The sequence below is a fragment of the Crocodylus siamensis genome, chromosome 1 (assembly GCF_052110815.1).
Source record: "Crocodylus siamensis isolate JL-2025a chromosome 1, ASM5211081v1, whole genome shotgun sequence".
Classification (NCBI taxonomy): Eukaryota; Metazoa; Chordata; order Crocodylia; family Crocodylidae; genus Crocodylus; species Crocodylus siamensis.
Genome location: NC_143395.1, coordinates 46,781,498 through 47,358,213, shown reverse-complemented (window position 1 = coordinate 47,358,213; position 576,716 = coordinate 46,781,498). Strand labels below are relative to the sequence as shown.

Here is a 576,716-nt window from a genome sequence, read left to right as displayed (position 1 = left end):
TTATAGTGGCAACCTGTACTCACCATGTCACAGCACCATCAAACAATATACATGGCTTTTCAGGAGGGAAAATACTGTCATATGCTGTCCCCACCCCATCTGGTGGTGAGGTGCCCCTGCGTGGTCCGCAACCATTTATTCAACAGAGTTACCCATGTATATCTTACAACTAACCTTCCCTGAAGGCCATTCCTCTATCTGCCACCTGTGGATGCACTTAGTAGCAGTGCAGCTCTGCCACCAGACTTGAAACTAACAACCTAAAAGGAGTTACACAAGATGACCCTTGAGCTTTTCTTTATCCCTATGATTCCATGAAACAAAGGGAGCTAGAAGGACATGAACAGTATATTTAAGTAGCCATTTTAGTGATATGAGAGGTGCTATCTCAAACTTACAAATGACATTCTTCCAGGTTATATTCAAGATACCAAGATTGTCAGGTTCTGGGGAGAGGAACAGCTTTTCCCCCCCCCCATATGTTTGTACCATGTTGCTCATACTGAGGCTATGATCCCCAAGACCACAACATACAAATAATAAAAGAATGAGTTTAGAAACTGGTAGATAGAAGCTGTGTTCAAAGTGAATCCTGCAGGTCTTATTTAGGGAAATGCCTACAATTATCATGTTGCAGAAGAACTATCTATTTTTTTAACAGCCTAAAGGTACTGACAAAATCTACTTTTTAAGGGTTTGTAAATAGACTCAGCAATCATTTTCTTTGACCAAATGTAATTGATCTAAGGTATTAATAATTGCATAATAAAAAGTGTATTTCTTCTTTGACTATGCTGCTCTCTGCATGTTGATTTAAAAAAAGAAAGAGAAAGTCTATATTGTATACGATTCCTAAACCACTAATTGAAAATGTGCTATGAAAGGGAATGCATGGCTGAGATGCTTTATTCAGTTCCAGTAACAAATTCAATGACATTTTCAGCAATAGCTCTCCATTATCCACATTGTATTACTTGGTAAATTTAGCAGAAAGAAGGGGATGGGAAAATACGAAAACAAGAAATATGAAAATAATGAAACTTTAATGTAGCACAAAAAGTGTGACAGATGTAATACCACAAAGAGTCATTAAATACTTCCTAGTCCATCTCTTTTTATCTCTCTCATCCCCTCACTATCAGTTATTCCTAATGTTTCCCCCTCTTCCTGCTAGACCTAAGGAAGCAAAATTAATTTGTGTTGTTTGCTTGTTATCTCACCATCTAAACTGGCTACTGGCATTTCAAGACTCTGAACCATGTGGTATAAAATCTCCTTTAGTGCAGAAAATGATAGTAATTCTATCATAAATTCCATTAGTCATTTTAGTGTTTGTTTGTTTGTTTCCTGCCTTATCCTTACAAAAATTGTTTGAACAATAACAATAGCTATAGTTCCAAGCTAACCTACTTATCTTGAATTTGCTTATTGTTTCTAGATCCACAACATATTCCAACAGAAGCTATATTAGTCTTCTTAGCATGGATCAATGCAGATGAAAGAGTGCCCTGAGCAAAGCTCATTTGTCCTTGTCAACTGGGGCTAACCACCTAAACACATAAAATAAAAGTACAATGGAAGAGCCAGATCCTATCAGTTTTATTAAAAGTAAAAGTAATAAGCACTATTAGGTCTTTAAGGCCTAATTTTAACTTGTGATATCTTACAAAGATATAGTGAATTCACCTACAGCAATATTTAAAATGGTATGCTCATACATTGTAGTATATATATATAAAATGAAGTAGGGACACTTTCACACACAATATTCTAAGAATAGGTTTATCCCTTCATAGATATTTAAATGTCTGCACTAAGGTTAACTTTTTCTCAATTCTGGTTAACAGTTCCTAGTTCAAAGATATTTCCAGGTTAATACAATTCATTAAAAGAATGCACTAATCAGTAAAAAGTTTCTAACCTAATCATCTTCATTAGAAAAACATGGTCTATTCCAGACCAAACCATTTGAATGTTTAGAAAGGTATGTTTAGGTACCCAAGCATCACAGGTGAAGGTTTAGAATTGTCTGTCAAGTCTGCGGTGGTTAATGGAGGAGGCATTTTTCCCATCTTTGTAGGTACAACTATAGGAATTGAGCCTTACTTATATTTCAGAAGTAAGATATTCTGATTTTCCAGGGCATCAGCCAGTGTAAGAACAAAACTAAGAGGTTTTTTGAACCTCTCAAATCTGCTTTCTAATTGCTTCAAGTTTGGATGAAGATTTTGCCTGCTCCTTTTTTTAAACTCTTATATTTAATAATAAAAATGACTGAGTAGTTCTGTGTAAAGTAGATATTAAACAGATGCCTCTCCATACACATGAAATATCATTTTTACCAAGTAAAATCTTCCCAAATCTTCAAAGACATGTCAGCATATGAATAATTGTGATGTTAAAAGAACTAGTGCTACAGTTAACCTTACACAGAAGTGGTATGTAGTAAAATGAATAACAAGGTAGAAATTATACTTCTATGAGATCTAGCGTATCTGTTGACAATTGGCAGACAAACAGGAAATAATAACAGCTTCATATCTATGTAGTTGTGTTCATTAAGAAGAATATTAGTAGCCACTTCAATTTGTACATGGAGAAACCATCATTTAAATCCATCTCTTGGCTGCAGTTGAAGTTAGAAAGGAATTATTAAGTAGGATCCATGAAATTATCAAAAATGAAAATCTATAGAGGCCAGAAGCACTATTCTTGAAAATATATTTCCTGGAAACCTTAATGATCACAAATAAACCTAGCCTGTACTTTGTATATCATCCAAATAATAAGATATGCTAGGATGTTAGAGTCTGTTGGGAACTTGTAAGATGGGTTTCAAGAATCTGGGAACTATACTGAAAAATACCAAACCAATGTGCTTTCCAAAGTCAAGGAGTGTAAAGTTCTTAAGTTCAAGAGAAAATGTGCAAACAGAACTAAAAATGAAAAGATATTTGATTCTCTCCAAATGAAACTGCTTTACATAGCTCCAACATAACCTTTGCCTAGTAACAGGAATAATGCTTAAGAAAGGAATGCTTAGCTTAGTAGCTGGTTTATATGAAAATATGATTAAGTTCATTTTTTTCTTGATCCCCCTGTTTTCTAGTATGTTCCCTTTTTAACCTTGGCCTTGTAGGGTAAGAAAACAGGCAAACTAGGGGATTCTGAGTACAACAGAGAATTTGTAGCACTAAATAAACCATGATACTTCATCTTACAGCTTTGTTACATATTGCACTTTGAGCTATTCACATGTTGATTAGGGTTAATACTAGCTTGAGTTTTAAGGCTAAAAACCTTCTCCAACTGTCCCCCACCTGCACACCAGTTAGGTAATGACATGGGAGGTAGAAAGGAAATGCAGATTGGAGAAGAGTGATGAAATGAAGGAAGTCAGCCACTGAAGAACAAAATAAAAGAAGTGGGGGGAAAAAGAATTTTAAAAGAAATAAAGAGTAAGTAAATTAAAGAAAGTCATGTGCTTTAACATATTGGATATGGTATTGGGGTGTGGAACTTGTGGGTGGGGCTTCCCAGGGTGGCTAGGAGATGGGGAGATACAATCCCCCACCCCGCCAATCCCACCTAGACCCCAGTCCTCGAACCATCCATGCCCAGCAACCTGACTTGCTAGTATGTACTCTGCAGGCTGTTGGGTCAGGGTTGCACTTCTGCAGGTGGGAAGATCACACCCCCGGGGCAGGAGGGGGAGTTGGATTGGTGCCAAAGCAGTAGAGTTCAGGGGGTGGAAAGTTTATCCACACAGAACAGGAGGGTGGGAAAGGGGGCCACTACATCCCAGAATGCTGGAAGACTGCAACTTGAGTGACTCATCTGTGGAGGGTGACCATAAATTAATGGAACACGAGCTGTATAACACAAATCAAAGATAAACCTGGCCTGGAGTTATGTAATATTAAGCCTCCTAAGGGTGCTTAAAACTAGTTTAAGGTTTTAATGTGTGGACAACCCAAGAGTTAAGAGCTCCAAGGGCCACCTAAAGTAATGTGTAACAAGGCTTTTCGAGAAAAGATGATTGAGTGGTGGAGGGTCTGTAAAATTACAAATGGCCTGGCGAAAGTCCATAGGTATTTACTATTTACCTTCTCTCACAATATCAAAGCTAGGGGATGCATGAGAAATTTAATAAGAAGAAGGTTTAAAATTAAGAAAAATAAGTTCATTTTCACTCAGTGTGTAATTTTTTAGGTAACACTTGTTGACAACAGCTGCTGTAAACCTGCTCATCACCCAAAAAATGAGTTTCATCCAAGACACAACTGACTTCCTGCAAAAACCCATAAACATAGACCACCTTCCCAGCAATATCCTCCTAGTCACGATAGATGTCACTAGCTTATACACCAACATCCCATACCAGGATGGCATCCAAGCCTGCCTTAAATATCAACAAGAATGAGATCACAACTCAGAATAAAGACCTCAGGATATCACTGCACTCATATACTTCATCCTCACACGCAACAACTTCAGTTGCAACAACCAGCACTTCCTCTAGACCATGGACTTCCACCAAAAATTCAATAATCACTAGACTATTGCTTGAATACTTGAACACCAGCATTTCCTTTTTGGACACCATGATTAATATCCAGGATGGTAAAATTCAAGCCACCATATGCAAGAAACCCAGGGACCAACATACATATCTACACAGTACCAGCAATCACCCTAAATACACCAAGAAAGATGTAATTTACAGCCAAGCTTTCCAATACCACCAAATTTGCAGCCTCGAGAATACCCATGATTACTACCTCACAAATCTCAAAATGGCCTTCAGCCAACAACGACACTCCTCCAGAGAGACAGATCACACTTTTGAAAGAGCCACATGGACACCACATGAAAATTTGCTGCAGTACAAAAAAGAAAACCCCCACAAATTGTATGCCTTTAGTGATGACATATCACCCTCCCCTGGAACCAACATGGAAATTCCTCAATTGCAAACCATACTAAAAGAAGACCCCATTCTTAAAGAAATCATTCCAGAACCACCCATCCTAGCCTTTGAAAAAGCACTGAACCTTGCTAACCTCATCACCAGAAGCAAACTCCCTATGACCCAAACCACAGCCAATGGATCCAAACCATCCCAGGACAAGAAATGCAAAATCTGCCAACATCTCCACCACCCCCACAATAACTACACCCCACAACAGAACCATGGATCCTACACCTACACCTCCAGAAATGTAATACACCTCATCCAATGCACCAAATTCCCTGATGGAAAATATGCCAGAGAAACCAAACAACAACTGCACACCAAAATGAACACACACTGAAAATCTATTAAAGACAAGAATACCCAACTAACTGTGGGGGCACACTTCTAACAGGACAGTCATTCCCTATCCAATCACTCAGTTCTAATCCTCAAAGGGAATGTACAAAACACCTTTCACAGAATCACAGAATGATAGAAGTAGGGTCGGAAGGGACCTTGTAGATCTTCAAGTCTGACCCCCTGCCTGGGCAAGAGAAAAAACTGGGCTCAAATGATCCCAGCTAGGTAGGCATCAAGCCTCCTCTTAAAGGCCCCCAAGGTAGGAGCCAGCACCACTTCCCTTGGAAGTTGGTTCCAGATCCTAGCCGCCCTAACAGTGAAGTAGTTCTCGTGGATGTCTAATAAAATCTATGGATTTTATTACAATTATTTGTTGTAAGCACCTTTTACCTACTAATTCTGAAAATTAAAGTTTCACTGAATGCTTCTGCAATACCTATAAAGTGGAAACTGGAAGGTGGAGCAGGAAGCTGAAGTCCCCCTCTTCAGCCCCCTTTCATAGATGAGCCTACGGATTTCACTTCATAACACTGAAAAATAGGTGGGGGCCTAAGCCTGGAATCCACAAAAGCCAGTGCGTTGATCAGGGAAGCATCTAATCTAGATAACAGGAACTGCAAAGAAGAGGGGCACAGCCTAAGCCCTACCACTAGCCTTGAATTAGCTTGCAACCATGAACCAGCTCCTGGAGTTTGATATCTAAACCTGTTCAGTTCTTTCTTGTACAAAGCCAGGAGAAGGTTGGGGATGTAAAGGAACATTTACAAAATACTACAACCTGAACAAGGGAAATTAAGAGATCTGCCCCACAAAACACATAGTATGTAACCAAATGGTTTAGCCACTCTGTTCAAAGGTGGGAGATCTGGGTTCAACTGGGTTCAAACAGAGGTAGAATTTAAACTTTTGTCACACATATTCCAGGTGTATGCTCTAAAAATTAGACTATTGAGTAAAGAGGCAAGGGGAAGCAGTACCCCTTCACTGTTTTCTGCGAGGCTTGATTCAGTAGGAGTATTCTAATAGTCTCCTTTGGAATGGGCCCCCAGAAAAATAAGGAGAGGAATACTTAGTTTGTGAATCCTTTTGGGAGTTAGGTACTGAGGTGCTCAGCTGCAAGAGACTGTTCACATATGTCCAGGGGTGGGTGTGGAGTGGCAGCATGGTTGACAGCTGAACACAGATTTTGAGAATCTATATCTTGTATTGTGGGTTTAGGGACCATTTTAGTGCATCGAGTCATAAATTTATTATGTCCTTATCCGGGTGATTTTCATGTATCTCATTTTTATTTTAAACTATGTGACTCTCCAATAATGTCATTTAAGAAAATTAGAATTCATCTGGATGAGTTTCTCACCACGTAGCTTGGGCAGTCAAACAATACAAGAAATAGATCTATCCCACCCAGGCACTAAATTCAGTACAGTTAATATTTTGACAAGGATTACATGTTCTTGAACCATATAAAAGGATTTTATTACCATTATTTGTTGTGAGCACCTTTTACCTACTAATTCTGAAAATTAAAGTTTCACTGAATGCTTCTGCAATACCTATAAAGTGGAAACTGGAAGGGGGAGCAGGAAGCTGAAGACCCCCACTGCAGCAGCAGCAGGAGGTGGAGCAGTAGCAAAATAGCAGCCAGGCAGAAGCTGACAGACCAGCTCACTGCTCCCACCAGTGGTGGTGCTGGGGGCAGGGGATAAGCTTCAGAGAAAAAAAAAGGGTTGGGCCCCTCGGACCTCAGGCAGCACTCAGCTCACCAACCCACCTATGCCACTGCTAGTTGAGCTACCAGCTGGCCAAGTGCTGCCTGAGCTCCAAGGGGCCTCAGTCTTTTCAGAGCTCCAGTATTGCCCAGGCAGCCAACAGCCGGGGTGGGATGTACACAGTGGGCAAGCTGCCAGGCAGCCAGGTACTACCTGAGCGGGCCAGCTAGGCAGTGCATGAGCTCCAAGGGGCCCAGTCCTTTTTAGAGCTCATACAGAGCCCAGCCAGATGACAGCCCAGGCAGGGGTGGCACAAGGGGGAAGGCTCCAGAGAAAAAATGTTCAGGACGCTCGGAGCTCAAGCAGCAAGCTAGTTCAGGTGACAACAGAAGGCGCCATGGCTGCCGGGGATTCTGGGGCTGCAGCAGTTACTCTGCCCAGTGGAAGTGGTGAACAAGTCCTGCCCCTGGCTCTTAGTCCTGCCCCTGCTGACCAAGCCTCTAGTGGCAAGTCACAGCTGTGCAAGTGAAAGACTGCCAGAGAGATGATTTATTGCCAGAAGGTGCAACTGGTCCACTAAGCCAAATAACATTAAGCCAATTAACATTTGTTCTGCTTACAGGTCCAGAAACAGTGTGTTAGAAAGAAGAGTATTAGAGAGCCTGTGAGGAAAGGAAACACTTTGTAGCTCAACTACCTATAGATTTTATTTACTGTGTGTTTAAGGAAGTTCTAAATGCTGTTATAAATTGTGTTTTCTTATGTGTTTACTAATATGCCAAGTAGAACGTGTACCATTTATTTTTCTCTTTAAAAATGATTGGGAACTAGTGGTTAAATTTAAAAGTTCAGCATTTAAATACTATAGCCCTTTTCTAAGGCCCTGAAATTATATTAAAAGTCTGGCTACTGCCTCAGTGAAACAAGAAGTTTCCCTGATCAAGGACAACAAGAAGTCCTTTTTAAAATACATAGGGACAAAAAGAAGCTTCCGGGTAACATGGGGCCCCTGCAGAACAAGCTAGGCAATTTCGTCGTCACACCAGATGACAAAGCTAACATACTTAACAATTTCTTTGCCTCCATTTTCCTGATCAGGGACCGGAACAGCCACCCCCCCCCTGGGCCCCCCTTAAACCCCAGGGGAGGTGCACCTAGGTCAAGGGTTAGTAAGGAACTAGTTAGGGAACTTCTGGAGGGACTGGATGTATTCAAATCATCTGGTCCAGACAATCTCCACCCCCAAGTACTGAGGGAATTGGCTGAGGTCATTGCGGAACCCCTGGCATGGCTTTACAAGCACTTGTGGTGCTCTGGTGTGGTGCCAGAGAACTGGAAAAGGGCCAATGTGGTTCCCATCTTCAAAAAGGGAAGGAAGGAGGACCCAGGAAACTATAAGCCAGTTAGTCTTACCTCAATCCTGGGCAAGCTTTTTGAGAAAATTATTCTGGCACATGTCCACGAGGGGCTGCAGGGGAGATTATGCTTAGGGGCAACCAACACGGGTTTCATTAGGGGCAGGTCCTGTCAGACCACCCTGGTGGTCTTCTACGACCAGGTCACCAAATCCTTAGCTGCAGGGGTAGCAGTGAACATAGTCTTCCTGGACTTTTGGAAGGCCTTCAACACTGTTTCTCACCCTGTTCTCATCAAGAAACTGGGGGACTGTGGTGTCAACACCCACACAGTCAATTGGGTCGCCAACTGGCTGGAGGGCCACACCCAGAGGGTGGTAGTGGATAGGTCATTTTTGACCTGGAAGGATGTGGGCAGTGGGGTTCTGCAGGGCTCAGTCCTCGGGCCCATGCTGTTCAATTTCTTCATCAGTGACTTGGACAAGGGGATAAATAGCACCCTGTTCAAATTTGCTGATGACACTAAGATGTGGGGGGATGTGGGCATGCTAGAAGGGAGGAATAAGCTGCAATCAGACCTAGACAGGTTACAGGGGTGGGTGGATGAGAATAGGATGGGATTCAACACTGACAAGTGCAAGGTGATGCACCTGGGGAGGAACAATCAGCAGCATACCTACAGGCTGGAGAACTCCCTTCTCGTCAGTACAGAGGCAGAAAAGGATGTTGGAGTCATCATTGATGCCAAGATGAACATGGGCAGGCAGTGTGGGGATGCAGTCAGGAAGGCCAGCCGCACCTTGTCATGCATCCACAGATGCATCTCAAGCAGGTCCAAGGAGGTGATCCTCCCCCTCTATGAGGTACTGGTCAGGCCGCAGCTGGAGTACTGCGTCCAGTTCTGGGCGCCGCACTTCAAGAGGGATATGGACAACATGGAGAGGGCCCAGAGGAGGGCCACTCACATGATCAGGGGGCAGCAGGGCAGGCCCTATGAGGAGAGGCTACGGGACCTGAACCTATTCAGCCTCCTCAAGAGAAGGCTGAGGGGGGATCTACTGACCTGTTACAAACTAGTCAGAGGGGACCAGCAGGCACTGGGGGAGTCCCTGTTCCCCCGAGCACTGCCAGGAGTGACCAGGAATAACGGTCACAAGCTGGCAGAGGGTAGATTCAGGCTAGATATCAGGAGGCACTACTTCACAGTCAGGGCGGGTAGGATCTGGAACCTACTTCCAAGAGAAGTGGTGCTGGCTTCTACCCTGGGGGTCTTTAAGAGGAGGCTAGATGTACACCTTGCTGGGGTCATTTGACCCCAGTACTCTTTCCTGCCATGGCAAGGGGTTGGACTCAATGATCTGCTCGGGTCCCTTCCAACCCTAGAAACTATGAAACTAGGTTGATCTGCAAGCAGTAGAATGTAATAGTAGTATGCATACATCATTTCCCCTAACTATTCCACCTGCATCAGCAAACCTGATTCGAGAAAATAAAGCAGAGTGTTAGCATTTAGAACTTAAGGTGAGCCAAATTAAAACAAGAAACTCTACAAGGCACAGAAGAAGCTGAATAAAAAGGCTGAAATTATTTTATTGGGAACTGGCTGGCTAATGCTTTTTATGCTAGCTGTGGAAAAGTAATCTGACATAAATGGAATAACAGATCTGAATTCATTAAAACAAAAGCCTGGATGAAACTGACAAATTACGTAGGGAAGCAATTTATGTCACATTTAAAATCTGTATTCACTCACATATCAGTAATTAGATGTTAAAATGATATGGATGGCACCGGCCCATAAAAGGCTAAGAATGAAGAGTGTACCTGACTCCCAGACCAGAGAGAGAATGTTCTGAGGTCCAAACAAAAGCATGTTTTTGTGAAGACAACAGAGTCCCTCATTCTTCCCCAATTTCAGTGAACCATGTGTAAAAAAACAAATATTTCTCACACAACACAGGGAGTTTACTGCAAAAGTTTCCCATGGCAGACAACCTTAACAGCAAAGCTTCTCTTCTGAAAACTAGCAGGCACAAGAAACAACACTACCATTCCAATTGTACATCAAGTCCAGAACAGTTAAATGATCAAGAGGAAGATATTAATTCTTAAAGGACTTGGGACCTAGTTCAAGAAAGCAGTTAAGCACTTACTTACATCCCTCCCTATTCAGAACACCCCTGAAATGTGCTTAATGTTAAATTAAAAATATAGAGCAAAATATTTCAGAGTTCTGCACATACTGGTGTGTACTCCAGGCTGCTAACCAGTGGTTATGGCCATTGAATAAATCCCACTGAGGTCAACAGAAGGCTCTAAACAAAATGCATTAAAGCAACTAGAGTCATTATACGGTTTGTATGAATACCAAGTATAGTTACAGAAGCTCAGTGAAAAATGAACTTTTCTAGTCCTGTTCTCCTTTGATCAATTTTTCACAGCAAGTATTTAATCTAAAAAAGTTCATTCAGATGAGTAATACCACAGTATAGCAGAGTGAGCAATACATAATGCAATTTTTCTATCAATATTCATATTTTCCCCATGGCAACTGCTGTATGGATACAGTGCTCTGCTACATAACTATATTTCAAATAGTTTAATTTCTTAGGTTTTTTAATTTCTAACTCAAGGCCTATTTGTGTCTTCTTAGATATGTGACATATTAGTGAATAAAATTCTTCTAATAAAAAATATGTACAGTATATCTGAGTTTAAATGTTTTCACAGATATGATGATCCAAAGGGGATATGATGAGCCAAACAAATACCTTTTGAAAAATGACCATTCTTCTTTTCCTAAAATCCTCATTGACTTTAATGGAGGCAATAATTCAACCTCTTTCTTAATTCATAATTCTACTTCAGTTACTGAAAGAATGTAGATGTGTGTCTTTTCAGCCAATCTAGTTAGGAATACCTTAGTAAAATAGACCTGTGTTAATACGCAAGGGATATACCTTCTACCTTCAGTTGCAGTATCCACTGAAACAAGTGGAAATTTCCACACTTGTGAATTAAAGCAGAATTTTGCTCTGTGTGTGTAGATATCTACATATAGATATATAGATATCTACACACACACACACACACACACACACTGCAGTTATGTCAGGAGCCAGGGCAGCAGACTAGCTAAATTGCCACAAGACAACTCTAATTATCTGAGTCAGCCTGGCCACCTGTGGCCTAAGTACCCCCAGAGCTGGCCCCTCCACTTTGGCAGCTGCCTGCTAAACAGCAGGCTTTTCAATGCCCACCGGGCTACTCAAGAAAGATACACACTTCCCTGTCTAGACTTAGGCTTTTAACTCCCTGTTTCTGGGTTCTTTGGATGTGTTTTGGTACTGGTTTCCTTTGTCCTGAGTCCTGCTTCCTGATTTCATTCTATTTCTTCCATTCCGTTCCTAGTCAGCTATTCCAGACTGCCTGGCTCAGTCCTTGAGCCTCCTGTACTCCTCTGACAGCCGGTTCCTGGTTTGTGGCAACTGCCCACTTCCCTGGCAAGTAATGCCAGTCTGGATCCCTTGCCCTGTTGCTGACCCCTGTCCTCCTCTCACCTCACCACTTTGGCCTGTTGTTCTACCCAAGGGTGACCACCCATGCCCTGGTCCCTTAAAGACCGCATCCTCTTGACCTACTTCCTTCTGATTCCCTGACTGATGTCTCTAATCTGGCCCCTTGCTTTTTCGTTATCCCCCATGTTGTGATCCCTTAAGGCAGCTGTTTTCAACCTTTTTAGACTCAATGCATCCCTTGGAAAATTCTAGCTCTTAGTTTTCATCCATTTTTTGACTATGGAAAAATAATAGAGCAATTCTTGTGTTGCAAGAAAGACACAGCAGGTCAGAATATTTTGACACTATAGATTCCTATAAGAAATCTCTAGATTTATCTTGTGAATCATGTCTAGGTATTTGTACACCTAACAGCACTAATATTGCTGAGCACCCTAGCTGAGAATCAAGGGTCAAGTTCTGATTGCCTACATCCCAGTCATGCCCCTGACAACTTTTTCACTGCTGCGATTTAAAACAAGAAAAAGCTCCACAACTATTCCTTAAATTTGTAGGTCTGTACAAGTAGCTATTTACATAACAAGGAAATCAAACTTTAGCATAAGTGTTAAAATAAGATAAACATTTTTAAAAGAGCTGCATCTATGTAGTATCTAGTAAACAAGATATGCAATGGTGACAAATGCTTCAAATGTTCCGAGGTATCCTAGTGCAACTTTCACCATGAGTTCCAATTGAAAATTTCTTAGGATGGTGCTACTTCTTACCAATATTTGGTACTTTCTCCCCATATCCTTTACAAATCAGGTCATGAAAAATTGCTCAAAGATGTGAAGTGATTTACCCCAGGTTATTCAATAGGTCAGTGACTGAACAAGGAACAGAACCCAGGATCTGGGAACAGAACAAATATCAATATCCCAGGCCAATGGTCTACCCCGTGGCCCCACTGGCTTTTGGTGCTTACCCAAAGAGTACATTTAAATTTAAGTCTTGATTTTTACTACTAGGAATAACAAAATATACAATGTCCAGGATTTGCTAATAAAACAAGATTAGCAAGTTATATTTGCTCTCATTAGTTTGGGCATGTGTGCAAAGGAATTTTTAGCATGTGGAGGCAATTAACTGACAAGCATGAAAATAAGAAAAGAAGCCAGAAAACCCTCTGTTAAATACAAACTGACAGCAACTCTGATAATAGGTTTGAATTAACCTTTGGAGTCTTATAAAAATACATTCATGGCTTTTGTATGCTGTTCTAAAACAGATGCTCACAGTTGTTTTAGTTCACTGAATGATCAGCCATAATCACTATAATAGGGTAGAAAATAACCTGGGTTTTAATGATTCCAGACTAGAGACCAGAACCCTTAAATGGGTTTGTTTATTGTCACATGGATTTTCATTTTTTTATAGGAAACTAACAGTTAATCAGCTGTCAGGTATATTTGCAAATGATACAGGACTGAGCTGGAGAGACTACTGTGCAGAAAGCTAAGCTATACACCTTTAGAATGAAACCATACAAATTATTCCAATGCTAACAATCTGTTTGCTTCTGTGTCCTCATTACTGTCAATAATTTCTGTTACATTCAGAGGCCATGAAATACCACAGACTTTTAAGTGATATATTCTGCTAAAAAGTAGGAGAGTTTTTTGACAAATGTTAGTTAGTATTGTAGCAAAAACGCCAGGTTTTTTTTATTTATTTTAAAATCTATTCCCTCTCCTCCCCTAACCATTTCTGACTTTTTCTCTCCCTCTCTGTTCCCTATAGATAAGTATAAGTAAGCTATGATGTAGGATAAGCTATAACATTTTATTTTAGGTAGTAAGTTTTATTTTTCTCTCCCCTCTTTCCAAATAAATGCCCTGCTATTTTGATATAGATATCCACTGTTTTACAAATGATAATTATTATGTTTGTATTGATTTTTTTTACTGCTTATATAGCGTGTGATTACTGTTTTAGGCCTATATATGTAAGTTAGCATAAGTCATGTCAAGTTTCTATCTTGTAATGTCAAGCCTCCATCTTATCCCCATGCCCAGTTGTGTAACCTATGACTCATACTATGCCTCCTATGTAACTTGGTTCCTGAATGAATGGGGATGAATGAGGGTGCTTGAGAGACAATGGCAGTAGGTCTAAAAATAGCTTCCTCTGAATGACCAAACCATCAATACCAATACCAGGACCAATGACCCAGCCTTTGGAACCATCAAGAAACAAGCATTCAAGAAACAAAAGATGAGGCAACCCACCATTGTGCCAAGACTGCACATGCTCAGTAAGAACACCTGGAGCCCTCTGGAACAGGACTGGCATTGCCTGGACAAGCCCTCCCCATAAGAGATCAAAGGTAGTCTGGCCCATAAAAGGGGTAGTGAAGATTGACTCCTTGGGACACCCTCTCCATCTGGACCAGTACCATGCCACACCACCTATCCACCCAGAAGCCCTGCCAAAGACTGCGCCCGCGCCCCCCCCCCCCCGCCCCCGCCGGACAATAGCTGCTGGACAAGGAACCCTTTCCAGCCTGGATAGGTAGCTATCACCCCCACCCCCTCTTCAGCCAAGGACTTGGACTCTATTTCTCTTCCCTACCTAGACTCCAGCCCTTTTACTGAGTCTCTTTCTCCTGCATTCATTGTTCCTGCTTGAGTGTGTGTGAGAACCAATAACTTCATGCAGCTGTGTAGTGTGTTGTCTGTTTAATAAACAATATACTTTAGGTTCATTACATTTTTGTGGAAACTGTGGCTAATAGAGTTTTTGTCATGACATGGGTTAATGGTAGGAATTCTTAAACAATTAGAAATATATACTTGGAGAGGATCATCCCTGAAAGGAATATTTCCCAACCCCTCCCCCTCCTGGTTTTCCAACAGCTCCACCTCCCTCCTTGCCTCCCAATTTTGCCAAATTAATTTCATCAAAAAAACACTTCTCCTGATCACACACCAGCAAAAAGGGCAATATTCTGACAAAAAACAAAAGCCAAACCTATTAATACTTCTCCACCATCACCAGGATGAACACAGACCATGATAAAACCAGCAAAATCCAGATATCCTACACAGACCTATCACAACATGTGATACACCCCATCCAATACAGCATATGCCCTCAGGGAAGCTATATAAGTGAAACTCCAATGCAGTATTAACACTCCCAGAAAAAATATAAAGGACAGAAACATCCTGTCATCAGTGGAGGAAGACTTTTCACAGAAAAATCACTCCATCTCTGACCTCACACTACTTGTTCTCAAAAGATAACTATACCACATCTTCAGAAAATGGGCCTGGGAACAAAAATGCTTAGGTTTACAGGACAGCAAAAATCATAGTCTTGATACAGACAATCGTTTTATGACTCATTTTAACTTCCTGACTCTGTCTTCCAACCTTTCTGTGTTACCCAGGTGATAAAAGCCCTCTGCCCTTTTGAATGGTCTGATTCTTTTATATAATTTGGTTTGCCTGTAACAACTGTTCTTACCTGCTCTGTGGATAACTCCTCATAACTTTTCTTTGATCCAGAAATTTACTATCTACTTCTCTTTTTGTTATCAATGTATTAACATAATGGGGCTAAACAAAAAAATAGTTTTAACTTGTGTTTAGTTTAAGTTGTACCCACTTCATTCCCAGACCTAAAGAAAGACATTTTGTGCCCAGAATCTAATCTAACACCTCTTCTAATTATAAAGTTTTTCCAATATTAGATACCATGAAACATACTCCATACTATACACATTTGTAATTAATCCTGTTTTTCCCACTGTAACCCTCCTCATCTATTTTTAGGGTTTTTTAAAAAAGCAGTTTCTCACATTTCTTCAAGTTTTTGAAATTTCATCTTTCAGTGATACTGCTACCAGAGTGCCTCAATTGCCATATAATGTGGTCCCTTCTTTTTCCTAGGAATTAGAGGTGGGCATAGACATAAACTTTATTTTGGCATTCCATCTTCAAAGACCAAAGTAACCTTTCACTCTATTTTTGGTATGGAGTTTAATAACATAATGTTATTAAAAATAAATGGAAAAGCATGGTAAATAAAACATACATGCTTTCCCCCTTCCCCTCTCCTGGCCCCCAAAGAACCTAGAACTGAGCCTTGTCAAATTCAACTCTTCAAGTTACAGACAAGATAAATCAGGAAATAAATCACCTCATGTGAGGGATTCTTGTACACCTTTCTACTTCCTTTGTAGGAAGGCCTCTCTTGGTCTGCTATTTGGTACTATGTAAACCCGTTCCATGGTTGGCTTGCCGGTGACTAAACTAGCGCCTCCACCTGGGCTAGTCTGGGTGGGGAGGGTATGTGGACACCCAGCAGGACTACAAACAAGACTTGTCAAAGATGAGCTCCCTGTGAACCAGTGGCCATTCATACCTGGAGAAGAGATGGGCACCAGCAGGTCACTTTGCCCAGAGAATCACAAGTGATGCAAAGTAAGTCAGCTGACCTCATGTGGAGTGGAGGAAGGTTGTTGCAGCATCTAATGTGCCCCAACAGTCACAGCAACCTTGTGACTGACTTGACTTCTTTTGTGACTGGTAGAAGGGCACTTTGTGCCTGAAAGCTTGCCTAGTATCTCTTCCAATTATACAGTTCGTTCAGTAAAAGATACCTTGCTTTTTACATATTTCTTGGCTCACCCCAGTTACAATACTACAACATACCAACCATACCTACTACTTCCTCTGCACCAGTCCCCATTTAGATCAGTCCAAATATTTTTGGCCTGATGTAAACCCCCTGAACATATGTACAGTTTGGCACTTCAATCAACCTATGCCTAGTTAGTCCAATCTAAGTTTAATGCCTGCTCATGCCTCTAGATTAAGGTCTCACACTAGATACTGAAATTCAGTTACTAGGGGAGTGAAAACAGTGAATGGGTTTGATCATTTTTCACACACTGCAACTCTGGTCCATCCTGTCTGGTACAAACATTAATGCAAGACATTCTCAGAAGTTGCATAAATAATTACTTCCCTTTTCAGACAAGGAAAGAGAAGGAAGAAAGAGTTTTTCTCTCTTCCTGATGTTATTGCACTCACATATAGTTCATTCTATGGTAGCTTATACTACCAGAATTCCTTCTTCTTTCAGAAGAGTTACACAGTTAGACAATTTCACCCTGTCCTACTCTTAAGGAGCATAAATTTTCCCATACTTCTTTTCTTATGGCTATAATTTTTCAATGGATGTTATCCAACTGTCATCCTAGGAGAGAATTTCAGTTGCTAAATTGCCTAGCTAAAAAGCTTTGCAAATTCTCATTGTTCACCTACATATATGGATAAATTACTTGAATAAACTGTTCAAATATTTATCAAGTTGCAATAGCAGGGTATTACTTACTAATATAGAAAAGAAACCCCTGACTTTAGGACAGGGGTTCATAGGGTGGGCAATTATTTCAGGTGGAGGGCCAGTTTTGGCAAGCTGTCAAGGGCCACATGGGTAGCACTGCCCATTGACAGGTGGCCCACCTTCTGGTCACTGTCTTGGGCCAGTGCCAGGGCCAGTGCCAGTGGGGCTCAGAACAGGGCACAGGCTGGCAGGAGTCTGTGGAGCTGGGCTGGACTGCAATAGCAGGGAGAGGAGGAAGCAGGCCTGGCTTCATAGAGCCCCTGATGGCTGGGACCCTGCACTCCTGCTGCCCTGCTCTGGACCCCACTGGTGCTGGTCCTGGAACACTGGTGTGGGCGCCATGCTCCCGCTGGCTCCTGCACCTGCTCACTCCCAGTGCCCCCCCCAGCCCTGTGGTACAGGCAGGGGGCAGCCCCGACCCCCCCCCCCCCCGCTCACCAGCAGAGAATGAGTTGGTGCTGAGAGTGGGGGAAAAAACAGACCCTCCCCTGCCCCATGTCTAGCACTCCCTGCTGTAGCCACTTGCAGCCCGTGTGGGGCTGTCCTGAGCAGGGATAGGCAGCTGCATGCAAGTGGCTGCAGTGCAGGGTGCTGGTGGGAACCCTTTCTCTGCACCAGCTTGTAACCCTATGCCATTGGGAGTCTGGGCCCCACACCAGTTCTGGGCTCACCCGTTGGAGCTGTACCACAGTGGCAGCAGCTGCTCAGTGTGGAGGAAAGCAGCTTCTCCACTTACCACGCTGGGCAGTGTTTGCTGCTGCTGCTCACCTGGAACTTGCATGGTTAGCAGCACAGGGGTGGTGATGGCAGCCGCACCACTGCCTACCATGGCATGAGCTCCAGGCAGACAGCAGCAGCAAACACTGCCCAGCATGGCAAGTGGCGGTGAGGCACTTTCCTCTGTGCCAAGCAGATGCTGCCACTGTGAACAGCCCCAGCAAGTGAGCCTGGAGCCCAGGCTGGCAGCAGCAGTGGGTTACAAGGTGGCACTGAGAATGGGGAAAAGCGTCCCCTCCCCACCCTGTGGCCAGCACCCTGTTCTGCAGCCACTTGCAGCCCACATGGGGCTCAGGACAGCCCCACATGGGCTGTGAGTGACTGCAGCATGGGGCACTGGCCACAGGGCAGAAGAGGGGCTGTTTTTCCCCCATGCTCAGCATCAGCTTGTTCCCTGCTGGCATGCAGCCCCCGCCCCCCACTGTACCGTGGGGCTGGAGGGGCACTGGGAATGAGCAGGCATGGGAGCCAGTGGAAGCATGGGACCCACACCAGTGTCCAAGGGCCAGTGCCAGCAAGGCCCAGAACAGGGCAACAGGAGCATAGATTTCATAGACATTAGGGCTGGAAGGGACCTCGGGAGATCATCGAGTCCAGCCCCCTGCCCAAAGGGCAGGAGGTCAGCTCGGGTCATAGGATCCCAGCAAGATAAGCATCCAATTTACTCTTGAAGGTGTTCAATGTAGGTGCTTGAACCACCTCCGCTGGCAGACTGTTCCAGACCTTGGGGGCTTGGACAGTAAAGAAATTCTTCCTTATGTCCAGCCTGAAACGGTCTTGCAGGAGTTTGTGACCATTTGACCTCGTCATCCCTTGGGGCGCTCTGGTGAACAAACGTTCCCCCAGATCCTGTTGGTCACCCCTGATAAATTTATAGGTGGCCATCAGATCACCCCTGAGCCTGCGCTTTTCCAGGCTAAAGAGTCCCATGGCTCTCAGCCTGTCATCATAAGATCTGTTTCCCTGACCTCTGATCATGCATGTGGCTCTCCTCTGCACTCTCTCAAGCTTCTCCACATCCTTTTTGAATTGTGGAGCCCAAAACCGGATGCAGTACTGCAGCTGCAGCCTCACCAAGGTCTAGTACAAGGGAATGACGTCCTGGGATTTGCTCGAGAAGCATCTATGGATGCAAGCCAGCGTTTTGGTCGCTTTACTAGCCGCAGCATCGCATTGCAGGCTCATATTCATCTTGTGGTCAATGATGACCCCCAAGTCTCTTTCTTCTGTAGTGCTATCCAACGTAGCACTGCCGAGCCTAAAGCGAAGCTGCAGGTTTTTCCTCCCAAGGTGGAGAACCTTGCATTTTTCGGTGTTAAACACCATCAGGTTCTCATCTACCCATTTGCTGAGCTTGTCCAGGTCAGCCTGGATCACCCGCCTGTCTTCTGGCATGGATGCTTTGCCCCAAAGTTTGGTGTCATTGGCGAACTTGGCCAGTCCACTCCTGACTCCAATGTCCACATCATTAATGAAGATGTTGAACAGGATGGGTCCAAGGACAGAGCCTTGAGGGACCCCACTGGTCACAGGGCACCACGATGAGTGACTGCCATCAATTACAACCCTCTGGGTCTGACCACGGAGCCAGTTTCCCAGCCAGCGGATCGTGGTGGAGCCAAGGCCACAACTGGCCAGTTTGGCCAAGAGGCTATCATGGGATACCAGATCAAAAGCTTTTTTGAAGTCAAGATATATGACATCAATCTCTTGTCCCTTGTCCAGGTGATAGGTCACCTGGTCATAAATGGAAATGAGATTGGTCAAACAAGACCTACCTGCAACAAACCCGTGCTGGCTATCCCTTAGGATGTTAGCCTGGGCCAGTCCCTCAAGGATGGCCTCCTTAATAAACTTTTCTAAGATCTTCCCCAGGATAGAAGTCAGGCTAATGGGCCTGTAGTTAGCCAGATCCACTCTCCTCCCTTTCTTGAAGATCGGCACCACATTGGCCTTCTTCCAGTCTTCGGGCACTACACCAGAGTGCCAGGAGTTTTCAAAGATCCATGCCAGGGGCTGGGCTATGACGCTCGCCAGCTCCTTGAGTACCCTGGGGTGCAGATTGTCAGGGCCGGCTGACTTCAAGGTATCCAGCTTCTCAACGTGTTTCTTCACGAGGTCAGCATTTATGAAGGGTAGGGGATCCCCATCACCCAGATCTCCCTGTCCCATAGCAGGCATGGGCGTCCCATGGGACTGATGAAAGACTGATGCAAAGTACCTATTTAATAGGTTGGCTTTTTCCTGGGCGTCAGTTGTCAGTTGCCCCATCTGGTTTAGCAGGGATCCAACGTTGCCCTTGCTTTTCCTCTGGCTCCCCACATATCTGAAAAAGGACTTTTTGTTGTCCTTGATGCTTGAAGCTAGTTGAAGTTCAGTTGCAGCCTTGGCTTTCCTGGTTTGCTCCCTGCAGGACCAGACCAGCACAGAATAATCCTTCTTGGAGGTGAATCCCATCCTCCATCCTTTGTAGGCTTTCCTTTTTAGCCGCAGGAGGTCTGCTAGGTCCCTGGAGAGCCAGGAGGGCTGCTGTGCCTTCTTGCTGCCTTTCCTCCATGTTGGAATAGATTTAGCTTGTGCATTGAGGATCGGTTCCTTGAGAAGCAACCACTCTTCTTGAACTCCCATCTCCCTGGGGTCATGGTCCCTGAGGGCCTGACCGACAAGCCTCTTGAGCTTGTCAAAGTCGGCTTTTCTGAAGTCAAGGACTTCTGTGTTGCTGACTGACTTGCCAACTTTACGGCGGATGGTGAAGGTGATCAGCTCGTGGTCGCTGTCACCCAGCTTCCCATCGATCACTAGGTCGCCGATTAGGTCGTCCCCCATAGCCAGTACCAGGTCGAGCAGCGCTTTGCCTCTCATTGGCCCATAGACTTCTTGAGTCAGGTAGAGGTCATCCACACATGAGAGAAAGCTTTGCGACTGCTTGGATTTTGCTGAGTGATCTTCCCATGAGATGTCCGGGTAATTGAAGTCACCCATGACAACCAAGGTCCTGGAGCAAGTGGCCTCAGTCAGTTCCCAGGCGAACTCCTGGTCAACTCAGGACTTTGAGTGGGAGGTCTGTAGTAGACTCCCACCGCTGTGTCCCCTGTGCCGTATTCCCCACAAATTTTTACCCAAAGGGTCTCTAGCTGTCCATGCCGGTCGCCAACATCAGCTTGCAGAGACATGTAGCTTTCCTTCACATAGAGCGCTACACCCCCGCCCCTTTTGTCAACACGAACCCTCCTGCACAGGGTATAGCCCTGTATACCCGTGGTCCAGTCATGGATGGAGTCCCACCAGGTCTCTGTTATCCCAATGACGTCATAATTCTTTGCACTGAGCAGGAGGACGAGCTCCTGCTGCTTGTTACCCTGGCTCCTGGCATTAGTGTACAGGCAGGCAAGTGTCCCCTTGGTGGCTCTTGCCTTGCCCACAGATTGTGCCAGGGCTGGGGCAGGGGTGGGCTCCCTTAAGTGCCTTGGTCTGCTGGCTTTGCAAGGGTCGCTCAGTGGGCCAGCAGTGGCAGTAGTCCCCCCATCCCCCAGCGGGCTTAGTTTAAAGCCCGGTGGAGCAGGTCAGCCAGCCTGGCTGAGAAGAGCCTCCTCCCCAGGGGGGAGAGGTGGAGGCCATCTCTTCCCAGCAGCTCGCTGCCTCTCTTGCCAAAGAGCGGGCTGTGGTTGTGGAAGCCAAAGCCTTCCCGATGACACCAGTTCCGCAGTCTTTGGTTCACTGTGTGGATCCTCCTCTCCCTCCTCAGCCCATAGCCCGAGACTGGGAGGATCAAGGAAAACACCACCTGAGCTCACAGACCCCTAAGCCCCACTCCCAACTCCCTGTAGCACCTCATGACCTGGCTGGGGGTGCTCCGAGCCATGTCATTGGTGCCCACGTGAATAAGGATCATGGGGTAGTGGTCTATGGGCCAGAGGAGCTGTGGGATCCTCTCCTCAACGTCTCGGATGTGGGCCCCCGGGAAGCAGCAGACTTCCTGGACTAAGGGGTCAGGGCAGCAGATTGCCCCCTCAGTGCCCCGCAGGATGGAGTCTCCCACAACAAACACCTTTCGCTTTGTCTTGGGGAGAGTGGGGGCAGTAGCTGCGGTTGAGCCTGGGTTGCCTGTGGGAGCTGGCAACTGAGCAGGCTCTGCTGGGGCTGCAAGAGGTGTGAACCTGTTGCTAAGCTCCGGCGAGGGAGGGGCCTTGGTGCGGCGGGCCTTAGGGCCCTTGACCACCTTGGTCCATGCCGCTGACTGGGCAGAGCGGGAGGTCCCAGAGTCCTCCTTAGTCCTGGAGGGAGACGGTGCTCTACCCTGCGGCTCCCGGGGGAGAAGGGCCTGGCAGTAGGAGTCTATCTCCTGCTCGCAGTCCCTGATGGCACGCAGTCTCTGGACTGTGGCCTGGAGCTCCTCCAGCTGGGTCCTGGCTGGAGGGGTTCTATGGAGCCGGGCCAGTTCCCCTCTTCTCCCTGCTGGTGAAGCCCTGAGGGAGAGAAGCTGAGTTGGCCTGGCCCCTGTGGTCCTCCCCCACTTCTTACCTGAGCTTCCTGTGCCAATGCATCCACAAGGAGTCACATGGTCCCAGGCCAGAAGCCGCTGCTCGGCAAGGGCTTCCACCTGGGAGGGGCAGGGCCCAGTGGGCCATGCTGTTGCAGAAGCCTGCAGGGAAGTCCCCTAGGTCCTACTGCCCCTGGCTCCTGTCATCTTTGACAAAAACCAGGGACAGATAAATATTAATTTTCTAAATTTTTTTAGAAAATTTTTCTAATTTTCTATATTTTTCTCACCCCTGCACTAGGACCAGTTCACTTGACATGGACACCTGTGTCCTGCAAAATCCAATTGATCTCAGCAGGACAGTACTGTATTAAAAATGTAACCCAGGTGTACTTTGTAGTGTACCTCCTTCTCCAGTTGAACGGAGATGTTGGCAGGGCAGGTGCACTCTGGCGGGAAAACTGCTGGCTGCATGCAGCTTCCCTCCGTCCTCTATAGGGAGCCAAACCAGGACACTATATAACTTAACTAAATACAAGCTTATTAACATTTACAAAACATTAAGAAATAAATATGCATATAGACACTAACAGTGTTTGTACAGGGCAGCACTGAATAAAATATAGAGAAGTTTGAATCAGAAAGTGACAAATGAATGGCCAGCATGGTAGCTGCTGCAAGACAAGGAAGTTTGGATGCAAGAGAATGGGTCAAGAAAAACAAAATTTTCTACAAATCAGAAAAAAAAAAGAAAAAAAAAATCATTGTTTCTTTGTCCAGTGTCACTCAAAGTCATATTTACAAGAGACAAATTAGCTTACGAAAGTAGTAATATTTGTTCAAGGAGAAAGCCAAATTCCATAATCTCTCATATTATATAAGGCATCTCAGTTGGCTTTATAATTTATGTGATTTTCCCTTTACACAGGAAGACGTCCTGCTGTAGACTACTATCTATTCACATACAGGACTTCTGACTTCTGACATTTAACACCCACTGTTACAATTACCATCCCTCACCATAGGTATGGCTAATATTTTTTTTCTTCTGAGTATCCTAAATCTGGACACCAAAAATTAAATGATCCCTTCAATGGATAGATTTTCTTCAGGATAAAATGGTGTTTATCCAATGCTCATCTTCATTTTATCTAGATGTGTACAGAACACTTCCTTCTATTGATAAAAATTATTTAAACTTCCTGTATTTCTGTTACCGTATGTATTTAGCAGGTAAATTAGGCTTCCTTGTAAAACATTTAGTGCAACAAGCAATAAACAATATTAAAATATTTTCTTTCCTTTGACTATTTTGTCTGTTTTTTATAACTGCAGCAGCATTTTTTTCACTGGAAAGTCTCATGGGTATCTTCCTTTTAAGATTTCTTTCAATCACCAGTTCATAGAATTTGAATGTGGCAAACTTCACAGTATTTCTGTCACGTATTAAGATATTCTAAATACATTTGAGGTTGTCATGACCTCTTTTGTAAGGCACTTTGAGATCTACCAATGAAAAGTGCTACCTGAGTACCAGGAATTATCTATCTTTTTATATAATAAAGGAAAACTGCAGTTTATTTTTACCATTTTATCACTTCAAACAAAGTATGAATTACAAATGTGTTAGTAAGCAGTTTCTATTTTCCCCATTTATCTTTTGGAAGCATTTTTTTCTTCTTTTTACATCTTTTTACTGCCATGGGGTTTCTTGAGCTAACTTGAACAGTGCAAACATGTGGTTATTTTTTACCCCATCCAAAAATATGTTTTTTTAATTTGACACACTGTTTCATGATTCTTCTATAGCTCTTGTTAAGTGTTTTAAAGGATCTAATATGCTTGAAATTCACAAACATAAAGCTTTTATTAACTGTGTTGCCTGTCAGATATGAATGTGAAATTCTCTCTATCTACGGGATAGAGGTAAAGAGAGGCAATGAAAATTCAAATTTCCCCGCACTGCATCTATCCTCCTCTGGAAAGCCATCTTGAAAGTTACTCCCTTTTCATGACAAGTTACTGGTCATGGTCCAAAAATTACAAGCACTTGTGCCAAACAGGAGCTAATACACTTCTCCACTGAGGTCTCATTGATTTGCAATGGCATGCTTACTGCCATTGCCTTCCTCGGTCAAATCTTAATTATGACTTTTAAAGTCAGAGCTCAGTCATTTGATATAGAACAGCCAAATGGCTTATGCACTGGCATAATATACAGATATAAAATTGTTTGCTCTTGGAGTAGCATACTGCAAATGGGAAACATTTTCCACTGCCAACTTCTTGCACATGGGACATTGTATTTCTAAAAGGAAGAGGGTGAATTCCATTTTTCATTTTCTTATGAAAAAAATGAATGGGCTCTCTGATGCACCCTAAATGTTAAATGAGCTATTTTTTCCTTGAGAAAAGTTCAGATCATTTAGCATTACATTCAAAAGTTAGTTCACCCAACACTTTGATTGTATTGCATAAGTCCTTTGCATGAGCAGTTACACACTGCATTATAGAGTAAGAAAACACCAATTTGTTTCTGGGAAATTCAACTTCCATTTTAAAGTGAAAGGCCTAACTGACCTTTGAATGAGGTAGTTCAATTGCCAAAAAAAGGGAAACAATATAGAGCTTAGTTTAGCTTAGTGAAGTGAGGCCCTACATCCAACTCAATGTTATTTTTGCCTATCTGCCAATAAGTAACATGGTAACATTGGAAAAGTACCACTAGTCACTTCCAACATTTCAGGAAATATTTTAGGCACCGATACCCAAAACCTCCTTGTTTATTCATGAGCTGTCAAAGAGAGGATCCTCTTGCTAATGGTGGGTTCCAATACCTGCTCCTTGTCTTTGACCCCCACATCTACCCTGCACTGCTCCACTCAGTCCTTCACTCATAAATCAGGAGCATCTCTTCGAAGATGTGGCCAATTCCCATATACAGTATAACACAGGGACTACTCTTACCTGGGCAATAGTGGGAGCTAAGGATATAGCTGCCTCAGCCGCAAAACCTACAGCAACAAAGTAGATACTTTGAATACAACGTCTGAAAGTTTAAGACGTGGGCACCAGAGATCTTACTCTGCCATTATACAGGCTCCCTCTACACATTACTGTATAGGTGTTGCACAATTGACTGCTTAATTGTGCAATTAACTGAGACCAGCTACACATGCAAAGTGCTTAACATACCATAAAAGGTCCAGCAAGCAATTAAATTAGACCTTGAAAATGCATACTAACTCTGTAGCTGGTTGCTATCCAGCTTTAATTTGCATGTGGAGTAGTGTCTGCCTCTGTGGCTGAGGGCATGCTATACCCCATCAGCTGGGGGACATCTCAGCTACCATTATCTCCCAAACTTGGGAATGTGTGGGGTGCTCCATCAGCTGGAAACCCCATCAGCTGAGGGGCTCCCAGCCATGGGAACTTGCTTCTTGACAGTATTGGGAAATCCCAGGACCGGACACCCCCGGCACCACCAAAGATACTTCCTACCATGTACATTTAGTGTGGCAGGAGTCACAATTATGTAGATCTTGTGTTAGATCATATCGGCCTTTTACCTGCATGGGAACTTGCTTCTTGACAGTATTGGGAAATCCCAGGACCGGACACCCCCGGCACCACCAAAGATACTTCCTACCATGTACATTTAGTGTGGCAGGAGTCACAATTATGTAGATCTTGTGTTAGATCATATCGGCCTTTTACCTGCATGCGTAGAGGAGAAAATTACACAGTATACCTACATAGTACAAGGAAGCATCATTCAGAGACACTTGTGCTCATTCTCCAAGTACTCTAGAGTAACATCTATGTCAGGGCAGCACTGCATATGGGTTAATTAGCTCTCTTGAGAAGCAGGGCATCATAGCCTGGGCATTGCTCTGCACTAATGCAACAACACTGTTTCTGGTTCCAGAGTAAGAGTATGCTAGGGTATGCAGAGCTAGCTCAGGTATTTTCACAGTGTTGTCTTGTGCCACAAAGACATACACTGTAACATATAGAATTCATCTAGTCCAACCCCCTGCTCAAAGGACCACCCCTAACTAGATCATTCCAGCCAGGGCTTTGTCAAGCCTGGCCTTAAAAACGTCCAAGAATGGAGATTCCACAACCTAGTGAGAAACTTTTTCCTAATATCCAAACTAATCCTCTCTTGCTGCAACTTCAGACTACTGCTCCTTGTTCTGTCTTCTGTCACTACTGGGAACAGTCTAGCTTCATCCTGTTTGTAACCACCCTTCAGGTAGTTAAAGGCTGCTATCAAATCCCTTCTAGGTTTCCTCTTCTGCAGACTAAATAAACCCAGTTCCCTCAGCCTCTCTTCGTAAGTAATGTGCCCCAGCATCCTAACCATTTTCAGTGCTCTCCCCTGCATTCTCTCCAACTTGTCCACATCCTTTCTATAGTGAGGGGCCCAAAACTGTTCACAATACTCCAGATGTAACCTCACTAGTGTAGAATAGAGTGGAATAATTATTTTCCTGGATCTGCTGGCAACACTCCTACTAATGCAGCCCAGTATGCTGTTAGCCTTCTTGGCAACAAGAGCACACTGCTGACTCATATCCATCTTACTGTCCACTCTAACTCCCAGGTCCTTTTCTCCAGACCTGCTGCCCTGCCAGTCACCATCCAGCCAGTACTGGTGCATGGGATTTTTTCAACCTAAGTGCAGTACTTTACACTTGTCCTTGTTGAACCTCATGAGATTTCTTTTGGCCCAATTCTCCAATTTGTCTAGGTCAATCTGAACCCCTGCCCTATCCTCCAATACATCTACTACATCCTCCAGCTTGGTATCATCCATGAACTTGCCAAGGGCACTTTCCATCCCATCTTCCAGATTGTTAATGAGGATATTGAATAAAACTGGCCCCAGGACCAACCTCTGGGGCACTTCATTTCATACTAGTTGTCAGCTAGACATTGAGCCATTGATGAATACCTACTGAGCCCAACAATCCAGCCAGCTTTCAGTCCACCTTACAGTCCACTCATCCAAGCCATACTTCCTCAGCTTGCTTGCAAGAATGCTGTAGGAGATGGTATCAAAAATCTTGCTAAAGTCAAGGTATATCACATCCACTGCTTGCCCTACATCCACAGAGCCAGTTATCTCATCATAGAAGGCAATCAGGTTGGTCAGGCATACTTGTACTTGGTGAATTCATGTTGATTGTTCTTAATCACCTTATTCTTTTCCAAGTGCATAGAAATAAATTCCTTGAAGACCTGTTCCATGATTCCTCCAGGGACTGAGGTAAGGCTGACTGGTCTGTAGTTCCCTAGATCCTCCTTCTTCTCTTTCTTAAACATGGACACTATATTTGCCCTTTTCCAATCACCTGGTACCTCCCCCAGTCATCATGAGTTTTCAAAGATAATGGCCAGTGGCTCCACAATCACATAAGCCAACTCCCTCAGTTCCCTTGGATGAATTCCATCCTGACCTATGGACTTGTAGACCTCCAGCTTTTCTAAATAGTCCCTAACTTTTTTTTTCACCACTGTGGGCTACTCACCTCCTCTACAAACTGTGCTGCCAGGTGCAGTAGTCATAGAATCATAGAAGTAGGGTCGGAAGGGACCTTGTAGATCTTCAAGTCCGACCCCCTGCCTGGGCAGGAGAAAAGACTGGACTCAAATGAGTCCAGCCAGGTAGGTGTCAAGCCCTTCTTAAAGATCCCCAGGGTAGAAGCCAGCACCATTTCCCTAGGAAGTTGGTTCCAGCTTCTAGCCACCCTAACTGTGAAGTAGTTCTTGCAGACGTCTAATCTAAATCTACTCTCTAATAATTTGTGTCCATTGTTCCTTGTCGTGCCAGGGGGTGCTGGGGGAAACAGTGTCTCCCCTAAACCCTTCTGGTCCCCACTAGTGAGTTTATAGACAGTCACCAGGTCCCCCCTCAGCCTTCTCTTGTGAAGGCTGAACAGGTTCAGGTCCCGCAGTCTCTCATTGTAGGGTCTGCCCTGTAGTCCCCGGATCATGTGGGTGGCCCTCCGCTGGACCCTTTCAGTGTTGTCCACATCCCTCCTGAAATGGGGCGCACAGAACTGGACGCAGTACTCCAGCTGTGGCCTGACCAGTGTTGCAGAGGGGGAGGATCACCTCCCTGGCTCTACTTGAGATGCACCTGTGGATGCACGAGAAGGTCCGGTTAGCCCTGCCAACCGTGACCTTGCATTGTCGGCCCATGTTCAGCTTGGAGTCAATGACTCCAAGATCCCTTTCTGCCTCCGTGCTCTCAAGAAGGGAGTTTCCCATTCTATAAGTGTGCTGCTGGTTTCTACTGCCTAAGTGCAGCACCGTGCACTTGTCAGTATTGAAACGCATCCTGTTTATGTCAGCCCACTCCTGTAACCTATCCAGGTCTTGTTGCAGTCTGACATGACCTGCCTCTAATGAAACCGTGCTGGCTGCCCTTAAGCATCATCCCTGAAGCCGGCCCATCACAGATGTGCTCCTTGAGGATCTTCTCAAAGAGTTTCCCAAAGATAGAGGTAAGACTGACGGACCTATAGTTGCCCGGGTCCTCTCTCTACCCTTTTTTGAAGATGTTAGCTATCTTCCAGTCATCCGGCACCTGGCCCGAGCACCATGAGCGTTCATAAAGCCATGCCAAGGGCCCTGCAATAACCCCAGCTAGCTCCCTCAACACCCTGGTGTGGACAGCATCTGGACCCACTGGCTTGAACACGTCCAGCCCCTCCAGAAACTCTCTAACCCAGTCCTCCCCAACCTGAGGTCTGGAGGTATTCCCCTCGAGTCTATCTGGCATCACAGTGGGGAAGTCCCGGCCCCTGCACAAGAAAACAGACATGAAGAATTGGTTAAAGAGTTCCGCTTTCTCCTCTGGCGGAACCACCAGATTGCCTAGCATACTTTGCAGGGGCCCCACATTACCCGGTGCCTTCTTCATCCTCCCTATGTATTTGAAAAAGGACTTTTTATTATCCTTGATCTTGGACGCTAGTCCTAGTTCTATGTCTACCTTAGCTTTCCTGACAGCCCCCCTACAGGCCCGAGCAGAGGAGGTATACTCCTCTTTGGAGATAGCACCCCCCTTCCACCAGGTGTACGCCGCCTTTTTGGCAAGCAGCCATTCCCAGATGCCCTTGGTGAGCCAGGGGGGCTTTCGGGCACTCTTGCCCCCCTTGCATCTTGTTGGGAAGGACTCCCCTTGGGCCCTGAGTATCACTTCCTTAAGGAATGACCACTCGTCCTGGACACTGAGTTCCCCTGCCCTCAAGGACCCCAGCGCCTCACCCACTAGTCTCCTCAACTTGTTGAAGTTGGCCCTCCTAAAGTCTAGGGCTACCATCTTGCTGCAGACCTTTGACACCCTGCGCTGGATGGTGAATTTCAACAAGCGATGATCACTATCACCCAGGTGGTCAAGAACCTGGAGGCTCCTTACCAGGTCATCGCCTGTGGCCAGGACCAGGTCCAACAGGGTGTTTCCTCTGGTGGGACTGTGCACCTCCTGGATTAAGTGGAGGTCCTGTATCTCAGCTAAGAACCTCCTGGAACAGTCTGTCCTGGCTGACTTTTTCTCCCAGCAGATGTCCGGTAATTAAAATCACCCATGACAACTACATCCCTTGCCTTAAGTGCCTCTGCAAGTTGGCCCGAAAATTCCCGGTCCAGCTCCTCCCCTTGTTTGGGAGGTCTGTAGTAGACCCCTACCATCAAATCACTCTCCCCACGGTCCCCTTGAATCTCAACCCAGAGCACTTCAGCCTACCCTTCCTCTGACCCCATTCTGCTGGCAGAGGATGTGTAGTGCTCTTTGACATAGAGCACCACACCCACACCTTTCCTTCCTTCTCTATCCCGCCTGTAAAGCCTATAGCTCCTAATGCTAACTGCCCAGTTGAGGGATGAATCCCACCATGTTTCTGTTAGCCCTATGACATATGGGTTTGAACTAGCTATTCTGAGGGTGAGTTCCTCCTGTTTATTCCCCATACTATGAGCACTGGTATATAGGCATTTAAGGCCTTGCAAGACTGTGTGCCACCCCCCGTTTAGGGAGACTGTCTGGACCCCCCTTTCTTACCTTAGCACTCCTTGCCTTTGTCACCTGTCCTGCTCGGATGGCGTCTCTTCACCTTCTTGCGGCCCCCAGCAAGGCTAGTTTAAAGCTCGCCGTATGAGATCAACCAACCTGGAAGAGATGACACGCTTGCCTTTAGGAGAGAGATGAAGCCCATCCCACCCTAGCAAGTCCCCCGCCCGAAAGCATGGGTCTTTATCAAGGAACCCAAAGCCTGCCTGGCAGCACCAGCTGCATAAGCACCAGTTGACCAATGCAGGCCTCGTGTCGCCGTTCCCGCCTACTCACCGGAAGAAGAGAGGAAAATACCACCTGCGCCCCCGTCTCCTTCAGCTCGTCTCCCAGAGCCTTGAGATCCTTCATAATGCAGTCAGGGTTGCCCCGGCCACGTCATTTGTACCCACATGGACGATAACCATGGGGTACTGGTCTGCAGGTCGGATGTAGGCCAGGATCCTTTCCATGACCCAAGCCTTAGGCATGAAGCAGACCTGTCGTGTCCAGGGGTCGGGCCAGCAGATGGGACCTTCCAGTCCTCGTAGGATGAGGTCTCCGATGACCAGGACCTGGTGTTTCTTCCTCCTGGTGTTTGCTCTCTGCCCATTCCCTGTTGTGTAGGGAATGGCATCGTCCCTGCCAGGGGCCATTCCACCGTCCTTCTCTGTCACAGCTGCCAGGGCATCAAACCTATTCCCCAGCTGAACCTGGGGAGCTTCCACCGCTCTAGGCCTAGCAGCTCTGGATTTGGGCACCTTTTTCCACTCCTGCATTAGATGCGTCTCCTGTGGGGGCTGTACAGTGGGTAACCGGGCCTGCAGAGAATAAAAATAGGCATCAATTTCATCCTCTGCATCCCTGATCCCCCTCAGCCTGCTCACTGCAGCCTGGAGCTCACTTACCTGCTCCTCCAGAGCCCTAAGTCGTGCCCAGGAGGGACAGGCAAGGAGACCTCCAGGCCCCACCCCCCCCCAGGACTCCACCAAGCCCCCTCCACAGACAGGGGGGCAAGGGCCACCAACTCCACCATGAGCTCTGTCTGGGTGGAGGCCTCAGAAGAGCCCAAGGTAGGCGGCAGCACCAGGGTGGGGCCCCTGGCAGCTGCACTCTGTGTCTGCATCACCATGTCTGCAGAGGTGTGCCTGCTGCTTTGCTCCCTGGGGGTGTTGCTCTGTGCAGCTACCTCGCGTCCGCCTTACACAAACGCCGGCACAAACACCGGCACACCCTTACAGAGTACACCTGTTTGCGTGCACTGCCCGCACGCAGCTCGGGAGCGCAGCTCCCTGTCGGGCAAGCTAAGGCAGCATCGAAGGACTTCCCCTCCAGATTCACCTCAGTTGTGCCACACCCTCTGCCCCACTTACCTTAGGGAGAATCAGCTGTTGCTACCCCCGCCGCTGTCTCCTCTGCTGCTGCTGTTACCTCCACTGCCGAGGTAAGGGGGTGCTCGTGTGAGTGGCACACATGCACCCTGCCCCCTCTGCTCCTGCTCCCCAACTGCCGTTGGAATTTCAAACTGCGGCTTTTAAAGTCCATGGTTTGAAATTCCCGTGATTTTCTCTCAGCCAATCATGCCTTCCAGTTAACCCAGAAGCACGTGCAGGTGGCTCCGCCCCCTACCAACCCTCCCGCTAGACTCCCAGGATCGAGGCAAAGGGACTATCCAGGATTGCCCCCCCGCTTTGGGGAAAGGCCCCCGCTAGTTCCTTCTGGCTAAATCCCCCCTGGTCACTTGTCTGCCTGCCCGTGTGCGGCCCCCTGTCAGGTGAGCTAAGGTAGCACCGAAGGGCTTCCCCTCCGGATCCTCCTCAGCTGTGCCACGCCCTCTGCCCCACTTACCTTAGGGGGAATCAGCTGTTGCTGCCCCTGCCGCTGTCTCCTCTGCTGCTGCTGCTACCTCTGCCACCAAGGTAAGGGGGTGCTTGTGTGAGTGGCACCCATGCACCCTCCTCCCTCCGCTCCTGCTCCCCATAGTCTGGGAGCTGACCTGGCCTGTGAAGACCAAGGTGAAAAAGAGCACTGAGTACTTCAACCTTTTCCTCATCAGCTGTCACTAGGGTTGCCTCCCCCATTCAGTAAAGGACCCACACTTTCCCTGTCTTTCCTCTTGCTGCTAACGTACTTCTAGAAACCCTTCTTGTTATCCTTCACATCTCTTGCTAGCTGCAACTCCAGTTGCACTTTGGCCTTCCTGACTTCATCCTTGCATGCCCAAGCAATGCTCTTATACTCCTTCCAAGTTGTTTGTCCAAGCTTCCACTTCTTGTAAGCTTTCTTTTTGTGTTTAAGCTCACCAAAGAGTTCTCTGCTAAGCCAACCTGGTTGCTTGCCACATTAGCTACTCTTCCTGCACATCAGGATGGTTTGAACCTGCATCCTCAATAACATTTCTTTCAAATACAACCAGCTCTGCTGGACTTCTTTCCCCCTCAGTCTGGCTTCCCAGGGGAACCTGCCTATCAGTTCCCTGAGGGAATCAAAGTCTGCATTTCTGAAGACTAGGTTCCATACTCTGCTACTCTCCTTTCTTCCTTTTGTCAGGATGGACAAACATCCTGAACTCAGTCATCTCATGGTCACTGCTACCCAACTTTCCATCCACTTCTACATCCTCCATCAGTTCTTCCCTATTTGTGACCAATAGGTCAAGAAGAGCACAGCCCCTAGTTGGCCTCTCCAACACCTGCACCAGGATGTTGTCTCCAACACTCTCCAAAAGCTTCCTGTACACTGCTGTATTGCCCTCCCCGCAGAGGAAAGTCTTCCATGAGAACTAGGGCCTGAGATCTGAAAACTTCTACCAATTGTCTGAAGAAAGCCTCATCTCCCTCATCCTCCTGTTCTGGTGGTCTATGGCACACATCCACCACAACATCACTCTTGTTTCTATCCACTCTAACCTAAACCCAGAGACTTTCAACAGACCTATCTCCAATTTCATACTGGAACCCTGAGCAATCATTCAGCTTTTTTACATTCAGTGCAAATCCTCCTCCTCTTTATGCCATGATTAGGGTGACCGTATGTCCTGGATTAGCCAGGACAGGTTTTATATTTCCTAGGTTGTCTCAGAGTCCCAGCCGCTGGATAAAATTTAAGCAAAATCACAGATTGGTGGGATTGGCAAAGATCCCATAGGTCAGAACTCTGTGTTCTGTACTCTCCTGCCCAGCCCCACTTCTGGGAGCCATGAGGTGGAAAGAGAGAGAGAGAGAGAGGGAGACTCTGTGTGTGTGTGTGTGTGTGTGTGTGTGTGTGTGTGCACGCATGCATGCACATGCACACACACCCCTAAAATAATTATGGATTTCCCTAAAATAATTATGGTCACCCTAGCCATGATGGCACTTAATCGTTTTGTGGATTCAGCCTGAAATAACTTAATCAAGGCAGCCTCTAATAAGGAGTCCTAGATCAGTGCTTTAATCACTGGTATAAATCTCTGCTAACCCCACCAAGAGTAAGGATGCCAAGATATGCGTGTGTGTTTGTTTTTACAATTGATTTACAACTTTTTTTTTTTCCAAGAAGTTGTCTTTTCAAAATGAAAAGCATAATTATTACTGGTGATTTTGCTGTTTAACCAAAGTAAACAAAATAGGAAAACATGTCCAACCTTACCTGAAATGTTCCTTTCTTCAAATAATAAGGTCTATAGATCTGTTACAATAATTATTTCAGCTTGCATGCTTGGGAGCAGCATCAGGATCACCAGTCACTGGCAGGAGGGAAATATACCATGTCCTCAAATTCCATTATAATTCAGTCTACTTTTCCCACTGCACATATTGTATTTATTAAAGACATTGAAAAAATATAACTGTCTCTGCTGCTGCAAGCCAGGGAGATAATTTTCCTTAATGATCCAAAAACTTTCAATATCCACTTTCCTCTCTACTTTGGTCTGGTCAAACTTCCAATTTGTAGAATGGAGCAGAGCTGCAGACCTTATCACTTGAAGAAAATAGATATTCAGGTAAGTCCAGACAAATGTTCTTAGAGTTTACTGTGGCCAGATCCATAGATTTGTTACAATCTGTTTATCAGCAGTGACACCTCCAGGTACAGTTTTACCAAGTGGTCTCCAAAAATAAAATTAACCATATAAATATCCATTTAATCTGCTCTTTGCTGGGGTACTGCAGCACTGAAAGACCTATGCCAAAATTGCTATTGAATGGCTAATTTGTATAGCTGGGTGAATTTATGTGTGGGTGGCCACGTCATCTACCTGAAAATAGTTTACAGAAAACATATGCTTTGCCCACAAAACTGACAATATTCTTACTGACATTTGATATAGTAGTTAGGTCTCAAGAATTTCCATATGAACTATATTAAAATACATGTGAATACCTTTTTCCCTTTGAAGCTGAATTACAGACACAAATAAGTCCTTAGAGCTAAGGAGTTTTTTAAATTAATTAATTTATTTATTTGCTTAATTAATACCTCAAGGGATTCCTCAAAGGATTGTCATTTAGCCTGCCTACAGAAATCAAAGATTTTTACACATTAATTTTAGAAGCTTCTGAAGCTCTTAACCCCTGGATTGTCCTGACATTAACACCTAAAACTAGGTTTAAGCACACTGTCCGCAGCTTAAAGTTATTCCAGGACAGGTTAATCTCTGATCCCTGTTACCCAGCTCATGTTCTATTAATGTGTTGCCACTTTGCACAGATAATCTGCCCAAGTTGCAATCCTCCACCCTCCTGTTTTGTGTGGACAAACTTTTCACCCTCTGAACTCTGTTGCCCAAGAGGCAGCTCTGGCACCAAGCCAACTCCTCCTCCTACCCCTGTTAGGATAGTTTATCACAGTTATCTTTAGTTCCACCTGCTTGAGTGGTAAGTATTATTGGAACTTCCTTGTTTTTTCTGTTTCTGCTTTTTGGTATTTGCATTATCAGCTAGCCTTGAGCTCGCTTTTACAGGCAGCTTATATTCCAGTGTTATCAACATATGCATGTAAAATGTAGGCCTAGTTACCAGCTCAAATTAACTGAACTTGGCACTAACCAATTGAATCTGAGGGATGAAAGGATTGGATATGTTAATGAAAGGTGATAAGAGAGAACCAGTAGGCAATGCCCAAAGTGAGACACCAGTAAAAGATCAAATGAAGATGTGTGCATGCGAAGGGTCTGTTGAAACAAAGGAATATGCTGACAGATTAAAATATGAACAGTATACTGACTGCAAGGAAACCAATCAATGGTACCTGGAAACAGAGTCATCAGAGGAGTGCAGTTGAAGAAAAGTATAAAAGGGGGCAACAAGAAAATTAAGTATGTGTCATCCTCTATCCAGCAAACAACATCTGTCTGGATTGTACCAGCCAAAGGATGAACCACCAATGACCACCCTCTATTTTCAGGATTACTGACTGGCCATCAAACCCTGTGGTGAGTAACATCTGGGATTGGGTGAGACCACTGGACTTAGTGTTTTTCTTTATATATAGAGAGAAGATATTAAAATAACATTTGATGTATTAATAAAGTCAGATTTCAGTTAAGTGAACTGTGTAACATATTCAGTGTTCACCCTGGATTGGTTATGCTGAAGGGATCCCTCAGCACCACCTGCTGGACAGTTGGTTTGGTAACACCCCCAGGGGTGTGGCCTTCCACCCCCAGGGTTGTATCCCAATGGAAACAGCTTGCAGAACACATGCCAGTTAACCAGGTTGTAGGCCAAGGATGGGTCCAGAAGTGAGGTGTAGGTGGAGTAGGGAAGGAACTAGGTAGGGGTTGGATCAGGTCCCCATTAGTTTGAACTTGCTTCCCAGAGTAGGGGATGTAGCTCCCCACAAAACACCTTCCCTTACTTCCCAAGTCTCAGCCACCCCAGGGAAGCACGACCATGAACCCCACACATCCCAAGCCCAAATCCAAATTGACTAAAACGTGAGACCATCCTTAAATTTACTTCCTCTTTGTTCCTTTTCAAAATCTTTTTTTCCCCGACTTCTCTTTATTGTATCCTTCAGTGGCTGACTTCCTTCATTTCACCACCCTTCCCCCACCCCATTTCCTTTCTACCTCACATTTCATTAACCTCATCCCATTAACACTATGTCTCTCAGCTACTCACCCCCACAATCCATCTCTCACACACCCCCACCTATGGCCTGTCCTGGCTCACCAGCCCTGTACTGTCAACTCACAGCTGTAGCTCCTAGTCAGGCACCTGCTCACCAGCCCTCTAGTGGCAAGTCACAGGTCTGCAGGTGGGTGACAGAAGGTTTTTAGGCTTAAGCTGCAAACTCAAGCTAGTACTAACAAAGATCAACATTTGCAGATCCCACCAGTCCCCAATCCTGTTCCCTCCCATCCCCCGCAACTTAGATCAGGCTCCCTGATCTTTCAAAGGTTTGTAAAACCAGCATTCAATCTACAGTCACATGACTTAAAGTAAACCATGTGATTGTAGGTCAGATCTCAAGAACATCTGTGCTGTTCTGCAAAGAGGACAATTCAAAGGAGGAATCACTGACTCAGATCAGGCAATCATTTTTGACCTAATCTTCTAAGTATAATTCTTGCGTGCAGCCTTAGAGTAAAATGCATGTATAAATTCTGCATGTACCAGAGGTTTGGGCTGCCATTGATAAACAAGTGGCTGAAATCCCAATGTAGACAAGGCCTGGAAAATAGCAAAGTTCTAACCATTTGCTTTGTTTACACATTAGTGATATTATCAAGAGTTCTAAAAATGTGAGTTTATAGCATCGCTTCCTTAACGAGACCATTATGTTTTCTGTTTGACAGCAAGAGGCATAAAATATTGGTTGTCTATTGCAAGCTACTTATATTATCTAGGGTGAGATTGACACTTGCTTATGAATCAGATGTACTGAATATTCTCTATTAACTGAGGCTCCACAGATCTGCTACAATGGATACTTCACCCTGCTTTCAATTGTACAACGGGTACAGGAGAATATGCTCCCTCTGACCATCTCATCAGCCACTGTGGCAGTCAGGTTTAACCACCATTAAGGTTTTGGTCTTATAAACTTGAGGTACATTATAATTTAGTCTTGCTTTGGAGAAACAGAAGCACAATACAACGGTTCTGACAGTTCTACAAAATGCCATTTAAGGAAGCACATCCACCTGTCTAATTTAGGGCTTTGTTTGGTGACCATCACTGTGTTGTCTGAGCACCAGCAAAGTATTTTTCACTCCCATGCCATAAGATTTAGAGTCATAATATATTTGCATTTGAAGGTTAATGAATGTGGCTAATTTTGACTGACAATGCAAATTAGGAGGCAGTTACTCTGTGAATAACTTTTAGTTTATTGTTTTCATTAAGTTGTTCTTATCTTTAACTTTCATAATAATTATTTGACAAATATAGCTGCTAAATTATTGATATTTTATCTCTCCCTACAGTATTTATTACATCTTATTACAGTACCTTATCAAAGTATTTTATTTTGTCTCTACTGATTAATATATGTGCTATATGCATACAAAGATATATATTCTTTTGACACTTATTGACTAGGGCCAATTTTGACTGACAAAGCAGATTTTAAAAGCGTTACCTTGTGCATAACCTTCAATTTATTGTTTTCATAAAATTGTGCTTATCTGTAAATTTCTGTTTTAGGAAGAGGGCTGTTAAATTATTGATATTTTATCTCTTCTTACTTATTATAGAAGTTCTTTACCTCTACTGATAAAGAAGAATAAGAATTTTTCTCTCTCTGCACAGTGCAAAAGCACCAGGAAAATGTTCAGTAGTGAGTTATGATGACATGCATTTTCCTCTGAGTTATTATATGGTATATTATAAGATGTCATACAGTAATTCCATTCTGCTTTGGGGGACCATTGCTCACACTTATAACAGGACTTGGTAAAGCTAATGTTACTATGATTGCAACAGGGAAAGTTAAACTTATTCATAATGGATTGTTTTAGTCAAAGTCAATCATCTTTACAAACAAGTGGCCTATAGATCAGTTGCTAAAAAAATACAAAAATATTGCTTTAGTATTGAAATATATTTATATTTTGTACGGAGCAGGGAGGACAGCTTGAGACTTGCTCATGATTAACACCTGTTTTTGGATATTCTGCATCAACCTAAGCTCCACAGATCTGTCACAATGGGGACTTAACCCTTCTTTCAGCTAGATTTTAGGAGAATTTGCTACCCCTAAAGTTTTCATCATCTTGCTGTGCAGGCAGGTTTAATCAAGTTTCCCTGATATACACACAGCTACTGTAACAACTGGATGTTATCAGGCCTATCATGATGGTGAGTTTAATTGTTAGAAAGTATATGAAAATTCATAATGTGCTAACCTGGAATTAGTTATAGTAATATTAATAAGTCAGAAAAACTAGACTTTTACAAAGAGAAAAGAGTTATGGCTATGACTCGAGGACTATTTTGAGGTTATGATCTGTAGGCAGAAGGATTTTTCCATCAGAAAAGAATGAACCAAAATTGAAACGGGTTAAAATGGTGGTTGTGTCTTTCTAAAGTGAAAATGAGAGGCTTTCTGTCACATTTTTGGGAGACCTTAAGAAAAAGAAATTAGGGAATAAAATTATGAACTTTTGGGGGGATTCCCTCAGGAAAATCTAACCTCTCTCTGCTTTGCTCCAGAGGCAGCCCTTTATTTGTAAACCCTGAAGCTCATCAGCAGCTATCAGATCCCAAGACAACAGTCAACAGTGGCCATTCCCACTGAACTAGTGAGCACCAAAACAATAAATGAAACCATCTGCCCAGCTCTGCCTCACCTAAAAATGACTGGTGAAAGAGATGGTTCTACCAAGACTATCCTGGTGACACCCTCGGCCAGTAAAATGAATCAAAGTCTAGACCAGCAACTGACCAGCTAAGCCAGAGTTTGTCTGTCACTTATCAGACATCTCAAGTTTTGAGAACTTTAGCAAAAAGCCATATATTCTTCATCGTTTACCTTTATATCTCACCCCCATTGTGCTGGTCTGTTATGTTAAATCAGGACTAACTACAGAACTCAAGAGATGAGACAAAAATGTCCAAAGGCATCTTCCTTCACCTGACAAAGAAGCTTTGATAAGTTTTGATGAAGTTGTTTTGCCCAATCAGTTTCAGTCTCAAAATGGTTTATGATTATATTTGGATTCTTCTTCTACATTTGATCCTAATCAACACATTTCCCAATTTAGGTCTGAATTTTCTAGCCTGTTTGTCACAGAGCTACATAATCCAAGGCCTCTGTACTCAAAACCCAGATCCTTCTTTAACTGTTTCATGTCATGTAATGACAAAGTTTTTTAACATTAATCTCTGAGCCCTGCTAACTCTATCAAGATTTGCAAGATGGTGGTTTCCTGAGACAAGAGACACTAGGAAGTAATAAAAATTTTAATCCAAATTTATGCATTGGTTCTCAGATTTGACCATAGAAGAATCGGCTCTGTCCAATTGTTGCAGGTGCCTTGAAGAGTTGTTTTTCCTCTCTTCTGCTGCTTTATTTCTCCCTGCAAGTCTCTCAGATGAGTGGTGCTCATACAGCCACTTGAGGAGAAAGCTAAGAGTCAATAGCAAACAGAAAAACCTGTGTCCTAATTCCACTCCCCCATTCAAGTATTTCATTAATTAGGTCAGCTTATTCTGTGCATAGATAGAACAATGACCCATGCCCAAAAGCTCATCTCATATCTCTCCCAGTATTCAGTTGGCTCTATAAACAATATTACCAAAACAAAAAACCTTGCTTCTCACACACTTCTTGGGCCATCATAGCTACAAGAACATTCTAAGTCTCTGTGAATGGAGGTAGTTTTCTTTGAATTGCTCTTCTCTTGACCAACATTGGAATTAGAGAGGTCAGTTGATGAGCAAGACAGAGCTGGCAAATTTGGCCCCCTCACCCTATGCAAAAATAGAGGCTGGAAAGACTGGAAAAAATGGGGCGGTTCGTCATAGTCCCTATGACAGAATGAATACCAAAGAAGTAGCATTAGTAAAAGATTTTTTACCTCAGACTTCAATATTCACCTCAGACTACTTCCCCTGTTCTTGCTTTTGGGATAGTTGTGGTATTTGGACACAGCATGGACCACCTCTTTAGCAAATGACTTGCCGTCCTTCAGTGTTGGGACTTCAACAATACCCTCATCTCCCTCCTCATTTACTTCTGGCAAGTTAGGACATTTTTAATGTTTTCAGGCACTGTACATGGTAGGTGCACAAGTGGGTTGTTCATGAAGTTTTCTTTAGATTAGGCTAGATGGACTCTTGCATATGATGGTTTAGGTAGGGATGATCCTGCCTTGAGTAGGGGCTGGACTAGATGACCTCCTGAGGTCCATTCCAGCCCTACTTATCCATGAGTATATGAATGTCAGAGTACAGATAAGGGACTTCAAGTACTGCCTTTCCCTCACTTTCCTCCTTCTCTAGCTGATACTTCTAGAATAGAGTTCCTGGGATTTCCTACTATCTGGGTATATGGACTGCATACAGTAAAGAAGAGTATAGCTGTGACATGATATTCTAGGTAAGCCAGTCCCAAGAAATCAGACTTAAAGGGAGTTTCAAACTTTAGGCCGCTTCTTGAAAGATCCCCAGATGGATATTAACTCAGGGGACAGGGAGGATCCTAGTAAGGTGAAAAACATTTTTAATGAGCCTTCCTCCCAATATTTTTTTCTATACTTCTGCCAACATTCAAGTATAGAGTCATGGGAAACAGAAAGGAGATATAGAGAACTGTATATTTTGAGGCTCTGGCCAAATACAGTAGGACTCAGCTGTGTTGTACAGAGGCTTATATAACACAATGGTGATCAGTCAGAACTCAGACACTGAAGCTCTCTGTCAGATTACTTGACTAGGAGTGAATACTGAACAACACAAAAAGGAATTCTTCTTCCTTCATAGAGAAGGGCCAGCTCTCTCAACCAGTTAGAGGATCAAAAACAGTTTTTAAAAAGTATAAATCAAGTCCACATTCCAAGCAGACATTTTGTGCTGATGAAGCTACACCAGTGGCTGAAATCCCAGTGTGAAAGCTGTAGTTTTCAGGCAAAGAAAGTTTAAAACAGGTGGGAGGATGATGTACATAACCAGCTAGAGCTATTGGATCAGACTTGATCTGTCTCCATTGCTCTAATACTGTATATCCACATTATTCTTCACCTGGGGGAAGAGTTTAAGAAAACCTTTTTTTATTATAATAATAATACGATCACATACATTTTCACATACCTATATATTACACTATATGAAATCACTATTTGACCCATGTATTACACTATTTGAAAAATTGCACTATTTTGGGAAGCAAAACTAAGAAAATTATTCATACACTATGAAAATACATTCGTTATTCAGATGTTATTTGAAAACTATTCTCTATTGACAACTAAATATCGTTGTTTTGTTCCTCCTTATAAGAAGTCATGTATCTGAAAGTATCATGTTGGCTTTCTAATTTGTTTTGAAGTTCCAACTGTGGGACTATATTATATCAGTCTTATGGATTTTGTATGAAAGTGCACAGTTGGAACCATCTCTGCAATGAAGACACATACTGCTTTCCCTTAATTATTTTCAAACAAATTTGTGTATGGCCTTTCCTTTTTTTTCCCCCAATCAGGTAGTCTTAATCTAATACTGATTGTCTCAGTACTACAGATAACAGATAAGGCCAAAGACTTTCCACTAAACTAGAGTTAGCAATGGAGAAATCACTCAAGCTGGCAGGTTGAACCAACTTAAACATGAAAGGAAAGGAACATACTCTATTTCATCTTGGCTAATATAAATCTGTCAGAATCAAAGTCAACACCAGGAGAAAACTGTTGTTAGGAAGGGCAACAGATCTACTCTTTTCTTAACAACAGATGTCACTATAGCTTGACAGGGAAGAGAAAATAAATATGGGTTGTGTAGAATATTGTAAGTAGTGTCATGCATGAATTCAGCACAAATAATGTAATCATGGACCATGCAGTGACATAATTCAATTACAAGCATACATCTTTCACAAGTTTCTGGAAACAGTACAGCCATTTTCACACCTCTTAGCTGATCAGTTCAATCTGTACAAGTGAGATCCCTAATGGACTCAAATTCTTTGAGGGCATAAAATCTTTCCAGAAGAATAAAAACAGAAATATACCAGGATAGTACAGGTGTCTAATTATTTTTGTCTTTAAATTATTTCCAGAAAAGTAAATAAGGAATTCTAGGTAACAAGCCCTAAATCAGTGTCTCAATCCTCCATTTCTAAGTGCCTAAGTTGTAGCAATTAAAAATCAAAGTTTAATAAATTCTATAAATTAAAAATAATGGAAAATAAATCAAATCCACCTTTCCAGCCTACTGAGAGGTTGCTGAAATGAAGACCAATCATACCTTCCAGCAGATCATTTTTCCCCAAGATTCCAAATTTATAATAGCCTCATGGACCACTAAAAGACCTGTGGTCCGTTAAAAAATTAGTGTTATTTGCTAACAGAATGTTACTAAAGGCTTGGTATGTTTTATGTTAGCTATCCAACCTTAAGTGCTTGTCCAGAGCATCCAAAACTCTGGAAATTAAAGCTCTAAGTGATACTACCGAGACTTTCCGTGTAATTTTCAGAGACCTACATTTTAGATTAGGCCACAAAAAACAAAAGAATTGGTGATGTTGGACACAGAGGTCAATAGTGGAAATAATAGATGAGATAAAAAATAACAGATGCATTTCAGCTCTAATTCAGTCCTGTAAAAGCTCTGGGTAGAGTGGAAGTTTTTTTATCTGAACCATCCCTATTTTTAGATTTTAAATTCATGCATTCCCTATTTTAAGTTCTTATTTTGAACATCATTACAACCACTAAAGATAATCACCCAAAAAATGGAGTTCCTGATGTTTAATAGCTTCTTTAGATAAACATCCCTGAGAAGCATGGATGCCTACAAGTAGTCTAATAAAAGTGTATATGTAAAAGCAGAACAGCATCTGAAAGAATGAACAATAGGGATGTATAGAATCATATTTGCAATTAGGTATCCACACACTTCCTGCACAGACTTCACAGGCATGTGCCCTAGAAGCTCAGCCACCACTCACATTAATGAACATATATCCATCAACTTAATAAGGGCAAAGACAGTTCCATCCTGAGGTGGCCCACGGGCCCATCCTAGTGTTGCTTACCCACTGAAGCCAGTAAAGGCAACAATCAGACCCTGCAAGAAATTTGCCTGAAACAAGCTATAGTCAGATGCTTCTATCACATACGTGGCTGTTCACATAATCAGTAAGTGAAAGAACATCAGAAATTAACACAAGAGACAAAGTGGCAGATACAGAAGGTTTCCCTTGCAATAAGGAGCAATCTATATGAATGTAGTAACATAACTAAGGGTAGGTCAAAGGGGCATTGGCCCCAGGAACACAGCTTAGGAGAGGTGTCAAAATTGTCCCCCACTTCCTTGGAGTCTGCACCCTGGCAGAAAGAGCAGCCCCACAGCAGTGGTCTTGCAGCAGCACCAACACACAGACATTGCTTTCAGAACTGCGCAACCTCCCTGCTCTTGGAACTGGACTCCCCCTCCTCCTCTCCATTCTCCTGCAGGTGCAAATCCTGCTTATTACACCGCTGCTCCAATGTAAGGGAGAAACTATGGAATGAGGATTGTGCACGCCAGAAGCACCATAAAACTGAACAGAGAACCAAAGCCCTGAATGCAAGAGCTAAGGAGCACCCACAGAAAGTGACAGAGGACAGGTTTAAAACAAACAAGAGGAAGTACTTTTTTTACCCAAAGGAAGATCAGTTGTGGAGCTCATTGCCACAGAAATTGTAGAGGGAGGTTAAAAAAAGGATTAGACAAATTAATGGAAAGGAGCTCTATTAAGAACTAAACAGAACAGAATAGTTAGGGAAGTATCCTTTGACATCCCAAAACCAAACTCCTGTCAGGATTATATTAGGTATGACATGTACACATACTCTCCCTCTAAAGCTTATGATATTTGCCACTATCAGAGACAAGATACTGGCCTAGGTGAACCGTCGATGTGAGCAAGTATAGCACATCTTATATTTTAGAATTAACCCTAGGTTACATTCTAGGTTTAGGCATAGACGTATTGACTCACCAACCATCTCTTTGTGATGGGAATAACTATAAGTCCCTGTAAGACACAGCTGTATCTTGATTAAGGGGCAAGCATTTCAAAATGGTATCTACCCTTCTGTCCAAAAAGCAGAGATCAGCAAGGAGGGGATTAGTCAACAATACCCTGATATTAGCCATTAACTGTTTTCAAATTTCCAGCAGTTTTCATGTAAATGCAATAAAATAGTGAATGTCCTAACACTTTTTTAATCTGTAATTTGTGTCATTGATAAATTGAAATGAAATAAAATTGCTGGTGTTAAGAACAGCTTTCCTAAACAAGCCGCAAGCATGGACCACATGTGTACAAACAAAGGGATTTTGGCAGTTCAATCATATTTCTAAGCATCGTGTTATCAAAAAATATTATTGCTAGGCCTATGCGAATAGGGAAGCATTTGATTTGGATTCAGATTCAGCTGATTCAGAGGACAGTGATTCAACTCAGAGATTCAGATCACTGCCCCAAATCGATTCAGCCGAATCGGCTTCAGAAGATTCAGCACTGATATGGAAAGATGTGGTGAATCAGCCATAGACTATAATGGGGAATCACTGAAATACCTATAACTTTGTGATTTGGATGAAAGCAGCAGGGTTTATAGCCCCTTCTGAGGGCATGAAGCCTGACAAGTTTCAAAGAGATAGGTCCAGGGGTTTCTGGGAAACTGCACCTCAAACTGTTGAAAGCAAAACTTGTGACACGTATGACTGTGTGGTGTGTGTGTTAAGGCGCAGCAGGATGAAAACTGCAGAGGTGGTAGCGCCTGTTCCCACCCTCACAGCTCCACTGCAACCAGGAAGCCTCAGGCCTATCAAAGATCTTATACAGGTCTGGGCTTTCCCCAGCCAGGACTGCGCAGTGGCTGGAGGTTATGGTGCCTTCTGCTCCTACCCATCTTTTACCCTGAGAGGTTCATGGATGGTCCTGGCATTTCCTGGGGCTGCTGCACCACCAGCAGTCCCGCCCAGGACTCCCTACCCTGGTGAGGTGAAGTTTTAGGTCATGCTCGGGATGATGTGGGGCCTTCACCCAATATAGCCCCAGCCCTTATACCTCCAAGTTTTTTCTGGCTCAGGAGCTCAGCAGGGAGATGTTCTCCCCCTGCTGACTGGTGAGAAACTAAACTACTGCCTCCAGCTCTGAGATCAGGGTATCAAATGGTCACCCTGTCCTGCCACATACATTGTCTCTCATGGGGGCATGAGAGAGGCCTGCCAGGTTTCAGGAAGAGTGCTGCATGGGTTTCTGTGAAACTGTAACTCAAACTGCTGAAAGCAAAACTTGTGTCACTTATGTGTGTTAAGGGGTGTAGGTTGTAGCCATGTTGCTCTGAGAACAGAGCCCAGATAAGGTTCTTAGGGTCAATCTTCTATCTTTTACTAAACCAATGGAATAACTGGAGAAAATCTTCTTTACAAGCTTTCAGGTTTAAAAACCCTTTGTCAGGCTGAGGAAGCATCTAGTTGATATGTGTGTGCTGTTCCTGGATGGAAGGAATAGTAAAGAAGTCAGAGGCTGGCATGCAATGCAGGCAAGAAAGCCAGTCAGTGAAAATGTAAACTGGGGCATCAGAGTGTGAGAGACAGGCTGGGAGGGATGGGGTGAGTGTGGAAAGGGGATGTAGCAGGTAAAAATGGAGCAGTATCTGCTACCTGGGGAGTCAGATATCAGGCAGGTTGTAGTGTGTCATAAATCCAATGTCTATATTGAGCCCATGAATTTCTGTATCTAGGAGGTTGATATAGTGATGGGTTCATAGGCCCATCTATGAAAAGTGGTTTGTAAATTCAAACAAGCACTGAACCTTGCTAACCTCATCACCAGAAGCCAACTTCCTACAGCCCAAAACACACTGAATGGATCCAGACCATGGCATGACAAGACATGTAAAACCTGCCAACATAGCTCCAGTACCCACACAAACTGAGCACCAGGATCTATCAAAAACAAGAATACCCAACTATCTGTGGGGGCACATTTCTTACAAGAAAACTACTCTGTCTCCAATCTCTCAGTCGTGATCTTCAAAGGGAATTTACAAAGGCATACTCTCTGCATGCTTCATACAGTGAGGGCACCACTCTCCTGCTAAAGATGGTGCATGTGGGCACTTGGTAGGATGGGGCCATGAGCTGCCTGAACCCTGGCCACTCAACTAAGAAGAAGGGCTGGCCATCCAGAGCAAGCATCTCCCCAGTGCTCTGGGTGACCTCGCTCACCTTCAGAACCTGCCCCGCTTTGTCTGCGGCCTTCCCCCGCTGGTCCAGGGTGGCCTTCCTCTGCTTCATGGGGATGGGGATATGGAATGAGAGTGGGACTTCCCTTTGGGCATGCTCCCACTGGTGCCAGGTTGAGGAGAAGCAAGGGAAAGGGGGTGCTGTCTCCAGAGATGTGGCAGCATTGCTATGGTAGTGAAGTGTTTCACCTCCTTGTCCCAGCTGATCTGCCTTCAGCAATGCTAGCAGATAGCATACTTGGAATTATCTGCTACCTCAAAATGGTCTCACACTATACTACCCACCTGCTTTGGGGTTGAGAATGTGGATCCTGCCTTATCCCCCTCCTCAGCAGACAGAGACACAATAACAGAGGCCTCAGCTGAGCCACTTGCCTCCACAATCTCAACCTCAACCTCCTCTGAGGTGCTTTCTGGAGAAGGAGAAAGCACCTAGGGCTCTAGGGGAACTTTGAGAGGTGTGGAGCACAAACTCAGATTCCCCCTCCTTCCCCAAAATTTCTTTTGTTAGGGCACTCAGGTCCCACGCTTCCAGATCCAGCTCCTCCTCTGGCACTGGGAGGCTTTTGCTGGGATATAAAATTGAAGCAGAGGAGACTGTCATGCTGGTGCTGGTGGCTATTTCTGGTGATAAGGGAGCTGGTGCACGTGCAGGAAAAGGTACTGGTCCCACTTCCTGCTCCCAACTGGCAGCAGAAGACTCATCATTGCCAGGAAAGAGGGTGTGTCTATGTTGGGGGTGGGTAGAGAACTTGCAGCTCTCCCTTTACCCCATCTAGCCCCTCTTCTTCCCCTGCCAGAAGACTTGGCACCTGCCTTTCCAGCACACTTCATATTAATGTTTACTGTGCTGTAAAGTGTGTGTGTGTGTGTGTGTGTGTGTTCATGCACGTGCATGCACAACTGTAATATCTCTTCTTCTCGGTGTGTGTAACTAACTAATATCTCTTCTTCTTCTCTGTTTACTGTATGTGTTTGAGTGTACATAATGTATGTGTTTTCCTGCACAGTGATGGATCACACTGCCAGGGAAAACACAGATTTCTTTTTAAAAAGTGTGGGGGAAAAAATAACAGGAACAAATAAGAGGTTTTTGGGGGAAGAATAATGTTGAAAGAAATGAATTGAACAGGGATAAGTAGAGGGATTCTAGGCAGGGGTAATTAGTAAGCTGTATCCAAACCTTTCCCAGAAGACAGACTAGCAGGAGACTGAATAGGATGCCAAGCCAGTCTAGTAGTACCTTTCAGAAGCTGCTGCTCAGGCAGCAACAGTTCACAAAAGGGAAAGAAAGACTGCAGACAAAGGCTTTTGCTGGTTCTACATCCCTCCCCCAGAGCACTGTGATTGGAAGGGGACTCAGGGAAAGATCACAGTCACTGGCCATCCACAGATGTCAGTCTTCCCCCCCCCCCGCTCCCTCTCCCTTTTCTCAGTTTCTGTTCCCCTGAAAGGCTGCCTTCCAAATCTCTGAATCTCCAAATCTTTTTTTGAATCTTTTCTGAATCGATTCAGAGGCTCTGAATCAATTCAGAAGGTTTTTTTACTCCCTTGATTAGATTCACATTCAGCGAGTCGGCCTCGAAATGGAGCAAAATCTTCTCTGAATAGAACTGGCAACAGAAGCTTCACACACTCCTAATTATTGTATGCTTCCTTATCAACACTTTATGTTTCCAGGGGCTGTTCCAAACTTACATTGTCAATGCCAAAGTGAAATTATGTCACACTTGTATTGCTTTTCAAATTACATTTTGCAATGCTAATAAAATGTTATGAAAAAATAACCTCTTTCAGTTAAACAGATTGAATGAAATTATATCTCCTTAATGTACAGATTTATATATTCCTAATGAACAGAACAGCTATTTCCCCAAAGCAAGCAACATTTAATTTTTTATCCTCCTCAGTGAGAGGAAAATAGTCCTATTATGCTAGAGAAAAACATGGCTGAATCCACACAGGTATAAAGAAAGGAACTGATTTTAGCTATTGTGAAAAAAGGATTTAGTTTGTGAAAGTAAAAGGGTGAAGGTGACAGAGAAAATGAAAATAAAAATGTTACAAAAAGGAAAAAAATAAAGCAAGTGAGAACATGAGGAGTAGATGACAGAGAGCCAGACCTGTCATGCTGGGAGGGACAGAATTAACAGCTGCAAACTCAACTGAATGTCTGAGTGCACAAAATAAGGCACAGCACCTGAGAGCTGAAAATATGCCATGCATACCTGGCCCTATTTTCTATGGGAAAATACTCCAAGGAAGTCTTTAGAAAAACAAGCCAAGAGCAGCATGGTTCTGTTGTTTCCTTCAGCCCAGTGGCACTAAAAGTGACTAAAAAGGAAGGGGGAAAAATGAAGGGTTTCCAGATTTTTAGAAATGCACATCAGAGTAAAAATACATCTTCCTTGCAGAGGTATTAAACAGCAAGGCAGCAGAAATCCTACAGAGTCAGATTCTTCTCTCTTCTGTGCTGTTCTTAACAAAATTCAAGCATGCATTTTCCTCCCTTTTTTTTTTTGCTGCAGTGGTTTAATTTTTCAATTTGAAGAGCTATTGGTATAAAGCATGCCTCATTAGCTTGTGGGAGGTAGCTGGTCTTCATTAATTCAGTTCTCACTTCATTTGCTTTGCACACAGTCATAATTAGCTTCAAAATAACTTAGGTAACTTCGATAGATTTATTGCTACAATTTTATTCTGCAGACGGGTTTTTCCTCCTGTTGTTCCAATGTTTTTCGGAAGCTAAAAAAAAATTTAAAAAAACCCAGAGATTGCTTTAGGGAGCAATTTCATATTGCTATTTTTTAGGGTGACAGTGTACCTATATCCTTGTAGTGCTTGGCTCTATGAACAAACTGAGCCTTAAGCTATCTCAGTGGTATAGTGAAGTGTTCCTCATTTTCCTTATAGATATGCATCGCATCCTGTTCTAAATTGCATGGGTGCTATGATGGGAATGAAGATTTACCTCCAGGCACCTACATAACAACAGGGGAACAGACCTTCCTTCAAACTTGAGAGCTGGGGAAAAGGGCTGATAATCAAACTACCTAGTGCTCCAAGCCTAAAAAAGATGTAATTTGATCCTTTAATGATGTGAGGGTATAGTGACATTTTCAGCCACCCCCATTCCTATCTATTAAATGTGCAGACCTTTGGTTCCAAATGCATTTATTGGGGATGGTTTCCATTGAAAATCACTGGATATTATATTTAGCTATTAGCTATGTCCCAGATGCTCAAAGTTATTTAGGGTGTACACCTTGCCTTAAGCTGCATGATCATAGACTGGGGGCATTGTGTCCATGTCTGCTGATGCCAGGAACCACACAGGGAAGCTGATGCAAGCAACTCAGGGTGGGGGCCCCCTGGGTGGGGTGGGGAGGTTGACAGGTCAAGGGTGGTTGGCAGGATTGGGGAGGGGGGTTGTCCACCTGGGGTGGAGGTATCAGGTATCAAAAATTAGGTCAATCAAGGTAGAGGTGATAGGAAGTGTGCAGTCCCAGAACTGATAAGTATGGCTGGGCTTGCCCTGCCCTGGGACTGCACTCCAAACATGTGCAGGTGTTTGCTGGATCAAGTTAACTCATTCCCGAACTGAGTTAGTGTACCTACTCAGGTGAACTTAGATTGAACATGCCACTTTTGGCCTGAATGTCTGCACATGTAGCATCAACTGAACTAATGTAGCTGATGTTAACATAGAGTGTAATAATAGTGAAATATAACTATGTTAGTCTTGTCCTGGAAACAACCTGAAACTGCATTTTGTATCCTTCTACTTGACATAAGTCAATGAACTCTGCATAGCCTTTATGTATAAGTGTGTGTAAAAGGGTGAATGGTGAGAGAATGGCATAGAGATGGGAGAAGAAGATTTAACTGTCTATGTAAGCAACAAGGTGCCAAATGCAAGTTACCAGTCAGTAAACTAATTAACAGATGGCTGAAGAATTCCTTTAAGGCCTAGGGCACAAAGAAGATAACAAGGAGAAAGAATGCACCCATCCTGCCAGACGGGCAGCAAGAACACACCAAAGCTAAGATAAGCTGAAGACAAAAGAAAAACAACCGCAAAAACAGAAGCTGGGTATGGAAAAACACCAAAGCTCTGAAACAAAGGATGCCAATCCCCATAAAAAAAACACTTTGAAAATGCCAGCTTGGGTGAGTCTCTTTCTCTACTGCTGTTTCATCAGAGCACAGATGCATCTGTTCACCCCACTCCAGCTGTTATTTTCAAATCTGCTATCTTCAAATCATCATCTATTCAATAAGCTCGGGTTGGCCACCCTGGGCTGATATTGAGCAACTATAGCTGGTAAATATATCTGGTGTATGTGTGGATGGAATGGTTGTTTTGTGTATGTGTATGCCTGTGTGTAATAATGTTTATGATGATTTGTGTGTGTATGAATCATGTGTCCAAACCTCTATGTCTAACTAATGTAATCAATAAACACAGCACCTTGCCTTATGCCCCTTGTCTCACTCGTGATTTGAGCAACACACAGATGGGCACACATGTATCGTGATGTTAGTGGGTACACTAATAAGTGTCAGAACACTAAATAATCTGCAGGACCTGGATCTAAGTTTTTTAAATTGGGCTTCTGTCTCAGTTAGAAAATAGAGGGAGTGCTCATTGAGCTGAGGTTTCATAAATCTTACCTGATTTAACTAGACATAGATGAAAAAGGAAGTACTTTATAGCAAAATAAGTCTCGAGAAATCCAGGAATGGGCGAGATCCCAAGGCCTGTAACACTTCGTATTTTTTTTCACAAGAAGCCCAGGAACTGACACATTTCTGCCTATGAGTGTCCTCCAACTTTTGTCAGTAGACAATTTAGAAAGGAAAGAGAATGCTGACATTCTTAAATGCTGAAAAATTCACACACATTACATATCTATTGTTTGTTTCTTTGGAAAGCTGAGATTCCCTCTTATTGAAGTTCACTGGAAACTGTCAGTAATAGCCATTGACGGAAAAGAATAGTTATCACAGAATAAGCTTTTGCATTATGTAATAAATATTCCAGAATAGCTCTCAAAATTAAGACTTCTTTTGGTCTATAATAAGGAGCTACTGAAGAATAGCTATGGTGCTACCCTACCTTATTCCATCACATCTTCCTGGTGTAGCCCTGGATGCTTTAGGCCTGAGGTTTAACCCTATGTAATGCTTTCCATGAAGTCCTGAAATGTGCTTCTGCAAAAAGTTCAGCTGAAGTGCAAAGAAGGAGAAAGTTATAGACATTTATATCATTTACTCTGGTTCCTACCAGACAAAAAAATGGCACCCATGCAAGGATGGCCACTTGCCACAGAGATACAATGCCTGAAGTAAATATGGGAAACCTAAACTCCTACCTTTATAGACAGCAGGGTAGAATGGAGACAATTAGGATTGCTTTCCAAATTTAAGAGAATGTTTGGTGACCTTTCCCTTAATCATAGAATCAGGATCTGAAGGGACCTTGTAGATCTTCATGTCTGACCCTCTGCCTGGGCAGGAGAAAAACTGGGCTCAAATGACTCCAGCCAGGTAGGCATCAAGCCTCTTAAAGACCCCCAGGATAGGAGTCAGCACCACTTCCCTTGAAAGTTGGTTCCAGAACCTAGCTGCCCTAACTGTGAAGTGGTTCTTACGGATGTCTAATCTAAACCTACTCTCCAACTACTTGTAGCCGTTATTCCTTGTTATGCCAGGGGGCGCTAGGGGAAACAAGGGCTCTCCCAAACCCTTCTGGTCCCCTCCTAGTGAGTTTATAGACAGTCACCAGGTCCCCCCTCAGCCTTCTCATGTGAAGGCTGAACAGGTTCAGGTCCCACAGTCTCTCATTGTAGGGTCTGCCCTGTTGTCCCCAGATCACGAGGGTGGCCCTCCGCTGGACCCTCTCAATGTTGTCCACATCCCTCCTGAAGTGGGGTGCACAGAACTGGACACATTACTCCAGCTGTAGCCTGACCAGTGTCGCGTAGAGGCGGAGGATCACCTCCTCGTCCCTGCTTGAAATGCATCTGTGGATGCATGACAAGGTCTGGTTAGCCCTGCCAACTGTGACCTCGCATTGTTGGCCCATGTTCATCTTGAAGTCAATAATGACTCCAAGATCCCTTTCTGCCTCCCTGCTCTCAAGAAGGGAGTTTCCCATCTTATAAGTGTGCTGCTGGTTACTACTGCCCACGTGCAGCACCCTGCACTTGTCAGTATTGAAACGCATCCTGTTTTTGCTAGTCCATCTCTGTAACCTATCCAGGTCTTGCTGCATTCTTTCCCTCCCTACTAGCATGCTCACCTCACCCCAAATTTTGGTATCATCAGCAAATTTAAACAGGTTGCATTTCACCCCATCGTCCAAATCACTGATGAAGAAATTGAATAGCACAGGCCCCAGGACCGAGCCCTGGGGGACTCCACTGCCCACTTCCCCCCAGGTTGAATATGACCCATCCACCACCACCCTCTGAGTACGACCCTTGAGCCAATCTGAAATCCATCTGACTGCGTAGGCATCAATGCCACAGTCACCTAGTTTTTTAATGAGGATGGGGTAGGAGACGGTGTCAAAGGCCTTGCTGAAGTCTAGATGCAACACCTGCATCCATTGCCTTTGTGACCTGATCATAAAAGGCAATCAGGTTGGTCTGACATGACCTGCCCCTAATGAAACCATGCTGGCTGCCCTTGAGTTTCAACCCTGAAGCCAGCCCATCACAGATGTGCTCCTTGAGGATCTTCTCAAAGAGTTTCCCAAGGATAGAGGTAAGACTGACGGACCTATAGTTGCCCGAGTCCTCTTTCTTCCCTTTTTTGAAGATGGGGACCACGTTAGCTATCTTCCAGTCCTCCGGCACCTGGTCTGAGCACCACGAGTGCTTGTAAAGCCATGCCAAGGGCCCTGCAATAACCCTATCTAGCTCCCTCAACCACCTGGGGTGGAGAGCATCTGGACCCGCTGACTTGAACACGTCCAGCCCCTCCAGAAGCTCTCTAACCCAGTCCTCCCCAACCTGAGGTCTGGGGGCATTCCCCTAGAGTCTGTCTTGCATCACAGTGGGGAAGTCCCAGTCCCTGCCCAAGAAAATGGAGGTGAAGAATTGGTTAAAGAGGCCTGCTTTCTCCTCTGGCGCAGCCACCAGATTGCCCAGAGGATCTTGCAGTGGCCCCACATTTCCCGGTGCTTTCTTCATCCTACCTATATATTTGAAAAAGGGATTTTTATTATCTTTGATCTTGGACACTAGTCCTAGCTCTATGTCCGCCTTAGCTTTCCTGACAGCCCTCCTACAGGCCCGAGCAGAGGAGGTATACTCCTCTTTGGAGATAGCACCCCCCTTCCACCGGGTGTACGCCGCCTTTTTGGCAAGCAGCCATTCCCAGATGCCCTTGGTGAGCCAGAGGGGCTTTCGGGCACTCTTGCCCCCCTTGCATCTTGTTGGGAAGGACTCCCCTTGGGCCCTGAGTATCATCTCCTTAAGGAATGACCACTCATCTTGGGCACTGAGTTCCTCTGCTCTTGAGAATCCCAGCACCTCTCCCACTAATCTCAACTCATTGAAGTTGGCCCTCTTGAAGTCTAGGGCTACCTCCTTGCTGCAGGCCCTTGACACCCTGTGCTGGATGGTGAATTCCAGCAAGCGATGATCACTGTCGCCCAGGTGGTCAAAAACCTGGAGGCCCCTTACCAGGTCGTCACCTGTGGCTAGGACCAGATCCAACAAAGCGTTTCCTCTGGTGGGACTGTGCACCTCCTGAATTAAGTGGAGGTCCTGTATCTCAGCCAGGAACCTCCTGGAACAGTCTGACCTGGCTGACTGTTCCTCCCAACAGATGTCCGGGTAATTTAAATCACCCATGACAACTACATCCCTTGCCTTAAGTGCCTCTGCAAGCTGGCCCAAAAATTCCTGGTCCAGCTCCTCCCCTCGGTTGGGAGTTCTGTAGTAGATCCCCACTGTTAGATCCCTCTCCCCATGGACCCCTTGTATCTTGACCCAGAGCACTTCAGCTTGCCCCTCCTCTGACCCCATTCTGCCCCATTGCTCCTTGACATAGAGCACCACACACCCACATTTCCTTCCTTCTCTAGCCCGCCTTTAAATCCTATGGCCCCTAATGCTAACTGCCCAGTTGCAGGATGAATCCCACCACATTTCTGTAAGCCCTATTATGTCTGGATCTGAACTATTCTGAGGGCAAGTTCCTCCTGTTTATTCCCCAAACTATGAGCATTGGTATATAGGCATTTAAGGCCTTGCCTAGCTACATGTGTCACCCTCTGATTTGGGAGACTGTCTGGACCCCTGTTTCTTACCTGGGCACTCCTTGCATTTGTCACCTGTCTTGCTCAGGTGGTGTCTCCTCATCTTCCTGTGGCCCCCTCCACTCCACTGGTGAGGCTAGTTTAAAGCTCACCATACAAGATCAGTCAAGCTGGAAGAGAAGACACGCTTGCCTTTAGGAGAGAGGTGAAGCCCATCCCACCCCAGCAAGTTCCCCGCCTGAAAGCATGGGTCATTATCTAGGAACCCAAGGCCTGCCTGGTGGCACCAACTGTGTAAGCGCCAGTTGACCTCGCCTATGCGGGCCTCGTGTCGCCATCCCCGCCTACTCAGCAGAAGAGAGGAGACTACCACCTGCGCCCCCATCTCCTTAAGCTTGTCCCCCCTTATTATTCAAGTCATCCACCATACAGAAGGAGAACTCTAAGGCAATGTACCTAACAGTGCTCATACTCATGCAAATTCATATACCTAAAATTTAAAATAGACATTACACCAGATCTGTCATTATATAGGGATTGACAGCTTATACAACTACATTTTAAAATAAGTTTTCAGACCTTCATTAATATTTTTTTTAAATCCTGTTTCCATTTTTAATGCCACAATATTTCTCTAGCTCATGTGTTTTATAATTAGAACACAGGGTTGAGGGGTACAGAACTATCATCAAATGTTCTAAACTCATTTTTTTCCATTTCTCCTTGCCTAATTGCTCATCGTTTTGGAATTCAGGAGGGAGCCATAAAAGTTAGATATGATTAAGCAAAGATTACTCAGACAGAACTGAGGTTTAGTAGTCAAAGGCTGATAAAAAGCTACTTTGAAAGATGTAAGAAATTCTTCAGCCTTTTTTTTAAAAGTTTGCCAGCAATGATGTGAAAGTTCCAACATCTGGAAACATTTGTTTTGTTGGCTCCCATGAATAGGTTCTAATTATATTTAACATCTTTACACCAGGAAACAGGATTTATCAGCACATGGCTCCTTCCTGCAATCAAATGCGCATAGTGAATGCTAGCACCAAGAAGTTAAAAATGCATTGAAAAGTTATAATGAAGTGTACAATTGGAAACATTTATCTATGATTCTTCCCCAGTATGAGCCACGCAATTGCGTAAAATCATTGGGAACCGGTCTGCTGGCTATTCAAAGCTTAGACTGAGGAGTTGATTGAGCTGGCCCTTTTTTTTTTTTTTTTTACTTACACTTTCTGGCTTAGAACTGACAGGGATGCATGCCTCATGATTGAAAGCTATGTTGATGGAGTGGATTTAAATCCTGCTGATATACTCTGACATACTCTTAGCTTTTGCACATCTTAGGCTTCATTTTCCGTTCCTGTCAAATTGTGGGTAAAATGGATAAAAGAGGATTATAGGGATGGATGGCATTTCCCTTGTTCTCATGTCATTGTCCAACAGAAATTAGTACAACTTAATCCAGCCAGTTGCACCCAGACACCTATGGTCTCAAGGCCATTGGTTGCCACAAAGAGAATGCAAATAAACTCGGGCCATGATTTCTTAAGATAAAGTAGTTATTTATATTTCCATGTCATTCACAGAAAGGAATTTCATGTAGAAGAAAAGAAGTGAAACATTTCACTTTCATACTATATGCAAGTACAAATTGCATATGTAAATGTGTCTTTACTGGGAAAACTCCAATAATTTTGTTGGGTATCAGAATTAACTGAATCCATGGGCATGAAGAATGCTCTGTGCCATTCCTCACCATCTCGCCAAAGGGGACACAGAAACAGATTATCAAGGATACCCTGAGTATTTTCCAAAACATGTTCTGTTTCTGGGTCATTTTAAAAAGCCAAGTGCTACCTTGTAATGGATTGGGAAGTTGAATGATTGTCAAGAGAATGTGATTCCACACCAGCTTGTTTTCATATTAAGATTCTGTTCATGAATTTCCACCCTACCCCTCTACCTACACAGTGAAGAGAATTTCAAGTGTGTTATGTCCTTCCAATGCTAAAAGCAGATATGGATATAGAAACTTAAATCTTGATATTATTGGTTTTTTACATGTCATTGGCTACCCCCTCAAAAGCTTTGCACTCTAGTCTCCTCTATTTCTCTTTGAAAATGAATACATAATTAGATTAATTTATGCACAGCCTTTGGTGTTTAAACTAGAATTTAAGCAGAATTTTTGTATCCCAATTCAACATTTAAATCTTCAAAATTGTAGTTCAGTTACCACTAAACTCCAGAGGCTTCCAAAGTCCTTAAAATGCCTCACTTTTTATATGACAGTTCCCAAGTCACTGCAAGTCACTCCAAGTCACTTCTGTTTATAGACATGCACAGAAGCACCTCCATCTTGACACAGATGAAAAGATTGGTGTCTTTCTCATGCCTAAGTACCATTGAGATTGACATTCCTTCACCTGAAGGGGATTGATCTGCCAAGGTTTCTCAAAACAGTGCAGCTGTGGCTTTCCTTCAAAACATTGACAGAGGGGGAAAAGTGGTTGCTCTCTTCATGTATCTACTAATTCAGTGGTTAGAATAGTCACCCAGGATATAGGCTCAATTTCCTCCTGGCTTTGAGTGTGTTTACAACCAAATCTCCCATCTGCCCAAAAAGTGCTCTAAGCAGCATAAGGGACTCTCTAACTCCTGTTGAAGTGGCACCATTTTGCATGGGGACAGAGAGTACAATAAGAAGTATGACTGTATAGTTTAGTTATTAGGACCCTTACCTTAGACATGAAGAAAGGCATGATCCCAGATGGCTTTTTGAAAGTACAGTTTCAGCATCAACTGTAAAGAGAAGGTTCAGTGTGTTACCAGATTTGCCCACTACTTTGGGGTGTGCTCATTTATTAGGGCTAGGGTCTTGGTAATTCTATCAATGTGCTGCTTGTGTTACTTGTGTTTCTATATGGAGCTGTATCTCTCCCTTCTGCAAGCCCTCACCCCCAATGGAGCTATTTTGCAGGACTCTGTTCAGTGGGGCTAGGTTCCTCCAGTTCCCAAAGCAGTCATACACACAGACACACACAGATTAACATGACATGCCTGACCTGGCTGGGTTGATCAGCATGGACAGGCTGACACCCTCATATCCCAAGAATCAGTTCATCAGACCAACAATAAACTACAGTCAGACAGAAGCACACAGTTAAACAGAATACCTCTGAATCTGGCTGGGTGTCCAGCTGACACCCTCATGGGCCAGCATTCAGTTCATTAGGGAAAGTCTGAGCCAAACTGGGTCAATCAGCATGTACAAGCTGATCCCCTTATGTGTTTCAAATCAGCACGTCCCAATCTTTTAGCCTCTTGATGAGCAGACCCCACAGTATTTCTGGGCTTCACAGGGATCTTTAGCTTAGGTAAAAGGGGCATTGCTGCTGAGCAAGTGGGGAAAGAGAAGTAAAGAAGGCAAAATATACCAAATTACCACCAGTTTGACCATAAAAGTTATTTATTGCTAAGTAGATGAAATATATACTGACACTAGTAGTAATAGACATGCAAAGGAAAAACAAACACAAAGTCACAGTATACCCTGGTTTCACTAAGTATTTGTGGAAAACTCAGCTTAAGCTTAACTAATACAGTTCAAGTTCAGAAATCTATGCTTAGACAGAGAGAAGAGAAAAGAGAGAGAGAGAAAGCTGGGGTCTCACCAGTCCAAGGCACTCAGTTTGCAAAGCTGACAGGTCAAAGTTCTCAGCACGATCCTTGAAGGGAGATGATCTGCCTCCTTCAGCCTCTCCAGAAGAAAGAGGGTGGTATCAGCACACACACTGCTGCTTCTTTTACAGATTTTTATACCCCCAGTTCAGCTTCTTTCAAGCATTCTCAATAGTGTAAATCAAATTGTCTTTTCTATTGACAAGGAGTTATCTGATTGGAACATCTCAGGAACTTGATTGATACTCAGGAAACACCTACTTAGGAGCCAGCTTGGCATTCCTAGGGATAGCAGATATACTTCATGGGATATCTCCTAGTGTCTTCAGAAACAATAGATTGCATATTCAGGGTTTTGGATTTTTACTTCCTGTGAACAAGCCTCAGCTTAGCATGACTTTTCCAGATCTTACTGTAGTCTTTTAACCGACTTAAGGCACTTATTGGAGTGTTCATAACCTGTTGTGGAGAGGACTTCCACCAGTTGTCTCGGGGTGTATGACAACACTTGTGGACAGGGCTCCAATGGGCTGGACGCTGTGATGAACCCTGTACCATCGTTCAAATGTTGCTCATACTCCCTCTGACTCGGTCTATTGCCTCAGCATTCCCTAACCCAGCAACCGAGTTTTAGCCAATTAAGTTTACTTAGGCCTACCATAGTGGGACCAGGGAATGTACAGCCCGAGATGCCTAATAAACTTACTTTTGCTTAGAGGTGTGTGTGTGGGGGGGGGAGGAAAAGCCATAGTTTCATAGTTTCTAGGGTCGGAAGGAACCTGAGCAGATCATCTAGTCCGACCCCCTGCCATGGCAGGAAACAATACTGGGGTCAAATGACCCCAGCAAGATGTGCATCTAACCTCCTCTTAAACACCCCCAGGGTAGAAGCCTGCACCACTTCTCTTGGAAGTTGGTTCCAGACCCTAGCCGCCCTGACTGTGAAGTAGCGCCTCCTAATATTTAGCCTAAACCTACCCTCTGCCAGCTTGTGACCGTTATTCCTGGTCACTCCTGGCAGTGCTCAGGGGAACAGGGACTCCCCCAATGCCTGCTGATCCCCCCTAACTAGTTTATAACAGGCCACAAGATCCCCCCTCAGCCTTCTCTTTTGGAAGCTGAACAGGTTCAGGTCCCGTAGCCTCTCCTCATAGGGCCTGCCCTGCTGTCCCCTGATCATGCGAGTGGCCTCCTCTGGACCCTCTCCATGCTGTCGACATCCCTCTTGAAGTGTGGCACCTAGAACTGGACGCAATACTCCAGCTGTGGCCTGACCAATGCTGCATAGAGGGGCAGGAACACCTCTTTGGACCTGCTCGAGATGCATCTGTGGATGCATGACAAGGTACGGTTGGCCTTCCTAACTGCCTCTCCACACTGCCGGCCCACGTTCATCTTGGAGTCAATGATGACCCCCAGATCCTTTTCCGCCTCCGTGCTGACAAGAGGGGAGTTCCCTAACCTGTAGGTATGGTGCCGGTTGTTCCTCCCAAGGTGCATCACCTTGCACTTGTCTGTGTTGAAACCCATCCTCTTCTCATCCACCCACCCTTGTAACCTGTATAGGTCTGATTGTAGCCTGTTGCATCCTTCCAGTGTGCCCACGTCCCCCCACATCTTAGTGTCATCAGCAAATTTGAACAGGGTGCTTTTTACCCCCTCGTCCAAATCACTGATAAAGATGTTGAACAGTGTGGGCCCGAGGACCGAGCCCTGCGGAACCCCACTGCCCACGTCCTTCCAGGTTGAGAAGGACCCATCCACTACCACCCTCTGGGTGTGGCCCTCCAGCCAGTTGGTGACCCATTTGACTGTGTGGGTGTCTACACCACAGCCCCCCAGTTTCTTAATGAGAACGGGGTAAGAAACAGTGTCGAAAGCCTTCTGGAAGTCCAGGAAGACTATATCCACTGCTACCCCCGCATCTAATGATCTGGTGATCTGATCGTAAAAGGCCACCAGGTTGGTCTGACAGGACCTGCCACTGATGAACCCATGTTGGTTGCCCCTAAGCATGCAGTCCCCTGCTGGCCCCTCCTGGATGTGTGCCAGCATAATTTTCTCGAACAGCTTGCCTAGGATCGAGGTAAGCATAACCGGCCTATAGTTTCCCAGGTCCTCCTTCCTGCCTTTTTTGAAGATGGGGACCACGCTGGCCCTCTTCCAGTCCTCTGGCACCACACCAGAGCACCACGAGTGCTCATAAAGTTGTGCCAGAGGACTTGCAATGACCTCGGCCAGAACTCTAGGGTGGAGATCATCCGGACCGGCTGACTTGAATATGTCCAACCCCTCCAGAAGCTCCCTAACTAAATCCTCACTAACCCGTGGTCCAGGTGTGCCTCCCCCGGGGCCCGAGGGGGACCCAGCAGGGAGGTGGCTGTTCTGGTCCCTACTTAGGAAGATGGAGGCAAAGAAATTGTTAAACATGTTAGCTTTGCCATCTGGTGTGACGACCAAGTTTCCCATCACGTCCTGCAAGGGCCCCACATTACCCGGGACCTTCTTTTTACCCCCTACGTATTTAAAAAAGGACTTCTTATTGTCCTTAATCTGGGAAGCTAGTCCCAGTTCCATCTCTGCCTTGGTCTTCCTAACTGCCCCCCTACATCCCCGAGCAACTACAGAATAGCCCTCCCTGGTGATGACCCCTTCTTTCCACTGGGTATGAGCCTCCTTTTTAGCAAGGAGACCTTCCCGGATGCTTTTGGTGAGCCACAGAGGCTTGTGTGCTCTCCTGCTCCCTTTGATCCTCGTTGGGATTACCTTCCTTTGGGCTTGGAGGATCGTCTCCTTAAGGAGCGACCACTCTCCTTGGACACCTGGCTCCCCTCCCCCCCGGGACCTCAGCGCTTCTCCAACTATCCTCCTTAGCTCGTTGAAGTCTGCCCTCCTAAAATCTAGGGCCGCTGCCTTACTGCATGCCTTTGCCACCTTGTGCTGGATGGTGAATTCCAGCAGGCGATGATCGCTGTCGCCCAGGTGGTCGAGCACCCGCAGCCTCCTCACCAGGTCATCACCTGTGGCCAGCACCAGGTCCAACAAGGTGTCTCCCCTGGTGGGGCTGTGCACCTCCTGGGTTAGATTGAGGTCCTGCACTCTGGCCAAGAACCTACGTGAGCGTTCAGACCTGGCTGACTGTTCTTCCCAGCAGATGTCCGGGAAATTCAGGTCCCCCATCCTTAGCCTTCACTACCTCTGTGAGCTAACCCAAGAATTCCTGGTCAAGCTCTTCCCTCTGGCTGGGAGGTCTGTAGTAGACTCCCACCGTTAAGTCCCTTTCCCCTCAACTGCCTTGTACTCTAACCCAAAGCATTTCAGAGTGCCCTCCCCTGACTCCTTGCTAATTAACGAGGATGTGTATTCCTCCTTAATATAGAGTGCCACGCCCCCACCTCTCTTCCCTATCCTGTCCCTCCTCTACAGCCTATAGCCCTTGACGTTTACCGCCCAATCATGCGTTGCGTCCCACCATGTTTCTGTAATCCCCACTATGTCCGGGCTGGTGTCAGCCAGCAGGAGGGTGAGTTCCTCCTGCTTGTTGCCCATACTACGAGCATTTGTGTAGAGGCATTTGAGGCCTCCTGTGGGTGTGTGTACTGACCCCCTAGTCCCAGCGTTACCCTGGCCCCTATCTCTTACCTGTTTATTCACTTCGCTCGTCGGTCTGGGCTGGGCTGGGCTGTAGTTGTGGGTGCTGTTTGGTCTGGCAGTCTGATGTTTCCTCCACCCTCATCTTCCCCTTCCCCTGACAAGCCTAGCTTAAAGCCCACCAGAGGAGGTCCGCCAACCTAGAAGAGAACACACTTTAGGGGAAAGGTGGAGCCCATCCCATCCCAGCATGTCTCTCGTTGTGATGTGCTGGTCGTGGCTGAGGAAGCCAAAGCCCTCCTCAAAGCACCATTCCTGTAGCCGCCAGTTGGTCTCCACGATGCAGGAATGGTGCTTTGAGGAGGCCTTTGTAAATCCAGATTAGAACTTTTCTGATAAATGCTGAGCTGGGTGTGAGGGTTGATTAGCATTTGGAACACAGATTCCCAATCATGCAGTGCTCCCCTGCTTCACCAATCCCAGAATTCACTGCAGTCTCTGCTTCAGGCTTTCTGTTCTCCATCTCTCATGTAAATGAACAGTCATCTGTCCCATCTCAGATGCAAATGAGACCTAGGGCAGTTGTTTCACTTTTGTCACCCTTATCTGGAGGGTTTTAGGTGCGTCTCTCACTGCATTTTAATCAGTTTCTGTTTAGGTGGGGTGAGATTATTTGTGAGTCAGACAGTCTGCATCCTGTGTCAGGGTTCCCCAAGAACATGGAGCTGACAGGTAACAAGTGGAAGGAAGTGCATGCCAGTGTTGCCAAATAAGTCATCTAAATCCAACACTGTCCCCATTCTCCTACTGCAAAGCACCTTCCAAGAAGGCTGGCCCACCTCACAGCACCTTGCCATTGCACTTCATCATGCACCCCTGGATGATGACTTCCTAATGCATCCTCACCTGAGTCATTTAACAACTTCTTTGCCTCCATTTTTCTGAGCAGCGACCAAGTCCTCCCCCCATCATGATCCCTGATGGTCCCAGGGGAGGCACAGCCAGGCCCAGGGTTGGAGTGGATCTAGTCAGGGACCTTTTGATGGGACTAGACATGTCCGAATCAGCAGGTCCTGACGACCTCCACCCCAGAGTGCTGAGAGAATTAGAAGAGGTCATTGCTGGTCCCCTGGCACAGCTTTACGAGCACTTATGGTACTCTGGCAAGATGCTAGAGGACTGGAAGAGGGCCAATGTGGTCCCCATTTTCAAAAAAGGAAGGAGTGAGGACCCAGGAAATTATAGGCCTGTTAGCCTTACCTCAGTCCTGGGGAAGCTCTTCAAGAAAATTATCCAGGAGCACATCTGTGAGGGACCAGCAGGGAAGTGTATGCTTAGGGGCAACCAACATGGATTCATGAGAGGCAGGTCCTGTCAGACCAACCTGGTGGCCTTCTATGATAAGGTCACTAAATCCCTGGATGCAGGTATCATGGTGGATGTAGTCTTACTGGACTTTAGAAAAGCCTTCAACACTGTCTCTCACCCCATTCTCATTAAAAAATTAGGTGACTGTGGTGTCAATCCCTACACAGTCAAATGGGTCACCAATTGGCTGGAGGGCTGCACCCAGAAAGTGGTGGTGAATGGGTCTTTAGAGGGGAGGGACAAGCTGCAATCAGATCTGGACAGGTTACAGAGGTGGGCAGATGAGAACAGGATAGGTTTCAACACTGACACATGCAAGGTACTGCACCTAGGGAGGAAGAACCAGCAGCATACCTACAGGCTGGGGAACTCCCCTGTCACCAGCACAGAGGCAGAAAAAGATCTTGGAGTCATTATTGATTCAAAGATGAACATGGGCCACCTATGTGGGGATGCAGTTAAGAAGTCTAACTGCACCTTGTCATGTATCCACAGGTGCATCACAAGCAGGTCCAAGGAGGCGATCCTCCCCCTCTATGCAGCACTGGTCAGGCCACAGATGGAGTACTGCATCCAGGAGGGATGTGGACAACATCGAGAGGGTCCAGAGGAGGGCCACTCACATGATCAGGGGGCAGCAGGGCAGGTCCTATGAGGATAGGCTACGGGATCTGAACCTGTTCTGCCTCCACAAGAGGAAGCTGAGAAGGGAGCTGGTGGCCATCTATAAACTGGCCAAGGGAGATCAGCAGACAATGGGAGAATCCCTGTTCCCCTGAACACTACCCAGAGTAACAGGGAACAACAGCCATAAGCTGACAGAGCAGATTCAGGCTGGATATCAGGAGGCACTACTTCAGTCAGGGCGGCTAGGATCTGGAACCAACTTCCAAGGGAAGTGGTCCTCGCTTCTACCTTGGGGGTCTTCAAAAGAAGGCTAGATAGACACCTTGCCAGGATCTTCTGAGCCCAGCATTCTTTCCTACCTGTGGCAAGGGGTCAGACTTGATGATCTGCTCAGGTCTCTTCCACTACTAACCATGAAACTAAAGCAATTATTTCTTGCCCTGAATGGGGTGTCAAATGTGTACTGGGATGGACCAGGAGGTGGGAAATGGGATGGCTATGCTGCAGTTGCTTAGAAGTGGCTTCTCGTCACTCTAGCCATTGCTGCTGCTGCTGTTCACAGCAGCACTTGTGCGATGGCAAAGGGTACAAGCTATTTCAGATGAGGAGGATGCATGCCAGATAGACAGTAACCATCATAAAACAGGAGGTATCCCTGTGTCCCTGGCATCCACCTAAGTAGCTCAACCCAATACCAGCTTTGTAACTGGCTTGACATACATTATTGCTGAGGGCATTCTTTCTCTCTACCACTAAGACAAGCCTACAGTAAGCTCCAAACACATGTAGCAGGGGACCACTGCCTTTCCATAAAAGCTTAAACAAATAACATTACAACAAAGAAAACCAGGCCCACAAATCCAAAAGGGCAGAGACAGAATTGAAGAAAGAATTCCATTTGCACTCACAGGGTCAAGAAGTGGAAGGGTAGGTAGTGCTCTCTGAATTCAGTGTGAAGAGCACAGCAGAAAAGCAGCAAGACTCTTAAGGGTAGATTCTATTCATCTTCTTGGGCATCTAAGTGCACTTAGATGCCCAAATATAATTCTATGCCACTCTGAAAATCAATATTGCAGCTATTACCCTTAAGACTGAGTCACCAAAACAGCATTGAGGAAGAGGACCCACCTGTTAGGGTAACGATATGGATTTTGGATGTTGGGGTAACTATATGGAATTTGGGGCATACTGAGTGTGCAGCTGAATGAAGGATATTTCCTGGGTCTCAGCAAAAAGCTACTGGTCACAAGGCTGGATGATGTATTAAAAGGTAACCACAGCAAAAGCTGTTAGTCACAAGGCTGGGTATATATTAAAAGCAACTAACTTAGCTAATGCTTAAGTAAGCAGATTTTTAACAAAAGGATAGGGTGCAAAGTGCATGATGTGTTAAGCGACTAGTGTCAGAAGACAAAAGCAGAGATACAGCCTTGGAGATGCGGAAGTCAGCAAGAAAACAAGCAAGAACCAGCGAGAAACTGCAAAATGACCAAAATAAGATAGGAGTCAAAGTCTTACGCATGCCCTCTTAGCAAAGAGGCATGTAAATATATGAAATGCATAGGCAATATCATGCCAAGGAAGCAAACAGTAAACAGAGTTGGAGCTTGAGATAGGAGGAGAAATGGGTGGAACCAAAGGTGGGACAAAGGCAGAGTAAATGTTAATATGTATGAACCTAGGTGAATAAATATTGGAAAGAACTGTTGTTCAGGGCTGCTTCTCATGTTCATGGGCTGTGTGTCTGTGAGGGAGCTTGCCTGAAGCTGTCTCCATTCTGAATAAAGCTGTTGCGAGCAATGTGTGCTGGTGTTTGCTTCCTGCTCTGCTCTGGCTAATGAGTACCAGGAGCAATTGGACCGTCGTCTCCCTACTTGTTGGACACTGCATGGAGTCAGGGTTTAACACTACCCACCTTTTGTATTAACTCTCACAGGGATTTGAACTGGGTGGAATGGCACATAAACATATAAGTCCACTGTAGTACCTAATAGGTGGAACAGAATGTGGCCCTCAGATTACTGACAGAAGTAATGGAAGAGCAAAGAGGAGCAGTAAGTGGGAAAGTTGAAAAGAAAAAAGTCCCCTCCATTTTTCTAAATAAGGAGGGCAGTGGTGAAACATCTCGTGGGAGGATCACTCAGCAAAATCCAAGCAGTCGCAAAGCTTTCTCTCGTGCGTGGATGACCTCTACCTGACTCAAGAAGTCTATGGGCCAATGAGAGGCAAAGCGCTGCTCGACCTGGTACTGCCTATGGGGGATGACCTAATTGGCGACCTAGTGATTGATGGGAAGCTGGGTGACAGCAACCACGAGCTGATCACCTTCACCATCCGCCGTAAAGCTGGCAAGTCAGTCAACAACACAGAAGTCCTTGACTTCAGAAAAGCCGACTTTGACAAGCTCAAGAGGCTTGTCGGTCAGGACCTTAGAGATCATGACCCCAGGGAGATGGGAGTTCTAAAAGAGTGGTTGCTTCTCAAGGAAGCGATCCTCAATGCACAAGCTAAATCTATTCCAACATGGAGGAAAGGCAGCAAGAAGGCACAGCAGCCCTCCTGGCTCTCCAGGGACCTAGGGGACCTCCTACGGCTAAAAAGGAAAGCCTACAAATGATGGAGGACGGGATTCACCTCCAAGGAGGATTATTCTGTGCTGGTCCAGTCCTGCAGGGAGCAAACCAGGAAAGCCAAGGCTGCAACTGAACTCCAACTAGCTTCAAGCATCAAGGACAACAAAAAGTCCTTTTTCAGATATGTGGGGAGCCGGAGGAAAAGCAAGGGCAATGTTGGACCCCTGCTAAACCAGATGGGGCAACTGACAACTGACGCCCAGGAAAAAGCCAACCTATTAAATAGGTACTTTGCATCAGTCTTTCTTCAGTCCCATGGGACGGCCATGCCTGCTGTGGGACAGGGAGATCCGGGTGATGGGAATCCCCTACCCTCCATAAGTGCTGACCTCGTGAAGGAACATCTTGAGAAGCTGGATACCTTCAAGTCAGCTGGCCCTGACAATCTGCACCCCAGGGTACTCAAGGAGCTGGTGAGCATCATAGCCCAGCCCCTGGCACGGATCTTTGAAAACTCCTGGCGCTCTGGTGTAGTGCCTGAAGACTGGAAGAAGGCCAATGTGGTGCCGATCTTCAAGAAAGGGAGAAGAGTGGATCCGGCTAACTACAGGCCCATTAGCCTGACTTCTATCCTGGAGAAGATCTTAGAAAAGTTTATTAAGGAGGCCATCCTTGAGGGACTGGCCCAGGCTAACATTCTAAGGGACAGCCAGCACGGGTTTGTTGCGGGTAGGTCTTGTTTGACCAATCTCATTTCCTTCTATGACCAGGTGACCTATCACCTGGACAAGGGAGAAGAGATTGATGTCATATATCTTGACTTCAAAAAAGCTTTTGATCTGGTATCCCACAATCACCTCTTGGCCAAACTGGCCAGTTGTGGCCTTGGCTCCACCACGATCCGCTGGCTGGGAAATTGGCTCCGTGGTCAGACCCAGAGGGTTGTAACTGATGGCAGTCACTCATCGTGGTGCCCTGTGACCAGTGGGGTCCCTCAAGGCTCTGTCCTGGGACCCATACCATTTAACATCTTCATTAATGATGTGGACATTGGAGTCAGGAGTGGACTGGCCAAGTTCGCTGATGACACGAAACTTTGGGGCAAAGCATCCACGCCAGAAGATAGGCGGGTGATCCAGGCTGACCTGGACATGCTCAGCAAATGGGCGGATGAGAACCTGATGGTGTTTAACACCGAAAAATGCCAGGTTCTTACCGATCTTACGATGATAGGCTGAGAGACATGGGACTCTTTAGCCTGGAAAAGCATAGGCTCAGGGGTGATCTGATGGCCACCTATAAGTTTATCAGGGGTGACCACCAGGATCTGGGGGAATGTTTGTTCACCAGAGCACGCAAAGGGATGACAAAGTCAAATGGTCACAAACTCCTGCAAGACCGTTTCAGGCTGGACATAAGGAAGAATTTCTTTACTGTCCGAGCCCCCAAGGTCTGGAACAGCCTGCCACCGGAGGTGGTTCAAGCACCTACATTGAACACCTTCAAGAGTAAATTGGATGTTTATCTTGCTGGGATCCTATGACCCCAGCTGACTTCCTGCCCTTTGGGCAGGGGGCTGGACTCGATGATCTCCCAAGGTCCCTTCCAGCCCTGATGTCTATGAAATCTATGAAAGGTCTATGAACGTCATTGATGGAAGGGAAATATGCTTCTAGCTCACAGATAAAATGAAGGCGCAGTTCTGGTGTGGAGACAAAGAACAAAAGCCACTTCTGATTCAACTCATGGTTTTCTACGTCAGTAGAGAGAGCAAGAGTTCAGTGACAGATGGTTTTTCTGCAACAATTGATAGAGAAAAAACATTTGAACAGATTTTACCTAACTAATAAATTATATGTTTATTCACTATGTGCACATTCAGTAACAACTTACAAACATTTTAACTCCTTTTCCAATAGTTAACCAAAGATTCATAAGCTATGCCCAGTTAAGAGGGCTTTCCCAGTAGATCTACAGCAGTATATTAAAAAAGGCAAAGTATTCCTAGTGTGGATGCTAAATGTACTAACAAAATTGAGCATTTGCTGATATAGTTTATCCTAGTTGCCCCCAAAAGAATAAGACATACCAGCAAAAGTGCAATCTTGCCCTTATAACTACATCTAAGGCCTGCTGCCTGGGTAGCTGTATTCATCAGGGACTGTACCACTTCACACCCCAAAGTGAAAGAAGTACACTAGCAGAAGTTTGAGATGAATATATGGCCAGAAACAAATTTATAGCAAACATCATTTTTCTTTTCATTTTCCCTAGGGGGAAAAAAAAACACTTGCATAGATCTGGGGGAAAAACAGACTTCTCACACAACAACAAATGGGCTTGAACAAATAATTCACAATGACCTGTTTATTTCACAAATATATATATTCTAGTTACCATTTTTAGTCATGAATAGCTCTCATCATTCATTGTGTGTGTGTAAGTCATTATAGGGTGAATATGCTAGAACTGGACAGTAAGGTTCAAGGAAGTGCTGCCCCTTTTTGCCACCCTGACAATACTGGGGGTGACCATGGCAGAGAAAAAACAAAAATCTGACTACTGAAAAATTCCAGCAGTTTAAGTCAAGCAAGTATTTAAGATTTAAGACAACCCAACCCCATAGCAACACCTCGGAAGCTACAGTCTTGTCCCACAAAATCTTAGGGTTTTTTGCTAAAAACAAGTCTAGCTGGTATGAAAACCTCTACAACTGGAATCTGACTACAACTAAAGTAGAGATGAAACTGCAGAGGGCCTGAAAAAATAGCTCTGAGAGTCATGTACCATCCACTGATTGGTTAAACTCAATCATAATTTAAATGTCTAGCATATTAACTATTTCATCCCTTGTATAAGAGAGGAGAGGCAATATCACAGATCTGGACAACTTAATCCAAGCAACATTTCCTTCTAATGAAACATATGGCATTTGAACAATGCTAAAGAAGCTGAGTCCAAGAAATCTACCACAGCCCCCAGCCATACTGGGTATGCGTACAACTGCCACAGTGTTTATACAAACCAAAATCCCAGAAATGATACACACTGTGCCTGCCTTAACTTAGAACATGGACCTTTGAGCACTGAAGGCACACACAGAGCCTCACTGTGGTTACTGTGTGAGTACAGTTTTGCAAGAATACTGCCACTCCCCTTGCTCCCCCACAAAAAATATGACCCCCTCTGTATGAGTCTGTTCTATAACTGATGTTACCCCTTAGTCAAGCCCCTGGCCTAACCAAGAATGACACAAGTACAAATATGGCACTGCCATTCCTTCTCTTCTTGCACCAACAGCTTGGTTTACTTATTTCAAGTGACCACAGTCTTCTGGTTATTAGGGGTGTGTGAAGCAGGCTGTATTCAATTTGGATTTGGCCTGATTCAGGAGACAGTGATTCGATTTGCTGATTTGGGTCACTGTCCCAATTCAATTCGGCTAAATCCGAATCTGAAGATTCAATTCTGATTGGGACAATCAGCAATTCGGCCATAGACACAGGTTTATATGTTTTTTCTACATACCTCAAGGCACCAGGTATGGCTCATGAATGCTGAAATGGTGGGGCAGATGCAGTGTCCCACAGGAATGAGGGGGGACCCCCTGCATGCTCAGCAGCAGACCCAAAAGTGGACCAAAAGTACTTGCAGCCCACTTCCGGGTCCACCACTGAGTGCACAGGGGACCCAGTGCCCCCATAGCTCAGCAATTAGCCATGGGGCAGCAATTAGCCATGGGGGGACCCCAGGTGCCACCCCAGTTGCTGAGCCAGGGGGTAGAGGGGGTTCCTTGCGTGCTCTGCAGTGGACCCAGAAGTGCTTCTGCTCCACTTCCAGGTCCACTGCTGAGCACACTGGGGACCCCCTTCACTCCTGTGGGATGCTCCATCTACCCCACCATCTCAGTGTTCACGAGCCATCTGGTACCTTGAGATACGTAGAAAAAACATATAAAGCTGTGTTTAAGTCCAAATTGTCAACTCTCTCTGAATCTCTGCTAATTGAACTGGAGGCTTCCGATTCGATTTGGGGAGCTTAATGGGTTTCCTGATTCAGTTAAGATTCAGAGATTCAGCTGCCAAATCGAGCCAAATCTCCTTCAAATTGAATCAGCACCCAAAGCTCTGCACAGCCCTACTGGTTATGGAGCTAAGCAGTCATAGTGCTTAGTCACCAATATGCCTTTGGCATCAGGGTTCAGTAACAAAGGATGTGCCTATGTAGACTACATGTCACCCTACAGCAACATAGAGACATGCTACGGTGACATACAGTGTGCTACAGTGATGTAGTGATCATGTGCGTCTACCAGCTACATCACCATATTGGTGCACTCCCCGGGTATAGCACACTGCTACACCGATGTAGCTGGAAAGTTTAACCATGTACTGTGCACATGGTACAGTAACCATACTGTACCATGCTTTATTACTTCCAAAAGGAAGCATGGCACCATAGCAACGTTGCCATACAGCAATTTGTAGACACACCCAAAGTCCCCTATTGCTCTGCCCTAATCTCTTTCCACTCTTCATGCAGAGAAAGGGAGGCCATGGTCCTGTAATACCATTATAAAGGCAAGTGGCAAGTTCATTATCTTCCAATTTAAAACAAAACCTTTGTCATGTCAGGAATTGTTGTCATGTAATGGCAACAAAAATGGTTTACTGTTAAGTAGAATTAGACCCAGCTCTAATCTCACAATGAGATAGCTAAAATAATACCATGTACTGACAAATATTTCATAATAAGCAGCTGACCACATACTGTGTAGTCTCTGATGTGCTACAGAGAACAGAAAAGCCTGTCCCATTTTTAGCTGAATGGTTGAATCGCAGAGTCAAAATACAAATATGAAAAAATACCCAGCACTTCAAAGAATATGAAAGTCTACCAAGAACGTAATTAAATGCAGCCTGAATTACAAAGCTGTGGGTTTCCACCCCATCAGAAGTCAGCTTTGTGAATGTTTTATCAATCATCCAAACAATAAGAAAAGACTCTGACCTGCTTTGCTTGCTCACCAAAGTATGCTGTTGGTATTATCCTGTAATGACACAACAGATCCTGCAGGCGAATTTTGCTGCAAAAGCAATCTCTTTCATTTTCACCTTAAAAAACTGCAGAGTAATTAACTTCACAGCAGTTCCGTTTGGCAAAGTAATACAGTAGAAAGAATGAAATATTCATTAATAATTGACTCTGAAAACTGTAGTTAAACTATGTTCAGCTAATTTAATAGCTAACAGCTATAGGAATGCAAAGGGTATGGCTCTTTGTGTGAACAAAAATAATTCAAGCTGCTAGTGTTTGAGAGTGATTTTATTAAGAATAACTACTGTAACAATGTTACAATACAAGTGATCCACTACAAAATAAAAGAATTGGGGGGGAAAGATTGAAAGAAAATGTTATGGGCTGATTATTGGTCTAAGTTATTCAGTACTCTGAGAATAATTGATAATATTTTCCAAATCTAAGTAACGTATCTTCACTGATGTTGTATGTGGCATAGTTAATGGTTATAATGCAAGGAGAAACAAATAATTCTAAGTAACAAAAATGATAACAGAAAATAAAATATCCAAATAAGTCACTTATAACAGTGTATTGAATCAAGCACTTCATTTCCATCTTAAAATTCCAGACTCACCCCTTTGCAGTGTCTTTCCACCATACTGTTTAATTGAATTGGCTCTTCTTTAATGTGAAACAAAATTTAATGCTATTTACTGTGGATGTGATGTGGATACCTTGTTTCTTTGCATGTATCAAAACCAGCTAAGTAATACTGGCCGAGAGAGAGATTGAAGCTCAAGGTGGTTCCTGTGTAACATTTTGGCTTTCATCTCCTAAATGTCTGCAAAAGCTTTTATGAAGAAAAGAAAACAAAAGGAGAAGAGAAAGTTTCCTTCCAAGCTAGATGTTTGGGATTTTTTCTGTATATGCAAATATAAATAAAACAAGAACAAGAAAAGATGTAGGCCAGTTTTTCAGTGAGAAGAGGGTAGAAGTTACAGGTAATCTAGATATATCCAGAACCAAAATGAATACTTTGCCCCAATTTCCACCAAGAAAAAAGAGGTTGGCTTAGGGGAGGGGGGAACAGGAACAAGGGGAGTATGTGGAGATTGCTGAGGTAGCCAGAAACCTCAAGTACCCCAATGCATTCATGCTGGCAAAACCAAATTATCTCTTGTTGGACTTCATCAGATATGGTCAGAGATGAAGTAGTACTGGTCATATCAGGATCCCTCAGCTTGGATGGCCAGTGACCACTCTGCCAGGATACCATACAACTCCCCTTATGACCTCGTTAGTTATAATAAAGTGACCACAGGCTTTTGTTCTTAGCAACAAAAACACTTCCAGGTTTATTGCTCATAAGCAAGCTTAAACATTGACGTCTATACCCCATTTGGGCAGGTGCTAGCCAGGTTATTTGCATAAATGGTAAGCATCTGTCTGTCTCACAAGACAACAGAATTGCATTGAGTGAGGCTTGATGAACATCTGTGAGTGTGGCTATAAAGCCCAGTTCTTGAGTGACAGTCCCTTCTGCATGAGTCACATTTGACGTTTGTATCAAACAATCCTGAAGATAGTGTGGGTTTCTTCTTTCCTCTGCAGTTTGGGCTCTTCGTTCCTCAAAAGCCTCCATTCCATGCTTAATACACTATTTCCAAGTGCTTTGATCATCAGCAGTCTTCTCCAAGTCATTTGGCTCAATGTTCATTGCCTTCATATCTCTCTTGCAAGCATCGTTGAGCCAGAGAAAAGCAAGCCCACATGGTCTTTTTCCTGTAAAGAATTCTCCAACCAAGAGATCCTTAGGCATGCAGCCATCATCTATTCTCCACATACAACCAAGTCATGAAAGTTGACTCTGACGACAAAGAGAATGGATGCTTGGAATGTCGGTACATTCCAAGATCTCAGCATAGGCCACTTTGTTCTGTGAGAAAATTCCTTGAATACAATGAAGGCAAGACAAGTGGAAGCTCTTGAAACACTTTCCTTGAGTAGAGTTTGTGGGTCAAGGATTCACTGCCATACAAAAGAGCTGATTATGCAAGCATGATATACTTCGACCTTAATCCTAACAGTTAATTTATTGCTGTTCAACAATTGTTTGCTCAACATATTCATGATAGCTGATGCTTTGCCAATCCAGGTATTCAGTTCAGCCTCAACTGACAGGTTGTTAGTAACAATGGAGCCAATGTATGTAAATTTACTTACAACATCCAAAGTATTTTCACCTATTGTGATCACTGGTGGTGAATTAATGTTCTGGCCCATAACATTGGTCTTCTTGATGCTGACTGTAAGACCAAACATGAACAAAGTGATTGATGAGGCTTTGAGAGTTGCTTTAACAGGGAGGCTCCTGTTACTTTAAGGGACAAACAGCACCAGGGAAATCCTCAAGTGAAGAAGGCTACCTATTATGGGCCTCAGAAGTATCATAGTACTTAAGGTTGGAAGGGACCTAAAGAGATCATCAGGTCTGACCCCTGCACTGGACAAGAATGGGTGCCGGGATCATATAATTGTGCAGCCTCCTCTTGAAGACCCCCAAGGTAGGAGAGAGTACCACCTCACTTGGGAGCCCATTCCAGAGCCTGGCAGCCCTAACTGTAAAGTAATGTCTCCTGATGTCCAGCTTGAACTGTCTCACTAACAATTTGTGGTCGTTATTCCTAGTAACCCCGGGTGGTTCCCAGGAGAACAGAGCCCCCCCAGTTCCCACTGATCCTCCCGGTGAGTTTGTAAATGGACACCAGATCCCCTCTCAGCCTTCTCTTGTGGAGGCTGAAAAGGTTCAGGCCCTTTAGCCTCTCTTCAGGCCTTTTAGCCTCTGCAGTACACAAAACCCAAGCCTGCATGGGCAGCAGAGTGCTTATTATGGCGCTAGCTGCTCAATAATAGTACTGCAAGGTAGAACCCAGCTTAGGAGACAAGGCACTGCTACAGCAGCTAGGCCTGCAGCAGCAGGCTACCCTTGAGATCAGGAAGCAAGCCTAATCAGGGAACATCTGCAGCCTGCCTAGGGGACTCACCTGACTGGAAGGGGCAGGGCCTGGGAGATGCATAAACCCAGGTCAGGAGCTGGGTCAAGTAGTCTAGCCATAGGCCAAAGGAGAAGGAGATCTGCTGTGAAATGGCTAGTTGGCTGATTGGATGACTGACCGAGACACCACTAAGCTTGAGAACAGCACGTAAGAAACTAACAGCTGGTAAGAGGCTGAGACACAGAAGGAAGAGAGAATTTAGGAGACAGCCAACAAGCTAAGAGTTTGTGTTACATCCAGAGTACCTAGGTTTTTCTGTTTGAGTTTTAACTGGTGGTTTGGGTTTGGGACTACTGGGGAGGAGGAGGTGCCAGCCATGCCCAAGGGACATGCAACTGTTTTGAGCCCGGCTAGATGTGGGACTCAAATTTCAAGAATAGGAGAGACAGGGCCAGGGGCCAGTGCCCAAGAAGAGTGCTAACCAGGGTCTGGGACCTGCAGCCCAAGAAGGGCAAAAAGCAGGGACATGGACACAGAGTGCAAAATAAAGGACTGGGGGGCCCAGAATAAGAACCAGAGCCAAGGGCCCAAAGAATGAGAGAGAGGGACCAGGGGCTCAGAATGAGAGACTCAAGGGCCAGGGGCCAGAGTCATCATTGACTGACAGGGCTGAAGCCAAGAAAGCTGGACCTGAAACCATGGGCCAGGGCCAGAGGCTTCTAGCAAAAGGAAATGTCTGAAGCCATGAGGGGTCAAACCCCTACAGGGGATGAAATGGTAAGGTAACACCATAAGGCAACAGGTGTTCTGGGGACACATATGGGCCAAGGTAGTAGGAACTGAACTAATGTAGCTGATGTTAACATAAAGTGTAATAATAGTGGAATGTAACCATTTAATCTTGTTCTGTAAGCAACTTGAAAACTCCATTTTGTTCACATAAGTGAAGGAATTCTGCATAGCATTTATGTATGAGTGTGTATAAAACAGTGAATGGTGAAAGAATGGCATAGAGACAGAAGAAGATTTAACTGTTTATGCAAACAACAAGGTGCCAAATGTAAGTTACCAGTCAGTAAACTAATTAATGGATGGCTGAAAAATCCCTTTAAGGCCTAGGGCACAAAGGGATAACAAGGAGGAGGGAGGCACACATCCTGCCAGATGAGCAGCAAGGACACTCCAAGGCTGAGATACCAACTTTTACGACCAAACTGACCTCAGGCTGAGATAAGCTTAAGTTGAAGAAAAACAGCCGTAAAAACAGAAGCTAGGTATGGAAAAACCTGAAAGCACTGAAACAAAGGATGCCAACTCCTATAAAAGAAGACTTTGAAAATGCTAAGTTGGATGAGTCTCTATCAACTGCTAGTCCCTAAAAATAAAAATAGCACCAGCATAAAACATAGCCAGCTCAATGCAAAGAATTCAGGGTTTCCACATCCCTTTTTATACACCAGTCAAAACATAGGTGACTGCTGCCACCTTAATCAGGGCAGGAACGGGCCCCCCCCCCCCCCCAGTGACCAGTCAGCAACCAGGAGGGTGACTCCCCCATGGCGAATCTCACCAACCTGGGGGGAGAGCCTCCTGCAGCAAGACTCACCAACCAGGAAGGGGCCACAGTGCTCCTGGAAGTGCTACATCCAGTGCTCCCACCCCCCAGCCAGCGCTTGCAGGGGGTGGACACTGGTGCTCCCACCTGCCCCCATTGCCTAAGGAGGGAATACGACCGGTCAGGGGGTGCACTAGCACTCTCAGGTGGTGCATGTGCACCCCTTTGCACCCCCTACATGTCACCACTGGACCTAAATAACTTCACGTTATAGCCTCATAGTTCTCACCAATCACTAAACATTTTTATGTGATATTCTTCACATTCAGCTTTCACCAGATCATGTGTTTTTCTCATACCAGATAGGGGATCCATTTGCCTTCAGAGCTGTCCACAACTAATACTTCTAACTTTCCAAGCCAAAAAGTAACTTAGGCAATGACAGGCCTGACCTCCATAGCATGCAAGGCTTTAGAACTAATTTTGAAGAAAAAGATCATTAAAGACTTGGAAGTAAAGGGTAAAATGGAATAGAATGTAAATGGTTTTACCAGACACTGGTTGAATTTCTAGACAAAGAAAATGTCATATATTTAATCTATCCAGATTTCAGTAACGCTCCTGAAAACAATACATGAAAAACTATTAGTTAAGGTGGAGAAGGGGGTTACTAGAGGAACTATAAGGTGGGTAAAGAGCTGGCTAAAGAGAAAATGGCAACAAACAGTGCTTAAAAGGGAAGCATCAGGCTTGAGAGAATTTACAAGGGAACTGACTCAAGGATTTACCTTCAGAACAATCCTAGTTAATTATTGTCATTAATAAGTTTGGTGCAAGAGGAGGAAAATGGTGATGGCATTTTTTGATGAGAAAGTTGGGACGCATCAACACATGTTCCAATTACCATGGGGAGGGGTTGCAGAGTGTATTTTTCTGTTTAATTTTAGTTTAGCACTCACACTTAACTTCATAGATTTCATAGACTTTCATAGACATTAGGGTTGGAAGGGACCTCGGGAGATCATCGAGTCCAGCCCCCTGCCCAAAGGGGATAAGCATCCAATTTACTCTTGAAGGTGTTCAATGTAGGTGCTTGAACCACCTCGCTGGCAGACTGTTCCAGACCTTGGGGGCTCGGACAGTAAAGAAATTCTTCCTTATGTCCAGCCTGAAACGGTCTTGCAGGAGTTTGTGACCGTTCGACCTCATCATCCCTTGGGGCGCTCTGGTGAACAAACGTTCCCCCAGATCCTGGTGGTCACCCCTGATAAACTTATAGGTGGCCATCAGATCACCCCTGAGCCTGCGCTTTTCCAGGCTAAAGAGTCCCATGGCTCTCAGCCTGTCATCATAAGATCTGTTTCCCTGACCTCTGATCATGCGTGTGGCTCTCCTCTGGACTCTCTCAAGCTTCTCCACATCCTTTTTGAATTGTGGAGCCCAAAACCGGATGCAGTACTGCAGCTGCAGCCTCACCAAGCCCGAGTACAAGGGGAGAATGACGTCCCGGGATTTGCTCGAGAAGCATCTATGGATGCAAGCCAGCGTTTTTGGTCGCTTTACTAGCCACAGCATCGCATTGCAGGCTAATGCTCATCTTGTGGTCAATGACGACCCCCAAGTCTCTTTCTTCTGTAGTGCTAGCCAACGTAGCACTGCCAAACCTGTAAGGAAGCCGCAGGTTTTTCCTCCCAAGGTGGAGAACCTTGCATTTTTCAGTGTTAAACACCATGAGGTTCTCATCTGCCCATTTGCTGAGCTTGTCCAGGTCAGCCTGGATCACCCGCCTGTCTTCTGGCGTGGATGCTTTGCCCCAAAGTTTGGTGTCATCAGCGAACATGGCCAGTCCACTCCTGACTCCAATGTCCACATCATTAATGAAGATGTTGAACAGTTTCTATAAAGTTATATTATGTTATTCCTCTGATTTATCTAAACCATTGGCCAGATCTGGTTTTTGAAGTGTTCCCTCTGGCCCACAAGGCTACTGCCAGGCTACTGGGACTAGGGGTGGGGTCTGATACAGAATTCAGGGCCCTCAGGCCCTAATGAACTTGGCCACCCTTGGCAAACAAGGATTGTCACCACTCATTTGTCCTGTGGCTTCCTCCCGCTGCTACCACCAAACCCCTTCTGCCATCACCACACCCCCCACACCTGCCACTAACACCACAGATCTGGTTCAAGAGGAACCCCGTGATCTAGATCCATCCCAAGGCCCTGAGTAAGTTTGACACTCTCTACTCTATTCAGAATTTCCATCATTTTCTATCGGAAGACCTCTAGTGTACTTGCTGAATGGGAGGTAACGAATCAATACATTAACACAGCCACTTCTTCTGATTAAGACCATGTGATAGTTTCAGATTATGATTGTGTTCCTTTGAACACAGTCAGAGAGATGGGACATGACAAACCTCCTTTAACAATACATACACAATAGAGAGAGAGGTAAAATGTCCACTATGTTGGATATAGCTATCACTGTATATTTAATAACATTGTTTGATTCATTTCTCTGGCTGTTAATGGCACTTACTACTTCCCTATCGTGCACAAATGTTATAATTTGGAAGATAACATCTTGCAAACCTCAGTATCTCTATGTAACCTTTGAGATATCCCAGGCAAACTAATGATCTTCATTTCAGATTTTCATTTCACTCTGCACTTTTTATTGCTATGAGGATTTTGTGGTAATCATAAAATGCTAACCAAAGCAAAAAGCAATTAAAAAAATCCTCTAATGTATCCAGAACACTACATTAAACTTTGAAAACTGATGTTATTCTGTCTAGTACTGTTGGTTTAATGAAATGCAAATATATAATCTATTCTCTGTTCCGTGTCCTTTCATGCAAGTCCAAACTACCAGTAATAAGACAGAAATGACATGTCTTCAAACCCAGAAATAAAAGTATTTTGATTTCCCTAATCAATCCACATCATAGAAATGCCCATTTTTAAGGCAAGGCCTGTAGCAAGATATCGCTCCTGTACAGCAAAGTATATCTTACATTATTATCCTGTAGAGAGGTAGATAACCATGTGTTACACATATAACCTGCCAGTGTCTCATAATCAAAAGAGGAAAAGCACCATGCAATTTATGATTTTGACTGCTCTTGTTTGATAGTCTTTGATGCTTGAAAAATATAATATCTCTTAAAATTTAACGTTAACCCCTTGTCTCAGTTTTAAAAGACATTTTTTAAATTTATGCTTTCTATGTAGGTCATAGTTGCTTCAGTAAAAATGCTGGCTTGGATCTATCAGATTCACCACACACAAACACACACACGTATTCACACATGCAGGCATGCATGCACAGATGTAAATTACTCCATTTTGGGATATGGAGGACAATCATTTGGATCGTACAGTGTGTTTTATTTCTATTTTATGTATAGTTTCTGTGGATTGTAATTTCTTCTGGGCAGAGACCTCCTTTGCATTCTACACATTAATGAGTACACCTTTGATGCAAACACAGATAATAAAAAATGATAAATATAAAATTATATTTCTTATAAAATTAAGAAATACTTACTTGAAAGAATAAAATCTATCTTACACTCAATGATCGTTAACCTATATCTATACCCTTAAATATTGCTCCAACCACCATGCTGGCTAATAATGCATTAATCCTCTCCTGTTCCAGAAGGAACTAAAAAACTGTAAAAAAAAAGCTACATCTAGGAACATGGGATTAATGTAATAATACTTTCACCTCCTGTAAGCCTAGGCCAGGCAACTTGTACTGACTGCCCACGATCCTAGCAACCCAGGATGTTCCATTGTCTCTTATACTAGCATCATCATGGAGGGATTTTCAGGCTATGTTGACTCAGTCCTATTCCTATATGCCATAGGAGCTCCCATCTATTTGAAATACAGCACAGCTTTCCTAAAGAAAATGACAAACTTCCAAATAACTCTGTATTAGCTACTATGGATACCATAGCTCTGTACACCAACATCCCCCATGAGGATGGATTCCAAGGTATAAAAAATATTATGCCCAACAAGGACACTGCCTCTGTTTCCATCACACATTCCTGCTTTGTTCTTACACACAACTGTTTCAGATTTGGGGACTCCCTATCCCTTCAAAAGAACAGACATGCTACAGGGACACATATGGCCCACCAATATGCAAATATATTAATGACAGACCTTGAAATCCAGTTCCTCCACAGCTGGTCTCTCACCCCCTGGTAACTTACGGTTCACTGATGACATCATCATATTAGGCATTGGGTGCTGGTTGCAAAGCTGGGGATTTTGATGAGGATTGGACAATACTCCTAATTAGGCTTGAACCCTGAGGTTCTTGGCTAGAGGGTCTTGCCCTTCAGGTCAGGGTCAAACCAATTATGGGTTTTGCCATATCTGCTGTCAGGAAGGAATTTTAATGTATGGTCAAATAAGTATGGACTGTGGGGGGGTTTGCCTTCCTCTGTAGCAGGAGGCATGGCCCTCTTCCTTGGATCTCTTAAGTATTTTAACAACCCTCACAGCAGCAGGACTTTGGCCACCATTGTCTCACTGTAGGTTATGATATGCTTTGTGGTTGTACCAGACTGAACTGTATACAAGAGCAGGTCAGCATTACTAATAGACTAGACAATGGATTTGTATAGGATGGTTTGTATAGGGATGATCCTACTTTTGGCTGGGCGTTGGACTAAATGACTCCAGCCCTACTGCTCTATTACTCTTGTGATTCTATATGGACACAGAGGAAGGAATATCTAGAGAAATTCCACCAGGATTTAAACAATGTCCATACCTCAATCGAGCTGACTCTAGAATACTCCTCCAAGATAATTCATTTCTTGGACACACTGTAAAAATTTTCAGTGGTCATATCACTACCACATTGTATCAGAAACCAACCAACCACCACAGCTACCTCCACACCAGTAGCTCTCACTTTAAGCATACCACTAGATCCATCATCTACAGCCAATCTCTACATTACAACCATTTTTTAGCTGATACTGCTAACCAGGGTGCACACTTTCAAGATCTGGAGTAGGGTTTTCTATGCTTACAATCCAACCTTAAAACCATAGCTACTCAAATCAATGCAGCCAGATTCAGCCCCTGCTTCAATCTGCCAGAATACCAACCCAAGACAAGAATAACAGAATCCCCTTGATTTTCACCTACAGTCTCCAACTTGAACATCTTGGAAACATCATTAATGGCCTCCATCCCCTCCTAAAGAATAATGACCATCTCAAGGTAGCCATGGGGTACCCCAACCTGAAAATATCTCTCTCTAGCAACAGGCTACCTAACTCCAATTCTCACCAAGGCATTAGACCTTACTCTGGATCCAGATGCAAGCTCTGCTCCCTCATCAAACCAAAATTACAAGGATTGTAACATCTGAGGTTCATTCACCTGTTCATCTACCAACATCATCTATGCCACCACATACTACTTACAGGGCCACTCTGCCTTTATATTGGACAGGTGGGGCAATCTGTACATGAAAAAGGAATGAGCACTGTTCTGACAAATTCTGGAAAGGCAGACTAGCCTGTGGCAGAATATTTTAACCTCCCTGAATTGCTGACCTCTGGGTAGCTGTTCTTAGACAACAAGAAAAACTAACATCAATGGGAAATTGTGGAACAAGAAATCATCCACAGACTGGATTGTATTAAGTATGGTCTAATCCTCCAAGATTGTGGATTTTTATCCCATTACCTGAAATATCCTTTTTTCCCTCTATGTCCCACGGTAGGTTAACTTCTTTGCTCTTCTCTCTCTTATCCACCTTGTCTTCCAACAATGCTGCCTCCTTTTTCCTGTTCCCTTACCTACCATTTGTTTTGTAATCATGGCTTTCTACTTAGAAGCTCTGTTTCCTGTAGTCCCTTCATAGCATCTGATCAAATAACCCACTGCTTATCAAAGTTTATGCATCTCTGATATAGTCTATAGGGTGCAGATGTACCTGCCTGACTTCAGACTAATAGAGCTAACTACCTCTTTCTATCAATTCAAAGGCAATTTCAGAAGAGACATTATGGTGCAACAAATATTGATCAACCTGATCTGTGGCATGGAAATAGGAAAGAATTTAACAATTCAGTCTTTTCCTAGAACCTGTCCTAATATAAATAAGGAGAAAAATACTCAAGAATGCTCAAGCATATTCAGAGGAATACTGACATGTGAAAACATAGGTCCTTACTATATCAGTAAATATATGTATTAGGGTCAATTTTGATAGCTCTAGAAACAAAGTACAAACATTTTTAAATAATGCACTTGATTTCATATTAGGAAAGAAAAATTGTCATGTCATTAGCTTTTGTGTGACTCTTAAGCAAATGCTAACTAAAGAGAAGAGACAGAAGACAGTGCTTTAAGTCAGAATTATGACCAGAATCACCTTTAAAGAAACCCCTGTTAAAATATTTCTGTTTTGTTTTTCTCCAACATAAAATGTTGATAGCCTTAAGATGTACTAATGTCTAGGTAGCTAAGCTCATAAAGCTCACAAGCTATAATTTGTTTGGCAGTCACAATTTAGCGAACCATTAAAGTGAACTGGTTCACTGAACTCAAAAACAAAAGCTAAAATAGTAAAAGCCCACCTCAGGCAAAAGCCTTTCAGAAGAGCTGACCACCCCGATATGGAGCTCAAGCCAATGAAAGCTACAGATACTGATCACCTCTAAAAGTTCAAACCTGCATTCTGTCCTTAAATTTGTTTCTCATATATTGTGTTTGAGAAAGGACAAAAGAGTTCTTCCATGTTCATGAGATTCCCCTACTCTTGGATGTTCACTGAGAAGCAATCTATGTTTGTTCATAATGATCAGTGTCACTCATTTGACATTAGTAATAAATCTTCTCTGGTCACAGAAAAAAGTTTCAAATGACTAACATACTCAGGGGAAATAATTGGAAATAGGCAACACAGTTATGTTATCTTGAGAAAGCGGGTGTACTCTGTACTGTACACAAGGCTTTATTGTCCTGTTACTGAAGAAATGTACAATTGGGTTAAAATTTTAGGGAGAAAACCCATCAGTGTTTTATGAAAAATCCTTCTCTGCCCAGAAGTGGGTTAGACACAAAGCTTGGAACTAAATGTCATCTCTCTCCCTTCCAAGGATTCAAGACTGTTAAGGTTATGGTTTAGCCCAATGGAGGTAAGGGGATCAATCATTAAATTCAGTTACAAAAGTATTGTATTTGGGGAACACATACACACACCTGGAGGTTGATTGTGTTGGATTATGTTGTGTAACATAACTGGGGGTGGAGAGGGGCACAACTCTAGGTGCCTATTGAGAGTGGGTACCAAGGGGATGCCCTTTTCTCAGATTTTTTGCTGCATCAGGAGCAGCCCCAACCACAAAACCCTATGAGCTGAAGTGGAGAAATACCTCACCACCTAGCTATAGGACTCAGGTTCTGGGACAGAACAGGAGAAGATATGCACCACCTGGCCATAGAAACTGAGCAAAAGGGGCTCCTCACCATGTGGCTGTAGGAGCCAGGTGCCAAGACAAAGTAGGAGCAGTCCTGTACCACCAGCCCTAGGAGTCACATGGAGGGGCACAGCAGAAGCAGAGGCAGAGGAGGTCTCTGAGTCCCTAGAGCAGGTAAGGCCCTCCCTTCCCCATCCCTGGCCCCTGGCTCTCCATGCTCTGCATCACCCCCTCATCAGAGAAGTTTTCCTCAGCGCACTAAACCTGGCATTTACACCTTTGAGGTTTGGGGTTTCATTTCAAAGCAATCTCTAAACTGTATATAGCAACATATCATCCTAGTTTGCAATCTTAACAATTGATTGTTTTTTCTGATGCCCCCGTTTCTTGAGTTGCACACAACATAAGATTATTCTGTGTACCAGCTGGATGGCAAATAACAAATTTCAAATTTATTATTTTTTAAACTAAATGGGATGTCATACTTGCTTCCCAGACTGAAAATTCAAGATTGTAACAGGAAGACACCATAGATTTGCTAAGTTGTCTAGTCTCTAGAAAGGCCCCAAAGGCAATTTGGAGGCAATAGACATTGCAACCAATAGCACAGCATTAAATGAAAGTATAGAGCTTATAGGGCAGTTCATGGACTTCATAAGGAAGCTGAAGTCCACATGCTTTTCACAGAGACCCTTTCAGTCTCACAGGTAAGAAAAGGAAGATGACAAAAAATACTACAGGTGAACCACTAGCTGTGTGACTAAAGTCTGAAGAGTTTGGATTTATGGAGCATAAAGCCACATTACTGTTAAAGAAAGGACTGTAGGCAGGTAAGCAGGTAAGCTCAGGGTGTGTGAATGAGAATTCATTTCTAGCACTGCAGATTTCTGGGAAACTGCTTGGGCTAGAAATCTTTTCAAGAGGAAGCATACAGACATCCATCCTGTAGCCATCGCCTTTGCCCTCACGTAACCCCAGTCTGGGGAATGCATAGGAAGTATTTCCCACCACCTAACTCCTCCCAGTCAGAAGGAATTGAGGCTCTGCTGCTCCCTGTGTGTCTCCCAGACTGGGGTGACCCTGGTCAGAGGAAGGTGTGGGGAGTACTTCCCCACCACATGACTCCTCCCAATCCCCAAGGAGGGGTCAAGTAGCAACGAAGTGGACAGGCATCCATTCCTTTGAAGGAAGGCCTCGTACAGAAGAGATCTACCTCAATGAAAGCGGAAGATCTTCTGAACCTGGCTTATTTCCTACAGGAGCACCTGTATACTCCCAGTTTCTACCAAGAGAGCGGTATTTCTCCTGCTAAAAACATTAGAAACTAACTGAAGTGGTCAAAGGGCGTTGAAGACAAAGGGAGGAGCCAAGATGGAAATGCACTACAAAGGTAAATTCAGCATGCCATGAACAAACTGATCCAACGTAAGAAAAAAATGTAGAGAAGAATTTTTTTCAGTTGCTGACAAACCCATGCCAGGAGCCTGGATACAAGCAAGAGATACTGGAAATTCTCAGTGCTGAAAAGCTATTACCATCATTAAAACTGAGAAGGACAATATACGTGATCAGAACATTAAAATCACTAATTACAATCAAAGATTAAAAATAGGTGTGCTAAGGGAGGTGGTATTCCACACTAAAGATTGTTTTCAGGTTTTTCACTTATTAAAAACCAAGAATAGCAAGAGACTTAATGCATGTGTATCAATGCAATAATAAAGGCCAGGAGGGGCTACGTCTTGTTCTTTAACAGGATTCAGTAGTCTGTAATAGACCACCATCCTGTTTTTTTCAGAGATCTGGCAATTCCCATGCAACCTAGCAAATGCTATGTAAAATGGGAAATTTATTTTTTTGATTTTTATCCAATATCTAAAAGAGGAGCTGGTACATAGCTTTACCTCAAGTAAATCTTCCTCTATTATGTCAGGAATATGGAAAAAAAACTTAAGTGATTCAGAAACAGGTTTTCAGTTCTTTTAAGACACACTCGCTGGAACATCTTCAGAAAACCAGTCTTTATCCCTAAACAGCACCGTCTCATAATTGTCTCTATTGTATGCCCCAATAATTCATTAAGGATGAGCTATCTACTTATTAAATATTCTCAATCACCTGTTCACCATTCAAGCAGTATGCGCTCACACGCAAAAGACATCTGGAAATTCTGTATCATTCTGTTTCATATTAAGAACCTCTTTAACAAAAATCATCCTTTTGCTTAATAAAAGAGGAAAAAAGAAATTTTTAAATAGGACTCTGCGTGCAAAATTACTATAACAACACTTGATATCAAATGACTGCCATAATCTATGTTGCAGTGATTATGCCTTTTTATTTATAAAGTATACAACGTACATGGTCGTATAGCTTTTGCTATGGTAGCAGTTGCAGTGATGATCTCGTTGACCTCATTGACTTTAGTATGCTCCTCTTAGTCTCAGAGGTGCTCTGAGTTATTAGCTCTGAGTAAACCAAAGCTAAATAACATTTTAAAATGCATAATTGCATACACTGGATTCTTTCAGGTACATAAACTCTTCTTGTAGATGGGAAAGATACTCTTTTTTCCTTCTGTCATTTATATTACAAAGACAGGCTTGAGATATAGTGATAGTTATAAGCCAAACAATCCAGATTGGGAGATTTATTTTGCCAGATTGTACAAAACAGGACAATAATCATGTGGGAATTTGTAAGGAATATGCTGTATTTGTTTTGGTCTTTAGCAAGAGAAATGAGATTTGAGTCTTTGCAGTGAACTTGACTCATTGTCTTACCATCTTTTCCAGTAATGTTCATAAGCTGAAATTGTCACTTAAGAAATAAAAGCAGAGGGCAGGGTAGAGATATACCTTACTGAATCAAAGATGCATAAAAAATAAAGGTTTGAAAGTAATATATATATATTAGAACATCTATGAAGTGAAGAATACTCAATTTCCCCTTAAGGAGTTTCCTGAAGACTTTGAAGAATTTACAGGGCAATTCACAGCTGTTTAACTCCTACTGCCCTACTGTCACAAGTGCATTTGAGAAACTATAATAAAGTATGTCAAAGTCATGTTTACCTAATTCTAGCAAAGCAAAGCAAAGCATAAATCATAAATTGTTAACCATCCACAGGGACTAAAAGTGTAATTTTTTAAACAGCCAAGTAATTAAAAAGGTAAATGTGTTCTGTATTAAAAGGATATTACTATATTAGATAAGGGAACAGTCTGTAACCATGTGACACTATTAATGTGACCAGAAATGATCTGGTCTCTTAAATTACTTTCCCTTAGCAGAATATTAATTTCAGGTGAGCAATTTAAATTGTATTAGCAACTGAGTGCTTCACGTTGCATTTAATTTTGTTTCAATAGCTAATTCTGTTTTAATTTCAGTGCCTCTTTACCACTGTATTTTGGTTATTTTAAATTGGGCCCGATAGGGCCTTGCCACCCCCCTGGTATTTTTAAAAATGAACAGTTCGTTGCAAACCTGCTGCTTTATATGAAGACTCAATGTAAATAAATCACAAGGGTAATTTGGAAATCACCCTCTTATGAATGGAAAGTACTCTCCTGAAGATGAAAAAGTAACTAATAGCTTCATATTAGTAATAGCTTCAAAATCATATAAAATGATGGTGTACTAGATTCTGCCATTCTTACTCATATTGAGTAATACCTTACACATGAGCCATGTCATGGAATCAACATAAAGGCCACATAACATGTCTCATTGAAGTCATCCATTGCACCCAGAGGAGTGGATTCATGATATCTACTTTCTCGCCATCACTTTGGAAATATATTATGATGCAATAATAATGTAACTGGTCCTATTAGCTTGGCCAGTTTTAATACAAAAATAAGTACATTCTTGTTAAAGTTTCATTTATATTGTAATTTAATTTAGTCATAATATCATGTAATGTTTTCTATTGGGAATTGAAGAAAATACCACAGACTCTGGTAAGCAGACAGAGCATACACACCAATTACTCTATAGAGAGCAACAATGAAAAGTTAAGGTTTACCTTCAGTTATCACACCATGGTAGCAGAGATATCTCAACATTTCCTAAGCAACAGATAGATGTGTTGTATAAAGCAGTTGTCACGTGGCAAACGTTACTTAATGAAAAATGTTGCTGCAATGAGATGAAGACAGCAAAGAATCCCCTAACCAAGCTGAGCCAATAGGAGAAAAATGCACATAGCCCATACCACAGAAATCACTTGATTCATTATCTACCAATATAATAAGGTATTTACAGGGCAACCAGCACATTGAACTTGTATATAGGAAGTGTCAAATGTTACTGTCATTTATCTTCCCAGATGATGAAATGTGACATCAAATTTAACATCGATAGCTCAGTTAACTGGGTGCATTTGGCATGCAAAAAAAAAAAAAATGAAAACCAGAAGAGTTAGCACCCACAATAGCCATCCCTTCCTTTTCAGCAGGGCCCCCTCATTTACATATCTCAAATCACTTTATGGATCAGAACATGTCAAAGAAGGACTGGCATAAAAAAGTCAAAGAAGAGCCAGCTGGTCCGTGGGATTGTGGGGTGGGGTGTTGTCCGTCTGGGAGTGGGATGAGAGGCCAGGTGGCTAAAAATAATCCAGTGCCAGGGGAGCAGATGGGGAAACCACAGCCCCGGAAAAGCACTGGGAATTGTACAGAAGTTCAGGACAGTTAAATCGATCTGAAGATGGACAACCTTATCTAAATTAGACTACCTTAGAGGTAGGGTTAACTTAGATTGGGTCAACCGTTTTAGACCAATCTAACCTGCCTGGAACCTGTATACAGTTCTCACTTAGACTGACCTAACTAGAGATCTAAGTATAAGGTCCACACCTGGGCAAAATAAGTTAGATCAGGTGGCCTTTTATAACATGATTTAACCTCCCTCTAACCTCCCCAGGTATCTGTATGTACCCCAGGTATTTACCTGTGTAAAGATAGAGTGAAAAATATACTTGGCACAACAGGATTTGGAACATATCACAATGGAAAAGATAAATTTATCTTTTATTATTTAGTGGGAGCAGAAAGATCAAAATGATACACCTGCTCTCTTTCATACTCAGGACTTGGTTTTATCTGGCATGAAAAGCCAAAGTATCATGAAAATGCAGGGAGTATATCAACTCAAGGATACAGAAAATTCATTTTCTCATCCACAAATAGTAAGAGTCACATTGTGATTATATACTCATATTGCACCCATGAGGGTATCCAGGCCAGGAGCTATACAAAGGGTTTCTTTAATCTAAAATCAAAAGCTGTGTTCATTTTTTAAGAATAAAATCTTAGAGCTGTGAAAATGTAATAACACTGGAACCTAGAAATCTTGCAAGATAATACTCTGGGAAGAACCATTCTTTAATACTTGATTCTAGTGTATGAAGTATGCTCCTATATTCAAAAGCTTTTCTGCAATTTCTTATCTTATAACCCAAGTACTCTGCATGCAGTTTAGTACATGAATTTAAAATCTATGCATTTCCAAAGAATTAAATAGGTCCTTCTATTGCACCATTAGTTAAAACAGCCAGTGACTATTACAACACATCAATTGCAAGATTTCGCTGTAGGGGACTCATAGATATAGGCCACCTTTTCCATAGGTGCCAAGATATTCTATAAAAGAGATTTGTGCTGTTTTTCCATCCATATACCAGACATGTATACAACTTTCCCAGACAGTGTTAAAACTGAGAATGTGATTCTATCACATTTCCTGACAAACTTATTAATGTACACTGCCATGGAACATAACATCACATTTATAGAGAATATCAGCACAAATAATAAAATACCCAGTTAGTCTTCAGATTCCTCACACGTCTTCAGCAAAGAATCTGATTCTTCTTACAGACAGCCCAGCAGTATGTATACCAGAGAAGAGAGGAACTCCACTTCTGAGAGATATTCTTTCTGATAATATAATGGCAACAGTAAAAATTATCTGACTAGAAATGACAGAAGAATGTCTCCACTGAATTTATCCCAATTAAAAATGGCATCAGAAGTAAACAAAGCTTCCCTTTCTTATAAATACTATAATTTGACAACAGATCTTAAGCTGCTTCCCTGGTGAATGAAATACTAAGCCTGTCCATAAAACATATGCCTGTGGTAAATGCCAGATGTACCCAATACATCTTAAAGCTTCATTCATTTGAGAGAACACATCAACTGCAACTTGCAAGTGGAACTAGTACTCATTCCAGCTCTAGTCAAGGGATAGAAATAATAGTATGCACCATTACAGAACAAATTTCCAGAACTTTCCATTTTTGATAATTTTTAAAAATAGAAAATAAGAAGGAATTAATTCATCTCACAACCATGTGTAGAAAGAAGATAAAGTAATTTAAGTATTAGCCTCGTGGGTATTTCCTATACTGTTACATAATCCAGAATAAACGGTTTTAATATCAAAGTCATGATTTGGGGACTATTTTTTAAAATTTCCCATCATTATTAAAAACGCCAATCAGTCAATATACAAAGCAAAACAGTGTAAAAGGGAAATACTGTTAACGGTAAAATCATAGGCTAGGGACAGAAATTACACATAAATTGATGTAAGTGATCAGAAACCTGTATAAACCTGTAGCAAAATAAATGTTTAGTGCACAAAGAATGATTTCAAAATGGTTGAACCTGGTTTAAGATAGGCCTGGATGGATATTGTATCATAGTTTCATAGATGCTAAGGTCAGAAGGGACCTATTAGGTTATCAAGTCCAATAGGAAAAAGTGCTGGGGTCCGATGACCCCAGCCAGGTGCCTGTCCAATCTCCTCTTAGATACCTCCAAGGACCACCTCCCTTGGAAGCATATTCCATATTTTGGCAACCCTCACTGTAAAGAATATTTTCCTGATGTCCAATCTAAATTTGCTGTCTTTCAGTTGCTGGTTATTATTTCTAGTTACCCCGACAGGTGCCCTGTTAAACATTGTATCCCCTATTTCTTCTGACCCCTCCCCACCCCCGATGAGTTTGTAGACAGCCACTAGATCACCTCTCAGCCTCCTCTTGTGGAGGCTGAAGAGGTTCAGTTTTCCCAATTGGTCCACATACGTTTTTTTCCATAGGCCTTTAACCAGACAAGTGGCCCTCCTCTGAACCCTCTCTAGGCCATCCACATCCCATCCACAAGTGGCCCAACACTGGACACAGTACCCCAGCTGCAGCCTGACCAGTGCCACATACAAGGGAAGTATGACCTCCCTAGACCTGTTTGTGATGCACCTACTTCTGCAAGAAAGGGTGCAGTTAGCTTTGCTTATTACTTCATAACATTGTTGACTCATGTTCATTTTGGAGTCAACTACAGTTCCGAGATCCCTTTCTGCGGCTGTGCTACTTAGAATGGTACCTCTCAGGCTATAGGTGTGTTGATAATTCTTCCTCCCTAGGTGCAACACATGGCACTTATCTTTGCTAAACTGCATCCTATTCTGTTCCACCCACTTCCCCAGCCTGTCCAAATCAGCCTGGATTCACTCCCTGCCCTCTAGATTGTTTACCTCTCCCCATAGTTTGGTGTTATCTGCAAACTTGGACAGGGTGCTTTCTACTCCCTTGTCCAGATCACTAATGAAAATATTGAACAGTATCGATCCCAGGACAGGGCCTTGGGGGACTCTGCTGTCTACATTTCTCCAGGTAGAGACCAAACCATCCACCACCACTCTATGGGTGCGTCCCATCAGCCAATTTTTTACCCACCGGACTGTGTAATAATCAACATTGCAACTGTTTAGTTTACTTATAAGAACTGGGTGTGACACTTGTATCAAAGGCCTTTTTAAAATCTAAGTAAATAACATCTACCTCTATTTCTTCATCCAAGCATTTTGTGACCCAGTCATAAAATGAAACCAGGAAAGTCAGGCAGGATCTGCCTACCATAAACCCATGCTGATTGCCCCTTAGCATAATGTGGTCCTTAATAATTTTCTCAAAGGCCTTGCCAAGGATAAAGGTGAGGCTAACTGGCCTACAGTTACCCAGTTCCTCCTTCCTCCCCTTCTTGAAAATAGGGACCACATCGGCCCTTTTCCAATCCTCCAGGACCTGTCCTGAGTGCCATGGTCTGCCAGCTGCTCCACTATGACTCCAGCTAATTCCCTAAGTACCCTAGGACGAAGATCATCAGGGCCTGTTGACTTAAATACATTCAACCCCTCCAGGTGCCCCTTTACTAGGTCAGCACGAACAGTTGCTGGGTTGATATCTATCCTGGGCTTACCTAAAATCCCAATAGGATGCGTGTTTGTATTCATGTCCAGGAACATGGATGCAAGGAAATCATTTAGAAGCTCCACTTTGGTCTTCCTATCTGTTACCAGTTGCCCTAGTTCATCCTGAAGGGGCCCTAAGTTACTCTGCACATTCCTTTTGCTTCCTATGTACTTAAAGAATGACTTTTTGTTATCCTTAATTTTGCTGCCAGCCTAAGCTCCATTTCCACTTTGGCTCTTCTCACCGTTTCCCTGCAAACTTGAGCCAAGCAGGTATACTCCTCCTTGGTGGCTACCCCCTGCTTCCACAGCCTGTAGGCCTCTTTTTTCCCCTCCAGGCTCTCCTGGATTTCCCTGATCAACCAAGAGGGTGTCTTTGCTTTTTTGTCCCCCTTTATATGTACTAGGATGGTCCTTTTCTGTGCCTTCAGGATTAGTCCCTTGAGAAATGCTCACCGTTCCTGGACTCCCATTTCTCCAAAGCTTTTACCAGTCAGTCCCTCCCTAACCAAGCTCCTGAGCTTGTCAAAGTTGACCTTTCTGAAGTCTGGTACTTCTGCCCTACTAGTTGTTTTCCCCACCTTTCCCCAGATAGTGAACCCTATCAATAGGTGGTCACTATCCCCTAGGTTACCTGTACTTGCAGATCCCCCACCAAGTCATCCCCTGTGGCCAGTACCAAGTCTAGTATGGCATTTCCCCTAGTGGGAACGCATACCTCCTGTGATAGGTGAAGGTCCTGTAAGGAGGTTAGAAACTTTCATGAATGGGCAGACCTGGCTGCCTGTTTCTCCCAGCAGATGTCTGGGAAGTTTAAGTCACCTGTGAAACCAGGTCCTTTGAGCACACTGCCTCTGAGAGCTGCTTCAAGAATTCTAGGTCTAACTCATCCCCCTGGTGTGAGGGTCTGTAATAGACCCCCACTACCCAGTCTCTTTCACCTCAACCCGCCTATAATCTGACCCATAGCACCTCGATTTGCCCTTCATCTTGGCCAAATTTAACTATGGAAGATGTATATTGCTCCTTAACATAGAGAGCAATGCTGCCCCTTTTTTCCCCACTCTGTCCTGTCTGTACAGCCTGTAGCCCTTGATGCCCACTGCCCAGTTGTGAGTAGGATCCCACAAGGTTTCTGTTAGCCCAACCAGGTTAAATTCTTTATTTTCAAGCAGGAGCGCAAGTTCTGCAAGTCCAAACTTAACAGATTTAGGTTAAATCAGTATATCAAACTTCTGCCCCAGACCCCTTCCAACTCAAGTTATGTTGCAGTTTCCCAGCATCCCAGGATGCCTTGTGCCACTGCGAACCTCCCCCACCCCATGCAGGGCAGGTGGGCTAGCCTTAGCTATGCTGTCTTCTCCAGCTGAGCTGGGCTGGGTCAGCCCCACCACTGGACTGTGATGGAGCTGAGGCAGCAAAGCCTCTGCTCCCTAGCCTGCATCCTGCCTGTGCCTGTCAACCCAGTGGGGCAGCACTGGGGGAGGAGGGGAAACCAGAGACCCCAACTCCAGCCCCACCCTCAAGACCCAGTCTGCTCAGCTGCCCACCCCCACCCCCACACTTGGACTGCCACCACAGGTGGGAGGTGGAAAGTAGTCCATCATCCTGGTTCTGGGGGAATGCTCACATGGGGGAAGCTGCCTCAGGGTGACTCTCCCAGCCCCCTGGGGGAGCCCAAGCCCTGGCCTCCCTTGCCATGGGAACCTTGGAGATTCTGCCCACCTCCTCCCCCCTGCAGTCTTGGCCAGGTGGGAGTGGAGAAGCAGTCCCCCATCCCAGTGCCACGAGGCTACCTACATGCAGGAGCCATCTCAGGGGGTTTCCCCTGCCTGGATTACCCAATTGACTGCCAGTGTGGGCAGGCATGCTCCCAACCCTTGACCCTTCACCTGGTATCCTCCCCACCATAGGCCCCAAGACTTACAGGAGAGACCCAGAGTGAATGCTGTTGTTGTGAGCTGCACTGGCTTCCATGTCTGGGACTGCTTGCATCCTGCCATGGCATCCTGTGCCCACACCCAAGAACAGAGACCCAGGAGTTGCAGCGTGGCCTGCTTGGCACCCTGATTGACTGTCACCAAAGCCTGCAAGATATTGTGCACATCCACCTGGACATGTACCTTCTCACCCACAACCCAGCGACTGGCTCCCACAGCTGCAGATACACATCTGTTCCCACATCCCATGATGATTCAGGGACCAGAAACAGAGGGACAGACTCTTTGTAGGTCAGCTCTATCAGCTGTGCTCTTTCCCAGTGGCCCCTCAGGACCAGCTCTTTGGCACCTGGTTGTCCCACCATCTTAGGATCTCTCTCTTCCTCCTCCTGCAGCAGGGTCCTTGCCAACAACTCCATCTGCCCCCCAGTGGTGCCATAGGTGTTCAGGATCTTGAAAGCCCTGCAGGGAGTCCCCCAGTGGCCAGTCAATAAGCAGGGGAGAGGGTCACCATTGGCCATTTGACTACTGGGGGGGTCCCGCAATCAGTGAAACCAGAAGTGCCATCAGCACGTGGCAGTGAAACCAGAAAACAAAAGCACCAGTGGAAGCACTGTCCCCTGTTTTTCCTGCTTCTCCAAGCCACTGCTGCATACCCCCTGGGGCCTTCCCAAGAACCCTCATGGGAATGCATACCCCTAGTTGACAACCTCTTGGCTAGACCACACAGGGGATGCAGTGGGGGGGAATCTCCAAGGTTCCCATGGCAGGAGAGGCCAACCCCAAGTGGGCTAGAAGAAACCCCCTGAGGTGACTCCCCCCACCTGGCATTGAACAAGGGGCTGCTTCCCCTCACCCACCTGCGGAGACAGGCAAGCTGAGCACCAGCTGAAATGCATGGGGAGGAGGTGGGGAGGGTCTAGCCCATCCACCAGGTTTCATAGCAGGAGAGGCCAATCCCAAGCAGGCTGTGGGAAACCCTCTGAGGTGGCTCCCCCTGCATGGGCAACACCCAGCATGAGGATGGGGCCTCCTTCCCCCCATGTGAGGGTTGGAGGTGTGTGTTGGGCAGCCAATCAGGGATGGCCCCAGCTTGGCTGGGCTCAGCAATGGCTGGCAGACTGGGAGTACTCTAGCACTCCCCACCTTCTTGTCTAGGCCACTGCCTTTCCCAACTGAAGACTAACATGAATTCAGTTCATTATCAATTCAATCTACACAGTTTAGAGAAGCCTGCAAAGACTGAATCAATTCCCCCTTGGGCTTTTTGACTGTCTTGTACTTAGCCATAGAGCTATACAAAAATCTAATTTGTCCCCATTCATACTGTCATAGGCGCTGACTTCTATTTTTGTCCTGGAGACCCTCTACAATGATGGACATGTGTAAAGTTTTACACATTTCAGTAACAGCCCTCTTCCCGAGGAGGGCCAGGACCCTCAGGCCCCCCATGTACTTGGCCCCTCTGCATACTGTAATTTTTAACAATGTGCTGATATGTGATATGTGGGTCTTTTTCACTGCTTGCCAATTGCTTTCAATAGCCCCTATGAAGTCCAAGCAAATCAACCTGCTTGTGGCTTGTGACAAATCTGTCCCTGTAGCCTTAAATTTCAGGAGTTTGCTCTTTGTTTTATTTTATATATGTATATAGGCACTATGAAATGTCTTTGAAAGTCATTAATTTGTTAAAACTATGAAGAAAGAGCTGAGATGAGGGGCAGACTAGTATTAAACATTTCTCACAGTTTGGATGATGACCCAATGCTAACTTGTTCACCCTTCTTGACTTTTTGTACTGTCAGAAACATAATTCATAGATCAGCACCTTGTCCCTGAAATATTCTTCTGCAAATAACCATGTTATTTGCATACAAAAAATCCACAGAGTATGCCATTTGGATATAAAGGCCAAAAAGGCATAGGTCATCTATTCCCTACAGCAGACAAAGAGAAAGAGTCCTGATAACAATATACACAGGGTTTTTCAGTTTTATAGCACATGTTTTGAATTTCAAGTGTCACACAGAATTAAAATTAACAATATCTTCATGCCAAACTCAAAAATACTTAGAAATCCTTCTCTGCAGTACTGCTAAACAAGCTTACCAAATAAAAATAACTCACCATGACTCTGTACTACCACATGCTAACAGCCTGAAGGACATTTGTTTGATCTGTCTGTTCACCTCTCTTGCAGTAAAACCAGACCCTCACTTTGCTAAGCAATGCAGTTAGAACGATAATTCTTTCTGTTAATTCTTTTTGTGAAATCTGAAACCTATCAATAAGAATAAAAAGAAAAAAAACTAATACGATCTGAAAAATACCAAATGTGATTTGATTCTTTTTCTGGGTGGTAAACTATTTTCTCTTGTAATTTAAATTGAAGATGTAAGTACATTGTAGCATATGCCCAGGTACCTGGGAAAGCTGATGGTTTGATGTCATATCACTAGGTTTTATTATTAGCTTTACTTTATTATTAGCATTACTCTTGTCCTAATTACCAGATGTACAAACATGGCATACTGCAGGCCTGCTGAGGCATTTTGCAGTGCCTGAAGGCTGTACTATAGGAGTAGCACAATAGATTTGTAGAGTGCATACGAGTAATCTTTTATCACTCCTCTGGTAATGAAAAATCAGTAGTAAATCAATTAAAAGTGTTAAAGCTATTGGCAGGCTAACAAGTAAATACTGGCAGCATGGGAAATTGAAAGCCTCATTCTGGTATCAAAGAGAGAGGGATAGTATAATGTAGGTGTAGCAGGAGGTTGAAAGCTACAGTGAAAGTAGCCAAGGATAAAGCCACGGCATGTGTGCAGCTTAACAGGATGTTAATTAAGTATTGTGGGAACATTAATAAGGAAGCACACAGAGCATGTGATAGGAGGCTTATTTTATTTTTTTGTTTGAGGAAGGAGCACCGCAAATACTGAGTTCTTGACTATGAAAAGAAAAACAAGGTAATTGTGTCTGCACTACATATTTTTTTTACAAGCAGGGGAGGCTGTCTATATAAGAGCTGCTCTTTTCTTGATTATTTTTAAAGGCTTATAATTTCTGAAAGTACCAGGAAATCCTTTCCATTACTGGACTATATTCTTTTCCACCCCGTTTTCTAGCTCTCTAAAATAGTGAAAGTAGGACAATATAAACCTGTGGATGGATTGTTATTCGTTTCCTCTGGCTAACACAAAGCATTTCCAGCAGAAAGTAAATTGTTCTGTGACTCACACAACATCAAATGACTGTTTGTGAAATACACTGGGTGCCAAATATCTCTGGAAAGAGACAAAATTTAAAACATACATTTCATGGCATTATCAGCTTATCATAAAATGATGTCATTTAATGTCAATATAAAATGAAAATAGGTTTCATTTTTAGTTCCTAATCATAATCCCCTCAGAAATATGTTACATTTAACTTCTCTACCCACAGCAGACTCAAGTAATTCCTAGCTATTCCCATAATTATTTCCTTTAAAGAAAACAAACAAACATTGTTCCTGGTTCTAGATTCAGGACCATTATTTTAATTTAAAATATAATGACAATATACTTTTTCTGTTTTATATTGTATTCCTGTTTTATATTGTATTCATCTAGCCTCCTCTTGAAGACCCCCAGGGTAGGAGCCAGCACCACTACTCTTGGAAGTTGATTCCAGATCCTAGCCACCCTGACAGTGAAATAGCGCCTCCTGATACATAGCCTGAACCTATCCTCTGCCAGCTTGTGACCATTATTTCTTGTCACTCATGGTAGTGCTCAGGGAAACAGGGACTCTCCCAATGACTGCTGATCCCCTCTGACTAGTTTGTAAATGGCCACTAGATCCCACCTCAGCCTTCTCTTGTGGTGGCTGAACAGTTCAGGTCCCTTAGCTTCTCCTTGTAGGGCCTGCCCTGCTGACTCCTGATCATGCAAGTGGCCCTCCCCTGAACCCTCTCCATGTTGTCCACATCGCTTCTGAAGTGCGGTGCCCAGAACTGGATGCAGTACTCCAACTGCGGCCTGACCAGTGTTGCATAGAGGGGGAGGATCACCTCCTTGGACCTGCTTGAGATGTATCTGTGCATGCATGACAAGGTACAGTTGGCCTTCCTGACTGCCTCCCCACAGTCAGCCCATGTTCATTTTGGCATCAATAAAGACTCCAAGATCATTTTCTGCCTCTGCACTCACAAGAAGGAAGTTCCCCAGCCCGTAGGTATTCTGCTGGTTCTTCCTCCCCAGCTGCAGTACCTTGCACTTGTCAGTGTTGAAACTCATCCTGTTCTCATCCGCCCACCCCTGTAACCTGTCTAGGACCAATTGCAGCCTATTCCTCCCTTCTAGCGTGCCCACTTCTCCTCACCTCTTAGTGTCATCTGCAAATTTGAACAGGGTGCTCTTTACACCCCTGTCCAAGTCGCTGATGAAGATGTTGAACAATGCAGGCCCAAGGACCGAGCCCTGAGGAACCCCACTGCCCACATCCCTCCAGGTCGAATAGGACCCGTCCACCACCGCTCTCTGGGTGTGGCCCTCCAGCCAGCTAGTGACCCATTTGACTGTGTAAGTGTCGATGCCACAGTCTCCTAGTTTTTTAATGAGAATGGAGTGAGAGACAGCATCGAAAGCCTTCCTAAAGTCCCAAAAAACTATGTCCACTGCTATACCTGCATCTAAGGATTTTGTGACCTGGTCATAGAAGGCCACCAGGTTGGTCTGACAGGACCTGCCTCTAATGAACCCATGTTTGTTGCCCCTAAGTGTAATCTCCCCTGCTGGCCCCTTGCGAAAATGTGCCAGAATAATTGTCTCAAAAAGCTTGCCCAGGATTCAGGTACGATTAACTGGCCTATAGTTTCCTGGGTCCTCCTTCCTCCCTTTTTTGAAAATGGGAACCACACTGGCCCTTTTCCAGTCCTCTGGCACCATGCCAGAGCAACATGAGTGCTCATAAAGCCATGCCAGGGGTCCCACAATGACCTCTGCTAATTTCCTCAGCACTCTGGGGTGGAAATTGTCAGGACCTGCTGATTTGAATACATCCATGGGATGAAGTGAAGTCCACCACCATAAATAGTGCTTAGAAGCCTCTCTGGAAGGAATGTGTTATGGCCTCCAAGGGCTCCCCCAAACTGTGCACAACTGTTCAAGAGGTTATTGATCTTGGACAGAAGGTGGGAGGAGATGGCTTTTCAGACCTTGAGGAGGCAGACATCATGGAGCTCACTGATTCCCACACTGAGGAATTAAGTGTTGATGAACTGATAGAGACTGCAGCTTCTGATGAGGAACAGGAGAAACAGGAGCAAGAGGTGGTCCTCAAGGTCAAGGACATGATTATGAAGAAGCTAGGAGAGTTTTTTGAACAGGTTGAGAGACTTGCTCAGTTTGTCCTGGATATGGATCCTAGCCTGGACAGGAGTCTGCAATTCAAGCATAGTTTGAATTCTCTCCTTGTTCCCTACATTTTTTACTTGTAAAAGTGATAGAAATGGGTCTGGGGGTTAGTCAAGGTCTTGGAATGTATCTATTGCAGAGCCCTGCAACTGAGAGCAGAAATGGCTCGGGAGAGACCCTTAGTGGGGGAAGAGCAGCTGCCAGTCACCAGGACTGCGCAGGTGCTGGTTGCCCTAGCAACCAGGGAAACCTAGAGCCAGGAAGAGGTGGAGCTTAGCCCTTCTTAAGCCCAGGCAGAAGGCCAGGAGGGCAGGTCCCCTCCGGCAGCCGAGGGAGGAGGAACTCAGAACAAAGGGGAGAACTCTGACGGTCGGAACATCCCCTGGTTCCTGCTGGGCGTTGATGCGCTCGCTCTCTCTCTCTCTCTCTCTCTGGTAGGGAGAGATTTGCATCTTGACCAGAATGCTCTAGCTTTTATGTTGTAGCCCGGGGGCTTTGCGTTTTGTGTTTTCTGTTTTACTGGGGGGCCAGGCGAGGCTATTAGGGGTGGAGGAGGCCTCATAGGAGCTTCACAGCAGTGTGGAGTCTCCTGGTGCCGGAGAGGACGCAGCAGTGTTAGGGGGCACATTGGCCCCAGCCCAGAAGCCCCGGAGCAAGAGGGGGCAGCAGGGAGAAGCCCCGGAGTGAGAGGGGGCAGCAGGGAGCCCCAGAGTGAGAGGGGGCAGTGAGGAGCCCCAGAGCTAAAGGGGGCAGTGAGGAGCCCCGGAGAAAAAAGGGGGCAGCGAGGAGCCCCAGAGTTAGGGGACAGTGAGGAGGCCTGAGAGTGAGGAGGGGTGATGAGGAGCCCCGAGAGCAAACAAGGGCCGAGACATAATAACACGGCCCAAGTTAGATCATACCAGCACCATCTGCGAGGCTTAGGCTGCAGTGTAGGAGAGGAAAAGGAGCCACAGACAGTGCCCACCGTCATCGGGGCACATAAAAATGGGCAGCCTCCTGCTGATTCCAATCATCTATTAATCACAAGTAAGATCAAGGCGTGGCAGGAGAGTAAGCAGGCAGTTGGCCCATTGCAGGAGGGCGGAGCCACACGTCCAGAGGGGCTCCGAAGGTAGGACTCCTGTCACAGTATCCCTATTTGTTACATTGTAAAATGGGTTCCCTTTATGTGAATTTGAGTTATGCACCATTTTCTAGGAATGCGTGTATAGCATAAAGAGAGGGAAACCTGTACCCAGAGCACAGGAACAAATTCAGCTTGTCTACATCTAGCCTGAAACAGGATGTGCATGGCCAGTAAAAAAATTAAGAAAATCAATATGGGTGAAATATATATATATATCATTCATTTTATAATTTATAAATATATGTACAATTTCACCCATATTGGTTTTCTTCATTTAAATGAAACATACACACACAATCACAAATGTAGCATAACTATCCATGCATTCATCTGGGTTCTTATTCTTTCTCCTCACTGTGAATGCATTTATTAAATTGTATGTCCCACTCAGTACCACATGTCTAGAGCACCATCCAGGTACTCATCTAGAACATACACAAGATCCTATGCTGATTCAGATATATATTAATAGAATAACAGACATTTAATTTATCTATTATGTGCATAAAAACAAAATACATGGTATTTCACTATTGTCCAAGTTCTGAAATACTTATTCAGCACAAAATATTATTCCCCCCCACAACCCCACCCTATCTTAACAAATTATCAACTCCTCAGGTGTCACAGTTATGAACAGGATGTATACAGGTAAAAGGTAGAAAATAAAATGTGTAGAAGATGAATAAAATATCTTTCTAGAGCAGAGGAATGGAAACTGCAAGTCTTTCATTGTAGAAATCCCTACTAATGATTCTACTGGGATTTGTAATTTAACAAAACTGTGCATGAGCAACAGAGGAATCTGCCAGAATCCATAAATACATCAATAAGTTCCTGTGGCTCCACACTGCCTTTCCATGCTCACAATGGCTTTCACTGACACATTTTTCCCAATCAACCCAGCTTATGCATTATTGTATTACAACCCCTTGTCCTGTGTTAACTTCATTCTTGATAAAATTCCCTGAAAGTCAACCTGTGAGAAAAAAAAATGAACAGCACACATTCTCTCTGGCTTCTAACAACTTCCTTCTTTCTATTGGAAAGCCCATAGAAAGTCTTGAAGAAGGTAAAACAATGTAGGCAGAAAAATGTTCCTCCCTTCTTGCCTGGGCAGAAACAAATCACCATGAGGGAATCCCTGTGATGCACAGCTCCGAAGGAGTGACTGGTCCTTCAGCCCATACTCAGGTCACTTCCATTGAGCACAGAGGAAGTCTGAGTGAGAATGGAGCAAAAATGGGACTACAGGGTTAGGTCCCATATGTATAAAACACACAAGATATGTATGCTTTTTCAGCGGGGGATCTTAACCAAACTACTTTTTTGAATTGGCTCAGGTTTTGGATGGCACTCTAAGCAAAGAAATTAGTAAAGCTCTGATTTACCCTCACAAGTTTGCCTCTGGCTAGTTCATGACTGGAGAGAAAATATAATTCTTTCTAGTTCCCTTGACTTCAGTCCAAAGTCTTGGAATATGAAATATGTTAAACATATTCATTTAAAACAATCAAACCCTAAACAAAAGCATGTTGTGAAATGGCAGGACTCACTTATCCATACCATGGCTTTACTCTTTCCTTTGGAAGGCAATCACTTAATGACCAGATGGCAAGATAGGGAAGAAACATTTATTGGCACGCACATTTTAATGAGCTCTGCAGTCACTCATACAAGGGGACACTTCCATATTTTGAGGCTGCTGTTATAATCTGTCAGGGCTGCTTTATCCTCCTGAAAAGTAATTCATATTATTTTGATCCATCCTTGATTTGTAGGGAGATGTGAATTTCTGCCATTTGTCAATAAAGTTGTGTTCCAGGTTCACTCATCTCTCATTACATCTCTACTAAGATCATTTGCCATTTACTATAGATTAGAGGTGGGGATTTTGTTCCTTTCCCTTGCTGCTCATACCAGTAAATTTACCTAAATAAATCTGTCTGCTGTATTTATACAGCCACTATTTTTTCCTCTGGAATTCAAAGTAAACTCCAGCATTTATTTCTGTTTCAAGCCTAGAGGATTTGATCCCCAAAGAACTGAGCAACTCGAGACATGCTTAGCACTAGGGCTGTGCGAAACAGCAGCATTCTGCTTCGACTTCCATTTCCACATTTTGACAGAACAGAGTTTCATTTCGAGTTCCCTTTCACTTTGAAAGCACTGTTCTGTTCTGTTTTGTCAAAACTGTTTCACTGTTTTGACGCTCTTTTGACATTTCACCCATAGACTATAATGGGGAAGCATGAAACAGCCTATAACTTTGTCATTTCTTGCCTGATTCCAGAGAACCTTGCAGGGATGGTAGCCCCTTCTGAGGGCATGAAGCCTGCCAAGTTTCAAGGAGATGGGTACAGGGGTTTCTAGGAAACTGCAACTCAAGTTGCTGACAAGAGGGAGTCAGGGAGCAGGAGCAGCACCCTGTGATCCAGCAGACAGATCAGGGGCCTACACCCCTGGGAGGAGACTGGCAGGGCCTCCACAGCCCTCCCAGGGGTGTGGGTGGGCTCCCAATTTGCCTGCCGGATGACAAGAGGCTGCCCCTGCTGCCTGGGACCCAGCACTGAGGAACTGAGTCTACCTGAGGGAAGTGCCTCTCCCTGCCAGGCTCATGTCCCAGTGGTTTGCAGCGCTGGGAAACTCAGCCCAGCTGGGAGACATGCCTCCCCCAGCCAGGCTCCATCCCCAGCACAGGGAAACAGCCCGGCCGGAGGATGCAACTCCCCCCAGTTGGGCTCCGTCCCTAGCGTGGGGAAACTCAGCCTGGCTGGGGGAGGTGCATCCCCCCACCAGGCTGAGTTTCCCCGCAGTAAGGAAAGAGCCCGGCTACGGGAGGCACTTCCCCCACCCGGCTGAGTTCCCCAGCACTGGGAACTGGGCCTGGCGGTGGGATGTGGTTCTCCTCACCAGGCTCAGCTTCCCTGGGGAACTCAGCCCAGTGGGGGAAAGCACCTCCTGCCTCTGGGCTCAGCACCCACCAGTTCACAGCCCCATGAAACTCAGCCTGGCTCTGCCCACCTTCCACCAGGCTCAGCTCCATGGGGCTGGCAGAGCTGATCGGAGCACAGCCTGGCGTCGGTAGGTGGGCAGAGCTAGCTGCATTCGTTGGCTCCACCAGCCCCATGGAGCACAGCCCAGCAGTGGGAGGTTGGGGACAGCCAGGGCTGCACTCCTCAGCAGGCCGAGCCATGTGAGGCTGCAGAGCCTCTCAGAGCACATCCCTGGTTCTCCCCTGACTCTCATCACCTGGCTCAAAATGAGTCAAAACAGCATTGAAATGAAACAGCCAGTGAAGCTTTGCACAGCCCTATTTAACACCCTCAGCTGGCTAAAGATAAATTAGAAACTCTGAAGCACCATAAGGTCATATGACTTGGATCTGTGGTAGTGTATGCTGTGATTTTTAGGAAGGCAATGAATCAAGATTATATACAGCATAGGAAAAAACATTCATATTCAATAAGAAGAGGCGGGGGGGTTTCTAGGGTTTTCTTGTTTGGGAACTTTAAGACCTTTGAAAAGTTTTGGCTTTAACTTAGCTTTGCACAGTGCTCAAGTGCCTCAAAGTCAAATCATTTTCAAAACAAAAAATAAACTATTTGCTGTGATTTTATAGATCACTATATGAAAAATGGACCTCATCTAATCCAGTGGTGTCCAAGCTTTTTTGATCGCGCACCCCTATCAGTAAAAAAATTTTGAGCACGCACCCCCAATATATGTATATTTATAGAAATAGAAATAGAAATTCTAATATTTTCTTCCCGCACCCCAATGGATCGGCTTGCACACCCCACATTGGAGACCACTGCTCTAATCTACAGGATGAAAGCATTCTTATTACAGCATCCTTTGCTTTGCACACAGTTTGTGCATCACTTTTTCCAAACTTTAGTTTCATGATTGATTTACACACCAATGCAAATCACTGCTTTCTTAGTAACAACCTTTCTGTAAACTGGTGTTAATGTCAAGCTTATATTGGTATTAGCAAGTAAACTGAAAGATTAAATGGTTTACATTGATTAAATTTCTCACAGTACACGTATTTGCATAGTGTTTACAGATTAATAAATGAGACATAAATCATGCTTAAATCAATAACTTCCATATATAGTGTAAACGTCATTATTTATGTTCTTACAAAAGGCTGAGTGAAATATTAAGGATACAGAAAAAATTGGTCTTTTCCACAGGAAAGCTCTACTAGAATGCTAGAGCAGTCCAGTGGATTGTGCATATACATAGGTTGGTGGAGTTGGGGAACTGACCAAACACAACCTCTAAAGAGAAGCATGCCATCATATTGCATGTAGGACATTGATTTGCTCAGCCAATAACTAGAATAAACTTAGGTGACAAGCCATAGGGTTGACAGTGAACACTGTTAAATAAGGGCTCATCCAGAGACAGACCAGCCATCCTGAATTTCCACAAAGATTAATAGAAGTTAAAGGCACTTAGCAAGTTTCTTGAGTCAACCATCATCCTTCAGAATCAAGTTTAGGCTGATTTCATGGGACGTAACCTGATGTTGCATATTGTGACAGATTATTTCTTTCAGAGTGCATAATACAAGCAGCAGTTCTGCCTATGTTATTTTTACAGGAAGATACATCACATACAACTGACCACCAGGGAACAAGAATGGGCTATCAGAAGGATAGGATACTCTCGGAGTAAAGTAGAGGCCCTGACTCTTCATTACCAAGAACAAACAAAGAAAATGAGCACTAAAATTTACAGAGCTAAACTTTGTAAAATCCCATTGTGGTCCACCCAGTCCCTTAAGCTTTGGCCTACCATACCACAGGGATCCAAATCTCTTACAGCTGCCAACACCCTTGCTGCTTTTAAATATGAAAGAAAATAAATCCTCAAGGAATAAAACTGCAACTTAACTTTTGTTTTAATTCTCAAAAGCCTTTTGCTCACCCAGATTGATCTTATCAAGTAGAAAACAACTCTCCACAGACATAGTGCAACTGTCTTGCCAGGCCCTCAGATCTTTTTGAGGGACAAGAGTGTACTCAGATTTAAAAGGGATGTCTTATTGCTCTCCCTTTTCTCCCTCTCAGGACCCTGAAACCTGGCAGGAAAGAAGGGGCTGGGGGAGAGGCATTTAAAAGTAGAGAGGGAAAAACCTTCAAGTTTGACAGCAAAACTGAAAAGTTCAAAAAAAGTTAAAGAATTATAGAGAAAATGTTAGCAGCAAGGTTGATATATGAACTTATATAAAATTGTTTGAAAATCAACATACAGGGTACATCTACATGAGTCACTTTACTGTGCATTAGGTTATTCTAACGCACAGTAAAGCATCACCGTCTATATATGTGCAGTGATTACTGTGCATTAGATGAGTCTAATGCACCAGTCGCTAGTACCGATTGATACAGATACTAGAAAATGGCACATTAAACTAATGTGCTGTACCACACATATAGATGCTGACCAAAAGCAAAATGCTCCCGGTCAGCCCAGGCAGCAGGGGGTCACTGCTTCCTGGAAAAGCCCCGAGCTCTAGGCGGTGGGAGGAGCTGTCTCTGCTTCTGGGGTTAGCTTAAAGCCCCACAGAGCTCAGGGTCAGCTGCAGCCAGTACTCCTGGGAAGAGGGCATGCAAGCCCTAGCCACCAGCCAGGGAAGCAGGGTCCATGGCACCGATACTGTACCTATCCTTCCTTCTCCTGGGAGCTGTGATTTCCCCTAGGAACTGTGATCTCAGTGGCAGTGGGACCCAGAGCTTCCCCTATGGTGCATGTCCTGCAGCCAAGGGAGAGGCGCTGAGATGCAGGGCACCAGGGACCATACAGAAGCCCCAGGACTGGAAACTGCTGTTGTGCTGCTGAGCAGCTGATCCCATCCCTGACTGGACTATCTGGGCCCCTGCTCCCCTGCAATATCTGGTATAACAGCAGAGCCTAGCATGGACTGTCACCAGCCATACCTGGCTGTAGTATGAGGGCAGTTCCCAGATCTGGGGCTGCTCCATGGCCCCTGCTGCCCTGCACCTCAGTGCCACCCCCTCAGCTGCAGAGCACACACTGTGAAGTCTGGGCCCTACTGCCACTGTAGTCACAGCTCCCAGGGGAAAATTGCAGCTCCTGAGGGAAGGAAAAATGGGTACAGTACAGGTGCCATGAGCTCCACCTCCCAGGCTGGTGTCTCATCTCAGGAGGAGTGTGTGCAAGTCTCACCAGCAACAGCCAACCCCAAGCTCTGCATAACTGGGAGCTGCCCCTGAAGCCAGGGACAGCTGCTACCCCCCCCCCCCGAGCCCAGGCCTGACCCCAAAGCCCCTTGCCAGCCCAGAGCTGCCCCCGGTGCCACCTGCCAGCCCAGGGGCAGGAGCTGCATAGCTAAGGCACAGTATAGGACAGAGGTGCAAGCAGCACATCTGGGGAGGGTGGGAAGGAGGTGGCAGCTCCTGCTGCTGCATACACCCCAGGAGGCATGAGGGGCATGTGCCCCCAGATCTGCACGTGGGATGGGGTAGGCTTCCTCTGTGGGCTGGGGCCAGGGCAATGCTAGGATCTTCCAGGCAGGGGCTGGGCCAGGCTGCACTTGGGAGGGGCAGTGGCAGCACTGGGAAGGAGGATATGGAAGGGGCTGCAGACACTCTAGAATTTGCCATAGTCCTGCCAAACCCCCTCTCCCAGCACCACCGCCACCTGCTCTGAGAGCAGCCTGGCTCAGCTCCCTGGTGGGAACAGCATGGCGCTGGCTCGTGCCCACAGTGGCAGCCTGCCCTTACCCCAGCACAGATCTGGGAGCACATGCACCCATATCCTACCAGAGGTGCACATAGTGAGAAGCTGCCCTACACAGCTCAGTCCTGTGCCCCACCCTGGCTGAGCAGCCCCTGCCCCAGCCCAGCTCCCCCATGACTGAGCCAGCCCACCCACCTCACATGCAGATCCGGGGGCACATGCCCTCCATGTCCTCCTGGGGTGCTTGCAGTGGCAGGAGCCACACCCCCACACACCGTCCAGACAATCAGTCCCAGCCTCACTCCCCCACCCCGCTTAAAAATATACATGAGCTGAAACTTTGAGAGAAGGGGCACACTTGTTTAAAAAGGTTGAAATAGCCTGCAATAGAGCAATAGGGATGAAAAATTAATGGTGTTGGGGAAAGGCAGGCTAGCAGCCATAAGCTACTACAACTACATTAACAAACAAGGTTGAGCCCAGGATGGGAAAACAGGACTACAAGGATTGGCCTGTCTGATCTTATCACATTTGACACACAGCATGAATGAAAACTACAGAAGAAAATGGAAAATCTACCCTCTGGGGAAAATAGTAGAGTGAGCATTGATAGAAACCTGGCTATCAGAGAGGACAGAGGAGCTAGAAAATATGTCACTCCTGTTGGATGTAAGGAAGACAACTGAGCTGCTCTACTTTGCCTAAGCCAGAACAAAGTTATAATTTAGGGAACTAAATAAAATGTTAACTTTCTGTAGACCTACACACACCCACACACACACACAGAGTGCATCTATACATGCATATTTATAAGCTTAAATAAACTCCAGTGTTTATTGCACCAGAGTTTATTGCTCCCAGGCATTGGTTTACACGTGCATCCAATAGTGCAGCACATTGAGCTGGGGTGGAGCAACCCCAGCTGGCAAAGGAGCCAGGAGGCCAGGCTGGCACTGCTTCCTCTTGGCTCAGTGTTCTGCAGAGGGGCTAGCTAGGTCACAAGAGCACTTCAGCATTAGCCTAGCCAGCATGATAAAGTGGGCACAAAGGGTGGCAAAAATGGCAGTAGCTGTGATAGTTGAAGAAGGTATAGAGAAGCACCTCCTTCACTAGGTAGACAGACAGACAGGCAAATAGACAGCTTCCATGAAAAAATAATTTTCTTGTGTTTTATCAGGAGTTTTTGGAAGGTTGAGGTTTTTTTCACAACAACACCAAAAACTCCAGAATAACTATGTTGAACAGCACACTAAAACATGCCTAAGGCAAAGGACAGTTTTTAAAACTTCCTTCTCACTAGTGTCTGTCTATATGAATAATGTTACTGTGTCACTGTATTTCCTAAATTCTACTATAGTATATTCCCCCCACTTCTGTACTGCTATTTTATTTCTGTTTGATGAATTATCTATATTAAGTTTTGAGAAACACTTCATCTGAGGATGAACAAACTTAGTTTAGAAAGTTTTCACAAAGGAGGGAGAGAGCACTTTTTCAAATCTCCTGCTCTGTTTGAGCTAGCATTACAATAAAAAAGCAATTAGCCATTTGCTGCCATTGTCAGGCAATCATAATGCATTGCAATATATAAGTTATCACAGCATCAGAAGGAAACAACATGGGCTCATCACAGCAATGGGTGCATGCAAGCACAGCCAAAAGGCAGTGGTACAAGGAAGCATGTTTAAGGTATGTGAACCAAGCAGACAGTAGAAAGAAAGTATCTTATAACAGGGAGCAAGAAAAGAGGACAAAATGAAGCCAGCCAACTAAAAGGAAAAGAAATTCATTTAATGAAAGTTGGTGTTTACAGTTCAAATCTTGACCTTTTTCTTCTCCTTATAACTCCCTAAATGATAATATAATAACCCAATGAAAAGTGTTTGGGCTCAGTAATGAAGGACAAAATAATTCCTAGGTATATATCTGTGCCCTGTGCCCAAAAGGAGATCAGATCCAAAAGCAGATCAGACATAATGATATAAAGGTACCTACTGGCCTTAACATCTGTAAATCTTTTTTTTTTTTTTTTTGCTTTGTCTCTCCAGCAAGGGAAGAAATCCACTGAGAGTCATTTTCTGTTTGTAGATATAATAAGTAATAATGAGTCCACCTTTGGGCCACATCTACCTAATCAGGGTTGGGGATCTTTTTATTTATTAAATGCCTGTATAGTTTTAAGATTTTATTCAAGCAGAGCTCACCAGGCAGCTGCTCCTAGTCAGTCTGAGAAAGCCCTCTTCTCTTCTCTCTCACCCATCATGATTAGGGATTTGTTCTGCACATACTATTTGGCACAGTCTTTACAACAGCCTGTGCTCATACATGGATGTGGGAAGGATAACTTGTTGAACACCTAAAAATGTTTATTCCATAGGGTCAATGAATGATACTTTCATGCTCAGAATCTTTAGTTGCTGTTACAGCTTCAGGCAGGCACCCTGAAGAATTTCTGCCAGACAAAAAAGTAATTTTAGCAAAATATTTTTCATGGGATGAGTTAAGCCAAGTCTCAAATAAATCTGAGACTCATAATACGTGTGTTCTGCTCCTGTGGAAACCTTTATATGACTAATCAGTCCTTGAGGAGCCATAAACCAACTTTGCTACATTGGCTGATCACAACCTCCTCTTTTTCCTTTCTTTACATTTGTTTACTTTAGTTCAATTTATGGTTAATTGGTTTTTTACTATGTGTTAATACTTAATTTTCTAAAATGAATAATGAATTAAAATAAGATAGTCTTCATGCCTATATCCGTAAAACATTTTGCAAGCGAAATCTATAATTCAGCATAAATCACACAAGCATTATTTTTTTGAATGCCAGCTTTTCTTCCTGAACCATACTGTTTTCATAGAGACCCCTCAGCAAGGACCTCAATATCCTTAACTGCAAGAAGCAACCCACATAGAGCTCACACTCCCAGAATTCTGGGAACCTAAACTTGCAGCTGAAAATCATGAATGGTTAATATACTGGAATATGCATTTATACTGCATTAGAAATATGATAGGAACAAGCTTTGATATCCAGCTGTGGTTTAGCTTCCTACTATGCCATGACAAAGATGCTTGGCCTCCCCTTTCCCTGCTCTTTTCATTCCCCATAAACTTATTGAACCAAGAGGGAACACCTCCTCCCCAGGTACAAAAGGTAAAATGAGTCCGGCGTGAATTTGAGGAACTCCACAGAGGTACTGTGCCTCTGCAGTGGCCAGAAAGTCTTTGCTGCTCTCTCCAGGCTCTTAATAAATATGCTCGCAGTATGACCAAGTTTCAAATAATTCCCCTTCTTCAGTCATGCCCTGTAGAAAACAGAATTCACTAGGAAGGGTTTTCAACAGTTTGGTGGATAGCTATCTACTTCTATCCCACCCACTCTTGCAAAGCTTTCATTCACTTGTACATCTAGATCATTGCACAGTCACTGTGGGGAACGAGGCTGGAGGGAGAAATGATGCTATAGAAGCATCCTCCTGTTACATTCTCTCTCACCTGAGAAAATCCATTGCATTTTCATCCTGTATGTCTACAGCAGAATAGGCGGATAGTCTGTCCCTCCATGCTAGAGCAATTTGCATTAAAGGAAATGCTTTTCAGAGAGACAGAGAGAAAGAGAAAGAAAAAGAGATTTATAATTCCATACAGTGAAATATATTTTGGTTTGAGGAGTTAATCAATATTCATTGTCTTGAACAGCTTTGTCAATTAAGAGGATAAATTGATATAACACAGCTATTTCTTTATTTACAAAAAGACGACCACACAAAAAGTCCTGCTTCCCTGATCACAGTAGAAACAACTAACGACAGGAAGTATTTTTTCACAGAAATCCCCAAGTCTGCCTTTTCAGGGAGTTCACTGTTGCTCTGCTTCTTCTCAGTACCACATTCCCTACTCCCAATCATTGAACCCCTCAGACAGCGCAATTAATCTCTCCCTATGTGGTTCATGAGTTGGGCAGTAGCCTTCCTTATTTCCAGCTGTCTCAATGCATAAAGAGATTTCACTGTTTCCTCCACTAAATAAGGGTAATTAGGCTGTCATTAAGTTTTAACAAATAGATCAAAAATCTCTTAGATGGTAATCATCACCTTTTAGCATTACGTTATACAAAATTCTGTCCCTGTTATACACCCCACTTCGGAAAAATTAACCATCACAATTTAGAAACTTATTTTTCCTATTTTTCTACAGAAAATCCTTTAGCATAACAAGATAATATACTATTTAAGGTAAACTATCTTTATAAGCCCAAAGCCACTTAGGATCTATTTGGTATGAGGGTACATATACCCAGCAAAGTTAACCTGGGCTTTTCCTTAAATATTAACTATAACTTTCTCATGGCCCATATAAGACAAACCCTGCCCCAGGTCTGGAAGCTGTATGGCTGCCTATACACCTGCTTGGGGGTGTGGCATTTTAATTAGAGTGGTTCCTAGACAGCCACTCTAATTAAAATAGCTCACCATCATATGTGTGAATCCCCTGCACATTTTTAAGTGGCCATGGGACCTTTTATCTAAAGCTGATTTGACGAGGTTTAGATAAAGCTCTCCCATGGCCATTTTAAAACACCTGGGGGCTTAATACTCGTGATGGTGAGGCAACGCAGGAGCATTTTAATTCGGATGTGGAGCAGACTCGATTAATCAAACCTACGCAACGCATTCTAATTACAATGCGAAGGTAGCCTATGAGCACACGTATAGGCAGCCTATGAGCCCAGGTTTTCTTTTCTGGCAGGAGGAATGGGTTACTACGTAGTTCTACTTTAACTTGAGCTAGAACCTGCCTCCCTTGTAGGAAGGATGAAGGCTCACATACTTAGGTGCTGACAGTTCTCCAACAGCTTCTCGCTGTTCCCCCTAAAAAACAAGTTCTCCTGTAATTGGTACAACCAGGTCAAGGTTCTCCAAAACCTAGCAGCCCATCAGGCTAGTGTGCGGCATGCCACTTTCTTCTTGTTGCTTCTCTTATCCCATTTCCAATCCATGACAGAACCTTAGCTCTGACACATTTGTTACTGTGACAATTTAGTCCCATGAGGGAGTTTATAAAAAAAACTTCTAGTTCTGTTAATTGCTGAAGTGACTACTCAATGCAGAGGGCTGACACCCCAGTTTCTATGGCGAATAGTATACCAGGGAGAAATATGGCTCGGCCAGTGTGGCCTAACCCAGCCCAAACGACCTATTTACAGTTGGGTCAATCAGAGGCAGCCTTCCGCACAAGTCCGGAACAGGACTTCAACTCACGCCTCTGGAGCCATAGTGAGCTGCTTTAACTTCTGCCAATATTCTACATATTCTACAGCAAAGGATATAACTGATTGGGAAAAAATCTGAGAGCATCCCAGCCCAAATAACTACAGTGTACTCCCCTAATACAAAGAGGTGAGAACAAATACCCACATGTAAAGACTTAGTAACACAGATAGGACTTTGCAGGGGATATACTCACTCATGAAAGTGCTGGGGGTATCACCACAATCTAAAAGACCACCTCTCCTCTGACATATTTGCTCAGTTGAAATTTACAGAGGAGATGAAGAAGGAACACTGCTGTGATAAACACAAAGGGGGTGGCTAGGAAGAAATGCTCAGTGTAAGACCTATGGCTTTGAAGTTCAGACCTTCCCTTTGGTCTGAAATAGTTCAAAACTGATGACCAAGGATCCTGGTTTTCCGTGATAAAAAAGATCACAAATTCTCTAATAAAAATTGTAAATTCTCTGATAAAAATCCCCAAATCCATGATTAAAATGAAAGGCTCCTCACTCCCACTCCACAGCCTCCCCACCAGCCCTGCAATACCCCTAAGTCCCCACCCCAGAGCCCCCTATAGCCCACCCAGCCCTGCTGGCACCCCTCACCCTCACCCACAGCCCCCTTCCCCCCAGCTGCCAGGACTATGGGGCCAAGGACCTGGGTCCACAGCCCCCTGCCCCCAGTAGGAGGCGGTGGCTGCTGGAGCAGAGCAGAGCCTGGCTCCCACCTGCCTTGCTGCCGGCTCACTACGGGCTCAGGTGGGGTGGGGCTGGCTCCCTGCCATTGCACATACTCCCAAGGCCCGGCAGAGGACAGGGGACGCATTGGCAGGGCAGCACAGAGCTTGCAGTGGCAAGCAGCATTCCTGCACAGCCCCACTCTGCCCTGGAGGACTGGGTCGCACCCACTGGGCTGCGGAGGCCCTGGGGGAAGTCTGCCAGCCTGCAGAGAGCTTGCTGCAAAACTGCAAAATCCGTGGGTTTCTCAGGTAAAATGAGAAATCTGCATTTTCCTCTGGTAAAGGGGAAAACCACATTTTGCTCTATTTTTCCATGGATCCCTGCTGATGACTTCCAAAGGTTATAGGGGATAGGAAATTTAGGAGAAAGGAATTGTGAACATTATGACTGCTAAGCTTTAATTGATGCATTTAGGATGTATGCTTATATTATGTTCAAGGCATTATATATAGAGAAGGGAACCCTTTTAGCATTTCCATAAATCAAAATAAATAAATTCAGCAGTTTGGCCAACTGTAACCTTCAAAAATACAAGTGTTGACTGCTGGACTGAAAGCATAATCCTCAATTGATATTGCTTTCATGTACAAGACCTGGAAAGAAACAAAAAAATGTGTTTATTCTTTCACAAAGGAATTGTTTTAAAAAGCCACATCAAGTAAATAAAAAAGGCCATCCACAATTTAAAAAGTGGCAAGAATACGTTGGTTTATGTGCTATCTACCTTGCTGTAGTCTGATTTCTGAACAGTTCCTTGGCCAAAAAAATTAGTGGCATTAAATTTTATGAATTTCTTGAGAGCCTTTAACATATAGTTTCAATTATTATAGGTTGTTAGGCCAAAATAATATAGATTATCTCCACCTTTTAAAGGTCCCAATACAGCAGTCAAGTACATGGAGCAGTCCTACAGGAGACTAAGGTATGACTACCTTCAGTAATGACATCTGTCCCCTTTCAACCTTCTATTCAGCAGCTACATCTGTTCTCTTTTGACCCATGATAATGTAATAAACCACCAGGCTTCAGTCTGGTCTGTGCTGGCTGAAATGATCATAGTTTTGTATGAAAGTAATTTTTCTAGTGAAATAGCACTACAGATTTAAAACACAGAGAGCATATAAACCAAAGTTAATTAGGCAGATAATGGTTCTTGAACCATAAGGTTAAGTATCAAAACCCACAAAGATAAACAAATCCCATACACCAGGCTACAGTACATGCCATATTGTAATTGATGTAATACACTGTTCAACATTGCTTGAGAATGAAAGAAGTGCTAGGAAGTGAAGTGGAGCAAATAATGCAATATGCTAACTAAAATAATAATGAGTGGATTAATTTGATAAAGTATCCTATCACAGCAGCCTTTCTATTTCTGTAAGAAGCTATCAGAGGCCTATTTCAGAGTTAGCAATCACTGGATTTAGCATTTAATGAAAAGGCAGCACAAACCATATTGAAAATTTGATCACAAGCGACCTGTATACAGAGACCTAACTTCACTATTGTTATACATTTTAAAGTAGCACTTCCTGTGCTGCCAGTTTCAGATACAGTGTTTAAGTAAAAATTAATTCTACAGAGAACCTTCCTGCACTGGTAGTCCAGTGATACAGTTTCTATTTCTCATTGCCAACATCTGTCTCTGCCATATGTCCCTTAGACAATGAAACTAGTCTTGTCTGTTCAGTCAGTTTTTATTTCTTGTTTTGAGTCAATTTCATTTTCTACTTCTCCTGCAGTGACCATCATATGTGGGCTTCCAAAATTGTTAGAAAGTCTTTAAAAAAAGAAAACTAATTTTACTTCCTATTAGTAAAATATATTAAAACATTCATATTCATGGCATTTGTACACATTAATATAGTTCTGATTTATATGCATTAAGAAGGGCATAGATCTGGAAACAGAGCCAACTGGTTAGATTTGACTTTCTAGGGCTAATTATCATTGTTGCAATTTTGACAAAAAGTTCTGTATGCTTTTTGTGGCTTTTCTTGGAAGTCACTGAACAAATGCATTTAAAATCACTTACAGTCTGAACTAAAAGCTTTAACTAAACTAGCTAAAATAGGAGTACATAACAGCAGGAGTAGGAGTACCTAACAACAGGAGTACATCTGAAATCATAAAGAACAAATTAATGAACTTACAAGGATATAGAATATAGTCAACAACCAATCTTCTTTTTCATATGGCTGATGTAGATACAGAACAGCAACTATAGTTTTATATTTAGGTGCTTGAGTCAGACAATTGCATCAGAGCAGCAGTGTATATCTCTGTCATACCTCCTTCATATTTGTGGAGTGGGCATTGTGTCATTATATGTTCCATGGTCTGTTCTGCATGACCACAGTTGCACAGTTGCTGGAGAGTTTTTAATTTTCCATTTGTGCATCAAGTATCTGCATTCCCCTTGGTTTGTGCAGATATGGTTAAGAGTTGCCCATGAGCATTACAGGAGATCAAAGCCAGAGACTTTCTACGTTGGCTCTATCACAATATGTTTATTTGGGACTTCCTGTGAACTCCAGCTGATCAAATCATCCTATACACACAAGTAAGGTTCAATTAATCTTAAACACAAAATAAGACTGATTCTTACACAGCATTAATTCTGGAAACCTAAGGAATGTAGCTTGATTGCCAAGCCAGTAAGACAGCAGCTGGGTCTGTTAAATTTGTCATTTAGTGTGTAACTCATACAGTTAAATTCTTCCCCTTGAAGGCTCTGTTTTGATACAGAAAGGTATACAGTTCTCAAAGTCCCTTTTCAAATAGATTAGGTTATTTTTTGAACCCCCCACCCCCCCCCCAAAAAAAAAAACCCAAAAAACCAAAAACAAATAAAACCTTTCCTCAATCCAAGGTACAGTAGGTTAAAATAGTATGCTCTACAAGCTTGCATATGTATAAAATCAGCAAATCTGTCTTATGTGTTCTAGGTTGGGAACATACCAATAGTAAAAACTATGAGCAATTCTGTTCATGTGACTTTCTCAGATTCATATAAGGATGCTATAGCAGGAGCAGAGATAAAATCAAATTCTTTAGAGTGTGGGGGGACAACTAGAAGCTCTCGGGCTGCATGCAGCCCATAAGGGTTTAAGTTTCAGGCCCTGGGCTCCAGCCTGGCTATCACTTCCCCACTGCTCCAGCTGCAATGGCAGCTAGAATCTCCAGGTTCCCCCTCCATCCTCTGGCTTATATTTCCTGGATGCTCCACCCCAAAGGGCAGGGCAGCACAATGTGCTGCATGCTTCATGGGGAGCTGAGGGTGAGTCCAGGGCCATGTGCAGGGTGCTGGAGGGCCAGATTGGAGCCATGCACTGCAGAGTGGGAGGGTGCCTGCCAGGGTGCACAGTACAGCAGAGGAGCAACAGACAACATCCATGCAAAGATAGCAAAAAGCATGGTTGCCAATTCTGACTGAAACTATTCTGAGAGATTTTTTTCCAACATAATGTAATGTCATTAATAAGGTAACACCGATACAGATTTTTTGAGCCAATATTAATGGCCAATTTTTAATGAGCCATATCTGCTGATACTATTCCAATTGCTGATAAGCAGCCAGGCAGCTTGGAGAGCAGAACCTGGGTGGTAAATCTGTTGTGGGAGAGGTGGGCAGGGGGGATCTCGGCCTCTGCAGTGAAGGAGGGAGTGAGGTTGGGGCAGGGGCAGGGCCAGGGGCAGGTGCTGCACAGCTAGGGCAAGGCACGGGGTGGAGCCATGAGCGGCTTGTCTGGGGGGCATATAGGGGTGGCTCCCACCTCTATGCACACCCTGGGAGTGTATGGGGGGCACGTGCCTCCAGATCTGCATGTGGGGCAAGGGCAGGCTGCCACTGCAGGATGGGGCCAGGGGTGGCACTGAACTCTTCCCAGTGGGAGGCTAGGCCAGGCTGCACTCAGGTAGTGGCAGTGGTGGGGCTGGGGGAGGGGGGCTTCAGCCACCCCAAAATTTAGTGTAGCCCCCTTCCCAGCACTGCTGTCACCTATGCCCAGCGCAGCCCCAGCCCAATCCCCCACACCGGGAAGAACCCAGCCCACAGCAGCAGCCTGCCCTCTTCCTGCATGCAGATCCAGGGCCACACCCCCCATGCCCTCCCAGGGTGCATGCAGCAGAAGCCACACCCTGCAGTTCCATCCCACACCCTGCCCCAGTTGTGCAGCACCCGCCCTTGCCCCAGCCCCACTCCCTCCCTCACAGTTGGGGCCTCGAACTGCCCGCACTCCACAACAGACTTACCAACCGGACCTGGCTGCTCTCCACACTGCCAGGCAATGCTCATGGCTACCTGTGTGCTGTGCTACAGCTATGCACATGCATGGGGCATTTATTGGCGACATTATCAGCCACATCAGCCCAAAAAAAGCCTATTCTCAATACTTTCAATTTTCCTTATATCGGTGCCGATCTGATATAGGACCAAAGTAGTCATTAATTGTATTGTTCAACCTGTTCACAATATCAATCTCCCGGATTGCTTTCAGTAGTCACCAAGAGATCAGTGCCGATTCTGGTAGACTCCCAGCCAATCAAGGAGGGATGGCAACCCTAAGTGTGCAGCCTGGTGGCCCATGCCTTGCCTGGTGTGGAATGGGGCATGTGGCCCCTGGGGAGTTAGGAGTTGGACAGTCATGCTCCAGAATATCAATCATTTACCTTAACTATGACCACACACCTTCTCTTCCTGCAGTCACCTGATTCATTCGCTAAAGCCCTTCCCAATAGTATGTGCAACTAATTCTTTTCCAGAGTACCATCCTGTATATTGAATAAGAGGGAGGACCAATGTAAACAATAGCATGTGGTCATACATTAAAGACTGTCATTAAGTTTACACACAAGAAAGCTGCACTTACTATAAGCTTAGTGTTCTCTCTGTTTTGAGTGCTTGGTTTTGAAGTCTTAAATTATGCCCTTAAAGTCCGTCTTCCTTCATGCTATCTAGGTGCCATCAGGGGAGTACTGACAACCACAGAAAGACAATTTCTATGCTCTCTGTTCTACCATTTGGCACCACAGGCAATCCTAGCAGCCAGGAGGAGCAACTGCAGCAAAATCCTTCTCTGCCTCTACCTCGTGTTACAGCATGATTAATGGAGAGAATTTGACTGCTAAATACAAACAATCTTTAGAGTGAGTATGTGTGAACTTGGATAAATATGGGCAAACTTTGACAAAGATAGCAAAAAGCATGATCTTCACACTATTGTGACCCCCTCTGCAGTCCCCCTCCAGCCATATTCCAAAGCATGGCAGAAAAGCTTGGAGGCACTTATTTCTCAGTAAAACAGATGGAAGATTTTTTTTAAACAATGATTTTTTTCCCTAATAATTTTCTCAGAAATAGCTAAGCCACTTCACTGGCACTGTCAAAAAAAAAAGAAGAAAAAGAGAAGTCAGCCTAAGGCAGACATCCTGCATAGATATTTTCAGTGCAAATCTTTAAAGTCTGGCAACATTGTAAACAACTGAAAAAAGGATTTCAGTTGTAGTAATAGTGTATTTGCAGCTTTTCCTAAAACAATACAATAAAATGGACAAAAAAGTATATAATAAAATTATATAATATGCAGTTTTTGCTTAAAAGCATACGATAAAATCACACATTTTATCAGTTTAAACATAATTAAAACAGAACCCCCTGAGAAAAGGGGGTATAATGAAGGGCAGCAAACTATTGGTGGCACTACCAGTTTTGATCATAAAATACCTGAGAAATCTTTTCTTCTCTGCATCAGAATGTGGAATTTAGCCTTCCCTTCCTCTTGAAACGATTTTTTGCCTGATGTCTGAGTCATGTAAGACAGTCTTAGGCTAATGATATACTTCTAATATGTATAGTACCCATAACTTTAATAATTTAAAGAACTGCAGGGATAGAAACAGGAGCAGTACAACATTAAGAAGTACATGTAGCCCCAGTTTTCCAGCAAAACAAGAATTAACTTACGGCTCTAGAAGGGAACGAGATATTACATGGTAGATTCCTGATAAGGTCACTCCCATTCATAAAAATCATGGCACCAATTTTTAACTCATCTACTCCTTGATTTTATATTATGACCCATTCGGTTGCCACCTTGTCCTTTCTGCAAAATATCTTGAATCGAGTAAGCACAATCTGACAATTTCTCAAATTGCAGGTATCCATAGAATCACAGAAGTAGGGTCGGAAGGGACCTTGTAGATCTTCAAGTCCGACCCCCCGCCTGGGCAGGAGAAAACCTGGGCTCAGATGACTCCAGCCAGGTAGGCATCAAGCCTCTTCTTAAAGACCCCCAGGGTAGGAGCCAGCACCACTTCCCTTGGAAGTTGGTTTCAGATCCTAGCTGCCCTAACTGTGAAGTTGTTCTTACAGATGTCTAATCTAAACCTACTCTCCAACAACTTGTGGCCGTTATTCCTTGTTATGCCAGGGGGCGCTAGGGGAAACAAGGTCTCTCCCAAACCCTTCCGGTCCCCCTAGTGGGTTTATAGATGGTCACCAGGTCTCCCCTCAGCCTTCTCTTGTGAAGGCTGAACAGGTTCAGGTCCCGCAGTCTCTCATTGTAGGGTCTGCCCTGTTGTCCCCAGATCATGTGGGTGGCCCTCCTCTGGACCCTCTCCATGTTGTCCACATCCCTCCTGAAGTGGGGTGTACAGAACTGGATGCCATACTGCAGCTGTGGCCTGACCAGTGTCGTGTAAAGAGGGAGGATCACCTCCTTGGACCTGCCTGAGATGTACCTGTGGATGCACAACAAGGTGCGGTTAGCCCTGCCAACCGTGACCTCGCATTGTCAGCCTATGTTCATCTTGAGGTCAATAATGACTCCAAGATCCCTTTCTGCCTCCCTGCTCTCGAGAAGGGAGTTTCCCATTCTGTAAGTGTGCTGCTGGTTACTACTGCCCAAATGCAGCACCCTGCACTTGTCAGTATTGAAGCGCATCCTGTTTTTGTTAGCCCACCCCTGTAACCTATCCAAGTCTTGCTGCAGTCTTTCCCTCCCTACTAGCATGCTCACCTCACCCCAAATTTTGGTATCATCAGCAAATTTTAACAGGTTGCTTTTCACCTCGTCGTCCAAATCGCTGATAAAGAAATTGAACAGCACAGGCCCCAGGACCGAGCCCTTGGGGACTCTGCTGCCCACTTCCCCCCAGGTCGAATATGACTCGTCCACCACCACCCTCTGAGTATGACCCTTTAGCCAATCTGCAATCCAGTTGACTGTGTAGGCATCAATGCCACAGTTGCCTAGTTTTTTAATGAGGATGGGGTGGGAGATGGTGTCAGAGGCCTTGCTGAAGTCCAGAAAGAGGGGGTCTTTTGTTTAGAAAATGAAAAATTATGGGATCACAGGGCTGGAAGATAGCCTCATGAGGTCATCTAGTCCAGCCTCAGACCTCCAGCCTCTTTATAATCACCCTTCAAGTATTTGAAAACTGTTATCAAAATGCATAGTTGCAGCTGGACAATCTAGCTGGACACTCAATAATTGCCTAGGATCCTTTTGAAAAGAGTTGAGACACCAACATACAGTATCTTATGCTTGGTATCTGAATACAAATTTGATAAAATGCAGCATTTCAAGTAACAGAAGTCTTAAACATTTTACAAATCAAAAGTCAGCTATGAAAACTAGAAATCTCAACGTTCCATTAACTAAGAGGACTGCAGTTCTCTTTGGCTTTAAAAAAACATGAATTCCCTCATTCCTTTAGATACCTTAATAATGTCAAGACTGACACAATAAAAATTGTTATTGAATCCTGACAAAAATACCAGAGAAAGAATGAAAATGAGTGGAACTTTGATAACAACAGTATCTGATCCTCGGTATCACAGGAGACTCAAAAAGTGACTAAGAAACTAGAAAGATATTTTATGTAAAAAGAATACAGTTATATTTTTCAGATTGAAAAACTGCAGTATAAATTGAAAGGGAGGAATTCACATGTCAATAAGCCTTTATATATATATATATATATATATTCCAAGAAAAATTCTACCTTGAACACAAATCCTTTGTGCTAATGTCCTGTATTATTTTGCAGATATTTTGACAAAGCAGTAATAGGGCATTAGCAAGTAATTTAGCTTTTCCAGAGGGGAAAGTCTTATAGCTTAAATCCAGGGTCAGTGTTAACTCATCTCCTCCACTATTCTCAGGTATGGCACAGATTATTTGGAGTAATTTAATTATTCTGTGCCTCTGTTTTCCCCTCTGTATAATGGGGATAGCACCACTGTCACCAGAGCTGCAGGGCTTAATTCTTTAATGTCTATAAAGTGTTTTGACACCCTGGGGGATGAGCTACTATGAGTGTGTGAAACAATATTAATAAAGGTGGGTGGAGCTGATACAGTATGATGGAGGCTATACACCTCATTTTATTAAAAATTGAAAATCACCTTTCCAACCTCAAAAATTAAACCAAAATAAAAAAGGCTAATTCATGATCCTGTTGCATTTTGTTCTGTCAATAAACAAATTATTTTAAAAGCCTATTAACACCAGGAACTGGCTAGTTGGTTTGAGCAAGTAAATGACCTTAAAGTCCTTGGCAAAACTCAACCAACCCTTCAGTGAGATTTGAAAAAAAAAGTCATTTAACTCTTTTTTTTTTAATTATTTTTCAGGTCTGAGACAGAAGCAACAAAAAATAATGAAACTGCAAGAATAGCATTATTTTTAATATACTAGTTCTAGTAATATTTCCAGAACAATGAAAACAGGAAGTCTCACATGTTCTTTCTTTGGTAATATTTGCTACTTAGATTTGCAGATGACTAAAAAATAAATCCTTTATAGCAAAATTCAGGCTCAGATTTTGGTACATAGGCTCTCTATATGATCAGGGTAGAATCTGTAGCATGAGAACAGGGTCTAGAGGGCTGCTCTGGAAGAAAGACATTTTACCTTTACATAAAACACAGCGAGTGGAGCAAGATTACATCAGTCAAAGATGAAATATTTTTGCCTCCATGCAATCTATTCACAGCACAACAAAGCCAAGGCTTTCCAGATAGTGTCACAAAGCCACACAGATGTGACTATGCACTATTTTTCACACTGAACTCTCAGTTAGCTGACAGATATGAGGAAAGCCACATGTAGCATGACAACTTCACAGTGACCACATGTTGGCAGCTGCAGAGGAACATATTTCAGCCAAGGCAGGATGCATTAAATCTGAAAGTGTTTCCTCTAGCTGTGCCAATGTGGGTGGATATACTAAGCTAGCCAAAAGGAAACTATCAAAGCAGCACTATGTGTTAAATCCTGCCTCTCTTCAGGGCTTAGGCACTTTATTCAGTGCCACCCAAGAGAGGTCTAGTCTCTCTCCTGCTAGTAGATGATTAAGCTCTTTGTTTCAAAAAACAAGCAAGGTTCATTCCTTTCAAAACACATCACGGATGAGAGGTAATAGTGGTTCTGTGCCCTTACCCATTTCATACAACAGCCTGATTAGAAGCACTTAAGTTGTTGGCAAGTTGGGCTGAATTCTTTCATATTCCCAAGAGGATTTGAACATATATGTCTTACCTCCCAAAGTGATTGCTTTTTGGGCTATTCAGGATGGGGATATTCTCATTCCCCTTCATTTGAATATTTAAGAGCCTTGTTACATGTTGCACTTTGACTTGCTCAGATGTTGATCAGTATTAGTGCTAGCTCGAGTTTGGAGTAGTCAAACCTTAAGGCTAAAAACCTCTGACTGTTCCCCACCTGCACACTACTGACTTGCTATTTGAGGGCTGGTGAGTAGGTGGTGGACTAGGAACTACAGCTGAGTTGCCACTACAGGGCTGATGAGCCAGGACAGGCTTCTATCCCTGCTCTAGAAGGGAGTGTGTGAAAAATGGGGTGGAAGCATGGCAGGAACATGAAGCCTGGAAGCAGAGAGTTAATGGGCTGGGGTAGGTAATGACGGGAAGGAAATGGGGGTGGGAGGCGGAAAGGAAATGGGGGTGGGAGAAGGGTAGTGAAAATAATGAAGTCAGACACTGAAAGAGAAAATACAAAGTAGCAAAAAAAAAAGAATTTAAAAAGAAATAAAGAGAAAGCAAATTAAAGGTTTCATATTTTAATAAATTGGGATATGGGGTTGGGATGTGGGGGTGCTGGTCATGCTTCCTGGGGTGGCTGGGATGTGGGAGCAGTGAGGGAAGGCACTTTTGGGGGAACTATTGTCCCTGCTCCAGGAAGGAAGCCCCAGCTCCTGAGGACCCAATCAAGAACCCTGCCTCTTTCCCTCCCTCTATCCTGCCTAGACCCCACTCATAGACCCGTCCGTGCCCTGTGACCTGGCTAGCTGGTATGGGCTCTGCAGGTTGTTTGCATGGAGTTGCACCCCTGAGAGTGAGAAGGTCACACCCCAGGAGTGGGACGAGAAGCTGGCTTGGTGCCAGTACTGCCCCATGAGCAATAGAGCTCAGGGGATGGAAAGTCTGTCCACACATAACAGGAGGGTCAGGAAGCAGGTATTGGGATGTTGGAGTACTACAACTTGTAGGAAGTGGCCACACATTAATGGAACATGGACTGCATAACACAGAACAGAGAGAAACGCCACTTAGAGGGGTGTAACTTTAAAACGTGCTTAAAACTAGTTTCAGGTGTTAATGTACGGACAATCCAGAGCTCCAGGACCCATGTAAAATTAATATGTAAAGAGGCCTGAAGAGTGAGAGAGGGAGAAAATACACATCTCTCCAGCCAAGTGGTTAGGACATTCACCTGTGAAGGCGGAGTCCTGGGATCCTGTCCCTGCTCCAAAGGTTGGATATATTTTATCTTAAATAGTTCTTAGATAAAATACAAGAACTGCCCTTAGATTAAAGCTGGTATTTTTTCTATTCATCCCAGTGCAATGGTCACCAGACTTTGGACTGTTTTGATGCTTTTGAATCACCAAGTATGTAAGATACTCAAATACAAGGATACAAACGTATGTCAATGAGAAGCCCTCCTGTGGAAGGCAGCATATGGCCCCTTTCTATTCAGATCCTAATAAAATCATAGAGAGCTTATTCAGCACAGCTGGAATGCCCTTAAACCTTGCACTGTTTCAGGTTTATCAACAAGAACGCAGATGATATTTCTATAAGAACCCACTTGTAGTACTTGTTAGCTTTATCTTGCATTTGATCTGATAAACAGTTTATACATAGCAGCTGAGCTTTCCCTTCCACCCATGCCCCCTTTGTTTATCTGCCTTCCAAAGTGAATCATCTTTCTTTTTTCCCCATAATCTTTAGCTTTTACCAGTGCACAATGAGAGTTGCTATACTGTACCCTCATCCAAAACCAAATGGAGATAAAGTTTCAGTTATCCTGCAGTTACCCTCCATCACACTCTGTCAGTTCTTGCTCCTTACATGTGCTGTTTCTCCTCCCAGTAGGCAACATACCTGCCATGGTTTCTTCACCTCCCCGACTTCTACCCAGCCTGCCAACCCCAGTCCTCATCCCTCCTCCTCCAGTCGCAGCCAGCTACATACACTAGTTCCAACTTGCCAATTGATCCTTACCTCCTAGCACCTCTTTCCATGCCCCCCAGCTAACCTAACTGGCATACTATATTGCCATCCTACCCTATGCCTTCCTCCCATGCTGTTTGTAGATACAATAAAAATACAAGATCCACGCTGCAAATCTGTGTCAGGATGCCACTTAAGAGAAGAGACATGCTAAGCAAAATTATTTTCCATAACAGCATCAATTCACTACATGGTCTGGTTTTCTTCATGCAATACACAAACCCTTTTAGGAAAACAGAAAGCATGACTACCAAAAAGATCATTTCAAGACTTTTCTGCTAGCTCTGAGCTACATAACACATTTGTAAATTATATTAGGAGTTCAGGAATGACTATCACTTCACAATGGTGAGGCCTTAAATAGCTTTCAAGCAACGGAGGTCAAATGAATATCCATTGAAATCATGCAGCACTTAGGGGCTAGTGCCCCTTCAAAAAACTATCTGTAACAAACATTAAGAACAGCTGTTAACCAACAGCTCCACCATGAGTAGCTAAAAACTACAAAAATTCAAATTGAGCTGGTCACTCAGATTCATTTAATTCTTGTTCATGTTTTGCAACTTCTCACCAGTAACAATTTACTATTTTAAAATAAATAGAGAGTTAATCCATAATTATTTTTGCACTGCATATGAGTAAGATTAAAATATTCCTACAATACTGTTTTCAGGCAATCATTTGTACAAAACATCACTTGAAAGTAAACAAAAAAATATCTTTAGAAACTTGTTAAGATTAAAAGCATATATCAATGGATTGGACCTACTAATCGGAAAGTGCGAACACTAATAGGAAAAAATAATAATTTTATGGTGGCAATTTCATAAAGACTAGAAATTATAAATAAAAGGATACAGCCAAGTAAATCATGTTATACATTTGTTCTTCACTTGAAGTCACTCCAGATCAGCCCCTTCATGTGATCCTCCATGCACCCTTCTGGTAAGCACTAGGCCTGTGCAAGTAGTGAAGTATTCGATTCTGATTCAGCCAATTTGGAGGACAGTGATTCGATTGGGTGATTCAAATCACTATCCCCATTCTATTCGGCCAAATCAGAATCAGAGATGTGGCGCTGATTCCAAGATTCGGATCAGCCGGGGAGAGGCAGGCACAGCTGTGGGATGCAGATTCTCCCGCGGCTCTTCCAGCTGTGCCTGCCTCTCCCTGGGCAGAAGGAGCCACGGGAGAAGCCCCCATGGCCCCAACCCCCGCCCAGCCCCAGCCGAGTCCCAGCAACTTAAAAAAATTTTAAAAGCCCCACACTCAGGGGGATCAGGACTTCTGAGGGTTCAAGGCAGAGCCCTGGCCACACACTGCAGCACAGCACAGGGCACCTCAGCACTTCTAACATAACCACAATCACTCTGGTGATTTAAAATCCTGCTACAAAAATGAGTCCTGCAACTCACCCAAATACCACGGTAATGAATGCCATACAAGAAAGAAAGGGAAAAATTAGTCTGTGCAATCTGCACATGCTTTCACCAAAGCAAATGTGTTTATTCCTTATGGATGACTGCTTTGTTTAAACAATATGTGGATGATGCTTGCTTATTCTTTGGTTTAGATTGTCTTTGTGATTTTAAGATTTATTCTTCATTCAGTCTGTAGAAATAGTTGCTCTTGGTTTTTACTCTGCAGCTTGGACTTGCCTTGTGCAACAGAATGATTCCAGGTATTATATCTCCACAGGTGCATCCAGACATGCAGGCATGGGTGCTTGCAGCAGCTCAAATAGCAGCAGCATAAATTTTTGCTGGGGATTTGTGCCTCAGCACATGTACCTGAACATGCACTTTGGTGTAGGGCAAATTGTGCCACTTGGGACAAACTGACCCTGCCCAGCTCCTCCTGGATCTTCAGCCAGGGGGAGCTAGAGGCTGTGGTCAGCACTTGTGCTTGCCCTAGAAAGCAGCTCAAGGAGCTTCTGTGGCCTAGGGAGTTGGTATCTGGGGACACTATCCCCTTTGTACCAGCTGGACTGCTGAAGCAGCCCTAACCTAGAGTGGCCCCTGCACCCTCTACCCACTACAGCAGTCTGGCAGTGAGGACTGCTGGCTGCCTGTGACCTGCCACCTACAACAGCATCTGCCCCCTTGGACCTGCAGTCCCATGGCTGCACACCTGCCAGACCCAAATGGGGACCTCAGTCACTTGGACTGTGGTAGGGGCACTGTAGCAGAGTTTCCTGCACCTCTGGGTCAATTGCTAGTGGGCCACAGCTGCACAATTGGCTTTCATGTGGCGCTGCCGTCATGTCCTCTGGTGCCCCTGCCCTGCCATCTGGGCAGCTATCACCAGGAAGATGTGCTCATTGCAGTGGCCTACTTTGAACTGTTGAAGCATGTCCTCCTCACCCCAAATGGCCAAGATGTCAGCCACCTCATCTGCCCTCCAGCTGGGTCCCCAGTGCTGGCCCTGGGCAGGCTCCTCTGCTTAAATCAAAACACTTGCCTCGCCAGCAGGGATCCTGGTGTTCCCTGTTTAAAAATTACAAATTCTCTGATAACCACCCCCCCACCAAACCCATGTTCTTCCATGATTAAAATGAAATTCCGCAATAGAGAGAAAGATCAGTTGGGCAATGTTTTATTGATATATTTAAAATTATAAAGCAGTTTGGAAGCCTAACAGTGCTGCTATCATAATAAAATGAATCCTAAATACCTATACATTTTGGTGTTTTCTTTTGCTTTTTTTTTTACCATAGAAAAATCAAAGGTGCCCCTGCTCCCTTTGCTCACCAGGATGTGGAGTGCTGAGCAGCACTGGGATGCCAGTGCCCTAACCCTGCCCAACCCCTTGCCCCTCACTTCCAAACCCACAGGCTCGCCAGTGCCCCCCCTTCCTGACCTGTAGACTCTGCCTGTCCCAACTAGCTCCCTCCAAGCTGCAGCTCCATCCCAGCTCTAGGACATGAGTCAAGCTACAGCTGTCCCACCTGCTGCTTTGAGGGAGGACTTGTGTAAGGATTTGGGGTGTGGAGTTTGTGGGTGGGTATTTGGGCGGGGTTTCTTGGTGGGAGTGTGGGGTGTGTGGGTGGATGGGGGAGTGTGGGTGTAGGGGGACTGTGTGGGGGTGGTGGGTTCCCCCCACCCCTGCACAGTGCAGTCTCTCCATAGAAGCAGCAGGCCATTGGGGTGCTCATGGCCAACTTCTGGCAGAGACCCCTGGTGACTGCATATGACAAATGGTGCTGCCCAGCCTGCAATGGGGAGACAGTGCGCCATGTGGGGGGGAACACCCACCCCTCCCATATAGTCCTCCACCCCCACACAGTCCCCCCGCATCCCTACTTAATGGGGACAGAGCCTAGGTCCAATCCACTGCTGCCAGCCTTGCACCGCTCCTATTTACAGAAGCAGCAGGAATACCCAGCAGGCATTGAGTGCTAGAGCATCTTTCTGGAGGACCCAACCTCTGATTGCCTCAGGACATGTTCCAGGAACATGCCCTGTGCCGCTTTTTTCCGGGGTGTTTGGGTTTTTTTAATACCAGGATTTTTTAGTATCATATTTAGAGTCCACACTACAAATATGCAGCATGGGGAACATTTTTTCATTCCCAGCATGCCTCTTACAGCATCTCAAACTGCTTTGAGATGCCACAACAGGTGCATGCTGGCTCATCTGGACACAGCCCGGGAGGGTAATTCTAATGACAGAAGCAGTAACAACTATTAAAAGATAAATAATGTCTCTAAAAGGACAGTTCTGGGAGTACTGGAATAGCTTTTTTATTATAATGATTATTAAAAAAAACCATGTGTAGCTTTCATTGGAGAAGTGGATTCTGTGGATCTAAAAAGTGACCACGTCCTCAGCAGACACTCCCTGTGTGTGACAAAGGGTGCTTGTGCCCAAAAACTTGCAAATAACATTTTTCCAACTATTTAGTTAGCCTAATAAAAGAGATTAGATTACCCAAAGAACCTTGTCTGCCTGTGCCTTTAGACCAACCCAGCTACAACAACACCACCAAGTGCTCAATCCTTTCCTGCTTTTCCCTGCTAAAACAGTAGCTCAACAATAACATAACCTGGCATATGCATAGCATTTTCTGGAAGTAAAAGAAGGGCTAGGGTAATGCCTATTTAGAAAGAAAAAAAAGTTTAATTTAAAAATATCACTGAATCTGTGCACAGCTTGAAGGCTGTCCAAACTCTGCCGGATTATCCACTTCCAAAACGTGGATTTCACCAAAGAGCTCTGCCTGTGGGAATGGTTTGTATCACCATGCTTCCAAAACACATTTCCAGTGGATAATTAATAGAAGATCCTGTGCCTGTCTCTAGATTTAAACTTTTGCAAATACAAAGTACTTTGTTCTCTGGCCTAAAAAGCACACAGCAAGCTCCCTGGTAATTCTGTTACCTGAAAGCCTGCTTATCTTCCTACCAGGGAAATATCATTATCTGAAGCACACTTATAGTTGTGCTAAAAGAACAGAATCTGAATGCAAAAACTGAAAATTGTTCCACAGTAGATTATCTCTATTAAGTAAAAAGGCTTTATAACCTATATAGAAGTAATAATATGTAACGGGAAGGCTGTCTAAGTAGCATAATATTGACTTTTTCACAATATTTTTTTTTATCTGGAGTTGAGAAAGGATTGTGTGATCTTTGACACAACAGGAGTGTAATAATTAGACTACTTGCAAATGCAGAATTGTCTGGCTACATAATACAATTGTAGCCTGGGTACACCCAGAGGGGTGTGCCCTGTCCTCCAATGCCAGTGATAGGGGTCAGGCAAGGTGCTGATGGAGGGGCCGGCTACTCTCCTCTCTACAGAGCCAGGCCGTGACCGAGTGCTTAACTATATACAATTTATTACTATAATAAATACTTAAGATAAAACATGAAATATTTACAATGAAGCTTAGCACATGACATGGCATATAATATCCCATAATCCACATAAACCATATAATTTATAGCATATATAATAATTAACACATTAAACAAGATAGTTGAGGTTACAACACGATAAACACATATGGGGAATCAACTTATATAACCCAAATAAGTTAATAATAATATTCCCTAGACCTACCAAGTAAAAATACAAATATACATATTAATACACTAAGAACATATAAGCCATATTAACTCCTTTAAAGAATACCCATAGCTATACAGACCTTGAAACAACAACAATCACCTGAATTAGGAAGTGCACTCAGTACCTCCTCGAGGGGTTTCTTTGGAGCCCCTCCCCTTTAGGGCCCTAGGATGTGGACACATCCCTCCAGCAATGGAGGGTGAAGGCAGCACACACACCTCCCCTGCAGGGCCCACTTCCCCAGCAACTCATGCATCCTCTCTGAAGCAGCCAAGGCTCATCCCCTGGAAGCCGTTCCCATAAGAAACTTTCTCCAGTGCTGCTTCAGCTCTCCTTGATGGCCTGGCAGCCTGCACCGGGCAGCCCAGGGCGCTCTCTCTCATGGGAGGCGACCCTTACAGACTCTGGTTCCCCGGTCTCACACTGGGGGGTTCTCCCTTTCTCAGGCCCTCCTCTGGACACTGGGGCTCTTTTAGTTAAAGGTGGAGCCGCACTTTGGTGCTCCAGTCACTTGGCCTAGGGCTAGGGCTAACTTGAGCAGCCATGAGCTGCTCCCAGAAGGGTCCTCCATGCACCAACCCACTCACTGGGTGAGGCCCAAACAGCCTCAAGCTGCTCCCAGGGTCAGCTCTCCATTTGCCAATCTGCACACCAACTGCCCAGTCACTTGCTGGGTTCACAGGCTCAAGCCACCTCAAGCAGCTCCTGGAGCCTGATCCCTGAGTACTGATTCATGCACCACTGAAGCTCAAGCAGGTTCTCAAGGATGGCCCTCTCTGGAGCTCCTCTCTCCTCGCCATCCCTCATCATCTCTCCCCAGCCTGCTGATCACGCTCCTCTTTTATATAAGTTCTCCGGACCTGGCTGGTGCAGTTCCAATTCAGGTCCAGCTGCTTCTTGCCCCCTCCCTTCGGAAAAAGGCAAGGCATTGCTCCCCTTGTGCTGCCTCTGGATTGGTGGGTGGGATCCACCAATCAAACAGCAGACCCTTGAGCTGGTATTCAACCCAAGCCCCGAAAAGGTAAGCCTGCTACACAATACATACAACTGTTATGCACTGCAAGACTACCCAATAGATGGGGCAGGGTTTTTTTTTTACTCTGTAGATTTTGCATTCAGTAGGCCTTACGTGCTCAATGGGGACAGATCCAGCTAGTGTAATTTACCATAGAACTATTTACTAGAAGCTAGTAATTGTCTTATGAATATGGCTGCAATAAATAACTTGGACTGTTTCAGAACCCTAATAGCTTGAGGGACAAATTCTAATTTGAGGCCTACACACCCATGTTCTCATCTGCCACGACTTGGTGTTTAAGGGAGTTGATTCAGTACCTGGATGTGTAGGTTCAGTTAGTCGTCCCACAAGGTCTTATGTTCCTGAGGTCTCCTCCACCCCTACACCCTCCCTGTTCCACTGGTATCTGATCGTCCGCTTGATCCTTTCCTGTGACCTCTGTCCAAAGAAGGAAAAAAAACCCCAAAAATACAAAACTAAGCATTCCTGGCCTGGACTATTGTTCCAACTCCTTTTGGCAGAAAACAAACCAAATTGACATCTGTGAGGTCAGTCCCTCTTTTTTTCTGCTACCGTCTCTATGGTGGCTCTCCACAAGCCTCTTATTGGGATTGACATGATTCCCCTCATCCCAGTAGGTCCAATTGTGACAAAAATTTTGCTTGCACCAGTTTTATGGTCTTTAAGGTACCAGTTTTCCAGAGAAAACTCTATTAGAGACTTCACGGTACCTGTTGTCTACCAGGCTCTGCTGGCTCCTGGCATGGTAACAGGCAGTTCCAAGTACTGCAGGTCAACAGTTCTCTCTAAGTTCCCTCTGGGAAGCTTGCTCTCTGGAGGAGTCTCCTACCAGCTCTCCACGTTGCTCTCAGGGTTCTCTGCAGCTTGGCTCAGCTCGATCTTCCTCCTTCCAGTTCCATGTTCCCCCTTCGTGCCTGTTCCAGGCTCCTCTTTATACCAGAGTTGGAGTTCCCAGCCCCTCTCCTCCAGAAACACCTGAGTAAGGGGGGTTTCTGCAGGGTCCTTTGGGGCTGTGGGTCTGGGGCCACTGACCCTATGTTTAGCCCTTGCTCTTTTGCATCTTGTGACTCTCTCTCTTTCTCACAGACTCCAGAAAAGCCTGCAACCAAGACTCCTGAGAAGACTCCAGCCAAGAACCCTTCAAAAAGTCCAACGAAGAGCCTTTCAAAAAGTCCACCAAAGTCACCTCAAAGAAATCCTTCCAAATAAGTATGATTGCTATTTCCAATATAAATACATTAATACAGCTATATCACTCATCTATAATTGACAGAGTACAAAATTCTCGGGGATTTTTAGTGAAAATAGGGTATCGGGCCTTGGTTCAGAAACCAATCCCCCATTTATAACAGTTTTTCTTATGAGAAAATTGCTTCCGAGTTACAACATTTCGACTTAAGATGCTGTTTTCAGGAACCAGTTGTGTCATAAGCCCGAGGGCTGCCTGTATCTCATAAACTGAAAAATCCTGTAACCCCCTTTGAAATTAAGAACATTCCTGATTACATACATCACATGTAGTACAGCCAAATAAAGCTACCATTAAGTATGTTTCAGTTTCTTTATACAAAAAAAACCCCAATCCCACAAAAATTGTCATCTATTTAGTTTGTTCATGATTAGAATGTTTGTTTTCTTAGGAAGTTGTAAAGTACTCCATCCAAGGAAATGAAAACATTTTACCTTTACATAAAAAACTTCATGGAGAACGATAACATCCACCAAAAATAAAGAATGTATGTCTCCACACAATCCATTTGCTGTTTTACCAAGCCTTCCAGATAGTGTCACAAACCCATGTAGATGTGAGTGAGTTCTATTTGTCACATGGTATCCAGATTGTAGCCATATTGGTCTGGAGTCAAAAGGAATCAGAACTCATGGTAGAGGTTTTCTTAGACCAACTGAATTTTTGCAAAAAATTGTCTTTAATTGCAAGCTTTTGGGCACAAGCACCCTTCTTCAGGCATAGGAGAAAAGATTGTAAAAGTTCTCCTAGGTAAAAATGAAAGTTCATATTTCATAGGAGAGTTAAAGGTATGGTAAAATCTTCTCTTTGGGGGCTGTGGTGTAGACACCCACACAGTCAAATGGGTCGCCAACTGGCTGGAGGGCCGCACCCAGAGGGTGGTAGTGGATGGGTCCTTCTCAACCTAGAAGGACATGGGCAGTGGGGCTCAGTCCTCAGGCCCGCACTGTTCAACATCTTCATCAGTGATTTGGACGAGGGGGGTAAAAAACACCCTGTTCAAATTTGCTGATGACACTAAGATGTGGGGGGAGATGGGCACACTGGAAGGATGCAACAGGCTACAATCAGACCTAGACAGGTTACAAGGGTGGACGGATGAGAATAGGATGGGTTTCAACACAGACAAGTGCAAGGTGATGTACCTGGGGAGGAACAACTGGCACCATACCTACAGGTTAGGGAACTCCCCTCTTGTCAGCACGGAGGCGGAAAAGGATCTGGGGGTCATCATTGACTCCAAGATGAACATGGCCCGGCAGTGTGGAGAGGCAGTTAGGAAGGTCAACCGCACCTTGGCATGCATCCACAGATGCATTTCGAGCAGGTCCAAAGAGGTGATCCTCCCCCTCTATGCAGCACTGGTCAGGCCGCAGCTGGAGTATTGCGTCCAGTTCTGGGTGCCACACTTCAAGAGGGATGTCGACAGCACGGAGAGGGTCCAGAGGAGGCCACTCGTATGATCAGGGGACAACAGGGCAGGCCCTATGAGGAGAGGCTGTTCAGCCTCCAGAAGAGAAGGCTGAGGGGGGATCTTGTGGCCTGTTATAAACTAGTCAGGGGGGATCAGCAGGCATTGGGGGAGTCCCTGTTCCCCCGAGCACTACCAGGAGTGACCAGGAATAACGGTCACAAGCTGGCAGAGGGTAGGTTTAGGTTAGATATCAGGAGGCGCTATTTCATGGTCAGGGCGGCTAGGGTCTGGAACCAACTTCCAAGAGAAGTGGTGCAGGCTTCTACCCTGAGGGTGTTTAAGAGGAGGTTAGATGCACATCTTGCTGGGGTCGTTTGACCCCAGTATTCTTTCCTGCCATGGCAGGGGGTCGGACTAGATGATCTGCTGAGGTCCCTTCCAACCCTAGAAACTATGAAACTATCTTTACCATGAGTTCTGATTCCGATTTGTCATATGAAATGCTCACTTAGCTGACAAACATGAAAAAGCCGCACGTAGCAAGACAACTGCATAGTGACCACACATTTGCAGATGCTGAAGAACACATTATTTCAGCTAAGGCAGCATTTATTGAGTGTCAGTATGTTTCCCTTAGCTATAAGCAAGCAAAGTTTTGATGCTAATCTTTATTGGTCAAAATGTATAATTAGGAAAGAGGTTAGACAAACTTTCAGGCACGAAGTGCCATAGGGACACGTTCAAAGTCCTGCACTTAGTACAGAATAATCCCATGCACTAATACAGGCTGGGAACCAACTGGCTAAGCAGCAGCTCTGCAGAAAAGGATCTGGGGTTTACAGTAGCCAATAAGCTGAATCTGAGCTAACAGTGAGCTCTTCCTTGTTGCCAGGAAGGCTAACAGCATATTGGGCTGCATTGGTAGAAGTGTTGCCAGCAGATCAAGCAAAGTGATTCTTCCCCTCTATTCAAGATAGGTGAGGCCACCTCTGTATTCAGTTTCGGGCCCCCCCTCCAGAAAGGATGTGGACAAATTGGAGAGAGTCCAGCAGGGGGCAGTAAAAATGATGAGAGGGCTGGGGCACAAGACCAATGAGGAGAAGCTGAGGGAACTGGACTTAGTCTGCAGAAGAGAAGACTGAGAGGGGATTTGATAGCAGCCTTCAACTACCTGAAGGGGTGGTTCCAAAGAGGATGGAGCTACACTGTTCTCAGTGGTGGCAGGTGACTGAACAAGTAGAAATGGTCTCAAGTCACAAGCAGGGAAGTTTAGATTAGATATCATGAAAAACTCTCTCACTAGGAGGGTAGTAAAGCACTGGAAAAGGTTACCCAGAGAGGTGGTAGAATCTCCATCCTTGGAGGTTTTTAAGACCTAGCTAAGTAAAGCTTTGGGGATGCTCTAGCTGGAGATGTTCCTGCTTTGAGCAAGAGCTTGGACTAGGTGACCTCCTGGAGTCCCTTCCAACCCTCATTTTCTATGATTCTAAACTAAACACCAGATAAAACATTGACTTGTGACAGCACCATCCACTTGCTATGTTGTTCTCACTGCTTTGACATGTCTTAGAATCGTATTTCTAAAGATTCCATCTCATTATTACACATGAGGCTGAAGAGGGGAGGAAAGTCTGGGATCTGGTGAGTTTCTAAAGGTGAAATAGAGTTTTGTTGGCTGTTGTGAACTCAGCTGACATTTGGTATTTTACCTTATTAAAGGCACGTATTGTTGTATAAGTCAATAATAAACAAACATATGGATCTAGCTTTCTTGCTGCAAGACCTTATATCGGCGCACCCAGAATATCGAGTGCAGGTTATTTGAACTGTCAAATGTATTAATAATGTGATGTTTGAGAGGATGCCCTGGACCATAACTCAACCAACTTAGTAAATGATTCATTGTATGGACTTGGATAAATTTCTTTGCTCTTCTCCCTCCATCTACCCATCTAGAAAACAAGAACAGTAACACTCACTTCAGAGGGGTGCCGAGAGTGATCAACAAGGTCTTGTTAGGTCATTTGTTCATATCAGCCACTCAGTGCTGAAAACAGTGGTGCAGATATTGTTGATCAGTAGCAAAACTGAGTTTAGAAAAGTCCCTAATTAGAAGCTGTGGCTGGAAAATTGTCACTTCAAGGTTATTGCTTTACAAAGGAGACATCACTTCCTCAGGAACACATTGACCCTGCTTTGGAAAAATGCAACTCATTAAATACCTTGTGCTTTCTTTATAAGGTTTTTAAAAAGTTCTTAATGTCCATGCTGTAAGTAATTTATCTGAGGCCAAATTTCAAGCTATGCAGAGTGATTTTGATTTGGAATGACTGCTCTAAGAAATCAGGGGGGAGCTTATTTTTGCAGATATTCGAGCCAACATTATCAAATCCATAAACAATATAAATTTTGTGTTTATGTCATGTATTTCTTCTGTCTAGTACTCACTATCACCAAGCAGCCATCATTTTTATAGAGCAGTGCAAAATGCAATAGGTATTATCAAGAAGAAAAAACAACAATTGAGACACTCTATCAAAGCCTGTCATATTTTAGCTGAGTTTCAGCAGCAGCAGCAACAACAAAATGTGCCAACGCCAGCAACTGAAGTAAGATGCATTTACAAGATAAAGTTCAGCCTTCTCCATGCTAAAGCACCCACTTAAACAGATGAAAGGTGTACATGATTATTGCTCAGAGCATGTGGCTGCTGAGAAGGTATTACAGGAACCTCAGTATTGGGCAGTAATTGAAAATGTCTGTCTCATTCTCAGTCCCTTTGTGACAGGCCAGCTGTGATACGTCTTATGACTCTGCCTTTCTGAGCCAAATCAGTCCTCTCATTAGCTTCCTTAAACACCACCTGTCCATGTTGAGAAATTATTCTCAGACAAACCAAAAAAGGAAATACATGGCACTCTCATTAAGAGTCTAGATACAAGCTTCAAAGAAGATTAAAAAAATAAAACAGAAATGCTCACAGCTAGAGCATTATCCTGCATGTTGGCCATTCTTCCATCTTTAATAATTGCTACCTAATTTTATTAAGCTAGGAACTACCAGATCCCATGTTTTCTCCTGGTCATTGACTGGATTATTGCCATAATGCATAGCTGTAAAGTACTACTACTGTGTAATCTTCCAGGCAACTATGACATAGTCAATGACATATTTTATTGTGGCATTGAGGAATTCCTTGACAGACTCTTAATTCAAGTTGCTCATTTATTTTCCTATCTTGAAAACCCAATCTATGATATTTTTTTCTTTTTTTGCCCCCTTCTGTAGTAGATGTAGGAACTAAGTAGAGCCACAGACTTGTATAGGGATATGATAATTTATACTAGCTGGAGATCTTTTATTGACTGTTCCAACTGGGAGTCTTCTACTGACTTCATTGTATGCTTCCCATATGACCTGATGCAGAATCATAACCTATGGCAATGATTATTTTGTTGCTCACATTCTCTTTACCAGTTTCATCAGTGTATTATTTTCAGCTTGGTTTGGTGGAGATGAACCTGGAGATTTATAACCTCAATAGGCATTGTCCTCAGCTGAGCTGTGTCGTCTGCTGGTGGTACTTTCCCACACCCCCACCCACCAAACGATTTTATTTGCTCACCCTGTGAATGTTGAGATGAAGCTAATTCTGACAACTTCACAGAAGCCAGAAGATCTCTGATTCTCATAACACTCACTGTTCTACTGCAAGGGCACTCTCCACTTTACTCATCTTCCCCATGCCTCACCTGATTTTAACAGTGTGCAGAGTACACCTCTGCATTTCTACTGGATTCTGGTTTCTCCTAATGTCGTTCTCCTGCACCAGGGAATGAAATAGAACAGGTTCCAAGTCTAACACCAACCAAATTCCATATTGTTCATTTGAGCCATCCAGTTGCAGAGACAACATTCAAAGTTAGTTACTGTGCTGCATAGGATCCCACAATATGACAGCATAAGCATGTGACCAAACTACCATACCTACCTGAATCTAAGATAACCCTAAATTTAAGACAACCCCCCAATAATTAGATTCTATACATTGGGAATTTATAAATTTGTTATAATTTTCTATGTGTGGTATCTACTAATTGGAGGATTGTCCTAAATTTCTCCCCACCACCACTGCAACAGAAATAACAGTGGCAGGGAGGTAGGTGGTAGGAGCCAGACAGGGGTAAAGGCAGTAAGAAGGCAGATGGGGGACAGATGCAAGTGGTAGCGCAGGCGATGGGGTACAGGGGATGGGAGAGACAGTGAAGGGGTAGGCAGTAGGTAATGGGAGAAGAGACAATAGAGGGCAGGAGGTGCGAAGGCAGTGTGGGGGCAAGTGGCACAGAGACAGGCTTCGGGTAGAGCAGAAACTGCAGTGGGGAAGGCAGGAAGTGGGGATAGGAAGTAGAGAGGAGACAGCAGAGGGAGGGACTGGAGCCCAAGGCTCCTGGGCAGTGGGGGCAGGTGGGAAGAAGCAGTGCATGCAGAGTAAGCAGTGGGGCAGGCAGCAGCTGCAGACCCACAGTTAGGACCAGGGCCTCAGCAGCTGCCCTCCCCACCACTGCCTAGTACTCTATTCCTAGACAAGGGACTTTTTCCTCCATGCTAAATCAGGAAAAAACCTTGACTTGGACTCAATGAAATACAGTATTCATATAAATTAATTACATGGCAAAGCACAGAGAGATGGCACATATTAATCCCTATACTGCCATCTAAGGGTACTTCATGTTATAAATCCATTTTGTACTGCAAGTAAGAGGGATAGGGAGAGGGACTGAAATATAGGTGTGCATTATATTAATTATATAATATTTTATATATATAAAAAGCAGAGCATTTCCTACACTGTGTCAACACTTTGTAATGACTGTATGGGTTGCCACCAAAATCCCATTGTCAGTTTTTTCAAACTCCAGAACTGCGTCGCACACCTCCAGAACCCTGAAGTTTCTCTTACTTTTTGTCCTATACCTGATGTCTAGGCCTGAACCAGATGCTAATGAGAACATCAGCTAAGAGAAAAGTTTAAAGTGACTTGGCAGAATCATGCAAAAGGATATGAAGGATTATGCAGAGGACTCATGTCACAGCTTTTACTTACCCAGCCATCTCAAGCAGCAGAAAATCTCCCTGATCTGCAACTGAGGCTTGAGGGTAGTAACTACAGCACATACGGCCCTTATGTGAGGGTAAGCAATTTATTTTTCATGTCTATGAAAGTGCATGGGCCATGGGAATAATTTCTATCTTCCTCTCTATTTCTGTACAGCCCTGATACACACTGAAGTACATAATACACAGCTTATGCAATAGTCAGCCTGGCTCATGGCTCTCTGTCTGGCTTTCCAGTTTCAGAGCATTAACTGTCTCAGAAAAATGGGCGGAAGAAATATTTGACACGTATTCAAAACTAAACACCTGGAGGGATGAAGAGATGGGTCCACAGGGACTGCTCATTATCAGAACAGCAATAGGAAGGCTAAATAACTAAAAAAGTAGTCATTAAGCAATTAGCTCAAAGCCAAGGTGTAGTGTAGTGGGAGGTGGAGGAAGGGGGAGGGGGGATGCTAATGTTTTTGTTAAAAATATACAAACAGCAGCAGACTATTATTAGTAAGTTACTGATACTTTCTAATACCCCCCTTACTGTTGACTAGCTTCTATTACAGGGACACAGCTCATAGCAAGGAATGTCCATCTGTTCTCAGTAAAAGTAGCCTTCGGTCCAACTTATCTGTGCAGACCCTGTCTCTCAAGTAGCACCTGTAGGCTGTATATAGACATTCCGGGAGGTTAGAGCCCTTTAAAAATGGCCACCTGATCTACCTTAGTTCACCCAGGTGCGGGCCTTACACTAGTTAGGTTGATCTACATGCAGACTGTACAGAAATTCAGGACAGTTAGATCGGCCTAAAAACAGCTGACCCAACCTAATGTAAGTATACCTCTGAGGTAGTCTAATGTGGCTCAGGACTGGCAAGATTGATCTAAGTAAACTTCTGTACAGATCTCAGCATAGCCCCAGGCTGGGAAAGCCCAGTCACTGGCCCCAGCCCCAGGGCTGTGGTTTTCCTATCCCCTCCCTGTCGCTGGACTATTTTTAGCCCCCCACCAGACAACACTGCCATGGGACTAGCCAGGACCTTTTCTTCCCAGCCAACCACACCCTCCCCCCACACCATACCGCAAGACACTCCCAGTGCCAGTTTAATCAGCATTTGCTAATACTAGGAGCTGAGGAAATAAGTCATGGGTGTGGGGGGGAGGGATGGGAGGAATGGAGGGGGTAGTTCTGCCAGGGTGTGTTTTGTCTGAAGATGGGAGGGTCAAAGGGCTAAAAATAACCCCAGATCTGGGGGGGAGGGGGGTGATGGAGAGAGCCCCTCCTTCTCCAAGCCCCCTACAGACCCTACAAGCTCCCTGACCCTGCCAAACCCTGCTGGATCAAGCAACCTGCCCACAGATCCCATCTGTGCCTCCAACCTCCTGATCCCCACATGGTCTTTGCCTGCCCCCACGAATCTATCGACCCCACCTGGCCCCCTAATCTCCACACAAACCCCCTGATCCTCCACTGAAGCCTGCTTGCTGTCCTGATCCCCGCAAACCTTCACTAGCCCCCGCATCCCACCTTACCTTAGAATGGCTGTCCATTTTTAACATGATCTAACCTCCCCAAATGTTGGTATTCAGTTTGCAATATAGTTACAAACTATTCTACCTATTTATACCCTGTCATGGGTACATACTGGGGTTGGGTATTTGATGAGTCAAACAGTGGTCAAATATTGTAAACATTCATTTATTAGAACAGTGAAGAAAGAGACTTTCATCTTCAGTAGGTTTGATACTTACACTAATTATCAAAAATAAAAGTTAGTTAACTGCTGTTGTGAAAGTGAAATTAAGTTTTAATGAATGTTTATAACTATCAATGTTAGGTATGTGTAAATGTTAATAATATTCAAAACTAAACAGTCTTCTTCAAGTCTCAACAGTTCTTCCTTTTCTTGGATTTTATCCCAAAATCCCAGGGTTAACTGAAACCATTACAAAAGAATAATAATAAAAAAACCAGAACTAAAACACAGACAGCCACTATAAAAGACAAAAGTTATTTTTTAAAGTGCAGTTATGCTAAGTAGGCAGCAGGCCAACTATTTGCATTTGGAGAGATGCCTGCAGTCAGAACAGATGGCCAGTAGGAGAAGCTTGTACATGTTGCTGGTTTCAGTTTTTCCCTCAGCACAGAGTAGCTCCTGCAGGCCCCCATGGATTAAAAGGGGGAAGGGAGAGAGACAGAAAGAATAGAAGACACTATGATAGAGTGAAAAAAAAAGGAAGGTAGACCACCACCTACATAAGGTGGCTTCATGGCACACCTGACAATTTTGACTGCAGCCAAATAATAAGCAGTCAATTCACCAGCCAACTGATATCGTTTGGCTGGTCAAGTGACCCTAGTATATAATCCAAGCTACAAATTAAGTCCTATGAGAACACCTGTTTTGTACTGAGATACTATACATTTCTCAAGTTTAAAGTACATTGTTATGAACCCCTCTTAAGTAATTTGTTATGCCTTTCTAGATCACCTAGATCTATTGAGGCTTTTCATAGCTAAGGTATTGTTTTAGTATGTGTGAAAATTAAAACTGGTAAACCCAAGTGGCACTTTAAAAATCATGGGGAAAATACTGATACTTTCTCCTGATAATGCAAGATGCCATGAAAGCACATATATCTGATGGCATGTTAACATCTTAAATTCTATATGAGCAGTTGCCAAAAGAGGAGCATATAAAGCATCATTTGCATTCTAGATGCTAAACACTACTACTTTACCAGATTGGGTCCCCCCATGGTTCCCTCCTCCAGTCCTCCCCACCCCACACTAACCAGCACAAACCCCAGGTCCAGCTTCCTGCAGCTGGCATGCTGCCTGCCTCACATGGGCATGCAACATGCTTCAGCACTGAGGTTAGAGCCAGACATAAAGATGCTCTGGCTAGCTAGCTACCAGAGCATCTCTGTGGACAACCAAGCCCCTGGTTGCTTGCCCTACTTTTTTTCCCCTGGGGTACTGTTTGACCCCTGAATATCCAAGGGTCTAATTTTGCCCCCACACTGAAAATGTGCAGCACAGAGCACATTTTTTTGTTTCCACGTGTGCCTCTTGCAGCATGTGAAACCCCTTTGAGATGCTGCAAGATGCATGTGCACACTCATCTGGATGCACCCGTAAGGTTCATAATAAAATTCTGAGATTTGGCAGCACTATATATATTTATTTTGGGGCTTTGGGGCATCTGTAGGCATGAAGCACACCTACTCCAATGCACCAGAATTACAGGGCATTTTTACATATGCTCTCAGCTTGATGCTGGGCACTTTAGCAAGCCGTGCTAATTAGAAGCTCCTGTGCATCACATGTATTAGCTTTGCTGTGTGTCCCTGCACTGAAAAAAATGGCAGTGGGGCCCTTTGAACTAAAACTCATTGAACATGTTTTGTTTCCAAGTGCACCACAGCCATTTTGTCAGTGTGGAGGTGTGCGGCGACACTGATACAAGTGACACACAAGGCTGCCATGTCAATTTCCATGTTCCAGTAGACTCGATTAATTGAGTGTGCTCCAACATGCTGGATTTCCAGCACATTGAAGCAGTTCCCTGCATGTGTGTAGGAGCTCACAGTGCATCAGAGTAGACTCAATTAATCAAGTCTGCTGGAGGGTGCTAATTAACATGTTCCAGCAGCCTCAGTGTCTCCTGTCTTCAGCATCCTCATACTTCAAAATGGTGGTGGGGTGCTTTAACTAAAGCTCATTGAACAAGCTCTAGTTAAAGCACCCCCACCTCCATTTTGAAGCACAGGATGCTGAATTCATGAGATGCTGTGGGTGCTTTAATTAGAGTGGCTCTAAAGAGCCACTCTAATTAAAGCACTCCTGCCCCAGTATCACCAGAGCACATGTAAATATGCTCTTTCTGTCTCTCAGCCTGTCATGTACATTCATTAATTTATCTTCACCACAATCTTGAGAGGTAGGGAAGTATTATTATCATCATTCTATAGATGGAGAACTCAGGCACAGACAGATTAAAGCGTGGATCACCAAAGGATCCTATGGGAATTAAGCATTCAGTGCCCACCCAAATCTTGAAACCCAGCTTCATTAGGTCTTCTTCAAAAAGACCACAGGATGTTTATGACATAGGATTTAAAAAACAGGGATTCTCTGCTATGTTAAAGCATGCTATGTTATTCCAAAATCAGAACTTTGCACCTAGTACATAGTGCTGGTTACACAGAATTATTTTTCACAAAAATGACATTGCTTATCAACATGTGGTATTTTTCCTGGGAAGTCCGCATATGAATTAGAAACTAATGTGCTTATACATGTTTTGCAGCAACGCACCAATATAATTAATGTATCTATACTCCCTGTAGAACTTTCTTCTTAAAGAGAAAACAGGTGCCTGTGATATTCCTGTCAGTTCACAGAAATGCAAAATTAAACAACAGAACTTCCTTTAATTTCACAGTCTGTGATTCTTTCATAAAACTTTTAAAGATCAATTATGTTCTATCAATGTTAGATCCAGGCTGAACTAAGTGATGTATGCATAAATAGCCTCAGACACTTCACTCCGGTAGACTGAGAAACTTATCTATATTAAATTTGAACTCAAGAATTGTTATTTGTTACTATTTTAAACTTCAGCCATTATATTTATCTTTCATGTACATTACCTTTTCACTTGTAGAGATTTATATTGTATTTTGCAGAGGTACAGTTGTTTATGTTTTTAGATGGTTTGTGTGCTTTAAATAAAACATAAATCTCTTAATCAGAGAGCCACTGTTGACTGATGGGGCTACGGGATATAAGTAAAATAATATTTTTAAAAGAACCTTTGGTGTTTTACTTTCAACTCAAATTATCAATTTGGTTTGGATGAGAAAGAAAAATGCATTTTATTTCCCTTTCTGTTGGAAAATAGGCAAGATATTTGTACTTCACTGATACTGGAAAAAGAGATGAATTTAGCACTTTCAACAGATGGCCAAAAGATGGCTGTTTGGTAGAACTTCCCCACAAAACGGAAGGGAATGTTGGTCCTTTTCTGGTCCCCAGTCCGTCAGGAGTGGAGACCATCAGCTTGTGCTATACACACTTCAGTATTCAAACAATTTTTTCAAAGCCAAATTTCGAAATATGCCACAGGTAGGGGTCACCAAACATCTGCATGTATGGGTGGAGCTATCACATGCATATCAGAGACTTTTAACAATTTTATTTACCTTCTTTTTTGAGGTTATTCAGTTATACAATTCAGGTTACATACAAATGTTCAAGGAGGTTAAGGGAAGGTTAGATATCATTAAAAAATGTTCACCCAGTCTAACGTAATCTGCCCAGATGCAGACCTTACACTTAGATCCTTAGTTAGGTTCATCTAAGTCCAAACTGTATAGTAGTTCAGGAAGGTTTGTTCGGTCTAAAAACAGCTGACCTGATCTAAGTTAACTGTAACTCAGAAGCAGTCTATCTTAGACAAAGGCTCTCAAAACAGCTACCCCAGTCATTCCTTTCACAACAGACCCAGGAGACAAGATGGCCTCCCATATAAAAGGGCTGGCAAGCTGGTAGGAAGGAATCATTGTGATGACTAGCCATCTGTAACTGAGTCAGAGTCAGAAAAGAAATGCAGTAGAGTGGGGTTTTTGACAATATACAACATTACATTTGGTTTCCAGAAATGGAGAGATATAGTTTTCATGGGTGTGATGGTTCATTTCGGGTGAGTGTGAATTATACTTATTCATTATTGATAATCTTTAAAAAAGGTGATAAACTTTCAGTGTCCAAAGCTAGAAACTCATAAAAGTATGATACAGTTTTCTTTGTTTTTCCCTAAATTAAAATGCAAGTTAATCTTTACCTTTACTAGGCTGAAAAGAAACAAGGGATCAAACCTAAATTACTAAAAATTTCTGGTTTAGGAATACTTGCAATTATATCAAGTTTCACAATTTCCAGTTTTTCTTAGAGCTTCGGCAGCTAAAATCTTGATGTCACACAAGACTCAGCTTGCATTAAAAAACAATAGTATGTTCCCAGCCCTTCTGCTGAAGTGAAATCCTTGAAAACATGAGGCAGATCCTCCCTGAAGATTTAAAACCATGAAGGTAAATTTAAAAACAAGGATGCAAATGTATTATTTAAAAATATATGATTTTTTGAGGATGAATTCATGATTTGAAGTGTTTAGGACTAGCAACACCAAAAATAGCATAGCTCCACTGAAGTTGAGAGCACTATGCCAATTATGTCAACTGAGCAAATAACAATAGGGAATGAAGGGTTCTTTTCACAATGAGCCCAAAGTCCAGTTAGCCAAATCATGGAGGAGTTGGCTGATTCCATGTTTTGAACACATTTATCACAAAGATTATCCCTCAGTCTCCTGAGGCTCAGTGACTAACAGAGTATTCAGTGTTCAGTATTCTATAATTCCAGTTGAAGTAGCAAGCTGGTATTGCAAGATAGGGGCACAGTACTAAAAATAAATACTATTTATTCCTCTCTCTGAACCTAAATATTTTATATTGTAACTGGTTTGTGTTCAGAGAACTGATAATATTTAACCTTAAAAATAGTGCTCAAGTTAAAGGTCTACCCAAGCCTAACAGTCCATTAGGGGTACATGGTTCTGGCACCCCCGTTTTTGCATCCAACAGAACACAAGAAAATGATGCGACTAACTCCATGTCCAGCCACCCTTGAACCCCCAGCCCAAATGAACAGGCAGGCACCCACTTGCAGCTGGGTCAACTGGGGCGGTCTGTGGTAAAGAGCTGGAACTCAAACTTCACCAGCTAAAATGAGACATCCTCACCCCCTTAGTACTTGGTTAACATCATGCTTCTTGTGCAGCTAAAAAGTATTTTGTTTAAGCTTAGACTCTTTGGCACTCATTTTTTTCTGGAGCTTAGGGGAAAATCAGTAATTCCACTGCTAAGGCGGCACACATTAACACACCAACCAATCTCCTAGATTTCCTCAAGCAACATCAGTAACGGCACAGTTTATGCCACCATTGCTGGTGCTCAGTTAAGACAAGTGCTAACTGAACCTTTACCATTCTGAAAATGAATAAAAGGGAGTGGATCCTCGTGAAACAGACAGAGCAATCAGGATACTGCTTTTCAGAAATGCCTTTGAAACTTTACTCCAAGCAGGTTTTTTTACTGGGCAATTTTCAGTCACCTAACAACAGAAGTCCACTTCTAAATGAAGATTTTGGATATCATGTTAACGAAGTCACACTGGGAATTCTTTTTTTTTTTTGCATTAGTGCAAAATCAATCTTAGATACTTCCATTTTAAACTTGTAATAGGTTAGTCAAGACAGTATTACAGGTTATGAAATTAGACAGAATTACCCTTTAGTATTTGTGTCTTGCTTTTACAGGACTATGGTAAATCCAAACTCAAACAAGCACAAGAAGATCTTTAAATAATACAGAAGAATCTTATCAAAGCAAATATCCAGCTGACCAACATACAACGTTCCACAGCATCTACATTTGCAAATCCTTGTCATTTTCCAAGCCGTACTGTCATCCAGTACAGCAGATGAATTGAAATGTATCTCAAATTCTTCTGCAGAGACAAGCAGATTACTAGAAATGTACAGAATGGAGCACACAACAGCAACAATAAGCTTACTGCACAGCTAAACATATTATATAGAAATATAAAGAGAAACTGTAGCAACATAGCTTAACCCAATAAAGCTACCAAGGAAAAAACACTGAGCATATTATGAACCCGGTCTTTTGATGAACAAGTGTGAAGAACAAAAGAACACTAATTAATATGTTTAATTTTACACCCAAATTATTACCTTTAATACAGTAACACCACTGGGCTGCATCTGGCCCAGTAGCATTACTGTGTCAAACACATAAGATAATGTCTTTGTCCTAAAAGGTGTGCAAGATTAGTCTTATAAACCCACCTGCATAATGTGGGAGTGTAGGAATGCTCCCAAGAAATAAACGTGAAGTAAATGTAGGCTATATTTAAAGACGAGATGAGCAAGAAAGCAAAACAACAGGGGGGAACAGTGGCTAACTGTAATAACAGGGCATCTATACACATGCTCCATGGTGGAGGGGGAGTGGCACTTTAATTATAGCAGCTCTAAAAACCACTCTAATTAAAGCATCTGCAGCATCATGTGTATTCAGTGTCCCATGTGTGACGACCAGAACCAGAGGGATTAATAAGCAATAAATATGTGCTTCTTGGAGGCATTTGATATTTTGCCTAAACAGGTAATATTAGTTAATATAAAGCTTGTAAGTTTGCAAACTGCAAATATAACTTGTCTGTCATAAGTTTAACCAAAATTATAAAATTAACTGTTCGTGGAACTGACTGGGCCCCATAGGCAAAGCTGTAGATGTGAGATTAGCTTACCTAACAGTTTCTGCTGAGGGTTCAGCTTTGATGATAAAAACTGAATCCAACTGCCTGGCACACCCAACACATTCCAGGAAAGCACATCCCAAGAAAGCATATTCAAATGAAACCTAAAACGGGTTGGGGCTTAGGCAGAGCAATGTCAATTTCAAACCTAAAGGTGCTGTGTTATAATTTGCTTATTGGATAAACCTGAGTCTGGGTAGTAACCTTTTATGATAATTTTTAACACCTTTCAATCCCATACAGTAACCGCTACAGGGCAACAACATGAGTGGCTCTAAAACCAACAGATTAGCATAAAACTAGGTATAAAAAGCACGTGCATCAGGTAACCAACAGGAAGGAGGGAACAGAACAGCCATTTCTGTTCCATGCCCGGACCCCAGACTCCCACCGTGAGTGAGGATCAGATCCTGAGCAAGAGACCTTCTCCGGTAATCCCTCTGACAGCGTCAGTCGGGGACACCTGACTTCACTGGAATCACTTGACACGTACCTGGCATTGAGGGATTATCGAGAAGTTGCCAACCCGTGTCTGTCTATCTGTTGTTTGGAACAGCCCAGTGGCTAATACCCTTGCAGTGCCCAGTTGGCCTGTGACAGAATTGATCTATCTGTTGTTATTATCTATTATTTACTATTAGCTCTTTAATACTGCATTATCTGTTTATCGCATTTATCTTTTTGTTAACTGGTGTGTGTGTGTAAGCTATAATAAATTTGCCTTTACTTCATTCTCAACTTTACCTCCTCAATCTGAAATCGAACCTAACAGCTCAGTTGACCTGTGATAAAATTGATACACTCACAGTGCCCTGCTGGCCTGTGATACTCACTCCTCAAAATGGTGGTAGGTGCGCTTTAAATAAAGTTAATTCAATGAGTTTTAAAGTGCTCCCACCACCATTGTGAAATGGCGTGCTGAATATACATGACATGGAGGTTGATGTGAAACACTAATTAGAACACTCGAGCAGACTCACAGCAGACTCGAATAATCAAGCCTGCACCAATGCATGCTAATTAGCACACAGAGCAGAGGTCCATCACCTGTATAGGTGCCAATAGGTTCCAAGGATCATATGCTTAACTTAAGCTAAAGACCTTTGAAATCTATGGGTCTTTAATAATTTCAAAGCTCTTCTGAAGTCAATTGGGTTCTGGGTGGGTATAAAGCAATCTATTTCAGACAGAGGCGCTCTGTTTTTTTGTTTATTTGTTTGCACAGTGTCAAAGGCAATGGTGCAGACATAATAGTATCTGCAACATACATATTATTTTTTGTATTACCAATCTAATACCCTGATCTAGTATCTAGATCGGGGTAGGCAACCCGTGGCATGCATGCCAGAGTGTGGCATGCAAAGGCATTTTGCTTGGCATCTATCTGCCTTAGGGAAGCAGCTGGGGCTGTGCTGCCACAACAAGGATCTGGCCCCTCATGGCTCCCCTGCCATCTGCCCTAGCACAGTAACATCTTACAAGTCGACATGTCCAACCCCTGGTTTAGATCCAGTCATGGCCCAGGCCCCCTTTGGGCTCAGTATTCTATAAGCACAGAAGAAAAAGTAAGTCATGTGTGCTTTTTCCTTGCCCCAAACTGACTATTGCAATCAAACTATAATACAAGACACAGTAGATACATACAGGCAAATAGGGAACAATACTGAGAGATGGTGGTATTAGCACATCAGCAGTCTAGCAATTGCTGAGTTTTTGTAGGCATTCCAGCAAAAGAGAGGTTTGAAGAGGCATTTCAAGGGGAACAATGAGGTGGCTTTATGGATCTTTATATGGAGCTATTCCCAAGCATAATGAGATAGCGTGGAAGAGGCTATATGAAAATTTAACAAGTGGACTTTGGCAGGGGCATCATGGTCTAATTGGAGCAGAGGTATAACATTGCAGCCAGGTGCTTGGGACACTGTACAATGGCAGCGTTGTGCCACTGGCACAATAACACAACTGCATTGACAGTCTTTTCTTTTCCACTGCTTCCCCCCCAAATTGACACTCGGGGCAGCTGCCCCAGTCACCCCACTCTAGTTACACCACTCATTTAGATATAGCAGCCAACACCTCACTAGTAAAAAGGATGAGATAGACCATGTAGATAAGCAACTTACATTTGATGCAACAGCAGTATAAAAAGCTATAAAATCAAAAGAGAGCAAGGAAAGAGAGAGGATTGATATGGTCAAAGTAATGGTTTAGGAAAGTGATTCCTGTAGCAGTGTTCTGAATGGTTATAAGCAACGTTTGCATCTGTCAAGGGCAGAAAAAAAGATGCTGCAGTAATCAGGAAAGAAAGTAATGACAATCTGGATGATCACTTTAGCTGCACTGATGGGTAGAAAAAAAACCACATCTTGGGTACATTACGGAAGAACCAGCTACATAATTGAAAATAGCCTGGATGTAAGGACTTGCAATAAAAGAGTAATTGTATTATGTATTTCTATAGGCATCCAATAATCTCAAAGCATTTACAGCCCTTGGTATCTGCTCACTTTGTTTTATCCTAAAAGACAGTAATATTTTACTGTTCTTACAATGTAATATCATGGTGGGATATTTTGTTACCATAAAAAACATGATTACTTAATTTCTTCTGTCAAAGTTTGGAATGGAAAAGTGTATTTTCAGCTAATCAAAAGTGTTGGCAGAAATCATCAGATTCGCTTGAAAGTTTTCATCTGACAAACAAGATTTAAACAAAGCTACATTTGAATTTAATGATGAAACCCCAGCACAATCTGCGGTAGTGATAAAAATGAAAAAAAAAAATCAAATATTTTCTATGGAGACAAAATAAACCCCACACACTTTTTGCTATAAGATAATGACTCCTTTTCATTATCAACTACACTGTACTAGAAATGCATCATTAGTCATATGACTTATAGTATCACAGCCACCCGTCTACATTCATTGCATCCATTACGACCAGGGTACATGTTTTTCCAAGAAAAGCAGATGTTTTGTTCCTGTTTAATTTAAGCTCAGATCACAGTGTATTTGTCTCAGTTTTTATCAGAGAAAGTTGCTCTTCACAACCCTCCAAATGTAAGAAATTTTACAACCAGCTACAGTGTTTTTCAGTGAGATTTCTTCAGCCATGTAATAAATGCTTTGTGAACTCAACTCTTACATATTTTGAGTTGTAGTGATTATTCCATACTTAATTTTAGTTAATAGATAACACCAGTTATTCAAAGTATCAAAACAGAAGTTTCTAGAGGCCAGTTTAAAATCACTATACTCAAATATAAACATGTCGTGAGATTATCCACTTCTGTAAATTCCAGTTTTGAAGCATTAGAGTCTTTAAAAACTGACACACAAAGCAATGCAAAAAAAAGCACGAAACACCTGATTCTCCACTGTTCTGCACTCCGTACAGTCATTTATATCCATGCAAACAGAGCTTAAAATGCTATCAAATCAAAACAGCAGTGTTTTACACCAACTTTCTCCTGGTGAAAGGCCCCAGTCCAGCCGATGAACAGTCCCAGGCTAATGTGCTTTTAATTCCCATGTGCTTTAGTGCTCTCCTGAATCTGGAGCCAACTCCTGGTACAAAGGGATGAAAAGAAAATGAAATGTTGTATGCTGTATTTTTCCATATACAACACATCCCAGAAAAAGGGATGCACTTTGTTTTTGAAAGGCAAAATGAAGACTCTTTCATTGAAAATGCTGGTCAGTGGCAATAAGTAACTGAGCGGCAGCAGCTAGGGAGCCCAGACTGTTCATTATGCTACTCTCTGAAGAGCACATTCAGCATTACTTTAACTTGCTTTCCCAATCCCCACAAAGGCATAAGAAAAAGAAACTGCTATTACTATATTTCCTTGCTTATAATGCACACCCCAATTTCCAGTAGCTGATTTTTGGGGAAAATGTGCATGTTGTATCCAAGAAAATACTCTTCCTCTTAGCAGATGAAGAAGTTAGGAAGGTAACTGGCCATGCTGGCTGCAGGCCCACTGGTGACTAATCAGTCCAATTGCAGAGAGGCAAATCCTGCTGCAACAGGTACACGTGTATGGCTGCTGCTGCTCAATGAGAATGTATCTTTCCTCTTAGTCCTCTTCTTGATGCTAGCCCTGCACTGACATTCAAATAAGGCTGTTGCCTTTTTCATTCACAGATGAGCTGTTGTGAGGTCTTTGTGTAAGGTCTTTACTGTCTGAGGTTGAAGAGGTTTTCTGGGTACCTCTGCGAAGAAGCGGATGTAAACACCTTCCTCACCTTCCCCAAGATTTTCCAATGCTTGCTGCAGAATCATACCAAAGAAAACGGTGAACAAAGAAAGGGCAAGTACACAGCCTTGCTTAAATCCACTGGAGAGCAGAACGGGACCTGAGAGCCTGCTGTTGTACTTGACTTGTTCACACTGTCATGGACAGTGCCCGACCATGATGAGGAACTTAGATAGGCATCCAAGCTTCTCGTGAATTCCTCTATGTTGAACCTCATCTGGTCTCATTCTGCCCAACATGCCAGCCTGCCTAGATCTGCTTGTATCTGCAGCCTATCTGCAGGTGTGTCCATGCAACCCCATATCATGGTGTCACCCGCAAACTTGGCCAATGGGCTTTTCACCCCCTCATCCAGGTCATTAATGAAGATGTTGAACAGCACTGGGCAAGGACCAACCCCTGGGATATGCCGTTGCCCACATCTCACCAGAAGGACACCAATCCATTCATTTGGACTGTCTGTGTTCTACCCTGCAACTAGTTTCGCACCCACTTGATGATCCTGCAGTTCAGCCCGATATCTTACAGTTTTCTGACCTGTACCAGGTCAAAGGCTTTCTGGAAGCTGAGGTATATGATGTCAACCACTTTTCTCTCATCCAGGTGATGAGTCACCTGATCATAGACAGAAATGAGGTTGATCAGACAAGACCTTCCTGCGATGAAGCCATGCTGGCTGTCATTCAGCCTTTTGCAAGTTTGTCACATATAGCCTCTTTGATGAATGTTTGTAGGATTTTCCCTGGAATAGAAGTTAAGCTAATTGGCCTGTAAGTTTCCCAGGTCCTCATGCTTCCGCTTCCTGAAGATCGGCACAACATTGGTCCTCTGAGATTTCTCCAGAGATTCATGATTTTTGAAACACCTTTGCCAGGGGCTTTGTGATTACTTCAGCCAACTCTTGCAGCACTCTTGGGTGGATTTCATCTGGTCCTGCTGATTTATATACATCTAATTTATTTAATTGAACATTCACTACTTCAATGGCAATGGTGGAAATGGTATCAATCTCACCCTGCTAGTTCTGTGCCCTACCTGGTGTGTCGTTCCCTTTGGTCTTGTGAAATACCGAGGCAAAGTAGCTATTTAGGAGTTCCATTTTTTCCTGAGTCGTAGTGACCAGGTATCCTGAGGCACTGAGCAGTGGCCCCACACTCCCATTAGTTTTCCTTTTACTCCCTATGTAGCTAAAGAAGGACTTCTTGTTGTCCTCGATTTTTGTAGCTAGTTTTAGTTCAGTTTCTGCCTTAGTTTGCCTAATCTGGTTTCTACAAGTGCAGGTCATTGTCAAGTAGTCTTCCTTCGAGGCTGTCCCAAGCTTCCATTGTTTGTACACCTCTTTTTTTTCTGTAGGAAGTCTGCAACTTCCCTGCTTAGCCAAGAGGGTTTTTTGACCCTTCTGCTACTTTTTCTCTGTAAGGGAATGGATTTTCTCTGAGCCTTAAAGATCGTGTCCTTAAGGAACAGCCATTCTTCTTGTGCTCCCTTTACCTGTTTCTTGGTCTCTCAAGGCATTCTGTACTAGTGACCTGAGCTTATTAAAATTTGCATTTTTGAAGTCTAAGACTTTGAGCCTGGTATCTGTTTTGTCAGCCTTGTGGCAGACCAATTGTAAACTCTTGTTTGTCCAATTATTCATTGTAATTATTACACATTCTTCAATCTGCCCCTGAAATTGGAAAAAAATGGTCACTTTCCTCAGGGCTGCCCAGCTGGTCATCTGTGGAACACACAAGCCCTGCAAGGGACTAACAGGCCCATTAGGTCCTGCCTAGCCACTACTTCCCTCATTGCTTTTGATGCAATGTCTCCAGCTGCCCCTTCCTCCCTGGATTCTACTTCCTACCCACCGTCTTAGAGGCAGGATGGTGCAGCAGGAGGGAACTGAACTGTCCATGCTGTACATAAGGTGAGGGACAGACAGGCTGGCAATGACGTGCATGGCAGCAGAAACAGGAGCTGACAGCATGCAGTGTGCCTTGTAGGGAACAGAGAGAGGCAGTATGTGCAACATGGGGAAAACAGGCTGCCCATGTGGAAGATAAAGGGGCCTCTCACAGCAAGTGGCTTGAGTGTCAAGTGTGCCCTTGGCCTGTGGCCCACAGCGTACTGTGGCAGTACACTGCCCCTACCTCCCAGCACGTTGGACAGCCATGACTTACCTTATGGTAACTGTGCTTCTTAAAGATCCATTGTCCATAGGAATACCACTTGTAGCTAGTACACACACTTCGTGCACACAAGATCAGATTCTATGGGGCTCTGTTCTCTAGATGTTATCATATCCCCCATACGATAGTCTAATGGTAGAGCAGGACAAAGTGTATCACAGTTCCTTCACCGACACAGAATTCAAATGACTTGGGACTCTGCAGCAGCCAGGGCAGACTGTAATGCAAAGTTCATCAGGTTCAATAAAAACAGTCATACATGAATAAGAATAACTAAACAAAAACTTTCATTTTAGAGTAGTAGGCAATGCTCTGCAGTCCCTTTGTCTCTGACTAACTACTACCTAACTGAGAGACCATCTCCCAGTTCCTGACTTCTTCAGTCTTCTCAGTCAGGGAGCATATCTATTATAATTTCTATCAGTACTGGCAGGTCATGATATATGTATTATTAATCCATAACAAAGACCTGAAGTTACTATAAAGCAAGTAAATGTTCTTTCCTGTCTCAGCAATTGTCCACCTGGGCTAGGGACAGAAGTTACACATAAACCAGTTTAAGTGATCAGAAACTGGTATAAACCCATAACAGAACAAAAGTTCAGTGCAGATAAAGGAGTTTCAGAATGGCTGAAAGTGGTTTACGATAAACCCGGATGAATGCAGTATCAGATTTAACTGATTTGAGACAACCCAGTTTATGAAACTTCTGTCTCAGGCCCCTTCCTGGTTCAAGTTAAAGAAGGGTTCCCCAGCATGTTTTCCAGCAGGCATGTGGCTGCATTTCCTGAGTCAAAGGTAAATGCGTGTCCAAGGTTGTCTACAATTGCCTACTAAATTGGTCTGTACTGAGAATTATTAGAATCATAGGGTTGGAAGATACCTCAAAGTTCATCTAGTCCTACCTTCTGCACAGATGCAGGATTCTCCATTCTTAAACTATCCCAGGTGGATACCTATCCTACCTCTTCTTGAAAATCTCCACTGAAGAAGATTCTGTAACATATCTAGGCAACTTGTTCCATTGTCCAGTTAAGAAGTTTTTCCTCATAATTTGTTCTAAATCTGCTTTGCTGCAGTTTAACCGATAGGTTAGAACAACATGTTCTACCCACTATAACTGGGGAGAACAATGCTACTCCATTTTCTGTATGGCAGCCTTTCAAATATTCAAAAACTGTTATCATGTCTCCCCTTAATCCTTTCCTCCAGGCTAAATACATCAAGTTTTCCTTGCATGGATTGTATTCCTACCCCTTTATCATCGTTGTCACTCACTGTTGGATCCTCTTGAGTATCTCTACTCTACCCTCTTTACAATTCTGTACCCATAACTGGACACACTACTCAAGCTGAGGCCTAATCAGCACTGAATAGAATGCTGCTTTCACCTCCCATTCTCGCACACATAATACTTCTGGATGCAGCCTAAAATTTCATTTGCTTTTTTGCATCAGTATCACACTGATGACTGATGTTGTGTTCATGATCCATTGCAACTTCCAGGTCATTCTTTGCTGTGCTATTGCCCAGGCAGTTTTCCCTCAATCTGTATTTCTGCATCTGTTTTTTCTTCCCTGTGTTTATCACCTTACATCAGTCTTTTCTGAAATTTGTTACTGCTCTAATTTATGCAGCTCCATTTGTAGTTTATTCCTGTCTTCCAAAATGTTTGCAACCTATTCCAGTTTTGTTCTGTTTGAATATTTGGTCAGCATACCATGTTAAAACTCACTGGACCCAGAACATACCACAGCAGGATCACATTTGAGATCTGCCAGTCTGACACAGATCTGTGTATAGTTACTCTATGCTTCCAGTTATCCACCCAGATATGTATCTAATTAATGGTAGTTCTATCTACCCTACATTTTCCAAGCTTATTTATGAGAATGGCATATGAGATTGTGTCAAAAGCCTTGATAAAGCCCAGCTATATTATGTCCACAACATTCTTTTATACATCAAACTCATTACTCTGTCAAGATAGGAAATTAGATTGGTTTGACATCACTACCAGCCTCTATGTCTGATAATGATTACCCACTCATCCTCCAGATATTTAAAAATTGACTGCTTCATAATTTGCTCTAATAACTTCCCAAACATTGAAGTCAACTGACCGGTTTTTAATTCCCTGGGTCCTCTCTTTTTCCTTTTTTGTGGTGGGAACTACCCTTTTCCAGCCTTCTGGAACCTCACCTGCCAGCCAAGAGTTTGCAAATATTATCTGAGATTTCTTTGGGTAATATGTTCAGCAGCTCTGAATGAATTTCATCAGCCCTGTGCTGACAAATGAAGTTTTAAAAAATTCCATGATATACTTTTTACTTATTGGGATCTGTATTCCTTCCCATTCTTTCTTTATGTTCATGTTATTACTTTTCTGGTTGCAACACATTTTTGTGTGAAGCAAAGTAGGCACTGAACATCTCCATTCATTAATAGCTCATATTCATTAATAGTTCATACTCTCAGTGGAGCAACTAACCTACAGTTTCCATGGTTTGTTTTCTGTCTGAAATATTTGTGGAACCCTTTATTTTTCCTGTTGTTTTATACGTTTTTTGGCAGTTGTAACTTGGGGTACATTTGCTTTTGTTTTTCTGATTTTGCCCCTGTACTCTGTCTAGTGATATTGTAATGGCAACTAGAAGTAAAGCCTTCTACCCCTTAATAGATTTCTCCATACTTCTAAACTATTAATTCCCATAACTTGTGCTCTCTTTTCATGTTTCATTCAAGTTATTGTGTCTTTTTTAACAGTTTTTATTCTTGTCTTTTTTGTGCAAGCATTTTCTTATTATTGAGGCCAAAGGCTAACAGTAATATAGCCCAGCCTAAGCATATAGCCTCTGCTGCCACCCTATTGCAGTCTGTTAAACCTCATCATTTCCCAAGCTTACTGACATCTAAACCAGACTCACAGTTCTTATTCATGTTATTGCTATTCTTATTCATGTCCTGCTTTCACTCCTGCTGGAGCCTTCATTCTCTTCTGTCGTATCCTCCAAATTCTTCATATGACTTGTTTCTTTTGATTCTCCTATGCGAAGTCAGCTAATAGTTGGAATTTCTTCCAAAATCCTCCACATTTTGGCTTTGGCGCCATCTAATGAAGTGTGCCTGCTTCCTACCCACGTGTGCCAGAAAACTGAAGACAAGTGCCAAAAAATTTCTTAAGGCTCTAGCTTTCTCATATAATTGTATACCATGCGCATCTTCATCTTTTGCCAGTCTGTAAAGCCAGGCCTGCTCATTATGTGCAGTGGCCGTAAGTCCTTGGTTCTTTTCTTGTAGCAGACTACCTGTTTAGCACGTTGGCGTTGTCTAAATTTTTTTCTGTTTATTGCCCATCATCTTTTTGCTGGGATGCAGCAAACCTTGGGAAATAGAATATTGGCTCTTCAACCCATCAGTCTCCTGGGTACAGCTGCTCTCTGGTGTCTCCCAGGATGTACAGCAGTGGTCCAATATTGCCAGATAGGGATTTCTTACTTCTGATTGTTTTGTACCTGAAGAAAATGCCTTCTGCTCACATTCAAATTTGGTGCCGAATTGTTTGAATTCTGTGTGTACGCACTGTCTATTGCCTGAGTATGGTGCCAGGTATGCCATACCTTGTGAAATCTGCTTTTAGTTTTCTTATCACAGTTCTTGCTTGAGTGTCCCTCAAATAGTCTACTCTCCAGAAACTGTAGTAGTAGTATGTTGTGACTACCTACTTCCTGTCATTAAAAGTGAATAGACTGATTTTGCCAGGGTCAGCCTGGGATTTCCTGAAGCCGAAATAGTCTTCTGTTGTTGGTCTATATTCATTTGGATCTCCCTCTTTTCCAGATACTTTCAACTAGACATTCATGCCTGGCCAGTAGATATATTCCCTGACTCCTTTCACAATATATTCTGTGCTTGCTGGCCTAATACCACTCTTTCCCACACTTATGGCTGGAGCAGGGCTGCCAACTATCTGTACAGTTATAGACAGTCCATTAAAAAATGTCTTAAAGAGCTTGGCTGTAAAGTCCATAAAACTATTTAAATGTCCATAAAATTCACAAATGGCAGGCACAAGGCTGTGCAAAATTCCGCTAGCTGTTTCATTTCAGAGGTATTTTGCGCCATTTCGGTGCCCGAAACACTGAATCTGAATTGAAACAAAAGGCTCAGAAACATCTCTGAAACAAAACAAGGCATCCAAAACGTTTTGGAAACGTTTTGGAAAATTTTGGAGTTTCAGAACTGGACTTGCAGGGAAACAGCTGTACACTGCTGCCCTGCCACATGACTCAGCTCCGTGGGGAACAAAGATCTGTGCCGGGGGTCTCCTTGCTTCTGCTGCCCACCCAGCACTGCCCCAGTGACCCAGGGCTGCACAACAGTGGTGAGGAAACCCCCAGCACGGATCTCTGCTCCCTGCAGAGCCAGGTTGCATGGCAGGGCAGTGCTGGCCCCTGCTGTGTGACCTAGCTCCGCAGGGAGCAGACATCTGCACTGGGGTCTCCTCACCGCCACTACACACCCCATACAGCCCCAAATCGCCAGGGCAGCACAGGGCAGGCAGAAGCAGTGAGGAGACCCCTGGCATGATCTCTGCTCCCTGCAGAGCTGAGTTACATGGCAGAGACCAACAGGCTTGCTTGCCGCTCTGCGCTGCTTCCCTGCCCCACAACCTGGTGTGACAGGGATCAGAGAGTCACGTGGGGGTCTCCACACCTGCATGGAGGTCAGCAGCCCTCCCCCTCCCCAAAACAAGCCACCTAAAGCCCCATCCTGCTCCCTGCTGGGGCCCCAAGCCCCCAGCCCCTCCCATCTGGGTAGGGCTGTGCAAAGCTTCACTTTCAGCCCATTCAAAACGGATTCAGAGCAGATTTGGCAGAGCCGACTCTCCAAAACAAAACAGGACAGTGATCTTAAATACCGAAATGAATCACTGTCCTCTGAAATGATCAAATCTGAAACTGAATCAAAACACAGCTGTTTTGCATAGCTCTAGTAGGCACCCCTCCTCCCCTATGCTACTGCCCACTGGGACCTTCCAGTTTTTCCAGAAACACACTGAGTATTGTGTACAGGAGGGAGGATTCCTCTTTGTTGGTTGAGGGACAGAGGCAGCTGATGCAAGGGCAAGGCAGATGAGGGCAGGCTCAGCATTGGATTTTTCTGCTCCCATTGTCCTGTGCTGAAGGAGGCTTTAACTGGCACTGCTAAACGAAACACATATCAAGAATGTGGGTGTGACCAAAAACACAAAAATATTGGGAATTTTAATAAGTCTGTCACTTCTGGGGACATAGGGAAAGGGAGTAAAGTGCTCTTCTACCTCTGAACTGCACAGATACAGTACATATTGTTATACTTTGTACTCCCTTTAACTTATGTAAAAATATGTCAGTAAAAATGTTTCAGAGTCTCTAAAAGGTTTGCAAATTATCAGTAAAAAATGTCTTGGGTTGGCAACCCTGGGTTGCAGTCATTTTTTTTTCAGAATGCATTTGGACAAATATAACAAGTGGCAACAAGGATGGGAACACACAAGTGGGGCATGCATTAAAGAGACCAGAAGAATCTGCCCTAACTGTGAGTACTTGAAATTTGCTGGGATCACAATGGAACAACTGGAAAGCATCCTGAAGGCTAGCCCATGTATATAGAGTGGCTGGAACAGTTTTGGGGGTTTGTAGTAAATGAGATTCCCTCACAGAAAGATGTAGATGTGCTACCGAGTTTGACGGGATGAAAACCATTTAGTTTACTGTGCAACCTGCTCACCCCAAATAAGTCAGCACAAAAAATCTCTAAAGAATATTGCCCAGGAGCATTTGGCACCCAAGCCACTAATTATTAAAGAAAGGTTCTGGTTCCGTAAGAGAAATTAACTTGAAGGTAAACCTATTTCCTCTTGTGACAGAGCTGAGGAAATTGTCTGAATATTGCAATTTTAAGGATGGACTTAATGAGGCCCTCAGAGACCGATTTGTGTGTGGGCTACTTGATGAAGCCATACAAAAGAGGCTCTTAACGGACAAATGCTTCATCTTTAAACATGCGGTTGAGACTGCAAGAGCTATGAAACTGTTGCAAAGTTTGTCATACAGCTGCATGGAAGAGTGCCTATGGAAATAGGAATGAATGAGTTATTAAATACGTAATGGAAAAGCCAGTTCATGCTGCACCCAAATGTATATTATTGCTGTGGAAAAGGATCCTAAACCCCAGCTAACTACTTTAAGGCACTCTATTGCCAGGGTGGCAATGAAAAGAGACATATCCAAACAGCATGCTGTGCTAAGAGAAATAAGAGGTGGCAAAAGCAAGGTATAGAAAAAAAGAATAATAAGGTGTATGTAACAAATAGAGGAAATAGTGAAACAGACAGCAGGAGTGGAGTACCTAGTCTTCATCTATATCATATCAACAAGGATGATAAATCAGCTATCTGGCTCCCAGCCCTCCCACCAGGTTCTGGGACAACCTTGCAAAGTGAGTTGGATACAGATGCTGCAGCGTCTGCTATCTCATATTCAGAATATGTAAAAAAAAAAAAAAAAACTTTTCAAAATATAAAATTAAGGAAGATGCCAGTGTTCTTAAAAACATACAGGAGAGAAGACGGTGCTAAAAGAGATCATGCAAGTACTGGTAGAATGTAATACTGTATTTACCTGAATACAAGATGAGGATTTTTCCCAAAACTGGCATAGGGAAAAAAGCCCTCATCTTATAATCACATACAAGGAAGCTTCATTAAATGCATTGTCTATCATTAAACTGCTGCCAGAAGAAGCACGTGCTCAGCAGCATGTGCAACATACGATCAGCAATAGAAACCAACTCTGAAGTTGATTAAATGCAGCCACCACTGAGCATGAGTATAAAACACATGGCCAGCATACTGATAGGAATCTTTTTGGATATGTGTGGCCCTTAAAAAATGGGCAGGTGTTCCTTCCACAGGAAAAGGGGACCAGGCCAGAAGGTACTGCAATACCAGGCTGGCACTGGGAGGGCCAGAGCCAGCCCTCATACATACCCTCTCCTTGGTACCAAAAATGATAAAGTTCAAAATGACAAAATTTTGAGGCATAAGGAAATGCAAAGGACCCAAGCAAGGGGCTACATGATAGAGAGTGGGGATAGGGGTGAGAATGCAACTAAGTTACAAAAGAAACATGGAGCCAATTAAGTCTAGGGGTAAGGGGGTGGGAAGTGGGAAAAGGTGGGGAAGGAGGAGCACACCACTTACATAGCAAAGAGTACACAAGAGATCCCACACAACAATACTGCTTTAAAGTAGGTTGGTGGTTTGTAGACATCCATAGAGTTACAAGTAGAGAAATTCAGAATACAGTTGCGGAAGAGTCCATGATTTAGAAATTCTTCAAGTGTAATAGGAGGAGGTGGTCAGGCAGTCCCCTCTGCATCACTTCCAGTTGGGAGTCAGGTTTGGTCTGCATACTGGCACTGTCCCATGATGTGCTCCAAGATGTCACATAGGGATTACTGAGATTCATCTGGCCATCCGACTACTACCCCATGCTGCTCATCCATGTGGGTATGGGATCCACGTGATGAAGAGAGTAAAGGGCATCTTCACAGACAGGCTCAATAACCTGGTGAGGAGGACTTTAAACTAGGTTCAGCAGGGAATGCAGCAAAAGCCCTGAGGTAAATGGAGAAGTGGGAGACCTGGAGCAAGCAGGAGGAGACAACAAGGGAGGGGCTCTCATACTTCTTGAGAAATCAGGGCAATCAACTAGTTACTGCAGGTGCCTGTACACAAATGTACAGAGCCTGGGAAACAAGCAGGAAGAACTGAAAGTCTTTGTATAGTCATGGAACTATGATGTGATTGAAAGAACAGAGATTTGGTGGAATAGCTAGCATGACTAAAGCACTTTCATGGATGGGTACAAACTGTTCAGGAAGGACAGGCAGGGGAGAAGAGGAAAAGGAGTCACACTTTACGTAAATGAGCCATATGATTGCTCAGAGCTCCAGTATGGAACTGGAGATATGCCTGTTGAAAGTCTCTGGGTTAAGGTTAGACAGCAAAAAGGGTGATGTTGTGGTGGTGTCTGCTATAGACCACCAGACCAAGAGAAAGTTGTGGATGAGGCTTTCTTCAAACAGCTAGTAGAAGTTCCCAATCACAAGCCCTGGTTCTCATGGGGGACTTCAATCACCAACATCTGCTGGGAGGGCAATACAGCAGTATGTAGGCAATCCAGGAAATTTTTGAAGAGTGTTGAGGACAAGTTCCTGGTGCAAGTGCTGGAGTGGCCAGCTAAAGGTCACGCTCTTCTTGTCCTGCTGCTCACAAACAGGGATGAATTGGTGGGTAATGTAGTATAGTGGGTGGTAGTATAGTGGGCAACAGTGAACACAAGATGATTGAGTTCAGGATGCTAAGGAAAGGAAGGATGGAGAACAGCAAGTTAAGGACCCTGGACTTTAGAAAAACAGACTTTGACTCACTTAGGGAACTCATGGGCAGGATCCTGAGTTAGTTTGATGGGGAAAGGAGTCCAGGAGAGCTGGATGTACTTTAAAGAAGCCTTACTGAGAGTGCAGGAACAAACCATCCAATGCACAGGAAGACAAGCAAGTATGGCAGAAGACCAGCTTGGCTTAGCAGGGAACTCTTCAGTAAACTAAATCTCAAAAAGGAAGCTTATAAGAAGTGGAAACTTGGACAAATAATGAGGGAGGAGTATAAGAGCACTGCTCAGGCATGCAGGTATGAAGTCAGGAAGACCAAAGCACAATTGATATTGCAGCTAGCAAAGGATGTGAAAAGTAACACAAAGGGTTTCTACAAGTATGTCAGTAGCAAGAGGAGGATCAGGGAAAGTGTGGGTCTCCTACTGCATGGGAGTGTCAAACTTCTGACAGTCTTCACAGGCAAGGTCAGCTCCCAGACTACTGCACCAGGCAGCACAGTTTGGGCAGAAGGTGTGCAGCCCACAGTGGTGAAAGACCAGGTTAGGAACTATTTAGAAAAGATGGACATGTACAAGTCCACGGGGCCAGATGGGATGCACCTGAGGGTGCTAAGGAAGTTGGCTGATGAGATTGCAGAGCCACTGGCCATTATCTTTGAAAACTCAGGGCTATTGGGGAAAGTACCAGATGATTGGAAAAGGGGCCCATCTTTAAGTGCCCATCTGTAAGAAAGGAAAGAAGAAGAATCCATGGAACTACAGACCAGTCACAGACACCTCAGTCAATGGACAAATCATGGAGCTGGTCCTCAAGGAATCCATTTCTAAGCACTTGGAGGAGGAGAAGGTGATTAGGAAAGTCAGCATGGGTTCACCAAGGGCAAGTCATGCCTGATTAACCTGATTGCCTTCTATGATAACATGACTAGCCCTGTGGACATGGAAGACCAGTGGATGTGGTATACTTTGATTTTAGCAAAGATTTTGATATGGTCTCCACAACATTCACACAGACAATCTAAGGAAGTACAGGCTGGATAAATGGACTGTAAGATGGATAGAAAATTGGCTGGAGCATCAGGCTCAGAGGGTATTAATCAATGGCTCAGTTTCTAGTTGGCAGCTGGTATCAAGTACAGTGCCCCAGAGGTCAGTCCTGGGGCCAGTTTTGTTCAATTTCTTCATCAACCACCTGAAAGATGGCATAGAGTGCACCCTCAGCAAGTCTGCAGATGGCACCAACCTGGGGGGAGTAGTAGATATGCTGGAGAGTAGGGCTAGACTTCAGAGTGACCCAGACAAATTTGAGGATTGGGTGAAAAGGAATCTCATGAGGTTCAACAAGGACAAGTGCAAAGTGGATGGAACAAACCCATGCATCAGTACAGGCTGGGGCTGACTGGCTGGGCAGCAGCTCTGCAGAAAAGGACCTAGGGGTTACAGTGGACAATAAGCTGACTATGAGCCAGCAGTGTGCCCTTGTTGCAAAGAAGGCTAACGGCATACTAGACTGCATTGATAGGTGTGTTGCCAGCAGGTCAAGGTAAATGTTTCTTCCCCTCTATTCATGAATGACATGTGCCCCCAGCAGCTGGGGGGCCACGGCAGCACCAGCAGGAGTGCAGCAGCAGTAAGCGAGGAACTCCCACAGATGCCACTGGCTCTGGGGGTGGCAAGTGCTGATCAGGGGTCAGCAACCACCCACTGACGCCAGCAGCAGCAGCAGCAGCCAGCAGTGACTCCTGACCACCTGCAGAAGCCACTGGTGGTGTTCACAGCGAGGGGGAGTGTGGTGAGCAGCAACCACCCACAGGTACTACTGACAGCACACCACCATGCTCAGGGGTGCATGTGTTGCCATTGCCTCCATTCCTCACTGGTAAGGCCACATCTGGACTACTGTGTTTAGTTGTGGGCCCTAACTAGACTACCTATTTATATGTACAGAATTAGCAAAGTCCCACATTATGCAGACATGTTTACACTGCCAAGAGCTCTGTCTCATTGCCATAAGTCCTAAGAGAGTATTGTGGGGCCCAAACTACCCTTTATATCCTACTGTGGAGATGTGCAAGGGTATCCAAGCCACTATTCCAACAGATGGCACAAGACTATCTTGTTCATAGGGGCTGCTGACAGACATGGAAAAGAAAACAAAACTTTACCAGAAGAGGAAGCGCATTAGTTTTACCCAGCTCCCTAGAGTTTGTCTAGATCAGGCACCTCAGCAGGGCTTTTTGGCCTTTTTATTTAATAGCTGATTCAATCAGCTATTGATAAAAGTGCCAAAAAATCCTGCTGAAGTACACTATCTAGACAGACTTTGTATGAGCTAGGTCAAACTAATGCAATGCCTCTTCTGAATATGCACTGCGCTCAGCATGGGGGTGTGCTGAGCTTAAAATAAAGCAATGTTTTGTTTTGTTTTGTTTTTTCATATCTGTAAGCAGCCATAGAGCATATACACACAAGAAGTGGAACATTCAGTCAAAGAAGAATAACCCTTAGGACACCTGACCACACCCTGCAACTCAAAACTACCATAAAGTATCACCCATATGCACAAGAGTCATCAGCTGTAAAACTATTCTAGACTGGCCCCTCTATACTAGTGTCCAACTAGGCACACAGTGCAACTAGGTTACCAGAATTCCCCCCTCCTCTTGCTAGGTATACTTATACAAGACTCATAAGCAGAACCTCAAGAGCAAAGAAAAGGGATTTTGCTGTTTCCATCTTCCTCAGTGCCTGAAGTAGGTAGAACCAACGTAAAGCATGACTTGACCTCCTCTGGTTACAAAATAACAAGAGTCATGCATAGAAGGCTCCATCAGGTATGGATTTCCTAGAAGTGACTGCTCCATGGTTAGCACAATAAACCGCTATGCATTGGTCCTAATTTTTCCGCAGTATATTTCAGCTTACTACAACAGGATTTGTACCTCCCTGCATTTTGTGTTTCTGGAGTTTTACTTGTCTTTGTAAAGCAGAACACTAGCATCTCCTGTGGATTACAGAAACTGTAAAAACCCTGATTTGAAAGAACCTCTGGGCCCTCTGCCTCACTGCTTCAGGCAGCAAAATATTTGAATTCTATTGAATTACAATCTTCTGTGGCTGAAGGAAGCAGCAATAGAGAGCCAGACTTGCTGGTTGATCGTGCAGCTGCTAAAGCACCCTTTTATGGATTTTAAGGTCTCTATACAACAGCACTACTAAAAGACAAACAATAATACATTCAGTGGCTTAGCTTTCAAACTAACATCCAGACACTTGTGGGGACTTGTCACAATGCCTGCAATCCTAATCTCTTGTGGCACCATTCTGTCACATGTAAAATAGTGTATCCCGTGTGTGTGTGCATTTAGCATATAGCCACACTGTGTATATTATTAAACAATATGCAATATATGTATATAACGTGCACACATATTTATAGGCATACATACATTATGATACATATATCTCTATTTATATATCATAATGCATACATTTCTAAAATTCCCAAAAAACTATGTCAGCCACATAGGTGCGCACACACACTGTACAGAGCCTATTATATGAATATATTCTATAACATATAGATAGATATTTTATAATAATGAATGCCATGTTTTATTATGTAATATAATATCAAATACATGCAGGATTTACTATGTGTGTGTTTCTGTGTAATGTTCGTGTATATCTATGACTATGAATGATTTAAGATGGTTCTAAGAGTCTAGGAGTACAACCATTGTGATATTTACATGTAAAAATAATCACATGTACAAATGTGTGCATGAGAGGGTATATAGATCAACAATTGTGTTATTCATAAATGACAGAGGTGGGAGGCAGTAACGTGGTTGCTGCAATAAGTGAAAACAAGATGTGCATGTCACTCCACAAAGGCTTATCTTTTATCTAGTTTATTTATTTATAACGTTTAGAAAGATTGTGTGCAGCTAATTCACAGTCCTCCCTTGCCATTTCACAAGCATGTTCAGCATCTGCAGTGTCAGGTAAATGTGCAGCTTTTTACTCTTCTCTAGAGATGGTGCTGATTACATAAAAGAAACAGGTGTATTTCTTGTGTAATGCAGTTGGAACAGAAATATTTTATCCCATGGGGATAACTGACTGTATGATGTATAAAATGCATTGAGTTATGTAGTATACTACTGAGATTGGGTTATGAGATAGAGTAGTTGCTAGTAAAATCTTTACAAAAATATTTCCTTCTAAGTACATAATGTAGGCTGATATGGAACACCCCACCCCACAATTACCTATAAATGTTACAATGAAATCTACTGTATGAACCAAAGAAGCATTTCCACAGTAGCCCTTCTAACTGGCCAATTATTACTGAATGTAGGGAAAGGGAAGCCCAAGCATCAGCCCAACTCTTAGTCAAGAAAGATGGAAGGAACTAGTAATGCCTGTACTCCGTACCCTGCCCTGGATCCCTGCAACTTTCTAACTCCAGTTAGGAACACAGGCCTGGAAGAGACTTTCTGGACACTGCCCGTGGCCTTTTTATCAAAAGCAGCTGTCACATAATTCCATTTTATAACCTGATTCAGATCCATTTTAACTGAAGTTAGATGATTTTGCCTCCAGTACTCTATTGTAAGCTGGCTTCAGGACTTCACTCTTCTAATGGCAAGGAACCTGTCCTAATTTCCACCCTTGACTTATTCACAGCCAGTTTATGCCTTTTTTGGTTCGTGTGCCAGAATAGTCTTTTACCGTATTCCTTCACATTACCCCACCGTTATGGTATATTTAAATGCAACACTTATATCCATACCTTGGGCTTCATTTTGCTTGTTAAACAAGTCAAGCTCTTCTAGCTTATCCCCTAATCATCCTAGTTGTCCACCTCTATCCCTTTTCCAGTTTGAGTTCATCTTTATTCCTTGTATCCAGCAAACATAGCACCTCCAAATTAAATAAAATATACTTAGCCTGCTCTTTGGATCAGCTTACTTAAACTTTGGGTGTAATTAGGCGGCTCATCCTTTTATGAGCTTTTATTTTTGCTATACTGTGACCATAGGCAGAGAAAAGTCAATTGACTTACAGTCCGACATACAGAATTATGGCCTAATAATTGTCTATTACTCATAAAATTCCTTCTTCCCGTGCCATTTCAGAGTGCACCTGAATTAAGTGCTTCATATCAGCCCAGCAGGGTTGATTGATAAACAGTGACTTATACTGCACAAAGAGTGCTGACTTCACTAATGAATAGTCCCTCCTCACGAGCAGCCTGAAAATGGGATTTACTTATTCCTTTCCAGTCAGCAACTCAAAACATTCACTGACTGCTTCATTCATGTCAGCAAAGGAAATAAACTGGGTGACTTCGCCCTGCAGGATATTTCAACATCCTCAAGAAGAACTCCATATGTGTTACACAGCATACATGAACAGTATTACAGCACTATAGTAGTACCATTTACATAGTGTATCATAACACAGCTGTCTCACTTTGAAAAAAACTAGGACCACCGAATATGTAAGCCTTGTGTTATGGGATACATTGTGCAAAACATTCCCTATTCATAACCCTGAAAGACTTAAAGAGATTTTGTTTTGCTGCTACATGTAGAGTCCAGTGAAAGATTTCTTTGCTTATATAGAGCAACGTAGTGCTCTGCTCTAACCTAATAAACTGCAAGAGGGCATCTGCTCCTGCTTGGTAGCAAACCCCCTGTGTGGAATTTTATCAGCTGTTTAGTTTGTGCTTTCATGGAGTAATGCACAGGTTGTCTGCAAGACCTGCTGATATTATTGAAGTTTAAATTTTGTTTCGTTGCTCAAAAAATTACATAAAAAACCCCGCACTCCCGAAACATTTAATTCAGTCTCTCTCGTGTTTGTTTCCTGCCGTTTCTAATCATGAAGCAGCTTTTGCAACGTTAGAGAGCAATGTGATCATGACACTGGATTCTCCTCAACCTTTAACAAGCAAATTGGGCTACCATATTGTGTGCCCTTTTTGGTGTTTGAATCGTGCCCTTTTTGGTATTTTTCCTTACAGCCCTCACCATACGTCCATCACATGCACGATGTTAGTGTATATCCCCAGATGAGGATATGGTAGACAGTAAAAATATGAGTACAGACCTTGCAGGAAGTAAGATTGTCATTATTCTCTTTAATGGCATTGATTTTCTTTTCATTCTCAGTGCTGAAGAAAAAGGAAGGACTGTAAATAAGAGAATAATGCTACTGTCAAACTGACATATTGTAATAAACAGCACAATACAGCATGAATGAAAAAATACAGAAAAGCTGTTTTACAAACCTACGGTCTCCAAGCACCACAGCTGGTGCTTTTATGACACTGTTTCCTGGCTTATCATGTAATAGAAGCATAGCAATATAGGGATGGGAGGGACTTTAAGAGGTTATCTGGTCCGCCCCTTTGTTTTTGAGGCAGGATCAAGTATAGGTAGTCCATCCTTGATAGACATTTGTCTAAACTGTTTTCAGAAACCTCCAATAAAATAGGTTCCACAACCTCTATAGCAGGATTATTCCAGTGTCTTGCTTCTCTTTCAATTAGAACTATTTTCCTAATAACTAATCTAATCCAATCCATCTCTGATAGTTTAGCTGAGTTTTTCCTTTCCTACCTGTAGGCAATAGATAGGCAAGGTATGCATCACAGATGTCTTGTCAAGAAAAGTCTTAGCCCCTGCTCTGACCCTGTTTTTAGGCTCGGGCCAAACCCAAAGTAATGAAACTTACACTTTTCACATAGACTGAAATGAATTCTGGCAATATTCATGAGGTAAAATTCAGAGATATGAAAAAAGCTCTTTTTTCTCATAAGGAGGAGTCCTTTTCTTTATGCTAAAAGACTCAGGGTAGTCATAGGACTAGTCAGAGGACTGGAAAGTTTGTGACAGACTTGTCCAGCAAGGGACTGCCTTGAGAAAACCAAAGCTAAAGGTTCAAAATGAGGATGTTTCCTGATATAACTGTGTGGAGACATGCATGTGCTTTATGAAGCTATTTGATACTGTTAAAACTAGGGATCCCACATACAAAGGTCTTTTGCTTTTAAACTGTTTCCTCTAGAAGGGGAAGAAGGGTTTTGTTTCAACTAGCAGGTTAAACTTGCAGAAAAGAGGGACACCGAGTCAACAGTCAATGTGACCTCAAGAAGGATGGGTGGATTTGTTCCAGATTTGTAGACTGAGTGTTAATCTAGGGTTTTCATCCTTTTTTGTCTTATTTAGCAATTGGATGCTAGTATTTCAGCTGATCCTAGTCATAATTCTTTTAATCCTCCTTCCCTTCAGTACAGACCTTGCTAGGGCAGTTTATTGTATAGCAAGATCTCTGCTATTTTCCTTGCAGTATTTCTCTCTCCAGAAACTTTGTAGGGAAATCAATCAGAGCATCAATATCCATTCACTCATGCAGAAAGCATAAAGGGTTATGAGTTTAACTATACAAGATTACCTTATAGACTACTATTCAAACTGAGGGTACTTGAAAGAGGACCATAGCTGAATCAACACCATGAACTTCTACGGCACACACATGCTCAAGGTATTCAGTATCGTTTTGCTAGCAAGTTGAATTCACACCCAGAGGAGCATCCAGCAGGATTGCACTGTGGGACTTGTAACCCACCTTTGATTCCTGCTCCATCCAAAGTTTCAAACCAACTGCCTGGCAGTGGCAGCAGCATTTCTAGTCAGGCAGTGCTTGAGGAAGTCAATTGACTTTGTATTTTATTATAATCTACCTGGTCCCTTTCTAAACTCTTTAATCTACAGGTGTTAATGACCCTTCCCTTTTTAATGGTCTTGAAGTTCCACCAAACAAGCTATCCTTTGTTCTGCAATGCTGGTGTCCATTAGCTGCTCCTAGTAATGCAGCTTCTATTTCACAGCCCTGCAAATTGTTTTTCACTCATTCCAATGCAGCTGTATATGGCTTTGCTTCAATCTTTAACTGGATAATGCAGCCCTAGATCCCTGGCATATTAGTAAAGTTTCTAGTTTATTTTTAACTGGAGAAAATATGTGATGTTTTATATATGATGATGTACCGCACAATCTGCATCCCCCTTTTCAAATTTCTAGATTTGTCCCTGTTCACACTCATGTTTAGGTTACCAGCTAACAGGAAAGGGGATTAAGGCTAGAGTTAATGCCATGCTCAAAAAAACCCCTTTTAAACTAGGATAGCACCAAATATTTCTGTGATGGCTAGAAGTTAGATATATTAAAAAAGTAAAATCTTCTGTACTAGCAGCAGAAGATTTACTTCTAATGTTTGCCAAGGTTTTACGCTATATACTGAACATTCACAGAAAGACCAAGAATAAAATCCAGTGTCTTTTGTTTACAATATTCACTGGTCAAAAATAATGCCATTTGGACTGAGGAAGCAGCTAAGGGCAGCCATGCCTGAGAGAACCTTCAGCCTTGAGATGCTTTCCACTAATCAGAAAAGATGCACACAAATTTTCACCTGATGCAAAGGTATAAGTAAGGTCCACTTGGGGCTCACCTTAGGTAGAAAGCCAACAGTTGGTCTACTAGGTAATCAGTGGGAGACCAAATTCGTCTTGTGCACCAATAAGTATTAGTATTGCTGTTGCCTGCGTGTGTAGCCTAAATGCTCTTCTACAAAGAGCTGGCAAACAATACAACATTTTTTTTTGCATCCTGCTACAGAAGGAGGAAAATGGACAGGAAAAGAAGTGCAGCACAGTAGAAGAGGACAAAGAGAAAGTTCACAGTGGATGCCTCTATATGAGTTGCTTAATGCACAGAAGACTAATTGTACTATGCATTAGCACAGAGGGCAAAGCCCGTGCTAATGCACAGTAGATTTAGTCTAATGCTCAGTAACATCACAAAAAAAATGTTCATCTGCACTAATGCGCAATGGCACCAATTACAGAGCATTAAGTTAGTACCTGTCATTACAGGTACTCAACATAATGCACTGTAATTACAGAACATTAATGAATGTGTAGATGCACCCAATTAGATGTTAAATTCTTGGTCCTTTGAGCTGTCACCATAGTGCAATCTAGTATCGGAAACCATTCTGGAAGCATCACACAGCAGCTTGAATCCAAAGAGGTAAGCAGAGGTCTGGAAGAGCATGAAGGAATAAACATTACTTGGAAATCCCTTCATAAAAGATAGGTGGGATGACAGGCTAATCATGGCAGTGGTGTTTTGAAGCCAGCACAAAAAAGATGCAATGCAGAACTGTAGTTTCTCATCCTGGCTTAAAAAGGGAAGCTGTAGAGCCTGTAATCTTCCCTCTACCATTGCAAAGCAAAAGTTACCCTTTTTTTAAAGAAGTTAGAGGTGAATCCAAACAGTGATGAGCCTGAACAACTACCTGTCTGAAGATCATCTCCTCCTGTTCTACTTTCTTTTGATTAGGTGTCACTTTCACAGCTGAGCTGCCTGTGGCCATGGCACTTTTGAAACTGAAAGCAGCAGCATTACTAAAAAATCTGGCATTGATCCTTGGGATCAAAGGAATCCATCTCTCAAAAACCTGAGCTTCAGCCAAAAGCCTGAGCTGAGACAGATGTTTATGTACTTAAAAGTACAGCCAAGGCAGCAGCTGGGACAGGCTGACTAAGCAATGGCAATGCACAATGCAAAGGTGGCAATGAGCATTTGAGGGAACTACAGGAGAAACAAGTGGTTGAGGAGGAGGAAGAGGAGGCCCTAGAGGTAGTAGATGTTTCATTTCCAAAGCAGAAATCAAGGAACTTTCCCAATGTAAACCTGGAATTCAGCGGTAACATTTAGACTTCATTACTGGATGGAATTAAAAGAAAGCTAAGTCCACATCACAGGCTACCAGAGTAACACAGATATGAAGATAAATGCTTAACATAACACAGATACGCATAACACAGATATGAAGATAAATGCTCTTTATAGTAAACCTCTCTACAGAGGTTTGTCCTGTTAGATGAGAGATCAGCTAAAGCACTGTGTCTTGAATATACCAAGTGAAATGGCCTTTACAGACTTTCCAAATCTCATAGCAACATGAAACAACAAAACAAGGGAATTAGGTAATGCTACTTCCATGCAACCATTCCCACTAAAACAGTCTGGATTTGAGAAGCCCAGTGAACTGCACTCAAAAACATGTTACAATTATGACACCAATACTTAGCACTTAGTGCTTTACTTGCATAAAGTGCCATCCCAGCATTAACCTCAATACTCTGTTATGTAGTTACATAAATATTTATAGATCCATTCTACTGATGGGGAAATTTATGAGCAGAGGGGGCATGTGACTTGCAAAAGGTTGCAGCCTTCCTCAGAGGAAGAGGAGAAACTAGAACCCAGCTCTCCTAATTCCCCCATCTGTTCTCGCTAGAGATAAATATTTTCAGCGAGCTTCAGCAAAGTTCTCTCAGACATGCAAAAATTACCTGAATCCCACTGAACTAGTGAGTGCAAATCAAAATCAGGCCAAAGCTAACTTCCAGCATGGCCCGATGTTTCACACATTTTCTAATCAAGAAGAGTGCAGGAGCACCACCTACTGGGAGATGTCTAAATCCACAAATTTCTGGAAAGAAGCACAGTAAGAAATACAGACTCAGCCCCCCATAAAGACAGAAAAGTTACGCTGTGCTATCTGCACGCTTTGAAATCACATCTCCAGTTCCTATTATGGCCTGTAGGAATAAAGAGATCTAGGAAACAGGTGATGGCCCAAAATATCACAATAACCCTGTAAATGAGGTAATGCTCTGCTGCAGGCCCTATAAATATGATTGTTGATGGATGAAAATGAATACAATAGTGTTATGTTGCAGGGCAGGGATAAAACAAAAAATACACCAAAAGACATCCATCTACAAGAGGCTTAAAAGCTTTAATGTAATAAATCCATTTGTTCTCAGCACAGCACAGCACATCACATTGTGGCTGTCTACAGCAAATGGAGACCTAAGTACTCTATAATTTTAACCTCTCTTGTAGGAGGCTTAAAGTGTGCACCTGTCTCAAGTAAACAGTACAAGCAATGAAAAACTCAAAAATGTATTTCTGTCCATTGCCATTTCTCATGTTCCCCCATATCACATTGTGTTGTTGCTGCTGCTGAAATTGCAGCCTACTTTTAAAAAACAGAAATGAAATATCAATGTTTGTCAGGAGCAAATAGAAAAAGTATTTCCAAGATAGATACTGGCAGATTCCTTCAGAGGGTGGTGGGTCACATGGACCTATAAAGGATAGGAAGTTGATTATCTTTGGCACTGAAAAGCCAAGCCAGCTTCCTGACCATTTCTTTGCCTATTTGCCAATGCAGAATGATAATCCAAGAGAGCAATGGCTGAGCCCAAAGAGCTCCCTGACAATGTTTGAAACAACATTTTTTGAACAAAAGTACAGAAAATCATATCGTTACCCATTTCCTTGTATAAAGTTATTTATACAGATGCCCCACGCTCAGGAGGAAGACCAATTGGCAAATGGAAAGTTATTACTGCAGGAAATATTGGGGACCTAAAACACCGGTAAAAAATTATCATCTTTAATTAAGAGTGAGAAAAAAAAATTTTGGAAAGTTTTAACTTCCACAGAGCAGAAGAAAGTGGAAATCTTCAGAACTTCTTAAAAACTGACTAATTAGCATTCAATCTCTGCATGGAGATTTTTTTTTAACTATATTTTTAAGTCTGGTAGAATAATATTTCACATGAGCTTCTGCAATGAGACTCTTCAGAACCTCCCCTTCTTTTCCCAGCATAATAATGAAAAATATATATTTAAAAAAACATATGGCCAATTCAATTTTAAAACATAACATACACAAATAGCTTTTCAACTGATATCTCAAAGGAGCAGTATTTTTTTTTTCCGGTAAAGAAGACAGATATTTATTTTAAAATTTAATTGATTCCATAGTTATTTTTAATGGTTATTTAAGGTTTACTTTCCTAAACTGTTCATTCTCTTTAAAAATGTTCCTCTCATTTACCTGAGGATACATACAGGTGCTCCATTTAGACTGACCTAGGTAGGCTTAGGTCAATCTAAATGCCTAATCATACAGCCATGAAGAGGGCTTAAATCACCCAATAAATGGTGCACCCAATCTAGTTAGTTCATCTGAGTAGATGCTCTAACTTAGATCAAGATTGGATTAACCCAATCCATGAAAATGTTAACCTGATCTTGTGAATGCCTGTGGAAGTACACAGTGCAGCACTGTGTACAAGGCCCACTTTAGGCCCACTCTAGGGATACAAGCTGGGAAGAAATAAATTTGAGCTCCTCAGATACACTCACAAATACACGTATTTGCTAGTGATGTGTATTTTTATTTTTTTCCCAAAATCATAAATGCCCAGGGTCTCCTAGGAAGATCAGGTTTAAAGTCTAATACTTTGAATCCTTGAAGGCATAGGATGCAAATAGGAAAGTTACGTCACATAGTTTCCTCACTGGACATAGAACTTGTTTCTAGCCTTGAAAAGGTTTGTCTACACCATGATGGCAATGAGTCCCTGCCAGGGCAGGCCTGAGCCCATCCACTTGTGCCTATAGACACGAACCAAATCTCAATCTATGCTATGCTCCAGACGCATCTCCAGCAGCCAGTTTTGTGTGTGCATGTGCATGTGTATGTTCATGTGACACACACACACACACACACACAATCTATATCAGTCTCAAGCACAGGGGAGACCTCAGAGTGGCCTCTGAGTGATAAAGATTCAGGTGGGCAAGGATTGCTCAAGCACATATTCCTTAAGACAAGCAGCCACTGTGGCATAGAAAACCCTGAAGTGCATAAACTACTGATACTGAACCTTAAAACAGTAGAATTTTTAGGAACTAAAAACACATTTCTAGAGTTGTTTATGGCTCTGTCTGAGTGAGTGAAATTGACTGATGGGAACTAAGGTTTTAAGGTGGAGTAGTATGAAAAAAATATTTTTTTCCTGCTCATATATCCTCCAAAAGTTTAACTTCATCAAACATTTGTTCATGTTTCACTGTAGTATGAGGCATAAACTGAACAGTAAGTTACGTGTTTAAGGACATCACAAGATATAACTAAAACTATTTTGTGCCTACATAAACAAATAAAACACCCACCCTAAGCCAAGCTTCCACACTACCCCACCCTATATTCACTCCCTTTATGCATATATGCATCTATGTATGAATACTATGGTGAAAAGCACCATATAAGTAGGGACCAACCAAATTCACAGTGGGGGTGGGCTGCATCGCAGCTCCTTTAATCATGCAGGTTTCCCAATCTACCCCTGCCCTTGCAGATTGGCTGAGGGGTCCCACTGCTCACTCCTGATTGGCAAGGAGGCGAAAACCATGATTAATATATGACGCCATTTTTGCATCCCACCCGGTCAGCAACGAACAACAGGGTCACCAGGACCCCTCAGCCAATCAGCAATGGGGGGGAGATGTGGGGGAACCTGCAAGATTAAAGGAGCTGCCATGCAACCCATTTTCACTGTAAATTCAGGAGGACTCCCTACATATAAGGGAGCCAATAGTTTATTATTTTAGGCTGCGTTGAAATAGCCTGCAAGTAGAAGAGGTTATCTATGTTGCAAAGAAGAAAAAAACCATCACTATTAAATAGTTTACAAGGCTGAAGATGAATCTGATGAAAACAAGGATGAACAATATCTCAGCCCCATCAGTCAGCCAAAGGGAACAATCCAGCAGTGCTGCTGCAAAGAAAGGACAGTTTCCCATTGAAAACAGAACTGGTATAATCTTAAGAGTCAGTTTCCTGAACTCCTAAAAACAAGCTCCAAATGGCAGCAGAAGAAGTTTGGATTACTAAAATATGTTTGTGTTTGGTAATGAAGTAGAATAACTCAAGGTTGAAACTTTAATTAAAAAGTGCTTTATAAATTATGTTTGTTACATGTGTTTGCAGTGATGTATTTCTTTGTTCTCTGAAACAATCAGTTTTCTCCCTGCTTCTTCCCCCCAACATAATAAATTATATTCATTTATACAAAATGTTAATGTTAAACCTTTTATTAATAGGATAAATATGGCCTTGGCAACAACAAATTATGTAGTGTAGACATTCAAAGTTTCCCCCTTCTCAGTCGAATTTCATTTCTCAATACAAGGCTGTCAGTGCCTTAGCAGGTGTTTTGTATGATTCAGCACAATGGAGATTAGAGACAGTCTTCAGAAGTATCTGCTATCTTTGGGCAGTTTCACAAAATGCCTATTTTTTCTCTGGTATATAGTTACTCACTTCTGCCACTGACTTCATGCAGAGTTGTGGGTAAAAGTACTTCTGGAAAACTGGGGCATGTTATATGTTGTTGCCTGGGCCCCCTTGATGTCTCAAGTTGGACACTCAGAAAGCAAGGCACCCAAAATTATTAAGCATTTGCTGTAAATGGTAGGTATTGTTTTACTCCATCAGAAGACCATACACAGTTTGAAAATGTGTAAGAAAAACTGTTTTTTCCCCTGATTTCCTCATTCTAGCTTCTCTATGGAACAGAAATGGAATCTGTATTTCAAACTGAGATAAAATCATTGATTATGGCAGAGCTGGGGCTACCAGTTTGACCGGGAGAAATGAGAACTGCCTCTGGATTCTGCTTCTTTTGACTCAATTAGATACGGCATGTGTAATGCGGCTCTGAGCCTGAACACACACGAACAGTCTCTTGTTCACAGCAGTTCAGACCAGGACCCTTGACAATCCAAAAATCCAGATATTGATCCACTTCTTTCTGCAGTATGCGTTTGAATCGATACATGGATTGGACTTACCAAAAAGATCACTTTGAGGTATCAACTTAAGGCCAGGTCTAGATTTGGGGGTTTAATTCAAGCCCAACTCCAAGTACAAATAGGTTAAAAGTGTTAATGCTATGTTACAGCATACCGCAGATATAGTACAGTAATATAGATTTGCTACGGGGTAGTCAATAGCATGGTTGTTCCATTAAAAAAGATGAACGAGCTTCAGTTAAAGAGCACCCCCACCCCCATTTTTCAGTGTAGGGATGCTGATACACGTGATGCAATTACCACACTCCAACAGACTCGATTGATCAAGTCTGCTCTGACAGCGCATTGGAGTAGCCTCACTGCACATGTGTAGGTGCCCATAAATACTTATGAAGTCAAAGAAATTCACACTCTTAAATCAGGTCTGAATTTGACTATATTATATAAAAACAAAACACAGTTGAATAAACCCATCTGAATTACTGTTTATCTACAGGAAGTTTTTCATGAGATGATTATACTTGACAAAAGTTTAAATTATCCAGGCAGTAATGTCCCTAGTGCAGACCTGTGTTTTTTAATGCCTTGCTTAGGCTTGGCTGATCCTATCCTTAACAGTTGAAGGTTCTCACACAACTGTGAAAGCTCTCTGGCACAAAAACCCTCAACACCTGAAACTACAAAATAGACAGAGCAACTAAAGGAATGTTTTTAGATTGCATGAGCTCTTAATAACGTCTAAGCAACATGTCATGATTTCCACCTTTACCCTATTAACATACATCTTTTCGTGCCACCTTAATACCAAGCACTGCTCGTGTTAAAGATTGCCCAGCAGTTCCCATTATCAAAAACTGTTTTCAGCTGTTTATAATTTTGACAAATTTTAATGGCTTGTTCTGAATTTTCCAGGCTGGGCATCTGCCTTAAGCTGACCATTTTTTTAAGTTTGTGAAATATGGATCATAAGACTTCTGTGGATATTAATTTGGGCTGTTAGCACCATTGCTGGAAGATTGGTATATATCATTGTATATATTTTGGGGGATTTGGATATGTTTTTGAATGTTGAATCTGTTCTTTTAGAGGTTAGATTCCTTAATAAATAAAATTTATAAAAATAGAATTAATCAATACCAGAATAAAGGTTACGCAGGCCATCCTAACTTGGACTTTTTGTGTATCTGCATTACAACACATTTGTATTGTATGACCACACACTTTTCTCCCTCTGACAGGACCCCCACCCAATTTAGTCCACAAGATGACCAGCACTTACTGCTGAGCATCTATTCCAGTTTTTATCCTTGTTGTTCAAAGAGTTACCATGAGCCCTGCATACTACACACTGTTGAAATCTTACTCTGAAGACATAATTATTAATTTCCTCATAGGCTTTTTTCTATGGAACTTCTTTCCATTGCATCTGTGCACTTTATAAGCATGAATTACAGTCTAGCTAGACCATGCTGCCAAATGATAAATATTCCATTTTTAGTTGAACAAAAAAATTACCAAAAAAGTCATCATAAAATGGGAATAAATCATGATAACTTCAGCTCTACTCTACAAATGAGGATTTGAAGCACAGAAAGTTTAAAAGTATCCACTAATTTTGATTACCTAATCTGAGACCCACATTATAAAATGTTTTTAAAAATTTAATCTTTCAAGATTTTTCACAAATAGTCATGTCAAATATTTCAGAACTCTACAAAGAAGGCTGTAAAAGAGTGAGAGAAGCCTAGAAAATGTCTGGCTGAAAAAAATTCCATGGTGAAAATCCACTGAAGTCACTATACACATCACTGAAGCCAGGATTGTGTCCTGCGTCTTGGAGTGATTTAAGTAAATTATCAATTCAATTAAGGAAATTAAACCAAATGAAGTGGAAAAGTCAAGGTAATCTTAGTGGTAGAGCTGATAGGCAACCTCATAAATATTTTCATTCACATTTTTTGATGATTTTTTGACATAGTGTTTAGCCAAGAAGGGAATATTTATCATGTGGCTGCATGGCCTTGATAAACTGTGCATCACAAACGTACATTTACAAATATCTCTGGGGGCTAGAAACCCTGCCTCAATAGTCAACAACGTAATTGATCTCACTTGCTGGCCTTTTGCACTGATATCAATTCAGTCTCTTATATGCTAAATAATTCAGACATCCTATTTTCTGATTGCAAAGACCCACACTTTACTCCTGGGTTTTCAGCTGCAAGAACCTGCAAAGTAAAAAAAGTGGTAGCAGCAGGCTCCTGTGAGGTAGATCACTTTTGTGACAGCATTTTGCTCTTGCTGTTAGAGTGCTCTACACTTGTGCCTATTTATATTTTATTGAATAAGCCATAGTGTGAATTCCAAAAATACAACTACAAATGCTTCCTTTGTGGAAAAAAACAGTAGTTGTCAAATGCACAGATTTGTTGCTGAGATGGTGAGCAAGCTAGCAGCATGTCTAACATTAACCAAAGAAGCATGTCTGAATTATTCAAATATTAATTTACTTCTTCATGAACTAAATGAGAGAAAGGCATATGCTGACTTCTCAAACATGCATACACAATGCAACCACAAAAACAGACTTCTCTTTCTTAACAAAAGTCTTTATTTTGGCATATTTGACTTCTATTTCCTGTTTGTTCTTATCAGATAAACATTCTAGATTTCTCACAAAATACAACGTTTTTTTCCTAATGTTGGTTAACATGAGAGTATTGATAATGAGTGTGGTGGCTAAAAAGAGCCATCTCAGCATAAAGAATAATTCATAAAAATTAGGAGGGCATTAATTGTTGTGCATAAACTCTTTTACAGGACTTAAGGAGGCTGAAAGGGGATCATATTTAGGGGCCTGAGTACCACTTAGATGCCAACGATTATCTGACCCTCAGTGTCATTTCTAAATTTCTCAAAGTCCATCTCATCAACAGAAATAAACCTATGGTTTAACTTGCAAAAAGAAATGCCTTGTAATATATTGGAGACAGAAACATATGGAGAAATGATTATTTTGAGCATTGTTATAAAACTGGAGTTTTTTTATTCACACATGTATGTTTAATGTTTAAAACTTAATATATACTACAGACCCCAAAGGGAATGTAAAATTTGTGCATAAGAGAAAATTCTGCTTCGAGACATGCTCAGGATTTTCTGCCTTTGACAGTTTTATGCTCTTGTTATCAGCATGTTCATCTTCTCTTGGGGTTTTAGCATTCACAATGTTCGTACTACAGAGTCTTCAAATCAAAGTAATGAGACACAAACAGACACTATCTTACATATGTCATTGTCTGTAATTGACAGGGGCTTCTTACTTGCAGACCTACTTGGCTATAATACAGCCAAAGAGTATAAACTCTATATTAAACTATAATTCTAAATTTAGAACCATTATAGGCCTTTCATTAATAACAGTAATACTCAGCACTTATATATAGTCATGTATTTCATAAGAGGATCTCAAAAGTGCACTGCAAACATTAAGCAAACTATACAACAATTCTATGCAGTTCATAAAGATTATTATCCCCTAATTTTACAGAGGAATATCAAGACTATCTATCTTAGAGTTTTTTTTATAGCACCTATTACTGTAGTATCTAAACACTTCCAGGGAAAATCAGATCAGCATAACCAGTCCAACGCGGGTTTCATAGAGTCTTTTGACCTGACATAAAATTTAAGGGCACAAGACACTATTACAAACATCCAACCTGACCTCCTGCACAACACAAGCTAAAACTTCTAATAAAGCATATCTCCCCAGTTATAAGAAGGTCTTTGTGTAGTGTTAACACTACACACACACACATGCATATGGACACAAGTATGTGTGTGTTCATGTGCATATATGTACTTACATTTATATACAAATAATGGGGCGTACACCTGGTAAATCAGGGTATTTAGAACAGCTTTAGCAAATAGTGTGACTTTTAGCATGTCCATAAACTAGTCAAAATAAATTATTCTATTCTCTTTCTATTCAACACGCAATCCCCTAACCTAAGAAGAGTTTATTCTGTGCTCTCACACTGGGACAGAGTAGTATGCTAAGAGAAATCCATATACATCCCAGCATAGCTAAACATTGAAATCAGATATTTGCAACAATTTACAAGGATGTTTGATGTCTTGCTGCCCAATATAAACGTTATTTGTTCATACTGGGCAGCAAGTGGAATATTTAATTCTTAATACTAAGAGATTATATCTATCTGTAAAAAGTATTATTTAACAGTTACCCAGTGTTGGGGCAATCTATTCACATAACAGTGAAGCAGTCTTTATCAAGAGATGTAAAGAAAACCTGCTGATATGGATTATTCTCTTTATTATTTAATTTCAGACATAAGCCTATAAAACATAAAAATAAATAGTATGAGAAAGCACCTATAACAATACATATGCACCTGCACAAATTTACTGCATGACAAGCAGAAAAACATGAAAGACAAATTGATTGTTTAATATACTTCGAGAAGAATGAACATATAACAAGGCAAAATATGTTTATTTATGGGGTCACTGTGATGATTCTCCAAGAGGAGGAGCTGAACCACATAAAAATGAGATCTTGTATTTTTATTTTTTGTATTTATTTTATATTTGTGTCTCTATATTTTACATTTATTATTATTATGTATTTGTATAATTATTTTATATATGTATTATTGATAACGGGTGTGTGTATAATGGGTGTACACATATCATTCAGGCCGTTCTGATTCAAGCAATCCTATCTAAAGGATTTGACAACTGTTGAATGAAAACTTCATCCAAAACCACTAAACTCAGTAAGATTTCCACTGGCTTCATTGATGTTGGAGGCAGATCCTAAAAGCATCTAATTACAATTAAGGGATGAAGCTACAAGGCTAGTGTTTTTCAACATGGAACTCAGCCTAGGACTACATGTCTTAAAATGTAAAAAAGGAATCCACGTCGAGACATTTTATAAATAAAACATAGGAAACACCACTGGAATGTTATAATTTTATGATATTTCCACTAGATGTGGAGAAATGGTATCCAGTCCCCAACATACTCTCCAGTGAACCAAATTATTTTTTAAATGTTATTTTAATGAGAGCAGTGGAGGTATCATTGAAGTATCACCTTGTAAGTCTTTCTTTGATAGAAACAAAGAGAAGAAGCAGCTGTTCTTTTATGCATAACACAAGGGTCACATGTAGAGAGGGCAAAGAAAGAAAACCTTTTATTAAATGCAAATCAGCATTCAAGTAAATACTGAGACAAGAAAAGAATCAAGAAGGTAATATGTAACACGAAATACTTGTTACCTCAACAACTGAAGAGTTAGGCATTCAGCAAGAAGAAAACAAATTGCTTCCAATGTGCTTATCATAAGGTAGTTGAAAAAAATGGAGACATTCTGCATAATAATTTTCACAAGAGTGCTTTTCTGTTGAAAAATGTCAAAAACATTCAGTCACATCTAATTACTATATTAAAGAAGAAGAAAGGAATATAGGAAATAGACTCACAATAGCACATATCTATCTTCTCAGACAATAAGCCAAGCGAATTTCAAAGGGAAAATGACTGCTAGGCTGGCAGTCCATCTACATTGCACAATCTTTGTGCTAGGCATTTAGGCAACCTATTTCTGTGTCAAGGGGCTAGTGTAGCCTGAGTATAAGCCTTTCTGCAGCAAAGCTGTAATTTTAATGGCTTTACCACCGGCCTATTCACTTCTGGGACATAAACCCTAGTTCTTTATGCTGTGCCAGTCCAGGATTCTTCCCCAGACAATTGATGGAAAACTTGTCTGTTTGTTTGAAAGGAGAGGGACAGGGGGAACTCATCGCTTGAGGGGATCTTGTCTACATACACAGTGCAAAACGGGCTTATTCCAACTCAGAGCTAGAGCTCACCTCAGACCACACCAACAGCTATGATACTATTGCAGAGGGAGGGGCAGAGGGTGATGGGAGGGCACGAGTTATGGCTAATCATTTGAGGGCAGTCTATCTTCTGACTTTAAAGAAGTTGGGACTGACTTCTCAAGGGGGCAGAAATGGGAGTTAAGTAACAAGCTGAACAGAAATGATGCTACAATAAAACTGGCAGAAGCCAGTGTGGAAAGAGACAAATGACATGAGGGGTGAAAGTGACATTGGACAGGTGCATTTTCAGTTTCAGGTTCTGTAAGTGGATTTTCTTTTCCTTCAGCACCTTATGCAGAGGGGTGTTGCTTTTCAGCTTGCTTTGCAATGCATCTGCACAAGGCAAAGATCACACATAGTAAAAGATACATGCATTATCACCATACACACACAGTTTCTTACTTTCACATGTACAAGATGTTTTCACTGTTTTGTTACTGAGTGTTCCCATGAGAACAATGAATGCCTGGAAAATGTGACCAGATGTTTCAGCATTGCCCTTGGTTGGGTAGCATTTGACACCTTCCCTCCCTATGATTTAGATTTCTTTAGTACATTTTATGTCTGAGAGATGTAAGTTACTTTAAAGTAATGGACTGAGATAGTGTTTCTAGAATTAAGATAGATGTGATTTGAATGCACATCTGTTTCACTATAAACTATTGGCAAGTAAAGATAATATCCAAACTTCTGCTGCTCACATCATGCCCTATATTATATTCATATTCTTTTGAATTAGAGATGTAGGCTAAATAACAACTAAAACGTTAAATATTTTAACCATATATCTTTAAATATTTTCAAAATATAACCAGTTCATCATCCACAAGTTTGGGCTCTTTAGTTCAGACTCTGAATCAAGTGCTGTTTGACTGAAAGACAGAAAGATACGCTAAAGCTGGCACAAAAGTATTGGCTGATTTCTTTCCATCATGAAGCAATTTATGCATTCCCTTGTAGTTCTAAACCTTTTGTGAGAAACTTAGGCTAAAAAGAAATCTACCATTTCTGGACCATTGGACCATTCTTGGACCATCTTCAATGGATTTCATTTCATTTTTATACAAATGACAGGAGTCAAACAAAGAATATCACACAATTCTGTCTTTACAGAGCTGAGATTTCTTTTCCAAAATGTATTACCCCCAGGCTGCATATCACAAATTCTCTAATATTGATGGGACTCATGGTTACATAATATAGCAATAGCTTTGCTTTCTACATTGAACTGAATATTAATGTTTTATTTAAAATATTAATATATATGGACTGTTTCCTTCAAAATCCAGTAAGCCAAACAGAACTTGAGGTAAAAATGATGGAACAACAACTGACTGCTAGGCTGGAGATACATCTAGCCTCCCCGAACCTGCACCACTGTGTTGCCCACCAGCCTTACCATTCCCACCCCACACCCCCAGATCTAGCCAGCACCCCTCCTACACACGCAGCCCTAGATCAGCCCCACCCCCCACCCAAAATCTCCAATCCCCACCCCCTCCCCAGCAGCTCTCAGCTCACCTGCAGCTCCAATACTGTCCCAGGGGAGCATGTAGGGGAAAGGATCCTGCCTGCCACCAGTGTCACTCTCTGGGCTGGGCTCAACACAGAGAGTAGTAGTGACCTTATGGCAGTGGTGACAGTGGTAGGGCAGGAAGGTTCCCCTTCCCTGGCTACTCCCCCCATACAACATCAGCAATGCAGGTGAGCTAGGGTATATAGGGGGCAAAGAGGGAGCCCTGAGGACCTGGCATGGAGCCCCAGGGACAGGGGGAACTCAGGAACAGCAGCTGGTTTTATCCCAGCCTGTGAGTGGGGAGGGTGGGGGGGAGCAGTGGCAAACAAGTCAGGACAGGCAAGCCCAGTGGGACCTGCCAGCACCCAGCTGCCTGCAATCTGAGCCACCTGCCCTGCCCATGAGAGCAAGCAATGTGGGCAGACACAGATCCAACTTGGCTTCTAGCCACTCCCCTGCTTGCCAGCCCTCTAAGAGCCAGTCAGAGCAGTGAATATTACAAGAGGTATTAACCCTTAATGTGCGACTATTTAAAGCACACACTTTAAAGCACACATGCTAAGTGTGATGTCTAACAAGGCCCTTAGGATTTCAAGCTAAGACAAGAAATAGGTTTGTAAATAACTACAGCTATCTAGCAACACTGCTATATCGGCCCCAAAAATCTTATTATGGTGAGTTAATTTTGCATATGTGAAATCTCTCAAAATTCATATGGAGTCTAATAATTCTATTATTGCTATTATTAACTAACATTTGGATTGTAATAGCACCTCAGTGCTACCACAGCCAGAAACCCATATTGTTAGTTGCTAACTACCTATCACAAAGTTAAAAATCTAAGGCCACGTCTACATGATAAACTCATTTTACTCCACAATAGCAACTTCAAGCATGCTATGCTAGTGCTTCTGAGCCAGAAGCCATGTAGACATGGCTCTATACCACAGTAAGGCTCATTAGCATCAAGCAAGCATTCAGCAGTGGTAATTAAGCTCACCCTAAGCAGACAAATATGGCAACCCTACTTCCAATGCAGAAGATAATCCACATGGAGCAGCACAGCATGCTTGAAGACACTGCTGTCGTGCACAGTAAAGTTATTTTATAGACAAGAAGTAACAAGCAGATGAGACAGATGATGAATAGATTTGAGGCTATACCCCGTACAAGAGGGATTGAGTAGACAAAAGGGGCAGGGGTGTAGCTCTCTTTGTCAAGGAGAGCTACGCGTCCCTGCAAGCCAATACTGGTGACCAGGGCAGACGATTGGAGACCCTCTGGGTTAAAATCCGTAGGGAACATGGCACAGGGGACACAGCAGTGGGAGTCTACTACAGACCTCCCACCCAAAGCTAAGAGCTTGACCAGGAGTGCCTGCAGCATGCTTATAGGGTCAGCAGTGCTATGCTTGCTAGCACTACAGATTTCATAGATTTCATAGACATTAGGGCTGGAAGGGACCTCGGGAGATCATCGAGTCCAGCCCCCCGCCCAAAGGGCAGGAAGTCAGCTGGGGTCATAGGATCCCAGCAAGATAAGCATCCAATTTACTCTTGAAGGTGTTCAATGTAGGTGCTTGAACCACCTCCGCTGGCAGACTGTTCCAGACCTTGGGGGCTCGGACAGTAAAGAAATTCTTCCTTATGTCCAGCCTGAAACGGTCTTGCAGGAGTTTGTGACCGTTCGACCTCGTCATCCCTTGGGGCGCTCTGGTGAACAGACGTTCCCCCAGATCCTGGTGGTCACCCCGATAAACTTATAGGTGGCCATCAGATCACCCCTGAGCCTGCGCTTTTCCAGGCTAAAGAGTCCCATGGCTCTCAGCCTGTCATCGTAAGATCTGTTTTCCTGACCTCTGATCATGCGCATGGCTCTCCTCTGGACTCTCTCAAGCTTCTCCACATTCTTTTTGAATTGTGGAGCCCAAAACCGGATGCAGTACTCCAGCTGTGGCCTCACCAAGGCCGAGTACAAGGGGAGAATGACGTCCCGGGATTTGCTTGAGAAGCATCTATGGATGCAAGCCAGCGTTTTGGTAGCTTTACTAGCCGCAGCATCGCGTTTCAGGCTCATGTTCATCTAGTGGTCAATGATGACCCCCAAGTCTCTTTCTTCTGTAGTGCTAACCAACGTAGCACTGCCGAGCCTATAAGGGTGCTGCAGGTTTTTCCTCCCAAGGTGGAGAACCTTGCATTTTTTGGTGTTAAATACCATGAGGTTCTCGTCTGCCCATTTGCTGAGCTTGTCCAGGTCATCCTGGATCACCCACCTGTCCTCTGGCGTGGATGCTTTGCCCCAAAGTTTGGTGTCATCGGCGAACTTGGCCAGTCCACTCCTGACTCCAATGTCCACATCGTTAATGAAGATGTTGAACAGTATGGGTCCCAGGACAGAGCCTTGAGGGACCCCACTGGTCACAAGGCACCACAATGAGTGACTGCCATCAATCACAACCCTCTGGGTCCGACCACGGAGCCAATTTCCCAGCCAGCAGATCGTGGTGGAGCCAAGGCCACAACTGGGCAGTTTGGCCAAGAGGTGATCATGGGATACCAGATCAAAATTTTTTTTGAAGTCAAGATATATGACATCAACCTCTTCTCCCTTGTCCAGGTGATAGGTCACCTGGTCATAGAAGGAAATGAGATTGGTCAAAAAAGACCTACCCGCAACAAACCCGTGCTGGCTGTCCCTTAGAATGTTAGCCTGGGCCAGTCCCTCAAGGATGGCCTCCTTAATAAACTTTTCTAAGATCTTCCCCAGGATAGAAGTCAGGCTAATGGGCCTGTAGTTAGCCGGATCCACTCTCCTCCCTTTTTTGAAGATTGGCACCACATTGGCCTTCTTCCAGTCTTCTGGCACTACACCAGAGCGCCAGGAGTTTTCAAAGATCCATGCCAGGGGCTGGGCTATGATGTTCACCAGCTCCTTGAGTACCCTGGGGTGCAGATTGTCAGGGCCAGCTGACTTGAAGGTATCCAGCTTCTCAAGGTGTTCTCAAGATGAAAGGGACTTGGGGTCATCATTGACCACAAGATGAACATGAGCCTGCAATGTGATGCTGTAGCTAGTAAAGTGAGCAAAATGCTGGCTTGCATCCATAGATGCTTCTCAAGCAAATCCCAGGAGGTCATTCTCCCCTTGTACTCGGCCTTGGTGAGGCCGCAGCTGGAGTACTGCATCCAGTTTTGGGCTTCACAATTCAAAAAGGATGTGGAGAAGCTTGAGAGAGTCCAGAGAAGAGCCACACACATGATCAGAAGTCAGGAAAACAGACTTTATGATGACAGGCTGAGAGCTATGGGACTCTTCAGCCTGGAAAAGTGCAGGCTCAGGGGTGATCTGATGGCCACCTATAAGTTTATTAGGGTGTTCACCAGGATCCGGGGGAACGTTTGTTCACCAGAGCACCCCCAAGGGATGACAAGGTCGAATGGTTATAAACTCCTGCAAGACCATTTCAGGCTGGACATAAGGAAGAATTTCTTTACTGTCCGAGCCCCCAAGGTCTGGAACAGTCTGCCAGTGGAGGTGGTTCAAGCACCTACAGTGAACACCTTCAAGAGTAAATTGGATGCTTATCTTGCTGGGATCCTATGACCCCAGCTGACTTCCTGCCCCTTGGGCAGGAGGCTGGACTCGATGATCTTCTGAGGTCCCTTCCAGCCCTAATGTCTATGAAATCTATGAGGGACACAGGATAACAAAAATAATGGGAGGCACCCAGTTCTTAATCAAAGAGAGTACCTGCTCCAGTACTTGGTACCTGCCCCTGATTTTAAGTATCTCTCCTAGATGAACACCTCCTGATGTGCCAGGTTAGATGCTATTATTTGTATTACAGCGTCACCTAGAGGCCCCATTGTACTTGGGCTCTGAAGTACTGCTGATCTTGCATGTGCTATAAGGCCTTACACACTGCAAAGTAAGAAAGCTAGGAGTATCTTATTCCTGTTAAGAATCGCTAGCCTAAGGTCCAGCATAAACTACACAGCAAGATATCAGCTGAGAAAGCAGACAAAAATAAGTTCCATTTAACATGAACAAAACATGAACTTGGCTTTGCACAAAACAACTGCTTAAAAAAAAAAAAGGATGAGCTGAGCATAAGATGTTTTCAGATGTATTTTGATAGTCTTGGGGAAGAAGATGAAGTGATGGAAACTGACGGAAATGGGGAAAAAAAGGTAGAGGCCTGTGAAGAAGATTCAAAGAGCAAATAGAAAGGTAGGAAAAAGCAAAAAAAACATTTGTGTGAGAATAAAAACTCTGTTAAAGGCTTGGAATTGTGGGGAACATTACACAGTGACTAAAGCTGCCCCTGGAGGAGTGTAGGGATCACTGATAAATGGGAAAAATCTGAGGCCCAACTATAGGTTTCCCTCATGCTACTATAATAGAAGTGATTCAGCCATTCACCTCTAAGGAATCATTTCAGATATAGTCATTGTTATGTTGACGCCATATCATTTCTTTTTACCACAACCCTGGTCTGTTTGCTTAATCTGATAATGATCTTCACTTTCTATATTAAACTTAGATGGTAAGTGTTCAGAGTAGAGACCATCTTATTATGTGGTTATACAGTGGTGAGACTAAGGTTACCATGTGTCCAGGTTTTCCCAGACATATCCTCTTTTTGGGTCCTCCAATTTCCATCCAGGCATTTTTTTTTAAACTTGAACCAATGTCTGGGATTTTTTTCTGCCCCATTCATGGGAGCAGAGGAGGGCAACTGGAGACGGGCACCACGCATGTCTGCATGTGCACACACATGTACCCAGCATGCAGCCAGGCAGGCTGGTGGGAGCAGCTCCTGCAGCTGGACATGCTTAAGTATATGTGGAGCGGGGTTTGGAAAGCCAGGGCTTCGGGTCTGTCCAGTGATGGGGAATTGTGTCTAGCCACAAGACCCGTGGCAGGGCACAGGGCTCAGGGGCAAAGTGCCTGCCCCTCCAGTGGGGTAAGACGACAGGGGGGCCCTTTGGAGCAGTGGGGAGCTGCAAGGCCAGGCTAGTGGCACTGGGGCCAGTGCTCATACCGACAGAGGCAGGGCACCCAGGAGATGATGCCTGGGGGGGCAGGGGTGGGGATATAGCCAGGCCACCTGCCATGGCTCAGGAGCCCCTGCCCAGGGGGAGCAACCCCCTCCCCCTCTTTCCAGTCTGTGCCAGGGCTGGACATGGTCTGCTGCCACCCACACAAGTCGGAGCTGCCACAGCTGCTATGTTCTGGCCTGGTCAGGACGAGGGCAGCTGGAGACCCCCCTGCAGCAGGGCTGGAGAGTGGGTTGGGAGTGAGGGGCACCGGCAGGGCTGGGGGGTATAGGTGGGGAGTGAGGGACACTGGGAGAACAGGGGACTGTGGGCCAGGAGTACAGGGCTCTGGCAGTACCAGGGATCTGCAGGTCAGGAGTCAGGAGCAGCAGCATGGATTGGGGGCTGTGGGTTGAGACTGAAGGACACCAGCATAGCCCAGAGAGGCAAGGGACTGGATTGGGAGTAAGGGGCACCAGCAGAGCTAGGGGTCTGCAGGTCAGGAGTGAGGGGTGATGCCAGGGACGGGGGGGTGGCTAGGAGGGAACTGCAGGTTGGGAGTGAGGGGCACCAGCAGGGCCAGGGACTGTGTGTGTCCTCTTTTTGGGAACTGGGAATATGGTAACCCTAAGTGAGACGCAAAGAACACTGAGTTGGGATTGGGGCCGAAGCCACTACCACAATGCAAAATTTATAATGATATATTCAAAATGACTGTTTATTAATTTAAATTAAATAGCTCAGTAAGATTTTGTAGTGATCCACAAGAGGGAGTCAGATGGCAATATGTTGACAGGCAGATTATGGTATGGATCTAGATAGATAATCAGGGGATGTTGAACAGGGTCCAGTAAACCTGAAAATTCTCCACGAATTGCCTCGGGTATCTGAGTGCTAGAATTTTCCCATAGTAAGCTCCCTATGGGACAAATCTGTTCTCCTGTAAATGGCATTTTTGGCTTCATTTAATTAGAAACCATGTCCAAAGTCTTCATAATTTGCATGATCTCTAGATTTTGTGGCAAATTTACAATAGGGGGATTAACCCATTCATCTCATGGATTGTGACACACAGATTTTTTGGTGTTTTTTGGTATTTGTCTAGCATCAGAATGCCCTGCTATTTGTCTTATTAGGATTAATTAATCTTCTGTTGGGATAGAGGAGGACACAGAGAAGAAGAGATGTTTTTAAAAGTGTAGTGCTGGACTGCTGTAGTGGAAGTATTTGTGAATGAATTTTCCCTTGTTGGAGAAATGTAGGCATTTGTAATTGCCTTTCAGTGTGGGGAAAGTGGGGGCTTGTAAACTCCCTGTCCCCTTTTAGAAAATGGATAATTGTATTTGGAAGTATTTAACAGAATACAAGGAAGGGATCCTTCTGAGTGAAAGTGCTAACTGATTTCTCTTTGGAATGATGCTTGTAATTTCAGACTTTGCACCATCAGGCTTTGCAGCTGCTGTCTCACTGAAAAATTGAAATAGCTCCTTCCTACCTATTTGCTTCTACTGTTGTTGTCTGCAACTATATAGTAACGTTTGCCTTCTGGTCTCACTATAGTAACAGATTTCTGTGATTTTGCCACATTGCCATTGTGAATTCTTCTGATTTTTTAATGTAAGCAGTTATTTTAAAATTATTAGGAGAAGAACTTTTTCTTTTTGTTTAAATTGATCCAGAAAAGACTGAGGGTGAGATTACATGTTAAAGTTATCAGGAATGTCTGTGTTAACAAGTGCTATTGATCAGTGACATGTTCAGGGTTAATACTCTCTCTACTGTGCACTGCTCAGACCTAATGCTAGAAGGCTGGGGAGCAGGGGTGTGGTAGTGGGCTGCAAGTTTGGTCTGTGCCTGCCATGCTCTCCAGCTCTCTAGCCACACTATAGACTGAGGAGGAAGGGGAAGGGGCACCTCACATGACTTGGATCACCCCCTCCACCCTCCAAAAATCACTCCACTTCCCCAAATCCCTTCTTCACCTCCCCGATGGGCCCCTCCACTCCTAGATCACTGCTCTGCTACCTCAATCAGCCCAAGAGCAGTGACAGCAGCAGCTGGGGGTGCATTCCCCCTCCCTGCCTGCTCCCAGGCTTCCTGTAGCCTGCGCCACCCCTACTCACCCATATCCAGCCCCTAACAGGGCTCACAGCTGCCTGGCAGCTCCTTGCCCCTGTCATTCCCTCCTTTCTGCCCCTCCTTCAGCTGTGGGGCCAAATGGAGCTGGATCTGGGTGCACAGGGTTGGTGTGGTCTACAGAGATCCCAGGAGGCAGCAGGGAGGGGAAACCCCCTCACTGGTGGTGCCACTGCTCTCAGGCTGATTGGAGTGGTAGGCAGTAGAGAAGCCAGTGGGGGCAGATGGGGCAACTGGAGTGACAGGGGACCAATTTGGGGTGGGAGGGCAATTCAGGGGACAGAGGAGGCAACAGCCCAGCAGCTCCCCATCCACCTATTCCACCCCCCCACCCCTTCCCTTTTCCCATTCCAATCCTGCGCCCCTCATCATTTCCTCATGCCCCACTCCCCTCAACCCCCCTTCAACCCTTTTCCTTCCCTCCCCACTCACCCCATTCTCACCTACCTGTTGCCTGGCTCTTCTCAGCTGTCAGTCAAGGGCCATAGAACAGTGCTCCCTGGGATACTGGAGGAATGGAAATTGGTGGTTTTGTTTCAAGTGAAAACCCAGAAGTTAACTTAACTCAAGCTAGGTAGCAAAACTCAAAGATAACTCTCACTTGACATGGCATATGTAAGGCTCTTACAGGGCATTTAACACTTGTTAATGAGTCTTAATATGTGATCATTTAAGTTTTAAGTGCTCTTAACATAGTTTAATTGAAATGTGTAATCACACCCTGGGTGATCATTTTAAAAGGTCCAATTTTTGATCTCAGATTGAAAGTTCATGTGAAAATCCAAGCATATGAGCATTTATACTCTGGTTATAACACTCAACATATAGATTTTAATAATACACTTACTCTGGGGTGGGTGGGTTGTTTTAATTAGAGTGGCTCTCGAAAGCCACTCTAGTTAAAGCACCAACAGTGTCTCGTGTATTCAGTGTCCAGCACTTCAAAATGGTGGTGGGGGTGCTTTACCTAAAGCTCAGTCAAGCTAATTAGCATGCATCAGAGCACACATATATAGGTGCCCTATATGATTATATACATCAATGGGCTTATAGGCACGAACAGCTCAAATGGCAACCTGACATTATCCTTTATTGTACATGAAAAATGATGTTTCAAACTTGCCTACTCCTTGTCTATTTCCTTTTTTCCTTTGTGTTAATATGTCTGATTTTGAAATATGGGATGGTGGCCTAACATTATTACATCACTATAGTCATTTGAGAAGATATAAAACCTAATCCTTTCCTGTAGGCAATCAACCTTACATAAAAAGAGCTGATTAAAACCCGAGAAGCTTTATGGTGAATTAAGATCATTTAAAATGGTCTTCAGATGACAGGAATCATCTTAAGAGAAATTTCTTTGCCAGAAGGCTACAGGGAACAAGTCTCAGGATGATGTGTTTTCATTTTAAATAAGAAATGTCACTTAAAAAGGTAGTTACCAGATAATGAATAAATCTATCAAAACCATTACTCTTAAATAAAAGATTGAGTGAATCATTTAGAGTCAGATCCAAAGCCCACTTATATTGCTGGAAAGTCTCCCAAAGATTTAACTGGGCTTTGACTCAGGAAGTTTATTTGTGTCTTCATAACCTAATGCAAAGTGAAGATTTTCAAGGTAAACCTAAGTGAAGTGGGTCTCACAAACTTATGACCAGGGAAACTTGATTACTGCTTGAATAAATCAAATAAGTGTAAAGAAAGAATAAGCAGGTTTAAAAATACAGAATAAGAATAGAATTGTTTCATCCTGCTGATGTAGAAACTTAGTAAGACCTCCAGAAAATATATAACCGTCAAGTGATTTTATACTACTATATAATGAACTGATCAAATAAGCTTATAAAACATTAAAGAACATGGAAACGTGCTGCTTACAGACCAGAAAAATTTAAAAAAATAGGTAAAGAAGTAAAGTGAAAACTTCATATCAGGAAAACTTCAATCCAAAAGAGTGACAGAACTCTGCAGAATTTGTGAAGGAGTTTACACCTTAAATCATTGCAATGCTCACCAAAGGGTTGCAATGGTGGGAGAGCTACAGACATCAAAAGCAGGAAAGCCAGAAAAAAAATGCAGTAAGGCTCCACTGGCCACTTATATCACTGAAAAAAAAAAACAAGGGGGGGGGTTGAGTGATCATCATAGGCGACTCCATCTGGAGAGGTACAGAGGGCCCCATCTGTTGTCAGGACCTCTTGACACACGAGGTCTACTGACTACCTGGAGCAAAGATTCAAGACATAAAAGGGATGATCCAGGTCATAATCCAGCCCACTGATTACTACCCCAAGGTCCTAATCCATATGGGTGCTAATGATGCGGCCAAGAAAAGCCCTGATCACCTGATGGCGGACTACCATGCTCTGGGGGGCATGCTGAAGAAGGTAGGTGCACAGGTGGTTTTCTCTTCTGTCCTACCAGTGAGCGGACGAGGAAGACGGCATGCGATATGCATTGCAGAGACCAACTGGTGGCTTTGGGAACGATGTCTCAAGGCAGGCTTTGGCTTCCTTGACAATGACCTGCACATCACGACAAGAGACATGCTCGGATGGGATGGGGTCCAACTTTCCCCTAAACGTAAGCATGTGTTTTCTTCTACGTTGGCAGATCCCCTCTGGCAGGCTTTAAACTAGGCTCATTGGGGGAAGGGGAAGACGAGGGTGGAGGAAGCCTTGGACTGCCAAACCAAGCAACACCCACAAGTACAGCCCAGCCTAGACCAACAAGGGGAACATATACACGGGTAAGCAACAGGGCAATGCTGAAAGTAGGGGGCCAGGGCACACCCCCTCAGGAGGCCTCAATTGCCTCTAAACAAACACTCATAGCATGGGAAACAAGCAAGAGGAACTTACCCTCCTGCTAGATGACACCAACCCAGACATAGTGGGGCTCACTGAAAAGTTGTGGGACCCAACGCATGACTGGGCAGTGAATATCAAGGGCTGCAGAGGAGGGATAGGACAGGGAGGAAAAGTGGGGGAGTGGTACTCTATGTCAAGGAGGAATACACATTCTCATTAATTAGCAAAGAGTCAGAGGAGAGGCACTCGGAAGTACCCTAGGTTAGAATACAAGGCAGTCGAGGGGAAAGAGATTTAACAGTGGGGGTCTACTACAAACCACCCAACCAAGGGGAAGAGCTAGACCAGGAATTCTGAAGTCAGCTCACAGAGGTACTTAGATAAAAGGACAAGGTCATCATGGGTGACCTGATCTTTCCAGATATCTGCTGGGAAGAGCAGTCAGCCAGGTCTGACCGCTCACATAGGTTCCTAGCCAGAATGCAGGACCTCCATCTAACCCAGGAGGTGCACAGCCCCACCAGGGGAGATGCCTCGCTGGATCTGGTGCTGGCCGCTGGCAATGACATGGTGAGGGGGCTGCAGGTGCTTGACCACCTGGCGACAGCGATCCTAGCCTGCTGGAATTCACCATCCAGTGCAAGGTGGCAAAGGCCTACAGCAAGGCAGCAGCCTAGATTTCAGAAGGTTGGACTTCAAAGAGCTGAGGAGAATAGTCGGGGAAGCACTGAGGTCCCAGAGGAGGGGAGCCAGGTGTCCAAGAAGAATTGTCGCTCCTTAAGGAGATGATCCTCCAAGCCCAAAAGGAAGTAATCCCAACATGGATCAAAGAGGGCAGGAGGGCACAAAAGCCCCCATGGCTCACCAAAAGCATCCGGGAATGTCTCCAAGCTAAAAAGGAGGCACACGCCCAATGGAAGGGAGGGGCCATCACCTGGGAGGACTATACTGCGATTGCTCGGGGATGCAGGGGGGCAGTCAGGAAGACCAAGGCAGAGATAGAACTGGGACTAGCTTCCCAGATCAAGGACGACAAGAAGTCCTTTTTTAAATACATAGGGGGCAAAAAGAAGGTTCCGGGTAACAAGGAGCCCCTGCAAGACATGCTAGGAAATTTGGTCTTCAGACCAGATGACAAAGCTAACATATTTAACGATTTCTTTGCCTTCATTATTCTGAGCAAGGACCGGAACAGCCACCCCCCCTCTCGGCCCCCCTTACACCCTAGGGGAGGCACACCTAGGCCAAGGGTTAGTGAGGAACTAGTTAGGGAACTTCTGGAGGGACTGGATGTATTCAAGTCAGCTGGTCCGGATGATCTCCACCCTAGAGTACTGAGGGAATTAGCTGAGGTCATTGCAGGACGCCTGGCAAGGCTTTACAAGCACTCGTGGTGCTCTGGTGTGGTGCCAGAGGACTGGAAGAGGGCCAATGTGCCATCTTCAAAAAAGGGAGGAAGGACGACCTGGGAAACTATAAGCCAGTTAGTCTTACCTCAATCCTGGGCAAGCTTTTTGAGAAAATTATTCTGGCACATGTCCACAAGGGGCCATCCTACCAGTGAACGGACGTGGAAGACGGCATGAGAACTGCATCCGAGAGACCAACTGGCGGCTTCGGCAGTGGTGTCTCGAGGCAGGCTTCGGCTTCCTGGACAATGACCCACACATTACAACGAGGGACATGCTCAGCTGGGATGGGCTTCACCTGTCCCCCAAAGGTAAGCGTGTGTTTTCTTCCAGGTTGGCGGATCTCCTCCGGTGGGCTTTAAACTAGGCTCGTTGGGGGGAGGGGAAGATGAGGGTGGGGGAGGCTGTGGACCACCAAACCAGGTGGCACCCACAAGGACAGCCCAGCCTGAAGAAAGAGAGCTTTGGGAACGTGAAAGACAGGGGGTAGACAGCAATACGGCACAGGTAAGGAACGGGAAGGTTAGGGACAAAAAGCCCTTTAGGACTTGGAGCGAGGGGGTAGCAAAAGCACCAGTCACAGGGCTCAAGTGCCTATATACTAATGCTAGGAGCATGGGGAACAAGCAGGATGAACTAGCGCTCCTGGTTGCACTAAACGACTACGACTTAGTGGGGCTGACGGAAACCTGGTGGGATCCATCCCATGACTGGGCGGTACATATTGAGGGCTATAGATTGTACAGAAAGGACAGAGTGGGGAAAAGGGGGGGAGGGGTTGCGCTCTATGTTAAGGAGCAATATACATCAACCCTCATCAAGACAGAATCAAAGGATGAGGAAGTAGAAGGACTGTGGGTTAGGCTACATGGGGGGCAAGGAGAAAAGGATTTGGTGGTAGGGGTCTGCTACAGACCCCCACATCAAGGGGAAGAAATAGATTTGGGGCTCCTGAGGCAACTCTCAGAGACCATAAAAGCTAAAGAGGCGGTGGTCATGGGGGACCTAAACTACCCGGACATCTGCTGGGAGACACAGACAGCAAAGTCCCACCGCTCACGCAGGTTTCTAACCTGTGTACAGGACCTCCACCTGACGCAGGAGGTACATGGTCCCACTAGGGGGAATGCCTTACTGGATCTGGTATTGGCAACGGGGGATGACATAGTAGGGGACCTACAGATCGGTAGCCATCTGGGGGACAGTGATCACCTAAAAGTACAATTCAACATAAGGCGTCGAGTGGGTAAGGTAACCAGTAGGGTGAACGTGCTGGACTTTAGGAAAGCTGATTTCAGCAAACTCAGGCGATTAGTGAAGGATGCACTGCAGAGTAGTAGTTTTGAAACGATGGGAGCCCAAGAAGGGTGGCTGTGCCTTAAGGAAGCTATCCTTCTCGCACAAAGCGAGACGATCCCCGTGCGAGGTAAAAGAGGGAAAGGGGCCAGGAGGCTTCCCTGGCTGATCAGAGAAATCCTGGGCAGACTAAGGGCCAAAAGGGGAGCACATAAAAAGTGGAAACAGGGAGAGATCACCAAAGAGGAATATACCTCTTCTGCTCGTGCTTGTAGGGAGGCAGTTAGACAGGCCAAAGCTACCATGGAGCTGAGGATGGCAACCCAAGTAAAAGACAATAAGAAATTGTTTTTTAGATATATAGGGAGTAAAAGGAAGGCCCAGGGAGGAATAGGACCCCTGCTAAATGGGCAGAAACAATTGGTGACGGACAGAGGGGACAAGGCTGAACTCCTCAACGAGTTCTTCGCCTCAGTGTTCCTAAGTGAGAGGCATGACAAGTCTCTCACTGGGAGTGTAGGGAGGCAGCAGCAAGGCACCAGACTTCCATGCGTGGACCCTGAGGTGGTGCAGGGTCACTTGGAGGAACTGGATGCCTTTAAGTCGGCAGGTCCGGATGAGCTCCATCCGAGGGTACTGAAGGCACTGGCCGACATCATTGCAGAGCCACTGGCGGGAATATTTGAACGCTCGTGGCGCACGGGTCAAGTCCCGGAGGACTGGAAAAGGGCCAATGTGGTTCCCATTTTCAAGAAGGGGAGGAAGGAGGACCCGGGTAACTATAGGCCAGTTAGTCTCACCTCCATCCTTGGCAAAATCTTTGAGAAAATCATCAAGGCTCACATTTGTGAGAGCCTGGCAGGACAAATTATGCTGAGGGGAAACCAGCACGGGTTCGTGGCAGGTAGATCGTGCCTGACCAATCTAGTCTCTTTTTATGACCAGGTCACAAAACGCCTCGACGCAGGAGGAGGGGTGGATGTCGTATACTTGGACTTCAGGAAGGCCTTTGACACGGTATCCCACCCCATACTGGTGAACAAGTTAAGGGGCTGTGACTTGGATGACTGCACAGTCCGGTGGGTGGAGAATTGGCTGGAGGGTCGCACCCAGAGAGTTGTGGTGGATGGGTCGGTTTCGACCTGGAAGGGTGTGGGCAGTGGGGTCCCGCAGGGCTCGGTCCTTGGACCGATACTCTTTAATGTCTTCATCAGCGACTTGGACGAGGGGGTGAAATGTACTCTGTCCAAGTTTGCAGATGACACTAAGCTATGGGGCGAAGTGGACACGCCGGAGGGCAGGGAACAGCTGCAAGCAGACCTGGACAGGTTAGACAAGTGGGCAGAAAACAACAGAATGCAGTTCAACAAGGAGAAATGCAAAGTGCTGCATCTAGGGAGGAAAAATGTCCAGCACACCTACAGCCTAGGAAATGACCTGCTGGGTGGCACGGAAGTGGAAAGGGATCTTGGAGTCCTAGTAGACTCCAAGATGAACATGAGTCGGCAGTGTGATGAAACCATCAGAAAAGCCAATGGCACTTTATCGTGCATCAGCAGATGCATGACAAATAAGTCCAAGGAGGTGATACTTCCCCTCTATCGGGCGCTGGTCAGACCGCAGCTGGAGTACTGCGTGCAATTCTGGGCGCCGCACTTCAAGAAAGATGCGGATAACCTGGAGAGGGTCCAGAGAAGGGCCACTCGTATGGTTAAGGGCCTGCAGGCCAAGCCCTATGAGGAGAGATTAGAGAAACTGGACCTTTTCAGCCTCCGCAAGAGAAGGTTGAGAGGCGACCTGGTGGCTGCCTATAAGTTCGTCAGGGGGGCACAGAAGGGAATTGGTGAGTATTTATTCACCAAGGCGCCCCCGGGGGTTACAAGAAATAATGGCCACAAGCTGGAGGAGAGCAGATTTAGATTAGATATTAGGAGGAACTTCTTCACAGTTCGAGTGGCCAAGCTCTGGAACGGGCTCCCAAGGGAGGTGGTGCTCTCCCCTACCCTGGGGGTATTCAAGAGAAGGTTGGATGTGTATCTAGCTGGGGTAATGTAGGCCCAGCACTCTTTCCTGCTTATGCAGGGGGTCGGACTCGATGATCTATTGAGGTCCCTTCCGACCCTAGCATCTATGAATCTATGAATCTATTATGCTTGGGGCAACTAACACAGGTTCATTAGAGGCAGGTCCTGTCAGACCAACCTGGTGGCCTTCTACGACCAGGTCACCAAATCCTTAGATGCAGGGGTAGCAGTGGACTTTTGGAAGGCCTTCGACACTGTCTCTCACCCTGTTCTCATTAAGAAACTGGGGGACTGTGATGTCGATACCTACACAGTCAGTTGGGTCTCCAACTGGCTGGAGGGCCGCACCCAGAGAGTGGTGGTGGATGGGTCATTTTTGACCTGGAGGGATGTGGGCAGTGGGGTTCCTCAGGGCTCAGTTGTCAGGCCCGTGCTGTTCAATATCTTCATCAGTGACTTGGACGAGTGGGTAAAAAGCACCCTGTTCAAATTTGCTGATGACACTAAGATGTTCGGGGATGTGGGCACACGAGACAGGAGGAATAGGCTACAATCAGAGCTAGACAGGTTACAAGGGTGGGCAGATGAGAATAGGATGGGATTCAACACTGACAAGTGCAAGGTGATGCACCTGGGGAGGAAGAACCAGCACCATACCTACAGGCTGGGGAATTCCCTTCTCAGCAGTGCAGAGGGACAAAAGGATCCTGGAGTCATCATTGATGCCAAGATGAACATGGGCCAGCAGTGTAGGGATGCAGTCAGGAAGGCCAACCATACCTTGTTGTGCATCCACAGATGCATCTCAAGCAGATCCAAGGAGGTGATACTCCCCCTCTCTGCAACACTAGTCAGGCTGCAGCTGGAATATTGCGTCCAGTTCTGGGCGCCACACTTCAGGAGGGATGTGGACAGCATGGAGAGGGTCCAGAGGAGGCCACTCGCATGATCGGGGGCAGCAGGGCAGGCCCTACAAGGAGAGGCTACAGGACCTGAACCTATTCAGCCTCCACAAGACAAGGCTGAGGGGGGATCTAGTGGCCATTTACAAACTAGTCAGAGGGAACCCCTGTTCCCCCAAGCGCTACCAGGAGGAATAACGGTCACAACCTGACAGAGGGTAGATTTAGGCTAGATATCAGGAGGCAGTACTTCACGGTCAGGGTGGCTAGGATCTGGAACCAACTTCCAAGAGAAGTGGTGCTGGCTCCTACCCTGGGGGTCTTTAAGAGGAGGCTAAATGAATACCTTGCTGGGGTCATTTGACCCCAGTACTCTTTTCTGCCATGGCAGGGGGTCGGACTCGATGATCTGCTCAGGTCCCTTCCAAGCCTCCTAACTATGAAACTATGAAAATACAAAAAGCCAAAGTGAAATCTACTAAATCCCTTGACAAATATTTGGAGAATTATGAACTGTATTGTGGTACACGTGCCATGTTAATAGTGTGCAATTAAACATGAAACCACAAATAAGTAAGTCTTATCTTACTTTCTGATTGGGTCATATCAGGCAATGATTTTAATATCTGATTGGTCTGAAAGAAAATGAAACTGATGCTTAACATTCAGAAGAGTAAGGTCCTCCATCAGCAAGCTCTTAATCAAAAGCCCGCAGCTCCAACAATTCAGATCTATGGTGAGACTCTGAGTAATGCTGAGTATTTCCCATACATTGACATTGATGAAGAAATCCAACATCACCTCAAATTTGCAAGTGCAGCCTTCAGACACCTGAGAAAATGGATGTTCAAATATCATGACATCAGATCCAAAACCAAGTTCATGGTTTGTCAAACACTTGTGATCCCCACCTTACTACATAGTGCTGAGACATGGACCACGTACATACAGGAAACACCTCAAGTCACTGGAGAAGTATAATCAACACTGCATGCAGAAGATGCTTTGAATCCAGTGGGAAGACAGATGCACCAGCATTAGCATCCTTTCACAAGTAAACACCATGAGCACTAAGGTGATGATCATTCAACATCAACTTCACTGGGCCAGCCATGTCATCAGAATCTCCAACTCCAGACTCCCAAAGCAAGTTTTATTCTCCCAGCTCAGCCAATACAGAGGAGAGGAGAGAAAGATTTGCAAGGCATATGCTAAAGGCCAACTTGAAAAAAGGCAACATCAACTCATGGCAGACTATTGCCCAGGACCACCTCAAATAGAGAAATAGTCTGGTGCAAGGATCTCTGTACTTTGAAACCTTCCAATGACAACAGGAGATACAAAAGCAGGAGTGGCAGAAGTAGCATGTTGTGGACTAAATCAAGAACCTGGAGGCACCCACGCCACATCGACACACATACCTAAGTTGCAACAGAGTCTGTCAATTCTGAATCAGCCTCATGAGCCATCTTCAGGCCCACAGATAAGACAATCATGGAAGACAATCATCCTCAACTGCAAGAGACTGCCAAAGAAGGTATGCATCATATTTCATTAAAAGGGTCAGTCAAGTGAACACCTATGAGAACTGACTCAAAGAAGGTTAATATTGTTACAGATATACTATAAAATGGAGTTGCTTTCTGGGGGAGGGGTACACCATGTGGCATGTATGGATATTCTTCCAAATTAGGTTTACTATTGGGGTGTTTGGTTTCAGACTATAGAGTGCAAAGTTATATTCACTTTATTGTTCTCCTATCTGCATATATAGGGACCTCCTCAATTCACAATTTTGCTGATTTTGCAGAAATCACAAAATAGGGCATTATCCATGAAATCAGGAAACACCCATAAAATTGGCCAAAAAAATACTTAAAGTAAAATGCTGGCTCCCCAGTGGGAGCCAACAGACCTCATGGCTGCTGCAGCAGGGGGTCCACTGGTACCAGGGGGAGCAGCCAAGATGTGGTTACCCTTGCCTGTCATGTGGCCCCAGCCCCCTCTGCCAGTCAGTGGTGAGGGCTGGGGCCACAAGACAGACAGCACTTTTGGCTAATCAGCAATGAGGGGCAGAGACCTCAGCCACAGGCATGGGGGAGACCTGCCAGGGTAAGCCTTGCTGGCCTCATGATCTGCCACTGAAATTGGCTGCCTGGGTCCTCAGTTTGGATAGGTCCCTATGCATATATTATATTCTTTAATATAAATGTAATAGTTATGTATCTTTATATTTCAACTAAGATCATTAGTAAGGTGGTGATTACCTTGAACTGCCTATTATTGTTAACCCCTAAAAGAGTCAATGGCTGAGAATTAGCATTTGACTCGATTTGTGTATTGGTCTTGATGCAGAGACTAGGGTTTGGACAAACAATGATACAGTTACCATTTTAAAAAAGCCAAATGCTTAGCTTTTCATAACTATCATTTAGGAAAAACAGCATATCAGATTAACTAATCTACATGGTCTAAAAAGGATGCAAGAATGTGGAATGGGAAATACAGGGTCTTCATAAAGTCCTTGTGCACATTTGAACTTTAATAACTTAGGTTGCGCACAAGGACTTTATGAAGACCCTGTACATACCTTTAGGGGTCAGGAAGTTACTGGCATAGCATGCATCCCCCTAGAAATAGAGGGGTGACATCTTAATAGCCAGACTGGCAAAGGTACTTAAGCCTGCCTCTCCACTATTTATCAGCTACATTCAACCCTCCCTCCCCCAACCTGTCTCGCACCCATTGACTCCTCAATGTACATCTTCACTGACTGGCTTTCTTGCATTCACACCAGCTTCTGGTTTCTTTACTACTCATTCCACCCAGGAAGAGCACAGACCAACTGCAGATGCTTCCTTAGCCTGCCAAAGTATATTATTACCTGAAAGCTTGCAAAGAAGAATTTTTCCAAGTATTTGAACTGGTCTAACAGAAGTTATCAGATTACCCAAAGAACCTTCTCTGCCAAAGAGCATGGCTTTTATAAGGGAGTGGAGGAGTCCCCAAGTGGCTTGGGTAAGCCAAACTGAGAGGGAAATGCAGAAGGCCCTAATGGGCAGGGTCAGAGCCAGAGGCTGCGTTTAGACCCTTGAAGCGATCTAAGGGATGTGTCTCTGGATCTAAGGTGTAAGGTAAGAACAGGCCAATTTTTGTTTACCCTTACATCTCTGCCTATATCTCAACATACAGTTACTGGTTTCTTCTGCTCTGTTAGAATTTTTTTTTGTTTATCTCCTTCCTGGTTGCCTGTGGAAGGAGTGATATCTGGGCAGGTGATAACCCCCTTCACAGAGAGGAGGACATATAATAAATTCTTTCATTACCCAAATTGAAGAGCAGAGATTCCTTCACTGTGTCTGCAGAACTGAGGTGTTGAGATAAGGAGCTCTCTCAGGGTAATCTTAGCTTGGTCCTTGGGGCAAAGGCAGCACAGTAGATCCCCCATTGATAGGTTTGTGACAATGTCTTAAACAAATAATTTTTCTTACACCAAAAAAAATACCTACTCTCCCATGGCAACCTGAGAAATGTAGGACTTGATTTGTGAGTTTTCCACCAAGACAGAGCCCAGGTCTTGTTAAACCCACACAGAAATATACTTGCATACAGGTTTTACTTTGTAAGTAATGAGTTGTATATATGCATTACATTTTACCCAAATGATTACTTGCTTGTTCTACATTAAAACTTATGGGAAAGTTAAAAATTTTAGTGGCAAAAACCTGTAAATGTAAAGTTTTTCCTTAACTGCTCAGAAGTAATTTTAGGTCACTAAAAGATTAAAAATGTTGACACTGGAAGAAATGTTACTTGAATATAGCACAGCATGTGAAAAGTGAAAAACACAGCTGCAAGAAAGCAAAATGGCCTATAGAGTTGCCAGGTAACACTGAGTATCCACACAGATAAGGCTTGGCCAGATGATGCAAAGTCCTAACTTGTCCCAATCCAATAGAAAACTATCTATGAAAGAGTGATTAAGCTCCACCAGCATAAGTTATCCCACTGTACCCCATCTTCTTTCCTCAGGCAGCATTAACTAAAAGGTTTTTTCCTGTTCTCTGTCTCCCTGTGACAGCATAGGAAATAGATGTCTATTACATACAACTGCCCCAGCATAACCGCTCATCCGTCCATTTCTGATCCCAGTGGAATTCATATCAGTATAACAAAACCAATGTAAATTACAGCAGGCGTTTTAATCACCTATTCAGAGCCATAGTTTGCAAAAATCAGATAAAATGATTAATTTCTCAAACAAGAGACAGTCGCTTTAAAGCAGTCTCCATGCCACCAGACAATTGCCTTGTCGGGTCTGATCCTGCTTGGTATGGCAATATCTGGATCTGCCATACATGGCATGGCAATATCTGGATCTGCCATACATGGTATGGCAATATCTGGATCTGAACATGTATGTTCATATTTTAGAAATGTATAAACTTATGTCCTGCATGACTTTACACACTTAACCATAGAGGAAGACTCTGAAGCAAGAGCATTACAACTCACTCTGACATGGATTTTGTCAGTTGCACCTTTGAGACATGCATGTGGGGGTGCTCTCACGCCTTCAGGGGTGTCCTTTAATGCATAATCCTCTTTGACATATACTCTCTGACCACGGAGAACTGACTGAGGTGTGCCAGGGGCCAACTCCTTGGGCTAAGGAGCCTCACTTTCACCTGTCTTTCCTGAGTCCTACTGGCTTTAGCAGAGGACATTTTGCCAGCTTAAAGAATCCCACCTTTTATCCAGCCTGTGCTGAGAAATTAAGAGATCCCTTCACTCTGGAGAATAAGCCTGCCTGCTGGTCGAATGCTCTGAAAACACACTTACCGCTGACAATAAGTAAATTACAACAACAATAGTTAATATTATAAAAAATAAGAGATATCATAAGAATCGTAGCCACATGTTAAGATACAGACAGAGATGTAAGAAATACTCCTTGTCAGTGTTTTCTGGCAGCAATTTGCTGGCTTATGTTCAGCTAAGCTACTGAAGGACTAAAACAGCCAATACACAGGAAACTTTAGACCAGTGATTCTCAACTAGGGTGCCATGAGACCCTGTGGTGGCTTGAGATCCTTTCAGGGATGCCCTGGGATGCCATGCAATGCACTGTTAGGTGCGCAAACATGATTCACAAACGAAATCCAGAGGAATCCATGGTGTCAAAAACATTTTGACCTCTTGTGGGTGTTCTGAGTTCTTTACAACAGAAGAATTACTTTATTATTTTTCTGTAGTCAAAAATGAGAGAAAAACTAAAAGGTGTCATTTTCTGAGTATGTCTCTTTTTTGCAAAAATATTTATTTCTTTATATATAAAGAGATTATACATGCATACATACATATACACACACACACACACCTATACACACATACACAAATTTATTTATACATAGATTATATAGATCTATTTATATAGATTATCTATATAATCTATAGATTATATATAGATTATCTATATATAGATATCTATAAAGAGATAGATTTTATATGTATATAAATATACAGATATTTATCTATATAAATAAATTATATATAAATATATCTTTAGATAGACAGATGGATAGATAGATATAAATAGATCATATATAACTATACCACTACCAACCCATTTTATGACTGCTGTGGTTCACTTGACAATCCAAAATACACCTTTACAGTTATACCATTCTTATTCATGTTACAAAAAAACCTGCACCATGCAACCACACACCCACATGCCCATGCACCTGTCATTGTCACCTTTAACTGTCACAATTATGTAAAGGACTACCTCAGTGAACTCCCCCCTAGCCCACACACCTTCCTATGTGCTCTGGCCTTTCACTACTCATTGTATTCATCATCTCCATCATTATCATCATCATCATTCACTTCAGAGAGCTTGCCTCTAAACAGCATATGCCAGTCCCCTCTGCTCCATATGATGTTCACCATCTCTTTCCCTTTGTTGTGTATCATCTTTCTGTAGTACCTGTACATTTCATAGAATCATTGAAAATTAGGGTTGCAAGGGACTTCAGGAGGTTATCTAGTCCATCCCCTGCTCAAAGCCTGACTATCCCCAACTAGATAATCCCAACCAAGGTTTTGTCTAGCCAGGTTTTAAAAAGCCCCAATGATGGAGAGTCCACAACCTCTCAGAGTAACCTGTTCCAGTATTTTACTACCCTCCTAATAAATAAGTTTAATACCCAACCTAATATCTAACCAAACTTCTCTTGCTGTAACTTGAGCCCATTGCTCCTTGTTCTATTCTTAGTGGTGGGAGATAACAGTCTAGTTCCATCCTCTTTGGAGACCTGCTTAAGGTAGTTGAAAGCTTCTATTAAACCCCTCTCAGTCTTCTCTCCTCCAGACTAAATAAACCCAATTGCCTCAGCCTCTCCTCATAAGTCATGTGCCCCAGCCCCCTCACCATTTTTGTTGGCCTCCACTGGACTCTCTTCAATTTGTCCACAGTGCCTGCAGTTGTGGGGGTGGGGAGCAAAACCGGACATGGTACTCCAGATGTGACCTCACCAGTACCAAATACAGGGGAAGAATCACTTCCGTCAATCTGCTGGCAATGCTCCTACTAATGCAGCCCAGTACACAGTTAGCCTTCTTGGCAACAAGGCACACTGTTAGCTCATATTCACTTTAAGCCCCAGGTCCTTTTCTGCAGAGCTGCTGCTTAGCCAGTCAGTCCCCAGTCAGTACCAGCGCATGGGATTCTTCTGTCCTAAGTGCAGGACTTTGTACTTGCCCTTGTTGAACCTCATGAGATTTCTTTCGGTCCAGTCCTCCAATTTGTTGAGTTTTCTCTGAATCCTAGCCCTACCCTCCAGCCCTACTACTCACCCCAGCTTAGTATCATCTGAGAACTTGCTGAAGGTGCAACTCTATCCCAGTTTAATATTTTGATAAAAATATTAAACAAAACCACACTGGGACTGAACCCTGAGGCACTCCACTTGATACCAGCTGCCAACTGGACATTGAACCCTTGACTACTACCCTCTAGACATACTATATATTTAGCTAGACAGGGAGGCCGCACACTGTATAGCAGTAAATCCAATTCAGGAAGATATGCAAGATATTCCAAAAACACATCATCATCCTGCGGGTTTGTAACAGGCAGACTTATTTTGTATTTAGTGTATATACTGTACTTATACATGGGATGAATTTGGTTCAATAGATGGAATCAGGGCTTGACCTGGAATAATTCAAGAGTATATTGCCTCCTTTCTGCCCCTTTGGGACTGCAATGAATCTGAAGATCTGTTCCCTCACCCTTTCATCCACATGAAAGACTACGATCCCCTTTTCTATGTTTTCTGTTTTTGGTTTTTTTGGGGGGGAGGGGGGGAGTTGGTTTGGGGGGGGGGGGAGTTTACTCTGCTAATGCCAAGGCCATACTCTAGACAAATGATAGATAAGAGAGGAAATGCTTATGTGAAATAAAGTAGCACTCTCTGTTAGTTGCTATTGGGAGGAGAACCTGTTTTTTGTTGTATGTTGTGCTAACCATTGTTTTATGAAATGACATAGGTCCCCAGCAGATCTTACATTTATTGCATGATAAATTGTAACATACCACACATTCAACCAATTTATCACAGATCAAAATGGAAAGTCAGGCACAAAGATGTTCCACATTTAACATACACCATCTTTATGGCTGGTTTGTATCATTCTTTAATTTGAATGTGTGGCATATTTAGAGTCATGCTGTGCAGCCTGATGCAACCAATGTATGTAACCCAATATCAGAGACCAATCTCCAATGCTGGGCTACATGGTATGGCAGATCCTAGAAATCGTGTCCTACCATGCCAGATCTTGCATGTCTGGCATGGTAGAAGAAGCAATGGTGAGATTCACAACAAAATTTTTCAATTCCCATTTCACATTTATATTAACATCTGCTAGGGGCCTAAGGTTCATAGATAGCCCACCTGTAAAAATGTAAAGCTTCAAAGTGCATGAGCAGAAGTGTACTGGGTCAGATCAGACCTATTCTCTTTTAATGATCAGTATACATAACCAGCAACTTTATTTGATTGTGGAAGTGTAAAAATCTTCCATTACTACTTTAAAGTTAATGTTTCAAATTCTCATAGATTTTAAATGTATCATATACCTTATATACCTTTAGGTCAGGAACAGTTAATCAATATTTTGCAAAGTACTGAAATGCTTATGTTGCTTGAACATATCATGGATACAGGGGAAATCTGATCACTAGGGAGACTAGTTTCTTGCTTATTACAATGTCCCTTTAGAGAAAGCCATGATAAGAAAATTTCTTCTTTAATAATGATGCCAAAATGCAGAAAATTGCAGCTTAGGAATGTAGTACCTTTGTACTGTACAAGGTATTATACTCCTGAGTAACTTTAAAAGTACAAGTTATTTTTCATACATAGCATGGGTGGAAGGACCTTTCTGCATACAGTTAGTTCTCTCTCACCATGTACAGTGACAATATGATTTTATAGGAGGCAGCTTTTGAGGGGGATGTGTTAAATTTTAATTTACAAAATTACATTAAATCCGGCATTGTACTTTGGTAGATGGTCCCAAACCAGCCAGCAAATTACTATTCGGTAAAATACGTCTTGTAATAACAAAGAATAGAATTAAGGCTTTAACTCCTTGGCATTTCTGTCTGTGCACTTTAATTTCAATGCAATGAGATTTTATTTTGTGTACTATCTGACGTCTTTTCAATATATTTCCATTATAAATATCATCAGACTTTTCAGAAGAAAATTCATAAATAGTAACATAACATTTTGTTAAACACCTGATATAACTGGTATCCATAGTGTAAGTAGGACCTCAAGGGTATTTCTGTGCTTCTCATTTCAACTTCTCTGACATATATGGGGAAAGTTTTCAGTTTTGAATTCTGTTCTCTTTTTGCCTTTGGAGCAGTGACTTTTGGAGCAGTGAAATGATAGACATCATTAACAATGTGTAATGTGCCCACTCAAATAAAAATAATACATTTTGCATTTTAAATTTTAATAAACTTAGGATGAGTCAAACCAACCTTAACCAAGTTTTATATCTGAAACTTTATAAAATGAATTGAATACAAATGAGAATGGAAATGTCAAGAAAACTTTATAGCAGCATTATCAAGTAGTGATGCTATATAATACTTACACAGGTAAGAACAACAAACAGAATGATATCTGGAAATCTATTCCGAAAATATAAAGCCCAAGATATAGATATCATTCAAAATTCATTTCCACAAGAATTAAGAAATATATGTACACAAATTCTAAACAGGTTAAATTGATATTTATCTGTTGACTTCAATTTCTTACTAATGCAGCTTATTAATAGAATAATCTTTAACAAAATAAAGGTTGGAGATCTTTTTAAATAGCTACTTGGGAAATCTTTTTAAAGAGGGGCATAACATTTACAAAGTCACAAAATACTTACCAGAAAGAGAAATCATGCTTTAATTTTAAGAAGCCATGTTTGGAAAGATTAGCCAAAGTTACAGAATTTCTGCCAAAAAGAACTGAATTGATGGATCCCTAAATCTCTCTCCTTTTCTTTTTTTCTTTTTTTGAGAAATGGCTGGAAAGATGTGTACACTCTGTCTCCAGGTACTGCCTGTCCAGAAGTACAGGTGCTTAGCACATCTGACAGTCCAGCTACTCTTATTCCAGTGTCCAAGTATAAATGCCAAGTTTAACTGCATGGTGTCAGGTCTGAAAATGTTCTTAATTACTCTTGATGTGAATCATACCACTGAGGATCTGTAGTCTGATGTTGAAAGACACATTCCAGATATCCTTCATCCTCCTATCCCAGAGGGTTCTGCCCCAGCAATTAGGTTCTATCAAGCCATGCAATAGCTGCGTTAGGGGTGGACTCACAAGAGGATTCAGTGTCAGGTTAGGGAAGACACCTCAACACAACTGCATCATTCCCCAAAAGCTCCAAAGGTCTAAAAGATACTATCCAAGAAGCAGCAGCTCCAGAAAAATGCTAGTTAGAAAGATTCCAATGAAAAGTCTTTCTGTCAGAGTCTAATTTTTTGTGGAGACTTCAATTTTGATAAATTCCTGACAGAACTCAAGCAAATTTCAAAAGCTGCCTGCTTTCCTGACAGCTTCCCCACTGGCTTGTCAGCAGCCCACCTGGAAAAGAGCAGAAGAGCCCAGGCCTCCAGGGTCATCTGTCATTCTCCTGGCAGCCAGGCAAGTGAGACCTAGGAAGCCTTGGTTTCTACAGTTATGTAGCATTTGGGACACAAGGTCTGTGGTTTGTTACATGCAGTGCCCCAACCTGAGGATCCATTATCTTTCCCTGGGAATTTTGACATTTAACACCAAATTTCAAAACCATGGCATTCTCCACAAATCCTTGCCTCTTTTCCACCTCTATATATAAGCTAGGGAGCTAAAAGACTTAAGAAGAAATGGAAGCTCTTTGATTCTCACTGTAAGAGAAAAAGCAGCTTCTGAATTGCACTGAATTTTGCTCAAGTTGTTTTTACACAATGTTTTTTGTTTGTGTGATTCGCTGGAAAAGTACATTAAAAGTTTACTGTAAATAAGCTTGTGTAAGGAGAAACATATTTCAAGAGGAAATGGCAAGCAGTGGAGTACACTTGAGTTACATTCCTGCTTGGGAAGAAAAAAATGGATTGCCTAACAGAAACTAGGATCAGTCCAAAAATGTTGTTTCGCTTTTGCTTTGGGTTTCCTATCCAGAAATTCTAGCACTTGTGTGGAACTATCCTTGTGGCACTGAGCACAATAAAAGGAAAGCCACTTTCAGGTCACCATAAGGCCCACTTGATTCAAGGATAACTTTTGGTTGAGTGGGGAAGAAGTTATTGTTAAGATCTATAGGATTCCAAGTCATGCATTTAACTGAGGCTGTAGAATCTATCATACCCCTCCTAAACTGTTTGAATTTAATTTAATCTTATTAATATAAATATATTCATCTTATTTTCTCATATAAAAAGATACTGCTATTCTGTATTCTCAAGGATGCCCAAAAGCTTGCAGATGGAAAAAACACCAAGAAAGCCTTTTCAGCTTTCTAACACTTGGGGTTTTGTATGACAGCTAGAAACAAATATATTATTTTAAAGAGATACCTAAAAATTGCTGAACTTGGACCCTCTCAAAGCTGGCCATATCCCTCCTGAAGTGCGGCGCCCAGAACTGGACGCAGTACTCCAACTGCGGCCTGACCAGTGCCACATAGAGGGGGAAGATCACCTCCTTAGACCTGCTTGTGATGCCCACTGGCAAAACTGTCTGGCATAAGGGTTATATGCGTTTGTAGCACTTTTTTTTCTTTTTGTACATTAATATGTTTTTGTTTAGGCATTTATCAGTACTTAGTCTGTGTGGAAGGCATATGCATACACAGAATTTTCTGCTAATTTTCTGCTGTTCAAAACTCCAGAGATGTTTTAATGTATTTCAGGATGGCGCTCTAGTGAAATGCATTTGTCATTCATCCTTCCAGACATACTTAATCTGGACACAATGTTTTCCAGGTCATTAGCTGTAACAATTACACCTCATATTTTAAAAGGAAGATTCTTCCTTTCTCTCAACAGTCATGATTTCTGTACATTAGCTAACTTCTTTGGAAGAATGCTCAAAGTTGGAAGAAACTCTGCAGTACTCCCTGCAGAATGATGCAGGAGAAAAGTCGGGGGGAAAAGGCCATTACTCTACTTTCCTGAAGTTTTAGATTAAGCCCTTGGATAGAATCAGATTTTGCCAAAAATAAAATATGGACTCTAAAACATCCTGAGCAAAATCATTATGTAAAATTTAAACTCTCTGGTTTAACAAAAGTTTAGTAATGGGCTTATTGCTAGCAACAACATCTTCCCTGAGGTTGAGGAAGCAGTTGGGAAGTGCCCAGCCCCAGATCACATACACATGAACATACAGACATTTTATTTTGGTTACCTTGCTCCTCCTAATATCAAGACCTGTGACAACTAGCCAAAGAAGTGGTGAGCTGTTTTGATTTTCCTCTTTCTATTTTAACTGTTTTCCTCAAAATAAATGGCTGGCCTCTGGTCACTGCTTACTAGAAGGTCAGCGAAACTCCTTACTAGACTGTGGTCAGTTAAGTTTTTTACACTTAATTTCTAAATAGAGCCATCTTACCAGTTGTAGCCTGTGTTTCGTGATAACCATTGCAAGACTGCCAGGATAGCTAAAACTAAAGCTTTATTTTAGGGAAGGGATATAATACTATCACAGATGATACAAGCCCTAAAGGAAATTTTATTCCTAACCTAGCTGGAAAAGGCATCTAAAAATGACCCTTTTCCTTTAAAAGTCCTTACTAGCCACAAAGAAAATTGTCATCAGTGATTTGTGTGAGATAAACTTACTGTATACAGAAACACACTGATGATACTTGGAGAACATGCTGTACTGAAATCCCTGGAAGTTAAGGCTATGCAAAGCTTCAGTCCCATATTCAATTCAGCGGAGATTCGGCCTGATTCAGTGGCTGACTCTCCAAATCCAGATTGAATCAGGAGACCCTTTAATCTCTCTGAATCAAATCAGAACCCTCCAAATCGATTTGGAGAGATTCAGGGATTTGGACACAGCTTTAAATGTTTTTTCTACATACCTCAAGATACCAGGCAGGTTGCGAACACTGTGATGCTGGGGTTTATGGAGTGTCCCACAGAAGCGTGGGGGGCTCCCCAGCATGCTTGTCAGCAGACCTGGAAGTGAACCAGAAGCATTTCCGGTCCACTTCCAGGTCCGCTGGGGAGCGCACGGGGGTGGGGGGTGCCCCGCTTCCTCCTGGTTTGGTGACTGAGGCCGATCGCTGAGCCGGGGGGGCGTGAAAGGGTCCCCCAGCGTGCTTCCTGGCAGACCACTCCCAGGTTCACCACTGAGCATGTGGGAGGCCCCCCCCCGCACTCCTATGGGGTGCTCCATCCACCCCAGCATCTCAACGTTCATGAGCCACGCCTGGTACCTCAAGGTATATAGAAAAAACATTTAAAGCTGTGTCTATGGCCGAATCGCAGATTCTCTAAATCGGCATTGAATCTTCAGATTTTGGATTTGGCCAAATCAAATCAGGGCCAGTGATCTAAATCAACTAATCAAATCACTGTCCCCAGTTCGGGCTGAATCCGAATCAAATACAGCCCGTTTTGCACACCACTACTGGAAGTTACTTTCATTCAGTTTTATGTGTAAGACTTACTGACATGTCTCTAGCAAAGCATCACTTAAAGTGCAGTTCAACTGTTAAGAGATCTTGTACAAGCAGCATTACAAGATTCATATTTGCTGCACTGATTTCTATGTCAAGAGTTGTTCAGTTTACAAATAAAAGCATGGTGTTTCTACCTTCAGCCAACCAAGAATTTTCTCTGCATTACTTTTGGTTCACACATCATCCTCGGAAATCAAGTCTCAACAAGCCAAGTTCTTCCTCAGTTACCGCTGTTCACTCCCAGAAGTGGAACAGTGAGCAGAATGTAGCACCACAATTTGAAATAATTTAACAGTCCTTTGTGATGTGAGAGTCAAAAAGAAAAATCATCTCAATCATTCTCAGCTGGGTTGGTTCTGCAGAATAAAGAAAACAACAAAAACTTGACTTTGTCAACTGAAAAAAAAAATTGTCTGAACACGTATATGGAATGAAATTGCTTAAAGGTACTATGTTTATATAGTTGCTTTCTAGAGTAAAACTGCATTTAAGATAGGAATTTTGGGAACCATGGGTTAGTAATGAGAAAATGAAATTCAAATTACTTACCTTATGCACTAGGAGATAAAACTTAAAAATAGCATACTGACTGCAGTACTAACCCAAGTAAGGCTTCCAGGTGCCCCTGAGGAAGACACAGAGGGACCCCTTAAAGGTCTTTGCAGTAGAATGTTTTTGCTGGGTGGTTATTTATCCTGAGGTTATGTTGCTTCCTGTCACCACAAAAATGGCATGATGTTAATTACAAAAGAAGGAGCATCAAACATGATTTTAAAAGAAATCCAAATTGAAGTAAACAGTGATAAAATAGAAAAGCAATCCATGTGATTACTCAGAAATTAAATTTCTCTTGTCTGCTAGATCCAAAAAAAGAAAACAAATGCACAGACTGATGAAGGAAAGCCTGCAAGAGTGAATCCAAGGCATGAGCCACTCAAATGATCAAACCAATCTTTATGGGGAACTGTGCAACTTGGGAAGAATAGGACAAGGAAAATCTCTACATTAGTGCAAATGAATGCTAATGCAAAAGGAAAAAAATACTCCTTATATGAATTACATAATTTTGAAATACCAAGATAAGGTTCTTATTATTCTTCTGCATGATAGAACAGAACACAATAAAAACCACAATGCAAATCACACTGTAAAAAAACAGTGCACATCATCAGATGCAAAACCCTATGAAGTTAATTAATTATGTAAATTTTTCAAGTACTACCAAATTACATTCAGAAACTGTCCACCTCTGCAGAGGCTTGATTTCAAATTACTTGCTAAAATTAAATCTTTGTTAAAGGCATAATGGCTGTGTAAATATGTTGCAGTTTTAAAACGATGATACTTTGATAGTCGGGGGGGGAGGGGGGTATTTTGTTATGCTGAATCACATTTTCCAGGCCACTATGACCCCCTTACACCAGTCTGGTATTACAAAGGACCACAGAGCGCTTCCCAAAATATCAGTCATGAATTAACAACTTTGCATGCTCTACAGAGTGCTGCCATTATGAGCCTCTTAATAAAACAGGTGCACCATTTTGGGAGTAATTTAAGTGCTCTTCGTGCTTGTACAATTGGGCATTTAGATTGACCTAATCCTGTATATACCCTTCTTGTTCAGTATGGAAACACAGTCTCTGCCCTGGACAGCTTATAATATCAGATCAGGAAAACACTGCTTAAAAGATTTTTAAAGATTTGTCTTCATATTTGATGCTATAAGCAGGGCAGCCAGGGAAGGAGCCAATAGAGAAGTAGAGTTTTGTGTGAGGGTGAGGATTTGGCCCTGACCCTGAGTAAGCTTCTAGTCATAATTATATAAATAAATACAGAAGGTGCGGGTGGAAGAGAAAACAAGCCATAAATAAAATCATAATAATCAGGCAACATGAAATCTCACAGCAGATGCAGTAGTGGGTTTACAAGTCATTCCTGTATGGGCACTCTGCACTGGCTGGCAGAATTATTCATGCCCAACTTCATTTGTGGCTTGGTTCTGTGAGTCAGTAGAGTTTAAATAGCTGGGGAAATAGGAAAACATCAACAGGACATCAAGAACTAACAAACAAGGCAACAGGTGGTACACCTATTCTGCCGAAATGCAATTCAAACATTGAGAGCCAGTTTAGGATGAGATTGAAGAGAACGACAGAGCAAAATCCCTTTGAAAGCCTCTCAGCCAAGTCAAGCAAGTTCCAGCATCTGGGCAGCTGCACTGTGTAAAGTGCCACTGCTGACTCATCCCTCAATGCACAAAGACACAAATTCCTTTCACATTTATGGAAATAGAAAAATCCAAATAACTCCACTGGTGTTAGCAGAGCAGCACTAAGTGCAACATTTGCCTAATATGCCACTGCTTAGCTTAGAAAATTAACAGGGACTATGGTGATTAAAAAAGAAAGAGACAAATACTATAAGAAAAAAAATAGGAAAACTGAACACATCATCTTTAAGAAGCAGCTGTTCTACTCACTGGTATGTTTTTCCTTCTGCTACACTGTCTGTGGTACTGAATATAAAAGAAACCGAAAATACCAGAATGCAGTTCTAAGTCTTTTGCCTGCAATACATTTATATGCAAACAGCTGACCAAAGATTCTGTAGGAAGTATCACAAATAAATCCTAATATAATTAACAATTGGTTATACATACACCCTGAGAAGATTCAAAGTCAACGGTGTTACATTTTTTCATTGACCTTATTTATTTTAATATGGGGTAATGTGATGAGGTGTGTGAACCTCCCAAAGCAGCAGCCAAGAGAAGGTCAGCAGATGGACTACACTCCTTTACTTCCAGAACTGAATTAAGGCCCAGGGTAGCTGCCACAGAGAGGTTCCTCACCTGTAAGCTAGAACAGTGTTTCTCAACTTGTGGGTAGCAACCCAAAAGTGGGTCGCAAGAAAATATGAAAGGGTAGTGAACAGACTTTAAAAATGGATCAACAAATTTTCAAAAAGGATTCTCCTTTAAAGGAGAAAAACCTGGGAAACCTGTGGGTTTTTCCTTGCAGACTGGAACTATGACAGCCTGCTTGGGGCCCCCCATACCCTCTCATCCTCACCTGCACACTGTGGGGCTGTGGCCAGGAGGTGAGGGGCAGTGGGTTGGGAGTAAGGGGCAATGGGTCAAGACTGGTCAATGTTTACAACTGGGTCCTGGTACAAAAAAAGTTGAGAACCAGTGGGCTAAGAGATGCTGCCTGAAGGTGTAAAGTTTCAGAGAGGATGCTGCCATGAGACAGGAAGATGAAAAGGGAAGGGAGAAAGCAGCTTGGGAAGTAGTGTGGAAGAAATCAAACTTCGTGTTGTGGTTGAACCAGAACCGACAGAGCCAGCTTTTCTTTATTTAAGGCTATACTGTGATCACAGGGAGGATTCCATACAGCAAGGGGAATCGCCCACTTGTCTGTTTCAAAGGATTTCTCAGACTCTCTAAGGTTACAAGCGTATTTATACTAAAGACAGAGAAAGAGATAAAAAATACACCTTGGAGAAACAAAACAATAGTAAATTACACAGAAATTTAGGAAGTTTACTTAAACAAACTATCTATGCACAAGGCAAGATATCAAGATAACCTAAGGATAACCCAAGGTGTTCAGGATTCCTTATCTCAGAACTGAATTAAGCAGTATCAGCACATCTGGTCTTTGTCTGTTTTTCTAGTCAAGTAAGCCAATTACTTCTACATTCCCTAATTTTTTTTTAACAAGTTAGAGATTTATAGCCATTAGAAAACTAAGCACCATTTATTTTAAATTCTACCTCACACTTACTGACTCCTACTGCAACACAAGATCCATTACAGGTCCAACAAAACTTTCCAGGGGTAGCATAAGCTAATTGTACATATTCAGACCGGTGGCAACTTACATTCTGCCAGGTTTCGTTCCCATGAAAATCTGAATAGTAAGGGGCTAGTATCTGAGTTGCATTCAAGGATAACGGTATCATGGGTATTCCTCCAGTAGAATAGATAGGGACATGACTACATATCCAACAATGAGAAACGTTTAAATCTATTCCAATTTGATTAACTAAAGACAAGAACACATTTTCATAAAGTGATCTTCTTTGTCAGTGCAGAAATGTAGTTTGTTTTACAGAGTTTCTTATAACTGATGAGTCAAGTTCATATAAGGTGGCTCAAAAAAAAGAAATACTGAGAACTACCCAAATCACGACTAAGCAACTCCACCTCGGGAACTAGGAACTAGGTAGAGGCCTTTTTCCTGTCCCGAAGGGCATAGTGGTGTCATTGGGGCACATCTTCTTCGCTCTGCAGTGGCAAAACCTCTTCACCAGTAGGCACTTGGCTCACTACTGGTCTTAAGCTTTCCTGCGGCAGGCACAAGGCTCACTACCAGTCTGTGGAAGCTGATGTTTTCTTACTGTGTGTAGCGTGGATCCATGTCTGGAGTCCTTGACACTTTATTGCAGTGTTGGAGGTTAGGAGTACCTGGAATGGGCCTTTCCAGCGAGGTTCCAGCAATGATTTTTTGTTGATGGACTTCTATATGGACCCAATCTCCAGGCAGGATAGAATGGCACGGCTCACCTGGTTCTTTGGGGAGAGCTGCCTGTACCTGTGAATGAAAAGCCTTAACACACTTCATTAGCGCTTTACAATAGTCTAGAGTGGTATCATCAAGTGAATGTATAACGCAAAAGTGGGAGGCAACAAGTGGTGAGGCAGGGAGCCTCACAGGTCTTTCTATTAGAATTTCATGTGGGCTAAGCCCAGTCTTTCGGTTGGCAGTAGATCTCATACTCATAAGGGCTACAGGAAGTGCATCTGGCTATTTCAGGTGAGTCTCCGCACAAATTTTGGCCAGTTTATTTTTCAGAATGCCATTTTGGCGTTCTACTTGACCCGAGGCCTGCGGATGGTATGGGCAATGAAAGTTCTGTTGGATCTGCAGGACTTTACAGACTTCTTTCATTATCTGTCCAGTAAAATGAGTTTTTCGATCAGAGTTTAGGGATAAAGGAATACCAAACCTTGGAATAAAGTCTCTGAGGAACTTTTTGCTTACAGTTATGGTGTCAGCTTTTGCACATGGGTAGGCTTCTACCCACCCAGAAAACATAATTTCAATAACAAGAACATATTCATAAGAACAACATTTCTGCATTTGAATAAAATCTAATTGTAAATTTACAAACGTGGAGGATGTGCTGCCTTCTTTGTTTTTACAGGCTTTAAGGAGGTAGATGCCAAGAGCAAATCATCAGCATATTGCACAAGCACAGAATTTTCTTAAAATATTATGTCATCTAGATCTTTCTTCAGATTTTGAGAAAGAAGAGAAGGGGATTCAGTATAGCCCTGGGGCAATCGTGTCTAGGTATAATGAAGTCCTTGATAGGTAAATGCGAAGAGAAACTGGCTATCAGGGTGTATAGGGATAGAGAAAAATGCAGAACACAAGTTAACAAGCATTAGGAAAATAGTAGCTGGATTTGGTACAATAGGAAAAGTAGGTAAAACTGCAGAATTTACCGCACGAAGGTCTGTACAAAGCAATAGGTATACTTTCCAAGTTTTTACAGGAAGAATAGGCGTATTACAAGGGCTCTTAGTCGGGACAATGATACCTTGTTTTAAAAGGGCAGTTATAACAGGGCTTATCCCTTCTTTAGCTTCTGGACATAAAGGGTATTGAGCAACTTTGGGTAAAGGCTTAGCTGGTTTTAATCTCATTTTTACAGGCTGGGCAGTATGGATTTGTCCTACTTCATTAGCATGCTGGGACCAGAGAAATGGAGGGAAAGCTTTTATGATTTCCTCTTGCAACACAGAAAGATCAGGGAACTCAGGTTCAAGAGGTGAACTAGCTAAAGCAGCAAGTATTGCCATCTCGTTATCACAGGGGACATTTAAATAAACACCATTAGGAGAACAATAGATAGTACAACTGAGTTTACAAAGCAAATCTCTGCCTAACAAATTAACAGGAGAACAAGGACTAAGGAGAAAGGCATGTTGATCAGAAACAGGACCAAAAGAAACATGTCATGGTTGGGAAACAGGATGAAGAACTATTTGATTTGAAATTCCCACAGCAATTACAACAGCAGAGGAGAGGGGAGTTGTGGAAAATTCTTCAGCTCATAGAGTAGAGCAGCTTGCACCCATGTCTACTAAACATTTTGTAGAGATGCCATTTATCCCGCAGGAAACAAAGGGATCATCTTGATTAAATGGGAGAAGCAGGGCTGTGATGATGTTACTATTTCTCTGGCTGGCCTAACAGGAGGCTCCCTGATTTGGGACAGAGAATTGAGTGAGAGGAGGTGGTGGAGGTTTAAACGTCATCCCTGGCTGGCCAGGCCGGTGAGGACATTGAGCCTTCCAGTGTCCTGGTTGGCCACAATAATGACAAATGTCATTATTTTGGGACTGAAATCCTCCTCGTCCCATCCCACAACCACGTCCCCTGCCTCTGAACTGTCCTTGATGGAAACTTCGGCTTCTGCCCCTGCCTAAAGTCTGTAATTGCAACGACATTAACTTAGTTTCTATGGATTCCTTTTTCTTTTCTTGGCAGGTTGTACAATGTTTTGCAATGGTGACTAGTTCTGCAAGTGGCTTAGTCTGCCAACCTACAGCAATTGTACGCAACTGTTCTGGACTTTAGAAAGAAATCCATGGACAAAAGCGGAAGCAACTCCTTCTGGGACAGTTTCAGCTGCATTTTGAATACCAGAACATCTTTCAAATACTAGTTTCAAGCGGTCCATGTAGTCTGCTGGGGATTCTCCTTTATTTTGTTTACAGTTATATATTTTTGGCCCAGTCAATTTTCCTGGGGCAAAATTTTAAGCGCAGTCTCAAGGAGGCGTCTTCGGGCATCTGCTAAGTGATCTCCAATTCTGGGGTCTTGAGTAGGCCAAGTAGCCTGTGCAATGAGGCGGTTGTGGACTTCAGAGGGCAGAACACTTCTCATTAATTGATTCAAATTTGCCCATGTTGGATCATAACAATGCATTACAGTTTCCAATTCATCTTTAAATTTCTGGGACTCTTCTCTGAAAATTGTTTAACAAGGTTTAGGAGATCTCCTGGGGTCCAGGGGACAGGGACTGTGATTGTAGTTTCTCCATTTGGACCTTGCCCTGGAAGTTGGTGTAAAGGCATAAGCTGAGCCTTTTTAGATTTTAAGAAGGGGCTGTACCATACTGGGTACCAAACCTTAAACAAGAGGAGGGGGTTGAGATTTCAGGAGACAGACACCATGTCTTTGGTGGACGTGGGCATGCCCCAGGGGCAGGTGACGGTTGTTGAGTGATAGTTTCTTGGTGAGGTGGGCTATTCCTGCCAGAAGAGTCTATTTGGTTACTTTGGACTTCTTTGAGTTCAGATTGTGCCTGGAACTGATATGGAGGTGGCACATTAAGAAAATCAGTTTGAATCTGTAGAAGATACTTCTCAGTTATTTGTGGATAAAGTTATTTTGGTGCTGATGGTACTATTGATGGGGGTCCCCCTTTTGGTGCACCTTTCTGTTCAATTCCTTTATCTGAGATTTCAGTTTCTCTTGGGAGTCTTTAAGACTCCAAACTTGAGATTTTTTTCCCCCGATTTTATTTATTTATTTTATTTTATTTTGACATCTTTTGGAAGCTTCTTTATATTAATCAAAAAATATGTCCCACTGAGTCTGTGGTATATTACTACTTCTTAACTCAAGGTCGCTGCAGAGATGAACAATTTCACTTAAATCAAATGTTCCCTCCAGGGGAAACTGCCGGCTAAAATCATCTCTGGTATACCAATTCCATTTGTCTAGAAACTTACAACTTTTATGGCCATAGTGTGTGTACATGTACAATGCTGGAGTCCCTTTTGGCAGACCCGGTATGTCTTTTAGACTCTCCGCTCCCCATATCTTTAAACTCAGTTCACACAGGTCTTTCATACAGGAATGGCTTATTCAGGGTGTCTATTCAGGTTGTGAGATTTGCTAGTGGCATAGAGATGCTGTGGCTAATGTCCAAAGACAAGACCCCACTGCAATAACACAGTGCAGTTACTCATGGTTAGACACGGCTCATTTATGAGGGTGGGGAAAGGGTAAACCTGTCCACTGGGTCACGAGGTTCCAGTTGGGCCCCTCTGCATTCAAAACTGCCCTTCCAGACAGCCTTGGGGCGGCTGAACCCAACCTTAGTCTCAGACCTGGTCAGCGGCTCATTTTTCTCAATTCATACTCTCAATTCACACAAGGGAATTTCTGCATTGAGGCATGAGGTTCAAGAGCATTTCTTTAGTCTCAGCCTTAGTCAACGCTTATCATGGAAAACACTCACACAAGTTTCCACCTTGCACCCTTGCTTTCGAAGAGCACACAGAACAAATCTGTTGTCTTCGGGGCAGCTGCACAAGGTTTCTACTTCTGTCCTGAGAGAGACCTCACAGTTCTTTACAGAACTTAACTCAATTCGCACAGGGAAATACTTTCATTGACAACAGCAACACAGAGTCTTAACTCTTAACCTTGACTCTTAACCTTGACTCGTTCTACTCACAGTTAATACTTACACAGTGGGTCTGACAGTTCTGGCAGCAAAAGTTCAGATAGAGTGAGCCTCAAGTAGTGAATCAGGAGGACACAGAGACAGCCTCTCACTGAAAAGCCTCAATAGAGATTTCAAAAGGTCTCTTACCTTGGTTTGGCGCCAGGGCTTCAGTGAAGAGATGTCTGTGTCCCAAATGATCACTCCGGGAGTCTCTATCTGAGTCACGGCACCAAATTGTGGAAGAAATCAAACTTCGCATTGTGGTTGAACCAGAACTGACAGAGCCAGCTTTTCTTTATTTAAGGCTATACTGTGATCACAGGGAGGATTCCGTACAGCAAGGGGAATCACCCACCTGTCTGTTTCAAAGGATTTCTCAGACTCTCTAAGGTTACAAGCGTATTTATACTTAAGACAGAGAAAGAGATAAAAAAAATACACCTTGGAGAAACAAAACAATGGTAAATTACACAGAAATTTAGGAACTTTACTTAAACAAACTATCTATGCACAGGGCAAGATATCAAGATAACCTAAGGATAACCCAAGGTGTGCAGGATTCCTTATCTCAGAACATTTAACTGAATTAAGCAGTATCAGCACTTCTGGTCTTTGTTTTTCTAGTCAAGTAAGCCAATTACTTCTACAGTAGGAAGGGATCCTCTAAGAAGAAAACCTTAGAGGTTCCTTGGGCTGGAACTGAGAGGAGAATGTGGACCAAGATGTCTCTCTCCTCACTGCTAGAAGTGAAGCAATAGGGTCTGAAATTCAGATGGGGGAAGAGCAGTAAATCCAGGGTTGTGAAGGTCTGTCATAGAGCTCATGAGTCTTTTGTTGGATTTTGCATTACCCAAAGAGGAGTGAAACCTCAATAGCTGAGGGAGAAAAGAGACCAGGGGTGACAGAAATGTGGCCACATCAGACCTGGGGTGCTTTGACCACTGTTTGAACCATTAACAGGCAACATATAATAATACCTTTATTTTAATTTGATTCTTTCCTACCTTCAGAAATAGGTTGACAAAAGCACCATTGCTGAGACACTCCCCACCTTTTTCCTTGAAAAATATTGCAATTTTATAACTAAAGAATCACAAAATCATAGAAAGCTAGAGTTGGAAGGGGCCTCAGGAGGTCATCTAGTGCAAACCCCTGCTCAAAGCAGGACCTTCCCCAACTAGATCATTCCAGCCAAAGCTTTGTCTATCCAAGTTTTGAAAACCCCCAAGAATAGAGCTTCTACCACCCCTCTGGGTAACCTATTCTCCAGTGTTTTACTACCAGAGTCTCACTACTCCTAGTGAGAAAATTCTTCCAAATATCTAACTTAAACTTCGCTTGCTGCAACTTGAGACCATTGCTCCTGTTCTGTCATCTGCTACCACTGAGAATAGCCTAGCTCCATCCTCTTTCAAACCCCACTTCAGGTAGTCGAAGACTGCTATTAAGTCTTGTCTCAGTCCCTTCCTCACTAGACTAAATAAACCTAGTTCTCCCAGTCTTTCCTCACAAGTCATGCCCCCCAGCCTCCTGACCATTTTTGTGGCTCTGCTAGACTCTCTCAAATTTGTCCACATCCTTTCTGTAGTGGGGGCCCCAAAACTGAACACAGTACTCCAGATGTGGTCTTGCCAGTGCTGAATAGAGGGGAATAATTATTTCCCTTGACCTACCAGCAACACACCTACCAATGCAGCCCAGGATGCCATTAACCTTCTTTGCAACAAGGGCACACCACTGGCTCATATTCAGCTTCTTGTCCACTATTATCCCCAGGTCCTTTTCTGCAGAGCTGCTGCCCAGCCAGTCAGCCCCCAGCCTGTAGCAATGCTTGGGATTGTTCTGTCCTAAGTGCAGAACTTTGCACTTGTCCTTGTTGAACCTCATGAGATTTCTTTTGGCCAATCCTCCAATTTATCTAGGTCACTCTGAAGTCTAGCCCTAACCACCAGCATATCTGCTACACCTCCCAGCGTGGTGTCATTTGCAGACTAGCTAAGGGTGCACTCTATGCCACCTTTCAGGTTGTTGATGAAGAAACTGAACAAACCTGGCCCCAGGACCAACCCCTAGGGCAATACTCTTGATACCAGCTGCCAACTAGAAATTGAGCCATCAATTAAATTAAACCCAGTGCTCCAGCCAGTTTTCTATCCACCTTACCGTCCATTCATCCAGCCCGTACTTCCTTAGCTTGCCTGTGATAAAATTGTAGGAGACCATATTAAAAGCTTTCCTAAAGTCAAGGTATACCACATCCACCAGTCTCCCTGCATCCACAGAGTCAGTCACCTTGTCATAGAAGATAATCAAGTTGGTCAGTAATGACTTGCCATTGGTGAATCCATGCTGACTATTCCTAACCACCCTTTTCTCCCCCAGTTGCATACTTTGGTATTATGTTTGCCCTTTTCCAATCATCCGGGACCTCTGCCACGAGTTTCAAAGATGATGGCCAATGGCTCTGCAATCACAACAGCCAACTCCCTCAGCACCCTCAAGTGCATCCCATCTGGCTCCATGCACTTGTACACATCCCACTTTTCTAAGTGGTCCCTAACCTGTTCTTTCACCACTGAGGGTTGATCACCTCCTCCCCAAACTGTGCTGCCAGGTGCTGTAGTCTGGGAGCTGACCTGGCCTGTGAAGGACTGAGGTGAAAAAGGCACTGAGCACTTCAGCCTTTTTTGCATCCTCTGTCACAAGGCTGCCTCCCCCATTCATAACAGACCCACACACTTTCCTTGATCCTCCTCTTGCTACCACCATGCTTATAGAAACCCTTCTTGTTACTCTTTGCATATCTTGCTAGCTGCAACTCCAATTGCACTTTGGCTTTCCTGACTTCATCCCTGCATACACAGGCAATGCTCTTCCCTAGTTATTTCTTCAAGTTTCCACTTCTTATAAAGCTGCCTTTTTGTGATTTAGTTTACTGAAGAGTCCCCTGCAAGCCAAGCTGGTTTTCAAAAATTATATGATGAAATAAGTCACCAAGTAAAACACAACTGCTTTAATTGTAGCATATTAACTTTGGTAGTGTTCTTGAAAAATATTTAACTTTGTGCTGATGCATATTCTTTTCTTTCAAAGACCTTTTCTAAAGCAGAACCATTTGTCAAACTTCAGATGAGTCAGTTCTATGCTATCAGAGGTCACAGATTGCCTAATGCATTGATTTTTGTAAGGATACAGAACACTTCTGTGCTGTAACCTGGCCACGTTACCTGGGCTATGTTTGTTGTAATGTCATGCACAGTTCATGGCACCTGTCAAAAACTGTAGCTGTATTTTGGGTCATTTGGAGAGGGATGGGTGAAGTCCTTAAGGAATAATTGTTCTGCAGAGTGATCAGCTGCTTACTTTTTAAAAATACTACACTTGCTATCTGTCAGCCTGGTCGATTTTTCTGTCTAATACACCCAGCAACATCCTGTGGGATACACAGAACAGGTGGTTGATGGTGGGCTCTGGGAATTGAGACTCCTGCTTTTATTTTTTTTAAAGGAGACAGGGAAGACATCTTAATGAAGAACAACCAAGCACAAACGCAGAAGCTAGAGAAAGTGGGGAAAGGCATGGGAGAGAAAAATGCCCTGAAGGTGCATCTTGTGTTGTGAATTCTTTTATAAAACCTGATCCTTTTTATTGTCTGATCAGACATATCCTCTAAGCTTGTCTCTCCCTTCCCTCCCCTGCTCCCCGCTCCTCCCACCACCTTCTGTAGGAAATTCTTTACTGATCCTGAACTGATAACTATTTTTCCCAGCTGATGCCTTTTTCTGGTTTTGGACTTTCAACATGAAAACTGCCTGGATCAAACATTATTCTGATGCAAGACTCAAGTGTCTTCATGCCATTTGTTTATTTTTGCAAAGACTAAATGATTTTTCTGCCACAAGAAGAACGTGCCCTCAGGACAGCAGAAATACCCAGCACCAGAGAAAGGTGTAAAAGGTTGTCATGACAAAGTTCACATTGAAAGTGTCTCTTCTTTGGAGTTCTTGGTGTGACATGCCCCACTAAATAAAGTAGGCATCCTGAGTGGGGCAGGTGCCCACATGATCCATGAGGGAAGATTTTGTAGGTGCCATTGCCCACTCCTTGTTTTTCAGCATAAGAAGGCAAAGTCACTGTAGCACTGCTCCTCAGCATGGTATGATGCTTTTCACCACGAGTCCTTGCTGAGACACAGCCTTGGGCACGTCTCCACCCTACTAGCGCAGCAACAAAAAGGGGATTTTAAAGACTTGGCGCAGAACCAGTCCAACAGGCACACAAAAAGCATAGTAGCCCAGAGCACCCTCTCAGCAGGAAAAGGCAGGGGCTGGCAGCCACAGCAATAGCATGCAGTTTCATTTTAAAATAGGAAGAAGATGAAGAAGATGAAAGGGGTAAAAACTGCAGAAGCTTCCATGGAAATAGGGTACCAGGGATGGCATTCCACATCTGGACTTGTGGGCTTTGGGGTCCAGATAAGGTAGGGCCGGGGGGGGCGCAGAGCAGAGAGAGACAGAAACACATGCACATACTCCGTGCTGATAGAGGCAAGTCTGAGGGACAGAAACCCCACTCAGGACAAAGAGCTGAAGATCAGACCAGACTAAGGCCACTCCATGATGAGTAGGGTGAGCAAGGTCCCCAAGGGCAGCCTCTCTTGTTTATATTAATATTCCAGGAAGGCAGAGGAGACAGAATCAGGAGGGTGCTCCAGTGAGACTGGGTGACAGTCAGTGGGGCAAGATCAGTTTGGCTGCCAGGGGGCCCATGGCCACCCTCTCAGGCAAGTCCTGTTACCTAGAATCAAAAGAAAACTCCACTGTTTAAACACTTAATCAAAGTTCCTTGCTGTTTTACAGAATACCCTTGTGTAATTGGCAAAAATGCCCTTTTCTTTTAGCACAAGCGATCTGGAAGACTTGGAATCACAGGTAAAGGGGATACAGACCAACTGACTGATGGATGGAAATCATTACATGAATTTAAAGGTCTTTGTGGAAAAAGTCGCGTTTTGTTACTAGAAATGTAAATTTAAAAAAAAAAAAATCAGTATTGCTGCATTTAGAAATTTAACTGGAAAATTTCAAAACACATAGGTCTCGGGCAGATCACAAATAAACCAAAAACATAAAAGCTAAATCAGCATTTCCCAAGCCACTTGAATTTATGCCCCACTGAAGTGAAGTCACCTTCTTTCTTCATCACTGATTCCAGTCACTGCCACCACTCCCAATTCTCCTTACTGCTGACTAAAGCCAGGGTGGCAGCAGTACCACCCCTTTTGGGAGAAGGGAGGGAAAGTGTACCCCACAATTTCAGAAACACTGAGCTAAATTAAAGGCTAAAAACTAGCTCATAGTTTCTGATTCTTTTGCTTTCTATAGTACTAGGCTGCTACCATCAAACAAATGACTAACAGTCTGGTGCAAACCTACCCTGCCTTCTAACAGTCTGGTCATCAATATGTCTCATAAATGTGTTTTTCACTGTGAATTTTATACAATGCTCTAGCCTTGCATAGCAAAAAGCACTTGTCAAGCATGACTCATCCCAAGGTGGAGCTGAACACATTTATCTTTAATGCTTATGTAACCACATCACCATAGCATCCAGTCATTGGTGCAAAATGAGTGAAGCTTTTCTGTAAGAAGACAATACAGCTGTGAAAGAAAGTGTGTTTCATCAGGGACTCCAATTACCAGGGCTCAGGTTTGTAAGATGTGTAGTAAGAGTTCCATGATATAGGATATGAAATAAAGAAAAAAATGACATTAAAACTAGAAAAATAGTGTGTCCCTTTTAAAATAAACAAATAAAAGATCTTTTTCTTTTTTGCCGTAGTTTCATGTAAAGACATTACAAGAAAAGTAAGACTTGGAGGGAATAAAATATTTTTTTAATCTCTTTAAAAGCCATTAATGTTAAGTATAGAAAAAATTAAACACACGTTCCCTCCACTGCCTTACACTTTTCTTTCGATGTGTTGAGGCTTTATTGCAGACCTAGCAAGCCTTTAAAGGAAAAAGTGATGTTATGGTACCAAACTGGGTATCAGGAGCTCTGGGCTCTAGTCCCAAGTTTTGGCACAGACTCCCTGAATGTCCTTAAGCAGGCACTTTAACTCTTTGCACGTCAGTTTTCCAGATATGTAAGATGGGAGTAATACTTTGTGTTCAAAGCATTAAGGATGATATGTTTCTCATAGTACTTCCTGCTCCATTATCTCACACACCTGTAAATAGATAATTTCCACCCTTTGCCTTTACCATACTTGGGGTTGGGGTGGGGGGAGAGGGAGGGAATACTATACTTATAGAAATACTAGAGGTAATATTTTGCTCTTTGCTTGTTCGAGGCAGTGGGGGAGAATGTAACAGACAGCCTAAACGCTGTCCGATCCCCTGCACCACAAATCAGAACGGCCATAACAGCTGCTTAGCTAAAACTGCTTCTGCAATGCCCAGGCTAGAGGAAAATTTTCCTGCTAGTTGGATCTGGGGAGGTTATAAAGGAATCAGCACAGGGGAGAATTCCTGTGGGTACAGTGAAGATAACACAACTGGCCATACTCCTGTTGCAGCACAACACAACGATGTCCTGGACTATATCCTACTTCAATCCTCTGACAGCTTTCATCTCCATCCCTGTTCTGGGATTCCTTTCACCTCTCTCCACTCTTACGATCAAATCTACAGTCCTTCTTATAATTCTGCCTCTTGAAGAAAAACCCTCTGAAGTGACTTCCAGAGTATTAAGGAACTAAATCCCATTGATTCATTTAGAAACTCAGGCAAATTTTACCACTGTGTAGTTGATAATTTAATCCCCAATGTCCATGTTTAAATAGCAGGTCTTGATATTTGGCTTTTAAAATGCACTGAAGCTTTAAAAACTTGTTTTATACTGCTGTTAGCAGTACAAATTGGTCCACTTACAGATTTAGAGTGAACATAAGAAAAATACAGTAAGGCACAAATCTCATGTTATTGTAGAAAGGACCATCTCATTTATAAAAACATGAATTTGTATTGCTCTGTGGTTCAACAAAAAACATCTTTAAGTCATTCACCATCCAAGAGGTACATTGAGTTATCACATGAGCAGTCATTACTCACAGTGACAGTTTCAGTACAACAAACCCATGCTGAATGCACTGGAGTTTGTGTCAACATGAAATAGATTAACATGATGGATATCCACCTGAATGAATTCAGCTACTCTTCTTAGTTATAAGCCATATTGTACAGTGTCACAACTGAACCAAACAAAAATATCTCCACAACATTATTCCATGCACAGCAACATGAGGTTTTTCCTTTCTCCTTGAGTCAAAGAAGTTCCTTTTCTTATTTAGGGGAAAGAACAATAGCTGATCATTAATGGTTGTTGTTCACATGGTAGGCTTCCTAAACCTATTTGAAATTTGCTTATTCTTTCATGCAGTCTTATAGGTAAGCTAAATAAGGACCAAACCATAATTTAAAAAAAAAAGACTGGGTCTGCTTTTGAGCTGCAAGCTTCATCTACTAGTTCAGTGTAAATAATGTGATTAGCGAGCCAATTACAGCTCAGGGATTCTTTGCCATCTCTATCCCAGCACCAACACCAAACCAGATTAGAACCTAGCATCCACAGCAATTTAACCAACTGGTAACAGTTCCAAAGAAATGTACCCACATCTGGAAATAGCTGGAGAAAAGCATTTCCATGGTCCATGGAATGCTCCCAATGGCAAAAGACACGAAGAGGGTGAAGTTCGGATGCACCTGTGCTGATTGGAAAGACACAGGCAGTTTCTGAGCATCACAGAAGCAGAATAGAGCTAAGAATGAGCCCCATTGTGTTTAAGGATGTACCACAATTTCAAAACTGTAAAATAATCAAAAGGACAACAAGAGGAGGAAGAAGGAAGGATCAGAGAGAAGGGAAATGTAAAAATGAGAAGATCTATGAATATTATATGAAGTGTAAGCACTGGTAATATCTAACACCCAATATACACCTCATTCTTAATCTTAGATGGTGCAATAGAAAGAATTATGAAGGTGTTTTACACCTTTTGTAAAACTATTTTATCTGGAAGTTTAAAAGACAGTACAGGAAAAGCTTTGTTATCTGGCATCCCCTGGGAATGGGTGATGCTGGATAACAAAATATACCAGTTAATTGAGTGGCCCTGGCCACCGCTTCTCCCACCACGTCTGGGGCATCCCTCCGCCCCTCCCTTCAGCATCACCACCCCTCCCCGGGCCCCACAGGACAGGGAGCTGGATACTGCACAGCCCCATGCAACCTGTTATGCTCCCAGGCTGTGGGGGCTTGGCAGTGCAGGCTGCTTTGCCCCAGGCCGTGGGGGCTTGCAGAAACTGGAAGTGCCGTGGTGGGCGCTTCCGGTTTCACTTTATCTTACAAGCCGGCATGCAGGTTAGTGGAGCATGCTGGCTTGTAAGATGCCAGATAGGGCAGCTTTTACTGCATACCTAAAACTGTCAACTAAGAAAGGTCAGGATTTCCTTCTTCATTCCTCCCCTTGGTTATATGATATTTCTTCAAGGTTTTGAATTTATCCTGAACTGGATTGTTAAGAAGAGTCATTCAGCTGCATGATGTAGAAAGAAGATGCACCGTGTTAAGACTGTTCCCAGTGGTGACAGATGACAAAACAAGGTTTATGGTGTCAAATTGCAGCAAAGGAGGTTTAAGTTGGATATTAGGAAAAACTCTCTCAGTAGGAGAGTGGTGAAGCACTGAACAAGTTACCCAGAGAGGTGGTGAAATCTTCATCCTTGGAGGTTTTTAAGGCCCAGCTCATCAAAGCCCTGGCTGGGATGATCTAGCTGGGAATGGTCCTGCTTTGAGCAAGGGGTTAGATTATATGACCTCCTGAGGTCTCTTCCAACCCCAATTTTCTATGATGCTATGATTCTATGGCTTATTCCCTTGCCATAGATACCACAGGTGTAAAATAGAAATAAGATGTATAACAATTATTTTTCTGCTCAAAAGCTATTTCCTTATAATTTTCCAATATAAATGTTTAACACCCACATGTACACTTGGGTTGTGTATCGTAAAGTGTGTGTTTTTGGTTGTGTATTGCAAGATGGCCTCTGTTGTTCTGGCCATGTGCTCAGCACATGGCAAGCTGGGTACCATATCTGGAAAAAAAAAATGTAAAAACCTCTGGCCTCATTGGCCAAAGGAAGCAGAAGACTCTCCAGGCAAATTGAGTAAAAGAGAGCCTGAAGCAGGGCACTCCCTAATTGGACAAGGCTTGGGTGATATCACACCAGGTATATAAGAACAATTCAACTAAGGTTTCTCTCTTTCTCCTGGGACTCCTAAGAGCTGCACAGCTGAATTGGGAGCCAGAAAAGCTGCTCCCCATGGGTGGCTCTCCCCCCCACTCTTCACTGAAGAGGCAAGCAAAAGCTATGCGAATAGAAATCCTCAAGTACAGGGAGAGAAAGTCTGTCTCAGAGTTTGAGACCCCCTATTTTCTCCCTCTTTCTTTTTTCTTTTTTTTTTTGAGTGGGATAATCTGTTCACCAGAGCCCCCCAAGGGATGACAAGATGGAAAGGTCACGAACTCCACCATGACCGATTCAGGCTGGACATAAGAAAGAACTTCCTTCACTGTCTGAGCCCCCAAGGGTTGGAATAGACTGCCGCTGGAGGCGGTTCAAACACCCACTTTGAACACCTTCAAGACATGTTTGGATGCTTATCTTGCTGGGATCCTACGATCCCGGCTGACTTCCTGCCCCTGGGGCAGGGGGCTGTACTCAATGATCCTCCGGGGTCCCTTCCAGCCCAAATATCTATGAAATCTGTGAAAATCCATGGAGCAAACTGATCAGGAATAGAGTTCTGGCAGTTTTCCCGGCAGCTTTGACCACACAGGCCTCAAATAGGATCATACCAGGGGGTATTAATCCCTGGAGCAGACTGACCAGGAAAGGGGCCTGGCAGTTACTGGCCACATGCAGTGGTCCCTCCAGGTTGTGCAGTGCCGAGCAGGCACTCCTGGCAGCACAGGACGAGCGCACCTACACGGCCATGCACGCTGCGCAGCTTAGAGGAAACATTGGCCATACAGGCGTCTGTTTGGTAATGGTAGTGTTTTAGCATAGTGGTATAGCTGAGACTGGATGTCCAGACTGCCTGGGCCCTTTTTGCTGTTTCACACCTACTACATTTCAACCTAGCTGTGCAGCTGAACCCCAGTCATATGTTTGGCTGGCAGATTTGGGCCAGGGTGAAGGCTGCCACAGTTTAAGTCAAAGTGAGACCTGGCACTTGTTGTTAATCCAGGTTTCAGTGTGGCATAGGCCTGGCCAGCTTTTGCTGCCCAGTTCAGGCCCAGCGAGATAGGCCTGGGCCTCCTTTTGTCATTTATGTCCCAACCAAGTGGTGTGATTGGGCACTAACATAGTTCAGACCCAAGCCAAGATAGGCCTGACCTCTCCTTTGAGTTCTTTTGCAGTTTTCTGCAGTGATCCCTGGGTAAGGGCTCAAGCCACTGGTATAATTTATGGGGTACCCCTGAAATGTGAGCCCAGCCCTTTTTGTTGCCGATCAGTGCCTGGCAGAAGGGTTATACATTTTAAAAAATTGTGTGTAGAAAACCCCATTTTTCCTGCAAAATGATATTGAATGTCACTGCCTGAAAGCACAGTATTCATCTTCTGATTTTAACTAGTTTTAGGCTTTAATATTTTCACTAAATATTAAAAGAAAAAAACATGGATAAGTAGCAAGAGTGATTGATTTCTACAGCTGTTACTTAATCTCTGGATTTTGGGGGCACTTAATACAATGTAGTCAGTAAGGAATATCCACATCCTTTATCATTCATCTGATTAAGGAGAAAAAGTCACTTTTTAGTACAATGCATTCAATTGGGGATTAGCAAATGACCACTGGGTAAACTATCAAATAGATGAATATCCTAAATAAGTAGCTGAAAAAAGGAAAAGGGGGAGGGAAAAATAATAGTAAAATGCTTCAGTCTCCGAGGGTCCGCTTTTGACACGGGTAGAGGTTCAGGTAAATGAACCTGGGATGTTATAATCTGTGTTATGTGGTATTATTACCTTAAAATGGCTGTAATTTTCCAGGAGTTGGAGGTCGTTAACCATGTGCCCAAGATGTTCAAAAGAGGGGCTTTAGGTGACAATCAAAGGGATTCTGTTGTCCGTTAATATTGTGATCGGTCAGCGCAGGATCTGAATCTGGCTCTGTTGACTTGACAACCGTCTCAAACTTGCTATGGGGGACAATCCTATCCTGGTTCACAGACAGACTCCCAGCCTCAAATAGTGTCTGTCTAGCAGCAGACTACCTAATTCCTATCCTCATCAAGGCACTAGACTTCGACCCATATGCCTGCTGTGCTGCCTCATCAGTACAGATCACACCATCACTGGACCAAATAATATGGATGATAACATCCAAGGTTTACTTACCTGCACCTCTACCAATGTCATATATGCCATCAGCCGCTTACACTGCCCCTCTGCTGTCTACATTGGACAGATAATGAAGGAGCAGCAATCTGACACCAGTACCAGAAAGACAGACAAGTCTGTGGCAGAACACATTAACCTCCCTGGACTTTCCACCTGCTGACCTCAGAGTGGCTGTTTTTAGACAACAAAACTGGAAATCACTGGAGAGATCAGCCACAGACTAGTCTAAACTAAGACTAAGGATTCTTATTCCATTACCCAGATTAGCTGGACCCTCAATGGGTTAACCGCTTTGTTTTTCTCTCTCCTACCCATCTTGCCTCCCTCAGCAGTGCCATCTCCTTCTTCCCTGCCTACTTCCTTAGCCATAGTTCTCCATTCAGCAGTCTGCTTCTTGCAGTCCCTTCACTGAAGAAGCAAGCCCTTTGCAAGTTTATCCTGCCTTCTGCATTACTTTAAATGTCATCCATTTCAGGCCCATTCTTTTAACCTTGCCAGGCAAGAGAAGCCCTTTTTTTTTCCGAAAAGGCCACTGTTCTCAGCAGGCAGCTGCTGCTACTGAGCACTACTGCCAGCTTCCAGGGGGGCAGGCTCCACAGGAGTTGGGAGATTGCAAATATCTTACAAAGCAGCCTGTGCCGCTGAGACCAGTGGAACATTACCACAGACAAACTAGTGCAACTTATGTGCATCAGGATTCATTTATTGGGACCCTTAGTTATATAGAACATGAAACAGATGGAGGAAGAATCAATCAGCTGGCAATGAGAGGCTAAGTAGCATAACAAATAAAGAGACAATGCCAAACCCTATTCTTCATGGAGCAAATTCATCTTCTTATCTAACAATATGTCCCTTTAGAGATAACACACTGGAAACTATTCCAATCATATTAATATAAATAAGGGGTAGCTGCTCCTTGAGCACAGTTTAAATGACAAAGCTCTGTATTAAAAATGAACTCATTAGTACCCACAGTTCCAGAAATGTGTATCTAATTTGCAATCAAATTATTTTTGTGCTTATTCTAAATTGACCCAGAGCTAACCCTGATCTGACCCTGGCATACTTTCACTGGAGAATTGTGTGAGGAGAGAGTCCCTGTACTATATCGTTGCTATAGACAGTAGCTTCAGACGCTGACCCAGTACCTGATCAGGTAAAGTTCCCTTAAAAGTCAATGGCTATTTGTAACTAGAGTAGAGAGAGATGGATTGGGACCTCCCTGTGTAGCATTGCTACAAAAAATTACAAAATAGCTTTTCAGCAGACGATAGAAATCCACACACAGAAACTATAGCAAAATCAGTCAACTCTCACTCCATTCATCAAACTGCTTGCAGTAGTTCCCATTTCCAGGCAGGTGAGATGATGATAAATATGGTGTAAAAAACATTACTCTATATCCAGTGCCTTTTTCCATAGCCAAGGCAAAGTTGCAGATGAAATCTGCCTGAGCAGTTAACCACTAAGACTGACTAGAGGAAAAAAAGAGAACAGAAACAAAATACCTTTCTTAATTGTATAAGGCCCAAAATTCTCAGCAGATGTGAATCGACAGAATGAAGCATGCAGTCCCAAGCTGCCACCGTTAGGAAACAGGCTACGGCTGGCATAATTTCAATATCATCTTGACAGGCGTGCATAAGTGCAGGCAAACAAAACAGCTGCATTTGCATCAACTAAGCTATTATCATGTTTGCCCATTAAAGATGGGATGATTCAAGGCCTGAAGTGTGTACCTTAACAAATACTAGCAGTATACTGGTAATTTTATCAAGGCCCAGTTCATACTACAATGTTCTGCTGACTTCGGTTTGTTGGGCAGAAATACAGGAAAAAATAATAGTTAAAATTCAGAAAAGCTTCTTGTGTAGGTGTACCTATGTTGAAAGAAGAGTGTTTTTCTTAGCTTCAGTCATATCACTGGGAAAGGTGGAAGAGCTACAACAGGCAAAGACAAAACCAAGTAGCAGGCACTGTATCATACACAAACCCAGATGCTAGGAAGCCAGACTTGTGAAACTCCAGTTTGAGTTGCATCAACTCCCACACTACTGTTTTTGGTATGCCTACAGTCTTTTAAGCAGCTCTGTCTTCTTTACTAGAATCCCTTCCAGCTCCCCTTCTCTCCACTCACTGCCTGGCTTGCACAAAGTCAGTTAGATGAAGAAGAAAGTGAAGTTTTCAGTTTTAGTCACTGAAAACTTCAATATTTCACTGCTAAACTTAGCACACAGCATATAAGTGAATGTAATCCAGAACCTTAAAAAATGATGCACCCTTGGTTGGTTTGTTTTTGTTTGGTTTCTTTGGCAAAAAGTAGAATGGTCTTCTCTTGGATGTCTGCACAGAATTTTCATACCTAAAAGTATGCAACAAAGATGTTTTTTAAACCAAAAGCTTGCATAATAATATATGGTGAAGATCACCAAAAAGAATAACTTTAGGGAAGTCTGTGCAGTCAAAAATGAAGGTATGTTCCACAAAAGATGATTCTGGTAAGGGCCTCTACTGAGGATTGAAGAAAATACAAACAGACCTGGGTGGGAAAGCTTATGCCATTCTGACCGTTACCCTTAAGATTCCAGCCTGCGCTGCCTTCTTCAAGATTTCAAAGACTAAGGAGAGCATACTATACTCCAGAACAGAAAATAGCTCCATGGCTAGGGCCCTTGCTCACAATGAGGGAGACATAGATTCAAGCCTTCCCAATTCAGACCAGAGACTCCATTAAAAAAAAAAAACCTCTCTGAGAAACAGGTTTTCTATGAATTAATTGAATTATGAATAGCCACTTACATATACCTATGACAGCATGGGCTTAGCACCTACGTGCCAATATGTAGGAAAGAAATAGTCCTCAGATTAGAAGTGGTTCAAAAATACGTTTAAAAATTAAATTTTAAAATAATGCCTTATTAAATACTTATAGTCACCTGGGCAGTCAAAGAAGAGCTTGAGCTCTCTCAAATAAACTGATATCACACTGAGAAAAAAATGAAAGATTCTGAGATGTGAAATATTTCACCTTGTCTATTACATTCACAATACATATATCAGCCCTGTTCATTTGAACAATGATATGTCTGAACCATCTGATTCAGAAGAATAGTTCCTCCGTTGCCTAAGCCTGATCAATGAGACACAGTAAGAAATAGTTTATCCCTTTCCAGGTTTTATTCTGTTGAGATACCGGTGAGGGAGCATAATAGTGCTGAGGGGATCATGACATTGGAATAATGACAACTGACATTTATCTTTGTGACTAACACGAACATCTTTAGTGCAGCTGGAGATCTTTGTTAGCTATATAGATATCCAAACCTTTCTAAACTCTTGCTAAAACCTAGGTTTTGATTATAACACACAATGGCAAAGCAGAGTAGAAAAGAATAATATAACTCTTGGTCGATGGAACTCTCCTCTGGTTACAGAACATCAGTCTAAAGAACTACTTGTTAATCACACACCAGTGAAAGCATCAGTATTTTGCAAACACATATTAAAAGCAGAATATATCGGCTTGTTGCTCCCCTTGGTAAATCTAGCCCCGTGGAACCACCTCCAGACTAATGGCACATGAGAGAAACAATGCAGGGAAAGCTTGCTCTGTGGAAATAAGCAGACATTTTTCCATTCTCAGTTCAGTGGGGCTAGGATTTCATCCAGGCCAACTACAGATGGTCAAAAAGCTCCAGACAGAATCTATCCAGTCTTTGTGGGTTTCTCTCAGCTGCAGAATTGGATCATGAGTAAATGTAACACGCTCACCCTGGGGGCGGGGGCAGCCTGCAAATGCCTGCACTGGCCAGGCCAGAAGGCAGGGGCATGCTCCTACACACCACCCAGCTTGGCAACTGAGCTCAGCCAAGAAGTAACGTCCCTGATCTGCCCCATGCCAGACCCAGCCTCTCACCTGTGGGGGGCAGGGGAAATAGACCCCCCACTGCCCTGGCCATGTCCCCAGCTGGTGGGGGAGCCTGGCATTCCTTCCTCCCCACAGACCAGCTGGATGATCGCCCAGCCCCATCCCCACCACCACGCTGGACCTGGCCTCTCAGCTGTGGCAGACACCAGCTCTGGGGCAGGGGGATCTGTCCCCTGTGGCTGATAGGCTGAGTCTGGTGTGGGGTAGGGCTGGGGTAATCGCCCAGCCGGGCTGTCAGGAGGAATGCTGGGCTGCAGGGGAAAAGCCCCCACCACCAAGCTGGCCCCCCATGCTGTGCAGACCCCAGCTAGGGGGACCATGGGCAGGACAGGGAGGATCAGTTCTCTGCCCCTGCCTCTTGCAGCTGAGAGGCTGAGTCTGGCGTAGGGCTGAGGTAATCACCCAGCTGGGCTGTGAAGGGAGGAAAGCAGAGCTGCAGGAGAAAGCCCCTGCTGCAGCATCCTCCCCACCATGTAGACCCCCGCTGGGGAGGGCTTGGGCAGTGTGCTCCATTGCCCTCACTGCACAGGCTCCATGCCCCAGCCAGCTGGATTGGAGAGTAGGGGCTTGTTGCCTCAGCTCTCTGACAGCCTAGGGGTAGGCTCAGCTGGGCTTGGCTGGAGCAGACAGCAAGGCAGAAGCTAGCCCTGGGAGGTTGGCAGGGATGGCACAAAGCATCGTAGGATGCTGGAGGACTGTGAGGTAAGCTGCATTAGGAAGGGATCTGGGGTAGAAGTTCCATAGACCAATTTAACCTAAATCAGTGAAGTCTAATACTACATCTATCCAGATGCATTTTAAACCGTTTTGAAACTAGTCTATATGCACTGAATTGCTGTTCTGCTATGAACTTAAACCGGTTTCCAATCACCTAGACCAGTTTATGTGCAATGTCTTTCCCTAGTCCCAATGTTTAATACTGCTACAGTTCTCAAAGGTCATTTCTTGTTACAAGTAAGCAGTTTCATTACACTCATTTGTAACGGGGAAAAACAGCTGACTGAGGGCCACCAGATAGGAATGGGAAGCAGGAAGGAAAAGAAGTGTTTCAAAAGCTGCAGAAAAGCTTCAGGCTAAAGTAAGATGGGAAAAGGAATAGCCTATGAGGGGATTAAGGCACTGGATTGAAGAACAGCTGCAGCAGAGTTGAGCTGGTAACTGAATAACCTCTGCCATTGTGAGTACAGCCAAGCAGCATGCAGACCATGCAGAGGGCAGCGCAGGAAGGATGACTTGTCCACAAGCCAGTTTAGAGAATGCTTGACTGGGGCAGGTGGAGGAGAATCAAGCCTCTGGAGTGGCTAATAGGAAACCCATGTGCCAGGCCCTGAGAAACAGGAATCAGGTGACTGAGAGGGGAGTGGAATAGGTATAGGCTCAGGACCAGAGAACCACCCTGGTCTTGAGTGTTGTGGGGAAGAAGAGCTCCCTGGAGAGCTGGGGGAACTCATCTTCCACAGAGAGATAAGGTACCCAGAGAACCAGCTGATACGTATCCTCTCTGTAGTGAGGACAAATATAGTGATAGAAATGATAATTTACAGATATTCCCTTACAGGATTTGGGAACTGGAAGATCTGCAGATGGTGTGTAGTGCTCCACAAGTTTACATGTATTGTTGTTCTCAATCATTCACGTCTGTGTTTGTTGAATCCAGTGATCACTACAGTATTCAGAAAGGTTACTTGCCTCATTAAAAATGTAGGTTAATTATTTGACAACAATGAAGCTCAGGAGTGGCTTAAGGGGAGGAAGATGCCATGGTGGGGGGTGGCAGTGAGGCACTCCACTCTTGGAGCTGTGGGCTTGGGGCTAAGGGACCCAGAGCTCTAAGGCAGGACCAGGGACGCAGCGCACTGAAGCAGGGCCAGGGGCCTGGTGCAATGCAGTGAGGGAGGGCCAGGGGTCCAGAGCACGGAGAGAGAGTGGGGACTGGCACAGGGCCAGTCCTGGGGGCCCAGATCAGAGAAAGAGAGAAGTACACACGAGTTTGGCTAAGGCCAAGTGGAGGGAGATAAGTCAAAAGACCCGCTCAGGGAACAGAGTCAAAAGATCAGGCCAGATGGATGCCACCTCATGATGAGCAGGGTGGACTGAGGCATTGAAGGCCTCTTCCTGGTCTCTGAAGACACCCTCCCTAATTTATATTAATATTCCAGCAAGGCATGGCAGGTGTGAACAGGAAGGTACGCCAGGGAAATCCAGTGACAATAAGTTGGGTAGAATTAGTTCAAACCACCAAGGGGCACTAATGTACACCCTCTTTTTCCATGGACCTGATAATTTTATTCCAAAAAGGTACAGGTTATAGTATTTAAAAATATGACCCTGTTTTTACGTTTTCAAAAGCTGCAAAAAAAGTGAAAAAAATCTAAAAAATCCCAAGGCAAATGTAACTGGCTTTTTTTTAAACCAACTCTAATTACAATATTTTAATTGTACTCTTCATGTTGATAACCTCAATGTGCTATTTCCATTGTAATCCTTTTATAAACTTATCAGACGAAAAGGATATGGTCATATGTACATTTGGAGCCATGCAAAAGGGGAATGTTTCAAAAGAGCAGCAGTTGTTGTGTTCTAATGGTTACGTGCAGTCCAGCCAGAACAATGCAAATGTAGCAAAACTTCTCCACTTTTAACATTACTTCATCCACAGTTAAAGTTAGAACAGTTTTGCTACATATCCATGGTTCTCGGCTTGCCCACATGTAACAATTAGAACATAACTGCTGCCCCTCTGAAATGATTCCAAAATGTACATGTGCCCATACCCATCACCATTTAAAAGGTCTCTTGCATTTCCCAAACCATACGCCATGAAGTATGACTGTATGATCAATGCATCACAACAGTCCAGATAGGGTTTTCCTCTACCACCTGATCTCAAACCAAGTGAAGTCCTTAGGAAAAAAAAATAGTATTGTCTTCAGAATTGCTTGGATCAAACCCCAATTCCAAATTTGTTAGTTTACTATTCCAAACATTTATAAAGGCTATTAGAAATTACACTGCAGCCTACTTTCCAGCAATAGTGAGATGGTGCACATGAACTGCTAGTTGTCTCATAAGAGGTATATGTGTTTAGACCAGCATTATGCAAAACTGACTAGGTTTAGTAGGCGTTTTTGGAACACACAGTAATAACAACAATTGAGTAAGTGAAATTTTTGCTTGCTATTGCAATGCCTGACTATTGACCCTTTTAATATGAGTTAATCACAGGAAATAGTGACTGGAGACCAAAAAATCCAAAATAATCCAACAGGAGCAAACATAACGTAGGCCTGGAGAGGGAAAACTATATTAAGTGAAATCTGATACTTTTACACAGAAAACTGAGTAGACTACAGAGAATAAGATAATTGGAGCCTTAATCTTCATTAAATAAAAGCAAACATGGCTGTGTGGTGCTCTAATTAGAATGAAGCAAAGCAAAATTTAATTTCCCTACTGCCTGCTAGCCACAGTATGACTTTGCATTTAGTCTACAGCAGCTTAAATAATGACTTTTGATATTTAACTAGGATCTTCTTATCTGCTAAGCTATTATTTATATGCTACTGTGACCAAGTAATATGAAAGCAATCTCCTGTCATTTTGGCCCCATATTGCAACAATTTTCATTTTTTTAACAATGGAACTAAGCAGTAATACTCCTTCAACAGAAATTTGACTTTATTGTTAAGTGAACACCTGCTGAGGCAAGATTCCATTGGAGTCTCCATATTGATGAGAAATATCTTATTGCTATGTACCCGTATGTGATCCGTTTTATATGTCTGTTTCACATACATATTGGGGACGTCCAGAAAACAAGAAACTGATTTTTGAGATCTCTCTGGTGTAAATTCAAGATCATCCAAAATTATTCACAAAAATAAAGAGCACAGTGAACAGTGAAACAGAGACTAGCACAGTGATTATGGAATTTACCTGGAATTCATGTTCAAGTACTTGTTTTATGTGCTTCTTAGGTTACAGACAAGCCTAAGAAAGCCTTTCTCCCAAAACAAAAAGAGAATGTACAGCCATTCAAGGGATTTTTTTTGCCAGAAAACTAGCTATTCCACAAGATGTTAGATCAGACATCCATCTGAAAGATCTCCCCCTTCCTGATCTAATTTGAATGGTTGTATGCAGAGGGAGAGGGAGCAAACTGGATTTCTGATAGCCTACCCAGGGGCAGGCTCTCAAGGAGCCCCGTGGGGACCCTGCCTTGAAAATTTCTACCAATCAGCTGGTGGGGGGGCGGATTCTACTGCAGCAGGAGCTGGCCCAGAACCCAGGAACCGAGTTGGAGAAGCCCTGAACTTCCTGGCTTTAGGACGTGGGTGCAGGGACACAGCAGGAGTTGCCCAACCACAGGAGCTGGTTGCATATACATAGGGCATCTTTACATGTGCTCCAGGGGTGGGGGGTGCTTTAATTAGAGCACCTCCAAAAGCCACTCTAAATAAAGCACCCATAGCACCTCACATATTCTGCATCCTGTGCTTCAAAATGGCCACAGGGCCGCTTAAATAAAGCTCATTCTTGAAGCGTCCCTGCCACCATTTTTAAGTGCCGGGATGCTGAATTCACAAGATGCAGAGTCTGCTGGAGTGTGCTAATTAATTGAGTCTGCTCTGACACGCTGTAAATACAGCGTGTCAGGGTAGCATCTCCACATATCCACAGGCACCCATAGTTTCAACACCAGTGGGTGTCTGAGTCCATGGGGCAGATATGAGACGCTGCTGGCTGCGTGGCACAGGGCTACTCCAGTTTAGCTTCTAGGGCTGGATGGCATGTGGGGAAGAGCAAATTATGGGACTGAGGGGAGAGAAATAGGGAGAGTCTGCAAACAATCAGATTATGTGATAGAGCAGAAGGAACTGTGGAAAGTTGACCCCAAAATCCCACCATCTGCTGGGGTTCAGTGCCTAGAGTAGCAGGGCCTTTGGTGGTGGAGTTCTTGGGTAATTCCTTTCTGCTTCCTCCGGTATCTTGCCTGCAGAAGCACTTCCCAGACATCTGCAATGTGTCCCAACAGCCCCTTTTATTTCAGGAGTCCAGATGTCCTTTGCTCTTTTGTTCCAATGCAAGGGTCATATTTTCAAATGCAAATTTCAATGTACATTTCTGCCTGCCTTCCAGCAGAGTTTAAATTAGGGCTCCTGGACAGGAAGAGGAAAGGCAGCTGAGATGGGGTAAGGCTCCAGTCTCACTAAGATCATAAAGGAGAGAAATGGGACTGTATAAAATAAACTACAGTACAGAAAAATAAAAATTGATTCCTGTGTGGAGAGGAAAAAAATCAAATGTCTAGAAAAGGGAGAAACCCCAGCTTTCATAGTTTCATAGTTTGTAGGGTCGGAAGGGACCTGAGCAGATCATCTAGTCTGACCCCCTGCCATAGCAGGAAACAATACTGGGGTCAAATGACCCCAGCAAGATGTTCATCTAACCTCCTCTTAAAGACCCCCAGGGTAGGAGCCAGCACCACTTCTCTTGGAAGCTGGTTCCAGACCCTAGCTGCCCTGATGGTGAAGTAGCGCCTCCTGATATCAAGCCTAAACCTGCCCTCTGCCAGCTTGTGACCGTTATTCCTGGTCACTCCTGGAGATGCTCGGGGAAACAGTGACTTCCCCAATGCCTGCTGATCCCCCCTGACTAGTTTATAACAGGCCACTAGATCCCCCCTCAGACTTCTCTTTTGGAGGCTGAACAGGTTCAGGTCCCGTAGCCTCTCCTCATAGGGCCTGCCCTGCTGTCCCCTGATCATGCGAGTGGCCTCCTCTGGACCCTCTCCGTGCTGTCGACATCCCTCTTGAAGTGCGGCGCCCAGAACTGGAGACAGTACTCCAGCTGCGGCCTGACCAGTGCCGCATAGAGGGGGAGTATCACCTCCTTGGACCTGCTCGAGATGCATCTGTGGATGCATGCCAAGGTGCGGTTGGCTTTCCTGACTGCCTCTCCACACTGCCGGGCCATGTTCATCTTGGAGTCAATGATGACCCCCAGATCTCTTTCCACCTCCGTGCTGACAAGAGGGGAGTTCCCCAACCTGTAGGTATGGTGCCAGTTGTTCCTCCCAAGGTGCATCAGCTTGCACTTGTCTGTGTTGAAACCCATCCTATTCTCATCCGTCCACCCTTGTAACCTGTCTAGGTCAGATTGTAGCCTGTTGCATGCTTCCAATGTACCCAATGTCCCCCCACATCTTAGTGTCATCAGCAAATTTGAACAGGGTGCTTTTTACCCCCTCGTCCAAATCGCTGATGAAGATGTTGAACAGTGCGGGCCCGAGGACCGAGCCCTGCGGAACCCCACTGCCCACGTCCTTCCAGGTTGAGAAGGACCCATCGACTACCACCCTCTGCGTGCGGCCCTCCAGCAAGTTGGCGACCCATTTGACTGTGTGGGTGTCGACACCACAGCCCCCCAGTTTCTTAATGAGAACAGGGTGAGAGACAGTGTCAAAAGCCTTCCGGAAGTCCAGGAAAATTATATCCACTACTACCCCTGTGTCTAACAATCTGGTGATCTGATCATAAAAGGCCACCAGGTTGGTCTGACAGGACCTTCCACTGATGAACCCATGTTGGTTGCCCCTAAGCATGCAGTCTCCTGCTGGCCCCTCCTGGATGTGTGCCAGCATAATTTTCTCGAACAGCTTGCCTAGGATCGAGGTGAGACTAACTGGCCTATAGTTTCCCAGGTCCTCCTTCCTGCCTTTTTTGAAGATGGGGACCACGTTGGCCCTCTTCCAGTCCTCCGGTACCTCACCAGAGCACCACGAGTGCTCATAAAGTTGTGCCAGGGGACTTGCAATGACCCCGGCCAGTTCCTTTAGAACTCTAGGGTGGAGATCATCCGGGCCGGCTGACTTGAATACGTCCAACCCCTCCAGAAACTCCCTAACTAAATCCTCACTAACCCGTGGTCCAGGTGCGCCTCCCCCGGGGCCTGAGGGGGGCCCAGCGGGGGGGTGACTGTTCTGGTCTCTACTTAGGAAGACGGAGGCAAAGAAATCGTTAAACATGTTAGCTTTGCCGTCTGGTGTGATGACCAAGTTACCCAATGCGTCCTGCAAGGGCCCCACATTACCCGGGACCTTCTTTTTACCCCCTACATAGTTAAAAAAACACTTCTTATTGTCCTTAATCTGGGAAGCTAGTCCCAGTTCCATCTCTGCCTTGGCCTTCCTAACTGCCCCCCTACATGCCCGAGCAACTACAGAAGAGCCCTCCCTGGTGATGACCCCTTCTTTCCACTGGGTATAAGCCTCCTTTTTAGCAAGGAGACATTCCCGGATGCTTTTGGTGAGCCACAGAGGCTTGTGTGCTCTCCTGCTCCCTTTGATCCTCGTTGGGATTACCTTCCTTTGGGCTTGGAGGATCGTCTCCTTAAGGAGCGACCACTCTCCTTGGACACCTGGCTCCCCTCCCCCCGGGACCTCAGCGCTTCTCCAACTATCCTCCTTAGCTCGTTGAAGTCTGCCCTCCTAAAATCTAGGGCCGCTGCCTTACTGCATGCCTTTGCCACCTTGCGCTGGATGGTGAATTCCAGCAGGTGGTGATCGCTGTCACCCAGGTGGTCAAGCACTCGCAGCCCCCTCACCAGGTCGTCACCCGTGGCCAGCACTAGGTCCAACAAGGCATCCCCCCTGGTGGGGCTGTGCACCTCCTGGGTTAGATGGAGGTCCTGCACTCTGGCCAAGAACCTACGTGAGCGGTCAGACCTGGCTGACTGCTCTTCTCAGCAGATGTCCGGGAAATTCAGGTCCCCCATGACAACCACATCCTTAGCCTTCACTACCTCTGTGAGCTGACCCAAGAATTCCTGGTCAAGCTCTTCACCCTGGTTGGGAGGTCTATAGTAGACTCCCACCGTTAAGTCCCTTTCCCCTCGACTGCCTTGTACTCTAACCCAAAGCACTTCAGAGTGCCCCTCCCCTGGCTCCTTGCTAATTAACGAGGATGTGTATTCCTCCTTAATGTAGAGCGCCACACCCCCACCCCTCTTTCCTATCCTGTCCCTCCTGTACAGCCTATAGCCCTTGACATTCACCGCCCAATCATGCATTTCATCCCACCACATTTCCGTAATCCCCACCATGTCCGGGCTGGTGTCAGCCAGCAGGAGGGTGAGTTCCTCCTGCTTGTTGCCCATACTACGAGCATTTGTGTAGAGGCATTTGAGGCCTCCTGTGGGTGTGTGTACTGATCCCCTAGTCCCAACGTTACCCTGGTCCCTCTCTCTTACCTATTTGATTGCTTCGCTCGTCGGTCTGGGCTGGGCTGTAGTTGTGGGTGCTGTTTGGTCTGGCAGTCTGATATTTCCTCCACCCTCATCTTCCCCTTCCCCCGACGAGCCTAGTTTAAAGCCCGCCAGAGGAGGTCCGCCAACCTAGAAGAGAACACACGCTTACCTTTAGGGGAAAGGTGGAGCCGATCCCACCCCAGCATGTCTCTCATCGTGATGTGCCGGTCGTGGCTGAGGAAGCCAAAGCCCGCCTCGAAGCACCATTCCTGTAGCCGCCAGTTGGTTTCTGCGATGCACGTTTCATGCCATCTGCCTCGTCCACTCACTGGCAGGATAGAAGAGAAAACCACCTGTGCACCCATCTCCCTCAGCACACACCCCAGAGCGTCGTAGACCTCCATCAGGCAATCAGGGCTCCTCCTGGCCACATCGTTAGTACCCACATGGACTAGGACCATAGGGTAATAATCGGTGGGCTGGATTATGGTCTGGAGCATCCCTTTCACGTCCTGAATCCTTGCTTCAGGTAGGCAGCATACCTCGCGTGCCGAGGGGTCCCGGCAACAGATAGGGCCCTCTGTACCTCTCAGGATGGAGTCACCAATGACGATCACGCGATGCTTCCTCCTCCTGGCCTTCTTGCCTCCTTCGGCTTGCACGGGACGCGGTGTGCGTGGAGTTGCCTCCTCCCCGGTTTCGTCCTCTCCGTCCTCCTCCTCCAGGGCTGCCAGAGCTTCATACTTGTTCTCCAGCCAGACTGTAGGAACTGGTGTTGCCATGTCTCGAGCAGCCCTGGCACGGGAGGTGACCGTCTGCCACTTAGCAGTGGAGGGCTTATCTTGAGGTGCATCCTCCTTGGTCATACAACCCTGCAGGGAAAGAAAATAGCTGTCAATTTTTTCCTCTGCCTCCCTGATTCCCCTCAGCCTGCTAACCTCCTCCTGGAGCTCCCTCACCTGCGCCTCCAGGGCCCTAAGGCGGGCGCCTGCAGGACAGGTGTGGGGGTCCCCAGTCCCTGCCCCCCCAGGCCTTGCTGGGCAGCTCCCACAGGCCAGGGGGTTGGGAGACGCCAGCCCCCCCACGGGCTCTGTCTGGCTGGAGGTCCTATCATGTGCATCTGTCCTCCAATCAAATGCTACAGTGAGACTTTGATACCCACTCCCACCCACCGAGAAAAGTGAGACACTGAGATGTGAGAATAAAGGTACATGGTATATCCAAGGCCAAGTTATCTTAATAAGTGTCATGTCTTTCTGTTGAAGCTAGGAGGGATTTATGGGAACTAAAGTCAGACAGGGCAATTGATAGACTCAAAGAGAAATCAGGCTGAAAGGACCTTCAGAGGTCATCGAGTTGAACACCCTGCTTGAAGCAGGATCATCCCTAACCAAATTATTCACACAAATTTATTGTCTAACCCAGGGGTGCTCAACTGGCCTGCAGGCCAGAGCTGAGCTTGTAATCTGGTCTACAGAATCTCCACGGGTCAGAAAATATGGCAGTGGTGGCACTGCTCCCCTGCTGCCAAATTTCTGGACCTGTGGGAGCCCTGCAAGTTGAAGAGTGATCCTAATGCAGTGCTGCAAACTTCTGAACTTGGTGCATGGGGGCATCTTAGGACCCAGATTTCCTGATTTCAGCACATGGGGATGGGCACAAAACCCAATCCCAGTACATGGGGACAATGCAGAGTGCAATCCGGGTAGGTGGGGCTCAATCCAGCCTGTGGACCAGCCCTGTACCACTCATCTGGCCGGAAGGGCCAAAAGGCTGAGCACCAGTGGTCAAAGCTACTGGTTAACCATGACACAAACACAAGACATAACCCTAATCTGCTGCTGCCGAGGCTCTTAAAAAATTATTTGAGAGATCCAAGGACGAGGAACATGCTCCATACCTTCTCCCCCACTACAAATGAAGTCAAAATCCCCCACAATCTGTACCAGTCTGACCATGGGGTAAAATTTCTTCCTGAACCCAAATATGGTGATCAGTGTAACTCTGAACAGAGGCAAAACCCTCTTGCTAAGAGCCTCTGTATTTAAGTCCAGCAAGAGCACTGGCACACTGCAGTAAAAATCCCTAGCCTTGGCTACAGCCAACAGCCAATGTTTCTGAGAAAGGCTTAAGAAAAAAAACAAAAACAAAAACAAACAAAAAACCTACCTGGCAACCAACACAGAAGCATGAGAAATATCCATAATAGAACACAGGCACTGCAACGCCTAGATCAGCCCTGACCAATGCTGTCCACCTCTTTTTGAACACCTCCAGGGATGGAGAATCCGAAAATTCTCCAGGCAAGTTTTTCCTGATATCCAATCTAAAACTACTTTCCTGAAACTTCAAGCCATTGGTACAGATGCTATTCTCTGCAGCAAGAGAGAAAAGGTATTCTCCTTTATGACATCCCTTCAAGTATTTGAAGATTGCTACCATGTCCCCTCTTAAGTGCCTTTTCTGTAAGCTGAACATGCCATCTCCTTCAAACTTACCTCATATGGCTTGCCTTTCAAGCCTGCTATCATGTTTGTTGCCTGCCTCTAGTCCCTCTAACTTTTTTTATTTTTTTAATATGTGGCACCCAAAACTGCACCCATTACTCTAGATGAGGCCTAAATAGTGCCAAGTAGAGAGGTACTATCATTTCCCATGTCCTGCACCTAAGGCTTCTACTATTGCAGCCCAAAACTACATTCACCTTTTGTGCCACATTTCACCTTTTCGAACCTGCACCTAGAAAGTTCCCCTGACAAAAGTTTCATTAAAACTAATATTCCACAAAGTCTCTGGTTTTAGCAAACTGGCATTCTCTGATAAAAAAAAGAAAATCACCAAAAAGAAAAGTAAAAAACCCACTATTATGTACGTACCATAGTTACCAGCATACCACACACCTTTCTCCCCATAATATAGCCTTCCAAAATTGGGGTGTCATCTTAAGTGAGGAAGCTGATTATTCTACCCAGAATACAGATGTGGAGACACTGTAAGATGGCTGTTTCTTCTCTTCCTTCCAGCTGCTACATGTCCATTTGGGGCAGATCCAGGGTGGATACACTCACACCCTGCTTTGATTCCTGTGTCACTCAAAGTTTAAAACCAACTGCCCATTAACAGCAGTGCTGATGGAGTCAACTGTTTTCAGGGCTTGACTGTAATGTACTTGATTCCTGCTAATTGTTCTTCATTCCACAGCAAATGGAGTTAATGACCATCTTACCTAAGTTTTAATGGCCCTGATACTCCACTAATCAAGCTATTCTTTTCTATCCTTTCTTTGCCAATTTTACTCCTGGTAACTCTTTGTATTTCACAGCCATATAGACTTTTCTTTTTTAAGCTTTTTCAAGAATCCCATGGAGTCCGGTCTTCAGCAGCAGCTAGTTTCAGCTTTTGGTTGAGCAGCCCAGTTGCTGACAATTCAGCTGTGAAAGGGCTAAAACCATTATTTTTGCCTGAGCAGGAAAGGGAGGGTGATTGAGCTGAAGAATAGGTTCTGCCCCTACTATATGTGGCCATGATTCTAAAGAAGTCAAGATTCATATCTTATTTGAGTGTATGCGGTATGCAGGGCCGGCCCACAATGTTTTGGGGTCCCCTGCGGGAAACAGTTTTGGGGCTCCTTGCCCTGAAGAAGCTGGTGGCACCAGCAGGGGAGAGGGGGTGGCGAGTGACTGGATGTGAAGTTGGCAGCGGTGGGGGGTAGGGGTGGTGAGCAGCCAAACACAGGGGGTCATCTGTGGCCACAGGTTTTGCAGTATAGGATGCGCTGGCCCTGCTAGTATGTGAGGAAAAACAGTGTTTACCAGTATTGTTGCTTGCATATAACTCTTAGAAACTTTCATTTCTTTACTCGTTTTTCTTAAGCATTGGAATAACCAACTGGAAAACTACATCAAAGGCCAAAACTGAATTGCTAATGTGTGTAAATAAAGAAAAAAATTAATCTAGTGGAAAGTTTGACTTCATTTTTAAGTATACGTTCCATAGAATACAGGTTCAAAATCAGTAAAACACACATAGGCTTCTAATCTGCAGTCCGACCTGCTAGGCAGACTCAGAGAATAAGTCCAAGACATTGCTTATTTTTAATTGTGTAGTATTTTTCACTTCATGCCTACTAGGTAAAGTCTGTATTAAGCTACCTAGAGTTCTTTCAGAATGTTAAGTAAAAAAGAAATCAATCTGATTTTCTTTCTTCCTGTCTTCTCTTGGGTGGCTCAAACAATCATGGCATCTTATTGGATAAGGATAAAGTCAGTGGAATTATACTAGATTTACAATCCATGTAAGTATCTGCAAATCCATCTAATTGACTACTTTAATCTTTGATGATGAGATTGTTAATGAAAAGGAAGGAGCTTCTTTCTTTAAAACAGAACAGGACTTCAAGGTGAAGTGAACTACTTTATTTTATTTTAGATTTTTTTTTAATAAAAAGAATGAGAAAGTGTTTTTAGTATTAAGGAGTAAATTAAAGAAAGTAACATATCCTAGAAGGAAGATGGTAAACTTGATCTTTATTATAGTTAAAGAAGGTGAAGGGTTTGTTTTTTTAAATCACAGGTTCTCAGGCTTTTTAGACTCAAGGCACGTTGTAGAAAAGTCTCGCTCTTAGCTTTCACACTCTTTTTATTATGGAAAAATAAGAGAATAATGGTTCTGTTGCAAAGAACTCAGGAAGATCATGACTAGTCAGAATGGGTTTATCTTGTGAATCATGTGTAGGTATTTGCACACCTAACAGTGCTACAGCACCCTGGTTGAGAATGATTGTTTTAAACCATGAATGAGAAAGCAAACCTAATGCAAGGCTTCTCAAAAGAACACTTTATTGGCCCTCCTGAAATAGAAACAATAAAGCCTGTCCAGCTTTTTGGCAGAAAATAGCAAATGAAAGCACAAATGGTACAGGAAATATAACATAAGATGTCATTTTTTTTCTCTACTCAGCACAGAATAAGTAACACAGAACACTAATTTTTAGATCTCACAATAGATAGTTTCAAAGGACTGGAAGGTGTATAGGGTTATATCCTTGTCCAACCCATGCAAAGTGCAGGATTTTGTATTCTGAAATCATTCCATAGATATGCCTAATCCAGCCTCTTCTTGAAAACCTCCACCAAAGGAGAATTCACAATTTCCCTAAGCAGCTTGTTCCATTGTCCTTTTGTTGTTATAATAAATAGTTTTGCTGAGTTGTGACCTACAAATATGTCAATTTTTTTTTCAGAGACTACACGACAACCAACAGCCTTTAACTGAACATGCTACCATATAACACCCCAAAGCCACTCCAGCAAAAATGAAATATCATACCCCTAGACCAAACAAGCCAAGATGACATATATTACATTATTCTTCAGGCTTTCACCTCTTGATTCCTACCTCCAGACCATCTTAGGATCTCTCTACAGTGAACTGTTAGCCTCAGTCCAGTTTCTAATGTGCAGCCCATTCGTGTATCTGCAGCAGGATGACCATGGCAGCTGCCCCACTCATTGATTTCCTGGGGGCAATGGAAAAAAAATGGAAACAAAAAAACGTTGCTGCCATAGCTTCATGATTGTGTTAGCAGCATGGCAACAGCTGGAAGTCGCCACTGTCTCCATGCTTCCAAGCTGCCCCAGGTAGCTGGCTTTATTGTTATGCCTTTTGTGCAGACTGTCAAAGTCTGTAAAGACAACCTTGCTGACTATTTCAGCAGCAAAAGCCAAGCAATTATTACACCTGACAACTGAGGTAGTAATGAAATAGTTCTGCCTGTCTTGCTGACAACACTTTCTGAATGATTCCCATACTACTGATTGCAATTATGGTAATAGTTGTTGCTGAGTCCGGGAATCTTTGATTCCAGCGAGGGCTCTGGAGGGGAACGTACACCAGTGGTCAAAGGCCTTTCTGCATGCCATCTCCCAGCCTCCGATCTCTTCCATTCCCTGCCTGCAGTTTAACCCAGCACATCTCCCAATTTCATATTTTTGTTTTCAGATGTTTTTGATGGAAGCCAGTTGAAACAGCCCCAAAATGTTTAAAAATTGGAGCAGTCTTCAAATTTCCTGTTTCTCCTTATAGCAACATTTTACTACCTAGAATGGATTCCTTGGCTGGTTTGTTCTTTTATATAGAATATTTTCCTCTCTTAATATGAGTGTGTGAGGAAAAAAATAAATGGCCTGGAAGAGATAAGCGCCTCTTGGTATCCCAATCCTAATCCCAGTTCTTGCCCATGAATCTCTTCTGCATCATGGTTGGTTAGAAAACTTGATCATATTTTTTTTAGTTTCATGGAGCTTGTATAGAGGAAGAAGAAGAAAAAAAAAGCAGAGCTAGTCAAAAACAGCCAGCTGGCAACCCTGTTCCATAAGCTTCAGCCATTCCCATGTGTAGCGCCTGGGGGATAGCAGTTGAGGGAGGGAAAACAAACAGATCCACACAGTGCTCAAAGTAATTAAAATAATAGTTTTTATATTTGAGATTTTTTTGGTCAAAATGTTTTACTGTAGATTTTTCCTGGCTACATCTGAGCTAAATCGTAAAGCAAAGAGCAAAGCACAGCAGTAAACTCAAGGCAGTTGTTGTCTATTGTCTACTAAGCAAAATAGACATTAGTAACCAGGTGGCCCTAAACAGAGCACAACACTTATTATTCTTCACTGATATTACAGCTGGGTTTGGGGGGCTCCCTTTGAAATGGGATCCACACTGTGTTACAAACTGCATAACTTGTAGAGCGAATTCTGTTCCAGAATTTCTAAACTACTCCAGCAGCTTCACAAGATTTTCTCTTCCTTGCTGCTGACATGTGGGGCTCTTCCTGCTCCATTAGTTTCTTTATCACTCCCTGATGTTTTGAGAAAACATTCTGTGTGCAGTTTGATAGGCCTGACCTATTCGTGGGGTTGGGAAAGAAGGCAAAGGAGCATGAAATTGTGACCACCAGAATTTTGCAAGGCACATATTACATCCAGGAAGGACATAACTTGTTACAAAGGCAGACATGGTTTGTCTTGTTTCCTTCAAAAGAATAAACTTTTTTTTAAAATCTTTTCTCTAACCTCCCTATAAATCACTACAAAGAAAGAAGGGAAGTTACTAATTTTCTTGTGCTATCCTACCAGACATTCCCAAGTCTGATTTCTGAGGTGCTAGCACTTTTTAATCACTGCCTAAAATCCAGTAGTGTAACTGGGGTGGGGAGGGGGCAATGTTTTATAGCTGCATGTGCACAGCATTTTCTGATATCACTATACATAAGTCTATGAGGCCACATAATCTGAAAATTCACCACAGGCTTTCCATGAAAACCTTGTAGTAGATGCTAAAAGTACTGTTCTAAAAAGGACATTACAACTTTCTGTTTTTGGAATTGGCCTGCACTAGAAATTTTTGGGTGACCAAGATATGGCCTATGGAGCCACGTCATCTAGTGCATGGAGCTCTCCTTGGGCCTGGAAATAAGACAGCAGGAGAGTGGTAGTAGCATTATTTCTGGACCTACCATCATGTTTCCAGGCCTATAGGGAGCCCAGTAGCTCAGATAACTTGGCTCCGTAAACTAGATCTGGCCCACAGACTGTCCCCATCCACCGGATCAGACCCACAAACTGACCCTGCACCAGACGAGTTGGCTCCACTGTTGGGTGGTAACAGCAGAGAGCGAATAAAGAGGGCAACAGAAACGAAGACTGCATTTTCCGGGATGGGTCAAAACCATGTTCTCCGTGTCTGAATACAAGCACATTTCAAGAACAGCCACATTATACCCACTGTTGTTAGCAGGGTCAGAGAAAAAGGTATGCCAGATCAAAACCAGGGGGAAAAAAGTATTACAAAATTAGAACATGATCAAAACCTGCATCCTTTCAGGTTTTCATTTAGCTTCTACCCTAACTAGATCTTTGTGACTCTTTGCATTTAAATAAAATTTAATTCATATTCTGGCCGTGTGTGCACATTTGCATTTGTCCTGACTAGATCTAAACAGGAGCCTTGCAGAGTTCTGGTGGCCACAACTTCATGCTCTTTTGCTTTCTTCCCCTACCCTGCTTGTAGGTCAGACATCAAATCGTGAACAGAATGTTTTCTCAGAACATCAGGGAGTGATGAAGAGACTAATGGAGCAGCAAGAGCCAGTGTCAGCAGTAAAATCTGTTACTGCATCTGCAATATTTGCAAGTGCCACAGACCAAACACTTTAGATTGGGTCTCTTCTCTCTGCTTCTAGGAGTGAAAGGCAACAATTCTAAACTGGGGTCATGTCTTCAGAGAGATGTTTTAGCCACACCAAAATTTGGTTGCCTTCAGGTATGGAATTTTGAAGCAACTATTGAACATCCCCATATTTCAGCAATGCTGAATAATCTTGGGTCTGGCTCAGACTTATTTCAAGCCCACATCATCAGCTTTTCGTAAATTGGTGGGAGAATATTTCTCCATCAGTCTTAGTCCCTCATACATGAATTTGCTTCTTAAATCATTTGAAAATTCTCGAAGGCAAAATCTCCTCCTCTCTCAAAATTGCCTCCTCAGTTCACTTACTGCTAACCAAATATTTATCCCTTTCACAGCTCTGTAGGACCAGATGTCAATACTGCTATATGCTATTATATGCTATTATACGGTGTTCCCTGTTTTTCTTACCCTGGCCTATAACTTTCTACAACAAAAACAGAGGAGGAATCTCCACACTATTTGTGATGCTAAACATTACCTGGAAGAGAAGGTAGTTTTGGAGTAATTATCTACTACTTGGTTTAGCCACAATTTGCATGTTCATAAAACAACCTGAGTGCTATCAGCAGTATTCTTAAGGATCTTACATAATGCAGCCTGTTTCTCTCACTTAAACCCCCCCCCCAAAAAACAACATGGAATTTTTCCAAAATCATGTATCTATCAGCAACTTTAACTCAGAGGATGACACTGAAAAGACACAAAATAACAGGAAACTGCACTTATTTTGTACTGTAAAATAGGTATTCAAGATATATGTCTGAAAAATATGTAGTAATTACTTGATTTTGAATAGGTTATGAAAGAATTCAAGTCAAAGGGAATTAACCCTTATAAAACCAGTCAGCTTCCCAGGATTTCCTTGAATAAAAAGTATGTTTTGCCAACTAGAAAAGAGAGTTTCTAGACACTGGGAACTCACTGTTGCATGTACTGAGCTTAACAAAAAACTTAAAAATATTTTCAAAGCCTAGGTAATTCTTATTAATTTTTCTTTTAAAATAAATATTCCCTTTTCTCTTTTTGTGTTCTTGTTTTTACATCCTTTACCCAGTGGCCTTGCTAAATAAAGTAATTAACATAAGCAATCAAACAAATACATTCTTTGGCTAAAATGCCCTCTTAGACAGCTACAGTACTTCTCACACATTAACATTTAATCTCGTAAGTGGTATTCAGGCCCATGTACATGAATTGTAGACCATACTCACCCTTGTGTGACTACACTTATCTTTCATAGCATGTTCAGAAGGGATCTGAGATGGCCACTTGTGTTTTGTTGTGGTCTGTTCCACCTTGGAAGGTGCCAAGCTCAATGCAAGTCCTTGAAAGGACACACAGGAAAAAACAGCTAGCAAGAGGGTAAGGGGAGGAGGGCCTCTGCATGCTGGTGCTCTGGTGTGGTGCCAGAGGACTGGAAGAGGGCCAATGTCGTTCCCATCTTCAAAAAAGGGAGGAAGGAGGACCTGGGAAACTATAGGCCAGTTAGTCTTACCTCAATCATGGGCAAGCTTTTTGAGAAAATTATTCTGGCGCATGTCCACAAGGGGCCAGCAGGGGAGATTATGCTTAGGGGCAACTAACACAGGTTCATTAGAGGCAGGTCCTGTCAGACCAACCTGGTGGCCTTCTACGACCAGGTCACCAAATCCTTAGATGCAGGGGTAGCAGTGGATGTACTCTTCCTGGACTTTCGGAAGGCCTTCGACGCTATCTCTCACCCCGTTCTCATTAAGAAACTGGGGGACTGTGGTGTGTCGACATCCACACAGTCAATTGGGTCACCAACTGGCTGGAGGGCCGGACCCAGGGAAAGGTGGCGGATGGGTCATTTTTGACCTGGAAGGCTGTGGGCAGTGGGGATCCGCAGGGCTCAGTCCTCAGGCCCGTGCTGTTCAATATCTTTATCGGTGACTTGGACAAGGGGTTAAAAAGCACCCTGTTCAAATTTGCTGATGACATTAAGATGTGGGAGGATGTGGGCAAGTTAGAAGGAAGGAATAGGCTACAATCGGACCTAGACAGGTTACAGGGCTGGGCGGATGAGAATAGGATGGGATTCAACACTGACAAGTGCAAGGTGATGCACCTGGGCAGGAAGAACCAGCACCATACCTACAGGCTGGGGAACTCCCTTGTCATCAGTGCAGAGGCAGGAAAGGATCATGGAGTCATCATTGATGCCAAGATGAAGATGGGCAGGCAGTGTGGGGATGCAGTCAGGAAAGCCAGCCGCACCTTGTCATGCATCCACAGATGCATCAAGCAGGTCCAAGGAGGTGATACTCCTTCTCTATGTGGCTTGGGTAAGGCTGCAGCTGGAGTACTGCATCCAGTTCTGGGCACCGCACTTCAAGAGGGAAGCGGACAATATGGAGAGGGTCCAGAGAAGGGCCACTCACATGATTAGGGGCAGCAGGGCAGGCCCTACAAGGACAGACTATGGGACCTGAACCTGGTCAGCTTCCACAAGACAAGGCTGAGGGGGGATCTAGTGGCCTGCTACAAACTAGTCAGAGGGGACCAGCAGGCACTGGGAGAGTCCCTGTTTCCCCAAGCACTACCAGGAATGACTAGAAATAATGGTCACAAGCTGGCAGAGGGTAGATTCAGATTAAACATCAGGAGGCGCTACTTCACTGTCAGGGCAGCTAGGATCTGGAACCAACTTCCAAGAGAAGTGGTGCTGGCTCCTACCCTGGGGGTCTTTAAGACAAGGCTAGACAATCACCTTGTTGGGTCGTTTGACCCCAGTACTCTTTCCTGCCATGGCAGGGGGTCGGACTTGGTGATCTGCTCATGTCCCTTCCAACCCTAATAACTATGAAACTATGATCTGGTAAAGGAAGGAGATTGGACTGTCACTCAGGAAGGGTGTGGGCTAATTTGCGGTATGCCTGCCAAAAAGGTTGGCCACCACTGCTTTAGCCCAATAGCCTAGGTATTAGGGCACTTGCCCAGGGTACAGGCCCCCTCAGTGAGAACAAACACATCCCTCACTTCCCAGGAAAGTGCCTCAAGCACCGGGCCATAAGCTAGGCAGGGCTTGTGACCGCCCTCAAGCTGCAGCTCTTAAGCACACTGCACTGGTGCCGTCTTGCAAAGAGGGACTTAGCTTACTCTGCCAACTGTCTGATGCCCTGTTCTTTCAATGATTACAGGTCCTCAGCATGGCTGGGGAGGAGGATGACCAATATGGGTTCACCTGCACAGCAGTCTCTTGGGGCTGGCTCACCTTCAGGATTTACCTATTTGCAGCTCTACAACTGATGAGTATTTCCTGTAACAGTGCTCCTGCTTCCTCCCTCACTGTCTGGCCCCTGTGGTCAGGCCTTTTATATAGCCCATGGAGGGGACATCTTTAAAGATACAGGACCCCTTTTATATGCCATAGGGATTGGGATCCCCTATTACAGGGCAAGAACACCAACCAGCTCTTCTGTTGACATTGGCCCAGTAGGCAACCAAGAGGGAAAGAATCAGGACACTAAACGCAGATCAGCAAAAGGTAGTTCAGCTCCAGCTGTGACAGAAAAAGGGGGTGCCTGAGGCATTGAACCTTGCTCCTGCTTCCTAATGGAGCCACAGCATTTGGCACTAAATGGATGCATTAGATAAATAGGCAGCAATGCAAGAGTCTTGCATCTGTTTTAGAGGAATGGCATTTAGGGGCTAAGAAAGTAGCTCAGTCTCAATAGATCCACTTATACTCATTGGAGTGTAAGAACTTTTGGTTATAACAGACCTGGAATGTATCTAAATTAATGAGCCAACAGCAACAGCACTTGGCTTGTTTTTCTAGTCTCATCTAAGTCTACTAAGCACAAGGAAGTTAGAGTTAATTGCTCAAGCTGTATATGTTTTAGATAAATAAAACAATGTGGTGGAAACCAAAACCCGAATGATTTACTGTAGTGTGTAGGTTTAGTATATGAAACTCTGCCAGACTGCAAGGGGAACCCACCATTTCCCACTTTTTCTCCTTTAAAGGAGAAAATGTGTGATTGTCTTTACAACCTCATTTTTTTTTTTTATCATTGTGACCCCCAAATGGGGCCATGACCCCAAGGTTGGGAACTGATGCTCTAACAGAATGGTGCATCATACATCTAAAGTGCAACTAGGGAGATAAAGTACCATATAGCTTCAAGAGGTTCTTGTACAAAAGACACATAACCAAAACTCCATTGTTAGCCTTGTCTTGTAAACAGATATTGGAGCTTGACATCCAGAGTGCTATTCATGAATGGCCTCTGGGGCAAGAGAGGGATGGCATTTTGGATTGCTCTTTGAGTGCCAGATTGGACACTATACTCTGCCCCTCAATCACAACATAGCAAGGAAACTAGGCCAAGCTGGTGCATGATTGAGGCTAGAGAGCAGCTTGCTTAGTCTACCCTGTGTTTTCTGATTAAAGAGAAATGAGGGCCTTGTATACAAGAGACGTATAATCAAAACTCATTGTGCATATAATCAAAACTCCTTAGTCATTGTGCATGAGTGGCCTTTGCAAAAATGAAGGCTGATGAGTTAGCTGGGTCACAGCTAGTCCACAGGGGTAGGATTTCTTCTCTGAATACAAGTGGATATTTGAATCAACACTGAACATGCTTTTCATATCTGAAAACAGAACATAGATCAAGGGCAAACCTTTCTGTCAAACATCTCTGGGTAAACTTAAGAGTGATGGCAAATCTGAAGCTATGTAATTCTAGAACATAAGCTTGGTTGGTGCATAATTGAAACATTATGTGATACACTGACTGGCTGAAATCAACAGATTTTGGGGGATGCTGCTGCCCACTTGCATTCAGAAATCAAAGCAGGCAGCTTCTAGCAATTGTTTAGAAATGGTTGCTGAACTCATTATGGGTATTATCTAGCCTTATTAGGCTGAAGGTGATGTAAAGCACTCAATAAATGATAGTATGCTGTGGTCTACTCTTGGTATCTGCCATCTCTTAGAAACCATCATTTTTGCTGCATGACTGAAACCCTTTACCTCATTTAGGGGCTCTGCTTTTGGTAAGCAACTGTGATATTCCTATGAAATATACCATGGCTGGGTATTCTGTCTTCTCTACACCAGAGTCTGTACAGTCTTAATGATCTGCCAAGCTCTGTAACTGGAACATGGGCAGTTCAGTTTGTTTCCATTGTCTTGTGTAATTTGATCTTGCTCATTCTTGGCATATACAGGCAACCCCCACTTAACGCAGTTTCACTTACTGTGGTTTCATTATAGCGCTCATTTAAAGTATGCACCTGATTTCACTTAGTGCACAGAGTATTTCATTAAAATGCTCAGTGTGGGGCTGGGGAAAAGCAGAGATGGTGGCAGCAGTGAGTGAAGAGGTGAGTGACAGCCAGCAGGGGCCCAGGTCAGGGCAGCAGGAGTGGGGTTTGCTCCTGCACGTGGTGCTGTAATCAGCAGGGAGGAGCAGTGGCAGTGAGAAGTGGGGGAAGGGGAAGGCATGACCATGGAGCCTGGGCTGGTGCCTAGGGCCAGGGCTGGCAGGACCCAGGGCGGGGTGGCAGGAGTGCGGCAGGAGCCCCTGGCTGGTGGGCAGGTGGGGAAAAGTGGCGGTGGCAGCGAAAAAGGGCAGGTGGGCAGGGGGTGTGAATGTGCGGCCTGAGCTGATAGGGCAGCAGAAGCGCAGGGCTTGGGGTGGTAGAACATGTGCACATTGTCCCCTGCCCCAGGCCACAGCAGGGCAGAGGCCTGCAGAGCTCCTCCTGCTCCTGGGATGCAGCCTGTGCTGTTCCAGTCACACACTCACCTGTGGGGCATGGACACTGTCCTGAGCCTGCAGCAATCTGGCAGCGGTCAGGCCCAGGGCAGGGCAAGAGGTTGTGCAGAACCAAGTATATTTGTTTACATTAAATCCTAATGCTGTTTCACTTGGCGCTCAGTTTTTTCCAGAACCAATTAAAAGCGCTAAGCGGGGGTTGTATAAATGCATTACTTAATGTTATCTGATACCACCAACTTATATAATGTCAGGTAGCATTCAGGAATAAATTGTGGATGAAGATTCCCAAGGTGTAGATTTCTTTGGTGGGGCCAGTACTTTAACACAGAAAACTTGGTAGTTATTACTAGTGCTTTTTGAAATATGATTCCAAATCATTAACCAGATGGAAAAGATTCCAAGTGGTTCTAAGAGGAATGGATCCCACTTTCCTACCCAAAAATTCCACAAGTTTCCTAGAAGCCACTTACAGTTGGAATTGACGTGCCCACTTTGATCCGGACTGGCTATGATAATAGCCTTTTATTCAGTGATGTCATTTATGTATGACATGTCAGAATGCCTTTCTGGACATACGTTGCCATTCCAGACCATCCATGATGAATGCAAGGTATAAAAAAAGCAACAAGTTGGTAGTTGATACCATGATGCTACAATGATTCTATGTGTTTTCTGAAGTAATATGACATATTTTGTACAGCCAGCTGGAGAAGGATCTTTCTCCTGGGATTGAAATTCCTCAATATTAAGGCACCAAACCCTAAAGAGACTATCCTAACATCATGGTTTGTGCTGCTATACTTGTAAAATACTTTACAGGAAGATGACAATTTAGGTATATGTTTGGCTTTTGTATTGAAAAGTGTGCTTGACTTTTCCATTTCAGTGAAAACTAGAAGCTCTGATTCTACATTTTTTCTATTTAGCTGTATGGTTCACTAATGACAATGACCACTACACAAAGGCAGTGGACATGACAGCCGTGAGGTATAAAGGAGTTTAACATTTTGGGCATTTCCTCCCATCTGAAAGGTTTGTAATGCAAGTGCATGAGGACAGACATGCTCACAGGGCTCCAAGTTCTATACCATACTTGACCTCTTTTAAGTTATCAGCCAGATGCAACAAGAAGGAAAGGTGCATTGTCTTTGTCTGGTCTACCAAACAAATTAGTCTGAACAATTAGAACAAATATGGCCCAGAACATATAAGCAGAGATAAGTGGTTACTGTGCTAGTCTGAAATCAGGAAGACGACAAAGTAGATTTGCACCGTATAGACTAACTAAACCATAGTTCATAAGGTACAAATCTATCTCGCTTTCTCCCCTAACTTATAAGACATCACTTGTTCTAAAGAACACTTTCTTTTATCTAAACATTAAAAATTAAGATAGAACTAGTGCATTTATGCCCCATGTTTGGATTTCACCTACCTCAGTTGAAGGCTTTCTTTGATTTTTATCTCTAGTGAATACTACATATTATCTGCCTTATATATTCATGTGCTGTCTGTCACGAAAGTATCTTATTATTGTTACATAACCTGCTACTTCAATTTGTGTAATATAAAAGTCAATCCACGGATCTGTCTAAGGTGCTTGAAATGAATCCTCCTGGGCTTTTCTGAGGGGAAGTACAGTGTGCATATATTGGTCACATAAATTAGGTTATTATACTAATCCTGATGTACATTATAAAATGCAAAGGGTTAAAGTAAAGAAGATCAATTATGGAAACAGGAGAATCAAAAATCTCATACACTTACTATATTAATTTAAATCTATTTACAGTTAAAATACTTTGTGTTCTTAATTGGTAAAGAATGATGCAACAGACTAAAGCAACAGAGAGACCATGCAATTCCCATGGAAGCTCTCACTTACAGGATCAGTTCATAATGGCAATTGTTTGCAATACCTACTTAAGTAGTTTTGTGTGTTCCACATTATGCTATAAGAAGCAGAAAAAAATCCATCTCAGTTCTATCCATACTAAATGTCCCTGCTGACTTATTCACAGCACTAGCCATGCCAATTAATATTACAGATCCTGTCTATTATAACAAATACTTGCAGTAAAGTTGCACTTTTTTTTTTAGAAAATGCCATTCTTGTGTACCTGCCACTCTATATAAGTAAGAGTTACAACAAAGATGCTGAAAGATACTGCTAGCCCTCCCGTTATTCCTCATGGAAGTATGGAAAACCTCTCAAAAACACACTTTCAAAATGGGAGACAGTTTTTAAGTCTATTATTTGCTTTGAAATAGAACAATCAATTAGGTTTCCTTGCCATCAATAATAAATACTATTCATATACACTAAAACAATACATTAAAATAATAATCATAAATAATTATGATTTGGCTCTTCAGAGTTAACAATCCTGAAATGGCAAATTAGAAATTTCATCTCACTAAGCACTTTAGTCCAATGTTGCTCACATCCAAATTATTTTTTCCTGATACTGAATTAGAATTGCCAGCTACTGTAGATTTTGCCTTTGAACACATTACAGCTGAAAGCCCTGCAAAAACCCCGATGATACACAAGCATTTTTTAATCGATCAATCCACATGTTTAAATTTATATGTGGGAGTAATCCTATTGAGTTTGTGAGGTTACATATATAAGATTCTGCCAGGTTGAATTTATGTGTATAAAAATTAGACCCAAATGTTAATACAAAGTGTAACAAATCCTTTGTGTACCAAACAAATAAAAATATTATCAAATTGAGAGAGAATGAAAATGTTTCTGTTTATTCCTCTAAAACTGTTTACTAAACACTGCTCCATGTAAAATGCAGAAAAAATCATTAGGAAAAAGTTTTGTGCAGTGGAGGAGTAGAGGCCAGAATCCAGCCTCCTCCTTTCAGTGCCCATCTCACTGAATCATGTTGCCACTCACTCCCTGACTTGCTTTCTTTTCACTTCTATATGTTGAGGGGCACCTGGAACTTGGAGATTTACAAAGATCTGTGCGTCTTCCCAGGAAGAAAAGAATCACCACAAATGGCTGATAGCAATTCCTTCTAAGCATGCTCAGAAGGACAAGTCTAGTTGTGCACATGGAAAAACAATCTAAAATCTATTTAAATTGCACGAAGTGCACCTTAAGTTACTACATTAAATGTGTAAGAAGCATTTAGGGCACTTCTATACATGCTCTGGGGGTGGAAGGGTGGGAGGCACTTTAATTAGAGTGGCTGTGAAAGCTGTTCTAATTAAAGTACCACTGCATCCCATGTATCAGCATTTCCACAATTCAAAATAGTGGTGGGAGTACTTGAACTAAAGCTCATTTGACAAGCTTTAGTTCAAGTACCTCCACCATTTTGAAGCGCAGGGATGCTGGTACACAAGAAGTGGGAGGCTGCTGGAGTGTGGTAATTACCATGGCGCAGCAGACTTGATTTACTGTATCAGTAATTACAGTGCATCAGAGCAGCCTCCGCACTCATGTACAGGCACCTAGATTCCTAAGCAAACCAGGATTTGGGCTGGAGAGTCAACTGCATGCTTCCACATTTACAACGAATAATTATTTTAGCAATAAAGGTTACAAAGATCTTCCTTTGGCCAGTACTTAGGCATTTCCATTTGCTACCACATGTGAAAAAAGGCTGTTTGTTGATCCAACTATACGATAAGCCCAAGACCACTGATTTATATTTTTATTTGCATCTACCAATAAAGCTTTCGAATAAATTTACCTAAAATTATAATAAACAGTTGAAACACATTGCAATCTGTGTAACTGTTTCAATAATTGGTTGGGAAATGTCTCACCCCTTGGTCTTAGCAACAGTTATGATTTTTTTGTCTTTTTTACTTTTCTGATCATTGCACAGTTGTATTAACATTGCAGGAAAGCAAAAGCCAGAATTCAATTAAGAACATTCAACATTGTCAAAAAATATGAGAGAAATTTATGAACAACAACAGAACTCAGACTCTAAGAGAGGTAGGGATCAAATCAAGGTAACTTACTATTTAATTTGGTTTCATACATCTCCCTGTTTTGTATTAATTGATTTCAAAATCTTTCCTGAAAACCCATTTCTTCCATGCTGTCTATGGTAAGTTGTGAGCTGGTAATGGATAGACAGGTGGTTTTCTGAGGCTATGGACATAATTAATGTCTCTATTTCAAACAACCTACCGCTAACCTGTAAATTGAATAATAAGCCAAAACCCTCTGATCATTGTTCCTGTCATTCTCTTCCCCACCCCATTCTATGTCAACATTTTGTACTTGTCTTAATTTACCTAGTAACCTCTTTGAGGCAGGGACTGTATCATGGTATATAGTTGGAAAATACAGCACAATGGGCCCTGTTCTGATAGCCATCTCTGAAACTAAAACAAGTAATTATATATTACAGCAATGCATTCAGCAAAACCATTTACTTGCAATTTGTAACTGTAGCTTTTTTTCTTAAGCCTTTGCTTAAATGAAGCAATAGAAACTGGAAGTAACATGTCAAATATTCAGCCTCCAGCAGATTCATGGACCTGTCAAGCACAGCATATCACTTAGGTACTACTTATAACCTACCACCTGCTGTATAGGAGTGTCTCTCATATCAGCAGCTGATTAAATGATTCCAGGCAGTTCTCCTTCAGGGAAAGATCCTTTGTTTTTGCCACACAGCATAATCTTTCAATGCTCCAGAGTCACTCTGGCAGTCCAAAGTGCACTACAGCTTCAGCACTTTGTTATAGGTAAGGAACGTCAGCTACACTTCCCCTTGGGAGTAATTGATCTTTCAGGCAGTACATGTTGACCAAAAATGCTGCTATTCTAGCATTTCTCTCCAGCTAACACCTAGAGGAGCTCTGAACTTCCTACAGACAAGATGAAGGCAGCTGTGGCAAAGGACATAATGCAGTCTTCATTTCTAGCATGTGGTATTTTCCTTCTTTCAGGTGCCCTGTACAAAATACAAACAAAATAAAGTAGTGTTGCTGATGAGTATGATGCAAAGTTTTTTTAAAGATTTATTCAGCCAAGCCCTATCTTGGAGTGAAAAACTGAAAGGGTTCTGAAGTCTCTGCTGTAACGCACTATATTCACTCCATGCTTACTCAGAGAGAACAAACCAAACACAACTGGAAAATACTGTCTCCTGACACAGTGAGTGGCTCCTGGGGTTGAATCACAAATCTGTTAGTGACTGTGAACAAAAATGACAGGCTGTAATCAGGAGAATTATGCTCTTGAAAGTCTCTTCATACTATTTTACTTACGATAATATTTTTTTTACTCAAGTAATCACAGCTGATGCTGCAGCTAGTTATACTCTGTGCTTTCTCAGGACGATGGAAATAACACTGGGAGATGGAGAAAGGAAGTTTACTAAAATATTTATCTTCCAATAAATATGGGAAAAAATGAAGTTCATATAGTATTTATCATACTGCTTCATGTCATTCATCTTTATTATCTAGATTATCTTGGCAAATGATTTAAAATAAATACATTTTCTGGCACATATTACAGCAAATTTGAGTAGCGTCAGTCAATGATGAATCATCACTGTTAGATGCAGTTAACAAAATTCCAGGCTTATTCCTCTGTTCTCTATCCCCAGTCACCATGTTTTAGTTACCAGAAGGACTGACTGGGATTCCTTTCCAAGTACCCATCATTTTTAAAGCATAAACAATGGTAAAAGTTACTGCCAAAGCTCACATTCTCCTCCTCTCCCCCAGAAGCTGAATATGCTGCCATTGGCTTTCAACTTTCTACTGGCTCATGGAGATTAGATGCAAACTAAATACTCTAAAGATTAGATTTTGGTCTTCCACATGGTAACATGGACAGCAAAGATGCTCACTGCTTTAAGCACTACTTTTTCCTCCAGAAGCACACTTTTGCCATGCAGGCCATTTCTGTTGTGAATTCTGTTCACTGAAGCTTTGCAAATTGCATACAAATACTCTTTTTGGTGTGAGAGTAGATTTAGGTTAAGTATCATTCAGATATAGTCCTTCAATGTTTGCATACAAAGCTATCAACACTATGCAGCAGTGAGACACTAGCAGCAGTTTCCTTTGCAGTCAAACATTAAGGAGATATTCTGCATGTATTTATTTATTTAGTCTGTAGGCAACAGCAAACTTCTCATTCCTAAGGTAGCCACTCAGTGTCAGTCGCACATTAAAATATTACAAGTTCTACTCTAGTTTATATACAGTATTTCTACTGTGCTCTTCACAACACTGAGTGCCTTCCAGCAGTGCATTAAACAGAGTAACTAACCTCTTTCACATGCTTAGTATCCCAGATTCTCACCAAGCAGAAAATTATGTGCAGTGGAGTGTTTTGTTTTGGATTTTTAAAAATATAAAGCACATTTAAAACAATTAAAATAGCTATATCAAAATATTTCAATGCCCTTGTAGAAAGAGGAAATTATAAGACCCCAAAAGGGTTACACTAGGTATGTGAAACATTAAAAAAATAATAAATTGTTTAACCAATAAACTCTGTAGTAACCAGTTAGTTCATTAGTTGTTTAGCATAGGGCAGGGTGCAGCATGGAAGGGGGGAAAAGGATGCTGCACGGTGCCCCAGCAGAAACTGGAAGGCAGCAGGGAAAGTGGGAGGGAGGGTGCAGCCTCCCACAAACAGCTAAAGCTCCAGGCACGAGTATCCACAGGGCTTATTAGGTACCAGTCCCCTCCTTCCCCTTCCCTTTATCACTCCTCCCTTCCTCCCATCTGCCCTGGGGTTTCCATACCAATTAATTGTTTAACCGTTGTAATTAAAAGTGTGGCAGTGCACCTTTGGGTGCCTGCCACTTTTAGGGCTTGAGCAGGCTGTCAGGCAGCCTTTAGGTGGGAGCAGACTCAATCAGGCAGTCACATGACAGCCTAGAGGCCACCTGACTGTAGCAGGGCTGAGCCGCCTCAGTATAAGAGCAGGCCCTCCAGCAGTTACTACAGGGAGCCAGAGGGATAACATCACCCAGCCAGAGTATTGCTGCTCCCAAAACATCTGGAGGTTAAGCATAGCACCTATGGGGATGGAGGAGGTTCCTGGGGACCCAGTGTGGGGTCCAGTGCCTTGAGAACAGGGCTGAGTGCCTGTGACCTGCTGAGAGGAGGGCTCAGGACAAGCCCAGAGAGGAGCTATGTGCACAGGGGCTTTGTGAGAGACCAGAAAGGTTTGAAGACTGGTCCTGGGGAATGACCTAAAACTACATTCTGCTGGGGCTGGATGGTGTGGTGGGGCTGCCTGTGGCAGGGCAGTCTCCAGGAAGTGCCACACCTGTGCCTCCTCAGTGAAAGGTAAGTATGGGGTACCAGAAAGCCTTAGCCCTGGCTGCCTTGCTGGTGACCCAGTGAAGGGGAAAGGCTAGGGGAGCACACCCTGGCAGAAAAACACAGGTCAAAGCCCACAGAGTGGGAGCAGTTTGTGGAGGGGCCCAAGAAGGCAGACCCATAGGGCAAAGTGAGGGTGAACAGCTCTAACCTAACCAGAGTAACCATGACTGGTCAATGCTGGGGCCAGGACCAGAACAGTCAAAGGGCCAGAGTGCCCACCAAGAGGGACACCCAGAGCCAGGGCTTCTGACTGACCTGAAGGTGAGGCCAGGGCCTTTGTGGCCAAAGGTCCTAGAGGAGAGCACACCTGGGAGGGAGAAGCATTCACGGTGGCCCAGAATGAGGGCAGAGTAGATTGCCTGAGAAGGAGGCATCCAGGTGGGGTCCAAACACCAGACTAGAACGTAATGGGGCCTAGTGATGCCATCTGCAAGGTATGGGACATGGTATAAGGGGAGGTTTGGAGCTGTGTATAACATTCAGGGTATTAAAATGGTCAGCCTCCCATCTAGAAACAACAATTATATTACATCAAAAGTGTGGCAGGAGAATCAGGTGGGAGGACTGCCCTAGACAGGTGGCCAGGCCAATGATTGTAACGGTCTTTGAGACAGTCCTCTGTCTCAAGCAGGTTAAACAGATTTTTTTTTAATCAGTATTTACATCCCTAGTTTACACAAGACAATTTTGGTTCATTACAAGCAGATGCTGGATCATAACTATCCCCCTTCTGTACCTTGGTAGCTCTTTGAAAATTTGGAAGGATAGTACATCTCTGATTCTTCAAAAAAAACTTTAATTGGTCCCATTACACTGTATAAGCTATGTGACTGGCAGAATTGATTCAGATTTGATTTTATGGCCCTTGCAGAGGAAAAGACATACCCCAAAGCAGTCACTTGGTAACTTCAACTATTTAGAATCACGGGTGTGATTTTGTTAAAATACTATTTGTAGATTGCAGTATTGCAAGACTTCAGTTATATTTTCCCCTCAACCATGTCTGTCACAATACATTTGATCTGTAGCTTCAACTTGGAATACACTGGTGTGCATACACACTCAGGTAGATATGTTGGTTCTAATTTTACTGGCAATATCAGGTTCTAGGTTTGGCAATCTACTGTTGTCTACATCTACAAATAGAAGGAAGGTGGCACCTGAAAGAAGAACAAACTATACAAGAATATGATACGACAGGTTATTGATCTCATGTCCTCTCTCACACATTGACACAAAAATCAACGATTTTTCCTGAAAAAAAGTAATCATACGGTGTTATCAAGGCAAGGAAAAGTAATGATCCAAATAAATTTATGTAAAGGAGTATAATAAAAGATGAACACTTATTTAGATGATATTTAAACATTAACGGCATCAGGGAAAGCGCTATTTGCTTTTCTTAACAATTAAGGAAACTATTCAACAAAATGTGAAAAGGATCATGAAAGACAACTCACTGACAAAGACAGGACTTGACCAGACAAAACTTAAGCTTTTTACCTGTGGCACTTTAGAGTGTTCTTGGTGTTGTTTTCATAATGTACTGTGTGATTGTTATGTGTGAGGGGTGGCATCGGATGGTTTACCCAAAAGACTGTTTGGATAAACAAAGTGGACTCAGTGGCCCAAGAGATCACCTCCCCTACCACATTCCTTAAGATACCAAGGTGGTTTGTTTGTTTTTGGTTTGCTAGTCACATTGGGCATGTCCCCACAAGTATGCATATGTGGTTTGCAGTGCCTCAAAGCTGTTTGAGGCACTACAAACCTCATCCAGTGCACATTAGGGCTGTGCAAAAATTTGATAACTATTTCATTTCAGCAGTGTTTCAAGTGTTTTGATGCTCAAAACATCAAATCTGAAATGAAACGGGAGACATGTTGAAACATTTGAAACAAAATGAAACAAACTGAAACATTTCAAAGGTATTTTGGCATTTCGAAGGTGTTTTGAAGCCAGGCTGACAGGGAAAGAGAAAGTAAGGAGAGAGAGAGGGGGAAGAGGGGAGAAAAGACTGACATCTGTAGCTGGCCAATGTTTGCCAACTATTCCTGAGGTCCCTTCCAATCCCAGTGCAATGGAGGAGGGACCTAAAAACTTTTAAAATAGCATATAAGCCTGTGAGTGCCTAAGCTGTCAGCCTTTGTTAGCCTGTCTCTCACCAGAGAACAGCATCTGAAAGGCATGGACTCTGACTACTTCCTAGCTGCTACTGTCTACCTAGGGATTGTGTCTTATACTTGCAAAGGATTGGATACGATACAGTTTATACTGACAGCTTAGCTATACTAGCCTAACTTCAATACTAGTATTGTTATCCCGATATCATTTCTTATTATTTTCTTATATCGATTCCTTTGAAAATCTTCTTTTTTTTTCTTTTTTACCTGATGTAAAGGTAATCTGTGTTTTGCCTGACAGTGTGATCGCTGGGCACTGTTCAGGAAAGCACAGCATAGATTAGCTAGATTGCACACACAGATACCTACACACACACACACACACACACACACACACACACACACACACACACACACACACACACACACACACAGAGTCAGACACCTTTTCCAGCACAGGAAAACATGAAGCGTGCTGGAAAGGCCAGTGCTGCCAAGTCTGGGAGGGGAGTGAGAGGGGGCAGAGGGAGAGGTGTCAGTTCCCTGCTGCTCAAGGTGAGATGCAGCCTCTTTTCAAGCAGCTGTCAGGCTTCTGCTGGTACTGAAAGCAAGGTCACAGCAGTGCCTGCAGCTGCACTCCCTCTGACACCAGCTGTGATAATAATCCCCAGACCAGCAGCATGACAACAAGCAGAACTAACACCACAGTCTTCACCCCAGTTGCAGGTCCCAGCATGAGCCTCCCACTTCCAGTCTTAGAGGAGCTCAGTCTTGAAGTAGGGGACCTCAGCTTGATAGCACAAGAAATTCTGGAGCAGCAGGGAGAAACAGAGTTTGTGCTCTACACCCCTCAAAGTTCCCCTAGAGCCAGGTCCCCCCTTCCCAGAAGAAAATGCAAAGGAGGCTGTGGGGGCAGCTGGCTGAGCTCCTCCTGTTGTTGCAGCTCTGCCTGCTGAGGAGAAGCCTCACCTGCACCACAGAAGCAAGGGGGTAGTGTGGTCTGGGATCATTTTGAGGTGGCAGATGATCCCACATATGCTATCTGCCTGCACTGCCAAGCCAAAACCAGCCAGACAAGCCTATGAACTGCACTTCATCAATCTGCTAGGTACAGAAACTCATGGACTCAATATAGACATTGGAATTCTGACACGCTACAACCTATAATCTGACTCCCCAGGGGCCTCTCCACTTTTACTTGCTACATCCCCCTCCCCCCTACCCTAGCCTGTCTCTCTCATCCCCTGACACCTCCATTTCCATTTTCAATGACTGGCTTTCTCACCTGCATTGCATGCCAGCCTCTAGCTTCTTTACTATTCCTTCCACCGAGGAACAGCACACACATGAACTACAGGTGCTTCTTCAGCCTGACAAAGGGTTTTCCAACCCAAAACCTGCTAAGATATATTTCTTCAACTATTCAGTTGGTCTACGAAAAGATATCAGATTGACTCAAAGAACCTTGGGGCAGGGGGCTGGACTTGATCTTCCAAGGTCCCTTCCAGCCCTAATGTCTATGCAGTCTATGAAAACCTTGTCTGTCATGTCCTGAGATCAACACGGCTACAACCTACATCCCTAGCACCTGTCCCTGGTCAGCTGACCTGAAGGAGGCAGGGACCTGGGCACATCTAAGCCCCAGGGCTGGGGCTGGGGATGGGGTGGGGATGGGGCTGGGGCTGGCAGGAAGAGTTCTCTGGCAGCTGCTGGAAAAGAAGCTCCTGCAGGAAAAGAAAGAAAGGTTCTGTGACAGTTTGGCTGGCAGAAATGCTAGTGCTACTTACCGGTTGTTATTTAAAATGGTGGACCAGGCTGAGGCTGTAGGAAAGGAAGAGGCCTCATTGGGGCACACTACTGTGTCATGTAGAGGCCCCAGCACCAGCAACAGGGGCATAGAGAGCCCAGTAACAACAGCAGATAGAGTGAGACCAAGACCTCCTTACAGGGATGATATCAATATACTATCTGTGAGGCATGGGGCGTGGTAAGGGACAGTTGGAGCTATGCATCTAACCCATAAGGCTTATGGGTGGTCCTCTTGAGGCACCTACTTAAAGTGGGTACCAGCAAGGGGTCCAAGAACCTACAGGCTTTAGTAGGGTCTGTTAGGACCATGACTGAGCTGAAGTTTGAGGGCAGCCTCCCTATCTATTATCTTTTCCAACAAGATGTGGTCACAGGTGAGAAGCGAAGGTGCATGCAGGGTGGAGATGACATGGTCAAAGGGCCCTAGGGGTATCACAGCCATCTGTAGGGACCCTACTCTGTGACAAAGTGCAGTTTCCCAGAAAGCCCTGCACCTATCTCCTTGAAACTTGGAAGGCTTCATGGCCTCAGCAGTGGCTACAATCCCTGCTGTTTTCAACCCACTCCACCCACATGACACGAGTTTTGCTTGTCAGCATCTTGAGGAGCAGTTTCCCAGAAACTCCTGCACCTATCTCCTTGAAACTTGGCAGGCTCCCCTGCTGTTTCTTCCCACTCTGCCTTAACACACACACACGACATGAATTTTGCTTGTCAGCAGCCTGAGGTGCAGTGTCCTAGATACCCCTGCACCTATCTCCTTGAAGCTTGGCAGGCTTCATGGCCTCCACAGGGGCTACCATGCCTGCACTTTTAATCAGAATCAGGCAAGAAATGACAAAGTTATAGGCATTTTAGTCATTCCCCATTATAGCCTATGGCCAAAACACCGAAACAGCATCAAAACTCGAAACAATTCCCGCCAAAATGAAATGAAATAGTGATTCAAAATGCTAAAATGATTCACTGTCCGGTCAAAACACCGAATCTGAAATCAATATGAAACACAGGCATTTCACTCAGCCCTAGTGCACATGCACCTGTTCATTGCATTGCTAATTTGCAGCACAGTGAGGGGGCGGTTTGACACCGAGACATCCTGCTGCTGAAAAAAGTGCTGAAAAAAGTGGTCCAGTGCATGAACTCTGGTATGCACTGCCAGCAAAAGAACCTGACCAGCCAGAGGCTTGTTCTAGCTGTCGGCCAGGCTTTGAGCAGCAAGCTCAGCACCACTAATGCCCTTAGGAAACCCCCAGAACTCCAGGTAAGGTTGCTGAGGCCAGCACAGGTGCTGGCCCCAGCCTCCTCTACCCCATCTGGGTGCCTTTGGTGCATGCTGGAATTCATGTGCAGGGTCATGCGAGGACAAATAGCAGCAGCACAAACATTTGCCATTGCTATTTGTCCTACAGGAAACACACACCCCTGCTCATGTGCAGTCGTGGAGACATAGCCATTGAGTCATTATGGGGCAAAGATTGAAAGCAGAATTAAAACACTATTAAATCCTAGAAAAAGAAACAAACATTCATATAGCTTGCTAACTGTTAAGGATCATAAAACCATCTACAAAATATTAAAGTAAAAAAAATGGATCTGAGCCAGGAGTTTTGGACTGCTGAGTTTCCTGAAGAAAGCAGAGTGGTGCTCTTTGAAAAATGGGCTGTGTATGCTTTAAATTTCTGCATGACAGAAAATCCAATAAATACTGAATGTAGCAAGCAATATACCAACCACGGAGCAAGAACACCACTCGCAAAACTGTCTCAAATCTATTCCTACAGGATTATTATTTTTACAATTATAAAATCTTCAAGATAAATGACTCCTTAATGGAGCCTGTTTTAATTCACTTCTGATAGGTAAGAGAGACATTCTCTTTCCCAGATTTATTCTCATTTGCCAAGCTGAACTGACTTAAAATGGAATTCAGGTATGACAAGTAGAACTGGTAATTCCCTTTTCTATCCCAACTTGGCATAAACTTCTCTAGCAAGGATTCTAATACAACAGAATTTAGAAAATTCGGGAGTCATGTAGTGTTACTATGGCTCTGAGAATAAAGTTGGATGTGCAAAGTTATGCTGGTGTACCAGGATGGTTTTGGGAAAACCAGTAATGCCAGTTTGAAAGTGGCAGATGGAATGGCTTTTTTACCAGTTGTATTACACATTTTAGGGCTTTCTGGTCAGTTTGCCCCTATCCCTAACCAAACCAGTAATATGTTTCCCAGAATACATCTACATGGCACAATGCAGAGATACCAGAGATATCTCTAAATAAACTAGCTCAATACTGAGAAAGGTACAGAGCAGAACTCCTCCCATGCTGAGAAGCAAGATTTAATTACACTTGCATGGAGTCCCATAGTACCTAAGCTAGCTTATTCAGCGCTCTCTCAGCTTTTCTCCTGTGCCACATAAACACAGCCTCATGGAATGACATTCCAAGGGTCAGAGTATAACTGGCTGAACAGAGGGCCCTTAGAAATTTGCAGGATTGGACCCCTACTGTACATGAAAAAGAAATCAGACTGATATTTTTTAATGCAGAAGGGAAACTGTGATTATCAAGTCCAGCCTGGATAAGAAGCCAATGAATTTCACTCAGTAATTTAATTCTTGCATCAAGTCAACAATTTAAAATTGAGCACAAGTATTTCTTTTGTATGAATTAAAGTTTGATTTTTTTTGTAGCAGTGCCAATATAGGTAGCACAATAGGTAATGTGACTGTGCACAGCAGGAACCATATCTCTTCCTCTGTGTTTGTATAAAGCCTATAACAGTACGGCTTTGAACCTGATCGGGGCTTTTGTGTGCTCCTACAATGTAAATAAGTAACATTATATCTGTAGGGTTTTTCAAAAAAAAGTAGGAAGGGTATCTATTTTGGTTTTTTTGCAAATGTTAATATAAAACCATTAGAAATTAATTTTAACATTGTTCTTTGAGAATATTCTAATCCACTTGGAACGCTGTACTTAACTTTATTTTACTTTTTCCCTTACTAGGCCATTAAGCTGCTCATTGCAAGAGACCAGAACAGGATGCCAAGAAGCTGATGCAAAGAAGTCTGACAAAATGGAATTCTGTTTTATCCCCCAAACAAGTCTCTAAGGTCTTCTTCACTCTTCCTCAAAAAGATAATTATAAAATAGAAAATAAATATTTTTCATTAAACATGATAATGTGTAGAGAGGCCAGGGTAATTTTTTTTGATGATACAAAGCAATGATGCTCAACTTATCTGGCCCCATGGATCAATGAGTGATTTGAGGTTGTTCTGGGGGCCAGATCCACGCGAGGTCGGCAGTTTTCTATGTGCTGGATCCAGCCAGTCTGACCCCATTTGCCAGCACAGTCCATCATGTGGGACCATGTCATCTGGCCATCAGGGCTCGCTACAGATCTGGAAATTTAGCATTGGGGGAGCAAGGGCAGTGCTAATTGCCGCAGCTCTGGGCACTGCAATTAATGCTGCCACTGCTCCCCTACCACCACATTTCTGGATCCTTGGGGAGCCCCGGGGCTGGATAACACAGCTCCATAGGCTATATACCTTGAGCACCACTGATATAAGGTAATGAGTGAAGTCTTTTTATGTTAAAGCTGAGCCCTGGTGGATATGGTATGAAGACTGGAAATCAGACTTGCAGGGATAGATTGATGTTATCAGAATGATCAATTAATATAAAACCTTTATTGATAACACATGCAGAAGGCAGAGACTAACTAGTTCAGAGGCATAAGCTTTTGTAGGCAACAGCCTTCTTTATCAACTGATAATAACCAGATAATACATGGTAAATGTTTGACATAGAAGGAATAACATCAGAGGAAAATGACCATTTATGCAAATGGTAAGATCTAAAATGCTATAAACACCAACACAGAAGATCCAGCATGGCAAAGGATAGTGACTGGGAGGGGAGGGGTTCAGTGAAAAGGTTCATTTACTCAGTTACCATGAAATAAAGCCCTCTCTTCAAAATGAAGTTAGCTCAGTAAAAAGGTGTAAGAAAGCAATAAAGAAACAATGTCTAACAGAGTCTAGGTCAGGGCGGGTAAAATACAGCCTTCAGGCTGGATCTCACCAACCAAGGGATTCTATCCAGCCCACAGTGGATCCCTCAGCCCTGCCTGGCCCAGGTGTGTGGAACAGCCTGGGCCATGGCGCATGCAGCTGGTCCTGCTGCCTCTAGTAGCACAGTGGGGTGGGGGTAGTGTGGTGGCCAGACTTAACTGTTATGGCATCTCACTCTGCCTGGCTGCTGCTGTCAGTGTCTCTGCCACGAGCCCTAGCCCCACTCCCCGGGCACCCCAGACCATCTGCCCTACACCCACTGCTGGGGACACTACACAGAGCAGGCAGGGTCTCCATGGAGATTGGCCTGGGATAGGGAGCGGATCATGGCTCTGGCCCAGGCCTTACCCTCCCACTCCTCCCACAATTCCAGCCCTGGCCCTACCTGCCTGTCCCACTCCTGGACACCACTCCCTGTCCACCCACAACCCCTTCCCATCCACCTGGCTGAGTGCTCCCTGCCCATAGGGGTCCCAGGCCAATCTCCATGAAGACCCCACACACCCGCTCCTTCCAGTGCCCCAGGCAGTGAGTGCAGGGCAGACAGGCCCAGGACCACATAGGATTAATAGTAACAGTTGGTAGAGAAAAACAGCAACATTTCAACTATGTAAGGAAGCTGATTACTTTCCAAGCATTCATAAACAGCTTTGAACATTCATGCAATCAAACAGATGACAGGTGAAGCTCAATATAAAATCGTTACTTACCTTCACAGTAACATGTTCTTCAAAGAGGCATTCCCATACAGATGTAGGCATGCTCAGTACACTCAAACTGCAAAGTTGAACTGGAAGTACCAGGGGTAGATCCAAGGAGGTGCAGTGGTACAGTCACAACCCACTTTGATTCATGGTTCTCCCAAAGTTTAAAACCAATTTCCACACAGTGGTAGTAGCAGCATTTCTATTCAGGCAGCAGTGAAGAAGTCCACTGACTCTGTGGCTCACTATACTCTATCTGATTCTTTCAACACTCTTCATTCCATGGGTGTTAATGGCACTCTTGTGGCAGAATGTTTAGAAAGATGTGCAACTGGGGACAATTTAGCAGCCTTACATGGAATCATAGGAAAATAGAACTGGAAGGGACCTCATGAGGTCCATCTAGTCCAGCACCCTGCTCAAGGCAGTAGCATCTCTAACTAAACCATCCCAGCCAAGTGTCTGTCCAACCTGCCCTTGAAAATTCCAAGAGATGGAGATTCCATAGTTTGTCTAGAAGCCTGCTCCAATGCCTGACCATCTCCATAGTCAGAAAGTTTTTCCTGATCTACAACCTAAATTTTCTCTGCTGCTGCTTAAGGCCAGGGCTCTTTACCCTACCCACTATACTCGCAGAGAAAAGTTCATCTTCATCCGCTTTTTAATCACCCTTCAGACACTTGAAGACTGGTATAAAATCCCCTCTGAGTCTTCTCTTCTCCACACTAACTAACTTCTTTTGTCCTTTTCTCATAAGCGGGGATCCCAGTTTTCTCTGACAAAAAAGTCACAAATTCTCTGATAAAACCCCCAAAATCTGTTATTGAAATTAAAAGCCCCATGTAGACACTCCCCCTCCCAGCCCTGCTGGTGTCCCTCACTGCCCCCAAAACAGCCCCCCGCCCTACTTGTGCCTCTTTCCCCCCACCCACAGCTCCTGCTGCCTGGCCCTGCTGCAGGGGACCCCCAGCTGCCAGGGCTATGGGGCAAGGGACCCAAGTCTGCACCTCCCTGCCCTCAACAGCAGGCAGCTGCACCAGAAGCAGCATGAAGCCGGCTCCCCCACTGCCGCTGCCTGCTTAGGTGGGGGTGGGGGTGGGGCCAGCTGCTAGCTCACCCCAGCCCTGCCAGCGCTCCCAGCCATGACCTGCAACCCACGTGCCCTGCCACAGAGGTCCCCAGACCTCTGCAAGTCTCACTTACCTCAGGCTCCAGGAGCAAAGAGTGAAGCTAAGCTGAGTGGAGCTATGGCTGACTCAGAGCTTCAGGCCCCAACATTCCCCTTCCCCTCCAGGCAGAACTGGGTTTTCCCACCCTGTTTGCAAACAGCTCTTGCAGGCTGGAGCTCAGCCAGCCTGCAAAGCTGTTTGCAAAAGCAGAGAATCTCTGGGTTTCTCTGCAAAAAGGAGAAATCCACATTTTCTCTGATGAAAAGGGGAAATCTGTGGTTTTCTCTGTTTTTCCATGGGAAATGGAAAACCAGGATCCCTACTTACAAGTCATACTTCCCATGCTTTTAATCATTGTTGTTGCTCTTTACTGGACTCTTTCCAATATCTCAGCCTTATTGAAGGGTGGGGCCCAAAACTGGACACAGTACTCAAGATGAGGCCTTAACCAATGCTGAATACAACAGAAGAGTCACTTCTCTTGATTTGTAAAAGATATTCCTGTTAATACAAGTAAGTCTGCTGTTCACTTTTTGCAACAAGAGAAAACTTCTCATTTTTACCTTATGGTCCACTGTAATCCCAAGTTCCTTCAGTACTGAGGCCTAGCCTGTCATTCACTAATCTATACTTGTACATTCAATTATTTTGTCCTAAGTCTAGGACTTTGAACTTGGCAGTGTTAAATTTAATCTGGCTGACTGTGGACCATTTTTCCAGTCTATCAGGTCATTTAATAGATTTAATAGACATCAGGGCTGGAAGGGACCTCGGGAGATCATCGAGTCCAGCCCCCTGCCCAAAGGGCAGGAAGTCAGCTGGGGTCATAGGATCCCAGCAAGATAAGCATCCAATTTACTCTTGAAGGTGTTCAATGTAGGTGCTTGAACCACCTCCGCTGGCAGACTATTCCAGACCTTGGAGGCTCGGACAGGAAAGAAATTCTTCCTTGGGTCCAGCCTGAAACGGTCTTGCAGGAGTTTGTGACCATTCGACCTCGTCATCCCTTGGGGCGCTCTGGTGAACAGACGTTCCCCCAGATCCTGGTAGTCACCCCTGATAAACTTATGGGTGGCCATCAGATCACCCCTGAGCCTGCGCTTTTCCAGGCTAAAGAGTCCCATGGCTCTCAGCCTGTCATTGTAAGATCTGTTTTCCTGACCTGTGATCATGCGCGTGGCTCTCCTCTGGACTCTCTCAAGCTTCTCCACATCCTTTTTGAATTGTGGAGCCCAAAACTGGACGCAGTACTCCAGCTGCGGCCCCACCAAGGCCGAGTACAAGGGGAGAATGACGTCCCAGGATTTCCTTGAGAAGCATCTATGGATGCAAGCCAGCATTTTGGTCGCTTTATTAGCCGCAGCATCGCATTGCAGGCTCATGTTCATCTTGAGGTCAATGATGACCCCCAAGTCTCTTTCTTCTGTAGTGCTATCCAACGTAGCACTGCCGAGCCTATAAGGACGCTGCAGGTTTTTCCTCCCAAGGTGGAGAACCTTGCATTTTTCGGTGTTAAACACCATGAGGTTCTCGTCTGCCCATTTGCTGAGCTTGTCCAGGTCAGCCTGGATCACCCCCCTATCTTCTGGCGTGGATGCTTTGCCCCAAAGTTTCGTGTCATCGGTGAATTTGGCCAGTCCACTCCTGACTCCAATGTCCACATCATTAATGAAGATGTTGAACAGTATGGATCCAAGGACAGAGCCTTGAGGGAACCCACTGGTCACAGGGCACCACGATGAGTGACTGCCATCAATAACAGCCCTCTGGGTCCGACCACAGAGCCAATTGCCCAGCCAGTGGATCATGGTGGAGCCAAGGCCACAACTGGGCAGTTTGGCCAAGAGGTGATCATGGGATACCAGATCAAAAGGATGTGGAGAAGCTTGAGAGAGTCCAGAGGAGAGCCACGCGCATGATCAGAGATCAGGAAAACAGATCTTACGATGATAGGCTGAGAGCCATGGGACTCTTCAGCCTGGAAAAGCGCAGGCTCAGGGGTGATCTGATGGCCACCTATAAGTTTATCGGGGTGACCACCAGGATCTGGGGGAACGTCTGTTCACCAGAGCGCCCCAAGGGATGACGAGGTCGAACGGTCACAAACTCCTGCAAGACCGTTTCAGGCTGGACATAAGGAAGAATTTCTTTCCTGTCCGAGCCCCCAAGGTCTGGAACAGTCTGCCAGCGGAGGTGGTTCAAGCACCTACATTGAACACCTTCAAGAGTAAATTGGATGCTTATCTTGCTGGGATCCTATGACCCCAGCTGACTTCCTGCCCTTTGGGCAAGGGGCTGGACTCGATCTCCCGAGGTCCCTTCCAGCTCTAATGTCTATGAAATCTATACCCATGGTCCCGTCATGGGTGGAGTCCCACCAGGTCTCCGTTATCCCAATGATGTCATAATTCTTTGCACTGAGCAGGAGGATGAGCTCCTCCTGCTTGTTGCCCAGGCTCCTGGCATTAGTGTACAGGCAGGCAAGTGTGCCCTTGGGGGCTCTTGCCTTGCCCACAGATTGCGCCAGGACTGGGGCAGGGGTGGGCTCCCTTAAGTGCCTTGGTCTGCTGGCTTTGCAAGGGTTGCTCAGCGGGCCAGCAGTGGCAGTAGTCCCCCCATCCCCCAGCGGGCTTAGTTTAAAGCCCGGTGGAGCAGGTCAGCCAGCCTGCCTGAGAAGAGCCTCCTCCCCAGGGGGGAGAGATGGAGGCCATCTCTTCCCAGCAGCTCGCTGCCTCTCTCGCCAAAGAGCGGACTGTGGTCATGGAAGCGAAAGCCTTCCTGATGACACCAGTTCTGCAGTCCTTGGTTCACTGTGTGGATCCTCCTCTCCCTCCTCAGCCCATAGCCCAAGACTGGGAGGATCGACGAAAACACCACCTGAGCTCCCAGATCCCTAAGCCCCACTTCCAAATCCCTGTAGTGCCTCATGACCTGGCTGGGGGTGCTCCGAGCCGTGTCATTGGTGCCCACGTGAATAAGGAGCATGGGGTAGTGGTCTGTGGGCCAGAGGAGCTCTGGGATCCTCTCCGCAATGTCTTGGATGTGGACCCCCGGGAAGCAGCAGACTTCCCGGGCTAAGGGGTCGGGGCGGCAGATTGCCCCCTCAGTGCCCCACAGGATGGAGTCTCCCACAAAAAACACCTTTCGTTTTGTTTTGGGGAGAGCGGGGGCAGTAGCTGTGGTTGAGCCTGGGTTGCCTGCGGGAGCTGGCAACTGAGCAGGCTCTGCTGGGGCTGCAAGAGGTGCGGACCTGTTTCTAAGCTCCGGCGAGGGAGGGGCCTTGATGCGGCAGACCTTGGGGCCCTTGACCACCTTGGTTCATGCCCCTGACTGGGCCGAGCGGGAGGTCCCAGAGTCCTCCTTAGTCCTGGAGGGAGACAGTGCTCTACCCTGCGGCTCCTGGGGGAGAAGGGCCTGGCAGTAGGAGTCTATCTCCTGCTCGCAGTCCCTGATGGCGCGCAGTCTCTGGACTGTGGCCTGGAGCTCCTCCAGCTGGCGTGTCAGAGACCCCAGTAGGGAGCAGACCCCGCAAGGGGAGGTGGCCATGCTCCCGGGCCCCAGAGCCTGAAAAAGGGACAGGCAGCCCCCGCAGCCAAGAGCCAGGGGCTCCGTCTGCGTGGAGCCTGGAACCATGGGCTTCGTCTGGGTGGCCATCTCTGAGGTGCCCAATGGGGGGGCCGCAGAGCCTGAGGGGACCCTTGGGGTGCGGCGCGTGCCCGTCCGTGTCATGCCTCTGATAGGCTGGCTACGGGTGGGACTGACTACTGTGGGGGGTTCGCAGGCAGGGTCTTGTGCCCTCCCACACCCGCTCCTGTGCAAACTCCGCGCTAACTCGAGCGCCTGTTTACGCAGCCTGTTCGCGTGGCTCCCTGGGGGGCTGGGCAAAGTAGGGGCCTGGGCAGCCACCTCCTCCCAGGGAGCAGAGTTAACCCCTTCCCAGCACGAGCCCGCTCACCTCCGGCTGTGCTGGCAGTCGGCAGGGGGCTCTGCGGCTGCTGAGGGGGTGTCTGGGGGACTTGGGGGAGCGGTGGTGCAGCGGGCTTTCAGCCGCGCGTCTCACCGCTCCAGAGCCTAACTGAGCTTTTTTGCTCTGTTTGGCCGGCCCTTTTAAACTGCGCGCATGCGCAGTGGGCCTGCCATCAGGGAAAGCTGGTTTCTCAGGCCGGGGGGGCCCTGCCTGGGATTTGGGGGGCCCTGCCCTACAGAAGGGGGACTGGTGAGTACCCACTCCTCTTCTCTCTCCCTGGGGGGCTGGGGAAGTAGGGGCCTGGGCAGGGACTTGACCCGGCCCAGCTCCACACAGCCACCTCCTCCCAGACAGCGAGGAGTTAACCCCTTCCCACCACGAGCCCGCTTACCTCCGGCTGTGCTGGGGGTCAGCAGTGGGCTCTGCGGCTGCTGAGGGGGTGTCTGGGGGGCTTCGGGGGAGCGGGGGCATAGCAGGCTTTCACCCGCGCGTCTTTCACCGCTCCGGAGCCTAACTCCAAGATGAACATGGGCCGACAATGCGAGAACATGGTCAGTAGGGCTAACCATACCTTGTCCTGCATCCACAGATGCATCACAAGCAGGGCCAGGGAGGTGATCCTCCCCCTCTGTGCGACTCTGGTCAGGCTGCAGCTGAAGTAGTGTGTCCAGTTCTGGGCGCTGCACTTCAGGAGGGATGTAGATAGCATTGAGAGGGTCCAAAGGAGAGCCACTCGCATGATCCAGGGACAGCAGAGCAGACCATATGAGGAGAGGCTACAGGACCGTCACTTGTTCAGCCTTTGCAAGAGAAGGCTGAGGGGGGGCCTGGTGGCCATCTATAAACTTATTAGGTGGGACCAGCGGAGTTTGGGAGAGACCTTGTTCCCCCAACTGTCTCCCAGAGTAACAAGGAATAACGGCCTCTAACAGCTCTAAGTTGTTAGAGAGGAGGTTTAGACTAGACATTAGAAGGCACTACTTTACCGTCAGGGAGGCTAGGATCTGGAACCAACTTCCAAGGGAAGTGGTGATGGATCCTACCCTGGGGGTCTTTAAGACGTTTACCTGGCGGGGGTCATTTGAGCCCAGTTTTCTCTCCTGCCCAGGGCAGGGGGTTGGACTAGAAGATCTACAAGGTCCCTTTTGACCTTACATTTATGAATCTATGAATTATGAATTTGATGCCTACGCTCTATAGAGTGTCTGCAACTCCACCCAACTTGATATCATCAACAAACTGACTAAGAGAATACTTGATCCCATCATCCAAATCTCTGATGAATATTGTGGTGGGGACACCACCAAGGACCGAAACCTACCTCTGACAAGAGAGTGGAGAGGGACACAGAGGCCACAGGACACCACTGAGGATCAAAGGCATGGCACGGGAGATGTCACTGCTGGAAGGCAAGCTGTGACAATACTGGAGGGAAAGGAACAGCAGCAGCCATGGCACACTGAGGAAGATCCGGCGCGTTCATCTGCAGTGGCATAGGCACGCTTTATAGCTGCATGCTGAGGCCGATTTTCTAACCGGCCCTCAGAGAGAAGGATAAAAACCCCACTGGCCGACATTTGAGCAGGACCAGAAGCAAGTCCTCCAGAGGGCCTGAAGTAGCTGGGAACAAACAACTGCCCTGGCAAGGGTGAGTAGTGGCAACCCCAAGAGGAGGGATGCCCAGTTAAAGCTGACTCAGGGGAGCCAGGATACTTACCTTTCTTGAGGCCATGGATCCCAGATAATGCCAGTAGAAACTGGTACAGAGATGAGTCTGTGAAGGCAGAAAGAAGAAAGGAGGCTGAAGCTCTAAATAGCCACCAGGGAAAGGGAGAGCGTGTGGGAGTAAGGCGGGCGAATATAAGGACGAATTAGACTGACTCAAGGCCTGAATAAGGATGGTACACCATCCAGACCAGGACTGTGAATAGATACCAGCTAAGGCCCAACGATGGCTGGTAGACTCTATTTTATCCTTGGTCAAGGATTATCATCATCTTTGGTTGGCACAGGGTGGAGTGTAGGGGAGGCGGAGCTCTGAGATGGAGATCCAGGTAAGGACACCAGAAGAGGGAATCAGGAAAGGCAGGATTCAAGAACACCCTCCCAACAATAATCTGTAACAACAAGATGTGGCAGGCAAGAATCCCTGGGAACCTTTTGAGGTATCTTACTGGAAGGCAAGCTGCCAACTCAAAAGGAGACAGCTGCATCTGAACGGCAGAAGGCAAAGGGCTCAAGTGAACGTTACAAAGATGTTAAACAATACTGGACTGAGGACAGAACCTGGTTATATTGGTAATGATTTTCAAATATGGCTGGAGAATTTTGGGTTCTTAAATTTGATACAACCTATATTGCTCTGATTTTTAGAAATTGCTAGGAAACCAGTTATGAAGTTTATTAAATGCTCCCTTCTGAAACTCTAGCACCATTTAGATATAAAACATATTGTATTCCTCTTTTATAATATACTTAATAACTACTATGTAACATTATAAAGATCATATTATCAGAAGGTAATAGATGTCCAGAGATATACTTAGGATCAAAGTAATGGATGTCAATGCATACAAACATTGTGTAAAGAATGAACAAAGTAACATTAGTTTCCGGAAAACTGATGGAGAAAAAAATACTTGATAGGGGAGAAGTTCAGATTCCAAGGCAATTTATGAAGTTGCTTTTGCCACTGAGGATGCTGAAAAGGTAAAATTAAGAAAAAAAACATACTGAAAAAAAAAAGTCTGTAAACGCATACAAATGCTAAAATGCACATAGAACTGGAGTTTCCTGGAAGGGCTGGAGAGCTGATTAGAATTTTAAGTATCCAGATAAAGAGCAACACAGCAAGAGAAGACAAACAAACAAAATAAAGTTTGATACTAAAATGAATCAAGTGATTTAGACTGCTGTCATTCAAAATGTATTTATATTCAGCACAAAACTGATTTCTTACAGAAATGATTCACATGATCCCAAACTATTTTGGATTGAACCTTTAAAAAACGTTGAATGTGAGATAAATGATTGTGCTGTAATAGAAAAATGGGGAAAATGTTTTAAGAAATCAATACAAAATACCTTATGGAATTGTATGATATATTCCCAATACTCTAAAATGGAGTCAAGAACATATACCACAGTTTTGAGGTAATAAACATTTCAGGGCTGTTCTTTTAATGCCACATATTTTAAATGAAGAAAAATCAGAGGAAGTTAACTTTAAAAGAAATTCAGGAATACATAAATTTAGAAATGGACAACTAAGACACTCCAGATTGCCTTAGGTCTGACAAGTAGTACTGTAATGAATAAACTACTATGAAGTCATATTAGATAGTTTCATATATTTTTTCCTTACACAGTCATTAAAAATGCCTTCATGGTGGCATGCTTGCATGTATGCATGCTTTATTACTTTGGTATGGTGCATAATGATCACAGAAGAAAATACTTTCTGATCACAGAAAATCTCCCCAAGCATTTTTTTTAATCTTAAGACGCTGCTTTGACAGGTAGTATGTGGCTAACCATTGCATACGTACAACCCCCCATACTTACTCAAATATAAGATGACCCTGAACATAAAACAATTCCCCAATAATTAGATTCTATATATGGAGAAATTATACATTTGCTATAATTTTCCAGGCACATAAATCTAGTTATTGGAAGTTTGCCTTGAATCTGTCCTCCTCCCACTGCCACAGAAGTTGTTCCCCTTGCAACACTGTCTTCCCTCTTACTGTCAGATCATGTACTGAACATTTTGAAATAAATTTGCCTGCAGTAATTTAGTTCATCCAGAATTGATGCATTTAACATTTTTTGAAACTGCTGCAAGTTTTAGCACAGGCATTCCCTAAATGCACATTTAAGCAACACTTTGGCACCTACTTAGAGAAAGTACAAATTATGCATGATATTAGTCCAAAGCCAAAAGGCTCATGATTTACCATATAGTACATTGGGCTGAGCCCTAGCAGAGACAACAGCATTTCAAGCCAGATGCCACAGCTCAGCACTGCTCAGTATGTGTGTGTACTTCAGATACCTTCACAAAGGACCCATGTGCTAATGAGCACCCCACTCACTCTGGAAACCAGTATTTTTGTCATAAGTCCTCGGATCCTCCAAAAATGTATATGGAGATGAGGTGCGGAGCAACCTGGTCTGGCTTTACCTTATGGAACGTATCCATATAAGCACACGTGCAGTTTTTGTGGTGGATCAATGCTGCTCAAAAAAGGGAAGAAAGAACTCCTGAAAAATTGGAGACTGATTACACTCCTTAATATGAACTATAAGTTAATAACCAAGATGCTGCCTTTGCGGAGGAGGAAAAACCTCCAGAAGATAACACATGAAGACTAAGTATACAAGGGTGAGACAAAGGTGCCCCCTGTCACCACTACTCTTTGTGTGTGGCATGGAACCATTAGAACTAAGAATAAGAAAAGACAAGGTCATAAGCAAAGTAAAGATACTGGGAAGGGTAGAGGTAAAATGCATGCTACACATGGATAATATAAATGTAGTAGTAAAGACACAGACTTTCAATGGAAAGGGTGCTAAAACATACATCAGAATGTAGGGAAGTGACAGAGGCTAAACTAAATAGATCAAAAAGCACCATAATGGGAGTAGGGAACTGGAAGGCCTTGGAGAAGTTGGGCTTTCAAATAAGAGGGAGAGAAATCAAAGTGCTAGGCATTCTAGATGGATGCCGAAGGGAAAAGGTAATACAGCATGGGGAAAAATGACAGCAAGGCTAAGCAAATACTTCGGTTATGGTCTGGAAGGACACTGTCCTTTGCCAGAAAAGTGGTGCTGTTTAAGGTTGTGATACTGCTAATTATTCTATATACAAGAATTATATTTCCACCAACGTGGCAGCAGGTAGCAAAAGTAGAGAGGGAAATATGTGTGTTCTTCTGGAATGCCAAAAGATAAAGTTTTGTTTAGTTCGGCTAGAGCTGAACTGTACAAAAAAAGACCGATGGGGGGTTGGGGGCTGCCAGACTTGGGATTGTTCATCTATGAGAAGAATATAAGCACAATATGCAATGCAGTAATGGAGGGAGAAGAGAAAGCAGCATATATCAACCAATTTCATGCAGCTTCAATTTTGAGGAAATTGGGAGTATATCAGACCTCTTGAAGGTATGGGGAGTGGTGGCAGGTAAACAAAAGGGAAATATGCTGACCTAGCATGGATGACTGTAAGAAATAACTTGCCTGTAAGAGAAATGCAATACAGATGGGGCTTGATGAGCTCATAAAAGTGTCCAAGGAAGAGGTGCAAGGAAATAAAAACAGTGGGACATGTCTTGGGAGTGTATATATATACAAAGGTAAGACAGGGTCCACTGTTTTCTGTCACCAAAATAAATCTGTCATTAGCATGGCAGATGGTACTATATGGACTCAAACCAAAGGAAGGAAATGTTATTAAGGACTTTATTAGCATGTTTCAAAACTAGTTTATGAAAAGTAAGAAAGCTCGGGGTATTTAAGGGGTTGGCTTTCACTGAAAGAGAGTGCCTAAAGCTAGGGCTGTATGAGCTGAAATACTTCATCAATCATGCCAAAGAAGACATTGGAGAGGAAGAGGCATAGCGGAAGTGGAGGAAAAGGGACTGGACGCACTTGTTTCACTAAAGCAACAGAGAAGACGGATGGGAGGGACAGAGAGTTTCAGGTGTTTATTGAGGTAATAGTTTTTCATGGGGTTCTGTATGAAGGAAAAGATTTCTGTAAGGGTTTGTTTTTTGTGGGAAGTTAATATAGGTTGTTTAAGGGTTTAATGTATGTAGGTGTATGGATACATGGACGCCATACACAAGCTGCCTCAAATCACCATCAACACCTTGCTTGAAGCTCTGCCTACAATCACGGCAGTCAAAAAGGCCATACAACAAAGATCTAGTGGCAAAGCTCCTGGAGCCAATGCGATTCCAGTGGAGGTCTACAAATTAGGTGGTCATGGCCTCATGGAGAAACTAACTTATATCTTCTGCAGTATGTAGCACAGGAGGTAGTCCCTCGAGAATTCAAGGATGCCTCCACCATCCAGCTCTACAAGAGGAAGGGAAATCACATCTCTGTGACAACCACAGGGGCATCTCCCTCCTCTCAACTGCCAGCAAGATTCTCGTGAGAGTCCTCCTCAACTGGCTGATTGACCATCTAAACGACCTACTGCCCGAGAGTCAATGCAGCTTCAGAAAAGGACATGAAACCACTGACATGGTGGTTGTGGCCCAGCAGCTTCAAGAAGTGCCAGGAACAGAATGTCAACCTTCTCCTCACATTCTTCAACCTAACCAAAGCCTTTGACACAGTCAACTGAGAAAGCCTCTGAGAAATCATGAAGAAGTACAGATGACCTGGAAAATTCATTAGTATAATTAGACAGTTCCATGACGGCTCATGTCCTTGCAAATGGTGAATGCTCAGACCCCTTTCTGGTCACAAATGGCATCAAGCAGGGTCGTGTGCTCACGCCTACTCTCTTCAGCACGGTATTCTCTCCCATGCTGCCAGATGCCTTCCAAGATGATGACCTTAGTATGGGGATCCAGTACCATTTTGACAGAGCCATCTTCAACCTGCGCAGGCTTCAAGTGAGCTCTGAAGTCCAGACAGCCACACTTCAAGACTTCCTCTTAACTGGTGATGACTGTGTCTTATGTACAGGCTCACAGGCTGACATGCAATGGTCCATTGACCTATTCTCATCAGCCTGCAACAACTTCGGACTCACTATCAACACAAAGAAGACTGAAGTGATGTTTCAACCTGCGCCTGGCACAACACTCCAGGAACAACACGTCTCAGCTGAAGGCCAACAACCGTCAATGGTCAAGAAGTTTGTCCATCTAGGTAGCACATTCTCCCATGCTGTCCATATCAATGACAAAGTCAACGGGAGCCTAGCAAAAGCCAACATGGCATTCAGCAGATTCTGTAAGTCAGTCTGGGACTGCAAAGGCATCAGAATGTCAACAAAACTGGAGGTTTACAAAGCCATCATTCTCCTGACCCTCTTTTATGCCTGTGAAACCTGGACCATCTGCCAGAGTCATGCCAAGAAACTATACCACTTCCACCTGTGTTGCCTGTGAAAGATACTAAAGATGAAGTGGCAGGACAAGATTCCAGACACTGAGGTGCTCAGAAGATTAGCTCTCTCCAGTATCCACACCCTATTGAAACTGGCACAGCTAAGATGGGCCAGCCATCTTTTCAGAATGCCTGACACTCACCTGCCAAAGAAAATCTTCTATGGCAAACTGTCAAATGGAGTATGCTTTCACGGCACACCAAAGAAGCAGTACAAGGACACTCTAAAAGTGTCCCTAAAAAGTTTCAGCATTGACTCACAGTTATGGGAGCAAATTGCTCATGACCATCCATCCTGGAAGTCATCAGTCCAGAGCAGAGCACTGGCCTTCAAGCAACAATGCACAGCAGAGGCAGTGAGGAAGCATGTGGCCAGGAAAATGAGGACCTCTCATGTCCAGTCCTTGTCACTCTCCTGCTCCTGCTGCAACAGATTGTTTAGGGCAAAGATTGGGCTTATAAATCGCTTACGTACCTGTTGGCTTAGAAATGGTATTTAAAGGTCTGTTTTTTGGGAATTGGCTTATAGGTATAGATGTATGCATTATAAGGGGTCAAGATGGGCAGCAGGGGTTAAATAGATTTCTAAAAGGCTTGGGAGACGTACACACAGCTTCTCATGGCCCTGGAAGTAGATGGTCTGGCACAACAAGGACACACAGCCTGGGAACCAAGTAAGATAAGTGATCCCAGCAACACGGCCTTAGAGAAAAGGGGGGCCTAAGTCCTGGTTTTGGGGGAACAGACCAAATTAAGACAAGGCCCAGAAGTCTACATGGATGTGTGACCACAGGAGGGAGAACCAGCCAGAGATAGCCACACATAGAGTCATCAGGAGTCATCAAGGGAAAGAATACAAAAGCAGAAACTTGAGAGTAATAGAGGGTCCCTTCCTTTGTCTTGCCTGTCCCCTCCTTTTGTCCTGTCCATCCCTCCCATCTCTCCCTTTGTCCCGTCCCTCCTTCTCTTCCTTGAGAGGGGTCCGCATCCCCATCCCCATTCCCTAGCAAGGATCCCCGAGGTCACCATGGACCAAGGGCATACCAGCATCCCATCTCACGCACCCCACTGGAGGGGGCCTGTGGGCCTTAGCATCTCACCTCCAGACTGCTGACACCTAAGAGAAAGAGCCTCAGAGTGGAGCCTGCATCCTAAGCAGATGTACTTTGACTCTGATAGCCCTAGGATTGGTAGATAAAGAACTGTTTGTATTGTTGCTTTTCTGTTCTTACTCCATATCAGTAAATTCACCTATTATCACCTGGCAGGTGTTGACGTCAGTCTGAGGGTTGTGCCCGCCCAGAACAAAGGTACAGGGGCTGGGTCCAAATCCAGTGTCAACAGTAGCCACATGACCTAGTTTCCACCCCCCTCCTCTCTCTTTCTCTCTTCTCCCTCTCCCCTGCCCCTCCCAAAGCTGTCCTGGTATCTGCTCAGTTGGGTTTTTTTTTTTAAGGGCCTGACACCAAACAAACAAACAAAAAAAGGCTGCCATCAGTAAGTTTGCCCATTATGGGCCATGTATTCTATAGTCATGTTCAGTTTGGCTGCATTTAATCTTCTTCATAATTGGTTTCTATTACTGAGCACATGCAACTTTTGGCAGCAGTTTAACGATAGACAATGTATTTAATTAGAGTTTTCCTTGTATGCAAATGTAAGAAGAGAAGCATTTTTTCTCCATGCTGATGGGGGCGGGAGGGCCCTAATCTTATATTTAAGTAAATACAATGTGTGTGTACGTGCGTGGGCACGTGTGTGTGTGTGTGTGTGTGTGTGCACGCACTTAACAGTAAGCTACACTGGTAAGCTATATATAGGTATGGATGTACTTGAGAGTAGACAACATTGCTTTGGTTTTCTAGATTTGCTTGATTTTAGTCCAGGCTATGGGAAAGAGGAGTACCTGACATCAGAAAGGCAACTGATAGAAATTAAAGGAGGAATATAGAAAGGGAATATTGAAGCACTTAAGAGGGGAAGGAAGAAGGTATAGAATAGTGACAGCATTAGACATAAGAAAGAGGTACTTAGTGCAAATGAAAGCATTGAAAAGAGGAATAATTACTATCAAAGTTTGAGAGCCTGGTTCAATCTCATGTTGAGCACTGTTTTATTTTTACTCCAAGGTTCTCATTACCCAGCAGAGGAAAGTTAAAATACACTGATTGTGTTAAGCACATATTCAATGAAGGCAGGCTTAGGAAGTTCAACTAATTTAATAATAGTCAACATGCAAGTGTCTAAGTATGATCTATTCCAGCCAGGTCAAGTCCCTGAAAACTATCAACATATCTTTCCATGCAGTGATCTCTTTTATTGGACCTACTGCATGGCTGGGACAGTTTTAGACAACCATTTGAATGCAGGGTTTGTCTGAAACAATGCACTGTTTGGAAAACAGATACCACCCACAAAAATCATTGCTTCTCCCATATTTCCTAAAACAAAACAGCTACACCACCCTAACACTATTACAATACTTACTTTTTAGGGTGTCTTACTCTTAGCTTTAAGACTGCAAAGAACATCAAGGAGAAAGGCCCACACACCATTTGCATTATCATTGTTTTAGGGACTTGAGCAGAGCAGAGCAAATCAGAACAGAATTGCATTTTGACACTTAGTAAATGAAATAGCACCCAGCCCAAAATATATGACATGGGGTTCAGAAACCTGGAAACTTTGCATTCAAATGTTCAGGATGGAAGAAATGACATCTATTTTAAAGGGCAAAAACTTTTATGAAAAGCAGGTTCTTAGTCCTTTTATAGGAGGGAGCTTTAAAATATCTCCCAAAAAACTATACACCAAAAAATATCACCAAACTTGCATTTAAATAAGTATCTGAATTCACATTGACTATTCAGTTTTTGAATAAGGTCAGCTTTTGAGTACTTGAAGTAATCTTCAAATAGTGAGAAGTATAACACATGATTTAATTCTTTTCCCATCAACATTGCAATTAAGCTGGTGTGGGCAATTATTTAGTCAGGAGGGCTGCTTAACAAGTTTTAGTGAGCTATGGACAGCCGCAAGGGTAGCCCCACCCCTTGACAGGTGCCCCACTCCCTGGTGGCCATCTTGGCACTGGAAGTCCTGGCCCCAACCCCTGACCTTTGCCACTGGAAATCCCTCCTCTTGCCCTGGAATTATTCAGTGGGGGAGGGGTGAACCACCATGAAACTGGGAAAAAACCCACAAATCATGTATTAAAAAAATTAAACAACTACTCAAACTTACTTTAACTTTATTGAAAAATTATTTTTGTCCTGATTTGTGTAGTTTATCTAGAGGCAGTTGCATAATAGCTCAAAATACAGTCTTACTCTTGTATATTGGGGGGATAAAGGGGTATATGTGGGGGTTGTGGTTGGGGAGTGGGGGTATGTATGGTGGGACATTGGAGATGTGTGTGTGGGGTATCTGGTTGGGGTGGGGTGTGGCAGGGTGTAATTGTGTTTGGGGGTATGGTGGGGGTAGATTCTGCGGGACGGTGTATGTGAGGTTATGGTGGGGGAATGGGAGTGTGTGGGGGGGCTGTGGGAGAGTGTAGGTATGTGTTGGGGGTGGGTGTGCATGTGTGTGGGCTGGGTATGTCGGGGGAGTCCTCAGAGTGTGTGAATCCCTGGAGCTGCATGTGGTGGTGGTGGTGAGCAGGGTGAGACCAACTGGCCCCATAGTTTGCATCTCCCTGCACTCCCACCCTAGACCCGGCCACAGATGGTGACAGCGTGCAAGATCAGCCCCAACTAGCCCAGTAGTGCCCTCACTGAAGTTCCCGGCTCCACATGATGGCAGGGTGTGGGGCCAGCCCCACCCAGCCCCATAGCATGCAGCTTGTGCACTCCTGCAGTGTATGAGGTCAGCCCAGCCTGCCCCATACGGCATGGTGGCCTGTGCTCCTGCCCCTTTCCCCCAACAGGAGTCCCTGGCCCCCAGCCCAGTGGGGCCCTTACCTGAATTCCCACTCGCAAAGGCAGGGAGGACTGGAAACAGCCTCAGGGTAGCCAGGCACAAGCTCTGCCAGGCAGAGGCGACTTATCTCTAGTGCGCCCTAGCTTGAGGATCGGATAGGTCAGGCCAGGCGGGGGGGGAAGCAATTGCTTAGCAGCCAGAGTGGTACTTCCTGCCTGGAAGCACCAACTTGCAGAAGAGCAGGGAGAGCCAAAGTTTACAGAGGGTTTATGGAGGGTCCCCACAGGCTGGATGGAATTGCCTGGCAGGCCAGATCTGGCCTGCGGGCCGTTGCCTGCCCCTGCTTTAAACCCTACGAACCTTTTACACCATGGGTGTCAAAATCATCCATGAACTGGATGAGAGGTGGGATTGGTCCCCTGGCTGGATCAGGCCCACAGAGCTCCCTGTCCCCACTACTGAACAGCACAGTTCATCCAAGCTGTTCAGCACAGCCATCCAAGTTGTTTCAGGATGTTGGCCTGAACAGTCACCACAGGCAATGCAGGCCAGGACCAGCCCTGGCAAACTCTGCAGGTAGTACACATCTCAGGCATTGTGTGTGGGGATGGTCCAGCACAGCAAATGGGGATGCACCAGGGGCCAGATTATGAGGCTCTGCAGGCTGGATCCAGCCTGTGGGCCATATGTTTGACATCCCTGTTTACATGACAAAAATAGGCATCCATTTCATAATGTGTAGAAGAGGGAAAAAATGCATAGCAAACATAAATCCCTTACTTCTCCTCACCCCCATCCTCTAATAAAGGAAAAATAGAGGCTTTCAAATCAAAGTGTTCTCTTTATCTTTAGATCAGTAGATGGAGCTTTCTGTTAGACAGACGGCTGTCAATTTATTCAAGCCCATGAGATCCTCCAACAGGGTCTGCATGTCACTGGCAGACAAATCACAGAGGTATTGTGTATATTTATTGGTTATATTAAGTTTAACCCTCTCATCATTACAAAAGAAACCTAGCAAATGGACCCACTTACCAGTAATTTGAGGCTTCTCAATTCTTTTTTCTTACAGCTACAAAGTTCTTAGACTGAGTCTAGCATTCAGAGCTGTGGTCAAATTCTCTTTAATAGGCACTTAAACTTAATGCTAAACTGATGCCTGTGAAAAGGACTGATTACATTTGCAAATGGCACTCACTTTATCCAAATCAGAACTAGGCCCTTATCTTTTAAGCTTAAACCTAGGAGCTTTTTTTCTCTTGGAGTTGCAAAGTACCACAAACGTTCATCTGCAAAAAGTTCACTTTGCAGAATCACTGAACAACAATAATAGCAGACTGTAATAAGGAAAACATCTGTGCCTCAATACTGGGAAAGGAATTTAAACCTTCAGATCCTAAATTAGCAAGATTTTTCTCACTCCTCTATGCTCATGGGAGTTGCCTAGGATTCTGAGGTCCCAGATCTTTTGACTTTAAATAGTACTCTTGTAAGGTTATAAAAAAAATGTTTCCCAAGATTCTTTAATTAGATTTCTTGGATAAAAGGAGAAACTGTGTGTAAGGGCTAGCGAGAGAGAAAAAATGCCTATAATTACATTCAAGAAAGTACTACAAAAACTCTACACGCTACATATGTCAGAGGTTTAACCAAAATCCCTTTCCAGCTTATTTATCTGCTCTTGCTTTTTTGTTCTTCCTGTCTCTAAAAGTACACATAATCACAAATCCTCTGCCTCTCAATGAGTTTACATGACAACAGAAGTTTAAAGAACTGGAAGACATAAATTCGTTGGGGTCCTACTGTGGGAAAGGTTTCTTTTGATTTGGTTTTCTGTTCACTATCAAATTCAAAACTTTCTGCTTTCAAAGAAATACTCAGGAATCATCAAAATGTGCAAGACTGTGGAAAAAAAGTCATTTTTGTGTAGTTCCAAGGAAGAACAAAATATTCAATTTAGACTCCTGATGATAACCTGCGCTTGCATGAACTAATCTATGTTTTCCAAGAATGTTACCTGTTCTGGTCTAACTGAATTAATTTGAAAGAACAAACTATAGTATCTGAGCTTGTAATATACCTAATGACTGTATAGCATGAGTTAAAAGACACAAACCTTACAAAATAATGTAAAACTAGTGGAGGAAAGGTCACATTTTGTCAAATGCTGTCAGATATATAGCATTTTATCAAAACATTTCTCAATGAACTGCAGAATTAGTCTGCTCTTACTATTTCCTTTCTTCCCACAGAGCAGAGGCATATTCTAAATTTCTATCCTTGAATTCCTAAACCTAATTTAATTCTGGTGATGTGACAACCCCATATAATACATGAACAAAGCACCTCATTCTTAACAAAAAAGATCTTAGTAAGTGTGCATTCCATGGATGAATTGCAATTAATTTTTGTTCATGTAAAAGCTGACAAAGTCATACTTCTGTTAACACAATACTAGTATCTCAGTCACCAGTTACGTTCACCATTATCAGCATTTATACACTTCAAATTCTCAGAGAAGACCTGGACTCAATTAAGTATTTTTTTTTAGTTAGGATCCTTAATCTCAAAGTAAATCAATGAGATTTGTTTTCCAAGTGCCTAAATCACCTCTGAAAATGGGTTTGTTACTAAGGGCATCTTTACATGTGCTCCAGGGATGGGGGGAAGGGTGTTTTAATTAGAGCAGCTCCAAGAGCCGTTGTGCTTAGCTTTGCAAATCCTAAGGGTGCCTGTAGACATGTGGGGATGCTGCCGTTACCTGAATCTGCTAGAGCGTGATAATTAGCAAAGTCCAGCAGCTTCCGTCTCATGTATTAACATCCCCGTGCTTCAAAATGGCACTGGGGGCACAGAGCCGCTTTAATTTAACCAGGAAAGCCAAGGCTGCAACTGAACTCCAACTAGCTTCAGGCATCAAGGACAACAAAAAGTCCTTTTTCAGGTATGTGGGGAGCCAGAGGAAAAGCAAGGGCAATGTTGGACCCCTGCTAAACCAGATGGGGCAACTGACAACTGACACCCAGGAAAAAGCCAACCTATTAAATAGGTACTTTGCATCAGTCTTTCTTCAGTCCCATGGGACGGCCATGCCCGCTATGGGACAGGGAGATCCGGGTGATGGGGATCCCCTACCCTCCATCAATGCTGACCTCGTGAAGGAACACCTTGAGAAGTTGTATACCTTCAAGTCAGCTGGCCCTGACAACCTGCACCCCAGGGTACTCAAGGAGCTGGCCAGCGTCATAGCCCAGCCCCTGGCACAGATCTTTGAAAACTCCTGGCACTCTGGTGTAGTGCCAGAAGACTGGAAGAAGACCAATGTGGTGCCGATCTTCAAGAAAGGGAAGAGAGTGGATCCGGCTAACTACAGGCTCATTAGCCTGACTTCTATCCTGGGGAAGATCTTAGAAAAGTTTATTAAGGAGGCCATCCTTGATGGACTGGCCCAGGCTAACATTCTAAGGGATAGCCAGCATGGGTTTGTTGCGGGTAGGTCTTGTTTGACCAATCTCATTTCCTTCTATGACCAGGTGACCTATCACCTGGACAAGGGAGAAGAGGTTGATGTCATATATCTAGACTTCAGAAAAGCTTTTGATCTGGTATCCCATGATCACCTCTTGGCCAAACTGCCCAGTTGTGGGCTTGGCTCCACCACGACCCGCTGGCTGGGAAATTGGCTTTCTGGTCGGACCCAGAGAGTTGTGATTGATGGCAGTCACTCATCATGGTGCCCTGTGACCAGTGGGGTCCCTCAAGGCTCTGTCCTGGGACCCATCCTGTTCAACATCTTCATTAACGATGTGGACCTTGGAGTCAGGAGTGGACTGGCCAAGTTCGCCGATGACACGAAACTTTGGGGCAAAGCATCCACGCCAGAAGATAGGCGGGTGATCCAGGCTGACCTGGACAAGCTCAGCAAATGGGCAGACGAGAACCTCATGGTGTTTAACACCGAAAAATGCAAGGTTCTCCACCTTGGGAGGAAAAACCTGCAGCGTCCTTATAGGCTCGGCAGTGCTACGTTGGTTAGCACTACAGAAGAAAGAGACTTGGGGGTCATCATTGACCACAAGATGAACATGAGCCTCCAGTGCGATGCTGCGGCTAGTAAAGCGACCGAAATGCTGGCTTGCATCCATAGATGCTTCTCGAGCAAATCCCGGGACGTCATTCTCCCCTTGTACTCGGCCTTGGTGAGGCCGCAGCTGGAGTACTGCATCCAGTTTTGGGCTCCGCAATTCAAAAAGGGTGTGGAGAAGCTTGAGAGAGTCCAGAGGAGAGCCACGCGCATGATCAGAGGTCAGGAAAACAGATCTTACGATGACAGGCTGAGCGCCATGGGACTCTTTAGCCTGGAAAAGCGTAGGCTCAGGGGTGATCTGATGGCCACCTATAAATTTATCAAGGGTGACCACCAGGATCTGGGGGAACGTTTGTTCACCAGAGCGCCCCAAGGGATGACGAGGTCGAACGGTCACAAACTCCTGCAAGACCGTTTCAGGCTGGACATAAGGAAGAATTTCTTTACTGTCCGAGCCTCCAAGGTCTGGAACAGTCTGCCAGCGGAGGTGGTTTAAGCACCTACATTGAACACCTTCAAGAGTAAATTGGATGCTTATCTTGCTGGGATCCTATGACCCCAGCTGACTTCCTGCCCTTTGGGCAGGGGGCTGGACTCGATGATCTCCCGAGGTCCCTTCCAGCCCTAATGTCTATGAAATCTATGAAATCTATGAAATTAAGCATCCTCAGTGTTTCGTGCATTCAGCATCCTGCACTTCAAAATGGTAGTGGGAGCACTTTAACTAAATCTTGGTCAACAAGCTTTAGTTGGACTCGATGATCTCCCGAGGTCCCTTCCAGCCCTGATGTCTATGAAATCTATGAAATTAAAGCACCCACAGCGCCATTTTGAAGCACAGGGATGCTGAATACACGAGGCATAGAAGTTGCTGGACTGTGCTAGTTAGCATACTGTAGCAGACTCAAGTAATTATAGCACATCAGAGCAGCATCCCTACATGTCTACAGGCACCCTTAGGATTTGCAAATGCTAAGCACAACAGTGCCAGATAGCCTTAAATATCAGACTTCGGTGCCTCAGCTCAGTATTTCAGAAACTGGAATAACAACACTTCTCTGCTACCTCTGAGTAGATTTGGGTATGATAAACAGATTTAAAAAAAACAAAGCACTCGCAGAGCACAATAAAGTACATAAGAATGCTGTTAATGATTTGAATCTTTGCTGTTGAACCACAGACAAATTTGAGCTATTTCCCATGCTCCCAAAGAAATAAAAAGAATAATCTGTGCATAATATGTTTGTCCACCAGCATTACTTTAAAACTACAGCAGAAAAAAGAAAATATCACACAAGTGTGCATTTCTATATATGTTTATTAAGAAAGAATTTAAAAGAGATAAAAATGAATGAAAAGTGGGAAAACAGGGTAAGCAAACAAAATGGTCACAAGCACAAAAACAAATTGAAAAAGTCCCAAAATATCCCACAAATTTAGGAACTAACTTGCTGTTCCCATTACCCAGACAGTAGGAAACTGTCTTTTAGGACAAGTGAATCCTGAATTAAAAAGATGAGCACTGGATGTCATTTATGTATCTTATTTCCTTTTATAAGCCAACCCAGAACGTTACAAGCCTGTGTTTTCCAGGAAGCCAAGGAACTTGCCCTATTTTATCTAGAAAAAATAGGGAAACGTAAAAATTAGAGCTTCTCAGTCTTCAGCGAAGTATTCATCCAGTCCCTCCAGTTCTGTATCTGCTTCATTGTTTGAAGTAGTAGTAGCTGAACTTGAATTGATACTTTCCTGACTAGTGGGTTTTAGTTGAGAGCTTCCTGGATGACTCATTTCTTTCTTCAGTTCTCTACCACCACTTAACAGCTTCTGACTCTCCACAAAATACTGATTTGGATGATTCAAAGGGAACCCAATATCATCAACCTGAACATAGAAAGAAAGAAACAAAGACATATAATACTGTATTTCAAAGGTCTTTAGTTCCATGCTAAATTATCACAATATGTAGTCTATCAGTGATTTAACTAATTTATCTCTTGTTGAAGAAAATGAAGACTTCCATTTGCAGATGCTAGCCTGATTCAAGACAATCATGTCATAGATTTATTCCCAACACACACATCCTTCTTCTATGTGCATGAATAAAGTGGTATTACTATATCGTGGCAGAAATACAAATGAAAGTTAACTAAAACATGTGAAATAGGGTATTAATGGAAACATATTTTATTATAAATCCACTAATTTACGTAGCTCCTCCAATATGCTTCACACCAGCATTTCCTTATCTGGAGGACAGTGTTGAGACTAGTCCATTGTATATAGGGTTGAAGAGAACAGCAGCCACAAACAGAAGTTCAAAGAGTCAAGCTCATCTCCTTTCTGCTCAATTAATGCACCTGGAGCTGTAAGGGTGTGTGACCCAGTTCCCTAGAACTATACTGAAAGCCCTTATCTCCATAAAGAGGCTTGTCAGCCTTCAGCTTATTAGGGAAAAAGGAAGAGAAGCCACCATAATATGCGCTCTGTTTCATTTTTTAATTGCTTTCATGCTGAGCCCACATCATCTCTCAAATGATCACGGACTTTTGTTTGCAATTAAATCCTGTTAGTTAATTCTCTGACCGTTCAGCACAATTTGAAAAACAGTTTAAAAGCATCTCTCTCTTTATGGGCCATTAAATCTTAAGAGCAAGTTATTCAGACATTTATTCCACACTTCATTCAGATACTCTAAAACACTCTTCATATGACTGCAAATATTTACAAATATCTACAAACAAGCAAGAAAGATTTCTGACAAACTCTATAGCATCTACTCTTGTTCATTAGCCCCTTTCAAGCCCCAGAAAAAGGATGGAAGAGTAGACAGCTCTTACATGTTATTCTAAAGGTCACTACATGTAGGATCCGGTGGCCACAGTGGGATAGCATGTTTTAAAGAGAGTCCAAAAATCAAAGCCACTCCTTTGAAATGCTTTGCATCGAACAAACTCCCTTTGTAGTCTAGAGTAATGCTGTATGAGGACAGGGGCAAATCATTCAGGACTTACTCAGACAAAACCTAATGCTTCATCCATACACCAAGTTTTATTTCTGTACAGATCAAAGAGCACTGATATAATGTGCCTTCTTCATGAAACCCTGATAGGGATACGGTTAGTCTGTTGTAACTCCAGTGTTTACAGCATTTAAATTTGGAATATACTGTATAATTAACCTGAGGGTGAAAAGTTATGGATAATTGCTGTGAGCTCCTACTCCAGAAACAAAAGGTTACAAACCTCATACCAGGCACATACAATAAACAAGCTATTTTGGTTTCCTCCAAGGGCCTCATCCTCAGGATTCTGAAGTAAATGGGGCTCCAAAATGACCATCAGGCTGAAAATCTTGGAAAGAGGACCTGACATAACCATCTAACGTGAAATGCTGATAAATCTCTGCTATTATCTTCTGACTTGTTTTCACTGTTATTTTAAGTTTCACTTGAGTCTTAACTATATGAATCTGAGTCTGCTATTATCCATGCTTGTATTTTCCATGAATGGAAGTTATTTTCCTACACAATCCAGTCTGAAGAAGAGACCCAATGAAAGCCTTTAAATCCAAATCTTTTCACCAACTCTACTGTACCCTCTGGATAACACTGCAAGCAACATTTTTTAATTCCTTTGTCTGCTTTTTAAAAATTAGAAAAAATATATTGACTTATTAGTTTGTATCAAAATGAAACACTGAAATTATATAGGTTGAGGTTTTCAAAGATGATTAGGGAGTTTACCACACAATTCCACTGATATTCAACTGAATCTCAGCTTATCTTTGAAAATTTCAAGGATAGCCTCCACACATGACCTTTTCTATTTTAAAAGTTACAGCCACTATTATAAAACTCCATGGGCTACAACTTGAACATTTCCATTATAAAGGATTTCTCCATGTTTACTTTATTAGATTCTTTTTTCAGGGTGAACAAGGGCTGGAATGGTATACTGTCAACTAATCAGTTATGGCACTTCAAGAGAAAGTAAAATGACCCAGTTATTTCAGTTTTAAGACTCAGTGCATCCACTTGGTGTATTTTACAATAACTACATTTCCGCATGGATTTTGCTGCATAAAATTTTACTGCATCTGGCAAGAACACTAACCCTAAACGTTAAAAGCTTGCAAACAAAAGAAAGGAATGCATATTAATATATGCTTTTTTAACTTTTTGATTTTAACTCAGACATTTGATTTTAACTGTTCACACTGCTCTAAAAATAATGTTGTCTAATGCTTTGTAGGTAAGGTAGCCATATGCCAATGTTAATAGTGACATTGATCATTCTTTCTTGAAGATTCTTTATGTCATCAAAAGTTAATCAGCAGGAAATATCAGACAAGCTAAATTTCTTGAGCAAGTTTATCTGTTTCATGTCACCACAAACTGTTTCATGACATATTGTAACTAATTTGGCCTGCATAGAGAAATAAAACTTTATTTCATGCACAGTAAGAAAAAAAGCTCTTAAATTCTATTGATCCAGAGTGAAGGGCATGTCACTTCAAACAGTTTTGTTTACTGCATCTCATAGATGATGATATCTCAAGCCTTTGCTTGGATGCAACACATTTTACACACATTGACCTTCACACGCACACACTGGTCTCATATTTCTGCTGTAGCAAGTGTGGTTTTTAAAGGAATTGAGGCAATGGTGTTATAGCCATGGGATCTTTGAGGTTTTAAATCAAGAAGATTTCAATGACAGCTGATAATGAGGCAGCTGGTATTACAAAAATGCCATATGGAGCAATCATAGTGGTTAAGCAAATGATATTCAATAGTATCAATTAGCTGTGGTTCATTTTCAAAAACTTTCATTTTGATCACAAAGGACAATGAAAAGCAAATCTACCTTTCCTGTTCCTATTAATAATTATCAGAATATATACATTCATTTTCAGAACAGAGAAGGAAAAAAGGGATAGCTAAATAAAATTAGAAAAACAATGAAAAAGTGGTGAAATATCAGCATTTGCCAAGTCATCATAAAGTAGACAGTAATTCCTGTAATTATAAGAGAAAATATTGGTTCTTGCATTTTAATGATATCTATTATAACTATTTACATCTGAAGCATTATCTATTAGAAAGGTTGCTAAAAATTCTAGTCACATACATTGTATTTATATTTTTTTCAATATTGGATTTAAAAAGAACAGGCAAATCTAGTAAAACATCCAGAGCTACTCAGGAATAATGAGTTTTAAAAAGGACACAATAATTTAGAAATAGTGAGCTCTTACATTACTGGCAGAAGCAATATTCATGAAATAAATTATATTAACATATGTAGTTCAGTAACAATTAAAGATTGCTTACTTCATTTCTATATACACACTTAAAGGACTGGGAGATTAAATATGTGCTTAAATATATAAAAACATGAAGCTGATTTTTTTGTTTAAAACCAATTTCAAAGCAACATTTTTATATAAATATGAAAAGCTGCCTGTAATTTATCAATAATTCATGGTTGGTAACAGTATAGATTTTTGTTAATTTATTTCCCCATGTGTAGCTAGTATGTGCAATTTATCTACCAAAGTAATATGGTTTTCTACATTTTTGAGCTGTTGTCTGATTCCCTAATATTAAGTGAAATCTTCTGCTAGACCGCAGAAGCTTTTGCAAGACTGCAGCCTGCATGCTCACTAGAGGCTTGTAACAAATTTGACTGCAGAATTTTCTCAAGTTCCTGTCTGCACTGGATATATTCCATTCCACATAGTGGCTGAGTAGTATTTTTCCAGCAACTTTTTTTTCTGTTGCAGTACTGGTCCCTGGGAACCGGAAGTAGCAAAACTATCTTATCCCTACTCTTAATATTCCCACTGTTGTTGTCCAAAGAGCGTAGAGGAGCTAGTGGAAACTGAGATTTACTGCTCTAAACTCCTTCTTACGTCCTTAGTCTGAGATAGTCAGTAAAGTAGTTAGTTGTGCTAGTCTCAAGTTAGAGAAAGGACAGGGCAGAATGGCAGCGTCTTTCTTGCCATGCTGCCCCATCTTCTGCCTGAAGTAGCTCAGTTCTCTTTGCTCCAAAACTATTCAGTCCTTTTAGGACCCATTCCTCTAACAAGCTTAATTCTGTAGTGTATATGTCATTGCTCACATTAACTACAACTCTCCAGATGCTGAGAGAAACTTGACTCTTAAGTTTCCTAAACAGCACTTCCACTTGTTTTGGGCTTTTGGGCAATGCTTTTCCCCAAGCTTTTTGCTCCAAAGTAGAATTAAATTAAGAGGAAATATAAGATATGAACTGACTCACGGAGCAAAATTGGTAGGATGGGCATTTATAAGCATTAAATTCCAGAACATGATCCTTAAAGTAAGAGGATATATATAAATTGGTGCAACTATTGTAGGCTTACACCATCAGAAGGATCCTAAATTGTAGAAGCAACATCCACCATAAACAGCAAAGCACAGAAGTTTTTATCCAGTGATAATGGGAACATAATCTTGGAGATTTGGAATACATTCACTTGAAGTTTCATGTCTTATCTTTTTTACTGAACAGTGCTGCTAACTCTGGGGCTTAGTAGCACGGTGGTTAAGACATCTCACTATAGCTCCAGAGGCATGAGTTCATGCCCTGCGGTACAATCACACCAAAGGGGTAGATTTGATGCAGCTAACCATGCAGTTGGGAAGAGCCAAAGTAGCCAGACATGATGCTAGATGCATCGCTCCCACGTGTGCTGCTTGCTACAGAAATTCGTGCACCCTTTTGAAAGGTTCTCTGACCTTGACCTTATTGTCGATTCCTGTGATTTTATCTCCAGTTTCACAATAATTGATGCTTCTTTCTTAAACACGCAACTTCCCTATTCAGGTGATTACAGCATAATCTCAATTCTCATTTAAGAAAAAATATATGAAAGCTGCTGAGGAAAACTTGGAAACCATGACCAAAGAGAAATGTAAAGGTTCAAAGCAAATGAAAAATAGAAACGAAAAAGTGTTTTAAATTACATTTGAAAGAATTTGCTTTGAATGATGGTGATGCTTGTAGCTACTGACAGCTTTTACATAAATATTTTTGTGGATAAAGGCATAGATAGGACAAGTCAAAGTAATTCGACTTCAGGAAAGCTGACTTTGACAAGCTCAGGAAGCTTGTTAGTGAGGCCCTAAAGGACCACAACCGAAAGGGGAGGAGAGTTCAGGATGAGTGGTTGCTCCTCAAGGGAGTCGTGGATGCACAAGCAAAGTCTATTCCATCTCGGAGGAAAGGCAGCAAAAGGGCACAGCAGCCTCCTTAGCTCTTCAGGGAACTAGCAGACCTCCTGCATCTAAGAAGAAAGACCTACAAAGGATGAAGGACTAGATCCACCTCCAAAGAGGAATATTCTGCACTGGTCCAGACCTGCAGGGAGCAAACCAGGAAAGCCAAGGCTGCGACTGAACTCCAACTAGCTACAAAAATCAAGGACAATAAAAAGTCCTTTTTTTAGATATGTGGGGAGCCGGTGGAAAACCAAGGGCAACAGTAGACCCCTGCTAATCCAGATGGGATAACTGATAACCAACGCCCAGGAAAAAGCCAACTTGTTAAGTGGGTATTTTGGGTCACGTTTTCACCAGTCCCATAGAATGCCCCTGCCCATTACAGGATGGGAAGACCCAGGTGAGGGAGATTCCTTACCCTCCATCAATGCTGACCATGTGAAGGAACACCTTGAGAGGCTGGATACCTTCAAGTCAGTTGGCCCTGACAATCTACACCCCGGGGTACTCAAGGAGCTGGCTAGCATCATAGCTCAGCCCCTGGCACAGATCTTCAAGAACTCCTGGTGCTCTGGTGAAATGCCCGAAGATTGGAAGACAGCCAATGTGGTGCCTAGCTTCAAGAAAGGGAGAAGAGTGGATCCAGCAAATTACAGGCCCATCAGCCTGATCGCTATCCCAGGGAAGGTTTTAGACAAGATTATCAAAGAGGCCGTTCTTAACAGACTGGCCGATGGCAACATCCTGAGGGATAGCCAGCACAGGTTTGTTGCAGGTAGGTCTTGCTTGACTAATCTTATTTCCTTTAACGACCAGGTGACCCCTCACCTGGACAAAGGAGAAGAGATTGAGGTCATATATCTTGACTTCAAAAAAGCCTTCAATCTGTATCCCATGATCACCTCTTGGCAAAACTGGCTAACTGCGGCCTTGGCCTCACCATGATCCTCCGGCTGGGGAATTGGCTCCATGCTCGGACCCAGAGGATGGTGGTTGACAGAAATCAATCATCGTGGTGCGCTGTGACCAGTGGGGTCCATCAAGGCTCTGTCCTTGGGCCTATACTATTCAACATCTTCATTAATGATGTGGACATTGATATCAGAAGTGGACTGGCCAAGTTTCCAATGACACCAAACTTTATGGTAAAGGATCCACACCTGAGGACAGGAGGGTGATCCAGGCTGACCTTGATAGGCTCAGGAAATGGGCAGATGAAAACCTGAAGCTGTTTAGTACCAAAAGATGCAATGTTGTCCACCTTGAGAAGAAAAACCTGCAGCATGCTTATAGGCTCAGCAGTACTACGCTGGCTAGTGCTACGGATGAAAGGGACTTGGGGGTCATCATTGACCACAAAATGAACACGAGCCATCAATGTGATGCTGCAGCTAGTAAAGCAAGCAAAACGCTGGCTTGCATCCATAGATGCTTCTCAAGCAAATCCCAGGACATCATTCTCCCATTGTACTTGGCCTTGGTGAGGCCGCAGCTGGAGTACGGTGTTCAGTTTTGGGCTCCACAATTCAAAAAGGATGTGGAGAAGCTTGAGAGAGTCCAGAGGAGAACCATACGCGAGATCAGAGGTCAGGAAAACAGACCTTACAATGACAGGCTGAGAGCTATAGGACTCTTCAGCCTGGAAAAGCACAGGCTCAGGGGCAAGCTGGTGATCAGTTATAAGTTTATCAGGGGTGCTCACCAGGATCTGGGGGAACATTTGTTCACCTGAGCGCCCCAAGGGATGATGAGGTCGAACAGTTATAAATTCCTCCATGACCATTTCAGACTGCGCATAAGGATGAACTTGTTTACTGTATGAGCCCCCAAGGTTTGAAATAGACTGCTGCCAGAGGTGGTTCGAGCACCTACTTTGAACACTTTCAAGAGACATTTGGATGTTTATCTTGCTGGGATCCTATGACCCCTGCTGTCTTCCTGCCTCTGGGGTAAGGGGGCTGGACTCAATGATCTTCTATGATCTTCCAAGGTCCCTTCCAGCTTTAATGTCTATGCAATCTATGAAATCAATGAAATTTTTAACTAAAGGCTTCAGCAGGAATACAGACATGTCACCAGATACTTGAAACTCATAATCAAGTATATTATACTTCAGGTATGTTCTCTTCTTCAGGTTGGGTGAAAACACACTACGAAGGGTGAGAGGGAAGATAGAGAAAGAATTGTTTCCAACACTAAAGAACAGACAGTGTGTTATCAGTATACACACTGGTTAGGGCCCTGGCATACATTAAAGTTTCCATGAGATCCAATCCCTGATCCCAACAATCATACTTTCTGCCATGCTACACAGAATCAGGGATCAGATCCCAATTATGCTCCTTTTATTTGCCAGTAAAGGGGGAGTTCCAGACCATGACTCCGAACTCCCCACTCACTGGTAAGTTAAAAGCTGGATGCCTGCAGTCCAGCGTGATCTGGAGTTGGGGTAGACAATCACCTGACTGTTCGCCTGGCCCCAGGGCCAGGACTCTGATCAGGCAGCATGGGCCAGGTACCTCAGTCACACCTACAGTAAGCCTCAGCTAATCAACTCTGTCCCAGTTTCAGAGTAGCAAGCATCCTGATTGGCTGCTGGTGCTGGGAGTCTACCTATCCATTTAAACACCAGCTGGGCCCCTGGGGTCACACACCAGACAACAGTTCTGCTGTGGCAAACGTCTTGGCTCCTGACTCCAGTTTGGTTCTGCTCTTCGACTTCACCCTATGGATAATCCTTCAGACTGGTACTTGGCATCTGATCCCCGGATCCTGACCCTGGATTGTATTGTGCACTCTGCCCCTGGATTTCCCTCTGGTTTTAGTAATATTGGCTCCAGCCCTCCAGCCCAGCCCCAGGCCCCTGCTCTCCCTCACTGGTCTAATAATTATGCCAACTGCCTATGTCCTGGTCCCCAGTGCAGTGTGCACATGCCACACATTAAATTTAAGCAGCCATACAAACCAGCCATAAAAATGTTCATTTTATGGCACCTTATATTGGGTGCACATGTAGCACTTTTGCCATTTATGCCACAACTAACATGTTAATTGTAACATGTAGGGGCCCCTTACATCCCTGTGTGTGTATGTGTACGTGTGTGTGTAAGCCATGTATATTTGTGAAACTGGAACTGAAGACAATGCAGCTGAAGCATCAAACATCTATTCCTATAGTACAGAAATTATTTAATTTCCAGTTGATAGTTTGCTATCGATGGTGATGATTTTGATAATGTTTGTATTTTGGGCTAGACTGACTTTATCTCTGTATTTGACTAAATATACCTGATCACAAGCTTCAAGTATCTGATGGTATTTCTTTGTTCCTGGTAAAGTTCTTATATATAAAAAACCCCACGGAAACACTGTAAAAATTACAGTACTACAAGATTATACTGTCTAACAATACTTGAAACTTTATGGAATTAAAGCCATTTAATCCCTTTTCACAGGCCATTAAAGAAGAAAAGATATTTCAAAGCAGCAATTCTCTGAACAGCCTATACAGAGTCCATTAAGCCATTCTTTTTGCAATGCAATAAAGATTGAACTATTAATTTCACCAAAAAAAAGAATTATCTAATTAACTAAAAATTTAAACTACTAGAATGGGCTTCATATCCCAGTAGATTAAAGCATTATACCCATGTACTACAGAAGACAGTTTCTTTCCTCATCCTGCTGCTTAGGAGAAAAATAAATCTTGTAACTTGGAATAACAAAATAAGTAAAATAAATAAATAAATAAAGGTCAAGACAAGTAAAATTCTAACCAACCTATGACCTTTAATAGATAACATACATAGTGGGTGTCCCCCATACCCAGAGCACCTGGGGGCTAACCTTTGTTCTGATGCTTGGCATTAGAATTGCTGCTTAGAAATAATTCCCACCAGTAATTTCCAAAGCTGAAAAACACTAACAATATAGATGTTTGGGTCTTGGGTTGAGTGGGGGCTCACTGCACAAAATGAGGGGTTGAGCCACTAGAGATAAATCATTAGGATAAGACCTGCTACCAGAGGTGGTAACTTTTGTAGCAGCTAAGTTCTTGCAAGTAAAACAGCTTGTGACACAAGAAGTAACATTTTGTGACCTTCCTGACCATCCCACAATTGACCATACTTATATGCTGGCTTAGAGAAAAAAAGTCTAGATTTTAATGGGGGCATATCTCATGTTTTACCAGTGATTAAGTGAAACTTTCCTACTTGTTCTGCAAATGAAACAGGAGCCCTATGCCTTTTGTAAAACGTATTCAGGTTCCATGCCACTGACTCTGGTCTGGGCTCAGTGATGGTTGTTTCCGCAAGTTACAGTGAAAAATCAGACATACAGCTGCCCACATACCAGCTGGACTTAGTGTTACTGAAGTTGCTTAACTCTTGGTGTAGCTCTTGGCTATACAGCGGCTAGGGTTTCTGCAGCCTGCCTTTGCTATGTCTGAAGAGGAGGGAGAAGCAGAGTTGCTCTCCTTTAAACTCCCCTCAAAGTCAAATATGTTTTAAATGTTTAGTCTAGTAGTTTTAAAAGCCACAAGAAAAAACTATTATGTGTGTCACACACAGAGGCTGGGAATTCTGGAGAGTCCTAAAGCCCAGGCACAATGATAATGAAGACAGTAAAGACCATCTGACATTGAAGAACTGAGATGTGATGATAGTTCAATTTCACAATTCATCTTCATTAAAGATGGAACATTATTTCACCATAAAACCTTTTAAGTAGAGTGTGCTGCTTTAATGAATGACATGCATTGTTGTAACAAGCTGTAGTTACCTATACCTTTTCATTCCCCCAATTCTCCCATTTTCCTAAACTTATGTACTCTTTTAAGATCAATCATACATACATCTTGCAGTGTCACTGTTTAATGAACTGCACTCCCAGCACATCAGTTTAGGAGGCAAAGGGTCAGAAAAACAAATTCAGCCCTTATACAGCTCTTCAGAGTATTATACTTAATGCTGTCAAATCTGGTTAAATCCTTTTCTCTTTTCACCCACTGTGAATGTAAGTGAACTTGGTGCTCATGAAACACAAAAGTTTATCCAATGTGGAAACAGAGGTCACCAATTTAGCCACTGGAGATGTGCAGTGTTGAGATAATAAAGGATGACACATAGCCTATCTTGAAAGGGTTATTTTCACTAACCACTGAAGTGTCAGAAGTGCCTTGAAGAGCTAAATGTTCTTCATTGGGACTTAAAAACCCGAGGGCTCCTACATACGTGGGAGCCTGCTGGAGCACGGAAATTGATGTTCTTCGGCACTCTCATGCGTCATGGGTATCAGCATTGCTACGCATCTCCATGATTACAAAATGGCAGCGTTGTGCTTTGAAAGGCGCGTAGGTGTGCTTCTGGGCCCGGTGTGCGAGTTAGCATGGGAGTTTGTGCAGGAGGGCGAGCGGGAGGGCCCAAGGCCCTGCCTGCAAACCCCCTAGGGTAGCCAGTCCAAGCTGCAGCCAGCCTACCAGCGGCATCATGTGGATGGGCACACACTGCACACCAAGGGTCCCCAAGGGGTCTGTGCCCCGCCCCGCACCTCAGAGGCCTCAACCCAGACAGAGCCCATGCTTCCAGGCTCCACGCAGACGGAACCCCGGGCTCTCAGCTGCAGGGGGCTGCCTGACATTTTTCCAGGCTCTGGGGTCCAGGAGCATAGCCACCTCCCCTTGTGAGTTCTGCTCCTTTTTGGGGTCTCTGACACGCCAGCTGGAGGAGCTCCAGGCCGCAGTCCAGAGACTGCATGCCATCAGGGATGGTGAACAGGAAACAGACTCCTACTGCCAGGCCCTTCTCCCCCTGGAGGCAGAGGGTAGATCACAGTCACCCTCCAGGACAAGGGAGGACTCGGGGACCTCCCATTCTGTCCAGCCAAGGGGTTGGACCAAGGTGGTCAAGGGCTATGGAGAAGAGGGACTTGGGGGTCATGATTAACCACAAGATTTACATGATCCTTCAATGTGATACTGCTGCTAGTAAAGCAGGCAAAATGCTGGCTTACATTCATAGATGCTTCTCAAGCAAATCCCAGGACGTCATTCTCCCATTGTACTCAGCCTTGGTGAGGCCACAGCTGGAGTACTGCATCCAGTTTTGGGCTCCAGAATTCAAGAAGGATGTGGAGAAGCTCAAGAGGGTGCAGAGGAGACCCACGCACATTATCAAACATCAGGAAAACAGACCTTATGAAGACAGGCTGAGAGCCACTAGGTCAGAGGAGGGGCAGACTGAAGTGCTGTGGATCCGTATACAAGGGGGCCAGGGGAAAAGGGACTTAACGGCAGGAATTTACTACAGGCCACCCAACCAGGGGGAAGAGCTGGACCAGGAATTCTCAGGTCAGCTCGCAGAGGCAGTTAAGTCAAGGGACATGGTCATCACAGGTAACCTAAACTACCCAGGCATCTCCTGGGAAGAGCAGTCAACCAGGTCTGACTGCTCATGTAGGTTTCTAGCTGAGTTACAGGACCCTCCATCTAACCCAGGAGGTGCACAGTCCCACAAGGGGAAATGCCCTGTTGGACCTGGTCCTGGCCATGGGTAAACACCTGGTGAGTGGACTGCGGGTTCTCAACCACCTGGGCGACAGCGATCATCACCTATTGAAATTCACCATCCAGCACAGAGTGTCAAAGGCCTGCAGCAAGGCAGCAGCCCTAGGCTTCAGGAGGACAGATTTCAATAAGCTAAGGAGACTTGTTGGGGAGGCACTGAGGTCCCGAAGGGGAGGGGAGTTCAGTGTCCAGGAAGAGTGGTCATTCTTTAAGGAGACGATCCTCCAAGCCCAAAGGGTGACAATCCCCACGCGGATCAAAGGGGGCAAGAGTGCTCAAAAGCCGCCATGGCTCACCAAAAGCATCCAGGAACATCTCAAAGCTAAAAAGGAGGCGTACACGCAATGGAAGGGAGAGGCCATCACCAAGGAAGATTATACCTCCATTGCTCAAGACTGTAGTGGGGCTGTTAGGAAGGCTAAGGCGGAGATGGAACTGGGACTAGCAACCCAGATCAAGGATAACAAGAAGTCCTTTTTTAAATACAATGGGGGTAAAAAGAAGGTACCGGGTAACGTAGGGCCTGTGCAGGATACGCTAGGAAATCTGGTGGTCACCCCAGATGACAAAGCTAACCTCTAACAATTCCTTTGCCTCCATCTTTTTGAGCAGGGACTGGGGCATCCCCCACACTGGGATTCCCGATGGACTCGGGGCAGGCGCTGCCAGGCCCAGGGTCAGTGAGAACCTAGTCAAGGAACTTCTCATGGGAATAGGCCCATGGGTTTAAATCAGCAGGTCCGGACAATCTCCAACCCAGAGGTCATTGCAGGACCCCTGGCACAGCTTTATGAGCACTCATGGTGCTCTGGTGAGGTGCTGGAGGACTGGAAAAGGGCCAACGTGGTCCCCATTTTCAAAAAAGGGAAGAAGGAGGACCCAGGGAACTATAGGCCTATTAGTCTTACCTCAGTCCTGGGGAAGCTCTTTGAGAAAATTATCCAGGAGAACATCTGTGAAGGACCAGAAGGGGAGATCATGCTTAGGGGCAACCAACATGGGTTCAATCGAGGCAAGTCCTGTCAGATCAACCTGGTGGCCTTCTATGACCAGGTCACCAAATCCTTGGACACAGGTGTCGTGGTGGACATAGTCTTTCTGGACTTTAGGAAGGCCTTCGATACAGTCTCTCACCCCATTCTCATTAAAAAATTAGGTGACTGTGGCATCGATGCCTACGCAGTCAAATGGGTCACAAATTGGCTGGAGGGCTGCACCCAGAGAGTGGTGGTGAATGGGACTTTTTTGACCTGGAGGTACATTGGCAGTGGGGTCCCCCCAGGGCTTGGTCCTTGGGCCCACATTGTTCAACATCTTCATCAGTGACTTGGACAAGGGGGTGAAAAGTACCTTGTTCAAATTCGCGGATGACACCAAGATGTGGGGAGAAGTGGGCACACTGGAGAAGAGGAACAGACTGCACCTACATCTAAACAGGCTACAGGTGTGGGCAGATAAGAACAGGATAGGATTCAATACTGAAGGTACTGTACCTAGGGAGGAAGAACCAGCAGCATACCTACAGGCTGGGGAACTCCCTTCTCGTCAGCACAGAGGCAGAAAAGGATCTTGGAGTCATTACTGATTCCAAAATGAACATGGGCTGCCAATGTGGAGACAGTCAGGAAAGCTAACCACACCTTGTCATTCATCCACAGATGCATCACGAGCAGGTTCAAGGAGGTGATCCTCCCCCTCTATGCGAAACTGGATAGGCTACAGTTGGAATACTGTGTCCAGTTCTGGGCACTGCACTTCTGGAGGGATGTGGATAGCATTGAGAGGGTCCAGAGGAGGGCCACTTGCATGATCGAGGGCAGCAAGGCAGGCCCTACGAGTGGAGGCTACAGGACCTGAACCTGTTCAACCTCCACAAGAGAACGCTGAGAGGGGATCTGGTGGCATTTACAAACTGGCCAAGGGGGGCCAGCAGGCTATGGGAGAGTTCCTGTTCCCCCGAGCACTACCGGGAGTAATGGGGAATAACGGCCATAAGTTGACTGAGAGTAGATTCAGGCTAGATATCAGGAGGCACTACTTCACAGTCAGAGAGGCTAGGAGCTGGAACCAACTTCCAAGGGAAGTGGTGCTTGCTCCTACCCTGGGGGTCTTCAAAAGGAGGCTAGATAATCACCTAGCCAGGACTGTTTGACCCCAGCATTCTTTCCTCCCCATGGCAGGGGGCTGGACTTGATGATCTGCTCAGGTCCCTTCCGACCCTACCAACTATGAAACTACAAAACTCTTCAGCCTGCAAAAGCACAGGCTCAGGGGTGATCTGGTGGCCACCAATAAGTTTATCGGGGTGCTCACCAGGATCTGGGGGAACATCTGTTCACCAATGGATGACAAGGCTGAACACTCACAAACTCCTCCATGACCATTTCAAGCTGGACATAAGGAAGAACTTCTTTACAGTCCAAGCCCCCAAGGTTTGGAATAGACTGCCACTGGAGGTGGTTCAAGCACCTACTTTGAACGCTTTCAGGAGACATCTGGATGTTTATCTTGCTGGGATTCTATGATCCCTGCTGACTTCCTGCCCCTGGGGAAGGGGGGCTGGAGTCGATGATCTTCCAAGGTCCCTTCCAGCCCTAATCTCTATGAAATCTATGAAATTAAACACATCCAATGAGCTTTAGTTTAAAGTGCCCTACTGCCATTTTTTCAGCATGGGGATGCGTGGCAACACTGATACACATGATATGCAGCACTTTTAATTAGTGCAGCTCGCTAATTAAAGTGCATGGTGCCAGGTCTGAAATCACATGTAAAAATGCCCTGATTAATGTAGGCTGCTGACAGACTGGGGGGTGCGGAGGGTGTTAGCACTTTACCAGAAGCAAAAACACTTTAGTTCAACCTGGCTACCCAGCATATGTATCAACTGGGTGCTTTAGTGGGGCTTTTATCTACAACTGCGTCAATAAGCTATTAGATAAAAGCACCAAAAAACCTTGCCGAAGCACGTGATCTATACAAAGACTGAGCAAGCTAGGTCAAATTAATGCAATGCCTCTTCTGGGCATGTGCTGTGCTTGGTGCAGGGGCACACAGAGCTTAAAGTAAAGCACTGTTTGGTTTTCTTTTTTCATACCTGTAAGCAGTTGTAGTCACTTAGGCGCTTTTGAAAATATGGCTCATCAGAGAAGAACATTCAAAACAATTATATATTCAAATTTTTAGATGAAAAATAATTTTTGTTCAGACATTTAAAAATCAGGAATGAATCTAAAATTCAACATGCCTAAAAATTTAAATAATCACGGCTTTGCTGTAATTATGAAGGCAGTTTTTATGCTGTAAAAACCTAAGAACAAAAATTTGCACGGGGATCAATAAATCAATCCTACACAGGCTAATGAACAACTTTCAGGCTGCACTTTAATTAACGTTAAATCACACTGAATTTGGATAGCTAACCTAGAAATGAAAGGCTTTGTATCCTTCTAAGCAAACAAGTACCCACAAAAACAATTTTAAATTAGCAAACAGCACACAACATCAGTGACTCAAGTAACTATAAACTGATTCAGCGCTGCTGTGTTCTCTCTTGACAAACAACTCAGGTCCCAGCACACACTTATCCTAAAATCATCACCAAATGTATACCAGAATTACACAGGACTTGGTTATGTTTTAAAACAGTGCTATCACAATTTTAGCCCCACAAGCCAGATGAATAGTGCAGGGTTGATCCCTGTGCTGCCACCAAATGCTAAAGTTGAGGCATAGGCATCAAGCCATTTCCATCAGCCTTGTCTAATCCTAGCCAGGTAGGGGCAGTACAGGACCCCAGGGCCAAATTCCCATGACACAGAAGCAGCATGGAGTAACATGATGCCCCATCCAGCTGGGACTGGTCTCCAGGGGCTCGCTCTGCCCCTGTGTGCCAGGACCAACACTGCCTGCATGCCCAATCTAGCACGCAGAGCTATAGCCCACAGGGCTCCACACAGGATCCATGGGAAGTCCCCTGGGACAGATGTCATGGCACTGGGAGTTGCATCTGGCCTGCACACCAGGGACTGAGCATGAGTATTTTAGCCTATTTTAAAGTGTTTGCTGTATACATCAGCAAAGCTAAACCAACAAGTCCCTCCAGTAGAGATGCAGCTTATACCAGGAAACAAGTTCTCCTGCTGGTATGGTATAAACCAGTAACTGTCTATGTGAGGGTTTTCACTGGCACAGACTAACCAGTTTCACATCCCTAATATACCTATGCCAACAAAACTCTGAATTATAGATTAAGACCAGAACTGTTATTTAAACGACAAAATACACTTAACATTTTAATAATACCTGTTGCAGAGGAGTTAGGGACTGGTGTTGGATTTGACAGATCTAGAAGGCAAGCCCTTACTCAGCATCAACTTTAATATATCATCTTGGGTGAAACACTTGTCATCTCTGGGCCACTTTTAGACTGAATTATAATAATACTTACTCATCACTCAGAAGAATTGTGAGGATTAACTTACTGAAGGGTTCAAGTCCTCAAATCAGGGGCAGGCAATTATTTTGGCTGGGGGTTGTTACCGAGGTTTGACAAGCTGTTGAGGGCTGCAAGGGTAGGCCCACCCCTTGACTGGTGCCCCACCCCCCCAGTCACCATCTTGGGCACAGAAGTCCCACCCCTTAACCCCTGACCTTTGCTACCAGAAGTCCCACACTTTGCCACCAAAAGTATTCCTTTCAGCAAGGGGGTTTGTCACCTCCAAATCAGAAAAATACCTAATTATATTCTAAAAAAAAAATCAAATATTTACCTATAACATCCATTAATTTGATTTCCAAAAATATTTTTGTCCTGATTTACTAGTGTTTGCATAGTGTACATGGAGATGATTGTATAATACCTTAAAATGAAGTCTTACTCTTGTATATTGTGGCAGGGTGGGGGTTTGGGTAGGGGGTGGGTATAGGTTTGTTACGGGTTATAAGTGTGTGGGTAAGCAGGGTATGGGGGAAGATATGGGTGTGTGTGGAAGGTGGATAGGTGTGGGTCTGTATGGGTGTGGCAAGGCATTTTTGGGTGCCTGCCACTTTAAGGCTAGGAGCAGACAGGTGCAAGACAGCTCAGATTAGGCTGCCATTTAAGTTTAGGCAAACAGGGCACAGGCAGCAGTTTGCTGCAAGCAGTCAAAGAAGTAATAACTTCTGGCTGAGCTGCTGCTCAGGAACATCTTGGAGGTAAGAGCAGGAACTACGAGGTGGCAGGAGGCTCCTGGTCCAGGGCATGACCTGAAACTGCACCCTGCTGGGGAAGGGTGGCCTGGTGGGACTCCCTTTGGTGAGGGAGTCCTCAAGAAACGTCAAACCAGTTACCTCCCCAGTGAAAGGCAGTTAGGGGCACCTTAACTCCAGCCCCCACCATCTGGTTGGTTATTGTGAGGGTAGGGGTGAGAGGCACCTGAGCCCATAGGGTTGTAAGACTCAGGAGTTGGAGCCAGGCACACTTACAGAGAAGTACCTGAACCCAAAGAGGATGCAAGACGGTAGGCCCTAGTGAGAGGGCAGAATTGAAGCCAGGCACACCTAGAGAGAGTGTGATGGCCACAACCAAAAGGGTTAATGAGCAACTTATAGCAAAAAAAGGATCTGCTTTTTGAGTATCTGGTAAAAGCACATAATAAATATTGGCTAGGACAAAGCTTATGAAACTGCTTCCCGCAGACGCATCCTGTCTGTCAGAAGCATAAGCATAATGTTATATTTAACTGTTTGTACTGATCTTATGACTAACATGAGTTTCAAAAAGCAGAACTAAAAAATAAAACTGCAAACTTAGCTGATTTAATAAATTTTTGCTTAAAGGTCAGTAAGATTGACAAACCTAACCAGAAGTATAATTTAAAAAATGGGGCCCACATTTCAAAAAAATTCTAAGTAGGTTGAACTTGGGCAGGAAAAATGCTAATCTCAGACCCAAGTGATGTGGTATGATTTGCTTATTGGGTAAACCCAAGCTTAGGCAGTAACCTATTATAATAATTTCTAACACCTTTTAACCCCATAGGGTAACAGCCATAAGGTAAGATAGTGAGTGGCTCTAAAGCCAACAGATTAGCATAGGACAGGATATAAAGGAACATGCGCGTTAGGTGACCAGTAAATAGGACAGAACAGAATGGTCATTGCTGTTCTAAGCCCAGACTGCAGACTCCCAGTGTGAGTGAGGGCCAGATCCTGACTAAGGAACCTTCCTCGGTGCTCCCTCCGACCGTGTGGATTGGGGACATCTGACTTCGCTGGATCAACCTGACGTGTACCTAACACTGAGGGACTATCGAAAAGTTGCTAACCAAGTGGAAATTCTTTGTCAATTGGTCTGTCTGTTTTTATTATCACTACCAATTTTTAACTTTTATTGTTATGTCTGTTTATTAGCTTAACATTTCTATTAACTGTTATACATGCAAACTATTTTTTGCTGCTTAAACATATTTCTTGTTGTTATTTTGCTGTTATAGGTAAAATTTATTTTTACGGTTATAAGTAAAACTTGTCTTTCCTTCACTTTCAACCCAGCCTCCTCGATCCTGAACTAAACAGCCCAGTGGCTAATACAATTACAGCACTCAGTCAGTCTGCAACTAAATTGATACACTCACAGTGCCCAACTGGCCTGTGACAAGAGAGGCACCTGAGACTACAGGGTTGTATGACCCCGGGGCCCCAGTGTAGGGGCAGAGTGTTGGCCCAGGGAAGGAGTGGAGTGGTCTGGTGAGGGGCTAGAGGCAGATTCAGTCCAGACTTTGGTAAACTGCCCAGCCACTCTGCAGATAAGGGTCACGGGAGAGACCCAAAAGACTGTGCCAGGGCTGACCAAGGAGTGGAGAGTTAAGCCTGATGGCCTATGTGGTCACTCAGAGGGAGCAGGGAAGGGTGTATGTGGTCCAGAAACAGGGCAGCGTCAGAGAGGCCTGGTAAGAATAGGCAGTGTGTCAGAGGCCCCAGTGCAAGGGGGTGGCATGAGTGTGGCCCTGAATGGTGCAGTATGTAAGAGGCCTAACAACATACTTAGTCTGGCCTGGCCTTAAGCCCACAGACATGGGCCACAGTATACAGACAGCATGGATCGTGGATAGTGTCTCCTGTCATCAGGGCATTATAATGGGTGGCCTCCCATTTAGAACACCAATTTATTAAACCAGCAAATAGTGAGAGGTGAGACTCGGCAGACTGCCCCATATAGACAGGTGGGAAGGTTGAGTTTAAGACCCGGCCCTGAGCTTGCCCCTTGCCACAATGGGGTTAGGGGGTGTGGGTGTGTATGGCATGAGGGAGCATGTGCAAGTGTGTATGGATATGTGGGGTGTGGGTGGATATGGGGTTTGTGGGAGGATGAGAGTGAGGGAGGGTGCTGGGGAGGCTTGTAGCATGTGTGGAAGGGGAGGATGATTGGGTGTGTATGGCAGTCTCCCTCTCACACACTCTCTCCTGCCGCTCCTGGCCTTAGGACACTGGTGTGGGCCCCATGCTCGCCACAACTTTGCCCTCCCATCTGCCACCGCTGCCCCTTTCCTGCTGCTTTGTAGCTCCTGCCCCATTCGCTGCTCTGGCACCACGTCCCAGCTGCATGGCCAAGACCCTAGGACACAGCGGGAGCAGGCCCAGCCCAGCCAGCACCACGCAGAGCCAGCCGAGAATTGTGGGGGTTCCCAAGTCCTGCAGTCCGGAAATGCAGCTGGGAACCACATGATTTTGGAGCAGCTGGCAGGCAGGCAGCTGTGGGCAGCAAAGTGGGGAAATGGCAGTGGCAGGAGTGGGGGGGCATGAGTGGCAGCAAGGGGACACACAGGAGCACAGCAAGAACTGGGCAGGAGCAAGGGACTTGTGCCAGAGCCAGAGCTGGTGGAGGCCCAGCATAGGGCAATAGGAGCATGGGGCCCAGGTTGGCAGGGGCTCTAGGGAGCCAGGCCAGCTCCCCCCCTCCCTGCTGGCACACTCCAGCCTGGCTCCATAGAGCCCCTGCCAGCCCGTGCTCCACACCGGGGCATTGGCCCAAGGGTACTGGCGCAGGCCCCACATTCCCATGTGCCTGCTCGCTACCACTCACTCCCTTGCCTACAACCACCATTTCCCTGCTTTCCTGCACACTGCTGCCACATGATTCCCAACTGCATGGCCAGGACTGTAAACTCAGCAGGAGCTGACCCGGCCCTGAAGACTGGGGCAATCGCACTAAGTCCTCCCCCACCTCCTGCTCCTCCCCCTCTCCCACCACATTCTTATCTGAATTTCCTTCTTGGGCACAGGGAGATGGGGCCAGAAGCCTCTGCTATGCAGGGGCTTCCAGCTGGGGGTTGGGGGTGGGGTAGGGCTGGGCTGGCCTTGCTGCTACAGCTGCTGGGTCCTGCTACCGGCTCCTGTCTTCTTGAACAGGCAGCAAGGGGCAGATAAATGTTAATTTTCTAAATTTTTTAGGGGCCCTGTGGGCCAGATAGAATGGTGGGTTGCATCCGGCCTGGTGGGTCGTATCTGTCCCATGGGCCATATTTTGCCCCTGCCTCAGATGCTACAGCAATTGGGACAACATACATTCATAAAAAAGAAAATCTCCCCTTAGTCTTTTTAAAGGGCACTTCTAATATTCTTCATATTAAAAAACAATCTAGTGTCTATTGAAGGAAACTAAGCAAAGGAGGGAGAAACTGTAATTGCAAATGTTTATTTTATTTCCTAATTTAAAAACTAACACCATATAATTACAATATAAAATATAAAAATCAAACTGAAAAAGAAAACCAAGTACAAAGTCTTTAAATCATTAATCATTACACATTAATTACGATACCACCCCTGTGTTTAAGAGATGCCTTACAGTAAAAAAAAAATCTTAACATATTTTCATTGGAAATCAGTTGTAGTGCCATTCCCCACTTCCTTTATCTTTTATTGTTCTTTAAAATATTAATTAAAACACAGACTTTCAAAAACGTTTTTAAATATTGAATATTCAGTGGCTTACTTGACAACAGTATTGACACTTTCAGGAGGCAAACATAATTTAGTTTTGACATATCATATCACTCTTTGATATAGCAATATTATAGAGATAGTTAGCCATGCTACTCTGAACTCAGGCAGAAGGCAGAGCAGGGTGGTACCTTAGAGACAAATTACACACACACATATATGAAATATTTTATGCAAAAATAATTCAAAACACCTGGAATAAAAGCATCTAAGTACATATACTGATTAAGTCACAAAAACAAGGCCAAACAGCCAATTATGCATATGACAAATGCAGAGGCTCCAGAGTTTTATGCATTATTTCCAAGGCCCTTTCTAGAAGTCATTCTAGAAAGACAAAGACATTCTGATCACTGTATGATAAAAATTAAGTATTTACTTACATCATGTGTCAACTCAAAGTATTTCTGACAGGCCAGTTGGTAATGCATACCTTTCACTAACTCCAAAATCTGTACAAAGTAAAAAAAGAGAAAGGAATTAGAGGTAGCATTTTTTCAGAACTGAGTAATTCTATTGCTTGTTGACCTATAATTGGCTGTTACAATAGTAACAGAAACAGTGCAACAGTAACACAATACTATTATTTACTTCACAATAGACAGCCATATATTAAAATGCAAGAAATCATGTTACATATTATACATTTACAATTTTGTCCTGTAATAAATAATGTTCCATGCAAACTGGTTGCTAAAAATGTACTTTGGTTCTATTAAAACCAAGATAACCATAGGGAAGAGATGTTCTGGGCTTGCAACTGTGATTTCGATATCTTTAACTTCAAGAATAACGTAAACATATATTTTTGCATTGTGTTTCTGACAGTTATTGTCAGAATATCATACTGTAACATCTCTTCCATAATTGCAGATATAAATCTAGTAATTCAAGTGGCTGAAGCATGAAGCAATCTAGTATACTATTTATATTTTTATTTTCCACTTTACTATCTCATATGGATGCAACATAAAATATTGGTGTGCTCCCATCAACAAAATTTAATGCAAACCCTTTAGACAAGTATCTGTAAGAGGTGAATGCTTTTGCTTTCAATCAGATCTGTTCTTTTTTAATGAAGTTATTTCTAGTAAAGCTCAGCAGAAAGCAAGCATGAATGGTATGTTCTGAACACCTATTAGGAAAATCATCCTATCTTTTGTAAATACAATTTGCTTCCCAATTCTACCAAATGTAATCTTTTCTGTGCTGCATAAACTCCCATTCTTATCAGCAGAATGCAATGCCAGTTAAAATTTTTTAAGTTGTACCACCTTCTGCCTCCCTTACATAAATCAAAATGTATACTCTGTCTGCTTATCAAACAGAGAATATTGCTGGAATTAAGAGATAACCTCAATAAAGGGAAAAATAATTCTCAAGAAATGTTAATTTTCAGTCCCATTCCCAAAAGTTGACCTTTTATGTCAAACATAAAAATAAACCCCAGCTTAAATCCCTGCTGTCCTCATTATTGGACACTGCTTTATAGTTATTGACAGATGTACAAATAAATTACATTTGCAGAATGGATCAAACTACATCACACTGCCAAGAAAGTGTTTAACTTCATTGTTTCTCTGTTATAGCCCAACTGATTACATTTCTATGCTTCGTGTCACTTTCTGTTAAATTCTAGGTAATAAACAAAAGCCCAAGCCAACTAGCCAATAAAGTCTGAAATCTGGCACAGTCTATGTATTTGACATGTCCACTTTTCTAAACCATCTTGGAGGAAAAAATAAAAATTAATACAATTAAACAACAAAACAACAAGAAACAGTTCTTTTACTAAACAGTGTTAACCCCCACCCTCATCTTATATTTTCTTCTACTAGTTCTTTATTGAATGGGCAAAATGTATTATATACAGTACAGTGGATTTTTTAGAATAATATCAACTACACTGTATTGCAGTTCATATCTTGCTTACAAATAAAAACAACACTAAATGCCGCTTATACAGCTGAACTGGAAGTTATGGAAGTCAAAAATAAAAAGTAGCACATCTGATATTCATCAATAAAATTTATTATGAACATAAGCTAGCCTGTCCCAAAATCCAGAGGCTTCATTTAATGAGTTTCGTTTGTTTAATCTAGTATCTGTTTTAAACATACAATCTCTGCTCCTCCTAGTGACCTGGAATGCTTGGATGCACAGAGCCTATTTATGAGAGAGAGAGCCAAGGCATAAAACTGCATCTTTTGGTTGGGTTCTCAACTGAGAAATATCTTTATTAATAAAACAAAGTTCTTAAATAGTGGTTTTTCCCCTAATACCTCCAGCCATATTACGAAGGAGGATGGTACTTGTATCTTTACTTTAAACATGAGAAATCAGACACACAGAAGTAAATGATGTATCCAGGGTTATACAGCAATTGAAGTCAGAAGAGAAGACAGGAATCAAATACAGTTTTCAGAGCCACAAACCTCTGATCTGTTCATTAAATAACTGCCCTCTGCTACTTCAAGGCCAAATTCTGTCAGGACTTATTGTACCTTGCAGAGTAAGATGTGAAATTCTGCAAGCATCGGCTGGCTATTCCTAGATCAGCTTGTAAATAGAGGCAGCTACGTAACAATACATCTTAAACTCCAAATTCTTCTAACAGGGAGTCTGTGAGAATACAAAACATTTCTAATTTTTTTTATCAAGTTTCTAACAAGCCAGTTATTTCAGACATATGAATATAGAGGAGACTGTAAATACCAGTATTCATCTGAATTTTCAGTACTGTTATACCACTGTTCCAGTGTTGATTAGGGATATAAAAGGTTAAACAATTAATTAACCGATAAGCGGAGCAATAATTGGTTAGCTTACTGGTTATCCTCTGGCTCTGAGCAGGTGCAGTCTGGCAGGGAAATGGGGAAGGGAAGCCATGTGGTGCCCCAGTAGGAATCAGAAGGCAGTACGGCAGCTAGGAGGGAGGAGCAAGGAGGAAGGGTAACTAATACCCAGAGCCTAAGAGGAAAACATCAAACAGCCTATGGACTCACAAGAGAAGGCTGAGGGGGGACCTGGTGACTGTCTATAAACTCACTAGGGGGGGACCAGAAGGGTTTGGGAGAGGCCTGGTTTCCCCTAGCACCCCCTGGCATAACAAGGAATAACGGCCACAAGTTGTTGGAGAGTAGGTTTAGATTAGACATCCGTAAGAACTACTTCACAGTCAGGGTGGCTAGGATCTGGAACCAACTTCCAAGGGAAGTGGTGCTGGCTCCTACCCTGGGGTCTTTAAGAGGACGCTTGATGCCTACCTAGCTGGGATCACCTGAGTCCAGTTTTTTCTCCTGCCCAGGCAGAGGGTCGGACTTGAAGATCTACAAGGTCCCTTCTGACCCGACTTCTATGATTCTATGACTCATCAATGCCAGCTGAAATTGCCCACCTCCCCCCATCCCTGTTCCTCCCAGTGAAAAGGTCCCAGCAGCTTGGAATAGCTCCCAGCAGCAGCTGTCTCCAAGCTACTGTGTTGTCACTTAATCATTTAACCCATATAATTAGAGAAGGTTAAACAATTTTTTAAAACTATATTTACATCCCTACTGCTGGTATCCCAAAAAGATGATATATGTGAGTTCCCCTTCTGTATTCTTCATCTCTACTTCACTGTAATGAATTAAAAGCCTATGCCTTGTATGAACAGTATTTTTTTGGTTTGGTAGACAAGTAGAAAGACTGAGGAGAAAATACTGATTTCAGGTCAATTATAAATAATTTACTGAAGTCAAAATATTTTATTTTGGGTTATTTAACCATATTTTTAATCCCCCTTTACAAAAGACAGGTCAATTTCAAAACAAAGATAGAATAATTTTGTTATGAAAATGCTGAAATACAACATTAAATTTTCCCCCTTCTTTCTAGCTGATATTTCCCTCCTTTTTTCTCCAGCTGAAACTATTCACCAGATTCAGACTGAATTTGTATTTAGTTGTGGTGAATGCCCTGTTCGTCAAAAAACTTGCCTATCTCTAGTCAAATGCCTGATGTTTCTGGGTTTATGGTCAAAAATCCAGGCAGAAAATCTGAGTAGAAGTAAAAACTCTGTGACCCTACTGCTCACATCTCCCCAGGTTGAGTATGACCCGTCCACCACTACTCTCTGGGTGTGTCCCATCAGCCAATTTTTTACCCATCCAACTGTGTAGGATGGCTTGATGTCTTGTGGCAGCCAGAGGAAAGGGTACAAGGACACTGAAGACATATCTCTAGAAAACAGATAACATCAGGAGCTGGGAGGAGCTGGCTGCTGATTCCAATGGTAACATAACCTCAACCAAGTTTATCACAGCATGCTTTGATGTAAAGGGTCTTATCCTCAAATCAGAGAAGACAGAGCGGAGGAAGGAAAAGGAGAGAAGTCCTGGCCTCCTGCATACTCACTGCTGCGGAAAGACCTGCAACTTCTGTGGACCAATCTGTGGCTCAAGGACTGAACTCTTAAGTCACCTCAAGATCCATCAATGAGCTATGATAGAGATTAATCTTGAATTGAAGGATTGCTAATGATGAGTACTGCTGCACAGTTCATGTCATTACCAAAGCCTGCTTCAAGTGACTCTAAGATAATGGAGATTCTTCCATGACATTCAGTCACCTCAGTTTGTGTTCTCTCACTGGGCAGGGAACAGCCATTCCTTGCTCAATCTTCCCTCAGCTCAGTCTGGCTACTAAGATGTGTAGGTAAATGGATTCTTCTGCTGTATAACCCATTAAAAGCTGAATTTTGGAAAGTTATAGCACTGAGGCAAATATTTCAAAAGTACATCCGTGTCCACTAGACTGCCCTTCCTGTTCTAAAAAGTGTCTTGCCTTGACTTTAGCAGAGTGTCTACTACTTTAGCAGAGTAGTCAAGCAAGCAGAGGGGAGTTTCTGTGAAAATAAATGCAAAATACATTAACATATTAAAATTAAAATGTGTCTTGTGGCAAATATGCAACACTAAAACTGATGCTTAACTAGAAAGGAACCTGATTTATAATCAGTTTTTAATAAAACAATTTGTATCATCATTTATGGATGTCACTTATGCTCAAAATACATTGGAAAACTTGAAAACCTGCTTACATGTTGTTTTTCAATAGCATTATGTGAAAAAGACCTGTACTCAAAACTGATTACAACTAACTTAATTCTTGTTTCCTCTGTAGACATTCTCAGAAATGTCTACTCAATTCCTTTATTTTGTGAATAACATTAGATTCTTGAGGACCAATTTGCTTGGAGTAATAGTCCTTCCTTTAATTCTCAAGTTTATTTTCTTTCACTGCCATCTGCAACTTGCTTTTCTGCTTTTGCTTTATGGACTATTAATGAGGTTAAGATGATGTTTGCCAGCTGCGTCCAACCACCTGCTCTCTAATTTAGATCATCTGCTTATATAGCTAAGATGTTGCATAACTGGGTACTTTGGGCCTACTTACAGTTACTTTCATTCATCCAAGGTCAGTTTTTTTATTTTAAAATTATTACATTTCTGTCTGGTTTTTAAAAATGCAGTCTCTTACTACAGTTTTAGTTAAAGGTGACCCAATTCTAACCTTTAATATTATTTCAAGGTGAGTGAAGATGTGATTGAGGTGCAGGTTCTAGAACGTATCTGAACCCATTATTTTTTTTCAGTTTCAGGTTAGTTTTCATCACCTCAGCATAACTCAACTAGATGATCTGCTCAGGTCCCTTCCAACCCTAGAAACTATGAAACCTGCTCTACAATTACCTTCATTCACTTGCTAATACAGGGTATGTATCCTTTCTGATGGTGTAGGATCTCATCTGTATTTTAAATAGAACCCCATGAATTTCTGGAGGTTCTACTTCTATGGAACATCTGCATGTCTACTAACTTTTTACTGAACTCAGTCCAACTCCCCCCTGCCCCCAAAGCCATTTGTAATCTAGGAAATCATACTTAGTTTTGCCAAACTATACTTTAGGAAATCATGCTTAGTTCTTGCACATTACAGCCAAAGGCACAAAAAAAATTAGTTTAATTCCTGATGCATACATTCCTAAAGATACATGGATCTTGTTTTCTAAAAATGAGCGTAACAATTTAGATGGTGAAAGAAATTATGGCTTCTCGCTGAAGACAGTTTTCTCTGTTAAATTACAATTACTTTAATTCACTATCTGAGCTCCGAATCTCAAGTATAATCATATAGATCCTTTCTTAGAAAGGGAAAGGCCCTCAGCCTTGGTTTTCTTCCCCCTGAAATACTCAAGGAATTCACTGACTGACAATGTCCAATTTTGATCAAAAGTTTAATACAATTATTTTAGAAGACTTTTATCCAAAGTAACGGAACGAAAATAGAACAGTCCCAATTTTTAAAAATGATAAGACAAATCCTGCAGCATACTGCCTTATTAGTCTTCTGTGTATTCCCGCCCAAATATTTGGGAAAAGAGTGGACTGGTTTCAGAGAAGGCTACTCTTGCACAGACTGTTGCTTAGTAATACATTATTTAGCATTTTTTATTTAAAAAGACAAAATTATTTGTATGTGACCTTCATAGACCTAAAGGGATCTTCCAGCTACACAGACAGATTAAAATTATGGAAGAAACTGGCTATAACAACAATTGATAAAGCTCGCTTACAAGTAATTGTAACTATTCAAATTCAGTTACAGCAGTTTCTCAACCCATGGGCCACAACCAAAAGTGGGTTGCAAGAGTATATGAAAGGGTCAGAAACAAACTTTAAAAATGGATTCTCCTTTAAAGGATAAAAATGTGGGAAATGGTAGGTTTTCCCTTTCAGGCTGGCAGAGTTCCAGCCTGCAAAGGGTTGCTTGGTGCCCCCCCACCCCCTCCCAGGGGGCTGGGGCTGGCAGGGCCTGGGGGCTGCCTTATACTTAAACTATTTAATGGGTCAGGACTGCCCAATGTTTACAAATGGTCCTATAAAGGTTGAGAACCACTGTGTTACAGGATGGACAGTGTCTTGTTTAGTTGTTTCCCAGCTAAGACAGGAATATGATAAGGATGTTTGGTTGCTCCACTACTTTTTAATTTATTCTTAAATGGTCTAAAACAGGAGCAACAGGAAATCAATTCCACATCCCCATGATACTGACTTATCCTATCCCTGTGTCGCTTTATGCAGATGCCACATTAATAAACCACATAATCCCAAATAGGCCTCCAAAAGTTATTAGATGCTTTTCAGTAACAGTGAGCCCAAAATCCAGTAAAAGCCCCATTATCCGGCATTTATTAACCAGTATTTCTATTAACTGGAATTTCTGGCTAGCCAGCCGTGAAGATAGGGGTGGGAAGCCTGCACATGGCAGCTGCTGCTGCCCTGCATGTGGCCACTGTGCCTCCCCCCCCTCCACCTGCCCGTGTCCAACCAGAAACCCCTGTACCTCAGGTAACCAGCACCCCCATTCCCCACCTATGCCAGAAAACAAAGCTTTTACTGTAGCTGGAAATCAAAACAGTTAATTCTAAAGTATTGGTTTTGGGGAATGGAAAGAGGAAACAAGTACTTTTTTTTTTTTAAACAGGAAAGGAAACTAGAGGTAGTATCTTCCTTAAATATCCTGTAATCTATTTTAACAAAAGTCTGAGCTGGAATAAGCACGTTAAAAGTGTAAACACTGAGGCAAAGCAAACCTTGGGTGGAATTTTATGCTTTTACAATAAAATGAGCAGAAGAGCAGTTCTAGCAGCACTACAGGTCTACAGATCTGAGGTGGAGTCCACTTTACTGTATGGAGCAGAACTCGGGTGCTGACTGTGGATTCAACATTGAAAAGATCTCCAATTATTTTTTTAAGGCAACTTTTATCCTTACTGAATTATGGCATGGAGGCTCACACACTCTGAAACTGGACTAATAAAAGTAAGCACCTTAAGCTCAATTAAGAATTCTAAACTAGTGGATGAAAATTAGATCTTTTACATCTACCAGATACTTTAAGAACATTCTAGAAACCCCTCTCTTTCCAAATAAACACTTCTTGCATGGTTAAGCAATATCTATATTCTCCTCCAGACAAATGACCTGGAAAACATACTGGAAATCACCGACCCAGTATTTCACCTATATTTAAAACAAGACATAAATTTAGGAATAAAAGATGCCAACATGCAAACAGATATACTGGCAGTGAGACTTTCTCAAATGTTTAAAAGATTAATAGAGCACCTGTTTTGCCTAGAAACTGACCTGTTTGTAATGCAGAACTACAAACAATGATGAAGATGATGAAGCTAGTGTTGCTGCATGCATATGTTGGAAGCATGAGGGTCAGAAAGCCAGCAACACATAGGATGGTCCATGTCAATCAGATCTTGGGTGCCCAAAGGAAGGCTGTAACAGCATTCATAGATGATGTGGTCAGCCATTTAAGCTTAAGCATCACAGCTGCAGCCAGCATCATTGAACAGCCCCCAAGACTGCATGCATTCCTTAAACCATCCAATGCCTGTTCTGAGACAGTTAAGAGCAGTCCAGGCCCTGTGGGGCAGCTGCCATTCTGAGGGGGCAGAAGCTGGAGTTGGGGATGAAGTTCTTTAGCCACAGTTCCTGTGCAGCATATTTCTTGCACCACTGATGGGAGGTCCATGCTGTAGGTCAGTGCTCTCCAAACTTGTTTGATCGTGCACCTAAAAAATTTTTGAGCACACCCCCCCCATATATATATTTAGAAATTATATACATGTACTACTCGTGTACTGTACGTGACACATGACCGTCTGCGAGTGAGGGCACCAGTGTCAAACCGTATATTAAATATTAGTAAAGCTTAATTTCTTTCTTATTTTTTCAGATAAAAAATAAATATAAATAGAAGTTCTAACATTTTCTTCCTGCACCCCAATGGATCATCTTGCACACCCCCTGTAATGCACGCACCCCACTTTGGAGACCACTGCTGTAGGTGACATGCCACCTGTAGATTTGATGAGCTTATTGGCCTGAGTAGAGAACGGGTTCTGAGATTTCAAGTGGTAGTTAGTTTTCTGGCTTGTGGCTATTAGGTTGGAGTGAGAAGAATGGTCTGGATCTTGGGTTTTGAGGCCTAGGGCCAGGATAGTAACTTATTTCTAGATGCTGGGAGGCAGGAAGCAGAGAAACCTGAGAGGACTGGTAAGCAATCAGCTGGAACTGGAATAAGCCATCCGGTAATGATCCTCATGACACTATTAACACTAGAATCCACTAGCTTAGTGTGCATGCTCTGGCCCCATACTGATGCACAGTACTCAGCAGGAGCATATGCAAGTGCCAAAGCAGAGGTGCAAAGTGTTTGGAAACTTGCATCCCAGGTGGTACTAGCAAGGCACTACCTCACAACAATGAAAGGTCATTACTAGACCAAGATGCAACCTAATGAGAGCTGCAGTAGCTATGGGCTGTTGGACCTCAATATTTGAACAGATGACTTAAGTCAGTGCTGGTGGCTTTGTTCTTTGAAGAAAAAAGAGGAAATTGGATCTCTCCATTAATGGGAAATTTTAAATACGGTGAAAAAAATTGGCCTCTAACAATTCAGACCCTGTCCTGCACTCTTAAGGTATATTTACGTTTTTCATGCAAGTAATGAGGGAGGAAAAAAAAACCAAACAAACAGAATTTCCCTGCTTTATCTCATCATATACTGTATTCTAATTTTGCGCAAACTGGCAGAACGCATAATCTTATTATATGCTTTAGTAAAAAATATGTCTATAAATGTTATTTTATTATACACAATTGTTGCTCACTTTTGTGGACTGTATTAAGGAATGCTATAAATAAACTACTACTACTATTATCGTATTTACTTGCACAATACAAGCACCTTTCCCATAACAATCAGACCTCCAAAATTGGAATGCATGTCTTAAGCAAGGAAGGTGATTATCTTTACCAGAACTTCACTGCAAGGAGGTGTAGAAGGATAAAGACCCTGTTACAAGATGGCTGCCAATTTCTTTGTCCCTGCCAGAAAACAGGAAGGGGCAAGGTCCAGTGTTAAGTCTTTCATAGCCACTCACAAATTGGCACTGGTTTTTGGCAAATTTTATTCCATAACAAGAGTATGAGGGATATGGAGAACTGATGTAGCACCCACCACAGTATTACATATCCCCCAATCATTTATTGCACAAGACTCCTAGGCACATATCTTCATTTTTAAGTATGTCAATAAGAAAGCGATTAAATATCTAACAGAGAAGTAAATGTAATGAAATACCATGTATGTAGTAGGTTTTCCCCCCTAGTTTTACAGCATCTACTGATGTAAGTCCATGGCAATTACAGATTTCATATTTTGAAACCTTAATCAAATTTAATCCCAGGTTAGGCTCTAAACATGCAAGTGGCACTTCCACAGCCTTTTAGTCATTTAAGTCATTCACTGGGATCCTATTTCATACCACATAGCAGCCACTGGGATGTCTAAATTCCTTATGTGTCTCTATTTTAGCTTGAAAAAGTCTATATAACTAGACACTATTTTATGTAAAGAAACAATCCAGAATGACCCAACAGTTGTCTAGTTCCACCTAAACTATGCAATCTAAGTCCATATAGGAAACCCTACCTAAGTTCCTAATACCTTATATGGAAATAATCACACTAAGAAACTTAGATGGAGGAGAAAAGCTCATCTAACTTTTGCCCAATAACCTAGTGAAGTAGATCTGGGTCATCTGCCCTCTTCTCATACTAAAGGGACTTGATCCCAGATCTCCCACCTTCCAAGAAAGTGCCTTAACCACAAGTGAGATACCACCTGGATGGAAAGGAACGCAGAAGTCCTAAGGACCAGAAGAAGAGCATGTAGAGAGTGCCAGACTCTGTAGTCACTTCTTGCATGCTTCCCTTCTGGCTCCTGTGACTCTTGCATTCCTTTCTACCTGATGGTCCAGCCTCCCCAGTAGGAATGGAGGATGGCCTCAGCCCTGCGCTCTGGGTAGGCACTTTCCTGGAAACTGGAAGTGGGTTGAAAACCACCTCTGGCTGACTGGGGTCTCAGTTACCCCCATCAGATACTACTGCCAGGGCTCAGCTGCCCAATCAGCTGCATGCCACTACAGAGAAGCTCTGTGACAGCCACCGTGGTGAGCAAAGTTGCCCCTCTGCCCCACATTGACTTTGGTGGTCCTGACTCAGTCCCTGCATGGCCAAGCAGTACTCTCTGCATGACTCTGCAAGCCTAAGCAGCATTCCTCCCTAGCTGCTTGTCCATTTCCATTTGTTGGAAGCTTCCTTTTCGTGCGTTAGCTTGTTGAAGAGTTCCCTGCTAAGCCAAGCTGGTTTTCTGCCATACTTACTAGTCCTGTTGTGCATTGGCATAGTTTGTTCCTGTGCCCTTAGTAAGGTTTCTTTAAAGCAGCACAGCTCTCTTGGATTCCTTTCTTTTCCCCTCAAACTGACCTCCTAGGGGATGCTGCCAATCAGTTCCCTGAGCAAGTCAATGTCAGCTTTTCTGAAGTGCGCACAAAACGATTACAACACTTATAGATAATATAGCGAGAACCTCTTTTTTTGGAAGATGCTCAGTGAACAAGTGCACCTAAATTGTGAAGCAGCTCTTTATCCACGGAAAATTTAGGACAAAACTACCAGGGAGCATTTGATTTAAAAATCATGATTTAAACCACTGGTCAGGAAGCCTTGATTTAATTGTTGTTTTCTACAAAATGAGCATTCTTGTTGTTTGATATCCTCTATTAAATTACCTTCTTGAAACTTTGCACTTCTAGAGAAAGGTAAGGGCTTGACTCTGTGTACACAAACTTGCAGAGAGACAAGAGGGTTGATCAGGTCTGTTATCTCATCTCCATATACTGCTGTTAACAAGGATGTAATCTCTGGAAACACAAATCCACAGTTTGAGGGCTGAAACTAAACATCAGAGTCCCACTGGGTAGAGTGGTTTTCTTTAATCTTTACTAATCTCTAGAGATGCTTCTGGGAACCCAGTAAGATTGGGCCCCTAATATAGTCCACGGCCTGTTGTGACCTATTTATAAAACTTTTCTAAAAAGGTTACATGAATATATTGCCCTCAAATAGTATATAATTAGACGTTATAATCCATATTCTATGATGAGATCTTTGAGCTCTAACATATCTTAAATTAAAAGTAACCTTATATATGGGGTTTGTTTTTTCCTTCAAAAAAAGCATCTTAACCAACCCCCCCGCATTAAATAAAAAAAAAATCTGATTTTTTTTTAAATTTGTTGATTTTTATCCACCCTGGATTACAAAGTAGAGAGGTTAATGTGAAGAAATCTTAATGAAATGCTCAACGGTAATTCAAATTTCACTATCATAATGCAGTGTGTATAAATTAAGAATATCAGTTTTGCATTAATTTTTGCACCTATTTTATATTTTGACAGTAACAAAGATGTAATAATTATGAAACAAACTCTCAATCATCTCAGCTTTCTATTTCATGTAATATTAAGCATTTTTACAGAGTAACAGAGACATGCTGGGATAGCTCACATGACTGAAGTGCAGTTCTGGATGGGTATAAACTGTTTTGGAAGGAGGAGTTACTCTTTATTTAAAATAGCTGCATGACTGCTCAGAGAGATAGTGTGAAACTGGAGATAGGTCTGTGGAAAATCTTGGGGTTAGGGTCAACGGGTAGAGAAACACAGGTGATGTCATGGTGGGTGTGGGCTATAGACCACCAAACCAGGAGGATGAGGTAGATAAGGCTTTTTCCAAACAGGTAGGGGAAGTTTCTGGATCACAAGCCCTGGTTCTCACGGCCAATCATCTCGACATCTGCTGGGAAGACAATACAACAGTACAGAGGAAATCCAGAAAGTTTTGAGAAAGTGTTGGGAACAACTTCGTGGTGCAAGTGTTAGAGGTGTCAGCTAGGGGCTGTGCACTTCTTTATCTGCTGCTCACAAACAGGGATGATGTGGTGGGGAATATAGAAATGGACAGCAACTTGGGCATAATCAACCATGAAATGATTGAGTTCAGGATCCTGAGGAAAGGAAGGAAGGAGAGCAACAGAGTAAGGATTGTGCACTTCAGAAAAACCGACTTTAACTTGCTCAGGGAACTGATTGGCAGCATCCCCTGGAAGGTCAGTCTGAGGGGAAAAGAAAGAAGTCCAAGAGAGCTCTGCCATTTTAAAGAAACCTTACTAAGGGCACAGGAACAAACTATGCCAATGCACAACAGGACTAGTAAGTATAGAAGAAAACCAGCTTGGCTTAGCAGGGAACTCTTCAACAAGCTAACACACAAGAAGGAAGCTTCCAACAAATGGAAATGGACAAAAACTAGGGAGGAATGCTGCTTGGGCTTGCAGAGTCATACAGAGAGTACTGCTTGGCCATGCAGGGACTGAATCAGGACCACCAAAGTGCAACTGGAGTTGCAACTAGCAAAGAAGGGACATGAAGGGTAGCAAGAAGGGTTTCTACAAATGTCACCAACAAGAGGAAGATCACAGAAAGTGTGAATCTTTTACTGATTGGGGAGGCAACATAGTGACAGATGAAGATAGGAAAGAAATGCCTTTTTTACCTCACAGGAAAGGTCAGCTACCAGACTACTCCACCTGGTAGCACAGTTTGGGGAGGAGGTGAGCAGCCAACAGTGGCAACGAGGTTAGGGACTATTTACAAAAGTTGGATGCATACAAGTCCATGGGCCTGGACAGAATGGATCTGCAGGTGTGGAGCGAGTTAGCCAGAGTGACTGCAACGCCAAGGGGCATTATGTCTGAAAAATCGTGACATCAAAGGAGGTTCTGAACGATTGGAAAAAGGGAAATATAGTGCCCATCTTTAAGAAAGGAGGATCCAGGGAACTACAGACCAGTCAATCTCACCTTAGTCCCCAGAAAAATCATGGAGCAAGTCCTCAAAGAATCCATTTCTAAGCACTTGGAGGAGAAGGTGATAAAAGCATGGATTCACCAAAGGCAAGTCATGCCTGACCATGGTCATGCCCAAATCCCGGGCAGGGTCCCCCTGGCCTGAGAAACCAGCGTTCCCCAACGGCAGGCCCACTGGGCATGCACGCAGTTTAAAAGGGCCCACACCAAACATGGGGGGGGGGGAAAAAAAAAAAAAAAAAAGCTGTTAGGCTCCGGAGCGGTGAGAGACGTGCAGGTGAAGCCCGCTGCGCCCCCGCTCCCCCAAAGCCCCCCAGACACCCCCTCAGCAGCTGCAGAGCCCCCTGCCAACCCCCAGCACAGCCGGAGGTAAGCAGGCTTGTGGTGGAAGGGGGTTAACTCCTCGCTCCCTGGGAGGAGGTGGCTGCCTGGAGCCGGGCCAGGTCAAGCCCCCGCCCAGGCCCCTACTTGGCCCAGCCCCCCAGGGAGCCACGCGAACAGGCTGCATAAACAGGCACTCGAGTTAGCGCCGAGTTCGCTCAGGAGAGGGCGCGGGAGGGAACGAGACCCTGCCTGCGACCCCCCCCAAAGTAGTCAGCCCCAGCCGTAGCCAGCCTACCAGAGGCATGACATGGATGGGCACGCGCCACATCCCGAGGGTCCCCTCGGGCTCTGCAGCACCCCCATTGGGCACCTCAGAGATGGCCACCCAGACGGAGCTCATGGTTCTGGGCTCCACGCAGACGGAGCCCCTGCCTCTTGGCTGCGGGGGCTGCCTGTCCCTTTTTCAGGCTCTGGGGCCCGGGAGCATGGCCACCTCCCCTTGCGGGGTCTGCTCCCTACTGGGGTCTCTGGCACGCCAGCTGGAGGAGCTCCAGGCCACAGTCCAGAGACTGCGCGCCATCAGGGACTGCGAGCAGGAGATAGACTCCTACTGCCAGGCCCTTCTCCCCCAGGAGCCGCAGGGTAGACCACTGTCTCCCTCCAGGACTAAGGAGGACTCTGGGACCTCCCGCTCAGCCCAGTCAGGGGCATGAACCAAGGTGGTCAAGGGCCCCAAGGCCCGCCGCACCAAGGCCCCTCCCTCGCCGGAGCTTAGCAACAGGTTCACACCTCTTGCAGCCCCAGCAGAGCCTGCTCAGTTGCCGGCTCCCGCAGAAACCCAGGCTCGACCGCAGCTACTGCCCCCGCTCTCCCCAAGTCAAAGCGAAAGGTGTTTGTTGTGGGAGATTCCATCCTGCGGGGCACTGAGGGGGCAATCTGCCGCCCCAACCCCTTAGCCCGGGGAGTCTGCTGCTTCCCGGGGGCCCGCATCCGAGACATTGCGGAGAGGATCCCGCAGCTCCTCCGGCCCACAGACCACTACCCCATGCTCCTTATTCATGTGGGCACCAATGACACGGCTCGGAGCACCCCCAGCCAGGTCATGAGGCGCTACAGGGAGTTGGGAGCGGGGCTTAGGGGTCTGGGAGCTCAGGTGGTGTTTTCGTCGATCCTCCCAGTCTTGGGCTATGGGCTGAGGAGGGAGAGGAGGATCCACGCAGTGAACCAAAGACTGCGGAACTGGTGTCATTGGGAAGGCTTTGGCTTCCACAACCACAGCCCGCTCTTTAGCGAGAGAGGCAGCGAGCTGCTGGGAAGAGATGGCCTCCACCTCTCTCCCCTGGGGAGGAGGCTCTTCTCAGCCAGGCTGGCTGACCTGCTCCACCGGGCTTTAAACTAAGCCCGCTGGGGGATGGGGGGACTACTGCCACTGCTGGCCTGCTGAGCGACCCTTGCAAAGCCAGCAGACCACGGCACTTAAGCGAGCCCATCCCTGCCCCAGCGCAATCTGTGGGCAAGGCAAGAGCCCCCAAGGGCACACTTGCCTGCCTGTACACTAATGCCAGGAGCCTGGACAACAAGCAGGAGGAGCTCGTCCTCCTGCTCACTGCAAAGAATTATGACATCATTGGGATAACGGAGACCTGGTGGGACTCCACCCATGATTGGACCACGGGTATAGAGGGCTATACCCTGTACAGGAGGGATCGTGTTGACAAAAGGGGAGGGGGTGTAGCTCTCTATGTGAAGAAAAGCTACATATCCTTGCAAGCTGATGTTGGCGACCAGCATGGACAGCTAGAGACCCTCTGGGTAAAAATTCGTGGGGATTACGGCACAGGGGACATAACGGTGGGAGTCTACTACAGACCTCCCACTCAAAGTCCTGAGCTTGACCAGGAGTTCGCCCGGGAACTCACTAAAGCCGCTTGCTCCAGGACCTTGGTTGTCATGGGTGACTTCAATTACCCGGACATCTCGTGGGAAGATCACTCAGCAAAATCCGAGCAGTCGCAAAGCTTTCTCTCGTGCGTGGATGACCTCTACCTGACTCAAGAAGTCTATGGGCCAACAAGAGACAAAGTGCTGCTCGACCTGGTACTGGCTACGGGGGACGACCTAATCGGCGACCTAGTGATCGATGGGAAGCTGGGTGACAGCGACCACGAGCTGATCACCTTCACCATCCGCCGTAAAGCTGGCAAGTCAGTCAGCAACACAGAAGTCCTTGACTTCAGAAAAGCTGACTTTGACAAGCTCAAGAGGCTTGTCGGTCAGGCCCTCAGGGACCATGACCCCAGGGAGATGAGAGTTCAAGAAGAGTGGTTGCTTCTCAAGGAAGCGATCCTCAATGCACAAGCTAAATCTATTCCAATATGGAGGAAAGGCAGCAAGAAGGCACAGCAGCCCTCCTGGCTCTCCAGGGACCTAGCGGACCTCCTGCGGCTAAAAAGGAAAGCCTACAAAGGATGGAGGACGGGATTCACCTCCAAGGAGGATTATTCTGCGCTGGTCCAGTCCTGCAGGGAGCAAACCAGGCAAGCCAAGGCTGCAACTGAACTCCAACTAGCTTCAGGCATCAAGGACAACAAAAAGTCCTTTTTCAGATATGTGGGGAGCTGGAGGAAAAGCAAGGGCAATGCTGGACCCCTGCTAAACCAGATGGGGCAACTGACAACTGACGCCCAGGAAAAAGCCAACCTATTAAATAGTTACTTTGCGTCAGTCTTTCATCAGTCCCATGGGACGCCCATACCTGCTATGGGACAGGGAGATTCGGGTGATGGGGATCCCCTACCCTCCATCAATGCTGACCTCGTGAAGAAACACCTTGAGAAGCTGGATACCTTCAAGTCAGCCTGCCCTGACAATCTGCACCCCAGGGTACTCAAGGAGCTGGCGAGCATCATAGCCTAGCCCCTGGCACAGATCTTTGAAAACTCCTGGCGCTCTGGAGTGCCCGAAGACTGGAAGAAGGCCAATGTGGTGCCGATCTTCAAGAAAGGGAGGAGAGTGGATCCGGCTAACTACAGGCCCATTAGCCTGACTTCTATCCTGGGGAAGATCTTAGAAAAGTTTATTAAGGGGGCCATCCTTGATGGACTGGCCCAGGCTAACATTCTAAGGGATAGCCAGCACGGGTTTGTTGCGGGTAGGTCTTGTTTGACCAATCTCATTTCCTTCTATGACCAGGTGACCTATCACCTGGACAAGGGAGAAGAGATTGATGTCATATATCTTGACTTCAAAAAAGCTGTTGATCTGGTATCCCATGATCACCTCTTGGCCAAACTGCCCAGTTTTGGCCTTGGCTCCACCACGATCCGCTGGCTGGGAAACTGGCTCCGTGGTCGGACCCAGAGGGTTGTGATTGATGGCAGTCGCTCATCGTGGTGCCCTGTGACCAGTGGGGTCCCTCAAGGCTCTGTCCTGGGACCCATACTGTTCAACATCGTCATTAATTATGTGGACATTGGAGTCAGGAGTGGACTGGCCAAGTTCGCCGATGACACCAAACTTTGGGGCAAAGCATCCACACCAGAAGATAGACGGGTGATCCAGGCTGACCTGGACAAGCTCAGCAAATGGGCGGACAAGAATCTCATGGTGTTTAACAGCGAAAAACGCAAGGTTCTCCACCTTGGGAGGAAAAACCTGCAGCGTCCTTATAGGCTCGGCAGTGCTACGTTGGTTAGCACTACAGAAGAAAGAGACTTGGGGGTCATCATTGACCACAAGATGAACATGAGCCTGCAATGCGATGCTGCGGCTAGTAAAGCAACCAAAACGCTGGCTTGCATCCATAGATGCTTCTCGAGCAAATCCTGGGACATCATTCTCCCCTTGTACTCGGCCTTGGTGAGGCCGCAGCTGGAGTACTGCGTCCAGTTTTGGGCTCCGCAATTCAAAAAGGGTGTGGAGAAGCTTGAGAGAGTCCAGAGGAGAGCCACGCGCATGATCAGAGGTCAGGAAAACAGATCTTACGATGACAGGCTGAGAGACATGGGACTCTTTAGCCTGGAAAAGCGCAGGCTCAGGGGTGATCTGATGGCCACCTACAAGTTTATCGGGGTGACCACCAGGATCTGGGGGAACGTCTGTTCACCAGAGCGCCCCAAGGGATGACGAGGTCGAACGGTCACAAACTCCTGCAAGACCGTTTCAGGCTGGACATAAGGAAGAATTTCTTTTCTGCCAGCGGAGGTGGTTCAAGCACCTACATTGAACACCTTCAAGAGTAAATTGGATGCTTATCTTGCTGGGATCCTATGACCCTAGCTGACTTCCTGCCCTTTGGGCAGGGGGCTGGACTTGATGATCTCCCGAGGTCTCTTCCAGCTCTAATGTCTATGAAATCTATGAAACCTGATTGCCTTCTATGATGAGAAGACTGGCTCTGTTGATGCAGGGAGAGCACTGGATGTGATATACCTTGACTTTAGCAGGGCTTTTGATACAGTCTCCCACAACAGTCTCGCAAGCAAGCTAAGGAAGTACAGGTTGGATGAATGAACTGTAAGGAATGAATAGATAGAAAACTGGCTAGATCACTGGGCTCTAGGAATTGTAACCCATGACTCAATGTCTAGTTGGCAGCTGGTATCATGTGGAATGCCCCTGGGGTTGGTCCTGGGCTGGTTTTGTTCAGCATCTTCATCAACTATCTGGAAGAGAATAAATTTGGAAGATGGGATAGAATGCACTGTCAGCAAGTTTGTGGATGACACCAACCTGGGGGCAGTTGTAAATACAGTGGAGGGTAGCGCTAGAATTCAGAGGGACCTCAACAAATTGGAAGATTGAACCAGAAGAAGACTCATGAGGTTTAATATGGACAAGTACAAAGTCCTGCACTTAGGATGGAACAATCCTCTGCACAAGGAGAAGCTGGGGACTAATTGGCTAAGTGGCAGGTCTGCAGAAAAGGATCTGGGGATTAGTGGGCAATAAGCTGAATATGAGCCAACAGTGCGCCCTTGTTGCAAGGAAGACTAACAGCATACTGGACTGCAATAGTAGGAGTGTTGCAGCAGATTGAGGGAAGTGATTCTTTACCTCTGTTCAGCACTGGTGAGGCCACAACACTGGAGTACTGTGTCCAGTTTTAGGGGCCCCACTACAGAAAGGATGAGAACAAATTAGAGAGGGTCCAGCAGAGGTCAACAAAAATGATTAGGGGGATGGGAACATGACTTCTGAGTAGAGGTTGAGAGAACTGGGCTTATTTAGTGTGGAGAAGAGAAAACAGAGGGGATTTAATAGCAGACTTCAACTACCCGAAGGGTGGTTCCAAAGCGGATGAAGCTAGATGGTAGGGCTGTGCAAAGCTTCAGTCACTGAGTCGATTCAAAGGAGGAGATTTGGGCCGATTTGGCAGCTGAATCTCTGAATCTGAATCAAATCAGGAGACCCATTAATCTCTCTGAATCAAACAGGAAGCCTCCAATCCGATTCAGAGAGATTCAACGATTCGGACATAGACACAGCTTTATATGTTTTTAATCGCCAAATTTCTGATTCTCCGAATCAGAATCGAATCTTCAGATTTGGATTCAGCTGAACTGAATTGGGACAGTGATTTGAATCAGCAAATCAAATCACTGTCCCCCAAACTGGACCAAATCCGAGTCAGAATCGAATATGGCCCGCTTCACACACCCCTACTAGACTGTTCTCAGTGGTGGCAGATAACAGAACAAGGAGCAATGGTTTCAAGTTGCAGGAAGGGAAGTTTAGAGTTTCACTAAGAGGGTAGTAAAGCACTAGAACAGGCAACCCAAGAAGTTGTGGAATCCCCATTCTTACAAGTTAATTTACTTGTAAGTTAATAACAAACTAATTTACTTAATTTTTCCACTCTGCTGCATGTTGACAAATGCAGGGACTCTCTGTCCAAGATAGGTACTATATTCATGCCTTCTGAGTGTCAGAGTAGAATTTTACTGACATGAACACCATTACCATCACAATTTACAAAACCAGTCTCAGAATTATTTGAAGCCAAAATGGAGTAGGATATCTATTTTATTTTTACTATAGAAGGATACCCTGGAAATGTACCATGGCTAGCCATGTCAAATGCATAAAAGATTTGATCACTTGCCTCAATCCAACATTAACATTCTCCATAAACAGTTCTTGGATGACCTGGAGTTATGCACAGGAAGTGGCCATTCTCCCCTCCATCTTGTGCAATACAATAAAACACTGTGTTCAACTGATAACTATATATATAGATGTTTCACTTTAATCATGGAAAAAATGCAAATTTGGGGTGTTTCAGTTAGAAAATTTGTGATTTTTAAACAGAGAAAACCAAGATCCCTAATTAGAACAGACAGGGAGAATGTACCATTCTGACCAACCTAGAGTGCTACAAACCACAGAGTATAAGATCCTAAGTCAGCATATATAAAAATGGTTCTTATAAAATTATCTCTACACATTTATGGCACTATATAATTAAACAACAAAGTTTTGAATCATAAACCTATAAATATTTGGATTAGGCTTGATGAAAGCAAATTACAGCAAGTTGTAAATGTATTTAATGACCACCTCATAAAAAAGGGTAAAGGCTTCCCTCTGCACAGTTTTATATCAGAAAGGGTTTTTTTTAAATCTCTGCCAGTCTGCAAGAAATCCTAATTTCAAATGATCAATCCCAAAGGAAAAGCAATATTTTTGTAGGTTTTCTGCAAAGATGGAGTATTGAATATTCCTTGATTTGTCTGAATGCCAGTAACTGATGACATACTGGCATCATTTGTGCAGGTATTTAGGGTCAGATGTCTATTTACTTTATGGCAGGAAAATGGCAGTAACTTGAAGCTGCCTGCACCCTCCAGCTACACCAGGCAGCTACTTCCTGAATTCCTATGCAAGACTGGGCCCCTCAAGCCCCAGAAGCACATACCCAGCTTTCCCCACTTACAGAGATGCACCCCTGGCATCTCTGGGGCACACCTCAATAAGCAGGAAAAGTTGGTGTTTCTCTGCTTACCAAGACACATCCTCAGGATCTCCAGGTGATAGCTGTCACCCAATGCAGCAGATCAGCTGTGCTGAGATGCATCTTGGCACAGTTGATCCACTTCATTTGGCAAAATATATTTCTACCGTAAGAGTTGTAGGTAAGCCTACATGCCTAAAATGTGCTTACACAATGTAAAATCCACTAGGATTTTGATCCTGGCTTTATATAATTTTGCCCATCACTCCCTCCCCTGTGGCCAAAAAAAACCTAAGAGAGAAACTAATAGCTTTGACCTTCACAAGCCAAAGAGCATAGCAGAATTTATACTGAGCCCTTAATGCATATGAAAAACACAAGAAGGTAAATATGTGTACTCCATAATCGTCAAGAGGAATATGAGAGGTATTCTCAGACACATCTTACCTGCATGAAAAGCCACAAAATGAGGAGTTTCACCATGGCTGCCCAAATACTCTCTAACTTCACTGCTGAACTACTGGTGGCAAGAGGAAACATCCTCTTCACTGACAGATACAGTAAACAGCATGATGCTGTTGGTTCAAAGGACGACCCAGAAGGAGTCAAAAGGGCTAAACTGGACCTCCTAGTGGAAAATGGACCAGCCTTGGAAGCTGAATGAAATAAGGAAGACAATGGATAAGGAAGGCAAGGTGATCTTGTGAGGAGAGGGGTCCTAAGACAGCCTAGTGGGACAGCTTTTAGGGCTCAGAAGCTGAACAGACTAGAAAGGGAACAGCTGAGTAGCTTTGGGGTGCTCATACCTGCACAGACTGAACAGAGGATAGAGGGACTGTTTAACCCTTTGAAGGGAGGCAGAAAACCTGAGTGGTCTTAGACTCAACAAATGCCTTTATTTAAAAGAAGCAGTCCGTTTTGCTGCTTGGAGCTGTAGGTTGCACTTGTTTTCCTCAACAAAAGATAAAGTCCATGTCTCAGGAGCTGAAATGAAAGCTGAGTCCTTGATTCAGGGCCACAGAGGGTTGGGGACCAACAGGCCAGGGTGTCCCAGTGTTTAAGAGCCAGCCCCTTCCCCCCACTCTAGAAGCTATGCTTGGGCTGGCATCAAGGGCACTCTCCAAGACTAAACAAGGCCACAGTGCACCTGAGCAAGAACGCCACTGGAGACATTCTGTGACACAAGGTCATTTGCAGGATCAGTTTTAGGTGTATAGCAAATCCCTACCCCACTTGACATTTGGGTCTGCTCAGAGGTATCCTGATATTTTTGGTAAAAATCTTACTCTTAAGACCCTTGATTGTTCCGAGGGTAGTATTTGGTATATGGTATTCAGAGTTTTAGTAACATAACTCAAGAAAAATGAAATTTCAGTATACTTTTCCCTGGACATCTGTTTTGAATGCTCTGAGTTGTAGAAAATTCTTACGAAGAAAGTAACTGCAGTGCTGGCAGACACTGAGTAAATCTGGATAAAGTAACAAACTTTATTTCCACAAAAATCACCGTTCTGTGGTGATATGGAATGGGCCAGATAGTTTCCAAAAGAAAATTTGGAAAGAAAGTTTAATCATTCCAGTGGTAGGGATCTCTTCATTAGGAATTTGCTGAATTGCCACTACTCTTCCCCAGACATCTCAGAACCTCTTGATATCATCCAGTTGTTGATGAAAATCATTACCTTGTCTGAAGACAAATTAGGATAAGTCCTCCCCAAGTCTCAAGGTGGGAGCAAAGTTTCAGCCAAGTGATCATATTCTGGGAACAAACTGGTAAAATCATTCTAGGTACAGAAACCACTGGTCACAAAATTAGAGGGCCTGTCAAAAAAGATCCCTCTCCCTTAAGGGGTCTATAAATCCTAATACAGCCATGTTGGCATCAGTGATTAGGACCCTTGTATAGTCAGCACTGAAAATCATAACCTGTGATAGGTGATGACCTTCCTAGTACCTCAATAAAGATGATCCTCTTAACACCAGATAGCAAACTGAAGAAAGGTGGAGAGAGTACTCAGAGAGTCTTCTAAATCCTCCACACCATAGCTATCATCCAGCACTAACAAAGTACATCAGAAGGCTTATTGGTACTTCAGGATGGTCAATGGCAAAGAAGTGTAGAGTTGCTATTGTTCTCTGGGTTTCTATTGGTATCAGAAGATGGTGGTATCATACTGGTAGGATGGAGGAGACATCAATAGAATTGAGCTCTGGGATGAAACAACAGCTTGAGATGCCATAGGCATTGATGCTGCCTTAATAACCTGCCTTAGTGAAGACCCTGAGGGTCTCTATTTAACAACCACAGGGCCCTCCGGGTTGTTAGTTCTCCTCAAAACCTCAGGGGAGCTTCATGAAATATCATCTCTGTAGTTTGGTGGATTTAAGGATTCAATTGGTCAGATATTAGCTTACAGCCCAGCCCCATCTGACACTATCAGAACGCAGACACAAAAAAATTGAATTAAGAAAGTATATTAATAAATAACTTTAACCAATATAAATGTACAAACAGAAAACATACATAGGGATGTATTACAAACAGGAGAACAAATTACAAACGCTGCAGATACTAAGGTCTATAGACCACACCAGCCTGTTACAATTCACTATACTGAGGATTTCTGCTCTTCCCCTCATGGGCGCTCAGAACCTCAGGCGCAGGGTGGGTAATACCTTACAAAATTCAAATAAATGTTGAGGTAGAGGAACACTAGCTTCAGGGAAGCCTCCAACAACTCACTGGGATCGGATAAGTTCCTGTTCTGTATACCCACGCAGTCTCACTCAAATCCATTAAGCAACAGATACACACAACACAATGTTTATTACACCTCTGGCCAATTAGGTGTTTCAGTACCTCACAGAGGGCTGGGCAGTTTTTCCCACCAGAGCAGGCTACTTTGCATGCATAATATGTGTATCTAGGTCATGACCACAGAAAAGGGCAAACAGTCAGCCTTTCCGCAGCCTTCATTTCTTCTATTCACATGAACATGGCTCACAGCATAATCAAGGCTAAGAATTAGGAGTGTCTACATTAGTGCTTCCTCTCTGGAAGTGCCCAGATCCCCAAAGTCTCAGAAGGAGTATGAGGCAGGCGCAAATATTTTCTTCTGTAGGAAATCTGCTCTTAGATCTCCTTCTGTCCTCCATCTCATACAAAAATGATTTCTTTTCATCATAATGTGGTTTCATGCATCCTGCACAGTAGGTGATCTAGATGATTTGCACTTGCATTCCAGGCATATCCAGGGGGGTACTGGGATGCTGGTCTGATGACAACCCCATAGACTTACTCTGGAGGTAAATCAGTAGTCTAAAAGTCGGCTTTGAGAGAAAAATGGCTTTTAGATTAAACATTTTCCTGAAACTGAAACAGTTGCTGTATCTTAATAACAGATACAGCAACTGTCTATTATTTTGCCCGCTCACAGGAGGGACACTGTTTGAAATCAGGAAGCTATGAGGAGGCCTTTCTGGATACAGGAGACTTGACAGAATTAAGAGGTTAGCGAGAGGCAAAGCTATGATTTACTAAAACTAAGCACTCTGATTTTCCAAGACAATGAGCTACGATGCTGAGAGGTAAAGCAAAGGGTTTTTGAGGGGCTGAAATTAAACTGTGAGCAGCTCCATCTCAAGTCACGAATGGGTGAAATAAACTGAGGTCTGAATACCAGACTATTTACACCTCCAACGTAAAGTATAAAGCATCTTAGGGCACATGTTTTTGGATGCATCATTCTGGCCAGAAATCTCAGAAGCAGGGGGAGGCATGTGCAAATTACTCAAAAGGAAAAATCATTTTACTCTTCTGTTTTTGCCACTGACCTTCAAGTGCACAAGCATGTCACTTCACCTGTCTCTACTTCTCTTTCCCAATCTATTAAATGACAGTGATTATACGTACCTTTCCTTGTAGAGGCCCTAAGATCCATGCGTAAAAAATATTAACATTAAAAACAACACTTCCAAGACTGGTGGTTAAAGTAGCTTCTAATATAGCACCTTAGCGAAGCCCACTCCTACTTACCTGAACCTTAGTGAACCCCCCTGGACTTACCTGATCTAAGGCTAAACTGCAGGCATTGTTCCTTCATGCAAATAGTTTTATAGTTTGTAGGGTCGGAAGGGACCTGAGCAGATCATCAAGTCCAACCCCCTGCCATGGCAGAAAAGAGTACTGGGGTCAAACAACCCCAGCAAGGTGAAATACATAGGAGCAATCTCTGATGAAGCATATCAATACACACCAAAGGAGTGCTAATGCAATTGCTTCTAATTAATCACCACAGCGATCAGCTGTGAGGAAATTTAAAAGTAGCATTAAATTATGAAGCCTATAAAAAGGGAAGAAGCTGAAGGAGGAAATTTTTCATGCTGTAACACGCTTAAGATGAACAATGTTGAAGGGTTTAATTCCTAGATTAGCAAAAATAAAAAGTTGTGTAGAAGTGAACCAGTTCAGGACTGTCCACAACTGGCTAAGAATATTTATGTAAGGACATAATTTTTTATTCATTATTACATGGTCTTTCTATTTAATCTGTACTGATTATTTCTACAGCTGTAACCAAGGAAGGCTACTCTCAGTGGGGCTTTCAAAATTTAGTACTCATTCAGCTATCTATGAACAACAGAATAGCACATACTACAAATAAAACATTGTCTGCTGATTAACAACCTTAAAATAGGTTTTAGTCAACTTAAGTACTTTTTTTAAAATTTCTTTGCTGAACTAGCTCAATGAAAACAGTAATCCCTTTGGCTTCTTGCAACCACAGGAATGCTTGTGTACCTTTACACTTACCTACCCAGCCAGCCCAGCTATACCATGCTATTTCTCCAGTGTCAAAATGTTTTTCTTTCTTCATCTACTACTTGCGCGTAGATCAGGCTTCCAAGCAATACTTTTAATGCTTCCTTTTAAAAATATACTGAAGCATTTAGCATTTTGCAAGACAATTCAATAGTCTGTACTTAATAAGGTGCTTCAGTAGTATGAAACACTACTGAAACAAATGTGTCATTGTCAGCACTGGAGTATAAAAACAATAATGGGCGTATAAACGTATTCAGGGAAGGAAAGGGTATGATTCCACCTAGCAGCTGGGTGAAAAGAATCGGCCTTGTCAGCAAAAATGTTTAAGCAGAAAAGCCAGGATCCTGACTTAATTCTTTTACACGAAGAGATATTTCCCATAAACTCTGTTAAGATGTACATGGTATTACTACACAGATACAAAATAAAACTGAAAGGCAGAGCCTGATGCCTCATTACTGAGAAGTCCACACAGAATACCCTTACCTGACTAATCCCAGTAGAAGAGATCTTGTAGGACTGGAGCTTCTGCTTCAGCAGCTCAGGATCACTGTGGCGGAATGGGCATCCTGACAGCAAAACACAAGCAAGCTCACAAACAAGACTCTTTACCCTGGAGTTAGCACATTAATACACTCAAGAGATGGACTAAGCTGCTTTTAATTGTTTAAACAGTTTATTAATAAAAAAGTTAATTGCCCATGTGTGAGATGCTTTACTCTTTCTCTAAATGACTACTTCACAGTGTGGTTTATCAGGACACTACAGGCTGAAGAGTTACATAAAGCCTCACAACATAAGCAGGCCAAGATTCTCATTCATTGAGTGGAAAACAGTTTTAATTAGGTCCCTTACTACAAGCATAGGCAGTCAAAACAGCTTACCACTGTGTCATGTAAGAGTAGTGTCAAATACAAAAAACCTATGCCTAAGAAGCAACAGAACACACAACCAACAGTCAAGAAAACTAAAGTAAAAGGATTGTCTTTTTATTAAAGAGTATGATAGGATTTATTCCTTTTTGAAAAATATTATTTTCATGAATTCCACCACTAAAAATGAACAAAACTGAACAGATGACTGAGGCTCTGGAGAGATTGTTTGAAATGCTCTGAAGACTGTTATTATACTTTAAACAGCAAATTTATAGACATACACAGATAAAGAAGCGCTTCAAAAATGGTCAAAATGTTAAAAAAATTAACCTAAAAAATGGAGACTCTTTAGAGCACTTCCTTCTGAAGTGTTACCTAAAACTTCTGTACACTCCAAACATCTGTACACTTGTTCCTCCAACATCCCAGAGTTTCCTGTTCCAGGGTCTGATGCCTGGCACTTCCCTCGCGTCCACATAGCTCCAGCTGGGCCAGCACAAAGCCCCAAGCTGATGGTGTGCACATGGGGAGCCAAGACAAATGCATTCCTCGGTGTCTGCACAGCCCCGGCTCAGCCAGCAAGCAGCCCAGAGCTAGGGGGGCAGTTAACAGAGACCCTGAGGGAAGCATCTGTGTTGGCTTCCCCCATACTCCTCTTCATCCCCTGCCCACCCCAGCCAACTCTGAGCTGGCTGAGCTCAGGCTGCACAGATCCTGAGGGAAGGCTCTCTGTTGGCTCCCCACCATGCCCTGTCCCACCAGCATACTGGCCAAGCCAGGGCTGTGTGGACCCCATGGCTATGTTGGCACCCCATGCCCTCCTTCTCCCTCCCCCCACCCTCAGCCCAGGAGCCGCAGTTGGGCAGAGGAGCTATGTGGATATTTCTGTGACAGCCCAAGGGTGGGGCCAGCTAGGTGCTGGGCTGAAGCAGCAGAGCATGAGCCATGTTAGTGGGCCACCCTGCAAAGAGGGGTGCAGGGGTGTGCAAAGCATCCTGGGGAACTACAAGGTAACTTGAGTCAGGAGGGGATCTGGGACAGAAGTTTGATAGATCGGTTTGACCTAAACCAGTTAAGTCTGATACTACATCCATTCAGCCAGGTTTGGCTGTTTTCAAACCAGTTTGTGTGCTGAACTTCTATTCTGTTACAGGTTTAAACCTGTTTCTGATCACTTACGCTGGCTTGTGTGTAATGTTTGTCCCCAGCCTTAAAGTCTTTGCCTTATAGGACCACGTTATATGCAGTCATTTGCTGTCAAATGGTATCTGGAAGAAGAGTCCTGGCTATGCTGCTAGCAGTACTTCAGGTAATATAAACCTAGCTTGAGTACATGTACAAGAGCTGCAGCAGGAGTCTCATGCATCTATATCTAGCCTTGTGTAATGTACAGTAATATGTAAAGTTAAAATTTCTCAATCATTCTTAATAGGGGAAAAAGAGCACTTCATGTCTCAAAGCTTGTTCAACATCTTTCCCAACTAAACAGTTTAATCAATAAAATATAAAACAAAACTCCTTATCTCTCATCAGCTGTTCTTACTTTATGATTGTGAGATTAAAAATCTAATACTGTAACTCAGTGATTTGTCCTTGAAAACTGAATGGATTCAGTATCACTGGAGTAGATTTGACAGTTTACGAGCAAAGATGAGTAACTCTAGTGTATTTTCTGAAACAAAAAGCAAAGTAGAAAGGAGTATAGCCACAAAGAAGAAAACACAGTGAAGAGTTTGGCACAGCAGATTGAAAATTTCTTGAATTAATTTTTCTTGCTTGACGTAGTTCAGTAATAAGACAAATCACCAGAAGAGTAATAGAGCACTAACTTGACAGCAATGATTGGCATAAGCTACAAACTAGTTTCTAGTAATTCAGCCATCTAAACAGTTCTCTCCCAAAAGTACTGAACCTCCATATATTCTGAATCTTCTGGTTTTAAGCACTCACCATGATAATCCCCTTGACTTGGTGGATTGGATAGAATAATCTTCATGCAGCTAAATGGTGTATAATCAGTCCTTTTGCCTTCTTTTCCATAGTTATGGCGGATGCTATAGGCATATCCTTTGTCAAACTGAATGGCAAAAACATTAAAAGCAGAATATTTGCACGGGAACTGTACATTGCATCAAAGATTCCATCAACTCTGCCGGGTTAAATATTGTCCTAGAAAAACAAGCCTAGGAAACTCAATCAAATGACAATAACATGACCATGTTACTGTTTCTGGGCAATACATACTGATTAGGTTACATTAGATTTTTTAAAAGGCAATGATTTTTTTAAATACTATATTATAAAGAAGATGATTCACATTTTGAACCATGTGATGCATGGGAATATAGCAGATAGACTCTTATTGAATCTTTAGTTTTCACATGCTGGACATTAAAGGCTATATCTTACTTCAGTTTACATGCCCAATAGCAATGGCCCTTCTACCATTGTATTTTTTTTTGCCCTATAGATTATGATCAAATCACATCTTAACCTTCTTTGTAATAAATTAAATGGACTGAGGGTCTTAGTCCCTCTTGGAAGATCTCTCTTGTAGCTCTTGTCTGAATTCTTACCGACTTGTTTATATATATATACATACATACATATATATATTTTTTTTTTTTTATTTTTTTTAAATAAATTGATACAGTATTCTAGTAACTATTTCACTGATGCCATCTATATTGGCACTCCTATACTTGATATTCCTCTGCATGTGTTTGAGAACAGCAATTTCTTTCTTAGCAAATTGCAACAACTATAAACTTAAGATCAGCTGGTCCTTCTCTGATTCACTTTATAAAAAGAGTTTTGCTCCAATCCTTAGTTTCTTGCATTTTCCTAAGCTCAACTTATGTTGCTCAGGTGAGCCCAGCTCTTCACAAAAACCAGGTTGTTTTATAGAATTGACCTACATGAAACCAGAATAATCCTCCTGCAACACACAGCTCCTTAACCTTTTTTTTTTTTTTTTTTTTTTTTTTTTTAAATTCTGGAAGCACAGCATGAGACAGGAGTCCTACCTGACTACTCCTCCTACTCCTCAGGGCCCCCTGTACATGTGCAGGTAAAAGCATAATGGGATCTAATATGCAATCCACACAATCACACTTCCTGCCATGCCATATGTGCATGACAGGAGGCATGACTGTGGAATTATACATTATATCTAGGGCCTGGTTTAAATTGCAGGCCCAGCTGACAGCATGGTGGGGCCTTTCACCTTGGAGTTCCCCCCCATGCAACCACCCACTGCTGATTGGTGGATAGGTCTGTTGGCCCCACTGCTTCCTGGTGGCTGGGACGCAAAAACCGCATTTTAAATATGCTGCTGTTTTTGTTTCACATTGCTTGCTGTTGACTGAACAGGAAGCAAAAACTGCGGCCTATGCAAAACTGTGCCCTCCGCCCAAATAATTGCCCGTCCCTGGCCAAGAACCCTGCATCCACAGTTCCAGAGCTGAGAGCCCCCTCAGCTGATGGACTCCCAACCCCAGGGGCAGGCCCTGCAAATTAATGCTGGATAGCAACCAACTATATAGTTATTACATATTTTCCAGCAATAACTTTATAGCTGGTTGGACCTTTTTATAGCATGGCAGTTAATTTGTCCTTGCAGCTGGTCTAATTTAATTGCACAATTAACATGGTAATTGTATGACACACATAATATGTAGAGGGGTCCTCAAGCACAACGAACATAATGGACCATCCTATCTAAACTAGATAACAGCCTTGTTCTACTGCTGTCTAATACAACAATTTGATTAGTAGCTGCAATGCAAAAGGTTCATAGCTGAAATATGATTCATAATGATGTAGCTGTCTATTTTCAGCTGCCTGTAACAGCTGAACATTTTAACATTTTTTCAAAAAAATAGGTAGTTGGTTGCTCCTGTTACCTTAATTGTCTTCCCTTGGGGAGTATATAAAGATAAGCCTTTAATTACATAACCATGTGCTAGTTTTGTGGGATTTTTTTATTTTCCCAAGGAACCATGCATCATTCTATGCATAGGATTTCACTTTCTTGAAATAGACTATTGCTGCGCATTCAAATACCTAATGGGCTCTTGCAAGTCAGAAGTGAATCTTTAATGCTTCATTCACACTGCATTGCTTAGTTTGACAGAAAATTAATATCCCCTTAACAGCTTTGTATAGTAAAAATCTTGAGCTATACTTTTCACATCACTTCCTTTAATGCCCACAGAAATTACTTTTATTACCAAACTCATTATTTTAGATTGAGAAGCAGGTCTTGCAGTAAATAGAAACAACAGATGTGCCATAATAAACTGGCCTTGGGACAGGCTAGCTAGATGCAGGTCTCAGTTTTCTTGAATCCTCCTTGTGACTATCTAAAGCCATCTGTTCTCTTCATCTTCATTTGGAGTATGGACAGACATAACAATCATACTTCTAGCAAATTACAAAAGTTGTAACTTTCAAGTCAGTCCAAGGCTGCTGTGACCAATGGGGCATCTTAGATGCTGTAACAACCCTCCTCCACTCTGTTTGGCTAGCTGTGTACATTCTGTCAGTTGAAGCCCCATTCAGTCCTCAGTATTGGTTTCCCAGTTTTTCTTGGATCTACTTGTTTTTCTCTTCCCCCACTGCTGCACTCTGCATTATGGTGTTGGCAAGGATGTCTGGTCTCCTCTTGACGTTTCCAAACCATTACAGCTTCCTTCATCGCACAACCTCCAACAACAGTTCGTAGGTTCCAATTTCCTGACTGATTTGCTGCTTCACCGACTTGCAACTTTAACCCCACTTTATTTAGGGTTAAAGTTAAGGCAACTTGGCCGACTTATATTGCATACAGGAGCATGCAAATGTAAAAGATTTCTCAAAACAGCTGATATGTACTAGCCAGCAGCAACTCTCCTCTCTCCTTTACAGTTATGCTTATGAAGAGCCTTAGATATCATATTTACCTGAATATAAGACAAGGTCTGCTCCCCATCCCCCCAATTAACATGGGGAAAAAAGCCCCTCGTCTTACTATCACATATAAGAAAATCTCACTAAATATATTATCTAGCATTAAACTCCTGCCAAAAGCAGCATGTGCTCAGCAATAGAAACCAACTATGAAAATGATCAAATGCAAACAACATTGAACATGACAATAGAACACATGGCCCATATTGAGCAAACATGCTGATGGGAACCTACCACAAGAATGGGTTAGTGTAGCCTATATGAATAAGATACAGGTTACTGCCCATTAAGCACAGTCCCCCTCACCACTGACTCCTTTTAAAGTCATGGGGAGCCATGACATTGATTATTGTTCACCCAGAATCCCTTCATCACCTCCTCTCTCAGCCTGGCACATATGATTAGTGTGGCCCCACCCTCCATGAGGTGAAGCTAGACCTAGTTGCTCTGTGCCTCATCTGCACATAAATTTTTGGAGCAGGATTTCTGACAAGAACACCCAGTTCCAGTCATAAGTGGAACTAATTAGTACATGGATCCTTTGTGGGGAGGGTGGGGTCACCATGGCTTAAAATCCTGATGACTCTTGTGGGGCTCAAGCCTAATGAACTATGTGGTAAACCACAAACTTTTTTGGCCTTAGACTAATAACATGCATGGTTTGTACTACATGTAAGTAGGTGCCAAACTGCTGCTCAAAAGTGTGTTTATGGAATACCTGTACTAAAACTTACAGCAGTTTTATAAATAGTTAACATACATCCAATCTGGATAAATTAAGCGCATGGGTACTATATACAAATTGTTATTGACAAGTTTAATGTCAAGGTTAGTGTTTTCCAATTTGTTCCTCACTTCCATGTCCTCAGGGACAGCAGGGCCTGACAGTAAGGAGAGGGGGAAGGGAAAAAAATTGGGGAAAAGCAGAGAGAAAAGGACTACCTGCCCCCTCCCCCCGATATTTTTCCCTGCTGTAGCAGTGGAAAGGGGACAAATTTAAGGCAAACTTCTATTAATCAGATTCTATATCTGGAAGATTATAACAAATTTATAAATTTTCCATATAAAGAATCTAATTATTGGGGGGGGTCATCTTCTATTCAAGTAAATATAGTAGTAAGCTCTCTGAGGCAGGATTTGTCTTTTTAGTTCCGTTTGTACAGTTGTAATACAACAGGATCCTGGTTCATGATTTGGGATTCCTAGACATTATGACAGTAAAAATAATAAACAGTACATGCAAATCTGGAATCGTAAGGTATACTGAAAATATCTTATATAATCTAACAACTCCTGCAGTTCCAGAGTTGATGCCACCATGCAGGTTTTGGCTTCTACAACCACAATCCGCACTTTCATGAGAAAGGCATCCTGGGATGAGATGGTCTTCATCTCTCTTCTAAAGGTAAGAGTCTGTTCTCTTACTGGTTGGCTGATATCCTCCAAACGGCTTTCAACTATGTTCATCAGGGGACAGGGAAGCAGAGGATAAGGAGAACATAGGATCAGCAATGCACTGGATCAGCCCAGGTAAGCACTAAGGGGCTGACAGACATCAAGACAGGGGAGTACCAAGGGCACCCCTCCGGGGGCTTAAATGTCTCTACACTAATGCTAGGAGCATGAGGAACAAGCAGAAGGAACTTACACTCCTGCTTGCAAGCAACAACTTCAACCTGGTTGAATTAACTGAAACCTGGTGGGCCCCTACTCATTATTGGGCAGCAGGCATTAAAAATTACAGGTTGTATAGATGGGATAGAGTAGGGCAAAAAAGCGGGGGGGGGAGGTGCATTGCTCTCTCTGTTAAGCAACAATGTACATCCTCTACAATCAAAATGGGATCAGAAGAGGGCCAAACCAAGGTACTGTGGGTCAGGATACAAGGGGGTTGGGGAGAAAGGGAGTTGGCAGTGGGGGTCTAATATAGACCACCACACCAGGAGGATGAGCTAGACCTGGAATTCTCCATACAGCTCCCAGAGGCCATATGGTCAAGAGATATGGTTGTCATGGTTGACCTAAACTACCCTGACATGATGGAAGGAGCAGTCAGCCAAATCTAACCCACACATAGGTTCTTAACCTGCATACAGGACCTCCACCTAATGCAGAAGGTATATAATCCCACTAGGGAAAATGCCTTGCTGGACTTGATGTTAGCTACAGGGGATGCCCTGGCAGGGTATCTGCAGGTACAAGATAACCTAGGGAATAGTGACCATCAATTGACTCAATTCACAATCTGGCAAAGGATAGGTAAACTAAGCAGAAGGGCTGAAGTGCTGGACTTCAGAAAGGCTGACTTCAGTGCGCTCAGGAGATTAGTTAGCGAGGAGTTAAAGCTCAAGAGCATTGGTGAAACGGGGGTCCAGGAAGGGTGGTTGTTCCTCAAGGGAGAAATCCGACAGGTGCAGAAGGAGAAAATCCTGTTCTGGATAAAAGGGTGCAAAGGAGCCAAGAAGCCCTCTGTGGCAGGGATGACCTAGGGGTGCCGTGAACTCCCCTAGCCCCCACCCCCGGCTACTGTGTTAAGCCGGTGTCCAATGCACCCTCACCAATCTCGCCCGCCACATCTTTGCCGTTTTAAGTGTTTAGGGGAGGCTGCCTTTTATATCTGCTTTGGCATGGTGCCTACCTTGCTATACTGGGGCTTAGTCCAATTGCCCACCAGCGCCCTCACAGGCGCCCCCCTTCGCCTCTCTCACAGCCCTCGCCACACCGGGGCCTGTCTCCCGGGCTCTCGTAGCCCGCACTGGGGCCTTGCCTCTCTATCGTCGCCCGCACCGGGGCCTGCTCAATCCGCTCACCCCCTCCCGGGGCCTCTGTCTGTCAGTAAGTTCGCCCCCTCCTGTGGCTCCTCCATATGCTTGCCCTCTCCTGGGGCCTGTGCCTCGCGCTTCCCCGCCCCCACGGGGGCCTATGCCTCGCGTTTCTCGTGCAATCGGGGCTCAGGCGGCCTCAGCCTTACCTGGCCCCAGACCCCTTCTAGGGTCCTATGCCCACTGGGCTCCTCACAACGGGGCTCAGGCGGCCTCAGCCTTACCTGGTCCCAGACCCGCCTTCTCGGGCCTATCTGCCAGCGCCCACACTGGGCCTGTCCCGATACCACCCATACTGGGGCTGGGGTTGGGACACCCCAAAACGCAGCGCCCCCTGCAGCGCTAGGAACCCCCCCACTATTGGGGAGCTCCCATGAGACCTCCTCCACCCCTACAGCCTCACCCGGTCCTCCGGTAGTAACAATAACCAAAACCAAAATCTCCCCCTCCTGGGTTACAACACAACTTCCAAGCCAAACTCAACTTCCAAGCCAACCTGGCTCCCTTTTACATATATCCTTCTCAGCGTTTCCTCCATCCAGAACTGTCAAGCAGACACTCTCTAGCCATCAGGCTTCTTTGCTATGTTCTGCTCTGCTTGCTCCCCCAGAGCTCTCTCTTCCTCTTAGGCTGCCAGCAGGGGAACCGACTCTGGCCTTAGCCTTCTCTGTTTATAAAGGCCAGGCCCTGCCCCCTGGCGGTCAGCTGACCCAATCAGTTGCCATAGCAACTCCCACCTGCTGCCCTGGTGAGTGGCAGCTGAGCCCACTTACTACTATTCAGTAGCAGGCGCCCTAGTGCCCTGCTACACCCTCTTGGCTGGACAGGGAAGTCCAGGAAAGCCTAAGTTCAAAGAAAGAGGGATACAGGCTGTGGAAACAGGGGGTAGCTAGCAAGGAGGAGTATTCCTCCCTGGCTTGCACTTGTAGGGAATCAGTTAGGAAGGCCAAGCAGGATTAGAACTTAGCCTGGTGACAAAAATTAAGGACAACAAAAGGAAGGCACAGGATGGTATGGGATCCCTACAGGACAAACTAGGACAATTGGTGACACAGAGAGGAGACAAAGCTGAGCTCTTCAATGAGTTCTTTGCATCTGTATTCCTAGACACAGACCAAGACAAATCTCCCAACTGGATCACTGACAGGCACAGAAGGGACACCAGCCCACCAACTGTTAGTGAAGGGGCACTTGGAGGGGCTGGATGTGTTCAAAATCAGCGGGCCCGGATGAACTTCATCCAAGGGTGCTGAAAGAACTAGCCAGTGTCATAGCAGAACTGCTGGCATGGCTGTTCGAGCACTCATGGTGCTCTGGTCAGGTCCCAGAGGACTGGAAATGGGCCATTGTGGTCACTCCAGAAGGGGAGGAGGGAGGAACCAGGAAACTATAGCCAGTTAGTCTCACCTCTATCCTTGGGAAAAATCTGGAAAAAATCATTAAGAATCACATTTGTGGGAGCCCAGCAGGAGAAATAATGCTGAGAGGAAATCAGCACAAGCTCACTGCAGGTATATCCTGCCTGACTAACCTTGTTTCTTTTTATGACCTGATCACAGGATCAGGATGCTTAGACACAGGAGTCAAGGTAGATGTCATCTACCTAGACTTTAAGAAGGCCTTCGATAAGGTACCTCATTCCGTTCTCATAAATAAACTGACAGGCTGTGATGTAGATGATTACAAGGTCAGGGGGGTGGCAAGTTGGCTTAGGGAGTTACACCCAGAGAGTGGTGGTGGTGAATGGGTTGATATTGACCTGGAAAGATGTTGGCAGTGGAGTCCCGCAAGGCTTGGTCCTTAGACGGGTGCTGTTCCATGTCTTCATCAGTGACTTGGATGAGGGCATGGAGAGAACCCTGTCCAAGTTTGCAGATGATGCCAAATTATGGGGCAAAGTTAACACACATGAGGGTACGGAATGGATCCAAGCAGATCTGGACAGGCTGGAAAAATAGCCAGAACAAAATAGGACACAGTTCAACAAAGATGAGTGTAGAGTGCTGCACCTGGGCAAAAAGAACCACCAACACACTTACAGGCTGGGGGATGACCTTCTCAGAAGCACAGCAGCAAAAAGGGATCTTGGAGTCATAGTTGACTCCAAGATGAACATAAGTTGTCAATGTGACAAAGTGATCATGCATTAGCAGGTCCAGGGAGGTGATGCTTCCTCTCTATGCAGCAGTGGTCAGGACGCAATTGGACTACTGCATCCAGTTCTGGGCACCGCACTTCAAGAGGGATGTGGAGAATCTTGAGAGGGTTCAGATGAGGGCCATTCATATGGGCAGAGGCCTGCAGTAAAGGCCCTACAAGGAGAGACCAAGGGACCTAGATCTCTTCAGCCTTCACAAGAGAAGGCTCAGACGTGATCTTGTGGCTGCTTATAAAATCAGGGGGAGCAGCAGGGAATAGGAGATGCTTAATTAACTAGGGCACCCCCTGGAGTAACTAGGAACAATGGCCACAAATTGACGGAGCGCAAATTTTGGTTGGACATTAGAAAGAACTTCTTCACAGTAAGTGTTGCCAGAATCTGGAATGGGCTTCCAAGGGAGGTGGTGATCTCCCCTACCCTGGGAGTCTTCAAGAGGACACTGGACAAGCACCTTTCTACTTTCTAAAAAACAGCATTAAGTCAAAGAGGGCACACACCTCTTAAGAAACCTTACCATTTTAAATCAGCTAATTTATACCACTGAGCTGTGTTGCAGTTTTGTTCCAGCTTCCACTGTAGCAACCCATTTAGGGGAAAGGTGGTGATGTTGCACTCCTGCCCAGAGCTCTTTCCTGCCCAGTGCAGGGGGTCAGACTCAATGACCTACTGAGGTCTCTTCCAACCCTAACATCTATGAATCTAAGCACAGCCTATCCCAGCAATGGCACATGCATACACAAATTCTACACTTCGCTAGTGTGAAGTTGGATAACTTTGCTGAACTTAGCACACAGCAGAATTTTGCCTTTATATGGTGCATCCAGCTATCCAGTCCATTTTGTAAAGAGGTACTTGTATCTGCTCCACTTAATCACAGAACTCTCAAAAAATAAATCCTATAATTACCAGTACTAGTTTTGAAAAGTCTAGTTGTAAGTTTATCATGAAAAGCATCACAAAAACCTAATTATTTAAGCAGTACTAGGGCAGGGGAAATTAAAAATGGAAATACCAGACTTTTTAAAATAGCAACCAGTGCATAAAATGTTATATATAGTAAATGCGACAAGGGCAGCTTCCAAATGTCCATGGGCAACGTATACATGCTCCTACCATCCCTACACATGTCCCGTGCCTCGCAGATCTCACACCATGTGAAAATACTCCATCTCAAAGCTGGGCCAAACCAGCCACACAGTTAGATTTTTATCATACTGCTCCCTTCAGGGTCATACACACACCAGCCTCCTCTTACCATGGCCTCTTGCACTCCACTGGCTCTCACCCTGTCTGTTGTATACCTCCTATCCAGGCCACATTCACACCGCTCTACTCAAAGAGAACCTTGGGCTTTGCTCTCCACCCCTCAGTCAGCCCTGGCATGGTTTTTTGGGACTCTACCATGACCGTCACCCGAATGGAACTGAGTGATTGCTCAACTATGGGATTACTTAACCCTTGGCCCCTCACCAGACTGCTATATCCCTCTCTCAGATCACACCCCTGCCCCTTACAGTGGGGCCTGAAGTCTTCCACCCCAACAGGTTCAGGAGCTTCTGTCCCTTAAGCATGCCTGAACTTCACTCTACCCTTTCCTAAAGGCCCGGCATCTTACACCCCTTGGAATCGGATGCTACTAACTCAGTGTGCCTGGCCCCTCACTATTCTGCATGCCTGGCCCCCCTTAATCCTCCTAGTAACCCACCCAAAGGTGAAGACTGGGTTTAGGTGCCCCAACCTGCCTTCCACTAGGGAGGCGATCGGTCCTGGTATTTAAGTGGGGCTGCGATGCCACCAGCAGTTCCACTAGGCCTCCCGTATCCTGGCAGGGTACAGTTTCAGGTTATGTCCAGGATCAATGAGGCTTCCTCCATCCCCATAGCCTCACCCTTACCTCCAAGTTGTTCATGGAACCAGAACTCAGCAGGGAGATGTTTTTTCCCTGCTGGCTGGTCTCAAACTGTTCTCTACTATCTCAGAGCTGGACCCTAAAATGGCCACCCTCATCAGACACCTGGAAGCTCCCTGCTTCAGCCTTTAAAGTGACAGACACAAAAAAGGGTGCTCTGTCACACCAAAATAGTTAAGAACACTTAAAGTCTTCAAGACACTCTTTTTAGTAAAGTTGCTAAAAATTGTTTATATCAATCTAATATATCACTTTTAACATGTATAGCTCATTTATAGTCCATTTTGTGGCTATGAGACAATTTAATGTAGGCTGATAAATAATATACCTCTAAATTTGTTTTTATTCAGCAATTCTGGAATTCATCATAAGAAGTTTATTGTGCCTGAACAATCCTAGTCCAAACTGCAAAGCCATCAAGTGGAAATAGCAAAGCCATTCTGTGAGCAGGGGGCCTGGCTGAATCAACAAATTGGCCAATTTATTTATCCTTAAAAAATAGCTAATTTTGTGTTTGTTTATGAAAGTTTGCAACCACCACCTTCCCCCTAAATGGGTTTTTACACTGGAAGCTGGAACAAATCTGCAACACAGCTCAGTGGTATAAATTAGCTGATTTAAAATGATGAGATTTCTTAAGAGGTAGCTGCCCCTATGACTTAATTTCGCTTTTTAGCATTCAAGAAAGTAGATATAAAACTAATGGCAAGATGCATTAGACTGTGCAAAGTCTTCCTAGGGAAGAAAATGAACACCGATCCTTTATAACATTTAAAACTGAAAAACAAATCAAGGTGAATAAACTGGTGGGGGAAACAGACTAAACCTGTGTTTCTCAACGTTTTTTACATTCAAGACATCTTAGTTTTCACTCCATTTCTGACTACAGAGAACTAATACAGAAATGTTACTGTTGCAAAGAACTAAGAAAGACCACAACAGGTCAGAATGGTTTTGATACTATGAATTCCTCTAGGTTTACCTTTTCACTGAAAAGGAGTTCCCTTTTAAACATCCACAAAACCATCTTACTATCCTCCTTCACTTTTCTCCTTAAAACTCTTCTTTACTCTAAGATAGACAAATGTTAGGCTGGGGCTGTCCAACTTCTGGAAAGCAGAGGACCACACACCCCACATGCTGTATCCCTCTGGACCACAATCCCATAGATGTCACCCCCTCACCCACCCCACCCATCAAAAGCCCTCCTCCCAAGCTATGCGGACAGCCCAACTGCATGGGTAGTACAAGCAAGCCCAGATCTCCCTCACCACACAAGCAGCATGAACAGCCTGGTTCCCCTCTGTTTCAGAGGTAGAGTAGCCTCTTGGCAAAGGCAAATCAGCCCCTCTTTTGCCACATGGGCAACACAGGCAAACCAGCTGTCATCTGGCTGCTCAAGCTGCCCAGCTCCTCCTGCCATGTAGGGAGCACAAGTAGCCTGGCTCTCTCCTCCCTGTGCAGGCAGCATGGTCCCCCAACCCAGCTCCCCTCTGCATAGTCACTCAGCACACAGTCCAAAGCCCTTCCCTATCCTGCATGCAAACTCAATTACTAGGTGAGACCATTGTGGCTGCACAGTAGGGAGCACTACTATGCAGACCCATCCGCCTCACTGTGCCAGGCCCAAAAACCTCGCTTTAGGAGTATCCAACCAGGTGCCTACCACCAGCTGTCCCACTTTCTGCAGAACACCCTGGGGGTGACGCAGCTACCACCTCGGCACTGCTCTCTGTTCAGGTTCTGTGCATACACAGACCCTGCAAGCCTTGTGGGTGCTCTGCCCGCTGGTAATATTTCTGGGTGCCTGTTCAGCCCAAAGAATCCCCAGATAACCTCAAGTATGACTAAGGGAACATAAACAGGCAAGCTCTGTGGCTGGGCTGGGAGCAAAAGGCTTGCCTCTCACCCCTACAGTGAAACAGCCAGGCACACTGTAACCTTATACCTCTATTGATCAGGGGAAGAGAGAGCGGTAGGACAAGGAAGTCAGAATACACTTTGAACAAACATAATCAGAGTCTTACACAGTCTTCAACATACTAGCACTTTAAAAACTCATCTGCCTAGACATAAATCCTAACTCCTAGCTAATTTCCACATTTTTACTTGCAGAAATTAATCCAGGCCACAGCCTGGAGGCACTTTGCTTCTGGCTTTTCAAAATGCCTGCCAGAGGAAGAGAGAGTCTCCCCTCATGAATTTACTTGACCCAGTCACCTAGGTGATCAGCCTGAACCAAAAAAGAAAGCAAGTGAAAAAAAGAGAGAGGTGTGCAGCTAGAATGAGCCCAGGAAAGGACAGACAGAGGGGCGATTTCTTCACAATCATCATCACTGCACTAGGGCTCACAACTGCTAAGCCACCACCTGCATACATAGGAAAACATAATTCAAATGGTTTCTAATCAAAAAAGAATATGTTACTTCCTTTCCTCCTAAAGAATAAAAAGTTTCATTTGGGAAAACTATGGTCATGAAAAAGCCAATAAAAATTTTTCTTGACGTAGTTACAGGTACTTCTCACTTAACATCACTCTGGTTAATGTTTCGTTATGTCGCTGGTTTATTAGGAAGCATAGTCACTTAAAGTCATGCAATGTTCTGTTATAACCTTGTTACAATCTGCAAGGAGCTGGGAGGAAGTGGGAGGAAGGCAGTCAGCCAGGGGGCGCCACATGCACGGACATGCACGTGGCCCCAGGCAGCCTGCAGAGCAGCTCCACGAGGTAAGTGGGAGGCAAGAAAAGAGGGAAATTGAGGCCCCTGTAGAGAGGAAGCGGGGCAGGGCTGGGGCTGCTGCCCAGCTGGGTGGGGCCTGGGACCCAGAGCCACAATGCTTGGCTGCAGGGCCCCAGCAGGAAGCAGGACAGGGCTGTGGGTGGCTCGTTCGAGGGAGGGCCAGCTCCCCACTGCCACGCACACTCCCAAGGTAGGGGGGACCTGCGCCCCCAGATCTGTGCGTGGGCCACCCTGCTTCCCTCCCCCGAGAGTCCTCCAGAGCCCTGCAGACATGACCCGGCGCGGCTGGGGACAGCGAGGCATATTACTCTTTGTAAAGAGAGACTGGTTGAAATGAAGTAACACAGCAGTTCTCATCTTCTTTGCATGATTAGCAATTCTTATCCTTTTACAAGTTGTGACTGCATGTCACAAAAGGGAAGTACCTTGGGATACATGCAATGTTCCCTCTAAGGAGCAGCAGTCCATGAGCGCACCACCTTGATCCAGTGTGGGACACTTACTGAAGAGGGCTGGGGGCCAGAGGCTGGGGCTGTAGGCTGGAAGCCAAGGCCTGGGTCCAGGGACTGGGGCTGCTTGTAATTACAGTGCATCAGAGAAGACTTGATTAATCAAGTCTGTTGGAACATGACAATTACTGCACTCCAGCAACCTCCCACGTCTCGTGTAACAATATCCCCCTGCTTCAAAATGGCAACAAGGGTGCTTGAACTAAAGCTCATCAAACAATCTTTAGTTCATGTGCCCCCCACTGCCATTTTGAAGGACGTGGACACTGATACATGAGATGCTTTGGCGTTTTAATTAGAGTAGCTCTGAGACCTGCTCTAATTTAAGCTCTGATCCGCCCACCCCTGGAGAATGAATAAAAATACCATTAACAAAGTAGAAAAATAGGGTATCTGAAGGCTAGAAAACAATATTTAGAGATTTGCTTTTAGGAACTGCCTTGTAGGTAAAGTAGATATCACATTAGAAGAGAGGTGGGTGAAATTGGCCTGCAGGACAGATCTGGCCCGCCAGGCCATTCTATCCAGCCCAAATTAATGTGTGTGCATGTGACAGATCTGGGAAACAAAGGAATATGCTGTCAGAATATAATGTAGACAGTATGACGACTACAGGGAAACCAATGAATGGTGCCTGGGAATGAAGAGTCAGAGGAGGAGAAAGAATACAAAAAGGAGAGATTTCAGAGCAGCAAAGGGTCCCTGAGGGAGGAAATCAAGGCCACCATGGACAGAGGGAACACCACCAGATCATTTCACCCACCCCACTGGGGGCAGGGGGGGCATCAGCTCTCAATCTCCAGGCTGCTGATATCTGACATTCAAGAGAGAACCACAGGGTGAAGCTCGCATTCTGGCCAGACATACCTTCCCCCTGTGACAGCTCTACGACTGGTAGATATAGAGTTATGGGGATTATTTTGTTTGCCTTGCCTGCATTATTCTTATTTGCTATCAACTGTGTATCAATATAGTTTTTTCTATTATTGAATGGGGAAGTCGTGATTGGCCTGAGGATTTGGATCCACACAGAAGAAGGTATCTGGGTCATAAATCCAGTGCCAATAGTATCATAGTGTTGGAAGGGTTTATCTAATCCAGGGATGTTAAACATATGGTCTGCAGGCTGCATTTAGCCCATGAAGCCACTCCATCTGAACTGCAGAGCTAATAGCAGGCTGCCAGATTTGGGAGCACAGTCAGCAGTGGGCATGGCCTGTAGCAAAATCTGTGGCCCTAAGCCCTCAGCAGCAGGTGGGCAAGGGCTGTGAACATAGCCCTCAATAACCCTGCAAGCTGCCTGGCCAGCCATTTCTTGTGTACCCCTGCTGCCTAGCCCACAGACACTTCCTCTGCATGTTTTTTGACTATTTGAAAACCTGCCACCATGCTCCCCCATAATATCTTTTTCTCCAAGCAAAACATACACTGTTGCCTTATATTCTCCTCCTACAGCCTGTATTCCAACTCCTTTATCATCTTTGTCACTCATTTCTGGATCCTCTCCAGATTTTCCACATCCTTCTGAAAATATGAAGACAGCTACATGTGGTATTCCAGCTGAGGCCTAACCAGCATTGAGTAAAGGGCGATTACTGTCCAGGCTTTTCACAATTCTATCAATCCCACATTCCTACAGTTTAATAACTAAAGTCCAAATAGGTGTCCTGTGCTCCCTTCATTCACCCAACCAGTTACTCTTCTCCTTTGTCTATATTGATTTTGCTGACTTCCTGGTTGTAGATTTGTTTTATTTGGCAGAGAGGGGAAAGGGGAGAGGGAGTGAACACTTAAGCAAAATAGTAATTGACCAGCTCTGCCTTCTGTGTGACTTCACTTAACAGTTAGCCCTCACCATTGAGCAACCAATTCACTGTTTTCTTTGTCCTACTTTTCTGTCTAACATATTTATAAAACCCAATCTTGTTGCCTAGCATATCTTCACAGTTGTACCACAGTTTTTGCATTTGTATCCCAGGAACACAGGGTTGACCAAGGGGGAAGCCTCGTCCAGAGGCAGACCGCAGTTAAAAGTAAAAGAAGAAAAAACCCCATCTGTTGCAGGGTCCAGAGAAGCGAGGAGGCACACCAGAGAAAACCGCCCAAGTGATTTATCAGCAGCGCCTATCTCCAGCTGAAGCCGGGTGACATCACAAAGAGACATCACCTGGCAAAGAAAAAAAATGGCCCCACGAGCACAGGTGGGGGCACGCTGAGTGTTGGAGTAGTGGTGAGGAACCACTGAGTGAAGCTCACCCAGCCGCTGCAGCCAGCAGCAGTGGTGGCAGCGAGAGCTACAGAGGATCTCTGCGCCAGGGAAAACTGGCGAAGATCAAAGGGGCTGGCAACAAAGCCGGCAGCAGCGGCAGCAGCAGGAGCCACAAAGGATCTCCGTGCTGGGGAAGACCGACAAAGGGGCTGGCAGCGAAGCCGACAGTAGCAGTGAGAAGATCCGGCGAGGGAGCTCTGGCCAGAGGCAGCAGGTGCTGTGACCTTAGGTAAGAGGAGGATCCCAGAGGGGATAAGAGAGACCCCAGCCAGGGTGAAGGCGTGGGCCCCGGCCCAGGGGACACGCTGGCCTAGGGGCATTAGGAACAAAAGGGGCACAGGACTCTTCCCACGGTTGCCCCTCTTTACTTTGCTTTTCTTCTTTGTCTCTTCCTTCTCACATTTCTTGTCATTATTCCTTTATTTTTTTTCACATTGGGTTGTTCTTGTGGCGTGAGGCTTCTCTGGTGGTGAGTGTTTAGAGTTCATGCTTTTCTTTTGAAAATATTTTGTTCCCTGTCTAAAGCAGGGTAACCTAGCACACTATACCAGGCTCAGGGAATTAGAGACCCCATTTGGAAATGGAAAACCACACGAGAACACAGTGACAACCAGCAGCATGTCATGGAACGCACAGGGTGTTGTGTGAGAGGGATAGCACCGAAGGCAGAGCGTCACCAGACCCTCCAGCTCTGGCTAGAGCCCAAGGCACCAGTCTGCAGAGGAGGACACGTGGGAACCAGGGAAGACATCAAAAGGAGCCAGTCACAAAAGGTCCTGAAGCTCATCTCATAGGTTGGTGTGTGGCCAGCGTGTAGGGGAGGTTGGAACCCTGTAGGCACCTGCCAAGACATGTGACAACTCTGGAGGCATTCTCCAAGGGGACCCCCTCCACTGGAGAACCATCCGAAGTCATCGCAGACGAGTTTGGGGGATACTCAGAAGGTCATCGAGGAGCCCTCTGGAGTCTATACGAGAGTCCTAGGCTAGTAAGACCAGTTACCCAGGCAAAGGCAGCACGGGACTGGATCATCGAGAAGAGAAAGGCACAGTTTGCTTTCTTGATTTTGTCTGTAAGTTCTTGCTCTTCCTTGGTATGCTTCTTTAGTTACTTTACCCTCTATCCATTGACTATGTTTCTCTATTGATTTTGAGTTAGCAAACAAATTCCTTTTTCAGCTAAGTCAGTCTCCTGCAGTGATCATCTTGCCACCATATTGGAAGAACTTACTGTTCAGCCTCCAATACTATGTCATTTAGGAACTGCCATCTCTTCTGGACCCTTCTATCCTTCAATCTGTCTGCTTATGGAAGCTTACCTATTATTTCTTTAAGTTGGTTAAAATTTCCCTTTCAAGTCCAGTGTCCTTGTTCTCCTGCCTTTCCTGTCTGAGGATCACAAATTCTATCATATCCTAATAACTTCTTCTCAAGTATTCTATCACCTTTGTATTTGCAACCCAATGTTCTTATTTATTGTGTTATCCAAATTCCCAAGTCCTTTCCCCACTGTTTTATACTATTAGTACAACTCACACCTCTGCCTCTAACCTCCGAAAAAGATCCTGCAGCTACTTATGAAAATAGGAGGCCTAACACCAGAAATGGCTTTAAATTGCTACTTTATAAGTTTTGAAAGACACTGAAGGGGATTTTCAAATCTCCTGAGAACTCTTTTTAAATTTCACCATAAGCATGATATACTGAAGAGCAAGCTGTTTCATGATCATGGAGTTTACAGACTGTAATTATATAGATGACAGACGTGGCAACTTGTAACCCCTGTCCCCATTAAAGGAAAGTGTAGTGTGGATTCTTTTTCCTGTAAAAAGACTATTGGCTTGGGTTCTCCTAGAAGGTGGGTTAGAGGGGGAAAATGTCCTTCTTTTCCTCCTGCAAGAATGGAGTTTGTAAAGCGATGGCAAATAGGAAACGTCACAAAAGGATTTTAAAATTTCAGGGTCTGGTGTATGGACAGGCCAGATTTATTTTCCCAGCAAATTATTCACTGCATATTTTAAATATGACACTGATACACCCCATTTTTTTTTCAAAACATCTCTATTCCTCTAATGTTGAAATACTTAACAGACTGGATCATAATAATCTAGCTTTCCCAGATCAGTCTATTCAATTTCTGAAATTAAATTGGGCATAACACAAATAACTATACAAAATAGCTCTCTGTCTCTATTCATGATTTCAGAGATATTTCAGAGACACGTTGCAGAACGTAAAATAAATTGCGATAAAAGAAATACCTTCTGATTTTACATAGCATTCTGTGTGGTATCACTAGACTGCACATTTCGATACAGTACATTCTTCCTGTGAATGGTGGAATATGAAATATAACCACGATTTCCTACCTGATATAGATCTCTTATGCAGCATATTTCAGTGATATGTTTTTATGTCTATGAAATAGATATAACCAAATCATATGCGAACTCTGCTTTCCTTGTTAAGATATTAACAGCAATTGAAAACGTGATTAAAGCAAATTTGAATATGCAGTTAATAAGTTGATAAAATATGTGGTTTTTTAGGTTTTAATATTCTCAAAAATAATTATTATATTGAGATTAACAGACTAACAGAAAGCATAATCTATTTTCTGTTTAAAAATTTTAGGTTAGAAAATAAAACATGCTGGGAAACTGACTTATTTTGAGAAAAATATTTACTGCTCTGTCAGAAACTAAGGTCTAATATATCCAGCAGAAAAAGAAGGTAAAGTAGACATTTTCTCATAAATGATTACATGGACAGAGTTGCAACACTATAAACCTTTCAAAACAACACCCTAAAGACTACAAAGTTACTGATATTCAGCTACTTAGAAACTTTAACTTGTTAGCATTCTAACAGAAAGTCTTTCTATTACTTTTTTAAAGATGTCATTGACTTAATAGCTCACTACTGTTGTAATGGGCTAATAAACTAGTAAGCTCTTTTCACATGCACACAGTCTTTCAGCAATGATAATAAAGCAAAAGTCTGACAAGAATGAAAGACTGGAAAGAGAAATTTGAGGAAATTAAAGTACCAGTGGTAAGAGCCATTTAATAATACAAGTAACAAATAAGTACTGCAGTATGGTTTGAGTTGCTGAGGAATAAATACGTTCACTAAAAAAAAAAAAAAAAAAAAAAACCTACGGATGCATGTAACAGAATCTGATGTCCATTAACTTTACTCTAGAAGTCTCTAGCATTATTCCACTAATTTTTATTGTCTCCAATGGAGGATTAGCATTTGGTATCTTTCTCAAGCAATGATTTGTTAATTTAATCATTTTGGTTACTAAATATGAGTTAGTATCTAACTTATAGCTCTCAGCTAAAAAAAATTATAATCTTCCTATTTTTATTTTCCTACAATATCAGGACTTGTTCTTCAGGAGTACTCTGTGTAGATGGCCACAGGAATTACATGGCTTTATATCACTCCTCTGCTTCCAAAGGGTGATGGCTCCAGCCCCCGCCACTAGTTCATTAAAAGGGCTGTCAGTCACATGGCCCCCACCACTCACCATTGATTAGCTGAGAAAGTTGTCCATCATATGGTCCCACCCCTAACTGCTGATTGGTGGATGGGGTGGGTACAATAGGCCACCCTCTCAGCCAAATCAGCAGCAAGGGGTGGGAGCAACGGTCATCTTGCCTTTGTGCTGGCAGCCTCACCCCCTCCCAACAGACCACAGCAGCCAGGAGGACGGCTGGCTCCCACTGGGGAGCAAGCACTTGATTTTTAGTAAGCTTTTTTCCTGTGGATTTTTTGCACTTAGTCCACTTCCACGATTTCCATGAAATCTGTAACACTGCACTTTGAATAAGCCCCTACCTATCACCAAGAGAACTGGCAAGCTCCAGTGGTGACTGCTGCACAGGGCCCTGGCTACAGGTACCTTCATCCACCACCTAACCCTGGTAGCATCTGCAGCCTGCCCTTTCTGCAATGAGGTGTTGGAAGAGACTGTTTTCCATGACGTCCCTGACTGCCGCCTTTCTTTTCTGTCCTTACTGCTCTTTGATGTGCTGGACTAGGACTTCTCCAAGACCAAGTACACTTTCTCTATTCCATACCGAGTGGCCGAAGGGAGCATGATACCTCTGGCCAATTTCCTGCTGGACTACACCAAGATGGCAATTCCAAAAAGTCACAGAAACCAGCTTGCAGGGACCAGCTCCACTGACAGCAAGGTTCCTCCTAAGCTGCATGTGTGCGCACTCACACACAATAAAAAAACTTGCTGCTCAGTAACTTTTTAATGCCGCCCACCCGCCCGAAGAGGATCTTGGCTGCGGCTTTGTGTAAACTTTGAGCGTGGAGCACAGCAGGGGCACCAGGGCCGGCACAGGACACTTGCCAGCAGTAAGCTCCTCACTCCTCTCCTACATCAGCTCCAGGGAACTGCTCTGCTCCCCAGCCCCTTTGGGCGAGCTCCTGTATAAAGTGGAGTCCTTTACTGTGAGCATATGCATATGAGAAGTGTGTGCAAATTCCTACTAAGGAATAACACAATAGCTTCTCAATAAAGTGTTCAGTATATGGTCTGACTCTGTATTGGAGCCACTGCTTCCTTGTAGTGAGAGAAGAGAGGCCAAGTAGCAGGTAAAGGCAAAACCTAGCTATTCAGTAAACAGAAGAAACTTGGAAAGCAACAATCCTTAAGGAGACTTAGGAGTAAGAGTGGATAGATAGCAAGTTAAGTAGAAGTTTACAGTGTAACCTGGCAGCAGGCTATTATCACGCTGGGATACAACGCGTCTTCTCTGTATAAGCTAGCTATTGAGCTTCAGTTAGTTACCTGCTTTAGTGCTGTTTTGGTTGAACAACACTGTGCTTGGTCTCCCTGTAGTTTATGGACATGTACAGAGAAACTCACCAACTTGGCTAAATTGCATCCAGTTTGGCAGTAGCTTGGTTAAAGTGGGCATGATTCTACCATGGAACATATAGTGTTGCTTTTTCTATCATTCTAGGAAAGCCAACATCTTCCCTGCAGCCTCTGTAAAGGACCATCTTTATATTCATTGCACAAAGACTCATCCCCTTAGTAAGGGGCCCTTACTGCATCTTCTAAATTAAGTCCTCAAATATTACAATGTTATACTGTGGGGCAGACCAAAGCAGCACGCACCGAAAGGGGGAGGTGGGATGAATTTGGGAACAGACCGAAGCGGCATGCTCATGGACTGCTGCACCTTAGAGGGAACATTGACTGATGGCCTCCAACCCTTCCACAACAAAATGTAGACCAGTTTGTGTTGCACTACATTGAAGACAGATAGGTCGTCCTAAATACGCAAGTCCAAGAAAGATACTGGGGGAAGGGCAGTTCAATTTCTGGAGATGTGTGTTTTGTTACTGACAAATGATACATGCTCAGCCCCGGGGGGGGGGGGCACACACTTTTGCATTTTTACCTCTCAATATTTTATTATAAAGTTTTAAAAACTCAAAAAAAAAACCACTCTTTCTCTCTCTCTCTCTCTCTCTCTCTCTCATGTACACACATTGCAACAGGGTTCAATGGCAGAGGTGGCCATGATGCTGCCTCAGACCTTGTCCAGTCCGTCTCTCTTCAGGCTCTCTCTCCTCCTTACCTGCCATGCCTTGGTGAAAAGTTAGTTTCAGAAAAAAGAGGCTGCCCTAGGGTTTCCCAAGTCAGATCTCCTTTCATGAACATAGGTGTCCATGCTCATTGTCTTAAGGGCTAATTATGTGACTCTGACTGCCCTTTACACCACACACATGCCTCACAGATGTTACTCATTCCTGCTAATATGGACTATGGGCTCCCTGCCCATCCTTACCTGTCTTGGTCTACAGGCTCCTTTGGTCTCTGGCAGCGACTCACACTCTTTGGCCCCTCTCTCTGGATGCTGGGCCCACCCCTAAGCCAGTTGAGACTCTTGGGCTGCCCTGACCCCGCCAGTCTCCAGCTGTGGCCCTCCTTGGTCTTCAGCCCACCTCTGGGTTCTGGCACCTGTGACACTTGCCCCGCTCCTGGGCTATAAATCTCCAGGCTCTCTGGCCAACCTCTCTCCCTTCTGGGCCAGCTGTGACCTCCTTACCTACCCTTCCATGAACCATCAGGTGCTCACCAGCCCTAAGGTTGCATAACAGCTACACCTCCCAGCCCTAAGGCTGTATACTAACAGACCTACTTGGTACAAGCCAAAGGCACCATCTCAGCAGCCTGCTCAGGAGCTCCTTCCCCGTCATCTGCCAGACTAAGACTGCCTAACCAGTTCAGGCCTTGGGCTTATGTCCAACATGCCCAGCCCTCTCCTAGTCAGATGTTTCTCTATCAATTGCTCTCTGAAGCACCTGTGGCCAGCTTTTACTCATAAACTGACAGGCACGCTGAGTGCCCTGTCACACACACCCACTAAATACTCATAAGTTTGGGCTAAAACCAAAAAGGAAAAACATTTCAGCTCTAAAGGAATTTGATACTTAATGGTACATGAAAGAGAGGGGGGGGGGAAAAAATCACATCTTTACTGTAACTGTAATGTCTGCTAATGTAAGCCCTAAGAAATTATTAGCCAACACTAGAACATAGAAACTGACTGTTTAAAAAAAAATGCACTTTTTCATTTAAGACAGCTATAATAAAAAACAACACAGCACACAAACTATACAGAAACAGCACTGAAAAAGTGATACCTTGATATCAAGTTATTTTATTTCAACTTCTAGTCTCCTTGACCTACTTTTTAGATGCATATTTTAGTGCGTTTTCTGTATCAATGCAATGAGAGCTACTTTATGAAGAAACCACTTTGTTAAACTATAACGTTGTAAAAATTGGTAGCTTAAAGTACACTCTGTTTCAACAGTCAGCTATCTTATGTAACCTTTGGGTGTACAAAGAAGCAAATCAGTAATTCAAGACCTGAGAAAAGAAAAGTTTCAGAGGGATATGCACAGAGGCATGACTGAATTTAATATGGATCTACACTAGCTACAGGGCATAATTAAACTACATCACTCCTTTAAATTTACATAATTATGTCCCAAAGACATCCTTATTAGTATCCTTTACTTTGCAACTAAACCAGAAAAGGCCCCAGGTCTACAAAGTCAGGCAATATATATTTTTAATTGTAAGAATATATACTTACAAGTAAAAGAATTCCAAAATTAAAAGTGTAAGGTTTGGGATCCGGGGTGTCAAGTTAGTACTCAAAATATATGAATTCTTGAGACAAACAGGAAAAAATGCAAAACAAAATCCCAACACATCACGGTGAGAGCTGCAAGTGTGACCCAAGAAGAAATAAACACGCAACACTAGTCAGAGACCAAATGAATCTGGCTAAATTTTGGAAACAGCTAGTTCTAAGGAGGCGGACACACAAAGAAATCACAATGAGGTAAACTAGTCTGTGAACTTAAAGCAAAGCATTTACTGTAGAATAAGATTGTGCACAGGGGCAGTTACAGTGGACTAGAAGGTGTACGTACTGTAAATTTATACCCTTGCTTACCTTTGTGTGAGACTTTGTGTGCCCATGTCTTTATATTCTATTAATTTATGGTGTTATTCATTCAACATGAAATACTGTTACTTACCAATTACCTCATCTGTCAATTTCAAATGATATCTGAATTATCTAGTTGAATCCAACACATCAAGATAACACCAAATCACACATCAATTGTTCACTCTAATTAAAAAAAAATACACTGAACCTACACAAAGTGCATAATTTAATAACAAAGTTCTAGAAAAAATTAAACATTTGTATATTAGCAAAAAATGTTGAAACCCATAAACATAAGGTTCAGGGTAGAAAACCCAAAACAATTTTTTTTTTTTTTTTTTTTACCAACAATCTGCAAACATTTTCTGACAACCAAGCTTTTTCTGTTGACATATATTTTTACAGACATATGTTTTACATAATTTAAATACAACTCTTCTCCCAGGCCCTGAGGAAAGGCTAGCTTCAAATTTGGGGTTTTAATGCTAACCACAGTATAAAGTTCGTTAGTAAAAATTTTGCAGTTTATCAGTTAAAAAAACGACATCGAGTTGGCAACCCTTACACTGCTGCCCCCATGCCAGGAGTCCCCTACTCACCCCTGATCATGCCCCATACCATGCTGCCCCCAGTCACCACCCAGAATTACCATCATTATCCCCACCCTACTACCAGATGCCCAAAGAAGGACTCCTGTCTGCCTACCTGCAACCCAGCAACCTTGCAGGCAGAAGACTAGACACAGCAGCAGTACATGGGTGGGGAGAGGCAGGGGGACTATGGAGGCTCAAAGGCTCCTGCAGAGTAAAAAGCCCAGAGAGAATGACCCCCATAAGGTGCTGAACTCCCACTCAGGCAGTAGGTGGCCCTGCCTTGCTCTGTCTGTCCTTCAACACTTTGGCTACTTACAAATGTTAAAAAAAATGGCACTTCACTTGAAACTCAGCCTCCGCAAGCATTTGGCTGCATTTCTGGAATCAAAAGTGAATGTCAGTTCACTTGTTTATCGATTCAATCTATGCAGTTGAGACTAACCTGAAAAGACTGCATCAATCCAGCCTCAGACTTTTTGACCGTCTATACTTAGCCTTTTTGACCAGGGGTCTTCAACCAAGCTCCCATCTGCACAATGGTTTTCAACCTGTGGTCTGCAGACCCTTGGGTGTCTGAAGATTATGTCCAAGGGGTCCGCAAAAGATGATTATGATAAAAAGAGCATGAATACCCACACTTAAAATTCAAAGAAGTCCACACCTCCATTCAAAATTTTTTAGGGGGTTGCAAATGAAAAAAGGTTGAAACCACTGCCTTAGTGGGGTTTGGGGCTGGGGGGGTGGTGTTTGTGTTTTGTTTTTTTACAGGCTTTACAGGCATGCATTTTTAGTTTTCTTTTTATGGACTATCCATATTTACAGAAAAGCTAATAGCAAAATAAAAACTGTTAGATCAGACTACAACAGCGGTTTACTTAGTTCAGTATCTATCAGGGGCCAGTTTTATCTAGTTCAGAGGAAGGTGCAAGAAACTGGGAAATCATGAAATAACCTGCTTGAAGAGAAAGTTTACTTCCAGTCAGAGGTTGGTTTATATTGAGGGCTTAGAACAATGGTTCTCAACCTTTTTAGACCTGGGGAACTGCTCCATAACTTCATTAATTTGGTGCGACTGCCTTTGAGAACCAGTTGTGTTGTCTCAATTTACTTCAGTGGTTCTCAATTAGAGTTCTGCTGCTGCTGTTGCCACTGCCACAACCGAACAGAACTGCCTTATATGACATGCACAGCCAGAAAAACCCTACAACTGGTAGGCGTGCCCTTCCTGCTGCAACGCCCCCACTCCCCATACTTCTCCTGGAAAGGCAGACAGGACAGTTCCACCTGTCCCACATGGCTGTTTCCATACCACTGATAAACATAATACCTCACAATCAAAACAGGGATTTAAGGTGAAGATACTGTATCATAAAATTGTGTCTATTCAGTTACAAGCAGGTGCAACCCAGCTCCATGTCCTGCCTCCACCCATGCGCTGCAAAGAGCTGCAGCTGCACCAGGCGGCTGGTGCCAGTGGCAGCACTGGGAGTGGAGCTGCAGTGAAATCTGGGGTGGCTGCAGCTCCCGCCCAGTGCCCACTCTGAGGCCAGCCCCTCCAGAAGAGCCTTGAAGTGGGTGCTGGGAGAAGGCTACAGCATGTGGGTGGAGGCAAGACATGCAGCTGGGCTCCACCTGGCAGCGCAGGGCTGGGAAAAGAACGGTGGTGAAATCTGGGATGGCTGCAGCCCCTTCCCAGTGCCGCTGGTGCCTGCTCTGAACTCAGCCCCCACTGAGAAGAGCCCTGTGCAGCACTGGATCCAGCCTGCCCAGCACAGATCCAGGGCGCACACTGCCCCTCCCAGGGTACAAGCAGTGGGAAAGCAGGAGCAACCCCCCCAGAAGCTGCACCTCCCTCCTATGTCCCCACCCCCTGGGCAGCACCTGCCCCTGCCCCCTCTCTTCATCACTGTGGAGGGCACTGATCTGCCCCCCCATGCTCCTTCCCTCCCCCCTTCCCTTCCACCATAACAGACTTATCACCTGGAGGCAGCTGTATCAGATAGGTATTGGACCATATACCTCCTTAAATATCAGCTATCTGTATCAGCCTCCAAAATATCTATCAGTGCACCCCTACTTTTTTCTTATGGTTATACTTCCATAGTTACTGCTGCTCCTTTCTGTAATTCTTTATATAATTAAGTACAGAGTTCTGTTGTCCGATTTCCTGCCCGTGGCATAGCAAGTCTATCACCCCTGTCAGAATATAGGCACTAGAGATCACAGCCACGAAGCAAACAGAGATCAATCTGTGAGGACTAAAAAACAACTGTAAGGAAATGACAATTATGGCAAAGAGCACTACCTCTCAACTTATTCAGTTCTGCATGAGAACAAGAATGAAATGAGTCTGAGAAACTGAGGTGGACACTGCTCATAAAAAAAGAAAGATACCAAAGAACCCACTTCATCTCTATAGCACAACTTTATTTATGAATGCAAGTCTATAGCTCCTTACTTCCTTATTTTGGCATAGATTTGCAAGGCTCTTATGGTGTTGTATCCTATTACTACTAACTCCTACTGACTTCTTGTAGCAATTGCAACTTGTTAACTTCAGTTAGATCACCCATGATTTTGGAAATTCAGAGTAATCACTCTATACTGTTTTTTCTTTAAAAGTAATATTGAAAAAAACCCAGCCTTTAGTCTACAATTAAATGATGGCATTATGCATGGCAGGCTTGTATCATCAGGCTTCTATATAATCTAATTTTCTCATATTTCTACCAACAAAGAAGATAAAATATATCATTAAGAAAGAAAATACTATTCTTAAACTATCTTCACAAAAGCTATTTTTATATTATACATATTCTTATTGTGTATACACTTGTATGCACAGCCCTTCTCATATCTTCTGTCTAAATCTATCTTTACAATCGCACTTTTTTTAATAAAACTTTCCTTGCTCAGATATACCAGTTAAGTATACCCATAAAACACATAATACTGTTATGATTGATGTGTCATTTTTGTCTATGTAGAATGAAAATGATTAACTTAAAAAGCCTTAAAATTCACATACTGTATCTCACTAAAATTATGTTTGAACTGATAATTTCAAAGTAATGAGAGTGGAATACTGATAGTAATTAGTTCTATTGAAGCTAATGGCTATAGTTAGTGGTAGAAGAAAAAAAATAATAGTTCCCACTTCATTCTAATGATGGGTTTAACTCAAAATATAATTTAATCAAAAACTTCACTAGTTAGTCCCCTGATAATTCATGAAGCAAGGGCAAACTACTCAAGCATGATGTTAGTATATAAATTTTCAAAACATGAGACCATGAATTATTCTCCTAAGTTTTCACAAATTTCATGGGGATGAGATGTAACATATAATATATGCAGCATCTTTATTATGCATTTAAAAATTCAAAACAAAGTCTAAATAAATATTTTCCTGAATTCCGCTCATAACATAGCACGGTAATGTCTTATGAGCCTTCTAACCTAGTTTCATTCCAACAGCAATAATGTATAAATAAAAGCCAAAGATCACACTCAGATATGCAACCAAGGAATTTCAGTTGCATTCATATTTATTATTCTAAGATGCCAGGTATAGTGACATATTTGAGTAATGAACCATGATAGGCTTTGACAGAATTTTGGCATTTAAAATATTCCGTGACTGAAAAATATTAAGTAACATGCTAACTATGTCATTACAATTGAGAATGTGAAGAATAATTGAGTATGTGAATAATAATTCATCCAGATGAATCAATTAAAAATAGTTTCTAATAGGGATATGCATTTAAGATTTAGTTAATTCTATACCTTGTAAGCAAGTAAACAATTAAGCAATCTTCCTGCAAAACCAAAATTCAAGTTCCAAAAATGGAAGAAAGGAAACTAAAGATCAAGAAAAAACTTGAGTTACTAAGTGGGAATAGTCTTCAACAGTTGTTTTTGAAACTATCATTCCATGCTACCTATATTATGTTATACTCAAGACAGTTGCATATGAACAAAAAAATGACTTGGAAAAGCCTATTTACTTTTGATTCAGTCATGAAATTTCCTTTTATTATATGCTTTTAAATAGCGTTATCTCCATAACTCACTTTTATTTATATTCATATACTATGTTGGTTGACTGCACGTGATACTGTCCCTCTCTAGTGGCTGACCCTGGCAACCATATTAACTTCCAGTTTTGCCACAGGCCTATGGACCCAGCCCACATTGGCAACTGTGGGGTCTCCAGGTACAGGACGTTCTAGTGATTACAAAATGGGACAACTGATGGACTTTAACAAGTGGCATCCAAAAGTAAAACACAAGCTCATCTAGTGGGAAAGGGCATGATACAACTGTTCAGTGTATGTTATGAGCATATGTCTAGCCAATATACAAGAACCTTTATTATTAAAACCTTTGCTATTCCATAAGTAAGACTCCTGACATCTCACTACTTACTAAATATGCCATAAAACGGCCTCATGATGTAAATTCAAAAGTAACTTTATTTTAATCTAAGTCTCCACATAGCTCTATTTTCTCATAGAAAAGATAGAAACTACTTACCCTAGATGATGATCACAGCAAAAAAATCTTACATTTATGACAGAGATAGATGTAAGCAATGACAAATTTTAGTTAGCAGTTTTTATCATTAATAGTCATGGGGATTTTCCCTATCCCTTTATCTATGAGATTCTAATCACATTTTCAATTCAAATTTTCAAGGGTCTAACCTTTAGCCCTAAATTGGAGTGGTTAAGAGAAAGAAACACACACACACACACACAATTTATCAGTGCACAAGGGAATCAGATTTTTTAAAATTTTGTTCCTTCTCAACTGAAATTGAAGCTTTTTAGAAACTGATTTTTTTTTAAATTGAAGCTTTTTAAGGCACCCTCCAAACCCTGTGTTGATCATGCAATAATTATAACATGTTCACATTCAAGCAATTATCGTGCAATAAAAATGGCAAACCCACCACAAAGATGTTACTCATTAAACATGGAACTTTTGTAGTGCAAGAATGATGTTATATCCATGATGGCCCAGAAGATATTATGTGAGAAGAAATCACTCTAAGAAATCCTTGACTTTCACAGAACTTCTTTGTAGCTGGTTTGTATCACACTTTAATTTGAACATGTTTCATTGTAGTTGAAAGGGTACATACAGAACTCTGGGCTTGGGAACCACGCTGGTGTTGGGCTGGCTCCATGCTCTTTAAAACTTGCCACATCAGAGACTGGCCCCCTGGTGCTGGCATAGCCATAAGCCTATTTATATTTCCTGGTTTGTGGAGACGGTTTCATAGAATCATAGAAGTAGGGTGGGAAGGGACCTTGTCGATCTTCAAGTCTGACCCCCTGCCTGGGCAGGATTAAAAACTGGGCTCAAATGATTCCAGCCAGGTAGGCATCAAGCCTCCTCTTTTAGATCCCCAGGGTAGAAGCCAACACCACTTCTCTTGGAAGCTGGTTCCAGATCCTAGCTGCCCTGACTGTGAAGTAGTTCTTACGGATGTCTAATCTAAACCTTCTCTCCAACAACTTGTGGCCGTTATTCCTTGTTATGCCAGGGGGCGCTAGGGGAAACAAGGTCTCTCCCAAACCCTTCTGGTCCCCCCCTAGTGAGTTTATAGACGGTCACCAGGTCCCCCCTCAGCCTTCTCTTGTGAAGACTGAACAGGTTCAGGTCCTGCAGTCTCTCATTGTTTCCTCATGTGCCAGCAAGTTTAAAGGGCACAAAAGACAGTCCAGCATACAGAACTGGCTCCCAAATTCAAGCTGGGCATCTTTTAATATGCAATGTGTTCAAATTAAAGTGCAATACAAACCACACATGCCCTTTAAACATCTAGGCATGCAGGATGCTCAGGATGAGGGAGTAATTCCCCAGTCCTAGGCTGCACACTGCTGTTTAAACTTGCCAGGGTACCAGGAGCCTGGGACCAGGAAGTGAACTCCCTGATCCTGAACTCCCTGCTCACCAGCACATATGGGATGGGATATGAGGAATTTTATTCCAGATCTCAAAAACTGAGCATGCTGCCATGCCAAATCTTAGAACATCTGGCTTGGCAAGACACACAATTTCTGGGATCCAGGACAAAATTTTTCACACCCCAGTCCACAATTAAATTAACAACAGGAGCAGGCATAGGTTAGCACTACCATACTCTTATACTGTGCAAGAAAATCCAATGTTATTTCAGTGAGTAGAATTAGTCAGTTCCAACTCAAATAGTTGGAAAACTTCTTCTTTGAAAGCTTTCAGGTACAAATACCATTCGTCAGGCTGAGGAAGCATTTGCAGTTGGCCTGTGCTCTTCCTGGATGGAATAGTAAAGAAGAGCACAGACTAACTGCAGATGCCTCCTCAGTCTCACAAAGGGTATTTGTACCAAAAGCTTGCAAAGAAGAAGTTTTCCAACTATTTGAGCTGGTCTAATAAAAGATATCAGATTTACCCAAAGAACCTTGTCTATGTCCTTAGACCAACATGGCTACCACCTATACCCTTGTCTCTGTTATAAACCTCCTAATCTGCACAAACCAGAAATAGAATGTGAACTATGCAGATATTTTACACTCCACTATACTTTATGTATTTTGTATTTAAATTTAGCTTTAGTCAGGTCAAAATACCGCAAAATAAAGCTGTAACTGACTTGACTGAAAGACACAGTTTAGACTCCGCTAGTGCACCTGCTTCAAAGCTGATGGTGTCTGTTTGAACCAGAACACTAGCATTCGTTTTAGTGTCCTTCCAGTTGATAAGGAGGATTTTCCAAAGACATCACTGACAGTAACATTCCAAGGCTTTCAGGTGTTTCTGATATGTTGTCCAACTTAATAACACGGTAGAAATGACAACAGCCTGGTAGATGAGAAGTTTAGTTTGTGCCCTGATGCCATGATCATTGAAGGCATGATTATTTGCAAAAGGAATAATTTAATATTTCCCCAAAGAAATGTATTCAGTTTTCATCCCCTTCACTGATCCCTGACATTTCATCTTCCTTCAAGTTTCTGTTCCTGTCATTCAGATACCAAGTACAGATCTGAAACCAATTATAACATGGTAACAACTATCTCCACTGTAAAGTAAGTTGTATAATTGAAATACCATATTTTCTCCCATTCTTCACACCCTCAAAATAAGACACACCCCTTGTTTAGGGGAAGACAGAATGAAGAAAAAAAAGGGTTTTCCAGAATTATGCCCATATACAACAGGGTCAAAACCTAATCTTCAGTTCACTCATCCTCCCTTTCCTACTTAGGCAGAAGATTGCAACCCTTTTGTGGCTGAACTGTCAGCAGTACTGGGCTTCTCACACAAAAGCTGAAACTGTAGCTGCTGATGAAGACTGGATTCCATGGGTATATCTAGGAATTTCACAAAATACTAAAAACAGCCAAGCAAGGCTGTGAAATAGAAGACAGACCAGGAATACCAAACTAACAGCAAAACGATCAAAGAAAGACAATTCTAAAAGAACAAATATACTGCCCATCTTTAAGAAAAAGGAGGAGGAGGATCTGGGAAACTACAGGCTGGTCAGCCTTACCTCAATCCTCAGAAAAAATCATGGAACAGGTCCTCAATGAATCTCTCTCTAATAGAGGTGTACTGATACAGTGGTCTGATATTGGAATGACACTGATATAAAGAAAACTGACAATATCAGAAATCAGCCTGATGTGACTGATAAATGTCTGTGCAGGAGTGCAGCCACAATTGAGCAGGGAAAATAGCCCAGCAGCATGGAGAGCTGCATGCAGCTGGTAAGTCTGTTGTGGTGAAAGGGGAGGAAGAGGGAAGAGGTGTCAAGGGAGACACAGATCAGTGCCCCTGCAGTAAGAGAGGGAGTGGGGCAGGCAGGAAAGAATTGCCGCTGGATCTGTGCAGGGTGGGCCAGGCAAGCTACAGCTGTGTGCTGCGGCAGGTGGCGGCAGCACTGGGAGAGGGATATGGTGAAATTTGGGGTGGCTGCAGCCTTTCCCCTCCTCCCCTCCCCCGTAGCATCCCTCACAGTGCCACTGCTGCTGAGTGCAGCACTGCAGCTTGCCCAGCCCACACAGCACAGAAGTGGGGGCACAAGCCCCCCCAGACAAGCCATGGCTCCATCCCATGCCTCCCAGGGCAGCACCTACCACAGCCTCAGCCCCAGCCCCATTCCCTCCCTCACTGCAGGGGGTGTTGATCTGCCCCCCACACAAAAACACACACACCCCTTCCCTCCACCTCCCCTTTCACCACAACAGACTTACTAGCTGCACTGGAAATTGAATCCGTATTGGTCAATATGCCTCCCTAAAAATCGGCTATCAGTTATCAGCCCCCAAAATCTCTATCGGTGCACCCATACTCCCCAAGCACTTGGAGGAGAAAGTGATTACAAACAGTTAGCATGGATTCGCCAAGGGCAAGTCATGCCTGACCAACCTGATTGCCTTCTATGACGAGATGACTGGCTCTGTGGATTGTCCAAGCTCAGGGTAGTAATCAATGGCTCGATGTCTAGCTGGCAGCTGGTACCAAGTGGACTGCTCCAGGTCAGTCCTGGGACTACTTTTGTTCAATATCTTCACCAATAAGATGGAAGATGGGATAGAGTGGACCATAGCTTGGTATCACCAGCAAGTTCTCAGGTGATACCAAGCGGGGGGGAGGGGAGAGTAGCAGATACACTGAAGGCTAGGTTTAAGATTCAGAGAGACTCAGCAAGTTGGAGGACTGGATCAAAAGATCTCTCATGAGGTTCAACAAGGACAAGTGCAAAGTCCTGTACTTAGGATGGAACAATCCCATGCACTGGTACAAGCTAGGGACTGACTGCATAAGAGGGAGCTGCAACTCAGTTCTGCAGAAAAGGACCTGGGGGTTAAAGTGGCCAGTAAGGTGAATATGTACCAACAGCATCTTACAACATCTCCACGCTTCTATTCTAGGAAGAAAAAAAAAAATCCACTTCCCTGCTTAAGACACCCACTTCAATTTTGGAAGGCTAATTTTGGGGGGAAAGGTGAGTGTAGTGAGTGAGTAAATATAGTAAAACATCCTCATGCAAACGAGTTGCACATGTTTTGCTCTTCTCTCATTCTTGGGTTATCATGGACTTTTTTGCCTTTGAGTTCTTATTCACTACATTTTATAAAATATTTGGATTTTTTTTTCTTTTGATTACAAGGTGTGGAAAAAGTTATTTTTCAGTAAATAACAATAGGATACAGGAGAATGAATAACAGAATTTTTGTTCAGAATTAGATTATATTTTATAATTAATTACATTGAAAAAACACAATGCTGAAAGGTCAACACCACAAAGCCTTAGTAGGGTGAAACTGGGGTGTGTCTTATCCCCCGTGTTCTTTAACATCTACTTTTCATTCCTGCTTCTTCAGTCATTCAAAGACACAATGCTGGCATTTATCTTCGAACTAGACTAGATGGAGGCTTGTTCAACATTGCAAGGCTTAGAATGGAAAACCAAAGTGAAAGAGCTGGTTCTGAGAACTTTTGTGTTTGCAGATGACGCAGCCTTGGTTGCCCACAATGAATCTTCCCTGCAAAATCTCTTGGCCAGATTTTCTTCATCATGCAAGAGTTTCAGTTTGACAATTAGTCCTAAGAAGACTGGGATCATGCACCAAGGGTGGAAGAAGCAGTTTCTGATATCACTCAGGAAGGTAAACTGTTTGGCGTTGTTGACAGGTTTTGCTACTAGGGTTCTACAATCTGTAGGAATCTTGACAGAATTAGAACTAACAGAATCAGAAAAGCAGCTAAGAATTTTAGGCTGTTACAGAAACATGCATGGAATAAAAACAAACTACCAACTAAGGTAAAGATGTGAATCTTCAAGATTTGTGTATTGTCATTCCTGTTTTATGATTTAGTGGCCTACATACGTTAGGCACAGCAAAAGGTTGAACACTTCCACAAGATCCTGAAAATGAAGTGGGAAGACAATGCTAAACACAGAGGGGCTAGATCACGCATGACTGACACACTCAGAAACCACTATCAAGAAGAGGAGGATGCAATGGCTCGGCCATGTCAGAAGAATGGGAGGAGACCATATCCCAAAGAATATTTTGTACAACAAGATTTGAGATGGCTCTAGAAAGTGGGGTTGCCCTTTGTGGTGGTGCCACAACATTTGCAAAAATTATATGAAGTCAGTTAACATCAATGTAGAAAGATGGCAGGAGTGCACAGAATGCCATGCTATCTGGAGGGAACATCTGGCACTGTAGCATGAACAGAACTAATGTAGCTAATGTTAACATAGAGTGTAATAATAGTGAAATGTAACTATGTTGGTCTTGTCTTGTAAGTAACTTGAAAACTATTTTGTATCCTTCTGCTTGACATAAGTGAATGAACTTTGCATAGCCCTTTATGTATGAGTGTGTATAAAAGGGTGAATTGTGAGAGAATGGCACAGAGATGGGAGAAGAAGATTCAACTATTTATGTAAGCAACAAGGCGCCAATTGTAAGTTACAAACCACTAACTAACAAAGGGATTCTTCAGCCATTTGAAGCTTGAAGGCACAAAGGAGATAACAAAAGAAGAAATTCTGCCAACACTCCAAGGCTAAGATAAGCTGAAGACAAAAGAAGAACAACTGCAAAAACAGAAGCTGGGTATGGAAAAACCCCAAAACACTGAAACAAAGGATGCCAACCCCTATAAAAGAACATTTTGGAAATGCCAAAGTTGGGTGGTCTCTTTCTCTACTGCTGTTTCATGAGAGCACAGATGCATCTGTTCACCCTGCTCCAGCTGTTATCTTTAAATCTGCTATCTTCAAATCATTATCATCTACTCAATAAGCCCGGGTTGGCCACCCTGGGCTGATACTGAGCAACTATTGCTGGTAACCATGTCTGGTGTATGTGTGGACGAAACGGTTTTTATGTGTATGCTTGTATGTATGATGATTTGTGTGCGTTTGTATGAACGGGGCATCTGAACCTTTTGCCTAACTCATGTAATCAATAAATGCGGCACCCTGCCTTATCCCCCTTTATAAAGTCTTGCTCGTGTTTTGAGCAATTGGCAATTTGTGTAACAGCACTGGGTGCAGCTCAGCATGAAGCAGCTTTGATCCTGAGCACAGAAGCAAAGTGAGAAAGGAAGAAGCGGTGTGCTGTAAACTTGGACTCCAATTCAAACAAGACATGGATCTGTAAAACTTGTAACAAGGTATATCAGTCTCAAATTAGGCTCGTCAGCCACAAGTGGCTCAGACACCAGACTAGACCTCTTTCATGTACACCATAACCCAGAGGATCAAAGTTTGCCTTTTATTATATGGGGAGAACAAAGCACAAAGAATGAAGCCAGATCAGATAGCTGTATTCTGCAAGTGAAACTTACGTTACTGAGGCTGCTTGCAGACATTAAGAAAAAGAAAGTGCTTTACTGGAAACAGCAGCACATCCTTTCAACCCAGCTTTGCAGTGTCTGCATAGATTGGGTGCTTCAGCGGGGCTTTTTCACACTTTTACCTGAAGCTGAGTCAATCAGCTACTAGATAAAAGTGCCAAACAAGCCCCACTAAAGCACCCATCTATAAAGATGTTGGGCGAGCTGGGTCCAACAAACATGCTGCCTTTTCTGGCATGCACTGGGCTTGGCCCAGGAACGCACCAAATTTAAAATAAAGCACAGGTTTGGTTTTTAGTTTTAAATGTCTGCAAGCAGCCTGAGGTGGTAGACATAGATATAGATATGTTTCTATTCAAATGCTGGCTATTTTGCTTGAGATTGTATTTTGGGTTAGTTTTGGATCAACTGGATACACTGAAGGCACTAGTCATGCCAAGGCATCTAATAGGGAAGCTGGCATTTTCCACCTTTTCAAATGTGTCATCAGAGGTGAAACATTAATTTTCTACCGTTTCAGGAAAGAGCGGATTTTTTGCAATAACCAATTTTATCATTATGCATTCCTGCTCTTAGAGGGGAAGAGCTGGACATTCTGTCTATAGGTTACACAGCAAAGAAATGAAGAGACTCAGATATCTAGAGGCTTACTCCATTACTCAAAGGTTTTGTGGTTACGCTAGGTTGGACCGACTTCCATATCTTCCATATCAATTTCTCCCCTGCCTTCTACTTCCCTCATCTCCTGCCTTGTGTCCTGTTCCTGTTCTCTTGCTTCCCAAGCTCTTGGCCTAATGTACCTCCTGTTTCTGTTAGTCTTTTTCCTTAACCATTCCTTCCTCCCACTTTCCCTATACTGGAGCCAGGTAGCTTCCTCCTCCAGAGTGCTTGGGCATCTGCAGTAGAATCATTCAGAGCACAGAAAATCATCTCCCTAACCTTTGTGTCTAGTACATAGCACCACAATGGTACCCAACAATTTAAGACCAATCTAAGGGAAATTGCTGTTCAGTGTCTACATCCTGGGATTACCGTATACATGGTACAGATAGAATTCTCTAATAATTTAGCTCTCAAGTGAAAAAAGAGCAATTATGTATACATTTATATTTTTCAGAGTTATGACTTAGTCAAAGCTAACAGAATCTTTACAAAAACAGCAAAAAGGCACACACTCCTTCTGCCACCCCATAGCCAAGACAAATTTCAACTCCCTATGCAAAACTTCTCAACACACACACAAAAAATGAAGAGTTTTTGAACACGGCCAGAACAACATTTTTCTCTAAGCTTGTTTTTTGGAAGTTTCTGGACCATTTTAGCTGTATCTTCTAAAAATACTCAGCTTGAGGCAAGCACATAATATGGGACTCTTTAGCCTGAAAGACTATAAAGTTCAGCAAAATAATACGCAATTGATAATGGAAAGTATTAGGCAACACTACACATAGGTATCAGAAATTGCACTCCCTATAATAAACAGAAATCAATTAAAATGTTATTACATGAGGTATTTACATGAAGGAGATTCTTATATGCTAGTCACTAACTCACATATTTGTTTCATTTAAGATATAAAAGTGAAATCTATTATTAATATTTAACTACCATGCCAGAAATAAGGAGTTGAATATATCTAGAAATTTTATACCATAAACACAACTCTCACCGCTACCACAATAATGTTGACATTGTGATTGTGTGTATCCACTCCTGTAAGTCTGTGGGTTAAAGGAGGGCTGCTGAGCTAGAAAGTCCTGAAGCTGTGCATTGAAAAGGCAAGAATAAAAACTAAGATGGGCCTAGAAAGAATGGAAAATGTCTATGCTTTTTAGAGCATTGCTTGGGCAAAGAATTGGGACCAGAAAGGGTGAAAAGCTTCTTCTTGACCAAAGAAGGATCACAGACATGATTAAAAATCTGTAGTGGAGTTAGAACTACTTCCAGCTTTTCTACAAGCCTGATTGCACATTCTCTTTTTTATTTGTTCTGTGAGAAGGAAAAAAAACACAAAGAACTGTTCTCTTGCTAGAAGGCTTGCTATTTTATTTATTAAAAAAAGAAGGTTTCCAAAGCATCAGGACTAGCTAAGCACTATAGTATACTGACTTCTGCTTCTGAAGACAGAAGGAAGTAGTATTATGAATAAAGTTCAGCAAATGAAATCTGACAACCCTCAGTGCGCCTTGATGATAATATTCACGAGAAGACTGCTAGAATCTTTCTTGGCTAGAACTTCAATATCTAGACTTTTTGGGCCAGATGCCAAGAACTTGAATCTACAATTTATGCATTGCTTCTAGCTCTGTTTCCCCACAGGAGGGATAGTAGCCTTTATTGTACTATTTTGGCTGTTTAAAAGCTGTGCCTTAAAGGCATCATATATTCCTTTACATTTCTCTCTGCTGTGCCACTTTCAGAAAACTTAATAATGGCTTACAACACTGATGACCACTGTCTATAGTGCTGACCAATACTGTTTAACAATTTCTTTATATTCACACTTCTATCCACATCCAACTGTAGCCTCTCATTTTAGACTTAAGATTGTTATCACCTTGAAGCAGAGATCTTCCAGTTGTGTTTGTACAGCACCTAATGCAATTAGATTCTGATCTATGAATGGGACTTACAAAACATACAAACACCACAAGGACTACTCTCAAGTTTCAGCCAACAGATTTTTATGGCAGCTTGTTTACCTGCTTAGTGGAATGACTTGGTATAGGGGTGTCAAGTATACAGTCTACATGGCCACTGAAATCCAGGGCATGAAGCCCCAGGTAGGCAATGGGGGGGGGGTGAGTGACAGCTGCATTAACCCTTGCAGCTACCATTCCCATTTATTACATCGCCATCCTATGGTGCACGGGCAAGGTGAGATTGAAATCCCTTAATATGATTACATTACACTTGCGCAGCATAAAACACACCAATTGGTTTTCCAGAAACTTAAATAGTAATGTGCAGCTAGTTAATTCTAATCAGTAAAGCCTGAAGCGTTTAGAGCCTGCCTTTATTTTTAAAAAGTAGCTGCACTTTTTCTTACCATGCCTCACAACCATGGTTGGTAGAAAAACAAACCTATAACCAATGGAGTAAGATGCTTAAAAAGGACATCATGATGCCTTTTTCACTAATGTTTTAGAAAATGTATCCATTTAAAATTCTAAAAGGAACTGTGGTATGAATTACATACAGAGTGTGTATTAATTCTCAAGCTTTTATATTTAGCCTTTGGTTACCTTGTCTGCATCTATTTTTCCTCTGATAAATTCTGATCTCCAGAATTCCAGAGCTTGTTCCAGCGTTAAGCCAATTCCCTTTAAGAACAGGCCATACTGCATACGACCTCCATGACGGAGATGATGGTTTTCTCGTAGGGCTTTATGCAATTGCCGCATGCAGATAGGATATGATTTAACAGAGAGCTGCAAGAACAAGATGAAAAACAGACCAGTTAACTTGAAGAATACATGTTTATTGTCATAACTACATTAACTCCAAAAGGAAAGGGGATGAGGAGGAAAAATGCCACCCCTCCCATCCCCCCCCCACAACTGTAGCTAACAAAAATGTGTCCTTGACCCTTGAAAAAATCCAATAAATCTTTCAAGGGCATAAAGATAAAAACATAATAAAGGAACAAGGTGAAAATATTTCAATCTCTTCAATTACTATACCACGAGAGTTTAATCTGTAATAGGAAATATCTTACCTTAATTACCCTTTCTTCTCAGGGAAAACCCCACCGATCTATTACAACGGGTCCTACTCCTGTTGGCAGTTTCTGGGAGACAGAAACTGGACCTATCCATTAAGGCAAACTGGCAGTGACTAAACCTCTTAAGGCCAAGCAGTCAGCCAGTTTGAGATGGCACTATGAAGCAGCTTTAGAAGTCTGTCCTTTAAAAAGTTTAGTTTAGCTACTAAGAGATAGGACACGAAATGTACACAATCACTCCAGCGTCACTTCAGAATCTATGCCAATTACCAAAGAATTTTAACTATAAATTAGTGCCTTTAAAGAAAGTGAAAGAGGCTGCATACAACAGTTAAGCCTCCTGTAGGAGCTTCTGCCAGGAGTGTTGAACCTGTAGATCTTCCTGATAGAATTATTTTTTTCCAGTAACATAACATAAATGCACAGATCCATTTAAAAGGAAAGGTGCAAAAAAGCAAGACCAGGTGGCCACCTTATGTCTGTCTTTGAATGTTGTATATGATCCTTCAGACCTGGATACTTCCATGGTACCGAATGAACAAAAAGAAAGGGAAAAGTTTCTACATGTGAAAGCTTCTAAAAGTGCAAATTAGTCATCTAATAACTAAAAGCTTAAGTCATTTTGTTTTTTCTTTCACAGCAATTCTTCCAAGAAATTTTCTAGAAGAGAGGACACACTACTGCCCTATTGATCAAGAAATGGCTCTATCTTCTAATATTTTAGGCCTGTTTTATATCTTGTTTTTGCTTACACATTAATTATATCCACCTATGGTAATAACTTAGTACGAGGAGCATCTACACATGTGCTTAACTGTACAGTAGACTAATTTGCTATGATATAGAGCATCACAGTCTACATGCGCAACGGTATTAGACAGCAGCAAATTAATTTTCACTGCCATAAGATAGTGCTGTGAAGGGCTATCTTATGGCAGCGAAAATAACTGCACCTAAATGCATGTATAAAAGCTGACCTGGGCATACATTGTGCCCAGCCAGTAAGGGGCCAGACCCCTGCTTGCAGCCTAGCCACAGAGCTCCTGACACTGGTGCACTCTTATGCCCCAGCCAGCCCCTCTGTCACCTGATGCCATTTCCCAGAATCCAGAACTGACTTCCGGGGCCCCCTGCCAGTGCAGGGCTGCTCCACCCCAGTGCAAACTGCACCAGAGTTTAATCACATTACCTTAATGGCACATGTAGATGCACCCACTATGTACTACTACACCAGGGCTGTCCAACTGGTATAGTAACACCTGCTGTAACGGATTTACAGACTTTCCCTGTGGAGAAGTGTGTTATAGTCTACAAATGGAGCAAACTCTCAGATGGTAAGAAATTGTATCAGTCAATTTATTAATGCCATAAAAGAAAAAAACAGAATAAATCTGAAGATTAAATTATTTTGATCTGATTGAGTATTGCCATGACATTCGCTTTACAAGCAAAAGATCATTGCTAAAAAGGAACTACTTGAAGCCAGTCAATTTTAAGAAAATGAGTTAAAGTAATTTTTGTTATTAATATGTTTCTGATTTCCTCTGAAGATTGTTGTTTTACAATCAATTACCATATTCCATTTTTAAACGTGTTTTTCTTTCCCCTGTAATGTGAAAGGCCAACAAAAATAACATGAGTATTGGCTGATTACAAAGAGAAAATGGAAACTGATCACACACCAAATGCTGTTAAATGTACATTGATTAGAATGAATAAAGAAAAATATTTTCTTAAATTTCTTTCAGTTACAGTAACCTTAGCTATAAATCAGAACAGGAGGCAAAACTGCACAGTAAATTACAATAACCAACAAATACTCCATTCTAATTTTTCATAAGTCAAGCCTTAAGTTTTACTGTATTTTATTGCATTTATATATTTCAATTCTTTTCAACAATTCCTCAGAATATAGCTTGGGAACCAAGAGAAAGCGAAGTTTTAAAGTCAGCCTGTCTGCACAGAGAACAAAGGCTTTCAAAACTAGTCATACATTATCAGATACTGAGACGAAGCTTAAATTGTTTCTAAAGAATCATATGAAATCAACAACAAACATATATCCTCCAAATGTTAAGCAAAAAGTACTTACAGCATCAATCTGCTCTAGTGAAATTTTTCCAGTATTTTTTTGTGCACTGTAATCTGGGCCAATGTAGGAATGGCTGAAAGAAAAATGAAATAATGTACTACTAAAACTGACCACTGCAAAAGGACTTTTTGCTATTTTGTAGCAATATAAAGTTAATTTTATCAGCTAAAATGATTTTAACATGGAAACAAGAAAACCATTCTGACAGATATAGAGATATCCTTGTAAATCTGATTTAAAATTAAACAATAAAAATCAAGAGTAGGAAGTTATTTTGTTGGTAGTGTTATTCTGAAGAGGGTAAAAAGATGCTTGAGAGTTGAAAATTAATGAATTGTAAACAGAGTTGAAAAATAATGAGACCCTGTGACAACAATGTAATGAAAAAAGGAAGTAAATTAAAACCTAGTTCACATATTGAAAGAATGTGAGTACATCTATACCGTAAACTGCAATATAACTGAGCTACCTTTAAACCAGCTGGTTCAGGTACTGAGAGAATACAGCCACAAAAGCACATATCTCCACACAGGCAAATTTACCCTGCTTCACAGTAAGAGGATCTACATCTTACAGAAACTTGTGCTCCAGAGATCATAGAAGGATCCATGGATTTATCTAGGAACTAGATCTGGAGCCTGGCTTTGCATTCCTTTCTATAACAGTGTGGCAGTGCTGTGTTTGTGCCTGCCACTTTAAGAACATGGCAGGCCATGGAGTAGCAGGCAGGTAAATTCAGGCCCAATTAGGCAGTCACCTGACCACACAACTGCCTGACTGGAGGAGGGCTGGGCAGGGAGTGCATAAACTCAGATCCTGGGAGCAGAGCCCACAGTTGCATCTGTGGAGCCAAAGAAGCAACATCTCCCAGCAAAAAGATTGCATCTCCTGGAACACCTAGAAATCACAGTAGGAACTATGGGGAATGAGGAGGTTCCTTCTGGTCCTGGGTAAGACCTGAAACTGCACCCTGCTTGGGTTGGATGGTGTGGTGAGACTGTGTGGGGCGAGGCAACCCCAGGAGCTGCCAGACCTGTGCCTCCTCAGTGAAAGGTGAGGAGGGGGTACAGGAAAACCTTAGCCCCCGGTGCCTTGTGGGTCACCCCGCAGAGGGGGAAGGCTTGGGGCCAAGGTCCACTTACAGAGACCTGGGGCCTAAGGAGCGAAAGACCTGGAGAGTGAGTGAGGTAGCCCAAAGGGCTGCATAGAATAGGGCCTGAAAAGTGGTCTCAGGGACTGCATAGAGTAGGGCAGCATGAGTGTGTGGCCCAGAGACAGATCGGAGTATGGTCCAGTGAGTGGCTAAGAGAAAAACTGAGACCTGCGCGGGGCCAGAGGGAAAGGGGCTGGGGGAGTAGTAAAGAGAATTGGAAGCCATCTGCAAGGCATGGGACATGGTGTAGGGGTGGCTCAGAGCCGAATAACTGGCCCAGAATACCAATGTCAAAAATTGACGGCCTCCCACATTTTTACTTCAAAGGCATGGCAGACGAGTGAAGGCAGACTGCCCTAAATGTGGGGGAGAGCATCGATCTCTTTGGGTACCTGGGGATCCCCCATTACAATCAGGAAGTGAAAAAATTACAAAGCAAGCATTTACCAGGGATGTTAGACTCCCCTAAACATTAAAGGCACATAATATGTCCATCAATAATGGACACACCACAAGATGGATACAATTTAAACCCCAGAGACCTAGGAGAAGCCATAATGTGCAAGAAAGGAGGGCTGGAGATCCTGAAAAAAGGGGAAAAAATCATATAAATAAGGTCTGGTTCGTGTTCACAAGACTATCCAGTCTCACAGAGTTGAAAGCACCACAAACTGCACACCACAGGAAGCTTGAGGTCTCTTTAATAGAACAAAAATATCAAAAGAAATAGGAGAGAGAGAGAAGAAAAAATTAGAAAGGAAGAGATACAGTAACTCTCAAGGTGGACACAAAGTTAAGATAAAACAAAAATCAGGCCAAGCACTATCTAAAAAGACTACAGAAGCTCTCTCTCAAGTCCAAGTGGTTTGACACCAACAAATAGGGACTTCAGAAGCACAAACTTAGAAACTAAAAGTTAAGAGATGTTGACTGGCTTCAGGACCATATCTAGAATGGTAGATATTGTACCATATCTACACAATTTGAATGCATGAACTTACCGTAAGCCAGAAATGACTTATCTGGAACTTGAATCTGATGCAAGAGAGAAGAACTTTAATACTCAGTCTTAAAGACAAAGTAGTAAATGAGGGTAATGGTAGGGTAGCCTATGAGACTAGTAACAATGAAAATTATTATATCTGACGGAGAAACATAACCTAGCACTAATTTACTATGATGAGGATGAAGGCAGACAAACAACCTTCATTCCAAAATGTGAAAAAGCAATTTCTGTAACAGAGATCTTTGATGAATCTGCTAGTTTGGAGACAGTGCTTTATGATTTGAGGGCACCAAAAGCAGTCTGACACTGACAATCTATAACTCGGCTGTCCAAGTTCAAAGTAGCTAAGGGCCATAGCCTCAGACGCTGTGAAATGAGCTACTATTTTCACTGACTGATTTTAAATATTTTTAAAAAGGACCTTTTTCATGCTTATAGATTTTAGACCAGAAGGAAGTGCGGTCCGGTGTGACCTTTGGCCAAGAAGGCCTTTGACATTGTTTCTCACCCCATTCTCATAAAAAAACTAGGTGACTGCAGCATTGATGCTTACACAGTCAAATGGATGGCAAATTGGATCAATGGTCGCACCCAGAGAGTGGTGGTGGACAGATCATTTTCGACCCAGAGGGATGGAGGCAGTGGAGCTTCCCAGGGCTCAGTCCTTGGGCCTATGCTATTCAACATCTTTATCAGTGACTTGAAGGTGAGCATGGAAAACACGCTGTCCAAATTCACTAACATCACAAAGATGTAGGAAAAAGTGGGCACACTGGAGCAGAGGAACAGAATCCAACTAGATCTAGACAGGTTACAGAAGTGAGCAGATGAGAACAGAATGGAATTCAATGCAGACAAGTGCAAGGTGCTGCATCTAGGGAGAAAGAACCTCCAACATACCTATAGGCTGGGGAACACCCTTCTCAACAGCACAGTGGCTGAAAGGGATCTTGGAGTCATTGCTGACTCCAGGATGGACATGAGCCACCAATGCGAGGAAGCAGTCAGTAAGGCTAACCGCACCTTGTCATGCATCTACAGATGCATCACAAGCAGGTCCAGGGAGGTGACCCTTCCCCTCTATGCGGCGTTGGTTAGGCCACAGTTGGAGTACTGCGCCCAGTTCTGGGAACCACACTTAAAGAGGGATGAGGCTAACCTTGAGAGGGTCCAGAGGAGGGCCACTCGCATGGTCAGGGGCAGCAGCCCAGGCCCTACAAAGATAGACTAAAGGGCCTAAATCTACTCAGCCTCCCCAAGAGATGACTATGGGGATCTGGTGGCCACTTATAAATTCACCAGAGGGACCAGTGGAAAAAAGGTGAGGCTCTGTTCCCATGGGCACCACCCTTGGGCAGGGGGCTGGACTCGATGCTCTTCCAAGGTCCCTCCCAGCCCTAATGTCTATGAAATCTATGAAGTTAACTCACAGTCCCCTCAGAATCCCAGGATGCTTTGCAGCCCTAGGCTGAGCTGTGCTATCTGCTCCAGATGACTGAGAAGAAGGTGGGGGTGGAAGACCCTGCTCGGGACTGCAGCTGCGTCTGCCTGGCGAGAGCAAAAGCAGCCTCTCACAGGCTTTTCCCCCACTTGGCACTCAAACGGAGGGGGAAGAGGCATGGCTAGAAACTGGCTCCAGGCCAGCATGCTGAGGCGGAGGGGAGGAAGGTAAAGAAGAGAGGAGGGTTTAAACCCCGCTCTCTCCCACCAACACAGGACCCCAACCGGGGTCTGCCGGCAGGGGTGCAGCAGCCTGGAAGGGTAAATACCACCCCTCCCTCCTCTCTGGCTCAAGGCTGGCATCTGGCCACACCCCCGCCCCCTCTGCTCGAGTGGCAAGTGGGGAGAAGCATGGCAAACACCAGCTGGGGTCCCATCCCTTGCCTCCACCTCACTGTGCCAGCTACTGGAGCGGCAAACAGAGCAAAGTGAGGCAGAGGCTGCTTCCCCCTCCCCCTCCAGGCACACCCCAGCTAGGGACCGTGGAGGCTGGGTGGGGCTTTAAATTCTCCCTCCCTCACCAATCATACTCAGCTGGTCTGCCGTGCCTACTCACACCCCTACCCTCAGCTCAAGCAGGGAGTGGGGAAAAGCCTGGAGTGCTTCTCTCCCAGCTTCCCTCCACCCTTTCAGCCACTGCCAAGAGGAAGGGAGGGCTTGCTCTAGCACCTCCCAGCTTCTAGCCTGTGGCACTGCAGGTATGTGGCTGCATTTCTGGGATCAAAAGTGAGTGTCTATTCACTTGCTTCTTGGTTCAATCTAAGCAGTTTAGACTAACCTGCAAAGATTGAATTGATTCAGGCTCAGCCTTTTTGAATGTCAGTACTTACCCCAAGTGGCCAGAACTTTTGTAGGCATAATTTTATGAGCAGAATTGTTCAGTGTGTGTATGTGTTCTATATCACACAAAATATAATACATTTTAGCTAAAATGGCTCATTTCACTACAGCACAATCAGTATTAAAAGCCCCAGTGAATTATAAGGAAAAAACAGCATCTCAGGTGTGAATAAAATAATCATATAGTGCACAATTGTGTTATTACAAAATAAAGTCTATGAATATAAAAAGATACTCACCACAAATTAAAATAAGAAATGGTCCCAAAAAATCTCTATAAAACATACCACTCAGCAAAAGGTCTTTTTTGCTGGAAGTGAGAAATGGCTAATTTAAAATTTACAAGCAGATACAACCAGCTGCCAACGAATGTCCAATATGTTAGCAGCCAATCAATGCTATGTAACCTTCAGTTGGGCACTCTTTTCAGACAACTTCTATCTCGGCTCTTACCCCCATGATAAAGCTCTATTCGTCTGACATATGCCAAAAATAAAATACTGCTGTAAGGAACTTCACAAGATGAAGGAAAAGCAAAAGCCAACAACTAAAATACATTTCTCATTTTCATGAGCAAGATGAAGCAAAAAGTGAACCAGATTCATAGAAATACGTAATAGAAAAGACTTACTAGGTCATCTCTCTATTCCCTGCCAGAGCTCATTCACAAGTCCTAAGTTCAGTTTTACAGCGTGATTTACTGAGCCTTGCAAAGTTGCAACGTTTGTGGTTTTCATGGTTATGAAAATGGTTCTGCACAATTTTCTATATTTATTCTTATATTATATTTGGGAATATTTATCCTTAGTTCTAGCATGGATCCTATAGCAGTGGAAGAGCAAGTAAGATAAGTTTTCAATAGTGGCAGCTTAAACTGTATATCCAATACTAACATTTGCATGTGCAAACATATGCAGAAGTGCAAAAAGGAGAAGGTTATTTGCCAGTAACAAGAGTTCTTCAAGTTCTGTTGTCCCAATATACATTCCTACTCTGGGCGCACATGCACTTCAAGTACTCAAGCTCAAAAACGTTTGCCCTAGTGCTAATATACAAGGCATCTGACCAGCCTCCCTTCATGATCTACACTGAAGTCAGAAACAGTGGGGTTGGTGTGTACTTCCGCACTCCCCAGTTCCCTCAATCAATCTCAGACTGTCAACAGTTTTTTCTAATAAAACAGGCCATTACAAACCCAACAAGATTCATCTGGCAGATATCTGGATCTTGTTAAATCCTGGATAAACAGCAGGTGGACAAGTACCATTCACTCCCTTATAGAGCTGCCAAATGACTGTAAATGCATATCAAATCTTCCTCTTTTGTGATTGCTGCAGCTAATGAGAAGACAAAGAACCTAAAATATCTCAGGATAAGGAATTGAAAAGACTGGACTTACTAGAAGGAAGCCATTTTCTTTTAACCTAGTTTCAAGTAGCCACTCTAAGTCCTGTTGGCACAGTATACTTTTTGGGATTTTTTATATGTGCTTCTGATGCGGTGACAAGCACTTTTAATTAGCAAGCTGTACTAATTAAAAGTACATGCGTATCATGTGCATCAGAAGTGCAGTGCATCCTCATGCTGAGAAAATGGCAGTGGCGCACTTTGAACTAAAGTGCATTGAACGTGTTTTAGTTCAAAATGCACCACCACCATTTTCTCAGTGCAGAGGCATGCTGTGCCTCTGATGCACTAACATGTGAGGCTCCCAAAGCACATCAATTTCTCCCAAATCACCACTCCCTCCCTCACTGCGGGGGGGAGGGAGGGACTCAATCTGCACACAGTCCCATGCCCCTTCCCTCCCCCCGCACGCTTTTCCTCCCAACAGACTTACCAGCCGGATGCTGCTCTCCAAGCTGCCCAGCTACATATCAGCAATCGGATCAGTATTGGCCAATATGGCTCATTAAAAATCAGCCATCGGTATCAGCCCAAAAAATTGCTATCAGTGCACCCCTACATAAAAAGCCACATTTCTTAAGCTAGTAAAGTGCTACACTTGACTATAGCATGCTATTAAAAAGGAGAGGGGAAAGGAGGAGAGAGGGGAACGTACCCACGCTACAAACAGCATTTGTGTAAAACAGTATATATCAGCTATGTGGGCTTTCTTCTCCTGAATATTGGCCAAGGAACTGATTTCTTCTACCAAAACACTTTAAAGTAGTAAATGACAATCATGTGCTGTTACTGACCATGGAGGTTAAATTAACCAACAAGAATATCTGAGGACAAAACTAAGAAAAACAGGAGTTCAGATATTTGCTATCTAGCTAGAAGAAGAAGAATCAAGATTTTTCTAACAACTTGTAGATGCATTTTCAGGCCCATGCTGTTGGTTCACTTTTTGAACAGTCTCAATCATAAAACAAGATGCTGTTCACCAGTGATGGAGCACCAGTTATGCTCTTAATGTATACTATACAAAACTAGATACAATTATATTTTCCAAGTACCATAATTTGAATTTGGGTTTGTTTATGAAGAATCTTACATTTGGATTTAATCATACTAGCAAAAAAAAGTGTTTTGCCAGAAGTTACAACACAGGTGCCAACCTGAGATATAAATGCCACATGCGGCACAGGCAACTTCTGCATATGGCAGTTTGGACAGAAGATGGTCATGGTGGCAGATAGGGCAAGGAACAGAAAGCAGAGCATCAGATCAGTTGGTAGAGGGAGAGAAGCAGAAACTGGAGTAGCAGCTTGGTCAGACAGCACAGGGCAGGCAGCAAAAGAGCTGAGCAGCAATCAGGTTAGGGGAAAGGATCAGTGGCACTTAGGGAGTGCACAGGGCTAATTTTTTGTTGCACATCTGCCAAAAAGGTTGGCCCTACGTTAAAGAAATTGTCTTTTTTTAATTCTGTAAAGATAACTTCAAATGCCAGTCTTAAAAGTATTTTATATAGTATTTATGATATATTTTTGTATAATTCATTATTAAAACGGAAAAATATTTTCTTTCAGCTCTTCTACTGTCATCCATCAACATACATTTGTTCTTGAAAGAGGCTTAAACACTCCATAAATACAATTATCTTATCTGTATCCAATGAATAAATTTGATTCCTATTCACCTTACCTAAGGTGATTAAGCAGAGGTTGAAGTCTCTCGTCAGACTGCACAGCAGGCAAGGATCGTGCTGTCAGCTAGAAAAAATAACAAAATTTTAATTTATAATAATTTCATGTTAGGAAAATTTGATCACATGAATTTGCAATGATGAAAGCAACCATGCAATTTTTTTATTCCTTAGTAAAGTATAGTATAACACATTTGTCATATATTAACGGGCACACAGAATAAAGTACAGTGTTTTTAAAAGTGCCATAAACTGAAATACTTATCCATTATTTCACAAAATTAACTAATACTAGTAAATTTTTAACATTTTGTTTTAATTGAAATAGTTATCCTTCTGTCAAGAGGTTTTTAATAATTTTAGCAAAACATCTGAATTAAAGAGGAGTATTTTTTGGTACTGATATCCTACTAGAAACTGCAAAATACAAGTGAAAATAGACGACTAAGCCCTCTTCATATTTATGCAAACAGTATATGATCCTTCACAAAGATATATGAAGATTAATGCTATGAGAAGACTGTGTGCATTCTGTGGTATGTCTGTAAACTGTCTCCAATTCTTTAATGACTATATTAAGACTTAGGTTCTCTTTTCATGGCAGTACTCTACCAATTCTACAAGTATATTTTCCAAGGTTCTCTGATGTAAAATACCGAAAAATTATGTGTTAAAAAAAAAGTAATTTAACATTCATGAACGTATTTCCATTTTATTTAATACATACACAAGTTATAAGCAAAACAGTATACATGGCAAACCTGCACACACAAACAGTAAGGCACATTGGATGAATGTATGTGGTAGTTTAGAGTCAATGAATAAGAATCTGGGGCTCGCTGCACACGAGGCAAATTTTACATTTTACCAACTAAAACAGAACGAGAATGCTAACATTCCCAGTTCTTAAAACATGCTACTAAACCAGAGAAATGAGGCATTAATTCCAAGACCAAGTACAAAGAAAACAGGAGCTATTTGGCAAGCAAAAAAATGCACTGATTCTTCCTAAAAGGCAAATAATTAAATTCCATTTTTAAGGTCAAGCTTTGAGTCTGCAGTTATTAGCTGAGAAACAGGGTCCACACAAATTTAAATTTCCAGAATACTTCCCTTTATAGCAATAATGTTATAGTGTTATACAAAGATGTAAAAACTAAACCCACTAATAAAAAATATACACTTTACATTTCCAAATATCTTTGAAAATAAAAGGGTGTGGCTTTATTTCATGGTTAGCTCAATATAACTCAAGTTCTGCCCCTAGCCTGGTTCCACCTATACATAAAAAAAACCTCTAGTTTAAGCTCAAGATATCTATTCTGTTAAGTAGCCCTAGTAAAAGCTCAAGTGCTGCCACCCGTGGAGTTAACAGTACACTGGGGACTGTTTGCTAACCAAATTACTTTGTGCAATGTGTTGTTTTATAGCATGGCCACATCCACTAAAGCTAGGTCAGCTCAAGTGTACTACTGTCCATCCACTGACAAACATTAATTTAGAGGCGCAATGGGATCTGATTGTGATCCCAACAAACTTGTGTCTTGTCATGCCACACATACATAGCAGGTTGCACAATCATGATCCCAGATTCTCCCTGCACTTGCAAGCTGATTGTCAGCTGGTCCAGGACTGCACTGGAGCTCCTACCAGCCCTAGTGTGGTCCCTGAAGCTGGCCAATGATCAATCTGATTGTCAGCCAGTGGAGACCACACTTGGACCAGTTGGAGACCCTATTGCAATTTGTCACAGTCTGTCCTGACACACTATTTAAGGTACAATGGAAATCAGCTACAAAAATATTACTTGGCACCATGAATTGCCTGAACATATGGCTAGATCACCATTTAAAATGTGATTAAAAGATTAATTGCGTCTTATGTGTAACGTCCCAGGGCCTCAGGGTACAGCTAAAGCCAGCTGTTGCAATGAAGACAAGACCTAAAATCATGAAGACTTAAAACAAAGGTAGAGTAATTTCTACCTTTCAGAGAACAGGGGTCAGTTACAGAAACAGTGATTCTCTTCACAATAAAAGCATGACTAACAATATACTAGCAATAGGGATGTGAACAGTTAAACAATGAAAAAAAGGCAGGCAACACAGCCCTGCCAGGCAGGCAGTTCCCCCTCATTCCCTCTTCTTCCCTGCACTGCTGCAGCCAGCCCCAGGAAGGTGCAGGCTGGTGACTGCAGTGCCTTGCTGGCTGTTTCTCCCCTGGACTCCCTGGCTGAACTGCCTGCCTGGTGGGGCTGCTTTGGCCCCAGGCTCATTACCCCCCTCCCCCAATTTCACAGAGCCACAGGCTGGAGCCCAGTACCACCATCCCCATCCCCATGGGATGCAGCATCTTCTGTTGCTATAGATGCCGCAGAGACTGGCAGAGTAAGATGGAGGTAAATGGGCATAGGGTGACTACCCTGGGCCTGCAGCTCAGCCCCACTGCATGTGTTGCCACCTGCCCCAACCGGACCCAGAGCCAGGCTCCGAGAAGACCCAGCTGCCCAGTTTTGATGTGAAGTGCAACCCTGGGGAGCTGCTGAATCCCCAGCTGCACTGCAGGGGCCTGGGAGCACCCTGTTGGTGCTGGGATGGGCAGACTTTAAAGTGGGCTTCAAGAAATGCTAGTGAAGTCTGAAAACAATATTTAATAAAACCAAAAAAATGTGCTTGCAAATTATACTCTTACTTCTAGCTCTAGAAAAATAACCAACCAACTTGTCTTATTGGTTCCAACTCTCCCAAGATGAATATTTAAAATATTCCTAAAGCATTCTATTAATTTGCCGCTATTTCAAAATGCATAGTATTTAGGGAGAAAAAAAATCATATAGCAAAATGAGAGCGCCATCCTAAGCTTAGATCTAAATGGCTGTTCATTAAACTCTGTTAGGTTTCTTAAGATTAAAAAAATAATAATTTTGTCATCTTACCAACCAATGTGGCAGTTTGCTTTGTATAGCAGCCATGTTACATTATGGCTGTCTATTTTATTTATGTAAAATAAAACTTCTGCTGGTTAAAGATTCTTATTTTAGAAAGCAGAATTTACATTTACAAAAAGAACTGGCGTCTTTCAAAACATCAATAAAAAGATATTACCTCCCTAACCAGAAATTATTCAAACACCCTGAATAGCACCTGTTCCTTCCTTCATTTCATACTCAGATACAAAAACTAAAATCATAAACACAATTACACAGAATACACCAAAGAGAGAGAGACACACAGAGACAGAGAAGACAACAAAGCACACACACTCTTGGTCTACATGCAGTCTTTCACGGTTATGACTATATTCATATGGAATTTCTATTTTACAATGAGAACTATTTAATATAGTTGCTCATTTTCATTTAAGAAATAATTTTAACAAAGGATGGGCCACTTATTCAGAGACACTAATAATAAGATTTTTTTTATTGCAAATGATATGTGCTGGTTTACTGAAACCAGATTCTGCTCAGTTAAAAAAAGAAAATCTCTCTCTCTCAAAAGCAAAATTAGGAAGATACAATGAAGTTTTTGATATGCCTCAATATTATATTAAAATGATATCTTCCTATAAAGATTAACTGCAGTAGAATACAAATACTAATACGGCAACAGCCTTGTTTTCTGGCATGAACCAGGAATGGGTGGGGGGGTGCCTGTAATCTAAAAACAGTTACCTGAGGCACAGGGGTTTCCAGCCGGATGCAAAGTGTGCGCATGTGTGGGAGGGGGCAGCCGCACATGGAGCTGTGACAGCACAGGGTGGTAATGGTGACCGCCACCATGCGCAAGCTTCTCCCCCCACCCCGGTCTGGCCAGCCAGAAATTCCAGTTAATAGAAATGCCAGTTAGTAAAATGCTGGATAACAGGGCTTTTACCATACAAATAAATTAGCTAGACTTGTCCATCTGATTTTATGAAATACCTTAAGACTGACCAGGAAGGGACAATACTTGTTCTCCTAGTTCACAACAGTTTATATTCGTCTCTAATCTGCAATAAGGGCTGGAGAGCATCAGTGACAAGTTTCATGTTCAGACCATTTTCAGGGGAAGTATAACTAAAGCAAAGAACCTGTTTTTAAGAGAACACAAAGAGAATCTCTGCAGATGTTACAACTCACAAGCTCGGCAGAATGTGGAAATGTATCAACATGCCCAGCTAAACAAATAATAGAATGTGCCATTTATATTAAGCAAATGAGCTAGCAGGAAAAGCCTGCAAGGCGGCCTTGAAATAAATAACTCACGTACAGCATAATGTAGTTTTAGCAAGAGAACATTAGCATGAATAGTGTTTGGTGTAACAAGAGGTACCAAATGCAGTTTGTGGTATAGTAAATATACCTTTGTTAAATTACTTAGGTAAGTTGTAATAATAAATACCAGCCTTGTTAGAGAAGACCATAACATAAGGAAAAAGAATACAGGATTGTGATAATAAAAAATCCTCCCTTCAATTTCACATAAACTGCAGCTAATTGGCACCTTTCAGGAACACGGAACAGGTTCAACCTAATTCCCAGGGTCTCTGCAAAACAAATAATTTGATGCAACCATTCAGAGAACGTTCCTTAAGGGGAAAATCAGATATAAATATGTTGTACAAACTGCATGGAAACTTGGATAACTCAGTGGATCCGAGAAAGCCTACTTCTCGTCTGTGTACCATTTGCTGTCTCCCTCCTGAGTTCCCCAGTAGATAAGGCATCTTCATTCCACTTTAACAGGCAGCCAGACACACACACATATCACTGCCTATCTTGTTTAAGACACGAAATAAACAACGAAAGAAAAAAACCTCAAAAAACAAAAAAACCCTGCCTCCTGCCAGTCATTAGTTGCCAACCTAACAATCCACCTATAATCCAGGTAGTAATGATCAATCCAAACTTCCATTATTAGGAGAATCATGTGAGTTCTTTTCACATAACCTGTGTGGTCAGCTTAATCGTGTTTTAAGTGTAACATCTGTCAAGGGACATAATATCCTTGAAACGAGCATACCAATTTCAGTTTTAATAACCAGATATCATGTGTACTAGAAAACTTTTTAAAAAGTTGTACTTACAAAAATGTGCTCGAAAACAGTTTTAACAGAGATTTCAATTATTTACCTAGCCACAAGCTTAAGTGCCATGTTCCTAATTATCTTCAAATTAAATATTGCTAAACAAGTATATGTTTTTACAATATTAACTAAAATGTAATCTTGTAAAACTATTCCAATTAATTATCTATCTCCTCCACTGGGAAGAAGTCTTGCTCCACATTATGTCAAAGCAGAAAGAATACTACTTACTCTATTACATGGAAACAAAAGCACATGATTAAATATTGGTAATTATCTTGAAATGTCCTTATATTTGGACCTAGATATCATGTTTTGTTTATTTTCTACAACACCAAGAAAGCTGCACATAACATAGAAGTAACATAAGTGCAATATTAGGCCACAACCCAAAGGGGAGGGGAGACCAGGACAAGTGACTCCTCAAGGGAACAATCCTGGATGCGCATGCAAAGTCTATCCTGTCTCGGAGGAAAGGCAGCAAAAGGGCACAGCAACCCCCTTGGCTCTCCAGGGAACTAGCGGACCTCCTGCGTCTTAAAAGAAAGACCTACAAAGGTGGAGGACTGAATCCACCACCAAGGAGGAATACTCTGCACTGGTCCACACCTGCAAAGAGCGAACAAGGAAAGACAAGGCTGCGACTGAACTCCAACTAGCTACAACTATCAAGGATAATAAAAATTCCTTTTTTAGATATGTGGGGACCCAGAGGAAAAGCAAGGGAAACATTGGACCCCTGCTGAACCAGATGGGGCAACTTACAACCAATGCCCAAGAAAAAGCCAACTCGCTAAACAGGTACTTTGCGTCAGTTTTTCACCAGCCCCATGGAATGCCCCTGCCCACTACGGGACAGGGAGGCCCAGGAGAGGGAGATTCCTTACGCTCCATAAATGCTGAGCCTGTAAAGGAACACTTTGAGAGGCTTGATACCTTCAAGTCAGCCGGCCCTGACAGTTTACACCCCAGGGTACTCAAGGAGTTGCCAAGCAAAGCGCAGCACCTGGCACAAATCCTTGAGAACTCCTGGTGCCCTGAAGTGCCCAAAGACTGGAAGAAGACCAATGTGGTGCCTAGCTTCAAGAAAGGGAGAAAAGTTGATCCGGCAAGCTACAGGCCGATCAGCCTGAACTCTAACCTGGGGAAGTTCTTAGAAAGATTATCAAAGAGGCCAACCTTAACAGACTGGCTGACGGCAACATCCTGAGGGATAGCCAGCACGGGTTTGTCGCGGGTAGGTCTTGCTTGACCAATCTCATTTCCTTCTATGACCAGGTGACCTATTAGCTGGACAAGGAAGAAGAGATTGATGTCATATATCTTGACTTTAAAAAAGCCTTCAATCCAATATCCCATGATCACCTCTTGGCAAAACTGGCTAACTGCGGCCTCGGCCGCACCACAATCCACTGCCTGGGGAATTGGCTCCGCAGTAGAACCCAGAGGGTGGTGATTAATGGACGTCAATTGTTGTGGTGCACTGAGACCAGTGGGGTCCCTCAAGGCTCTGTCCTAGGGTCTATACTATTTAACATCTTCGTTAATGATGTAGATGTTGGTGTCAGAAGCGGACTGGCCAAGGTCACTGATGACACCAAACTCTGGGGTAAAGCATCCACACCTGAGGACAGAAGGGTGATCCAGGCAGACCTTCACAGGCTCAGAAAATGGACACGAGAACCTGATGGTGTTTAACACTGAAAAATGCAAGGTTCTCCACCTTGGGAGGAAAAACCTGCAGCACCCTTATAGGTTCAGCAGTGTTACGCTGGTTAGCACTACGGACAAAAGGGACTTGGGGATCACGATTGACCACAAGATGAACATGAGCCTTCAATGTGATGCTGCAGGTAGGAAAGCGGGCAAAACGCTGGCTTGCATCTATAGATGCTTCTCATGCAAATCCCAGGTCATCATTCTCACAATGTACTTGGCCTTGGTGAGGCCGCAGCTTTAGTATTGCATCCAGTTTTGGGCTCTGCAATTCCAAAAGGATGTGGAGAAGCTTGAGAGGGTGCAGAGGAGAACCACACACATGATCAGAGGTCAGGAAAACAGACCTTATGAAGAGAAGCTGAGAGTAATGGGACTCTTCAGCCTGGAAAAGTGCAGGCTCACGAGTGATCTGGTGGCCACCTATAAGTTTATCAGGGGTGCTCATCAGGATCTGGGGGAACATTTGTTCACCTGAGCGCCCCAAGGGATGACAAGGCCAAATGGTCACAAACTCCTCCATGACTATTTCAGGCTGGACATAAGGAAGAATTTCACTGCCCAAGCCCCCAAGGTCTGGAATAGCCTGCCATCGGAGGTGGTTCAAGCACCTACTTTGAACGCCTTCAAGAGACATTTGGATGTTTATCTTGCTGGGATCCTATGATCCCTGCTGATTTCCTGCCCCTGGGACAGGGGGCTGGACTCAATGATCTTCCAAGGTCCCTTCCAGCCCTAGTGTGTATGAATCTATATTTTTCATGAAAATATATTTTAAAATTTTGAATTTTTAAAATAGAGAGTCTTTTCAAATCATCAAGGTAAACTTGGTTCAATCATTTAAAAATGAAAAAGAAGAAAAGTTGGCTTCACTTTAAAATATTTCATCCCTTTACTCTATATGGCTTACTCAATATTGGCTAAACCTCATCTCCCAGCCCCAAGGGAAAGCGCGAAAGCAGTCCCCCCACTACCACAAGTTACACAGTCGAGTTTCCCATGTTTGGGGAAAAAAATAACAGGGGTCAGCACACCCAGAGTGCAAGGGGCAATCCTCATCCTGTGAAAACCATTATCTATACCAAGGACGGGAAAAATATGGCCCATGGGCTGGATCCGGCCCATCAGGCTATTCTAGCCAGCCCCTGAGGCCCCTAAAAAATTTAGAAAATTAATATTTATCTGCCCCTGGCTGCCCATCAAAGATTACAGGAGCCAGAGGCAGTAGGACCCAGGGGGAGTCAGTGGCAGAACTAAACAACCAGAGCAGCAAATCCAGCCCGGCCCTGCCACACACTCCAATCCCCCCCACCCCGAGCCCTAGCCAGAAGCCTCTGCCTAGCAGGGGCTGCAGGAGCCTTCTAGGCTGGGGCTGGTTCCTGCCTCCCTACAATGAGGTGTGACAGGAGTATTGATACTGGAGCCTTTCTGTTGGTGACTCCGCCCTCCTGTTATGGGCCAACCACTGCTCACTCTCCTGCCATGCTTTGATCTGAATTGATTAGTTAATTAATGTAATTAGTGGGAAGCTGCCCACTTTATGCGCCCCGGTGCCAGGGGACACTATCTGTGGCTCCTTTTTCTCCCCTACACCGCAGCCCAAGCCTTGCAGATGGTACTGACGTGGTTTTGACCTGGGCCCTGCTGTGATTTGGCCCTCTCCTTGACCTCTCTGGGACTCCTCACTGCCCCCCTCACTCTGGGGCTCCTCATTCCTCATGGCCCTCTTTCCAGGTCTTCTCACTGCCCCCCTTGCTCTGGGGCTGGGGTCAGTGCACCCCAAAATGACACACCCTCCCTGGCACCAGGGTCCCCACACTACCATGGAGCCCCTATGAGGCCTCCTCCAACCCCAATAGCCTCACCCGCTCCTCTGGTTAAACAGCAAACACAAAAACACACAGCCCCTGGGCTACACCATAAAAAGCTAAACTGTCCGGCCAAACAACGTTCAATCCCTACTGGGAAATACTCCAACCCATAGCAGCAAACAAGGGCTGCTCATGCAGTCAGGCTTCTCCCCTCTGTCTACACTGGCCGAGGTCCTCCTCCCTTGGCCGCCAACAGGGAACTGCCCTCCTGGCTTCATGCCTGGGGCTTGTGTGCCAGGCCCTGCCCCTTCCTGTCAGCTGGCTCCCCAGCAGTTGTCCTAGCAACAAGCACCTGCGACTCTGGCTGCCCTGGTAACTAGCAGCTGGGCTTCCCCCTTCTCGCCACTAGGGGTCTCTCCCAAGCTGTTTCTACTCTCAGGCACAGGGCACCTGAGTGCTCTGTGACATGAGGGAAATACAGATAAGGGGGTGGGGGTGAGGAAGGCAGGGAAGGACTGCGGGCGATTGCAGTCCCAGCAGTGCAGCCAGGAACCACATGGTGTGGGTGGATGGCGGGAACAGGGAAGCAGCTGCAGCAGGGGAGGGGAAGGGGCAGGGGCAGTGAGCGGGCACGCAGGCCCTGTGTCAGTGCGCTGGGGCCAGTGCCAGCAGGGCCAAGGGAGAGGTGGCAGGAGTGTGGGCCCAAGCTGCCAGGGACTCTATGGAACCAGGCTGGCTCCCTCCACTTCCTGCTTGAGCAGCACAGCCTGGCTCCACAGAGCCCCTGGCAGCCTGGCCCCATGCTCCTGCTGTCTCGCTCTGGGCCACACTGGCCCCAGTGCACCAACACATTTAAATAATCATTTAAATACCAAAGGCATATCTAACTCATGAAGGACACTACCAGGGATACCTATCCTGAAAACATGAAACACCTTAACACCATCAACATATTCCTTAGCACCATCCTATGTAGTGCAGACAAGCCCAAAGTTTTATTTAAAAAATCTATAAAGGTAGCTAAAAGAGGACCCTCCCCCTCACTTCTCCTATCTTTCTCTACTTCTGACATTGTTTATAATCTTACTCTGCACTATTGCATACAAGTGATCTTTCTATCACTTTCTGGGCTGGTAATAATATTCTGCTATTCTTATATGGAATATCAAATATATAGAATATGGAAGCCACAAATGATATACAAGATTTTTTCTGCATTTACTTTAAAATGTCTCAAAATTGCAGAGTGGCAAGGGTTTCTTAGGACTAACAGTATAGTTGGGACTAACAGTATAGTTGAACCCGGAAGTGATTTTAGATAATAAGAATGTGGCGCGAAGAAAACTTTTCATGCAAAAGTTAGACAAGCATTTGAAGGCAAGACATTCTTCCTCAGGTCTGGATTGTACTAAAGTAACAAGCATAGGGACATTTGACCATATTGCAGCATAGGAACTGTGCTCTATCAAAGCATGTCATCAATAATTGTGAAATAAAGGCTCATTTTTAAAAGCAAAAACTTTTTCCCATGACTCTCTCATTAGAATTAAGCCAGTTGTCAAAAAAGCTACGTTTTACATTGCGTTCAACATTGAGTTAACACCAACATTTCAAATAACAAAAATGACTTTAAGTACATATTTGTATAAATAAGGATCACAATTACAGATTCTTAACTGTGAGATTCTACAGGGTGTGCTGTCTCATGTTAAAACTAAATTTATCTTTCCTTGTTTCTTATATGTACAAGCTGGACTAACATACATTATGACCATAGCGTCGGCTTCATATACACCATATACTGAACATGAAGATAGCCTTATCAGCAAAAAGCAAACGTGCTATCCAATGTTAGATATATTTTAAAAAATCATAACCTTATCAAGCAAGGAGCTTAGCTTCTTACTGAGCTCTAAACATGCTGAAGTAGGGAATATTAAACATTTCAAGGTTAAGATATTTCCAGTTCAGAGGTCTGGATGATGTAAAGAACGGACAGAGTAAACCTCAAAGAGAACCCAGAAGTGATTTTAGATAATAAGAATGTGGCACGAAGAAAACTTTCCATGCAAAAGCCAAGATAGGCACCATGATATCAAGAGTATGTGACATTTAAAATGGACAGAAAGAGAGAAGTGTTAAAGGGAAGATAATAAAGAAACAGAATAAGATAGTAACCTTCAACAAATTTTGTAAGGGGGAAAAAAAAAATATATCACACAACAATTTCAAATAAGCCATAAACAAGAAGCAACTCCTACGATGGTGTCGACACGAAGTGCTGCCAAGGCCCCTGCCCGGGAGGCGCAGCCTACACGGGGCTTGCCTGAGGCCTCCACCCAGACAGAGCCCATGGGGGGGGCTAGTGTCCCCCACCCCCTGGCCTGCAGGAGTTGCCCAGCAAGGCCTGGGGGACAGGGATTGGGGACCTCCACACCTGTCCTGCAGGCACCTGCCTTAGGGCCCCGAAGGTGCAGGTGAGAGAGCTCCAGGAGGAGGTTAGCAGGATGAGGGGAATCAGGGAGGAGGAGGATGAAATTGACAGCTATTTCCTTTGCCTGCAGGGCCACACATCCAAGGAAGACACACCGCGAGAAGTGCCCTCCACTGCAAAGTGGCAGATGGTCACCTCCAGAACCAGGGCTGCTCATAACACAGCAGTACCAGTTCCTCCAGTCCGCCTGGAGAACAGGTACGGGACCCTGGCAACACTGGAAGAGAAGGAAGGACAGGAGGCAACTACACACTCTCCACAATCCGAGCAGGCCAAAGGAGCCAAGCAGGCCCGGAGGAAAAAGCATCGAGTGGTCATCATAGGCAACTCTACCCTGAGAGGTACAGAGGGCCCTATCTGTCACCAGGACCCCCCGACACACGAGGTCTACTGCCTATCCAAAGCAAAGATTCAGGACGTGAAGGGGATGATCCAGGCCGTGATCCAGCCCAACGATTACTACCCCATGGTCCTAATCTATGTGGGTACTAATGATGCGGCAAGGAGAAGCCCTGATCACCTGATGGCAGACCACCATACTCTGGGGGGTGTACTGAAGGAGATAGGCCCACAGGTGGTTTTCTCTTCTCTCCTACCAGTGAGTGGACGTGGAAGACAGCATGCAACGTGCATCGCAGAGCCCTACAGGCAGCTTCGGGAATGGTGTCTTGAGGCAGGCTTTGGTTTCCTTGACAACGACCCACACGTCACAAGTGACATACTTGGATGGGATGGGCTCCACCTTTCTCCTAAAGGTAAGCATGTGTTTTCTTCTAGGTTGGCGGATCTCCTCTGGCAGGCTTTAAACTAGGCTCGTTGGGGAAAGGGGAAGACAAGGGAGGAGAAAGCCTTGGACTGCCAAACCAAGCAACACCCACAAGTACAGCCCAGCCTAGACCAACGAGCGGAACATATACACAGGTAAGCAACAGGGGCCAGGGTAATGCTGAAAGTAGGGGGCCAGCGCGCACATCTTCAGGAGGCCGCAAATGCTTCTACACAAACACTCGTAGTATGGGAAACAACCAAGAGGAACTTACCCTCCTGCTAGCTGACACCAACCCGGACATGATGGAGCTCACTGAAACATGGTGGGACCCAACACATGACTGGGTGGTGAATATCAAGGGCTACAGGCTGTACAGGTGGGGGCATGGTGCTCACATTAAGGAGGAATACACATCCTCATCAATTAGCAAAGAATCAGAGGAGGGGCACTCTGAAGTGCTTTGGGTTAGAATACAAGGCAGTCGAGGGGAAAGAGACTTAACAGTGTGGGTCTCCTACAGACCACCCAACCAAGGGGAAGAGCTAGACCAGGAATTCTGAAGTCAGCTCATGGAGGTAGTTAGGTCAAAGGACAAGGTCATCATGGGTGACCTGAACTTTCCAGACATCTGCTGGCCACCTGCGATGACATGGTGAGAGGGCTGCAGGTGCTCGACTACCTGGGCGACAGCTATCATCGCCTGCTAGAATTCACCATCCAGTGCAAGGTGGCAAAGGCCTGCAGCAAGGCGGCAGCTCTCGATTTCAGGAGGGCGGACTTCAATGAGCTAAAGAGAATACTCAGGGAGGCACTGAGGTCCCAGAGGGGAGGGGAGCCAAGTGTCCAAGAAGAGTGGTCACTCCTTAAGGAGACGATCCTCCAAGCCCAAAGGGAGGTAATCCCAACATGGATCTAAGGAGGCAGGAGGGCGCAAAAGACCCCATGGCTCACCAAAAGTGTCCAGGAATATCTCCTAGCAAAAGGGAGGCATACACCCAATGGAAGGCAGGAGCCATCACCAGGGAGGATTATACTGCAGATGCTCGGGGATACAGGGGGGCAGTCAGGAAAGCCAAGGCGGACATGAAACTGGGACTAGCTTCCCGGATCAAGGACAACAAGAAGTCCTTTTTTAAATATATAGGGGGCAAAAAGAAGGTTCTGGGTAACATGGGGCCCCTGCAAGACACGCTAGGAAATTTGGTCATCACACTGATGACAAAGCCAACATATTTAATGATTTCTTTGTCTCCATTTTCCTGAGCAGAGACTGGAAAAGCCACCCACCCTCTGGGCCCCCCTCAGACCCTAGGGGAGGCACACCTAGGCCAAGGGTTAGTGAGGAACTGGTTAGGAAACTTCTGGAGGGACTGGATGTATTTAAATCAGGTGGTCCAGATGATCTCCACCCTAGAGTACTGAGGGAATTAGCTGAGGTCATTGCAGGACCCCTGGCATGGCTTTATGAGCACTCGTGGTGCTCTGGTGTGGTACCAGAGGACTGGAAGAGGGCCACCGTGGTTCCCATCTCCAAAACAGGGAGGAAGGAGGACCCAGGAAACTATAGGCCAGTTAGTCTTACCTCAATCCTTTTTGAGGTAAGCTTTTTGAGAGAATTATTCTGGCACATGTCCACAAGGGGCTAGCAGGGGAGATTATGCTTAGGGGCAACCACCACAGGTTCATTAGAGGCAGGTCCTGTCAGACCAACCTGGTGGCCTTCTACGACCAGGTCACCAAATCCTTAGATGCAGGGGTAGCAGTGGATGTACTCTTCCTGGACTTTCGGAAGGCCTTCGACGCTATCTCTCACCCCGTTCTCATTAAGAAACTGGGGGACTGTGGTGTCGACACCCACAGTCAATTGGGTCCAACTGGCTGGAGGGTCACACCCAGAGAGTGGTAGTGGACAGGTCATTTTTGACCTGGAGGGATATGGGCAGTGCAGTTCCGCAGGGCTCGGTCCTCAGGCCCGGGCTGTTCAACATCTTCATCAGTGACTTGGATGAGGGGGTAAAAAGCACCCTGTTCAAATTTCCTGATGACACTACGATTCGGGGGGATGTGGGCACACTAGAAGGGAGGAACAGGCTGCAATCAGACCTAGACAGGTTACAGGGGCGGGCGGATGAGAATAGGATGGGATTCAACACTGACAAGTGCAAGGTCATGCGCCTGGGGACAAAGAACCAGCAGCAAGCCTACAGGCTGGGGAATTCCTTTCTCATCAGTACAGGCAGAAAAGGATCTTGGAGTCATCACTGATGCCAAGATGAACATGGGCCAGCAGTGTGGGGATGCAGTCAGGAAGGCCAACCACAGATGCATTTCGAGCAGGTCCAAGGAGCTGATCCTCCCCGTCTAATTCAATAAATGATACTTTGATTTTGCAAAAGCAACGGAAATTCATAGCAGTTAACATTTCCTTTTGACAATCACAGTTTTTAAGAGAGAAGATTAAGTGGATATATGCCCACCCAGTCTTGCGACATTTCCTAGTAACAAATTAGGGAGTTAAGCAGATCATCAAGTCTGACCCCCTGCCACGGGCAGGAAAGGATCCTGGGGTCAAACAAACCTGGCTAGATAGCTGTCTAGCCTCCTTCTGAATTTCCCCAGGGTAGGGGCAAGCACCACTTGTCTTGGAAGTTGGTTCCAGATCCTAGCCCCCCTGACTGTGAAGTAGTGCCTCTTGAATCTATTCTCAGTCAACTTAGGGCCCTTGTTCCTTGTTACTACCAGTAGTGCTTGGGGGAACAGGGATTCTCCCATTGCCTGCTGATCCCCCTTGGCAAGCTTATAGGCGGCCACCAGATCCCCTCTCAGCCTTCTTTTGTGGAGGCTGAACAAGTTCAGGTCCTGTAGTCTCTCCTCATAGGGCCTACCCTGCTGCCCCCTGATCAAGCGAGTGGCCCTCCCCAGGTCCCTCTCAATGCTATCCACACCCTTCTTGAAGTACAGCACCCAGAACTGGACACAGTACTCCAACTGTGGCCTGACCAATGTCACAGAGGAGGAGAATCACCTCCTTGGACCTGCTCGTGATGCATCTATGGATGCATGACAAGGTACAGTACACCTTCCTGACCACACCCCCACATTGGCGGCCCATGTTCATCTTGGAATCAATAGCGACTCCAAGATCCTTTTCTGCCTCTGTGCTGACAAGAAGGGAGTCCCCTAGCCTATAGGTATGCTGCTGGTTCTTCCCCCTTGGTGCAACACCTTGCACTTGTCCGTATTGAAACCCATCCCATTCTCCCACCTCTGTAACCTGTCCAGATCTAGTTGTAGCCTGTCCCTCTCTTCTAATGTGCTCACTTCTCCTCACATCTTAGTGACATCTGTGAACTTGAACAAGGTGCTTTTCACCCCCGTGCCCAAGTCGCCGATGAAGACATTGAACAGTGTGGGCCCGAGGACAAAGCCCTGAAGAACCCCACTGCCCACATCCCTCCGGGTTGAAAATGACGTGTCCACTACCACTCTCTGGGTGTGGCCCTCCAGCCAATTTGCAATCCATCTGACTGTGTAGGCGTCAACACCACAGTCGCATAATTTTTTAATGAGGATGGTATGAGAGACAGTGTCAAAGGCCTTTCTAAAGTCCAGAAAGACTACGTCCACTGCAACACCTGCATCCAAGGATTTTGTGACCTGGTCATAGAAGACAACCAGGTTGGTCTGACAGGGCCTGCCTCTAATGAACCCATACTGATGCCCCTAAACAATCTCACCTGCTGGTCCCTTGCAGATGTGCTCCTGTATAATTTTCTCAAAGTGCTTCCCCAGGACTGAGGTAAGACTAACAGACCTATAGTTTCCTGGATCCTCTTTCCTCCCTTTTTTGAAAATGGGGACCACATTGGCCCTTTTCTAGTCCTCTGGCATGAGTACCATGAGTGCTCGTAAAGTTGTGCCAGGGGTCCTGCAATGACCTCTGCCAATTCCCTCAGCACTCTGGGGTGTAGATCGTCAGGACCTGCTGATTTCAACATGTCTAGTCCCACCGGTACTTCCCTGACTAGGTCCTCACTGACCCTGGGCCTGGCTGTGCCTCCCCTGGGTCCATCCAGATTCCCAGTAGGGGGGATGTCCCTGTCCCTGCTCAGAAAGGTAGAAGCAAAGAATCTATTAAAGAGATTGGCTTTGCCATCTGGTACTACCACCAGATTACCAAGCATGTCCCGCAGAGGACCCACATTACTTGGTACCTTCTTTTTAGCCGCTTTGTATTTAAAAAAGGACTTCTTTTTATCTTTGATCTGGGTCGCTAGTCCCAGTTGCATCTTTGTCTTAGCATTCCTAACAGCCCCCCTACAATCTCGAGCAATGGAGGTATGCTTTCCAAGCATTGCCTTTCCAATGGAAAGGAGGGGCCATCACCAGGGATGACTATACTGCAGTTGCTCAGGATGTGTATTGCTCTTTGATGTAGAGCACCACACCCCCACCCTTCCTACCCCACAATATGCCAACCTTTTTATGGGCCACTTGGAAGAAGAATTCCTCAAGACTGCACCAAACCCAAACTATACTTAAGATCTATAGATGGCATCATCATTCAAACTAAAAACCTGCAGTCTCTAATTGATTTCCATAACAAATTCAATTATCACCCCTCCATCATACTTTAGCACCAATATTTCCCTTTTAGACACTATGACCAATGTCCAGAATGGTCATATACAAGAAGCCCACAGACCAACACACATATCTGCACAGAACCAGAAGTCACCGTAAACCCACCAAAAAAGCTGTAATACATAGCCAGACCCTCTGATACCACCGAATTTGCACCGAGAACACCATGACCGTCACCTCACAAATCTCAAAAGGGCTTTCAGCTCGACAAGGACACTCTTCTAGAGAGATAGATGGCATGTTTGCCACCTGGAGACCACATGAAGAATTGCTTCAGTACAAAAAGAAAATCCTCACGAATCACACACCATTAGTTATGACATACCATCCTTCCCTATAACCTATATGGAAAATCCTCAAACAACTTCAACCCACACTAGGAGAAGACCCAATTCTTAAAAAGATCTTCCCACAACCACCCACCCTAGCCTTTAAAACAAGCATCAAACCTTACCAATCTCATCACCACACGCAAACTTCCTATGGTCCAAAACACACCAAATGGATCCAGACCATGCCATGACAAGAAATGTAAAATCTTCCCAATGGCTAGAAAATGGTATTTAGAGGTTTGGCTTTTGGGAACTGGCTTGTAGGTAAAGTCAATTTTGCATTAATGCAATGGTCATAGGGAATGGCAAGGTTAATTGATTTCTAAAAACTTGTTTGTGACACAGTTTCCTTCAAGCCTCACTGTGTCTGCCACAGGCAAGCAGCAAGCAGACACAGGCTGGGAAATTGAAGACATGTATCACCCTGTTCCATAACACAGATCTAAGGACTCTACAGCATTGGCACTAGGTCATAGTGCCCAACTGCAGGATCCAGGAACTGCTGGCTTTGGGGAACAGATCAAATCCGGAGGGGACCAGTAAAATCCCAAACCAGGATGTGTGCATATGATGGGTTTGTGAAACAAAGGAATATGCTGACAGGACAGAACATGGATAGTATGACAACCATGGGGAAACAACAATGCCCAGAGATGATGAGTTATCAGAGCAGGAGAAAGAACACAAGAGGAGGGATTTCAGAGCATCAAAGAGTCCCTGAGAGGGGAATCCAAGGCCACCAAGAACAGAGGGCGCAACACCAGCCTGTCTCACCCATCCCATTGGGAGGGATGGATGGGTTGGCCTCAGCCTCCGACCTCCAGGCTACTGACACTCCAAAGAACCTCAAGGTGAAACTTGTGTACTGCCCAAACATACCTTCCTCTGTGACAGCTGTAGGACTGGTAACTATAGAATTGTTTGCATTATTTTTATCTGTGTCTCAATAACATTTGCCTATTATCGAATGGAGAGGTTGTAGTCGGTTTCAGGGTTTGGATCCACCCAGAACAAGGTATCTGGGTCACAAATCTAGTACCAATACTGTTAACATATCTCCACCACTCCCACAAAAACTACATCCCACAACAAAAGCATCACACTTCCTGGATCTTATACCTCCACCTCCAGAAATGTAATATATCTCATCCAGTATACTAAATGCCCTGATGAAAAATATGTAGGAGAAAAACAAGAACTGCATTCCAGAATGAATGCACACTGACAATTTATCAAAGACAAAAATTCCCAATTACCTCTGGGTGTACACTTCTCACAAGACAACCACTCTCTCTTCAACCTCTCAGTTCTAATTCTCAAAGAGAATTTACAAAACACCTTTCATAGATGACCCTACACATTTTACTTCATAAATCTACCGGATGCAAAAAAACATGGACTAAATATAGACATTGGACTAAATAGAGACACTTACAGCATATTTTAACTTGACTGCCATGCGATAACCCCAGGTAACCTCTCTACATTTTACTAACTACATTCTATCACCGGATCAACATTCTCATACCTATCGTCTCCCATGGCCTCTAATCCTCACTGCCAAACATTTGCATTTTCATAGACCTGTATTTTGCATATTGGCTTCCATTCCATTCAGGAGAACACAAAACAACAGCAGGCTCTCCCTATGTCTAAAGAAGGGTGTTTGTGCCTGGAAGCTTGCAAAGAACACTTTTTTCCAACTATTTAGTTACTGTAATAAAAGATACCACATTTAGCCACAAAACCTTCTCTGTGTATGTCCTTAGACCAGCATGGCTACAACACCCCTAAAATAATGCTGTATAAACCCTTAACACCATCAGTTTATTGATCATATCCCTTCCCCCCCTCCCCCTAAGTTCAACAAAACAGGTCATTTTAACTTGAAAGAAACATTCCTCCAAGTAAAAACTGCATAACTAAACTTATCTAAACTTTACCTATTTTGTCATACAATATGAAAACTGCATTTTGTACTCTTCCGAGATCAAACTGTAGCACAATTTCATATCACTACTTACACCTACAAAAACATGTACTTGTCTCTTGTCACAGATTTGCATAGACTTTGCTCAAATGCTTTAAATTCTTTTGCTTTCATATCACCCATAAGACATAGCATTTAGTAGCTTTTTAAATATTATTGATGTGTTGTCTAAACAACTCTAAGTTTCATTTTTACATTAAATATACCATAAACCCAGTTTTTCCCCTTTCCAATTACACTTTTTGCACTGTTTTAAAATGTACATGGAATCCACCTTAATGTATATTTGTTAATGTAAGATTTTATAATCTCATATCTATGTTTTCCAGTACCCAACCAATTCTTAACTGTTGCAACATAAAGTTAAGCAAAACCATATCATGTGGAACTTCCTCACACGGTTTTCTAAATATGCACAATTCTACAGTGCACACTGTATAGTCTTTTAATGAATGCCAAAGAAGCTGTGACAGAACCTTACCTTCTAAATGGATGATGCTTATCCCTTTCAAAATTAGTACTGTCCATCTGACCTTCCAGCTTTCCAGAGTCACGTTATAAATGTGAAATATTTTTACGGCCAACAATTTCCACCGACAGCCTTATCTCACTTTCTGAATATTAGTACCATGGTCCCTTCCTATCAGTACTTAAAAATCTTAAGCTTAACAGATGACTTACGATGGCCAACAGTCCACATGCTTCTGACTGCCCTGACTGTACTAATTTACTGTTTCTCAAATTTCTACATAGCAAGTCTTCTTAGATTCATTCTGTTAACTTTGTATTGCCTTAACTCAGAGCTGTCCAACTTCCAGGCAGCAGGCACCTGCAGATTGAAGAGCACACACTCCAGGAATTGCATGCCACACAGGTTACAGATGCAGGGGCCACATGCTGCACAGACACCCACCCTCTAGACCTCTCACTGTATGAATTGTCTGGTGCCCCCCAGTCCCTAGGTACATGGAGCAGGCCATCAGTTGGACAGCCCTGCCCAAATTGAAGACATGGGTTTTATTGCCTTTGTTTTTTTTAAACCAAAAATTATGCTACAGTGACATTTTCTTCCTACCTCTAGGGCAACATGTTTTCACTGGATCATTCACTGATACACTACAGCTCTTAAAACATGTAGTCTCTCCACCAGCAACTGTATGGTAACCAATTATATGATACACAATTATGGAACTTTTCAATAAGCCTATGCCATTTCAAACTACTTATTAAAACTTTAAACTAATAATTTCCTAATTTAATGCACAATTTTCTAGCAAAATAAACGTCTAAAGCACAACCTGATAAGTTTGGACTTAAGAATTCAGCTACTGTTCATTTTTCCTGCCACCTCAGTTCAGCCTGCTCCTCAGTGGAGACACACAGGTAAACACATCATGCCCCCAGAAGCTGAAGACCTGGACACCACCCAGACATCACTGACCCCCCGGTGCAGAGCCAGAAAGTAAAGACACTGAGGCAGGGAGAAGGTGGGTGACTGCAGGGGCTCTCAGAGGGTTCAGGTGTGTGCATGTGTGTGCATGCATGCATGCGAGGACTGCACTAGGCAGGACATGCTAGCTGACCAGGACCAGGGAAGGGAACACTCCCCCCCGAAGTCCCTACTTAGCTGAGGCCCCCAGGGAGCCTTGGTGGCAGGGAAGGAAGGGGGAACTTACTGAGCCCCCATCAGGGAAGCTGGTGCCTGCAGCATTTCGCAAGGTCTCACAAAATCCCACAAGACTCCATGGGAACTCCCTGTGTTTGAAACTAGGTCCCAACTGAAAGTTACTTTCAGTTTGGGCCTTCTCCTCAGTGGAAACATATGGGTAAACACCTGTCACACCCCCAGGAGCTGAAGACCTGGATGCCACCCAGACATCACTGACCCCCCAGTGCAGAGCCAGGAGGTAAGGAGAAGGTGGCCAACGAGAAAGCTGGCTGCAAAAACCCACCCAGAGCTACCTGGAAGATGGACATCTCAGGACCCAGGACATGCAAGGCTAGGGCTGCTCCTCCCCTAGCACTGTACAACAGGTATGCTCTCCTCACCACACATGAGGAGTTTCTGATGGAGACACCAGAGGAGGAGGTGGGTAGTCAGCAAACTTCCACCCCCAAGAAGAGACACAGGGCGGTGGGGGGGAGACTCCCTCCTGTGGAGCACCAAGGGACCCATCTGCCATCTGGACCCCCAGCAGCCTGTGAGATGTGAGCCCCAGGGAGGCAGCATATCTAGAAAGGATCCCCAGGCTTGTCCGACCCTCCAACCAGTACCCCATGCTCATCCATGTGGGCATGAATGACATGACCAGGAGTTATCTGGACCAGGCCCCTACAGGGCTCTGTGGGCTGGGCTCAAGGGGTTTGGGACACAGGTAGTCTTGTCCTCTGTGATCCCAGTTGCAGGCCACGGACCTAGGAGGGAAGGATGCATTGAAGAAGTAAACCAACAACTCCGGTGGTGGTGCTACCAAGAGGGTTTCAATTTCGTGAACCACAGCGCACGCTTCAGGGAGAGAGGACTCCTGGAAAGGAACAGCATCCACCTCACACAGAGAGGTAAGTCCCTGTTCTCAGCCAGAATAGCCAATCTTCTAGATAGAGCTTTAAACTAAGATCACTGGGGAACAGGGAACCAATGACTGGAGCATGCCTGGGGACTGGCACACAAGAAAGGACTGAAGTTGAGGACACCAGGATGACTACTCTTGCAAGAACTGAGGGAATGGTTCTCCCTCAGTGTGACAGGAAATCAAGGGTCTCAATTAGAGGACTCAGGTGCCTGTACACTAATGCCAGGAGCATGGGGAACAAGCAGGAGCTAGCCCTCCTACTCTCCAGTGGGCATTACAATCTAGTAGGGATCACAGAGACGTGGTGAGACTCCTCACATGATTGGAACATAGCCATAGATGGCTACACCCTACACAGAAGGGACCAAAGGAAAAAAGGTGGAGGTGTAGCTCTCTACTTGAGAGAGCATTACACCTCCTTGGAGGCCAACTTCTGCTCCTCATGAAGGGGAGATATAATTAGATAGAACTATACAGCATCTTGATAAACCTTATACAAACCTAGCACATGTAGCCCAAACATTCACCTCTGCTTTGTTTCATCTCTTAGTTAATCCTCATATCTGTAAGTCTACTGAGCCTCCATGCAAAATACATGGATTCTAAAATGTGACACAGATTCTGGAATGTATGCAAAAAGTACTTAATACTGGAAAATCAATTTCCTTAGTGATCTAATGCATATTTTAATTAACCCAAACAGCTATCTCCTTTAAAATATATTTCATGGCTAATGAGTCTAGATGCATTATTTTTGTCCAACACATACAGAAGTTCAACTAAGTTTTATTTAACATTTAAAATATATAGCAATCAAACATTCCACTTCACGTCATGATCTCAAAAGACTGGTCAATTGGGATACCCCTGGCAGTCGATCTCAGTGGGGGGGGCGGGGGGGGAAGAGGCCTAGGCCTAGGGCCCCCCAAATTGAAATCGACTGTCAGAGGCTCCATGGTCAGGAGGGGCGGGGACACATGTGAGGAGCGGCCAGGACACTATCCAGGAAAAACAGGATGTAGGAGCAGTGGGATGCACGTGGCTGGATTGAGCCATGCCCCCTGCCACCAGGGCCAGGCGAGTGGGACGATCCCCCTCCATGCCCCCTGCCAACGGGTGAGTGGGGCTCCGGCCAGGCCAGGGGAGGGTTGCAGCCTGAGCGGGGCAGTGCATACAACTGCAGCAGCAGTGAAGCAGGGAGTGGGGCTAGAACAGGGGCAGGCCCTGCAGCTGGGGTAGAACAGAGCCACAAGCGGCTCATCCAGGGGGCATGGGGAGAGGGGCCACACCCCTGGAAGGCATGGGGGGCACATGCCCCTAGATATGCACATGGGGCAGAGTGGGGCAGGCTGCAGCTGCAGGCTAGGGTGGGGCTCTTTTCAGTGGGGGGGGCTGGGCTGCCAGGATACGCCCAGCCCACGGTGGCCCTGAAAGCAGAACTGGGGGGGGGCTGCAGTCACCCAATAATTCTCTGTAGCCCCCCTCAAATGCCCCTCCTAAGGCCGCCACCGTCCATCCTGAGCACATCACAGCCAGCGACACCCCAGTGTAGCCTTCCCCTCCTCCTGCCTCGAGCGCATGGAGATCATGTGCCCAGGATTTGCACAGGGTAAGGCACCTGCCAGTGTGGGCTGGGAGGCTATGCTACACTTAGGCTGGGAGGGCAGATTGCGGGGGGCTACAGCCCCCCCATAGTGTCGCCGTGGGCCAGGCGCTTTCCAGCAGCCCAGCCCCCCCCCCACCAGGAACAGCCCAGCACAGCCTGGAGTTGCAGCCCACCCTACCTCGCATCCAGATCCTAGAGCACACGCCCCCACCTCTGCCATGTCCTCCCAGGGAGCGTGCTGCACCCCTGCACCTCCCAGGACGAGCCTCTCACTGCTCTGTCCTGCCCCGGCTGCAGGGCCTGCCCCTGCTCCAGCCCAACTCTCTTCCTTACCACCGTCCGGGGGTGCAGATCAAGGCCCCAGAGGTGAGAGGGGGAGTGAGGCTAGGGCCAGGGCCTTGATCTGCCTTGCCCCCCTTCACCATGGCCCTTTCCCCACAGACTTACCTGCTGAGCTGGTGTCCCCCCAAATAATTTTTTCTCCCTCTGCCTCGATCTACTCTCCCCCTTCCCTCCCCACAGACTTACTTGCCAGGCAGGAGGTAGGAGGAGATTAGATCTTTGTTTGCTTTTAAATTCAAAAAGTGATCTCCTACTAAAAAAGGTTGGAGACCACCGGAATAACGACTGAACATTTTTTGTTGCAGTCTCAACCTTTTCTTCTATCTGTTAAATTTTGTATTTGCTGTATCCCTCCTCAGCACTGTGTAATTCTCACTGGAAGTCCTGTGTGCTTGAGACTCAGCAATTCTCAAAACACTGGACAGGATATTTCTGAACTAGAATTCACTGCAACTGCTTTGGTTCATAAGCAGAAACACTACAGAATTTGAGCAAATTAAATGTTGTGAACATGAAACACTGAAGGGGAAAAAGTAACCATGTTACGCGTAGCTATTGAAATAAGCAATGTTTTGTTAATATATAACTGTAGACTATTCATTTCTACCAAATATATGCTGCCCAGCTGAGTTCAAAGTGAAAACCTGGCATTAAGTGGGTGGCACAAACAGATTTAAATCAAAGGAGAAAAAAGGAAAGACTGGTGGAGAGCAGCAATATGGCATTGCTCTCAGAATGGTGTATGCATAAGAATACCAACAAGTTACCATAAGATAAACAAGTGAGGATTTATAATATATATCGGTTGCTCTGATGCCACTGCCAAATTCATACTCTTACCTTTAGATGAGGGAAAATTAAACCACTGCAACCTAGGTAAACTTCATGAATTAACTTTCACTTGCTACAGGTTAAGAACATGCAGATGGGCAGCTACTACAGAATAGCTGATTGTATTTTGTATCCCTGACATCATGTGTATTGCAGTGATCTCATTTACAGTCTACAGGCAACCTCTACATTACAGCTGCATCTGATCCACCAACTGGGATATAAACCTTATGGATCTGGAGCAGGGACTCCTACACTTAAAATACAACCCCAAGACCATAGCCACTCAAATGAACAGAGCCAGACTCAGACCCTTGTCTGACCTACTAGAATAACAAACCCAAGGCAAGGAAACCAGAACCCCTCTGATTGTCAACTACAGCTTCCATTTTGAACACTGAACATTATTAATGAACTCCAACCCCTCCTGGAAAATGGTGACCATCTTATGGTAGCCAAAACTGTCCTGGCTTACAGACGACACTCTCTCTCAACCAACAGGCTACCTAACTCCAGCTGCCAGCTGTGTCCCCTCAGCAATAGACACCCCATCACCATTAGGCCAAATAAGGCTGACTATAAAATCTGAGGCTCATTCATCTGCTCCTCTACTAACAACATATATGCCATCACCTGTTTACAATGCCTCTCTACTGCCTACATTGGGACAGGGAGATCCCAACATAAAAGAATGAACAAACACCATTCTGACATCCAGAAAGATATACCTCAGACCTCAGAGTGCCTATTTGTAGATGGTTTAAAAAATAACTTGAATGGGAAATTGCAAAACAAGAAATCACCCACAGACTGGTCTGTTAAGTATGGTCTAACCCATGAATCAGATGACGGGTTGGCTCGTAGGGCCTGCATCCTGGGATTGGACCTCAGGGCCCTGCATCACCCCCGCTCACCTGATCCAGAGCATAGGGCCATGCTAGCTGGCCTACAGAGCTCCCCACAGGTCCAAAAATTCGACAGCAAGGGAGCAGTCCCCACTGATCCCCAGCAGCCAAATCTGCACCCACATAAGGAGCCTTGCAAGCCAGACGACATGATGCCAGGAGCCAGATCTGGTCTGCAGGTCAGGAGTTGACCACTCCGGGTCTAAACCCAGATTCAGATTCTTATCCCATTATTTGGATTAGCCTTCATAAGCTTTAGTCTCCCTTAGTGGGTTAACTTCTTTGTTAATCTGAAACTGTTAATGATATTCCTAGATTTCTTTTATGCATCTATGTGAATATCAGTCAGTTTCAAATAGTTAAATGTTCTCTATCTTATTCCAAAAACATCCAAACTGTTGACCAAAAAAAAGAAAAAGAAAAAGAAAAAAGAAACAACCCTAACAAAACATCTCAACCAATCTTCTAACAAAAAGTGAAATATATAGCTGGAACCAGTCCTTTACAGTCCTGCTTTATTAATTGCACATAAGCATAAGTAATATATTTTTAAAGAGAGACCATGATTGAAGGACTGATACAAAACTAATCTGTACAACAAAAACCCTCAAGCAAAATCCTTGTTTCAAATTAAGTTTTAATAATACACAGGCTTATTAGAAAAAAAATTTTACATTTTTTAGAGCTCAGATTTGATTAGTAATATCCTAACCTCTTTCTCACATATAAATGGACCTGTAAAACAGAGCACCTATTTTTAGGTAATACAGATGGGTAGTTCACTGCATACTGATCCATAATCAGTGAATGAGTGGTCTGGAAAAAAAAACATGCCCTGTCTACTACTTACATATTCCTTGACATTTTGTAACCTATCCTTATCATTAAAATATTTTAACAGAGTATCTTCCATCTTGAGACTTGAGACTTTACATTCTGTGTGCGTTGCATCCTATTAGTATTAATATGGTTTGTGTAAAAAAAATAATAATAAATCTCAACTACGTTAATAAGTGAAAACAAAAAGGGGTACTTTCCAAAAGATGACACAGGTAGATGTTATTTATATCCCCCTACACCAGTTAACCTATTAAGATGCTGGAAGTTTGGACTGATTTAAATCAGCTACTTAAACTACTGATTTTTAAATAAAAGTTACGCAGCAAAGTAACTTTTTAGTTAAATAATCACTGTTAACATTGTTTTTCCATGTTTACTTTTTAATTACTATAATAAAAAAAGGGGTGGCAAACATATGGTCACTAGGCTGGATCCAGCCCATGTAGCCTTTTACCCAAACATCTGGGCTTCTAGATAGTTTGGGAATTCAGGGGTGGGGCAAGTACAGACAGACCCTGACACCAAATTTCTTGCTACAGAGCTGCAATGGGCATGTGTCACTACTCAGGGAGTAAGCAACAGTTGTGTTAACCACCATACCTCTGCTTCCCAGATCACTAGATCTGGATCCAGCCCAAGGACTCCATGGTGAAGATCCCACCCCAGGTGCAGGTGAGTTTAACAACCCTGTCCTAAAATAAGATAAATTCTTACCAATTGGTAACCACTTAGTTAAGTCAATTTGTTACTAAACACAACCTTTATACTGATGTGTAGCTACTTCTGTTAATCAGATAGATGCACTATAAATAGATTTAAGCAATTATTTAATATACAGATTCTTAATTTTTACTCTTCTGTTCAAAAATGGTAAATCACATTTCTTTGTTACCAGATCATTGTTTCATTTGTGATTTGTATCAAGCAGCTTTTAGATAGAAATTGGGGTTCAATTAGAATGCAGAAAATTAAAATTTTAAAACTTTTAAATGGTTAGCAAAACTAAGGAAATAGTTTGATTGGCATCTCTTCTAACTATACAGCTAACCCAATAAAAGAGATAACCAAACATATTGTGACTCTTTTGTTAGAAATTCATTCAGTTTTTTAAAAAAATGCTGACGTTCATCAGCATTCAACCCCATGTCTTCAGAGCCCTATGAATTTATAGGCAGCCACAAGATCACCTCTCAGCCTTCTCTTGCAAAGGCTGAAGAGATCTAGGTCCCTCAGTCTCTCCTCGTAGGGTCTTGCCTGCAGGCCTGTGCCCATATGAGTGGCCTTCCTTTGAACCCTCTCAAGATTCTCCGCATCCCTCTTGAAGTATGGTGCTCAAAACTGGACACAGTACTCCAGCTGCAGCCTTACCAGTGCTGCATACAGGAGAAGCACCACCTCCCTGGACCTGTTTGTCATGCATCTGCTAACACATAATAAAGTGCCATTAGCCTTGTTGATCACTTTGTCACACTGATGACTCGCGTTCATCTTGGGAATCAACTATGACTCCAAGATCCCTTTCTGCTGCTGAGAAGGTCAACCCCCAGCCTGCAAGTGTGTTGGTGGTTCTTTTTGCCCAGGTGCAGCACTTTGCACTCGTCTTTGTTGAACTGCATCCTATTTCGTGCTGACCATTTTTCCAACCTGTCCAGATCTGCTTGGATCCATTCCGTAACCTCGTGTGTGTTAACTTTGCCCCATAATTTGGTATCATCTGCAAATTTGGACAGAGTGCTCTCCACACCCTCATCCAAGTCACTGATGAAGACATGGAAAAGCACCCGTCCAAGGACCAAGCCTTGCGGGACTCCACTACCAACATCTTTCGAGGTCAATATCGATCCACCCACCACCACCACTCTCTGGGTGCGACTCCCAAGCCAACTTGCCACCCACCTGACTGTGTAATCATCTACATCACAGCCTGGCAGTTTATTTACGAGAACAGAATGAGATATCATATCGAAGGCCTTCTTAAAATCTAGTGACATCTCCCTTGACTCCTGTGTCTAAGCATTTTGTGACCTGATCATAAAGGTTAGTCAGGCAAGATCTACCTGCAATGAACTCATGCTGATTTCCTCTCAGCATTATTTCCCCTGCTGGGCTCCCACAAATGTGATTCTTAATGATTTTTTCCAGATTTTTCCCAAGGATAGAGGTGAGACTAACTGGCCTATAGTTTCCTGGTTCCTCCCTCCTCCCCTTCTTGAAAATAGGTACCACACATTTCCAGTCCTCTGGGACCTGACCAGAGCACCACAAGTGCTCGAACAGCCATGCCAGCAGTTCTGTTATGACACTGGCCAGTTCTTTCAGCACCCTTGGATGAAGTTCATCCGGGCCCGCTGATTTTGAACACATCCAGCCCCTCCAAGTGCCCCTTCACTAAGTCTGCACTAACAGTTGGTGGGCTGGTGTCCCTTCTGTGCGTCTCAGTGATCCAGTTGGGAGATTTGTCTTGGTCTGTGTCTAGGAATACAGATGCAAAGAACTCTTTGAAGAGCTCAGCTTTGTCCCCCTTCTCTGTCACCAATTGCCCTAGTTTGTCCTGTAGGGGTCCTATGCTATCTTGCACCTTCCTGTTGCTGCCTATATACCTGAAGACGGACTTTTTGTTGTCCTTAATTTTTGCCACCAGGCTAAGTTCTAATCCTGCTTAGCCTTTCTAACTGATTCCCTGCAAGTGCAAGCCAGGGAGGAATAGTCCTCCTTGCTAGCTACCCCCCCATTTCCACAGCCTGTATCCCTCTTTCTTCCCTGTCCAGCCAAGAGGGCTTCTTGGCCCCTTTGCCCCCTTTTAGGCACAATGGGATTGTCTCCTTCTGTACCCGTATGATCACTCCCTTGAAGAACGGCCATCCTTCCTGAACCCCCATTTCGCCAATGCTCTTGAGCTTCAATGCTTTACTAACTAAGCTCCTGAGTACACTGAAGTCAGCCTTTCTGAAGTCTAGCACTTCAGCCCTGCTAGTTAGTTTACCCACCCTTCGCCAGACAGTGAATTCAACCAATCAATAGTCCCTATCCCCTAGGTCAGTGGTCTCCAAACTTTTTTGATCACGCACCCCTATCAGTAAAGAATTTTAGAGCACACACTCCCAATATACATATATTAATTTATTTATAAATTATATACCTGTACTACTGTACTAATATATTATGTACAATATATATAGATAAAAAATAAATATAAATAGAAGTTCTAATATTTTCTTCCCGCACCTCAATGGATCATCTTGCACACCCCACTTTGGAGACCACTGCCCTAGGTTACCATGTACCTGCAGATTCCGCACCAGGGCATCCCCTGTAGCTAATATCAAGTTCAGCATGGCACTTCCCTTAGTGGGTTCATACAGCTCCTGCATTAGGTGGAGGTCCTGTATGCAGGTTAGATTTGACTGACTACTCCTCCCAACACAGTCAGGGTAGTTTAGGTCACCCGTGACAACCATATCTCTTGACCATATGGCCTCTGAGAGCTGTCTGGAGAATTCCAGGTTTAGCTCATCCTCCTGGTGTGGTGAGCTATAGTAGACTCCTCTCTACCAAGTCACTCCCCCCACCCCCGACCCCCTTGTATCCTGATCCACAGTACCTCGGTTTGGCCCTCCTCTGATCCCATCTTGATTATAGAGGCTGTATATTTTTCCCTAACATAGAGAGCAACACCCCCCACACACACTTTATTTCCATGCTCTATCCCATCTGTATAACCTGTAACCCTCAATGCCTACTGCCCAATCATGAGTAGGGTCCCACCAAGTTTGTTAGTCCAACCAGGTCGAAGTTGTTGTTTGCAAGCAAGAGTGCAAGTTCCTCCTGCTTGTTCCCCATGTTCCTAGTATTAGTGATCTTTAAACTGCATTCTGTTATCCCTCAATGGTACTCAATAACTTATTCTTAATTTATTTATGTCTTCCAGAAGGACCTCCACTCTACATTTAGAAGGATACTGTACATCTCTTTTCTTGGCAGTTTGCTTAAATGGTTAATCCAGTGATTCTCACCCAGGGCACCATGCGATCCTTTTAAGGGTGCTGTGTGGTGCCACGGAAAGCTAGCAGCGTGAGACATGCAAACACCCTACAGATTATTTACAGCATAAACCCAGGGATTTCAAATAGGAATCCATTAAGTGTCAAAAACCTTCTGACCTGTTGTGGTTTGAGGTCTTTGCAACAGAAGGATTCCACTATTATTTTTACTTAGACAAAAATGAGTGAAAGCTAAGAGCTGGCATTTTCTGACGGGTGCCTTGAATCTAAAAAATGTTGGACCACTGAGTTAATCACTCAATGTAAAAAAAGTTTGGTTTATTTCCAATTGCATTCTGACAGGCTTCAGATTTCAAGAATCAATATCCATCTTTTCCCCCTGTAAAAAAATTTGCCCAATGCAACACAGTCACTCTCTCAATCTTCTTTTTAATAAACTAAAAAGATTAAATATTGTAGTTAGTATATATTTTGTATATCAAATAGTTTAATGCTGTGGTGCTCAACCTTTTGGACCTGTGGGCCAGATGAGTGGCACAGGGCCACATTCACAGGGTTGGTGCCCAGATCCCAACTTGCACTGCCTAAATCAGGCCCCACCCAGACCCTGCTTCACACCACGCAGATCAGCCCTGCACCATGCTGGGCAACTTTATCCAGCTCACAGGGCTCCCCATGGGTCCAGAAATTTGCCAGCTGGGGAGTGGCAATTAAAACTATCACCACGCTCCCCATCAAATTTTCAGAGCTATGGGGAGCCCTGTGAGCCAAATGACATGGTTCCATAGGCCAGGCCAGGGGTTGAACACCCCTGTTTTAATATAAAAGAGGTCAAATGATTCACCTGTAAAATTCTTTATAGGTTCCAGACTGTAAATTGATATTGTTCTGTTCAATTTAAGAGACCAAAGACAAGAATTTTATAGTAACCCCCTTAAGCAGATCTTTATGTACATTTCTCAACACACCATACTTAGCAAGTAGTATCTCTCCCTAACACTACTTAACAAAAATCAAACTTTGGCAAAACAGGGAAAAACAAGCATTTAAAATGAGATAATACTTGGGTAGAATAGCAAATTTAATAGCCTCGTACACCCAAGTGGGTCGTCTTCAATAATCCTGCAGACTGTACCAGCAACAAAAACTTAATTGATCTTAAAACATCAACTATCTTGCTAACATTGTAACAAAATGTCACAATGCAAATGTTATGCAGCTAGGGAACCTGAAATAAGACAGCAATTTCTGCATGCTGGTATACTGCTCTACCTAGACAGCTGACATTTTAGTACTGATCAATTTTCTTTTGAAAAAGTCCAATTTTAACCTTTTGCAACATGTTGTAAATCCCAAGCTCTATATAAAATTAACATGTAATCTTTACAAAGATTCTTTCAGCTATAAGAATTTATTTGAGCAGTATTAATACTAAAATGTATTTCATAAAAATCAAAATCAGACTATTAAACATAGTATTTATTCCACATGAAGCACTACATCCACAATAGGAAACGACCCAGCATTTTTTAACATGGACAGACCTATTGTTTCATAATGTCACTGAGCATCCTACATAGCTATTGCAACATAGCAACCAAATTTAACACACAAGACATTCTGACTATTCCTATATTGCAAGATTTCAAAAATTGTATGAATAAACAGAAAAAAAGAATGCAGATTGGTTACTGGGAGCTAAGTATAGCTGTAGCAGTTCAATGACATTTTCAAAGCCAGAAGATAAATTCTCACAGAACTGCAGTTCACTCAAGTGGTTGAAAGTGGTATTTGTAGAAAGCTTATTATAGCTATTTTTGTCTCGGCCACTTAAATCCCTAAAACCAAAAGATTCATTTCCTGGAAAAAAATACATAAATGTTACTGAAAGAAAATTACAGAGAATGTTACATGGGAATATTTAATTTTGTTTTACACTTAATATAGAGTTTTGACATAATCCAGAAAACAAAGCAAGTGCATCAGCTACTGTATCATTTATCAACAATATTTAAATAAGGGATTTGAATAAGAACACCTCCCTGAAGTGGCATATTTTTTAATCCAAATCTTCCAGACACCTTTTGAAGACAAAACCTAGGAAGAGCCATCTCTATCAGTCCTGAACCACTCTTTATATAGCCTCTCCATTATTTTTCTGTCTCTAAATATTGGCCAAGAGAAGGATTCCTTCAGTCAGACCCTTTCAGCTGCCTAACAGCACACTTGCCATGACAAATATTTTGGCCCTATTCTTACATCTGGTCCCTGACGTTTCCACAATCTTTTCTAATCTAGGGCTCTGAAGACATGGGGTGGAACGCTGATGAACGTCAGCATTTTTTTAAAAAACTGAATGAATTTCTAACAAAAGAGTCACAATATGTTTGGTTATCTCTTTTATTGGATTAGCTGTATAGTTAGAAGAGATGCCAATCAAGCTTTCCATGTTTCCCTCTCAGTTCTGGGAAATAAGGAGATATAGCCAAACTTAATCCCAGTTAAAAGAAGTACTTTACTTTGACTCCATTATGTAAATCAAAGTGATCATCTGAGAAGCATAGAAGTTATCAGAAGTTGTTACAGATCATTTGAAATGGGCAAACCTAGTTATATTATAAAATTACATATAACCTGTGTGTGACCATTCAAAATGGAAAGAAGAGTATTGTCATCTGTATAACACAGAGAGATTATCAGAGTGTTTAGTGAGCCATAAAATTATTGTCTGAGTTCAGCCTATGTGTTTTGGTGTACAATAAAGTTACAATTTTTTGTGCCTAGGTCTGTTCACAGACAATACTGTGAAGATTTTCCTTAAGGACAAGAACTATGAAGTGAGAGATGGAGTGAATGTTCTGTAAATGTTCAGTTTGTCTCAAGATGTCTCCTAGACTTCATCTTTTTACTGTGTGACTATATTTAAGTCAATGATTACTTGGTTTCATCCACAGTTTCCATGAAACCATCTAGTAAAAGGCATTGATTCTGATGGCATTTAATAAAAGAATTATGAGGTATTTGCTTTCAAGGCACCAGAAGTGTCATCTGTTCTTACTAAATTTCTAACTTTCACAGATATATGACAATGTAAATGCCATTTGGAGTTGAAAACTGAAAGTTTCCTCTTGGAACTTGAATATTATAATGATGAAACTGTATTTAACTAGAGGTGCACTGATAAGAGGTTTGGGGGGGGCAATACCAATAGCCAACTTTTAAAGGAGGTATATCAGCCAGTATAATCTGATTTCTGATACACAGTTCTTCAGCTTGAAGAGCTGCATCCAGCTGGTAAGTCTAGTTTGGTGAAAAGGGAGGAAAAGGGAGGTGGGGAAGCAGATCAAGGCCCCTGTGGTGAGGGAGAAAATGGGACTGGGCTGGGACAGGCACAGGCACTGACCAGCAGGGCACAGAGGGGCACGGGACAGAGCCACAAGCAGCTCATCCAGGGGGTGGGTGTGTCCCCCCCAAATCTGTGTGGCATGGGGTGGCTGAGGGACAGAGGCACAGCTCGTCAGGGGGGCGCTGATCCCACCACTGCATGCGGCTTGTTCGGTGGCTCTTGCTGCTGCTCCTGCCACTCATCCGGGGGAGCAGGAGGGGCCATGGGTCCCCAGATCTGCCTGGCCAGGAGAAGCCCGGCCCCAGCCCACCCTGCCCCAAGCACATCCAGGCCCCGCCCCCCCACTTCCCTCCCAGATGAGCAGTGGGAGCGGCAGCAGGAGCCACCAGACAAGCTGCGTGCAACAGCAAGAGCCACCCCCCCCCACTTGCCATGCCCTCTCAAAGACCTACACCTCTATCCCATGCCTGCCTTGACCCTGGCTGGGTAACCCCTGCCACCACCCCAACCCATCCCTCACTGCAGGGGCCTTGATCTGCCCCGCCACGTCCCTTCCCACTACCCTTCCCCTTCTACCACACCAGACTTATCTGCTGCACACAGCACTCCACACTGCCAACTCCGCTCCTCACTGTCTACGTGCTGCGCTAGAGCTGCGTACATGCATGGGCATTTATTGGACAATACAGAAAATTTTCTTTATACCAGTGCTGATGCAATATTAGACTGATGCATCAGTGCACCTCTACATCTAACCTGGTGATTAAACAGTCAACTTGCCAATTTATTATTTCCTTCTGGACATCCCCATTTGACTCGAACTCCCCACTGCCCAACCCAAGGACTTTTTACATGCTCCCGAAAATACACAAACAAGGGAACCCAGGCAGACCTATGGGATCCAACCATGGAACCCTAACCGAGGGTTCGTCAAATCCATCCTAAAACCTCTTGTCACCCAAAGACTAAGTTTTGTCCAAGACACAACAGGCTTTCTACAAAAACTAAAAAACACAGACCACCTTCCCAGCAATACCCTCCTAGCCACCATGGATATTACTAGCCTATATACCAACATCCCACACTAGGATGGCATGCCTTACATATCTACAAGAGCAAGATTACAACTCAGAGTACAGACCTAAAAATATTACTGAATTTACACACTTCATCCTCATACACAACAACTTGACTTTCAATAACCAACACTTCCTCCAAACCATGGGCACAGCTATGAGCACCAAATGGCCCCACAATATGCAACCTTTTTATGGGGCACTTGGAAAAAACATTCCTCAAGAACTGCACCATCAAGCCCATGCTACACTTAAGATACAGAGGGCCAGAAAGCTGCAGTCTCCGATTGATTTCCCTCACAAAGTCAATTATCATCACCCCTCCATCAGACTCTCTCTTGAATATTTCAGCACCAACATTTCCTTTTGAGACATTATGATCAATATCCAGAATGGTAAAATACAAACCACCACATACAAGAAACCCACAGACCAACACACATATCTGCACAGAACCAGCAATCACCCTAAACACACCAAGGAAAGATATAATATACAGCTAAGACTTTCCATACCACTCCATTTGCACTGAGAACACCCGTGATAGTCAATTCACAAATCTGAAAAGGGCTTTCAGCTCAACAAGGACACTCCTCCAGAGAGAGAGAGAGATCACACATTCAAAAGAGCCACCTGGATACCACATGAAGAACTGCTGCAGTACAAAAAGAAAATCCCCATGAATTGCACACCATTAGTTATGACATACCATCCTTCCCTATAACATATGTGGAAAATCCTCAAACAATTGCAACCTACACTAGGAGAAGACCCAACTCTTAAAGAGATCTTCCCAGAACCACCCACCCTAGCCTTTAAAACAATCATTACACCTTAACAATCTTACCAATCTAACCCTAATCTAACTTTACCAATCTCACCAATCTAACCCTAAGTAACCTCTCTACATTTTACCAGCTATATTTTATCATCAGGCTAACAATCCCATTTCCCACCATACCCACCTACCTCTTTCACACCTATCATCTATCATGGCCTCTGATCCTCACTGCTACATATTTACATTTTTACACACCTGCATTTAACATACTGGTTTCTCTTCCATTCAGGAGAGGACAGAACAGCAACAGACTTTCCCTATGCCTGAAGAAGGGTGTTTGCACCAGAAAGCTTGCAAAGAACAACTTTTCCTACTATTTAGTTGGTCTAATAAAAGATATCACATTTACCCAAAGAATCTTTTTTGACTATGTCCTTAGACCAACAGGATTACAGCCAACACCCCCAAAATTCTGGGTGTATACTTAAGCAAGCAAATACAGTAATGTCATTTAGCTGCCAACCAAGAGAGAATGGTGAGCAAAGCACTAGCCTCGAGTACCCCTGTGGAGCCTGAACCATAGGGCTGCTGTGGGGAGTCTGTCCCCAGCTGGAGTTGTAAACAGCTCAAAGCAGCCATAGTCAGAAAGCAGGAAGCCTTGGCCAAATCAGGTAAGACAGTGTCCCCATGCTCCCCCTTCCCCCCAACTTCCAGCTGTTACATGATACCATATTCCCCAACTCCCACCTCCTTCCCAGTCTGCCCAGAGGACAGGACAAGTTTGCTTCAATTTGATTCTCCCCCACCATGGCACTTTCACTTAGACTTATTCCTGCCACTCTAAAGCAACGTCTGCTGCTGAGCAAGTAGCAGCAGTAAGGGTCCTAATGGGGCACTGAAAGTCTCCCACACCACTTTGTAAGTGGTCCTTTTTCACTGCTGGTTACAAGACGGACTTTGGTTGCAGAGATGCACGACAACATTACAATGAGGAATGTAAGGCATATGCAAACCCTGCATCTGGCTTTTTGCATTTCCTAACTTGTTCTGTGTAAGATTTCTTCCATTTTATAACTTGTTATATTAAATTACTTATAGATATTTTCAAGGGAAAAATCTTTTTTTCTTCGTTCTGCCTTCCCAAAACAGGGTGTGTGTTGTATTAGGAGGTTATATATGAGAAAATAAGTTAACTTTATTCTATTCTGTGGATGCTCACAAATCCTATTTCCTTTCAATACAGAGACAGTCAAGTCTGGTTTCTGGTAACTCCATTTAAGGAATTCTAAGTTATTACATAGTGATCTTTGCGTGAACACTGTATTTTGCAAATTACACAATCCAATACCATACACAGTTCTAAAAGTCTTCACCATTCCAGTTTTGTAAATTCTTGCTGTTCTTACCTATTGCTTTCTTCTGTTGTTGCTGTCACCACTGAAGTCTCCCCATTAACATATCATGCTTAACAATACTTCAGTCAAAGGTAGTAGGCAGCTATAGAATTGATCTCTGATATTACTATAGTCTTCTGTTGGTGGGTGTGAAAGGGTAATGTGTAAGAAAGGGAAATCAAAAAAAAGAACACCCTTGTGTCTCATCAGTGGGTTACTCATCTGCCTCGCCTTGATGGGAGAAAAATTTATAAGTTATCACACAAAGGAGGAGTCTTGGTCTTTACACATGCAATACTCTCTCTTACAAATTTCCTTTATACAGCTTTGCCCACATCAGGTCAAAACGGGGGGGGGGAACCATGTGCTATGGCTCAAATTCTTTCGAAAGTACAACACAAACAAATAAGCAAAACCTCAAATAGATTCCTCTCACCCACTCTCTGCTCTTCTTCAACGATACATCTCACTGTCATTCGTAATGTCTCTCAACTTACTAACAACCCAGTTACCTTAATCTGGGTGCAAAACATAGCTTCTGTCTGCTTTCAGCTCAGCCAGCAGTCAGTGGGCTTCTCACCCTAAATCCGCCTGAATCACCCTGGTCTTCACTTTAACAAAACTCACAGTTCCCCTTCTGGGGGACTGATTCAGTCTTCCCTGCTTACTTATCTATGAGTCATTTCCAGTGAGTAATTGCTTCGTTACTTTTCTCTGCAGGTGCAGTTAATGCTACCAACATCTGATGACATCATCATTTCTCTCGCTGCTCTGCAGCAGCCTCAGTAAGTATTGTCTCCTTATTCATATATTTATAGATGAAATTCGGAAGGGACCACAAAGGATCATCATGTCCGACTCCCTGCCCCTGACAGGAAAGAGGACCAAGGTCAGATGACCCCAGGCAGGTGAGGTGTCTATCAAGCCTCCTCTTGAAGACCCCCAAGTTAGGAGATAGTACCACCCCTCTTGGAAGCCCATTCCAGATTCTGGCCACTCTTACTGTAAAAAATGTCTAACCTGAATCTCCACTAGTTTGCACCCATTATTCCTAGTTACTCCTAGGGGTGCTCTGGTAAATAGCGCATCTCCAATTCCCTGTTGTCCTCCCTTAATAAACTTATAGGCAGCTATAAGGTTGCCCCTCAGATGTCTCTTGTGAAGGCTGAAGAGATCCAGATCCCTCAACCTCCCCTTGTACAGTCTTTTACAGAGGCCACTAATCATGCCTGTGGCCCTCCTCTGAACCCTCTCCAGATTCTCAGTGTCCTCTTGAAAGGCAGTTCCCAAAACTGTACACTACTCCAACTGCAGCCTGACCAATGCTGCATAGAGGGGGAACATCACCTTCCTCGATCTGTTGGTCATGCATATGCTAACACACGACAAGGTGCGATTGGCCTTGTTGATGGCTTTGTTACACTGCCAGCTCATGTTAATTTTGGAGTCAACTATGACTCCGAGATCCCTCCCAGCTGCTGAGCTGCTGAGGACATCATCGCCCAACCTATAGGTGTGCTGGGGATTCCTCCTCTCTAGGTGGAGCACCTTGCATTTATCTTTGTTGAATTGCATCCTATTTCATTCTGCCCATTGATCCAACCTGTCCAGATCAGCCTGTATCTTCTCCCTGCCTTCCGGTATGTTAACTTGGCCCCAAAACTTGGTATAATCTGTGAACTTGGAGAGGGTGCTCTCTGCACCCTCATCCAAGTCGCTGATGAAGATATTAAATAAAACCGGTCCAAGGACTGAACCCTGCAGGACCCCACTGCTCACCTCCTCCCAAGCCAAGAACAACCCATCCACCACCACTCTCTGGGTGCAGTCCCTAAGCCAGTTGGCCACCCACCTGACTGTATAAACATCCATTCCACAGCCTGCTAGCTTCCTACGAGAACAGGATACAAAACTGTGTCGAAGGCCTTCTTAAAATCTAGGTAGATGACATCAGCCTCAGTTCCTGCATCAAGGCAGATGTCCTTATTCCACAAGTAACAGGAGGATGACCTCCATGTTACAGTGGGCAACATTATACCATATTGCCATTTTCATGCTTGAAACAGAGCTGGGAATAATTAGCTGTTAATTGGCTCCCAGTCTTTGAGCACTTTTTTCAACTTTGGAGGTCACAAGAACAAAAGATTGAAAGGCAATCTCTTAGGTCATTGAGTCCAGTCCCGTATCACCACAGACAACCAAGTCACAAGATTCCTTTTATAAGTGTATTGAGCCCTACCTCAAAACTAAGATTGTCTCCTCTATTCTGATCGATAGACTGCTCTTGTATTTCCCCTCCTTCCCTCTCCCCTCCAACAGAAACTTCCTTCTCATTTCCAAACTAAATGGTTTTGTGGCCAATTTATACCCATTTGTTCTTGTCCTAACACTGTCCTTAAATTAAAATAAATCTTCCTTTTCCGTGGTTTTTACCCCTATACTACGATATTCTGTTTCACTTGTAGCCTGGGTGTACACGGATTTGTACTCCCTCCTATGACTGAGGGAATTACTGGCAGGGCAGTGGGCTGCGGAGGGACACAACAGCCCAGAAGCCACCTCCATCCCCTATAGTCAGGCCCACTCAAATCAATTACTTAACTATATACAAATTTATTATTACTACAACAAAATCATTAAAGGGTAAGGACATAAATTATATACAGTAGACCACGGATTTACACAATTCCAACTTACGCATCTCGCATTTACATGATTTTTTCATTAGGATCTGGACTGGAAAATGCCCCTCGAGATGTGTGTCATTTGTATATATACGCAAATGCTTGCGAGATTCGCATATATACATGCATATATACACAAACACCTCACAAGATTTGCAGGCGGAATCAAGCAGAGCTGTGCCACTATTGTGCTGCCATTGTGGAAGTGGCATCTCAAGATGCATAGGTAAAACACTAGATACACCTCCTAAAGGCGATTTCGCCAAGAAAAGGGGGAAAAAAAGCTATGACTAAGGTATGTCTGGGGTATGCAACCCCTCACTATTCTATTATTTCCTATGGGGAAAGTCGTCCCGACGTACACGAAATTCCCCTGGAACACAATACTCACGTAAATCAGGGGTCTGCTGTATATATATGTACAAATTTACAAAACAACAAAACCTATACCATACACACACACACACAATTAGGTTTTAAAAATACAGATGAATAGAACAACTCAGAACAAAGGCTATTAATCAGGCAACCTTATAACTCTATTAATATACAAAGTATTGCTTCAACTTATTCACATAAACTGTAAGGCACAGTCTACAAATATAACCAGCAATCCTTAGACTACCTGGGTGCCCTCCAGAGCAGGGGCCCCACTCCCAAGGTACAACAGAAAAGGAGATGGGGAGAAAGAAAAGGAGAGGGAAACCCCAAAGACTCCTAAGCTCCCCCAGTCACCCAGGGGTGGCCCACGTGGTACCCCTTTGCAACCCCCAGGGGGTCCCTCCCCTGTGGGGACCCTCTCTCCAGGGTAACTTACTACTCCACCATCCCGGAGGGTTGCCTCCCATTCTCCAGGTCAAACTCTGTTTCACACCAGGCTTTCCTGCCACCTGACTCTGCAGCCGCTGGCCTGATTTCGGGCCACATACACCCCTGCGTGTAGTGGGCGCTTCACCTTGCGTTAGGGGCTGGAGGCCCAGACAGCCTTGTGCAGCACTAGGGCTCGGTCTGCTCCCAGGCCCTCTGGGAACCATCATTTGCACTGAGCTGCTGTCCAGAGCCACCCTGAGTGGCTCCCAGGGTCTCTCACCCTCCGTACAGCACCTCCTGCACCGAGCTCCCAGCCTCGTGCTGGGGGTTGTGGAACTGAGCTGCCTAAGGGGCTCCAAAGATCCTGCTCTGTGCACCAACCTGTGCACTGTGTTTCTGGCTGCACACCAAATATTGCAGACCCAAACCACCTCACACAGCTCCCAGGGTCTGGACGCCACATGCTGTGCTGCGCACCAAGAGCCTAACTGCTGAAGCCATCCGCTGCTCCCCACTGATAGAAATCTTCAGGGGCTCTTCCTGGGCCATAGCTTTGCCCTGCTGAGCAGCTCTCCTTAGCTCTTCCCAGCCCCGCTCTTCTTTCTTCTCTGTCCCTGACACATCTTCCTTGTGCTGGGCATACAGCTCCTTTTATACGCTCCGGGGCTCAACCCCTGAAGTCTTCTGGACCTGACAACTTGCAGTCTTCAATCAGGTCTGGGGGAGCTTTTCTCCCCCTCCCCTCAAGAAGGGGACTTTATTTCTCTTGCTGCCTTCTGATTGGTGGATGGACTCCACCAATCAAAACAGCAGGATCTCAAGCCTGGGACTCAACCCAAGTTCTGAAAGGTAAGCCTGCTACACAGCTTTCAGTTTGCTAGACAAAACAAGGTAAGTTCTTCTACTTTACTCTCATATGTCTGGTTCTCTAATTCTCTGATTATCTTAATACCCCTAATGGAACCTTTGCCAGTTTGAGTTCACAATATTCCTTACAAGGTCTCACCAGAAACTTGTGCAGGTACGTTAATTATTATTATTATTAATAAATAATTCCATAATACTAGCGGAAATATTTTCCTCATATGTCAAAGATCACATTTTGCCTTTTTCATAGCCATGACAATCAGACCTTAATAATCCAATATATACCAGAGGTCTTTCTCCTCCTCAGTCATTTTCTGATTAGCTCCAAGCTTATAGCCGATATCCTTGTTATTTGTTTGTTATTAGTTTGTCAGACTCCTGGCTTAGCTCAATTAAAAATAAATGGGCTCTAGAGATGGCAACTAATAACAAATATGCGGAGTTCTCCATTTTTTCCTTGCGTACAACTCCCATCTGTCAAAAAAAAATAAATTATTTGGACCAAGTTCCATTCCATATTTAGTACAATTAGGAGCTACTATGCAATCTGGAGCAAGGAATAAATCCCCAGGAACTTCCCAAGGTTCCATATGGCTTCAGAAGATTTTTCTTAAATCTAGGAAATTTTTCCATCTGAAATTTTCTACTTCAGAAAATGGCAAACCTATGGCTCAGTACTACTAAAATGAAGGGGACGGGGAAGATGAAATATTAAAATAAAGATTTATAACATTTTTCTTCCTTTGACTAGCTCTGTTCTATGCATTCAAATTCTGTTCTGTGCAACAGCTGTCCATTACCTTCATATCGCAAGAGACTGAGACTAACCATTTAAATATGAATGTATTTGCCATCTCAAAGCACGGGTAAACTCAGGAGCTAACAGAAATCTTGCTAAAATCTAGGAAATATTCCATCATCTAAATTTGCAAAAGCATTTGAAACACTTAACTTCCTAAATATTCACAGGTAGTAAATGAGGCTGAAGACAACAAGCACAAAATCTGCAGTTATATTCTATGATTATTAAAAGCAGTATCAATAGGAAGGTGTTTCCCCAGACATTTCAAATGTATAAAACTCAATCCTATAAACAAAGCAACAAGAAAATGCTTACTTCTCAAAATAACTTGAGCAACCTTCCTACTTCTAAGAGGTTACAAGGTATCATGACACAGCAACTCTAGTAAGATACAACAGCAACTCAGAAGCTTTCATCTCATCTAAAAACAACTGAATTTTCAAACACAAATTTTTTTGCTCTTGAATAAAAGATCTGTTCTCCCAAAGAGAGTATTTAAGTTTATTGTAGCGGAAATCTAAAGCCTTTAAACAAAAGCTAAAATTAATAGATATTATAAATCAAAATAGTGTAAAGGGGCACACTGCACAGAGCTCAGTAATTCAACTAAAAAGGGTATTCTACATAAACCTGTCTTTCTTGGTGTAGGGAAAAGTATTTAATTCAGGAGAGAATGGCAAGACTTGTACTACAAACTGTCATATTTCACTTGTTTATCAATACTCTTTTTTGTCCCTTCCTTGGACGAAAAAAATTCTGCTTTTTCACAATTTTTTTTTATTTTCATTTTCTTCTAATTATTATAAATGCTATTTTTTCATATTAATCCCAGAAACCACAGGGACTACATGATCTGCTGTACAGCTATACTTTGATATACTCGGTCTCAACATATTACCATCCAAATATATCAGAGAGAAAAAAATACAGGTTATACCAAGAGAAGCATCACTTGCAAATCAGGGGAAGTGATTCTGCCAATCTATTTGAGGAGGTAGTACTCTGTCCAGTTTTGGACCCCATACTTCAGATGGATTAGAAAGTGTCCAGAGGCAAAATTGATTAAAGGCCTCAAAAAACGGCTTAAGTGGAAAAGCTGAAAGAATAGGGTTATTTAGTCTGGAGAAGAGAAGTCTGAGGGGAGGAGTTGATGATAGTTTTCAAATACCTGAAGGACTGTTTATGAGGAGCAAAGAGATAGACTATCTCTGCAGCTGTAGGGGATAGGATTAGGAGCAATAACCTCAAATTGCAGCAGAGGAAATTTAAACTGGGAATTAAGAAGAACTTTTTCACTATCCTCACTATAAGGGTGATTAATTATAGGAACAGGCTAAGGAGTTGTGAAATCTCTATCTGGAAATGTTCAAGAAATTTTCAAGCAGATTAAACAGACATTTGGTTAGGAGCATTTAATCAGAGATGATCCTGGCCTAAGCAGTGAGCTGGACTAGATGACTCCATGAGGTTGCTTTCAGCATTATGATCCAATTGTCAACACTATTTTTTTTTTTGTTAAAAGTACTTATTATGGAAATTCCTTCTCAGCAAGTTTCAATAAACAGGACTTTGGCCAAAATACCCCACAGGCGCTAAGAGCTGGGTAGAGTAACTGCAGTGAGACTGTCCATAAAACATGTTAAGTAACTTAAAGACTGTCTAGATCAGGGAGCTCAACCCAAGGCCCTGTGTCATCTGGCCCACTGGGCTTCCTAAGGTCAGGAAATTTGGCAGTAGGAAAGCAGTGGCACTGCTCCCCCATCACCAAATTAATGAACAAAAGAAGAGCCCTGGCATATGTGCACTGGATCAGGTTCCCCATCTCAGCTCACAAAGCTGGGCAAGGGTAGCCCCAAGTCCCAGAGACCCAATCCCAGAACACTAGAGTAGGAGGGGACAGTACCAGGCCCAGGAGGACCAATCCTGGCACACTAGGATGGGAGGGGGGGGTGTCAGGCCTCTAGGGGCCAACCCAATCATGCTGGGGAAGGAGGGCTCGGAGCCGGGCCCCAGTAGCCAAATCTCAGCACTGGGGCAGGAGGGGGCAGGTGGTACTAGGCACAAGGCACAGTTTGGCCTGCAAACCGGCCCTGCCTCACTCATTTGTCCCATAAGGCCAAAACATTGAGCACTACTGGCCTAAAGCACTACTGACTGTAAGAGCGTACCATCTTTTGCGTCGGAGTTCGTGCCAGCGGGTGAGCAGGAAGGGCCAGGAGGGAGACTCCTCCTAGGGCAGGGCAAAAGCATTGCACCAAGCTATAAATAAAACAGCAACTACTACGATGGTGTTGACACACAGCAGCGGCCCTAGGAACACTCCCAAGGGGCACAGCCTACCTGGGGCTTGTCTGAGGCCTCCACCCAGACAGAATCCATGGGGGGACTGGTGTCCCTCCCCTCCCCCCAGCCTGCGTGGGGCAGGGATTGGGGACCCCCACACCTGTCCTGCAGGCACCCGCCTTATGGACCTGGAGGGGCAGGTGAGGGAGCTCCAGGAGGAGGTTAGCAGGATGAGGCGAATTGGAGAGGCGGAGGATGCAAATGATGGCTATTTCCTTTGCCTGCAAGGCCACACACCCAAGGAAGAAGCACCTTGGCAGGTGCCCTCCACTGCAGAGTGGCAGACAGTCACCTCCAGAACCAGGCCTCCTCGCAACACAGCAGTACCAGTTTCTCCAGTCTGGCTGGAGAACACATACGAGGCCCTGGAAACACTGGAGAAGGAACTAGAAAAGGCAACTGGAGAGGAGGCAACTCCACATTCTCCACTCTCCGAACACACCGTAGGAGCTAAACAGTCCCAGAGGAGAAAGCATCGAGTGATCATCATAGGCGACTCCATCCTGAGAGGTACAGAGGGCCCTATCTGTCGCCAGGACCCCTCGACACATGAGGTCTACTGCCTACCCGGAGCAAAGATTCAGGACGTGACGGGGATGATCCAGGCCGTGATCCAGCTCACGGATTACTACCCCATGGTCCTAATCCACGTGGGTACTAATGATGCTGCAAGGAGAAGCCCTGATCACCTGATGTCGAACTACCATTCTCTGGGGGGCGTGCTGAAGGAGGTAGGTGCACAGGTGGTATTCTCTTCTGTCCTACCAGTGAGTGGACGTGGAAGACAGCATGAGATGTGCATCACAGAGACCAAATGGTGGCTTCTGGAATGGTGTCCTGAGGTGGGCTTTGGCTTCCTTGACAATGACCTGCCCATCACAACGGGAGACATGCTCAGATGGGATGGGCTCCACCTTTCCCCTAAAGGTAAGCGTGTGTTCTCTTCTAGGTTGGCGAATCTCCTCCGGCAGGCTTTAAACTAGGCTCGTTGGAGGGGAAGATGACGGCGGAAGAAGCCTTGGACTGCAAAACCAAGCAACACCCACAAGTACAGCCCACCCAAGACAGATGAGCATATACACAGGTAAGCAACAGGGGCCAGGGAAATGCTGAGATTAGGGGGCCAGTGTGCACATCCTCAGGAGGCCTCAAATGCCTCTACACAAACACCCGTAGTATGGGAAACAACCAAGAGGAACTTGCCCTCTTGCTAGCTGACACCAACCTAGACATAGTGGGGCTCACTGAAACATGGTGGGACCCAACGCACAACTGGGCAGTGAATATCAAGGGCTATAGGCTGTACAGGGGGGACAGGACAGGGAGGAAAGGCAGGGGTGTGGCGCTCTACATTAAGGAGGAATACACATCCTCATCAAGTAGCACAGAGTCAGAGGAGGGGCACTCTGAAGTGCTCTGGCAGTCGAGGGGAAAGAGACTTAACAGTGGGGGTCTACTACAAACCACCCAACCAAGGGGAAGAGCTAGACCAAGAATTCTGAAGTCAGCTCATAGAGATAGTTAGATCAAAGGACGATGGTCATCATGGGTGACCTGAACTTTCCAGACATCTGCTGGGAAGAGCAGTCAGCCAGGTCTGACCGCTCATGTAGGTTCCTAGCCAAAATACAGGACCTCCATCTAACCCAGGAGGTGCACAGCCCCACCAGGGTACACACTTTGTTGGACCTGGTGCTGGCCACGGGTGATGACCTGGTGAGGGGGCTGCGGGTGCTCGAACACCTGGGCAACAGTGATCATCGCCTGCTGGAATTCATCATCCAGTGCAGGGTAACAAAGACCTACCGCAAGGCAGCAGCCCTATATTTCAGGAGGGCAGACTTCAATGAGCTAAGGAGAATAGTCAGGGAAGCATTGAGGTCCCAGAGAGGAGAGGAGCCAGGTGTCCAAGAAGAGTGGTCGCTCCTTAAGGAGACGATCCTCCACGCCCAAAAGGAGGTAGTCCCAACACGGATCAAAGAGGGCAGGAGGCCGCAAAAGCCCCCATGGCTCACCAAAAGCATCCAGGAATGTCTCCTAGCTAAAAGGGAGGCACACACCCAATGGAAGGGAGGGGTCATCACCAGGGAGGACTATACTGCGATTGCTCAGGGATGCAGGGGGGCAGTCAGGAAGACCAAGGCAGAGGTGGAACTAGGACTAGTTTCCCAGATCAAGGACAAGAAGTCCTTTTTTAAATACATAGGGGGCAAAAAGATGGTACCGGGTAACATCGGACCCCTGCAAGACACGCTAGGAAATTTGGTCATCATACCAGATGACAAAGCTAACTTATTTAATGACTTGTCTCCATGTTCCTGAACAGAGACCAGATCAGCCTCCCCACTGGGTCCACCTCAGGCCCCAGGGGAGACACACCTAGGCCAAAGATTGGTGAAGAACTAGTTAGGGAACTTCTGGAGTGACTGGATGTATTTAAATCAGCTGGTCCTGACAATCTCCACCCCAGAGTGCTGAGGGAATTAGCTGAGGTCATTGAAGGACCCCTGGCACAGCTTTACGAGCACTCGTGGTGCTCTGGTGTGGTGCCAGAGGACTGGAGGAGGACCAACGTGGTTCCCATCTTCAAAAAGGGGAGGAAGGAGGACCCGGGAAACTATAGGCCAGTTAGTCTTACCTCAGTCCTGGGTAAGCTTTCTGAGAGAATTATCCTGGCACATGTCGACGAGGCGCCAGCAGGGGAGATTATGCTTAGGGGCAAACAACACAGGTTCATTAGATGCAGGTCCTGTTGGACCAACCTGGTGGCCTTCTATGACCAGGTCACCAAATCCTTAGATGCAGGGGTAGCAGTGGATAGTCTTCCTGGACTTTCGGAAGGCCTTCAATACTGTCTCTCACCCTGTTCTCATTAAGAAACTGGGGGACTATGGTGTCATCACCTACAGTCAAATGGGTCACCGACCGGCTGGAATGTCGCACCCAGAGAGTGGTAGTGGATGGGTCATTTTCGACCTGGAGGAATGCGGGCAGTGGGGATCCACATGGCTCAGTCCTTAGGCCCGCACTGTTTGACATCTTCATCAGTGACTTGGACGAGTGGGTAAAAAGCACCCTGTTCAAATTTGCTGATGGCACTAAGACGTGGGGGGATGTGGGCACACTAGAAGGAAGGAATAGGCTACAATCGGACCTAGACAGGTTATAGGGGTGGACAGATGAGAATAGGATGGGATTCAACACCAACAAGTGCAAGGTGATGCACCTGGGGAGGAAGAACCAGCAGCATACCTACAGGCTGGGGAACTCCCTTCTCGACAGTGCAGAGGCGAAAAAAGATCTTGGAGTCATCATTGATGTCAAGATGAACATGGGCCGGCAGTGTGAGGATGCAGTCAGGAAGGCCAACCGCACCTTGTCATGTATCCACGGATGCATCTCAAGCAGGTCCAAGGAGGTGACCCTCCCCCTCTATGCAGCACTGGTCAGGTCGTAGCTGGAGTACTGCGTCCAGTTCTGCGCGTTGCACTTCTACAACATGGAGAGGGTCCAGAGGATGGCCACTCACATGAGCAGGGGGGCAGCGGGGCAGGCCCTACAAGGACAGGCTACAGGACCTGAACTTATTCAGCCTCCACAAGAGAAGGCTTGGGGGGGAATCTAGAGGCCTATTACAAACTAGCCAGAGGGGACCAGCAGGCATTGGGAGAGTCCCTGTTCCCCTAAGCACTACCAGGAGTGACTAGAAATAACGGTCACAAGCTGACAGAGGGTAGACATCAGGAGGTGCTATTTCACTGTCAGGACGGCTAGGATCTGGAACCAACTTCGGAACGAAGCAGTGCTGGCTCCTACCCTGGGGGTCTTTAAGACAAGGCTTGACAATCACCTTGCTGGGGTCGTTTGACCCCAGTACTCTTTCCTACCATGGCAGGGGATCAGACTTGATGATCTGCTCAGGTGAAATAGAGACCTCCATAAAGACTGACTACCTGGGCTGAACTGTGCTCAGTTATAAAAGCAAAAGAAGCTCTTTGACTTTGAGAAGGACTTCCCACTCCAGAGTATTTTAGGGCAGCTTGAACAAAAAAGGATCCTGAGAACAGTATAAAAGGGGCAGGAGAGAGTGCAAGAGCAATCATATACCTATGCACATGGGAGGAAGACTGTGTGCTGCTCCTAACTGCAGGTCACAAAGCTAACTGCGTCTTAGCTAAGGTTTCAAGAGGTAAGATTAAATTTACTGTTTAGCTCCTTCACTGACACCTTTAAACTAATCTAATCTAAACGTTCTTCTCTCTCAAATCCAGTATTAATGGTACATAATCAGTGACAATTTGTATTAATCAATTTACATAAAACAGCTGAAAAACTGTTTTCATATTGAACATTGTTAGTCTGAAGTGATTTTTATACTAAACTGCCAGTTTAAAAAATATATATATTTTATTCTATGAATTACATATTGTTCCTAAATCTAAACATACCTGTATAAACAATATATAGAATTAAAAATGTTCTATCATCCTTCTCCAGGTTTTAAAGCTAAAAACCTCATTCTAATCTTTGCTCCGATCCCAATTTTTCTTCAAATCCAAGCTTCTCTAATTTCACACTATTTGTAGGATTTCCTTCCCTGCTTACTAAAAATCAAGTATGACTCTTACCGGTTAATTTTACATTAAAAAATTAACTGGAAGCTAACCATTTTTCACATTAATTTGCAACAGCATCAAGTCACAGATTCCACAATATTCAAGTAAAGAAAGATTATCTTTTGGAAGAAAAGTAAATTCATGAAGGTCAAAAAGATAAAAATGGTTTTCAAAAATAGGAGACTATTGAAGAGATTAGGCGAAAATGGAAAACAGGTCTGATAAAATGCCAGAGCATCACAGATGCCCTCACCCATACACAATATTGTTTTAGGAAGCTAGGACTAATGAGAAATTATTTGCCCAAAAGATTATTCTTAAAGTAGATTCAACAAGACAATAGCAGGACACAGGTAGCAGAATTCAATTCCAGCTCTTTTACTTTGAACAGAAAAATCGCATGTGAAACACTAGAAGACAAAGAAACAAACTTTTTTTTTTTTTTGAAGGAAGTGTACAAATAAGCACAACAATTGAAAACCTATGGTACATATATACTATGAAACACCCTCCAAAGAGAAGGAGAATGACATAAATTAAACCAGATGTGTTAATCATAGGTTGTTGTCTATGAAAGCTCATGTTTATCTGAACCAGTTAGTCTCTATGATGTCACCCCCTACGCTGCCTTCTGCCTAGATCAGATCTGAGATTTCTTCTAGTAAAACGTTATAACACAATGAAACACAAAATATTTATTCTCAGATACATCATCAATAAGCAAGATCAGTGACGTCTTACTGTAAATGAATTTGTTGCTAAATATAGGTCATTTGGATGGCCCTATGCATTTATTCTTACTTTAATGCTAAAGAAAGTTTCTGGATTTATATTACTTTAAAAAAAATGGAAATAGGCTTTTTAAAGTAATATCATTTCAAAACTAAAAGTAATAAAGGATAAAACACTGGATTAAAAAAATAAGAAATCCCAAGTTTTGTTCTAAAACTGGTAGTCTAATGCATTAAATGAAAAAGAAAAATAAAAACCACTTCCAGAATATCTATAAATAGGTAGCAACAGAATGCCAAAGCAAGGGAAAGGTGTAGGACTTTACTGACTAGTAATAGAAATGTACACAAGTTTTAGAATATAAGAAACAGCATCACATCACAACAAATGGTGCTGTCAATTTTGTGATAAAATGTGCTTATTACACAAAGAGCTTTACAGGCCTATCTGTACATTCACCATGCTGGACTGAACCATTCCCACTACAGTACAAGCACCCTCCACAACTAGGATGAACTCACCACAGCCACAAACTATTTTGGAAAGATGAGCAAGGAGGTGACATTTAGGCTAATCAGTCAAATTAAAGACAATAAAGAAGTATAAGGAGCTAACAAAGCAAGATGAATAAGGAAAAATTAATCAGGGATTAACTCAGATAACGAAACTTTAAAGCTAAGTTTACTTCACCACATAACCTGCCAATGCAAGCTACAGAGAACATATAAGCAAAGTCATTCAACATTACACATTTCTGGCAATTTCTCTCTTTCGTCTCCAACTACATCCACTGACAACTGCCCAAGTCCAAATTCAGCTCTACCCTCAACTCTACTCCAGTTATAACACAGTTCAAAAAAGGTAATTTGAATATATTAAATATATGAAGGATGGTTTGCCTTACTGGCCCATTCATCTCAATTATCTACCAGACTGGCCACACATTTGAAACTGACCCGAAATGTCTTTAGTGCTGTTGCATCATGATACCTGCATGTTCTCAAAGAGGCTGAGAATACTGCCTATGCCCTAATGGAACAGGTCTTGACATTCAGAGGGAGTTAGCTTACTAGCTATCTGTCAGTAGACACTCTTGCACTGGAGGTGGAAACAGACGTCACCTTTATGAACCATAACATTTTTTATAGCAACACAATATAAAAGCAAATAGACATCCATACCTTCCATCAAGCCACAAATGCTCAAACTGTAGCTGTCGCAGAAGGTACTATCAAACTGGGATGTTTTACTGCAGCCCACATTTGCTTATGGAAGAAAAGCTCGGGCAGTGTCAAGCTGCCCAGGCTCTCCAGCATCCTCAGGGCATGGGCTCCATGGACTTGAGGGGCCCAGCAGTCCTACACGCCCTGGGAATTCCTGGGGAGATTCGGCCCCTTCAAGCCTTGGGAGAGCCTGCCTCACTCTCCTTGCTTACCGAGACATACCCCTCCAGGTGCAGACAGTGGAGTCCTGATGTGTTTACACATGCGTGGAACGACTAAAGGTTGGAACTACACTGGACTGGCTTTACTGGGCCTGAATCACGCCACCTGTCCATCCTGTGGAGATCCAGTCATTAATCTCTGGTCACTGTCAATCAAAGGTAGGACCAGGCAAATCAAACTCACAATATCCCATAATAACTCATTAGCATAACAGTCCTAACTGTCAAGTTCCCCTGGTTACCAAACAAATTACTGGATCTCAAACAAACAGCTCTCTCTGCACGCTGGGCACGCATCACCTGGGCACTTGCCAGCCACTCACCTGCTTCCGTGCATCAGGGCAGCCAAGTAAAGTATCACCCACCCTTGGCTGAGGTGCTTAATACTCACCTGCATGTGAGGAATGGCATAGATATCCTCAGGGGTGTGAGACTGCACAGCAGGCCTTACCTACACAGCTGCTCTCTAGGATGACACACTGGCCCTGGGCTTTTTAACTGTTTGTAGTACTGTATACTGTTTATAGTGTTGTAAACTGTTGTGTTTGCTGTTAGAGTGTTTTGTTGTTTTCTTGTCATAATACACTTGTTAACTTTACCTTGCGTGGAGTTTTCCTGGGATTTTGCACCTCTGGTCGGGGCCAGGCTGCAGGTCAATTTCCAGACAGATTTAACTCTTTGGTGTACCTCAAATATAAAAGGGTAGTTGGTAGGGTAAAGAGGCATAACGACCCTCTGTGTTTGAGAATGTGGGGGGGGGTGCCTGAAGTGGTCCATGAAGTTCTCTATTTTATTGTTGCGTCCTTGCCATCTGTTCCTAGTCTTCACAGGGACACATCTGGGTAAGTGGGAAAATTCTCTACATGGGATCTCCTCACATGCAGTCCTTGCAGCAGCATGGAGCATGGGCTGCAAACACAGAGGAGGGACCCCCCCATGGGAACCACCCCTGCAGAAGGATTTCCTCACACACCTGCAAAAGTAGATCAAGTGGCAAGAGGGGGGAGAGCCAGAAAGGTAATGAAGAAAGGCACAGATAAATATGGGGGGGGGGGGTTAAACCCTTAAAAATATTTTATTTTGATGCATTGTAATTTAGAGATTATATTTAAAAAAAACCCAGGGAAATGATTAGGCAAAGATATTGCATTCAATATTTTATACTGAATGTCTATCCTGCACTGATTAGGTGTCCGCAGATTCCCCTGACTTTGCCAGAGCAAAGGAAAGCACCTAGGAGGTGTTAAAATTGTGGACGATTAAATTATTGTGGGAAGAATGTTGATACAATTCACTGCGCAAGTAACCACCTGCCTGTAATTCCATTGCCTTTGTGTTACCACTACTGACTAACATGGAGCTTCCACTGCTATTGGTCAGTATAGATCTATATATGATCACTGCATTATGGACCTTGCTGGCCCAGCATCATAAATTTATAAGCAAGATGGAAAAGAAAAGGTGACATTAGCAGGCTCTGATGGCTGCCATAAGTATTTCTATTTGCTCCAAGAGCAAGGAAGAGAAAAAGAGAAATTTCTAGGTGTGCTCAATGCCAAACAACAGGCAGTCCATGGCTATATTCTACTGCTAAATCTGTGGCAACAGCTACTGCCCTAAAGATCTTGACTACTGAGTCAACAGATTGTGGCTGGACATAAAAGCAGCTCCAAACCATGGAGCAATGTTTCAAGGGAGACTGGTAGAAATGGATCATCATGGCACCTGGGACTACAACTACAGGTATACAAACTTCCACAAGTCCATGGGCACCTTTATAGGCATCTGCATCAAGGTTGCCCCATATATACACCAGAGGACAATGGTGATGCCAGCATCTTATCCATGGAGAAGCACATTGCCATTGCTATACGGAAGCTTGTAACACCATCCTCCAGTTAACAGCAAACTGCTTCAACATTGGCAAGTCATGACTGAAGAGGCAGTGCAGAAGGTTTGTCCAAAGATGCAATGAGTGATGACCCCAAACATCATACGCTTTGTTGACCCCTAGGAAGTCACAGACAGTTCTGCCAGCCTGGGGTTCCCCAACTGTGTTAGGGCTGTCAATGGTGTACGCATCTCCATCTTTCCCCTACACATGATAGCTGTGTATTCATCAACCAGAAGGGCTATTTCTCAGTTGTGCTTTGGACTGCTGTGGATCACAAATGTCATTTCATGCATGTAAATACCACCTGGTCAGGCAAGATACACAATACCAAGAAATTTAGGACATCGCTCCTCCCTGAACCGATGGAATTGCCTGACATCCAGATGTGAAGGGTGACCATATCCAAAATACCAATCAAGGACCCTGTCTAACCAGTGCACATCTGGTTGATTAAGATTTTCACTGGGTGCTTAGATGCCCAGAAGGAAGTGGCATCTCAGCCTTGGCTAAAGCCAATGTTACCAATGCTTCTACTAGGACTACCAACTCAGAAGCTACAGAATGGCTGTGGTGTGCTTCAGAGCATCTCAAGACTCATCAGATATGCATGGATACCAGTGAGAAAATATGCCCCAGTTTGTGGTCTCTACATGATACACAACATCTGTAAGGCAAATATGGAGCAGCTCCCACCTCCTACAGGCACCATAACTGCGAATTCTGAAGTAGAGGCTGGCTGTCTAGCACTGAGTGTGCAAGACTTTTGAAACTCTGCAGGCTGAGGATCACAGTGATGAATTGTAGAATTATTTCATGTACACAGTTAAACACTAAACTTGTACCATCACATGGTCACATCCAGGACAGGGAGGGGGAGTTGAGGGGAAGGAATGTGCAAAGTGAGCATATGCGAGGGGGAGCGGGGGAGATGTTTGCCATGGCGTACTACTTTTCTCTCTTGCTGCAATGGCTTGAAGTTGCAACAAAGCAGGTTTAGACTGGATTACCAGGAAAAACTTCTTCACTGTTAGAACAGTGAGGCTATGGAATAGACTGCCTATAGAAGTTGTGGACTCTCCATCACTGGAGGTGGTCAAGAAGAGGTTGGACAGCCACTGGTTGGGGATGATCTAGGTGTAGCTGGGTATTTCCCACACTTCTGGGCTTTGCTGGTTGCCTGCTCCCCACTCTTTCTGATACGTGTCAGGATATTTTTAAGTCTTCTTCAGAGGCACTGAGTGCTGGCTGCAGCCAAGGCTGCGGATTTTGACTGGTGCACCAGTGTAACCGCTAGCATGACCCTTTACTTGGGATCTCTTGAACATATATTAACAACCTGCTATTGAAAGAAGGTGTTGGAAGCCTTGGTTCTTCTGCTTTATCTGTGGCAGATTAAGATGTTGTCTTCCATTGTCAAGGTTGACAACAGTTTCACAAAGAGTTTAGATTATAAATTGTGTATCATGGTTTAGCTAGGGATGATCCTGCCTCTGGCAGAGGTTGGACTTACTAGATGACCTCTGGAAGCTCCTTGAACTCCCGTTTCTCTAGGAAACCTGTGATGCTGTGCCAAATTCCCAGGGATGTGAAGTGGGGTTTAAAAGGAGGAGGGGAAATCTTGGCTAGTGCAAGGCTGTGGGCTCCTGCAGACCCAGACTGAAGGGGAGTGGAAACAGACAGGGAAAGAGGAGCAGCTTGGGCTATAACACAGCTCCTCCCTCCCCTCCCCTTTTTGATCACCACCAGGCTAACAAAGCAAGCTCCCAGGCAGGAAGGAGCGAGGGAGACAAATGGTGCTGGAATATTCAGGCAAGTATATCAAATGGCCTTTTTTTGGGCATTTACATGCTCCTGCCTTACACATGTTGTAAATATGATGTCCATAGTTTTGACAACAGGAAGACTTTTCTTAAACAGCACTACAGAAATGTGAAAAGGGGAGCTCAGTGGAACCAGAAAACACACACATGAAACATTACTATCCATACATATACACACACACCTCAGTTTGACTACTATATTCCATCACTTTTGAAACAAGAAACAAATTCAAGTATAATGATAAAAGCATGAAAGACTGAGATTTCAACTAACTACCCAAGAACACTTAAATAGTTAGACTTGAGGTGTCAGCATTGTTTCCCTGCATTTATCAATTTTTGTCCCTTTTTACAGTTTATTTAATACTTAAGAGGTAAGTAACAAAATTTACAATTAATTGTTTTAAATAAACCTAGGTAAATCTTGTGACAGGCAATCAAGATAAACAAATACAAGAGTAACATAGCAGGTAACACTAAATGAAAAAAAAGTTGAATTGCCCTTGACATTTTTCTTATTCCTATGTATAGTAAATCCTGTGTAGCTGTGACACATTCCAAATTTCATTATTCAAGTACTAAATGAATCAGTCTCCTCCACAGTGAGAAGTTCCACAACAGCAATAATACATATCTTCATTTTAATTAACCTAATGGTGTACTCACCAATCATACTGGGAGGTCTGTTTCATTGCCCTAAATTAACATTTTCTTTCCATTAAGTTTCAAAAAGTAAACGATGGTCTACATACATGGTTTACAATACATGTTACATCTATTGTATTCCTTTGCTTAGACTACTTAAATGTAGTCAAGGAAGACACTCAGGTACCAGAAATATGTTAATTTATTAACTCATATGCAGGAAGGACTATTAATTATATGGCTAAAGGTATAATTCTTTGGACTACCTTTTCATTTATTCAGAGCATGCAGTTCTGTGGTTAGACTTTGTCTACCAAACATACTTTATTTTGTTTTTCAACAAAAGTAAATTGCTGTTGAATAATGAAGAACAGATCAGTCAGCCTAACTGGTGTACTATCATTTTGTTCTTCTTGACAAAGATCTGCATTTTCAGAACACTGTCAATTGCTGTAAACATGGAAATCAAGTCTATTCTACCTATTCCAAATACCTTTAGAAGGCCCACAGCATCTTACAAATTAATGGAATGATAAACATCCTAATTACACTGTTTAAATAATCATTATTCTCAGATCAATGTATATACAGTTACACACACAGTTCAAACTAATGTCAATCTTGCTCAAACTCAAAACCAACTCATAATTTTCTTTACAGAAGAACAAGACTAATGGATTTAAAAGAAAATCAACATGAAATCTAACTATTAGTTCCTTCCACCTGCAGCATCCTTTGTGATCATACACTTAGTTCTATTTTCCATGTTTGTATGCCCTGAAAAGTACATCAATGTCCTGAGACTTCTCCATGACCAGATGACTGTAACTGTTCTTTATACATATCAGAGACCGATCCAATTGTCATCTCAACTGGGGTCTGTGGCAGAATACCATCGCCATCTCTTCCCAGACTCTGCTATTTGGTTTTTCCTTGCCATTGTTTCATCACCTGTCTGTCATTTCAGTTGTCATGGTTACCGAGGTGAGTAGGCAACCCCTTCCCCCATCTGTTTCATTTAACACTGAGTTGTGGCCCGGGCTGGAAACATTCCTGAGGGAGGGGGAACCTGCTCCTGTGGGCATAAGAAGCTACCGGTAACCAAAGGTGGGGAAAAATCAACCTCTTTACTGTATTAGCACTGACCACATGGCAGAGGGGTAGTGGCTCAAGAGATGTCAATGTCCGAGTTGACCGGTGGTGTTTTTAAAACTGGCTGGTTAGCCTTGAACAACACCTGCCCTGATTAGACCTGGAAGCTGTGGTCAGAAAAGTTGATTGAAGAGCCCCTTCTTCCTGAAAGGGAGAGAGCCATCTTGGAAAGCAAGGTTTAAGCACACAATACTTTGAGGCTCTTCTAGGCTCCAGATGAACTAGAGGAAAATGCTGTATTGGGGAATATGTGAACAACTGACCAGGCAGAGAGATGGGGATCTCTCTGGAAACTTACGGACACACCAGGAAAGCTCAACCAGTTCTGAATGATACTTGTGAGTAAACTACTGGGAACCTATCTAGGCATATAGATTGCAGTAAAGGAGATGCGTGATCGAAGGCTACCTAGCCACACTGTTTGCTCTAAAGTTATTCTGTGATACAGCTCTATCCTGTACCCTTCCCCAAGCCAACCCTTGCCATTGTTTTATCTTTGTTATTTCTGGACATTTTTGTTATGGACATTTTTGCTCAAAGACCACAGTATTCAAAACAACCATCCTTGACCTTCAATATGCTGATGACTGTGCCATCCTTGTGCACACTGAGGAAAGCCCCCAGAACATGGCCAGATCTCTTCACAGAAACCTACAAAACTTTGGGCTTCTCTCTCAACATTAAGAAGACTGAAGTGCTCTATCAGCTTACCCTGGGCCATGAATGTGACCCCCTTCCCCAAATTACCATTAAGGAAAAGACCCTGGAGGTAGTCAAGCACTTTCCTTACTTTAGTAGCCACCTCTCTCAGATGATGAACACTGATAAGGATCCAGTGCATAAGTACCTTCTTCAGGAAATTCCTTCAGCATATTTTTACTGATTGCAGTCTTCAGAGAGACACCAAGATTTGGGTCTACATTGCAGCCATTATCCCCACTCCCTCTACAGATCTGAAACAAGGGTGGGCTACTATTGTCATCTCAAGGGCCTGGAGAGGTATCACCAATAATGTCTCCAGAAAATACTCCACATTAAAGGGGAAGATTGCCACAGAATTGCCAGCATCCTTGCTAAAGTCAATGTTACCAGCATTAAGTCAGCAATCCTCAACCACCAACTTTACTGGATTGGATAATGTCTGTAGATGCCAGACTTAACTCCCAAAACATGTGCTCTACTCCCAGCTTCGCTGCAAACTGAGATCTGGTGGCAGCCAAAGGAAATATACTACAAGGACACAATACAAGGTATCTCTCAAGAAAGCAGATGCCAAGCAGATGCTGGCTGCTGATAAACTCCAACAGCACCATAGTCTCCATCAAGCAACAGACCATTTTCAAGTAAAAGTGTCTTCTTGTCCTTGAAACAGAGGAGAGAGAGCAAAGGAAGGAAAACGTAAGGAATCCCAGCCTACAACCTACTCCCTGCTGTGGAAAGATCTTCAATTTCTGTAGACAGATCTATGACTCAAAGATTGAATTCTTAAGTCCCATCAATAAACCATGGCAGAGATAGTTTTTCAATAGAGGGATTGCCACAGATAAGTTATATTTTCCTGCTACTTGAGAACACCTCCCTGTAACTATAAGGAAGACCCCTGCATAGTAGAAAAAACTAATTATACAAAAAGTGTGTTTAATGGACAAAGTGCAATCAATAAAAATAAGATACAAATTATTTTATAAGAGAAATATATTCTTCAATCTCACTCACAGAAATGCTAGTTGTTACTTGTAAGACAAAAGTCAATTTTTAAATTGGCTGTGTCGTTTTCAATGACTGCATCTCATTTCCCTGACAGAGCCTTTCACCTTTCAAAAAAACAAAGGTCAAAACCTATTATCTATAGCTTATTTCCTCTTGATATAAGGATTACTCCTTTAAAACATTAATGTTTGCAGAGGAAAGAACAGGATCATCCCTAGCAGAATATAAACACAATCTCCTGCTTGAAGTCTAAGAGGGAATCACAGTCAGCTCCCAAAACTATAAAAGTAGCTTATTATTACCTATGTAACCATGCAGCTGCATACTTTTACAGAGAGATCTTAAAACTTGCTCTACCAGGCTACAATCAGCTTCCCTGTCATCTAATATTATAAAAGCCTTAGTCGGTCTGTCTGTAACACTTTGTTTTTTTTCAGACAATGGGAGCGTGAATAATCAGAATGCAAGTGTTTAGACAGAGATGGCGGCCATGCTGCCACAGACAGTGACAATGGAGTAGGGGGCAAGGCCAGCAGAGTTGGCCTCTTCCCCCCACTACCTGAGGCAACAGTGGCGATGGACCGGGAGGGGAAGGAAATCAGCCCTGGCCCAAAGCAACAGGGGGGAGGGGGAAACCGACCCCAGCCCAAAGCGGCAAAGGGGAAGCAGGGTCCCCGGCCCAAAGCGGTGGGGTTCAAGTGGGGAGCAGCCCTGGCCCAAAGTGGCGGGGGGGGGAGGGGAAATCAGCCCTGGCCCTGGCCCAAAGCAGCAGTTGGGGGGGGGGAAATAAATAAATAAATACAATCGGCGCCGGCCCGAAGCAGCAGGGGGAAAGCAGGAAGCGGCCCCAGCCCAAAGGGCGGGGGGGAGAGGCACACACATACACGCAGGCCTGTCCCCACCCATCACCCCCTCCCCTCGTCATTCTTGACAGGCAATTTGCTAGTTCTTATATAATATTTTTGTTGCAGAAATTGGCAGTGCAGCTACTTAAATAGCTTTAGTTGGCACTCTTAAGAGTTCAAACTTAAGAATGTGCTCATACAGCACTGTTATCTAGTGTTTCTAAAGTTAATTCAGTCAGGTAAAGATTCTAGCACTAGACTCCTGAAATGGTTAATTAGAGCAGGGGTGTCAAATATATGGCCTAGAGGCCAAATTCAGCCCATGAAGCCACATGATCCAGCCCGTGGGTCTTGGATGGAACCTATATATCACATGCAGAGGCAGTCTGGCACATGGGCTGGACCCAGCACCACAGGAGCTGCTCACAGCACAGGGGGGCCAGCAAGAGGCACAAGCTCTTTGCAGTGCCTGTGCTAAACCAACCCTACATGCTGTCTCCAGGAGCAGTCTGGATAAAGCCATGCTGAAGCCAACACATAAGGCTCCCCTGCAGGCTGCTACACAGTGTGCGCCCCGTGCCAATCCCTTGTGTCACAAGCAGCAAGCACAACAATGGATCCAGCCCACGTGCACTGCATACTGCCCTGCTACAGGGCTGGTATTACCTATGATGCATTAGCTGGACCTAGCGCCAAAGATGCTGCTTCTGGCACAGAGCTAGCAGCAGGCATATGCCACATGCAGCACCCTGCTGAACAGCTTTGCATCCTGGCTCTGGTGCACACAGCCTGGAATCTAATCCTGGCCATTCACAGAGCCAGTGCCTTGAGCTAGTCCAGTGGAGTGCCTCAGACAGTGTGTGCCCCGTGCCAGCCCCCCAGGCTATGGGCAGTACAGTACACACAAAGCTAGATCTAGCTCACATGCCACCTACAACATAAGCCCTGGAGTAGGGCCAGTGCTTGATGCCCTCCACAGAACTAGGGCCTAAACCCTTACATTTATACAAAACATATGAACATAGGAAAAGACACATCAATCACCTCACAGTAACTGCTTTCTAAGCACCTGTCTTCATTGCAACTAGAGGTGCACCGATACATTGGTCCAATATCAGATTGGCACCAATACAAAGAAAATTTACTATATTGGAAATTGGCCTGATGTGGCTGATAACTTGGCCATAAATGCTTGTGCATGCGTGCAGCTGCAGCACAGCACGCAGGCAGCAAGGGGCACAGCCCAGCAGCTTGGAGAGCTGCATGCAGCTAGTAAGGCTGTTATGGTATAAAGGGGAGGGGGGAACAGATCAACACCCCCCAGTGACAGAGAGTGGGACTGGGGCTGGTACTGCCCAGCTGCGGCAGCACAGGGTACAGGATGGAACTGCAGCTTGTCCAGGGGGTACGGCTGGGCCAGGCTGCACTTGGGGCAGGCTGCAGCAGCACTGGAAGAGGGCTACAGGGAGGGCTGCAACCGCCCCAAGTTTTGCCGTAGCCTTTCCAATCCCCTAGTGCCACTGCCACCCTCCCCAAGCACAGCTCAGCTCAGCCCCACCCCTCCACCGTGAAGAGCCTAGTGTGGCCCCCAGCCAGTCCTGTCCCACCCTGCACAGATCTGGGGGCATTCCCCCTCATCCCCTCCTGAGGTGCACACAGTGGCAGAAGCCACTCCTCATCCACACCCCAGGGACAAGCCGCAGCTCCATCCCATGCCCCAGCCCGGCTGGGCAATGCCTACCCCAGCCCCACTCCCTCCCTCACCACGGGGGCACCACTATGCTCCCACACACCCCTTTCTTCCCCCCTTGCCCTCCACCACAATAGATTTACCAGCTGGACGCAGCTGTATAGGAAATCGGATCGGTATTGGCCAATATGCATCCTTAAAAATCAGCTATTGGGAGAGACCCCCAAAATCTCTGTGCACCCCAATTGTAACAGTTAGCTCTAATAATAGATGCAAGCTGCATCTCAATTACTCTTGACTACTGAGAGTAACCACATTCTGATGAAACCCTTACATACAAAAAAAGTACATACATAAAAACAGAAATATTGTATTAGTATTGATGAGTTTTTGTAATTAGAGCTACTGTTAAAAGAGCATCAGCAGCACTGGGGCTTCAACTTCTCTCATGCCTCACATGGCAAACCTTAACTCATTACTTAACTAACCACAGATTTTTTTGCATGAACATAAATGGAGTTAGGACAAATTCAAACTACACCTCAAGTTCACAAGCAAAGAACAAGTCCAAAAGTGGGTCCAACATCTCAAGAATATGGTCCTGTAAAGGTATTATACTTCTAATAGTACAGTTATTGTACAAATAAACTTTCATCTGTGCCTGGAGCTGGAATCTCCTTTTCCATCCAAGTCATTTGTCTGCCAACACTAAAGACCTAAATATTCTATATGTTAAAGATACTGGCACATATTTCAAATCACAAACCTAAAAGCAATCTTTATGAATGCAGCAATTAACATTTTATTCATCCCAGCTACTTCCCACCAAAAGGGCTATACCCAGACACAGTCACATAACATAAGTCAATGCAACTCTTGAAAATACACATTCACCAGCAACAGCCTGCTTTCAGCAAAGTACATACTGTAGCCTAGACGGAATCTGTGTGCATGAAGTATAATTTTCTGCTTGATTAGACTTCATTGTAGATAAATAATAGCTTTTAACCCGTTGACATAAATGACTCAATGACCATATTGTAAAGGCCTATAAGAAATTAGGGGAAGGCATCTTTTTGGGTCAGGAAGTTGTAACAGTCTACAGCTGGTCAAGTAAACATATGAATTCATTTAATATGGCTAGCAACTACAGGTTTTGCAGGTACTTCTAGAACATTAAGGCAAACTATATCTATTATTCCATAAATAATAATATTGTAACAAAACAAAAGTAGAAAAAGTTGGATTTATTAAAGCTACAGAGAGTAGAAATTAAACCTTTATTAAATAAACAGAGTATGTTCATTACACTCATCATCATATGTATTGAGCATAAGTACAATTTCAAGTAATGCTATTTAATCACTGTTAAATGATCCATTTAAGATTTTTTTTTTTAATTACTAACCTTTATGGGTTCCTTCTAGGAAAAATGTCAGGTCTGAAAATAAACTCAGTCCTGGCAAACTAAGACAAGCTTTTAGGGTTTATTTAATTTACCATGGGTAACTGGGATGCCAATGAAATGGTCATAGATCATAGAAAAGTAGGGCTGGAAGGGACATCAGAAGGTCTACTCCAAACCCCTGCTCTAAGCAGGATTCAAACCATCCTATGTAAATCCTTGCCTAACCAATTCCTAAAACTGCATAAACAACCCTGCTGCACAACAAGGCATACTGCCCCAAACCACCAATAAATCATTCTATTTAAAGCCTCACATTCCCAACAGGGAATGCTGGAACACTAATTAAAGTAACATGCCCCAGAGAGACTTTGGACAGAATCAGAGGTGAAAAGGAAAAAGGCATTAAACAGTTCCTCAATTTCCCTGAAAAAATATTTGAGTGTAGGGCTGGGCCCGCATTTAAAGTTTTGCTGCACAGCTATGCTGGGCAAGAGTTTGGAAGAATATCATACCTCCAACAGATGAAAACAAAAGTCTATGCAAACAAAAGGCTACCTGAATTTGTAAAGCTTAAAAAAATAAATCAGATGTTAAATGCATACTCATTTGCCAAATCAGGTGCCAGTAAAGAAAAGTACCATCACTGCTCATTCTTTTGCTTTTCACATGACAGAACCAGAACAAGCCTGATTGGTTTCACATTCCTAAAAGGGATTCAGTTTTCCTAAGTCTGAGGAAAAGCTGTTTAAAAGCTTCTTCCACCCATACAAATTTTTTTCAAGAATGTCAGGTAAGCTTTCCTAGTGTTAGACTGATGTTGTTGCCATGATGGTAAGGATGGGAGAGGTAAGGATTTTTTAAGGGTGATCTCTTTTATAGTTAAGTTTTCAGAATCATGCATGTATTCAGAATTTTAGAAAAGTAATATCTGACCATTTCTGCAGCTCCATTCCTGAGCCTTAAGACCTACCTACAATGAGAATTTGTATTCTTTTTCTAATAAATTAGGAAAGTGACTCACATAAAAATCATTACAGTACACATCCAACAATTTCTAGTTCCAAAAAGTTATCCCCCTCTGGACACTTTACCCCACCAATAATGCTATCTTCTTCGTCAATCCCTCAGAGTCAAGGATTATTGTCTTTCATGATTGTCGTATTTCTGTGGCCAGAGATGACTGATGAAGCCTATCCAGGATCCACAGACTCTACTGAAAAAACTCAGACCTGTTTCTGTGTGGGATAGGTGGCAGTGGATTCTTGATTTGTTCTGCAACATGCTGCTTTTGCCACTTTCACTTGTCCATCTCCTATTAAAGCTTCAAAGTACTGAGTTCCTTGCAGCAGACTGTTCCTCAATTTGGAGTGGTCCTGGGTTACGTCTCCCATGAGTTGGCATTTTTTTCATGTTGGCCTTGAAGACGTCCCTGAAGCACTTTCTCTGCCCTCTTAAGTGTACACCTTGGCTGAGCTGGGAGAATACACATCCAGATGACGTGGCCACTCCATCCAAGTTGATGTCAGATGATTATCGCTCAGTGCTAATGGAGTTTGCTTGCAAGAGAACACTAACACTGGTATTGTCCATCTTCCCACTGGATTCGGAGGACCTTCTACAGGCAGCGTTGATGGTACTTTTCCAATAACTTTAAATGTCTCCTGTACATTGTGCATGTCTCAGTTCCATATGGCAAGTGGGGATCACAACTGCTTGATGAACCATGTACTTGGTGTTGGATCTAATGTCACAATCTTCAAATACCTATTTCTTCAGTCATCCAAAGGCTTTCTTTACTTGCACATCTGAGGCGATGTTGGATTTCTTCATCAATGTCAGCCTTCTGTGAGAAATGGCTTCCAAAGTACAGGAAATAACATTTTCCAGAGTCCCACCATGGATCTGGATTACTGGAGCTGGGGACTGTTCATTAGGAAAATCGGTGGAGGACCTTAGTTTTTGGATGTTAAGCATCAGTCTCATTTTCTTGCATGCCTCGGTAAAGACATCAATGATTGTCCGAAGGTCTGCTTCCGAATAAGCACACGCTACAGCATCATCAGTGTACTGGAGCTCAGTGATTGAGGTTCGGGTGTTCCTGGTTTTGGGTCGGAGTTGGCTGAAGTTAAACGGTTTGCCATCTATTCAGTGGTTTAGTTCCAGTCCAGCTGGAAGCTTGTAGCATCATGGCAAGGATGTAGTATTGCAGCAAGGAGTGTAGAGAAGAGTGTTGGAGCAATAACACAGCCTTGCTCAACTCCAGTTTTAATCTCAAAGGGATCTGTGATTAGATTAGAGGTTTCGTTTCTACTTGGAGTAAATATGTTTAAAAAAGAAACTGGTGATAGTCTGCAGAAAACCCATCACTGACAAAAGGACTAACTGCAGTGCTGTATCTTTATAGCAATGGAATGAATTGCTGCTGGGGCCATAATGATGATTTCGTTAAGAGCTACATCAAGTGAGTTAGCACTTCAGCTGGCCTCGTAAGTTATACAGGACAGAATTACTGCCGCGACTTCCAACTGTGTTAAATGTCTCATCTCTAATTTGTAGCTATAGAAGTTTTAAAACTCATGTTGGACTTGCACAATGTAACACTTTTATTTAGTTTTGAAAATCTGAGGGAAACGCTCCTTGCTTGCTATTTTACTATATATTGCTAATTAACAAACAGTTAATAAGCTAATAAGGTCCAAGTAGCAAGACTGCTTCTCTGTTTTATGGATATAGTTCTTTTATTTTTAAACACTGTATAATTGGAATTGTGCTAAAAAGAATAATGGTACTTTGATGGTGATGAGATTCAAAAATACAATAAAACTTAAAATTTGAAAAACTTAAGTCTTCTTGTGAATTTTGATGATGTAGTGAAAAAAATGATGTTACTCTTTGGGATGTATAACTTTTATTGCTTCTACCCACAAATAGTGCAAGTATCCTAATGCCAATAAAACTTACATACTGTACCATGTTATTATATATTCATATTTTTGTCTCTGCCTCAACTAGTCATCTGTCAGACTGGGAATTTTTCTTGTCTTGCCTCTGCTGTGACACCTGGACGAATCTTGTGAGAAGGTTGTAACATGTGAGGTTGCAATGCATGTAACTTAGAATTCCCCTAGACTGCTGAAATCCAAAGGCATGTGATTTACTGACCTAATCGCTTTATCTTTGTGTTTACATTGTTTCAACTATACTCTTTTCTCCAGTCTTTGGTTCTGCCTTTTATGGGCAGTTGCTGCCATTGTTTTGGAGTTTGGTGAAGAACCCAACATGTTGAGAGACTGCATCATACTATATTGCATATTAATTATATTATAAATATGTTTGTCCATATAGATCATTTAATGTGTATGAATTGCATTTTCCCATTTACACAACCCCCATATTTGCAAGAGTACAAAAACTCACAATATGAACATGAAAGAGAAAGTAAATTAAGTGAAAGCAGGGGTTGTTCTCTAACATTAGCCTAGTACAGGGGCAGGGTGCCAGAGAGCATGGCATGCAAAGGCATTTTGCTTGGCACACATGCCAAGTCAACGGTGCTGCTGTAGGCAGAGACAGAGCAACATGGTGTGCCAGCTAGGTAGGGAGCAGTGCCAGCCCACTATCCTGACTGGTGGAGCATGCTACTTTGCCTCCTTGCCAGACTGCATCTTGTGGCCCTGTGACTCCAGGATGCTTGTTTTAATTTTCAACAACTGGCCAGGACCAGCCTATGAAATCCAGTACTGTCCAGGCCAAACTAGGACATATGGTCATCCTAACTAGTCAGAAGAAACAGACTCTCTCAAGCCTCTTCATAAACAATATCCTTTCACATATTTGAAGGCTTTTATCAAGTCCTGTCTCTGTCTTTTCCCTGGTCTAAACAATCTTAGTTCTTTTAGTCTTTCCTCTCAAGTCATGTTTTCCAGGCCATTAATCATTTTTGTCCCTCTCCACTGGACTCTTTCTAATCTGTCCACATCTTTCTTGTAGTATGGGGCTCAAAATTGGACACAGATCAGGCCTCTTCAGTGCCAAATAGAGCAGAAGAAATACTTCTCTTGATTTGTGAGCAACATAACTGTTATTATCACTCAGTATGCTTTAAAAAAAGCACACTTTCACCTCATATTGAGCTTCTTTAACAACCAAGTCTTTTTCTGCAGTACTGCAGCATGGCAGTTGTTAAGATCAGAGGCCCTATTAACCCATCTTTCTCTACATGCAGCTAAGTCAGAAGACACACAACATTATTATAAGATGAACACAGTTAAACCAGAAATATTATAATAGCACCCATAGTCTGTCACATCATGAAAAAAAGAAGTAGTTCAGTTATTCAGCACGATCAGTTCTTCTGGGATACAAAGATATTTTCAAAAAGTGCCCTATTTCAGCACTTGCTGATGTCTTATTTCTCATTACATGGTAGGTGCAAGACTGGTGCTGTAGCTGTTATGGTCCAGAAATTATGCAAGACGCAAGGATTTCTTAGGGTGATATCTGTGATTATTCCAGCTATGTAGTTGGCCCAAAGTTAGACAAGATTTAGAATACAAAACATTCTTCCTCAGGTCTCCTTGCATTGAAAAGCTTAACTAACTTTTTCCCAATTATGCAGCTGGTCTAATGAAAGGTATGACCCTAAGAAATCCTTGACTCTCCCATTCATATTCTCATACTATAACAGAAAAGTCTTATTAAAATGAGTCAGACAACTAAAGGCTTTTCTCTTTCCATATTTTTTCCTCAACATGTTCCAGAGATGTTTCCACATAAAGTTAACATTATTACCACACTAACTATACAAATATGTCACTAAAATATTTTGATTTTATTTTGTTCTGGACTAGCATTTTAAACAGATATGCCAAAAACAGCAATCAAATATATTTTCAAGTACAAAAAAAAAAACCTTTTTTTCTTTTGTGCTTGTATATGATTTTTTAGAGAATGTCTTGTTATATACTTAACCATCAATTAGAAACCACAAACAGAGTCTAACTTCTATTTAGGAAATTCAAACTTGGAACTATTTATAATTAATTTCATGTATAAATTCCCAGAAATCCCAGAAAAGGCTGTCCAGCAATGCAGAAATTGAATGATTCATGATTTTAGAATATTTTATTGCTATAGGGTAGTTTGTGCAGTATTATATATAAAGAATAAAGTACCTCAACCAGTAAAGGTTAAATGGTGATTTCCACTGATGCAGTAAGATTATAGATATAGCCCTCTGTGTACTTTGAAAAGCTACTTAAATGGGAGCTTCTTCCTTTTTCAATAAAAGAAAACCTTGAAAATGAAAAGAGAAATCAGTCTTGCACACCTCTCATATTTTCTATAGTATTTCCTGTATTCAATCAGATCACTCAATAGCACAATGCACCAGTAAATCATTAAGCCAATATAGTGTAAGAGAGCTAAAGTGCTTCCATTTACATGGCGTTAGCATGAAAATAACAGAATATTTTTGATGTTTTAAACCTTTACTACAAAAATTGTGAAAACGAAGGGTAAAAACACAAAAACGTGTAGCCCTCCCAGGGGTCAAGCATGAAAAAGTTATTAAAAAAATAAAGTCTGCATACTTAAAGGCATCTTGTTTATTTTTGAAGGCTGGCTTAGCTTTCATCTTTTCACCTTCATACTGGACACATGGATGGGTTTCATAAATGCTCCCTAGGGGGAAAATCAGCAATAGTACTGAGTGTTCTGTGCAAAATACAATTTAATAGTCAGTTAAAAATCATCATTTGTGTTCTACAACAAACATGAAACACGGTTGTCAAGATACAAAACACAACAAGAAAGCCCAGGGTGGAGCAAAAGGGGCAAGAAAAGATTTGTTGGTTTATTTCAGAATTTATATGTCATCTTTTTTTTCCTCCACTCACCTCTCTAGCAACTACTTCATCTCCCATGTCCCCTCTCCCACTATAACATTGGAATTGCTACTTTATACTCAACTAGGAGAAAGGCCATAGTCTTCATATTACAATTTATTTATGCCATTTAAAATGGGAGACAAATTACCTCCAAGGTGGGTTTTCCATCACAAACCATTGACAGTGAAGCAGACTGCCAGCCTCGGGTGTGGGGAAGAAGGATGGAAGACAGTGGCCATAGAGAGATTAAACACCGCCCCATACTAGTGCTGAAAAGGGAGCTTCCACACTGATGGCCTATGCTTCTCAATTGTGAGGAATGTTCTCATACTGGTGGCTTGCCAGTCGTGAAATGAGGCCAGCTTGGCACTGATCACCATGAGTGTGACAGCTCATCCTAAAATTCTGTTCATAATTCCAGTCCTAACTTTAAAATAATAAATATTATCAGCAAGCCTAATTCTGTGAACACTTACTGCCATATATTGTGCTGTACCTGAGAAAAGATATTAACTCCATTGACACTTCTTTCTGTAGCAAGCACATGGTTACAGTAAGCATTTACCATCCTGTTTTATATTTTTATGTAAGATGTAACATTTTTAGTTACTGATATAAGTAAAATAATTGTAATCACATTACATGACGTATTAGTTTAGATAAACAATACTTGAGTACAACCAGGACTTTGGCATTCAACAAAACAGGGATCAAATTCTGCAAACATGAAAGCCCTCAGGAAAAAAGTTAATTTATGCTATCACCGGCCTCGCAAAAAAGATGGTCACTAACAAAACTTTATGGAACATAACATTATTTCCAACAATGCTTTTTCCACTGCATTTCCTAGGCAGCCCATCTTTAAAAATGTGAGACTTGACAACGTTGTTCAGATGCCCCAACTCTTAAGCATTCTTTTTCCTCTCTGCAACTGGCAGGGGGAGTAAATGCCTCCTTCAGTACACCCACATTTTAGCTGCTCTATGGTTTCATAAAGTTCATATCTTAATTTGTTTTCCTATACTTTTGATTCAGACTCCCCAAGTTCCTTTGCTACAAGTTGAGGGCAAAAACAGACATGCAATTATGCTGATAGGAAAGGAGGAGCTTAATCACTCAGGAAACCATCTGCCAAACCAGTACAACCGTTTCATTTTTCCGCTCCTAATCCATACCAACTGAAGGTAAGCCACAACAGTTTACCCCTTGGTTTACATGGGAAAATTTTAGTGGTTTATTTCACTTACCACAGCTTAGGAACAAATAGGCACAACCGTTTCACCCATTTCCGCTGCTCTACAGCACATTTTTCCCTTTAACGTGATATAACTGTTTCATCTATGTATTCCTTGAGTGCCAGCTGATGCTCGCTAGCTAATTGGTACCTTGTTCAGGGAACACATGCTGTAATACAATTTACTTCCACTTAGAAGAAAGCTACAGAGTAAGAGGCAGCTGCAGACAGGTCCCAACAAGTACCTAATAAGTCTGAATCCTATTGTGCCACTCAACAAACAAGCACACAGTGAGAGACAACCATCGTGGCCAAAGTTTACACTCAAAACTATGAAGTTAAGGGCTTTGAAAATAAAAAAGGCATGGAGCTGAAGTGACTTATCCAAGGTCATAAAGCAGAAGTCAGTGGCAAAGCCAGGACTAGAAACCAGGTCTCCCAATTCCCATTCAGTTCCCTGTTCACAAGAGCACATTGCCTCAGAGGCACAATTTTGTCCCTCACATTTCCCTTGTTCCAGGGGGACATGGTAGAGGGGATTCTGTTCTGCCCCTGCCAAGAATATTTTAATCCCCACTCTGCACTCAGCAGTTTGGTAGATGGCATATAGACTACACTGATTCCCACCTTCCAGTAGTATAGAAAGCCACTGTTGTTCTTAGATAATTTCACAAAATCCATATTAGATGTGCAAGGTGCCACCTAAGCAGCTCAATTGTTTTACTAGCAAATTTTTAATTGATTTTAAAATGCAACACAAAAATGAGACATATATATACTACGAGTTATACATATCAACTTGAACTACATATAATATTTTGAACTTGATGACAGATCCTGAAGTTCACTTGCTTCACAGATGCCCTGATATACCTGAGGTACGTCAATGGTAACACTGTATAGACACATGGGGTAGAATCTCTACAGAAATTCCATCAGGACTTTAACAACTTCTACCCCTCCATTAAACTGACTCTGAAGTAGTCCAACCAGCAAATTAATTTCCTAGACAAGGGTGAAGTTTTACCATGGTCACATCACCATTATGTTGTATTGAAAACCTACCAACTATTATGTTGGCACTGGATTTCTGACCCAGATACCTTGTTCCAGGCAGACTCAAATCCTCAGATCGACCACAACTTCTCCATTTAATAATAGGTGAATTTTATTGATGCACAGTAATGGCAGGTAAGAATAAACGCAAACAATTCTATATCTACCAGTTCTACAGTTGTCAGAGTCAAGGTACATCTGGCCAGTACGTGACCTTCACCCTGATGTTGTTTCTTGAATGTCAGATGTCAGCAGCCTGGAGGTCAAAGGCCAAAGCCCACTTCCTCACACCCTCCAAGTGGGGTGGGTGAGACAGACTGGTGGTATGCCCTCTGTAAATGATGGCCCCAGGACCCTCTTCTGCTCTGAAATCTCTCCTTTTGTATTCTTTCTACAACTCTGAGGACTATCTCTGGACATTGGTGACTGGTCTCCCCATGGTCATAATGCTCTCCACATTCTGTCCTGTCAGCATATTCCTTTGTTTCACAAGCCCATCACATGCACACGTCCTAATTTGGTTGTTTTACCAGCCTACCTACCACAACCTGAAATCCCAAGGGCTGTGCTGTTGGGCACTGTGATGCAGCTCTGTTACAGAACCATGTGGTACATGTCTTCAGTTTCCCAGACTGTGTCTAGGGAAAGGGGCCTGGAAGGAAACTGTCACAAACAGGCTTTTAGAAACCAATTAACACTTGCCATTTCCCTGGGCCATTGTTCTAATGCAATATCTACTTTAACTACAAGCTTCTCCCCATCCTTTTTGAATTGTGGAGCCCAAAACTGGATGCAGTACTCCAGCTGCGGCCTCACCAAGGCTGAGTACAATGGGAAAATGACATCCTGCGATTTGCTTGAGAAGCATCTATGGATGCAAGCCAGTATTTTGCTCACTTTACTAGCCGCAGCATCACATTACAGGCTCATGTTCGCCTCGTGGTCAATCATGACCCCCAAATCGTTTTTATCTGTAGCACTAGCCAGTGTAGCACTGCCAAGCCTATAAGCATGCTGCGTGTTTTTCTCCCCAAGGTGGAGAAACTTGCATTTTGCAGTGTTAAACACCATCAGGGTGTCATCCACCCATTTCCTGAGCCTGTCACGGTCAGCCTGGATCGCCCTCCTGTCCTCAGGCGCGGATGCTTTACCCCAAAGTTTTAGTGTCATCGGCAAACTTCGCCAGTCCACTTCTGATACCAATGTCCACATTATTAATGCCATGTTTTAACCATGCTAACCTCATACGCTTCTAGGTTTTGGTGGGCATCTGACCTTGACTGTCACATACAAATCAGAATCTGAATATAAGGAAGTAAATAAAAAGAGACATATTTTCCCACTAACTCATTTCTTTGTCCCGATTACTATCTCACTGACCTATATCTTTGGTTCCTTTACATTTCTGTCTGCAATACTATCACCTAACAATTGACTGTTGACTGCGTTAACTTTCAACATAAGCAAGTGTTTAAATTCTGACACCAAACAAACTCGTTACCTATTGACCATAGAATACCATGCCACTCTTACCTCTCACCTACACTAGTTCATCTGGAAGAATCATTTGTAAATAAAGCTATATTATTAAATCTGCTAAACAACACAGAGCAGCAATTTATAAGCCTTCAGTTATTTTGAGGTGGTCTGCAAAACTGCTAGAAAGCAGTAAACTTTCCACTAGATACTTTAAAATTCAAGTTTTCTTGATTTGACCTAGTAATTTCAAAAGAACCCCTCCCATAGTGGTTGACTTTTCCATGTCTTCCATTAAGTTTCTTTTAATATAAAAAAACCTGATTTAATCTGCAAATGACAAAAATATTTGGGAAAACCAAACTGCAAATAAATTTTCAGACAAGAGCATCAGTACAGGCAAGAAGGACCTTTTTTTTTTTTTAAGCAAAAACCAATGTGTCTTATACCCAGGTAAATAATATAAACAAGCAAATATATAAAAATGAATTAGACAAAAAAGTTTTGGTATGAATTTATTTTCATCTCATTTCTGATACTATCCAGAACTACTCTACTACACCTCTACACTAAGAATTACTGTTATTGCAAAGAAAGTATAGACTAAAAGTGTTGCAATATAATAGCTTTTAAGAAAACGAGATTGTTACAAACCACTGCTATAGGTTACCTGAAATAAAAAGAGGAAAACTATTAATAAGAATTCATTAGCTCATTGATACCCATTCTGGAAAAGCATCTGTGGTTTTTTTCAAAATTTTTCCTCCCCATTTTTTTTTTTTTATTAACAGTCAAATCTTAAATTTAAAAAGCAATGTACCTCAGAAAATGAAGAAATAATATTTACATACTCAACAACTGGAACTGGTAGAAATTAATACACGTGACTATTTGGCAAGCATCCTGAACTCAGAAATTATTACAAAGTCTTTTAACAAGTTTGGAACTTAAAAAATTAAAAGGACATTAAATGGTAAATAAATAACTCTAAAACACTGTGGTTGAAATGATACTGAAATACAAGCATCCTGCTACACTTACAAAAAACTTCAATGTGAAAGATTCAGAGGACAAAGTCATTGTAATCACATTTTTACACTATGCTGCCAAAGCTATTACCTTACTAACCTTGTATATGCATATTATAAAAATCATCCATTTATGTTACAGAGAATTACTCTGGGTTAACACTGAAAACACAATACCTGAAATGAATTTCAAGTGACAAGACCCTCACTAATCATATTTTTCACACATTAATGCCACCACATAAAGCCATCTAATTCACTATTTGAAGAATTTAAGCATCGTCTGCAAAACAGTTTTTTTCAGTCCCATCCCCCAGCTAGCTAGTTCTCAGAAGCTACAATGTAAATTAACCATAACAAGGCAGGATTCTTTTTAATATGAAAATGGACATTAGTGGCTTCAAAAGAATACTGAAGCTAAATATCACCATTTGATAACCACTGCTAACAATTTTGAAACGTACATCCCATAACTGAGAAGATGGAATAAAAACATTTGATCAATATATTCTTTAGTAGATAATACTCAGCATCATATTTATGTCAAGCAGAAGTTAATGGCTTGTGTGAACTGTATTGCTTGCAATAAATGAAAAAAAAAATCACTCTGCTTGACTAAGCAGCAGTCTTAAATGTTTTCAGACAGAGATGAACAACAATTATTTAAAATTTCTCTTTCAAAATATTTCAAGAAATTTATCCCATTGCTGAAACCAATCCTACTGGATCCTAAAGACAGAAACTAAGTGACAGTCCATGAGTAGGGACAAGTATTTCTTTAACAGAGATAACTGATCTAAAAAAAAATCCAGAGTGTAAAGTATTTCCCCCGATGCAAGAAACTTAAGTGAAGAACACCCCCCGCAAAGCTAAATATGCCAAAATACATTATTTTATTTGCAGCCTCCACAAGCAACTGCCACAGTATGCATTACTACAAAGTTGTCTCCAATTCAGAAGAAAAATATTGCTAAAATACTGATAAAAGATCTACCTAAAAATTGATGTTCCACAGGGAATAGGTATACCTTTGAAATAACTGTGACTGTATTATTAAAAATAAAATCAGAAGACATTTAATTATGTCTTTATTTTCTGATATTCCTTTCAAAATAGAATCCTACCAATGTGAAAGTGGAAACTGTAGCTGTAGAGGCTACATTTCTTAAGATAAAGTTAAGCCACCAATAGAATGTAAAATTTATTTCTGTATACATATAGGTCTGAATCCATTTTTCCTTATTCAATTGGTTTCAGATAAATTAAACTAGCACCTTTCATCTTCTTTCTGCATCTAATATTTACCCTGTTATTTTAGGTCAAGTGTTTAAAAAAAGTATAAATTTACCTTTACGGAGCTAAACCACAGAAGATCAAATAAAGCAGCCAAGAGAATATTAAAACTTGCCAGTAGTAGAATTCTTTCTATTCACAAAAGCCAAAAGTTAATAGTTTAGTGATAGTTTCAAGACAGAAAAAAAGTCTAAATGTAACCAAGAAAGATGCAACTTAAAACAGCTACCATAAAACTAGCCAGGAAGAAACATAAGGAGGGGTCATACTACCAATAAAGATTACAAGACTTATAGAAGCAAACTCTTCAAACCCACAATAAAAGCACAGATGTTACAAACATACTTAAAATCGCTAACATCTGCTTATGACTTGCAATATAATGTCTAATGGGTACTAAAATGTTAAGAGAAAACATTCTCTAAACTTTTACACATTGGAAATCTGCTGTCTCATTAAACCAAAGAATTTGATACCTAATGCAACATCTCAGTCTAGGCTAATAAAACTAGCATGAATGCATACCGACTGAAATTGGGTTCCAAACACAAGTCTTCGTGTACTAAAACTGAAATGATAAATTGATTTTGAAAACCTGGTTAAAAATCAGCAGAAAGCAGAGTTAAATTACTGCCATATTTAATGAAAACCAAGAGTGCCGTACCTCCTCTTTGAGATTTATAATATCTCAACTCATGGAAACTGCAAGTAAAGGAAGAAACCTTCTTATGCAAAGTTAACATTGTTTTAAAAAAGTAAATGTTTCAAATGTGCAATCTAGAACTACAGTCTACAAACGTAAAGAAGGATTTTCTGCTGAAGTACAAAAAGTAAACTATCATACCACCTTGAGATACAATAAATCTTATAGGTAAAGGATAGTCAAATATGGAGTTGTAGTACTTGGATGCATTTTTACTCATGCATGCATCCAGAGGGATGACTGAAGGCATTTTTACACATGCATGCGCCACAGCGCTGGGCACTTTGAAAAGTGCCCAGTGCTTAGACTCTTGCACTTGCATAAGTGGGGAAATGCATGTCACCACACAGAAAATGGTAGCTGTCCACTTTTGAACCAACTCACAAAGGTGTTTTAGTTCAAACGCACACCACCACCATTTTCTCCGCGCTGAGTGGCATTTTGCCACTTATACAACTGTAAGCAATGCAACACAGTGTGCCTTAGCTCATGTGTGGAGGTGGAGCATACTTGATTAATCAAACCTGCCATGGAAGCACAAAAAAGTAGGTGTATAAGTACTTGGGCTGTGCAAAGCTTCAGGCGCCAATTCAATCAGGAGGTGATTTGGCCCGATTCAGAATCCAAATCGAATCAGGAGACCCATTAATCTCTCTGAATCAGATCGGAGGCTTCTGATTGGGTTCAGAGATTTGATGATCTGGACATAGACACAGCTTTATATGTTTTTTCTACATACCTCAAGGTACAAGGTAGCTTGTGAAAGCTGAGATGGTGGGGTGGATGGCACGTCCCACATCCCACACCGCCTCCTCACCCCCGGCTCAGTGACTGGTGCCTCCTGGGTCTGGCGGGAGCACCTGGGGTTCCCCCGCGGGCAATCGCCAAGCTGGGGGGGCCTGAGGTTCCTCTGTGTGCTCTGCAGTGGACCGAACTGGACCAGAAGTAGTTCCGGTCCACTTCTGAGTCCATTGTCCAGCATACAGGGCCCCCCCACCCCCAGTGGGACACTCCAATTGCCCCACCATCTCAGTGTTCATGAGCCGCGCCTGGTACTTCGAGCTATGTAGAAAAACATATAAAGCTGTGTCTATGGCCAAACCACTGATTCTCTGAGTCAGAATCAAATTTCAGATTTGGATTTCACCAAATAGAACTGGGACAGTGATCCAAATCAGTGAATAGAATTACTGTCCCCAAAATGAGCCGAATCCAAATCAAATATGGCCCACTTCGCACACCCCTAATAAATACCCTTAGAGAACTAGTTACTTTGAGGTAAGCTAGAATGTGATTTTACAGCAGCTACTTCCAGTTTGTGACTATTCCTGTACATGCTTTACCCTGAGGCAAATACGATTGCTGTTGGAAGGGCACCCAGTCCAAAAGAATTTGAAAACTACTGTTCTAATCCAGTGCTAACAATGTTGTAAAAAGGAATTAGAGGATCCTGTGCTCTCAATGATACTATTTTTCTACAGCCATCTTTTGCATTTCATTCCTCAGACTGCAAGCTTTACTTGAGGTTCTCTTGGTACAGCACCCAGTACAATGAAGCCTTGAGTATGACTGGGCACTATTCCAATATTAAATACTAGATTCAGGCTATTTAGACTAGATCCCCAGAGCACTTGTCTTTCCAAGACTAGGGATATTAATGTCGTTACCCTTGAATGAGTCCAAGGCTGGTAATAACACTTGGCCAACCCCAATTGTCTATGAGGTTACAACTGAAATGGTTCACCTTATTTCCTGTCAAGGAATTGTATATTGTTCCTGCATACCAGTTCCCTCCAAAGATGACTAACATCAACATGAGTGCAGTGAACCCTGTGTATAATGTACAAAGAAGTTTAGAATAAATGCTAGCTATTACTGAAGCATCAGCAAAAACTCAAGTTCTAACATGTTGTGAATTTATCTACAGCTAATATTACATCTTATGTTAAGAAATAAGAAATTTTGAACTTAGCACAACTAAGACAAAAGCAGAGCTATTTACTTTCAAATGAGTGAGGAAATCTGGAGAGAAGATGCTCGAACAATCTATGGCATTAAGCCTGAACATAAAACTTAACAGCTATCATTAGCAGCATTTCCAATCATCAGGAACTATGGAGGACTAACACAAGTAATTGTTTGATTTGACTGACAGGCACATCAGAGCTCTCCTCCACAAAGACTGACCATAAAGAATTCATACCATGTGATACTTTAAACACAACACTTGCACACACAGTAGTAGTAATTATTTGCTACTCTTCTGCCCTATCACCATACAGAGATTCTGCTTTTTGATTAAACTAATTTCTTTATGTTATTTAATGGAGTCTCTACTGTACAGAGATGTTAGAAGCATTAATCTATGTTTCAGTATGAAGTAGTACAGTATCGTCCCGCTAAGGCAGCCTAACAATACTCTGCAGCCAAAAGGGTGGTAACTTCAGTAAATGATCTCGTAGCGTGGCACAACTGCTTGCTGTTCAGAGAAATCAAAGCAGGCCTTTATCAATAAACAGCCTTAATACTTTTTTCCAAGGAGTATCTCTGCATCCAGCTGAATATATGCTACTTTGACATAACAGCAGCAGTTAATGAGGATACACTAACAAGTGTAGGATAAGAAAGAAGTTTCCCCACAGCAGTAGTTCTATAAATGCATTTGTAATCTTCCATGTCTTTCTCTGGTATGTCTTCTATGGGGATACCTCTCTAGCCTCACCACTATTCTTAGGGATGAACAGCTTGATTATGGAAATGACTTTGGGTCGGTTTGCCAAGGGGCATCGCCTGCCACGTCTTGATTATGATGATTGCTTCCAGATTGAGAGAATGATGTTTTGGTCCCACCTCCCCTTAGCGTTCCCCCTTGGTCATTCCTGCTGATCCACCTTTGTGGGGCTCCAAACTCACCCCACCTAACGCCAACCTTGATGTCGTCACCTGTGTTGTGGAGGCTGATGTCCTGTGCCATCTTTGATGCTCGGGTTCCTGGAATATGATAGCTGCCGGGTGTGAAAGATGTTGTTATTCTGAGCGTTTTCCCCGGCCTTCCTCCTTCCCAATTACATGTTGTCCAACTTCAGTACCAGTCCATACCCCACTGCGTCGCCTCTGCCCCGGGTTCAGGACTTGCCGTCCATCTGACTTGCCTGTGTCCCAACTCCAAGTTCTGCCAGGCTCCAGTCTCTGCTGCCAGCTTCCTCGGTCCACGTCAGCTCTGTGGACCACTTCTCAGGCCCCTTCTAGCTCTGTGTAGTCGTGGAGACCCTTTCTCAGGGTATCCACCAGGTCCCCTTGCTGCGACTATTTACATTCTCTAGCCCCTCCGGGCCAGCTGGAAACGCCACTTCCAGTCCCCACGGCTTGTCTTCTGTCGGACTTTTTACCCTGGATCCGGAGGTCTGGCTGCCCAATCAGTCCCTGCATGCAGTTATAAAGCGTGCCTACAATGATGGGCCTGCTGATTCTGGCTCTCTCAAGGTCGGCCATTTTTTTTTCCTTTTCAAATTTTCCTACGGTAGCTCCACCCACTGTGGTTTCACTTTTGCCACTTTGATCTCCCTGCACAGTGTCCTGCCGCCTCTGCTCCATCTTGGGTAAGTCTTTTCCACAACATTACACTCTTGTATCCTCACATTATAGTTATAACTATCCATACATAACACTGATGGTTTGTTTGGAGACAGAAGGAGGGAAGGGCAGGGGCCCTGTTGCTTATGGTAGCAGTAGAAATATGGTAAACAAATGCAAAATCTGCTGAGGCTTGAGGCCAGGTAAAAGGGAAGGTTTATTTCACTGTGGTGTAATGCTCTGGTTAGTAAAAAGGCACATTGGTGAAATAGGTGTTGAGAATATTTTTTCTCAGAGCAGACTAACTGTATCTAAAGGCCTGGTGCCCGATAATCTCATGAGGTCTCTTCCAGCCCTAAACTTCTGTGAATCTGTGACAGATAACGGCCTTTTTAGCATGGTCACTGGTTTTATGGAACTAAGTAAAGGAATCGTGGGGTTTTTGTATATAGTTGTTTGGAAAGAGTGATGCAAGTATGATCAGTATTATGTTGATCTAGGAAGTAGACCATTCCAGAGAAAATGTGATAGAAGGCCAGTAGGTAAGCTGGAGAGACGGAGACACAATCAACAAAGAAAATCAATTCGGTCCAAATGATGAAGCTGTCATCTATATACAATGGGTATAGCACTGGCTTAGGCGGACATGTCTAAAAATTATTATTCAAGGTGGCTAATGAAGAAACTGACATACTGGGGACTGTCTCAATAAACAGACAGCAAAATCAGTTGTTGAAAGAAAAACCGTTGTGGATTAAATGTTTGAGCTTACCAATATATTGGGGCTGGATCTGAAATCTGAATGTTGTCTACAGCCTGCTAAGATATTTTAAGCAGGCTATAAAGCCTTCATTGTGCAGAATGGTAGTATAGATGCTAATAATATCCATGGTGGCAAGGATGGTATTGCTGAAGGAGAAAGCTTATATTGTGATCTTTTTTTTTTTTTTTTTAGGAAGTCCCCTGTGTCTGTAGAAAATGTGTTCTTTGAGGTACAGACAGTTAAACACTTTCCTATCAGCCATGAAAGCAAAAGTACCATGGATAGAAATGATAGGTCTGCCAAGATTTTCTTATTTATATAGCTCATAGCACCCCAAGGTGCAGCAGAAACCTTGTTAAGAACCACTGGATTAAATGAACTGGAAAGGTCCCTTTCAAAACCTATTATTTTTATGATTCTGTCTGTGGCCTTGGCATTCAAAGTTTTGTGTTTGCATAAAAAATGCTTTCCTTCAAAAGTATTTCAGATACACAATCCAAAAAACTGGTGATAATACAAGACATGAAAAAAGGTTACAGCTACATACACTTTTTCTCCTTACAATTCTACAGCTATGGAAAATACCATGAAATTCAGATATAGCTACTGCCAGGGACTTTACTTTTGTATTGCTGGTTATTCACAGACTAAATGTGATGATGATCTTTATCTTCTAAGACAATTTTAAGTATCTGCCCAGAAGATTAGATCCCCAGTTTCTTTATAAATGCCACACTGAAGTCTATCCAGATTAATTAGCAACAGGAGAAGTACTGTATTTACCCAAATCCAAGCAAACTTTGGGGGGTTTATCTTGAATTCAAATAATTAGATTCCATGCATATAAAAATATATTTATAAATGTATAATTTTCCATGTACAGAATCTAATTATTAGAGGTCCATCTTAACTTTGTACACCTCAAACCCCACCTCTGCAACAGAGCAAGCAGTGGTAGGTGAGGAGGCAGTAAGATTGTCAGTAGGGGAGGGAAGTAGCTGGACCCCTGCTACTTGGCCCCTACCTCCTGTCCCCTCCACCACTTGGGGGGAGCAGGCAGCAAGGGCCACGCTGCCTTTGCCTCCCCAAGCTCAGAAAAGACCAATAATTGAGAACTTGCTCCCTCCCAAGCTAAAGAGCAGAAGCTGCCAAAGACAGCCCTCCCCCCACTGCAAGCATGGCAGAGGCAAAGAGAACTGCTCTCCTCACCCCCACCACTCTAAGTAGTGCTAATGCGAGAAGCCCAGCTTCTAGAGAGCAATAATGTTGACCTGAAGTCTGACCGTGAACTCTGCCACCTCACAAATATTTCTGAGGTAGGCAGAAAAGGTAGGTTTAAACAGATTTGAGAAGGTTTTCCTTTTCAATCATGAATTACATACATTTTAAAATTACATTAATTAGAAGTACACCGATACATTGGTCTATATAATATCAGCACTGATAAAATTAAAATTGATATTACTGGTAATCAGCTCTCTTGGGTGATGTGGCTGATAATGGCGCCGATAAATGCCACGTGCATGCATGCAACCAGCACAGCAGCTTGGAGAGCAGCGTCCAGCTGGTAAATCTGTTGAGGTGAAGGGGCAGAAGGGAGGGAAAGGGCGTGGGGGGAGCAGATCAAGGCCCCCATGGTGAGGGAGGGAGTGAGGCTGAGGCAGGTGCTACCCAGCTGGGGCAAAGCATAGGATGAAGCCATGAGTGGCTCATCTGGAGTGGCAGAAGGGCAGCTCCCACTGCTGCACACACCCCTGGGGCAGGCATAGGAGGTGTGTACCCCCCAGAGCTGTGCGTGGGGCGAAGGCAGGCTGCCACTGCGGGCTGAGACCAGGGGCTGTGCTGGGCTCTTCCCAGCAGAGGTGGAGCTAGGCCAGGGCTTTGCTCCACGCAGCCAGCAGTGGTGCTGAGACTGGGGCTATGGGGTGGGTGCCCGCATAACCCTCTACCCCTTCCCCCCCACCCCCAACAGACTTACCTGCCAGACATTGCACTCCAACCTGCCGGGCAATCAGATCAGTATTGGCCAATATGGCTCGTTAATAGATTGGCTGTCAGTATCAGCCCCACAAAAATCTTTATCAGTGCACCCCTAACATTAATTTGTTGGAATGGATACCTTTTTTAAGAAACAGAAATTCAAATAAATTAGATTATTGGAACTTAAATCTTAAAAACATTTTTAAACTCTGTTCTAACACACCTTAACATTTTGTACATGGAGCAGTAAATCTGATTTCAAAAGTTTCCAGTAAATAGTTTTCAAACTCTGTAAAAGCCAGAGTAGCTTAACTTACAGTATGTATTTGTATTATTATTAGCAGGAACTAGGAATACTTATAACCCTCCAGCATGCACTGCTTGCCATCATTTATTTATTGTCATCCATTACTCAGTTTGATTCACTGAAGATCCAGATCCAGCAAAACCCCTCATTGATATGCCTCAGAACCTCAAAACTAGACTCTTACACTGTAAATTAGGGTGCAGGTATTTTCCTTGATGTACGTGTATTTTAATACATCAAATGAGGGACATGTGATGAGTGACACAGGATCAGCAGACAGGCCAGCAAATAGGGGAGTCTGAGTGGGAGTCCTATTTTGAAGAGGAGCAGGAAATTGAGATTGCCTGAGGAGAGGGCTTGTGAGTAGTGATGAGTAGGATGGCCTGCCTGGTTTAGGCTTGGTGACATACCTTTAGTTTTGGAACCATTCTGCAGACTTGTTTGGAGAAGTACACTGGTTGTGCCTGATTGTGACCGAGTGATTCAGGCTGACTGCAATGTGAGCAAGGAAGTGGGGTTTGCTTAAGAAGAAAAGCTAAGTGGGTCAGGAGTCAGCAACACAGAAGCAAACAGCACAGAACCAGCGAACAGACAAGCAAACAAGGGAGTCCAAGTTGGAGTTTTACTGCTAAGTTTGCTAGGGGGTTTGCCCAGACACTTTACTTCTCACCTTTCCCTCACTATAAGCTTCCTGAGTGGAAGTAGGTGAGGGAAGATGAGGATTTCCTCCCCCCCGCCCCTTCCCCTGCAACATAGCAGCAGCAAAGGAAGGAGGAGCTACCAGCATAATCAACAGGATGGCTGGAAAATGCTGCAATGCCAAAGCCCTAGCCACTACCAGCCCCTTCTCTGCACCTGTGGTTATTTAGTCTGGGGAAGAGAAAACTGAGGGGAGATTTGATAACCATCTTCAAATACACAAAGGAAGGATAATTATAGAAAGGATGGAGATGGGTTTTTCTCTGTAGCCATATGGAACAGAACTAGGTGTAATGGCCTCAAGCTCCAGTAGAGGAAATTTAAAGTGGAGATTAGGAGGAGCTTTCTGATTATGACAGTGGTCAAATGTTGGAACAGGTTGCCTACAGAAGTTGTGGAATCTCCATCCTTGGAAGTTTTCAAGAGCTTGTTAGACAGACACTTGGCTGGGATGGTTTAAAGTAATTGGCAATGTTAGACTGAAGTAAAGTAGAAGGCATAGTTGATTTGTACCTTATATACTAACCAAGGTAGCTAGGTAGGGTAGTAGGTAGAGCATAATCTTTCATGAGCTGAAGCTCATTTCATCAGATGCTATGAAAGAACGTGCATGAAGCAGAGCACAAAGAGAAGAAAAATTAGAATACAAAAGGAGGGGGAGGGGGGGGAAAAAGGCAGTGTTGGGATATACAAGCAACAAGCACTAAAACCATAGGAACAGAGGAGTCACCAAAGCTAAACCAGATAATAAGATAAGAAACCATAGTCCCAGTTTAAAACCATACTTAGCACAATCTAGTCTGTGGATGATTTTTCATTCTTGAATAGGCAGCTGTTCAAAAGTTTGCCATCTAAGAACAGCCACTTCCCAGAGATGTTCAAGTGTTCCGCCAAAGGCTTGCGTGTCTTTCCATAAATGATGTCAAACATAATAAAATTCTCTCTCTCCCACTATGATGTACGCATTGTATACACTATGATGTATCTTCTCACATACAGTATGCAACTTTTCCCCCAAAATTTCGGTGCATGTATGAAGTGGGGGAGCTGGATTAAATGCTCTCTTCTATATCAAAAATGACCTGTAAATAGGTTTCAACAGATATTCAAGTAAACTACAATTTTCTCAAGTTTATTCTCGAATTTTCAGTTTAATGCAGGGGTGTGATCAAGCTTTGGTGACTCCCGTAAACCCGATCTGTCCCCCTGTATTGGTGGCAAGGGTATAGCCACTGCTCCCTTGCTGCCACATTTCACCATCCATGAAGGCAGATATATATATATATACATATACACACACATACATACATATATATACATACATACACACACACACAAGCAGCAAGAATATATATACAAGAAGTCCATGGGCCAGGGAGTGTGGCTCTGCCCCCCAGGGCCCAATGTCAGCACATGATGCTAGGCAGGGGCAGCACAGAACCCCCAGTCCCTGCATGCAGGTCCCAATCCTGGCATATGGGCCCAAAGCAAGGTCCTAGTCCTATGTACAAGGCCTGTGCACAGGGCCTCATCCTAACTCACTCCCAGAATCAAACAGTGCATTCAACTTGTGGGAGCAGTTAGGAAGCCTTTTCCCCAGCCTATTTTGTTTTTTAATATAAATTTCTTATCCCTGACCCACTAGCTTAGTAAACTTCATGATTTTAAGGTGCTGAATAAACTAATCCTGAAAGGCAGCCTCGTAGAATAACCTTACGCTAAAGGATGACAGTTTCAACACACAAGCTTGGGAATGGGCTATGGGGATATCCCTTTCACAATTTTACCCTGGTATAGAGAATATCTGCATTAGAAGAACTTCCTTAAAAATTAAACACACAGACCACTACAAATTTTAAGGTGCTATGGAACTGAAGTATACTATTTCTAGAAAAGGTAACAAATTTGTAGCCAATTATTTCAGAATTTCCAAGTAAGTACTGTAGAGTGGAGTGTAAAAAGGTATCACTCTACCAAAAAGCTATCAATATAAGACACCAAAAGTAACCCAATTAAGTAACAAAAACTTGTATATTTTTTTAAACAGGAAAAAAAGGACTACTCCCAAAATGAAAAGTCAAACAGACCAAGACCCTGACTCCAGAGATGCATGGTTTCTTACTAATGGTTCTTTTCGTTCTTCAAACCTTTTCTCAGCAATAAAAACAACAGACTGTTGGTGGCAGCCCATTAAGCCTAAAATATTTAGTGTTTTATTTTTTTTTATATAAAGACACTACAGTAGTTTATTTTATTAATAAATGCCTTTAAGCTCACAATCACCTATCATAAATGTATACCTACTACATGTCTAAGTGTCCCAGCCACAGCCAGACTGATTCATCATCACACTTAATCATCTTGTATCATGGTTCACACTCCTAGGTCCTCCTGTGCAAAATACTTTACCTTTAAAACCATGGGTGATGCATATGTGTGGGGGCTCCAAATATATTTTTGCTCAATTAAAGTGAAACGGTCATAGAATGAAATTTACAAGCACAAAAAACTATTTCAGTATTCTGCAGTTTCCTAGCAACTAGAGTCTGCTGATATTTTCTCATCGCAAGCTGACAATATGGATAAAATCTTACATTTCTGTGCAGTCATGTGTCAGTGTGAAGCAGGAAAAAAATCAAGCTGTAAATAATAGTGTTAAGACACAAGATGTGTTTTAGCAAAACTTCAAAATTAAACTGATAATTATGGAGGGTTGGGGGTTTTTATATTAAAGAGTTTGCTGATCATGTATTTGTGGGGGAAAAAAGCTACTCTCTTTCTGATAAAGCCACAAAACATGGAGGTCAAGGGCCATATTAACAAGTCTTAGGTTGCTCACTGTAAATGGTAAAGTTCCAGTTCCCAGAAGCATATCTTTCAGACTGAGATCCAGGAATATCATCAAATACAAAACAAAAGTAACCCCCTTAATTAACTAAGGTCAACACTGATTACTGGAGGAAAAGAATGTTTTTACAATTTAAATCCCTTCTTTCAGGGAAACATCTTCATGTTCACTACTGGGAACTGACTTACAGCAAGGACAAAGGAAAGGCAGAGAACACCTACTAAATAGCTCTAAAGCAATAACAACCTGGAACTTTCTAATGGATATTTCTGTCTCTAAAGAAGAGAAACAGTTTTCACAATGTTTTATAAATAGTTATATATTTGAATAAAGTTTTAGCAAAATATTTCTTCTGAAGAAGCTGGCATTCCACTCAAGAAGCTACTTTTACTCTTATAGAATGTGCTTTAGCCCTTTGCCAATACAGAATCTTTTTGGCTGTGTGACTTGGAGATAAAGCAGCTTAATCATATAACAAACTTTTTCCTTCTGCATTTGGAATGCAAAGCTATAAACGCGTGTGCTTACCCAAAACTCCATTCTTTTAAAATAAGTTTTAGCAGGGGTCAAGGTAGACATTACATTTATTGCAACATGCAGTCTACTCAGCCAATTCCCGAGGTGTGAGAAGCTTATATGCATACATACAGTGTCTTCCTTAATAGCTAACCAGAAGATACCAAGTAAAACTTTACTGAAAGGCAACTGATTCTCCTGACATACTACTCCACACACCTTTCTAAACAATCTCTCTACTGGAGAAATGAGAATATATTTGCAATACTCAGTAACTATCAACAAAGCTTGTAATACTAAGTAGCTAATTGTTTCTTCCCAGTTGGTGTTTATTACACCTTTCAAGACCTTGCAAAGCTTATTTCTTTTTGTTTCGTCAGTATAATCATCTGAATGATGCTTTTACTTGGTCTTCCATAACACTGGAGGATCGCAAGATATATTATTCCTTTAATGGGTTTTTGTATAAAAGGAAAATTAATGATTTTATAATTCCCCTTCTCTTTAAACAGTTTCCAGCAGAATATTCCCCCCAAAGCTTGTTGCATTAGCAAGAGGTAAAGAGAACCTCACCAGAAGTTGTGAGGCTTTTTAGCACCTCCCCCTCCCCCCAAAAACAGTGGAAATGGGAAGTGTACTAGACATCACTCCTTACTATGGGTCACATGTCATCACTATCAGAACCTGACCTGTTGTTCCTGAACAAACAGGAAATGTAGGTGGGGGGGAGGGGGAGGATCTTTACGAAAAAATAAGAAACTCAGTGTAAAAGTGAAACAATTTCAAAGTAGTTTCCCTCCAAACTCTGAAACAAACAAGTGAAAATGGTAGAGATTTTTCAACTGGGGTAGAGCAGCAACCTAGCATGCTGCAACACCATTTCAAGGGTGCTGCGCTGCTGCTCTGGTCAGATGAAGTTTCCCAGTCCCTCTGTGTGGCAGGGCACTGTTTGTGCCTGCCACTTTAAGGGCCTGGAACCAGCAGCTGCCAGGTGCCTGAAGAGGGCAGCCATTTTAGATTCAGGGCTGCCCATATAAACAGGGCAGTTCTGCTGCTGGGGGCCAGGCAACAATACCGCCTGGCCAGAGGGCTGCTATCATCTCGAGGTAAAGGAGGAGCCATAGGGGATGGATGGCAGGCTCCTGGTCCTGGGCACGATCTAAAGCTGCACCCTGCTGGGAGTGGGTGGCCTCGTGGGGCTCTCAGTGGCATGGGAGCCCCCAGAAAATGCCAGGCTAGTTACCACCCTGGTGAAAGACAGGTCAGGGTGCCTTAACCCCCATGACTGGGTGGGTTACCCCTTTGTTTTGGAGGGCCCAGAGAGTGGACCCTTGTAGAGAGAAAAGGGCCATAGACTCAGGCCTGAGTTTCCCCTGACTGGCCCACGCTGAGGCCAGGACCGGAAGGGTCAAAGGGCTGGGGGGCCCACCCCAAGGGATGCCAAAGAGCTGAGGGCCTGGGGTCCCAACTGGCCTGGAGGTGGGCCAGGGCTAGATGAGCCAAAGGTCTCAGTGGGGGGATCACACCCCAAGGGGAACCAGCTCAGGGAGCTATGCTGCCCGGTATGACAGCAAAAGAGGCCACCTGACAGGAAAAATCTAGGTGGGGTTCAATAAGAGGATTCTGGGGCCCAGTGTGGGGGCTGGTGATTAAAGGAACATCGAGATGCCATCTGTGAGGCTTGGGCTGTGGTGTAGGAGAGGAAAGGAGCCGCAGATAGCGCCCCCTGGCAATGGGGCATGAAATGAACTGGCCCCCTGTTATACTGTTTCCAGGAGGCACCATTCAAGCCTGGACAAAGCAGCAGCTTCTGTAGAGGGGAAAGCACTTCATTGCAGCCCAGCCTGAAGGAGTCCCAAAGTCATAGCTAAGGTGAGTAAGGGGGGCAACAAACCCCAGGTGACAACTTACAGAGAGCACGCTCAGGTCCCCTCCATGTGCTTGTGCCTTGGACCAGTGTTTTCTAAGCCAGGTGGGCACTCCCCCACACACCTCCCTTCTGCCTGTTCTGTGCAGTTTGCCAATCACTGCTGCTACCTACAGAAATCAGTTATGAAGAATAAATGATGGCTGCAGCAGAGGTCATAAAAGCAGCCCTCAGTACAGTTGAGGGAGGGCTAGGGAGGCATCATGCAGCTTGGGTGTTGCAGAGTGGTACAGAGAAATGCACAGCATACGGCAAACAGGGAAATGCCATAGCAAGCTACACCACAGGAGGTGGAGGAGACTCATAGGAGGCATGAGCGCACCCACCAGGTTTGAGAAATACTGCCCTGGGCTGCAAGCCTTACTCATTGCATCTCTGGGAGGTTGGGGAGCACACAATGCAGTCAGTGCCATCGCTATCAGGCACAGCATGGCTCCAGACTCCAGTGTCAATTCCCCAGCTGGGGATTTCATTCCTGCCGTTCTTTCAAAGTGCTGGGCAAATTGCACCCTCAGGTACCAGCTAAGCTGCCTGGCAGGCAAGGACCAGGAATCACTTGTGCAGGGAAGCCAAGGAGCCAGAACAGACTCCCCCTGGAGCAACGGGCTCTCACAGACACCATGATAGAGCCCCTATTTCCTCATCTGCATAACTCTTCAACTCAGTTGTACCAAAGCTGCCCTCCAGCTTGACCATGCCATCTCCCCCTCTCACAAGAGCCCCACAGAACCCACAAATTCAAAACTGAGAGACCCAAGGCAGGCCGGATGAAGATGTTCACTGCCCTCTGCACTCACAGCATGCTAGGGTAGGTGATGACTCTCCATGGCTATGTCTACAGCAGACATAATGGACTAGTATGGTTATATATTTTTACACTGTGCCTTGAGATTAAAAAAGGTTGACAGCCACAACTCAAGATGCACCACCTGGAAAAGCGTCTCACTCTTGTGGAGTAAATATCTTAAGAGATGTCCAAAAAGTGGAGCTATTATAGTTAGAGCTAGACCACCAGCAGCAGAGTAAACATGGTTGTTTCCTATGGGCAAACATAAAAAGGTATGACATGCTTACCTTGTACGACTGCCTGTCCAAAACATAAAAACTTCAAAATCTTCAACTTTATTAACGACATCCCAAAACAAACAAAGTCCCAAAGTGTTGGTGTCTATAGGCTTATAAACTTCAGGAAAAGGTTCTAGAGCACTAAGAACCTGAAGCAGGATTCCTCAGCAGAAGCCAAATATAAATCAATAATACTATTCAAATGTTAGGGCAAGAGGCCAATGTACCTTTTGAAGATATATGAAATGGAAATTTCGAAGCAGGCAAGTCTTTCACATAATACTCTTACTTTTCAATTTTAGTACTGAGCAACTGAGATTAAAATGAACTGTGTCATTAGTTAGAAATGATATGTATAACTTACTTAAATTTTTTTTTTCAAAAATCATTATTTAATGCAAAATAGTCTGCCTTCTCCTTAAGACTTATTGAAGGGTCCATGTCACAACTTAAGAATTGTTACGTTTAAACAGAGTATAGTTTTCCTTTGTCATGCTGTCAATTCTGATCAGTTTAAAATAACTGCAAAATCATTTCTATTTAAGTGAAATCAAGTGAAATTTAATAGTAAACAAAGATAGGATTCTTGTGACTTCCAGGAATCATTTGAGGATAGCCAGACAATTTTTTTGCAGCAATATGACCTTTATCACACTCAAACTATCTTGTAAATATTTTGTAAAGTAAATACGTTGTGACCTTGGAGATATAACAAAAATAAAACTTTTATTTCCCCAAACTGTTATCACTTTACGAAAGATTGTTACAATAAAAGCCAATATGGAAAACAGTAAATATTATAAACAACAGGATACATGTAAACTAAAAGTGGCATTCTCCTGTACCAAATAAGTAAGGCATAGTTACAGAACATACTCGGATTACCAAAATTAAGGAAAAGCTGCAGTGATTTTAGAAAGCAGAAAAAATCAAAATTTGTATCACTTAACCCACAGGTGGGCAATTATTTGGGTCCACAAGCCACATAGGGAGGTTTAGGGAGTTGTCACAGGACAGCTCAGCACCGCCCCCACTGAACAGCTCACCAAACCTCCTGATGTGGGATGGGGCTGCAGGTGGGTGGGGAGCTGGCATGGGTGTGAGTGGGCTGGTGTGGACACCAAGGCTGCCCTGTGGCTTCTCCCAGCCAGGCATGGGGGCTCAGGGTATCCCAAAAGGCAGGACTGGTGGCAGAGGAGAGGAGCCACAGGGCAGCCTCAGGTCCCTCTTTTTCCCTGCTGCCACTGCTTATAATGGCCAGAGCAGGTGGGTCCAGAGTGGTCACTGCAGGGACCCCAATCACCCACATGGGGCAGGCCAGGGCTGTGCACTCAGCTTAGGGCTCATGCCCTGCTTGTACTGGTCTCCATGCCCAAGCCATCAGCACCACCTCTGAGCCACCTTTCAATCCTGAGGAGGGGCTGGAGCTGCTGCTTTAGCTTTGGTGGCAGTGGCCCAAGCACAGGAAACAGCCATGGCTCCTTCCAGCTACCTTCACCACCAGCCCCAGCCCCAGCCCCATGGAGACCAGCACAGGCAGGGCCCAAGCACTGAGATGAATGCACAGCCCCAGTCTCGGGTCCCAGCCCACACAACAGGTTGGGGTCCCTGCAGCACCCATTCTGGACCCAACCAACCCAGCCATGAGCAGCACTGGCGGCTGGAAAAAGCAGGACCCCAGAGCCTGTGTCAGGACTGCCACCAACACTCATCATAGCTGGGGCAAGCAGATCCAGAGTGGGCACTGCAGGGACCCCAACCCCCCACGGTTCAGGCTGCGGCTTTGCCCTCAGCCCAGGGTTTGGGCCCTGCCCAGGTGGGCCCCAGACAGTCTCCATGGGGCTGGTGGCAGCCAGAAGGAGCCACTGCTGCACAGGCTGTCAGGAAATGGAGTCTGGTCATGGAGCCACCCCAGCCCCACCTGCATGCCTAGAGGTGGTGGGATGCACCATGAGCTGAATGGCTCCTGGGCCAGGCGGGACCTACCGTGGGCCAAACAAAAGTTCTTCCACAGCCCACACGTCATACTTCGCCCACCCCTGACTTAACCGTTAAGCTTGTGGCAATTGCTTTAATTAGACTATTATTTAACTTTCAAGAATATTATTTATGGACTCAAAAAAGGGTGGCTCTTGCTTCAATTATAATGTAGAGTGTTAATGGCAACATTAGCCTAAAAACTGCACTATTTTCACTATATGTTATATCAGATACCTCCTTCTGCAGATTTCCTTAAGGATTTGAATTAATAGAAAATTGGTATACTTTCCACAGCTTCTCCCAAAGTGATCTCATTTTTACTTTTCATAGTTTCACCAACATAAACTGCATTTAACAGTAAGTCTAATGTACCAGTAACATAGGAAGAAAATGCATTGTGAATATATTAAAGAAAATACATTGCCTGTTTTGTTAAGTATGTTTTGCAAGGCTGCCAATTTTGTGACCAAGACTTTTGTACAGCAGCAGTCCCTAATTCTACAACATTTTAATTGTTCCCTGCAACCTACTGTCATAAAAAAAAAACTGTCACATGGGATATTTGATGTAGGTACTTACACTAGAATTTGATGTCCCATTTAAATCCCCTTGCATCAATGTAAATGTATTTTGCCTGCAAAGGGGCTGTAATGAACTGTAACAGAATATTACTTTAATCCTTGATTAAAATAACTACCTCAAATTTGTCTTTCCTGTCTTCACTAACCACAGCAAAACAGAGTAATATAAAAAAAATGATTTAAGCCCTGTTATGCATGCCAAGTCAACAGTAATAGGTATACTACATCCATATAAGAAATAATTATAAAAATCTTTACACCTCTAGAAGACCTGTGTATCACACAGCTAAGAGTGCTATTTAAAATCAAGTTCTTTCAGCTTATCTTCACAATAAGATTTTTATTGTTTTATTTTAAGCTCTGTATTTAATTTTGATAATACTTAGCTGGAATTCTGCAGATTGAAGCCAGTCTGCTAGAAACATTCTGGAGGGCCATTATGTAAGTTACTGCATAATTAACAAGTGGACCTCAAAAGGTACAAAATTAGATAGGAAAAAATGTATACTCACTGCCAGGGCTTTAGAGAGTTTAGTTCTATAGTTATTCAAGATAATTACAACCATATCCTGATGTGGCACGAGTGCAAATCCATAATTAAGTAAAACTCTTCTTACTCTAATTAAATCCTGGGCATCCTGAAGAGGAATCTGAATTTAGAGATGAGGAGAAAGAAACGAACTTCAGAAATAAGACCTAAAAAAACAGTCATGTTAACCAAGTCTACATTTACAAACTATTCAAGTCTGGAGAGAATAGAACTGTTAAAGAAAAGATATACCTTAGAAACAAAATTAAAAGAGCTACTTCAAAACTGATACCAATATTATCAAAGGACATTATCCACTGGTTATTAGAATGACACTTGGAAGAGCACTTCAGACTCTAATAAACAGCAATTCTAGTAACTGGCAGCCAAGCTAGCACAGTGAAAAGGTGTACAGAGTTGCTTAACACAACTCTGCATCATTTTTGGTATTATGCTGCATTTCATTCACTGATTCTAATAGCAAGAAGGGGGGGAAATTTAAGATTTTGGATTTACTAAGTATTGTTCTACTAAGTTCCACTAAGTATTGATTGTATCAAGATATTAGTTACTGATGAGAAATGCATGGGGTGTAATGTTTTTGGCATTTGATTTTGACCTTATTAGGCAACTGATTCTTTCAAGCAAGATTCTAATAACTTGTGGACAACAAAAGTGCATCAATTGTATAGAAAAGCCAATATCAATTCTCAGTACTTCAAGAAAATAAAAGCAAACTCAGCATTTATTAACATCTCTAGCCTCAAGTAACCAAGTTGAGATATTTGGGTTAACCAGAAATAATAAATACATTTCAAATTTTATGTAGTGTTGTGTTTGAATTGAAACCTGTTCAAAACACCCTGGCTTCTTTTTCAGACTTTCCTGATACAATGTTGCATCTAACAAGCAGAAAACAGAAAGTGTTTCAGTTTCTCCCTCCTTTCCCAAGGCCTTGTTTGTACTTTTCCCCACCTTCTAACTTATTCACTGGAAACATAAAAGTGTTTAGAAAGGGGCCACTGAAAATACATTCAATCTTTCCCTTGTTATTAAAGCTGACCACTAGGCCAGGGTTAAAATGGCTGGAGCAAAGAACAAAGTATAGGGGGAAAGCAGATTACAGCTGTATTTTGTTAGATTGCAACAAGTGCTTCCCCTACATCCCTGGGTCTCCTAGCCACTTAAATCCAAACTAAATGCAGATGCATGCCATCATCCCTCTTCTGTTGACCATAGGCAGAAATCTGTGGTGGGTGATACAAGATAAATAGAGCAGTCACTCTCAACTAGGATGCCTTCATATCCTTTCCTGGGTGCTGTGAGGTGCCATGCAATGTTAGCACTGTTTAGATATGCAAACATTATTCACAGGATAAACCCAGAAATTTCAAACAGGAATCCACAGTAACCTGCTGCAGTCTTTGAGCTATCTGCAACAAAAGAATTGCCCTACTATCTTTGACTATGTTGTCAAAAACAGATGGAAAACTACAACCTGACACTTTCCAAGAATTCCCTTGAGTCTATCCAGTAGTAACTGGAGTCTTAAAAGGCTGAAAACCACTGAAATAGTTTCTGGAGGGACTTATACCTGAAGTCCTCTTGATGGTTTTCCCTAATCCAGTCTAGGAAGTTCTGAAACCGACCTCATTTACCACCACCCCCTCTAGTAAGCAAGCCTGAATCAGTCAACTTGCCTTCCAATTTGAGATGTAGAAACAAAATCTTAAACTATAAGCAAGTACAGAAGACTACTACTGCAATTTTAGGAAGTGAGGAGAGTTCTTATGACTTTTTAACATTTTACAAAAGAGAGGAAGAGATACTGAAACTTTCCAATAACTCCAACTTACTTTATAGAAGGACTGTTCTTCTACTTTTTCTGCACTCAAGCCAGGAGTTGACATAAACAGCTCATCTTTGAGTCTCTTTTTAACATCTTTGCTAATCTAAAACAAAACAGTTGTATTTTAATTGCTGAGAAGGTTTAAGTTCTTCAGTTAAAACAAACATGATATCTTTTCAGTTGACAAAGCAAATACATGCGCCTGTGCTAGAGCTTCCACCCTTGGTCCTCTGCCCCTTGCTGCTACAACCACGTTTAGCTTGAAAGCAAGAATATCTCTATTAAGCTGGAGGCTCCACAAATTCTTTGGTTAGTTTCTATATGGTCCATATTTTATTTTATTTATATCACAAATTTTCATGAGCTCACTTTATCAGATGCTGTAAAAGGACATGCAGAGTATTAAAAAAATAAATTAAAATACATGAGATAAAGAGGGAAAGAGAAGACCTTTAAACAGTATTATTTTTAAGACGACTAGTATGAATACACAAGGCCAAATTTACTGCAATCTATTTTAAGAAAAATATGCTAAACTAATTACAATTCACCCTACAGTTTCAATAATGGAGTTTAAAAATTGTTTTTTTTTCCATATACTGGTTGAGGAAAGACATCTTCAACTAACTTTTAAGGACACTATAAATACTGAAAAAAAAGTAGTCATGTACCACATTACTTTTCATGTATACATATATAAAACTAATACATAACTATATATAACTAATGCCTTTTGCCATAAATAGGTGTGTTAGAATTTGACTTTTAGACAAACATTGCTAAACACTGATTTAGCCTTGACACCCACAGACCAACGTAAAAATATTTCCATTAGTAGGCACCAAATATTATAGAAAGGGGATGTAAAAAAAAACGTTCAGGACAAGAGCAGGGAAATTGGGGGCAGAAGGTGCTGCAAGTGGATACACGTGTACACACACACACTCACACACCCAGCACAGCCCACAGCTCTTGAAGGGAGCAGGGTCATTGGAGGGGCAGGGCTGTTGCAGCTAGGAGCCTGGTGCTACCACCCACTCACTCAGCTGAGATCCCAGCTGGGGATCAGGTGCCAAATTCCTGGTGAGCCCAGTCCAGCCTAGCCCCTGTATGATTGAGGAAGAAGCCAAACTCCCAGAGAACCCAACCTAGCTCCTGCATGATCAGGTATTCTTTACTGATTTATACATATTTACCTTTTATATTTTAACATGGATTTTATAAAGCTTTTAACAGCACACTGTCATGATTGTCTGCCCCCCACCTGAGAAATCCTGAAAATTTAAATCAATAAAAATTGACAAAAATCAATGGACATGCTTGAAGATAAATACCAATTTTAGCCATTTTTTAAAACAAAAACAAAATTCTGCCAAGCCTAAACAAGCAATAAACAACAAACTGAGACTGGCACTGTGCTATACAGTTGAGCAAAGTATGTACTTCTCCGAGATATACACATACACACACACACATACATACATACACACACACGCCAATTGCCTATCAAGAATCATGGTGGGGGGATGAAGTGCCGCCACCTAATGCCCCATGCTGCCGCTTTTCTATATCTTGCAGGCAGCAGAGTGAGGTAGCTGCTGGCCTTGGCTCCCCCACCCTCTGTCCAGTCCTCAGTGTGTTTTCAGAATCCCCATACTTGAAGCACTCTGAAGAATGCCAGGGGGGACGAAGCCCCAGCCCCCCACTTCCCTCTTGCTGCTTGGGGTCCAGGCTCGCTCTTCACCTCCCAACCACAGTAGCAGGGGGAAAGAGGAGCGGGCCCGGGCCTGATGCAGGGGAGAGCCGGGCCTGAGGGTGAGGAGAAGCCAGGCTGCTGCAGTGGCGGGGCACAAGGAAGTAGCAGGCCCAGGCCTACCCAGCTGTGGCAGGGGGATGGGAGGAGCAGGCACCCTCTACCACATTGGGCCCAGGCCCACTCCCCTCCACCCCCCTCCCTATTTACCTTCAGGGAGAAAGCCGGGGGGGGGGGCAAGGCCAGGAGCAAGGTGGGAGGGCCTCACCCCCACACTCCATCTTGTGTCCCCATCATCATGGCAGCAGGCTGCTTTCTTCGCACTCTGATTGGCTGCTTATCAGCCCATCAAAGCAGGAATAAAGCATTACGACAGAGAGAAAAACTAAGGCTTTTATAATATTAGAATGTGCATTATCTGAGTAGTACATATTTTGCTCAACTGCATAACACAATGCCAGTCCCAATTTGTTACTCATTGCTGATGTTGTAAAAGACATTAGTTATATGCACATCATTTAAGTACATAAACTGTTTAAGTTTATAGCATCTCTAAGCCCCGCTACTACTTTGTAATGTAATTGTACTTCAGTTAACGGCACAGAAATGGTAAAAGAAAAGCAGCTATCAAAGGACTGTCATAAGAAGCCTTCAAATTGATGCAACCAGTCAGTTTCACAGCTACCATGTTCCCTGTTTTCAGAGCTTGTTACAGCAGCTGTGAAATTGACTAGTACCCCTACTTTCAAGGCTTATAGCTGAAGTCCTAACAATTAGAACTCTTCAAAGTGACAAGAGCTAATCAGTTTCAAGGCTGCTCCTAGCACAGGACTGACTGACAGCACCTTGTGCCTAATGAGCGATGTTTACATAAGCTGGATAAATACCTGCCTTTTTCAGTTGAGACTACCTACTTAAAATAGAATACAATATGTATTATTTTCAGTCTTTACAACAGGAATGTTAGTATTTACTTTTCACAGCTCTGTAATTGCAGTCTGTCTCATGACCAACATGTTTAAAGCAGTCTTTATTTATCTAATATAACACACTTTAAAAATACTACTTGTGAGTTTAATTATTATTTCCAGCCAAATACATCTAACCAGAGATCATGAATAAAAATGTTAATTATCTAATAAGATATTATGCAAATATAATGAATCAGTAGGGATTAAAAATCTGTGTACATATACACGTTAAGCTTTATAATTAACTAAAACAAATATGTTTAGCTACAATGAGTTTTGCTGGTCAGCAAAATAATTATCAAACATAATATAAAAGCTATATTTAGTTTTAAATAATCAAAATATTTTAATGATTGCACCAAACAGTAATATTTACTTCTTTACTTCTCTTCTAGGACTAATTATATTTCCTGTTTGAAGTTTTTATTTTAAAGTTTCTCAGTTTTAAGATTGAAATTGCAATTTAAAATTTGGCAATTTAAAAACCAAGCTACCCTAAGGAGAATACAACTGAGGCTGGTACATCAATACTTAAACTTTCTAGTTTAAGTAAGTATGCAGATATCCTTTATATTTATTATGTAATAAGCTACATTTTTGGATCATGCTTTATAGAAGGTTCCTACTCAAAAGTGTTTAATTGTTAAAGAACACACAAGACTCTACTTACAATGCAGAATACTTAATATGGAAAAAGTGCCCACCATGTGTAAACAGTAAATTCCACCTGGCTGTCCAACTTCTTGGGAGGCAAATGTAGATGCTACATGTGCCACCTCACCCTGCTCCCAGGTGGATGCCCCCTGTGAGCCATCTTCTCCCTCTGCCACGTAGGCAACCCAGTTCCTTCCACTGCTGTGCTATACATGCAACAAAAAGCACCCTGGGTCCCCTGGCTTCACATACTGCATAAGCAGCCCCTCCTCCCCCTGCCCCATGACACACGCCACAGTGCACAAGCAGCTCAGCTCCCCCTTGGTAAGCATGCAGTGCAAGCAGCCCAACCCCTTCCCCACCATGCACACACCACACTGGCACCCTGGTCCCCTTCCCCCTATGCCACCTCACCCTCAGGATTAGAGGCAGAAGGCTGAAGTTGGGGAGGAAGGGGGAACACAGACACCCTGGCCACCACTTCATCAAAAGGCATGAGGCAAGTAGAGGGTAGGCAGAAGCTCCCGGGCTGTATGTTAGTCCCTCACGGGCTGCCAATTGGAAAGTCCTGACTTACACTTCATATGAGCCAGTCAGCATTTTGCATCAACTGACTGTGTACTCAATACTTGGTATACCAGCTCCACATGAACTATACTGCCCAACTCAATATAGACAAGCCCTAAGCCTGTGGTTAAATATGGTGACATGGTATTTTTTCCTAGATCTTTTGGTCAGCAATGGAATTACTCTGAAAACATTGCTACATCTCAAAGGAACACATGCTCCTAGCTAAACTAAGCACACATCATTGTCATTCCATGCTGCCTCTCTGTAAAACTATATGTTTTTACAAGTCCCATTTCTAAAAGAACAGGGACTAGCCCATTGACCAAAAACTCTGGAAAAATACTTAAATAGTTCACAGCTGTTTAAAATTACCCCCCACAACACACCCCACTCCACCCCCGCCCAGATCAAAATATGAAAGTCAGAGTTGACTAGAACTGAAGGAGAAATCTAAAGTCTCCTCTAGGATACCACTGGAAAGTCTTGAATCTACATGCCATGAGTAATCTTTCAACAAAACCCCTATATGAAACCAATGTGACAGCTGTGTCCATCATATCAAATGACCCATGGAGGCAATGCCTAGATGATTTAGGATTACACTGAGATATGTACAGAACAGTCTAATACATCTTCTCAGGCAGATTAACTGCAAAAGGAAGAAAGAACTACCAGTGAAGATGGTGAAAAGAGTAAGACGTGATAGCAGCATAATTACACATAAAGAAATCTAATGATCCACTGGGATTCTGATCATTTAAAAATGTAAACCGTGTTTCTTTAACAATGCAGATGTATTAAAGCAATTACAGCTACTTGTGGGTATGGTACAGTAAGATAATTATTGAAAATTAACAGATTAACAATGTTTGACCTTCATTAGGATTTTTTTTTTAATCAACCTTCCATTTGCTTTAGGATGATATGTTAACCTTTTGAAGTGTGAATACCAGAAAACGACAGTGTAGTCACCAAAGCCAGTTCTGGTACTAACACTACCACCATCTATTTCTGTTTGATGTTTTCCTCTTCATACAAGGATCATATTTGCTACCTCAGGCACTACACAAATATGGCTTAAATGTTCAGTTCCTGAATGTATGACTTAGCATTTCAATACACAAACAAAAGTTGTTCAAGCAAGCCCAACCTACCAAACCATGCACATCACTCTGAAGATTGTACCCTACGTATCATGAAGCTACAGAAACTTTAAAACAGGTTATAGGGGTATTAGAAGAGCAAGGATTGATAAGACAGTGATCAGCACCTAATGCAGCACTGGTATGGCTCATTTAGAAAGCTTGATGGAACCTGTAGATTCACCATTGATTAAAAGGGCTTAAATAAGACATCTAAAAAGGGAGCTGAGTATATCACCACACTCTGAACCTTAACTTTGCAAAGTTAGATGCAAAAGATTAAAAAATCCCATTTCTATTGACTCTGTAATAAAACCCAAAAATAAACAAACACTCGCTACATAAATATATATTAGTTGTCATACAATATTGGAAAGAAACAAAAAAAATGCAAGATCTTCATATTTTTATCTCCAGTATAACAATTCATAAACCAAGCAAAACTAGTTTTGGCAGATATTGATGTTCTACCAAAGACGAGACTTACTGTCAGAAAACATAAGTATGTACGTTTGGACCTATACAGGGGTTCAACCTTCTCTTCTACAAAGAACATAAGTTCAAAATCATTTTTATTATAAAACAAAAGGAAGGTTCAAAATTACAGCTGAGTTGGTGATGACTGTACAATTAATGGATGATATTTTGGCAGTGTGAAATGCCTAAACCATTTACGCATTAATTTCCAGAAACAAAAACATTCATGATTTTATACAGCTATAACATTCCATACAAAATAGCAATACAGCCTAGTATCACTTTGGATGTTAGCAAAATACCACCAAAATACAGTTTTTGATACTTCTTTTTATACTAATATAATTCCAAAACCAGAACAACTTGAAGTTTGTTTAATGTAATGAAGATTTATTTAAAAGTTAAAGTTTACAACTGGAGGAGTTACTTATTTTAGTTAACGTTTTCAAGTTTTGTATAAGCCAGAGCTGTCCAATTTCAGAGCAGCCAAGGGCAACACACCATGTAGGGTTCAGGCCCCCCCCGAGACTGCACATCATACAGGCCCTCTACAATCTCCCAAGGCATGGGTTTCCTCAACCCCACAGGCCATGCCACCCTATTGCATACAACATGCTGCGCCCTGCCGAGCCGCACTGCACCCACATGATGTGACAGCTGCCATGTGGGTGCTGGGGGTGGGGGCAATTCCTGTTGCCCCCACTGCCCTGCACTGCACAGGGGGGCCTCTGCCATAAGCCCTCAGATGCCCTGATCTCTGCTGCCAGAGCCAGTGAGTGTGGGGCTTTTATTTTTATTTATTAAGTGCCAGGCGGCTGGTGCCGGGCAAGGCAGTCATGGCGGCTTCTCCCATGGCTCCTCTGGCTGTGCCTGCCTCTGCCCCAGCAGGGGGAACCACAAGAGAAGCCTCCATGGCCACCCTGCCCAGCCCCATTCCTCTCCCAGCCCAGCTGGAGCGGGGGTGGGGAAATACAGGACCAGCTCACTCCAGGAGGCAGTAGGGCATACCCCCGCTCCTAGCACTGCTGCACATGCATCAGCACTGCAAGTGGGGACTCTGCCCTCCCACTGCTTTCTTGCCATCCAGCCCGGGGTCGGGGGAGGGTTTCTCTTTGTCCCAGTCCCAATCCCTCCCTCCCCCACATCCCATCAGTTCCCTCCCCACTCCCCCAGCCACAAGAGACTTACAAGCTGGAGGCAGCTGTGTCAGCTGCCTACTTAGTTTATGGCCGAATCTCCAAACCAGCTGAATCTTTTCCAAATTGATTCGGAGGTTTTAATTGGTCTTCAATTCAAAGATTTGGTCCCCGAATAAGCCAAATCTCCTCCAAATCGAAACAGCTGACATATTTATCCTGATATATATGGTATCAGGATACAATTGAGCTTTTTATTTTTTCACCTTCTACAGCAGGAGTGAACAATTATTTGGGCTGGAGTGTTAGAGTGTTTTGGAGAGTTGTTGTGGGGCAGGGGTGGGGAGGCTGCTGACCCTTCCCAGCACAGCGGGAGGGGAGGGGATGGTAGAATGGTCCTATCCTGCCTGGGCCCATCCGTCCCATATCCACCACCAGAAAAAGAGCAGGCAGGCATGCAGGGTCTCCAGGGAGACTGGCGGGACACCCACAGGTAGGATGCACTGAGCTGAGTGAAAGAGATAGAGCCACAGGCAGGGAGCAGCATTCGGAAGCAAGGTAGACGGACAGGGCCAGGGCTGGGATCACAGCTCTGCCCCAGGTACAGGCCCAGGCCCTGGTTCCAGACACCCACCTCAATCTCAGCCCCAACCTGCCCTTCCATCCCATTCCCAGACAGCACTCCCCACCTGCCCACGGCCCCATGCCATCAGCCCAGCAGAGAGCACCCTGCCCACACAAGTTCCAAGCTGGTCTGCATGGAGGCCCTACCTGCTCATCCACTACACCAAGTGCCCCAGCAGTAGGTGTGAGGCAGACAGGACTGGCAAACCTGCCAGCAGCAGCTTGTAGGAGCCACTGCTCCCAGGAAGCTAAGTGCGGTCGCTGTACCACCCTAGCCCCTCAGCATGCCCAGGGGTGACTGGATCAGCTGCACATGTCAATATCTGGGTTGCCCACTGCACCTGAGCTGGGAAGAGCCAAAGGACCCATCACAGACTAGATAAAACACCTTAGTTGGCCAGATCCAGCCCACAGGCCATATTTATCCACCCCGTTCTATAGCACTACATAACTTTCAGTAACTACATAAATTTTAGTGTGGTTTTTTTTGTTTACCTGTTAAGTTTGCCAAATAACTCAGGTAATTTTTAACGTTTCTGAAGGTTCACATGAATTATTACCAAATTTTTACTTTATTAGTTGAACACTTGATAGCATGCATTTACATATTGTTTCCCAGTCACTTAGAAAAAGTGAATAATTGCAGAGAAACACATGCATGTTTTTAGTTGCAGATGCTTAAAAAACAAACAAACAAAACCTTAATTTTTATAACAGGACATAAACCAACCAACTAGGAAGAAACATGCCTCATTAAAAAGAACTCAAGATTATATAGAAAGTAATTTTAAAAAAGAATACGGTACTCTGCTAATGAACTGTCAGCACAGCAAAGCAAGTAAGGTGAACTAAACATCTTTAACATTCTCCATCAACAATTTGGTTTCAAACTTTGTATTTTCTTACATCTCTAGGGACACAACTGACAAATGCTACCTTAGTCATTCTAGCTGCAATTCAATAGAAGTCATAAAGCCCAATACCAAAGGGATCCTTATATTATGTTGTTTGATCTGCTGTATAGAATAAGAAATAGAACTCTATCTAGTTGTTCCACGCTGCACCCAGAAATGCATGCATCTAAAGCACAGCTCCTACTAGATGTGATTTGGAGTCACATTTGAGGTTCTCAAGTCAGGAGACAGGGTAGCTCCTGTAGAATAGAAGATGTCTGTGTTTCAGGGCTTTGGCTTATCACCAATATAGGCCAAAAAGAAACCCCACCCCCTCCTCCATGAATGGTACTGGCTTCCAAACTCATTTGGTTTGAATGAGCCATCCTACCAAGAGATCAACTGTTCCCTATGAATGTCTTGTTCTCACAGGATGGAATGGTCCTTTAAAAGGAATTGACAATGCTGATTAATTAACAGTAGGAGCTATTACCCAACCTAAGCTGTGAGCAATACAAGAGTAGAGTTATAACCAATATGTCCCTTGGTCCTCTTGTCAACAAGACCACAGAATGTGGTTCATGTAATATAAGTGATACAAAAGGCATCTACATGTGCACTTTACTGCAGAGTTGAGTAATTAGCTCTGCAGTAAAGCATCACCATCTACATGTGCACCAGTATTAGGGCATGGTAAGTTAACGCCACCATAAAATAGTACTGCACAGAAACGTGTGTGGACTGTGACCAGGATTAGGGGTGCACTGATAATTTTCTTGGCCGATACCGATAGCCAATTATTAACCAGGCATATCCACAGATACCAATTCAATAATAGATTTACAGGAATGCAGCCAGGCAGTGTGGAGAGCAGCTCTCTGCAGGAGGCTCAAGGGGTCAGCTACACAACTCCACATTCTGCATTCTCATGCCTCAGGCCAACCTCTTCACTGCTTGATGTCATGTCCTGGAACCCAGGGCTAAGCCCCCTAGCCTGCTACCAGCCCAGGGCTGCTTCACCCCAGCTCAAATTGCTGCAGTCCCAGACAAATGAGAATGTTGAGCCCAGAGCAGCTGACTCCAATGCAAACTGTGCTTGAATTTATTGAGTTATATTAATAGCTTACATAAATGCACCTGAAGAGAGCAGAAAGGCAAGTTCAGAAGATCCTAGATCAATGGAATAGGACATACTACAAGTTCTTACAGCAGTTGAAAGAAAAAAATAAATCTAAAACAGAGCTGTAACTGTTTTTAAGATAAAAATTGCACAAGGCAAAGGGTAGCTAGACATTTAGCTTCATTAAGAATAGGATAGTTGGGTAACTAACCTCTTTTCTACCTTTGAAAATCCTTTATCTATTAATAACTCTAGAATAACTAGAAAGATCTTTTAACTATTTAAACTATTAACATGGAAACAGTAAACAAATTACCTTATTAAACCAGCAGTCCAACAATGGTTCTGTAATGATGTCGTAAATTATAAAAACATATGCATTGAATAGAGCTCAAACTAAGATTTGCCTTAAAATTACTTTATAAGTTATTCCTTTCTGGAACTGCTTTCTTATTCTATAAGAATATTGGGAGGAAACAGAACATTAGCACCCACTTTCATCACCCTCCCCATACCTCCTCAAACAACTTCTTTCCATGTGCACAGAGATAAAAGGCAAAGAAGAACAAGACTTTACCATATCTGAACTATACCACAGGAACTGCCCATATGTATGCTCCTACCCCATGGTAAAGAAAGCCTAATCCACCAATACCAGAAGAGGGCCACAGGTGAACTTTCATTTTGTTCTGTGTAAAAGTGTTCACATGGGCAATTACTAGGGGTGCACGAATAAAGATTTTTTAGTCAATACTGATGGCCAATTATTAACCAGCCATATTGGCCAATACTGATCCAACTGCAGATATGCAGCCCAGCAACTTGAGAGCAGCGTCCCACCAGTAAGTCTGTGGAGGGGGAAGGGGCAGGGGGGGTCTGGGAAAGGCAAGGGGCATGGGGGGTGCAGATTGAGGCCCCCATGGTGAGGGAGGCAATAGGGCAGGTGCTGCCCAGCCCAGGTAAAGCTGTGGGAGGCTCAACTGGCAGGTATGCGGGGGTGGCCCCTGCTGATGCACACACAGCTGGGGGAGGCATGGGGGCCATATATCCCACAGATCTGTGCCTAGGGTGAAAGCAGGCTGCCTGCTGCTAGCTAGGAACCGGGACCTGCGACAACTTCTTCCTGGGCAGGGGCGGGGCTGGGCTCAGGCTGCACTCAAAGCAGGCAGGAGCAGGGTGGACAGCAGCAGCAGCAGAGGTGGATACAGGGAAGTTTGGGGTGGCTGTAGTCCATCCTATAACCCTGCCTGCCAGTGCCACTGCCACCCACCCCAAACAAGTATTTCAATGAAATTTATTTAGACTCTGAGAAGGAAAGTTTTCCTCATAATTAAAAGTGTGGTTTTACCTGCTAATCCAATGCATAGATCTAAAAGTCAGTACCCATTGTACTTTCAGCTCACCCCGATCCTAGCTCTGCCAGACTCCCAATGTTAAATCTGCCCCCTGTCAAGTAAGAAATATTTACCTGAAGTATCTCATGGAATTAGATGACTTCAAAGACTATAAAGTATCTTTAAAAACCAATGGGGAAAAGCAGCGCAAAGTGAAAGTTAAAATACTTTGTTTTTCTACCTGAAATAGTAGAAATAAAAGACTCTGTAAGGGGAAAGAAAAAAGAATTCAACAACTCCCTGATCTGTGAAACTGCTTAAAAGAAAATTCCTAATGGACTGTGTGGACAAAATGTTAAGAAACAGAACACAGAGTGCAGTTCTAGATGCTACAAAACATTATTGAAAATTTTAAATGCAACACAAAAGTTGTTCCTTGCTCTAAACATACCTTAGACATATAACTTCCATGTTACTATAGCTGCCAATGATAACCAAAGAGTTACTTTATATCTCTCCTGTTTAGAGAAAGTTCTAAAAACCCAAGAAAAATCTAACTGAACTGCAACCATTTCTGTAATTGAAAGCACAATACTTGTGTAAAATGCCAACTGGTTATTGAAACTCCTGACTGAAATCTGGTAAAATAAGGTTGCGTAAATACCAAGTGGTACAGCATGCAGCTGTGAAAGGGATGATCCAAACATGTTACATTATGAAACTACTGCATCCTCCATTTAGTGAAACTATGTACTAATATTTACAGTCCTGGGTATGACTGTAAACTGCATCTGGCTGGGACTTGGCAGCAATGTGGTGAGGTTACTCATGGTAAGGTAGCTCCTATAAAATACTACAATGTTGAAACCTCCAGAGTAAGGAACAGGCAATTATTTGGGCCGGCAAGCCACACAGGCAGTTTTGGGGAGCTGTCACAGGCTGGTCAGTACCCCCCCCACCCCCAACAGCACCCCTCCTCCCTTCAGCAACGGCCCAGAGCCCTGCAGCTCCTCCCCACCACCAGCACCCAGCAGCAGCTGAGCACACAGCCCTGGCCCCAGCCTGTCCCCCACCCACTCCAGACTTGCCCCAGGCAGAGTGGACCAACTCCAGACCAGCCAGAAACTACAGACACAGCCCCGACCTCGGCTCACCTCACACCTGCTCCTGACTGGCCCACCAACAATGAGCAGTGGCAACAGCAGCCAGGCAGAAGCTGCTGCTGGCACAGGGGAGAAGTGGCCACCTCGCCCTCACCACTGCTGGAGCCTTCTTGCCGCAACCATCCAGAGCCCATGTCCAGGCTGCCCTGTGGCTCCTCTCCACTGCCACCGCTGCCCTGCTGGGGGTGGTGGTGACAGTGGCAGAGATGAGCTGCAAGGCAGCCACGGTCTCTGGGCAGCCACAGCAAGAAGGGCCCAGCAGCAACTAGAAGGGTGGTAGCCTACATAACAATCCTAAATTCTCTGATTAAATTCCCCCCCAAATTCATGGTTTTTCCATGATTAAAATGAAACGCCACTAGACAGACAGACTGTTGAATACAATGTTTTATTGATATATTTATAATTTTAAAAGCAATTTGAAAGCCTACCGGTGCCTCAATCATTATAATAAAATAAATTCTAAATACCTATATATTTTGGCATTTGATTTTGGTTTGTTTTTTAATCAGAGGAAAATCAGAACTTCCCCTGCTCCCTTCGCTCACCAGGACACAGGTCCAGTTACAGCTCCCTCCCACCCCCTGCTTTGTGGCACTGAGCAGCCCTGATATGCCAGTATCCTACTTCTGCCTTTGACCCTCACTCCCAACCCATAGCCCCCCCCACCCCCGCTGGTGCACCTCACTCCTGACCCACAACCCCCTGCCCCTGCTAGTGCCCCTCGTGCACAAACCACTGCCCCCAACCCTCCCCCTCCCCGCAGTTTGTGAGGAAAAGGATGGGTATGTGGGCACAAGGTAGGTGCGGGCATAGGCAACGTATGGGGGGGGCCATCTGACATCACCTGTACCACCCTCCCCCTTATCCATCTCCCCCATAGACTTTTCTTTTGGACCTGCTCTCCACCACATTGCCTGGCTGCCTTGTGCATGTGTGCACACACACATGCACGTCGTGCCTGCTGCATCCTGCTCCCCAGAGACTCAAACAGCCCATGACTTCAAAAGTTTCTCTTTTAAAAAGATAAACATTTTTATTTTGCCACATTTTTCCATGGCAAACAGAAACTCTAGATCCCTGCTCATTACTTTTGACAACCTGTAGAATTCCTTTTTATTGCCCTTCGTATGTCCCTGGCCAGCTGCGTCGCAATTTGTGCTTGGCCTTCCTTTTTCCCCCCATTCACATGTGGCACTCTTTTATTTTTCCCAAGTTCTATGACCAAAGTTCCTACTTTCTACGGGATTCTGGTCACCTGTTGCATCAGGATAACTTGCTCCTGCACCCTTAAGAGGACCTCCTTAAAATATAGGCAGCATTCCTGGACTCCTTTTCCCTATGTGGCCCCTCTGTGAGCTGCCACTCTGAGTCGCACATGCTGTGTTCCTGGCCCTGCTGTCCTCCCCCGGGCCCTCTGAAGCATGTGTGCAACCTGGAGCAGCAGCACATAGCCGAGTCACAGAGGGAAGCTGCCTGCTGCTGCAAGCTCCATGCTGCCTGGGTCACACTTCCCCTGTGTGCATGGGAGCAGCACACAAGGTTGTGCCCCTTGCTGTTGCCCCCGCCTACAGGGGAAGTGTGGCCAGGGCAGTAGGGAGCTTGCACAAGCAGGCAGCTCTCATGCACCCCCTGCTGTGCCCTGTGAGGCTGGGCTTCACACGCTGCTTTGCAGAAGCAGTGGCGAGGGTAGCACAGTGGAGAACATCACCAGCATCAAATTTGCCATAAATGCCTGTTTTCTCATTTGTATTTTGGCAGAGCCAAAACGTTTCATCCACAGAGGAACCTATTGCAAATTGTGTCCATTGATATTATTTCAAAAATAAATAAATAAATAATAATAAAAATTACACTGCTACACTGCATCGAGGGTGGTGTTATTGTATAGTGTGTGCATGTTTTAGTTTTACTTTAATTAGTTTGACAAGTTGATTTTAGGCAATAAAAGCCATCTTAGAAGGGTCCATTTAGATTTCTGTAGATAATCAGCATCTGTTGCTAATCAAACTGAAATGATTGGCAAATTAAACCCTTTAATTAGTATTTTGCATGATCAGCACTAATTGTTGTTCATTATGTTTATGAAGGTAAGAAGGGACACCCATGCTACTTAAGTAATAAATGTGATGGAAGAATACCTATTTAACCCCATAATTTTATGCAGACTCAGCAAAGACCATATGTGCAGAAACAAACATGCAATGCTAGAACTACTGCAACAAAATGCTGCAGTTTATTATATAGCCATTATAGTTTCATAATTGTTAGGGGCTGGAAGGGACCCTGTAAATCATGAGGTCCAGCCCGCCTGCATGTGGGTAGGAAAGACTTCTGGGTTCAAATGATCCCAACAAGACGGGTGTCAAGACATTTTTTGAAGATCACCAGGGTGGATGACTGTACCACCTCTGGGGGGAAGCCTGTTCCAAACTCTCGGCACTCAGCTTGTAAAGAAGTTTTTCCTTAGGTCTAGCCTGAAGTGAGAAACAATGGGCACAAGCTGATTTGTAGATCATCTCCTGGGAGGCCTTCATGAATAGCTGCTCCCCTCAACCCTGATGTATGCCCCTGATATACTTATAGGCTGCAATCAAGTCCCCCCTGGATCTTCTCTTCTCCAGGCTGAACAATCCCAAGTTTTTCGGCCTCTACTCATACATCTTGGTCTCCAGGCCTCTAATCATGCGTGTGGCACCCCTCTGGACTCTCTTGAGCTTCTCCATGTCCTTCTGTTAGTGCGGTGTCCAGAACTGGACACAGTGCTCCAGTTGTAGTCTCACCAAGGCCGAGTAAAATGGGAGAATGACATTCTTTGCCTTGCTCGAGATGGCTCAGTGAATGCATGCCAGTGCTTGGTTATGAATAGCAATAGCATGCCAATTCAGAAAGAAAGCACAAATCTTCTTAGCTACCCTCCTGCAGCACAGAGCCAAAGCTCAAGTAGGGTTGGGCAAATTTTCTTCAAGTTTCAGTCTATTTGACTGTTTCTGAATCAGCTCACAACCAAGACTTTAGTGGTATCCTCTACCAATATTCTACTGTCCAGTAATTAGAACACTAATCTAAGAGCTGGAGATACAAGTTCATCAAGACTTTCTATATGGCACATGACAGTGCTATGACTACATTAGTATTAGTTCTGGAACAGGAAACAGCATACCTCTCTAATCATTAGCATTTGCCTAAAAGTGGACTAACACTTGTAAAATGGCTTCAAAACTGGATCAAAAATCATGGCAAGTCTGAGGCTATGGACAAATAACTTTTAACTACTTAAAAGGAGAAGTGGAACCACAGGCATTAAGAGGTATCTGTTACCCTAAGGTGCTCCTTCAGTGATATAAGTGAGCTAAATCACTGTGAAATTATGCCTTAATGAAACAAAGTTAAGGGCGAATACAAGTACAGCCTATTGCACTACAGGTGCACACTGATACAAGTTACATTCTAATAGTTAACACTGACATCAAATGGTAACTACAGAATTGATAGATTTGTCTGTATCCTAACATACCTATACTAATTCTGGTTGTGGACTTCTCTGACAAGCTCTATGCATGCTTTGTACACAGCACAACCTGGCACTGAATTTGAACAAAGGTAGCTTGCCTGCCTGCCGCTGGCGCATTGCTTCTGTTGTACCTCTTCCTTAATGATTCCAATGTGGCACCTGAAGCCACTGGTACACGGGACAGTCACACCTGCTGGCAGCAGCATTTATCTCTAAGTGGCTGCTACCACCACCGCCATAGGGTGAAATCACCTCACACTCCTCCATTTTCAGGAGGCATCTTCAAGTCAAAGGAGAGCTCCAGCACAAGTGCTCCCCTGAGGCTGTTCCAGTTCAGGCTCCAATAATAAGGTGCTAATTACTGATTAAATTATAATGTTTATATTACTATATTCCTAATCCATTCATATTCATTTTTAAATGGAGTAACCAAAGGTACACTTTCTTCGTTAATGGATTTAATAAGACTGGCCCAAGATGGGGTAAGCTAACCCATAACGGGGTATTCTGGGTAGGGGGAGAGGAGAGTGGGGAAGGGAGTTAAGTTGATGCCCTGGAGGGGTAAGGCTTCAACCTGGTGGGCCAGGCAGTGGAGGAGTGACAGACTGACTGACTGACTGACTGACTGACTGACTGACTGACTGACTGACTGACTATCTGTAAACTTGACAGAAAGAAGCTAAGGCAAAGAGGACAGCCCAACCCAAGACTGATGGCTTTAAGCCAGTACATACTGCTGCAGTGGATGTCTGTGGCCCTGGAAACTGGATCCAGACCTAATCAGGTGCAGCTAGAGTAAACTTAGGTGAGGCCACCATGACCAACCCATCAAAGGCCTATCACCCAAAACCCCTTTTGCCTCCGAGAGGCAGCTGCCCTGTTGAATAACAACATAAAGACATGGTAGGTGAGATAACAGGGTAGAACCCTGATGGGGCAAAAAGGCCCATCACATGGGATCCAGGTGATGTAAGAACCCACTGTTACACACATACAGTTAAAATGTTTTGTTTTACTTTATTATGCATGTTTCAGAAGCCAGAGTTAATTTAAAGAGAAGCTGATTACTTCCTTTGAAATAAAGTACTCTGCAAAATGAATACAACCTATTTTAATATATTAGTGTGATAATGTTGTATTTTACTGTTTCATTGTTTGTTTAACAGAACAATGTGTTTAAAAAAAAATACCCTCCTTTTATGGCTCTTGTTTATAGCGCATTTCTTTTTATGCTTCTAATTAAATTTATGATGGCAGGCATTCTTTCAAATTTGCCATAAATGCCTGTTCTCTCATTTGGTTTCAAGCATATCTCAGCAAATCTGGTGCTGTTTCTGAAGTAAAAAGTAACAGATTCTGATCTTTGCTCTAGGCCAGTGGTCTCCAAACTTTTTTGATCGCACACCCCTATCAGTAAAAAATTTTTGAGCACACACCCCCAATATATGTATGTTTATATAAATATAAATAGAAGTTCTAATATTTTCTTTCCGCACCCCAATGGATCATCTTGCACACCCCACTTTGGAGACCACTGCTCTAGGCTACCAGAACAGCACAATGTTTTAGCAGAGCAAATTACAACACTCCAAGCAGCAGAAAAAAAAGTTAAATGCTACTGTCATAAATGCAAGCTGAAGCTATGATTATGATTAAATGCAACTTTCTACCTTAAGTTTCCACCAACTAAAATAATACCATGGCACCATAAGTGGATGAAGCAGAAATTTTTGTCTGACACATCTACAATGAGAAGTTACAAGACTGCAATTAGAATACATTACACACCTGGAATCAAAATGGATAAAAGGTTTAACAGGAACATGATCCTTCATAATTAGGCAAGTTAAAAAATCCAGTATCACCTCCCTTCTAAATCTTTATCAAAATATAGTTACTCTTCCATTACTCTGGCTTTGGTTTTAGAAGTTTTATAAGGGTATTCTTTCCAAAGACAGACATAATACACTTAAATACCTGCAGTGCTAAATTACAAATATTTATATAAACCACGTCAATGCAGAGATAAGTCTTCAAGAATATGCAGAAATGTGTTCTCTCATAAATTCTTAGATCACAGAACTGGAAATTAAAGAACTGCCTCTCATTTGTGTAATTTAAACTTTCTAAAGTTTTTTTTTTAAATGAAAACATCAAAGAGTTATCGGGGGAAGGGGGAATGAACCCCACCAATGCATTTTACTCTTTTCTTCTACTCTGCGTAACATGCCAGCTGCTGGCAGTTGCACTACAGAATATTAGCTCCTCCAACTGACTATTCCAGGCACCTGTTATTCTTCCCCTAAGAGAATACAAAATCCTGTAATAAAATAATCAATAATAACACCAAAACAAGATTTTAACAATCTAAATGATTTTTCTATCAAAAAAATTAGTTGCCTCTAAATAAAAATGTATATGAATTTGACTGAATTTAGGAAAGATATAATAATGAATAATTTGTGTTAGCCTGAAACTTTATATATATCTTTATAACCAGATCCTGAGCTCAGAGAAAGGGGAACAACAAGACAAGACAATCCATGGGCAGGGGACAGGGGAAGAGGGGAAAATGAATTAATGTTGTTTCTGGAGACATCCACAGAGAAAAGAAACCACGCCTGTCCTAACAAACTCACAATCTAGATCAGCACTTCTAAACACAAATCAGCACAAGGTCCTTTTAAGGGTACCATAGGTGCTACACAATATTAACACTATTAGATTTGCTAACACCTACACAATTCACAAGATAAACCCAACGATTTCAAAAAGAAATCCATAGCATCAAAAATATTCTGACCTGTTGGGGTCTTTCTGAGTTCTTGCAAAAGAACTGCTATTATTTTTCTATAGTTAAAAATGAGTAAAAGCTAAGAACTAAGAGCTGGCATTTTCCAAGGAGTGCCTTGAATCTAAAGAAGTTGAGAACCACTGATCCCAGAATAGGAAACTACATATAAGATCAATGATCAAAGTGCTGACTAACAATAGCAGGATAGTATAATATGAATTAGAACAAGCTTTGTCCTCCCCGACCACTGGAAATTACTTGTTCCCAGTTACACCTTCAAATCAGTTAATTTCCTATAGGCACTACAGTAGAAAATAGTCTGAGCTCAATTAGCAAGCTCAGAAAAGGCGTTGTTTGGGATAAAGATGGACAAGGTTAACCCAAAGACTAAATTGCATCTTGTGACGGTTACTGAACAATTAAAAGGTAGAATATAGGGAAGAGGTTAATATTACGCCAAATTTTGAAAAATAAAAAAAAACACACAAACTTACAAGGTGGTGTCACGGGTGGGGCCTAGGAGCAGCCGTGATCTCACTAGCGCCCCCTGCCGTGTCAATCAGGCAATCCAGCACCCTCTACTCGCCCGCCACGTCTTTGATGTTATAAGGTTCAATATAGGAGGCTGCCTCTTATCGTCCTGGACACCGCGCTAATACTCTTCCCCATTCCGAGTGGGGTGCCTCAATGAACCCCTGCCTTATGGGCAATGCGTGCCTCCTACCTCCCCTTTAGCACGCCCCAAGCCTCGCAGTTCTTCCTGGACGTTATCCAGTCCTTAACTTTCTGCACCCTACCTGGCGCCCCTGGGCTTGGCCCGCAACCAGTGCCCTTCTCTAGCGCCCCTCCACAATCTGTATTAGTTCTTCGTATTCATTATCTGAATCAATTGTCAAATTAGGCTCGGGCAACCTATGCCTTACCTGGCCCCTCTGGCCCCTGTCAATAATGGTAGTCCAATTAGGCTCAGGTGACCTGAGCCTTACCTGGCCCCTCTAGTCCCACTGGGTCCCGTCAATGATGTGAGTCCAGTTAAGCTAAGGCGTCCGGGGCCTTACCTGGTTCCTTGGGATTACTATTGCTGCGGAAGCCCTCTGGAACCCCTTTAGACCACACCCGTCTTGGGGTGGCTGTCAATCATACATGCCGCCCCTTGGGGTGGCTTTATACTGTACGTGCCCCGCCTGGGGCCTCTCTTCAACACGTGCCCACTCCCACGGCTTCCCAGCACCTTCTCCGGGCCCTAAATAGCCCCTGGATCGCCCTCACCTAACTGTCTTTGCAGCACCCACCCTAGGCTTCCACTTATGTGGCTCCCACACCTGGAGCCCAACATGAGTCCCTACAGGCTTCACTCTGGTGCTCAGCCTCTTGAGCAGGGTCCTCTGCCCTGCTCGGACCTCTCACTAGCCTTCACTCAGGGCTACCCGCTGTGCTGCCTCAGCACTGAATAGCTGTGCCACCTCAGGCACCACTGTTGCCCACACAGGGCACTGGGAACCCCCACACAGCTGGGGAGATCCCGTGAGGCCTCCTCACGCCCCTACAGCCTCACCCGGTCCTCCGGTGTCTCGCTCCGGGGCTTCCCGATGCCCCCTATCAAAGCTGTGCCCTCTACGGTGCCAGGACCCCTTCCCACGCTACTGCAGGGTCCCTATGAGGCCTCCTCCGCCCCTTCTAGCCTCACCCGGTCCACCACTGTAATAATCACAACCCAACAAAACTATAAGCCAGCTGGCTATAACGTATCATAAGCCCCCGAGCTTATAATACCAACTCCGCTCTATGCTGGCTCTCTCTCATACCTTCATCAGGGTTCTCTCTACCCCTGCATCATTGCAGCAGGTCAGAGTGGTCAGGCTGCAACCATCAACTCGGGCTGCTCAGCTCTCCCGCAGAGCTCCTGCTCCTGCAGCTGCCAGAGGGGAACTGCTCCCTAGGCTCCGGCCTGGGCTGTTTATAAAGGCCCGGCCCTGCCCCCTTCCGGTCACATGGCCCACCCAGTTGCTGCAGCAACCGGCACCTGAGCTGCCCCTGGAGATTGGCAGCTCCACTTCTCCATTACTTAGGAACAGGGCACCTCAGTGCTCCTGTGACAGGTGGGTGAAAAGGAAGGACCTACTGGAGGGATTTTCAAAAATGGGCTGCATGGCCAGAACAAAACAACAGAAAAATAGGGCTAGTAGTTAAAGGCAGCATTATCTCCATCTAAATCATCCCAGTCTAAACTTGTTCTTAAAATCCTTCCAAAGATGGAGATTCTAAACCTGTCTAGATAAGCCATTCTGATGCTTAATCACAATCATAGTAAGCAAGTTCTCCCTGATAGCCCACCTAATTTTCTCATTGCAGTTTAAGACTGTTGCTCCTTGCCCTGTTCATTGCAGCATCAGAGAATAGCCTATCATTATCTTTTCTATAGGCACTCATCAGGAATTCAAAAACTAATCAAATCTCTCCTTCAGTCTACTCTTCTCCAAACTATAGTAGTTTCAGATCACCCAACATTTTCTCATAAATCATATTTCTTAGAGTTCTAATCATTTTTGCTGTTCTTCACTGGACTCTTCCCAATGTATCCACATCTGGAAGTGTGGTGTCCAAACTCAACATAGCAGCCAGAGAGAGGCCTCAGTGGTGTTGAAGAGAATGGAAAGATCAACTCCTTTGCAGGCAACACTCCCATTTATATTTATATATGTGTGTGTATATGTATATATGTGTATATGCGTATATGCATATATATATAAAAAGCACACTGGTGGTTCATATACAACTTATGGTCCTCTATAACCCCCCAAATCCTTTTCTGCAGTACGGCAGCATAGCCAGTCATTCCCCAATCTGTGCATGTAATCAAGTGCAGGACTTTACACTTTTCCTTAAATGGTAAACTGGAGAAGTAGTCCAAAATGAATCAAAGTCATTCTAAATACTAAATTTAGCCTGCAATGCCTCTGCAATTCTACCTAGCTTGATGTCATGTGCACAGTTTGCTAACCATGCAGTCAATCCTATCTGCCAAATCTTTAATAAAAGACCAATCTGAGAAAGATCACTGGGGGGAGCATGACTCAATAATTCTTTCCAATTGATTCATTGGTGACCACTCCCTAAGCAGTGATCAAACTGCTTATGTATCCACTCTTTAGTAATTTCATCTAGAATATTTCTTTAGCTTTCTAATATGATTCTATGCATCTCCTGGGCTTTCCAGCTGTTGCTCTTCACATGTTCCAGGCATTGCTACTTCTAAATCAGGGTTATCCAACTTCTCAGTGGCCAGTGGCACCAAAAGGGCATGCCACACACAGACTGCACTACTGAGAGCCAAGGACCGCCCCACCCTGGGACTACATAACACGTTCAAGCAGCCCCGTCGCCCCCCGCCCCAACTCCATCCCACACATGTGGTGGGAGCTCCTGCCTGCCCCCCCACCGCACATACATGGAAGCGGCTCCCTCTTGCATGTCCCTCTCCCCGCACAGCACATACATGGAGACGGCTCCTGCTCCCCTCAATTCACCAGTGTCACGGGGCGGGGCCCAGAAGTGGCCGTGATCTCTCCTGCGCCCCTACCGTGCCAAGTTGCCCTTCTAGCATCCTTGTCTCGCCCGCCACGTCTTTGCTGTTTATATAATATTAACGGGAGGCTGCCTTTCCTGGGCTTCTCGGACCCGGTGCTCTTGCCCTCTATGGATATCTCTTGGTGCACCCCGCTAGGGCGTCGCGTGGCTCCTTCCACCCCTAATACTACGACCGAGCCTCGCCGGTGTTCCGGACGTTCTCCTGCCTCTATTTACACGCCCTCTCCAGGGCCTCTCTGGTATACACACCCTCTCCAATGTATTTATGTATATAATGCACCCTCTGGGCTTCTAATCGTGTGCCTGCCCCTCTCTGGGCTTCTAATCGCGTGCCCACCCTTCTCCGGGCCTCTCCAATGTACGCGCCCCCTCTGGGCTTCTATTCATGCTTGTCCCCTCTCCGGGCTTCTAATCACGCACCCGCCCTTCTCCAGGGCTTACTTGCATACTCACCCTCTTCTGAGGCTTCTTGATAGGCCCACCCCTTCCTTCTGGAGTTTGCCCAATATACTCGCCCCCTCTGGGGCCTATGCCTCGCACTTCTCGCACTTCCCGTGCCCTTTCGCACTCTCGCCCCCTCTGGGGCCTATGTCCGCGCTCCTCGTGCTTCCCGTGCCCTTTCGCGGTCTCGCCCCCTCTGGGGCTTATGCCCGCACTCCTCGCGCCCTTTCGCGCTCTCGCCCCCTCTGGGCCTCGCTCACGCGCTTCCCGTGTTTGGGGCTCAGGTGGCCTGTAGCCATGCCTGGCCCCCTGACCCTTCTTCTGGGTCGTTCGCCCCACTGGGCTTTACCAAATACCGCCCTCACAGGGCTGGGGTCACAACACCCCAAACACAGTGCCACCCCGGCACCAAACTGCCGTGCCTTGCCTCTGGCACCAATCACTGTGCCCTCCCTGGGCACACCCTGAAACGCAGCACCCTCTGTGCCGCCAGGAACACCACCTGTTCTGCTGGGGTGCTCCCGAGGCCTCCTCCTTCCCCTACAGCCTCACCCGGTCCTCCGGTATTACACAATCACCATCAAACCAAACTCAAAGCCATGCTAACCGGCAGTAACCCAAAAATCAGCCTACCGGCTATAACATCCCGTGCCACCCTGGCTCTCCATTGAGCCTCCCTGTCAGAGGCCTCTCCATCTCATCAGCATGCAGGCACTCAGGCAGCTCTGCCTTGCTCTGCTCCACAGCAGAGCTCCTGCCTCGGCCTGTCAGAGGGGAACTGACTCCGGCCTCAGCCTGGCTGTTTATAAAGGCCAGACCCTGCCCCCCTTTCGGTCAGCTGACCCACTTAGTTGCCTAAGCAACCTTCAGCTGTGCTGCCCTGCTGATTGGCAGCCAAGCCCTATTACCAATGCCAGTAGCAGGCACCCTAGTGCCCTGCTACAACCAGCCTTAGGTTTCCAAGTACCATATCACCCCCTGGGACAGGATCACAAAACAGAAGCCAGAAGGGAAGCCCAAAGCCCCAACTTGCTGCTACCACCAAAACAAGAGGAGAAATAGTGACCAGGTGAGAGCCTGGAGACTGCAGCTTAACTCCTTGTGGGCTTCATGCAGCCCAGGGGCCACCACTTAAGCAGCTCTGTCCTCAATCATCCTCACTCAGAGCCTGTCCAGTCTCCTCTTAAAAACCTACAATGGAGAGTGCACAACTACCCTAGGCAGTCTACTACCCTGCCTCAGTCTTCTAACAGTAAGGACACTTTTCCTGAGATCTAACCTAAATCGTGTCATACCCTCTGCAACAAGGGAGAAGAATTGTTCTCTCTCTTTATTGCAGCCTTCCAATGTATTTGAAGATCACTAGTTTGTCTCCCCCTTATTCACTTTCTCTACAACGCTAAACAAGCCTAGTTCTCACAACTCTTCTTTATACAGCTTGTGCTGACCAATTCATTCAAATTAGTCAAAAGCTCCCTAACCTTCTCTAGTCCTCATCATGACCTGCAGCCTTTCCTCCTTTTTGTGTAATTTTTGCTAGCCATCCAGTTGCAGCTTATTTTTTTTTGTGACAGCAGAAGCAAAATAGCTGTTGAACAGCTCACCTTCTTTGAGTTTTAAGTTACTAGCTCACCCAGGCTATTTAAACCTGTCTTGGCCACAGTTTAAAGATATAAAGCAAAGGATCCTGAATTGCAGAGCTGAATATTGTATTATTAACAATGACAGAGTAAACAAGACCATGTTAAATGTAAGCTAATGAAAATGACATCCAAGATGGAAAGTCATCAAAATAGATTGAAATACAGAATTAAAAATTAAAAAAAGAAAATTCAAGAGGGGATAGGAAGATTTGCAATTCACCAGATTACAGATGAGAACTGAAGCAGGCTGTACATTTATGCTTTTTGTTTGAGAAAGCACTAAGAAAAAGAGAGAAAATTATTTTTGTTCAAGGAAGCATTAAGAAAAACAAGGGTACTTCAGAGGAAGTGGAAAAATGAAAGGCGGCCCCCTAAAAAATAAAAAACTTTGAAAGCCTAAAGAGAATAAGGTAAAAGGAATATTTCATAGATTTCATAGACATTAGGGCTGGAAGGGACCTCGGGAGATCATCGAGTCCAGCCCCCTGCCCAAAGGGCAGGAAGTCAGCTGGGGTCATAGGATCCCAGCAAGATAAGCATCCAATTTACTCTTGAAGGTGTTCAATGTAGGCGCTTGAACCACCTCTGCTGGCAGACTGTTCCAGACCTTGGGGGTTCGGACAGTAAAGAAATTCTTCCTTATGTCCAGCCTGAAACGGTCTTGCAGGAGTTTGTGACCGTTCGACCTCGTCATCCCTTGGGGCGCTCTGGTGAACAGATGTTCCCCCAGATCCTGGTGGTCACCCCTGATAAACTTGTAGGTGGCCATCAGATCACCCCTGAGCCTGCGCTTTTCCAGGCTAAAGAGTCCCATGGCGCTCAGCCTGTCATCATAAGATCTGTTTTCCTGACCTCTGATCATGCGCGTGGCTCTCCTCTGGACTCTCTCAAGCTTCTCCACATCCTTTTTGAATTGTGGAGCCCAAAACTGGACGCAGTACTCCAGCTGCGGCCTCACTAAGGCCGAGTACAAGGGGAGAATGACGTCCCGGGATTTGCTCGAGAAGCATCTATGGATGCAAGCCAGCATTTTGGTCACTTTACTAGCCGCAGCATCGCATCGGAGGCTCATGTTCATCTTGTGGTCAATGATGACCCCCAAGTCTTTTTCTTCTGTAGTGTTAACCAACGTAGCACTGCCGAGCCTGTAAGGGTGCTGCAGGTTTTTCCTCCCAAGGTGGAGAACCTTGCATTTTTCAGTGTTAAACACCATCAGGTTCTCGTCTGCCCATTTGCTGAGCTTGTCCAGGTCAGCCTGGATCACCCGCCTATCTTCTGGCATGGATGCTTTGCCCCAAAGTTTGGTGTCATCGGCGAACTTGGCCAGTCCACTCCTGACTCCAATGTCCACATTGTTAATGAAGATGTTGAACAGTATGGGTCCCAGGACAGAGCCTTGAGGGACCCCATTGGTCACAGGGCACCATGATGAGTGACTGCCATCAATCACAACCCTCTGGGTCCGACCACGAAGCCAATTTCCCAGCCAGCGGATCGTGGTGGAGCCAAGGCCACAACTGGCCAGTTTGGCCTAGAGGTGATCATGGGATACCAGATCAAAAGCTTTTTTGAAGTCAAGATATATGACATCAATCTCTTCTCCCTTGTCCAGGTGATAGGTCACCTGGTCATAGAAGGAAATGAGATTGGTCAAACAAGACCTACCCGCAACAAACCCGTGCTGGCTGTCCCTTAGAATGTTAGCCTGGGCCAGTCCCTCAAGGATGGCCTCCTTAATAAACTTTTCTAAGATCTTCCCCAGGATAGAAGTCAGGCTAATAGGCCTGTAGTTAGCCGGATCCACTCTCCTCCCTTTCTTGAAGATCGGCACCACATTGGCCTTCTTCCAGTCTTCGGGCACTACACCAGAGCGCCAGGAGTTTTCAAAGATCCGTGCCAGGGGCTGGGCTATGACGCTGGCCAGCTCCTTGAGTACCCTGGGGTGCAGGTTGTCAGGGCCAGCTGACTTGAAGGTATCCAGCTTCTCAAGGTGTTCCTTCACGAGGTCAGCATTGATGGAGGGTAGGGGATCCCCCTCACCCAGATTTCCCTGTCCCATAGCAGGCGTGGGCATCCCGTGTGACTGATGAAAGACTGACGCAAACTACCTATTTAATAGGTTGGCTTTTTCCTGGGCGTCAGTTGTCAGTTGCCCCATCTGGTTTAGCAGGGGTCCAACATTGCCCTTGCTTTTCCTCCGGCTCCCCACATATCTGAAAAAGGACTTTTTGTTGTCCTTGATGCCTGAAGCTAGTTGGAGTTCAGTTGCAGCCTTGGCTTTCCTGGTTTGATCCCTGCAGGACCGGACCAGCGCGGAGTAATCCTCCTTGGAGGTGAATCCCGTCCTCCATCCTTTGTAGGCTTTCCTTTTTAGCCACAGTAGGTCCGCTAGGTCTCTGGAGAGCCAGGGGGGCTGCTGTGCCTTCTTGCTGTCTTTCCTCCGTGTTGGAATAGATTTAGCTTGTGCATTGAGGATCGCTTCCTTGAGAAGCAACCACTCTTCTTGAACTCCCAGCTCCCTGGGGTCATGGTCCCTGAGGGCCTGACTGACTAGCCTCTTGAGCTTGTCAAAGTCGGCTTTTCTGAAGTCAAGGACTTCTGTGTTGCTGACTGACTTGCCAGCTTTACGGCAGATGGTGAAGGTGATCAGCTCGTGGTCGCTGTCACCCAACTTCCCATCGATCACTAGGTCGCCAATTAGGTCGTCCCCCATAGCCAGTACCAGGTCAAGCAGCGCTTTGCCTCTCGTTGGCCCATAGACTTCTTGAGTCAGGTAGAGGTCATCCACGCACAAGAGAAAGCTTTGCGCCCACTCAGATTTAGCTGAGTGATCTTCCCACGAGATGTCCGGGTAATTGAAGTCACCCATGACAACCAAGGTCCTGGAGCAAGCGGCCTCAGTCAGTTCCTCGGCGAACTCCTGGTCAAGCTCGGGACTTTGAGTGGGAGGTCTGTAGTAGACTCCCACCATTGTGTCCCCTGTGCCGAATTCCCCACGAATTTTTACCCAGAGGGTCTCTAGCTGTCCATGCCGGTCGCCAACATCAGCTTGCAGGGACATGTAGCTTTCCTTCACATAGAGAGCTACACCCCCGCCCCTTTTGTCAACACGATCCCTCCTGTACAGGGTATAGCCCCTATCCCCGTGGTCCAGTCATGGGTGGAGTCCCACCAGGTCTCTGTTATCCCAATGACATCATATTTCTTTGCACTGAGCAGGAGGACGAGCTCGTCCTGCTTGTTGCCCAGGCTCCTGGCATTAGTGTACAGGCAGGCAAGTGTGCCCTTGGGGGCTCTTGCCTTGCCCACAGATTGTGCCAGGGTGTCAAACACAGGTGTGCAGTTGTGAGATTTGCAATATGACAAAATGATTTAAAAGCCATAAAGACACGGAGAAAGAGAAAGGCCTTGAGATTAAATCTACAACCAGATGATTAGACAATTTGACAAGAGCAGCTCCAGTGGACTGCTTAAGGCAATTAAAAGGGTTCCAAGATGCAAACAGAGTACTAGAAGTAAGCAATGACTGATTAGTGACAAACAAGAAGAGATAAAGCAGTTGCACTAAAACATGAGGTCATCATACTTATGTTGTCTAGCTCTGTCCTTTTCAGTGAAGGGTAAGAACACCAAAATAAATACAAGACTGCAAAATCACTGGGGCAGACAGGAGTCTTCAAAGGAGGGAGAGAGATAAAAATCACCCTTTTATTTTTTTTAGTTTTCTTTTAAAAAGTTGAATTACTGCAAAAAGAAGAGAATTTTAAATGAAAGAGTAGTTGCAAACAAGCAGAGTGAAGAGATAGGCATCAATAAATGAGAGAAATATTCCTGGCCAACAGCAGTATCACAGCACTTAAGAACAAAATGGTGCACATGCTGGGGACAGAAGCAAGAACATGAGCCGTTAATGAAGCTTTTGGGGAGTTAACATAGAAATTGAAGGCACTAAGGATGAAAAGTGGAGACAGATGAAAGGAAGAGCCAGATACTAAATCAAATAAAGTTTTGCTCAGATTTCACTATACAAAGGATATATGTAAAAGGAAAAATTCCTCTGTGGATAAGCAAATGACAATGAATTTTTGTTGTAAAAGAACCAAAAAAGTCATTTCAAATGCTAATAACTGCTTGTATGCAAGCTGTTTCAGTCTCCAATTCAGCATGTTTCTTACAAAACCATTGCTGAGAAAGCTAAAAATATTAATGTAACTAAATCAAAGAATCAAAAAGTAATTAGCAGTTGCTAATTACAAAACAATAAAATCTGTACAGTGAACTTTTACATGGAAAAAAGAGAGAAAGGCAGATATACTTTGACCACATTAAGACAATCAGATTCTTAGAGAAGCTAATTTCATTTCTTATCTGTTTTACAGGATACTCAGAAGCCCCAAACAAGATTAAATAGTTCAATTATGCATGCATACACAGCATCAAAGAACATGCAATCCAAGGAAAGCAATACATGGAGTTGGGGGAAAGATTTAAAGGTACATGGAATTGTTATATGCTCTCATATTTATTATTGCCCCAATTAATTACTGCCTCAGGAGTCAAGTTCCAGAAGCGCTGACCTGGGATGGGAATGATCAGTAACCATGTATTATGGATAGGGCCCTACCAAATTCGCAGCAGAAGTGAGCTGTGCTGCAGCTCCTTGCATCTTGCAGGCTACCATACCCCCACCCACCTTTGACTGGTGGAAGGGTCCCACTCGCAGCTTGCTCCTGTTCAGCAGGGAAGCAAAAACAGCAGTTTTAAACATGACACTGTTTTTGCCTCCCCGCTGGTCAGCAGCAAGCGGCAGGCCCCCCCCTCAGCCAATCAGCAGCAGGGAGGCAAAAAATTACAACACTTCAAAGCAGATGCAATTAATCAAGTCTGCTGAAACATGCCAATTAGCATGCTCTAGCAGCTGCAGCATCTCATGTATTCAGCATCCCCACACTGCAAAATGGCAACAAGGACACTTTAACTAAAGCTCATTGAACAAACTATAGTTAAAAACTGCCCCCACCACCATTTTGAAATGCAGGATGCTGAATACACATGATGCTGCAACCACTTTAATTAAAGCAGTTCCCCAGATGCCTCTAGGGCATTTTTATACCTGTGTGCAATGCAGCGCCAGGCACTTTTGAAAGACCCCGGCACTGCGTCGTGTGCATTTGTATAAACAGAAAAATGTGCACCAGTTCTGAGAAAACAGCAGCAGCACACTTTTGAACTAAAACACAGTCAAAGGTGTTTTAGTTCAAAAGTGCAACACCACCATTTTCCAAACACTGATGCACCACCACATTTACATATACAAATGTGCATGACACAGCACCGGGCACGTCAGCTTGCATGAGGAGCAGGCTCAATTAATCACCGGTATGTTGCAGCATGATAAAGGTACATGTATAAAAGCCCCTAGTGGCCCGCAGAGATCTAGATAACCATGTGGTAGTTCACCCTTGTTTCTGAAGACTAAAAAAAGACGCATTAAATGATTTCCCTGTTGGAAAAAAATAAGCAGATGTCAGTACTATGAGAGTGAAAGGAGGTGTCTATGAAACACTATACAAGTTTCAGAATCCTTGCCTTCCATAATAACACTATAATAAGCAAAACAACAAAGCTCGGGAATACTGCTGCACAGTATCATCTTTAATAAGTATCCAACATGAAAGATTAACCAAAAAAAATTCTACTCCCAAATTATATTAGCTATACTTTATACACAACAGCTGCAATAACAAGATAGTGCAACAGTCACTGCCTTGTCTTCATAAGTGAATTCATACTTTCTGCTACCCCAAAACATAGATTTTTAGAAACTGCACTAACAAGATCCCTTTGGCCTTAACAACAACATAATATGCTAGAGTGACCAGCTCCTACTTCAGGACAGAAGCACCTCAGTAGTCAAAAGAGAATAGAACATCTAATTTATCTGTAAAATAGTATGCTGTTTTACACAGCTGCCTCACACAGTATGACACGTTTTGAGACAAACATTTCCCTCAGATGTAAAAACACAATCTTAATTTGAAAATACTAAAATTGTTAATCACACAAAACAAAACAAAAAAACAAATATTTCCCCTGAAATATCTTCAAATCTATTTTAGTTGCTTTTTCTGCCAGAAACTCAGGCACCATCATCAGCTGTAATTGCTCATTCTAGTAAAATTTAATGCTTTCATCTCCTAAATTAAATGCAAATCTCACAACTGCACACCTGTGTTTGCATATTCCCTTTGATGGGCCCTGTCACCATAAATGTCAGTATTTACTTCTCTTGAGTGTTGCTTCAGGACTAGCTGTGCTCTTCTTGTAGTTGGCTTTGCATGTAGATTCTGTAACATATTTTTGAGAGTTGAAAATTCCGTAACCCATTTGAAATGTTTAATTATTTATATAAATTCTATTAGCATTAACCTTTGGAAAAAAGAAAAGCTTCTCAGGGACAAAATACAGAATAGATACCACAGTATGACAGGGGGAAAAGGAAAAAAAAAAACACTGAATGCTTCTGGAATGGAAAGCATTTAGAATTGAGATTTTCCTCAATTACCATTTTAGATAAAGTATCCAATAGCTTAAAATAATTTAAAAGGTTTATTTCCCCCTGTTAAATAAGAATTTGCTTTCTATTTTACATACAAGTATTTCTTGTTCACTAACATATAAAGCCAGGATTGTACAACAGGCACCCCTTCCCAATCTACCAATGCCATCCGATTAAACCTGGATTAAACTACCAGAAAAGACAGTCTTCACTGTCGGAAGAATGTATCAAGCAGAGTTACTCTGACAGCATAAACATAAATGTAACCAAATAAATCCTCAACTACAACAGAGGCATTGTTCAGGACACATGCTTGAGTCTGGAGGCAGCAACTTGTAGAATCATCTATAATGATTTGTTGGGGGGAGGTAAAGGGATGGAAGAGAACAAATAACTAAATGAGACTGACCCATTTTCCTTCAAAATGAAATTGTGTGCCAGCCAGTTAACCTTTCATGCATCACTTCCCCAAAGATTTAAAAACCAAACTTAAGAACAAAAGTTCAAAATGTATTTTTACCTTATATTTTGAGAGGAGGAAGTATCTGTAAGGTATTACCTGGAGTCCAGGCAAAGCCCCCTGCTGCTGCAGGTTAAATCCAGCCCACAGGCCAAAGATTGCCAGCCCATACTTTAAAGGTGTGAGAAGCAAGGGGTTTTTAGTGATCTCATATTCAGTCATATGTATAGCTGGAAAAAATATTAAGAGAGCCAGAGAACCTGGATAAAAACATAGTAAGAGATCGTAATAGAGTAAACTCTACCAGTGTTCTCAAAGAGAAATTAGGATAATCTATTAGTTACCTAAAATGTTTAAATACTCATGTGAGAAGCATGAGGAATAAGAAGGAAGAACTGGAAATTCTAGTACTCAGAAAATGATATGCAATTAGAATAACAAAGACTTGAGTACCATCATGAAGCACGTAACCTATATAAGCAAGACAGGCGGGGGGGGGGAAAAAAAAGAGGTGTTGCCTTATACGAGATGCACGTTTGTTTGGAGCTGCAATACATAGCAAAAGGCAGACCTATCGAAAGTCTCTGAATCAAGGTCAGTGTGGAGAACAGCAAGGGTGATGCCAGGGTGGATGCCTGCTATAATAAACCAGACAGAAGAGGTGGTCGAGGCTTTCCTTAAACAACTAACCAATGTTTCCAAATTACAGGACTTAAGGGTTCTCAAGAGGGTCTTTATTGAAGCACCTGCTGGGAGGGAAACACAGCAGAGCACCAGCAGTCCAGCAAGTCTCCAAGTGTGTCGGGAATAACTTTTTGATAAAAGTTCTAGGGAGCCCAATTAGGGAAAAAGTTATTTTCCAGTTGCTCCTCACAAACTGGAAGGAACTGGTTAACCTACACATTGACTCTAAACAATCTATATTACTTTCTAGAACAATCTCTGAACTTCAAAACTTTTCACAGTAACTGGTTACCCACTACTTACACTGACCAGGAATAGAAAGTATTCTTTTCATACTTCTTATTCTCTCTTCTCTTCATACCTGCCTCTCCTTGAAGAGCTTAGGAGCTTCTGCAAGTTTCACAGTTCCCTTTACCTTTCACACTTGACCTCTAGACTTCAGCATGCAACTCTGCAGATTATGAAGTATCTGCAACACAAGGAGCAATAGAATGACAGGAAAGTAGAACTGGAAGATATCTCACAAGGTTGTCTAGTCCAGCCCCCTGCTTAAGGCAGGATTGCCCCAACTAAACCATCCAACCAAGAGTCTGTTTAGACTGCTCTTGAAAAGTTCCAAGGATGGCACTTCCACAATTTCTCTAAGTAGCCTGTACCAATCCCTGACCATCCTCAAGAGTCAGAAAGGTTTTGCTAATCTCCAACTTAAATTTCCCCTGCTGTAGCCTGAGGCAATTACTCTTAGTCTTGTTCCATAGAGCAGGATCTCTCAAGCAGTGGGACATGAAGGTGCTATAAGTGGGACTCGGGTTGCAGCAGCAAAACCAGAAGTGCCATGGTGGGACTTCTGGTTTCACTTTTGCATGCTTCGATTGGCCACTATGACCAAGTTCTCACTTCCTACAGGAGTCATGGAAGAGACTGTTGTCCAGCCAAGCTGGTCTACTGTTGCACTTTCCATTTTTCTGACACATCAGGATAGCTTGCACCTATGCCTTTAAGACAGCCTCCTTATACTACAGATAGCTATGGATTCCTTTTCCCTTCAGAGTTGTCTCCTACAGAATCCTGCCTACCTGTTCCCCAAGTTTGTTAAAGTCTTCTTTTCTGAAGTCTAGTGTCCCTATCCTGCTGCTCTCCTTCTTTCCTCCCCTTATGATCTTCAGCTATAATTTCATGGTCCCCTATCACCCAAATTGTCTTCCACCTTCACTTTCTCAACCATTTTCTCCCTTTTGTGAGCAGTAAGTCAAAAAAAGCTTCCCTGCCTAGTTGGCCTCTTTACCATTTGTATCCATTCCTTACACCAGTGGTTCTCAACCTCTGGTACCTTTCATACCCCATGCCGATCGACACAGCAAAAGTGAAACTGGAAGTCCCACTGTGGCACTTCCGGTTTTGCCACCACGAGCCGAGTCCCACTTTTTCCACCACAGTGTGGGGCCTCCCTCCCTGTCCCCCAGCACACTGACACTGGGGAGTGAAAGCCCCAGTACACCAGACACAGCAGGAGACACAACAGTCAGAACTTCTGGCCCGAGCAGGCAAAAACCAAAATGCAGCAGGTGTATACCCCCTGCCTGTGTCTCACATACCCCCAAGGGTATCCACACCATGGGCTGAGAAACACTGCCTTACACAATACAGAAACTTCCGGGACTGCTTTTGTATTGCTGTGTTTCTTTTCAAGCAGATAACATGATAATTAGAGTACCCCACAAAAACCAAGTCCTGCAATCTGTCAGTTTTTTAAAGGTTGCAATGATACTTATTGCATTCCTAACAATTCAGCTCTTTTTAATTAGATGGACTCAAAGAAGCTAAGGACACTAAGGTTTCAGAGCACCATTTTAAAGCACTTTTTTTTTTTAAAGCAAATTTTTACTTTCTATATACATATGGCATACCATTAAAGAAGGGGTGCAAGAGATACAGCTCACAAGTCTGATCTAGCCTGCAGAGCCCACTTAATCAGCCCTGGGCCTGGGTCTCACAGTTTACTCACATGGCCTGTGCCAAACTAGACCGACATGATACCCATTCCAGCTGCTCCAGGATGCATACTGCACATAGCTCGGGACCTTGTTGCATGAGCTGCCCATTCCAGCTAGTCCAGGAACTGCATTGGAAATGGCGCACACCCCCATCAGCCTGGGACTGCACTGCACTGCACCTGCTCCAGGATCTGTGCTGCATGAAGTTCCCTGACAAATGCCACATGCAGCACGCATTCCATACCAGCCAGAATGGGTGCCACAGTCCTGGACCAGCGGGGGCAGACACCATATGCAACATGTGTCCTGGCCCAGCCAGAGCATGGAACATATCCCAGACCAGCAGGAATGGGCACCACGTGCAGTGCAGGTCCTGGAGCAGGGCTGCAGCTTGCTAGGGGCACAGTCGGGCTATGGGTCCACACCACACTGGCCAGATGAGTTTGACAACCCTGCATTAAAGTAATCAAGATGGTATCCCTATGCAAGAAGAGTAAACATACTATTCATGATTCCCTGAGTGCTACTTTATCATCTTGCTGTTACTTACAGTGGCCCCATAATGAGGTTAATTAAATAACTTGTAGCTCAAAACTACTTAATCAATTCTCCTTATTCTTGGTTGAAGAACCAATTAGGTGATGTTATATAATGAAATCCACTAAACAGGATAAAGCCCAAACAAACCACTTTGTCAATAAAGCCACGGGAATCCACAAGGCTAAAACTATATTTCTACCAGCTAAACAAAGCAAAACCAAAAAAATAAAAAGAACATCTTCTCAGAACTAAGTTTTTTTTCACACTCCACCACAATAGAACAGCAGCTGAGACTAATGGTATAGCAGTATTATGTGATTTTTTAATATGAAACTAATCCTGACATGTATCCTTATGTGCCCAGTTTGCTCAACCCAAAAGTTCACCGGGGGGGCCGGGGAAGAAACTTACCACGAACTCATCAAAAATGAGGTCCTGCCTACAGGCATGCAAATTTTCCCTAATGAGGAAGAATTAGGTGCAATAGATCAAAGGAACAGACTCTTAACTTTTGCTCATAGTTATTTTACTGAAAAGATACAGAAATGCAGTTTAGATGCATATTTATCTATCTACAATATTAGTTCCAAGCACCCCAAATTGTAGGAAACCCTGAATCCAGAACTTTGACAGCTTGTGTTATAATTCTGACATAAAGCTTTACATGTAAGATTATATACAAGTATCTTCTTCCACATTATACAAGTTCATAAAAGTTAATAAAAAATAGTTAAAAACAATTAAAGCTTACTAGAAAATTCATTTCTGTGTTATAAACACCAGTTTCAGAACTTACATTCCTTATCCTTCGGATGATTACTTAAAAAGCCAGAACACCACACAAGTGCCATGTTCCCACAAGGAAAGCTTTTGTATGATTTCTGTTTTATGCAATATGCACAAATAAATGCTCCAGGTAAAACATTTCACTTCAGAGTGGATTTATTTTTCCCCTCAAATATATAACATCACAGACAAAACAACATTAAATTAATTTAGGTTAGGCTTCAAGTAGTATTATAAAGAAAGGGAGAGAGCATCTGGCTCCCTAACAGCCTCCCCAGCATTGAGCCAACAGGGAGTTTTGCAACCAGTCCTGTCCTGGGACAGAGCTGCTACCAGCAAAGGTAAGGGATAGCAGAGCACAGTGGGTTGGTGGAGGAAGCATGCCACACATTTAAATTTAAAGCAGTATACACACCAGCCACAAAGATATTCCATAGTGAACAAATGACATTTTTGTGGCTGGTTGCCATTTTATCTTGTGGGGTAAAATTGCCTGTGTGTGATTAACACATTATACATGCACTTAATGTGACATATTCTAGAGGCCTAACAGCATGTCCTATGTTAGGATCATGTGTGCAAATGACAGTAAGCATCTCATAGCTGGCTGACAATCTTTCTATCCCCTGGGCAGAAGGACATCAGGATGGGGGGAAGAAGAGGGGAGTCAAAAGAATACAAATCTAGTTTCTCTTTAAATATCTTTAGTTTGATACTACATTTTAATCTACATTTTAATGTATATTTATAGCAATCAACAAGGTAAGTCTAATATGAGCATTTATACTTCAGTGTAATTAGTATACAGAGTCTTATATGGAAACCACAGCCACCTTTCCAGAGCCATAACTACTGTAAAATTGTAACTCTTATTTCAAGCTTCCATAAGATTTTTGTGTATGTTGTTCTCTCATTAACAGAAACACACATTTTTTATAAATGAAGCAAAACGTTCAAAATGCCATTTTATTTGGAACTAATTGAGCACAAAATAATGCTGCATAAGCTGCTATCATTTTTGTTGCCCATATTTCCCAGTCTCAAGAGTTTTGAGAGAATTTTTTTCCTCTGTACAAGTGTTCATAACTTCTACCGTGTAAACATTTCAACTTACCTCAAAGAAAAGTTTCCTGAAACTATAAAATGAAAAACAACCAAAACTCCTCAAAGTACCATACTTACAGGTTCATACAACAAATTAACATATTCCAGGAATTGTTGAACCAAAGAGTCAGAGAGCTCATTGAACCGGTATCGGAAGAGGTCCATTTCTTGTTGAATGAACCAACGTCTGAGATCCTCACTGTGGTGGAAGTCAAAAGAAAAAAAAATATATATAATCAAATCATTCATTATTCCTTGCACACTTAAAACTATATTTAAGGCCGAATGTAATCAGAAGTCCCAGCATAGTGCTCCTAGTGTAAGATGCACTTAATTTCACCTACAAAAAAGAATAATGCTCTGCAGGTGCCAAGATTATTCTCCCTTAAAAGCCAAAAGACATATTGGGGGAGGAGGGGCAGGGGGGAGTTGTTTTTTTGGGGAGGGGTTTAGATAACAAGGATTATTTAATGCTATATTATGGATATTTATACTTAGAAAAAGAAAATTCCTCTGCTTCACTATTCAAAAGACTGAGTTCAGCGTTTTATCTGATACAACAGCTCTTCAGAAAAGTAGATTTCATATGTAATTTACTGGAGAAAAAATATTAATTTTGCAAAAACAGTTTTCATGACTTCTAAAATAAATTCTCACATTTCATTTGGTTCCAGGGGGACAACAGTCTCCACAGACTCTATAAACCACACAAGTGCTTAGTTTTTCAGACATCAGTTTCCACCCTCCCCACTCCTCCAGGTCCTCCTTCCCCAACCCCCTACTTACCCGGACAGAGTCCCTGCGGTGTCAAGCCTGACTCTGCCCGAATCACTAAAGCTCTCAATCTTTTCCAAATCAATTCAGACCTTCTTACCTGTCTCCAGATTCAATTCAGATTTGGAGATTCGACCACCGAATCTCCTCCAAATCGAATCAGCACCCAAAACATCGCACAGCCCTATTAAGTACCATCTGTAACAGTTCAACACTGAATTACCAAAGAGTCTCTGCTAGGTCTTTCAGTGGCAAAGTTCTGCTTTGCCCTAGACAAGCACAGTTGTTATGGCAATGCACATACCAAATTATTTTATTTTCAGACAAGGCTTTAGATCTAATTTTCAAAGCCATTAAAGGTTGTCGTGCAGAGTTGTCAAGACACAGCAAAACCGAGCACAGGTATAACATGCTCACAGCAACCATGAAGGGAGGGGGGGCAATTACCATATGGAACCCATGTATAATCTTGATTCAGCTTCAGAAAAAAAAGGATTACAGTAACCAAGACTGAAGGTGACAAAATATGAATTACTGTAGGAGGTCCTCATACATGAAAAGACATTTTAAGCTTAGATAAGTAACATGATATTTTTTTAGAAAGAATCAGAACAGATTTCTGTCAATTTTGACAAATGGAGGATGTCTCCTCCATAGAAAGTAGAGAAAACATGCAGATTAGCCCTTCAAAAGTGTGTCCCCTCTTTGACCTGTATGATTTTCATCTTGCCCTAGCTGTTCTACTTGGCTGTTCTTCACTGAAGAGCTCATTTCATGTAGGCATGCTGACATGTTAGTAGAGACAGTAATGCTAGGAGTTAAGAATCAATACATTATTGTTAGCCAAGTCCATGACTTTATTTTTTTCCAATAGTCTAATGTAGAAGCTGAAAAGAAGAGGGGAAAGTATGGATGCCTGTGTTATCCCACCAGCAAAGGCCTACTGTAGGGTTGTTACTAATACTAACAAGAATCAGTGTAGAGAGGACCTGGAGTCACTGAAGCATTCCTCCCATCTCTTAGCACCTTTTGGTCTTACTACAATCACAGACTGCAAAATTACACACTGAAGCTCAAGAAACTGGGGGGGGGGAGTCAACCTGTTCACCAGTCTGATTAGAGATCTGTGTCCATGGCCATGAAAGTCATTTTTAATGATGCTACAAGAATCTCTAGGCTGTGCCTTAGTCTGAATTCTAGCTATGATATTCATAACGTTAGCTGATATAATATGGTGGGAACATGGTAATTTCATTTCAGTTATTTTGCCCAGGAATGGGAGGTTAGAAACATGACACTAGTCAAAGAAAGGTCTTCAGGGTTAAATGCTGGCTTCTAAAGGACTGGGCAAATCACTGCCTTGTTTCAGGGCATTTGGTTACATTGCTTTTCAGAAATCTGCAATGACTTCCCTGAGCAATGGGCATAACTGCTCTTCATTGGCTTACGCACACAGAACAGGCAAAACTGTTTAACATGTTGACTAATTTTTTTACTTCCTTGAATTTTAGCGCATATGAGCAGGTTAGACAGGATGAGGTGCCAGTGGGCCAGATCATACAATCAACATGGAATGTAATTTTCTTTCCCAGTTAACTGCAAGTGTGTTCAATCAATCTCATCACCAACAGCCTCCATGAACTTTCTATAGCTGTCAATATTTAGGTCTGAGCTATGCACTTGGTTTAATTAGCTAGCTCAGTATACAAGAATAGCTCACCTATGATTCTACAATGTTGACGGAAGAAATAGAAGATCCTTTTGCCTCCTTTAAGTGGTACAATCCTGCAAGTAGTTTCCCGACTGATGGGGAAGTAAGACTATTTCTTCATGTTCTGGTGTTACGATGATCTTGGTCAGAGGAAAGTAAGTATCCTGAGACAAACGCATCACAGTAGCAGATAGCATACTAATTCAGCATCATGCCATTGTACCCAAGTGTTTTGCTCTCCAAGGGAGAATCAAAAACACGAGGTTCAGGAATCTTTGGGGTAGAAAGCATATGCTTCTTCCTTTGTACCAAAACACTAAAGGACATTTTTTGTCAACCTAGCTGAATTAGTGATGAAATAAATCCACTTGTAATCCCTACATTAATTTCAGTCTCAAATGTTTTTCATAAGGAAAAAGTTCTTAGAATTCATCATACCCTAGAGAAAGTATTAGAAAAAAAAGCAGCATTTTTTGTGAACCCATATGCTAAAACTCAGTCCATTTAAGAAGTACCAATTTCTGAAAGCATCTGCAGTTTATTAAACAAAGCCACTAATAATGGACCTTTGTAGCCATTAAGTCTAAACCATCATAAACAGTCATATATTAAATACCAGAAACTAATAATTGAATACTTAATTTGTGCTATAATAGTGTCTTATGGAACAGAACACCAGAATCCTAAATAGTATACAAACGGGGGGTTTCAATCTAGAGTATAGTGAAAACAGAGACATGAGCACAAACAAAGCAATAGTGGTTGGCATGATCAGCAGTGGTCTCCGCAAACCAAATACATAACTCTTGCCGTGTGATTTTTCAGCCACCATAGCAAAAAGAAGCTTTCTAGATATTTACAGAGAAGTTTTCCATGTGATGGAACAGCACATATGAAAGTGCAAAGACAATTATTTAAAATATTTTTTTAATGGCAAATAAAGGCTGGTGTCATTAGAGCAGAGCAGAGAGCCAACATTTTGAAAGCATATGGATGCTAACAGGGGTAGCATCGAGTAGATGGTCTTTTCTTTCAAATCCCTTTCCACAAATTTTGCATTTGATGCAGTAAAAGAAAGTGACAAAGGAAATCAACAAGCTAGGAAATCTCTCTTTAAAGCCATGTTTTGAATTGATGTAAGCAAGACAAAAGTTCATCTGTCAAGGACCAAGAAAGAAAATGTTGCTGTAATAGAGATACGAAATAAGAGCTTGGATAAGAGTTTTCATTACGCCAATATAGACAAAAGTTTGGTCTTACATAGTAACAACCAACCCAATTTAAAAGCAGCCTGGATTTAAGCACCTAGGAGAGTGAATCAGAGATTACAACCAGGCTGCTGGTCAGGGTGAGAAAAGCAGTGAAGTTATAGGATTCGTGTAGATTCCAACTATGGATGGTCAAGTCTAGCTATAGAGACACCAGAAGATAATAGACCATTCATATTACAAAGCAAGAATGAAGCAGAAAAGAGTGATAACTGCATATATACACCTCTGGGTGGCACTGTTTGCCCATAAAACAAAATTAAAAGACCACTATAGAAACATTTTAGCTACCAGCACATTCTTATTGTAGATTACTTGACACTAAAATTACACAGATTTGTGATCACACTTTTGTCTAAACCCTTTTCAGCAAAATGAACACACAAACATAAAGCAATAGTTATTGATCTGTACCAAATGTTTACATCCTAGAACTACAAACTGGTATACAGTAATATTTTGCTATACTATTTCACCTCCTGGTCTTAATCCAGTGTGTAATACATAGCACAATTATTCCTCAAGACTGACTATATTTTAATAGTGAATGAAAATACTATGTATATTTCAGATTTCAGTGTGGTATCTTTGTCTGCAAAAGGTGTTACAAAGCTTAAGATGCTTATTTATTTTACTGATGTACATTTCCAAAAAGAAGAAAACAAAGTTTGAGATGGAAGCTAAGTACCAATCTTTTCTACTCAAACAGTACCCCTACTGTGGTTATAAGACGGCCCAGGACAGCTTTTCTGGGTAAGTGCCTCACTTCTCAAGAAGCAAGGTTTTGTTTTCTTAATATCTTTTATTGAACCAGACTGAAAGAAGAGCACAGCATGCCCAAAAGCTTATCTAATCTCTCCCCAAACTCTACAGTTGGTCATTAAAATATATTCCCAATAAAACATATTGCCAAAAAAACAAAATACAACTTGCCTTTTGTATATTTCCTGTACTATCACTAACCCAGGGGTGGGCAATTATTTGGGCCGGAGGGCCACTTAGGGAGTTTTGACAAGGTGTCACAGGCCAGGTCAGCACCCCTCACACTTGTAATAGCTCACCAAAACTCCCTAAGTGGCTCTGCCCCACACACAGACAAGCAGCTAGGATGGGGACGCAGGTGGGTGGGGAGCAATATCTGGGGGCAGGGCCAGGGTTGGGATTAAGACTGTGGGGCCAGGTCCTGGTACAAAGTCACAATCCAATCCCTGCACGCCCCTGCAACAGGCACAGGTCCTCAGGTAGGGGCCTGCAGGGAACAGATCACGGCTCTGCCCCTCCCTGGCCCTGCACTGTCATGGCCCAGTGATCCTGGGGTCTTTCTGGAGATCAACCAGAACCTGCATAGGCAGGACACCCAGCCAAAAGGATGGAATGGGGCTGCAGGAGAATGAGGAGCAGCATTCAGGAGCAGGATGGATAGGGCCAGGGCTGGAATTATGGGTGGGGATAACACGTGGCCAGGGCCTAGGGCAGAGCCACGATCCACTCTGCACAATCTTCTTCCCATGGAACTAGAGCCTATGGCAGGGATGTGCGGGCAGCAGATTGTGGCTCTGCCCTAGGCCCACCCCCCACAAGATGCTACTCCTGCCTCCCTGCGACACCATCCCATCCTCCTCACCAAGCATTCCCTGCCTATGTAGGTCCCAAACCAGTCTCCATGGAGACCCCTCCCACCCACTCTCTCCAACACTCCCAGCAATGAGTGCAGGGTGGGTGGACTAGAGTGCCTGGGCAGCAGAAGCTAGCAGTAGCAGCTGGAAGGGTTGCCAAGAGGCAAGTTTGGCTACCACGCCACCCCAAGCCCATTGCATTCCTGGGGGCGGCAGGACCGGTCACATGAGCCGCAACCCAGTCTGTCCCCTGCACCTAGGCCAGGCAGGGCCGAGGAACCCACTGCAAGCCAAACAAAATTCCTTGGCAGGTCAGAATTGGCTTCTGGCCGTATTTTGCCCACCCCTGCTAACCTCACTCTTCAGGAACTTTAATGCTGCAATAGTTAGAGTTTAGTTGAACAATCAATTCTTACATAGTATTTTTATATCAATATATTTCAAAGTGAGAAGTGAGGCGAAGAAGAATAAAATGCCTCTCTCCAGGTACAGAATCCAAGCCAACGACAGAACTTACAACTCCAGATTAGGATAACATTGCCTGTTGCCAAAACTCTCTAAAAAGAAGACAAGAGGGAGACAAGTTTTGTCCAAAAATCACTTTGTGATTTAGGATAAATGTTTTATTTTTAAAATGGTAAGACCTCCAACACAGAATTAAGGAAGAAAATCTGAAACAAGATGCTGTCACGTGCAGGAAGGTGAAGTAAAATTGTATTCACTAGAATTTTTTTTTTTTTTAGTTCTAACAACCTGTTTGATTTGACACAATTCAAACAGTAATTTTTCTTGTAAAGTCAACATCCAATACATTTTTTATCGCATGATCTATCCTCTAACTTATTATTAGTGAAATTTAAGCTACATACTGTATTTACTCAACTCTGTTCCCTCTCTCCACCATTTAACCGGGGGGGAAGCCTCATCTTAGAATCAAGTCCTAAGAAGCGGACAGGCAGCTGCTGAGGCCAAGGCTCAAGCTCCTACCTTGGGTCAGGGCCATGGCTACAGCTGCTGCCTATACCCCCTGCTGCCTCTGCATCCTGCTCTCTCCTCCCCACCCACAACCCCTGCTCCCTCATCTGCCCCGTCCCACTTACCCTTGCCGAGTGCTGGCAAGTCCTGTCCATGCACTACAGCCGGGAGTACTGAGCAAAGCCCCAGTGGTTTGCTATGGGGTTGAGCTGGACCATGCTCAGTGCCCCAGCCTAGAACTGGAACAGAGCCTGCCAACACAGAACAAGGGTAAAGGGAGGGAAAGAAGAAGCAGAGGCCTGGGGGGCAGGCACAAACAGGGAGCAATCTTCTTAACCTTCCCATACCACCTGCCTCTCCACTGCCTGCCCCCCTGAAGCAGTGGAGGGGGTGTGAATTAAAGATATCCCCCCAGCATAATTAGATTCCATACATAGAATATTTATAATTTTTAAAATTAGTTTTCCATGTATAAAATCTAGTAACTAGAGGGTCATCTTAAATTCAGTAGTGTCTTAGATCTGAGCAAATAGACCAGCAAGTACAGAGACTGAAAACAAAAGGAATTATACTAGATAAAGCTAAAATCTCAGAGTTTCTCACATTTGATCCCAGTCTACCTTAACCTGTATAAAGTGGTCCATAAGACTTCCACAACCAGTAATATTGTGTGGCTGCATTAGTACAGCACTACAGAGATACATAAAAGCACTGTGAAGACCCACCCCAAGCTAACTCCACATATGCACCCTCCCAAACCAGAATCAGTACAGCTATGTTAATGCATGCATTGCATCCAGGCTGTCTAGCACAGTCCTGAAGCAAAGCTAATTTTATCACCTACAGCACTGCACCAGAGACAGATGTACTATTGCCAGCTCAGGAAACAGCACACAAGGAGTAACATGGCATCACAGCACAATGTCACCTACAGCCACAGGAATATTTGATAGGCTCAACCTACCCCTAACCCTGAACCTGTCCTTGCAGCATACTCATAGCAATTTTGCAGCTCATGAATTGAGAGCCACCAGTACATATTACTCCATGTTACAGACTATTAAAAATATTTCCTGAATTTAAAAGTTATGAAAATACAAGGTAATCAATCAAGGCTGGATTCAGGAGAAATAGTTTGTGTAACAAATGCTTCAATACCTTTAGGCACAAATTCTGTTTCACTAGCTTTACCCTTACTGGTCTGACAAAGCCAAGGCTGTTTACATTGTGAGCTAGAGGTAACAGCCAACTATGTACCTAGACAATTGTTTAATGAATGAATGTAGGCCTGGTACCAGGGAGTGTTTTATAATTGGTGAGTTGCCATATTTACTCAAGTACAACACAGGTGGCTTTTCCTGAAAATTAGCTAGAAATTGGGATGCATAGCTTAAATGAAAAAAAGCAGGGAAAGACAGTCCAATCCTGTGGTAACCATACTGTTTCACTCTTCCTGAGCCAAGTACATAGCCAGTGGCATTGGTCTCATCAGCTGGTGGCTCACCTAACTGAGGAGTAGCTCAGTAGCTCAGCTAGAGCAAGACTGGGCCCTAAGCTGACAAGGCAGGCATCGCTGGATGAGTCAAACTGCCTAGCCCCTCTTCTCTTCTCAAGCTGAGCTGAGTGGACAGTCAGTAACACCTACAATCAGGTGAGGGCCTGACCTTATTCGAGCCAAAGTGTTCACTCCTCTTCTTGAGCTGGGTGAGCTCTCAGCTGACTCAGTCAGCACAGCTGACTGTTCCTCTGCCTCGGCTTGAGAAGAAAGAGGACTCAGGAAGTTCAGCTCAGCCAACAGTACCTGCCACATCCTGCAGCAAGGTAGTTAACAGAGCAGCCACAGGTTTTTGCTCACCCCCACCTCCATACCAAATCCAGCTGCCAGTTGTCTTCCCTGTAAAAATACCACACTTACAGCACTTTCAAGGGAAGCTCTTTTTTTTCTTCATTCTGCCTTTCAAAAAATAAAGTGCATGGGTGTGGTGTGTAACACGCACAGTATTTAGAGAGTGACCGGTCTAATACTGGGAACAATAGTCAAAAGCACTGAACTCGGACTATCAATGAGAACACAAGGCAATGGAGAAGACTGATCAATCCTGAATGCTTTTTAAAGAAACACACTAAATTGGTACATAATAATTGTGGTGATATCTACTTATGCTTCATCGGTGTATAAAAATAATTATCCTCCAGTTTTCATCCTGCACATCACACTTCAAATATGAAATTTTTCCTGACCAAGTTTCTAAACTGAGACCACATCTTTACCCAAGTCAAAGAAAAGCAGTCTCTTAATAAACAGCCATCACACATTAATTTTTATCAACATGCTAGAAATTAAAATACATATTAACTCAAAAACATACTTACGATTGACAATAAGCAAGACGCAGTATGAAATGAGAGATATGGTCTTTCCTCCTTGCATCGTAATCATCTTCAGCCAAAGCCTGTAATTTTCATAAAAGAGCACATGCATCAGCTTAGAGCAGAAAAAGAAAATTAATTTTAAAAAGTTAACTAAATGCTAAACCTCAACTTTCACATCACATAACTCAGAGATATTTATCATTAAATATTTCATAGAATTGTAACATACATGCCCCCTTCCTGAGATTGGCCCCCTACTTGGCACCAGGCAGGATGAGGCAGTTTTCTTGCCATGTGGGCTGGTGGCATGTTGGTGGGGGGGGGAGGCACTAAGCCACAAGCACAATATAGGAGTGGATATGGGGCTTTTGGCCCACCCCTGGTAACGCAAGGTATTAATTAGTACAGTGGTTATCCTTTTGATATTACTGCTAGCTGAAAACAGCAAACTAGAATTTATTCTTCATATTACAAAGCCCTACAGACTGCAGAACATTATCTTGCAGACCCTAAATTTGCACTAACTTCAGTACAAATGAAAGATTCCAAACTGACCCAAATAAGTAATAACAAAAACTGTATTTAAATTATACAGGAAAAAAAGGAAAACTTGCTTCTATAAAATTGGTTGAGTTCTTGAATAGTGCCCAGTGTATAAATTCTATAAGTGTATTATTATTCACAACTAGAAAATTGCCCATCAAGAACAACCAGGGCGGGCAGGGACTGAGCCCCATGTCCCACCCCACTCTTCATCCAGGCCCGCTCCTCCCTGGCCTCACACCCGTCTTCTCTGTCCCCGCCACCATGGCAGTGCTCTGGCTGCCACCTCCTGCCCCAAATGCTCTTGGGGGCACTCTGATTGGTTATTTCAGACAACCAATCTGAGTGCAAATAACCCATTACAGACAAACAGACTAAGGCTGCTATATATATACATAAAATTTCCCACAGGAGACACGATGTGGACACAAAGGTAGGAAAGGTTCTTGTTCCAATTACTTACTCTATATGGAAATTTAAGTTTTCGAAGTTCATGTTCCAGCTTGCTTTTGTATTCATCAGTACCTTTCAGGTATTTCACACCAAGATTCTCAACTATTTTGAGTACTAAAGTAATTTAAAAATAAAAAACACAAAGAGCAGTATGAGCACCTAGTATAATATAGAAAAGAAATCTAATTATTGTTTTAAAGAAAGAAAGAAAGGGAGGAGGAAGGCAGGCAGGCAGGCCCAGCATTCTACCCAGTTTTGGTTTTGTTGAAATGTGACAGTACTGAACCATAGAAAATTTGGGTTGGAAAGGACCTCAGGAGATCATCTAGTCCAGCTTTTCTCAACCCATGGGTAGCAAGAATATATGAAAAGGTTGCAAACAAATGTTAAAACTGGATTCTCCTTCAACAGAAAAACATGAGAAATGGTGGGTTTTCCCTTGCTAGGAACTGCTTGGGCCCCCCCCCCCATACACACACACTGGGGGGCTGGGACATGGGAGTCATGAGTGGGGGGGCATCAGCAGGGCCAGGGGCCTGTTTTCTACTTCAGCTACTCACTGGGTGGGAACTGGCCATCTGTGTTTACAAATGGGGCCTGATACAAAAAAAGTTGAGACCCACTGATACAGTCCAAAGTGGGACCATCCCCAACCGGATCACCCCAGCCAAGGCTTTATCTCCTACGTCTTAAAAACCATTTGAGGCAGCGAAGGAGGGTGACAAGTGTTTCACATTCACCTACCCCACCCTCCCTACCAGTTTTAGGTCAGAGCTAAAACTTCTGACCGGCGGGGGCCACACTCCCCATTAGCTGCGCGCCCCACCCCAACCACCAGTGCTGACAGGAGCCCCAGGCGGCAAGCGAGGCCCAGCCGATGCTGGGCAGAGCACCAGGGTCCCTCCCTTGACTCGCCGCCCAATCTGCTGCGCCTCTCGCTCCCGCGCACGCTGCTGGCCCGCAGCCAGCCCCGGGGGACTCACGGCGCAGGCGGTCCACCGCGAAGCTCTCGAACTCGGCGAGCGAGACGCTCTCGGCCGGCGGCGCCAGGTAGAACTGCAGGCTGTGCGGGTAGCGCCCGCGGCCGCCCGCCCGCCGGCCCCGCGCGCTCGAGAACTCCATGCCCGCCCGCCCCTGGCCCCGCGCGCTCGAGAACTCCATGCCCGCCCGCCCGCCCGCCCCGACGGCAACAACAGCGCCGCCTTCCCGCGCGCGCGGCGAACTCCGCCCGCTTCCGCGCCACGCGCCCCTGGCCCCGCCCCCGGCCCGGCAGTCCGCCCTTAGCTCCGCCCCTCTTGCTGCTAGCCCCGCCCCCAAACTGTCCCGGCGGCGTTCCCGCTCCGCCTCCAGCCCCTCCCTCGAGCTCCTTTGACTCCGCCCTGCTGGGTTGGCTGAGCGCGCGGAACGTGTGGGCCGCGCGATAGAAGGGTGGGGCGGGGAGGAGCAAGGGGCGAGACGAGCCTTTTTTGCCCACAAGCAAAATGGCGGCCCCGCCGCACACACCGGCATCACCCGCTCACGGCTTGTCTAGCGTGCGAGTGGAGACTCTATGCTTCCTTCCCCGCACCCTCCAGTGCAAAGCCGCCTGCGCGCGGCCCCCGGCTCGGAGCACTGGGAGGAGCTGTCCTATTACTTTTCCGTGGCGGGAAAATGAGTGCAAATGCAGGGCCGAGGGGCTGCAAAGGTTGAAAACCTCTGGGCGAAGAGAGTTGGTTCAAGGGCTGGATGCAGATAGCAGCCCCACGAGTGTGTGGGCCAGGCAGAGGCAGTGTGTGACAGGGCTGCCCCAGCAAAGGCGGGCGGCAACCGGGAACATGAGGGTGGAGAGGGATCCTAGCCAGGTTGAATTATACTCCTGCTTTGAGGGGTCTGCGGCAGTGGGACCTGAGCTGCTTAGAAAGGCGCTGGGTGGGAGATTGTCATCTCTCATGGGGGGACTCAGTCATTCCCCCCAACCCTCCCCTGTATTTCAAACCCTGATCCTAGCCTAGGCCTACTCTCCCCTGTAGAAAGACTTGCGACTTCTGCAAACAGATCTGTGGCTCAAGGACTGGACTCTTAAGTAAACTCAAGACCCACAATAGAAATCATCCTCCACTCGAGGAATTGCCAACAACATTGGCAACGTATAAGGGGTGCACGCACAGCCCCTGAGATTGGTGGTGCATCCCCTGAAAGAAGCACCACCGCCAGCATCTGCAGGTGGTCCCAATCGCTGCTGGCGGTGTATGTGGGTGGTCACCAACCACCACTCCGCCTTCCTCTGCTGTTGACACTGCCGTGGTTTCCTGTGGGAGCTCCGCGCTCACCGCTGCCATGCCACCACCTGCAGGTGGTCACTGTGCACCCCCCCAGCCTGGGGGGGGCACATGTCGCTCATGGCCCACAATCTCCAAAATAATTAATGTTGGATGCACTGCACGAGTGACCTGCTGGGACCTCTCCTGCTCCTTCCCCAGCACCTCTTCTCTACACTTCTCTGTCACACCTCACTTTAACCAGCTTCCTTAACACACCAAATGATCAAGGGAGGGGTGCATGGAAAACCAGAGCTGCAGCCTAAACCACATTCACAGAGCATGGCAACCTTTGCATGCTCCGAGGACAATTTGTATATCTGAGTGTGCTAGTTCTGGACACCAGGACCAGGAGCCTGATGGCCAGTAGATAAACTGTAAAGTAACTCTCAGTTCTGTGCACACCACAGTGTAGCCACAAACTGCTCTCATTCAAATACTAAAGGGTGATTTTTGTTTAATGTTCTGATTCTTAAATAAATGAGGCTGGAAAACCTTTGAAGTAAGTAGTTGCCAAGCCCACAGCTAGCCATTGTTGTTAATGTCATAATGCACAACACTACCAGCTGAGGTTGACAGGAAGAGCTGACTACATGTGATGTGTCTCAACAAGTTACTAGCTCTGCATTGTTCTCAGAGGCCAGTGAAGGTTGGGGAAATGGTCAAACTAGACAGTTTCATGATGTTTCAGGCAAAGTTCCACCCCAAATATATTTTGCCACATACCTTTCCTTACTTCATGCAAGAGACAAGGATTTGTTAGGGTGATATCTTTTACTGGATCAACTATGTAGCTGGGAGGAAGTTAGACAAGCTTCTGAATGCAAGACCTTCTATGCGAGAAGCAAAAGACCTCACAAAATTTTGGGGCTATCACCACTGCAGCATCAGCCTTACCTTACCACACACTTAACTTACTGCTTCATTCAAATGTCTGGAGTGGTACTGAGTCAAAACAAGGATATCCTGGAGCTTCTGACTTGCAAACAGTATACAGCTTTATGTGCCACCACTTCCCTACTACCACCATGCTGCTTTTAGTGTCCCAGCTTTGCAGGCTGAATAGAATTGCTTGGTGAGCCAGATTTGATCCCCAGGCCTTAAGTTGCTGTTCTGGACACTTCCTACTTACCCATACTATTGCCTGTGTTTGTGTTGACTATACAATTCTTCGTTATCCAGTCTATGGTAATATTTGACAGCAGCAAAGAGAAAACATAGCTCAGTTTCACATCTTTTTTGAACTGCTCTAGCTACTGGTAATTGGTCCTTACAAAATACTTTATCCATCCAGAAGACCTTGATGATGTTGATAACTTTAGTTAGGATTCCTCAGGACTGAAGGATGTTCAACTATGTATGTCTGTGCAGGTTGTCTAATGCCTTTTAAAAAAAAAAGGAAAGAAGAGATAGAGAAGTCTGTCATTCTGTGCATTCTTTGATAGTGCTTAGGCCCCTGGTAGATGTTACCTTTATCACACACCAAATTGTAACATGTTACACATTCAACAAATTTGTTGTACCATAAAAATGTGAGACATTTAGGACCCTGCTATTTATTTTATAAATATTACACACTTAACTGTTTAATTGCACAATAAATTTAGACCAGTTACACACGCAAAGTAATGATAACGTGCTAAAAATGACTATCCAGCTACACAAAGAACCAACCAACTATAAAGCTAGTGCTTGAGAATGTGTAACTCTATAGCTAGTTTCTACCCAGCTTTAATTTGAATTTGTAGAAGGGGCCTTCATGTGAAGCATATTTGTGGCACGTTTGTAGGGCACTTTGATTGGAAATGTGGCGTGTTCAGTCTTGTTTGCAGCCTCATATATAGCTACAGGCACCTTTCTAGCCTTGCCCTGGACCCCGCATGTAAGCTGCAGGGCAAGGCTATTAAATGAGCCAAGGAGACACATACAGGGTACAAGGCAAGGCTGAAAACTTGCCAGAGTGTGGGGAGCCAATAGGCCCTCTGTGCTCCAGCGCTTTGACCTACAGCCAGATGCAGGGCTGTGGGGCAAGGCTGGAAAGGTGCCAACTTCAGGGGAGCCCTGACATCAGGATCAGGCAGAGGGCTGCCCCTGCATCTGGGGACACAGGCAGTCTATAGCCAATCCCCAGGAGCAAGTATGGTACAGCCCAATGTCTTGGTTTGGGATCCATGGCGGCCTTCTGTCTGATCTGAGGGCAGGCCTGAGACCACTGTGTCTGAGACCCAGGGGCTGCCCACCAGCTGTCACACAACTGAGGTCTAAAGAATGTTATGCCCAATTGCAAAAAACATGTATGACGTATATGTCTGATGCTGAGATATTAATATAATATAGTGTCTGCCTTAGGGTTACTGGCTCCTATGCAGAATCTCTGGAGCCTGAATCCATGATACATCCAACCTTGAATACTGTTCCCCCTACTTCCTAGTTATAATGTATCCTTTTGGAAAGGTAGAAAAAGAGCAATAACAATGATCATGAGACTTTTACCAAAGGAAAGACTAAATAAACTAGGACTTCAACTTAGAGAAAAGATGACCAAGGAGGTCTATCATAACTGTTTACCACCTTTCACCTTAACAGATATAGGGGAAATAAAATTCAATTAGGAAGGAAGTTTAAAACTAAACACAAAGAAAGTGTTATTCTACCCTCACCTCCAAGTCCACACACATACACACAGCATGTCATTAGCTTGTGGAACTCATTGCCACAAGATTTTGTAGTCTGACAATTTAACCAAGTTCAAGAGAGGATTAGGCAAATAAATGCAGGATAGGTCAGTTGGAGGATATTAAAACACAGTAGTAGGACTGCAACCTCCAAAATTAGGATTTCCTAGACCTGTAAATGGTTAGGAGCTGTAAAGGAAAAGAAGCAAGGAACAGATCAGTTTTCATAGGCCCTACATAAACACACTCCATCTTAGCATCTGTTCATGCTACTGAGGTGAACCTGCAGATTGACCCAGTGTGGTATCACTTCTGTTCTTCTGCCCCATAGAAAATTTTCCCCATTACTGAGATTAATGTGACTCTTCATCTTCCTCCCTCACAGATCTCATTTTTTGGTATTGTTTCAGCTGCCCAGTAAGGGACTCATTTGTCCAGACTTTATCATGCAGTTCCTTCATTTTCACTGGGGATGTAATGTCAAGTACTTTAGTCTTCTGCTTTGTTGTTTTTCAGCTTTGATTGTAACCTGTACTTACATCTCTAGGACCAGGGTTAACACCCAGATATGCTGACAGAAGGCAAGGTAGATTTACATGTTATAGACTAAATCAGAGATATTCTGGTTCATAATTTTCATCAAAGCTGGTGAGGCTGAAATGCCCTGACTTTTTCTTTCCTATTCCACTTTAGTGGTAAGAATTCTTCTATTTTTGCTTCTAATTGGTGCATTTCCTGTTTAGAAATTTCCATACTGAGCTTCTGTCACTTGGTAAACAGCTCCATGGTTTCCTACCATAGCAGCAGCTGGAGCTTAGTTGTAACTATCAGGTTTACAGCATCTTTCTGTTTATCATTCCTTCACTACTCCGTCTGCCTTCTTGTACTCCTCCTTTGCTTCTTCCAGTATTTCATTGGTGCTAACAACCAAAATTTTATTTTCAGTGCTTTTTCTTTCCTTCCCAGGGAGGCACCTCATCTCTTGGCTTGTTCAGTTATTGTCCTGTCCATACTGATATTCAGCTGTGAATGTTGTAGCTTGAAGAATGTTCTCTTTGAGAACTGCCCAGCTTTCTTCAGATACAAAACACAGATTTATCCTATTTCTTAGTTGTCACAGTACTTTTCTCTTCCCTCCTGCCCCTTCCCCAGGTTTGTCCTGTTGACTTTCTTTGCCAACTTTGGTTTAAAAATAATCTCTCAGATGTTGCGGGGTGGGGTTTGTTTGTTTGTCAAAATACAAATTTTGGTTGCTACTAACATCTTTCACTTGGTAAGCCCTGGCACTTTAGAAAGATGACCTAAACCTCAAATTGATTCAGATGTGGCCAGTTTGTTTGTTTTACCATCTGGTGAATTCCACATTTGTGTGTGTCCATCTTCATGCAGGGTGTCAGAAACCTTACTACAAGGGCCCCAGAGCCATGAGTTTCTCCCCACATGTACTGCTGCTTGCCCCGAGGAACAAACCAAGGTTGCACTGGGATACCTCCTTACCCCCAGTAAGCCTCAGTCCCACTGCTCTTACGCTAGACCCTGCAGCTGCAGTGAAGGAATCTTGGCCAACCCCAGGTAGCCATCTGTTGGGTCAGGAAAGAAGTTTTAAATCTGTGGAGAGGGCCAGTCTGGACCCCTTTTTAAGACGGGGAGAAGGGATAAGTCGGGTAACTTTAGGCCAGTGTTACCTCTATCCCTGGGAAAATACTAGAAAAAATCATCAAAGAGCGTATTTGTGAAGGCCCAGCAGGGGAAACGATGCTGAAAGGAAACCAGCACAGGTTTGTTACAGGTAGATCCTGCCTGACAAACCTTATAACCTTTTATGACCAGGTCACACACTGTCTTGACACAGGAGCTGAGGCCGATGTCATCTACCTAGATTTTAGGAAGGCCTTCGACAGTTTCGCATCCTATTCTCATAGGGAAGCTAATGGGCTGTGGAGTGGACACCTACACAGTCAGGTGGGTGGCCAACTGGCTTAGAGACTGCACTCAGAGAGTGGTGGTTGACAGGTCATTCTCTGCCTGGAAAGAGGTGGGCAGTGGGGTCCCACAGGGTTCAGTTCTTGGGCCAGTGTTATTTAGTATCTTCATCAGCAATTTGGACGAGGGTATGGTGAGCACCATCTCCAAGTTTGCAGATGATACCAAATTATGGGCAAAGTTAATACACCAAGGGCAGGGAGCAGATACAACTTGACCTGGACAGGTTAGATCAATGGACGGAACATAATAGGATGCAATTCAACAAAGATAAATGTAAGGTACTGCACCTAGGAAGGAATCCCCAGCACACCTACAAGTTGGGGGATGTCCTCCTGAGAAGCTAAGAGGCTGAGCGAGATCTTGGAGTCATAATTGACTCCAAGATAAACATGAGCTGGCAGCATAACGAGGCCATCAACAAAGCCAATCACACCTTCTCATGTATTAGCAGATGCATGACCAACAGATCGAGGGAGGTGATGCTCCCTGTCTATGCGGCATTAGTCAGGCCACAGTTGGAGTACTGTGTCCAGTTTTGGGCGCTGCACTTTAAGAGGGACACAGAGAATCTGGAGAGGGTTCAGAGGAGGGCCACTCGTATGATTAGTGGTCTCCATGAAAGACCCTACAAGGAGAGGTTGAGAGATCTGGATCTCTTCAGCCTATACAAAAGACAGATAAGGGGTGACCTTGTAGTTGCCTGTAAATTTATCAGGGGAGGATAGCAGGGAATTGGGGATGTGCTGTTTACCAGAGCGACCCAGAGAGTAAATAGGAATAATGGGTGCAAACTAGTGGAGAGTAGATTTAGGTTAGACATTAGGAAGCCATTTTTTACAATAAGGGTGGCCAAAGTCTGGAATGGGCGTCCAAGAGTACTATCACCTAACTTGGAGGTCTTCAAGAGGAGGCTTGACAGTCACCTGGCTGGGGTCATGTGTCCTCAGTCCTCTTCCCTGCCAGGGGCAGGGGGTCAGACACGGTGATCCATTGGGTCCCTTCCAACTCTATAATCTATGAATCTATGGAATATCACTCGCCTAGAAATCACTCCACAGGTAATCAGTAAGGAGCCAAACAACAACCAGATTTACTTTTTCAGAACGTGTTAAACTTTAGGTTACAAGGTTCAAAGTAGGAGTAAATACAGAGGACTCAAACAAGGGGCTACATAATAAACGATTGGGGTAGAGGTGGGAATGTAACTAAGTTATATATCAAGCATGCAGCCAACTAAGCCCAGGGGTGATGGGGTGGCAAGGGAGGAATGGGTGGTGGTGTGGGCAGGGGAAACACAATACTTATTAAGTCAGGAATATATCAGAGACCCCACACAATGATACCGCATTTGGGTTTGGATGTGGTTTATAAAAAGCACATGCTCAGTTACAGATAATAGTATGCGAGATACAACTGTGGGGGTTGTCTTGATCTTAGCCCACAGGAGGCAAAGAAAATATGAGGTTTAAACAAACAAAATGGATTACAGATTTGGAAACAGAAAAGCAAAAGGAAAAAAGTTCTTCACACTTTCATCTAGCTACATCTTAGCCTTCCTGAGAGCCTTGCCAGCTTCACCAGAAATCAGCTTCCCTGCTGATTTCTGCCAGCCCTGACTGCTGGGGTCTCTCTGACCCTTCCTGCCTAACACCTTCCAATCCCTACCCCCCACCAGCATTTCAACTGTCCCCAGAACTCTGTAGAAAGCTCTGGTCTGCCCAAGGTACCTGGCCAATTCCCTTGGCTGGATGAGCCATTCCTCTCAAATGCTTTTGCTATAAAGGAGGTGATGTCTCCATTACAGACAGACAATACCTCAGGGTACAAACCCTTCTTCTACCTGTGTCTGGGAATGGAAATTCTTCTTGCCCAAGAAATGCAGCACCAGTGGCAATGCATGGGGAGTGCACAGGGGTGCATGTGCACCCCGAGAGTGCTGGTGCACCCCCTGACAAGCCACACTTCCCACTTAGGTGATGGGCAGGTGGGAGTGCTGGTGCCCACCCTGCAAGCACTGTCTGGGGAGTGGGACCGCCATATGAAGCACCATGGCCACTTCCCACTCCATGCAATCAGCTGCAGGGGGGACTCCCCCCAGGTTGGTGAGACTGGCCATGGAGGGACCCCCTTCCTATTGATGACTGGTCACTGGGGGAGCACGTGCCCCCCCCCCCCCAAACAAAGGTGGCACCAGTCGCCCATGTCCAGCGTCTCCATTCACTCTGTTTCCTTGATCAAACCATGAACAAAACTATAAAGGTACAAACAGACAACACAACATAATCTATATAGTGATAATAGTAGTATAAACGGATAAAAGAAAACTGACTTTCTAATGAGGCCACATATGCCATATCAGTAGCAAATATTCAAGATACTGCAAACCCCCAAAGCATAACAGGATCCATAACAAGGTGCAAGGCGTTTGGAAGGATGGGGTCAGACACCAAGCTCAATCCAACATATCTCATACCGTTCTGATGAATGATTCCCAGCCCATGCTTTCCCTTTAATCTTTCCACTTCTTGGTTGTCACGTCTTTCTTTAATGCTGAAGTTATCCCAAATCACATTTTGATATTCTGTCAAATGCATTTTGGTAACAATTGTAGAACACATTTTTGTCCTTATCATAAAGGTCTTTTGTCAGATTTTAGCACAGTCTGACTGATGTTTTGTTTGATAGGTTCCCAGCTAGTGAGTGATTTTTCTGCAAAGTCTGTCATAATGAGCACTGCTACTTCTGAAAGCTCATTGCTGCTGTTCTCTCAAATCCGTATAGTACCCTCCTTGTTCACTGCTGCTGCATTGCCTTGCTTTATTTATTCTCCTCTAAGAGTTATTTCTTTTCTTGCTTGAAACACTCCTCACTGCCACCTGGCAGTCTTCCCTCACTTGTGCTCAGGATTTCAACTTCATAGTTGTCCATCATCCTCATAATCTGACATGTTGGAAACATTGTTCCCACTTTCCAAATACCTAACTTTGAAGAATTTCTTGCTGCCAGAAAATGTTTAGGGTGCAGGCTTCTAAAGAATGGTGCTCACTAGTCAGCAGTGTTGTTTGCCAAGCAGCTATTTTTAGTGGTAGCTTGGTTACATTTCCAGTTAGATGGTTAGCCTAGCACTAATTACTCCCCACTCAGCCCTTTCAATGCCAGTTAACAAGCTGCAAGATGATCAGCAAGTTTGAGACAATGAGACGGGTAAAAGAAAACATTTCCCACATGGAGCCTATAAATTAATTCTACTTCAGAATTAAGGTGCTGCAACTCATACATGTTATAAAGTCTTAAGAGAAAATCAAATTTTGCAGATTTTGTAAAATGAAGCCTTTAAGCTTTGTGGCAGATTTTCATTTAAAAAATGACAGTTAGGGATGATAAATCAAGAAATAGTTCTTTCTCTTTCCTACATTGTATGTCTAAAATGTTACCATGCAAACTCCTTCTCTTCCCTATTGGACTTTCCCTAATCTCAACAGATGTACTAAAGTCAGAGATTAATCTAATTTCTTATACTAAAATATTGTATTGCTGCAAATAGAGGTAGTCATCTCAAAAAGGGACTACTTTGGGGAATCTTCTGCCAATGAACAGAACTGGTGGTCATATTTGGTGCCTTTATTAAGGCTAGCATTTAAAGTTGTTCAATATTCAGCATTGCCACAATTTTTATTTCAAATTTTGTGCCATTTTTTGTTTTTGTTTAAAGCCTTAGTTCCTTAGACTGTAGAATTATTATAGTTAAAGCTTTCTTTAAAACAAATCCCTAGGTTTCTTATTTCATGATTCTAGAGCAGCGGTTTTCAATCTTTTTAAATTTGTAGACCCCTAAAAAATTTCAAATGGAGATGTAGACCCCTTTGAATTGTAAGTGTGGGTATTCACATATTTTTGATTGATTATCATCATCTTTCATGGACCCCTTAGACATAGTCTGCAGACCCCCACTTGAAAACCAGTGTTCTAGAGAAGCTGAAAACCTCAAGGTTCAAAATTTGTAAGGCAAATATAAAGATTCCAACTTTTACTGTTTTTCAAATCTCATCATTTAGGAGCCCAATTTATAATTCCTGCTCTCCTCCTACCATCTTCATTTGTTGTCTTTATGTACCTTCATTCATAGATTTCATCTTGCAGTGTGGTCTCTAGTTCTTCTTGGACTGTTACAGCCAGCCAGCCTCTTGTACGAAGTGCAATATAGTGGTGGAACTGCAGATAGGACACTGGACCCAAAATGTCTTTATAGCTTTAGCTTTCATCACAGAAGACCCACTTTCTAGTCTCCTCCACCCCACTTCCCTCCCAGCTTTTTGCTCCTCTTCTCTCCAACCTCCCAGTTCCTCTACCCCAACCCTGACCTTGCCCTGCTGCCTCCTTGGCACTCTTTCCTGGCATCCTCTAATCCTCAGTTTCAGGAACTTCCATACTCATCTGCTGGGAACTTTTCAGAGCACCTTCTGCCTTGGGAGCTTTGGTCCTTTCAGTGTCTTTCCAGCTTCCTTCATATATGATCATAGAAAGGTGGAACCAGAAGTGAGCAGATCTACAATATTAAAAGGCAATCGCCTAGTGTTGCTGGAGAAAGAGAAACTCAAGTACACAACTCCACTATTTCAGCCCTCTGCTGTTTCATTTAGCTACATTATGTTGATACATTTGCAATTTGATATCAAATGCAATGTTAGTAGTCCATAAGTTTGTTGATTTCTATGCAGCTAAGGTGCATCTCCTTCTAAAGGTTCATGCTTGATAGAGATAGCTGCCCTAAATAAGCTTCCCAAGTACATCTAGGAGTTTACTTGTTCACTGTTGCTGCATTGCAATATGTTATCAATTCTCCCTTTTCCTAGATGCCACCATGTCATCTTCATGACACTAGTTGTAAGTCCAAATTGATAACAACACTTTTACCAATGTAGTGGTAAAGGTTATAATTTAGAGATACTACCTAATTTAGAAGAGGAGAGTTTTGGGAGACAGTCCCTCAGTAAGGTGGTAGCTGTTACTTGGTTGGAGCCAGGGTTTCCTACAGAGGCCGCCTACTGCTCTTGATTACAGTTTGTTGGTTAGTTCTTCTTACTCATTGCATGCCTGTATTTATTGACCCTAGTGACCACTACATGGTGTCAGAAGTGGCACAGCATCTTGAGATTAGTTGGGCAGTACTACTTGCTTTCCTCAGTTCCTTAGAAGTTCCATCTAAGGCAGTGGTGCTCAACCTTTTGTCCCTGGCAAGCCAGGTGGGTAGCGCCTGATCTGACTGCAGGCTGGGTGGTGGTTCCAAACTAGCACCAGAGGACTGGCACAGTAAGCATCATTCAGCCACACAGAGGAGGTGAGGGGGAAGCCCAGCCTGAATCTGGTCTCATAAAAGAGGCAAGCGAGCTTCATCCAGTCTCATGGCAGGGAGAATGTGACCTGGCTGGGGGTGATGGTGGGGACATGGCTCTGCCCCATGGCAGGGAGAAAGCTCAGCCCCCACCCAGCCTTGCATGGGTAAGGGGGCTTGACCTAGCCCTGCAGGAAGGAAGGGAGTGTGATGCAGCCCAACCACGGGGAAAGGGAATAGGGCCTGGTGCAACCCCAACCCAGCACCATAGGGAAAGGAAGCATAGCCTGATCCCAGAGGAAGCAGGCATGGCCCAACCAAAACACAGCTCCATAAAGGGAAGGGGGCATGGCTTGGCTCCAACCAGGCATGTGGGTTTAGGGTTTGGGAATTTGACAATGGGGCAGAATGGTCATATTAATGGCCACTGCTCATCTGCCACCACATTCCCTGACCTGTGGGGAGACCTGTGGACCACATGATGGCTCTGTGAGCTGTATTTGACCTGCGGGCTGGAGGTTGAGCATCCCTGATCTAAGGCATTCTTTTTGTGATTTAACATAACAATTTGTTTGGCCTTGATAAATGGGATCAGTTCAAATGAGTGCACCCCAAAGAAACCAGTCCTGTTTTTTCTGACCTGTTGGCTGAATATAGAGTCAGCAGTGATGCAGGGATGTAGATCTTTTTTTTAGGCTTCCCCACTTCTCTTCTGCCATCTCATACAAAGGCAGCTCTGAAGCAGCCTCCTCTAGAGCCCCTATAAACTGCAAGGTTTTCTGATGATGTATTGGTGATGTTAATGCATGGGAATGCTGATACTTAGAGCAGAAGATTTTCTTTAGTTTCAGTTTGATCTTAGTGACCTCAAGTGAGTTATCAATGTCACAATCAGCACTTTAGTAGCTACGAGTAAGGAGGACGTAACAGGAAACCCCAGCCCTGTTAACTGCAATCAGAGGGGGAGCAGGACTTTTGTACCCCATGGGGCCAATGGCTACAACAGCCACCCCATTAGGAATACAATGTCACAGGGTACCATCTCCAGAGGTGGCTGTAAAGGCCCTGGAAACCAAAAAAAATTACTTTTACCCTGCTCTGTAGGCAGTCCACCCTCCTAGCCCACCACATCTTGATGTTAATTGCCATTAAAATATGGGAGGCTTCCCTGGTCTTAACTGAATAACCGCCAGCTGTCTGTGGTCCAAGTTTTATTGGCTAATTGTGTGGGTCTGTTCTGCCCCCACACTGTGCCCCAAGCCTTACAGATGTCATCCTCATTGATGTTCTTTCTTTTACTCACATAGCCCTTCTCTGGGCCCTCAGAACCCTCAGTCTCCCATTCAGCGCCTCCTTGGTCTGCCAGACCCCTCTGTCTGTTATCCGAACCCCTTGGTCTCTCACCCGGCCCCTTGCTGGGCCACCAGGACTCCACGCTGGGCCTCACTCTATTCCTGGCCCCTTGCTGGGCCTTTGGACCCTTCCGGTCCCACTCTCTCCTTTGGCCCCACTCTGGGCCTCTGGACCCTTCTGGTCCCACTTCCTCCCCTTCCTTTTCTATCAGGGTGTGGTTCCTTAGCTTTCCCACTCCACAAGGTAACCTACAAGGCAGTGGGAGTTCAGGCTTTCAGGCACCCCATGCTCACCTTTCCCTGGGGTTTCCCATGCATGGCATTTTGTGAAGGCTGCCCCGCCATGCTAACCAGCCCCAGTAGGGTGCATTTTCAGTTCCTACCCAAGACCAATCTCTGGCCATCCTGAGCTTACTCATAGTCCCTCCTGAGCTCCCCTTTGATATCCTATGCCCAGCATGGGCTGCAGACCTCTGGGCCTCCTGGCCCTGGATCAGTCTCACCTTCAAGCCCCTCTGGCCCCATCTCTCTCTAGGACCCCTTCTCTTGAACAATTTACCTCAGATGGCACTGCTCTAGTCATATTCATGCTGAGCTGCATGTCCCTCCCTCTCAGCTGTGGCTACACATGGACTTTTAGTTTGTCCATTCCAAGGCCCTGGCCCTGCCTTGGGCCAGTCGAGATCTCCATGCTCCCCTGGCTCTAGCAATCTCTGCAATGGTCTGTTTCAACCTTTTGGCCCTTCTTGAACTGGCCCTGCATAGGCTGATTGAGATTCTAAGCATCAGTCCTTCCACTGTCAATCCTCCCTCACCTGAGGTCCACCCTCTTGGGTCCCTCCATAGAACTCTCACTCTGGACTCACCTGGACCCCTCAATTGGCCCCCATGCACTTACCCCCTTTCCCGGCCCCAGGCCACACGCTGGGTTCCAGGAACCTCCTTGTAACAGGAACCCTAGCCCTGTTACTAGGAGGCAGGGTGGCCCCTTAAGACCAGAGTCTTTAGGAACACAAAGTACTAGGAGGACAGGGGTAAAAAGCCCAACCACACAGGCCAGTCAGCTGACTGGAAGGAGATAGGGCTCTGGGCACCTATAAACCCCAGGGCCAAGGCTGGTAGGAGTTAGTTCTCTGGCAAGCTGCCAAGGGAAAGAGCTCCTGCAGGGAAGAACTTCCCAGGAATGCTGTGGCTGCTGGATAGACTGTTTATGTGGCTAATAAGGCTCCAGGAGTCTACAAGGTACTCAGGGCTGGGAGGCACTCAATACTCAGAGAGCAGTTTGGGGTTTTGCAAGAAGCAGAGCATGGCTTGCATGACTCATATTATGTTATAGCCCAGGGTCTCATATTTATGTTGTTGTTTTAACTGGTGGACTGGACTGAGGCTATTGGCAGGAGGAGGCCTCGTGGGGGACACAATATAGTGTAGAGCCCCAGTGCCGGAGAAGACACAGAGACAGGGCTGCAGCAAGCCCAAGGCCGCTCAAGGCCAAGTCAGAATTAAAAGTGCTAGTCTTTACATACTGTAGAAATTTACTAATAAGACCATAAATAATAGTATAGAAATTAACTATAAAGCAGACTCAGTACTTCAAGGACAGGCTGATAAGACGAATCCTAGTCGCCTTGAAATCTGAAACAATCAAGAATATGGCCCCCCTCCCTATTACTTAGCATGCAGCCAAAAACCAGTTTGAAACAATTAAGAGTTTTCTCACACTGACCTGATATCTTGTCTTCTTTCACAGTGGAAAATTCCCACCTGCGCGCGCATCTTGTCTGTAAACTATAAATCGCCTCTAACAGTTTTATTCGGGGCCTCTGAGCTTGCTCAAGGTGCCCAGCATGCTGAATAAATTTGAGACTGACAGCGACTCTGTGTCTTTGGGAACAGCTCCTCAAGGAGTCACGAACTCCTCAACAATTTGGCACCCCAGATGAGACCCCTTGTGTGCTGACCTGGCTGCTTGTCATTCAGACCAACCTTCCCAGCCAGCATAGGTGAGTTTGTCACCATTTGGAGGGCTCGGTCCGAGCGTCAGGTAAGTGGGGTCTGCCATGAGGGGTGGCTGTTCCCAGGAATTTATAGACCAGAGTGCTTAAGTCTCGGGAAGATGGGACAATCGACTTCAAACGTTCCACCGGGATCTCCTTTAAGGAGGTTTCTCCAGGTTTGGGGAGAAGGGAATCTGCCGGTGCAGTCTGGCATGGGCAGGAAGCACGCTTGTATTTTGTGTGCACAGGAGTGGCCTGTCTTAACAAGGTGCTCTGGATAAATGGTGGCCAAAATTTGGCTCATTTGATCGGTCTTGTTTGGCATTCCTTCGAATGGAATTAGTAGCTTTAAAACCTCAACAGATGGGTTATTGGTACCTGTGGGCTGAATTGGCCGAAAAAGCCCCAAAACCAGTTCTATACTCTACTACTCTGCCTCCTTATGATCCTCCGATTTCAGTCTCTGTAGAGTCTGAAGACAGACCTGAGCCTCTCTACCCTGCTCTCCCTGTCCCCGGTCAACCCCTGCCCACTGATGAGAGCACTGCAGCTCCCGTGGCAACAGTGCTGGCTCTGAGCTCCGGGCTCCCTGCCTCCAGAGGCTTTTCTTCGGTCTGGACCCGGAGCCAAGGTCCCGTGAGAGAGGCATTTCCACCCAGCCAGGGGAGGGAACACCCGAATGCCATGGTTCAAGCTCCTTTGTGAACCTACCCGATCCCATTTGTGGATGGCGGGGGCAGCTTCCAGATTCGCCCTACTCTAATTCATGTGCCTTTCACCTGAGGCGACCGCCTCATTTTGCAACAACAGACCCCCTCTTTTCGGGAAAAACCTGATGAAGTAGGACGGACTATTCGGCATGTAGTCCATACTTATGACCCTCCTTGGTCAGACATGCAGGAACTCATGGATACCCTGTTGACCCCAGACGAGTGGGCTAAAGTTTTAGACTGCGCCAGGGCTGTTGCCTTAGCAGCAAACAGAGATCATTGGCCTTCTAATGAACCTAACTGGGATTACAACACCCCCGGGGGGAAGGGCATCCCTGAGGGAAGCCCAGAATGATTTACTAGCAGGCTTTGATGAAGCAAGTAAAAAGCCTGTGAATTGGGGAAAATTCCATGCATGCAAACAGGGACCTGAGGAGCATCCGGATGCCTTCTTTACCCGTTTGTGTGAGGCAGCCAAGACATACATTTGTCTTGATGTAGATAAACCAGAGCATGTGCCTTCTCTGGTATCAGCCTTTGTAAACCAGAGTGCTCCCGATATCAAGGAGCATTTCTGCAAGTATACTCCAGGATGGGAAGGAAAGAGTATATTAAAGATAAGAAACATAGCAAGCTATGTGTTTGATGGGAGAAAGGAGAGGGAAAGAAAGAAGGAGAGAAAGGAAGATTTTAAGCTAGTAGCTGCAATGGTTGAGGGAACGATGCACAGCATGTCAGGAAGAGGACGGAACAGGGGAAGGGGCCAGGAAGGGTTTCAATGAAGGGGATTAGATCAGAGAAACCAGGGCGAAGGGTGGTCCACAGTTCAAAGAGCCGGCGAGGTATGTTACTACTGTAAACAACCTGGACACTTCAAACGAGAGTGTCCCCAGAGGAAGGGGATGAACATCAGAGCGATCTCAGAACGGGGGCCCCCTCCGAACCAGTGACGCGAGGAGCCGGTGTCAAAAACTACTCACAGGAAAGAAGGACTCAATGACCCGACTGACTACCCTCACCCAGTCTGCCCTGCGGTAACTATAAATTGCAATAAGAGCGACCCTGTTGCCTCAATTCAGGTAGGAGAGCAACGATATGATTATTTAATTGACACCGGCGCTACTACATCTATGTTATCTACAACTCCTGAGCGTGGAGGACTAATTGAAGAAGGAACTGAGAATGTGATGGGAGTAGGGAGGGAATTGTTCAAAACTAGCAGGAGTGCCCCTACTCGAGTCCAAGCAGGACCCTTATCATGTGAACACTCCTTTTTGTTGTCTGCCCATGCTCCTATGAATTTGTTAGGATGGAACTTATTGTGTAAGCTAAGGGCCACTCTGCGCTGTAGTCCAGAGGGAATAACTTAGAATTACCAATTGACAAACTGCCTTATTTTGCCAGGGCATTGGCCTCAGGGGGGAAAAAGAGAAATTTACCGGTGGAACTACAACGATTGCCAGCCACATTGTGGGGCTGGGTGTCCACCAATATAGGACTGCTGAAGTCTGCCACTCTGGTTGTTATTCAAACCAAGGGGGGAGTCCCGCCTTGCGTGCCTCAGTACCCGCTGAATAAAGAAGCAGAAGAAGGTTTGCAGCCCCTTATAGATGAATACATCAGGAAAGGGATTTTAATGAAGTGTCAGTCTCCTTGCAATACCCCCATGTTACCAATCAGGAAACCTAAATTAGGAAAGGATGGAAAGCCTGTTTATCATTTTGTGCAAGACTTATGTTCTATAAATGATTATGTGATTCCCAGAGCTACCGTAGTTCCTAACCCTGCCACTATTGTTACCTCCATCCCGTGGTGGGCCACCCGATTCACAGTAATTGATTTGTGTGCTGCCTTCTTTTCAATACCAATTGCAGCCCAGTCTCAATACCTTTTTGCCTTCACTTGGAAGACAAAACAACATTTAACCTGGATGCAACTTCCCCAAGGATACACCAAGAGTCCTACTATCTTCAGCCAAATCCTGATGAGAGACTTACAAGGTATCATACTTACCTCGGATACAGTGCTTGTACAGTATGTAGATGACCTACTACTAGCATCATGGACTCAGGTAAGCTGCTGGATGGACACTTTAAGACTATTAGAAGGATTAGCTGAAAAAGAACATAAAGTATCCCCAGGAAAGTTACAATATTACCAAAAGAAAGTTACATACCTGGGGCATGTGATCTCAGAGGGACTGCGGGAATTATTTGATGAAAGGATAAAAGCTATAAAAGACTTGCCAAAGCCCACCACAAAGAGGCATATGCGAGCCTTTTTAGGAGTGACTGGATTTTGCCAGCCATGGATCCCTGCTTACCGAGAGATGGTTAAGCCTCTGGTAGAGACCACTCGGAAGGGAGAACCTGAAATGGTTCAATGGACCCCCGAACTAGACCATGCTTTTCACCAACTTAAACACCAGCTATCACAAGCCCCTGCTCTAGGACTCCCCAGCTATGAGAAACCGTTTGTGTTGTTTGTCCACGAGAGATGGGGAGTAGCTTCAGGAGTCCTAACCCAGAAACTGGGACCTCGGCTACGCCCAATCGCTTATTACTCTGCCACCTTAGATCCAGTGGCAAAAGGGGTAGTTAGCTGTCTGCGCGCTGTTGCAGCGGCAGCACTGCTTGTTGAACGATCGAAAGAGCTAGTCATAGGGTACCCCCTTGAAGTCAGGCTTCCTCATGAAGTTGAAGCCCTAATGACTAAAGAAAAGACTCAAGCCTTCTCTCACCAGCGTTTAGCCCGATATGAAGTGACTCTGCTAGCTGCCAAAAACGTGTGCATCTCACGCTGTACTAGCCTCAACCCGGCCTCACTTTTGCCCCATCCCGAGGATGGAGAGCCACATCACGACTACTGCACTGTCATTCGCATGATGGAAAAGCCCCGAGACGACCTCACTGATGTGCCCCTGAACAATCCTGGCTTAGTCTTCTATGTAGATGGGTCCTCCTACATAGAAGCTGGAGTTCGTCGGACTGGGTATGCAGTCATCACTGACTTCAACATCGTTGAAGCAAAGCCCTTATCTCCCCGGCTGAGTGCACAAGCAGCTGAACTGATTGCTTTAACTCGTGCATGTGAGCTGGCAACCAGGATGACTTTAAACGTATGCACTGACAGTCAGTATGCATTTGGAATTTGCCACTCCACAGGGCAATTATGGAAACAGCAAGGCTTCATTACTTCTTCCGGAGCAAAGATTACGAACTCCACTCAGGTTTCTGAGCTTCTGGAAGCCATCCAGAAACCCAAACAGATAGCCATAATACATGTCACCGCACACACTGGCAGGAGCATGCCTGAGGCTAAAGGAAATGAGCAATCGGATGCTGCTGCCAAAACCACCGCTCAGCAACCCCTAAGTCTCAACGCCCTTGCTCCTGTGTGGGAGACACCCAGAGCCTTAGAAGGATATGAGCAAGCGTGCAAAGGAGAAGAAGAAGACTGGAAACATCTCTATGGGACTTATTCAAAGGATGGACTGTGGTACACTAGCGATAACCGCCCCATCTTGCCTAAAACATTACAGCGGCCCCTATGCCAAATAGTCCATAGGCAAGGTCATTATGAGACAACTGCCATAGCTGAAACCATTCTCTGAGTTTGGTTCACCCCTGGGATCCATGCAGTGGCTAAACAAGTGACCAGCGCCTGCCCCACTTGCCCAGCGTTCAACTCTGGCCCAGAGAGAAAAGCCCCGCCTGGGGGCCGACCTTGGGCACATCAAACATTTGAGAGACTGCAAATAGACTTCATTGAACTTCCCCACTGCTGAGGATACAGATATGCCTTAGTAGTGCAAGATCAGCTCACCCATTGGGTGGAGGTGTTTCCTGCCATTCATGCCTCTCATCACCAAGTCGCTCATGCACTTCTAAAGAACATTATTCCGCGGTTTGGCAAGTCATTGACTCAGATCAAGGAGGTCACTTCACCTCCCAGATCTTACAAACAATTTACACACGATTGGGAATCACTAGGCAGCTTCACGCCCTTATCACCCTCAATCATCTGGAGGGGTGGAAAGAGCAAATTGGACCCTAAAAACTCTTCTAGGCAAAGTGTGTTCGGAAACTCAGCTTAAATGGCCCAAGGCATTGCCCCTTGCACTGTTTGCTATGTGAAACACGCCTAGAGCTGATGTTAAGATATCTCCCTATGAGCTTTTCTTTGGTCATCCACCCCCCATTACCCGTGGTTTCCTTCTGCCAGCTACAGTATTGCTAGCGGGGGATAAGAATTTAACCCATTATGTGATTTCTTTGCAGAAGCAGCTTATTACTTTACAGCGCCGTGCTGCCGTTCAGCAACCTGTACCGTTTGATTGCGAGATACACCTCTTCAGTCCCAGTGACTATGTGTAGGTCCATGTTCTGTGACGGAAAAGTTGCCTAGAGCCAACGTGGGAAGGACCGTACCAAGTCCTACTAACCACCCACTCTACAATCAAGATCACCGAAAGGAATTCATGGATCCATCACACACACAAAACCTGCAATGTTTACCCCAACGGAACCTCATCGTGTACCTCCCCTTTGACTGCGGAGATCCAACAGTCAATGGACAATATGTGCCTTGCAAGTACTGTCATAAGTATATTTGTATTAGTAGTCTATCTTCCCGCATTAATCAGGTGCCCCTGCAGTCTCACCCAGTTTGCAGGAGTCTATCCTGGCACCCAACTAAGGTATTCTAATATCAAACGAGTTCAAGTGCTCTTGGATGTTTTTTGATTTTAACCTATTATTGTATTCAATGTATTGGAACCCTACCTTCTATATTATCCACATGTTATAGATATACAATACATAACATAGAAGAATATATTGAAATATCTAAAGCTGAAGTACTGGAGTGCCAGAAGCGTTTAAATGCTAAATATAATAAAAAGTGATCCCGGCCTTTGAAGGCCAGGATCAAAGGGGGGAATTGTAGAAATTTACTAACAAGACCATAAATAATAGTATAGAAATTAACTATAAAGCAGACTCAGTACTTCAAGGACAGGCTGATAAGACGAATCCTAGTCGCCTTGAAATCTGAAACAATCAAGAATATGGCCCCCCTCCCTATTACTTAGCATGCAGCCAAAAACCAGTTTGAAACAATTAAGAGTTTTCTCACACTGACCTGATATCTTGTCTTCTTTCACAGTGGAAAATTCCCACCTGCGCGCGCATCTTGTCTGTAAACTATAAATCGCCTCTAACAGTTTTATTCAGGGCCTCTGAGCTTGCTCAAAGTGCCCAGCATGCTGAATAAATTTTGAGACTGACAGCGACTCTGTGTCTTTGGGAACAGCTCCGCAGGGGGTCACGAACTCCTCAACAATACCATCTGCAAGGCATGGGCCACCATGTAGAGAAGGTTCAGAGTGGTGGACAGTGACCCCTGGTGTCGGGGTTGTAAATGGGCAGCCTCCCACCTGAGAAACATTATAATTATTGTTCTATCAAGGTGTGGCAGGAGAGAAGGGTGGGTGGTTAGCCCAGAAACAGAGGGTCAGGCCAAAGTTGGACAGGCCCAGGGATGGCCCACTGTCACTGTTAATTTACTTAATTGGGGAGCACATATGACTACTTTCCTTTCAGCATTCATAAAGTCTCTATAGTTGTCTGATTGTGTGGAGCTGGATAGTGCTGGAATTAATGATTTATCCTTTTATTCTCTGAACAATGTTCCAGGACAGCATGAGGAAATCTCATTGCTTCTTCGCAATCTCTCAATAATTCAGCCTTTCTTCTTCATCACATTCTCTTCTTGGCTTTTTTATGACAATTTCACTTACTTCAGCACTTTCAAATTACCATTGTCAAAACGCTTAAGAAGTAATCTTTCTCTCCCATTCTGTCACACATTATGTTTTAAGCTTCTTATCCTCACTTCCAAGGCTGCACATTTTAAAGTCTGTTGTGGGGGATGGCGTGGACTACCTTGGGTTGGTCACCCGTATCCCCTAGATGGCCCCTGGAGAAGGGCGGGGGATCTGCCGTCCGTACCGCGCCTCCGCCGATCTCGCCTGCCACGACTTGATGGAATTTTGGGGGGGTTCACCCGTCTGGGGAAGCGGGCAGTCCGGACGCGGTCCCTCACCTCTAGAGTCCAGGGGTCCTGAGGGCTCCTCCTCCCCTCACCCGGTCCTCCGGGATTAGCCGCCCTCTGGGTGGCTTCCTACAGGGTGCTAGCCCCTGTGGTAGGTAACAGGGCCAAAAGGAACAAAGCAATATAATGCCAACACAAACGTCTGTGCCCGCTTCTCTGGGGCGGAGGTTATCTCACTCCGCAATGGCCTTCGGCCCCGGTCGGGCAAGGACCTTTGGCCCCTTAGTCTGTCCACCAGTCCCGCAGTGAGGTTTCTTCCTCCCCCTGCAGGACCCTATAAGAGTCCTTACGGTACCCGGCTTGGGCCGGGTGCCGCTGCCTTCTGCGGTACTGGGGTCGGTGTTCCCCTACCGCCTGCCGCTCGCGCCATGTGGGCGCGTTGGGGCTTACCTCCACCCCAGCGGGTCCTGCCAAGTGGCCAGGCGGCTTGCAGCCACTGGAGGAGGGTCTTTCCGTTGGTGCTGCTCTTACCAGGACCTTCCAGCTCCGCTGCCGCCAGCTCCGCCGCCGTCGGCTTCGCTGCCGCCGGCTCCGCTGCCGCCGGCGTTGGCTCCCGTCGGAGCCTCTCCCTTTCTCTGTTTGGGGTTGGGGGGCTCCTTTTATCCCTCTGGGCCAGTCCCGACCCGGATCTGTCCGGGTTCCGGGAAGGGGAAGGCTCCTGTGCCCACTTCCAGGTCCGCACCCGGAAGCTAGGCTGGACTCCACCGCCTTCCGCCTGGCCCCGGCCCCCCGGGTCTTTGACCCCTTCACATCTGTCTATACTTCTGATTTGGTCTCTCTCCGTCCCCAGTCTTGATTTCTCCAAAACAATACTACCCTCACTAACCATCTCAATCCCTCTCTCACAGACCTCTTCATCTTATTACAAGTTCCATATGCTTGAAGTGACCTTCCAAAATCTATTATTTTAGGCCTTTACCCTTACTTAATTCAAGTCTTTCCTACAAAGCCACCCTTTTAACACTATCTACACAAAGAATTTATCTATGCCTGGAATAAATTAAGAATAGAAGCTAAGAGCTCACCTATAAAGGGGCTTACACATGATGACACTGATCACTGCCATATCTAACTTTTCTGTGCCCAGCCCAGAAACATAATCTACAACCCATGGGTTGGCCTCATATGCTATGCATAGGGAGAACTAGGTCCCTCAGAATGGGGTTCAACAGCCGGCACCCTAAGAAAGGGAACACTGAAGCTAGCCAATATGAAGTACTACCCAAGGTCTGGAGAGGATAGTACCGAGACATGAGTCTTAAAACCCATCCCTCTCCAGACCTTGGGTATATAACTTGTGACTGCAGGAAGGCACAGGATTCACAGCCCTGAGCTATTTCCTGGACTTGGTGCCTAAATCATCCATTTTAAGGATAGTTGACTAGCTCACTCTTTAAAAAAAGAAAAAAAAGCCTAGCAAGTCAGAGTTGAGGCACCCACTTTTCCTATAACAGCCTAGCGGTAACAGCACTTATCCAAGAAGAAGGAAGACATAGAACGATGTCTTAACTTAAAGGGTCTTAAACCAGAAGACTGTCCTACTGAATAAGCCATTCTAGGTGGATGAAGGGTATGCTGCAGCCCTTCTGTTCTAGTTGTGCCACTACCTAGGAAGGATTCATAGGATGAAAAAGCACAAGACAGAATCTGTCTCTTGTACCTTAGCACTAATAAGGCATTTGTCTGGGTTATGGGCCCTGCTCCAAGGACTACTTATGCATTTCATCCAACAACCACTTAATGTAAAATGTTTTCATGCAAATGAAAATTTAATATTGTGCTAATAAAATGCTACCTAAATCCACATAGCTAGGCTTTTGGTTTTGAATCATGGAAAAAAAATCTGTGGTCTAAGACACATCTTCAAAGATCTCTTATTAGAAAAATCTTTGGTTGTTAATTAATTACAAAGGATGGAACTATTTTTAAGCTTCATCTCCATCTAATAAACAAAGTAAAACAACAGAAGAAAATAATTAAGTTGTCATGGAAACTAGTTTTAAAAGAATATTGAATAATATAAACTGGGCCAGACAAATTTCCTCTTAAGTCCATGACTTGATTGAGAAAAAATGTTCTACTTAGTGCTGACACATACTGAGTCTTCAGTTACCAAGGGCCTCGTGTACAAAACACAGACTAGTCCACAGAATATTATGCTTAAAGCCAGTGGCCAGCTACTTTCTGAATCTTACTAAATCCCGTGTAAGGTATTCAAGCACTCGCAGTGATGTAAGTTAAACATAATAAAGAAGACTGTTTCATAAACTTAAGTATCTTCCAATTCTTACTTTAAGACAGCTTCATATGTAGACAATATACAAGGCTGGGTGTCCCCAGGTTTCCAAGTTAGTGTAAAAATGCCTTTACCAAGTATCAAGTTCCAGCTTCTCTTTCTTCTTACAAAAAGGACCCACGGGCACCATCTGCATTCCTAGCTCCAGCAAATCTCCAGATGAATTAAATTAAAGTTTCCTGAGCAAAGGCTGCAGGATCAAGTCCTTGAAGTAGCCCTTCACAAGTCTAACACTTAAAAGTACTAATCTATTAAGATATCCTCTTAGTAGAAATTAAATATTTATATTAGTTGTTTATTTTTCCTTATGTTTTTCCAAATATTTCCTTTGGCTAAAGACTTATGAAATTTAATTAAAGAAGCAGCATTGACACATTCACAAACATACCAGTAACATTCCATTGTAAAAAGTCCAAAGGGATAATCCTACTACCAGTGAAATCAAAGGTAAAACTGCCAAAGACTTCAGTGAACTACAAAATGTAAACTAAATCTCACTTCTGCTGACATGGCTGACACTGATTACTGCTGTAACTATTTAAAAGTTATTTTATGCTGATAAAGTCCTTGGCCATTTTCAAACTTTATATGAATTCCTGGCACCAATATTTTGCAAGTCTTTCTTTCCACTAGCTATATGAGTATGTAGAAATCTGAAACTCCCATTAATGTTTGGGGCCAACAACCTAGTAACTTCTTACATTGAATTTCAGAACTGAGTTTTAGTTTTGTTACTTATACATTTACATCCACTAAAATTCCTAAGGAATAAAAATATTAAAATAAAACAGATTATTACTGTTTTTGGGAAGGCCAACTTCTGCAAGCTGAAAGAACTGGTCAGTCAGGCAATCAGAGGCCGTACCCCACCCAGAAAAGGGAGTACATGAGGAATCGCTCAAAAACATAATCCTTTAAGCACAGGGCAAAGCCATCCTCTCTCACAAGAAATGCAGTCAGAAAGCAAGGAAGCCCCTATGGCTGAATAAAGAACTGTTGGACCTCATTACGCTCAAAAGAATACCCTTCACCAGCTGGAAAACAGGCATTACCAAAGAGGATTACTCTGCACTCACCCACACCTGCAGAGAGAGGTTGAGAAAAGCCAAGGCACAAACCAAACTTAGGTTAGCTATGGGGATCAAGGACAACAAAAAGTCCTTCTTTAGATATACGGGAAGTATGGCAGGGCACCGTTGGTGCCTGTCACTTTAAGGGCCGAGCCAAGCCACCAGCAGGTGATTGATTGTGGCAGCCATTTTAGATCCCTGGCTGCCCATATAAACAAGGCAGTTCACTGCTGACGGGCCAGGCAGTAACATCACCTGGTTGCTAGGCTGAATACAACATCCTGGAGGTAAGGGTACAAGCTGTAGGGGATGGTTTGGAGGCTCCTGGTCCTGGGCATGACCTAAAACTGCACCCTGCTGGGAGTGGGTGGCCTGGTGGGGCTCTCAGTGGTGCAGGAGCCCCCAGGAAATGCCAGGCCAGTTGTCACCCTGCTGAAAGGCAAGTAGGGGCACCTAAACCCCAGCCCTCACCTTCAGGTGGGTCATTTACCATCGGAGTAGAGTAGGCCAGGTAAGCTTCAGGAAGCACCTGAGCCTGCTGGGAGAGTGACCCCACAGGGCTAGGCACACTTCCAGAAGCACCTGAACTGGGAATGGGGGACCCCAATCCCTAAGTGCAGGAAGGAGGCGTAAACCCAACCAAGGGACTCAACTGGTCAATGCTGGGGCCAGGACTGGAAGGGTCAAAAGGGCCAGGGGCCCACCACAAGGGATGCCCATAATAAGCAAAGAAGCTTGGGGTCCCGACTGGCCTGAGATGGGGCCAGGGCTTATACGGAAGCCGAAGGCCCCATGATTGGGGCCACAGCTCATAGGCAAAGGGGAAGGTTGAGCCAACTGCCTGAGATGCCATCTGTGAGGTTTGGGCCGTGGTGTAGGGGTGGAATGAAGCCATGCATAGCAACCCCCCCCCACCCAATATCAGGGTATATAGTGGGCAGCCTCCCACCTTAATTAACAACATAATTAACCACACAAGGTATGGCAGGTGAGACAGGTGGGCAGTGTGCCCAGACGCAGGTGGGGAAACTAGACCTGTAGCTAGTCAGGGACCCCACTTTGTCACAGGAAGTAGCAAAAAGAACAAGGACAATATTGGGCCCCTGAGAGATCCAATGGGGCAACTGACATTAGATGCCCAAGACCAATCTCCTAAATTACATTTTTGCATCAGTTTTTTGCTCTCCCATGAGGATCACACTGCCAGGAATGGCACAAACTATTTTGGGCCTGTCACCTACTCCCAAATTCGATGTGGACTAGGTAAGGAACAATGTTCCCTCTAAGGAATAATGGTCAATCCGTGAGCATGCCACCTCGGTCTGCCGTGGGACACTTATTGAAGGGGGCCGGAGGCTGGGGCTTGGAGGCCAGGGGCCGGAGGCTGGAGCTGGGGGCCGGAGGCTGGAGCTGGGGGCTGGAGCTGACAGGCTAGGGACTGGAGGCTGGGCCCAGGGGCTGGAGTCAAGAGGCTGGGGCTGGGGGCCAGAGCTGGAACCAGGAGCCAGAGCCAAAGGCCAGGGGCTGGAGCCAGGGGCTGGCACGGGCTCCACCAGCTCCAGAGAAGTGCTCCACTCCCCCGCATCAGGGCCACAGAGTGGAGCACTTCCCTGGAGCCGGCAGAGCCTGCACCAGCCCCCCACCCCAGCCTCCCAGCTCTGTGCTTCTCATGTGCTTCCTTACTCCCCGAGGCAATGCGGGGGAGGGAGCAGTGTCCTGGAGCCAGTGGAGCCTCACTCAGGGCAGGCAGTGGCTCCTCCTAGAGGTGAGGCAAAGCAGGAATGGAGTCTGGGGTGGGGGGCTGGCATGGGCTCCACCAGCTCCAAGGAAGTGCTGCACTCCCCAGCCCTGATGCAGGCAGTGGAGCACTTCCCCATAGCCAGTGAAGCCTGCACCAGTATCCCGCCCCCACCTCTCCTGGTGCACAGCCTTGAAAAGGCTGTGCACAGCCACACTTTTCATTGTGCGCAGCTGCGCATGCACGCACCTTAGAGGGAACCTTGGTGAGGTAACACCTTGAGAAACTGAACATTCACAAGTCCACAGGCCCACATGGAATGCACCCAAGGGTCTTGAAAGAGCTGGCAGACATCATTGCATTCCCCTTGGCAGGTATATTTGAAAAATCATGGCACTTGGACAAGGTCCAGAATGACTGGAAAAGAGCCAACATGGTCCCTATCTACAAGAAAGGGAGGAGGGATGACCCAGGAAACTATAGACCAATCAGTCTGACGTGTATCCCTGGAAAAGTCCTGGAGAAAATTGTCAAGGGATCCATCAACACCAGACTAACAGAAGACAAGCTGCTAACATGGCTTTGTGACTGGCAGGTCTTGCCTGACCAACCTCATCTCCTTCTGCAACCAGGTAACATATGCCCTGGACAAGGGAGATGATGTGGATGTCATTTATCTGGACTTCAAGAAAGCCTTTGACCTAGTTCCCCATGATGTCATCATGGTTAAGCTGGGGAACTGTGGCCTTGATTATCATATGGTCCAATGGCTAGGCAACTGTTTACAGGGTCAGACCCAAAGAATACTAGTTGAAGGAAACAAATCAATGTGGCTCAGGGTTACGAGTGGAGTCCCTCAGGGCTTGGTACTTAGGCCAGTACACTTTAACATTTTCATCAATGATCTAGATTTGGGAGGCAGATGCAAACTAACCAAGTTCACGGACAATACCAAATTATGGGGGTGGGCCATCACACCGCAGGACAGGCTAGGAATAAAGGCTGACTTGGACACACTTTCAAGGTGGGCCAACCAAAACAGGACGGCCTTCAATGCAGAGAAGTGCAAGGTGCTGCACCTCGGTAGGAAGAACCCTCAGCATACTTACAGGCTCAGCAGTGCTACACTCGCTACACCATAACTAAAAGGGACTTGTGGGTCTTGATTGATCACAAGATGAATATGAGCCACTAATGTGATGCAGTGGTGAGCAAAGCTAACCAAACTCTGGTGTGCATCCACTGATGCATCTCAAGCAAAACTAGGGAAGTCATCCTCCCACTTTACTCAGTCCTGGTGAGACCACAGCTGGAGTACCGCATCCAGTATTGGGCCCCCCACTTCAGGAAGGATGTGGAGAAACTTGAGAGAGTCCAGAGGAGAGCCACTCCTCCTATGATCCAAGGCCTGGAGGGAAGGCTGTATGAGGAGAGGCTAAGGGACTTGGGACTCTTCAGCCTGGAGAAGAGAAGGCTCAGCCTTGGTGGCAGCCTACAACTTTATAAGATGGGTAACATCAGAACCTGGAAGAACATTTGTTCACCAGAGCTCCCCAAAGGATAACAAGGTCTAACGGCCATAAGCTTCAAGAAGGCCAATTAGACTGGATATAAGAAAAAGGTTCATTATGGTGCATGTGTATAGGGTCTGGAACAAACTCCCCCCAGAGGTGGTGCAAGCACCTACTCTGGACTCCTTCAAAAAACAGCTGGATTTATTTCTTGTTGGGGTCACTTGATCCCAGCTGACTTCCCACCTATGGCAGTGGGGCTGGACCCAATGATCTCATGAGGTCCCTTCCAGCCCCTAATGTCTATGAAATCTATGAATTTTAGCTATAAAATATCCATATCAGACATAATTCACTCAAAGAAACTTGAAACTTTTACAGTCAAACTTAAAAGTTTCTGACAGATCAAACTTTGTCATAGCAAATCTGCCAATAACAGTATTGCTAGGTGTATTGCACTGAGGGCCAGCTGATGTGTTTTAATCTGAGATCTCAGTTGCAGTTGTATTTCAAGAAAAAAAAATACAAGAACATTTTCCAATACTGACTACCCAGGATTCCTTGAAAAAAAGTATTTCCCCCCACCCTTATTTAGTCTTTAAAGATCAAAATGATAAAGTCTTGCTTTAGTTTTGTGCCTGAACTTTTGCCACTTCTTTTTTGTATCTTAAATAATTCTTAGAGCTTTTAATTGGCCACTATTTTTGGATTTGTCTAAAAAAAACCAAATTGATCTAATTGGAAAGTGGTAGAGTCTTTTCTTTCCAACGCATCACTGTCTACAGTGGCTTCCCATTGATAACAACAGAGACCTTGAACTTAACTATACAGGTAAAAATTCATGTTCAAGGAACTGAAGGACATGGGACTAACAACCTAAAAGGCCACCCTGAAATTCAAGATTAAGACATCAATCCACAGTTTGCTCCCCATGAACAGATTATTTTTCTATTGTAAAGGTAAACCATATCTATACGGAAGACAGCACTTGCTTGGGAGCTATTTTTCTATGCCTTTTATTCCAACAGTGGGACATGTTTCTTCAACTTTGACAACTCCAATGTAAACATATAGCTGTGAGTATACTGAATGGGGAAAAACATCAAAGTACTGTAACAAAACACCATACTGCATGTATAGTACTATAACAAAAGTACTGTAACAAAACACCATAATGCATATCTCCCTATGTAACTTGCCGTGCCTGTTCTGAGTTCCCTGCTTAGGCTTTTCCCGCCACCTAGAGCTAACAGCAGTCCTGTGGGCCGACAGTTTGCCCCTGGCACCAGTTACCTAGACCACCGATGCTTCTTGCCTACCACGTCTTTGGAATTTTAATCTTGAGGATTGTTACTCCCTGCTCAGTGGTGTTGTGCTAGGATGACTTGTTAGTGTGAGGATATTGGGGATCTACCTCCCCTACACCCCACCTAGCATCAACCCATTGTTACTCTGGCATTGCACAGACGCAGCATTGTTACCAGTCATCATTCTCATCTAGACTTATAGGTCTGCCTTTGTCCTCTCTGCCCTCTCCACAGCCAGTCTTCCAGGTCTCTTCCTCAGGTAAGGAGGCTGACTGCTCCAAGTCACTTTGTGGGAGCAGCTCCTCACTGGGAGGCTGCCATTAGCCATCTCTCTGGTGATCTCCGCTCGCACCGCAGCCTTCCCTCGGCTGCCTGGGACTTCCTTCTGGTCCCCCTGTTAGTTCAGAGTGCCAGGCTTTTATCTCTACCTTGCTGCCCCTGCTGGCAAATCAGCCTCAGCACACACTTACAAAGCACGTCCACAGCAGTGCCAGCTTTTTTTCTTCACCCCATCTCTGGGCTCCTGTTGCCTGCGGCCTGGGACACTGCAGTGTTACCAGTAAGATTCACGGCTTAGTGAACCCTCTGCCGCTGCCATGCTTGGGGTTCTTGGTGGGCTGGGTTGCCACCAACGGGGTTTATGACATGGCAGTCTCATCCTTGCCGCCCCATTCCTGCAGCTCTGTGTGTTGCGGGGTTGCCAACAGTGGTTAGGGCGCAGCGATCCTGCTGCCACCATGCTTCCACAGCTTAGTGTGCTGCGATGCCACCAGCGAGCTCTGGCGTGGGGCTTTTGCCATTGCCACCAGGTCCCCAGAGCTCAGCGGTTCCCTTGCCCCTGCCACAGTCAGTATCATTTCCATTAAATCAAATCAATCTTGATGTTTGTGTTGTGGGACCAAGAGTATTAGATGCAGTTGAGTAGACAAAGTGTTTAAAGGATGCTCAATGTTTCTCAGTGTTATTGGAGATTACATCAATTGTTACTAGCTGGCTGTGCAGTTCTTCAGTAAAGGCATGTTTCACATTCTCCTGTTTCAATTTGGAGACATTGAGCTTTTGGGGGGTTTTTTTGCCTTGTGGTCGTCTACTAGGATGTGTTCAGATATTCGGCTTGGAGACTATGTGGCCAGTCCAGCATTCTGCACTTCTCATGGCCTTTGTAACTCTGGCATCCTGTCTGTCTTTTCTCCTGATGATGACATAATCAATGAGATGCCAGTGCTTGGGGCATGGGTGCATCCAAGACATCTTGTTGAGGTTTGGCAGGTAGAAGACTGTGCTGGTGATGAGGAAGTCATATTTGTTGCATTTCCTCAGCAAGAAGAATGCATTGCTGTTGTATTTCCCAAGGGTATTTTTTTTCAATTGACACCTGGCCATTCCTAGTGATCTGTGCCAGCTGTAGCATTACAGTCACCAAGGATGATGACCTTGTCTGCTTTTGGCACTTCTGTGATCAGAGACTCCAGATCTTCATAAAATTTGTTCTTAATCTCATCTGGGTTGGTCATAGTGGGTGCATAGGCACTAATGATAGTTGTACACCTTTGCTCAGACAGTGGGAGTTTCATTGATATGAGTCTGTCATTCACTCCCTGTGAGAGATTTGTAAGCTTGCTAGCTAGCTGTGTCTTGATGGCAAACCCAACAGCAGTTTCATATCATTCTTTACTATAGCCACTTCAGGAGAAGGTGTAGCCAGCTCTTTTTTCAGTTAGTTGTCCTTCTTCAGCTAGGCGAGTTTTACTCAGGGCCACTGGCTGAATGTTGAATCTGGCCAGTTCTCTGCCAGCAAGACCAGAGAGAAAAATAGCTCTATCTGCTGTTGTACAGTTCATTTTCATGCAAACATTCCAAGCACCGATAGTGAGTGGTGCCACCTTTGTCTTTTTGTGTGGTTTTCAACCTCTATAACAGGATCCCCATCAGCTGACCAGGGTTAAGGTGAAGCAAGCAATGTGTAGGGCACATTTTCTAGCCCTTCCTCATCCTATAGAGATGAGTACTGTGATCCTAAATAGGACTTCTCAATCACCCAGGGGGCTGCCGAATTCCACTGCTGCTTTGGTCCAGTGAAAAGCAACCCTATGCCCTGAGCCACCTGTGTACAGGTCTACAGCTCCAGCTCCCAGTGTATCCACACCTGATGCTTTGCTGCTCACCCATTGCTACAGGACTTAAGTGTGTCTGTGTCTATAGCAATGTCATGACTTGTGTGAGTTTAAGTGAGGGAAAGTCACGCAGTCACCCTCACTGTCTTGTCCAGGCCTGTCTGAATCCAGTGGTAAGACAGAGTTGAGAGGTCTGGATGCAGTGGATGGCCATCAGGTCCTGCAGCACCTGAACTGATGCCCTACAATGTTAACAGAGCTCTTGCCATCTGTCTTCGCAGCTAGGGAAATGAACATATCTGCTTGGCCACCTGAGCCACCACTGAGGACATTCCAGAGGGAGCCAGGTATAGCTGTCCACTCTGGTCAACTGTCTAGCCCTGCCCTTACTTTTATTTCAGGGTCAGGTCCCCTAATCTTTTGATGCCAAGCGATAACCCGCAAGGCAGTGGGGGCTGTGGTTTTAGGACACCACATACTCGCCCTTCCCTGAGGTTTGGCCCCGGTGGCACTTTCTAGGGGATGCTCCACTATGAGCAGTCCCAACACAGTGACACCAAGCCCCACTATGGTACAGTTTTTCAGTCATACCCAGGATCAGTACTGTATGCTGTAACTGTTGCCTACAGTGCTGTAAAATTCACATCACTGAAATATTTATATAATTTTATTAGAAATGACACTTTAGAAAAGTGAAATAAGGGTTTTTATTTTAAGAAATTATTAAAGGGCAAGTATGGACATTATCTGGCTCCCTTCCAGCCCACCTAGAAATATGAAAATCGCTCTGACAATCACAAAAGCTTGGAAACAGACCTCTTTCAATAGCAGTATGAAAATAAAATTTTTGTAATTGCCTGAGAGTAGACTAAATGAAGAAAAACATTCCAATTTTATAATTATTTTATGATGTGAAGTTAGGGAATGGGTAACATTTTATTTTGCTTTTATGTATTATATACCAGTACCAGAAACATTTTCTATTACATTGGATATATGTGAAATTCTCAACAAGATCTTTTGAAAGTCAAAATCTTTAAATTCAAACTCTACTTACGTAACTGTAAAATTTGAACTGAAGCACTGAGGCACTATTTTCTTGCACCTGAAATATTGAAGGATTTAGGGTCCTCCTCCTGTAAATCAGCTTTAGTGTCTAAAGCTCAAATTATGTTGTCTTACTGCTTTATTCTGAGAGTAGTCTCTTCTGAATATAATCACTTTCCTTTTCTGCTTGTAAGTTAAATGTGCAGAAATTACAGATGGCAGGCTTTTAAACAAAGATGTAGAAAGCTTTATTTCTACCATCTTCTGCATAAAATATTGAAATTTTAGAACTGACCTGTTTTCAATTTTTTTCCTTCTAGTATTAGCCAGCTCCAAATTCCCTATCTTATCTTATCTTCATGGGTGTGGGCATGGATCTAGTTTCTGTATCTACAGTGACCTGACTTCAGCCTGACAGTACATTATGGGAAGCTAAAAGATTTATTGGCAGGAGGCATTCTATTGGGGGGAAAAAAGAGTGTTCTGGTAATTGGAGAATGAATAAGTTCCAGAATCCAGCTGTGTCCTATACACAGGGTTCAGTCTAGATGAGTAATTTTAAATTGTTCAACTATCTGAGTAGACTCTATGTATTCTGGATACATTTTCAGATGAGAACAAAACTAAGTATACTTTTTAATAAAACTGAATTTTTGTACATGAAGCACTAAAAGTTGCTTATTATTTCTTTATTTACCCATATTATTGATGGTGTCTAGCCCCCCTGGTCATGGATATGACCCTTCTCATATAATGCGCCATGTAAACACAGAACAGAAATATGTCCAGAACTGTTTACAATTTAAGCAGGAAGTGGGCTCTTACAGTCAGTTATGCTTCAGGTTTTTTCAGTTCTCTTACCACTAATTAGAATACTTGTGACTGATTCCATGAGGGAATAAGTATGCTCATCTCCTGCTGCAGTTACGGGGAGTTACAGGAGCTCAGTAACTCTTGAACTAGGTCCCTATTCAGTGTTGCTTTACTTGGTAAGTTAAATAACAAGGTCCAGTTCATCAGAATGCTGAACATGAAAGTTCTGACCTGCAGCATTTATAGTATTTTAAGGCAAAATGCTTAATAACTTTAAAGTGACATTTCTAACTGAAATTTGACTCTGACTTGCAAGTTTGTAAGAGTAGAATTCTTTATTTTTCTTTGTTTTTAACATTCTAAGGGAAAGAAGTATTTTTAAACAAATAAATATTCCCCTGAAGTTTTAGCATTAAAAACTGAAATTAGAAGTCTGCCTGTAAACAGAACAATCTAACTGATTTCAGGTGCAGACAGAAGTGACAATTTTCACCCAGTTTGGCCACAGAAACCAGTCTATAGCTATGACCAAACACAACTGCATGGCTGCAGACTGCTGCAAAAGTGGTCATCACCAGTGAAAATCTGAACACTCATTGCATGGGTTTAAGACTAAGATGTTTCAAAACAGAGCAGCTTCTGTATCTTCTGTCTGCACCTCCCAATCTCCAAGCTGTTTTCAAAATGGGATGAGGAAAAGGTTGCAGAGGAAGTTCAGTCTGGAGTCTTTTCAGCCCTCCATTTAATAGTGGGGTATGTGTACTGGAACTCACTGAGGTAGGGGGCTCCAATTCACCCAGCCCACCTTCTAGTGCTGGCTGGGGAACCCCTAAAATGAGCTCCCTCTGCCCCCTTTCCCCCCTCCCATTCTGAAAACAGCGCAGGCTGGCCATAAGGAGGGGCCATTGCTAGGGAAAACTGGCTGAATTCTGGCAGCCAGAAGCTAGATTCCACACCCTAGAGTCAACATGAACTTCTGTCTGCTCCAGGGGAACACTTCCTGCTAGGGATACACTGATAAAAATGTTCTTGACCGATACCTGAGTCATCCACTATTCTGTCCCACTCCCAGCCCCAGGGTTGCATTCACCGCCCTAACTAGACAGCACTTGCCCCTTTCCCTGCCCTGCCCCCACTCCATGCCCTCCCTCACCATGGGGGCCTCAGTCTACGTCCCCCACACACAGACACCCCTTCCCTCCCACAGACTTACCAACAGGATGCTACTCTCCAAGCTTCCAGGCTGCATTTTTGGCCACATGCCTGAAGCAGCTGCGTGCATGCACATGACATTTATCAGTTACATTAAATCAGCCAAAAAAAGCCAATTGCTGATAGTGTTAATTTTCCTGTTACCAGTGCTGATCTGATATGTGACCAACGGTTTACCACTACTTCCTGCAAAGCTTTTTCAGTTACAGTGGGGAGCTGCACTTCTGTCTTCACCCTTCATTATTTAGACTCAAAGAAAAAGGAGCATAAATGTAAAGAGTTAGACTTCTATACATCTTTCTATTTTGAAAATTTAAGATAGACTTAACTGTGCAATTCCAGGGTTGTCAGCTCAGCAGAGGGCCAGGCAGGGACCCACAAGAAGGGTCCTGGCTCCCCTAAAAGGAATACCCACCCAGCTCTGCAGGGCAGTCGGGTCAAGGAGAAATGGTGTCAAGGGATCCTGAGGACCACAGATGCCAGATCTGTGAGTGGGGCAGGCTGAGGCCCATACCCCAACTGTTCTTTTCTCTTCTTTTCTCTTCTTTTCTTTTTTTCATTTTTTTCACTTAGAAGGGCATACAGAGCCCCTCCTGGGTCAAGAGGAAGAGCTGAGTCAATGCAGGGGATTGCAATACCTCAAAGGCGAGAGCAGACTCTGAGGCGAGGACAGTCCCACACCCTGTAGTCACCCAGGGTTAAAAAGGCATCGAGGGACTGGCAAGAAGGGATGAAAGCAGGAGTGAACACCAAGGGGACAGGCCGACAGTCCATTATCTGGTTGTTCTGAGGGCTGGCATATGGCTGGAGTGTAGGGGAGGTGAAGCCCCAAGAATGCCTGCAAAGGGCAGCATCCAGTCTGTGAGGTTCCATGAGGAACCTGGAAAAAGGAAGATCAAGTTGTGGCAGATGAGTGTTGGGGCCTCCCTCAGGGGTGAACGTGACCCAACGCACAAGTCCCCAGGACACATCCCGCGACTTGAGTCGAGCATGTGCTCTAAGGTCGCTAGAGAGCACCTATACAAGACGAGATGGGTGCAGAGTAGAATCTAAAATATTACCATTCTAAAAATCTAAGGCACAGTTGCCCATTTTATCCATTCACTTTCTGTTTTAACCATTTGACTTTTAACTTCAGCATCATGTTAAATAAATTAATCTGAAGTTGGAGATGACAAGTTTGAACAGCTAATGTGTGCTATATATGTTACAGACCTAGAAAATACCATCTTTTGCATTTTAGACACAATAATTTTAATTAATAAAACTAGAAGGTAAAAAAATCCCAAATAAAATAACAGATTGTCCTTTCATCTCTGGATACAGTGCAACAGTCACATGTTGTGAAGTGGCTTGGTTGTAACTCTCTGTAATCAGTGGTCATGTCCCATAAGACAGAAACTAATCTGCAGATATGAAGCCAGGAGCACATCTGGGAGGGACCAGCAGGGGAGAGGATGCTCAAGGGTAACCAGCATGTGTTAATTAAGGGCAGATCCTGTCAGAGCAACCTGACAGCCTTCTATGATCAGGTCACAAAATCATTGGACACAGGTGTCACAGTGGATGTAGTCTTTCTGGACTTCAGGAAGGCCTTTAACACTGTCTCCCACCCCATTCTCATTAAAAAGCCAGGTGACTGTGGCATTGATGCCTACACAGTCAGATAGATCGCAAATTGGCTAGGGGACTGCACCCAGAGAGTGGTGGTGGATGGGTCATATTTGACCTGGAGGGAGGTGGACAGTGAAGTCCCCCAGGGCTTGATCCTTGGGCCCATACTGTTCAATTTCTTTATCAGAGACTTGGATGAGGGGGTGAAAAACAACCTGTTCAAATTTGCTGATGACACCATGATTTGGGGCTAGAAGGGAGGGACAGGATACAACTGGACCTGGACAGGTTACAGGGGTGGGCAAATGTGAATAGGATGGGATTCAATACTGACAAATGCAGAGTACTGCACTTGGGCAGGAAGAACCAGCAGTGTACCTATAGGCTGGAGAACTCCTTTCTTGAAAGCACAGTGGCAGAAAGACATCCTGAAGTCATTATCAATTCTAAAATGAACATGGGCTGCCACTGTGAGGACGCAGTCAGCAAGGCTTAACCACACCTTGTCATGTATCCACAGATGCATCACAAGCAGGTCCAAGGAGGTGATCCTCCCCCTCTATGTGACATTGGTCAGGCCACAGTTGGAGTACTGTGTCCAGTTCTGGGCTCCGCACTTCAGGAGGGATGAGGCCAGCATCAAGAGGGTCCAGAGGAGGGCCACTCACATGATCAGGGGGCAGTAGGCAGGCCCTACAAGGAGAGGCTAAGGGACCTGAACCTGTTCAGCCTTCACAAGAGAAAGCTGAGAGGGGATCTAGTGGCCATCTATAAACTTACCAGGGGGGACCAGAGGAGAATGGGTGAGACCCTGTTCCCCCGAGCGCCTCCCAGAGTAACAAGGAATAATGGCCACAAGTTAATTGAGAGTAGGTTCAGGCTAGACATCAGGAGGCACTACTTCACAGTCAGGGTGGCCAGGATCTGGAACCAGCTTCCAACGGAAGTAGGGCTGGCTCCTACCTTAGGGGTCTTTAAAAGGATGCTTGATAACTACCTAACTGGGGTCATACGAGCTTAACTGAGTAGGGGTCATATAAGCCCAGTATTCATTCCTGCCCAGGGCAGGGAGTCGGACTTGATGATCTGCTCAGATCCCTTCCAACCCTACATGTTTGAATCTATGAAAGCCAGTAGAGCCAGCTATATTACTTTTAAGTGAGTCAATGGGAAATCTGAGGAAGGGAGCTGCAGAAGCCTATGTTCTATTATGCAGAGATTGTTAGACCTTATTGCAAAAAATAGGGTCTCTTTCAAGCATCTGACATCCTGAATGATTCCTACATTCTGGGTGTGTCTACACAAGATGCTTTACTGCACAGAAGATTAGTCTACTACACAGTAAAGTGTCACTGTCTTCACATGTGCACATACTGTGCAGTAAAAGAATATGCTGCACAGTTAACTACTACCTGTAAATACAAGTAGTAAACTAACTGTCCAATAACACTGGTTAGACACTGACTGGGAACAAGTTTTGCCAGCAGGGGGCCACAGGGAACGGAGAGCTGTCTGCATCCATTTCTGGTGCTGCTGAGCTCCCCCAGGAGTTGGAAGCCAGTCAGTGTCAGAACTGGGCAACTCTGTGCCCTCTGTCCCAGCTCCTGGCACAGAGGTGGCAGCTCTGGAGGGTAAGCAGGGACTGAGAAGAGGCAAAAATTAAAAGGTTGTGCTCCACAGCACTGACTTAGAACTGGGCAGTTAAATAATAATAGGAGTTCACCTAATCAGTATGTGATAGAGTCTATGAAAAAATGATAGTGTAAGAGTGATGTTGTAGCTGTGATGGTCCAGAAGTTATGAGAGAGAAGAAGTTTGTAGGGTGATATCTTGTATTGGACCAACTGTGTAGTTGGAATAGAGTTAGATAAGCTTTCAAATGCAAGACATTCTTCATCTGGTCACTTGTATAACAAGAAACATTATTGAATTTTAAAAATATTAACTCCAAATATAAAGACTAAATAACAGATGGAGAGGAAAAGAAATCAGTTAAGTTTCAAGATGTTGACAGATTGGCATATATGAGTAAAGCATATCTGAACAAAAACATTTCATGTATGAAAAGCCAAATCAAACAAGGAACAACCCACAAAGCTGAGGCAGCTATACATATAACTATGTCAGGAGCCGTTTAATGGATGGAGTCTGTGGGGCTGGCAAAACTTACCTGCAGCATAGCTGTTTAATGGATGGCTACGTAAAGTTTGCCCCATGAGGGCTGAAAGATCAGAAGAGTCAGAAAGAAGAAGACATAATTAAGGCTGTTTCCCACAACCCATTTCAAATCTATCCATGCAAGGTCTTACTCTCAAAAGGCAGATTAAATTAATCCTAAAGCCTCTTCTGCAAGCAGGAGTTCCACTGGTTTAACCAAAATCAGTCATACTTTATATTATTTCCACAGTGCAAATGGCTTATAATGTCTCAGAAGTGATTTATAAATGTTTTAATAAGTGTTTACTTATTAAAGTTTACTTACTGAATCAAACAGGTGGCCTATAAACATCTCTATCATTTTTGCTGCTGTTCTTATAACCACTTTTATAGCATGCTATTTAAGTCTGGAACACATTTGTTGTATCTATTAATCAGTTACTAGCTCTTCACAAATGTGACCTAATACAAAGTGTGACCAAAATCTGTTTAAGAATGATGCAATCACACTTAGTCAATATATGTCCACACAACCATTTGCACAAGTAGCATAAAGCAGTCTGGCCAGTAGCAAGTTCCCCCTGAACAAGAGATATCTCTGCTGGTTAAATCAACTCTGCCAGCTCCTGTGCCAGCCTGTTACTAAAAACTAAATCAGTTTAAGCAGAAGGAAGCAGAAGGTATGAGGGGGCTTTAGGCAGGACTGGCAAAAAAGGTGGTATGGCAAAGCACATGGGAGATATACCTAATCTTTCACTTCTGGACATTCCTAGACAGAAATCCACAATCTTCTTGTGCCCTCATCTTGCTTCTCTGCTCCCCTGATACCTAGGAGAATATAAAGACTTGTATGGCCTGGGCCTGTAAAGTGCTGAGAGACTGGGAGGTGCTAACTGTATTCAACTTCCAATAATTTCCCAGGAGATAAGGACACTCATCAGCTCATAGGAGATGCTCCCACCCTACAAGACTGCTTACTCAATAGATAATTATGGCTTCAGTTATAAAATAAAGGCTTTTGCTCTAGTATTTAAGGATCTATGTAATGGGTACTAATGTCACAGCTTGTTGGAAAAAGCAGTTTTGTCAAGATAAATGTCTTAATTTCTCAAGAGACTGTGAGAAAGAAAATCTAAAAGCAAATGCTGAAAGATTGTTACAATCTCTGTAATGTTTGTTCTAGTAAATAAAAGACTCTCTGGTGTGAGAGAGCAGGATATGCTGTAATCGGTATCTTAGTTACCATAATTCCCTTTTCTCTGTCAAAATGGGAGGATACATTATTTGTTATTTTTGAGCATTATGTCAGATTTTATACACAAAACCTGGAAAAGAGATTATGCAGCTGTCTTAAGACTGGCTTCAGTGATATTTTACTAATATGGTGTTACTGGTGTTGTTGCCCTGTGGGGTCAGGCCAACTCTCAGGATCTCAATATTGCACCATTAGACAGGAGGCTGTGACACAATTGTACATATACAAACACACAAATCAATTGGGTGCATACACACACACAGTACCAACTCAGGCACATACACACCTATCACCAGTTCAAGCACCTACACACTATACACCCCAAAAGTTAGACAAAAATCAATTGTCCATACCTGCACACTCAGTATACACACACAGATCACTAATTCGTATATCAGGCACACAATTTTATATATATATACACACACACACACACACACACACACACACATACACACACCAGTTCACACACATACAAACAACGTACACATACACACACACAAATTCCTAACTTGGATGGTATGGTATGTATGTGTGTGCTTGGGATACTTGGGGGAAGATTAAGGTGAGAAAGAGATAGTTAAAGAGTAGGGAGTGAAAGTTGCCAAAACTGGGATTAAAACTGGTGGACTAGTGTCAATGGGAGTCTACCAGAAGGGCTAGCAAAGAAGGCTTTGCCCATAACATAGTATAATTTATTTAAATACTAACAAATGAATATTGAAGCTCTTTGATCTTTATAATACTGGCCTGTCTTCTGCTAACACTAACTTTCCCAAACATCATTTTACCACCCCACTTCATCCAGGCTCTCACAGTTAGGTAGATTGTTTTTAGTTCATAATTATTCTACCTGCTGCAAAGTAATGCCTTCATTTCAGTACAAATCCAAATACAATTACCTTTCTTTTCAGGCATGTCTCAACCTTCTCTAGCTTCCAGAGATTGTTACCTTCATGTTTACTCTTCCATAAAATCATGTAAGGATTGTGGTTTAGCTGACAAAGATTCCTCATTGTCCATGTAGCTGTGAAAGCAACCATTATTATTATTATTAATCCTGTTTGTTGTAGGATCCAGTGGAGCTCCATTTTGTTAGTCATTGTAGACAGAGAAATTGCCACAATCTTGATATGTATCTGAAGTGAATCTATTTGTCATGTGCTTTATGCATATTTTTTCAGTAGAGTACTGTATTTCCACTCCTGAGTTGTTACAGTTTTTGTAGTTAAGATTAAATTACCAAAAACTGGTTCCAAAAAGTATCACCTAAGGTAGCATATCTTCTCACATACAACATGCCTCAGGATATAATACCCAACTTGTTTTTGAAAGGCAGAATGAAGAAAAAATCAGAGTTATGGCAGAATAGAGCAGGGACAGAGCCTACCCTCAGCTCTGTTTCCTGCATAACTTCATCTGAAACCCT

General features: G+C 43.8%; 2 protein-coding genes across 4 annotated transcripts; one reads left to right on the top strand and one right to left on the bottom strand.

Annotated features, from left to right (window-relative positions):
• Positions 1 to 297,216: 297,216 nt before the first annotated feature.
• PRIM2 (DNA primase subunit 2) lies at positions 297,217 to 535,857 on the bottom strand. Of its 3 annotated transcripts, XM_090034474.1 has the most exons (13): positions 535,674 to 535,857; positions 534,701 to 534,804; positions 533,695 to 533,774; positions 525,056 to 525,176; positions 489,041 to 489,136; positions 487,168 to 487,305; positions 395,758 to 395,825; positions 388,169 to 388,241; positions 385,598 to 385,783; positions 347,469 to 347,595; positions 345,130 to 345,212; positions 319,090 to 319,158; positions 297,217 to 297,794 (listed from the first exon to the last, which is right to left on the bottom strand). In XM_090034474.1, the coding sequence occupies exons 1-13, from the start codon at positions 535,849 to 535,851 to the stop codon at positions 297,567 to 297,569; spliced, it is 1,551 nt and encodes a 516-aa protein (XP_089890600.1). In that variant the 5' UTR covers positions 535,852 to 535,857; the 3' UTR covers positions 297,217 to 297,566. The 3 variants fall into 3 exon arrangements, with proteins under 3 accessions (XP_089890600.1, XP_089890603.1, XP_089890608.1); XM_090034477.1 differs by lacking the exons at positions 345,130 to 345,212; positions 347,469 to 347,595; XM_090034482.1 differs by lacking the exons at positions 487,168 to 487,305; positions 489,041 to 489,136.
• A 17,265-nt stretch (positions 535,858 to 553,122) lies between these two features.
• On the top strand, positions 553,123 to 557,151 carry LOC149872784 (uncharacterized). Its single transcript, XM_090047428.1, has one exon. The coding sequence runs from the start codon at positions 553,123 to 553,125 to the stop codon at positions 554,650 to 554,652; it is 1,530 nt and encodes a 509-aa protein (XP_089903554.1). The 3' UTR covers positions 554,653 to 557,151.
• The last annotated feature ends 19,565 nt before the right edge of the window (positions 557,152 to 576,716 follow it).

What these genes read in the sequence shown, in the direction of transcription:
- PRIM2 (XM_090034474.1), bottom strand. Translation starts at nt 535,851, where the DNA reads ATGGAGTTCTCGAGCGCGCGGGGCCAGGGGCGGGCGGGCATGGAGTTC. An exon ending in CGCGGTGGACCGCCTGCGCC is followed by an intron (nt 534,805 to 535,673) that starts GTGAGTCCCCCG and finishes AAATTACTTTAG; the next exon opens with TACTCAAAATAGTTGAGAAT. An exon ending in AAGTCAAGGGGATTATCATG is followed by an intron (nt 345,213 to 347,468) that starts GTGAGTGCTTAA and finishes TTTTGCTGTCAG; the next exon opens with GATGCCCATTCCGCCACAGT.
- LOC149872784 (XM_090047428.1), top strand. Translation starts at nt 553,123, where the DNA reads ATGGACACTTTAAGACTATTAGAAGGATTAGCTGAAAAAGAACATAAA.